Source organism: Chelonia mydas, chromosome 8 (genome assembly GCF_015237465.2).
Source record: "Chelonia mydas isolate rCheMyd1 chromosome 8, rCheMyd1.pri.v2, whole genome shotgun sequence".
NCBI classification, from domain to species: Eukaryota; Metazoa; Chordata; order Testudines; family Cheloniidae; genus Chelonia; species Chelonia mydas.
Window position 1 is genome coordinate 82,476,055 of NC_057854.1, and position 446,270 is coordinate 82,922,324.

General features: G+C 42.2%; 1 protein-coding gene and 1 long non-coding RNA gene across 3 annotated transcripts; one reads left to right on the plus strand and one right to left on the minus strand.

The window, feature by feature from the left end:
• Positions 1-93,184: 93,184 nt before the first annotated feature.
• ST6GALNAC3 (ST6 N-acetylgalactosaminide alpha-2,6-sialyltransferase 3) lies at positions 93,185-444,566 on the minus strand. Of its 2 annotated transcripts, XM_027824999.3 has the most exons (5): positions 391,938-392,165; positions 254,825-255,019; positions 201,707-202,116; positions 101,400-101,507; positions 93,185-96,276 (listed from the first exon to the last, which is right to left on the minus strand). In XM_027824999.3, the coding sequence occupies exons 1-5, from the start codon at positions 391,953-391,955 to the stop codon at positions 96,090-96,092; spliced, it is 918 nt and encodes a 305-aa protein (XP_027680800.1). In that variant the 5' UTR covers positions 391,956-392,165; the 3' UTR covers positions 93,185-96,089. The 2 variants fall into 2 exon arrangements, with proteins under 2 accessions (XP_027680800.1, XP_043376910.1); XM_043520975.1 differs by lacking the exons at positions 93,185-96,276; positions 101,400-101,507; positions 391,938-392,165 and adding an exon at positions 443,404-444,566 and having other exon boundaries at positions 198,623-202,116.
• Positions 388,858-396,556, plus strand: LOC122461423. The gene is made up of 3 exons (XR_006283296.1): positions 388,858-389,003; positions 389,109-389,272; positions 396,508-396,556. It is a non-coding gene; the product is annotated as an uncharacterized LOC122461423 (long non-coding RNA).
• Positions 444,567-446,270: the final 1,704 nt, after the last annotated feature.

The following is a 446,270-nucleotide window of genomic DNA, read 5'->3' on the forward strand; positions in this document are numbered from 1 at the left end:
GCCCCCCAACCTGAAGCAAATACTCACCAGCAACCACATACCGCACAACAGAACCACTAACCCAGGAACCTATCCTTGCAACAAAGCCCATTGCCAACTGTGCCCACATATCTATTCAGGGGACACCAGCACAGGGCCTAATAACATCAGCCACACTATCAGAAGCTCGTTCACCTGCACATCCACCAATATGATATATGCCATCATGTGCCAGCAATGCCCCTCTGCCATGTACATTGGGCAAACTGGACAGTCTCTACGTAAAAGAATAAATGGACACAAATCAGACGTCAAGAATTATAACATTCATAAACCAGTCGGAGAACACTTCAATCTCTCTGATCACACGATTACAGACATGAAAGTTGCGATATTACAACAAAAAAACTTCAAAACCAGACTCCAGAGAGAGACTGTTGAATTGGAATTCATTTGCAAATTGGATACAATTAACTTAGGCTTGAATAGAGACTGGGAGTGGCTAAGTCATTATGCAAGGTAACCTATTTCCCCTTGTTTTTTCCTACCCCTCCCCAGACGTTCTTGTTAAACCCTGGATTTGTGCTGGAAATGGCCCACCTTGGTTGTTGTACACATTGTAAGGAGAGTGATCACTTTAGATAAGCTATTATCAACAGGAGAGTGGGTTTGTGTGTGGGGGAGGGGAGAAAACCTGGATTTGTGCTGGAAATGGCCCAACTTGATTATCATACACATTGTAAGGAAAGTGATCACTTTAGATAAGTTATTACCAGCAGGAGAGTGGGGTGGGGGGAGAGAAAACCTTTTGTAGTGGTAAACACCCATTTTTTCATGCTTTGTGTGTATAAAAAGATCTTGTGTACTTTCCACAGTATGCATCCGATGAAGTGAGCTGTAGCTCACGAAAGCTTATGCTCAAATAAATTGGTTAGTCTCTAAGGTGCCACAAGTACTCCTTTTCTTTTTGCGAATACAGACTAACACGGCTGTTACTCTGAAACATGTAGGTAGCAGTGACACAGACAAGCAAACTTCTAAAAACCAGTAACAGACTTGGTAATGCCAGAGATCTCCCACTGATAGCTAAAAAAAAACCCTGCTCACATTGTAACCTTCACTTAGCTTTTTAGATAAATGCATTAACTATTGCCTATAAAGTTGTTACACAGCAAATGCCATATGATGGCTGCCCTGGGGTGGGTGCAGTTGAGGGAGAATCTCTTTTCCTTCCTCCCCCAAGAGCACCCCAGTAGGAGACATCCAAAATGCTAATGTTCACGCACCCTGAGCGCAAGTTGGGGATATGACAATGGCTAGCATTGCTGCTGGTGCCCAAAAGGATGTCTCATGGACTGAGGCCATGACATTGCCAGTATGCACACTGCCTAGTATCTGGAGGCCAGCACTGGCAAGGGCAGCTGCTACTCCCGTTGTGTAGGTATAGCAAATGCCACTTCTGATCATGCGGCTCCTCCATCCCTCTCACAACACCCTGGAGGCATTCTGTCTGTGTCTGCCCTCTGTAAAGAGAACGCCTCCAAGTCATTGCCACACAGCTGCTCCAGCTGCTCACACAGGCCTCAATCTCATCAAAGCCAGAACCTAGCCTTAAATATTTAATCATTTTGTGACTCTCTGTGATGTTCTTTTGATTCCAATGTGGTTCTTTTGCTGTAAAAGAGTGAGTGCTATGATGAAATAGTAATTCTGCTTGCTGTGCACCCAGTTTAGGGGGCAAAGTTCTTGTTTGTATAGCATCATGCACAAAGGAGAGAAAGGGAATGAGAGATGGAGAGAATACATCATCTGCGGGAAAGCTCTAGGTGAGTTCTGCAAGTCATCCAAAATGAATGCTGAAAACACGTTTATACCACACCATCATGCATTCTGTAAGTGCCATGTATTCTACAGAAAAATGAGACACAAGAATGATTTAGATAGAATTTTTTAAAACTATTGGGACTGGTTTTGTATCTTTGTGCCCCTAAAGCCAGGTGCCTTAGTTACTAAGGTTCCATATAGTGCTGAGAATGAGAGAACATTTTTTGCTCAACGTGCAAAATACCTTTAAAAATTATCTAAAATTGTGTTTTCTTTAAAGTTTCATATTTTGAGCACTTCCAGGGCTAGAAGAAAATTATGTGGTTCTATGAAAGCTAGGATTTTTCCCTCTACAGGGAAAAAATCCTGGCCCCATTGAAGTCAATGGTAACACTCCCATTCACTTCATTTAGGGCAGGATTTCACCACAAGAGTGTAAAACTTCTATATCCAGTTCTGCAGGCTCTTGAGATATCATGTTTTAAAGAGCTGGTCACTGGTGTAGGACAACATATTGCCTTCTCTGGACCTCAGGCCAGGGAGATTTGAGGGGATGATTGGGAATTCCACATTTCAGGGAGAAGAAGAAAATCTTTTTCTGATGAGTTGATTAAAACATTAGGGCTGTACAAAGGTGTTCTGAGTGTTGGATGTTGGTGGGAGAAGTGGATTAATGAGCAGAGGGGTAGTCAAAGCTGCATGATAAATGTAATCCATCACATTGATATCACTTCCCATATGTTTTATTATGTATGTATAGATTAGTTTTTAACATTTTTTCCCCATAGAGAAAAAGAACCTGGTGAAACCAGTTTTGCATTGCAAACACTACCAATGGAAAACACTCAACAGCCAACATGATAATGAGCTCATGGTATAGATTTTTCAAACTGTCCAGTGAGTCATGAAATGCTTTTCAAAATTGGAGATGTGCATCAAGGACTGGTTTAAAAAAAAAAAAAGAAGGTAGAAACAATATTATGGATCAGTCAATACTATCTCCCTTTTATGAAATTGGTCTGCCTTTGAACTTCTGACAGAAGCAAACAGTGACAGATGCATACAAAAATGAAATATTGCATGGAAATAGAAGTGAATATGAAAACACAGGGAAAGATCTGCTAAGTCTGCTGTTTTATTCATATCTATTTCTTGGTTCTCTCCCCAATCTGGGAAGCATAAATAAAGGTAATGGATATTTCAGAACCAATCTTTCTAGCACTACCAAAGGTACTGACTAGTCATAAGACCACATATGAAATACTGTGCTTAGTTCTGATCACCTTTGAAAAAAAAATTAAAATGTAGAAATAGACAAGGCTCAATGCAGGATGAACAAAAAATGATACAGGAACATGACATAGCTTATATATGTAAACTGTTAGAGGTTGATAGTCTTCTTTAGATATGAGGAAATTAAGAGGGGAAATCACTGAGGTACAGTATATAGTACCAGCTTTGGAAGAACATAGCCACTCCAAGGCCTAGACACACCAAGGTCTTTTTGAGCTAGTGTCTGCTACGAAAGCAAGAGAAGGAATAAATATATAATTTTCTATACACGGCACGAATTTAACATATGGAATGAAGTAATTGGGGGAATTAGTTTCATTACTAGAGTTTTGTAAGAGGTTGGATAAATGTTTACTGAATATTCTGGGTGTGCTTTTTGATCTAATACAGAAAATGCACTATCAATAAGATTTTTAGCCTCCTTCCAGTAGATTGTAACATCCAATATTTGTATATTTTGTCTTCCTTTGCTTAGAACCAGTGCACAGAACTCTCTGTACCAGTATGAAGGCAAAGCATTAAGCTGGGAGGAAATATTAAACTTTTTTAAAAAATTACCAGTTAAAAAAATAAGATGACCTAACGAGTAACCAGGAATCAAGCATTAATAAAGAATGCAAAAGGATTGATGGATAAGTACTCCTCATGGTCTGGCTTTCAGTGCATCATGTATTATTAGACAGTCAGCTGGGAAGCCTCCTGCTGTTACTTACAAAAACACAAATGGTACTTATGATGACAGGCTGAACAACAACTATGACAAGTGGATCTGTTACTATGAAATTGAAATAGGGACATGTCAGTGAATTGACAGAAGTCCTTGAATTTTGGATTTCTCTGTCTTATGTTTTGGCAGAAAACTAGTATTCTTAACTAAGGGTTTATCCAAGCTGTCCTTACTATTCGTAGATAATAGCCGTAGTATAACTTATGTCCCTGCTATGTTTGTTTGTTTGCCCAGACCTGAAGAATAGCCCTGTGTAAGTTCTAAAGCTTGTCTCTTTCACCAACAGAAGTTGGTCCAATAAAAGATATTACCTCACCCACCTTTTCTCCCTGGTTAAAGACAGTACTTCTCAGAGTCTAAGCTATGCTGTAATTTAATGTTTCATATTTCAGCTTTATAAGATAAAGTAGAAAATACATTTAATTCATGGAGTGTTAGACTGAAATTATTTAGTGGTCTTTTCCATATGTTCATAAATCTCAAATGGTATTTCCCCAGCATACACCAAATACAGTTATCCCAATGGATGCGGCTCTACTTGGGGATATTGTCTTGATCCTGCAAGGTGCTGAGCACTGGTGTTCAGGGGAGTCAACAGGAGTTGACCGCACTCAGCACCTTTTCAGGATTGGGCTCTTTATGCATTAAAGCGGGGTGCTCGTTAGAGATACAGTGTTGGGTGCCACAGCCCCGAGCCAATCACCAGGGTAGCTTTGTCCTAGGAAACGTTATAGGGAATGAGTGATATAGTGTGATAGTACAAAGATATAGAGAAGGAAGCCATTTTTATATATTTTTATTTGACCCACATTTGAGAGTAGAATGTGGCCTTAAGAATGTCATGTTAGAGGGGTTACAGAATCACATTAACACCTTACCCATTTCCTTCTTCCTGGCCTGATTCTGCAAACCCTAACTTCTTACTCACCTGACCAGATCTATGAAGACATTAACACTAGTTAGATGAGTAAGGATCAGGCCCCACACTGGTAGAAGAAGTTCTTCCTTGCAATGCAAATCTAATCAACCCCCTCAAACCAGCTATCAAGGCAGATGGATAGTCTTCTTTCTGTGTAGTATCATTCTTTTCCCAATTACTGTGAGCCTATTGAATCATTTCTGCCAGATTATTGTTATTCATCACTTTCAAATCAACATGCAATTAGATAGCCTCCCCTGCCTGACGTGGAGTGTATATCACCAGGTACCTTCCTTTCTTTGAACTGCAGTTGTCCTATTTGCTATCTCTGCCCTCACCCCCTTTTCCACCCAGCAATGCTTTTCATTCAGCTCTGGGAACCTTTTGAAAATCCCGGTCTTTTTCCTGGTCACTGTTAAATACTTTATTCAAGTTGACCATTACTTATCTATTGTATACATAGTACAGCAGAAGCATTTTGCCTGGAATGCACCAACACTAATTTTGCTACAGAATTTGCATTTCCTTCTGATAGTCTCCTTTGTGAGAATTCTCTTTGTCCCTTTGCTTGGAGAGTCATAATCTCTCCTTGGTCTAAAGTATTATAATCAAGTAGTCATGTTTATGTAATTGTTTTATTTTGTCCTCTTTGCTTATGGTTGTTTGTTTCAGTTTAGAAGGGCCAGTTTGGAAGTCTTTGTTTTCTCTGGAGTATTTTACATTTGTGTTGTAATATATGCCTTATTTACCAGTAGTCACCAAAAGCATTCTGTGGAGTCTGTTCAATTTTTCTTCTGATTAGTACTTGAAGTAGGACAGTATAAATTCAAATGAACGGGGTCCTAGACCTCTCATGGTTTAGACCATACATTCAGATGAGGGAGAAATGATGCTAGTGTGACAACTTGTTGCTCGTTTTATAGGTTTCCTTTGCTCAATCTCCCACTGATTCATCTCCGTTACAAGCCCAAATCACACCGGACCAATCCTCACATGTTGGATTTTGATTGGTTTCAGTTTTTGTCTGCTGGTAAACAAGAGCTCCTCTGAAGCCTGGTAACATCAGTTTGAGAGAGTATAGAGCTTGGAGTCCGAGTGACTGGTTGGTTAGCGAGGTTGCTGGTGTGATGAGGGGCTTGAAGCACATATTTCAAGGACTTACAAACACTGGGAAAGGAATAAGGGCTGGCCAGGAGAGTGAGGATTCCAGCATTTAAACTAGCCTTTAACCTTGTCATGAAGCATTAGTATAAAATGACTTCTGAGTCACTCAATGTTTGATCAGTCACTGAGCTTGTTCTGAAGATTTCATATTTATAACTTGCTATCCAGCTGGTGGGAGGGTGTTTTCTCCTCAAGCAGGGAGATGGAACCAGCTGCCACTCCTGTTTGTGTGGCTTAATCAATCTTGCTTAATCAAAGAAACTGCTACATTTTCTAATTTGCCTTAAGACTCTTACATAATTTTACTCCAAATACTTGTAATCTTCAAAGTCCTGTCTAAACATTAACTAATCCTCACAGCACCCCTGTGAGAGAAGTTGTGTGTTTTTATCCCAACTTTACAGAGTGGAAACTTGGGCAGAAAAGATAAGGCAAACATTTTCAGGAAACCCTGCTCACTCACAACTCTAGCTGAAATCTCTTAGGCTTGGTCTACACTGGAACTTTGGCGGCAAACCTTTTGTCATTCAGGGGTATTAAAAAAAACCCCACACCCCGAACAACAAAAGTTTAACCAAAGAAAAGCACCAGTGTGAACAGCTGACATATCTGCTGCCGCTCGTTGGGGGTGGAAGTTTTTTGTTGGCGGGAGAGCTCTCTCCTGCTGACAAACAGCAGCTACACTGCACGCCTTTTAGCAGCATGGCTGTAGCGGCACAGCTGTGTCGCTAAAAGGTGCATAGTGTAGACAAAGCCTTAGAGCTGGGACGACTTAGTAACTCTGACAATCGAGCCCTCAGAAGCTAAAGTCGGGCACCCAGAACAAGAGACCTGGTTTGAACATCAGGCCCCAACTCACTTTTAGAGGAAGGAGTTTCTGGCTCTCAGTTCTGTGTTCACATCTCATTTCAGCCTGATAGAACAGAGGTAGAAAACCTTTCAAGTTAAATTAGAGCTTCAGTGAATGGGCAATGAAACCCTACCTCTTATAACTAGAGCAGCATCAGATATCCCAATAAGCTTCAGGGCAAATATTTTTGTAACAGCGACACATTTTCAGGTACAACGAGTCTCAAAACCTCGCAGCCTCTACTGACTTACCATCAACTCCAGCTGAACACAGCCAAATGCATTTGAGACCAAGAGGCCACCAGAAGAAAATATCTGGGGCCCTCGTCTTCATCCCTACCAAACACACAACACAGAACCAATTAGTGGGAAAGTTTGTCAGCTGCTGCAAGAATCTCCTACCTCTTTGCTATCTCCACTGTCTCCTCCTCAGTTCTCTATCTCCATACACCACCTACCACCTCAGGTTCATTTTCTCATGGAAATCACCTCCTTTGCCAGTACCAGGTGGGAAGCGGGCTTGCACAACCTCAGCTGCTACCCCTAACATTGCTACGATGCTCCCTATACAGTTTTGCTACAGCAATTGCCTTTACAGATCCCCAGTAACACATAGTGCTATCTGAAACAACTGGCTTCTCAAATACATTTTCCTGAGTCACAATCCACCAGCTGTGGGAGAGTCAGTGTAGAACTACCCTTTTCCTACCCTTCCAGCCGTGAGGTTTTCTGCTTATAGGCCATGGTTCTTAAGCCTTCTGTGACTTGAAAGGCTGTTTCATTTCCCCTTGTTATTGTTCACTCCCCGCAATTGCTCAGAGAAAGATTAAGTAGGACCACTGCCTTATTTCTGACCCTTCAGGTACTTTCATCCTGAGCAAGTGGTCACGCTAAATCGGCATATGTAATACTCTGTGTGTGTGTGTATATATACAAGTACAAGTGAGATTGCAAAGCTCCTGGATTAATAGGAAATGTAGCACCAGAAGTTCTACATCCATAGCCAGGGTATTAGTCACTGAAGAAGAAAGAGTGCCCCCATTTGTGCTTCTCGCATTTTAGGATGGGATGGCAAAGGAAAGGATTAGGGGATGGAGAGAGCATGTGAAGCAAGTGAGGATATAGCACATGATGATAAGCACTTTGAGGGTATGCCAGGGATAAACAAGGTCTTAGACATCATCACAGAGGGCCATGAGGCCAAAAAAGATATTTATAAAAGTATTTAGTCTGAGTGGCACAATTTCACTCAGACAGGCAGAGAAAAAAGCTCTGGGGCCTAAAGCCTGCCCTAGGTTGCTGAAATCTCAAACCAGCTAATAGGGATTTAGTAAGAAAGTAGAGGGCCGCATGCAGAGAAGCCCTGGTATGCTGTGTACACTCACTGACACTACAGGGGGTGAGAAATTCTGGGACTAGCAGGAATATCACATCTACAACCTTAACAATATAGATAGTTTAAAAGGAGAGGACTTGGTGCTCTGCAACCTAGTTTGGAGTCCAGGGGTCCACAGACCCACAAGATGGAGACTAAATAGTCAAACCTGGGTGCCGAAATTTCTGTCCCTAAATCCATAGTTAGGATTAACCAGTAAATATAAGTGATTTAATTTTCAAAGTTACTGAGCACCCACATCTCCCACTGACTACAAGGAAATTCAGATTTGGATCCAAAATGTGTCTTGGACTTCTAATTTTAGACAAAGCAGATTACTCTTTTTTAATGTGTGGTCTGGCCTTCTCTTGTTCCAGTCTATTGCCATTGAGCTGTTCATAAATCTTACAAGCCTTAGGCAAGTCTAGTCCTCCCAGTTCACAAAGGGAACATCATTTTTGCAAGCTAATGTTTGCTGTTTTCGTGCCTTGGTGTCACTAAATTATGCAAACGAAGTGCTGACCGACGGATGCTTTCCAAACCACATTGTGCTGATTGTAGCAACACTGAAACTAGACCAAAGTGTATAGGAATGTGGGTCATATAGATCTATTTTGTTCCTAAATGTAGGTATTAACAAATTTCCAAAGTTATTGGCCAATTGACTCAAAGCATAAGCATTAAAATAATTCATCCTGAACGTGTGGTTTTATTTTATGTTTAGTACAGTAGGTTCACCTGCACGAATTTGCTGTGCTTATTTAATATCCTCTTTAAGATGAAAAATGATGCCAGTCCTGTAGTAATAGCATCTTTTGACACTGAGAAAGCATTTCACTGGATTGAATGGCAGTTTCTCTTTACTATGATGGAAATTTTAAAATTTGCCATGAATGTATTCCATCAGTTACAGCGTTCTGAGCAAGGATATATGCTAATGTCACAATATTATCTTCATTTTGACTTTGGAGGGGGACTAGTTAAGGATGCCCCCTTTCAGTGCTATTTGTGTAATTGTATGCAAGCCAATTCTTAAAAGAATAAGTGGGGGAGGCTACAGCAATATGTGTTAGAGCTGAGAGCTCATGTTCTCACAGTTGTCCTTACACAGTGTGAAATAATATTTTATTATATATTATTAATCCTTTGGAGTGTCTAAACCAAATCCTGGGGATAAGGGTTGCTTTGAGGCAATTCTCTAGATTTAAGATGAATTACTGCTCAAAGATCTTTGAGTGGGAAAGAAGAGACTGGTGGAGCTATTCTGAGGCTTTCACTGACTCCTGCACAATATAGCTCATGATTCTGAGCACCTCCAGCCTCCCCAACACACAATCTTGTTATTGTAACCCTTTTCTTTCTCACCCCATCCCTACCTATTTGTTGTTACTTGCCCAGACTGGGTAGGCAGGCTATGTTCTGGAGAGCTCCCTGGGGCTATGGGCAGGGATCCTTCTGTCCCGAGGTCACCCTCAGCAGCAAAGTATTCTGTGACTTCCGGCAGCTTCCATATTGAAATAGCCTCTCCAGGATTGGAAAGCTGGGAGTAGTCCCACCAGAAACAGATTAGAGGGCAGAGCACAGATAGAATGGTGAAGGGTGTATGATTAAACATAACCAGACCACCGAGTCCACAGTTTGTCACATGGGTCGACAATTTAGCATATTCATATCACCACAACATATATGGGAGATTGTCTATGTCATATGGCATTTTCACCACCACTGAAACACAGCCACTTTTGGGGTGAAACACAACAGCTCTTTAACCGTTACAATGCATACAATGCTATATGTCATTATTCTCTTTAATACATTGCAACTGAGTAGTGGTTTCCAAGACAAAAAGCCTCAACATTGGAATTTGGAGAGAAATTCAAGGGGAGATTTCCAAAGCCCAGAGGGCAGTTATATACCTCTCTTCTACTGAAAGTCAATGGGCTCCTAACGCCATTTGTGCCTTTAGAAATCTTACCCCTAATTAAACATTTCAGTGATATGATAAACTAAGGTGGGCATGGAGGAAAAACAAACATGCTAAAAAACAGCCCTTTTAAAGACCTGGGGTGGGATCCACAAAGGGACTTAGGCGTTGCAACACTGCGCATCACAGCACCTAACTTGTCGATGGCTAGAAAAATCACAGGAACAAAACTGTGATCCACAAATCCAAGTTAGGCACCTAAACTCCCCATACAGTGAATGGGTAGAGAAAAGCTCCAAAGAATGCAAGCCACAAAAGCCAGCACACTAGGTGCAGAGCCACCTAAGTTAGCCAATGGGAGATGTCAACAAAAGGGGTGTGACCTAAGCCCTATCTCTCTCTCAGAGATAGACGCCTAAGTCCAGAATGTAGGAAGGCACCTATCTCTGCTAGAGATCCATGAATGCAAACCAGCCACTTGGAGACAGGTGGCTCAGGCACCTAAAGTGTTTCTTGAGACAATGAGATAGGCACCTGGTTCGCTCCACACAAAACCTCATTGACATCACTGGTAGTCCCCACCTTTATAACGTTTAGCCTAGTGGTTAGAGCACTCACCTGGGATGTGCGGGACTCAGGTTCAAATCCCCCCTCTCTGCCGGAGGGGGGGGAGGATTTCCATAGGGGGTCTCCCACCGCTGATGTGGGTTCCCTCCATCTTTCCTGTTGAAACTGGTGTACTGTAGATAAATAGAGAAAATGTAATTGAAACAGGGGGACAGGTCCTAGGGTTGTCCATCTCCCAGGTAGGTGCCCTAACCACTGAACTACATGGTCATTCCCATTCTCTCTCTCTCTGGCCCAATGACTATTCCACTATGGGTAAATATTAAAAATGGTCACTCCTGTTAATGTGTTGGCATTCATGGTCTCATAACAGGTTCTAGCTCTATTCTGATGTAATTTAAATGTATATTATTTGAAATGTTTGGAAATAAAGCCCTCTAGTTAGGAAAATCATGTTTTCACTAAGTGCTTGGACGTTCAATACAAAACCACTAAATAAAGTTTAACAAGGGTAAACTGAAAAGGCAAGATGAACTTACTCTGATGTGTTAATGTAATTCCCTTATGTAATGCTAGTTTCCTTGCAATAATTAATTTTAAACACTAAGTCAGTATGTCTGGTTTTTGATAATTATAAAAACGTATTCATCCATGTCACTGCAAATTATTAATATTTATTATAAGGAATATTCTGTAGACATTAAGAATCAAGGGAGATAGAGTTTGGAGTCATTTCAATCACAGGCTTACTAAAATAGTACTCAGGGTTTTTTATCTGAGTTTCTCTGACTCCAAGTCAAATATAAATATAGGGCCAAATACTCATGCCCTTTCTTGGTTCTTCCTCACCTCCATTCAAGCAAAACGCTCACTGACTTCAAAATCAAGTAAAGATTTGAGGATTGCAACAGTCTGTGATATCGCCAAGAATCCTGTGTGCTCACTCCATTACTGTTCCATTCCTGGAAGCCAAGAGTTCTGAGTGTTATAAAGCGATGATGCTATAATGATCCTATAAAAAGATTATGAGGGCCCCTGTAGTTCTGTGCCACTTCAGGGGTAACACTAGTGATAAGGAGGCTGCATCAAGACACGTTTGAGTTACTTCTTTGACATTTCTCCAACGCTGATAATCAGCAGTTCTGTTCAAAGATATTTTTAAGCCTCTCAGCATTCTTGGACATAAAGATTCACACTTGTAGGAGCTGAAACTCATCATCCTATGCACGAAAGCTTCTATTAAGTCGGTTGAAGCCAATGGGGGGGTTTGCTTGCATAAGGATTGTAGGCTCAGATGCATAGACTGTAGTTATACATACACTTTCTGGTTGTGATAAAATAAGAACCTGTGTGGAAAATTGGAGCCAAACCTGAAGCAAAGCATTTTTCTGGTTCAAAAAAAGTTTGGTTCCCTCTTGAAAACTTTTTAATTTTCATGCACCTCGGTGCTTTCCACACTAGAATTCGGCATGAAATAGTGTGACAGTGTTTTCAAAGTATTTCTGGTGCAATCAGAAGCAGGAAGCAGTAGCAATTGCATGGGAAAGCTGCTTCTTGCACATTATTGCTGCCTCAATGAGTTCAGATCCCATCTTTTGGGATGCTTATCTTCAGTGAGCAATGTAGACTCAGGTACAGTGGCAGGGGGAAATGCAACGGCCGTGCCCAACAGCAATCCAGCCACCCCCACCAAAATTATAGACATCAATTAATTTATGTTTTGGGGAGCTGGCAAAAAGTCAGTTCCAGTTTCCTAATTCTGAGCCCAGATGGGGAGATATGGGGTCTTTTCAGTGAACTGAAGAAAGCTTCAGGCGTCCAGGAGAATAACTGACCAGAGTGTTTATTTTATTTCATTTTGCTGGTGCAGAGAAGGGACGTTCAGACGGAGACAGGTATGGGAAAAGAGCAAAGCAGCAGCAGAGACAGGTGAGGTAGGTAAAAAGGGGAGGAAGAGAGTGCACCACCTTCTACCCCAAATTAGTAGTAGACTTCTCTGAAACTACAGGGAGGCAGAGCCACAGTATGAGCAGATGCTCCATTATTTCCTCTACCCAGCGATGCAAGCAGCCACCTGAGCTCATACACCAGTCAAGGGCTTGACTCTGGGTGTGTCCTTAGGGTTTACCATTGTTCCATATAATGATCCAAGGATCTAAACCCTTCAGTTTACATCAAATGCTAAACATTGCTACAGACTGGGAAAACAACGACATACTGTAGGTATTTAAGATAACAGAGATTTGGTTCAAAAGAGAGAGCTGCTAGCAGGGACTTCAGGCCAAAGGGTCACTAACTCTGGAACCCACTTTCTCCTCTTGATCTGATAGAGTCTAGATCTGTTGACCTTTAGGGCATGCTGTTGATAAATGCAAAGTAATGCACATGGGAACACATAATCCCAACTATAGATATAAAACGTTGGGGTCTAAATTAGCTGTTACCACTCAAGAAAGAGATCTTGGAGTCATGGTGGATAGTTCTCTGAAAACATCCACTCAGTGTGCAGTGGCAGTCAAAAAAGCGAACAGAATGTTGGGAGCCATTTAAAAAGGGATAGATAATAAGACCGAAGATATCATATTGCCTCTATATAAATCCATGGTACTCCCATCTTGAATACTGCGTGCAGATGTGGTTGCCCCATCTCAAAAAAGATATACTGGAATTGGAAAAGGTTCAGAAAAGGGCAACAAAAATTATTAAGGGTATGGAATGGCCGCCATAGTGGGGAGGGATTAATAAAACAGGGACTTTTCAGCTTGGAAAAAAGATGACTAAGGAGGGATATGATAGAGGTCTATAAAATCATTACTGGTGTGGAGAAAATAAATAAGGAAGTGTATTTTCATACATAAGAACTAGGGGGCACCAAATGAAATTAATAGGCAGCAGGTTTAAAACAAACAAAAGGAAGTATTCTTCACACAATGCACAGTCAACCTGTGGAACTCTTTGCCAGACGATGTTGTGAAGGCCAAGACTACGACAGGGTTCAAAAAAGAACAAGATAAATTCATGGAGGATAGGTCCATCAATGTTTGCCAGAAGCTGGGAATGAGCAACAGGGAATGGATCACTTGATGATTACCGGTTCATTCCCTCTGGGGCACCTGGCATTAGCCACTGTCGGAAGACAGGATACTGGACCTTTGGTCTGACCCAGTATGGCCATTCTTATGTTATCATGAATTTGTTCTGGGAGAGGAGGAGTGAAAGATTTTGGAGTGAATGATTGAGAGTCACTATTTTTATGGGTTTCAGAGTAACAGCCGTGTTAGTCTGTATTCGCAAAAAGAAAAGGAGTACTTGTGGCACCTTAGAGACTAACCAATTTATTTGAGCATAAGCTTTCGTGAGCTACAGCTCACTTCATCGGATGCATCCGATGAAGTGAGCTGTATGCATCCGATGAAGTGAGCTGTAGCTCACGAAAGCTTATGCTCAAATAAATTGGTTAGTCTCTAAAGTGCCACAAGTCCTCCTTTTCTTTTTACTATTTTTATGTCAACTTGTTTTTTTATGCTGCTGATGGTTTATGTTGTGAAGCAGATTTGGGTGGTAAAATCTGTTCTGCTAAGGGTATTATCTATCCTTTGTTGTACTTTTGATAATTTTACAGGCACTTGAGAACTTGGAAAGGTGCCTATGATAACCCAAAATAAAATAAACTCCAGTCGGGACTGCGGGGCTCATGCTGCTGTTGCAGAAGGACAGAGTGGGCTAATTAATAGTTATTGCATCAAGTTGAGGCTGCAGTTGCAGTAATGACACTGATGATATTGATGGCTTTGGAGACTGGGTTTAGTTTAGAATGGAAATGAGCAGAAGATTCATCTATCAACGGCATATTGCTGTAGGCAGTGGAAGACAGCACAGCTTTTTGTTCTGCTGTTCTCTTGTTCAGTTGGTTTGTTTCAGTGGTTCAGTTCTAAAAGATTAATACATCCATTTACACAAGACAAACCATGGTCATTTCAAAGGAGCTCCATGGCTGACACCGGACCATATCTCTGGAACAATCTATTATTTGTTTTTTTCTCTGCTGTTTGACTTTCAGTAACAGCGGCATGTGGGTGGGTGCATGGGTTGAACCCCCTTGGCAGACATCATCCTCTTATCGAGGGATAGCCGAAGAAGAAGAGAAGACTTTTTATAAAACGGTGTGTGTGTTGGCAGCAGGGGATGTCAACTCCTGGATCCTGAGATAAGATTTTGTTCCCATCAGTATCTGGTTTCAATTCAGCCATCTCTTTTGACATCTCTCTCCTCTCTTTTGTTCTATTAATATATTTATTTGGCTTATGTCATAGATACCAAATGAGCTCATCACAAAATCTTGCAATCACAAAGACGTCTCATATATGCTGGTGATGTCACCATCAAACTCCAGTATCAGGCAATCTACCAACTAACCACATTGTCCGTTCAGTGCCAGAATCACAGGGTTCATTGTCACACAAGTTCCACTTACTGTGAACTGACTGCACCTAGGATTGGAACAGAAGCAGTTGAACAGGATCCAAGACCAACGGGCGGGGGAGAGGGTGTATAGCCTGGAATACACAGGAGGGAAGGCAATAATGTAATTGCTACCCAGAATGTTGCTCCTTTGGACATGTCACTTCACTTCTGAAAGCATCATGTGATATAACTAAGATCATAAAAATGACTGAGAGGTAGAAGACACCAGTGGGGGCTGTGGCTCACCCTTCTATACAATGGGTGAAATCCTGACCCCACTGAAGTCAATGACTTCAGCCGACGCATGACATGTACTGTGTCCAAATGTGTTCTGGTTTGTGCTGTTCCTGTAGTACAAAGCAGCTGTAAAGCTGGCTTAGCAGGTTCCCTGCAGGTTCCTCCTATGTAACGGCAATCCTCAGGTGGCAAAGTCTAAGAGCTGACATAACAGCACTGCACTACCCTCTCCGAACCCCCAGAAGACGGGGTATTTTCCAGAAAAAGGGGATGTGACCAGAACATTCCTGTCTGCAAGAATGACCTTTGGGGCTGTGGATACCAGGCTGTAACTCTGAAGACCCTGGCTTCTGCAAGTTATACCGGGAGCAGGCTAGTCCCTCTCCTACCACAGGAGCAGCAGAATGCTAATGCTGTTTATAGCTCATTTCCCTGCCGCCGACCCCCCCCCGCAAGCTGCCCTGACCTATCTAATTATTGCTTCAGGGGTGGGGACTTTGCTGTTTGCCTTCCTTCTGCTTTACTTTCCCGAAGTATCAACACAGTAAGCCAGTAATGAATGCTCTCTACGCTCCCATATTCCCCCATCTAAACACCTGCTCATCCACTTATAAAAATTGACTGTGTGTGTTTGAAGGTGGAAATACATACCTCCAGTTTTTGCTATTAATTTGCATTGTTCCCATTTACAAAATGACTGCAGGTGTCACTAATTCCTGTCCAACTCATGAAATCCAGTTATCCAAAGCTCTTACTATACATCTTCATTTTCCTTAATGCTACTCATCACACAACCTTCACAACCTTTTAGTCCAGAGCTCTCAATAACACAGCTAACTGCTCCATTTCACCAGGTGTACATGCAATAGACCCTGTAAATTCATATTTGCTAGGAAATTCCTCTGGATTTTATCATGAAGGATTTTTCATGGAATGCCCAATCGTTTATACAGGAGAGAAAAGCAGATAAGACTGCTGCAGAAAACACATCAAAGCAGTTAGAAGCAGAGACACTGATAAACCTATTGTGTTTTCTGTCATTTCCAAACCACCATGATTTCCATGGTCTCTTGGCTTGTAACCTTCAGCAAGCCTTCCAAATTACTGACTACAGAAGAACCTTTTGGCCAGACTCTCAGATGGCATAGCTTCACTGATTTCAGTAGGGCTACACTGATTTACACCAGCTGACAATCTCACTCTCCGGCTTCCAAGAAACAAAGAACACTTATTTTTTTTTGTTAACTTTCCCTCTCAGCTCTTCACTGTAGTGCATAGTTTGTCATAAATTCGTACATCAGTCTGAGGTAGTTGGTAAACTCATTGGGTTAGGAATGACGGGCCAGGCTCAGGTCTGAATTCCATCAGTGCCAATCCTGAAATACTCACTGACTTTATTGTAGTTATCTTGGATTTGTACAGTTGCAGCTGAAAGCAGAAACTGGTTGCAGGTATGTTAATCATCTCTGTAAAGGGCCATAAACTAATTAATAGCAATGATAATAATATACCGTTGACACACTTTGGGCCCAATTTTCAAACACTGGCACCTAAACCAAGCTGGGAAGAAGGATAATTTAATGGAGAGGGAGCTGAACCGGGATTTGAGAAACTTTGGTTCAATTCCTAGCTCAGCTATAGACTTGCTGTATGATCTTGGGAAAGACACTTAATCTACCCTGTGTAAACCAGGGACAATACTTCCATTCGTCCCAGGGACCTTGTGAGGATAAAATCCATTAATGACAGGGATGTTGGTAACAAGGGCCATATAAGTACCTAGGACAGATAAAGCTAGACCTTTTAGAGCCTTGTCCTACAGTTGACTGTGGCGCCTTTGCACACTCAGCTGCTCTCTGCATGGAGAAAATCCATTGAGATCTGGACTTGTTCTGTACAGAGGCACAAATCTTAGACCTCTGCGCTCCCATGAAGTGATGTGAGGGAGTCTCATGAGTGCTCCTGCCCAGAACTGTCTCTTGTGGGTTCCTCTGCAGGAGGGTGAGGTTCCCCCCCTCTTTTCACTATACAGCCCCACCATGCATCCAAACCCATTCTTTTAGTTGATTACCAACTGCTTTACCTTAAACCTTTATATAAAGTGCCTCTGCCCTCGCCTACAGCTATTTCTAATGTTTTATTCAGTATTTGCTTCCTATTACTATTCTTTTAAAGTATCTGTACCAACTCAGGCTATCTTGCTTTCTATTTAAATGGCCCTGCTTCACTGATTTTTTTTAACCTCTCCATGGACGATAGTATGTTTGTATTTAGAGAAAGCTTCATGGGTGAATTGTGGCCTTTAACAACATTTTTTTCTGGCTTGAGCTCTCCCATGGACGGTGGTTATCTTGGCCAGGCGAATTAAAGAGCCAAGATTGCCAGTTAGCAATGTGTGTTTCATTTGGCATCACTGCAAATGGTGAGGTGGCAGGCAGTGTGTGTGTTAACTGGCCATGTTAAGAAGATCGAAAGGTTGCCTTTGAAAAGTGAGGAAGAGAAAGAATACCCCAAAGTCAAATGCTTCATAAACCGTATCAGCATTAATAAGAAATGGCAGCTCCAGGCTCCACACACATCTCTTTATGCTACTGTCAAGCACAAAAGCAGAGAAATGTGTAGTCTACGATTAGCAAGGGGGCAAACCAGATCTGCCAAGATATTTGAGCACCCTGCCAAACAAGTGCCAATCAGACAAGGGAGGCTACATAGACATTGACTTTGGCCTTGCAATCTTTGACAGTAGAGATCTACCTTGGTAACTATATGGCAAAGGACAACTATAATTTGCTTTAGCAAGGTCTAGTAAGGAGCATCCAATTCTTGTCAACACTTGAAATCAAAGCTCTCTCTTCTTTCATCCCCCCCCCACCTCCCCCAGTATTGCTCTCAGATTTTCAAAAAGTGATTTTGTGTTCTCCTTCCTACCAGACGAGTAGCACACTCCTCTGTTACCAGTCATCAGCAATATTCTGTGCACTGGAGTGCATGACCTGCTTTAATGAGCTTTGGCAGAACATCAGATTCATTTCGAACCCCCCCGCCCCCTTGTCTAATTATAGTGTGCTATTTGTGCCACTGTGGTTCAGGGCCTATCAGCAGCTCCATTAGAAACACCTATTTCTAGGGATTTATAACTAAGCATTAACAACGTGCTTAAAAATGATTGAAGATGGCCCCGCAGATGCAGAATTTTTGTCAGTTTTTAATCTGTTGCCCAGTTTGTTTCAGATGCTCTTTGAGCTCCTACAGCTCTGTTTAAAACAGAAAAGTTTCCTGCAATTAGCAGATGCTGTGAGTTAATTGCTCTTGGTACTTAAAGGTGGATTGCAAAGTTCTTGTAAAACAATTACATAATAAATAAAACTCCTGATGCTCCAAAATTATTAATAGAATGTATGGGCAGACTTAGGACCTGCTCCTCTGCCTTGGACCTGGTGTAGCCATTTACACCTGTGTTGAGACAGGAAAATGTTACCATTCTGATTGTCTAGTATTTTATCGGGTGACTGCATAAAGTGCAGGGGAGAGGGGATTCTTGTCCTTACAAAGCAAACATTAAAAAAAAAAAACCTAGAAAACTGTGAACCTAATGTTGTAAGCCCACACTTTTGCACATACAATTTTAGCAGCCAAGAACTTGGATGCCCAGAAGTTGTTTTGTGAAAATGTGCATGTACAACATCTTCAAAGTCATCTTCAGAATTTCATCCCTGGTTTGCAAGGTCAGGGACTTAAAGACTAATGTACACGCTTAACTTTACACATGTGACTAGTCCCATTTACATCAATGGAGCCACTTGTCTTTATAAAGTTACACACATGTAAGACTTTATAGGATTGGAATACTAGTGAATAGGTTGAATCCCCTTTTAATAATTTGGCCTAGAAATATAAATACATTTATAATAAATCAAAATATTTGAAAAATAAGTTTTTCTTTATTTCTTTGCCAAACCCTGAATTCTCAGGACACAAGTCTTGGCAAAGAAATAAAGGATAAATAATGGGTTTTGAACCTATTCTAGTTAAGGACATCATAAATAACTAACAATGCAGGCTGTATTATTTTAGGAGATTTAAGACAAAATCCTACTATCCTGACATAGTCAAGAAAACTGGATTTTTGTCAGAGTAAAATCTTTGTAACGGCTGCAGATGTTAGCCCCTTAAAGACTTGACTTTGAACTTTCTTCAATTTTGTGAGTAAGGGTATGTCTACACTAGAACGACTACAGCAGCATGTGATGAGGCGTGACTTACCACAATAGTGCCTTCTGCTGGCTGTATTGGAGATTAGGTCCGCAGGACAGTATGCCCTCTGCCGATGGTGCCTAGCTCACAGTAACGTCTGCTCTCGGACACACATCACTCCAAGGACCATGGTGTCCTCTTCGTGACACAGCCCTCCGGCCATATCACCATCAGTGCTCCCCCCTTTGAGGTGATAGTACTGCAGTCCAACTATCCAGCCACTTTCCCAATGGCGAGTGGGTGGGTGGGTGTGGGGGAACCCAGGCCCACCCAATGCTTGGGGTCCCGGCCCATGGACCCTCTGAACTGTAGTCACCTGCTGTGTTCTTTTACCTCGACTATCACCGCATTTCCCTGGGCCACTTCCCTTCAGTCTCAGCAGCCTGTCTGGAGTGTCTTCTCTACTACCCAGGCCTCTGCCTGCACTACTTTGTCCAAGGTGCTAAAGGGTTGCAGCCTACTCAAGACACAGTCTTCTCTCCTCAAGCTTCCAGCAGCGACTGGCTGACTCTGGCCCTGCAGCCCCTTCTATGTGTGCCCACTGGGCCCTGATTGGCTGCTCCTTGCAGCCACTCTCCTGTTGGCTGCTTCCTGTGCAGCCTCCCTAGAGCTCTACAGGATGGTGTGAAAGCCCCATCACACAACACAGCTATGACAGAGGAGCTGTGCTGCTCTAGTGTAGACCAATGGAAGGGTTTTTTTCTGTCAATGTAGTTAATCCACCTCTCTGAGAGCTGGTAGCTAGGTTGATGGAAGAATTCTTCCGTAGACCTAGCTGCATCTACACCAGGGATTAGGTTGACCTAACGATTGTGCTTAGGGCTTGACCAATAGGGTGTGCGTGCCAATAAGTCATGATCGGAATGGAGCCAGAGGGATAAGGGACTAGGAGGCAGTGTGAAAGCACAGGGTCTCCACATACACATACTCATTTCCACGAGGATCTGCAGGTTTTAGCAGCCAAACCCCCGACACTTCCCCAGAGGTGGCAAACCACACACCAGGAGGAGGAGGGAGGAATTCCAGGCAAACTCACTGAGTTTCCCAGCTCCTGGACTGAAGTAACCTGCATAGGGCCCTATGGCATCATTCATAAACTACATTCAGTGTTTGGAACTGGGTCACCTCATGTCTCTACATCCCACCACCATTCAAATGTGAAATGGAGTGGGCCCTTCAAGCAGGGACCCTGTATTACCATACAAAGTTAATATAACAAATACCATTACAATTATGAAATAACCTAACTAATATGCTTCAAGTTCAACCTTAACAACAATTCTGAATATACAATATACAAAGAATCACTTCCCATCTCCAGGCACATAATATGTCTGTGACTGAAAAGACATAACATGAGGTAGTGAAAAGCTGCTTCCTTATTGTACTATTATCAGTCTAGTATCAGAGGGGTAGCCATGTTAGTCTGGATCTGTAAAAGCGACAAAGAGTCCTGTGGCACCTTATAGACTAACAGATGTATTGGAGCATAAGCTTTCGTGGGTGAATACCCACTTCGTCGGATGCATGAGAAGTGGATATTCACCCACGAAAGCTTATGCTTCAATATGTCTGTTAGTCTATAAGGTGCCACAGGACTCTTCGCGCTATTATCAGTCTACTTTCTAATGCCTAGCACAATGACATTCCAATCAATGACAAGGACTTCTACGTGCTACTGTAATACTAATAATAAACAAATTAATTTAATTAAATAATGTCAGAGCCTATTCTTTCCTTGCTGTGCCACCAAAAACATATAATACAGATATTTCTCTCTCTCTCTCTCTCTCTCTCTCTCTCACACACACACACACGGTTATCAGTTGCCTGCTAAAGTAACACAATCTGGGGAAGGAGGAGGTGATTTTATGGGATCACAAAGTCTCAGCACTATTCACTGTTGCAAATACACCTCCCCTCTCTGTCTAGTTCTTTAACGTGCTCTTTCCCTTTGTTGTCTTCCCCAGCTGTCTGATTGTATTTTCCATCCTCAGCTTTGTTCTCTGAACACTGGATGTCATGGCTTATGAACCGAATTTGTCAGCTTTTGCTCACTATCTTCCCATCTACATAGCCTCTCTGGCTGAATTATCTGCAACATGTTTCTCAAGAGGCTGGTTTAAAAAGGGGATGACAGGAGTACTACAATATCTGTTTCCCTCCCACACCCCAACCACATAGAGCACTATAAATTGTCCTTAGCATTTGTTCAGTCTTTCTTTCTTACGTTTAAAAATCTTCAGAGTTCCCCCCACCCCTTATTTACATTTTTATCGCTTAGTGTGAAACTTTCATAAATCAAAGGGCGGAAGGGACATTTTCAAGGCTGACAGGCTCAAAAATTGGCTCCTCTCTTAAAAAGGATGTTTTCTGTTTGAAAACATTCCTTTGATAATAAAACCATTGCAACGCGAGGGCTGTGTCAGTGCTAAAACCCCAGCTCCGCGCAGCATTAGGTTTGCTGGGCCTGCAGAAACACACCTGTGCATTCCACTTCTTTCTCTGCCCTCTGTCTTCTTCTGAGTCTCCAGGGCACTAAAACAAGCAAGAAGTTTGCTCTCTGAAGGGCTCAGTTGCGCACCCACGTGGCTACAGTCCCAACAGACTCCTGAGATTAGCAGCTGGGATTGCTACACTGCTATAGCCCTTCTCATGCAGAGCTGATAAATGTTCCTTTAGAGGGGCCATAAGGGAGGAATTTTTACAATAAAAGTGGGCAGAGGAGATGCACATTGAGCCTGTCAATTTGACAGTTGTCTTTCAATTTTCAGTTTGTTTGGACAGTTATAAGAAGAAGTGGGGGAGAAGCATGGGCTAGACCTGACACGCTCACTTTACAAGTGAGTCTGCCGTACACAATGGTAACAAATCCGATTCTGTCTCCATGGAGTTGGGACTCTCAGCAGTTTGAAAGTAAAGTCAGATGTGTTCATAAAAATGACAGTTGGAGAGGAAGGACAGTGGCTTAGGTGCTAGCCTAGGACTAAGAAGCCCCAGGTTCGATTCCCTATTCTGCCGTAGACTTCCTGTGTGACTTTGGGAGAGTCACTTAGTCTCTCTGTGCTCAATTCCCCATCTGCAAAATGCAGATAATAGCACTTCCCTACCTCACTGGGATAAATCCACTAAAGGTTGTGAGGAACTCAGATACTACACCACATAAATATGTAAGAAAGATAGGTAGAATTCACAACACTGACGCAAGCTACAGTGACCAAAAGCATATGACACAATAGGAACTGTACATACAAGAGCTCTAACTAGCCCAAAATTTTGGGGAGTGACAGATACAAATATAAACATGAACCCCCAGTTCTCCATTCAAACCAAGTGCTGCTCATTGCAGAAACAGAGTGGGAGGTGTGAAGGTGATTTTGCAGTTCCCCTACTCTAGGGCCAGCCAGAGACTATTTCCTCAGGTTGCTCTAACTTGAACCCAATTACCTATGTCTCAATAGGGCTGGGCAGCCAGGAACACCTGCAGTGCATTTAGGCACCTGTCACTGAGGGATTCCCTCTATGTAGAGGGGAATTCCCTTAGGGCTGGTTCCCCAGGGATTATGGGGCCTTCGTACTGGCACCATGGCACAAATGAGGAATTGAGCTCATGGAGCTTAACTCTGAATCAAAAAATTAAATTCTGTAGAGGAAAATTTAGTGAGCTAGAAAGTACGGATTTCAGTCAAAGAAAGAGCTAATTTTCGTTACTTGTGAACAACTGATTAAGAATAATAGGGGTGCTCTCTGGTAGCAGCCTGGAGTTCTTTGAAGAATGCTACACCATGAGCTCATAAAACACCAGTATTAGAGTTCAACGATGCTAATCTGAGGGATTATGAAACTCAGATAGTTGGGTTCAATGGCAGGAAGTATTAAAATCCATGAGTTACGGAAGGTTGGAGAATTTTGAAAGACACCAGAATTAAGGTACAATCAACTGTAATTTTGCTGAAAATGAAAAAAAAGTGCCAAGGAAAGGAAGCAAACTATTTAGCTTCCCAAGTGATTGCTGAAAGATTGAAAGCAAAAATAATATGTTCTGGAAATGGAGAAGAGAGTACCAAATAGAAATGTGCAGAGTGCAGAAAAGATAAGGGCCACCAAAAAGTGAAATGCATTAATTCTAGTCAAAGAAATTAGGGGATAATAAGATTGATCACAAATATATTAAGAGAAAGAGATATACTAATGAGAAACTAGGCCTGCTAATAAATGAGAAAGGATATTAACTTACTAATGACTCGAAAATGGCTGAGTTACCTGCATTTTTAAAAATCTGGTTGTAACAAGAGAAATAAAGACAAGCGATATGGACAGTTAAATAGTAATGAAGACTGTCAAATATGTCTGCTGATAAAATAAAGAGAAGGGAAGTCTTTAAAACCTTATTAAATACCAATCAGTCAGTCCAGATGATATTCTTCTTAGGATCTTCTGGGAGAAAGCTGATAAACTGACTGAACCCTGACAATTATTTTTGAAAAGATACAGAGAACTGGAGAGCCTCCAGATGACAAAGAGCAAACAAATCTGACCAGTCATTTGTGTTTTGTTTTTGTTTTAAAACAGGAAAAGTCTTCGCAAATACCATCCAACTTCAGTCCCTCATGAAATATTGGGACAAATTTTAAGAAAAAAAATCTATGAACATATCAGGGATAAAAGAACTCTGAGTAACTAACATACACTTTGGATTTAAGAGGGGAAGGATGGGCTATGGATTAAAGCAATAGACTGGCACTTTGGATTAAGCTGGGTTCAATTCCCAGCTCTGAATTAAGTTTCTTGTGTGACCGTGGGCAAACCACTTCATCTAGCCCAGATCCGTGGAGATATTTAGGCATTTCACTCACACATAAATCAGCGGGAGGTAGGCATATAAATACCTTTGAGAATCTGGGCCTCTGTGCTTCAGTTCTCCATCTGTGAAATGGAGGTGGTAATGATACTACCCTATGTAGGTTGTTAGCTCTTTAGGGTACACGTTTGTACAACATAATGGGGCTCTGATGTCAGTGGGGGGGGGGTCTAGGCATTAGTTTAATAGAGATAAAATAATAAGAGAGAAGGGTTAACATGTCAGACAAATTTAAGTTTTTATTGATTCAGTTCCAAAATTAGTGGCTGATGGGAATGCAGTACATCATAGATAAGCTACCTGGGCTTTAGCAAAGCATCTCTTACAAGCAAGTCAAAAAAATCTTACTTGAAAAATTAATACAAATTAGCTTGCATACGAGCACGTCCACTGAGACTGGAAACTGGCTGAAGGACAACAAACAATAAATGGCAACGTATCATGTTGGGGGAGTTGTCCAGGCCCAGTTCTATCTAAAATTTTAATGATCTGAAAGAAGAACTAAACAGCACAACAACTGGTACTTATTTGGGAGGCGTTGCAAACTCGAGGGATGGACAGAGAAATCATACAAAGGACTCTACATTGAGGTTCAAAATAAAAGCAAACGGTAACAAAATGTGATTCTTCCTTGAAAATCAAATTAATAGGAATTTAGAGTCATAGAAATGTAGGGCTAGAAGGCAACTTGGGAGGTCATCTAGTCCAGCCCCTTATGCTGAGGCAGGATAAACTCTCCCTGACAGGTGTTTTTCTTATCTGTTCTAAAAACCTCCAATGTCAGGGATTCTACAACCTCCCTTGGAAGCCTATTCCAATGCTTAACTTTCCTCATAGTTAGAAAGATATTCCCATTATCTGGTCTAAATCTCCCTTGCTACAGATTAAGCCCATTGTCTTTTTGTCCTACCTTCAGTGGACATGCAGAGCAGTTAATCACTGTCCTTTTTATAACAGCCCTTAACATATTTGAAAACTTGTCAGATCCCCCCTCAATCTTCTTCTCTCAAAAATTTGTCTCCTGTCCTCTTTGAATCTAGTGTAAAGCCCTCCTTATCGGATTGGCAAATTGGAGTCCAAAGATGCTCTTCCACGTCTTGGTCAGGTAGACCCTGTCTCTCCCCAGCATTCCTCCTTCCCAGAACAGCATCCCATTGTTGAGGAAGCCAAAGCCCTCCCATTAATACCATCTACATAGCCACACATTCATCTCCATGTCCCCTTTCCTGGGCTCTTATCTTCAACAGGGAGAATGGATGAGAACACCACTTGTGCCCTGACTCCTTCATCCTCACTCCCAAAGCAGCTGATGATCTCTCTGCTCAGGGTCATATTTGGCAATATCATTAGTGTCCAGGTGGGTAACCAGCATGGGGTAATGGTCAGAGAGATGGAAGAGCCTCAGAAACCTTTCCGTGACTTTGGGATGTCTGCTCTGGCAGTCAGCACACCTCCTGGGATGTCACATCAAGTTGGCAGATGGATGCTTGCTTCCATCCCCCTCAAAAGGGAGGCCCTGACCACCACCACCCTCCATCTGTTTCTCTTGGGTGTGGTGGGCCTCATTTGCAGCATGTCAAGACAAGGACCTGAATAGATGAATTCACGGTCAGGATGCTTGTTGGGCCAGGGCTCCCACAGATGATTAGAGTTTACAGTAAAGAGCTATTGCAGTCAAAATAGCTTGTGTGATTTGGGGTTTCATACATGGAGACACTGACCACAGAGATGTTAGCCCTTCTCCATTTGGCTCTGGTGATACTGCACCTAAAATACTGCATTCAGCTTTGGCCATTGAAATACCAGAAAGATATCGACAAACCAGAAGTAAATCAGAGAAAAGCATAAAAATAACAAATGGATTAGAGGGGTGATTTATGAGGAAGGATTAAAATAGATAAACATGCCTAGATTGAGTAAGGAGGGATTTTATAACCATCTACAAATATTTGATTCATGGAAGAATCAAAATTGGTTAGAATTGTACAATGGTTTATAACCAGTGGTAATAGAACAAAAGTAAGAAAAGGAAAATGTAATCAGGATATCAGGAAAAAAGAAAAGGAGTACTTGTGGCACCTTAGAGACTAACCAATTTATTTGAGCATAAGCTTTCGTGAGCTACAGCTCACTTGCATCCGATGAAGTGAGCTGTAGCTCACGAAAGCTTATGCTCAAATAAATTGGTTAGTCTCTAAGGTGCCACAAGTACTCCTTTTCTTTTTGCGAATACAGACTAACACAGCCGTTACTCTGAAACAGGATATCAGGGGAAGTTTCCTAGCTTTGCGGTCAAGGTTAGACTTTAGAAAATGTGTCTTGGGAACTAATGAAAGCCCTATTGTCAGCATCAGCCCTAGATACACAATTGCTTGGGTACCCCTGTGGGAGCCAGGATGTGGAAGTGTTTCATGAACTTTTGGAAGGTGTCAGAAGTTTCTATATGTCTTTCAGCTAGTCCTGCCAATTGCTTATCGTATTTAAAACTAGGCACTGGACAGCAACTAGTGTCTGGTAGAATGGGGTCTCCCAGTAGATCTAAAGGAGGTCCAGGGAGGCAGTGAGAGGTGGCTATGTGTGACTTTAAGAGCACCCTGATGCCAGAGGGCAAGGGGCTCCCTGGTATGCTGCTGAGAGTCTCAGCAGGCCTGATCAGCTCAGTGCCCCACCCCCATGCTGTTGTCATGATATTTATTTAAAAGGTGTCTTGCTAAGTAACATTGGAAAGTCATCATGGAGAAACTAAATGAATTCTTTGCTTCAGTCTTCACGGATGACGATCTTAGGGAGATTCCCAAACCTGAGCTGTCTTTTGTAGGTGACAAATCTGAGGAATTGTCACAGATTGAAGTGACACTAGAGGAGGTTTTGGAATTAATTGAGAAACTTAACAGTAACAAGTCACTGGGACCAGATGGCATTCACCCAAGAGTTCTGAAAGAACTCAAATGTGAAATTGTGGAACTATTAACTATGGTTTGTAACCTGTCCTTTAAATCAGCTACTGTACCCAGTGACTGGAAGATAGCTAATGTAATGCCAATATTTAAGAAGGGCTCTAGAGGTGATCCTGGCAATTACAGACTGGTAAGTTTAACATCAGTACCGGGCAAATTAGTTGAAACAATAGTAAAGAATAAAATTGTCAGACATGTAGAAGAACTTAAATTGTTGCACAAAGGTCAACATAGTTTCTGTAAAGGGAGATCGTGTCTTACTAATCTATTAGAGTTCTTTGAGGGGGTCAACAAACAAACAAACAAACAAGGGGGATCCAGTGGACATAGTGTACTTAGATTTCCAGAAAGCCTTTGACAAGGTCCCTTACCAGAGGCTCTTATGTAAATTAAGTTGTCATGGGATAAGAGGGAAGATCCTTTCATGGACTGAGAACTGGTTCAAAGATACGGAACAAAGGGTAGGAATAAATGGTAAACTTTCAGAATGGAGAGGGGTAACTAGTGGTGTTCCCCAAGGGTCAGTCCTAGGACCAATCCTATTCAACCTATTCATAAATGATCTGGAGAAAGGGATAAACAGCAAGGTGGCAAAGTTTGCAGATGATACTAACCTGCTCAAGATAGTTAAGACCAAAGCAGACTGTGAAGAACTTCAAAAAGATCTCACAAAACTAAGCGTTTGGGCAACAAAATGGCAAATGAAATTTAATGTGGATAAATGTAAAGTAATGCACATTGGAAAAAATAACCCCAATTATACATACAATATGATTAGGGCTAATTTAGCTACAACTAATCAGGAGAAAGATCTTGGAGTCATCGTGGATAGTTCTCTGAAGACATCCATGCAGCGTGCAGTGGCAGTCAAAAAAGCAAACAGGATGTTAGGACTCATTAAAAAAGGGATAGAGAATAAAGAGGGAGAATATCTTATTGCCCTTATATAAATCCATAGTACGCCCATGTCAAGGTTCCTTCCCCACTCTGAACTCTAGGGTACAGATGTGGGGAGCTGCATGAAAAACCCCCTAAGCTTATTTTTACCAGCTTAGGTTAAAACTTCCCCAAGGTACAAACTATTTTACCTTTTGTCCCTGGACCTTATTGCTGCCACCACCAAGCGTCTAACAAATATAACCGGGAAAGAACCCACTTGGAAACGTCTTTCCCTCCAAAATCCCCGCAAACCCTACACCCCCTTTCCTGGGGAAGGCTTGATAAAAATCCTCACCAATTTGCATAGGTGAACACAGACCCAAACCCTTGGATCTTAAGAACAAGGAACAAGCAATCAGGTTCTTAAAAGAAGAATTTTAATTGGAGAAAAAGTAAAAGAATCCCCTCTGTAAAATCACGGTGGTAAATACCTTACAGGGTAATCAGATTCAAAACATAGAGAATCCCTCTAGGCAAAACCTTAAGTTACAAATAGACACAAAAACCGGAATATACATTCCATTCAGCACAACTTATTTTATCAGCCATTTAAACAAAACAGAATCTAACGCATATCTAACTAGATTGCTTATTAACTCTTTACAGGAGTTCTGACCTGCATTCCTGCTCTGGTCCCAGCAAAAAACAACACAGACAGAGAGAACCTTTTGTTCCCCCCACCCCCTCCAGATTTGAAAGTATCTTGTCTCCTCATTGGTCATTTTGGTCAGGTGCCAGTGAGGTTGTCTTAGCTTCTTAACCCTTTACAGGTGAAAGGGTTTTTCCCCTGGCCAGGAAGGATTTAAAGGTGTTTACCTTCCCTTTATATTTATGACAGCCCACATCTTGATTACTGCCTACAGATGTGGTCCCCTCATCTCAAAAAAGATATACTGGCATTATAAAAGGTTCAGAAAAGGGCAACTAAAATGATTAGGTGTTTGGAACGGGTCCCATAGGAGGAGAGATTAAAGAGGCTAGGACTTTTCAGCTTGGAAAAGAGGAGACTAAGGGGGGATCTGATAGAGGTATATAACATCATGAGTGGTGTGGAGAAAGTGAATAAGGAAAAGTTATTTACTTGTTCCCATAATATAAGAACTAGGGGCCACCAAATGCAATTAATGGGTAGCAGGTTTAAAACAAATAAAAGGAAGTTCTTCTTCACTCGGCACACAGTCAGCCTGTGGAACTCCTTGCCTGAGGAGGTTGTGAAGGCTAGGACTATAACAGGGTTTAAAAGAGAACTGGATAAATTCATGGAGGTTAAGTCCATTAATGGCTATTAGCCAGGATGGGTAAGGAATGGTGTCCCTAGCCTCTGTTTGTCAGAGGGTGGAGATGAATGGCAGGAGAGAGATCACTAGATCATTACCTGTTAGGTTCACTCCCTCTGGGGCACCTGGCATTGGCCACTGTTGGCAGACAGGATACTGGGCTGGATGGACCTTTGATCTGACCCAGTATGGCCATTCTTATGTTCTTATGAAAACTAGTAACTCTCTGATGATTAATAGCCCTGTGTGATGTATATACAGTTAACGTGCAAAAAACAATACAGATGTGCTGAAAATACGGGACTAAAATGTGTTTAAGACAGGGAGGTCAGAAAAAGTTGATAAACAGGGGTTTTTTAGAAAAAATTTATCTTGAGAGCCATGGACAATGGGGAATTTCTATCAGCAGTAAACAAAGAAATTAGCTCACAGGCAGGGGGGAAAGACTTCATTTGCATTGTAAAATTGCAGCAAGAAACATCACATGGGAACTCAGCAGGATGGGACACTTTGCTCAAGATAGAATCACCCCTCTGGAGGAGACAGGAAACTGAATCCCCCAGGCCCCAGGGCACCTTCCTGGCTCTTGACACAAGGACAATGAACTTGGGGAAATGTATGCAACTGGAAAAGTTTTTTGGGTTGTCCTTTATCCTTCACCTGAGGAGTCAAAGAAACCAAGCATGTTGGGCTCCATGTTGGATTCTCACTAAAGACTGGCCAGGCATACTGCAAGAGTGACAGTGGTGAGAAAAGACACTAGCTGTGACATTAGATTTTAGTATTAGAAGTGCACATTTACTTTTCTCTGTAACCATTCCTATCCCTATTCCCTCTCTGTGATGTCACTTAAATCTAGATTCTGTTAATAAACTTGTTTTACTTTACAAAACCATCTCAGGGCTGTCTGTTAAACTAAAGGGGTAAAATCCTCAGCTAATCTTGCAGGCTGGTGTGTACCCGGTCTCTTTGGAGGCAGCAAACTTCACTCCTGTGAAAGAGGAACTGGACACTGCAGGGGAAGTGGTTTGGGGGAAACTCAGAACTGTAAGGGCTGTTGGTGTCACCTGGCAAGGAGTAAGCAGGCTGGTGGAAGCCAGGATGAGGTCATCATGCCAGAGAGCATGCTGCTAGTGTCAGGGCTCTGAGCCAAAGCTGCACAGCACAGAAGCACTCAGGGTTACAGGGCAGGTGGGAACAAAACCCCCTTACTGGTCTGGGTGAATCCCCAAAGTGTCACATTAGGGCTTTTGTAAAGGTGACTTCAGAGCTAAACAGTAGCAAGGAATTATAATACGGTAAGCAATAAATGAGACATTACTTTCACTCTTGGATGAACAGCTGATTGGCAAGGGAAGGAGCTACTAAGACACAGATGCATGGCTAGTGTCCTGAGCAGAAAGTAGGTAGGTAGATTAGACATATAATAGACTAGAGAACTGGGAATTCTGGGGACACCAATCTCCTTCACCTGATAGGTGCCACCTCAGGCTGGGTCCTGAGTATTGCTTAGTTCTCACTGACAGCAGTCCTGTTAGAGTGAACATATTACTAAAAAATAGACTGTAGAAAGCAACTCTGCACTGTCTAGAAGATCCCACAGAAGTTAGTGATGAAAAAGGTCAATTAGTCCATGGATCTACAATTTGTACCTCACTAAACAGGACTCCGTGTTAATAGAAATTAAAACCACAGGGACTTTCACATATAATATTATACAGTTTGCACATGAAACATTCACTTGAATTGAAAGCTGTGATTGGTACATTTCAACTGAAGCAAAATAAACAAGAGGGTTCTCATTCCAGACAATCCCAGTGTGACTGTTGGCCATCCCAGGGCCATGCTGGTACCAAGGAAGTTTGCTACTGCTACAGCTTGAAATAAATAAAATGAAAACCTCATATAAATAAGCAAGCCAGTTTTGAGGCTGTGCCCTGCTTCCTTTCCCCAGCCTTAAAATGATTCTCTCTTATTATTACTGGGCTAGATCCTCAGCTGGAGGGTAAGGCTGCGCTGCTCCACTGATGTCCAGTATGCTTTAAATTATTTTCAGCATATAGTGCCCAAAGTGTGTTAAGGGCTTTACAAACAAGTAAGGAGACAAGCCCTGAAGAACTGACAATCCAAATAAGTTACAAGTGTTAACAAGATCCCTGGTGAAGCAGCCTGTGGTGCTAACACTAAGTTAATGGGAAGAGAAGTGATGCATCCAATGTAATACAGCAGAGCCAATTCAGCCCAGTTCCTACTTCAATAACAGTGCAGGCAGGAGGAGAAATGTTGTAAATGAACGTATTTGGCATTAGCATGTTTTTGCTAATGGTGGCACTGGTACAATTTCTACTCACCAGGATCAGTCATAAAGCCAAATCCTAATGGACTGAGCATTTGTAGTTCCCACTGATATCATGGGACTTGCAGATGTTCAGCACCTCTGAAGATCTGGCCCATAACTAGTGAATGAACCAATCACTGAAAAAACTGAGGGAGCACTCAGAAACTGAGGTTCAGAGAGCATATGTGCAATGGAACACAAAGCATAAGACAAATTAGCAATGGAAGAAGGTCATCTAGCCCAACATCCCTGCCGGGTTTCAAATGCATCTTAACCCCACTTTCCTACCTTTTCCCAGTGCACCTGAATTCTCCCTTCTACAAAAATTCTAATAATTTTCTGTGGAAATTTTTCCATATCTTCTTTACTGTGTTCCCTTTTTACTGTGCCATTTAGAGAAGGTAATTCTGCCTGAATCCACTTTTAGCCTCCACTTAGGAAAAGTACTAAACGGAGGCTATATTTAGTACTTTTTAGAAGAGATTCCCTAGATTTTTTTAAGCACCTTGTCCAACTCTAGTTCTATGGAAGTTCATATACGTGGTGATGGACAACTTTATAAAAACCTAGATAGAGAGAAAAAATAAATATATTTTAGTTCATGGACTTAGTCAATCACTGCAAAGATATAAAAGAGCTGAGAAGACCAGAGATACAGAATAGGAATGGTATATTTGGCAGACAGATTAGCTTTGCCTTGTATACTATTACTATTATTTATATAGTGCCATTGGGATAGTCATAGAGAGCATCAAGAAATCTTTAAAAGATGTAATTTAAAAGACATTTAATCTGTTTTAAGAGATTTCATTCAGTTATACTACATCGGCAATGTCAAAAGCCAGACAATGCTACCTAGCTCTGACTACGCTATCAAAATCAGATGAAAGAATGGTGTGTAAACACTTGCTAGGCAGGAAACCTGGCCAGGTTTTCTGCCATACTTGCTGATATAGCTTGTAGAGAACAATGAATATTTTCCTGTGTTATGCCAATAATAGCTTTCCCTGTAGAGACGCGTCTATTGCTTCCAGCAAGCAGCAAAGCTAGATACTCAAAATCTGACAAATGGACTGTGCTCAAAGTTGGCTAATTGGAATCTCAGTTGTGTAGAGGTGACTGGTGTAGCTCAAACATGTGACAGTTCATCTGTTCTCAGCAGTAACTTAAATAGAAACCAGAGACTATTGTTTTGTCATCCACATACTAGACACACTATATTATCAATACTTTGGAAATTGAGTTATTGTGGACATAAGTTCTATCCTTTCCCAAAGACTGGAACTGTATTTAAAATGGTCCCTCAAACATATGCATTTATTACCTTACTGCAGACTCATAATAGGGTTCTTGAATTTTTAAAGAAAGTTTGGGCTGACTCCACTTCTTGAGGTTTCAAGGATATACTTCACTAGGGGGGCTTATCAGAAGTGTGCAATAATTGAAACCTATCTTGCACTCTTAAAATAAATATCAGCATGTGAACTTGAATACAGAGTCAGATCTAGAGGACCCCACAGTTAACTATTGAATTCAATAATATATTTCCCTCTAAAATACTCAACCAACTCTTGTCAGTAACTGATTAATAATTTATTTCAGGCACTAGTTTTAGAGATTGGATGTACTTTCACTCCTTTATCTGGACTCACATATAAACATTTAGAATTGGTACGTGACTTAGCAGGCAAACATGCTGCTCACATATCTAGTGATAGCAATTACAAAATGACAAAGGACATTATTTAGCTTTTGGCAAACATATGCCCCCATTTTCTTCTGGAGCAAGACTCATGAACCCCGAAGAACCAGTGGGCTTTATTCTGCTCTCCCTAAGGACCCAATTCAGCAAGATACTTAAGCAGTGCCTATTTTAAGCATATGAGTAATTCCATTGAAGTGAATGGGACTACTCAAGTGCTTTTGAATCTGGGTCTTACAGCAGTGTTTGGCCCCCATCCTCCAAACACTTAGGCACACACTTAACTTTAAGCATGCAGGTAGCCCTAGTGACTTTAAGCACTTTACTGAACATCAGTGAACTGCTGGATTAGGGCCTATGTGCGTAAGTGATTTCAGTATCAGGATTAGCTCCATTGAGTTAAACCAACGTACCTGAAAATATAATCAGTTATTTTTGATCTGTAACTGACAAGTGATTTTTCTAACAAGACCTGGATACCAAGAGGAGCCATTAAAACTAGAGCTGATCAGAAAAGCGGGGGGGGGGAATATCTACATTTCATTTAATCTAAGTTTTCCAATGAGCTTTAGTCCATACTCTGATGATAAAGTTGTGATAAATGAAGGGTGGGGGTAGTTCCCTTTTATGGACTCCCAGCCAGTCAGTTAGCTATAAAATTCCTCTTAGTAGCTGTTCTCCACTTGCTTTACCTATAAAGGGTTAAAAAAGTCCACGTAAAAGGAAGGGAGTGGGCACCTGACCAAAAGAGCCAATGGGGAGGCTAAAACTTTTTAAAATTGGGAAAAAAGCTTTCCCTTTGTGTGCTGCTGTTCTTCTCCAGGAAAGGGCGGGACAGGGAGCAGTTATGCTGTGAGAAGTTGAAGGCCAGATATGAAAACACTCAGATCATATCTAGAACTACTTATTTAACAACCCAGATATGTAAGTAGATCAGGAATGTTTAGAAAGATGCGATTAGGTTTATTTCTGTTTATGTCTTATTGGCTTGTGGACTCCTCTATGCTAACCCCAAATGCTTTTTTGTTTTCCTTGTAACCTTTAAGCTGGACTTCAAGAAGGTTATTCTTGATGTTTAATGTTTGTAAGTGGGTTTTTTAAATCTAGCAAAATCCTAAATTCCAGATGTATTTTCTTTTTTGTTTTTAATAAAATTTACCTTTTTTAAGAACAGGATTGGATTTTTAGTGTCCTAAGCAGTTTGTGCATATGTTGTTTAATTAGCTGTGGGCAACAGCTAATTTCCATTGTTTTCTTTCTCAGCTCTTCCCCGGAGGGAGAGTGAAAGGGCTTGAGGGTACCCCATAGGAAGGAATTCCCAAGTGGGCCTTCCTGGGTCTCAACGTTTTTTGGGGGTTTTTTTGCACTTGGTGGCAGCATCTACCCATCTAAGGTCAGAGAGAAACTGTGACCTTGGGAGTTTAATACCAGCCTGGAGTGGCCAGGATTGATTTTTAGAATCCTTGCGGGCCCACACCTTCTGCACTCAACGTGCCAGAGTGGGGAATCAGCCCTGACAAAAGTCTAGCAATTTTACCAAACTTTTGGAAGAAAGACTGATGTAATCATGGCAAGAGACTTCCCTGTCTACCCGAATTGAATACCCACAGAACAGCAGTCCTTACAAAACCTCTCCATCAGTGACAAATCTAACCAACACTATGCAAGTCATTGCTGAGTGTAATTAACAATTCCAGCAACTACTTATGCACAGAAGTGCTTTTTCAAATGAGTCATCACCATCAAAACATCTTTAAAATGAAAGAGAATAAAAGACTGAGTCAACTTGTAATTCACAACATTCAGCTGGAAGTTTTAAAAAAGTGATCTACATGGTGAAATGGGTGAATTTGCCATCATCTCAAACAAAAACCCATCAGCAACTTCTACAAAGGGCTGCTCCAAAATGAAAAGAGGGAAAAAAAACCTGTCTAGGGAAGATGCTATTATTCTTATAACAGCTTTAAATGCTGTAAGATAACTTTTTGAAACAAAGACAAAAGTGAATGAGTTCCACTGAAACACTCCAACTAGCCACCCATTAAAGTTCTCATGTTCTCTGTAGTAAAGCAGATTAGAAATAAACTAATATTTAATTTACTTAGGTAAAATCTAAAAGTATTTTGACAAACAGATCACATTTTGTATTTCGTATAGTATTTATGAGTATTTTGGCAAACAGTGATTGGACAAAATAGCTCTATTCTATTCAATCTTTCCTGATTGATAGACAGCGCCCTCACCTATGCGGGGCATGGATCAGCGTTCATGTTGCACTCCCCTTCAGTACCTGGCCCAAGCCGGGGAAGCAAGTGATCCAACCAGCGGCCCAAATTCAGTGATGAATCCTGATCATGTGCCTCCTGAGGCACGTTGCGCGTACGCTAAGAAGAAGACGACTTCAACTATATCATCAGCCATTTCTTATGTAGAAATAGTTAAAATAAATAAAACAGGTGGGATCACACCAATATTTTCTTGCTGTTTTCCTGGCTTGTAGTAGTCTGAAAATCCTAGCACAAGGCAAGGCAGATAAACATTGCCTGTGCAGGGCTCAGTTCTTGATTAGTAAACCAAATGTTTGCTACACCTCCAGCTTAGACAATACCACAGTAAATTAAAACTAAGGGCTTGATTCAGCCCTAGAACAGGTTAGCTTCTATCAGCATCTCTCAGGGTACCTCCCTGGGGGATGGAAAGTCTACCTGGAGAGCGCTCTCCATCTAATGCTCTGGTGTGTGTGTGGGGGCAGAGGGGTGGTGGAGGGAGGAGCAAGAGTCAACCAGCATCACTCCAAAAGTAGTGCGTGGTGCTAGTTGTTAAATGGATCTGGCAAAGGTGGATATGCATCTGCCAAATCTGTAGGCTATTTTTGTAGTCTGATAGAAAACATTAAATGCAAAGATTTTGTTTTGCTATTCAAGAAGTACCTAGACAGGCAGATTTCTTATGAAATGAGGAAAATAACAGAAGAATAAAGGCTATTTATTATGACTTGAACGTGCAAACACTCCCAAGTAGTTCTTACTTAGACAAGTTTCAGAGTAGCAGCCGTAAGTCTGCTGTTAGTTAGCCGTAAGTTAGTCTGTATCCGCAAAAAGAAAAGGAGGACTTGTGGCACCTTAGAGGCTAACAAATTTATTTGAGCATAAGCTTTCGTGAGCTACAGCTCTGTAGCTCACGAAAGCTTATGCTCAAATAAATTTATTGGTCTCTAAGGTGCCACAAGTCCTCCTTTTCTTCTTAGTTACTTACTTAGTTCAATTGACCTCAGTGATAATATTCACATGCTCAGGACTATTCCATAATAGTGGCTCAAGCACTTAGTTAACATACTATCAACAAAAACTATTTATTTTCCTTAAGGAGAACACTGTGTAGCTTGAAAGCTTGTCTCTTTTACCAACAGAACATGGCCCAATAAAAGATACTACCTCACCTACCTTGTCTCTCTGTTGTCCTTCAGTCAGTGAAATTGTACTATGGTTGAATCTGGCAACTGGTTAATAAGCTATAGATATAATATAAATTAAAAGGAGCTAATTCTCCTTTCCGACTAGTTTTACTTTGGAGTAACTCCTTGACTGCAAGGGATCTTCTCTTAATTTACACAGGGAGATGAAAATATAATGTTTTCATTAAATTAAAAACTGGTAATATGCAAAAACAATAAGAACTAGTAATGTTCATGTAACATGTAACTATAGTGATTTTATGAATCAGGTGAAAAACAAATGCTTGTATGGGGAAAGATAGGGGTGCTGCCAGTTTGTATTTAAAATTTTCCCATTCTTATTGGGAAGTTCACGATGCAAACAACTATTTCTTTTCTAAGGTCTTGTTTCCTAAAGTTGCATCTTTCCCTCAGAAGCACCATTGAAAAACACAGACCTATGTGCATAACTCACAGCACTTTGGTTGTTTTTTTGTTAACTAATATTAACATAGAAACTTTTTAGCTTTCAGTGAAGAATCACATTTCAGTGCCTTCACCAAATGTCAAGATCTGTTAGGTTAACATGACTGATTTTTAGTTGCCTGCTTTTATTCTCCTATGTGTAGCTCTCACCACCCGTTTTCTTTCACTTGATCATAACACCAGTAATAAAACTTCACTTCACCTTAATAAAACAGAGTCAAGGCAGCTCATTCCATATTTTCCTCTATTGCTTTAAACAGACACTGATAACTGATCTGAAAACATGCCATCCTTTACTACTGTACTTTTCCGCTTCATTTTTTCATCTTTCGTTTACATCCATTGTTGATTGTGATGGAATTATACTAGCAAAACAATAAGATCCTAGCCTTAAAAAGAAATCTCTTCTGGGTCAAGCAATCTGCCGTAATGAAAATTGCAAAAAGAAAATAAGTGCACTCAGCAAACGTCAGCAACACTGGCCTTTCTCCTCTGTGCCTCACACTAACAGATTGGCCTTGCCAACTTCCATCACAAAAACATTTTCCTCTCTAGAAGATCTTATAATTCTTGTTTTGAATGATTGCTCTTAGATGACATGTAGCAATAAACATGAACTTGATTTTATTTAGTGACCACTGCTTCTGAAAGAGTGCATGCGAAATAGAGCAGCTGAATATTGAATACATAAAACTGCTATTAAAGAAGGTTAAGGCTGTGTCATAAACCATCTAAAACCTTATTTCAAGCTTAAGCTGATACGTTGGTGCACTGTGGGGAGAAAAAAGATACAATAGCAGCAGAGAAAGCACATTCACAGTCAGAAAAGTCACTGCAGTGACAGAGGTGTGACTTCACTATGAACAGGCGCACACCCACAGTGGGGTTATATATTCTACTCCAATGATACCAGATCAAAGTCATTCGGTTTACAAGCCACCAGAGGATTTTTTCCAGCTGGCAGACTTGAGAACACAGGGACCAATCTTGCTCCCACGGAACACAGTGGAAACAGGATCCATAAATAGTTAAGCTGTGTTCTTTCCATCTCTTCCATCATCCTCATCTCCACCACCACTAATGAAGATTTTCAACTGGAATGTAGTAGAGAGTGTTGCTGCATTTTCAGGACCGAATCTACCCTATTGTTCCATTGCTGGATTGGCTCTGCAGTGTTGACAAGCCAAAATGAATTTCTGAGAGTGAACAAATAACTAACACTTACACAGGGAATGGATAATGTGTTGGAGGAAGTGAATGCAGGGAGAGCAAACCAGCTGCTACACCCTTCATCTTTCACACCTGGTCTTTCCTCATCCCTTTTAGATGGGCTATTGCATTAGCCAGGAACAGTCCATGCTCTCAGGAAAGCATAAAGATTGTCAGCCTCTCTGTAGGGGGCATGAAGGAAAAAGGCTTGTTGTATACACAGAAGTCCCCAGCCACCTACACAGAGACCAGCCACAATAAAACCCTTAAATAGTCACTTTCCTAGCACATGTCAAGGGTACTGATATTTCAACCCATGTATTTAGGGCGTGATCCTGCAACATGCTGAGCACACTGACCCTGATCCAGCAAAGTGCTTAAGCTTGTGCTTAACTTTAAGCTTAGGAGCGGTGCCATTCCCTTCAGCAGAATGTGCTTAAGTGCTTTGCTGGATCAGGGTTAGAATGGTCAACACTCTACAGGAGTGAGCCCTTCATTACGAACAGCACGTTAAAAAACACTGTAAAAGCCCATCTATGCTTTCTAGATTATGCTGGAAGTAAAAAATTAAAATAAAAAAAATTGCCTTTTACCCAGAGCATCTTACAGTCTCTAGTAAAAGCATATAATTTAACATATTGCATAGAGATTTTTAATTAGGGACAACAAGCGTTAACCCCTTCAGGACTAGACAGTTTCTTGGAACTAGAGGAGGTCTGTAATAAGCACTATGCCAGGGAGGATGTTCAGCTAGAGCAAAGAGGGGCCAAGCTGTGACTTTTATGTAGAGAGACAAGGTGGGTGTGGTAATATCTTGTACTGGACCAACTTCTGTTAGTGAGAGAGACAAGCTTTCAAGACATGAAGACAACATCTTTTAAACTCATCTCTCTCACCAACAGAAGCTGGTCCAATACAACATATTACCTCACCCACCTTGTCTCTCTAATATTCTGGGACCAATACAGCTACATTATTGCATACTTTAGAGACAGTTCTAGCTAGATCCACCTTTCATAATCAGGAACCGCCGTACCCTCACCTTTATTGTTTCCTGCTTTGTCCCAGCTTCTCCTGATTTCTGACCCATCCCTCACCTCTTGCAGGAAAGCAACCAGGGGTGGCTTAGAAAACTATTCTGTGGCTGGGACACGGTGGAACAAGCCTGTGGAAACAGTCTTCATGCTCAGAGGCCTGCTGGCAAGGTGGATGAAGAACAGGCTCTCTAACCACTTGATGACAGTTGCTTTTCAAGAGCTGTAAATCTTTGTAAGGATCTGGAGCTAATGATCATGTACTAGTGCTGAGTCCTACGCAGGTGAGGAGCACAGCATGGAAATCCTAATGTGGTGGGTGTTGGGAACAGGGGCACAAAAATGTGCTGTAGGCTTCAATCCTAAAGTAGGTACCTATATAAATAATGCAGGACACAGCTGGGTAGTGCCTTATGGCCAGGTGTTTGGGTTTTGACCGGAAAATCTGGTCGAAAAGGGAACCTGACAGTGTCCAGTCAGATCTACTGACTGGACTCCCAAAGTCCAGTTACTACAAGCAGGGGGCACCGGGCCGTCACTTGCACCAGTGCCTACTGAGCTGAGGCTGCCTCCTACCTGTGTCAGGTGGTTGCAGCTCCCAGCCTTGGCTCTGCAGGTGAGTCCCTCCTGACCTGGGCAGAGGGGAATGGGGAGAGGGGAAAAGCACTGAGCGATGGGGGAAGGGGGAAAGAGGAGCAAATGGGGGAGCAGGGCCTCGGCGGAAGGGCAGAGTAGGAGCAGGGCCTCGAGGGGAACAGGCAAGGCAGGGACGGGGCCTTGGGGGGAAGGGGTGGGGCAGGGGAGGTTCCAGCACTCCTGCTGGAGCATCAGGTTTTTATACATTACAAAGTTGGCAACCCTAGTGAGCAGCAAGATATTGTTTATGGGGAAATCAATGAAGCTCCCTCAAAACAGGATTGAGTCAAATAAGCAACTAGGGGTTCTCATTCTTTTATGGCCCATCTTACAACATAAACAAATTTTTGGGACCTCCTCTTCTTATCCCCTCCCATCTCGCCATAAAGGAAGACAGCATGGATGCAACTCTCCCAGGACCTTCTTGTGACCCAGGTCTCATAAAAGACAGGGAGAACATGGAGAAAGCTGAAAACCTCTGTGTAAACTGCAGGAAAACCAGAGGGAGGTAACTCCAGTAATACAAATGAGAGGTAATGAACACAAGTGTGTGACAGAGCATAGGATGCAATCAAAGACACTTTTACAAGAGGAAAAAAGAAAAGGAGTACTTGTGGCACCTTAGAGACTAGCAAATTTGCTAATAAGCAATCTAGTTAGATATGCGTTAGATTCTGTTTTGTTTAAATGGCTGATAAAATAAGTTGTGCTGAATGGAATGTATAGTCCTGTTTTTGTGTCTTTTTGTAACTTAAGGTTTTGCCTAGAGGGATTCTCTATGTTTTGAATCTGATTACCCTGTAAGGTATTTACCACCGTGATTTTACAGAGGGGATTCTTTTACTTTTTCTCCAATTAAAATTCTTCTTTTAAGAACCTGATTGCTTTTTCCTTGTTCTTAAGATCCAAGGGTTTGGGTCTGTGTTCACCTATGCAAATTGGTGAGGATTTTTATCAAGCCTTCCCCAGGAAAGGGGGTGTAGGGTTTGGGAGGATTTTGGAGGGAAAGACTTTTCCAAGTGGGCTCTTTCCCGGTTATAATTGTTAGACGCTTGGTGGTGGCAGCAATAAGGTCCAGGGACAAAAGGTAAAATAGTTTGTACCTTGGGGAAGTTTTAACCTAAGCTGGTAAAAATAAGCTTAGGGGGTTTTTCATGCAGCTCCCCACATCTGTACCCTAGAGTTCAGAGTGGGGAAGGAACCAAAGTGACACAAATACTCCTTTTCTTTTTGCGAATACAGACTAACATGGCTGCTACTCTAAAACCTTTTACAAGAGGAGTTTCACATACCAGGGGCTGGATAATAACATGAAAGGACTCCAGGGTTATAAAACTAACCTGGCTTTTTATCAAGAGAACTATTTACAGAGGGGCTGTAATTGTATTTAGCAGTCTTGCCATATGCATACACTACAGACTGACTTCCAAGTGCCACCTTCAAACTCTTCCCCCTGCTGCAACAAATGTGCTTTCACCTCCAAGTTCCATGCTGGGTGCTACAATTGCAATGCAGTTAAACCTGCACTCCGGGCCACCTCCAGTATGCAGCCTCCAATTTTCAATGACAACTTGAGAGCGACACTAAGATTTCCAGAACAATTCTGTTTGACCTATAAAGACAGTCTTTTCTTGGTGAACAATATTTGTAGTCCTTTGGGTGGTCACTTATGAATATTTTATAATATATTGAAATCTATTTTATGTACTTTAGAAGAAAGAACTGGATCAAATACAAGTCTGCAGTTGTAAGTCCTAAGTACAAGTGGGATAGGAAGGGGACTGTTCCTAGCCACAACCGAGAAAGAAAATCTGAGTTATCTGAATTTCATACATTTCATTATTTGAAATTCATACATGTCCCCTGGATCTGACATGTATAAAAACAAATTTCATTTGTTCAAACCAACGTCACTTATCCAAATCCTGCCCTAAATGGTAAGATAATCAATGCATTTATTACTGCTGCATTCCCCTTGGAAAGAGACAGACATTTAATGTCTATACCTTGAAATGCTCTTACTTATGACAGCTTAATGGATAACTTGTCATCTGAATTAAGGACCTGACCCTGAAGCCCTCATTCACATGGGCTACTTATCTGAGTAAAGGCTGCAAGATGAATACCCAAAATAAATAAAAGGCTGAAAACATGATATTCCCTGTACTTTAATTTTGCCTGATCTTTCTTTCTTCTGTTAATCCTTATTTGGCAAATTTTGTGTTAAAAAGGCAGAAGCATAAAATTTCACACCTGTTTACCACCTGGTTGAGCACCACTTAACCACTTGATACTAACAAGATGTGTCCCCACTGCATGGAGTTGGTGGGGACACATCTTGTTAGTATCAAGTATTAACCACCCCAGTTAAGCAGCAGTCACAACTCACTATCATTAGGTTAAACAGGTTCTGAGGGAGACTGCCCAATAAAACAAACATCTCAATTTAGTGGCATAAGCTATATTTGTATTTATGGGTATCGATGTGCCTTTTAAAATAACTCAGATACTTCATGTCCAGTCATTGGACATTTGTATATAGAAGGGTTTTTTTATATATAAAACAGCACAGAAAATTAGTAAAGTTATCTAAAGGATTACTGCCCCAGTGTGCAATTCTGTGATCTACCAAGTCAGCTATCCCACGTAGCTTACGGTACAGGTTTCCTACTGAATCTAATACTTGGCATTCTGCAGAGAAACAAACTTGTATAATTATCTTTGGAGAGGCTGCTTTTTGCAAGGAAACATTTGTTTCTGGAGCAGTTCAGAGCACTTCTGCTGTATCTCATCCAAAACCAGAGGAAGCTGATGGAAGACGAAAAGGCTTGCAAGTGGGTTAGACCTTCCTCTTTCTTTACAATCCAGATATAACCACCAAAAGTTAAACCATGAGTTTAATCTATAGGGTCAAAGTAAAATGTCTGTATCATGGCGGGGGGGGGGGGGGGGGGGGGAAGAAGGAAAAAACCACATTGTGATTGTGTGTGATTTGAAAGTCTTCAGAGCAGTTACAAGATAGGTTTGACCTCCTAGAAACACTCTTTCTTGGCTTTCAGCTGAGACAGTATGTTAACACCTGAATCTCCTTTCTTTTCTCCCCACTCAGCAGAGTCCTCCTTATATAAAGTTCTAAGATTTTCTTAACGTCTAAGCTCTTCTATATCTTATAGCACTTAGCAGTGCTGTGACTGGAGTCTAATAAAAATATTGCAGTAAGGAAGTAGGGGGAGCTTTAAGTAATACACCCTTTACTGAGGAGCAAAGGAAGGACATGCTCTGTCCTCTAGGAAATCTTTCAGTAAGTAATGACATTCAAGAAGCTTGATTTAAACAGCTTCCCAGAATGCATGTTACTGTAGCCAAAAATCAGGGATTTGACAAGGGCTTGCTGTCTTTTGTACGTATTAAATACATTATGGTGATGAATCTTGGACTATATATTTTTTATGTGGGCATGCCCTCACTTTCCTTCTCATTGGAACAGGAGCTGATTAGAAATGGAACTGCAAATGTATTGTTTCCATTAACTCACTCATTAAACTCTATCTCGAAGGCATACAACAGTGTTAGGCTCATGTTTATCATTCTTTCACTAAGTCCAAATAATAATAATCAGGGCTGAGTGAATGGGGAGGATGGGGAAGGAGAAATCATAGAATATTAGGGTTGGAAGGGACCTCAGGAGGTCATCTAGTCCAACCCCCTGCTCAAAGCAGGACCAACCCCAACTAAATCATCCCAGCTAGGGCTTTGTCAAGCCGGGCCTTAAAAACCTCTAAGGATGGAGATTCCACCACCTCCCTAGGTAACCGATTCCAGTGCTTCACCACCCTCCTAGTGAAAAAAGTTTTTCCTAACATCCAACCTAAACCTCCCCCAGGTTCCATAAAAACTTGTTCCATATATACTTACATAAATAAAACTTAAATACATAAATAAATGTTCCATATATACTTGCTTGAATGGGGAAACAAATATTTTCTTTTAAAAAAGACTTTTTCCTTATTTTAAATTACTTATTAACAGTAATTCCCCCATTCCCCTTTACATATAACTCTATGTTAATATTATATAGGCAATGGTATTAATCAGGTAAGCAAAATACAATATGGTTCTGTTGAGGAATGTACAGCACAACTCAGGAGTGGGTTAGGTACAAAAGTGGCTTTAAACCAGCTTTGTGCTCCCCCAGTCCTGAGCTGGCTTTGTGCCAGGCCAGTACCCTAGCATAACTTAGAGCAGCTTTATGACTGCTCTAAATAACACTTTTCAGTAATAGCCCCAAAGTAGGAGGAACTAACCTGACTTTATGCCACCAGAATATTCCCCCCAGACTAGGCTTACTATACTTGTTCAGGACTACTATAAAGCAGCAGGGTAGTGCAAAGCAGCTGGAATGCAGCCAAGGATTGGGGCCACTATCTCTGAAGCATGTTGCATAAAGTCTTTGAATCTTAATATATGGGGCCTGGTAGGAATTTTATCACTGATTTCACTGAGCTTTGAATCAAGCATGGAACCACCTTCTCTCTTTTTTCTATACCGCTACATGAAACACATTTTCAGTCTTGTTCACCTAGCGCTGCAGGTGTCATCCTTGTAATTAACTTTATCCAAATATTATTTATACATTTAAATAATTTTAAAAAATTGTGCAAGTGCTTTGGTTTTGCTTCACCAAAGTGTTTTCTCTATTATATACCCAAATTGAAACTACATCTAATATTGGTTTATCTTCTGTTGTCCTAGTCCCTTTATTTGGAAAGTCTTTTTTCCCATGACTACACTCTCCCAGGTCTTCTTGTACCAAGCTGTTTTCCTATGAAGAGAAGTTTTTTTAGTTTAGCTTTGATTTTTAATGCCAATAGCAGACTAACAAAATTTTGGCCACCACAAGAAAGAAATTAATTACTGATGGTGAATTTTGATTCAGTCATGCTTGCCACAGAGCTGTGCAAATAACTGATTTTTTGTTTCACTGATAAGTTTTCAGTTGATCCAAAAATGAATTTTTTTTTTCAATTTTCTTTGAATCAAAAATTATTTTGGGTCAAATGAAACAGTTTGTTCAACCCACAACTAAATTTTTGTTCCCTTTTAGAGCACTTTAATGTTTTTAATTTTTTTATAATAAATTTAAAGGATCTTTCAAAACAAAGTAATTTTGAATGAAAACTCAGAATGTTTCATTTGGAAAATGTCAAAACAAAAAGTTCCAATTTTTTCAGAGTATTTGGGTTTTGCTTTGTTTGTTTGGGTTTTTTTAAACAAAAATTTGGCAAAACCCACATGAATTCACAAAATATTTCACCAAATCTGCATTTTTTGATTTAAATAGTTTCAGCAGAAACATTTTGCTCAGTTCTAGTGTGCAAACATTTCCTGCTCACTTTCTGCAAATGTTCAGGTGCTCAATTTTTACTGGTGCAAATACTCCCCAAAATGAGACTTTTAGCTAAAACTAACAAATATTTGCTAAGGGTTTGATCCAAAGCCCAGTAGACGGGAAGACTTCCACTGACTGCAGTAAATTTAGACTGAAACCCTAAAGCATCTTTTGTTTTTTAAAAATTGTAAAATTAACAACTCTCCGTTAATGCTATATTGATTAATCACATAACTAGACTGGATGATTTCTGTAACCATGCACTGTGAAGTCCAAATGGCAGATATTACTATTGAGCTTCAAATCTGAGCTCTGTTTGTAGTTAAGTTAATTATTTGACTAATAGAATGACTCATGCATTGTATGTGAATAGTATATTTTATTGTGATATTTGCAATGCACAACTGGATTGATCTGCAGACTGACAATTATTTAGTGAAAAAATTTGGGACAGTTTTTGAATAAAGAATAATTCTGAGCATTTTGCAGTCTGTTCATGGCAAAACTTAAAAGAAGGTGAAATTCACTGTATGCGTTATTGCTAATTATTTTCTCGATACTAATAATAATCACTTTGTAAATGGGCAAGTCCTCTTCCAACTATATATTTACTGTGGGTTTTTTTTTCCCCCTCTGCATTTGTGTGTGTATGAATTTAGTAAATATGAAAGGTGCTGGATTAACAGAACTGCAAAATGTAAACCAGGCACTGGAAGTCTGCCCACACCATCCTATTTACATGTCTCTATCTTGAACTGAAGGGACCACCTCTAGCAGGCAGTGGAACATGTAGTCCTTGAAATTATTCCTGAAACTACCATCAGGACACCAATTGAAGCCAAATGTTGCAGTCATTTCTGAGAGATAGACACCTGTGCTCTGGAAACGGGACTGAGACCAGCAAATTCAGTTTATACAGTTAACCAAAGGAAAAACAGTAATAACCGTCTGCTCTCTACTGACCAGTAATTGAACTTGTGACCTAGTGATGAAAAGCTACCTTGACTCCTCTTGTCTTCTACAGAAAGACAATCAGCACAGCTAGACAACTAGGAAACCAATTTTTCCATACCTGAGCCTTCCTCTTTCCAGTTCTGTCTTTTCTTTGTGTTTTATATGTGAAGCAACTTGGACCTCACAAAATAAATTCATTATAATTTCTTTAAAACATATTTTAACAAAAAAAGATTTATTTTCTGCAAATCAAATTGCATCCATACCACTAGATCATATACATTGTTGTCCCATTTTATTGTCTTTGTCATTATGCATGATGTAGAAAATATTAAATGCTGATTCATTATTTTTAAAGTGTAATCTACAAGGCTAGTTTAACTACTCAAATATTTATAGCGTAATGAGGACATGAATTTAACTGTTGCATATAAAATCTTAAGTGATATACATTTCAAATGTAATTTTAATCTAACATTTATAGTAAATTGGGGAACCTAAGTAATAGGAATTAAATCCTGTAAATCAGAATTTTAAAATGACAAGAACCTACATCCAAACTTATAAAAGGGTTAGATGACCTCCCAAGGAATGTTATTGAGCCTGAGGTTCCATCTACATTAGCAAAGAGCTCTGTGTTGACAATGCTTGATAGCAATGATTCTCCAGCGCTTTACCACAGTCTCTTATCTGGTGCTGAAACTGGTTTTAAGTGCTAGTACAGATAGGCCAAACCCATTTTTAGTGTCATTACAGCAAAAATAATTGAGACCAGGTAGTACAAGCAGACTGTAGATCTGGAGTCTCTTATGAAACAAGAAGATATGCTGACTACAAACAGAGTGATAATCTTAAGGGCCTCTATATATTTTAATAAAAATATTTACATTATATTTATGTTCAAATATACCATTTTAAAATCTACAATCTTCAGTAGCACCAGAAGAGGTAAATCCTGGCATAGTTATTTAACTTTTCTAGAAATGTCAAATAGCAAGGTTAAGGGCATTAAATGGACAATTTTATTACCATCACTGTAACTAACACCTAGGGTAGGCTTCTTTTACAACAAGGAAAAAGCCCAACAAATTTAACACGACAAAAGATAAATCACAGTCCTCGAAAAGCCATTAAGCCATAAGTGTTAATTTCTGTAGTTAAATCTTTGCTCTATCACCTTGTTATTTATGAATCATTACATAAAAGTGAGAAAGTGGTGCTCTAGAAATATTAAAGTTATAGCTTTATGTCTTCCTGAATAAGTCAGGTTCTTAAACTTTCAGCAAAAGCTACCTAAATGCAGCAGCTATCTTTGGAGGGCTAAAAAAAGGAGACACATGCAGGGGACTGGAGAGATTTTGTGGAAATCAAAAATACAGACATTTTTCAAATGAATCTCATTGACGTTTAGAAACACTTTGAACAACAGCCATGGCCACTGGGGTGCCGTAATGATCTACCCCATTATATAGTGTAACACTAAGTAAATGTAGGAGTGGAAATATCACAATTGGACGTTTAATGGCTGCAATTATGGCAAAAGAATAATGAACCTATTAGACAGGAGAACTGGCAATTACTCTAAGGCTTATTGCAATACAGCTGTGAGAAAGTAATACAGAAGCATACTTAAAAATGGTTATTAAAGGGGGATAATGCATTCTGTTTACCCTGACAGAAGCGATTTTTCTTCTGAAATGAAATGGGGCTTTCTGGTTATCAGACATGGGAGCTCAGATGTGATGGATCCTACTATTTAAAGGTAATGTATTTTCAGATATGCCTTTCTAAGTATAAATGATGCCTACACTAAGACTATAAGAACTAGATTTACAAGCATACACACAGACAGCCAAAGGATAATGTCTAAGCAGAGACATAAATGCAAAACAAATAGCATGAAGAAATTTAAGGTAACTTCCAAATGGTCCAAGTGGCTGCTCGTTGCAAATGGAAATAAGTGTTAGTTGTCTCAGATCAGGAAAGATTAGCTTCCATAACCATTACACAGCCTACAAAATCTCCTCAGTAGGAATCCAAATATGATTTATTTTGGCCTACTAAATTTTTAAGATGTACAAATCCAAATGAGGTTTTAAGAGACTGGATGAAATGAAACACAAGACATCTACAGCAAGGACAGCTAGAAAAGAAAGCCACAGTGTACTCTAAAGAAAGTATCATACATGGCTACACTATTTCCCATGGATAAACAGTCAGTCCACCAGGGTGCAAAGTCTAGGAAGACGTTAGTACATGATGAACAATATGTCCATTGTCCACAGGGATGTACAGAATACAATTAGCAAATAAAGGGAATATGAAGAAAATCCATAGGTCTCAACCATGCTCAGCTCTAGGACCTGAATCTTTGCCTAGGTTAAACACCATGCCACAATATAATTGCAGTGTTTCTAAAATGTATTTCATTAGCCTTGCCATGCTGTCTGGAGTGGCTCACGATCTTAGGGCAGACTGTCAAAAACAGGGGGGACACCCCAAACTGGCGGTAGGCTCTATAATTAGATTTCACCAACCCAGTCACAAATGTGAACTCCTGGATCACTGTAACAGTCTTACCATGGACAGTTCCCATAGGCTCTCCAGTCTATATTGCCACCTAGGCAAGCTGGACATAGTGATAATTGGTCACCTATATCAAAGATCACAAAATACTCAGGATACTTCCAGTCCCAAGAGACCAGTCATCTACCTCAGATCAATTTATATCTCAGCTCTCACACCAAAGACAACATTTGTAGCTAGCCCTGTAATAAACTACATAAAGGTTTATTAACTAGAAAAAAGAAACAAGAGAGAGTTATTTACAGGTTAAAGCAAGCAAGCATATACACAAAAATAAGTTACCATCTTTTGTTCTTAAAGATGTTAGAGGTGTAGTGTCAATTCAAAATGTCTTTCAGGATGGACCCAGGGACAACCCCTGGGGATCTCTGCCTTAGTTTAGTGTGTCTGCACTGTGAGAGTTCAAACAAAAAAAGAGATGAAAAAGCTTTCTTGTGACCCCATTTTATCTTTTACATTTAGCCTTCCAGTCCATGAGATGAGCTCCCTTGCACACAGCATTTCCAAGGTGTGATAGGGCCATCCACCAACCCTTGGTATCGTGATGTTCCTTAGTGGCCCTGTGGGTCAGGAGTGGGGGCAATGAATCCCATGCCTGGGTTCACAAGTTCAGAGCAAAAATTTTCAAAGTTATGAAGCAAAACTTACATATTTCCTTACAGCGTGGAATACAGACAGTACAAGTGAAATTAATGCATGTAGCAACTTATGGGCATTTCAAGGAGTCTAAACACTAAATACATTCTTATAAGACTAATACCTATTTTGAAAAAAACAACATGCACGTGAGCTGGTTTGGTTTCCAGCTATGAAGCTTGTCAGTCTTAGCTAATGCCTACGGCCTTGGCCAGCGCTGGCACTTGGTTTACCAGCATCACAAGGCTCACTAATAATCAACTTGCCTAGGCCTTACAGTTCAGTTACTGTTTCATAAGGGATATATTAAACATGTTGCAACTCATTTGTGCAAGAAAAAGAGGATTCAACCATTAACCCTGATCTCAATGTGGATGGCAGAGCAGCCAGCGGAGAGGGCCCTCAGACTGCATATCTCATTGATGCAATTCATCCTGGGGCAGATTCCCAGGAGGAACTGGATCCTTCCCCTAAAAAGAGAAAATGTCAGGGGTCACGGGAGATACCAAACAGAGCCAAGATTTACAGAGGCTAGGAACCAGAGTAATCAAGGGGTTGTTATGCAGCAGCAAACTCCTTAACCATCAAGGCCTGACTCTGATCTTACCTACACAGTAAAACCAATATGTCCTTCAATGGAGTCACTCCTGATTTACTTTGGCCTAAATAAGAGCAATATCGGGTGCATTAGGATCAGTCCTTGGCCTCAGTTCCAACTTTAGCTTCACAAAGCAGTCGGAAAACTGCAGTCAATGATTCCCCCTAACAGAGGAGACAGGTTGTAGGTTGCTCTAAGTTACCCAGTTGGCCAATTTGGCACTTGGCCCAGGAACAGGGGTGCAGAAAGGCTTACGGCTGCATTCTGCTCTCCTTAGCTGTGCTGAGTACACATTTTCTCCTGCTGAGGATTTGGCTCACTAACTTAGTTATTCCTCTTTCACGCCAACATTAGATAAGAATCAGGCCCTCCATAATATTTAACAGAGGGCCACTACACTTAAGTGTTTATTGCCACATATCTACTTTGTTTGTGCTGTGTAAATACAATTGTAATAATTATGCCACAGAAAATGATAGACTTTTTTTCCCACTCACTACTTAATTTGGACACTGAGGTTATACCACCATTGCTTGAGTGTGACTGCCAGAAGGGGTGGACACAATACTTACTACAAAAGCTGCCTCTTTCTCTGCCTGTACTCCACCCCTCTGCCCTGACTACAGGGATCAGCTGTGGGGATTTAGACTATAGTTACACGAACGAAAAATTACACCAGCATGCAAATTGCACTTACAACTCACTTGCACTATTTTGCCTGCACCTAGATCATTATACCATTCTTTTCACTGCCAATGAATCAAGCTCCTTTGGTTTTTCTGGCTGGATACAGGATCTTTTTATACATTCAGCCCAGAGAGGACTGTTTAAAAATGTAGCCCTACGTGTTTTTTAGAGACATAACCTGTTTGATTAGTAATGATGCGTGCAATAGAAACTAGTAACAAACAGAAAATCCAAGAAGGTGAATAATAAGGCAATTTGAAAAGAAACTATGCCATGAAAAATTGCAGTTAAGGCAAGATGTTATCCTCAGTTGTCATCGTCTGGGAATATATTTGTTCTCAAAGCAGTAAATAAACATACCCTCAGGTTCTCTGCTTTGAAATGATATCTACGAAAAAGTGCATCACTACTATAATCAGATTTAGGCTATCTTCTGGTTTATGGCTAATAGAAGGTATTAGTTAAATATCACTTGAAGGAAGGATTCATAGCATTAGGGAGAAAGACACTATTTTGAAGACTTCCCTTCAAGCTCCCCGGCTTCTCTGAGTTGAAGCACATTACCTGAGACTGGAAAAGAATAGGCTGCATCTTTGAAGCAGAATTAGCATGCAGCACCATCTTTTAAATGTTTTAATTGCTGGGATTCAGCTTTTGTATGAGTAAAACACTCTGTTTATATCTAAATCTCCCTTCCTTGTTAACTTCCTTGTTCTTTAGCAATCTCTGAGGGGTCTGTAACTTTCTTTCTATAAACTGTGCAATATCGTCAGGGTCTCTATGTTCTGGCTCTTTCAAATACACTGACAGAAATCACTTATGCTCTCCCTACACTGGTAGAACATGTGTGCTTTGTACAGTGTTGGCATCCTTCATTCTCTGCTGAAAACTAATTTATAAGTACTTGTGTGGAATTAGTTACGGGGATGAGTGAAGCTGTCTTGGGTAATTCTGAACCTCCTTGATCACTATGATGTAATGGTAGATTTCCTGAACCCAAGAATTTGCCAGTCAGGCAGAAAGTAGCTTAGTGTCACACTCCCAATTCAACTATCATCCAGTAAGAAAGGTTCCTTCTTTCGTTCAAGATTTTGTTTCAGGCCTATTTTTCATCAAACCTTTTCCAATGACCTCTAGGTTGTCATTTAACTGCATGTGCCTGCTTCAAATAAGGTTTTATGGCTTGTTAGGTTGCTTACAAAGTGTCTTCCCTCTACAGTAACCTGTTAAACTAAATATTTTAGCAGCACTTGAGTGGTTTGCTAAGCAAGGATTTACTCTGGTTTCCTTTACAGTTTCCATTCAGGAGGAAAATATTCTCTTCCCCTTGACAAAAAAGTTCTGCTTTCCTTCTTTACAAAACCCCTGGGCGTGAAATCTAGGCCCCAATTAAGTCAATAGCAAAATTCCTATTAACTTCAATGAGGCCAGGATTGCTCCCTTAGCCAAGAACATATGAACCTACATCCAAAATATAGTTTTTCCCTCTATGACAGCAAAGAAACTATCTGCTTTCCAAAGCTCGCTGTGAATATGCTTCTTCAACTACAGTCCCTTCAGAATTTGCACTCAGGTTCTCACTCTTCCTCAGCCAATAACCAATAAGGGTACAGCTTATTATTAAGTTAATCAGTCAAATGATGATACCCTTGTGACATGACTTTTCTGAGAGGACATAAACTGAGTCTGGAAAGCCAGGGTACTCAATGATTCCCCCTACTTAAATCCTAAACCCAAATGTAAACCATTATGGAAATTAACTTTGATCTCTAGTACATTCAAAAGTTTGGCACATGTTCCACTTAGGAAAGACTGAAAAAAGGCGGATATAAGAAAAAAATACCATAACAAAATTAAGTGGAAAATGGAGGAGAGGGAAATAAAAAATCCTAATAAAATACAAATATATATACCAGCCTTGTTCAAAGCTGCTTGCCCAGTGTGAGTCTCTTGTTTTACATGCTGGATGGATGAGAAAAATATAATTCGTTTACTGCAAATGGCCAGTGGGTAGACTGTGTCTGGGCTGGAAGATTTTCATTACAATGCTACAAGGCTGCTATATATTGCTACGTAACATCCACCTGTGCGAGCCTAGCTTTTGAGGAATGTTCTTCTATCCCCAGTAGCCAGCACAGGCTTTCCTTGAGCTAGAAAAATCACGTTTTTAACAACCCCTCCCAAATAATTATTGGGGGAAACTAATCCCCCAAAGATTAATGAACTTGAACTAAATTTGCAAGTTTGCTTAGAAAGAGTTCAAGTTTGTATAAGATCAAATGTCATGAGATCTCTATTAGAAGGCATGAGTCACTCAATTGCTACTGAATGGTGAAAAATGGAGGCAGGTGTTGCAGACTTCATGTTCAGTTAAGAGTGGAGGGTCCGTCCCTGTTACAGGGTGTGACCGAGAATTGTTTTAGTGTAACAAGCTTGGAGAATACACTATGCTGATAGGTATAGTATGTATCTTCCCTTCCTTTACCTCAGTTTATTTCTCTGCTGTGGTGCAGACCAGTCTGTTCAGGATGTTGTGTACACACACACACACTTTATATTATATATACATACATATATATTACAGTTAAATCTCTGATAGGAGAATGATACAAAATTTCTAAAGGAAAAACATTTATTCAATATCTGTGTATATATGAATATATTAGAGAGACAAGGTGGGTGAGGTAATATCTTTTATTGTAGCAACTTCTGTTGGTGAGAGAGACAAGCTTTTGAGCCACACAGAAGAAGTTGGTCCAGTAAAAGATATCACCTCATCCATCTTCTCTCTCTCTAGTATCTGGGGACTGACATATCTACATCTCTACTGTATATGCATATAGTTTGCTTATAAACTTCTGAAACAATTGTGAATATTGTCAACAACTCTTATTTAAAGATGATACTTGTTACGGTTATAAATCCAGATACATACATTCCCCTATGGCTCTTCTCTGGGAGGAGTGACACTTCTCAGCCTCTGTGAAATGGCATCCAAACGCTCTATAGGGCACGTCAGATCCCTAAAGTGTGGGAAACAAGTGATAGTCCCACAATCTCAGACTCCCCTGAGGTCTTTGCAAAGACAGTCTGCAATGTGCATAGCCTGCAACAATTTCAGTCCTCTTCTTCTACAGTGCCTTCTAATCCAACAAAACTGGCAAAGTCCGTGGAACACAATCCTTATAGCAGACCTTTCTGGTCCTTGCACTGCTGCTCTGCAGCTGAATTCTCCCCTGTCTGCCTCCCACTCCTATTTATAAACTCCTCCCCCTCCCCTGGAGTTTCCATTGGTTCCAATCTCAGAGAGTGACTTGGGATGAGTACTGCCAAGCTGCTTGCCTACAGTTGAAATCACCCAAGGAGCTTCAAATAGCTAATAAGCCTGGCTAGTGCCACTGCACCTAGTTTCTGGATGATTCTGGCCTATCCAACAGTCACCTCTTCAGGCTATGGCAAATATGCAGGTACACAGAGTCTCCCAAAACAAACACAAAAACTATATATCCTTCCACTGTTTCTTCCCTTATTTAGAAGACAAAATAGGGGGTCATGGATCAGCATTCACCTTACACTCCCTGTCAGTACTTGGCCCAGGCCGGGGAAGCTACATGATCCCACCAGTTGACCACATTCAGTGATGAATCCTGGTCGTGTGTCACCTGAGGCACGTTGCGCATACGCTAAGACCACCACAAAACAGTACACTGCAAGCATGTGGGTTGCACTAGCTTCTCCTGTTTGGGCAAGTGTGGATCTGAAACTGGAGTCTCTAGTGATCAGGAGGGGAAATGCGTTAGCTGTGTTAGGCAGTACAGTATGAGAGGAGAAGAAAGATGGTTTCTGGGATATAAAAAGTGAGCCAGCGCAAATAGCTGCTGCAAGCAGGAAGAATATGGGAAGATCAGAGAGAAAGTTTGCAGTGAGGAAAAAAAAATCACAGTTTTTTTCATGCTGCCTGATGTCCTCATTTTCAGGATTCAGCATGATCCTTGAAGTGATCTCCACTGTCATTATGTTCTTCCATCCTAGTGCAGGCTGTCATAATGCCTGACAGTTGCATATTTCTATCTAGTTTATACAGCTTGCAAATACCTTTTTAAGCACCGCTATGTTATAAAAAATTAATGCACTAAGTATCCAGCATTGCACCATCCCCCGAGTTAAAAGTAGAATTTTTAAAAATTTCTGTCTCCTTTAAATGGTCATTCTAGGAGGACTTTTTTATTATATATCTTCAAGGTAATTAATGAATGTAATTAGAAATATAACTGGATATATTACTTCTTAACCATCATTTCCTATATTGTACACTTGCAGTTGCTAAAAGAGAGGATTGAAAAATCCACATCAGCCAACATATTTCCCAAACCCAGGTAAGAATTCAGCTCCATGCTTCTCTATCTCAATTCAGCTCAAGGACAACTAAGAAATAAATAGCATGATGGTAGGCAGAGGTTTATACACACAATGTAGTTACAAGACATGTACTAAAAGTGTACTATATTTATTGTGTGTGGTTCTCCATCTATCGCCATATAAATGACCTGGTACCAATGGCCTTGCTGGCAGCTAGGCAAGGTTTTCACATTACAGCTTTCTGATAATGTGGCATCACTAATGAGAAAGTAATGTGGGAGAAGAGCTGTGAATTATAGAAAACAACATGACAATGCCTTGTACATTTGGAAGTGGCATGATATTAAGATACCTGTCTAGCTCAGACATTTCTGATGTACCCATTATCACAGATCGGCGGATATGTCTGTATTGGATGGTGAATTCCATTTTGTTTTGTCAACGTCATGTTGTACTGCAGCCTCCATTTTGGGATTAGAACACCCCTTTTGTGCTGGGAGTGGACAACTACGTAAATGACTGTAAATGAGAGAGCCATCAAGGCCCTCAACTCTGAATGGCTCTTCCCTACTGGAACAATGGGTTTGCTGCCCGTAGAGGCCATTGACTTTGAAGGAACTCTCTATACAAAAACGCTTCTGGGAGGAGAGGGCTGGAATCCCCCAGCCTACACACACGGTTGGGAGAGTGGCAGTTTCTCCAACTGACCACCTGACTAAAGAGGAGAGACTTTATTTAAGGCGGTGACTGTCTGCGAGGGAGGGGCCATTCATTGTGACTGGCAAGCAGAACTTGTTGGAGAAAGTGATGGTAGCAGAGCCTCTACATCACAAGGATGCTGACCAGAGCCAGGACTCACAGGTGGGGTGAGATCTGGCAGATTCATTCAGGAGTTTGTTGTTTTCCTAAGTAATGCAACTCTCTAGTTCTTTCAAGAATAAAAGTATCTGTAGTTAAGAAATTCATTTACTAAGCCTGTGTTCCTGGCTTTACTGACACATTGCCTCTGAAGGATTTAACTAGACCAGAGCTCCCACAGCCAAGTGGTTTATGGGGGTACATATCTAAGCAACTGAGGCTCGGGGGGACTAAGGCTCCGGTTCTGAATCTAGGTGGCTGGACCGTGAGGCCAAGAAGGGGGTCTATACTTGGGAATGTGTCCGAGAGATCCAGAGCAAGGAGCAGTGACTGGTCACTGAGAAGCATGGAGGATTCAGCAGTTGGATCCACTCATAACAGACTGGAGTCTATCCACAGAGCAGGACCAGGCCTGGTTGTAACACCCATCACCATAGTATCTCAATGTATTGTCTCTTCCCCATGTGGCTTCCATACCCTCCTGCACTTGGGGAATGTAATCATACTAATACTTATTGCAATCTGCTACATATTAAAACACAATCCACTGGATTATAATCATACTAAGATTTATTATATTTGTTACCAAGCCTTAATAATTCATGCTGTGTTCAAAAACACAAGCAGTACCTCACAACAACCTGTTTTACAGATGGGGAAACGGAGGCAGATAGCCCAATTCTCTTCCCCCTTACACCATAGTTACACTGATGTAACTTCATTGAAATAGATGGATTTGCTCCTTACATCAGTGGGAGACAAAAACAGCCCTTAAATGATGGTGGCCAAAACTGCAGATGGGGTTGCTGTCTGTACTATGTTTATGACTCAGAAGTCTGTGGCCCCTAGTCCTGGGCGCAGATCACTAAACAATGGACCAGATTCTCAGATGTGCTGAAGGAATGTTGCATGTAGCTGAGAAGAGGGGTGCAAAAGAACCCATTGTGACCCACTGATCCTGGAGCCATTTCTGCGTGAAATAGTCTCTGGTGTAGTATAGACTTACTTCAGGGCTGCTCTAAGCTACACCAGCTGCCTATGGTTTCAAGAGCCATTTTATGCAGCTGGGGATTACCTTGATGTCATGCATCCTAGATGTCATACATTACCTGGATTTTGTACATCTTAGGTGTGACGTGTCATTCCAAATATTCTTTATGAAAATATGCTTATGATATGAATATGACATAATTGAGATATACTTTATGCAAGATGGCTCATGTGAGATATCATTGGAAAGGTTATGATTTACTGAATGCGATTATCCAATTTGTATGCCTGTATCTGGAGTTAGAAATATTGACTATGTATCTGTATTTCAGCTGTGCTACTTTGGGTGATGCCCACTGCGAACATTTCAGGTACAACAATGGAAAAGCCAGACAGGGCAGATGGCCCATCAGCAAGGACAATAGACTGTGAAAAGCTTGGCCTTCCTGTGGATACTCCATACTGCCACTGACTCATGGACGCTTTGATACTACAGGTTCAGGTGGTCTTGTTACCTGATACTAAAACATTACCTGGGACTTCTTATAATTTTCCACTGTAAGGGAAGGAGGGTCAAGTTTGGGAAACAAAGGATCCTGCCTTATATAAATCCTATTTAAGGGTGCGGAGGAAGGCAAACAGGACTCCTCCTCTCCAGGCCTGTCTGCCCAAGGAGAAAGACTGCAAAAGGGAAGGCAAGGGAGGAGTCCAGACTGAGAGAGGGGTCCAGTCTGAAAAGGAATATAACTGAAACTCTGAACCACAGAAAGTTTGCTAACTGCCTGCAACAAAATCTAGGGCGAGAAATACTATTTGTAACCAATTTCTTTAGTGAAACTAGTATAGTTTGCATGTTTGATTTCATTTGCTTAGTAATCTGATTTGTTCTGTTTGTTACCCCTTTTACCACTTAAAATCTGTCTTTTATAGTTAATAAAATTTGTTTTGTTTATTATTAAACCCAGTTTCTGTCATTTGTAACTGTGTGTAAGAAGTGTGCACACATCTCTCCACATTGAGGGAGGGGGCGGATTTCATAATATATCGTTGGGTCTGCACTCCAAGGGAGGTGGACATCTGAGTGCTGGAGCAATCCCTTAAACTGAGTCTTCCCAGAGCTGAGCTGCAGCTGGGTGCGGCCCTGCCTATGTGTGTGTTAAAGGAGGTTTTAAGACCCTGGCTCAGCAAGCAGGTTAAAGGGGGCCCATGATGGGAGAACAGGTAGACTCAGTGGTATTTCAGGACATCAGGTGGCTTCCCAACGGGTCCAACCCATCACATCCAACCTCCTCCCTCTTTTATATACACTTTCACCTCCTTTTTCAGCAACAAACTGGAAAAAGGACAAAAGGGAGGAGAAGAAAACTGAACCCCCTACCCCAACTAAGAAACCAAACATTTGAAAATGAATGAAAAAAAAAACCACATTCCTTTTCAAAACCCGCAGAAGGAAAATTACTTGAACATTTTCCATTTTTTCCCATCTAGCTCTGTACTATAGGATTCTCCTACTCAGGGGGATCTACCACCAGCTGGATCTGCCAGGTTTAAATCTGCTTTCCACTGGGAGACTAGCACAAAATAGACTTAACAGGCCCATATGCCTCCTTGTACAGGCTCTTCTTGCTTCTCACAGTTTTCCAGTAGTAGTTAACATGCTAACAAAAGAAATTCAGCACCATTTAAGAGTAGCCTAGCAAATTACAGGAGACTACATGTGAAATAGCAGATAAGCTGTTGTGGTCATGAAATCCAGAGCACGTGTCTAGACCCTGTGATGTTTTCCCAGCCCTGGAATGTGTTAAGTGGCATTGAAGCAGTTTCTCTGACCCATGCCAGTCTTTCAGACAAGCATGTGAGTGGCACGCCCCAAAGTTCACCAGTGGCACATTTGCCAAAGTAAATGGCAGCTGCTGCAGCAGCAGCATTGTTTGCAAAACAAACATCGCCGCAAATTAAGATCAGCCTACAAAATAATATGGATGGAATGAGAATTCGTATCAGACAACAAAGTACTATCCATCAGCATTCAGCTTGTCTGCTCCTTTTCTTTATTTTGAATTTTAATAATGGTCTCACCATGGCAAACACAGATAAGTGGAAGTTATTACACCCATCTCTAGAGGATCAGTGGCACTTAAGAAATAAACCACATAAGGAGACTTGACCTCAGGTCTCCAGTTGTGTGCTGTGCCACCTATCTGCTGTACAGGAATAGTTACTCCAGCCACAGTTGAACAGATTAATTCCACAACAAGAATCAATCCTGACACTTGTTGCTGGCTGATATAATATTTTGAAGGTTTCTAGTTTCGTGCTACTGAGATGCAGACTTCTTTACCTTGAATACGTTAAGCTAATGCACTACTACATGAATGTAATCGACTGGTTATAGCACTTCCCACTGTCTGTAATTTGCTTTAACAATAATCATTGCAGAGACCATTGTTTTCCAGTTATTTTGTCCAGCATAATCACAAGCTTCTTGCCATGTAACTTCACATGCATTCACTATTGCATTGCAATCACACCTTCCACAGCAAAAGACAGTGGCTCTGAGAAAATTCTAACCTGCTGAGTCCAAAATAAATGTCAGTTTTGACAGAAAACGTTGTAAATGCCTCACATTCGTGTAGCACTTTACACCCCAAAAGATCCTATAGTGATTTAACCCTTTATGTACAGGGGTTGTTTCACCCACCATTGAACCTTAATGTATTCTAGGGTGGAAACGTGGATGTTTTCAATGCCAGATCCACTACACCAATGTTTGTATAAGGGGAAGTGAAGAATAATTTAACTTGTTAAAACTAGAGGAGGAGATTTAGGTTACTTACCCAGATCAGAATTTGACCAGGATATTAGGGTTAACATCCCTATACGTATTCTTCCAAAACTAGCCAAGGGATCACTTATGAACTTGGAGGTCAAGACCCCCATTTTGATATCTCACCTAGAAGACAGAATAACTACAACCGAGCTATTATCATGGGTCATTGGTTCAATACTGCCACATGGGCAAGATTGCCACCAACAGTATTTGGCCACCATCAACACTTCTTCAAGCATTTGGACTTTGTTGGGACATCGCCTGTCCAGTAGATGCTACTACAATACAAATGGTAAATAAATAAATAGTCTGATTAAATTCTGAAATCTGATGATCTTACCTTACAAGATGGTACTCTTGAGATCCCTCCCGGTCTTATGATTCTATGATACATTGGTATTTAAAAAATGATATGTATAAACTCATATCAGCCTCTGTCCTGTATTTTATGAAATTATACTATAGGGAAGGGAGAAGCTAATGAAACATTTCAATAGCTGATTTGCGTAGCCGAGAAACAACTACAAAACAACTGGTGAATAATTAATATCATGGAAGAAAGGCACCTCCCAGCACTGAGGATACCACAGAACAAACTACTGCCTCCATCATCAATGGTTTTTTTCTTAAATAAAATAGTGTGACTGAAAAAGCTATTTGCAAATATCATGCTGTAAACAAATTTGAATATAAAAGCCACATAGAGTTTGTTATCCTTCAAATTTGTATAAAGAATTTGTCATTGTCTGAAATGACAATCCATTCAAAGTACAAAGGAAAATGTGCTTAATACACCAGTGCAATGTAGCTAATACTGGGAAATGGGGCCATACAGCTGAGTTTCATTTTTATAGACTCTTTCATACTCAAGGTATCCCAAAGTGCTTTATCACTAAAGAGTAAAATGGCAGTGCTACCACTGCATAGACATATGGAACAACCATTGTGCACACATTACACTGGACAGCAGACTTTTTTATGGAGAGAGGATTATTACCTTTCTTTTATATAAAAAGTGCAACTAGATATCTAACTTCTACTTGAATAGGCAGAGTGAGGAAGAAGGAATCTGGATTTATCATCTCCTGTACCTCTAACAATGCAGCACTAACAGTGAACATGAGCTTAAATTCAGGTCACGGTCTTGAATCCAGGCTCTGGTGTCCATTGGTTATAACACCATACCTGTATATACATAGTGCTTTTCAGTACATAAATGCCAAACAAAATATACCATCTTTGTCTTAAAGAATTTAGGCTCCACAGTATAACCATAAAAGGGAACCAGCTACAACTTGGTAAAAAGCAAACAAGTCTTATACCTGTCCTAGTGTCTGGCCTAACGCCTTGGACAATCCAGAATCAAGCCCACTTACAGGACTAAATCTCATTTACACGATAACTTTTAACTGAGTTGTAACTTAGTCTTTTGTCTCAGTTATAGTGTGGACTGCTCCAAAGGCACACCAATGGATCCAGGGAATTACAATGCCATATACAACAGATACAACACAAACACAGAGTGGCATGTAGTCCTAATAACAAGAAGTCTTCATGGAACAGGTAGGCTGACTTGAGCTTATGAGAATAGGAGAGTGAGGGAACTGGGTGTATGTTCATCTGGAGGCTGTTCCAGGCATAAGAAATGGAACAAAACTGGGAGTGAGCAAAGGGGACAATGGGAGAAATCAGTAGAGAGGTTCAAAGTAGCTGGACGATGAGTAGGATGCAGAGTGCTACTGAGTGAACTATATTGACACTAATTTGAATGTAGAAATGCTGCCTACATTTCTAAGAGGAGTACAAAATGTTTTAAGAGAGCTCAGGATTAATCAGAGGCATATTTATGCAATGCAGGGTTGTACATAGGATCTGGTATTTGTATGTCGTGTGTCTGTTTTTCACTGGCTTTTTTAATGCCTCAGAAAACCAATTAAAGAGCCAAAATAATGAGCAATCTGGACATGACCACCAGACTGTATGATTTTGGCCCACAAATGGCTCCCGGAGACATTCAAAAAGCTAGTGAAAACAAAAACACCAACTCCGAGAGCTTCAGTTTTATTTGAAATTACCTAAAGAAGAAAAGGATGGTTCAGAGATAATAAAACCTTTTCCTGTTAGGAGGTGGGGGAGGGACTAGAAATCCTTGAAGAATTATTTTTAACTAGATGTAGTGAACAGTGGAAACATTTTTTCTGAGCCTGCCATTGAATTGGGTTCAGCTGTGTTCCTGCATGACTATTAGTTTTCTGCAAGCATGTGCAAGTGAGGTTTCATTCACACAGATGTTCAGGGAGGGAGCACTCCTGTTGGTAAGGATACATGTAAGTGCATCCATGCACTTGTGTCAGAAGGGCTCTCATATCTATCTGAGCTACTCTCTGTGGGTTTGGGAGTGAGGGAGTAGGAGGCCGTGCGAGGCTGAGGAGAGAAAGTGCGTGGTTATCTAAAAATTTTTAAATACAATGGTGCGATGCCATGCAGCAAAGAGGGGGAGAGGATCTAGACCGGGTGCTCCAAATATTTTTATTTTATTTATTTTTATTTTATTTTCTAACATCTAGGCATGCATGGGCAGAATATAATGATCTTGTGGGAGCAAGGAAAGAAAGAGGTTTTACATTTCCTAACGTTCTTTAGGCCTGCACATCTCCTGCTACCACTCCCATAAGATGCCCTCACTCTCTCCTTGAGACAATCAAAGCCTTAGCAACTTAGTCAGGCACTTCTCCTGTTTATAAATATTATGGACATCCAGTCTATTAACAGAAACAATACCATGAGCCTTAGGCATCCACCCACTCACACAGCTCGAGTATGAAAGAGTCACAGCAAACAGTTCATGAGCAAACCACAGTCAAATTTGTTACGTTAGTGATATATTTCTAGCTGATGTGTGAACCACCACCACCACCTCCAAAAGGGTTAAATTCAACAAATCATTGTTCCCTATAAAGTATTTTCCCAGTTTCATGTCCCACCCAAATGACTTGATAAAATGATCAGTTCAAAACCCCGGCCCAGCAGAAGGTCAGCACAGACTTTGATGTGAACTATTAGCCGCTCAAAGCTGAGTTTACTGAAACCAAGAGAGAAAAACACACTGCCTGAAAATCCTGCCACTAACAGAGTCTCACAAATTAAAGCCCACAAGAAAACTATCCAAACATAATAATCATAATAAAAGGATTCTAATCTTTTGTTCTTTCTCCCTCAGTTGCCACCTAGCCTCCAGGCAGCTAACTAGAGCCAATTGACAGAGACATATTACTTATATACCACTCTTCTCCTGAAGTCCCCATCACCATACATGAACAAAAACGCTCCCCTTCCTTTAGCAGTTTAATGATTTATGAAGGTGCCTTTTAAAATGGTTTGGAGTTTTCTGTCTAATATCATAGAGGCAGTGTCTATAGCCTCATAGACCCTTAGTCAAAGACAAAAGTTACAAAATGCTGGGAGTTCATGGAGAGCATAAGTAGCAGCTTCTATAATGAGATAACTTATTAAAGGTTCAATCCCGTTCCTACTGAAGGCGGTGGTCAGTAAGCGTAGAAGGACCTGATTCTGATTTAAACTAAGGTCACATTTGAACCACTTTGTGTAAAAGGGCCTTAGTTAAATGAGACTCAGGCCCCAGTGCCTACTAGGGTGACCAGATAGCAAGTATGAATAATTGGGACACTTTTTTTCCAGCAGTGGTGGGGGAGTGGGAGAGGGGCATATAGTTGCATATATAAGACAAAGTCCCTAATATTGGGACAGTCCCGATAACCTCAGGACATCTGGTCACCCTAGTGCCTAAGGTGAAAGATCTCCTTATGACAAATCCACACCAAGCACTTTTGAAGCAGTTGGCCTCCCTAAAATGTACACTGGGATTCCCACTTCAGTTGGGAACATTTTAAAAATGTTTCTGGGGAGGGTTACGTAAGCCGAGTCTAGTAGGGCATTGCTGTTGGAGAGTAAATATAAGACTGACTCCTAGTACTAATGTCAATGACCAGAGCCTCATAAATGTTTATTTGAACCTAAGAAGGTGCCATGTCACAAGGCTCCATGATGCTCTGTCTCTAAACAACCCTTCTTCCTTGATAGGCTCCCTAGACCTGCAATTGTCTTGAAGATAGTCCCAGTGCCCACTGACCCTCTCCAGTATCTTCAGGAGAAGATGGCAGGTCTGTTTTGCCTGCCAGGGTCTTCAGGGAGATCAGGGGTAGGGGAAGTGGGGCTGCTTCTCTTTGCAACAGTGAGGTCTCGGAGCTTCTCCTATGGGCTTGTTCTGCAAGAAGAGATACCATAGTTCTAACTATAATCTTTTTGTTTCTCTCTCCCCACTACCGCCACCCAAAAAACCCTCTCATTCTGCAGTCCCTTCCAAAAAATACCTTTGTCTATCTAAATCATGAAGCAAAATAGCATGGTATGCTCTTTCCCTGGGTATTTTCAGTATATTCATAACTATATGGGCTCATACTGTAGTTCTGTTGAATCCTATCTAGATATTACTTGTATTCAGACCCCAACATGACAATAGCCTATAATTATTTTCCCTGAATATTTGTTGAAAAAAGGAGCCAGATTTGAGGTGATAATATTTAGACTCTAATGAGGGACAGAGGCCTAATAAGCAACCAACCAGCCTGTAGGCAGCAAGAAGGTTTAAGTCTGGGTAAGAAATTAGCCAGCCTCCCTGCAGGACTTTGAACATTTTTGGCTAGATCCTCAGCTTCTACTTGACTGCAATGGAGCAATGGTGATTTACACCCACACAGCATCTGTCCTTCTGCTGTGCTGTGGAGCTACACCCAAATCTTTCGTTAATAGGTCTGTCTCCTCTCTAATTTAAAGTTCCTTTATATTTAAGCAAAGTTTTTCACTTGACGAATGTGTGTTTAAAAGCCATATAATTCAACACAATGGGCTCTGCCTCAGCCTCCAGGCTTAACAGTTTTTGTTTTAGTCTCCACAGACCATTGGAGTGTTCAAATTCGAGAACCTTCCCTACCCACTGCTTTTCCAGCGTGTCTCCCACACACAAATATTCCCTGGGTTCCCCTGTAGAGATGAAGATGCTGAAATTTCACAGGGTAAGGGAGCAATATCATACTCTATATTACTGAGTTTCAGTTTCATTGCAGAGCTTTTCCCCTAGAGATATAACTAGCACCCAAAAATGCAATTTCCTAACTTTTTTCTTCAAGTGTCAAGTATTTAACTGCTAGATAAATGCTCTGTCATTTGGATCTCTGTGGAGCACTGGTGATATTTTGTAGATGATTAGACAAATCTCAGAACTATATCCCTCTTGGATTTTCCTTGGGCATTATCCCAAGCTAGCCCTCTCCTCCCTAATGGCAGTAGTTCAAAATAAGAACAAGTATTTATATGCTACTTTCTCTTTTCACAACATCGCCATGTTCCCTCTGGTTTATTGTCTGATGTTTTGAAGTCATAGATACGAGTGGCAATAGAAAAATAGAAAAAATAGAATTCAGTACCGTATTTTAGTGTGTGTGTCTATAGGGAGCCTTCATTTACTTTAAAGATGAATCTCTATGGGGACTTCTAGACGTGTTATGGCACTCCTTCTACCCCATTACTTATGGTATTTTATTAGCATCTACACTGAGCTGTTACATACATAATGCATAATAAGATTTTGACAGCAAAAGTATGTGTGAGAGGATTGCCTTTCATTAGAATCCACTTTCAGATCATATATTCTTCATTAACTTTTAAACATTTTAGTAATTACATTTAACTTTGTAAAATGGACACTAACTAGAATGACTTTTATCCTGGCTCCAACTCAATAACAAATTATTGGATTGTGGGGCAGCAAATTTTAATTGAATATTCTGCAGCAGCAGAATCCTGGTGGTCCCTTTTCTTCTGTAGCCTTTTCCAAGAGCAGAGAATACCATTATTGCCTCACTCCTCATGCCTACTGCCAGCAGGATGGGCAGCAAGGGAAGATTAGGCCACAGTCTTCTCACCTTCTCCAGGCCTTTGGCCTGTGTTATGCAGGAGGTCAGACAAGCTGATCACAGTGTTCTCTTTGGCCTTGGAATCTATGATGGTCCAGCCTCGGCAGTCCAGTTCCAGCCCCTCCAATTTTCTCTGGTTGGCGTTTGTAACCGGGGTTCACTCACCACTCTGGTGCCTCCTGCTGGCTGTCTTGGGAATTAGCTCTGTGTATTAGTGCGCCCTCTTTGGGTGGTACCTTGCTGCCATCACTCCTGCTCTAGGACCCACATTTCTCCAATGACCGCGGCATCCTCTTCAGTGACACAGCCCTCCGGCCATACCACACACTGTGCCTGCCCCAACATTCCAGGCGACCTGCAGTCTGCTGTTCAGCCACTTCCCTTAGTGGCTACTGCAGCAAATTGTCTGGCTACTTCCTCCTGGCACCTGCATCCTCTTTGTCCTTGCCTCAGGGCCTCAGCCTGCAAAACCCAGCAGCCAGCCAGGAGCTCTCTCTCACTCCCCCGGTCCCTGCTAGCAGCACTACTCTGTCAAGAGTGCTGGCAGTTCTCTCAGCCCTCCAGAAACACAGTCCTTCCTACCTGGGCTTCTAGCAGAGAACTACCTTCCTCTGCCTTGCAGCTCCATTTTTATATGGGCCTGCTTGGCCTTGATTGGCTGCTCCCTTCAGCCCTTCTCTGATTGGCTGCCTCCTGTGCAGCCTCCCTAGGGCTCTGTTAACCCTTTAGAGCCCACTATGGGGCATGTGCCCCATCCCAGCATTCCATCATTGATCTTCTCTTTGCTCCCATTCACACCTATTATTTATTTATGTTTCTGCTACTCTGCAGTAAAAGAGCTCCAGCCCAGACTGTGGGCACCCTAGTTAATCTGTTAAAGAAGACACTATTAAAATAAGATGACTCTGCCTGCTACTCCCAGATCAGATACCAAGACACCAACACCACAGAACAAAATTTAATGTAAGCCCCCAACAGACTCTCCCACAACTCTCCCTCACACTGCTTTTCAGCCCATCTTCTTACGGGCTCGGGAAAAAGAAAAGGTTAACAAACATGCGATATTATGGAACGAGGGTAAGGTTGCCAGCATTCTACTTCAAAAATAAGGAACTATTTTCTTAGAACCCCCAACCCACTTCCCCTCCCAATACTATTATCATTATCATTAATAATAAAAGAATAAAAATAAAATAATAACACTAAGCAGTACTCACCTACATTCACCAGGGGTATTTCTTGCTCCTTTTTGCAACACTCCTGATCTTATGATACAGAGATGAAAAAATAAGGAATGTTCCTTGTAATAAGAGACTGTTGGTAACGTTAGGCCAGGGGGAAGTGAATTCCAAAGGCACTGGGCCTAATGGTGAACACTCTGATAATAACCTTGCCCTTCCCACCATTTTTTCTTCAATACCAATGGAGCTCTAGCTCAGTTGCCTTCACAGCACAAGCCTGTGGCAGACTTATAGGGGGAAAAGAGAAAAGGGCTCTCTTAGGTAGGTAGGTCCCTGTGAGGCTTTGGGGTTCAACCCAGACCAGTAGGGGGTTGTGTCATCATCTGACCTGCAACTCTGGGTACCTTAAATGCTATGCTGCTGTGGCTCATAGACTTGACACCAACAGCCATCAGACAATCATGCAGGTCACACCCTGGCTTCCACCACACAGTTACTTTTTGCAGAGTGACTGCAACACCTCCCAGTGCCAATGTTTCCCCAAACTGTCTGCCTCTGCAGGGTTCAGCCCTCTTCTGGAACACTCACAGAAGTTATTAAGTTCATTGCTTCTTTAAAGAGTCAATACACTTCAGCTCATTTGTTTAACCGGTGTTTAGCAACCACCCATTTCAATCACAGCACTGTACTGATTTATAGTGAAAGCAAACCAAGTTTATTAAACAAAAAGTCATACATTTAAGTGACAACACTTAAATTATTTTCTATATAAAACACCACTTCATCCTAGGGTTCAGATGTGAACAGATCCATCTGTAACATAAGCTATAACAGTGTGGGTGCATTGCCATTATGTAATTTACTGTATGTATGCCAGGACTTTGGGAAAATAAACTAAATGTCAAACTTATTCCGTGCTTGTTTGAATGAGGTTTGTACACTTCAATTTCATGGAGACAGGAAGGAGTGTGATAAATGCAGGGAAAGATTTGGGATGCTCACATGTTAATCTACCTGTTGGAATGCATCTTTCTCCACGTTTTCAAAGAACAAGGATCAAAGGTGTGCAGGTACACTTTGGAGCATCAAAGTGACTAGTCAGTAAGACAAGCTTAATCTTTCTTGAAACTTCCCTTTGTGTCCCCACAAGATTAAGCCTTTAATGTCTTAAAAGAATGTATATTCAGCAAAATGCACAAGGGGGCTGCATGCCATGTATTCAGTTGTCTTTTGAGCCTGTGCTGGTAATACTTTTATAAAACATGACTCTAGCCGGACATAGAGGTGTAGCACTGGATGGATTAAATGGTTTCTTTCATGTCTTCATAGCTTTAGATAAAAGATATTAGCTATGGTACCCAGAATGAGAAAGTTTTATTATTGGGTGAGTTGTCACTCTGGAGCCTTCAACTGTTTGGAATAGGAATAGGCTATTTTTAGAGAGTTGCTGCTGTTTAATTATGGATTTTTGTTTTGTGATGCATATAATCAGTCACCATATTCACAAATTCAAGATTTCCCCATGGCAAAAGTCTTAAGATTGGACTTTTATTGCTTTCATCCCTTATCAAAATGGAAGCAAGCAGCACATGGAGTCAGCAACAAATATCCTGGGAAACATACTTAGGGCCTGATCCTACTGGTTTCTTAAATCGTTGGATTTACTGTTGCATGTAGGAAATATTTCAAGCACTCTGTTTAGCCCAAGACTATTGTGCATCTTAGACAGGATGGAGGAGAGCTGTGGGGCTGCTCTAAATGTGCAGTCCTCCCAGGGGTGAAAGTAAGGTAAAATACTTACCAGTACAGGGTCCTGGCTCCGGGTCCCTGGAAGGGGTGAGGCCTCAGGCAGAAGGGGCAGGACTAGGGGTCAGCCTCCCCCAGCCAGCCTTTCCATGCTGCCTGACCTGTGCCACCCAGGGCTCCGGTGGCGATTTAAAGGGCCTGGAGCTCTGGCCGCTGCTGCAGTAGCAGCAGCTGGGAGCCCCAGACCCTTTTAAATTGACGGCCCCCAGGGAAGCTGCCCCTTCCCCACCCCATGTAGGTGACCCTGGGGTGGGGGCAAAAGGAGCAGCGATGTTAAACGCTTTAATGTGGGCTGTGTACGGGCCGGTACCACCAGCCACTTCTTACCGGTACACACCGGCCTACTTTCATCTCTGAGTCCTACATATGGGATACTACAATCCCAAGGCTGAGCTAGTACCAAGGGTGTAGCACACGTGCAAAAGGTTTTACCCCAAAATGTGAGAGTTTTAGTTTATTTGGTTTAACTGATACAGTCAGGACATTTTCCTTAATATTTGATAAATAATTTTTACCAAGTGCAGGAAAAGTGATCAGTAACCAGTGTGACAAAAACAGACCTCACAGCTATAAGAGAATAGTGGAACACAGGTATATCAGCCCTGGAATTGTGAAGGCCCTTTTCCCTCTAAACTGAAAAGAGGTTACCTCAAGTTAATTAGAGACACCTGAGCCCAATTAAGGACTGCTGATGACCTTTAAAAACCCCCCTTTGCCGGTGAGAGTGAGTGAGGCGGGATGAGAAACAAGTTGCAGCAGGGTTAGGGACAATAGGGAGAAAAGACTTCTCCTATATGGAAGGTTGCTCTCCTTGCTATAGGGGAAACATTCGAGTTCACTTCTGTTTGGGGAAGGGCTGGCAACCATATGCCAACATAAGTCAGTGGCCCAGTAAGGGGGCACTAAAATTTATTTCTTTTGTGTTGTGAGTTTGTTTTTGCTTAAGAGAACCACCAGGCCTACCTTGTAAATATTGAAAAAAATAAACCAAAGCAAAGAATTAAAAACCTCGGGAGTGGGACTGATTTTCTCCAGGCCTCCCACTGTCAGAGGGAGAAAGGCTGAGGCTGCTGAGGAGAAGGAGGTACCTTGCCACACCACTAGAACCAAAGAAAACTTTTTTCCAGTTGGCAGGTGCCTTCAGTTTTGCAGCTTGGCTTGTATCTGCATATACAAGTACATTGCACCTCCCATCAGAACTAAATGCAGGCGTACAACATGACTGCATGTTTAACATGAGAGCCAACCGACTGGGGAGTTATCACACCTCTGTCTCCACCATACCTTTTCTGTTCTGCAGGAAATAGCAAATAGATGGTGTGCATCCCAGTGCCACATGCAGCCACTGCTATAACAGGTGGCCTGCTTTCTCACCACAAATGGTGCATGAGTAGGCTGCTACAGGAGATGTATTTGGAGTCCTTCTGTGGAGCCCTGTGCTGGATTCAGCCTTCCGATTTATTACAGACAAATGCATGACATTCAGAAATAGGCTGTCCATGGGGAATAGGGAGCAACCCACTGTTGGGGCACCCCGTAGTATTCAGGTATGCCTAAACCCAGTTTCTGCCACTCAAGCTTGCCTGCTGTCATTTGACCCATTAGCCCTCTGGCCAGGCCACATACTGTCATTCCCTTTTCGGGATATCAGAGTCCCACATCCAAAATAGATAAATCAACATCTGCAGTCACACTATCTTGGGATCTCCTTCCTGGGCTCCTTGGAGCTTCTCCTGGGTCCCCACACCATAAGCTACCCAATCAAAACTAACTCATATTTGCCTCCCTAGCTAACTCTCCACCAAAATCCTGTTCTAGTCTCTTTATCCCTTAAGGCAGTGGTTCCCAAACTTGTTCCACCGCTTGTGCAGGGAAAGCCCCTGGCGGGCCGGGCCGGTTTGTTTACCTGCCGCGTCCACAGGTTTGGCTGATTGCAGCTCCCAGTAGCTGCCGTTCATTGCTCCAGGCCAATGGGAGCTGCTGGAAGCAGCGACCAGTACATCCCTTTGGCCCGCGCCGCTTCCACAATGTCTATGTGTTTGTATTTGAAATCTGGATCCAAATCCTGTCTGGCCCCTGTGTAACAATGGCCAAAACCAAACCTGAAATCCTTAAACTCACAAATTTGAGGGTGTATAGTTTCAAAATACAGATCCAAATTTGCAGCTTGTGTACATCTCCAATTAAAAATATATGAGGTATACAAGATTAATCAGTTTTGTTTACGCACCAAATCAAAACTCAGGGTGTGGGTATGTGTGTGAAGTGACCATGTTAGATTTTGTTTAGTATTGACATTGTTATTTACCTGTATTCTAGTACTTCCCAGTCAAGATTAAACCTCATCATTCCAGGTGCTGAATGAACCCATAGCGAGGCCTGCTCCTGGCCTGAGGATTTGACAATGCTATCCAAGTTTGACAGAACTAACTTAGATTTCATGCAATTCTTTTGAATCAGAACTGTATTCAGAAACCAGTCTATTAAAACTGAATGAAAGGTCAAGTCTCCATTTCGGCAATTATGTTGTTTTCAATCATGACCAGAGTAGCACTATGGTAACAGCTATTGTGGATTTCTATCTGCCACCATATGGTACTTCATATTAACAAATACAAATTATATGTTAAAGAAGCAATTTGTAGATAAGCAATTCTAAACACTCTTTTATGAGAAGTGTTTTCCTCAGTAGTTAGCATGGGAATCCTATGAGATGTTTTTGTTTATTTGCCTGCTATGTCTTTAAAATTGATATTTGTGAATGTAAAGAGTGCAAGGTCACCAGCTCCTGGAGACTGAACTCTTCCTTTTGCCTCTTATTATTGAAGCTCTTTATATCCATATTTGTCTGCAAAGTGCCTAGTACATTGTTGGCACTAAGGCCAAAATTGTCAAAATTGAATTGGCATAATTTAGACTTCCAAACCTATATTTATGCACCTAAATATAAGGGGTGAAATCCTAGCCTCATTGAAATCAAAAGCTAAACTCTCATTGACTTCAATCAGGATTTCACACCAGCAGTATTATCTCCCCTAAACATTTGGGGAGATAATCCAAAAATCCATGAGATTGTCTTAAAAACATTTTGGAGCCTTTTTTTCTTTGCCTTCTGGCTTTTGAGTCTCTAGAGTACACTGAGATTACTTTATATAGTTTCTCTCTATAACCATAAGAGCTAGAAATGAACTTTTTAAAAAAAATGCAAGTTGTGATTGGCATATAATAATAGGAATCTAGGAACTGGGGCTTTGAGAAGGACACCAAGTATTACAAGACTTGCTCTGATATAATGAGAATTGGGAATGCTACACAAGTAGCCTGTTTTCAAAGGTGCTGAGCACCCACAAGACCCATTGAAGCTTTGGAGATGTCATTCTTCAGCACCTTTGAAAATATGGATTTAAAATCTTAATTTAGGCCAGGGGTGGCCAACCTGAGCCTGCGAAGGAGCCAGAATTTACCAATGTACATTGCCAAAGAGCCATAGTAATACGTCAGCAGTCCCCCATCACATCCCGCACTACCAGCGCCTCCCACCCACCGGCCGCCCCGCTGCCTCCTTCCCTCCCCGCACCTCCTGATCAGCTGTTTCATGGTGTGCAGGAGGCTCAGGGGGAGGGAGGGGGAGGAGTGAGGATACTGCAGACTCAGGGGAGGGGACGGGAAGGGGTGGAGTGGGGGCAGCGTCTGTGGAAGAGCCAAGGGTTGATTAGTAAGCACCCCCTGGCCCATTGGAAAGTTGGCGCCTGTAGCTCCAGCCCCGGAGTCGGTGCCTACCCAAGGAGCCGCGTATTAACTTCTGAAGAGCTGCATGTGGCTCTGGAGCCACAGGTTGGCCACCCCTGATTAAGGCACTCAGGTTTGAAAATTGTGGCCTACAAACAGCAACATTTACAGAAGAGGTGCAGTGCCGGTTTCCCCACACAGTTCTTTTCAGGTCTGCCCAAAACTCTAATTTGAAGAAAAACTGTCTCCAAGAGTAAAAATATTTTTTTGTTATGCCTGTTCAGACCGTGGCACGTCTCTTGAAACAGTCAACTAGGATGCCAGTGAGTGGCAATTGTGAGCGGGCATTCTCTTTGTTGTTGTTCAGAGGGGAACTCGGTGTCCTAAAACATAACACTTGATTCTTTAAATTGCATTAGATATTCTTGCCTCTGAGATACTTGTTTTAAAATAAGAACCAAGGTGAAACGGGTGAGAGAGACGGAAACGTCATAAAAATAAAACAAATACAGATGTTTAAAAGACAAAACTCTAAGAATAATTACAGTAAATAATGCTATATCTATCTCACCTTATCATTCCAATTACATTCTACTGAGCTACAAAATTGAAAGGTAATGAGCAGTATTTCCTTAAAACACATTAAACTGTCAAAATGCAAATGTATTCATTAAGTATAAATGAATATGTTAAATATTCATGAATTGTTGCTCACATGTATAATTAATCCCATGGTCTGTGTGTCCAAAAGCATTTAGAAAATAAAGAGTAGAGAAAATGCTGCTGTAGAGTGATAACATTCTAAAACATGTTTTTAAAAGCAAAGGTCTTGAGCCCGTTGGATCCTAAACTATTACAAATGTTTATAATTTCATTATAACACTTCTTCGGTATAGAGACACATTTTCAAGATCCAAGGTTGGTATCCTCAGTCCTTGCTGTCTAATAATCTGTTCAGGGAAAGAAACACTTCAGAGTGGAAAGAGCTATTAAAGCATCCTATTTGCTAGCTGTAGACTCAAATTAAAGCTTTAGTATCCACATTTTTAAACTCCCAAGGATGTCTCTGATGCAATTTGACATTCTTGCCCTCCTTCTTTTCTTAGAAGTGAAGGCTTACACTCACGTGGCCTGCTGGTGGGATAGTTTACCATTTCAAGCACCCTGAGAGGTAAAAAAAAATTCCCCTACATAGTCAATTGGGGGTCAGCACCATAGACAGTGGTTCGATTTTGTTTCTTGCTTCTTTTTGTGCTCCACTGCCATTAGCTCATATGAAGTTGCAAAACCCATGTTCTATATTAAGCCACAAGTAGACACCCCCACTGATTTCAGTGAGAAGTTCAACTTATAATAGATGGCATGATATGGCCCAAAGTCCTTAACTTAAATATTTACTCTCTTTGCATTTCTCCAATTCCCATATCTCCCTCAGAATAAGTCAGACTTTGCTTTCAGTATTTCTTATCTCAGTAGTGCTCACTGGTTTATGGTTGTTGGAATTAATCTTTGGGACAATTTATTCCTAGTAGTGAAAAAATACTGATTAAGATAAAAATAGGAATTACACATTAACCCCAAAAAACTCCCTGTAGTGCTCACTGTAATTCCCTCCAATGTATTTTGATTGTCTAGTTTACTTACTGTATCTATTTCAACCTGTCATTAACTATGCACGTGTTAACTATACAATCTTATCCTCACCTCATAGTCCTCTATCAGAATGAAATGACAGCCAAGTGCTCTGATTATGGGACACACACTTACTAACAGAGAGTGGAATGTAGGGTTTGCCATATGGCCCTCATGAGCGTGCTGGTTTTGTGTGTATATTAATCTTCCAGACAACAGAACACACAAAATCATGATTTGCAATCCCAGATTTCTCCAGACCTATTGTCCTCAGTAGCTGCAGACCCTTAGAAATTAGAAACTTAAAAGATCTATCACTACTATATCATCTATTCTCTCCACCTGCCATTAAAGGGCTGTTCCATACCAATTATTTTCTAGAGTTTTGTCTAGTTTCAGTTTGAATACCACCAGGGATGCACTTTCCTCTTTTCCCTTGGAGACTACTAAAAAACACTGACTTAATCACAGCCCTATTTGCATCCAAAAATGCAATGTGTATGCACAAATCTGTTTTTTAATGCACAAAAGGGAGGCAAGCAAAATTGCATCTGCAGTTTTAGAAATGGGACTAGGCTTATTTATAACTTCTAAGATTCTCTGCTAAAGAGAAAGTGCTCAGTATCACCAGGCCTGGGTAGGCAGCTGAGTGAAACTTATACGACTAGTCCATTCATTCAAGAAAACTTTTCATTGATTCATAGATTCCAAGGCCAGAAAGTATCACTGTGATCATTTAGCCTGACCTCCTGAATAGCACGGGCCCATACAACTTTCCCAAAATAATACTAACTAAAGTGTAGCTGTTAGAAAAACATCCAATCTTCATTTTAAAATGGTTATTGATAGAGACTCCACCACAACCCCAGGTAAATTGCTTCAATGGTTAATTACCCTCACTGTTAAAAAACTACACCTTATTTCCAGTCTGAATTTATCTACTTTCAACTTTCGGCCAGTCGACGGGGTTATACCTTTGTCTGCCAGATTGAAGAGCCCATCATTAAATAGTTGTTCCCCATGTAGATACTGTCAGGAGTTCAGATGCCTCTGGGCTGGGTTGCCTAGCAACTCAGTGAGCTTGTGGACCCAATAAACGCTCACTAAGTGACTGTGCTCCCTGGTCAGAAGAGCCAACAGATCACAATTTAAGCCCTGTAGCAATAGCAGCATAGTGTCTGCTCAGTGCGTTCCAGGCCTGTAACTGTATCAGACTTGCTTCCTGTCCAGTCCTTGCTTCATCCCTTGCCTGCTCTGCTCCAGCCCTAGTACCTGCCTACCTCTGAACTCCTGATTCCTAATTCTTGGCTCCAACCATTGACTTGTCTCCTGACCACAACTCTGGTTTTTCCCTCTGATTCTACTCCGACCAGCAGGCCCCAGTCACCTACACCTCGGTGCATGACAGATACTCGTAGACTATAATCAAGTCCCTCCTTAACCTTTCCTTTGTTAAGCTAAATAGACTGAGCTCCTGGAGGCTACCATAAGGCGTGTTTTCTAATCCTTTCATCATTCTCATGGCTCTTCTCTGAAACCTCTTCAATTTATCAACATCCTTCTTGAGCTGTGGACACCTGAACTAGACACAGTATTTCAGCAGGGATCGCACCAGTGCCAAATATAGAGGTCAATATATATATATCCGCTCTACTCCTATTCAAAATTCCAGTTTATGCATCCAAGGATTGCATTAGCTCTGTTGACCACAGCATCACACTGGGAGTTCATGTGCAGCTGGTTATCTACCATGACCACAAATCTTTTTCAAAGTCACTGCTTCCCAGAATTGTTTGATCCTAGGTGCACACATTTACATTTTGCTCTTTTAAAATGCATATTATTTGCTTGCGCCCAACTTGCTAAGAAATTCAGATCTTTCTGTTATTAGTTACTTTGGCCTCTTCATCATTTACTACTCCCTCAATTTTTGTGTAATCTGCAAACTTTATCAGCGTTGATTTTGTGTTTTCTTCCAGGTCATTGATAAAAATGTTAAATAGTGTAAGCCCAAAAATCTGTCCCTGTGAGACCCACTAGAAACACACCTGCTCAATGCTGATTCCCTGTTTACAATTACATTTTGATATCTGCCAATTAGCCAGTTTTTAAATCTATTTAATGTTAATTTTATATTGTTCTAGTTTTTAATCAAAATATTGTCTGGTGCCAAGTCAAAAGCTTTACAGCAGTCTAAATATCAGTGCTTAATTTCTGTCAGGTCTTGCCAGGCCGAAGCCTCTTCTCCGCTGGCTTGGCAATTCATAAACCCAGCACCTCTGGTCTTGCTGCATCAGTTATGAAAGAAAAAAAATTGTCTGAGTCCCGGCACCTCTTTCACTACAAATTAAACACTGCTAAGTATGTTACATCAACACTATTACCTTTATCAACCAAATTTGTAATCTCATTAAAAAATCAAGTTAGTTTGGCAGAATCTATTTTTCATAATCCCATGTTGATATTACCTTCCTTTAATTCTTTATTCATTTTTTTTTTACATCATAAGGTACGGCCCTAGCTATGGCTGGACACCATCAGGGTAGAGATGCCTTTTTAAGGCTTTTGTAGTTTTTCATGCTAGGAAAGGAAAATATCTCTCTCTAGGTACTTACAAGGCTCTCATCAGCAGACAATCTGAGCACCTCACTACCATTAGTGGATTTTAGCTTCAACACCCCTGTGAGGTAGGGCAGTACTATCATCCCCATTTTACAGATGGGGATATAAGGCACAGGGTAGATTTAGTGACTTTCCCAATAACACAGTGGAAGTTTATTGCTGAGCTCAAATTTTTCAGGTCTCTAGAGTCCCAGGCAACTAGACTGTACTTTCTACACTAGGAAGAAATGGAATCAGAGAGATTTTTTTTTTTCAGTCTGGAAACCTAGGTTTTGCCATTGTTAATAACACAAATGCTACCACTGGCAAACCACCTATTTTCATTTTCTACAGGAGATGGGGATACATATTAACATAGTTCTGTTCCCAACTAAGCAGAGCTATGGTCAGGCAAGGAAACCACCAGGTTTCAGGACAGATGACACCACCATACATTACGTGCCTTTCACCAGTCAAAAATCACTGAGAAGATGGAGAAGTGCAACTTGTAGAGCATTGGAATAAGGCAGTGTCAACAATCGGGCATCTGTCTCTCAGGTGTGATGATATATATAGAAAACAGTTGGGGGCCAAATGGATGCCTTAGCTGAAAGAAATAAACCTGAAGGGCCTGGGCTGATGAAATACAGACATTCAAGAGCAGACTGGCTAAATTTCAGTCACGGTCACTATGTCTACACAGCAGCTGGGAGGTGTGTTTCCCAGCTTGTGTAGACATACACATGCTATCTCTGCTCCAGGTAGCACACTGAAAGTATGAGGCTTCTGCCATATAGTGTAGTACACTACAGACCAAGCAGTAGTGATGGGGCTAATGGGTTCACAATGATGGCTTAAGACCTTTTCATTGTAACTAAAAAACTGGGGAAACCTACTATGATGTGTCATAAACAGATCCTTACTTCCTGTGCACTGAGGTGGGGACAGAACTCTCCTGGCAAGAGCCCTGGAGGTTAATAAAACTGGAGTGATTTTTTTCCAGAGGTGTGTGAGGGAGAATGTTGTTTCTCACAAGCCATACTATTAATGGGTTGGTAGGACTTTACAGCGGTCCTTTGTCTTTGACGTTCACTAGGGTTACTTTAAGGCATCCTCTTCCTCACCTTTATCCTTAGAGGTCACCTTGGCTTATGGAGGATTTGTGACAACTGATGTAGGAGATCAATGACTAGAGCCAAAGGGGTAGAAGTCTTGTACTGAAGACGATCAATCACTTTGTAGGCATTTCAACAACAGCTTGTTGGAGGATGTGGGCTTTGTGACGTCCTTCTGGGAGTTCTGGCTGGCCTGGTGAGGGCAGCGGCATGCCTTTCCCTCTGCGCGGCGGTGGTGGGACCTGGGAAAGGTGCGCGCCTGGCTCTTCTGCCGTGACTACACCCGGGGCGCCAACAGAGAGATGCGGCGATAGAGCAGTTGGAACAGGAGGTCTTAGAGCTGGAGAGGCGTCTGGCCACCAACCCTGAGGATCCGCCCCTCTGTGGAGCGTGCCGGGAGAAGTGGGAGGAGCTCCGGGCCCTCGAGGACCATCAGGCCCGGGGTGCCTTTGTTCGATCCCACATCCGCCTCCTTTGGGAGATGGATCGCGGCTCTCGCTTCTTCTACGCCCTGGAAAAAAGGAGGGGGGCCAAGAAACACATCACCTGCCTTCTGGCAGAAGATGGCACCCCTCTTACGGATCAGGTGGAGATGTACGGGAGGGTGAGAGCCTTCTACGCAAGTCTTTTCTCCCCGGATCCGACCTATCCTAACGCAGAGTGCTCTGGGAGGAGCGCCCTACTGTCAGCGTGGGCGACCGAGACCGGCTAGAGCTGCCTCTCACTCTGGACGAGTTCTCGGAAGCCCTCCGTTGCATGCCCACCAATAGATCTCCGGGCATGGACGGGCTGACCGTGGAGTTCTACCGCGTGTTCTGGGACGTCCTCAGCCCAGACCTAGTCACCGTCTGGGCCGAGTCTTTGCGGAGGGGGGTCCTCCCTCTTTCGTGCAGGCGAGCTGTGCTCGCCTTATTGCCGAAGAAGGGGGACCTCTGCGATTTACGAAATTGGCGTCCCGTCTCGCTCCTCAGCACGGACTATAAAGTCGTGGCAAAACCAATCTCGCTGCGGCTAGGGTCTGTGCTGGCGGACGTGGTCCACCCAGACCAGACCTACACCGTCCCGGGCCGCAGCATCTTTGACAACCTATATCTGGTCCGGGACCTTTTGGAACTCGGATGTAGGGATGGTCTGTCATTCACCCTCCTGTCCTTGGATCAGGAGAAGGCTTTTGACAGGGTGGACCACGGGTATCTCCTAAGCACTCTGCGAGCATTTGGCTTCGGACCCCAGTTTGTGGGTTTTCTCTGGGCGCTGTACGCCTCTGCAGAGTGTCTGGTCAGGCTCAACTGGACCCTGACCGAACCGGTCAGCTTCGGGGGAGGAGTACGGCAGGGGTGCCCCCTCTCTGGCCAGCTGTACGCTCTGGCGATTGAGCCCTTCCTCTGTCTCCTCCGCAGGAGGTTGACGGGGTTGGTGCTGCAGGAGCCGGAGCTGCGGCTGGTCCTGTTGGCATACGCCAACGACGTGCTCCTAGTGGTCCAGGACCCGGGTGACTTGGCGAGGGTGGAGGCTTGCCAGGCCATCTATTTGGCAGCCTCCTCCGCCCGGGTCAACTGGGTCAAGAGCTCTGGCCTCGTGGTCGGGGACAGCTGGCAGGTGAGCTCCCTCCCACCCGCGCTTCAGGCCATCCAGTGGAGAGCAGGTCCACTGCTCTATCTCGGCGTTTACTTTTCTGCCACGTATCCCTCTCCGCCGAAGAACTGGCATAGTTTAGAGGGCAGGGTGACAGAGCGGCTCCGGAAATGGACAGGACTACTCCGGTGCCTCTCCCTTCGAGGGAGAGCGCTGGTGCTTAATCAACTAGTCCTGTCCATGCTCTGGTACTGGCTCAACATCCTGGTCCCAGCCCTGGGTTTCCTGGCCAACCTCCGGACATCAATTCTGGAGTTCTTTTGGTCAGGACTGCACTGGGTCCCTTCAGGGATTCTCCATCTACCCCTGGAGGAGGAAGGGCAGGGCCTGAAGTGTCTGCACACTCAGGTCCATGTCTTCCGCCTCCAGGCCCTGCAGAGGCTCCTTTACAGTGCAGGTAGTCTGGCGTGGAACATACTGGTGCACGCCTTCCTGCACCGCTTCCGAGGGCTCCGATACGACCGGCAGCTCCTTTATCTCCATCCGAGAGGTCTTCCGCGAGACCTCTCCGGGCTGCCGGTCTTCTACCAGGACCTCCTCCGGACCTGGAAACTGCTTTCAATGACCAGGTCCGTGGCGGCCACCGAGGGGGCAGATCTTCTCACGGAGCCCCTGCTACACAACCCCCAGCTTCGCGTGCAGGTGGCGGAGTCCCCCTCGGTGCGCCAGAGGTTGGTCCTGACAGAAGTCACAAAAGTCGGAGACCTCCTGGACTATGACTGGGGAGACTGCCTGGATCCCCTGATGCTCACTCAGCGCATGGGGCTTTCCAGACCTCGTACTCCCCGGCGCGTACTTCAGGAGGTGAAGGCCACTTTGCCACCCGCTGATCGGGTTTACCTTGACCGGGTCCTGCACGAGGGTGCGCCCCGCCCACCCTCTACCCCAGGCCCACTGGACCTTTTAATTGGGCCTGCCCTGTGGACTCAACCGACCCCCTCACCACTTCACCGTGAGATGGCTGCACGAGATGCAGCCGGTCTGCTGCCAAATCGCGCCAAGGAAACATCTATACACGCTTGTGCTCCACACCCTTCACGCCCTCACCCTCGTGTCCCGCCCTGATACCAAATGGAGGGACCTCCTGCCACCTTTGGAGCGTGAGGAGCCCCGGTGGGCCAGCCTATATTCCACCTTGGTCCCGAGGCCCACCGGTGATATCAGTTGGCGGCTCCTTCACGGAGCTGTGAGCACGGGCTTGTTCTTGGCACGGTTCACCTCTATTCCAGACATCTGCCCCTTTTGCGGCGTGAGGGAAACCTTGGCACAGATATATCTGGAGTGTGCCAGGCTGCAGCCCCTATTCCGGCTCCTCACAAATATTTTATTATGTTTTTGGTTGCACTTTTCCCCTCACCTTCTTATTTATGCACTCCCTATCCATGGCCCCACAAAGTCATGGGATCTCCTGGTCAACCTCCTCGTGGCCCTAACTAAAATGGCCATCTATAAAACCAGGGTGAGGAGGTTGGCCGATGGAGTCTCCCGTGACTGTGGGGCCTATTTCCGATCCTCAGTCTGTTCACGTATCTGGGCAGAGTTCCTCTGGGCGGCATCCACTGACTCCCTTGACGCCTTTGAGGAGCAGTGGGCACTGTCCGGGGTTCTCTGCTCGGTGTCCCCGTCCGGCTCCTTTCATTTGACCCCTTGACCACACTCCTGTCCCTGTTATTTCATTAGTTGTCCCCCGGATTTATTTGGTGTCCAGGTCCTGTGGATCCCCCTCTTAGGCTGGGGGGGGGGATCCTTTAGCAGTGGACAGGCTTCGCCCGCCCACTTCCCGGATCCCAATAGGATCACTCTCCTGTAGCCCTCTGGCCTGGAGGGAGAAGGAAGAAAGCGGGTTGCTGCTCCCACTGCTGCTGTTAGGCCCTGGGCTCTCCCTGCTGCTCCAGCTGCTCCCCTGGCTGGGCCAGGGACCACCCACCTTCTCTGTTACCTGGTTGCTGGCTGGCTGCTGGACCCCCCCACCCTTAGGTGCCGCTACTGCTCCAACTGCAGCCCCTTGTGGGGGGGCCTGCTGGCCCGCTCCCCAGAAGGGGGGAGTGAGGGACCCCAGCCCCAGCCGTTGCTACCACCACCACCACCACCACCTGAGAGGGGTCCTTTCAGCCTGCCTGAACCACCACCTGGAGTTCCTGGAGCTGCTGCTGCGGAGTTTGCTGCCTGGAGCTGCTGAAGCCCTAAGGAGAAGGAGAAGGAGAGGACCATCTACCAGTGGGGGAGCACCTAGAGACTTTGCAGACCACCGGGGAGGAGTGGTCAACCTGCTTCCCTTTTCCCCTCCTCCTTTTGGTGTCTCCCCTTCCCTCCCTGTTCACGATGGTGGGAGACGAGATGGGTGGGGCTCCTCCAGAAAACCCCACTGCCCCTCCCCCACCTGCCGCCCCGTTGCTCCCCCACCCCGCCCGAGCCTCTACCTCCGCTGCCGCAGCTGAACCACCTGCTACTGCCCCCGCTGGGGCACCGGCAGCGGTGGATACTTGAATGACCTCTGCTGCTGCCACATCCCTCGCCCCCTCCGACCCTGGGGAAGCCCCCCAGCCGGCAGGAAGGGCCAGGGTAAAAAGAAGGGTAAGGGCCCTGCAAAAAAGACCAAGCCCTCCATGGCAGGGGCTGCCCCCACTGCTGCGGCCCCACCACCGGCCACGGTGTCCCTCCCCGCTGTTCCCTGCACCAGCTCCACAGGTGTCCCTCCCCCGGCCCCCAGGGCATATACTCAGGTGGCGGCAGCCCCCCCACCTCAGCTACATCATCTCTCCCGCACACCGCCTCTGCTACCATATATAGTGGCCGAGGCCCCTTCCTGACCTTGACCAGGAAGCACAGCATCTGTGGAGATCTACGTGCGGGCATTGGTGAGACTGGTGGGGCCCATGGCCATTGTGGCTGCCTCCAAAATGTACGGGAAGGCTGTCATCATCTTAGCATCGGAGGCCACCACCCAGGAGGTGGTGGAGAAGGGCCTGGTAGTGGGGGGCGTGTTCGTCCCCGTGGAGCTGCTAGAGGACCTGGGCGTCTGTCTGGTCCTGATCTCTGTCCCTCACTTTCTTCCCAATGATACCCTATTACCTGCCCTCTCTACCCTGGGGAAACCCATCTCCATGATCAGCCCTCTCCCACTGGGCTGCAAAGACCCCGCCCTCCGTCATGTCCTCTCGTTCCGCCGGCAGGTGCAGCTTCAACTGCCGCTGGCGGCGCGTGGTGGAGAGGCGCTTGAGGGGTCCTTCCTGGTCCCCTACCAGGGGGCCCATTACCGGGTGCACTACTCCACGGGGGAGGCCCGGTGCTACCTCTGCTGGGCAATGGGGCATGTCCGGAGGGACTGCCCCTTGGCCCGGCAAGGAGAGGCATCTGGGACCCCCGAGCTCCGGCAAGGCGCCAGCCCCATCATCACCAGCGCCCCTAGCTGCCCAGCCCCCGAAGCCACCCCTCCTCCTTCCCAGCCCACCACTGCTCCCACTCCGGCCCAAGGGGCACCTCCCTCACTATGCCCAGATGAGCGGGAGAGCCCCACCTCCGCTGCATGCAATCTGGCGGGACCTGTGGAGGAGGGTGTGGCAGGGACACCGCTGGACATGGGAGAGGGCCCGCCTCAGGGGGAATCTTCCCTCCCTCGTGCTGCCCCACCATTACCCCCCCCCCAATCCCTGAGCCATCGCCTCCGCCCCCTGACCCGACCCCTGCTAGCCAGCCTCCAGATGATGCCATGGAGGGCTGGGCCCTAGTATAGGGAAGCGGGGCAAGCGGAAGGCTTGAGCTCCACTCCTCCCATCCGATGTGGAGGCCCCCCGGAAAACCAGAAAGGGGGGCACCAGTGCCGAGCCTTCTGCCTTGCCCATGGGTGCGTTCCATCCACCAGTGCCGGCTGGGGAAGACGTGGCAGCACCGGAAGGTAGTATCTCCCCTCCACAGGAGTCCCTCCCCTCTGAGGCCCCCAAGGAAGCCCCTCCTACCCTATTACCATCTGAAGCCCCTATGAGCCCCGAGGCGACCGTCGCTTCAGGTGCCGGCGGGGAGAACCCCGGGATGGCGGAAAGCGATCGCCCCTCCATTTACGAGGAAATTGAGGCCCTGGGTCTGACCCCGGTCACCCAGGTGGAGGACGACCCTTTGCCAGCGGGCCTCGATCTGGGCGACCTCACGCCGTCCCTCCTTTCCCCATGCTCCCTCCCCCTAACCGTTGCTTCCGCTCCCACTTCTGAGGAGCCCCTGGACTCCTCAATGAACCTGGCCGCAGAAGGCACCCCGCTGACGGCCGCTGGGACCCGAGCTAGGTGCACCCCTCATTGGTGTGGAGCAATCAACCTCCTTCCTGGGCGGGGGCCCTACAGAAGACAGTCCACCTCCTGATGCCGTGGCTGCCAAACCCACCATAGAGCTTGTGCCCAGCATCGCTGAGAGCCCCCTTCCCACTCCCCCAACCCTTGAGCCTGACCTGGAGCTGCCACCACTCAACTGCTTGGCTTCTGAAGCCCAGAATCTTGCCTCTGCCCCTACCCCTGTCCCTGACCCCGGTCCTACCCCTGATGCCGACCCTGTCCCTATTCAGTCCACCTCCCGCGATGTTATTGCCACCCCTGGGGCTGTCTCCTTCCCATTTCTGGCAAATGACCCCCAGGGAGTGGCCTTTGTGTTTCCCTGTTCCGACCCACTAGGGGCTGCTATCTTCCTTCCGCCGCACCCTATTGCCCCAGGGTTCGAGGTGGGCCACATGGAGCCAGCCCATCAAGCACCACGTCGGAGGTCCGCACCTTGCCTGCCCGTCTTGGTGGGCCACGGGGCTGTACCAAGGGCCCCATCAGGGGATGACCAGGAGACAGTAATCCCACCCCCCCATGCGCTGCGAGAGCAGCTGCGGGAGTTTTTAGAAGACATCCGTGGCTCCCGCAACAAGGTACAGCTTACTCTCCAACAATGGGGGGACTTTCATCAGATCCTCCGGGCCGCAAGGGCCCTTATGGGGGAGGGTAAAAGGACCGGGAAGCAGGCTGACCCTGTCACAGTATATAAACTAAGCTTTTCAAAGGAGCTGTAGGGAGTTGGGTGCCCAAATCTGACTGAGTGGAAATTGAGTATGTCACTTGACTCAGCTCCTCTGAAAATCTCAGAACGCAGTTTGAAGTTGGGGACTTTTATTCTCTTTTTAAAATGGAAGGTTAGATTGTGGAGCACTGAGAGAAGTATAGAGTCATATTCTGGATTGGCGTTTGCAAGGTTTAGATGTTTTCAGATACCAGACACTTGTTGGTACTTCTGTAACTTAACACAAGATTAAAAAATCATACAGAAATCACAGAAATGTGGGATGGGGGGAACCTCAAGAAGTGACCTCACTAAACTGAAGCAGGATTAAATATACCTAGACTGGCTCTGACAAGTGTTTTCCAACCTATTCTTAAAAACCTCCAACGATGGGGATTCTACAACCAGCCTGGGTCACCTGGGCTGTTTAACTATCCTTTACAGTTAGAAATATTTTCATAACATCTACCATAAATCTCCCTTGCTGCAAACTAAGCCAAAACGACTAACTTGAACTAAATTAATCAGCATAAAAATAAAACATATAGATTTTTTTTCTTCATCAAAGTACCTTCAAATATTAACAAGGTGGTCTAATGAGAGATTTGATTTTTTTTAAAAAATAGACCTTATTTCAGATAAATCAATATTTAAATCTCTTTGGCTTCAATGCTTCAAAGCTGCAGGCACACTCCTGTCAATGGGGCTGTGTCAGAGTACAAGGGTCTGCTCGCATAAAGCTGCTTGTGGGATCAGGGCCTTAGGTCATAATATGATTGTGGGCTCAGATGTGCTCAAAAATGTAGAGCTCAGATGTGCTCAAAAATGGCTCAAAGTGTCTGTTTTAATATGTGAACCACTGTGCATGTATCAAGGCTCTTGTCTTTATCATTACATTAAAATATTTCAGTAATTAGATTTTATTACATAACCACACGCGAATCCACAATGTATAATTGAATGAATTTGCATTCATACGCTATGCCACAGCAGTTGAGTGTGAACGCAGATCAAAAATAATCTACAAAACTAACAGAGCTGTATGGACAAAGGGGATTAAATGAATCCATATTTCATCATGTTATTAGTATGCATGTGTATCTCACGCTCTAATGGCTCTGAAGGGAACATTAATGTGTATCCAGTAAGTATGTTTGAAAAATAACACACAAATTCTTAACAAGTCCCTTGGCAGGATACACTAGTATCCAATATGAAAGACCTTCAGAGCTCAGCCTGGGAATGCCATTTCTTTCCTTTATTTAATAGTCATTTTACCACAGAAATCCCACTCTTCCTTCTTCTTCTTGACACCACAGTCAGCATGCCACAGCAAGGGACAGGAAGCAAGTCCTTTTATCCAGCACTCCTGTTTTCCACAGGTCAGATCAGGTACCAGAATCTGGCCCTAAATTAGCTGATACAGAGGCTGTATTATTTATCACAGCCTTGACCTACACACCTGAAATCTGGAATCTTTTCACAAGCCCAGTTGGTCTATATGTGCTTAGCTAATAGACATGTCATGTCAAGTTAAATTGTGTATCCGGAAGCATGTTGGACATCGATGACTCTACTAGCTGGGCAATAAAAGAAGCAAATACTCACCCGTTATCATAAGACATGAGCTTTCAAACAACCCTCTGTGTTTGGAGTGCGCTCTCTCTTTCTAAATGCTGAACACACTCTCTTACCTCCTTCATATCCATTCACTTCCTAAGTGACTTCACTCTCTGGGAGAGTGGATGGGAGCTATGAACTCGTTACTGGAGGGAACTAATGCACTTATTTAGGCCGCAATACTGCAAACACTTACACAGCTGCTTAACTTTACTCCCAAAAGTAGACCCATTGAAGTGAACAGTACTGCCCACATACTTAAAGTTAAGCTCATGTGAGTGTTTGCAGGATCAGGGCCATATTTATGTAATGTCATCAGATACCAATGTCTTCTAATATCAATAAGAGTAACAATTCAAGCACAATTCATGTATCATTTCTCCGAAGCAGGTAGTAAACTTTCTGTGGGGCAGGGACTCTGGGTTTTTTGTGTGTGTTTTGTGAGCTATCATGTACATTTGAAGCTGTGTATAAATAAATAATATTTGTCAGGCACAAAGATGTACACAAATGATGTAACATAAAAATATTCTCTAACAGAGACTGGAAATGGTACACATTTATTGTTCAGACTTTAAAATAGGCCAGGCACAATTTTGCAAATACAGAGAAAGCACATAAAAATAATCAGAATGGGAGTGAAACGTAAGCAGCGCACAGTAGGAAACCTGACAAAACGCAAAATATCTCAAATACATTTTAACAGTACAAAAGACTCCTAAATCTAGCACATCTAGAAAAAAGCAAATAAAGAAATGTAATAATATTTGAAACTTCTAATTAACTTCATTTTAGTAATATGTAATAGCAACTTCATAAAAACAGGAGGACGCTTGTATATCATGTATACACACACACACACAGAGATATATATAGGAACCTACTGGTATGCAAGGAGAAGAACAAAAATTGTTCCTGTAAAAAGATGAATGGGAAGATGTGTATTATATACTATATAAAAACAATGGATGCATTAGCAGAGCAATATTAGTAACAAGTATGTACACAATAAAAATGCCTATTTTGAGTAAATGGAATGAAAATTAATCTGATCAAAACAGACACTTTCCATATTGTGCACATGTTGGATTATACTCTACTGCATCACATTTCTGACCTGTGGAGCAAATTTAGGGCACGGTCCGGTTAGGTGCTGAGACCCCCCCCAGCCCATATGAGCTGAGATGAAAGGGTTCAGATCTGAAAAGGGCAGAGCTATGAAAGGAATGAGCCGAGGCCAAGAAGTAGGGAGGAAAGACCCAACACTGGAGCTTCTGTTTAGCCAAAAGATTGTGTTGCTAAATGGGGTGAACAGAAGTTACTCTTCCTGGTATTGTAGAACATTCTAATAGGTCACTTTGAGAATGTACCAGGACTTTAGTGAACATAAAGCAACAAATAGTTCTGCATTTACTAGTTCCCTCTATAAGAAATATTGGTTTTCCTCATTCTTATTTGGTAATATCTGGAAAAATGCTTCTTGTGCTATCAACTGCATGTGCACATGCTGAGGAAGAGCGAGATGGGAGGCCCTGACAGCAGTCAGCATAGGACATTTTTCCCCCAGCCTCAGAAATGTTAGTGTCAGGAATTTCAACATGAACAAACTGTGCAGCTACCACATTCATCCTGTCACATACAGAAATCATGCAAAAAATAAGGTACTTGCACAGGAGTCAAACATTTGTAAAATGCTGCCCTAACAACATAATGTATTTGACACCGCCTGTGTCAAGAAAGTCATTCCTGAGGTTATACCCAAATGTGGGCTTTCCTTATAGCAGGGCACAGAAATGATAGCTGAGCCCCAGGGTAGGTTCACAAAAACATGTTTATCTATGTCTGATATTCAAGTGAAAAATGTCAAGTTTAGTAAACGTTTCCTGACTGGCTTCACTAGTTTATATGCCACAGTCTGCTAATGGCACTCTATAGATTTGAAGCAAACCACTACAACTCAACGTCATACAATATTAAAGAGAAAGAGCTACTATTGTTTACAACATGCACATAACTTCCATTATCTATTACAGTATGAGAATAAAATAATACATAACATGCTATCATGCATACTACATGGTAAGAACATGCATTAGTTCAAGTTACAATTTTTTTAAGGGCCGGTAAATCAGAATGGTACTAGATCATATTAACATACTAACACCCTCATTTCTACAGGACTTATTATAGTAGCAGCCAGTGATACATTCAAAATCAAATGTTGGAAGGGTCCATGAACTCATTGCCCTTTGCAAGTGAGTTAAGCTTAAAACATACTGACAGTACCATAACTCAATGGCATATCAGCTGAACTGCCCCGTCCTCTAAGACCTGGACACTCACACCACTCATACCCGGGGCTAGATTATGACACTATATCTCCAAGTGCTAAAGGGGATGAGGATTCCTCTTCCCAAGAGTCCTCAAATGATGCTCTGTGGGAACAGGTTGTGTGGGGGAGGGGAAGGGGAGAGAATTGGGCAGGCTACAAGCAGGTCATGAACAGCCCTGTGTGGGGTGGAGGATGCATATAATCTAATGGAGCTGTGGGACTAGGGCAGGTTTGGGGGCCAAAGTTGGAAGTGAAGCACTGGGACGCCAAACAGATGGCTCTGGCCTCCTGGGAATCCCTATTTTGGACAGATCTTATGGAGGAGGATTTCATTCCTCCCCCATTAGTCTCCTCTTGCAGATTTCACCATGGGAGCACCAATCCAGTCCATGGACATGAATATTCTGTGGGTTATGTAACACGGCGTAAACAAACAACATGTTGTTTCCTGAAGCTTTGAACAGAAACACATCAGTACTCAAGAAGGTACATTTGGATTTTGGCTATTTATTCACCAAGGCATCCTTCACCTCTGCATGTTTAAGTCACATTTCTCTGTATCCTCCAAAGAATAAAGGAACAGAAAGAGGCACATCTGCTGAAAATGAAACTCTTTCTGCTCAAAAGAGCTAACCAGGCCAAGCCAGGAAACAACAACAACAAAAAACACAACTATTTGTTGTACTCGGTATGTACCATTGCCCAAGGACAGCTCTAAGTTGATGCTTTGGAAACTGATTTGGAATTTTACTCTTGTGGTTACTCTAAGGTTCATCAAGAACAAGTACTAGACTAGTTCCAGCACCACTAGAGGCATATGCTATTTCTGAAATACAGTCAGAGATGATTTGCAACCAAACACAAGATGAATGTGCAAAGTGCCTCTGTTTTTCCATTGTCTCAGGGCAATAAACATTTATAATTCAAGGATCAATGTTCTTTGCTTTAATTGACATGTTTTCAGGGTGAGCATCTGTGCTCTGACCTCAGCTGTCCTGAGAAGGGTTCCAGCATTGTACATCTGGTGACAGAGCATTGGTTGGGACAGCCCCAACAGTGCTGAACTTGCTCTCCCTTGACATTACTATTACTATTTATACAATGCAATAGTGCACCTGGTGCTTGCTACACAAGACTGCTTACCTCAGTTAATCTGACTGCCAAGATTTTATAGTGTTGGGTATTCTGTGCCTGATTCAAAGCCCACTGAAGTCATTGGAGATACCTCCACTGACTTCAATGGGCTTTGGATTGGGCCCTCAGTGACTACCCAGGGCCTATACCATAGCAATGAGCACTCTATGAATATTGAAGTGATAGCTAGATTGACCTCTCCTGAACACAGTCTGCTCCTGCTCAAACTCCTTCAGTCTGTTATGACCTTTCAGAGTTTCATAAGTTTCAAAGAGTTGAAGGCCAGAAGGGACTATTAGATCATCTAGTCTGACCTCCTGTATAACACAGACCATTACATTTCATGCAAATACCCTATGCTGAGCCCAACGGCTTCAGTTAAATTAAAGCATTTTAGTCCTCAGGAGAGTAAACTGTTTTGTGTCTCAGACAGAGAACATGAGAGACTGAGGTGTCACCAGTGCCCAAGGCCCCTGCAATGGCCATGAACTCATTAGGTAAGACATGCCCAGATAATCCTAGTAGGTGATCTACATCACACCTTGGGGAAAATTCCTTCCCAACCCCAAATCTAGAAATCAGTTAGATCCTGAACATGTGAACAAGACACACAAGCCAGGCATCTAAGACAAAGAACCTGGACCACCCCCTTTGGATCTGTCTGCATATGGAGCCCTCTGTGTGCATATCTCCTCATCCTGCATGGGAGAGGGGCTCAGCTGCCTTTACGGAACCATCTCCTTTCTCCTCTGTACCTTGCGCACTCCTCTGCAAGCAGCGGAGTTGGAGCCTTGGCAGGTGGGAGGGGAGGAGTGGGCAGGGCAGGGCCAATTTCCAGAGATTGACTGGAAAACATAATTCAGCTTGACATACAACTTCACATGCAATTGCAACATCATCTAAATGTATCAAAGTTACATACCTGTAGCTATGTAACATGCAAAATGGAAAACATTTTGTGAAAATTTTTGCCCCAGTTCTTTCCAAGACAACGTCAACATTTTTGAAAATGGTTAACCAGCTCTACAGGCCACATACAAAGTATGCAAAATAAATGTGTCCTGTATTTTAACCTTTTATCTAGGTCAGGACTATACCTGGTCAGACAATGAATGCAAATTTACCTATTTGACATGAATAAAAAATATTCACAAATAATACATTTGACAAATATTTAACTATCTAAGAGCTGACTGAATTAAGATACAAATATTTGTGTTTCACTTATTTGATGACAGATGGCAAAAACATTGCCAAATTATTTGTGAATATCAGTCTACCAAATATAACGAGGAGAACTATTTGAAGTCTACAGGTCAACTGCTTGCTTTCTTTACTCACACGAGCAGTTGATTAAAATAGGGGTCCTCAAATAAAGTAAGCAAATAGCATCTAATTAAGGTCAGTTAATTTGTTGTAGCCCTTATTTAAAAGAATAAATGTTTCTGAACTGCCCTCCTAACTGCTCTCAGAAGGTAACTGATCAAGGTCTCTTAACACAGTCAGACAACAAAATTCTTTCTTCCATACTGCAGTGCTGATTTCTAACATAGTCATCTTTAACGCAGTGGTCACAGTTCCTTACCCATATAATAAAAATAATGGAAAATTGCATTTAGTTTATGCTAAAGACAGGCTAATTTAAATAAAGGAAGTGATGTTCATTTACTCTGGTGTGCATGAAGCTTGATGCAATGTTTCTAATGTGGTTTCAATGTGGTTTTTCTCAACCTGCAAATTCAAGGATCCTACTACAAGCAGGTAGCAACACTTCCAAGTTTGCTGTCTAAAACTGCAGTCTAATGAGGTTTGCAATTCTGCTACACATTTAGCTGCTGCTAGAGATGTATTTATCTAACTGGGCATTGCACATGATGAAGTCTGATAAGCCATTCCATACAGCATGTAAGTATTCCATAAAGAGCTACAATAGATTGCATTAACTTTAGAATAATTTCCTATTTAGAAAAGTTTTTTTAAAAATACAGATTAAAAACATTTGTGGTGTATTTTCCAGTGATAGCAGAGAAAGTAGTAATAATTTTTAGGGAGAAACTGATTGGTAGCCTTAGGCTCTCCAAACTCCCCCATTTAGGCCCCAATTCAGCAGTTGATTCCTAATGAGCAAAGCACATGCATGACTTCAGTGGGACATAAGCCTGTTCTTAACTCCATCCCTATTCAGCAAGAACACACTGAAATGCTTTGCCTTAGTTCCCATTCGTACCGGGATAGGGGAATATCAGTGAACATTTACGCAGAAACTCTATAGTCCTTAAAGAAATAATAATACCACCTAGTTCTTACGTAGCACTTGTCATCAGTAGATCTCAAAGTGCTGTATAAAGGTCAGTATCTTGATCCTTCTTTTCCAGATGGGGAAACTGAGGCATAGAGTGGTGACTAGCCTAAGGTCACACATCCAGCCAATAGCACCGCAGTGATTAGACTCTCCTCTCCTGTGTCCCAATCCAGTGCCATATCCACTAAGCCATGCTGCACTTTCCCCCCATATAATATACTCTAAATGCGGAACAGAATGCAAAGTCAGAACTGAATACATACAAAAGATTGGCCTTCTTTAGCAGAATGTGTTTTAACCACTATCTGTAAACACACATTGCAAATTTTAAACCAGTTTAGGTCTCCTGTTTTTTATATTAATGTAAAACACCATTTGTGGATTTGTGAGTGGGATGTCCTGATTACTCTTGGAGGATGTTGTATAATTGTATTAAATATTTGCATTGGCTCTGTTTATTTTTCAGAATAAGGCTTCACACACTTTACATCAGATCTATGTTGATCTGAACAAGTTCCAATTATCTTGAAACTATCTTGCCTTTATGCTGGAATGATATTGAAATATTGTCCTTTCAACATGTGGATAAAGGATCACCCAAGGTCTTTATTCTGTCCTTATTGTGGGAAAAAAATTGCTATTTTTGAGAGAGGGGATGGAGAGCATTTTGCCACAGTGTATATTGTAGAATTGTAGGCTATAGATTTGAGGAATCATGCAAGATTTTCTCTCACATGAAGGCTCCTCTCACCCACATACACAATTTCTGCCCATATCTCATCACTAGTCACCCCTTCTTTCCCATTAACCCCTTTAATTCTGCCACCTTGTCTCTCCTGATGTTCACCCTTTGGGTTCCTTTCCCCACAATGACTTCATACAGTTCCCCATGTTGCCCTTCACAGTATGCAGAGAACATCCCCCGTAGCGCAGTGTGCCCTACATCCTTTGTTCTTCCTTTAAATCCCTCATTGCAGCTCCTTTTATTAACTTTCTATCTATCCAATCAAATTGACAAGATATGTATGCACATAGCAAATTAGCTCATGGGCTCACAGCTGCAACCTTCATCCTTCCATTACCCTTTCCCCATCCTTGCTTTATTTCAGTCCTTGCTGATTTTAAACTCTTGGGGGAGGAGGCATTTTAAGAGTTATTTTTATTATTTATATATTATGTAAGTGCCTACAGGCCCGAATTGAGATTGGGGCCCCATTGTGCAAGGCACTGTACAGACACATTGTGCATGACAGTATCTGGCTTGACAAGCTTGCAGTCAAAGAAAAAGACAAAGGATGGGGTAAGGAAATGTGATAATTCTCATTCTGCAAATGGGGAACTAAGGCAGAGAGAGATCAAGTGACCTGCAACAGAACCAGGCATTGAACCTAAATCACCCAAGGCTTAGTCCAGTGCCTTAACCCAAGCCCATCAGGGTTGTGCCTACTACGAACCAGGCACATCTATGGCACACAATAGGTAATAAGAGGAGAAAGCTCATGTATTTTAAAAGCCATCAGGAAGATGCTTCAATGGAAAAAGCCAGTGGCATAGTCCAAGGGAAATGGAGAAGAAACACGGACATCACTCTCAACAACAAAGGGGAATGGTGTTTCCTCTTCATTATAGAAGAGTGGCACTTAATGATGATGAAAAAGAATATATATGCTCTGGACATATCAAATATAGATTTACATATACAAATATACATTAGGCAATTCAGTCAGTATACAAATATTTACATGTAAAAATAGAGAGACAAGAAAGGTGAGGTAATTGTCTCTCTCATATCCTGGGACCAGCACGGCTATAACAACACTGCAAACATGTAAAAATAGGTTTTTCCTTTCCCCTTTTCATGATTTACAAAAGCATACAAAGTTTCCTGTTTAATAGTGTGAGTGCACCTGTGTGCAACGTTCCACACACACTTCTTTCAAGTTTCACAGTATTGGCTTTTACAGTGTTGAAGCTGACATTCCAGGTGCTAAAACGTTCTTAGGAAATGTTTCGAACTGAAAGAGACTTAAACGTTAATTTAAATACAGTAAAAAAGGTCACATGTTTAGCTGAATTATTTTCAAATCAAAAATGGTTCTGCTGCAGTTGAAATAAATGATGGTTTACTTTGAACAGTGTATTTGAATTAGAGATGGGCAAGTATTAAAACTCAAGAGCTGCCCCATTAATGCGATAATCCTGTGAGGCACTGAGAACCCTCAACTCCAACTGAAAGTGGAGGGAGCTCAGCATTAGGAAGAACACACAGTATAAAAGGAGGGGCACAGCATCATGCAGGATCAGACCCTGACATGGCTGCCACTCTCCTCAAACAGCCAACATACAAGAATGTATGCCAAGTGCCATAGGTGTTGCCATAATAATAAATGCTTATATACCATTTTTCACCTTCAAAACACTTGATGGACATTAATTAATCCTCACAAGACCTTTGTGAGGTAGATAAATATTATCCCCATTTTTAAAGGTGGAAAAACTGAGGCGGAAAGGTGAAACAAATTGTCCAAGGTTGCAAGGGATTCAGTGTTAAAACTGGGATCAGAACTCAGGAGTTTTGTGCTCCAAGTCCTGTCTTTGTATCCCTAAGCCTCCCCCACCAACATGTTTTTACACCATTTGTAGAGCTATTGTTTCAAAAAGCAGGTACAATTTAGGGTGATGTCATAAAAAAGTGAACTAATGTTGGTGGATGCTGGAATGTCATCCTCCAAAAATACTGCAATTTGAGACAGTGTCCAGATGAATTACATCATTCAAGATGATGGAGGCCAACCGATATGGAAGTAAGTAGGTAACCTGAGCGTCTGTGTTACCTATCGGCCTTTGAGCTCTGAATATCTTTGCACAGGGGAGTTACCTTCAGTTCAGGAATCATTATTTACCCCATCTCTAATTTTAGCACACCCAGTGTGGATGCATGGGAAAGTATATACATACTGCCACATTGGTGGTCCTTAACATTTATCAAGTTGTATGTAAGATAAATAGATATAGTAACCTCAGAATCTACTATCTTTGTATTTGCCTGTAGGAAGTTACCTTTAGTACGGCAAATCTTGAGGTTAACTAACTGCAAATAGAAAAGGAGTACTTGTGGCACCTTAGAGACTAACAAATTTATTTGAGCATAAGCTTTCGTTTGCTACACGGATGCAAGTAGCTCACGAAAGCTTATGCTCAAATAAAGTAGTTAGTCTCTAAGGTGCCACAAGTACTCCTTTTCTTTTTGCGAATACCGACTAACACGGCTGCTACTCTGAAACCTGTCATAACTGCAAATAGTCATTTTAATTACCTAAGGCAACTGGAAAGTTTCTAAGGGCCACCACTCTGTGGGCATGCTTGTATATAACATGAAATCACTACTATCTGGAAACGACTGTTGTCTTGAATTAAAATGCAGTCAAAATGTAAAGTGCATTATGTGGTATATAACCCTTAGTGATAAAATAAGCAACTCATCTGCCTTCCACAAACTAGTAAGTTTTGCTTAACAGCTGAACCATCAACTTCTCTATCATCGAGTTTTAGTTTAGTTTATCTAGTGTGTGAGAACGTCCATCAGATGTAAGCAAGATCATTGTAAACTGAGGCATTTTTGTAATAGTATGCTACTAAAGAACCAACATCAAGACAGTGTCCAGTTGGGGTGTGTAAATATTATTGTGTGCTTCTTGGCCCATTTAGCAAATACTTTCTTTTCTGTGATAAATCTATGACCTCCATAGGGAGCATTTTCATGCAGAAAGTACTCATCACATTCATCTCTTCCTGGCTCATAATAATGGTAAGGGACCTTTCGAAAGGCTTCTGACCTGGGAAAGAAAACAAAACACAGATACACATTAATACATTTTCCAGGAAATCCATTATATACACTGACAGGTTTCAGAGTAGCAGGCGTGTTAGTCTGTATCCGCAAAAAGAAAAGGAGTACTTGTGGCACCTTAGAGACTAACAAATTTATTTGAGCATAAGCTTTCGTATGCATCTGATAAAGTGAGCTGTAGCTCACGAAAGCTTATGCTCAAATAAATTTGTTAGTCTCTAAGGTGCCACAAGTACTCCTTTTCTTTTTATTATATACACTGTAATTGTATTCACTGGAATCCCATCCATGTGTCTATCATGTAAGAAATCTTTCCATTATAGTATATGCACAGTATGGTTTGTGTGCATTTTAATAGATCAAATAAATAAATACAGGTCCTTAAGCTTCACTGGCCTTACTAATTAGCATAGGATTATGGTCAGGGCCTAGAGGGCACTCCCCCTGGCTTGTCCTACTGCAAAAGTTAGCCAATGTGTCAGTATCTCTAAATGGAAGGCTCTCATTGGGTAGTCCTAGTCCCCGCAACAGGCCCTTGGTTGGCTGACTAGGGCACAGGGCAGTTATATTAGCAAGCAAAAGAGGAGGGGGATCTTTCTTGCTCTGTTGTTCCTAGCAAGTGATTAAGCTAAAACAAACAAAATATCTTCTAATCAGGCAATGCAACCAGAACTGCACCTATCAGGGACACGGTGAAATGTTATTGTGTTGTTTACTGATTCTGTGTCAGGGCTGTGTAGCGAGGAACACTGCCTGAGCTCTATGGGGACAACTTTATTTAGACGGGAAGTGAAGGCAGCTGTAAGAAATAATAAAAACATAATATACAACAAATAGAAGAAAGGGGAAGTTGATAGTAATGAATATAAATCAGAAGTTAGGATGTCTAGAAAATTGATAAGGGAAGTAAAGGGATACAAGGAGAACTCTATGGCCAGCAGAGTTAAAGACAAGAAGAAGATTTTAAAATACATTAGGAACAAAAAGAATCCTGACAATAGTATTGGTCCATTACTAGATGGAAATGGTAGAATTACCAATAATAATGTAGAAAAGGCAGATGTGTTCAGTAAATATTTCTGTTCTCTATTTGGGGAAAAACAGATGATACAGTCTCACCATATGGTGATAATAACACTTTTTACATTCCACTAGTACCTTTGGAGGATATTAAACAGAAGCTACTAAAGTCAGATATTTTTAAATCAGCAGGTTCAGATAACTTGCATCCAAGAGTTTTAAAAGGGCTTGCTGAGGAGTTCATTGGACCATTAATGCTGATTTTCAATAAGTCTTGGAGCACTAGGGAAATTCCACAAGACTGGAAGAAAACTAATGTTGGGCCAATTTTTATAAAGGGCAAACAGGATGACCCTGGCAATTATAGCCTGACATTGATCCAGTCACCCTGACATTGATCCCAGACAAGATAATAGAGTGGCTGATATGGGAATCGATTAATAAAGAATTAAAGGATTGTAATGTAATTAATGCCAATCAACAGGGTTTAAGGAAAACTAATCCTGTCGAACTAACTTGATATCTTTCTTTAATGAGATTACAAGTTTGGTTGATAAAGAAAGAACATAAGAACGGCCATACTGGGTTAGACCAAAGGTCCATCTAGCTCACTATCCTGTCCTCCAACACTGGCCAATGCCAGGTGCCTCAGAGGGAATGAACAGAACAGGCAATCATCAAGTGATCCATCCTATCGCCCATTCCCAGCTTCTGGCTAACAGAGGCTAGGGACACCATCCCTGCCCACCCTGGCTAATAGCCATTGATGGACCTATCCTCCGTGGATTTACCTAGCTCTTTTTTGAACACTGTTATTGTCTTGGCCTACACAACATCCTCTGGCAAAGAGTTCCACAGGTTGACTGACGTTGTATGAAGAAATACTTCCTTTTGTTTGTTTTAAACCTGCTGCCTATTAAAGGTAATAGTATTGATATAATATACGTCAGTATGTTGGCATTTGACATGGTACCGCACAACATTCTGATTAAAAACTAGAACGATATAAAATTAACGTGGCACACATTAAATGGACTAAAAACTGGCTAACATATGGGTCTCAAAATGTAACAGTAAATGGGGAATTGTTACTGAGTGGGTCTTTGTTCAATGGGGTGCTGCAGTGATCAATTCTTGGCCCAATGCTCAAACATTTTTATCAATGAATCAATGACCTAGAAGAAAACAAAATCATCACTGATAAAGTTTTCAGATGATACAAAAATTGGTGGAGTGGTAAATAATGAGGAGGACAGGTCACAGATACAGGGCGATCTGGATCTCTTGGTAAACTGGGTGCAAACAAATAATATGCATTTTGTATGGCTAAATGTAAATGTATACAACTAGGAACAAAGAATGTAGGCCATACTTACAGAATGGGGGACTCTATCCTAGGAATCAATACTCTGAAAAAGATTTGGGGGTCCTGGTGAATATTTAGCTGAACATGAGCTCCCAAAGTGACGCTGTGGCCAAAAGACCTAATGTGATCCTCAGATGCGTAAACAGGGGAGTCTTCAATAGGAGTACAGAGGTTATTTGACCTCTGTATTTGACACAGCTGTGACCACACTGGAATACTTTGTCCAGTTCTGGTGTCCACAATTGAAGAAGGATGTTGATAAATTGAAGAGGGTTCAGAGAAGAGCCACAAGAATGATTAAAGAATTAGAAAACATGGCTTACATTGCTAGACTCAAAGAGCTCAATCTATTTAGCTTAACAAAGAGAAGGTTAATAGGGTGACTTGATTACAGTCTATAAGTATCTACATGGGGAACAAATATTTAATAATGGGCTTTCTAATCTAGCAAAGAAAGGTATAACATGATCCAATGGCTGGAAGTTGAAGCTAGACAAATTCAGACTGGAACTAAGGTGGAAATGTGAGAGTAACGAACCATTGGAACAATTTACGAAGAGTTATGGTGGATTCCCCATCACTGACCATTTTAAAATTAAGACTGTAAGTTTTTCTAAACGATCTGCTCTCGGAATTATTTTGAGGAAGTCTATGGCCTGTGCTATACAGTAAGTCCAACTAGATGATCACAACGGTGCCTTCTGGCCTTGGAATCTATGAAAAACTTGAGATATGTCTCTCCTTTTCTCATGGCCTTTGTAATGTTTTCCAAATAACAACACATCTCCTTTCAGTCTGGACGACCCTGTGATGGGGTGTCTACTACACAGCTGAATCAAAGGTTAACAGGAATCTGACAGCCAATTAGCCCACTTTGCTGCATCTGCATGGTGTGTCAGACTTGATTTGTTATTAGCTCCAGCTGGGAAGGAGCTGGGTCTTCTTCATAAAAGGAGGAAGTGAGGTCTTGTTGAGCGGACTCAGGACAGAGAAACCCAGGAGAGAGGAGATAAGGAGTTTCCTATCTCTGGGAAGGGCCTGAGGCAGGCAGACAGAAGAAGGGCTTGGAGACAGCATCAATTGCTGTGGTGAGCCCTGGAAAGGGGGAAAGGTACAGAGAGGGAGTCCTGAGGGGTCAGTGTTCCAGTAGAAGAAAAAAGAAGCTGGAAGGACTTAGGGAGAAGCCAGAGGCCTGAGAGACTGCTTTAAGCACAGGCTACATGGAAGCAGCACAAGGGGCTCAGAGGTAGGAAGTGGCCCAGGAAAACGGCAGTATGTCTAAAGGAGCAGACCTAGTTGCTTAATACAGGGTCCTAGGGCTAGAACCCAGAGCAGAGGGTGAGCCTGCATTCCCCTGCCAGCCCTGAGTAAAGGGTGTACAAGCCCAATGTAAGGACGACTAAGTTCAAGGTTGCTCTGAGGGCAAGACAGCTTCAAGGATGGACTGAGTAATAGCCCAAGAGGAGGCAGAAGTATTTGTGTGGGGATGTTTCTGGACTTTTAGTTGTACCTTCTGTTACTCTGGAAGGGGACAGACTTTAGAGTGATCTGGCCAGAGGGCTGAGTTGCAAGAAGCGGTGAACCACTGCAGGACCAGATCAACCTTTGGCAGGGGATGCTAGACAGGAAAGAGCTGCTAAGCTATGCCCAGTTCAGAGGGGGCTTGCTGGCTAAGAGTCCAACCTTCCACAAGGTTGTTTAGGTCATTTACCAGGAGCTGAGTTCTGAAAATCATCCTCTTATGTAGGTGCCTAACTTTAAAGAGCCAAGTTTGGAGCATTAACGCCTTTCTCCATGTCCTGGTGGCAATGAGCATTGAGCTGTCCAGTATGGAGGAGAGAGAATGGCAAGGGTGTGGGCAGAGGTAGAAGTTCTACACTTTACCCTGGGAGCTGAGGCGCCCAATCAAATGGTTACAGAGGCTCCAGATTTGCTTGAACTAGCCCTGCTAACATAAAATGTGGCTTGCTTTATTATTTTACGTCACTTGACTAAATTTCCTGCTTTTGTGAATAAGCAACGTGTCTACTATATATTCCATTATCTTTATGCTATAGAGTAAAAATATCTGATTTGGATTTTTAAGATGGTGGTTGCACTTATGATAATAGGATATGATGTATGATAATAGGATATGATGTATGACAATGCTAGATCACCAACAGTTGTTGGTAGGAATTTATGTCACACTATGCTGATAAAGCTCAGAGGACTTGTTTTGTTTTCCAGTGAGAAACCCCCCAGCTACTCAAAGCCGACCAAATATATATCTAGAAATAAAGTTCAGACAGGTTGCTCATTTAGTGATGAAATATAGTTTCGGGTAACCATCCTGAGATAATCAGTTCCGCATTTCCAAGAGCATTTGGCATTCTGTGAGCTAATAGATTAATATTTCTTGTATAGACATTTTTGAGCGGTGAAAACAAGTACACTTTGTCAAAAGAGCAAAAATGTTCTCCGTTTCCCAGCGAACTCCAAGACTGCTGAAAGTCTTTGATTAAAAAAGTTCCTTATGACATTTGACATTCAAGTTTTATAAATGTTTTTTATTTTATCAACAAATACCATATCAGAACTAAATACACTGACAATATAGCATCACATCAATGCAAAACACTTGGAAAAGGATTCCTCAGATTTATTATATTAAAATGAACTGTGAATTTTTGGACAAGGTATCAGAATTGTAGATGCATGAAAATAATTTCCTGTGATCTTACTTGCAGTAGGTGTCATTTATCATCCCATAGACATGAATTCCATAGCAGGCGTCCATAGCCAGAATTAAGGTAAACCACCCAGTGCTGAGATATGAACCTGACTGGACTCTGTAAAAATACAGCATCAAACACAACAAATTGCAATGAGAAATTACTAACACTTTATCAAAGAAATATCACTGTTACCTGGGCCAAAGGCATTAAGCAACTTGACAATCTGTCAAAAATATACAATTATTTTGAATTGTTATAGGTGTTCTCTCATTCTTTCCAGGTTGGGGCCTCAGGCTACAGCCCACAGAAGAAAAACCATATGCTAAATAAATATCTGAAGTCAAATAACTCATGTCCCGTAAGGTGGGGAATCATTTATTTGTACATTTGAAAGCCAAATTAATGTAGCATAATAGATGAAAGATAACAATCACTGCCAGAAGTCAAATTAAAAGGGATGTGTGTACCGACCTATATATACACACATCTTCATGTACACAAGAATTATTACTACAATGTCATGTATGTTACATGAATATTGTAAGTTTACACACAAAATGCAACTTTTAAGGTTGTGTTGACAATCACCTGGTAGAATTGAAGGCTGCTTTGAAAAATAAAACTCTGTGTCATTCACTGAGATGACATAGTTGTATCAGGGAGGGAGGTGTAAGGGAATATGGTCTGGTTTGGGAACCTTTACTCATGCAACTAGTTCCATTGAAAGCAATAGGACCACTTGCATGAATGAGAACTAATCAGATAAATAAGCATCTGGCCCACAGTTTCCAAATGGCTCCTATTTGAGAAAACATATATTCTTTAATAAAGGTCAAATCCTGTTCACATTATTCACACAAGCAGCACTACTGGGAGTCAACAGAACTTCCCACGTGAACAGAGCAAGCAAGAGATGTTGCTTTAATATCTCTAATAAAAAGGAATATGCTAGGCACTAAAGGTGGGATTCACAAACATACTTAGGTGCCTAACTCCCATTTAAATACCTTTGTGAATCCTACCCTGCCTACAAACTGGTTAATGTCCAGCTTTTCTTAGAGAAAGTATGTGCCTTTCCATTCTAGTGAGATTAACTAAATATTAATAATAAAAATCCATGTGGTAAATGTTTACATCAAGTCACAAAGCTAGCTAAATGTAGCCCTAAGACTGAGCTCAGTTCAGGAAGATGTGGGGTGAGGGGAAGGAGAGGGGGCAAGATGGCTGTATGCCACCTTTGTAGCCCCCAGATTCTGGGCACAGCCAGTGACCTGTCTGTTCTCCATCACAAGCTAAAGCAGCCTAAGGGTTGCTCTAAATTAAGTTTGGGTGCAAAGGCCCTCCCAAAGGGACTTGCTGTGGCAAGAGGTGCTTTGGCTACACCGCCTCTTCTCCTGGAACTCCCCAAAATATCTGTGTGTTGGGGGCAGTGTAGAGCCATTCAGCTTTACCGCACATAGAAAATTCTCTTTTACCAGGAGAAATGCCAGATATCTGATTCAGCTGCCTTTGTGCACCAAAGAGACCACCAGGGAAACCAGAATCAGTATCATAATATTATAAGTTAGTGCTGAAGAAAGTATCCATGTGCAAATAAGGGAGGGTGATAAGTGAAAGCTATCAATCTTTCACCAGACTGGCTCTGAATAGTGTTGTACTTTGGTAACTGATGTACTTATAATCAGAAACTGCTTAATTTTACTTGCTCTTCTCTCAGAGGAACGGTGCTATCAGTGCTGTGATGTTAAATAGGCATACAGACATATAATTTAAAATATGACCTTTCAGCTAGTTTATTAACAATGAAATGTAAGCTATGAGCCACTTATATGCCTTTTCAAAGCATATTATTCCTTTTGGTTTTCTACACTCCTATTTCTTTTTACACTTTGAAATGCTGCTACATGCTGCAACTGCCACAGGTAAATTGCTTCTAGTAGTTTGTGCATTTTCTTAGTGCTCTTTATTACCTGCTTTGGATGTTGGCTCACTTTTTCCACTCTCTCTAAATCTCTTTATCTGTCTTCTCCTCCCCCTCTCCCCCCCCAAGTTTCTCCAGTTATTCTAGGCAGAAGTTTTTCCTATTGCCTACTATAGAGAAATATGCAAGCTTTCCACAATTCCCAATCTAATCATGGGGAACTGAAGTGGGTATTCAAAAGCAGTTAATTCAGAGTACTGCACCGCTTCTAACAAGCTTCCTGCTCTAGCAGAAGAAGCACACTAACCTTGGGCTAACCATTTAAGATCATAAGAACCATTTATCAGAGCACTATGAAGATCAGGACCTTTCCGATAACAGAGGCTTATTGGACAGTCCTATATTGACAGTAGCATCTGAAATCTGCTATGCTCAGGAGTAAAAAGGAATCTTAAAAAGAATTAATCAATATTTCATGTCTTGTTTTAACACCACTGGACTTTAGTCCTCTCATCAATATACTACACTGACAGGATAAATAAAAATAGCAGAGTAAGTTTCCAGATACCTTCCCTGGGAGATGGAGTACGTGACAGAATACAGAGTATGTTCTTTAAAACAAACATTTCTTTTCTTTCTTCTTCCTGAAGATATGTGGCTAATGAAGGAAAACAATTAAAAATAAAGGGAGTTCTGGATGAAATGTAACACCTATTGATACTATAAACATATTTTTGACATATTAATGAAAGCAATACAGAAAATGTGAAAACAAGGCAATGGTCAGCAAAAGTTATTTGGTCTATTTATCTTGTAAATTAAAAGCTTATTTTGCCTAATCTCCTAGGATTAGGGCTTCAGAGAAATGTTAGTTATTGGGATTTAATTCACGCTCCTAACTAAGGCCCTGATTCAGCAAGGTATTTAAGTATGTGCTTAACTTTAAGCACAAGTAGTTCAAATGGAGCCAATAGGACTAACATGCTTAAAGCTGGGCACGTACTTAAGTATCTTGCTGAACTGGGGCCTTGGATGTGACTGTGTCTGTTTAAAATATCACTCACTTCAATTTTTTAAAGAATGAATGAGTTTAAAAGTTATTTGCAAATCTCAAGTTTCAAAACACTGCAGTTTTATATTTATGGGATTTTTCTATAACTGAGCTAGAAAAGATTGATGATAGTTCCGTACAAAATGTAGAGAACTAATAATTTGTTAAGAATTTGCACATCAAATGGCAAATTAGGTATCTGGGAAAAAGCTTAGATAACATATAAACAGAAATCTGGGTTGGCATTCAAATAACACTAGAGAAAATACACATGTTCTTAACCTCTGATTTCCATCTGGTTCCTTTTGCTCAAAGGGCTTTTTTCATTTATTAAAAAATACTCTTTGCCTCAAAACCTTAACAAGAAACACTGATCTGAATGTTTGGCTCAAACTGAGCACAGATTCAAGTGGTATGCAATAATGGCTCAGCTTCCATAGACGTCGATAGAGTAGCATCAGGTCTAGAGAGTGCTTGTCATCTGTAGATCTTAACACGCTTTTCACACAGGTGGGTAAATATTAGATGTGGTCAACACACAGAAAAACAATTTTGGAAAAAAATTAAAAATGTCTAAGTTTGTGTTTCTCAGGGTTCAAAATAGAACAATTTTTCATTTAAAAAGTTTTTGCAAATTACTTTTTTGGAAAACATCACATTTTCATTTTTCTCCCCTGGCCCTCTTTTTGCCACTGAGTCCGATAAAATGAAAAACAACCAGGGTTTCCCAAGCCCCCCTCACTCCCACTTTTTCCCTTTTCCCCAATGTATCTTCTCCTACTTTGGGAAGCTTTGAAAAGTTACAGAATCCCAAAAGAAAAACCAGAAACTCTGCCCGTATGTAACTTTTCTAAAGTGAAGAAACTTTAAAGAGTTAATGGGAAAGGGAAAAGAAAAAAACCCTTTACATCATCTGTTTCATTGTATTCTGTGTCACAAAGCAAAAAGGAGATGGGGAAGAACTTTAAATTTAAAATTAAATTAAAACAAAATTAAAATTTCAATTTGAAATTAAACTTTTTTTACTTTCTCGATCAGTCTTTGAAAAGTTGAAAATGATATTTCCCATGGAAAATGTCACTTTTGATGAAACTCCATTTTTCAGTGGAAAAACTGTTCTGTCAAATATTTTGACCAGTTTTTGTAAATACCACTATATCCATTTTATGGAAAAACTGAGGCACAAAAAGATGAAATGACTTGGCCCAGGTCACACAAGTGTTAAAGGTATGAAAACAACCCAGCTATCTTGCTGACCAGCCCAGTGTTCTACCCACTGGATCATGCCAAATCCCATCTTTGCAGATTTTTTTCTTTTAACATGTTCATATTTTAGCACGCACACAGACACAAAAACACCTTACACTGTGCATGCTTTTACATACCCGTGAGCAAAATGAACCAGCACTTTAAGGCCTAATCCTGATGTGCTTAATAGTCTCCACTTCCACTGAAAATAGAATGAGTGGAAGGTGCCCAGAACCTCTCAGCATACAGACTTTAAATATTTTAGATTTGAAAATTAAAACCCTTGAAGTGATTTCATTCAGAAAACCAACTGTCTGCTCAGTGTCTACTCCAAACAATACTCATATTTAGTTTGTGATCCACTATCCCAGATCCTTTTCTTCAGTTCTCCTTTCTAGTCAGTCATTTCCCATTTTGTATTTGTACAATTGATTATTCCTTCCTTTGTATTTGTTCTTATTTAATTTCATCCTTTTTAATTCAAACCATTTCTCAGTTTGTCAAGATCATTTCGAGTTTTAATGCTGTCTGCCAAAGTTCTTGCTGCCCCTCCCAGCTTTGTATTGTCTACAACCTTTATAAGTGTACTCTCATGCCATTATCTAAATCATTTATGATAATATTTAATAGAACTGGACACAGGAGAGAACCCTGAGGGACTCCACTTGATATGCCCTTCCAGCTCGATTGTGAACCATTGAGAACTGTTCAGTGAGTACGGTTTCCCAGCCAGTTGTGCACCCACTTTATAGTCGGTTCATCTAGGCCAGAGGTGGGCCAACTCCGGCAAACACATTGGGACCGTCCTGCCCAGTTCTTGAGCTCCCGGCCGGGGAGGTTAGCCCCTGGCCCCTTCCCCATTGTCCCCCCTCACCCGCAGCCTCAGCTCGTTGCGCGGGCAACACTCCGGCGCTTCCAGTCCTGCCGCTCTGAGCAGCATGGTAAGGGGGCAGGGAGCAGGGGGAGGTTGGATAAGGGGCAGGGAGTCCCGGGGGGCAGTCAGGGGACAGGGAGCGGTTGGATGGGGTGGAGGTTTTTGGGGAGGCGGTCAGGGGACTGGGAACAGTGGGGGTTGGATTGGCGTGGGAGTCCCAGGGAGGCTGTCAGGGGGCGGGGGTGTGGACAGGGGTCGGAGTAGTCAGGGGACAGGGAGCAGGGGGCGTTGGATAGGGGGTGGAGTCCCAGGGGGGCGGTTAGGAGTGGGGGAGTCCTGGGAGGGGGCAGTCAGGGGACAAGAAGCAGGGGGGGTTGGATGGGTCAGGAGTTCTGCGGGGTGGGGTGAGGGCAGGCTGTTTGGGGAGGCATAGCCTTCCCTACCTGGCCCTCTATACAGTTTGGCAACCAGATGTGGCCCTCAGGCCAAAAAGTTTGCCCACGCTGATGTAGGCTATATTTCTCCAGTTTGATTATAAGAAGGTCACATGAGACAGTATGAAAAGCCTTAGTAAAGTTGAGATATATCATATCTACTGCTTTCCCCCTATCCATGAGGCTTGTTACCTGTGATAGCATGCTACTGCAGCTTTGGGGAGGTGCTCTTTCTTTACAAAGCTGCCTTTTTAAAAAATCACTCTCCAGTTCTTAAGGGTATGAAGTCATGGACTCCACTGCTGGGGCAGGTGTGGGATTTGGTTGCTTTGCAAGCAGTACATTTCCCCCACTGAGGGGACAGTGGCTTGTTCAGAATCTGCTTAAGCCTGCGCAGACAGGGACAAGAGTTAGCCCTTAGACTTTCACTTTCCGGCAGTTTTATGAGCTGTTAAATATACCTTACCATATTTGGCTTTGTCCAATAATGGCATGTCTCTGCTGCTACTGCAATATGTGATACGTGAAACCTTATATTTGATTATCTTAAAATATAAGACAATCAGACAGATGTCTTTTCCTCGAGCTTCATAGTATGCTACAAAGCTGTTTAAAAGGTGGGAAAACTTATGAAACTTGGTAAAGAAAAGAGTAGTATGTTTCATGCTGGGCTAGAAAACAAAAACCAATCTTTGACACCTATTAATATGTTCTGGTATAGGCTAAACAAAGAAAAAATTGGATTTCTCTCTAAACAGGGGAAAACAGACGGCATCAAATCTTTTTTTAAAGATTAAGGCTGAGTGCGTTCAAATTAGGTAAAAGTTCGAGCGTCATCAAATTTCTGCTTCTAATAGAAAAATCCCAGGAAGCTCTTTTCTTTGTTCAAGCACAAATTCAATTGTTTCATAATTTTACAGGTATTTTTAAACTTAGCTCTTCAATTTTTAAATAAATGGATAATCCCATGATTGGGTGGACGATCCTTTCCAATGGGCAGTTCTGCAGTGAATATTTAAAATTTTTTTTAAACAGCCTTTGATGTGCCAGTTTCTGATTCCTGGATGAGATAACGAGCATGACAAATTAGGCTATCAATCTCAGTCAGGACGGCAATTTTTTCTCCTCTTGTTTTAATTCCTGATTTGGAGAAATCAATGGGTGGGGCACAGGTGCTGGAAGTAGGGGTGCTGCTGCACCCCCTGGCTTGAAGTGGATTCCATTATATGCAGGGTTTACAGTTTCGTTCAATAGCTCTCAGCACCCCCACTATACAAATTGTTCCAGCATTTAGGCTTGCACTGCATACTAGTACAAAGAGCATTTGGCCAGTATAACTAACCAGATATCCATTTTTTGCTTCATTTAAAAATATATATTTTTTAAACAATTGAACAAACTCAACATTGACAGTTTAAAATACTAGAACTTCCTGGGGCCCAAGCAGGAGGGGCAGATGAAAAACGTAATACACTTGTTTTTGAAGGTGCTCTCTCTCATTTCATCCTGACACTGCAGCACTGAAATCAGCAGGCATTTTCCCATTGACTCCTGCTGGATCAGGATTGATCCCTTGATAAATTAAGTAGATGTACTTAAGTCTATTGGCTTAAATGAATTCCCAGCTACGATCCGTGAAGCAGGAGGTTTCATATCATCTAGGGTCCTTCCAACATGATCAGAGTTTTCTGTGAGCTGTTCAATATCTGAGACCAAACTGTGCTTTTAAAGCTTGGGTCTGTGTTACAGCTAGCATGGAGCACACACGCCCTCAGTGAGCTCTGAGAGGTATTTTGTCTTAAAGAGGCACAGTGCCCCTGGAACACCTCAGAACTCAGTGTCTGTGTCCATACTGCATCTTCTCCCAGGGAGGCTGCCGCATGTTTTCATCAGGTGTTGGGCCAACCCTCCTGGACAGTGGGGAGGCCCTGCTTCTTCTCTTCCTCTCCCTCTTTGGGGTGACTTTTGCCCCAGCAGAAGAACTCTCAAGCTCCACTATCTTGCCCCCAAGCGGGACATGGAACCAGGGAAGAATCCTTGCGTCTTCCCCAAATACGTTTGCATAAGGACCAGGAAAATCTGGCCTGTAGAGCCCTGTTGAGCCTGCTGCTCAGCCCAGGCACGGAGAAGTCTTGGCTGCTGCAAAAAGACTTTCAAAGGCCAGATTTGCCCACATATGAAAAGCATATTTCATAAATTACATCCAGTTGTTCTCATAGGGTATGTGAACGTTCCCTAGTTTGAGATAATGGATTTTTTTTTGTCCCAGACAAACCAGGCTTTGGTTTATTGTTAAATATCCATACGTTTCATTTCTGTATCCTACCAAAAATACTTGCCACTTTCTCAAAACTCAGTTGCTCAGACAGATGTCCCAGTGGTTGTTTCTGCGCTCACCAGATTGTCCAGACAACCTGAGAATTGTTGCATTAAAGAGCTCTCCCTTGCTGAGGTAGCATCTTCCAGTGATAGGTACATCAACTACACATCACCTTTGTCTTCCAGAGTAAACAACAAGGTTTGCCGCCAGGCAGCTATGGGCCAAATCCTTCTCTTCTTGTGGTAGGTAGAACCCCACCCTTTTGGACAGTGGAAAAATCCACTTTGTGTGCCTGTCTCGTGGGAGGGGAGCATTTGGGTCTGAACTCAGCAAGTTGTTGGCTTGGCCGGAATTAGAGAAGGCTGTCTGGCTCAGGAGAAAGACTCCAAAGAGCTAAAGAGCATTAAGACTAGTTCAGGTTTGATTTTGTTCTCTGTAAATCAAAGGCACCTGTTGTTATTCATTATACTTCTAAGGTTTGTTACTAATAGTTTTTATATTACTGCATGCTTTCTGCAGAGAAAGAAGTGGCATAAGAAGGGCCGTGAACAAGGCACAAACACAGAGAATTGATTTTGCTTGGTAAAAAAGGTTTATATTTTTCTTTTGTACCGGGATACCTGTTAGGTAGTTGTTTACTATAATTATTCACTCATTTGTGTGTGCATGCATGTGCAGGCCCACTGAATGCTCTGTAACAATATAGGACATCTAATAATAACCAGCCCTTGCCCCTCAAGCAGCAAGCAGACTGTTTCCCACATTCAAAACCCCACATGGTGCTGCAGGTCATTCTGTAAAGTGGAACATTTATGTATTGACAGATGTTTTATTATCCATTGTGTATGGTTTCATGAAAAGATTAAGCAAGTGGAATGTGTTACGAGCAATGTGGACCAAATTCTGGATTCAGGCTGTGAGTATGCCTGAATAGAAGTATCCAAGAAGGGAATAGTAAAGCATATTTTGTGCTCAAATGATGGATCCCCCCAAAACCACTGAGTTTTCATTAAACAGATTTGCCAAACACTGAACCATAAAGCCACATTCAAAACAACAGTGACATTGCACAAATCTACACATTTTTCCATATACCACCCAGTCTACCTGCAGAGCACCTGGGCATCCATTCTTATTATGACTCACTGTCCTGTTATAATATTTTTATTATTTACCATTTGTATGACAGTAGCACCTATAGGCCAGAATCAGGATTGGGCCTCATTTGTGTTGGGTGCTGTCCTAAAGACCATCTCATTGAAGACAAGAAGCAACAACTCTAAGGGGCTCTGAATAATGTGTGTGTGAGCAGCCTAGAGGAGACAGCGAGGATGCTTCTTGGCTGACCAAAAGAAAGGAGCAAAGAATGTTGATGTTGCATTAATTTGTGACTTTCTGCAGTTTCTTTACAATAAACACAAAGATCTGACCTAATATCTGTAATTTTTGGCAACAAATTTAAAAATAAAATTTAAAATAACTATGAGCAATTTACTGCATTTACTGGAATCGATAGCATGTCTTTGCATATATAATTCCAGGGCTTACATTTGTACAATCTTTTCTTTATGTGCTGTTACACATGGGAACCTGGAGGAGAGCGAGAGAGGGAAAAAAGGCATCTTAAAAGAACCAACTTCTGCTATCCATGGTTTTGTGGTTTCCTCATTTCTGGTTCCTTGATCTGACTTTGATGCATTCCTGCTCAGCTGTGAACTCAAGTGACAAGAGAAGGAAGTTATTTCATCCAAGCACAGTGGGCTGCTTTGAAGGACTGTGCTGCTGGGCTCAGAGAAGAAAAAGAGCAATCTTGCTTACCAAGAGTGATCATGCAGGCCTGGTTCACTGCAAAGCACAAGCAGGAGAACCAAACTAAAGGGATAATTACAATCGTAAACAGTGCCACAGACAATATTGTTTTAAGGTTGACTTTTGTACAGGAAAATTCATGGTACTTAATCTTTTCATGTCAGAGGGTAACCCCTATAGAGATAGGGAGTTTCCAACTTGACTTCTATAGCTTCTTACAGCTGCACGGCCTTTGCAGTTTACACTGCCTGTTCAGATATTAACAGTATCTCAGATATGCTCAGTATGGAAGATTATATTCCAAGATACAAAAGAATATTAGATTTTGGGCGAGAAAAAGAAAAGTTCCACATAGTTTATCTTGACTCCAATCCCATTTTTCCATTATTCATTGTAATTTTACCCTCCCCAGAAATACACATGTTCTTTTGAATCCCTTGCTATCAGTTCTGTGTCCCAGGTGCAAATCCTGGTCCCAGAGGACCCTGAGAACAATGTTTACGCAGTTCATACATACAACGATATTTTTTCCAAGCTCCCATCTTGCAAATTTCACCTGGGATCTAAAAGTCATGCTGCTTATGATTACCAATAACCCTGACCCAATGGAGGTGTATTATACAGTAGATGAAATTGACATCTGCAGTTCTTTAGTGTATATACATTAGTAAAGATTTGGCATTTGGAACTTGCTTAACATTTCTGTGGATGCACTAATCAATAAAAAATCTCCCACAGCTGTCTTGACTCTGCAGTACTAAGAGCAGTAAAAAAATTGTAGATTGGGAACATTTTTTTCCTATTCTTTCTAGGTTGTTATACTACACCCGTGACAATCGCTACTGTCTCAGAACAGTTGAGGCAGAAGGGCCCCTAAATGCACACAGGGAATAGATTTGAGGGATAAGGCGGCACCATTTTTCGTGTAATTTTTTTCTGATCATAAAGCACCTGTGTGAGAGTCACTTCACGCACATAAAGGACCCTATTTTCAGCTGGTGGAACTCTGCTGATTTACACCAGTTTAGGATCCGGCCCAAAACGTGAATAATTGGACTCTAAGTAGTTGAAGTGAACAAAAGGTGGTGTCTGGATTCAGAGTGTTAGCCGTGTTAGCCTGTACCAGCAAAAAGAACAAGGAGTACTTGTGGCACCTTAGAGACTAACAAATTTATTTGGGCATACGTTTTGTGGGCTAAAACCCACTTCATCGGATGCATGCAGTGGAAAATACAGTAGGAAGATATATATATACACACACAGAGAACATGAAAAAATGGGTGTTGCAATACCAACTCTAACGAGACTAATCAGTTAGGATGGGCTGTTATCAGCAGGAGAAAAAAAACTTTTGTAGTGATAATCAGGATGGCCCATTTCAAACAGTTGACAAGAAGGTGCGAGTAACAGCAGGGGAAAAATTAGCATGGGGAAATAGTTTTTAGTTTGTGTAATGACTCATCCACTCCCAGTCTTTATTCAAGCCTAATTTAACGGTGTCCAGTTTGCAAATTAATTCCAATTCAGCAGTTTCTCACTGGAGTCTGTTTTTGAAGTTTTTTTTGTTGTAATATTGCGACTTTTAGATCTGTAATGGAGTGTCCAGGGAGGTTGTGTTCTCTGCCTGGTTTTTTAATGTTATAATTCTTGATGTCTGATTTGTGTCCATTTATTCTTTTGCGTAGAGACTGCCCGGTTTGGCCAATGAGGGGCATTGCTGGCACATGACAGCATATATCACATTGGTAGATGTACAGGTGAATGAGCTCTTGATGGTGTGGCTGATGTGATTAGGTCCTATGGTGGTCTCCCTTGAATAGATATGTGGACAGAGTTGGCAACTGGCTTTGTCGCAAGGATAGGTTCCTCGGTTAGTGGTTTTCTTGTGTGGTGTGTGGTTGCTGGTGAGTATTTGCTTCAGGTTGGGGGGCTGTCTGTAAGTGAGGACTGGCCTGTTTCCCAAGATCTGTGAGAGTGAGGGATCGTCCTTCAGGATAGGTTGTAGATCCTTGATGATGAGCTGGAGAGGTTTTAGTTGGGGGCTGAAAGTGACAGTTAGTGGCGTTCTGTTACTTTCTTTGTTGGGCCTGTCCTGTAGTAGGTGACTTCTGGGTACTCTTCTGGCTCTGTCAGTCTGTTTCTTCACTTCAGTAGGTGGGTACTGTAGTTTTAAGAACACTTGATAGAGATCTTGTAGGTGTTTGTCTCTGTCTGAGGGATTGGAGCAATTCGGTTGTATCTTAGAGCTTGGCTGTAGACAATGGATCAGGTGATGTAGTTTGGATGAAAACTGGAGGCATGTAGGTAAGTATAGTGGTCAGCAGGTTTCCGGTATAGGGTGGTGTTTATGTGACCATCACTTATTAGCACTGTAGTGTCCAGGAAGTGGATCTCTTCTGTGGACTGGTCCAGGCTGAGATTGATGGTGGAAATGGAAATTGTTGAAATCATGGTGGAATTCCTCAAGGTCTTCTTTTCCATGGGTCTAGATGATGAAGATGTCATCAATGTAGTGCAAGTAAAGTAGGGGCATTAGGGGATGAGAACTGAGGAAGCGTTGTGAAATTAGTGAAAGGTGGTGTGAAATTTGCTCCATCCCTCCCAGGATACTGCTCAAGCCTGAGAGTTGGCTGCAGCCCCATGTGATAGGCCCACTCTGTGTTGGCTGGGTCAATGACCCACTCCAGGAGAACAAAGGACACACAACCCTGTTTCCCTGGTAGCACCTGCAGCTGTGTAGCAAGGCCTTCCACACTAGGGGCAAATCGCACCATTTAATAGATGCCACGTATTAATGTGATCTAAGAAAGAATATATCATTTATATCTTGAACAAATCCTATCAGTTTAGGGACACCACTAACTATAAACGCTAATTTACGCTGTTGCATGTATAGCAACTTTCATTCAAGGATCTCACATCTGTCTATGTGCTTGTACCACACATTATCGTACACTCTGAGTGCAGACCACTTATAAATTCTGCATGTGAGGCTCACTCATTATTTCAAAGTGCTTCACAAAGCTTCCCCGTTAAGTTGGTAAGTATTGTTTCCCCCATTTTACAGGGCGTAATTTGAAGCATCAGGAAGCTGTGACCCAGTTTACTCTAAAATAAGTGATTTAAGTGACTCAAATATATAGCAGCTGCAAATGGCCCCCAGGGTTGGAAGCCACCAATTTGGGGGTGTGAGGCGGTCACAGAAGGCCATGCCCTCTGTTTTGGCTATGTCCACTTTTCCCTGCTTTGCCAGCAGTGGGGAGGGAGAGTAATGTAAGAGGCTCTGCGCCAGCAAAGGATCCCCTTGCACATGGATTAACCTGGATTTGCAGCTGCAGCACTGACTGTCTGGCTCAAAGCAGCTGCACTGAACGTGGCCTAAAGTTCACAACATAATGCTGGAGGGAATTGCATGTTCTAGGGAATCACCTTCACATCTTCTAGGATTGTTTCAAACTGAAAAGCTTCTGATCTGATGCAGGGAAAAACTAATAGAAGTTATTTCAGGGACAGATTTTGCCCTCCCTCTCACCTCCCCCCATGCCCGAAAAGAGAAAAAATTCTGGTAACAGCGGTAAAGGAAGGATCCTGATTTAGTGAAATTAACAAAGAACTTGTTTAGAAATCTTGTGACTGGCTAAAGTGGTGTAAAATGATTGGAAAACCCCCACGAATTAATATTGGTATAATAAGAATAACCTCTACTGTCTCAACTCTGTACCATTCCCTTTTCTCGAACGTCTGACACCCCCTCCTTTTACACTGTTGTAAAAAAATTACTGTGGTTGTACCCTCAACAACTGTTGTCGTCACTGAAGATTTAGTTTGAAATTCTGTGTTGCATCTCTAAGACGTGCAGCCCTCGGGAGTGGTGGTGATAAGGTGACTTTAACTCACATTTGCACCCTCCCAATCCTGGGCTACTCAGGATGTTGAAGAGGTCCCTGGCATAACTTAGACAGTGTTTGTCATGTTCTTCTGTGCCAGATGTGGACTGGCTGCAGAGCTTGCTTATGCATACCAGATGTGTTCATCATGAGACCCTTTAATGCTCTGCCAGGTATGGCTGAGGTTTGTGTAAATATGGTGTTTTGTCCACAGTGCCAGATAGCGACTGAACAGTATAATACAATTTAGCTTTCCATTCCATCTCCCCCTTTAAGTTCTACATTCTTAACCTTTACAATACTTACACAATCATGCTGTCTTGAGGTTCAATACATATCAGTCTGTTAAGCATCTCTGAATCATACTGGTTTTCTAATTATACAACCTGAATGCATAACAACTTGGTCATCAGGCTGTCCTTTAGTTGTAACAACTGGCTATGGCCAGTTTGGAATCCTTGAGTCTTCTTCTTGTTCTGCATCTGCCGAGTTTGCTCTGTTGATTGTTCTTTCTGAGGAACAAGTTGTAGATATCGATGGTTTCTGTTGAAATGTTTACTGTTGGTCGTGATCACATTCATATTCAGATCATTCTGGTTGCTGATTTATTTTTCTTTACCACAATTTCTTTACCTGGCAGTTCTCTGAGTGACATCTGTTCACAAGCTCTTTTAGCCCTTTTACCTGATTTGACTAATCGCTTCAAGTCTGGCCTCTTTGGAAATAGGTTATTTTCCAAAGCTGGAACAGTAGTTCTGAGTTGTCTTCCCATAAGGAGTTGTGCTGAACTATACCCAGATGCTGCTATTGGTGTTGATCTGTAACTCAGAAGAGCAAGGAATGAATCTTTCTGCTGTAGGATTTTCTTGGCTATCTGAACAGCCCTCTCAGCCTCTCCATTTGCTTGTGGATAATGTGGACTGTTAGTAATATGATCAAAGTCACATTTCATTCAGAATGATTTAAATTCTGCGGCAGTGTTGTTCTGGAATACTGAAGTGAGCAAAAGTACATTTCAGTTTCTGAATAACACTGCAATACGTTATGTATTTTCAAGTACAATTTCTATATACATGGAAAAATAGTCCAGGACGATCAGGTAATGATGTCCTGTGAATCTGCATAAATCTGCAGCTAGTCTCTTCCAAGGTCCCTCTGGTTGGGATATTTGTACACTATATGGTTAGTGTTGTCTCTTAAGTTGATTTGTATTAAATCTCCTTTCTAAAGTCCAGTATCATCAAATCCTCCATTGAGTTCTTCCTCCCTTCTCACTACCCCCATCGTGGCTGCCAAACTGCAGCTGAGAGGGTTGTTGGTCTTTAATCCTTTGGTCACATACCTCCAGGGCTAGTCAGAGATGTGGCAGGTGACTTTAGCTCTGGAAGTGGTTGAATGTGATTGTAAATTCCTTTTGAGATGACTGTGACATCAGCTTCTGAGTCAATTTTAAAGTCAATAATAGTCTTGTCATGAATATTCAGTTTCACTCTCCAGGCAGGGTCTATTTCACCACAAGTGATAGATCCCAGAAACAATGGCTCTTGATTTTCTGTAATATGAGTCAACTCCTTGACTTTTTTTGGTTTGGCATACAGCCGCAAAATGTCCATATTCCATGCATGTATTACACTATCTGCCTCTGACTGGACATGCATCATCTCTTAGGATATGACTTTTTCCACACCTTGTGGATGATGTAGGCTGGAATTTGTCCCTCTTAGCCCCCTGGAAGTTCTCTCTCCTTGCATCAGGGGTTTTATGATAATGACTTTTAACACTCAAGTGTCTGTTCATCATTTCTCCACTTGTTTCAGGTTTTTCAAGCTTGTCAAGTTGTTATAGGTTTTGCTATCTCATCAGCTCAGATTGCTTTGCTCTCTGTGTAGCTGTGGCTAGGGTCAAATCCCTCTTCAATTTTAGCTGCTGTGAAAGGTTTTTATCTGTTAACCCAATAACCAGCTTGTCTCTAATATCTTCATATTTTGCATTCCCCAAATCAATTTCAGCCAATGTATGCAGAGCTCTTATAAGACATTCAGCATTTTCTCGTGGCTCTAGAATTCGCTGGTGAAAACATGCTTTTTAATAAATCACACTTCTCTGAGGTACAAAGTATGCAACAAGCATAACCAGAACCCTTTCATGATCATCTCTGTGATGGTCTTCAGTAAAATCAAAGGAGCTCTGCCTGCTTCCCCATAGCATAAATTAAAGAAGATACCTGTATATCAACAGTTTCCTTGTGGAGCTTGGCAACAATCTTGAAAAATACTGCTTGCAAAATATTGTTTCCTCTCTGTCCATTCCAAAGGTTTCGGCAAAGCTGAAGTTCTCTGAGGCATTGAAGAGTGGCGTGTTGAGATCCTGCAATCCTTGGTGCTTTGTTTCTTCTGTTTCTTTTTGTAGTTTACTCCTGACACCACATCATGGTCCTGTACCAGATATGGACTAGCTACAGAGGTTTATACGCATGAGATGTGTTCATCATAAGGTCCTTTAAAACTCTGGCAGGTATGGCTGAGGTTCGTTTCAATACCATATTTTATGCATAATATTCACCTAGTGGTTGAACAGACATTCGTGGCCTGTCTAAGGGTACGTCTACATGACAATCAGGTGTCACTGCAGCACATATAGACATACTAGACTCGCTTTGATCTAGCTAGCTAGAATACAGATAGGTGTTAAGTTGCAGTAGCACAGACTAGCCACTTGAGTACATCCCCAGGGTCCCATGCGAGGTTGTACCACCACTGCTGTGATGGCATTCACTGCTATTATTTGAGTTAGCTAGATCCAAGCTGGCTGAATGTATAGTTGCCAGGGTGGCTCGTTTTTAGCTACCCTGACCAGTTTTTGTACTGCCCTGCCCGTTGCTGGCAAATATGTGCTGAACGCTGTTTTTTCCCCACTGGATAGTAAAGCGTAGTTAAGCTCCCTGCTCTGGAAGGAGTGATGGAGGCTCAGTAACCAGAAGTGGAAGAGGTAGAGGTCTCGGGGAGGGGTCTTCTTGAGTTCAGGTTGGCTGACAGGCACTGGGCAACCTTGCTTGGGGAGGCACCAGTGCTTGATGCACCAGACAGGGGCACCATATTTGGAGGCATGGGATTTTTGGGAAGCAGCAGCGCAGAGAAGTCTCCTGGCTGCAAACAGTCTTCCATTGGGCTCAGCAGGTAAGAGGCAGAGGTGGCTGGCTGGTACCCTCTCCTGGTGTGCTTGGGGAAGGGGTGAGAGTTGCAGATGCCCCTGCCTCCCCACCTCCTGCAGGCACCCAACACTTATTCCCTGCATTTCCCAGACACCCAGCACCCCCTGCCTTCTGCACAATCCACCTGCCTCTCATAGGCACACACTATCCTCGAACCCCACACACCCAGCACCCATCAGCTCTCCTCAGGCATTGATCACCCACAGCCCTTTACAGAGCTCCTGGCACCGCCCCCTTAGCACCCATAATTCCCTGGCTGGGCCTCTTGCATTAGATGCCTCAGCCTTTGCATTAGATGCAACCTCAAGTACTCATTGCTGGAATTCTGTGACATCGCCACTAAAAATAAGAATTTGCTGGCACCAGCAGAATCAAATACAAATTCAAAAAGACTTAAGAGGTGGTATGATGTGCAAAGTTTGCAAACATTTACCTTAGGACAAGGTAAGAAAAGTGACAAAATAATATAAAAATACACAGTTTCTTTCTTATTTTTGTGTAAAACGGATCTCTAAAACATATTAGTAATAATTAGCTATAGTTGATGCTGGGATTCTTTCAGTTGGTGGGGAGTGGTGGGAGTGGCCAGTGGCTAGTTTTTCTGACTCTTGAAGGTGGTAATCCTAAACTGCTCAGGTATGTCTATTTGTGCTGCAGACACATCTCTGATTGCAGTGTAGACATACCCTAAGTTATGGCAGCCTCCTTAATCTGACCTATGGGCTGCAGCCCTGCCTGCAATCTCTTGCACTGCTCTGTCCTGTACCCTGTACTTACAATCACCCCCTACCATGCTTCTCTTGCCCCCAGCCCTGCCCCTGACATGCCCCCTTCACCAGGGCTTGTGCAAGCGTCCTTGGAAAGCGCCTTATGGCTGTCATTTGCAGTTTCTGCCCCAGGGGATTTGTGGGTTTCTTTACTTTGCTGGGGTCCTTTTACATGGCAGAAAGGGGCTGGAACAGGGTTGAGGCTCTCCCTTTTCATAACTAAAAAAGAACCTAAGCTCAAAAATGTGCAAAGTTGAAAAAGAATAGTGTATTGACACAAATAAAATACTTCTCTTAAAATACACTGAAACCTGACGTTTTTATGCTGCACATTCTTTCTCCAAGGAGGATGTAAAACAAACAGAGCTCCAGTTAATCCAGCATCCCCAGAGTGAATTCATTTGATAGGTTTTCCCACCCTTTTCTTTCAGTATTACAATACTTAGTACTCCTAGCTGCGTGCTTTAGAGAAATCTACTGTTGGTGAACACAAGAGAAATTCCCCGATTAGCTCTTACCTTGTCAAGACAAGATACTGAACAGCATTTATCTACCCTTGGCTGAAAGTAACGTGCATTTTTAATAAATAATTCCCCACAAACCATTTTAATTAAAAACAAAAGAAAAACAGAAAAAGTGAATAGGAGACAAATTCCAAAAGGGACGCAGCATGTGTCTGTGGCTTGGCAATGGAGACTACTAAAAATGTATTTTGTAATTTTCTACATTGAATATGGGAGAAAGGCCAGAGTGAAACTGTACTCCGATCTTGGTCGATCAAGTTAGGGGAAGGGAGAATGAAGCCTTTGGGTCAGATCCTCAGCTGATGGAGCTACACTGATTTACACCAGCTGAGGACATAGCTCTCTGTTTACTTTTTAGCTTTGTGGGTTCTGTATCAATTTAATTACTCCGCTCTGTATTGTTGGATGGGGATGGAAGGGCATTGTGTTTTTCTCTCCTTGTATAGTATTTAATTAACCATGCTGCCTTTTCCAATGAGTGAAGTTTAGGCTCTCAAATCCAGAGCGGTGGGATGGGCTCGAAAGTCTGTCCACCTGGGTTGGGAGGCTCATTCCTAGCTGCAGCATAGATATAGCCTGAGAGGCCCCCAAGTTTGGGGCCCCTTTGGACTGTGCACTGTACATTCACAAAGAGCTTACAATCTAAATCGATGAGACAGACAAAGGGTTAGGAGAAAAGAAATAATGGCAGGATATTATTTCCTATACTTAGACTAGGAAGTAATGGAGTTGTGTGAGGGGCTATACAAATCCCACACTGGCCACGAAAGGGTTAACAAGCTGCTATGGGCTCTATTACCGCCAACCCTCTACCTCTGTAGTAGGTGTCAGGCTTGGAGGAAAGGGTTAAAAGGGGGAGAGCTCAGCTTGGTTGGGGCTGACTCAACACTTCATGAGAGAAGGCTGGCTAGCTAGGCCCTGACCAGAGACTCCTGCCTGCCAGAGCTTCCCTGAGGGAAGAGAGGCTTAACCCAGGCCTGTGGTTTGACTTGCCTATTGTTGCCTATTGTTACTTAGTCAGATTACAGCAGGTGCTGCCCTGCCTGAAGGGGGAGACAGCCAAGAAAACCCCTTTTGTCCATTTAGCACCTGACTGGGAACATAGGAGTGGGTTGTTGCGAGCCCAGGAGTGCCTGTCACATGATCTCAGATACATGGTATGGTAAGTATTAGTAAATAGGATTATTCTATACATAACATATATATATATATATATGCTCATGCAGAGATCCTATCAGAGAAGACATAATGGGGTGATATGCAGGAGAGAAAGTGGGCCGGTACGGGCTGGTATGGCGAACCAGTAAGAAGCCGGTACCAGCCCGTACGCAGCTGATGTTAAAGTGCTGCCGCGGCAACGCTTTAATTTCACTACCCCTTTTTCCCCCCCATCGGCGGGGACCCTACCGGCAGGGCCTACCAACAGGGGGGAGGAAAAGGGGCAGCTTCCCCAGGGCTGGCGACTTAAAAGGGCCCAGGGCTCCCAGCCACCGGAGCCCCGGGCCCTTTGAAATTGCTGCCGGCGCCTGGGTGATGCGGGCAAGGCCAAGTGCGGATGGTTTGGCTGGGGGAGGCTGACCGCCAGCCCCACCCCTTTCGCCCAAGGCCCTGCCCCTTTCACCTAAGGCCCCGCCCCTTCCGGCAAGAATTTAATATTATTTTCACCCCTGATGATATGGTATGAAGATTTTATTAGCATGCGTTGGGATGATGACACTACTCACAAATAGCAAGGCCATGAACAATGCAGGTCAACCTAAATGCGGGCCAATAAATCCTTCCTACCTCCACATACCATGATCTATTGCATCTACACTTACGTATTCTCTATAGAGAGTTAAATATACATTGTAATGTGTCTGTATCGAAAAGGAGTATTTATATACTGACTAATGTCTGTGTTGAGTGTTTTTAATTTTCTGTACGAGGTAGTGCCTGTTTCTTCTTAACACTGTAACTTCTTATCACACACCTGCAGTCGTGCCACCTTGAATTATTATCTCATCAGCTCTTGCAAGCTAAGAAGTGTCAGTTCTGGTCAATACTTGGATAAGAGACCTTTAAGGAAAATCCAGGATGCTTTAGGAAATGGTTCAGAAGGAGAATTCTCCTCTGTATGTTGGCACTGAATCAATGTCCCCAAATGATGTTGGAGGTGCTCAACTAAGTACAGTATTCTTCACTTCCCCTATGCTGCCGCACCTTGTTATTGTGCTGCCAAACAGCTTCCACATTCCACCCCTGAAGTGGCCACATCTCCATAGCATGTGAAAGGATTCATGCACCCGTGTAGTTTGTAAAGCAATTTGATGAAAGGTGCTACATAAACCAAGACATCTGGCCATGCTGATGCTGGGATTTACTGGATCTGCAACCTGCAACTCAGTGGGGTGTGGGCAAACGTGGTCTAAATTAGTGGCTCTCAACCTTTCCAGACTACTGTGCCCCTTTCAGGAGTCTGATTGTCTTGTGTAGCCCAAGTTTCATCTCACTTAACAACTACTTGCTTACAAAATCAGACATAAAAATACAAAAGTATCACAGCACACTGAAAAATTGCTTACTTTCTCATTTTTAACATGTAATTATAAAATAAATCAATTGGAATATAAATACTGTACTTACATTTCAGCGTAAAGTATATACAGCAGTATAAACAAGTCATTGTCTGTATGAAATTTTAGTTTGTACTGACTTCGCTAGTGTTTATGTAGCCTGTTGTAAAATTCAGCAAATATCTAGATGAACTGATGAAGCCCTTGGAAGACCTCTCTGTACCCCGATTGAAAAACACTGGTCTAAATCACCTTTATGCATTCTTGATCCTGGCCTTTCTCAGCACTAGGTCAGTCACCAAGCACAATTTAGGGTAGCTTTTCTGGCAGCTGGGGACAGGGAGAATCCAGTCTAGCCACATACTCTTTTCTTTGGCTACAGCCCTTCTTCCAGGGGCAGGAGAAGGGCCATCATAGAGCCACCAGGCTTGCTGTATACCACCCAAAGATCCTCTTACTCCAGGGGAATATTGATGGGGCCAGTTAAGCCAGTTTTCCAGCTGCTGAGTGCTGTGAGAACATAGGAAAGACCATGGTCATTTTGATTTTGTCTTAGGGTCTTAGCCAATCACAGTATTGCTATGACTTTAGTGAGGCATTTTATGGCTTCAGTTTATTAATTTGTCTGTTCAGAGTCAACTGGTGTAACATCTACTATTCTGAACAAATAAGGCAAAATGGCAAAATCCTATCACACTATGTGGACAGCTGCGTCTATTGTATTCCCTATGGCAACTGTGATACATTTCTATTGGGAAAACCAGAAACCCACCACCTATCAGGACACACAGCATTAGATAGGAATCAAAGGAGGGGCAGCAAGCTCCCAGCTAAGCATAAATGTTACCACATAACATTAGTACGAAATGAACTCAGAGGCTGTCAAATCCACAGCCAAAGAAAAATAGGAAATTCAAAAGTCAAATGAAAGAGATGCTTTATACTTGCATGAAAATAGAAGGCTCACCAAATGAATAACTTTCACTCCTGTATAATGTCTCACTGCAATGAAAAAAACTGAGCTGGTCTACGAGGGAAAAATTACACTGAATAAATGAAAAAGAAGTGAAACACTTTCCCCAGCTGAATTGACAGAAATGAGTCTTAAGGCGACAGACAAAACCATATCTATTAGTGGGAACACAATATCTAATCACAATTAATTTTCCTCCCCTTGCTCAGTGAGAATCCTTTGCTATACTGAAAAGACAACCACACAATAGCCCCACACTTTGGATCAAAACACAATGTGGGAGAATTCTAGAGTAATATATACATATACTAGAAATGGGCCTGAGCCACAAAATTTGGATGCAGATTTGAATGTGCCACAAATTTGGGGTTGCTTGTGTGTGGGGTTTTGGATTAGGCCCATGTCTAATACATACATGAATGTATATATTCACCCATGTTTTTTTTGTTTTTTCTTTCTGTTCAAACCAATTGCGAAGTAGGTCCATTCACTATCAGTTTTGAGATTTGCTACATATGCTATGTCAAAATATGGATGTAAGTGTTTAGAAGTACTTCACATTAATACATTTCTTTGCAGCAAACAGTAACTTTACAGTTTCAGGTATCATGTTCATTCATAAATCTTTTGTCTTTATATATAAAGCTGGGTAGGCAGTCTGATTACTGATCAAACATCTACACTTCTGTAATAAGGGAATGAAATTTCCCTTTATTACTGTTTTATCTTTCTGTTTAGAAAGGAAATTGTTTTCCTAAACATTCTGAACATTTTGCAATATGCAGTATCTCACTATGCTTATATAATTCCTCACCCTGGCAATAAATGAGGATGTTCGTTGCCAGAACCTCTAAAGCCTTGACAAGTTAGCAGTGTTTAATTTGTAATGAAAGAGGTGCCGGGGCTCAAGCAATATTTTTACATTCATAACAGATGCGACAAGCTCAGACATGCCCAGGCTATGAACTGCCAAGTCTGGAGTTGCCAGGGCTTAGCCTTGCAAGCCCTGGCAGAGATTAAGCACTGCAAGTTAGCCTATGACTTTAAATTCAGGTTTACGTAAGGAATTCAGAATTATACAAGCTTGGAGTGGTTTTTATTAATACTAAACATATCTGAATTTCTCTGTCTTTGCACCCGAGCAGGATTTCACTTTTTCTTATATAACATTAGTCACAGTTTTAATTTTTCCTCAAAATGGATCTCTTTAATGTCTGCTATTTACTATCCTTGTCAGAGACATTGAGCACAAGATACACCGTATCTACAAGATGCAGAAACTACTTTCTTTTTGGACTCATGCAATAGGTAACCAGATGGTTTTAAGAAAGGATCTATATTCTGTGCTTTACCTATTCATGTGTAGGATTTTGATTTCATTTGAAAGGAAAGGCATAAACCCCAGGTCTGAAAACTAATGGAATTTCTGCATTTACCTGCTGATCCATAGCCTTTAGGTTAGATTGTATGTCAGCCAGCAGCCAGCTTGTTGAATGAAGCAATACTTTAAAACTAAAATGAAAAGATTTCTGTTATATGCAGACCAACACTAGATATGGAGGCAGATTTCTGGTGGATTATTATTAGAAATATTTTCCACTATGTCTGATAAGTGAGACTGAACAAGCCACAGGAAGTAGACCTAATTAGATAATGCTGACTTGCAGACCAAAAAGGAATACGGAAATGTGGTTTGCCTAAGTGCTATGCCCCCTCTTGGAAAGACTGAAGACTATTTAAAAGCCAAGTGGTTAGCATAGTGGTAAATGGTATTATATAGATACACCAACTCAGTCTCGTAGATTCAGAAAGTTTATGCTGTGTCTAAACTGGCAGCTGCCATTGTTTGTCTGCATTACACGGATTTTCAGAAGGGTTGATATTCTGCACTGATGTTATGCTCAAAGGCAGTGGAGCTCCAGAGACTGGGGATATAACAAGGCCTGAGAGGGCACCACACAGTCGCTGCACCAGATAAGCTGTTTGTACCTAAGTACATCTAAATATTTCTTGGTGTCTTCCATGGGAACTTGAGCTGTGTAAGGACTTCAGGACTAGCCCATGTTGCTAGGAGCTTGGGACCCAATCTTGTACGCTACTGTGGGTTTCTGTAAAGTACTGGGTGCTGAATTCTGTTCCCTCAAGTTCTTAAGCCATACCCATCACTGCTGACATCTATCTGAGCACCTATGGCACTCACAGGAGTTGAGGATGTTCAGTACCCTACAGGAGGCACTCGTCGCTGTCCACAATTGGGTGGTCCTCGGGGGAGGAGGGTATAAGAGAGGTGATTAGAATTAATTCAAAAGTAGCCAAACCAGGAAGATCCCTGAGTCATTTCTATCAGAGCTTAGATAAAATGAATCACTACACTGAATTGCTGTGTGTGTCAAATGTTTAACTTATTGCTTTTCATTATTTCATCTCTTCAGAATGGATGTAGACTGTAGATTAGATAAAATGAGGACATGGTAAAGAGAACCTTAATACTGCAAGAAAAATAGCTATATGCAGACTTCTATTATAGTCTAGGTATATTTTATGAATTACTACTGGAAAAACCTCTTGGCTGCAAGACCTTATTGGGGAGAAGATCAGATCTTAGCTTTGGACCTCAGAAATGTCTGCTTGGGGGCAAATGAACTGAGTTGTACAAAAATATCTGTAATGGAACACACTTGCTCTGTATTTATTTTCCCAGAAAACCACTGTAATGTCTGTAGTTTAATTTGGATTTCTTGTGAATATATACACACAAATCTGGACTAAGCCTATAGTCTAGGTCTTCCACTTCTTTAGCTATATATTTGGGGCACAAAATGAAGGATTTTTTTTTAAGGGGAAATCAATAGAACATTACAGTTGTCCAATGCTTTGTTTAACTCATTGTAATTCATATAATGTCTTTGTTGGCAAGTGGTTATCAGACAAATAGCATTAAGAGGCAAAGAAAAAGCTTCATAAAGGATGGTGCCGTTTTATAAAGCTAATTGTGATGCTATCTCCAATATTCCATGCAATTGAATTGTTAATTTTTAATCTGGTATCCCGTATAGCAGTGTAGCTATTCATGCTTACCTGGGGTTCTCTGCAGCAAGAGGATAAATTTTTGGCACAGTTAGCACTTTTGAATTCTACAGTTTGCCTGAAAAGATATTTAAAAGATATTTCGTAGTCTTGAGTGGTCTGCCTTATAACAAAGTGCCCACAAACCATTTTTTTAAATGCCTAAGTTTGTTAATATGCATAAAGGAATTTAAAACAAATCAAATAGAAATGAGTTATTGTAACTTTAATGTCCAGAAACAGCTCCGCATCCTTTGACAAGTGTACAATTGTGTATCAGGTATATGGGTCATGCCTTCTAAAGAGCTACTTACGTAAGGACTTTCATGACAACAAATCCAAACCGTGTCTAGCTTACTTTGAGAATTACTGAAGAGATAATGTCAGTGAAAGGAATATAACATGTAGAGGGGAAATTGGGGCATTTATTTTTGAAGTGAAAGACCATTCTCCTGTTAGAACAGAGTAATGTATTCACTTTGTTTCATTTGAAATGTCAAACCATTTAAACTAAATGAATCCATCACTATATTGGCTTACACTGACAGTGTACAGTCTAGATGATTAGACTGATAATTCTTGAATTTACTATTATCAAAAACAGGGATTCTAACTGCCTCAGAAAATGCACTGATTCTGTACGTCAATCAATGGCAGTCACGCCATAAAAACTTACATTTATAGAAAACTTTACTACTGTTCTAATCAGCTGTTAAGAACTGTATCAAGATTTTCTCCAAGGTCCCAGTTGTAACAGATTCTCCCCTGGGTTCCATACACCTCATACGAACAGGAAATAGCTCGATGTTGGCTATAATGGGAGGTATAGTTCTGTGCTCCTGTAGAGAAGCCATCAGTTCCTCCCTGGGATCACTATGTGCCTCTTGGTTGTTCGCTGCAGCACACCTTCCCTCAGTGTCTGCTCAATGAATTTTTGAAAGAAAAAGCTATGTTTCCTTGCCATGTCCTTCTTAGTACCTCTTTCTGTCAAATAAGCAATAGGGTATGTCTACACTACGGAATTAGGTCGAATTTATAGAAGTCGGTTTTGTAGAAATCGGTTTTATATATTTGAGTGTGTGTGTCCCCACACAAAATGCTCTAAGTGCATTAAGTGCATTAACTCGGCGGAGTGCTTCCACAGTACCGAGGCTAGAGTCGACTTCCGGAGCGTTGCACTGGGGGTGGCTATCCCACAGTTCCCGCAGTCTCCGCTGCCCATTGGAATTCTGGGTTGAGATCCCAATGCCTGATGGGGCTAAAACATTGTCGCGGGTGGTTCTGGGTACATATCGTCAGGCCCCCGTTCCCTCCCCTCCGTGAAAGCAAGGGCAGACAATCGTTTCGCGCCTTTTTTCCTGAGTTACCTGTGCAGACACCATACCATGGCAAGCATGGAGCCCGCTCAGGTAACCGTCACCCTATGTCTCCTGGGTGCTGGCAGACGTGGTACTGCATTGCTACACAGCAGCATCAACCCCTTGCCTTGTGGCAGCAGACGGTACAGTACGACTGGTAGCCATCATCGTCATGTCCGAGGTGCTTCTGGCCACGTTGGCCAGGAGCGCCTGGGCAGACATGGGCGCAGGGACTAAATTTGGAGTGACTTGACCAGGTCATTCTCTTTAGTCCTGCAGTCAGTCCTATTGAACCGTCTTATGGTGAGCAGGCAGGCGATACGGATTGCTGGCAGTCCTATTGCATCATCTTCTGCCGGGCAGCCATGAGATGTGGATGGCATGCAGTCCTTCTGCACCGTCTGCTGCCAGCCAAAGATGTAAAAGATAGATGGAGTGGATCAAAATAAGAAATAGACCAGATTTGTTTTGTACTCATTTGCTTCCCCTTCCTCCCCCGTCTAGGGGACTCATTCCTCTAGGTCACACTGCAGTCACTCACAGAGAAGGTGCAGTGACGTAAATCTAGCCATGTATCAATCAGAGGCCAGACTAACCTCCTTGTTCCAATAAGAACAATAACTTAGGTGAACCATTTCTTATTGGAACCCTCCGTGAAGTCCTGCCTGAAATACTCCTTGATGTAAAGCCACCCCCTTTGTTGATTTTAGCTCCCTGAAGCCAACCTGTAAGCCGTGTCGTCAGTTGCCCCTCCCTCCGTCAGAGCAATGGCAGACAATCGTTCCGGACCTTTTTTCTCTGCGGACGCCATACCAAGGCAAGCATGGAGGCCGCTCAGCTCACTTTGGCAATTAGGAGCACATTAAACACCACACGCATTATCCAGCAGTATATGCAGCACCAGAACGTGGCAGAGCGATACCGGGCGAGGAGACGACGTCAGTGCGGTCAGGTGAGTGATCAGGACATGGACACAGATTTCTCTGAAAGCATGGGCCCTGCCAATGCATGCATCATGGTGCTAATGGGGCAGGTTCATGCTGTGGAACGCTGATTCTGGGCTCGGGAAACAAGCACAGACTGGTGGGACCGCATAGTGTTGCAGGTCTGGGACGATTCCCAGTGGCTGCGAAACTTTCGCATGCATAAGGGCACTTTCATGGAACTTTGTGACTTGCTTTCCCCTGCCCTGAAGCGCATGAATACCAAGATGAGAGCAGCCCTCACAGTTGAGAAGCGAGTGGCGATAGCCCTGTGGAAGCTTGCAACGCCAGACAGCTACCGGTCAGTTGGGAATCAATTTGGAGTGGGCAAATCTACTGTGGGGGCTGCTGTGATGCAAGTAGCCCACGCAATCAAAGATCTGCTGATATCAAGGGTAGTGACCCTGGGAAATGTGCAGGTCATAGTGGATGGCTTTGCTGCAATGGGATTCCCTAACTGTGGTGGGGCCATAGACGGAACCCATATCCCTATCTTGGCACCGGAGCACCAAGCCGGCGAGTACATAAACCGCAAGGGGTACTTTTCAATAGTGCTGCAAGCTCTGGTGGATCACAAGGGACGTTTCACCAACATCAACGTGGGACGGCCGGGAAAGGTACATGACGCTCGCATTTTCAGGAGCTCTGGTCTGTTTCAAAAGCTGCAGGAAGGGACTTTATTCCCAGACCAGAAAATAACTGTTGGGGACGTTGAAATGCCTATATGTATCCTTGGGGACCCAGCCTACCCCTTAATGCCATGGCTCATGAAGCCGTACACACGCAGCCTGGACAGTAGTCAGGAGCTGTTCAACTACAGGCTGAGCAAGTGCAGAATGGTGGTAGAATGTGCATTTGGACATTTAAAGCGCGCTGGCGTAGTTTACTGATTCGCTTAGACCTCAGCGAAACCAATATTCCCACTGTTATTACTGCTTGCTGTGCGCTCCACAATATCTGTGAGAGTAAGGGTGAGACGTTTATGGCAGGGTGGGAGGTTGAGGCAAATCGCCTGGCTGCTGGTTACGTGCAGCCAGACACCAGGGCGGTTAGAAGAGCACAGGAGGGTGCGGCACGCATCAGAGAAGCTTTGAAAACCAGTTTCATGACTGGCCAGGCTACGGTGTGAAAGTTCTGTTTGTTTCTCCTTGATGAAACCCCCCGCCCCTTGGTTCACTCTACTTCCCTGTAAGCTAACCACCCTCCCCTCCTCCCTTCGATCATTGCTTGCAGAGGCAATAAAGTCATTGTTTCTTCACATTCATGCATTCTTTATTCATTCATCACACAAATAGGGGGATGACTACCAAGGTAGCCCAGGAGGGGTGGTGGAGGAGGGAAGGAAAATGCCACACAGCACTTTAGAAGTTTACAACTTTAAAATTTATTGAATGCCAGCCTTCTTTTTTTTGGGCAATCCTCTGTGGCGGAGTGGCTGGTTGGCCGGTGGCCCCCCCACCGTGTTCTTGGGCGTCTGGGTGTGGAGGCTATGGAACTTGGGCAGGCGGGCGGTTGGTTACACAGGGGCTGTAGTGGCAGTCTGTGCTCCAGCTGCCTTTGCTGCAGCTCAACCATACACTGGAGCATACTGGTTTGGTCCTCCAGCAGCCTCAGCATTGAATCCTGCCTCCTCTCATCACGCTGCTGCCACATTTGAGCTTCAGCCCTGTCTTCAGCCCGCCACTTACTCTCTTCAGCCCACCACTTCTCCTCCCGGTCATTTTGTGCTTTCCTGCACTCTGACATTATTTGCCTCCATGCATTCGTCTGTGCTCTGTCAGTGTGGGAGGACAGCATGAGCTCAGAGAACATTTCATCACGAGTGCGTTTTTTTTTCTTTCTAATCTTCACTAGCCTCTGGGAAGGAGAAGATCCTGTGATCATTGAAACACATGCAGCTGGTGGAGAAAAAAAAAGGGACAGCAGTATTTAAAAAGACACCTTTTATAAAACAGTGGCTACACTCTTTCAGGGTAAACCTTGCTGTTAACATTACATACATAGCACATGTGCTTTCGTTACAAGGTCGCATTTTGCCTCCCCCCACCGCATGGCTACCCCCTCAACCCTCCCCCCTCCCCGTGGCTAACAGCGGGGAACATTTCTGTTCAGCCACAGGCACACAGCCCAGCAGGAACGGGCTCCTCTGAGTGTCCCCTGAAGAAAAGCACCCTATTTCAACCAGGTGACCATGAATGATATCTCACTTTCCTGAGGATAACACAGAGAGATAAAGAACGGATGTTGTTTGAACGCCAGCAAACATACACTGCAATGCTTTGTTGTACAATGATTCCCGAGTACGTATTACTGGCCTGGAGTGGTAAAGTGTCCTACCATGGTGGATGGAATAAGGCTGCCCTCCCCAGAAACCTTTTGCAAAGACTTTGGGTGTACATCCAGGAGAGCCGCGAATGCCAGGGCAAAGTAATCCTTTCACATGCTTGCTTTTAAACCATGTATAGTATTTTAAAAGGTACACTCACCAGAGGTCCCTTCTCCGCCTGCCGGGTCCAGGAGGCAGCCTTGGGTGGGTTCGGGGGGTACTGGCTCCAGGTCCAGGGTGAGAAACAGTTCCTGGCTGTCGGGAAAACCGGTTTCTCCGCTTGCTTGCTGTGAGCTATCTACAACCTCATCATCATCATCATCATCTTCTTCGTCCCCCAAACCTGCTTCCGTGTTGCCTCCATCTCCGTTGAAGGAGTCAAACAACACGGCTGGGGTAGTGGTGGCTGAACCCCCTAAAATGGCATGCAGCTCATCATAGAAGCGGCATGTTTGAGGCTCTGACCCGGAGAGGCCATTCGCCTCTCTGGTTTTCTGGTAGGCTTGCCTCAGCTCCTTAAGTTTCACGCGGCACTGCTTTGGGTCCCTGTTATGGCCTCTGCCCTTCATGCCCTGGGAGATTTTGACAAAGGTTTTGGCATTTCGAAAACTGGAACGGAGTTCTGATAGCACGGATTCTTCTCCCCATACAGCGATCAGATCCTGTACCTCCCGTTCGGTCCATGCTGGAGCTCTTTTGCGATTCTGGGACTCCATCATGGTCACCTCTGCTGATGAGCTCTGCATGGTCACCTGCAGAGCTCATCAGCAGAGCCCGAATCTTCAAAAGACAGGTGAGTTAAACTACCTTTTAAATTAATCTCCCCCATCTGTTGCTTCCTGTTGGTGAGAGTAGGCAGTCAATGAAAGGGGAGCAGGAGCTAAGTCAATGACTGGTAGGGCTATCCTCCCAAAAAGATGGAGTTGGGGGAGGCAAGGAGAAGTGGAACTAGTTCAGATGCTAAGGGTGTTTGCCTCCTATGTACAGAAAATCTGAAGGGAGCTGATTTAGGGAGTAGTGGTGGTGTGGAGCTATTTGAGTGGAATGTGTCCCACTCAGTATTGCATAAGAGACCCACTGATGGTAACACTGAGAGCTAGCTTTGTGATCCCAGCAACGATCGTAAGTGTGGCTGGCTCATTAAAAATTATAAAGGTAGGCAGCAGAAATATTTTGTTTTTTATTTGATGGAGAAAGTTAATTTAGGGAAGTTACAATAGCAGGAAAGAAGGCGACTTCTAAGTTAATTGCATCAGACGTTCCTCCTGGAAGAGTGAATGATGGATTACTTCACAGCCCTTTGTTTTCAAATAAAAATTCAGACTCACACAAACTGTAATTTAATCTCCTTTTTCATATCAGAATACTTTGTCCTGATTTAAGACTTCACTTTCCCTAAAAATATTGATGTTCCATGTGGTGGGGCGGTGCCCCACCCACTGTTCCCTCTAAGCTGTGTGCGTGTGCGCACGCACACAGATCTTAAACCCCGCGCACATGGCGAAACACTGGATGCACTCCGGCTTTGGCGGTGCCTTTTATTTATTTATTTTTTTGCTTTGGCGGCGGCACAGAAGAAATTTTTGCGCACATGGCCTGTTAAAAATTAGAGGGAACATTGGCCCAACCCCCAGGCTAGATTGGGCTACAGCAGGCCAGAGCGGCTGCGCAAACAGGCAGCCAATCAGAGAGGGCCTGTGGGGAGCCAATCAGGGCTGAGCAAGAGGCAGCCAATCAGGGCCAGGCTAGGCCCTATATAAAGGCTACCCAGGTGAGAGGCAGGCAGTTGCTCCCAGACTTTCAAAGGGGGAAGGTCTGTCTCCTGAGTGAGGAGACCAGCACCTGTGACAGCGCAGCGCAGCGGAGAAGAAGGGAACTCCAGTCTGGTACCTGCCAGGCTGCAGGCCCTGATAGAAGGGCCCACAAGGTGCAAAGGGGCTGAAGGGGAAGCAGCCCAGAGAGGAGAGGCCGACAAGGGGAGTGAAGGAGGGTAGGGAGGCTGCCACCAGAGGGTCCCTCTGCTGGGACCCAGAGTAGAGGGCCGGCCTGAGTCTCCCCTTTCCCCCTTGTATTATACCCGGCTGTTAGAAGTGGCCATAGCGGACTGCACCTGACCCCTGACAGAAGAGGTTAGACTTTGGGGGTGTGGTTGGCCATGGTGGCTGGGGTGAAGCAGAAGGACTGCTGTTAATCCCTGCCCCCCTGCAAGGGGGTGAGTGGACTAGGGGGGCACTGCCGGAGGGCAGTGTCCTGAAGAGGATGCTGCGAGAAGGGAGCAACTTGGGTTCAAATGGCAACAGAGGCCGAGAGATGGATGGGACACCAGCGGAGGGCGCTCCACATGGACTGAGCTAATTCCCGGGAGGTACCAACAGGGGGTGCTGCGGTGGTGAGCCTCAACCCTGCCACATTCCATAATACCAAATGCACTTTGCAGCTTGTGTGTATAGGCAGTGTTGGGGAGGACACTAGTCAATCTCCTTAGGCCAGTGTTCGATTTCACTGAACATGTTTAAACCTGTGGGTTTATAACACAATAGGGTAGTTAGTGTGTATGTGTGTGGTGGGTGCACATGCGCACGTGGGCAAGGGTGGGAAAAGGTTAGGAAATAGTATTAAAAGGGTTTCATATTGTTTTTCACTGTAAATACTGCCAATGCACTGCTTTGAAGAGCTATTAAATTAAAGCTTAAATACCAGGTTTTTTAAAAAAGGGAAAAATCTGTGCCTCAATTCCCCACCTATTAAGTGGGGCTAACAACTGATACTGGGGTGTCACTTTGGGAAATGCTGAATTTTTAAATGGCAACATTGTAGTATTGTCTTGCTTCAGTTTGGTAGCTAAACAGATTTAAGAAATTTACCAAGGAGAAGATGAGATGCAAATGGAGCAATTTTAAGAGAATCATTGTTTAAAACGATCACTCAACAAATTCCAGCAATTGTTGGGAGCCTCAAAAGTAACTGATACCAGCTAAATTTAGAGGTGGCTTTTTCAATCAAGATAGTAAGACTGATGGTAAGATTCATCATCGACTTTTAATGTGAACAGCCAGATAGCTGCACTCTCCTCTAGGCCTTGCAATGAGGTTGTGAAAAAATAGCATACACAAAGGATTAATTTGAAATGTCATTTATTTTCACTCACTTGGGAATGACTTGCAGTTGTTGCAATGCACAAACTACTTATTCAAAGCCAATGGAGTTTTAAGTGGCTGCTGGAAGCTGGAGTAAAAGCATTTGGTACAGACCACTGGCTGAGATGATGCCAGAGGTCAACTCACTAGGTCCCCAACCACTGTGGAGAAGGATCAGGTAAGAGTCAGAAGATGTGTGTGAAGCTCTCCCCTTCTTCCCAGGAAACATTTTTACTTACCTTCCTAGGAAAAGAGATCATAAATACAAAATGTTTCCACTTTCCTGTTAAACAGCTTATTTCACTAGTAAAAGCATCAGTTTGTGTTTGTGAAAATTCACAAAGTTAAAATGGGATCTTGCTCAGCATTCTATGGGCCAAAGTTGGGACATCTTTGCTGAAATACCTCCTTCTCAGCAGCTTACAAACACTGACTTGAACAACCCTCCTAAGGCCCCATAAAGATCTAAGGATGATTATTGCCAGTTAACGTATGGGTTACTATGTTAACCTTCTCTGTCTCCGTTTTCCTAAGGCTGCACACGGAAATCAGTTGCAAAGCCGGGCTTACAGCTAATAAGCACTGGTTTCGGTTCCATTCTATCCCTGGCTCAGTGGGATAGGTTAATATATTGCAGCTCAGATAGGATGCCTTAAAAGGCATCATTTCTTCAAATGGCGGAAAACTCTTTTCAGGTGGCTGCTTCCTGCAATTTTCTTTCTATGAGTGAGTCTGGGAAAGGAAAGCAGAAAGTTGGCTATTTTAATTATTCTTGGGCAAATGGTTTCAAAAACAATCTGAGCCCATCCTAATTGGTCCTCTCTGGTCCTTTTTGCAAATTTGGGTTCAGCACACTTGCTACCATGGTGCAATATGTCACTGTAATCCACTTTACAATACCAGCCTACTTGAAGTCAATCCCAGAAGCACGAGTAGCAGGTAGGGCATGATCAGCTGCATAAGGATGTTATACCGTTCACCCATCCATAGTTTATATGGGTAACTGTATTCATCTTAAAAAGAACTGTCTCTATGATAACCCACGAGGCAAATACTGTACAACACAATAGAACATAATAGCCAACACGAGAGAGCTGCTAATAAGGAATCATTCCTCCCTAAGAAAATAATGGTGATAACTTTTCAGTACTTTCCCTGAGACTTTTAACCTGGCTCAAAGTCAATAGTGGGATGAGGGAGGAAAGATATCCGGCACAGCAGTTAATAGCTGGAGGTTAATATTACCATGGATGTCTACTCTGCTGCAAGAGGCTGATAATAGATGCACTCCTGGAGATGGTCTTTTAGAAAGTGAACCATTGTTTTCATTAAGTTCTACATTTTCCAAAATGCCAGACAAAATTAATGTCTGAGAAGATTTATTTTATATATCCTCCCAAGCAACCCAATTTGGGCTGGTATTAAATTAGTACCATTATATATACACGACTGTATGACCGCATGAATAGATGCCCACAGCCTCCGAAGTTTCAAGTGCTGTCTACTGTGAGTCAGGCTGAATTGTTTTAAGTTACTTTCATATTGTTTTGCAATACTCTAAAATGAATAGTAATCTTTACACTTCTATCACACTTTCCATCCAAACTTCTCAAAGTGCTTTCCGAACTCAAATGAATACACAACACAGGAGTGGTGGAAGGTCCCTAAAAGTTTGTGGGAGGGGGGCCTGCTGGTACCCAAACTGTGGTCCACCCTCCGTGCCGCACCTTCCCTCAGGCCCAACCCTGCATCACCGCTTCCCCTGAGGCCCCACCCTTGTGCCGCCCCTTCTTCCTGAAGCCCTGCCCCCACACACCTCTTCTCCCCCCCCCCAAAACACCCCCCATTGCTGGCCCTTATGGCTGGTAAAAAGTGGAAGGGCATAGCCCCTTGGTCCCCCCCCCCGTTCCAGAGCCCCTGACACAACACATCTGTCACTAATTAGGTATTGTTACCCAATTCACAGATGAGAAAACTTTAGCAAAGAGAAGCTTGTCCATAAGTCCTGTCCTGCTGCTGTTGAAATCAACAGCAATACTCTTATTGACTTTTGTGGCATAGAATCAGACCTAAAGTGGTTGGCAAAGCAGAAGTTATATCTCCTGACTCAGGAGATCCATTGTATTAACTACAAGACAATCCATTTGCCAATGTACATCATATTAAAGTAGTTTGTCTGAAGTGTAAAATATAATAGCTACAGTATGAGAGTGAAATGCAGTTTGCAAATGCACTTTATCAAGTTCCACAGTACAATAGGCAACACAGAGACCCCTGAAACATCAAAGTTGATATATGTGATGGTTCTCTAACGGGAAAAATATAGTTCATGGTTTGTCACAGATTTGCAGACTAACAGTTAAAATGGATATTAATCTTGCAAATTATTTACAGAATTTAAACAATGGTTAACACATTGTCTGAAGAGGAACAACTATGTTCAAACATATGAGATATGGATTGTTAATTCTTTGGGTGCAGTGAAAAACCTTCACCTTCTCCTGAATGTACTGTGAAGCTTTCAAAGTCAAGAATTTCAAACAAGATTAAATAAAAGTACATCCTCTTTCATTGTGCTTCACTGTGATCTCTCCAGCTGGTTTCCCAAAGAGACCCAGCTCTCAGCTTCAACTGAATGAGGGTTTGAAACATGGGGGAAATGATCACTCAGAATAGTAAGCTTCATTGACACAATTCTATAGAGGTCTATTTTCTCAGCCAGGCACGTGTCTAGCTCTCACTGATGTTATGTGTGTGTCTATTAAAAAAACACATTTCAAAAGCCAGGGTTTTCAGATATCACAGAATCCTAGAACTAAGACATGGAAAAGACCTATTAGATCTTCCACTCCCTCCTCCAAGCCAATGAAACATTTACTACAATAAATCTATAGCGCATTCCCCAGTGTGTTGTCCAGTCACAACTTCACGTCCTCTAACTTTTCTGAAATTTCACTTTCAATGAAGAATGAAATTCAGAGCTAGTCAAAGCAACTGCTGTAAGAAGGTAAAGTGATCACATTTCAAGGTCCAAAGGAAAATGAACATTTTTCATTATATGATTTATACATGGGATTATATCTATGAAATGTTAACCTTATAATTTTGGCCAACATGACTTGAATTAATGAGCCACGATTACCTCAAGCTTAGCTGTCATACATGAAGTTCCATTGAAAGAACTAGGTTCATATTCCAGCTCCACTAAAACATAAGACTGAGTGAAGAACTGGTTAATCTAACATTGCTAATATTACTTTGGCATCAAGCAGAAATTCTTTTACAGCTTCACTGTTAATACTTCTGAAAAATTTTTTTTTAAACCAGAGCTATTTGTATAGGGCAGCACCACCCGGAGTGCCAGAACAGGCATGTCTGCTTCAGTTTTCCTCCTTCAGAGCCCCCAGTAACACCATATCAGGTTCTCCTGCCTTGGGGCCAGTTTATTACAAAACATAGTGCAAAGCAGTCCATAACAAAAATTCCCCAGATATAGTCCATTTATCATGCTTGGTACATGTAACCCTCTAAAACTCACAATGTCTAGTCCCCTCAATGCCCCTGTGTTTGAATGTGGGAATATTGTTCATATTTTTAGGATTCATATGTGTGCCTCAATTTCCCTCTGGGCTTTGTGTTGCTAGGCACTGAGTGTAAAGGGAAGGGATGAGGTGTTTGACTCACGTAGCAGCCTGGGTGGAGACTGGAGTCATTAACAAACTGAATAAAGTCTACTTATGAGAATGGAGGAGCCAGAAGAGACTATGGAAATCCCAATGGCTGGGATATTCATACCTAGCAACCAACAGGAAGGAGATTTCCCCCACTGCTCTGCAGGATGCACAGCATAGGCCCCAAGCTGGAGAACCAATGGGAGAGGTGTCTGGTGGCTGTCTTTAGAACTGAGCTCTCAGAGACATAAGGCTCTGAACTGGGACTAAGATAAAGGAAGAGAGACAGAGAAAGAGAGCCAAGATGGAATCTACAGCAGGTTGGCTGGGTGAAGCCCTGGCATTGGCTAGTCTGAATTCTGTCTTAAGCCTTGATTCTTTCTCTGCGCTAACTTAAGGATTTTTAGATTCTGTATCCCAGGTGGCTAATAAAAGGTTACCTTGTTTTGGAAAGGCTGCTTGGTGTTGCTGCAATTACTTGGAGCACTGCACCCAGAAGGAGGAACAAGTTTCCTGAAGGAATCTGGCTTGGCTGGGCTGTCTGCAGAGAGACCTGGAGAGAGACAGGAATCTCTGGTGCCTGAAGGCCCAGTTTTTGGAGTCAAGGAGGCCACAGGCCTGCCCCTGTGGAACCCTGAGGATCCTTGTGGACCGGCCTACTAATGGGGTCACTCCCAAGGGACTGGTTCCAGGCTGGGGCATAGCCCAGACCCTGTGAATCTATGACATCCCCACATACCACACTCTAGCATCTTCCATCAACCTGGGCTCTTCTTGAGTCCTCTCCTATCCTTTTACCAGGACAGCCCCAGCCATTCCAGCTGGAGTTGCAGGCTTACTCTTCCCAGCAGAAATCCCCACAGCCACTCTTCGGGGAGATTATTCTCACCAGTGGAGCATCGTTCAGTCCCCTGGCTGTCTCATTGTTTCTCTGTCTCCAGCTCTCCAGTGTGGAGATGCCCCTCTGCTATTCTCTGGCCGACAGCCCTGGCTCTCTAGCTTGGGGAAGTGACTCGGCAAACCCCTCTACTGATTTCCTGCCTTCAACCTTCCCCCAGGAACCACCCACAGCTTCTCTCTGGGACTTTCTGGTTTCTGGCAGCCATCACCTGCTGATCACTCATTTGCAGGCAGTGCTCACCTACCCTTCCGTGACTGACTCTCCCTTTTGTCGGGATCTTCCATGTCTGTAGCTCAGATGCTCTCTCTTAAAACCCAACTGGGAAGTCAGAGTCACAGCTGCACTGGCCTCCTTATCTCTTAACAGGCCAGTGGTACCCTGTGATACCATTACCCTATAGATGGGACAGAGGCAAACTGTACTAGGGCAAGCATTAAAAAAGAAAGCTAGGAAAAGTTTTTAAACATTGATACACTACAATATTACTCAATTGTTTATTGTTGGAATAGATTATACCAGAGTTACTGAGAGAAGAGAATGAAAAAAGGAATTAGTAGAGAAGAAGGAATGTAACAGCTAGATCTATCTCTGTGGAATTTGCTGAGTCATTTTACATCTTTTGTGACATCTGCCAAAAAAAGGTCAGTTGAACTAATCCTTGCATACACCTTGGCATCTCCCTTGTAACATATGATCTGCACACTGGAGTTATTACCAGCTGCCTATGACTAAGTCTAAGAAATCAGCTGGAGGTGGTTCTGAGTGGAGGCATGACTGATGTCTCTTTTATAAGCCAAAGAAATCTGTACATTGGGAGTCTCGGGAGACTAATATTTCAGTTTCTATTGGTGAATTCTCCATTTGTGTCTGGCTCTCAGAGCCTTATGCTGTCAGATACTGTAACTGCAGAAAGGAAAGTAAACCATCAATTAGAGACTTGCATAAAAAAATAACTTTGCAGCACATAATTCAAAAGAAACTTAAACTTCCCTACCTCTAGTCAGGTGCCTGAGAACACAGGGTTCATGAGATGACAGCTATGACTTTATCCCCTTCTCTATGGTGTCTCACCAGGGTTTCAGTGATTGGTATGATGGACACCTCCCACAACTAATGCCAGGCTACCACTATGTGAATTGGGGATGCTAAAGTCTTACACTGAATGTCTGAAAGCAAAACCAAACCAAATGGACACAACAAAATAAACCAACTGGCACGGATGTTTTTTTTCCAAAGCACATATGGAGACCGGTTGCCAAAAGCTGATAACTCCATTCTCTCTGTCCATGCTCGAAATACCTCAGAAAAGAATGTTCCATTTATCATTATTTACTGGTCCCGCTACCTCAGGTCTCCATGCTTGGCCTAACTAGCCACCCACTCCATATTTACTGAATCTATCCTTTTCTCACACCTTCTGTTCCTTGTCACAGGCTAATGATGATGTATAGGCTGATAAGATTGTTTTGAATGCTGCTTCTAATATTTTACTCTCAATTTCATCAGAATTGAAGCTGTAAGGTTATGTATATTGCTTCTTGACAAATGCAGCAAGGAGCCAGCGGGAAGTTTTAGGCAGAAGCTCCACAGTGAAGCGGAGAGAGATAAACTTTAGGGACAATATTGCTTCCTGTTCTACTAAAATACCTTGTATAATGTTAGCAAAGAGTCACCTGACAAGCAACGCTCTTGTTGGGGTGGGTGAAGTTCTGTGGCCTGCAATGTTCAAGAGGTCAGACTAGGTCAAATCATGATGGTCCCTTCAGGATTTGAAGTCTGAGTCTATTTGTTGAGAGCTTTTCCTGGTATTTCAGTCAGATATTAAAGGACAATTTTTCTTCTGTATCTCACCCTCTTTTTATATGGGGGTAGGAGTAGGCTGATAACGTATACACTACAAGCTAGGAAAGATGAAAGTGAAAACTTATTTTTAAAAAACATTTTCCTGTTTTACTTCAGCTGAAACATGCAGATAATATGTTAAAGGCTGCTAACGGGAAAGTTTAGCAGTAGCATATTCTATATCATATGTAAGATGGCATCAGAAGAGAGCTGGTTACATACAGTATTAAAATCTGGGACAAACTTCAGACTTTGTAAAAAAAAGTTAACTATGAATCCCCCAAAAAGTGACCACAGTTTTTCAGCAATTGATGATATACCTGAGGGAACTCTGACTTATTGTCTGCCCAGCATGTAGAAAGGTAAGTAACTTTGGCAAATTATATGTAGCAAACTACATGAGACTTTCTACTTGCAAACAAAGTTTGACAGCATTTTTGCTCTCAGGAAAAAGCTGCTTGGTTTGCATTTATATGGTAAATAAATGTTTCCAGCCCTCCGCTGGTTTGGAATACAGGTTAATAGAGGTGAAGCATTCAACCCAGATGTCTAACAAAACACATTTTTGTGTCAGAGTTCTCTGGTTATTATCCTTAGTTCATGATTTTATCAGCATAGATGTAAGATCTGTACATTGCAAAAAAGAGCTGCCATATTTAAAACTGACTTTCGGAGCAAAACAGAATTGCACATTTATGATTTTGGTCAGAGAAAAAAGTGAATACAAATGTTTAATTGAATAGACAAAAACAAGTGTCATAACCTCTCTTTATTAGGGTCAAATTAGGCTTTGTAGGCCTCATCCACTGTGAGTTGGTATTTCAGACCTATCCAGGTTGGTAAGATTGAATCCAACCAATGGTAACATTTAAGTGGCTTCTATTTCTGTTCTGTTTGAATTTGTGTAAAAGACTCATGACTTATATTGTTCAAAGCTCTGAACAAATCTGTATTAACTTTGGTGGCTCATTTTTATAGAGCGGATGAAGTTTGTCTACAGTTTTTAACCAGAACGTTCAGTGATTTAAGCTGTTTTGATATGCATGGGACATTGATACTTGAAGAGAAAAGTAAATGTTTTGAACCTGATTTCTCCAATTTTCCATACATCAAATCCAAGCATATATTCTTGTGGCTTAAAAATCGCTAATGCTAATAGTAGGAGTGATAAAATGTGGGTCTAATCAAACAACTCAGTATTGAACATTAAATTCTGCAGTACTCAATTACTCAATGCTGTTTCTGGTGAGAAATGTGATATTCAAAGGTATAACCTAAACTGCAATAATTTTTATATAATAAAAAGAACAGATTGATGGCAAGGCTCCTAAATGCTGTCCTTTTATTGTGATCTCAGGTCCAGATCCATCTAAAGAGTAGTTACTCGGTATAGTTTTATTTAAAAGTAATCAGGTCTGCAGATTCAGACAGCAGTATTCATAAAGTGGTTGTGCTTGTCAGAAGCAACATTAACGAAACTGGATTTGGTAAAGGGAAGGCATTTTTTTTTAAACTTTATTTTATTTTATTTTTTTACAAAAAAAGAAAGTTAACATGTTTTTGTTCTGAACTTGTCATTTTGATTTGCCTGGGAGCCTTCTCAATTTATCTTGAATAGTTTACGAGAGACCAACAGACTTTTTGGTATGTTTTGTCACATAAGAAGGTTTTATCTTACTGTCCACCCCGTTTGCTAAATAAGCGACCTGTCATATTTCTGTTAATTCACTCATACCAAGGTTGAAATTCTTTTTGAAATGCATATTTCAGCATTTTTCTCCTTGAGTTTATTGAGCTTGTTGTGTACAAACACAACACAGTCCCTCATGGAAGAGGGAAACAACTTGAAAAATAAAGAGAATAAAAACCGTCTCACACTTTGGGTTGTCATGTGCCCCCCCTCAGTTCAAACCAGTGTCTATTTTGTGCAGCAGAGATTAGTACGGCGCCTTATCCATTTCAAAAGACAGACTGCTTTATAAACTCATGGAAAACTTATTTTATACAGCAACTTGTAGATATGATCCTCTGACAAGCAGTACTCATTAAAAGAGCATCAGTGGGCTCAAGCAGTAGTCTTGGTTGCTATTGAAGTCAGCCAGCCCCTTGGGGGGTTTTAACACCATTTGTTCTACAAACACTGTCTTGCTCTGTCCAGCTGTAAAACAAAATCCAATTTAAAAATAAATCTTTTGTAATGGGCTTAAGGAAATATTTGGTACAGGAGGATTGAGCAGTTATCTATTATACAGGCATTCTATTCACATCCAAGATGATTCTGCCTTGATAAACGAACAGTGACACAATTGGCAAACCTGGGATTTGAAGTAATGGTTCATTAATGCAACTGCACACTAAGTAATGTACTTCTGTGTCAGTGTTCTGCTGGGTTTCCTAACCTCATTGTAATGCTTTTTTCCCTCCTGTATATGTTTAAAAAATCCCAGCGCTCTTATTAATATATTACGTTGAAAAATCTCAGTGTGGGCCAGGAACAGCTGCATGCATGTGTAGCTGTGCATTGATACATGCGTAGACATGATGCATTCTGGTGACGTGAGTTCGGTCTCCTGCAGAGATTCCAAATTATGATGCGATTGCAGTGAGTTTATGGACAACTCTCATGCTGGGATGGAGATAGTCTGAGGAACTAAATACACAAAATAGAGCAACAAACTTATACTACATGGTCTGAATAACTCTTCCAACTGCACACCATGCTCATCTTACTTTCCTTTAGAGGAAGGTGGAGAATTGCTTTGGTTGGGGTGAAGGAGTGGGTTATTCAGCCATCCCTCCTCCCCTCATTCTATCACGGGTCCTTGAGCTCCCATAAAAGCTCCCACCACTCTCACCACTTCCATCATCCTCTTATTTTTTGGGAGGGGGAAAAAAGGATTCTATTGTCACCATTCCCAGCACCTTAGCTGCCAAGGACAAGAGGGTGTCACATTTAACTGTGTGCGTCATACAACCCTAGGACCAGTCTTGACAGTACATGCTTATAGGGATATGAACATATTTTAATGTCATTTAAATGGGTTTTAAAATCTTTTTTAAAAGTCCATTAAAAGAGTATACTGTAGTGGCTGTTAATCTGCGTGCACTTTACAACTTTGTCTTAAGAGGATATATATATACTATCTAAAGAAATTGGCTCCTAAAGAGAGCCTCAGTAATTCCTTTCCATCCACCCGTAGACAGCAAAAGGCACCAGGAGGACTTAATTTTGTTTGCTCAACATGGCTGATTAAGCAGTCTTTGTGGTATCAAAGGGGGGAAAATAGGTTTTCATGTAATTATGTAGCATCATATTTAAATTTTATCACGTGTCAGCAAGAATTGCTGCTAGGTGGACAGATTATATAAACTTATTGTGTAAAGACCTCAAAAATGTGTGTAATTGTTCCCAATGTGTGTTGTTAGATTTTAATTTGTAGGATAATGTGGCTGGTACAGTATAAGGTGATCTCTCACTTCCCGGCTCAGGACGTCTTTGGAAGTGAGATGATTCATCTTGCTGGGACTCACACTAAAATATTTTTATTTTCTAAGGACTGGTTCTTCCCTCTGCTTTTGTCCATCTATCTTGGACCTCTCCTTAAATACATGTCAACAAACAGCATGCATGGATCCTTTATCTATGTAGTTTATTGTATCTTACCTGGAAAAATCACAACGGCAATATGTTTGGGTTAAAAGCTGTAAAGAGTTGTCAGATGCATTCTGTATAGAGCTGCATGAAATGTTTGCAGTAGAACTTGAAGTTATGTGAAAACTCACCACATTTGGGGTTTAGCTACAAACACAAACTTCAGTCAGATTCATTTAATACTTTGCAGAGGTTCCCACTCCTCCTCTCCCACCTATAGACATTCCCAGCATTCAGCAGAGCTACTGTGTGTGCTTCAGATTGGATTTCTCCCTGACACCTAGATAGCATGGTCAAGAAATATCTACTGCAGTCAATGGGCCAATTTCTCCCCTCAGTTATACCCAGACAGCTCCAAGCAATTCCCAATGGATGTAATGATTGTAACTAAGGCCAAAATTTGGTCCCATCCCTAATCTATCTCAATTGCTTAAGTATTTATAGGGCACGAATTACCATAGCATCTATGCATGAAAAGGAAAAGGAATGCTTTGAACCAGTGAATGCAGCATTCATGTAGCCATGATGTTTCCTAGATATTACAGAGACAAGGGAGGTGAGGTAATATATTTAATTGGATCAACTTTTGTTGAGAGACACGTTTTTCAAGTGCTTCTCTCTCACCAACAGAAGTTGGGACAATAAAACACAACACCTCACCCATCTTGTCTCTTGAACCAGTGAAGAATGGCTACTACCATAAAGCTTGTAAAAATCATTGGGTTAAAGTCTATATTTGACAATAAGCATAGCCTTCCCAGCCTACCCTGAAGAGCCTCTGCTACAGCAGGTTGGCTTTTTGATGTGCAATACTTACAGATTCAAAGTATTTACTGATTTGCAAACATGATGGGGAAGCTTGAGAACCTCTTGTTCCAAGCCCAGAGTTCTGTTATTGAACTTGCCTGTTGGCACATTCCAAGCAAGAGCAATTTAGAAACAAAACTGAACATACTATTATTGATCTGATTTTTATCTATTGTTCAAGGTGCAGTTTGTTCCCCCCTTATATACACAGCTCACATGCCTGGCTTTAGACTGAAGGCTGCTGAACTAGAGAACAAATTGATTGATTTCCTCTTCATAGCCAACAGCACTGTTGGTCACAGTATATTATTTAGTGGCATTTGTTAAATATTTAATGAAATTCTCAAAAAAGCCTGTCTATAATGTAAACACACTGTGTGGTTGCATGGGAGGGTCACATCTTGATTAAGCAGAATGTCAGGAGTATTGACAGCATCTCCCCAGAATACTGAGAAGAAATTATCAATAAACCCCTAACACACACACACACACACAGAGGCAACCACTCTTTTTATTAATCTTGAAAATGTATTTGTTAGAACTGATGTGCATCACACAGAAGCATCAGCCCTTTCTTCTCACATCCGAGATACAGTCTCCTTTCATTTTGTAGGATTTGAAGTCTAAAATGGCAGTCAGTTCACATGAATCTTCCTGTTCGAAACAGTTATTGCTACCAGAAATCTTCAAGGAAAATCAAAACCAAGCTCCCAGGCAAATCAAACTGACAAGTTCAAAACAAAAGCACATTAATGCTTAAGGAAGGGGGGGGGAGCTTTATTTCCTCTGCCAAATCCAACTTTATTAAGTTGCTTCTGACAAGCACAACCATGTTATGAATACTGCTGTCTGAATCCACATTCCTGATGGTTTTTTATTAAATTGTGCCACGTAGCTACCCATCAGATGGATCTAAATGGGAAACCTCTCCAATTTATTTCTGTTTTTAAAATCAAATGCAGAAAGGCAACACATTGGCTTATCCTCACTGAAGGCAAAATTCTCCTCTGATCTGCATTAGAGGTCATTGGTACATATTGTACTTGCAGACACTGCAGAATATGGAAGAGAGATGCTCTGTGGACAAAGTCTAGTTCTGCAGGTCAGGTCAGAGGGAACAAGTTTTCCCCTTGCAGCTCAGTATTCTGCCGTGCAGGTCAGATAGGAGGGTTTTGCCTGTAAAATTCTTCATCAAGACCTTTGAGATGCATAGACACAACACGAAGAAGAATACTTTCCCCCTCTATTAGGAGGAATGTTTTGACACTTCATCCCAGTCACAGGACTTGTTGACTATTCTATGAGTTGTTTTTCTGATCCCATAAGGTGCTGAGCCCGTGACATGTTGAGGGGCAGCCTCAACGCCCACTGACAGCACTCAGCTCCTCTTGGAAGACGTTCAGCACGTCTCAGGATCAGGACCTTACTGTCTGGAGGCAAAAGATGACCCAGAATATGAGACGGTCCTGTGCATAAAAGCAGGAAGAGTGCTCTGCAAAGAGTGAGCAACTAGTGAAAAACAAAGTCCCTCTCTAATGATGAAAAGAGTCACACAAACTCCCCTCTTTCCAACTCTGTTACCTGTGTAAATCCCAGGGCAAATATTTTTGCTTGCTTAATCCTCACACTTAATTAGCTTTTGTTTTTTTGCAAGCAGAAGTCATAGGAAAATGCACATCTTTAAATCTGGTTTCATACCTTGGTGCTAACCAAAAAAGCTTAACGTTCAAAGAGGCGCTTTATCTGGCAAATATGGAGACAGTTGGTAAATGTAGGCCACAAAGGTGGAGATTAATTACCAGCTATATGAACTGTTGCTGTTTTTCTGTGTTGGTTAGGTCCTGCTTAATCAAGAAGAGAACCCTGGAGAGGTTTCTTGTACCTTTTATCTCCGTGTTTTGCATGAAGAAAGAAACTAAAAGTGACTCTAAGCATTCTTTATCCACTTGCAGAATTAGGTTCTCAATTCATTACATGCCATTGAAAGAACAGAAGTTTTAACGTTTTAATTATTTTTTTTATTATATGATTTCAATCCAACAGACCAAGACATATTGTTAATTATTAATGCCAATATTTATGCACAGGTACTTTTTGAAGTAATTTCTTGGTGCTTTATGTTTATATCCTTGCAAATCTTGCCTCAGATTTACTAAGACAGGGCTGCACAGTACCTGTCAAAAATGGGCTGTTTCAATAATATCAAGAATAAGTAATTTTTTTTATATTGTAGACTTCTCTTCCTGGCTACTATTACTGTGCAGAGTATTTTCCACTGTGTGTCTGTTTTGTACTTCATCTCCATCAAAAAGTATATAGGGGTGTGGGTGTATACATAAAGGCAGAATATCACAGAAAAGACAGAAAAATGGCTGCTATAAAACAGCACTATATCAGCCAGTGCTCTACAACCAGCAGCGTCTCACTATTACCTTTAGCACTGTAGGAATGACAAGATTTCCAGTTTGCTCCACCACATTTTGAAAACATTTGTCATTACAACTGAGCTCATTAAATAAACCCAGGTATTGTTGTTAGTCAACATCTGCATAGAATTTTCCACAGGAGACCAGATGAAGAAAAAATATGATGAATTCATGACTAAAAATTGCCATCAAGGTGCACAGATATATGAGAGAATGAAACATGGGTGTGGCGGAAATATTGACATAGTAAAGGGACAGATGGCAAGGTTACAGCTGTTTGTTTTGCACTCTAAGGAAGGCCTGATCCAAATCCCACTTACAGTCAAGGGGAGTTTTTCTACTGATATCAATGGGCACTGGATCAAGCCCTTAATAAGGACACAGACAAGGCAACTATCACCTGATACACATTAGAACTACACACTGAGCCAAGCAGCCGTCAGCTCTTTCTCCCTCTACAGACGTTCATGTTCACATTTCCTTTATGCTAAAAAATAAATACAAATAATTACTACAGATTTCATCAACAGCCCTGAAAGCACCTTGCAAAGGTGAGCCAGCTTTTTCATCCCCATTTTACAGATGTGGAAACTGAGTGCAGAGAGTTTAAGTGACTTGCCCAAGATTGTATAGTGAGGCAGCTAGCAGAGCCAGGAAGAGAACCAGTTTGATGTAGTATCCTAACTACTGCACCATACGTTTAAATATTTATTGATCATGTATGTTTATTATGGTAAGGCCTAAAGTACAAACAAAAGTGAATCCACACTGTGCTAGGTGCTGTGCGAACACAGTAGTTGATGGTCCCTGCCTGAAGAATTACAATATCACTAGACAAGACTAAGTGAGGGTAAGGAAAGGGATCTAACAGACAGCATGAACCATGTGATGATGGAAGATGGCATGCTACTTCTGTGATTTTTTTTTTGTTTGGGTGGGTTTAGTTAAGAAGGGACAGGGGCCTACAGAAGGGGGGGGGCAAGCAGGGGCACAGGTTCCCCCCCCCCGCCAATAATCAGCAGGGGCACTGAACTCCTCTGGCCTGGGGCTGCGGCAGGGAGCACAAGTTGGGACATTCATAATTGTGATGTTACAATAAACTTAATGGAAGTGAAGCATAAAGCCACAAACACTGCACCTTGGTATCAGTCAAGGCCAGGTTTTCACTTAGGCATATGCAATTATTTTCATGCAAATACCAAATGTATGTGTGTAAGTCAGGTATTTCAGCACATACGTGGACAATAACATACCTGCCTGGCACGTGTATGTGCACATGCTGTTAAGGTATTTACACATTGGGTATTTTGGTATCTAGGCCAGCACAGTTATTTGAAAACCTGTGTCAGAAATGAGAAGGCAGATTCTTATGGCAAGAAGCTTCTATTTCTTGAACATATTTTGATCAGCAAAAAAAAAAGTGACAATTTTATTGGGACTGCAATTTGAAAAGTTTGCTGAATTGTAACAGTGGGTTCCTGAAAGCTGTTAAGTGGGTCACTTTCTAGCTTTCCTTAGTACTACATTAATTAGTCAGCTGTGACTCCTGAGTATCTATTTTGAAATAATGACTTGCATAAACCTCCAAAGACAAGAATTTGCCACTGGTGTACCACACATTACTGCAGCTGCAAAGTTACTATTCCCAATGGAAATTAAAGTTGGCAGGAAAATCATGCAAGATCTTATGAAAAACAGGACGCTAACCCTTGCCACAACACTGTATTTCTTGTAGTGCTCAGCCCCACGTCTGATATAGAGCTTCAAGAAATTACATCTCTGTGGTCTTGATACTATAGCAGAATTAGTAACATTTAAAGTTCCAGTGAGCTGGCTATGCTGTAGCTAGAGCTACTACTCATGTATAGGCAAAAGCTTTGGAAATACTGCTGTGAGCAATGGTTTGTAAATTTGTCCCAAGGCCCATAAAAATACATTACACACATCCATACATGGATACTTATAACTCAGTGAAGGTAAGCAGGACTGTTTTGTCATTTTTAGATTGTTTTTGTATTCTCATGCTTATATTACCATTGAGCTTGCAGCTCTCTCTCATTTTAAGCAAATGCACTGAAGTAGGTTTTACTACCTGCAGGTTTCAGATAAGAGTTTTTTCCTTTTTCCAGCTCAGGTTTGGATTCCCTGAATTCATGTAAAATTTCCATCTGCAGTCATGGTAAAGACAAAATGCAGGATGAAAGCAATAACTGCCCGCAATATAGTGCTAGATAACTGCATTCCAAAAGATATTCTGACTGGCTGGGACAGCATTTGGTATTCAGCTGTCATTCGTAAATGTGTATTTTAACAAAGTGGCAATGGATACAACTGCTATACCTCTAAGGGCGAGACATGCTGCAGTCCAGGGCTGACTTGTACTGCAATGGTAGCTGAATTACCGACGCTGTGCAGTGGGTTTGTTGCTAGGAATACAATTATTTATGAGCTTTAAAACATGCCAATAGTTATTTGATAGGCTCAAAGATCTACAGATAATTATGGTGGGCAATTATTTTGCAAAGGCAGTTAATGTATTTGTGGTTATTATTTATGATATTTTTAATTATTGCAGAGATCCTAGCATAAAAATAACTGGATTTATTACAATAGATAATTTATGCATTCAAGTAGCATGCACTTTAGGGATATTTGTAAGTTATTGTATATCTAGAGTAGAATAACTCCGTTCTATTTATTATATAAAATGCTATTGGACGGCCCCTGATCATTGTGCCATTGCAGCTGGCAAATGAACATTTATATTCCACGTTGTGCATATAATACCTGTACCAGAATCTGAAGAAACAGTCTAGTACTTTAGTTTAAATAGGTGACATCAAATGCTATCGTTTTAGCATTATTCTAGCCTCCTGTTAATGGATTCTCACATTATTGTAAGTGGGTCCATCTTCTCAATTATGCAGACTTCATTCTTTGATATAGAGGTCATTATGTGACACAAGAAAATGTGAATAACTTCATTATAATCCAATTTTTGTATGGTGCATAAGAATTGAAAACCAGAAGTTAAATTACCTTTTCAGTGGCCTTATTTGTTTTCATAGATTAGGCTAAAAAACACAGTTGTTTGGTTCGAATTAGAAATAGGATTGCTTTTGCCATACAGCATCCCTATTGATAGCATGTGAGCAAACATAGTAAGGAGGATTGCATTAGCACCTTGCCACTGAGCTCTGTGGATGAATTTCAGTGTGGTGTTCACCAATTCATTACAATGCCCTGGGTAGCTTACTGGCTCAGAAAACAGCAACAACTAAAATGTCACACATATTCGCATTCAGGAGGTCACAGTGTATCATTTCACACTTGTCATGCTGTACTGTATAAACAAAAGACTGTTTTCTGCTGTCAGTCTAATGGCTCAGCTACTCATGCTAACCCAGTCAGGCTGTACAAGCTGTGTTTGGGAGGTATAATAGGACAATAGATAGTGGGAGTTTGGAGCATGAAGAAGCAGCATTTAGTCCCCAGCACAGGGATAAAAGGTGCTCAGTGGGCTCAGTCTGTATCTCACAAGATCCCCTCCTAGAAGTTGTAGGATATGCATAACTGTGTAACTCTCTAAGCAAGGGGAGAAGACAAAGAGAAACAGGACTACAAGGCTGGAATTTGTGTGGATAAAGAGTGGGTTTGAACTGATGAAAGCAGAAATGATGATAAATCAGGGATCTGCTAGAGCTCAAACTCATCCAATATGTCTACAAAGATGGAAGATCATCTCTGGCTTGGACTGGAGAATAAAAACATTCCCATTAGGAACTCACCCTGAAAAGAATGTTTCGTCCTGCTGCTTTGTTAATTACATTCAGTGTGGAAAGATTCGTACTCCAACAGCTGCTACGTAGTGGAAAACCTGAGAGATCTATGAATTAAAATGAAAGCTGATTTTTGCTATTTTAAATAACATGTAGATGTATTCAAAATTTGTGGAAACCTTCATAGCAAAACAAAGACCCTAACTCCATCCTAGAGTTACAGCCATAATTTGAACAGAACACACAAGACAGAAGTCTGATTTTCTAGGATATGGTCTATGCTATGTATCAAAAAAATAAAACCTTGGCCACTAGAATGCTATAGCCAAGATTTTCAAAAGTAGGGGTCTCAAGTTCAGGCTCCTAAATACTTATCTAGGTGCCTATATAAGGGTATGTCTACGCTGCATTAAAAACCCACAGCTGGCCTATGCCAGCTGTGTCGGGCTCATGGGACTCGGGCTAAGGAGAAGTTTAAGTGCAGTGTAGACTTACGAGTGTAAGCTGGGGCTCAAGCTCTAGGACCATGGAAGGTGGGAAAGTCCCAGAGCTCTGACTGCAGCCCAAGCCCAAATGTCTACCCAATTAAACAGCCCCGCAGCCCCAGCTCCGCCAGCCAGAGCCAGCTGGCAAGGGCCAGCTGTGGGTTTTTAATGGCAGTGTAGACATACCCTAAATGGCCTAATTTTCCATAAGTGATGAATACCCATTATCGTCCAATAGAAGCTCTTGGATCTCAGCACTTTTGAAAATCAGGCCATTTATTAAGGGGGAGCTTTTCAAAGGCACAATTAGCAGTTTGTCACCTAATTTGCCAAAATCCCATTGGAAGTGGCTGCATCTGTTAGTTGAACCTTTAAAAGTCTTCGTTTAAATGCCTAAATATGGATTTAGGCGCTTAATTTTAGATACCCATGTTTGTAAATCTTGGCCTACATTTCTAGTGAATAAGCTACACTGTTTGTTTAGTAATATTTAATTTATGATGACATTTGGCAAAACTGTTGGGTAATATTTGAATCCAGAGCTTCTAATCCAAGATTTAGTATGTCTTCAATGTAGATGAGATCTCTGTGCCTTCCTATACGCGTTTGGTAGCCCTTCCTGAGTGTGTCACAGCCCATGACAAAATCTTTTAATAAAATGGACCTTTTTAAAAATAAAAATCCAATAAATTCTTCTAAAATAATCTCTTTTGTGACTTCTCTGTAGAGCCATGTGTGGAAGAATACCATCATGTCTTAATGCACCCCGCTGAATTCCTCAGCTATTGGGAGATAATAGATGTTCTTAGAATTCTTTGTGTGAAATGCCAACATATTTATGTTGAAATGCAGGGTCTGAGGTTGAAGCATTACAATAGCAACAAAGTAACAAGTTTTAAATGCAATTGTCTGTGAAACAGAAATACATTCTGTTCCATGTTTATATCCAATGATCTTTATATGCTGAATGCAACGCCATTATCACATCTATTTGAATTCTTTCTCTGCCAAGGCACAAAAGAAACAGTTCTTAATCACAAGGCCAACTTAGACTTGCCAGCCACCAGGAGACCAACGTTTCCTTCCAAGCTGAAAGGGCTGCATTGTGAGAGATGAGGAGGTGAGAGCCATTGGCGGAGGTATTGTTTAGGACAGATACTGTAGTCTGCACATTGCAGGTTGGCACATTGCCCAGTACTGGGCTGGTTTGCTTACACTATCAGTTCAATACAGCTTTAACCTGGGAGAATAATTCTCAGTTTCCAAAGAAACTCCTCATTAAGACTGCAGTCACTATTTAGCACATTGCCAACTGCATTATATATGTTAGTACAGTGTGGGTTCGGTTTGTGGCTATATCGAATGAATGACTGCATGACATTAAATGGCTCACTTTATCAAATCCTTCAGACAAGTGAGGAGAAAGATTCCATCTGGTTTCAGTGGGGGCAGAACAAACCTTGTACAGGCATGTACTGCCAGCCAGAAACGGAGGCTCACATCACCACCTCTGTTTTATGCGAGTGGAGGTGCACGTGTGAAAAACCACTCGGGAGTGCAGAAGAGGGAGAATGCAACCTGTTCATTGCTGTTCCCTTAACTTTGGGATCTGTAGAGGCTTCTCCCTGGGGCTTAGAGGTGGGAAGGAGCACATAAGACAACCCTCTGCTCTCAGTGCTCTCCTCCTTGAAGATGTGTCTGGAAATCCAAGAGGGAGTTAGACTTTGTGTAGGTTTTGTCAGCACATAGTGGAGCTGCACCAGGGCAAACTCCTGGGGTAGATGGGGTGCACTGCTGTAAAAAGTGACTTGTGCCGGTGCAGCTTACTCCAGTGTGAAACAAACACACAGCTGCAGCTAAGTTGTTTCAAAAAGCCCCAGGGTAGGCAAGGTCTCAATGCCACTTGAAGCAGTATTAACCCTGGAGGACTCTTCTTTGAGGCTGTTGCTGGACTTGGGAGTAGGAGGGAGGGACAGCTGTCCATGTAGGATGGTTCTAGCCTCTGTAGATCTAGGAGCTCCTTTCTTCAAGATCCATGGGATTGGAAGGTGTCAATTTCGATTCAGGCTATCATTCACCTTCAGCTCCTTAGAATCTGTGCTAAATGCTGCTCATTCTTTGGTCCTCTGCGGTGCTTTCTGTCCTCACCCCAGGAGTTACTCCATGGGAGGAGGTACTGTAGCCCAGTGTTTGCCTGCATCTTTTTTACTCTGTGGAATAGGCAATAAGTTTGGTAGTCTCTCAGTCTCTGGTGCAATGGTTCGCATCTGTGATTAAAACCTCTTTGATCAATCAATTCTTTGTTTTTGCTTTACACAAAGTTGTCTTCTGCAAACGACTAGGATGGTGTTTCTAAAGCTAGCCTTACTGTTCATTACAAGTCAGGAAAGTTTTACTTCAGTTCAGCACTCCAGAGCACAAGGTTCTTTTGACTAATGGTGTTTCTTTCCAAACCTGCACCTGTTTTTCCAGATTATGAGTGAGGGGCAAATTCACTGCAGGAATCTAGGAGAGCAACCCCACAGTCTGTGGAAATGTACCCTCTTATATTAATGGTGAGTTCTGCCCCAAGGCTGGAATTAACATGCAGAGTTTCTGCTAGAACATACATTTTTTATCACTGCTATTAATGAAATGCATCATCATAAACAATACACTTTAATTAGTAACTAAAGTGTCTATAGCAATTAAATATGAAGGAAGTGTTCTGGAACACAGCAGGAGGGATTATACTTATGAGAAATTTAAATCGCAAATGAATTTTTAAGATGTTATTGATGGAACTTTGGGGGAAAGCAGCTTATTTTGAAAAGTAGGGATGCTTTTAAAAATGAAGTGGTGACTCTATGATACTTCCAGCCAAATGAATGGCTTGTAGAAACCTGAAACCGGTAACTGCTGCTGCTTGTAGAATCACAGATGGAACTAATGGGAGCTGCTACTAATTTCTACTGTGCTGAGCCAATGTAAGAAAATTCAACTTAAAAGAATCTAGAGTAATGACATGACTCATTAGCATTAGGCCAATATACCACTTCAAATTAGAGACTTCATCTTCAATTATATGTCAAGGAAAAAGTTATTAATGTATTTCATGCCTGAGTATTTGGAACTGAACACAGCTGCTCACTATCATGTTGCAACACTACCTGACATTGTAAGCACCTAAGATTCAGAGCCCAAGTCTTATTTCAAGACAATTCGTGCATAACTTAAGTGGACAAGTCCTGGAACATTGTCCACATGTTTCAGTTCATTGTTCATTCACCTGAATTATTCATCATAGAACAGGAAATGTGGATGGTCTACAAGAAGAGACTAGGCAAGACTGAAACAAAAAGAGAAAGAAAAATGCTTGGAGGATATGGCCTGAGGCCAAATGCTTCCCTTGGTAGGGAAAGGTGAAGAAAGCACTCAGATCCCCAATTTTTTTTACAGAATTGAGCTTTGTAAGTGAATGCATATCCTGCCAGTGAGTCACAAGAAATTGTTTTTGCAGTTGCCAACAGAAGGTGTGGCTAGAGACAGAGTGTGAGGGCTGATGGGGAAAATGCATATTATTACAATACATATGTATTAGGGGTCCTGGTGTACAGAAATGTACAATGATCTTTTCAAAGGCCCACTCCATCCCTTCGTATGGTAAAGCCTATGGGAGACAGTTCTGAGGAGGGAATCTCAGCAAGGAGTCCCTTGTGGAGTTTGTTTCCCAACTTATTCAACAGGGAAGCAGGCTTTGTCTCTCTGTGAACAGGCTGTAGGGTCTGCCTCCAAAGCTGGTGACTCCAATAATTTGAAGGCGGCTAGGGTCAGCTTCACAGAGACCTGTATCTATGCATCAACTTTAGACCCAGGTGCCTCAAGGACCTGCATGGTGGGGCTAATGAGGCTGCAGAAAGGTTTCTGAATAAGTTCCCCATGACTTGGGGGGGGAGGGGAGGGAGGAGGGTGATATGCATCTCCTCCCCTAGATTGTCCACTCTTCCCCACCCCACCCCCACTTGCCCAATCTCCTCCTCCTTCCATTAGCCCCCCGGCCCCCCAGGCTACAAACCCATAGAGTCTCCGAAACAGGATCTGGAGGAAGAATTGGAAAAGTGCTGTAGAGAAGAAGAATCTGCTTGTGACAGGTTTCCCCTCATGCAAAGATCTAGAAGGGACGATACGCGTTCATGCTGATTGCCTAAATACTAGGAGATGAAACCTGTATATGCCCTTCATTTGTCCTGGTCAAAGTACCACAGTCTCCAAAAGCAATGTAAAACCTTTTCCTTCTGCCAGACCTTCCTTCCCCAAATGTCAGAAATAGTGTATTGTTTGCTTATATAAAGGACAAGTTACTGCTCCATTTTTAATGTGTCTTTGAGATATTTCTCACATTTCCAGACCATCCATCTGTGCTATGGTGCATATACCAACAAACCAGAATAGCAGCATTGTACGTCCTCTTTGCACAGAGGTTTGTGACAACACAAGGTGCAAGGCAGCGGAGAAACAAACCCATTAGATTTCTTTTCATTCAGAGTCCTGCTTTCCATTGACTGGAAGACAGTGAAATTGCTATGGTATGCACTTTTTAACTTGGCAAGAAAAAGCTTTCTTATTTTCCACCCCATTTGGTCTTTCAGCATCTTCAGTTGATTTGTGTATTCTGTCTCATTTTAGGTCTGTTAGCCTCCAATAGAAATTACAATCCTCCCAAGACCCATATCACTTAACAGTGGAAAACTTAGCATGACAGTGGACAGTTTCTGCCTACAGAATTTTTGTCTATAGACCTGTTTATATATCACTGAACTTACTATTTTATTCAATCTTTAAGAATTTTGCAGTTTCTCTGTTTCTCTTTCTTCTCATGAAAGATGTCTTCATAACCCTAAGAAAGGGAGCTGAGTATTGTAAATTTCTCTATCTTCTAGACCATTTGCTTAATCTTTGTGGTTCTTCTTAATTGACTATTGACCTTTTGCTCCAGAGTCATTCATTAAATCTGTATGTTACTGTGACAGGATGACTTACTCGAAGACCCTATATAGCAGGGGTAGGCAACCTATGGCACGCGTGCTGATTTTCTGTGGCACTCACACTGCCCGGGTCCTGGTCACCGGTCCGGGGAGCTCTGCATTTTAATTTAATTTTAAATGAAGCTTCTTAAACATTTTAAAAACCTTATTTACTTTACTTACAACAATAGTTTAGTTATATATTAAAGACTTATAGAAAGAGACCTTCTAAAAACGTTAAAATGTATTACCGACATGCAAAACCATAAATTAGAGTGAATAAATGAAGACTCGGCACACCACTTCTGAAAGGTTGCCAACATTCCTGCTATGTAGGAATACATGGCTCTTTTGTTCAGTCAACCAACCCCCGCAGAAAATTCAAGATAATTACTGCTGGGTCAGGCGCACAGGTAGGTCCAATTAGCTTTGACTAAAGGGGGTGAGGAAGAGTCTCTTTGGGCCCAAAGACAGCATTGGTTCTAGAACCCTAGGAACAGCCAGGCTCAATTATTGTTTTTGAGTTACCAATAAGGGCAAACCTAGGAAGGATGAGGTAGGAAATTAAATTTTTTGTAATGCTCTCCTTTAGATAATACTAAACTTTTAAAATCCCTTGTAAAATATTGGTTTTTCAGTCTTTGGATTCTCATCTGAAAGACTTTCCACGAACTTAAGGTGTTTTACTTTTCATACATATCTAATCTTCCAGCACAACTGTTCTCAGTTAAAATTGTGCTCCATACTCAAGTTTTTTCCCCTGCTCATTCTGTCAACCTAAGTGAAATTTAACAGGCCAAATTCTGTTGGACACTACGTTAGAATTTTGCCTGGTTTGTTAGAAAAATACATTGCTGATTCCCTTCACTGCTATTCCCCTCTCTTTCTGTTTGCATAGTCAAACACATTCTGCTGACAAAGGATGAGATTTCCAGAAGCGTTCTGTGTTGGCGTACTCTGCTCCCATCATAGTTAATGGTAAAACTCCCTCTGACATCAGTAGGAGCAGATCTAGGCCTTTTGAAAATCCCAGCTTGAGTTTTCTTCATAAAAATGTTTTCAGAAAGTTAAAGCATCACAAGAAGTCCTTATTTTAGCCATGGGATGATGTCTGCTGTGCAGGAATGGCATCTCCCTAAAGAAACTGCTACTGCCTGTGGAACCAGAGAACAGAGATTTCATCTCTACTGCACAACCTTCATTTCCGAGTTATTCAGAAAGGTACCGAATCATGGCCTTCCTTGCCCCTTGATCTTTGAAGAAAATGTTACCACTACTTAACTTCTGTTCTCAGGTACAGTAGGTAGAGTGAATACCCACATAGACTTCAGATAATGCATCTGGCTCTCTACGGCCTTGCACACTACTCATCTGCACCTGTTGCAATGTGAACAAGAGCAAACAAAAATCAAAAGCCATTACTCAAAGACTTGAGCTCTTTGTTTTATACTCTCCTATTGTCTCTGAAAAGACATGACAGTAGATCTTTTTAACTGTGTATGTACAGTCTGAGCTTGCAACGTGCTGAGTTCCTCCTGCTCGGCGCTGAGAACCCCCGACTCCTATTGTTTTTGGATATGAGTGCATTTGGCAGCTCAGAGGAGGCACTCAGCTTGTTGCAGGATTGAACTCAATTTATACATATATTTATATATTTATTTTACTATCATTCCCTGAAGGAAAAGATAGTGGCTCACGATGAGATGAGAACAGACATTGAGACTGTATTGCTAACCTCTACAGTGGCCACAGAGTTGAGTTATGCAGCACTGCTAACCAAATTAGATTGCATATGCAAATGTCTGCATGCTAAATGGCTGAGAGTTCAGTTTTATCTGAACTCAAGCGGCAGCCAAATCACATGCCATATGGAAATTGCCGCTTCTGGATTGGCTCATGGGAGGTCAATAATAGTTTCTCCTGGAGCTCTGACTTCATCTACCATTTTAAATGTGAGGGTTTTAAAAAGTTTTTAAGATGTTATATGATAAAAATTCATGGCCATAATAGACAGATTGTTCATTGTTACAGATATTCAGAATGCTTTCATTAGAAATAACTGACAATGTCATTATTTTTCTGTGAACATGAAAAAGATACGGTGGTGGATTTTGATGATCACCATACCAGAAGTCAGTATGTGCTTATTTATTTTAGAGGTATAAATAATTTGAACCAGGAAACAGACGGAAACTTTTCAAAGAGCCCTTATCTTTAAAATGGACCAAATGTAAATCCGGGCTCTGAAAATCCTCAAATTTTGAGGTGTTTTGTTAAAACCTGGAATCAACTCAGAGTTTTGCTTCTTGAGCCATACAGCTGGTTTTAATACTCCTGTTCTACTGTCCCTGTGGCACCAATATGACCAGTCCACACAAGCGGTCCACTTCCTGGACACTACTGTGCTAATAAGCGATGGTCACATAAACACCAACCTATACCGGAAACCTGTTGACTGCTATACTTACCTCCATGGCTCCAGCTTTCATCCAGGACACACCACGCAATCCATTGTCTACAGCCAAGCTCTACGATATAACCGCATTTGCTCCAATCCCTCAGACATAGACAAACCCCTACAAGATCTCTATCAAGCATTCTTACAACTACAATACCCACCTGCTGAAGAGGAAAAAACAGACTGACAGAGCCCGAAGAGTACCCAGAAATCACCTACTACAGGACAGGCCCAACAAAGAAAGTAACAGAACGCCACTAGCTGTTACCTTCAGCCCCCAACTAAAACCTCTCCAGCGCATCATCAAAGATTTACAACCTATTCTGTAAATCTGGGGAGACCGACCAGTTCTCGCTTAGACAACCTGAAGCAAATACTCTCCAGCAACCACGCACCACACAACAAAAACACTAACCCAGGAACCTATCCTTGCAACAAAGCCCAATGCCAACTTTATCCACATTTATTCAAGTGACACCATCATAGGACCTAATCACATTAACCACATCAGGGGCTCATTCACCTGCACATCTACCAATGTGATATATACCATCATGTGCCAGCAATTCCCTTCTGCCATGTACATTGGCCAAACCGGACAGTCTCTATGCAAAAGAATAAATGGACACAAATCGGACATCAGGAATAATAACATTCAAAAACCGGTCAGAGAACACTACAACCTCTCTGACCACTCAGTAAAAGATTTAAGGGTGGCAATTTTGCAACAGAAAAGCTTCAAAAACAGACTCCAACAAGAAACTGCTGAGCTTGAATTAATATGCAAACTAGATACCATTAACTTGGGTTTGAATAGAGACTGGGAGTGGCTGGGTCATTACATGTATTGAATCTATTTCCCTAAATTAAGTATCCTCACACCCTCTTGTCAACTGTCTAAGTGGGCCATCTTGATTATCACTACAAAAGTTTTTTTTCTCCTGCTGATAATAGCTCATCTTAACTAATTAGCCTACAATCACATTTTATATGGCAACTTCCAACTTATCTGTATGTATATATCTCTCTTCTTACTATATGTTCCATTCTATGCACCCGACGAAGTAGGCTGTAGCCCACGAAAGCTTATGCTCTAATAAAATTGTTAGTCTCTAAGATGCCACAAAAACTCCTGTTCTTTTAGCATTATGACAGTACAGCTAATAGGGAGGAAAGGTTGCCTTATAGTTAAACCACCAGATGCAGTGAGGAGACGGGTTCTGTTTCTCACTGTCATCAACTTTGTGTGAACTTGGACAAGTCAATGTCAGTGTCTCCATTCCTTCATCTACAAAGTGGGATAATACACCTCACAGGGGAATTGCAAGGCTAAAGGCATGAGTGTTTATAAAGCACTGCAGCTGTCATTGAAGACACTACACAGTGCAATGTAAGAGGGGTGGGGATGGTTTATCATCACAAATGGTACCACTTTGCAAAAGACCCTATCCTGCTTCCAGTGAAGTCAATGGCAACATTCTCACAGTTAAGTTAAATAAAGGGAATGGTAAACTGCCATTCCTCAGCTGCTGTTTGTTGCATCACAGAATACGAAGAGAGGTGCTGACATCTGTGCTATGCATGATACTAAAAGGCACCTTTCCACACAGTAATACTATCCTGTATGTAGCATACATAGTTTAAAATGTGTTTTATGATTTTTAAAGCATCATAAAGGTGAAAGTTTAATAACTGTAGCACATAATTCCCTCTACCTTCCAGCGTTATTAACTTTTCCACAGTCTAGACATAATATGTACTGCAGCAGTTTGAGCAGTGCTCTGCCAAGCTGACAGGATCAGCTTCTCAAGGGATGTAAGGGTAATTCTGCCTCCAAGTTGTATTGAATCCTCTCTAGAGCAAAACCTGCTAGTTGAGCCTAAGCTGCCACAATATATTGTGCTCTACAGTATATACAAGATTTGATGTCAAGGTTAACACTTATAATTTCATCTGCCTCGTTAGGGGCAAAAGGAGGCTATATTTCTGAAAATGAATGGGATAATTCCACACCATGTAAATAAATAACAGACTTAACTAATGTTACAATATTTGTAAAATTAAAGGGCCTAGTTCCTTCCTTGTGTTCACTGAAGACACTGGGAGTTTTGCCAGCATATTCAATGGGAGCAGGAGCAGACCCTTAATTGCTTGGTTGGGTATAGCCCCTGACTGCTCAAGGAAGTAGAGCCTGCTCTCAAATCCCTTGTGCCCAGGAATGCACATCCTCAAAATAAACCATGCCATAGGGCGTGCCTGCCCTGCAGTACCCTCTGCTGGCCAAGTGTGACACTGCAGGCACTCCCTGTCTCAATTTCCCCTTCTCTCTTGCCCAGGGGTTCATGTGGCTCAGCTCTCTAGCTGGGTCACTCTCAGAGTTCAATCCCCTTCTGGGGTAACAAAAGCCCCAAACGAACAAAAATGTTCTTCTGCCCTGCTTGGGCTCCTCTGCAGCCCAGGCTTGGTTCCCAGTCCCTTTTGGGACAGAGCCCCGATTCCTGGGCTCCTTCCCTGCAGTCCCTCACAGTCTCAGCCTTTCTGGCTTACCTTTCAGTCTTCCCTGCTCTGGGATAGAGCACTGACACTCCTGGAACATCTACACAGCAGCTGGGAGTGTGCTTCCCAGTGCCGGTAGACAGACATCTGCTAACTCCGCTCAAGCTAGCATGCTTAAAATAGCAGCGTGGCCACAGCACCATGGAGGTGGCTCGGGCTAGCCACCTAACTGCGTATCCAAGGGGTTGGGCAAGTGAGGCGGAGCAGCTGCCCATGCTGCTGCAGCCACTCTGCTATTTTTAGCTTGCTAGTTCAAGCACAGTCTGTCTACCCAGGCTGGGAAGCACGCTTCGATCTGCAGGTAGACATATCGGCCTGACGACGAGGAACTCAACACCTTGCAAGCTCAGACTGTATACAAGCAGTTAAAAAGATCTACTGCTGAGTCTTTTCAGAGACAACAGGAGAGCATAAAACAAAGAGCTCAAGTCTTTGAATATCTTCAGGCTACTTTCCCTGGAGTCCTTCCATTCTCTTCTTCAGGGTGCACCACAGGAGCCCAGCTCGCTTCCTGTAGTTCCTCCCCCAAACTGGGCTTTCTCAGTCCTTTTATGAAGTCTAGGTGTTTCAGGCTGTCGCCTGACCCCACCTACCCCAATTAGTCCAGCCCCCTTAGGTGGTGAAGCAGGTTTTTATGGCTTAGGCAGGGCTGACTGAACAGGGATGGCTAACCCAGGTCTCCTGACTCTTAAATAGGCGGGCCACCACGTCACACACATTACAATTCATCTAGAAATTCACAATAAATAATTTATTCAAAAAATTTAGCCTTTTGTCTGCTTGTGGATTACCTCAAATATCTTTATTAGAGGCCTAATCCAAACCCCACTACAGTTAATGGAAAGAACTCTGACTTCTATGGTCTTTAGATAAGGTCATATTGGAGTTTATTTGATGAATACCTTTCTTAGTTTTTCTGTTCTGTGGTCTGATCAGGGGTACTTGATCACCAAAATTTCAACTGTGCTGCTAGCTGTGATTAATCACATGGAATTGTGCATGTTCCACAACTGGATGAGCATTTCCACCATGACTACTTGCAGATTCAAATTTAAAACTCCGTTCCTGAGAATACTCATGCATCCAACTTTGACATTCACTTTTTGCAGATATTTGTACCCGATTTGATTGCCCAAATCTTTGCAGAGAATGGACACGGGATTCTGAAGCTAATTCATTTTAAATTGAAAAGTTATTATTAACGGGAGTATTTATTTTGCAAAGAATGAATGTGCATGGAGATGCCCCTCTAAAGATGGTCCCCTTAAATTAGTGTTGAGGTCCATTGTCCGGTTACCATGAGGAGCCTGCCCCACTGCTGCATATGATGTACCTGGTTCGTAGAAGAGTTACCTTTCGTGTGCTGACAGTTTTGCAACTTTCAATGATAGGAACATTTTAAAAAGAAACAAACAATATCGATTTCATTTTGCTCCTCCTAGGGTCACAGTGTGGAAAGCAACATGGCACAGGCCCGATAGGAAAAAAAAATGTAGGGTGGATAATCTCTCTTCTTTTGCTAGAGTCTGTCATCAGTATTAGCATTAATGCAGTGACACCATGAAACAGACATATGGAAGTGTTATTTGTTTCTCGTTTACCAACCAGATAAGAATATGGAAATAGTTTTCAGTCCATTTGTTTGATGAGCTTCCTAAGCCAGTAATAAACAAATCAATACAATTAGTTTTGGCTCATCATCATTTAGAAACCTTCACTACTGGGACACAATTTAATTATACCTCTTGTTCCACAGCAACAGAAAATCTTTGGAAATGGGCTACTTTGCCAACTATTGAACCAGAGGGGAGGAACAGAAGGAGGGATCAGAAATGGAGGGGTTATCGTCTAACCAAGATGTGCAAGATATAAAGCATATTGTGAGACACAATTTCTCTGACTGCAATTCTAAAATATTTCTGCCATTAAGTCCTTATGAGCAACCCAACGTGAGACTCAGCTGTACAATGACTGTGTATATGACATGCTTCATGTGACTGTTGCAATTAATATGGCATGCATCAATCACTCTTGGAATTGATTACAAAGTGCACTAATCTTAACTGATTAATTAAGCTGGGAAGTGATGTATTTTACTATAGGTAAAAAACCTCCTCACCATTTGTGTGCTAATGCCCTCTCCAAACACATTTTAATTGTAGAGATTAGTGATGTTACACTCTTCATTCTCCGTTGTGCTAGCTTCTAACAAGTGGGGCTGCACAGAAGGTGGGTACCTCCTAAATTATAGGCTCTTTATCATGCACACAACAGAACAGCTAATTGCAACAATTAAAGATAAGGCAGAACTCCAGATCCAAGCACTCCAGACATATTTTTGGGGAAGAGAAGAGTGAAATCTGACCTTGAATGTAGCACAATTCACTTTCAGTTGTAACTGTGTAAATTCCAGAGCAATCCCATCATCAGATTCACACCAGAGTAGCACAAAATAGAATTTTGAACCTAAACTGGAGATGTAAACACACTCAAGTTTGGAAGTGTTCAAAATGCAGGTCTGATTTTAGGAGATGGGACATTGTGCTCATGCATGTCCAAAGAGAAACATGACTCTTGAAAGCTTGCAAACCTATTAAACTTTAAGGAAGTTAAGGGGCCAGATCTTTGAGGGCAGCCACTTTGTGCCACAAGCCCCAGTCCAGTTTAGTTATAAACCCTAACTGAGGGGGGATCACCCCAAGGCAAGAGTGAACTTGCCAAGGAGCAGAGTAAGTATATAGAAGGTACACCTAGCTAGCACTGGCAGGAAGAAGTCCCAGCACTGGTAGGGGAGAGGGAGTGCAGCTGTGCTTGACCCCTGCACAGAAGGTGGGAGAAGGCTATTAGTGCCTTCCACCCTTTCCACCTCACCCACCCATGTGAGAGCCAGGCACCTCAGATTTTTAGGTTTAAAATCGCAGACTTGCCATGGATTTACTCCTTGAGGCTAGTGCCTTTGAGATACTTGAAGTCATTTGATTTAGAAATAACAAACCTGTGAGTATCTGAAAAATCACATACTCTGCATATCCAGTGCAGGACATTATTACATTTAAAACAATGTACCTAGTCCTGGCATTCAAATCAGTTTGCAGGAAGGTTCTGCACAAACAAAATGAGTTCTCAAAATTAATTGCCTTGATATTTAAAGCGCATTTCTTTTAATTGTCTAGTGGGGAACTGGTGATCAGTATTTTCTATTGTATCATTAGCTTCATCATAGTTTAATTTTTGAATGGCATAAAAAGAAAAAAAATAGTGGCCAAGTTTAACAAGAACAAGGAGCTTCTGGTTTGGAAAAATCAGGCCACGTATTTAAGACCCTATATATGGATTTAGGAACCTAACTTCAGGCATCCATTTTTATACCTTGGCCTTGATGTATAATGATACAAACACAAAGGTATTAATAGCATTACAGGTAGATGGCATGATTCGGGGGTTGGATTGCAGACATGGCAGGACCAGGTATGTTTGCTCCCTCTAAGAAGTTTGCTTTCAAATTATCTAAAGGTGGAGGCAGGCTGAGGATTAGACACCAATGTCACCGGTAAGGATTTTGAAATGCCAGTTTACATTGGCATCAGTGAGCAAGAGTTCCCTCAAGCTACGTTACTAATGCCAAAGTGACACTGCCAACTGAGTATCTCAGCAAGACTATCACAAAGGGACCATCGGAAGATTGTCAGGAAATAACAGGATTTTTTAAAAGCCTCTTATACAGGCCTTTACATTTCACTCAGCAGAGTCTGTGAAAAATAATGAGGTGTGTTTCATGTTTGTTTATGGTTATTTTCCCTGGCAGGGTGTCAGTGCCATGTAGTGCAGTTTTGAATGTGTGTACACCTGCATATATATGGTGCTCTAAGGTTTTAACACTCTTGTTTCTCTGTCAGTTGTCGGGATGATAATCCAACAGAGACAGTCTAACAGCACTTAAATCATCATCTGAGGACAAAGCCATTAAATATGGCAGAATTGATAAAAGCAATAGGCTACTAGTGGTACTGTTGGCTGAACTCTGTTAATAAATTCATCAATTGCTATTGTCCCTGGTAACTGGTATGGGCAGGGGAGAGAGAATGGTTCTGCTAGGGTTATTAAAAGAACATTTATGGAGGACATTCACACTGTTCAGACTGAAGTGCTTTGCTTTTCTATATTGCCTTTGAAACCCCTTCCTCAGACACACAGGAAGTGATGCTGGCTGCGTGCCACAAGAAAATAGTCCAAGAGGCTACCGTTGAAATGTGAGGAATGCCAGCTTTGGAGCGTGAGGAGTTTTGTAGGAATCACAAGTTTATTAGCAAAATCACATCTAGAGGCTGTGGGGAGCTGAACATTTAACTGATCCCTGAATGACCAAACCCCTGACCTATTTCAGCTTCTCTGTTGGATATTCCTAGGACGGGCAAAAAGAAAACCTAACTCATCTGCCTCCTTTGACTTCCAACCCAAAATAGCATGAAAGCCAGATCAATACTGGGAGTTTGATGTGAAAAAACTGAGGTACATTTTCCAGGCTTTTCAATGCTGTATGGTATAGGAAAGCCCTCTATAATTCTACCGCAAAATGGTATGTGACAAAGTTCCTCCTCTACCTTGGTGGGTCTTGCACTTATTGGCGGATTTGCTCGCCTCGGAGAGTCACGGCAGCCCTCAGTTTGGCCACTTTCATGAACCCACAGTCCAGGTCAACTTCTCCTGTGTCTGACCAGAAGTTGGGAGGTTTGGGGGGAACCCGGGCCTGCCCTCTACTCCGAGTTCCAGCCCAGGGTCCTGTGGAATGCAGCGGTCTAGAGTGCTTCCTGGAACAGCTGTGCGACAGCTACAACTCCCTGGGCTACTTCCCCATGGTCTCCTCCCAACACTTTCTTTATCCTCATCATAGGACCTTCCTCCTGGTGTCTGATAATGCTTGTACTCCTCAGTCCTCCAACAGTATGCATTCTCACTCTCAGCTCCTAGCGCCTTTTGCTCCCAGCTCTTTACACGCGGACCACAAACTGAAGTGAGCTTTTTAAACCCAGGTGTCCTGATTAGCCTGCCTTAATTGATTCTAGCAACTTCTTGATTGGCTGCAGGTGTTCTAATCAGCCTGCCTGTCTTGTTTCCAGAAGGTTCCTGATTGTTCTGGAACCTTCCCTGTTACCTTACCCAGGGAAAAGGGACCTACTTAACCTGGGGCTAATATATCTGCCTTCTATCACTCTCCTGTAGCCATCTGGCCCGACCCTGTCACAGGTATGATAGCTCTCCCTCCACAAAAACTCTATCTTTACTGCAGCATGACTTCACTTACTGCTTGATGGCCTCATCCAAAGTCCTTTGACGGCAACGGCAAGACTCCAGTGTTGTCAATGCTCATAATTTTATTGTGAGTCTTGCAATGTTTGGTGTTATTCTTAAAGCCCCAGCTCCTGGCGTCATCTGATTACCTTAGGATCTCAGCTTTCATTAAAACAAAAGGAATTTTCTGGCCCTCATGCTTTCACAGAAAAAGTGGAAAATATCAACCCTAAAGGCTCAAAAACCAGAAGGCAAATTAAAAGACCCCCAAATGTATTTTTTTAAATCTCATATTTAGTCCTATCTTATGAATTTGGGGTGGTGGTGCTGACTCGGTTTTTGAATGCTTGGGGTTGGCAATACCAACACCTTCCATTGACAGTTCAAAGGATTTTTGCATCAGGCCCGGAATGCATGTTTGGATTTTGAGTAACCACTCCCTGGTACGTATCAATGGAGACTTGATGATGAGGGCATGTGCCAGTTCTGAGTAGAGACTCTCCTGTAACATCTGATTTTGCTGACTGTACTATATCAAAAAGCCCACATCCAATCACCACCACCACACTTTGGGACTAGGTGAATTCATCTGGAGAATGGTGGGAGGAAGTAGAAGGCCTGTGGTTTTGGAACAAATTCTCCCACTTTAATGTAACATGGGGTGAGCGTGCTATGTTCAGAGCACACTGCAAAGCCCATCTATTTATATAGGATTTTTTCCCAAGGGAATGGGTTGAGTGGGAGTGGGAGAGAGTGAGTGAGATTGTGAGTGTGTGTGTGGAGGATGTGGCAGACGTGAGTTCAGAAGTTGCAAGTTTCTGGATTCAGAGGGTTTTTTTGGTGACGTGGGGTAAGATTGTATTTTTGTAAGTAAGTAACCGTGTATATGCCTAGTGCACTGGATTAGTGTACTTTTATAAACTGAAATAAATAATACTTGGAAATGAGCCATCTTTGGCATATGTACCCTTGCTGTATGAGCTACAACTTTATAAGCAATTGAAGCCTCAACCATAATATTGCATCAACAGTTTCTTGCATTTAACAAAGGATTAATTCAGTTTGTCATCTGAAAATAATTTTAGATGATAAATTTAGATAAATTAAGCAATATGTAAGAATCCCACCTAATCTAAAAACCCAGTAAGAAGGGATAACACTGGCATTATAGTCTTGCTTCACAGAAGAAAGTCTTTCATATAATCACTCCAAAATCTAATTTCTCTGTATAGAATAAAATTCCAAATGGTTAGCGAGAGAACTAACTCTTATGCAAACCTCTTTCAGTTCAGTTGCTGAGCATTAATTCATACAATAATGAAAAGCAAATCTTCAAAGTCTCTCGCTCCCTTGGGATTTAATACAAATTGATGACACAAGATGACCGTATCACATCATCTTTCTTCACAGATTATTTTCTTAGTTAGTTTCACACATTTAATCAACGATATGAAGATACTGCTGCCTTTTTCAATTTCCGAAAACCGACAGTCTCCCCCTTATCTTTCAGTCAGTATATATGTTAGTACTGATTGAATGTGTATCGATTTTGTAACAATAGTTTATGTGAATTGGCATATAATATTTAAGTTTAGTACCCTAACTCAAGCAAAGGGGGTTTTATGTGCGCATATCTCAGTGGGCACTATAATGAATGTGTCTACTGCTATCACTGATAAACCACTTGCTGAGCTTGATAGAACATTTCCTATTTTGTATACACTGTCTCCTAATTGTGTGGTTGACATTTGTAATAGAGCAGCTATCCCTTGGATATTTCTATTTTTTATTTTGGCAAAGTGATCTTTGCAATATTCCTCTCTCTCTCTCGATATATAAAAGGTTTAACTGGAGCTTTCAAATAATATCCACACAGACAGAGCATTCATCAACGGCCAGCCAGCCTCTTTCTTACTTTTCCATTCCCAGAACTTACAAGAAATGGTGCTGATAATAATTCAGTAGGTGGCACTCTACCATCTGGGTCAGAATCCCAGCACTGGCACACTGTGCTATTAGACAGGTTTCAGAGTGGTAGCTGTGTTAGTCTGTATCAGCAGAAAGAACAAGGAGTACTTGTGGCACCTTAGAGATGAACAAATTTGAGCATAAGCTTTTTTGGGCTAAAACCCACTTCACTGGATGCATGCAGTAGAAAATACAGTAGGAACATATACACACACACACACACACACACACACAGAACATGAAAATATGCGTGTTGCCATACCCACTATAACGAGAATGATCAGTTAAGGTGGGCGATTATCAGCAGGAGGGAAAAAAAACTTTTGTAGTGATAATCAGGATGGCCCATTTCCAACAGTTGACAAGAAGGTGTGAGTAACAGTAGGGGGAAAAATAAGCATGGGAAATAGTTTTACTTTGTGTAATGACTCATCCACTCCCAGTCTTTATTCAAGCCTAATTTAATGGTGTCCAGTTTGCAGATTAATTCCAATTCAGCAGTTTCTCGTTGGAGTCTGTTTTTGAAGTTTTTTTGTTGTAGTATTGCCACTTTTAGGTCTGTAATTGAGTGACCAGGGCGATTGAAGTGTTCTCCAACTGTTTTTTTAATGTTATAATTCTTGACATCTGATTTGTGTCCATTTATTCTTTTATGTAGAGACTGTGCAGTTTGGCCAATGTACATGGCAGAAGGGCACTGCTGGCACAGGATGGCATACATCACACAAAGATGGACTACAAGCCGTCAGGAACAGTATCCCCGATAATGTCACGGCAAACCTGGTGGCTTAACTTTGTGACTTTGTCCTCACCCATAACTATTTCACATTTGGGGACAAGTCAGCGGCACTGCTGTGGGTACCCGCATGGCTCCACAGTATGTCAACATTTTTATGGCTGACTTAGAACAACGCTTCCTCAGCTCTTGTCCCCTAATCCCCCTACTCTACTTGCGCTACATTGATGACATCTTCATCATCTGGACCCATGGAAAAGAAGCCCTTGAGGAATTCCACCATGATTTCAACAATTTCCATCCCACCATCAACCTCAGCCTGGACCAGTCCACACAAGAGATCCACTTCCTGGATACTACAGTGCTAATAAGCAATGGTCACATAAACACCAACCTATACTGGAAACCTACTGACTGCTACACTTACTTACATACCTCCAGCTTTCATCCAGGACACACCACACCATCCATTGTCTACAGCCAAGCTCTAAGATACAACTGCATTTGCTCCAACCCCTCAGACAAACACAAACACCTACAAGATCTCTATCAAGCATTCTTACAACTACAATACCCACATGCTGAAGTGAAGAAACAGATTGACAGAGCCAGAAGAGTACCCAGAAGTCACCTACTACAAAACAGACCCAACAAAGAAAGTAACAGAACGCCACTAGCCATCACCTTCAGCCCCCAACTAAAACCTCTCCAGTGCATCATCAAGGATCTACAACCTATCTTGAAGGATGATCCCTCACTCTCACAGAACTTGGGAGACAGGCCAGTCCTCACTTACAGACATTCCCCCAACCTGAAGCAAATACTCACCAGCAACCACACACCACGCAACAAAAACACTAATCCAGGAACCAATCCTTGCAACAAACCCGGTTGCCAACTCTGTCCACATATCTATTCAAGGGACACGATCATAGGACCTAATCACATCAGCCACACTACCAGAGGCTCGTTCACCTGCACATCTACCAATGTGATCTATGCCATCATGTGCCAGCAATGACCCTCTGCCATGTACGTTGGCCAAACCGGACAGTCTCTACGTAAAAGAATAAATGGACACAAATCAGACGTCAAGAATTATAACATTCAAAAACCAGACGGAGAACACTTCAATCTCCCTAGTCACTGAATTACAGATCTAAAAGTGGCAGTACTACAACAAAAAAACTTCAAAAACAGACTCCAACAAGAGACTGCTGAATTGGAATTAATCTGCAAACTGGACACCATTAAATTAGGCCTGAATAAAGACTGGGAGTGGATGGGTCATTACACAAAGTAAAACTATTTCCACATGCTTATTTTTCCCCCTCGTTACTTGCACGTTTTTGTCAACGGTTGGAAACGGGCCATCCTGAGTATCGCTACAAAAGGTTTTTTTTCTCCTGTTGATAATAGCTCACCTTAACTGATCACTCTCGTTACAGTGGGTATGGCAACACCCATTTTTTCATATTCTCTGTGTGTGTATATATATCTTCCTACTGTATTTTCCACTGCATCCATCCGATGAAGTGGGTTTTAGCCCACGAAAGCTTATGCTCAAATAAATTTGTTCATCTCTAAGGTGCCACAAGTACTCCTCATTCTTTGTGCTATTAGAGGTTCTGTGGCTGAGTCTACTCTCTCTTCATTAACCTGGTATAAGTCAGCAGTAACTCCAATGAAGTCAATCAGGTTACATCAGCATAATACTGGTGTAAGTTAAAGAAGAATTAGGCCTGCTGTCTTTTGGAGATATCGCCCATAAAATCAAGATTTTGCCATCTTGGGGCCATTAAAGAAGTTAGGGGCTTCTTGCAAGAGTAGAGATGTTAGTCCCAGTTTGCTGACCCAGTTCACATTTGCGTAACTACTAGAGATGTCCCCCCCAAAAAAAAATTGGAAAATTTTTAGTAAAAAACAGGGACTAACTTTCCATCAAAAAAGTTCATGAAAAAAATCCCCATTTTTCAACCAGCTGTAGTAACTACATCCTTCAGATCTACGCTTTCCCTGCAGTTTCAATAATATGGTTTTTCTTCACTTTCATTCTTAAATGCTTGTGTGCTGTTAAACAGCTTCTGTGTTTCATTGCAGAGGTGGCTGCATTTGATTGTGGGTTCATAGTAACATTAATCTTACATCTAAATTTCATTTAAAAGAAAAAAAAAGCCCATCAAGATTAAGTCAACTCATTAAGATTTTTTATAAACAAATGCAGTGAATGATATCAAGTAATGCCATCTAATTTCCCAACAGATTTCCCAACCCTTCTCTTCCATAAAATCAAACTCATCTTTCTTATAGAAAGAGGGCAAATATGTATTAGTTCCACTAGGATTATGTCATTGGGTCAAGAGTTACTAGTCATGATGGCACATTCTGGGGTGCAGTCCAGACCAGATAGTGGTTGTGTCACTGCCTGCCCCGCAACCTTGTGTGCCTCAAAATGCTTTGCTGTTTTAGTTCCCAACCAGAGCCACGTGCAAACAGCCTAACAGCATGCAGGTTAAACCCTGAGTGTCTTTGTATAGCTATAGCTCTGGTCCAGCAACTCTACCCCAGCAGCCTGTCAACAATACTCCAGTCACACTCTGCCTTCCAGCAGCCTTGGTTACTACCTGAAGGGTGACCCCAACACACTCCCAGTCCCGAATTTTCCCCAAATGTCTGTTCTGCACTGTCCAGCCCTCTCCTGTTCAGTTCACATATTAAAAGGTCTGTTGCCCCTGTAAAGGGTCAATATTCAACAGTCTTCTATTTTAACAGACGTTACCAAACAGTTCAGTTTAAATTCAACACTGGATTCATTTAGATTAAAAATAAAACAAATTTATTTAACTACAAGAGAGAGGTTTTAAGTGAGTACAAGTTTAAGGTACTAAAGTCAGAAATAGCTACAAGAAAAATAAAGAAGGATAAAATGCTTCCTAGTAGATAAAACTTTAAAAGCTAGTCTTGGTTCAAGGTTAAATCCTTACCACATGTTCCAAGCAACAGGGATGACCAAATTATCAGCTCAGAAACCCTCCCAAAGTCAAAAGGCTGGTTCCTTTGTCACCTTAAGTGAACGAGAGAGACAGACAACCTGGGGTGTTTCTGTCCTTCAGTTTCATAGCAGTCATCCTTTGAAATGCATTTTCCTGAAGATTACCCCTATATAAAGTTCATTCCAGTGGTGAGGTTGGAGACATGAAATCTCATGGTGAAAGAAGTTCCATGTTGTTATTTGCTAAAATGCAGATCCACCTGCTTCTGCCTCCACTTTGTTGCCAAAGCATGGCCACTTTACAGATGATTGCTAAGGCTGCGAGTCTGTCATGGACGTCATGGATTCCGTGACTTGTGCAGCTGACCTGAAGACCATTCGAGCAGCTTGGGCAGCCCCATGGCCAGCTGTATCGGCTGCTGCTGGGGCAGTCTCAGGCCACTATGTCCCCCACAGCAGCAGCGGGGGTCCCAGGCCATGCATGCTGCCCGGCCTCCCTCCACCGCAGAGCACCCCTTGGCGACCCTGGGCCACCCTCTGTCCCAGAGCACCAAAGATTTAGTCAGGGGTATATAGTACAAGTCATGGACAGGTGAATTTTTGTTTACTGCCCGTGACCTGTCCATGACTTTTATTAAAAATACCCATGACATAAACGTAGCCTTAGTGATTGTGCATCATCTTTGATGACACCTGGCTAGAGGTGTCAGCTTGTCCTTTGTCTTTGGGAAACCTGTGTACCCCCTCCCCAGACTTGTCTGGTAAACACATATTGGTCATAATTTCAGCTTATGTTCATAATGCTTAATACTCATTTTGTACATACATTACACAAGAATATTAATGATCAGTGTGTTAGATATCTCGCAAGGTATATTTTGCACAGGGATTATAGCAATAGTGCATAGGGTGTGAATACAGGGGTGCTTTCCATCACACACCTACAATAAATACAGACATAAAAGTGACTTGGAGATGACAACATGTTATTCTGGGCCTGTTCAAAAGACATCTGGTGTCCCAGATCAATGAGAGCAATGCGGAAACATATTCCCTTCTCTCTGCTGTGTAAAAATGCATTCCCATAGAATCAGGTTTACTGATAAAAGAAAAAAAGGACAGATGGACACAACTTTCTGGGTATCCTATATCAGCAGTTCTGGCCATGCATATAGTGTGCGTCTTTAAACAAAATAAAGTTGGACTTAATTTCTTTAGACAGCAGCCAGATCTATGAGACCATGACAGTCTCTGTGGAAAAGACCAATGAACACACAATTCCAAATCTCTGCATTTAGAATCTGCCTCTGACTGCAGCTATTCTACCATAAAGCAGCTTGGCAAGAAGGATATAATGTTTCAGAGAAGTAAGAGAGAGACCCCACGCCTCATCCTCAAAGCCAGCTGGAACTAATTAATTATTATAAAGGTTAATTTAAAGCAATGTTTCCTCCACTCAGAGAAGAACTAGCAAAATGTTCTGACCCAGATCCTGAGCTGCCACTGAGGAATGCTCAGTGCTGTGCAGGCGGGAAGGTGCACCTTTGTGCTCCTCAAGGCCGGGGTGGATCTGAGCTCAAAGTCGCTCTGTGGACTCGAGGCCATTCTGGCAGCCTGAGAATGCCAAGGTGACCTAGCCACGTCCCCATTCTCTTGCACTCGTACCCTACACAGTCTTCACGCACCACGCCATAGTGGCTGTGGCACCCATGAATATCCATATGTTGGGATGATCCTCCAGGTGCCAGGTAAATCATCTTTCGAGCAGCTCTACAGAGCTGTAGCAGCACAAAGCTGCCTTATTGGATCGGAGTGTGTGATCCTATGGGTTCAGTGGTGGCACAATGCCACTGTGAGCTTCCACAAGTACAGGGGAAGTGCCCGTGAAGCTACGCTGTTGGCTGGTATGGAGGGGAGAGCAGGACCGTGATTCAAGCACCCACTACACCTCTGAGGTACCTAGTACTCCCAAGGGTGCTAACAGAATGCCTCTACTTGGGGGACTGCAGGGTCTGTGCTCAGCTGCTGCATAAGGAGCCATTTAGTGAGCAGTTATTTCACCTTTTCCAGTGTTAGCTGCATTTAAACTACAGTCTGAATGTAAGACTAACACATCTCCAGCCAGACTCTTAACCTCAGGGGCATAATTTGCTATGGCATAAGGGGGCAGCTGACCTCCTAGACTTCAGTTTATGCCCCAACTTTCATAGGTCTATATGCTCCACTCCCCCCACACCGCCAACTTTGAAGGATATAATATTATCACATCGAATGCTCTATATAATGACACAACTTTGCTCACCCACCCACATTTTTCTGTATACTGATACTCTTACTTAACCTGCTGGGGTTCTGTAGGTTCAGTAGACAACATTTCCAAGAACAGAACCAACAGCACCGAGGGAAAGGTTCAGCCCAGTCTAGCTCCCCTCAGTTGCTGAACAGCTGATCTAACAGCATAACAAGAGTGAACCTTAGTTTGATTTTTCAAGTGAGCAACACACATACCTGAGGGCACAGGAACATTAGTCAACACCACTAGCTGAAAAGAAAAAGACATTCCCGGAAGCAAACACACAGCACCACCACACCTCCAAGTAGCCCCACCACTGCCACAAGTGAGAGCTTAGTGAAAGAGCTGGGCCTTGCATCTGGTCCTAAGAAGCTGACCAAGTCAGGTGCTCTCAGACCAGTGTGGGGAAGTCAATTCTAGAGTTGAGAGTTGAATGCTCAGCCAGCAGTGGTTACATGTTTAAAAATCAGGGGTGTTAGCTAGAATGCCAGATGACCTCAGCTGCCACATAATTAGTGAAATGCAGTTTCATCCATTTCTCAACAAATTTCTTATACCATATCTGTCCCAACGTGCCCTCATATACAACAATAATCTCACTATTCCATGTCAAAAGCTTTTTCTAGATCCTGGTAACCAATTACTGAACTTTAGTAAACTTAGATACCACATTTGTGGGAATTATGTAAAAACATTAAAAAAAAACCCTCTTGATATTACTCACTGTGATTAATTCCAGGGAGATTCACATGTAATCATCACCATAATGGGAACAAATTATCTAGCCGTTTGGGCAAACTTCTACGGGATGATATTCCTATTTTGTACAGCACTTTCTTTGCAAAACTGATACGTTATTTTCTCCCCTGGTGTAGTGTGCCATTCAGTTGAAAATCCAGTTTTATATCATTGCAATTCACCAAAAATTATTAATCCGCAAAAATCCATGGTTGACCAGACAAGGGCTAACATGGCATAATAGAAGAACGTACTCATGTTCTAATAGTGTGAAAAATAATGTCTCTCCGATACACCATTGGCAAAGAAACTTGGGTTATATACAAAAATATGCTAAACAATGACACACACACTTGTTAGAAACTATGTTTTGCAGTGACTAGCCAGTAGGTACTAAGTGGCCAATTTAAGTTGCTATGGCAGCCTAAATTGAGAATGGATTTGCACTGGTGGTTTTGTGTCTCAACCTTGATGTTATTTTAATGTAGTTTTCTCTTAGTGTATCTATATTTTATATTTAAAATAAGTACGCTACCCTAGTCTCTTAACCACATTTAATACAAGCCCTGGGTACTCAGTGGGTTTGGAGCTCTTGCTTTCAAGAGCTAATGCATTTTGCATTAGTGCTCTATGTCAAGAAACGTATGACATCAAGGGGCTAATATTTTTATGCCTGTAGCACTAATATCAAGGCAACTACACCAATGCTACAGATAGGGTGACCAGAGGGCAAGTATGAAAAATTGGGACAGGGAGTGGGGGGTAATAGGTGCCTATATAACAAAAAGCCCCCAAAATTGGGACTGTCCCTATAAAATTGGGACATCTGGTCACCCTAGCTACAGATCATACAATGTATCATTCAGAGTGCTCACCATTAAAAACTCCATGTCTTATGGTCTATGTTGCATTTATACACTTTGTCACTGGTTTAAACATTGATGGCTATGAGTATGTAGTCATGGTAATAGCAATGGCCATTCATTGAGACATTCCTGCCCAACTGTCTCTCCTGAGTAAAAGACGGTTTATAACAGTGAATCTAACAAAGCAGTTGTTATAGAACCAGCCAGTTCTTTAGTTTTAGCAGAAGTCTTACGTAGAGCTGAAACTTAATGTTCTGGACACTAAAAATGGGAAAAAGTTATTTCTCTGAGGCCAGTATTTTTATAATTCACAACCAGAAAAATATTTGATTGGTTACAATTTTTATATATCATCCTTTATACAAAGGATCATAAAAATGCTTGCACTGATATATAAGCTAATGGTCCCTGTAGAATTCAGATTTTTTCAATGTTTACTTAAATGGCAATGAAAAAATAGGTTGTTCTATTTCCCATCAGATAACCGCTGATTTTCCATCAATCACATTAGAGAGCACAAACTTAGACTGCTCCAACAAATTTGTACCATTATGATTTGCCCTCTTCTGCTGTTTCAGAAACAAGCCAGGGAAATGGGAACATTTTATTCATTGCATGGAATACCTTAAGAAAGTCTACTGGCCAGGCAATTTTGTATGTATTCAGTGAGAAAGATGTTACTGAAAAAAGCCTAAACATTCGCTCTAAACCTGCAACCTCTCAGACCTGTTCAGTGCTAGACTGATATGACATTTTAAATTGTGAAGCTGTACGACAATTTGAAGTTAAATTGTATTGAAAACAGCAAATGCTGCCCCAGGAATTAGAAGAATCAATGACTGCATATTAAACACTTCAGATATTACTTTCATGTAAACCTTAAATTTGAAACCAATAGTACTGGCTCATTGGCTTCCCTCCCTGCTCTCTTCACTTCACTGCTTTTGCATATCACATTTTGTGGGTTATGTTTTGCAGTCTTTGCTTTTTAAAATATTTAGTGACTTGTACACATTGCTACTGTATGTTTTATCTGAAATGTTTAAATGTAGAAGCACTTAAACTAGCCCTTTACCTGGGGAGACTTTCAGTCAAATCTAGACTAAATGAAATGCTGTAATTTGACAGTTTCAGCAATCCCTAGTGATGGTTCAGTCACATAATAAAAGTACTCTTTAATTTATTCTGCTCAGCAGTCTTTGCTCAGGAGAGAAGCCAAAGACCAGAACAGCAGGGTTATAGTAGATCAGGTCTAAAGGGTAGCTCACCCAACTCCTTTCCCAGAATATACCTGGGAAAGGTATATACCTTAGTCAGTGCTATTAGGCCATCACTTTCATGACCACTAAAATGAATCAAGCTACTTTAAAATAAGATGTTTAAAGAGAGAGAAAGACATAGCTCTTCAAAGTTGATCAGGAATCTAACACAAAAGTCTACACTGACAGAAAGTTACCACCACTGGATGTCAGTTCTATAGTCCATGTGAGATAAATGGGTGGTTTATAGCAGACGGTGTGTCCTTATCACAAAACTATCATCCCACAGATAATACCCTTTTTGGTAGCCTAATCAGAGAAACCAAGGAAAGAATGGGCATGGAGATTGAGGACAGGATTCACAAAGGGACTTAGGAGCCTAACTGCCACTTTAGGCACCCAAGTCCAACGATTAGGTGCCACTGATATTCACAAAACCCCTGCACAGCTGCCACCGCAAATCCCGCAGTTAAAATCCCCGAGGTGCTTAGACATGTGCACAGCTGCCTAAGCCCTGAGACTGGCTTGAAGCCTAACTCCTGCATAAGCCTCCCCCATTCTGAACGAGCGCTCTAATTACGGGGCTAGTGATGGGCAGAGGAGAGGAGAAGGATGCATCACCTCCACTGTTTTTCTTGCAAAAGGAATGACCTGCTTTAGGTGCCTAACTCCAGGAGAGTGTTCACAGCTGCGAATTCCGAGTGGGGAAAGGCGGATCCCTTGGTCCCAGACTTAGGTTATGTCTTCACTATGGGCTCTACAACAGCATAGCTGCAGCTATGCCTCCACCGTGCTGCCACGTAGATGGTTCCCACACTGATAGAAGTGTTTTTTCCACTGCCGTAGATAATCTACCTCTCCGAGTGATGGCAGCTAAGTTGACAGAAGAAAATTCCACACTGTGGATTAGGTCAGCTTAACTGTGGTACTCGGGGGTATGAATTTTTCACACCTCTGAGAGATGTAGTCAGATTGATATAAATTTTAAGTGTAGACCAGGGCTGAAGCGCCTAATTCCCCTTGAGGGGTGGGGCTTACGCCACACCTTTCTGCTCAGCATTTCTTATTGGTTAGGTTAGGCAGCTCCTTGCTCAGCACTCTGGCTTTGGAGTCCCATTCTTAGGCACCTAACTTTCTCCATGCATTGTATATGGAGCTGAGGTGCCTAACTCAGGCTGTGAGTTCCTCTAGGCAGCAAGGTTAGTCACAGCAAAAGTCCCCCTTGTGAATCCCACCATGAGCTTCTTGAGGCAATGCCTTCTATGTTATGTATAGGATCTAGGTAATTTAGTATATCCATTACCATGATATGAGAATGCAACACTTCCAGCTGTGGTCAAGGGAAGGCACATTAGCAGGGCTTGCATTATCACTGTGTCCATGCTATATCCGTTTTATGTTTTACCCATTGGAGTTTTACAAAACTGTCTTACCAGCAATATAGAGTGATACCATAATCACATTTATTAAAAACATTAGCAACAGTGTCGGGCAGACCCAATTGCTTTTAATGGAAGTTCTCTGTACTTCCAAGCAAAGAAGCCATCGGAGATCAGCCTTATAATTACTACTAGCTAAATACACCATGGGGAAAAATTTCAGAAGTGCCTAAGCTTAAAGTCACTTAAGTCTCATTTTCAGAAATGACTTAAGCACTTCTGAAAATGTTACCCCTTATGTTTGTGCCTTTTCTACTGTCTATACTGTACTGCTGATAAATACAATGAAAAATAAAGAATTGGTAAAACCGAGAGACTACATTCAGTACCACACACAAACAATTGAATACCAACAATATATGGTGGTGCGGGGGGGAAGGAACCTGGTCTAAATCCAAAAGTCCATCTAGCAACTCTATATAAATCAATGAATTTGGTGTGGTTGAGAACCAGTTCTAATAAGCCCATTTTGCTACGGTTAGAATGCTGATTTAACAGAATAGATAGATGTTTGTTTTCATTGAGATCATTGTACATTGTGCCACAACAGAATAGCAACACAATTGTGAACCATCTTCATCAGGCTTTTTTTCAGCTACTTTCACTCATCTCATGCTATAGGATCACTTACAACAGCTTGTATTTTCTTGCCTCATCCATCAAAAATGCCTAATGAAAAGAGAAATATGGTATCTGATTCCAGTCATGTTATTCTAAAGGAATTAATCTGAATCATCATCACCTTAAATGCTTCCATTCAGAATGATTTTTATGATGAGCTCAAGAAAAGTAAGTGCAGTTTCACGTAGGTACTGCTGTATATTAAATCACATACCTGCATGATAAAATGCTTCCACTTTTTGGAGATAATTTTGTTATTGCTTAGAGCAATTTCTAATGCAAATGAGGAATGATGTAGCAGAGCTATTTAGCAAGTTTCTTGGATAGGCAACACTGATGACTGGAAACTTGCAGAAATGCAACACCTGGGATACAGCCATGCTACTTTGACTTTTCTTTGTGAGTTTTCTCTGCAAATCCTAAGGTATATTTCTTCCCTGAAAAGCATGAGCCTGAAACAAGTAAATAGGCAAAAAGGTGGAAATGATTATAAAAAGTCTATTTTGGCATTGAAATAGAGAAGCAAGAGCTGTTTAGAGTCACCAATTATTTAGAATATGTGCGATCTCCAACGAACTGGAAGAGAATTCCGCTGTTCACTGTTTATAAAAATGTACTTTTAATTGGCCTGATCCTCCATCCTTTGCCCTCCCAAAACTCCCGCTAAGTTCAATGTGAATTTGGGTGGGCAAGGAATGCAGTATTGGGCTTACTACATATTATGGAGTCTATAGAATATATTTCAGATTTTACAAATGTCGTCAGTTTGGTATATTTAACAGGGGTTGTTGAATGTTCAGTACTTTTAAAATCTGTATATAAATGTCTAACTTTAAGCTCCTATATTTGCAAATCTTAGTTCTGGGATGCATTGCTGGCTCTGCCATTTGACTTGCTGTGTGACCTTGGATAACTTGGTTAATATCTCTGTGCTTAAGTTTTAATACCGGTAGGATGCGGAGGATAACTATGATCCACCTTTGCACGTGCTTTGAAGTCCATGGACGAAAAGCCTGGCTAAAGTCCTAAACAGTGTTAGAATCTAATTCGAGGAAGAATACTATGAAAGGAAAGACAGGACCTGGAAAGCGATCAACCTATTTTCCTGACTTCTTGCCCAAGTTAAACAAATGAACACACAGTAAGGCAATCTATTTCTGAAGATCTGGTGTAGAGGAAAGCATTGCATAACAGCCAGCAGAGATTTGTCACCTTTTTGACATAACAATTGAGCCTGAAGACAAGGGGAATATAGTAGATGATAAATTTACTCTGTATTACAGGATAGCAAACTCCAGGAGAGACTGACGACATTGTTGGATAATACAAGAGATAAACATCTGAATTACAAATGGGAATTGATAATAAAAATAATATTGGGCCTCTTCAGGGGAGAAACCCCCCTGGAAATTCCAACATTCAATTTGCCAGGCCCATTGCTTTTTCAAGACAGGATGGAGAGGCTTTTAACCTTATACTGGGGAGGAAGGGTGTGGTCTGGAAAGTCCAGGGCAAGCTAGTCTCTTCAGGGCAATTAGGGTGCTTGCAACCCTACTGATTGCAAAGCTGAGCACAGCCTTCAATAGCAGATCACCGGAGCTGTTAGACGTTCTGTGGTGCAAATTATACCCAAGTGGGGCAGGGAGGAAGAGGGTCCATGACCGCACACCCAGCACTGCCCAGAATGGAGGACATGCTGCACTGTAGGAGTATGGTGAAGCAGGTATGCGCCCCTGTGCACCATGTGGCTCCAGGAGACATTGTACTTCAGGGAGATTCAACACCAGCTTGTGCTCTCATTGGGGTAGTATAGTGCTCAGCGACACCGCCCAAATGCAAAACTTGACTACCTCTATGTGGCCCTTATGGTGCATTATTAAATGCTTACAGGGTAAAACAGCTATTTGCACTAGATGGCAATAGTAAAAAGTGAGGCACAGTGGGTTTAAGTTAATAAGCGCATCAGTAAGGTCATTATGAGTACCTGAGGAGATGCAGCTAAATTAAGGCTAGAGAATTTTAAGCAACTTACACAGTAGAGTCTTTTCTGGAGCTGGGTGAGATCATTGTCATAAAAAGAGTCCCTCAATCAAACTGGCTTGCTTTTGAGTTTCCTGAACTCCAACATTTTGGCAAAAATATTTCAGCACATTTTTGCACAAACTATTTTCCACTATAGGGATGACTTTAAATGGAGACACTGGAGTGCTGAGATTCGTGGGGTGAGTGGGACAAGGGGGATGGAACGCCTAGCTTTTTCCACAAGGATGTGCAGAGCAATCTGTCTTCCAAGGAAGAATTCAGAGGAAATTACATGATTTTAAATTTGCAGGTTCCACTTTCCTGTATGGGGTGGATGAAGCTGTATGACTGTTATCTTGAGGTTTCCTGCTGTTTTCAATACATTGCACTTTAAACTGCCTTATAACTTAAGTTGGGTCTCTTTAATATAGTCTTACTTATTTAACTTGCAGCACTTTGAAGATGTAAAGCATGACAGATTTACTAATTTCTTAATGATCATTTGGATAAATGGATCCAGAAAATTGCACATTGATGGAAAGAGTTTATGGTCTTTGCAGTCAAATATTTTCCCATTGGCTTCATACAAAATTGCTTGGCCAAACAGATTTTCCCGAGGCTCTTTCAGTAATGAATGCAGCTTTCTTTTGTTTCTGGCTCCTCTCCGAATGCATCAGGAAAGGGTAAAGCATAAGGATAAAGGTCCGTTCTGGGACTATGTTCTCTAATATGATTGTTAGAAAATCAGCAGTTTTCTGCCAGGAAGTAAAACAAACCATTTTCCCCCAAGTACCAGTGAAATATATGAATACTAGAGAGCCCACTCACTCATGCTACATTAATTTTTAAAAGTATCAATTTTGTAATCTTTCAGTTATGGTGTATTATAATGATAATAATCACAAGGAAATCCTTTTCCCCCCATTGCTAGAGACTGTGCCATCAGATCACTTTCAGCTATGCCGAAGACACCTGATTAATAAAGCAGTCATCAATTATTTATATTTTACTTAAACATTAATTCTCTTAGCAGTCGTGCGGTGTTGCAAAAATTAAAACCAAATAAATTATATCTATAGTTACATGAAGGGTAGCCTAAAAGCCACTGCCACAAACTGTTTGTCCTCAGAATGTCATAATTTAGAAGCATTAAAAAAAAGCCAAACAAACCCAATTTGACTTGCATCATGCCCTGAAGTGAAGACTCACTGCCAACATCAGGCTCTAAGGAACACAAGAGAGTGCCCTCTACTGGAACTAGAAACTGACAGCAAAAGTGTTCCAGCTGAATGCCAACAACAGGTTCCCAGACCGTTCAGGTTTTAAGACTGGAACCAAAACTTGATCCGGCATCCAGTGTATCTGACCAAAGGTGTGATGTACCCATGATAGCTCACCTCACTCAGATAGGGGTGATGTGCTTTGGATTGGCTGACGCATCTAGAATGCTTTGCAGTAAAGTACCCTGGAGGAGGCAAAAATCATTGGATCAAACAGATGTTCATAGTCACACACACTAAACCATTTCAGTGACAGGAGATTATTTAATCTTAATTTTGGAGCTTTTCCTATTAGCCTTTAGAATCTTTGACAGTCTAGAGTACTGCTCTTCCCAATCTGAAATTTAGGAATCATACAATCATAGGACTGGAAGGGACCTCAAGAAGTCATCTAGTCCAGTCCCCTGCATGCTTGGCAGGACTAAGTATTATCTAGACCATCCCTGACAGGTGTTTGGAGATTTTTAAGAGCAAGTGAGTCAATGATGAGATTCCAAAATCTCCCTAGGCAATTTATTCCAGTTCTTAACCACCCTGACAGGAAGTTTTTCCTTATGTCCAACCTAAACCTCCCTTGCTGCAATTTAAGCCCATTGCTTCTTGTCCTATCCTGTGGTTAAGAAGAACAATTTTTCTCCCTCCTCCTTGTAACAATCTTTTATGTACTTGAAAACTGTTATCATGTCCCCTTTCAGTCTTCTCTTTTCCAGACTAAACAAACCCATTTTTTTCAATCTTCCCTCATAGGTCATGTTTTTTCTAGACCTTTAATCATTTTTTGTTGCTCTTCTCTGGACTTTCTCCAATTTGTCCACATCTTTCCTGAAACTTGCCCAGAACTGGACATAATACTCCAGTTGAGGCCTAATCAGCGCGGAGTAGAGCAGAAGAATTATTTCTTGTGTCTTGCTTACAACGCTCCTGCTAATACATCCCAGAAGGATGGTTGCTTTTTTTGCAACAGTGTTACACTGTTGACTCATATTTAGCTTGTGGTCCACTATGACCTCCAGATCCTTTTCCGCACTACTCCTTCCTAGGCAGTCATTTCCCATTTTGTATGTGTGCAACTGACTGTTCCTTCCTAAGTGGAGTATTTTGCCTTTGTCCTTATTGAATTTCTTCCTATTTACTTCAGACCATTTCTCCAGTTTGTCCAGATCATTTTGAATTTTAATCCTATCCTCCAAAAGCACATGCAACCCCTCTCGGCTTGGTATTGTCCGCAAACTTGATAAGTGTACTCTCTGTGCCATTATCTAAATCATTGATGAAGATATTGAACAGAACCAGACCCAGAACTGATCCCTTCGGGACCCCACTTATTATGCCCTTCCAGCATGACTGTGAACCACTGATACCTACTCTCTGGGAACAGTTTTCCAACCAGTTATGCATCCATCTTATAGTGGCTCCCTCTAGGTTGTATTTCCCTTCCTGCCTTCTACATCTACCTTAGAACCTGCATGTTTGAGTTTAGGCTGTAAACGGTACACACAGCTTGCTGGGCAACGGGAATGAATAATGGGTCTCAGAGCCTTTGGTCCAGCCCAAGTGGGAATGTCTACACTGCTATTTTTAGCCCCATAGCGTAAGCCCTGTGAGCCTGAGTCATTTGACCCAGGCTCAGAGACCTGCTGCTGTGGGTTTTTGCTTTTGTATATGCTTTGCAGTTTAGACATACCCAAGTCTCAAATTGTATTTCAGTGACTGCATTTACAGTGCTACACACCAAAGACACAGAGTGTGAGAGGGCAATATTAGGTATACACATTTAGTACTTGAAATGCCTTGAAATGGCAGAGCTTAGGGCTTTGTAGCATGACCAAAATGAACTTAAATTTTGCTCAACTTTCTTTTTTTTTTATTATAAAAATGAGCATGGACATACAGTTGCCTTCTGATCAACATTCAAGCTCCCTGCTCCTTTAATTCATCCTATCAACAACCACGATTAAATAATTTTAAATAATGTAAGTTGATCCACAGTGTCACAGCTTCCACATCCCACTACAAAATTCTCTCTCTTCCTCGCCTGTTCTCCACCCCGGCTCAAGTAACTATAGATGTCCAGTTCTAGATCAGGGCTCTCATGCCTGCTCTCTCTGACCAACCTGTGTAAGCCACTGAGAGGAATCCAGTTCCCTATGATTTAAGTGAAAAAGCTTGGATTACACAGAGCAAGGCAGCTCCATCCCAATCACTCAGTCACTGTTATGTTCCTCATCATCTGCCATGCAGCTCCATTCAGTGAGCCACTTTAGAGAGTGTGTGCTGAGAACTGTCAGTGAACCAGAGGCAACATGTATCAAAGAGAAAGGGGAGTGAGCAGACGTCAAGAAAGACATAAAGCAGGGCTAAAAACAAACAACGGCGAAGGAAATCAAAGGAAAAAATGTAGAAAATATCAATAAAGCAAAGGACTCCAAAAGGAAATAAAGATTAAAGAAAATCCCAAGAAACATGGCAAACCAAACAAGCACAATGGGCCCATGAAAATAGAAATATAAACAAGGAAGAGGCCATTACCAGGCAAAGAACACGGACAACATTACACACTGTGACTAGAGTCAACCAGCCCAAAAGGAACAGACAAGGTACAAAGAGGGAGAGGCACAAGAGTGGAAAAGCTGTAGGGATTGCTGGAAGCCAGACCTCAGGGTTCCTGGCAAACATGTCTTAGCTAGCTATTGAGCTCTCCAGACTCCCAAACAGCAACAAAAGACTCAGAGACAAAATAACTATGTTTTGATCAGGGATGTGCAACCCTGCATGGTTTGACTCACAAACCCTACACTGTCGTTTGGTTCACAGTGCCACAACCATGCTTGGGTGGCCAGGCCTAGTGTTCAGAGCAGTCATGGTCAGAGGCCAGGAACAGTGTTGAAGGTCAGAGCCGGGCAAAGAACCAGGAGCCAGAGCTTGGGTCAGGAGGCCAAGAGCAAACCGTGCAGCACATCCATCACTATAACTGGCAGGGCAGTCCCACCTTGTTGCATCCAACGCTTCCTGGAACTCCTCCTGGGTTTAAATAGCCTGTGATTGGTCCAGGCAGACTCTGAGGGAAGCTGTAAGCCTACCTTCCACGGTGGAACTTCCTGTGGTGTTTGTCTCCACTGGGCTTATGTCTTCTTACCGGATGCGGAGCTTGTCAAGCCAATTTATGGCTGCCTCATCAGCCAAGTGCAGAGCCCTCAGACCATTATCAAACCTGGCCAGAGGGCAGTTGTCAGTGATGTGAGAAATTGTCTGTCTTTAGCCACAGCCACATGTGGGGTCATCTCATTGGCCTCAGGTGTGAAGATTGGCTGTACATTGACTCCGGCCCATTCAAAATCTGTTCAGGTCAGCTGGGTCAGCTATGTTCCCTGTAAGCTGCGAGCTTGGGTGGCTGCACAGGAGAGATTTAAGTGCCGCCCAGCTCATTAGCAGAGCACCCACAGCCGGCAGCATGTGTTCAGGTGCCCCTCCCACCATGTTGGTCCATCCTGCAGCTGCTCTTGAAAGCTGGAACCCTCCTGCTGGCTGTGCAGGGGTGTGTACTAATGTCAGGGTGTCCCCCTCTCCCCACTCCTGTACCCCATCTCTGCAGGGCAGAGGGGACAGCCTGGCTGAGGAGGACTTGGAGCTGCTGTGGTCTGGTGTCTGAATGGTGAGTGGCTGAGTGCCTTTCTTAAAGAGACAGTGAATGCACTGTTTCTGAGATTTCCCCAACAGCCAGCTCACACAGTCTCTCTTTCTATTTCCCCCTCCCCCTGTACCCCATCTCCACAGAGCAGGGGAGGGGAGACAACAGGGCTCAGGACAGAGCAGGAGAGCTTTCAGTGAGTGTCTTAAAGAGACAGTGCACAGCTTTCCCCAGCAGCCAGCACACACACAGTCTCTCTCTCTCTCACACACACACCCACACAGAGTGTCTGTCCCTTTCACACACTTCCCAACACATACCTGTATTATTATTGTCATTACTTCTTGGTACTTCCTGCAATGCACATATAGTCTCTATAATTTTGTTCTTTCAAAGTGTCTTATTTTAGTGTTTTGACTGGTCTATGCATTTCATAATTTTTATTTCTCTTACACTTAAATTTAATTCTTGGAGTAGTGAGTTCTAAAATGCCTAACCTGTCCTGGCTGAAGTAATTATCTCTGTGGTAACTTTTAAAAAATATATATTATATCTAGGTGTTTTGTTTCTACTGGTCACGCACATAGGCACATACCTCGGTACACATAACAAAATTTATTCCACACACGGATGGAAAAAATTAGAGGGAACATCGCGGGTCAGTTATAAGAAACTGGTTACTGAGATCAGCTGCAGACCACTCTTCATGCCACAAACATCACAGAGAAATCTGGGCAAGGCAAATGTGCCCACAATGGGTGTTTAACCACAAGTGCGCTCCTGGATGGTCGAAGAGGTCTGTGTATAGTGGTAGGCTCGGGCTTGCTCTGTTCTTCTCAACCATTTTGGCTGTAGCATCCTCATGACAGATATGTGGAGGAGTGATGTTGTTTAACGTGGGGAGCCACAGTACTGGTGTGGGTCAAATCATCCCAGTTACAGTAGGCATGGTTGAATACAGTTGTGTCTCAACCAACTTGATGTGAGACGAACGGAGCCAGACTGGAGCACAATATTCTGCTGAAGAGTAACAGACAGCTAAACCAGATGACTGGAGAGTTTGCATGTTTGCTCGCCATGAAGTGCTGGCCAATTTGATTAGAAGGTTGTTATGCGATTGAGCCTTAGCTGCAGTTTTCCTTGGATGATAAAGATATCAGAGATCTATCCTGGGTTGCTCCGAAGTAGACTGGGTAGGATTTGTGTTTCAAGACAGGTCCATTGAGAAAGACATTCAGTTCTTGGTCTGCTCTGGCATTGTAAAGATGGAACACATTCAAATCTGATTTGGTCATATTTGGTTGCAAATGCCACTGACTACAGGATTTGGCCATCTTAATCAAGTTGGCATTTAGGGCATCTTCAAGTTCTTGGAGTGACTATGTTTGCATGCCTAAGTAAATATCATTTGTGTGTGTGAACTTGCAGGACTGGATAAGCAGAAGGTCATTTGTGTGTAGGTTGAAAAGTGTCGGTGCCAGCACAGAACCTTGGGGTAGATTGATTTGTTGCCTTTTCCATGCGCTAACTTTGTCTCCCATGCGTACTTGGAAACATCTGTTGTGGAGGAGAAAGTCAGTGACGTTGACTACCCACGATGGGAGTGCTCTTGAACGAGAGCCAGACCATGTGCCAGACTTAGTCATGCGCAGCTGTCAGGTCCAGAAATACTGCTCTTGTCTTCGGGTTTTTCAGAAAGCCATTTTTGATTAATGTTGTCAAAGCTAGCACTTCATCACAGATGCTCCATCCTCTCCGAAAGCCCGCTTGCTTGACTCTGTCTATTGACTCCATTTCTGGGGAGATGCATAGAAGAATGAGATGCGTCAGCACTTTGAATGACACAGACAACAGAGATATCAGTCGATAGCTTGCATCACTATGTGGGTCTTTCTGTGGTTTCAGGAGAGCAATGACTTTTGACATTTACCAGGTCTTCAGAAGTTGCTCTTCATTGACCAATCATGTGCAGAGCTGTGCCAGCTGCTTCAGAGCACAAGTCCTGAGATGTGTTAAGAACACAAACAATATATTGTCATAGCCAGCAGCAGTGCTGCTCCTAATATCACTCAGAATTTTGTCTAAGTCTTTGGCTGGGTACAGCTCCGTGAGTTGCCGAGTGTCATTTCTCCGATGGAGCTGACACCATTCATCATGGACTTGTCATCTGACATGTTCTCATTTGGGGCCTTTGACACATTCAGCAGATGGCTGGCAGGTTGGTTTGGTGTAACAGGTGGTTGGCTTAGGCCGATGGTTGCTGAGCTGTGCTGAGACAATGAATTAAATTCCAGCATTTCTGACTTGAGTGAGAGACATCTAGATTCCAAGTCGTCTCTTCCAATTGTGCCTTCTAGCAGCATCCAGTGACTCAGTCAGAGGATCAGCAAATCTGCATCATCAGAGAATTCAGACTGACTGAGAAGTTTAGCACATTCAGCATCAAGGCATGGTGTGTAGACTGGACAGCGGTTGTGTGGTACAGATATGCAAACGGCTTTGAAGATGGCTCTTTGGAACTGAATGAAAGCTTGACTGGGATGATGTGCGGTAGTATGCAGATGACACTTTTTTCTAGAGCATCTGTGAACTTCTTCCTGAATTCCATCTTGGTTTGTTAAAGGTTCTAATGACGGGGAGTTATCAGCAGATGTGGGTAATAGAAGATTTGTGTTGGCTGTGTGGAAAGTCTTCCAAGACTTGATGTGATACAGGAGAGACACCAAGCACAAACCAGGAGAGTATTCATGAGACCACCTTATGGAGTGGAAGGAGCACTCCTGCTTTGCATCATGGATGAGGGCAAGATCATTGTTAGATGATCCCAGTCAGGATAGTGGCTGTTGAAGTCACCTATGTATATAGCTGGATGACCTAGTCTCAGCAGAACTTGGTGGACCAGAACTTGCTTCAGGGTTTACATGATAATGCACATAGACCTATCATGGCTGCTGGGTAGGAGCATGAAGGTGTCAGCCATCCCGCACCTCACTGACTCAGATTCTATTTCTCACAGAACCTCACCTACAGGAACTTAAAGTGGAAAACAACCCCTGCAAGTAAGCACGGCAATTTGAAACAAAGAACCCAATCCTCCATGGGGAACATCCCAGGAGCAGCCCCAAGCAGAAGCTGCTCTCCTCTGTCTCTATTTCCTTCCCAATCACCCTCAAGACCTCCTGCCAGTCTTATCTTTTGGAATGTCGTGAGATGTGATATGGAGTGAAGCTGGTGGTTCTTGGTCCCCTTCCTCATTTTTCTTCTGGGTTGGAGAGGCTCCTCTATCTCTTTCTTTGGCCTTTGGAGGGGATGCCAGGTTGCTCTATAACTGCAGCAGAGAAGGGGCTACTTGGTTGGTAGTTTCCCCCAATTCTAAAGACTCTCCTGGGTGTGTATGTGCATTGGGGAGAGAAGGAGGCAGAAAGAATGACAAAAGATCATCAGTAAGAGGCTAAAAAGAAAGAAAGAAAGAAAGAAAGAAAGAAAGAAAGAAAGAAAGAAAGAAAGAAAGAAAGAAAGAAAGAAAGAAAGAAAGAAAGAAAGAAAGAAAGAAAGAAAGAAAGAAAGAAAGAAAGAAAGAAAGAAAGAAAGAACATCTGCCTCTCAAAGATGACAATAAGACCGAATGGAATTTCCAGTGTTACACTGAAGACATTTTCCATTAGTATCAGTGGGGGAAAAAACTACAAAAATCAGTAAAATAAAATGTTTAAACTCCTAGCTCAAATAGCTTCAATAATATGGACAAATTCTTCTTTTTTGAGAGGGAATAGATTAGGTGACCTAATATGCCATTTCCATCTCTAATTTATTCTGGAGGTGCCAGTCGCTGGTCCATAGTTAAGGCTGAGTTGAGCTTTGCACTTATAACAAGGTTTCAACCTCTTTGTTATGTATGAAACACAATATGTCACCTGTAGTGACACACTGGGAACGGGAAGAGAAAAGGGAAGGGGAAATCTAATGCATCTAATAATCATTTTCTTCTAATTGGGATCACAAATCCAAAAATGTCTTATTCATAACCAGTGATTATTGCATGGGCACTATGGGGCAGAGTTAAGGTTGTTTGGGTGCCCAAACTGTGCATTTCCGTATTTTAACATGTTCAAATTTCTTTTAAATTTAACCTTAACTCTGAATTTCCTGAGTTATAATATTGGGGATAATTTAATATCCTTTTAATGATCTGACCCTAAATTACTTTTATGTACTCTCTATCCTAACACAGCAGTTTTGTCTAGGAATATGATTCTGTGAATATAGAAGAAAAAATAAATTTCAAGTGCAGAACTTGTTTACAGATTTAGGGGTTTACAACAGAAAAACTGAATAATAACTAGTTGTACCAGTACTAAAACAAAGTCACTATAGTTCTGCAAATACGTGCATGTAACCCTTAAAATTTAATTCAATTAATTTTTCTCTCACCAACAGAAAGAGACCACAAATCCCACGAACTCACACATTGCTAGGCTATTTTCTCTATTCCTCTTGCACATCAGTGGTAATCTTCTAGACTAAGAAAAATTACTTGAATTTGTTTTGTTCACTGATTGATTCAGTACAATTGATTCTACAGGATTCTTGTTCTCCTTTATTCAGAACTTCACATCAATGTAATTTCAAGGACCCTTAATAAATTAAGGTTCATGAAGGTTACACATTTCCAGTTCATTTAACAGAAATAAAATCAGTTACAGTTTTGATTATAAAGTGGTCACATTTCTGAATATCTGAAAATGGACTTGAGATTCACTAGTATATATGAATCCACTGTTTCTGTGAAAGATCATCTCTTTGCAACTACTGCAGTAGATACTGCTAAATTTAATTAGATATAATCTTCACAGTTTTCATTAGCTATTAACATTATGTAAAGATAAACTAAAGCATAATGAGTCCTTTCATTATCACATAATTGTTATTTTAATGATTACATTATGAGTAATATAATACTGAATGTATTTCCACTTTTCACATTAGTGGGCAATTATTTATAATGCCTTTTATTATAATCCACCCATAGAGATCAAATTATTAATGCCTCCATTTTACTATGACGGCCACAGTTTCAAAATCAATATTATAGCCACAGGGAGAATTGTAAAATAACAATGAAGAAAACATATAAGCAATTGGCCAAACTCAGTCCTAATATGTGCAAGCAAGGAGCAACTCAGCTGAGATCTTTCGATCTACTGCTGCTCATACCACTCTGAATTTAGTCTAACATGGGTCAAGCCTATTGATGAAATTTCAAAAATGGAGAATAAAGACACACTCAAGTCTTAACTTTTGGAATTGGATCCAAACTTCCTCTTTGAGGATGTCTGGATCAAAGGGAAATGAACATTCCAATAGTTTGATGTATAATCCCAGTCCTGTCCACTCATTACACTCAATACATTAACAGTTAGTAAAAATAATAAGCAGCCTTACACTCTGCATTCTGTCCATCAGAAGTATAAGGGGGTGTGGGAAGTTCCTAACTCTTAAAATTATTCTTTTAACAGAAATGTTACCTAGTGATCAGAGTAAAGGGGCATTAGGAGCGAGACCTCCTGGGGATGTATTTCTTAATCTGCCATTAAGTAACTGAGTGATTTTGAACAAATCATTTGAACTCTTTGTGCGCCTAACACACCGACTATAATGTCTCACCTCTCAAATAACAGCACATAAATAATGCTTTCTTTCATCTCTGGTTGACTAGGACACTCTGTCCCACCCTGTGAACAATTATGTGTCCTCAGTTATACATGCCTTTGTCATCTCTTGTCTGGACTACAGCAATGCAATATATCTGGGCATGAAGCCATCAGCCCTTAGAACAGAAAGCTGTAGTGCCCCTCCTCACCAGCCCAGGACACTGCACACACATCAAACCTGTCCTCCGGTCTCTCCACTGTCTTTCCATAGAATATTAAATCAAGTTGAGAGTCTCAGTCCTTAACTTCAAGGTGCTGAATGGTCTGGACCCAGCAGGCCTACAATATCGCCTAAAGTACTGAGATGAAGACAGTGATCAACAACTCTGTTCCTCCGGCACAGTGGAACGATCCACCAAAAGGGTGGAGCTCATGTGGGCAGGAGACAAAGTTCTGTCAGTACCTCGTCTGAGACTATGGAATGAACTCCCCCAGGAACTAAGAACCCTCACATATGTCATCACCTTCTGCTCCAAATTCAAGGCGCACTTTCTCATCCCTGCCTTCTCTAATATATTCATAGAGTGTGTGGACAAAAACCAAAAAACCCAACCCCCAAAAACCCAAACAACCTCCCCAAAAACCCAGAACACACAATTGTCCCCCGCGGAGAGGATGAGGGAATAAATCACACATGACAGATGTTAGTTATATTGCTTAATGCACTCCTGTTAGGTGCACAAAAGCTACAGTGATCAACACAGTACAGAAATCTACATAGAACACAATAACAGAAGTGAACAAATTTGGTGACTATCTTTTATTGAACAAGAAAACCATTTTGCCAGTACTTTTCAGGTGATTTTGTTCCCCTGAAATTTTGATTGTTCATGAAATAGCAGAAGACTGAGAAGTTGTCATGGTGACACACGCAAAATTCAAAAAGGCTTTTTTGAATGAATTTCTAAGCAGTAGTAGCCACGGCTTTCCTGGAGTCCCTTTTCTCAGGGAAAATTGATTAATCTTTCTAAGCCTCAGTTTCTTTCTCTGTAAAAAGGGGATAAATACTTCCCTGACACACAGGGATGTTTTGAGGTTTAAATAACTAATGTCTGTAAAGTGCTTGGAAATACTCAAATGGAAGATTTGTGGAATACCTTTAGGAGACAGGAGCTTCAGAATATGTTGTGAATGTAAACTGCAGCCAATACCTCATGGAAACTCGTTGCCTGTGGAACCTGTTGCCGGGGATGTTGTGAAGGCCAAAAGTAGAACTGGGTTCAAAAAAAAAATTAGATAAATTTATGGAGGATACGTCCATCAATGGCTATTACCCCAGACGGTCAAGGACACAGTCCCATGCTCTGGGTGTCCCTAAGCCTCTGACTGCCAGAAGCTGGGACTGGATAACTCAATAATTGCCCTGTTCTGTTCATTCCCTCTGATGTGTCTGGTACCGGTCACTGTTGGAAGACAGGATATTAGGCTATATGGACCATTAGGCTGACTCAGAGTGGCCATTTTTATGTTCTTATGAAAACTGTGAAACAATTTATGAAGAAACACTTCAGTACTTAGCATCTATTTTTGAAATTTATTTTTCCTTATTTTTTAAAGCTAAGAAGATTTCTGTAATTAGAGATAGACTCGTTGTTTCTAATGCATTCATCTACTCTTGCCGCTTATTTTCATCCTGATCTGATAATCCTCTAGTTGTGGCATCATAGTAATTTCTACAGCTATCTACGACTGTTTTGCATCAAGCATCACTTGATTATTTTTTATTTAAATGAATCATTTAAAGAAGGTTATTGGACAGGTAAATCATGTCTCTCTCTCTCTTTAACCTATGTATCAGTAGCATAAAGGAGATGTTTATAGGATGACTCTTCCATAACATAAAAATAAAGAAAAAGGAGTCTCCAAGGATCAGGCAGGATAACCAGAGTAACCTTACAAAAATAAAAAAATATGGGCATTTAGGAACATTTTCCTTGATTGCAGTTGTATTTTTACTTGATATTAATGCACTGTGTGGGGTTGTGTGTACTCTCTACAGTGCGGGGTGTGAATCATACTGAATGGTATTATAAACAAGAACTGCTTGGGATGAGTCCATGATATTTCACGTTCACATGCACTGTTACCCAGATCACCTGATATACTGATCAATATCTGAGACAGCACGCCAACAGTTTGTGGACATTTCCGAAGACTCATACTAGTGGCTTGTCTACATTTAAAAGGCTCCAGCAGTGCAGTTCACACTGATGCAACTGCACTGATACAGCTGTGCCACTGCAGCACTTCAGTGAAGACACTACCTGTGCTGATGGGAAAGAGTTAGGTCAGTATAACTGCGTGGCTCAGGGGTGTAGATTTTCCACACCCCTGAGCAACATAGTTGTACTAACAGAAATTGCTAGTGCAGACCCAGTCCCTGCAGAAGAAGTCATATTTCTCAAACTGTTGCAACTTCCAAAATCTCCTGAAGACATTAATACCTGAGTAACTCTACACCTGGTACCTCTTGTGCACACTATCCATAACTATGCCCACCTTTACAAGCTTAGATAATTTGATTATCTAACCAGAAGAAACATTACTGTAATTCAGTTAAATTTGTCTCACTTCAAGTTGTATTATATCCCAAAAGAACATCAAGGGGAGAAGTGTAGTTGTATATCCCGGAAAGTTACTTTCTACCGTCTACAGCATAAACATATGCACACATTAGTGTCACTGTTCTGAAACTGTATCATATATTCTTTGTATGGAATAGATATTTAACCCATGAAAGACTCATCTTTTTGCCTAGATTAAGACAGAAATACATCACAGAGGTACACTGATAGCAGCTTCACAGTTTGGGCTGCATTCTAAAATGGAGCATAAATTCTTGTTTTTCTCCAGAAATAGGTGGACAATAAGTGTGAAGTTTCACACAGGATTAGTTTTTATGCCCATTGATTTTTCAGTGTAGTTTTGTTTAGTTTCTCTTCAGACATTTTTAAATTGAAAGTCTGAATTTAAAAGAAAGTCTGAATTGGGCTCTGGCTAACCTATTTCCTTGGCAGTTCTAGCTTTCGTTGTTGAACAATCTTTCTTCTCAACCATTGCCTGTCTACACAAAGATTGGCAGAGAGGTGGATCCTCTGTAGATTTGGTACAACAGGTACATCCCCCCAAAATGTTGGAGTTAGGTCACTTTTAGCCCTTATTCACATCATCACTGAAAGTTTCTGTGGTGTACACACAAGCCTGACTGGTTGTTGGGGGAATGAACCTGATTGATTAATGAGTGGTCAGATCAAACACAACCTTTTCCATCTAGAGCTACACTTTTGTGTCAGTTTTTCCTGCTCCCAGGATGGGCTGCCTTCAAGGCCTGAATGGCATTTCTGTAACAAATATTCCCTATGTGAGTCTCAGCAGTTTGTTTGATTGCAGTGAGTTTTCTTTTAACAAATCCTGTAGATGAATGAAGTTGTTGCTATAGAAGCATAAATGCTACATGTGACTCAGTGCACTTCAGGTGACTGCCATTAAGAAGCCCACAATAACCAACAGTTATCACACCAAGGTAATTGTGATACTGCATTTAACTTCTAGTCTAAGTAGTGTATCTCAGCTATTGTATTATGGTGTATTATGTATTATGATAAGCGAAGACTTTCAACGACGACTACGGTTTTAGGACACTTGCATTTCACCTGGCAACAAAGTTATGTTCTTGAGAAAGATCTGAATTTATCCCTTTTTTTTAAACAACCCCTATGGCTCTAATTTAGGCATCTTAAAAAGGAAAATCATTTTAGGCATGGTGAGCTGCAAAGTCATGAAATATTATGGGAGTCGGTCCAGCGAAGTTTCAACAAATTATATCAAAAATTCCATATAAGCTGTGCCTATACTAACCTTTTTCCTCCCAAATTTCCTACAATTACTGCTATCACTTAGCTCCACCAGTAGTAGCAATGGTGGGAGAGCTAGAGTACACACGGCTACTAGGGCTGCTGGCATATTTATCACTATATTGTCTAACCTTTCTCAGAGTCGGCAAAACTGCAGGCAGGACCTTCTCCATGCTAGCACTCCCAATGTTGCTATGACCAGCAGAGCTGAATTTATGGTATCAGTGATAGAAAATTTGGGTGCTGTGGGAGGAAGGCACATGTAGATAAGAGAATGAACCATACTGCAATAAGGATTTAATATTTGGCTTAATATTAATCTTAAAGTAGATTAAGTGGTATTTTGTTCTTCAGAAATCAACAGATACATTCAAAGGAAAGGGGAAAATGCACAGAGGAAGATCAAGTATCCACTTATGATATAATGCTTGGCTTACATCATCAGGTAACAACAAATAATTTTATGGCTTGAGTCAACAATAATTACAAAATCAGTACGTTCCCTCACACACACACAAATCCGTTCCCTACCACAGTTTTATCACAAAAATATTAGCTAATTCTGATCAACTTTTTGTTAGAAAATTTAGCTTTACTACATAATTGGTATATGCAGTGATTGCTGTGTTTCTTAATGCAATTGCTATTGCTTTATGTAGTATTTACAGATTTACTGGCATGTTCATAAAAAATGAGCTCCTTCAATTGTGTTCCATCTGCCTAACAGAGAAAAATGTTCATCTTAATTAGGAAAATCTTCATAAAGAAACATAAATGCAGCTATTAATGGGCTACAGGGAATAAATCTAGCATATTCAGAAGCAAATGGCATCTTATCAGTTCATGGTGGAGTAAATACAGAGAGCATAAAACTCCTGAACAGTTGTTACCAGGCCTGTGATTGACCACAACCAGTGATATGGGTTGAGATTTAAGTGTTTTATAATGAACAATCCATTTATTTCATTAAGCTTTCATGCTTTATAACCTTGCTTTTTTCAGGTAATAAAGGAGTCTTAACTGACAATGAAACTGTTAGTCACTATATGAATTAAGATGGACAAAGCCATTAATCTTTTTTGAAGAAATTCCTTTATAAAACAAAAGGATGGAGGGGCCAAGGAATGGTTCAGGACAGGCCCAGAGACATGTACCTGGAACACTGACACTGTAGTAAGGAACATGGTTAGAGGCTTAATTCTATGTTCACTGAAGTCAATGGCAAAGTTCCCATTGGCTTTAATGATACAGGCTCAGGGCCTAGGTCTGGAGGATATGAATATACTTCAACAAAAGCCACAAAAACTCCTCCCCCCCCCAAAAAAAATGTTTACTCAAACATTTATATATTTTCTATTTAGTTATGAACTGTAGGCATCTTCCACAATCTAATAAAATGTCTACCTGGTTCTGTAAAAAAATAACATTCTCTTAAAACAATCCCCTCACATTCAAAACAGAAGAAGGAGGTCACTTAATTTTTCACCTTCCTTACAGTTTTTGTTATGAGGAGATGCACACAGAACACAAAAAAACCTTCTTTTAAAATCCATCTAGAATATTACTTCATACACATAGGTCACGAGTTATTGTTTGTACTCCCTGAGTCACAGACTCCAGCTCTTAGAACCAGGTTTCCAGTAGCAATATTCACAACTTTACATACAGAATATTCAGAAAGCGATTCTTGTAACTCTGGCCTAACATATTCTATTTCCACAGGTATTCCTGATGGTAAACTAGTGTATCTGTGGAAAGCAAATACAAAAGGGGCACAAACACGCTCCAAGCAATCCAGTATTTGATTCAAGCCAACATACAGGGAAATTGTTTAAAGCACTGATATTTGCCCACTACTAGCTTAATTACTTTGGCGAGACTGTCATATGAAGTAAACAATATAAGTGGCAGCAACATGATGTACTTTTGTTGCTTAATTTCAGTGATATCCTCACTAGCTCAGGCTTTGTATAGATTAATCAGACACATGGAGAACCACATATTAGTTGAGGTGAGCTGTGATGACTGCAGTTATCTAACAGTGTCAATCTGAACAGTAAATGAATATAATTTGAGAGAGCTAAATGACAGCGTTATAATAAAAGGCTCATATATTGCCAAGGTAATAAATAATTAATGGGTAACTGCACAAAATAGCAGGTTGAACACCCCACCCAAATTCTGAATCTTGATTCAGAAGTAAGTGAGCAGAATGATCCGTCTCTCTGCCTCAAATGATAAAACAGCTTTCTCACAACCTAATATGCAGCACCATCTGGCACAAGCACAGAGGAGGCTGAGAACTTCTGAAAGTGAAGCACAAAAGCCATTTAGTTGCTTTAGGGGTTATCGAAGATATTTTAAAAAAACAAACGAACAACCAAACAAAAAACAACCCTTCAAACTAAGGAGCAGAGGGTTTGTTGGTTTTTTTTGGCGGGGGTGGGGGAGAGTGGGGGGGTGGAGTTGTTTTATTTGCATTCCCTGGCTGAAAACATGGACCATTGGATCTTTTTTAGGGACACTTGCATAGCTAATCATGCCAATAGAGTGTCACTGAACTGAATTGTGTGGGTATGAGTGTAATAGAGAGTTCAGGTGGTGTGTATGGGAAGTCAATCGCATACAAAACAGGCCAGGTTTTAGAGTCCTCTTATTTTGTGACTTTTAATGAGAATTTCAGGACACTGGAATACATTTTCTATCTGAGATCATGGAGCTTTTTATGTTGTTACATGTATAAACCATGAATAAAACCACCAGGTTAAGCTGTGATTAGTTTAGGTTTCTCTCTTAAAAAATTTCATACCAGTAGTAACCAATATCACCACTGGTGTGCATCATTGACTGCAGCAGCTCCATTTGATGGTCCCATGGTTGTGTGTGTAATTGAACAGGAACACTATTGCAGCATTGCTGGCCCCAGATTGCGGAACTCATCTTGCTGAAGGCACTATACAATATGCACCACACTGAGTTGTTAATCTGAGCTGTTTGCAGTATAGATAGAAATGGAGTTCACGTTAGACTGATCTAGGTGATATTAGCAAACTCAGGATTCATTATATTATTGCTTTCTGAAAGTGACTTTCAGTGCAGACTGTTTTCTAAATGATCCTTAAAAGACACTCCCTTCCTCCTCATCACCTTCACCTAAGGCAATAACATCTGGTAACATTGATCTATTTGCTGCTAGTTTTCATTAATTGTACCCATCCCTGAGGGTGGTGCAGCTTTGGCAGCAGCTAATTAAAACCTATTTAGAGCTGCTCAGTGCACTTTATCAGACCAGAATTGGCTCTGTTGCTTTAATGGAGACTACAGTTTTCTCTATTATTACCAATTAAGTGAAGTTTATAAGGTTTTCCCTTACATTTCTAAAGTACAGGGAAAGTTATAACTGTCCTTATAACTACTCACCTGGATTCAAATGAATATAATGATGTAAAATTTAGTTATTGGCTGGCATTTCTTCAAACGTGCTTCAAATTCTCCTTTCATCTGACTCTATGTACATAATATAGGAAAGTGCAGTAAAGTATTGCAAGAAACTCAGATTTACAGCACTACAGAGGGCAGTGCCACTAAAATGTATTAATACAAAACTGTGAATGTCTGCCAATGTATATTATTTATATACAACAATTACTCAGAGTGGATGAACTCTCACACCACCCTGAATGACCAAGCCTCTGCCCAAATTCACAATACTGTGTGTCAAGACCAATCCCCAGATCCAGGAAGCCAGTTTCAAGAAGATATTATGCTGTCCCTGTAGAACAAAAATTACTTCATTTTGAAAATAGGAAGGTTGTTTGCTATTAATCCATAATGGGTCTGGCCCCGTTTCTTCCATTGACCAATAATTGAATTGTAAACAGACAGATTATGGGCTTGATCCCATGCCTATTGAAATCAATGGCAAAGCTCCCACTGACTTCTGTGGTGCAGGAGCAGAGTCTATTTGCCTATAAGGGGCTACACCATGCCTGTTTGATACTTTTCATAACTCTGAGAATAGAATGCGAGCACTATTTTGGTGAGAACATTTAAAGTCCCATTAATTTCCTAAAGAGACGTTACATCAACAGAATATAGAAACAGAAAGCTCATTAAAAGATTAACAAACTAGAAATCTGTTGTAATCTTACTATGCACTGGGAATGTACACCATACGTAAAGGCAGTACTTTAGGATTAAACCCAAAATAAATCCAGTTACAACTCACACTGTATATTTTTAAAGTTGAGCAGAACTTGGTTTCCCTCCAAATTTCTTGTTTGGAACATGGTAAAAACTGAGCACTGTTTAAACTAATATTGGAAGCAAGCGCTGATGTTTCTCCTAGGAACTGAAGGAATATTTGGCTGAGGTACCTGAAAGATTCTGTATCAACATCATAATAGTTTGACATGATACATGAAGCCATTTTTTTCTCATCCAGGGAGCTCTGTTGCTCTTTGCTGCTTCAGTAAGCAGAACAGATCCCAAATAGCCTTCATTACCATACCCAGACCCCTGAATGAAGCAGCACAACAAAACACGTATTGAGGATTTAACTGATGATGCATGTCAGTAGTTCCCAAACTGTGGGCCGCAGACCACCAGTGGTTTGTAGAGTGTTGTCTTGGGGTACAAGGAGTCCCAGCTGGTGACATGATGCTTGCTTTCCTTGTTTTCCCCCCGGCAAATCACATTAAATGAAGCTAACGATACATTTAATTAATAGTTTTACGTGGAAAAGTAATAATAGGAAACAATTTTTGTGGTGACATAGGATGTTACTTGATTGCTAATGTGTGTGTGGTTGGGGGATGCAGGAAGTGCAGGGTGAAGGACTAAAGAAGCCTTTCTCCCAGCACACAGTTCCATGGATGGGATGGGGATAGATCCTGGCAGATCCTCCAGCCCCAATCTTACCTCAGCCCTCTCTAGCCCCAGCCCCACATGCTGCTGTGCAGATGGCCTCTGTAGAGCTCACTCTCTACTGTACACGGGGAATTCACTGACCTTCCATCATGCATACAGCACCCTCTTGGAGCAGCATAATCACACACATGGTTCTCCACAAGCCAGTGGTATATAACTTTGGTATAATTTTACTAGAAACACTAGCCATTTGGTGATATGCCTGATCATCTATTTTAACTGAAACAGAATTATTTGGATTTGAGGTAAAGCTTGACAGGGTATCTTGACAAGAGAGGTAAATATACGACCTCTTCTTCCCTTTGTCCTGAGGTTGTATGTGTAGGAATGATGTGTAGGCCTCCCCTCTTTGAATAACATGTCAATTTAATCAATATTAAATTGAGCTGAAAACAACACACACACAGCTCTGAAAAGGCTTTAGGAAGGTATCCAATATTTTTTGGGATCCAGGCCAACAAAAATGGAAATAACAGAAGGTAGCAAAGGTGGGATAAATGGGGCCTGTCTGCTGCCTCATCAAGTGCCCGGAACAGTCAAAAACATATATGAATCCATTAAAAACATATCTGGGGGCTCACTGAAGAGCTGGCATGCAAGATGGCCTTCTCTTGTCTATCTTTTGTCATTAACATCAGAGTACCTCTTCACAGGCAGGACTTACCGATCTTTTCCGGTCTCCTCCTTAAATACCCCATCACAGTAACTCATGCGCTTTTCTGTTGTCACATAGATTTTGGCATTGGGGTAGCTGTCAACAGCTTTCTTCAGCATGTTGTACACAATGCCATTGCCATCTTTCCTCATGTTTCGAAAAGGCCCCCAGATGACATAGACCGTGCTATTGGCTTCCTTGAAAAAGTACTCGGGATTCTTGAGCAGTAGGGGAACACTGGTGTGTGAGACCACTCGTATGGTCGTCTTCTTCCCAACATCCTCCTCATAACCCTTGGTGGGAGCATTGTTCATTCTCCATATACAGGAAGACTGGTCAATCTCAATTCCCACTTTCTGACCAGCCATCTGACCTGAGTTCGAAACAATGGCACAGACATCACAGTCTAGCTGGAGAGGCTGAAAGAGAGAGAGAACAAAACAGATGACAGGTCTTACACATTGAGATTGAAAATTTAGTTAAAAGAAGTAAATAGTCCAACAAACTGGGAGCAAGATTTCTCTCAAAGCACATCAATTCCTGTGTAGAGGAGCGGGCAGTAAAGTCTATAGCTACTTAGCCCTGAATGAGATCCTTTTCTACCAAACGAATTAGCACACACTAATCTTCTGCTTCTATTCTCCTCATTTCAAAATCAACTGGAAAGTAACCACGTGTCTTCCACTATATATTTTTTCCTTTCAATTAAAAAGAATTTGAAATAAGAAACATGTAAATAATAGTTAGATGGATGTTTTGTTCCCTTGTAAGAGATTGTTGTCAATAGTAGATTTAAAAACAGAAAAAAGAATGAAGGAAATGTAGTTGTGCACGGATTGCATATTTCATCGATAGGTTTGGATGAATGGATATTTAATCTGTGATAAAAGTCAGCTCTGAAGTGGCTCTCAGCACGCATTCTACTGTAGCTTGAGCCTATGAATATATGGGAAAATGTGCCTGTGCCTTATAAAACAGCTCCTTATGTCTGGAGCACATTATTATATGTATACAGGTTCTCTTCCGAGGACACTTATGTCCCATGAAAGAGCCAATGAGATACAAATGGACCACGGACCTGTGAGCTAGAGGGTTGATCTATGCCTACTGAAGTCAATGGCAAAATTTCCATTGAATTCAATAGTGCAGGTTCAGATCCCAAACCAAGAACACCCGAGTCCTTCTAATGCTGGCTCTCACAGACTCTCTTTGTGGACCTGAGCACATTCTCTGACTATGCTTCTCTGCATGAAATGGGAATAGCAATAGGTTCCTACCTCACAGGAGTATTGGGGGAATTAGCCTGTTTCACATACTGTTTGCCTGACTCATGTGAGACAACCCCCCGATGCCCAAGAAGAGTAGAATTGAGCCCTAAATATTTATAAACAGCTAGAAGACGAAAAGCACTATATGGAATTCAAGCATGTGACATGTGAATCTAGAATCCTAAATCCACCTGAATGCAGACCAGTTCTACAAGAATTGGCCAGGTCTACAGATGCTTAGTGAACCTGGGCTGATGTTGGTCCTTCATCCATCCCATAGCCCAGGTTATGGATCCTCTCCAACTTTATCTTTGATCAGTGACCTGATCTCTTCTTTTCCTCTCTGCTGGCAGTCAATGTCTCCATTGCCTTCTTACACCAGTGAGTGTTGAGCCATCAGCCGTATGGCATGCTACCTGCCCTCTAAAGGATGGCTAGCAGCAGAGTGGGAGCCTTTCACTTCAGTGATGTGAATCCGTGTCCCAGCCACATTTGACAATTGCAGACTTGGAAAGAAACCAACTAAGACATCACAGTCTGTTCTGTGACAACAAACTGTAATGCCATAGATGTGAAAATGGTGAGGTCAGAAGTTGACAAACAGGTTAGGAGAGGGCCAAATGATAACAATAACAGTGCCTCCTATTTGTAACAAATATGTAACTTAACAAAGGTTCTACCCTCCCAGGCCCCTGAAGTAATCTTAAACACAGATGTAAAGGCTTGTGCTGGAGTGATTGGTGTGCTCTGGCTGTTTTTTAAAATGTCTTTTCTTCATTTCACTAGGAGTGAAGGATGCTTGACTGCACAGAAAAGTATCAACAATATTTTCTTTAGAGAATGCTGTACATTTTGTAGTCTTTGGGAGCTGTCCTGAATAGCTCTCTGGCAGCGTGAATGAAATCCCAGGAGATGCAGCTGAACACAACCACCTTTCTGTTTACCACTTAGTTACAGAAATCGTCCCTAAAATGCTTTGAGAGTACATGGATGGATGAACTAAAGAAATCTATAAGCATAACCCATATACGAGCATGAAATGACTGTTGCAGTCTCGGTAGATTAATTTATATTTTTTAGAATGAAAGTTCAAACTAACAACTAATGAACAAGGAATTGCTGGAGGGGAAAAGATCACTTGGCTCAAGAATCTAGTCCCGTTTAAAACTGTCTCAGCCTCATGCTATTGCTTTCTCGCTGTGTCCTTCCTTCTTCATTAAAATGTATAGCTCTCTCAAACTCATTTAAATTGTTTGATTTGATGGTCTCACTTGGAAATTTATTCCATGTTTTCTATTCACTGTTCTGCCTCAATAAAAGTCATACACTTACACTTGCAATGGTGTCCCTCAGTTTTCTAACCTTTTTGTTGTGATCCATTTATCGTGTTCCATTTTATCAAATCCTTTCATAATTCGGAGTGCTTATCTGGTAGGTTACCTTGCAATCTGCTTTCTTTCAACAGGAAGAGGCTTAATCTCTTTAGCCTTTCTCAGAACAAATATTTTTAAAAGATGGAATTGCCTGAGCTGTTCTAATTTGCATCTTTTCTAAAAGCAATCAGCTCCACGGAAAGCCAATGAAAACTTAACTCAGCACTCCATGTGGACCTGATCCAAATCAATGGACATCTTTCAATCAACTTCAATAGCTTGGAATCAGACCCTCTGTGGTCTAACTACAGAATATGCATCAGTTTTCACTCATTGTATATTGTAGCCCTCTGTGGAAGTATCCCAGTAGCCTGTTGTCCTGATTTATAATTGTCACCTTTTAGAATGATGGTTTCAACAATTCTTGTACAGCTGCTCTATAACTCTTTTTCTGGTTCAATATGCTATATTACCATTCCTGTGTTTTACTAACCCTCCAAGTGCTATATGAAACCAATCCTCTTTCCATTAAAACCAGTGGCAAAACTCCAGGGTGTCATATGCACAAAGAGAAGAAAGAAGCAGGGACAGCATTTCTAGTTACAGGTGCATGAAAATGGGGAAGGAGAGTAGGGGGAGATGGAGATGAGAGAATTACAAAAACCTACCCCATTGATGACCTTTCTGCACTTAGCAGTGACTATGTATAGGTATCTACATCCCAAAAAATAGTATCATGACTAAACACTAGCTTGTCGGCAACCTTAGCAGAGAAGATAAGAACTGAACTGAATGGAGAACAAAATGCCCTCTTCACCTTTAGAGCTGGTCATCCCATGTCAGGGCTGAGGTACATTGGCAGGACAGTGTGTAGAAGCCTGCACCGATACTGTATATATTCTTTAGTTAAAAGACTTAAATCAAAGGTATAATCTGGCAACTTCCACAAACCCTAAATACATTTACATAATATCTAGATACTATATTACTTAAAGAAAACAAATGACCATAGACAACCACTCACCTTTTCTTCTCTCCCTCTCTATTTAGATACTTCTGTAGCCCCTAAACACTGTTGTCTCTGTGTCTCTCTGAGCTATTATCTTCAATAATTTGCTTTGCCTCTGTAAAAATGATTCATTGTGCTGTTTCCCAGAACTATATAAAACGCCTCAGCAATGTTAGCTGGGCATGATTCTGACAAATTGTCCCATCTTTTTTGAATGATACATTGTAACAGTTGAGGAGCACTTGCATTTTAATCAGTAAGGAAAATGAAATGTTTGACCTTTCAATTTTCTGTGCAAGCTTACAGACAATAGAAAAGATAATTAAAACTGAATTAAAACTTGCAAAACAGTGTTGTTTCTCTAGCAAAGAGAAATGTCTGTGTAATAAAGGTCACTTATCAGCCAGTTCTAGTTATTAAATCTTTGTACTTAGCACTGAAGTGGCTCCACAGAATCAAAGGTCAAGTCATTAAATAATGAAACAAGGAGAATTAGAAAAAAGGTCATGAGCAATCTTAACTACAGCTGACCAGATGCAGCCAAATTTACTCACGGATGGGACCAAATGTAGCCCTGGAGCTAAGCAGATGTAGTTCCCACTGGCATGAAGCTGAATTTGGCCCAAGATATGCAAAAAACATTCCTGACTCTGAGTGTATCACAGTGCACTACTCTACCTCTCCTCTGTGCTTTACTCTGTCAGCCTCCTGACTCAATTACTAATGATGTTAAGAAAATGCAGATTTATTTTTTCCATTGTTATTTTAATAATGAGAAAGTAATTTTGTAATTTGGAGACAATACACATGTAAAATATAAAGGGGCAATTATTAGCAGTTCACCACATATTAATTTACTCCCCCAATGCTGAAACAAATGAGATCTTTTCTTGTAATCGTCCAATTTGAATGAATTCTAACAAAGCCGGTTGAACAAAGCTCCAGAGATACATTTCTCATTTCAGAGCCATTTATTCCTCTACTCTTCATGGATGTCTTTAGAGTTTTAGTTTTAAAGGATACAACATGTATAATGATGCCAACAGGGAATAGATTTTGCCTTTATTCATCTTGATGTTCTTTTGAGGTCTTTCAAATGAAAGGTACAAAAGAGGCATTAACCGTCTGGCATTGTTTTTATTGCTTTTCTGTGCTTTACAAGCAAAAAATGTATTTTAATTTTTCCCATATTTCAATAATGATTAAACAAGCTGTTTTTAATCTACGCTGAGTCACTTTCTGCAGACTTCTGGGAGTCTGGGAGCAAAGAATTTCCAGGGTTCTCCTAGAGAACACTCAGCACATTTAAAGGAAAGAAAGAGAGGCAATGCTCAATTTGCTTGCGTGTTCACAAACCAGAATTTTCAATTTGATAGCTCTCAGGAGCACCATATAAAAATAATAATCTATAACTAACATCAAAAAATAATAAGCAGCCCCAGATCTGATTATACTGTGGTTGCGTGGTTGTTCCCCTTTTCCTCCTGCTTTTTTTTTTTTAAACTCCAGCAGTTGGTTTGGCTCCTAGCTCAGGGCATTGCTGTGTCTGTGTCTTCATAAAATGTAATATTAAAATTCATAAACATTTTAACATTTGGACAGTATTTTGAAATAAGCCATGTGTCAACATGTGTCTCAGTTTCTAAATGATATAGAACATAATGTTCCCTTCGTTATAATGCTGTTCCTGAGACACAAGTGACTAGGGTGTTTTATTTAGGTGTGTGTCTCTGTCAATTGTACTTGCATAGTTACTACATGTGCGAGAGGAAGTTTTTATTTGAACTGTATGAGTTGGAGGCCAGAGTAAAACAGTTTCCTAATAGGAATAGTCTTTCAACAAAGGGCTGAATAAAGAAGGATCACAAGGTTCTTGTTCCAGACATGGATCTAGCTGCCACAGGACTATTATTCATGGATAACAGTTCTTTAAGGGTATGTCTACACTGCAATTAGACACCTGCAGCTGGCCCATGTCAGCTGCCTCGGGCTTGTGGGGCTCAGGCTAAGGGGCTGTTTAATTGCAGTGCAGATATTCGGGCTCGGGCAACCCTCCAACCTCGCAGGGTCCTAGAGCCCAGGCTCCAGCCCGAGCCTGAATGTCCACACAACGATTAAAAAGCCCCTGAGCCTGAGCCAGCTGGCAAGGGCCAACTGCAGGTTTTTAATTGCCATGTGGACATACCCTAAAAGGGCCACATCATCCCCTTTACTTTGGCTAGAAGAGGGCACTGTTATTTTATGGATTGTTGCTGTGTTTTGTGGGCAAACCTGGCAGCATGACTTTATTACAGATAGGCTGCCATTGTACAGGGCAGGCAGCCTGAGCGCTCGGAACACACTTGATGCTTTCCCCATGAATGCCATTATCTTCTGTAGAATATAAGACTTTTGTTTGAAAAAATTACCATTTTTACCCTTGTGATTATGAAGAAAACCTTCCAAATGAAAACCACAGTGTAAACAGTAGCATCTTTCTGAGTCTGCAGACAGACGGCTCCAGTTCCTCTGCGGCTGCTTACAGCTTTCCTAACAGCAGCTGACAGGAATGTCATCAGTGTCTGCCACTGCTGTTGGGAACAGCATGAATGGCTTTGAAACTGATAAGAATCAGGTAAATTTCACTCTGTTAGAGCTTGAGAAAGCTCTGAGCAGCAGCTGGGGTAGGCACTGGAACTATTAACTGGTTTTTTTCCCCGGTCAGTAGGATCATCTTCTTAGCTTGGTCCCCTGGTTGTTAGGTAGCTGATAACCCTTTCTAGCCCTATATCTGAGGGCAAGGCGGTGTTGGTATGACTATAGGTAAGTGTGTTGGTGGATGACTGATGGAAACAGGGTACATGTGAGAGACAGAGAGAGTGACTTTTAGGCAAGAACTGGGAGAAAATATATAAAGGAGAATGTAGAATATACAGTACAATGTAGGGCTAGAAAGACAAAGAGATATAAAGGGATGGAATATAAGGGAAGGGGAAAAATAGAGGGAGCAGACACTTAAAATGAAACAGGCAAAGAAATAAATGTTCTATAGGAAAGTCAGAAAAAGTGGAGTGGAGCCAGGAAAAGGTAAAAGGGCCAACAAAAACCAGAGACACTTAGTAAGTTACAGCATTAAAATGACTATTGCATAGAAAGCTGAACTTTTCATCCAGCAAAACCCAACAAATTACTTTTCTAGAACATGCCTAATTTCATTCAAATGTTCTAGCTTATGGCTGTAAATAACCAAAATGCTTGTCCAACTCCATCTATCACTCATTTGCAAATATACAGCCTTTGGAATATCATAGGGCTGTGATATCAAAAGCCAGGAATTGTTCCAGACGAATGCTTGCTTGGTGCATGCTGAAGCCAATAACTCATTCATGTTAACACCCACTATGTTGCTTATTTGCCCTCTTTAGCATTGCAGGACTGGTTGGGTCTTGTGCTGAATAAAGGTAACAATACTACACAATTTAAGTAAGAAGTTGTTACAACAAATTGTATTAACAACTCTAAACATAAAATAATCAATTTTCAACATGCAATGGCATCTGTCAAAAAAGTGCTTAAAGCTCTTTTGCAACATTCTACAGTGTTTGCAACAATACTGTCCAAAGAATACATGGTACTGGTGAAACAGGTTGGAGCTAGAGCCTCCTTTCAATTAATGCCACAATTTTAGTTGTCTTATAAAGTTATCCTTTGCACTGTAACTCTTTGATTTTTTCATGAGACACTAGTGATAAAATTAAATATGTTTTACTTATCAGGCAGATATGAACATTTCTTTCTTCTTTATACAGGGATATTTGCTAGAAAAACAGTACAAAGCACCAGGAGGTAAAATGTCAGTTACAGCTCAAGGATACAGAGTGTGAAGGAACATACTGTTAGTGCATGGACTGAATTGTGAATGAATCACAATATCAGAGGACCAAAAATAATTTCTCACATCTCATATCTCACACTGTAGCCCAGTACAATTTAAAGTAACACATAGCACATAATCCTCCCTTACAGAGTGTACTATAGAATGAGGTTTCTGAAGACAACCAAGACCAAGATGACTCTCCATAACAGCTCTTTGATTCCTCTGAAGACCAACCTCCTAGCAATAAATATCTGCACAAAGAATTCACTGTCACTCTGTGGAACGAAGTCAATTATCAGGGGGGAAAAACCCGGAAATTTTATTTGACTATGTCTCAGAAAGACATTGACCCATATTTAAAATACTGGTGGAGAGTAGGGGAGATTATTTTGCAACTACTGGTTTTAATTTGTATTTATAGTAAATGCCCACAGATAGCACTAAAATATATAATATATGCAGAAGATCTGTTCTGATTTTGCTTTCCTCTAATAACTTCCTATTAGCAGTACTTGTCATTAATAATGGGCCATTATCTAGGAATTTAGTTTGCCAAATTACAGATGCAGGAGGGTGACTGGCTGTTATGTCTCCCATCTGAATAGGTCTGAAAATTTTCCACCAGCAAATTATACGACTTCTAAAATGAAGTTTTCACTTTATTTCAGGTCAATTTATTTGTGCCTTGAGCTGAGAAAGTGATATTAGACTGAGCAACAAAAACTCACGAAAGAACTGGATTGTATTCCCATTATTTTCAAAAAGTAGAAATCCAGCTAACAGGCTAGAAGCCTCATCTCTAATTTATTTCAGTACCATGCTGTCTAGATCCATTATTTAATTTAGTCACTCTTGGTGGTCCATCTATCAAATTATTTGTATGCATGGAGAGAAAGTGATAAGCTAAAATGCTAATTATCCATTTTTCTGAAATTAAAAAAATCTATGCTAAGAATAACAATAAGGTTTATTACAACAGTTGTTAAACCAATACCATTTTTCATTTGTAAAATAAACCTTAACAAGCTTTCTGAGTCCAGAGTTTTAATTGCTGGACACCTTATCTAACAAGGAAATACATGTTTGCTGCTGGCCATAAACTTTTCTCTTACCCTCAATATTATACCGGGAATATTTGCTGTCCTATGTTGTGGCTGAGTCAGTTGTAAGAATCCTCCTTTTACATATCTGTTCTAAAATGTAGGCTACATTGTGGTTTACAAGGTCCAAGCCACAAAATCATTATTTTTTTTAAAGTTTTGACCGTGAAGCATTAAAAACTATGTTTAGTTACAGAAAGCAAGAAACTCAGCTTTAAGTTTCAATATGAGACACAAGCATTTAAACGCTATGGTTTGGATGCTATAGGAAAAATTTAAGACAGATTTGGGTTTTTTGCTCAGATCATTAGAAAGATGCCTTTTAAAGCCTTTTAAGTTATTAATGGGAACTACCAGAGGTTAGCTGCATTTTTAAAAACCTTGAAACTAAAGGGATGTTTTAATTGAATGATTTACTGTGCACAGGCATTGCTGTAGTTTATTTGATTATGGTTCCTTTTACAAGACTGATTCAGTGCATATGTTAATTAGCAACATTTTAATCAGCGCTATATACTTCATTGTGTGCTCTCCCTCCCCCTCTGAATTGAATATGGCACCCCAGAGAGCCTTATTCACCACTCCTTGACCCAGCCAAAATTTTCCCAAAGGAAGGCCTTGATCCTGCAATGAGTGCCGCAGATGGACCCCTTAATCTGTGTGGAGCCCAGCTGATGTCAATGGGGCTCTATGCAGGTCTAAGGGTTCGCTCATGAGGACATCATGGGAGAATAAATAACTAAAGGAGTGTTGAATAGGACACAGGTATGAGACACTTACCTGGGAGGTTAAAAATGTTATAGAGCAACGGGGAAATACAATTTTATTTTTAAAAAGGGGTTTTATTAAAAAAAACAAACAAACCACTTTTCTCCAGGTTCCACTATAAAGTCCCAATTGACTTGTCTGATATCAATAAGATTTCCATAGTATAAACAACCCCCATTCAAAATCAGAAAGCTAGAACTTTATAGCCAGTTAAGCTATAGTTTATAATATTTTTGAGAGAGAAAATAATTTCCAGCGTGGTGTGTATTATGAGGGCAAGACACCCACTGGCTACCAGTGCATGTCCCCACACTCAAAGTTTCAAGAAGAAATCTTTCCTAACAAGATCTGCTGGCCAGTCTGTGGGAGGGCAAGGGGATATCAGGTGAAATCCTGGACCCATTGAAGTCAGTAGCAAAACTCCCACTGACTTCACTGGAGGCAGGATTTCCCCCATACTCTCAATTCCATCCTCACCCCTTTGGGGTTGCTAGGACAGCTTTGAGCAGTCCTTGCTTTCAGACATTGGATTCTAAAGCACTGTAATTATGCCCAGCCCTTGAGATGGAGGAGGGCACCCATCAGCCTCCCACCATGGAGCGAGAACCCGCACAGAGCTCGTCTCAAACAATCTAGACCTCAACAAGTAACGTACTCATACAGGGGTCCATATTGAAATGTGTTACAGAACAGCTGTTCAGTGCCTGGACATTACAAATATTAATACTGTTGCCCCTTTGGCTTGACACTAGCTAAAATCAGAAGTCTTGCTGAGTGGTTTCCACATGGATGAAAAAATCAGTGACAGGATATTTTCTTAGTGTAACCTGTTTGTCAGTCCTCTTACCCTGCACACTAGCATCCCTCTTCTTCCAGAAGCCTTGGGTTGGAACCTCTGCCTGAACCAAGAAATAATCCTATTCCTTTGTTTCTTTCCAATGCCCCACACAGACTCACTGCACACAACAGCCTCTCTCCACTGACTGTACATAGAAAATTTTGTCCCAGCACCCACCCCTGTATTTGAAACCTAGGAGACTGTTCGCTCCTTACTTCTCTGAGTGTGGCCACCAGCATGATTTGGCTAGACGGTTCCATGTGTCAGCCTCCTCCTTTGTGTGTATTTGTTTTTAAACATCCATTTGCTTGAATAAGGTCTGGGCTCTTCTTTGCTTCCAGGGGAAGGTTATCAAGCTCTCTCTCATAACAATAGCATGACAAGAGAGAGAGAGAAAGCTTTTTTTACTGGACAGAATCTGGACATAGTACACATTTGTGTTATAGGTTCTGTAATTCTGTAATTGAATGGTGGAGACCTGTCCTTTTGGAGCAGGAAAAAGTTAGTTCTGTCCCTCTGCCTTGGTGAAGTTCTGAGTGACATAATGTGTAGCTGAGTGCCAACCACAAAGTCCTGCATGGCCACAGATTAGTTATCAAATAATGAACCAAAAGAATACCCATACAGGTTTCAGTCTGTATCCAGACAAAATTCCAGCTGAAATCAATGGGAGCTTGAATGGCATGGAAATTGGAAGAACAGACCCATAATTTCCACAATGGGTGATTGTTTCATGTTCTCTGTGTATATAAATCTCCCCACTGTATTTTCCACTGAATGCATCCCGATGAAGTGAGCTGTAGCTCACGAAAGCTTATGCTCAAATAAATTTGTTAGTCTCTAAGGCGCCACAAGTCCTCCTTTTCTTTTTGTGGATACAGACTTACACGGCTGCTACTCTGAAACATGTTCCTTACTGTTTCCCCTCATGCTTCTTCAGACCCAATAAGGCTGCATTGTGTGAGAGGTCTGGGTTTTTTGTAGGTTTGTTTTTTTTTTTTGATGGCTGTCATCGTCTCCTTCATCTGAGGCATGGCCCTGGCTGGAGACAGGACAGTGGATGGAGAGTTAGGGATCTGAGGTGGCTCCAAGAATACTCTCTCAGGAACTTGGCTGGCTGGTTCTTGCCTGCATGCTCAGGGTTTAACTGATCACCATATGTGGGGTTGGGAAGAAATTTTCCCCTAGTCAGGCTGGCAGTGACCTTGGGAGGCTATCGCCTTCTGTCAAGGTTCCTTCCCCACTCTGAACTCTAGGGTACAGATGTGGGGACCTGCATGAAAGGCCCCCTAAGCTTATTCTTACCAGCTTAGGTTAAAAACTTCCCCAAGGTACAAACTTTTACCTTTTGTCCTTGGACCTTATGCTGCCACCACCAAAGTGTTAAACAAAGAACAGGGAAAGAGCCCACTTGGAGACATCTTCCCCCCAAAATATCCCCCCAAGCCCTACATCCCCTTTCCTGGGGAAGGCTTGATAAAAATCCTCACCAATTTGCATAGGTGAACAGAGACCCAAACCCTTGGATCTTAAGAACAATGAAAAAGCAATAAGGTTCTTAAAAGAAGAATTTTAACTAAAGAAAAAGTAAAAGCATCCCCTCTGTAAAATCAGGATGGAAAATACCTTACAGGGTAATCAGATTCAAAACATAGAGTATCCCTCTAGGCAAAACCTTAAGTTACAAAAAGACAGAAAAACAAGGAATATACATTCCATTCAGCACAGCTATTTTACCAGCCATTTAAACAAAACAGAAATCTAACGCATATCTAGCTAGATTACTTACTAAGTTCTAAGACTCCCTTCCTTTTCCTTTCCTGGCAAAAGCATCACACAGACAGACAGACCCTTTGTTCCCCTCCCTCCAGCTTTGAAAGTAACTTGTCTTCTCATTGGTCATTGTGGTCAGGTGCCAACGAGGTTATCCTAGCTTCTTAACCCTTTACAGGTGAAAGGATTTTGCCTCTGGCCAGGAGGGATTTTATAGTTCTGCACATAGAAAAGTGGTTACCCTTTCCCTTTATATTTATGACACCTTCCTCTGCAGTGCATGGTGCAGGTTACTTGGCAGGATTGCCTGGGTATATCTCACATAATCATTTCCCTGCCATGGCAGGGGCCTCAGGCACTGGTGCACCTCAGTACTGCCTATTCTCTTTGGGTGGCACATAATAGTCTAGTCTCCTGTGGGCTGTAATACTTTTCTCTAATTTTGATGGTTAGGTTTAATGTGCAGGTGCCGTGTGGTGTTAGTGGCCAGATATACACAGTAGGTCAGATGAGATGATCAAGTGGTTCCTTCTGGCCTTTAACTCTGACTAAGCATGTGCTAGGGGTGAGGGAGGGGGCTGAGACAGGCAGCGGGTTCTGACACGGGCAAAAGGAAGTTCCTGATCCTGGTAGTCGTGGAGGGAGTTGATGATGGGTGGTAGGTAGAAGAAGGAAGTGTTCTGCAGCTGGGTGTTGTGAGGGGGAGCATGGAGAAGGTGTTCTGGGTTGGTGGGGGGGTGTCTCAGGTGGAAGAGGCTTAGAGCTGAAGACTGTGGTTCTGAGAAATGGAGAGGTGAGGTAGAAAGAGCAGGGGTGCACAGCTGGGGAGAAAATACTGACTACCAAATGGCTCTTTACTCTAGAGGGAAAGGCATAACAAGAGCCAATGGTAGGAAGCCGAAGCCAGACACAATTAAATTAGAAATATGGTACAATTTTTTTTAAACAGTGAGGGCGATTAACCACTGGAACAAACTACCAAGAGAATTTGTGGATTCTCCATCTCTTGATGTCTTCATATCAAGACTGGATGTCATTCTGGAAGATGTGCTTTACTCAAATAAAGGGGTAACTGGATCACATGAAATGGGCTGTGACATCCAGGAGGTCAGACTAGATGCTCTAATCATCCCTTCTGGCCTTAAAATTGATGAATCTAGGCCTTAAAATTGATGAATCTAGGAACTGGGACTGGAATGTGTGCACGCATGTGTGATCAGGAGCAGATGGAAGGTGGAGCTGGAGGAGCAGAAGCTGTTAGGAATATTCTGAGCCAGGAAATGGATGGGTTAGGCAGAGTTCAGTGTACAGGGATTGAGTCAATTAATGGTGTGTGGGTATGTGTGTAGCTATGTGTAGAAAGCCCCCACACAGGAGAGAACAGAAGATTGGAGATGGAGATGTTGCAACTAGGAAAGTACAGTGAAGAGGTTACAGAGAGAAAACTGTTTTCTTCCACCCTGCCCTTTACTGCAAAGTGTCACTGTTTATTTGAAAGGGGAGGGCGGGAGGGAGAGGGTATCCCTTTTTATTTCCACTTCCCCATAAGTATCCCTTATCCCCCAGTAAAATGCTTCCCTGTAATACCCATGAACACAGTGCCCTAGTTTTTTCACTTTGAAAATATGAAGTGTGTGTGTGTGTGTGGAGAAAGGGATCTTTCTACCTTTAGCCTCACCAGCAACATTTCTGGAATCCAGCTGCCACTGTGAGCATGAGTGTGTACATAAACACACACACACTGCTTGAGTCTGGGAGAGGCATATTTTCATAAAGATATAAATCAAAATAAATATATAAACATATTACCCCAGATCGACATAAAAAAATATTACACCAAAGTAAGTCACAAAGACAACAATTTCTTAAAGGGGTTAACAAAACAAAAAACAAAACCACAAAAAAATAAAGGAACGCTGAATTTTTTTAAAACAAACAAACACACACTGAAAGTTTGGAAATGTTAAGTGATGACAAAAATTTAAAAACAACAAAATATTGGAAAATATGAAGTCATGATAACTTAAATAACCTTAACTCTGCCCAGCAATCACTAATCTGACTAATATAATGTTTAATTTTATACATTACTGATTAGAAGTGCTAAAATATAAACCCCTTTATCATCTTCAATATATTTCCAAGTCATTTAGCTGGCTTTAATACTTTTAAAATGTTCCCTTTCTTACTCAGAGTCCATTTTGAAATTGTGAATGAGAGTTGAATAGTTAATGAAACCTAAAGTGTGTCTTTCTCCTTGTGTGCTCCTTTTTACTTTTTCTGCCTGCCACAATCACACACACACAGGAGAGCATTACAGAGGAAAGTCAGTTAAACAAAAAGCACACCAGTGGATGATAAAATTTGGTAGCAAAGAAAAATATTGAGGGCCCCCGGTGGACATGAAAAATATGCCAGGGAACTCCATGAAGCAAATGAATCTCTACTTCAAATATCTGAAACCTTGCCAGACAGGCAAATAGTTTGTGCCTGTCCTAAACATTCTGAAAGTTGCTTGTTTAGACTGAACATCAGACTTCCAATCTTCCAAAGGGCCTACATTAAATAAATCATACTGTTAACTGAAACTCAGTTCTGTCCAGTCACAATGCTGGGTTCTACAGCTGGGGTTCAGTACCTGCCACAAAGTGTGCTCCATGCAGTAGTGTAGCATAGGGCCATATGGGAACTCTGGATGGGACTCATTCTTGTGATCCTTATTTCTGAGGCTGGTTCATACTGACTGCAGTGTGAAAATGAAGCGTTTACGTGATGGCCACCATCTCAGCCAACTCATCGGGGATTGATCCAGGGGCCTCCAGCACTGAAAGCAACCCCTGTAGTGCCTGGGGAAAGAGGGCATGACTGTGCTGCTATTACATGCCATTTGGTAACCGCTGTGCTTGCACCAGTGTTGGCTGATGCATTTGTGGTTGCACACGTCAAGTCAATGGACATTGAATTTACGGTAGATGAGATAAAAAGCAGTTTGAAAAGAACTAGTCTAGCGTGATGAATTCTTTTCTAACTTATAACCCAAAGGCACTGCAACAAGCCAGGGGTCATTTAGCATAAACTGTAGCTCATTAGCTGGGGAGAACATAAAGTCATATCTATAGGGATGCATAATAAGAAATCAGAATATAACATGCATTAAATTCTGGAAAAATAGGGGGACATCCTATGCAATCAGATCAGCAAATCTGGACCTATAACACAGTAGAAAGTTATGGAAGCTGCTAAATGTGGGATAAGAAAAATTGATTCTGAAAAGATATCTAGCAACTAAGTACTGTACTTATCCCCTGCCCTAGTAACAACTGCACTTTAGCAGCAGACACATGGCTAATTCTGTCACAAGATCCTTACACAAATGCTGCAGACCCCATTTTTTCATTATTGCTGTTTTGAAAAACAAAGTCCTGTGGTGCTCTTTCCTCGATCAACCCGCTTATGAATTCTTAGCACAGCAGGAAGGTTATTAAAATCCCATATGTGAGAACCACACATAGCACACGGAGATATGAATTGGCATTCTATGGAGATAATGCTATCTAATGGGCACAAGAAGAAGCATGGTTTCATTCTCATTTGGAGTACATTTGAAAAGGGCAAAGCATCTGGCTGCTGTTCATGGATAGCTGACCGTTTCTCCTTCTTACATATGGATTAATAAGTAAAAAGGAAATAGCATGGTAGTTATCTTGCCAAGACTGGATATTCCCATGACACCTTTTACTGGCAACTATTTGACATGAAGTGGATTAAATGCAGCTTGGGCTTCCTAGATATAGTGACAAACTATTAAACACATCATGGTTTATTCCCACTCGTGTATTTTAAATCAAAATGTAATTAACTGCCGAGATAGCCAATATACCTCACAAATTAATTCCAGACGCCCGCATGTCTGATAATTTCTTTATTTTTACACTTATTCATTTAGCACCAGTTTCACTGCTGAAACACAACAGTTTAATGCTTTGTTTTATTTCATTGCCAAAACAAATTCAGCTTCAAGCAGCAGCCAGTGCCATGGCGAATGCTCTCAGCAGCTGGGAGAGCTTCAAAAAAACCTGTCTGGGAGAGAAAGTTTGCTTGAGAACAAACAAACCATAAAAGGTTTTCCAACCTCTCAGGATCCTAGGAAAGCTTCATTAAAGCTGACGATACTTCACAGCAAGGGAGAACCTCTCCACCCCAAGAGAATTAAGAAATAGTAACAGCACAGTTAAATTTGATGTCTGAAACATCCTCTATTTAAGGACTATGCCCTTCATGGGGACAAGCTCAAGGAATTATTAGGCCATTTCTCTAACTTGGCTGATTAAGCAGCAGTCTAGGTGAAACCACATGTGTCTGAGGCTAGTCATCACTAATGGTAGGCATAGAATATCAAAGGCAAGGTCTGAAAACTGCAGTGAAGCAGCATGGGACCCAACCACCTTCTAGCAAAAGAATCTCTTTGGTCAATTGTTTGATATTACTGCTACACTGTTCAAAATGCTTTCCTTTGCTTGCTGAGTCTTTCTCATGGTGCCCAGCTGTGTAGCATCCCACTCTTATGCAACCATTGCTGAAATTTTGAGATGGGCATAGGCTGTGAGGTTTGTATCTGAAAGTGAACTTTCTCCAGGTTCAGGAGTGTTCAGATTCAAAGTTCTCATTTTCTGCCAAATTGTTCTGTCGTTCAGTTGCACTCGACAACCTTGACCAAGTGTGAAAATTCTCATCCCATGATTGTAACTCATTTTTTATTTGCTGGATACTACTTGAATGCCACAGCTGACATCAGTATCCGAATCTAGATGACTATCTCGAGGAGGAGAGAAGACATGGAAAAGAAAATAGTTTCATAATTGCCTTGAAAACTTTTGATTCTGACTCCCTGCCCTAAGTAAAGCCATTGGCACACAGCGTTTTCTGTTGATGGAGAGAGAGAGAGAGAATAACATGTAGCTATATGACTGATGAGAGTTCAATTTCAGACTAATACTGCTCCTCCAGAGCATGAGTCACTACTCAGACTAGAGATACCACCATCCCAGTGCCCCTCCACTAAAAGCTAATATCAGATTTTCTAATATTCTGCCTTTGGCTAGTATTCAACATGTACAAAGCTTTTGTTGGCTCTATAACAGCACATAGTCTTTTCAAAGTTTTTCTGCAGCAGAGAGGAATAGTTCATAGGGACAGGAGATCATTGTTTTTTCTGAATGCCAGAAATGTCTATATAGATACCTCTATGACACCATCATCAAAGTGCCTGAGCACCTACAAGTATTAACGAATTTAGCCTAATACACTTCTGTGTGGCAGGTAAGGGTCATTATCCCCATTTTACAGATGGGGGATTAAGGCACAAAGAGAAAGTGACACAGGAAGTCTGTGATAGAGATTTCTAGTCCAGCACTTTCACCACAAGAGCAATGTTACCCTCTTCCTTCACCAGTCACCTTTGTGTTTAGGTCAATATCCCAATCAGTACTGCTGATATTCAGGGCCAGGAAGCATAAACATAAGAACAGCGTGATAAGAGCTCTTGGTTTATGAGTGCCTCTGGGTCTTGCAAGAGCATTCTAGCTCTGCAGGGGATTTCTTGCCATACCTTGTACCTGACCTGAGCAATCTATTTTGTAGTTGTTGTCAAAGAGAGAAACATACCCCTTGACATTAATGTGCCAGCTTGGATTTCAAGCTTAGCACTGTCCTTTTTAAACTTTTTAAATGCAAAGTCACCACATCAGCCTTTCACCCCTACTAGGTATAAATGGTCTTTCCCTGGGAGACCAACACCAGTAAGATGCTTCTCCTTATTTCCTTCCCCACTCTCCCTCTTCTGTAGAAGCACATTTGTTTTCCTTTCCCAGTAACTGTCCTGTGATTACTCTAGCTCAGACTGATTGACTGCAATACAAAGGGATTCAGAGTCCCTGTGTTGAGACTTTGCAGCTTGGCAAACATATACTGCAGGGCAGTGGTTTTCAGTCTGTGGTCTGCAGACTAATGTCTAAGAGGTCCACAAAAAGTTGTCATTACCATAGAACAGTGGCTTTCAACCTGGGGGTCCACAGACTAGGCCTAAGATTTCCAAAGGGGTTAGCACCTCCATTCAAAAATGTTTAGGGGTCCGCAAATGAAAAAAGGTTGAAAACCACTGCTGTAGGAACAGAAGGCTTAATCTTCAACTCAGCTGGAGTGGAGGAGGCAAAGGTGATTCTAGGCTAGCTTTACACCTCCCCTAATTCTGGGCACAGCCAGAGGCAGGACTAGTGCCTGGCATGTATTAGAGCAGTCCAAGAGCACCTTTCATTTACATTGCTTTGTAATAGGGCAATTACCTCAGTGAGGATTGACTGGGGTGCCCCTCTCCTCCTGCCCCTGGAGTGTAAATTCAATGCATTTTTAATGTACTGGGATTCAAAGACTGGGATGGGGGTGGGGGAAAGATTAGGTCTTCTTCTAGTATCACGTCCAAGTAGCATTACTGAGGAGGCAGATGAGGAAATGAGTTTGAGTGGTGGGTTATTGTCTGAGCATGACTGTTGTCAAGCTGGAATTCAGCACTGACTGAGGATGCTCTGTCACTGAACAGTTTCTTGTGGTAATGGCCTTAGCAGCAGCAGTGACTGTATGATGCTCTTCAGCTCACATTCATGTCCAGGTCCTGCAGAGAGACTATAGTCCTCCCTTCTTTCGGAATTTTATTGGATTCCTTTTATTTCATTCACAGTTCACAGAGATTTGGTCTACATTGAAAATGAAAGTCTTTTCTCCCCTTTTTCTCTTCCCGATATAAATATATTATAAAACATGAGGAAATACCACTTAAAAGTTCTATTTTACTTTCCCAAAAGTAAGTTTGCTGTAGCTCTGTCAAATCAGATGAAAACCAAAGGAGGGGAAAGAAACATGACTTTTGTTCTCTTGACCTTGGGAAATCAGGACATTCTCCAGAGCATCCCTTCATGTCCCTATTTATTTTCTGTCAAATCACATAAGAAAATGAATACTCAAGGGAGGGGTGGGGAAGTTCTCTCTTGGTCTTTTGAATACTTTTGGGACAAAAAACACTTAGAAGTGATCTATTGGGGCACCTTGCTTGTCTCCTGCTCTTCCTTTCTAAGTCTCTGACATGTTATTTGTAAAAGCAAAAGCACTTGCAAGTGCTGGTTGGGGCATAAAATCCCCTGCCAGCCATCTCTTACTACAACAGTATTATTTGGAGGGCGAGGGGAGGAGGGAAATGCATTTAGAAATCTTGTCCTGTCTCTATCTGCATTTCCACTTTTCTCTTCCCTTTCTGTCTCAGAGACGTTTTGAAATAAAAATAATTGCCATTTTCACTTTCCTGGTATTCTAGCCAAGTGTTCCTTCCCTACTTTCTTCCTCTAGCATTCTCTCCATAGCAAACATCACTTTGGCTTTCAGTTCATTCCACTACTCTCTACACTCAGCCCCCAAAGGCAGGGGATGGGAAATCACATTCCCAAAATGAGATCATTATGCTGGAATCTAGTTCTCAGCATGACCTTTGGCTTCTACAAATGATTGCTATAGCTGCAAAAGTTTATATATCCTGATGGCCATGTGACATATATGAACATATAGTGAAATGAATAGATGCAGTCAACTTCCTAAAGAGAATACCTGCCTGCACAATAGCAGTCTTCACCTGTGCTAGACTTTGAGAGTACCCAATAGCACCTATGCTCACTACCCAGGCTAATATTTCATTTCAGATTTAATTTTGAGCCGTGCAGTGTGTCACTCAACAGCCAAGATACATGTTCAGCATGACTAGGGATGGAAAAGCAGAATCCAGTGAAATAACAACCAACCCAACCTTCCATCCAGACAAAACCAAATCAAACTTAAACAAGCTTCAAACTTTTTAGGAAGTCAAGGATGTTCTGGTAATTTTTGGTTTATTTTTAAATGTTTTCATATGCCTCTCACTTTCAGGTTTTACCCAGAATCAGAAGTGGACTGATGCACAAGAAGAGTGTTCATTTGTTAGCCTGTCACCTCTGAAGACCTCTGCTCAAATCTTGTTTAGGTGAAGATGACAGAAGACCCCGGGCCAAAATATCAGATCTAAAAGCCCCTCAAACTTTGATCTGAAGTGTATCTAGCAAAATAAATAAATAAATAAATGGGGGGGGGCCCTTCCTCCTGGGTATGTCATACCACACAGTTACCACATAGGTTGACGCAGCAGTACCTAAGAAGCCTCATAACTTAGAACAAAAGATGTATAGCAGTCTTTCAATGACTGAGGTGCACTTATATTGCCTGTCAGTTTACAATGGGTGAGATTCTGTCACCCTTACACTGAACAGTATCAACTCCATCAGTAATCCCACTGAAGTTAGCAAGACTACTTGTGGAATAAGGTGCCATTCATGAATAAGGATCTCAGATTCTGGTCCTCTGTTAGGCTCTGGCCAATTAAAAGCAATTAGACCCAGGCTTTCCGGTGTGCTTAACTCAGCCTCAAGTTATTTATTTTTAAAAGAAGAGTACCCAGTATATCTGACTGTGCTGCAGCCTTAGAGTGGTGATTAGCTAGTGCTGAATGCAGATTTCAAGATGTAAGGGTTCCTGTCTGTGCACACAAGTGGGTTTTGAACCCAAAAATATGGGTACATGTGTTTGCACATTTCCGTTAGACTCTTCTCCGCTTTGCTTCCAAAATCTGGGCCATATTCTCAGGGTCCTCTTCATATAAAACTATTTTTAATCCCTCTGCAGCAACAAAAAAACTCATGGAAATGGAACCACTGTGGTTCTGCTACATAAGGGGAGTAAGGATTTGGGAGAGCCACAAAGGGGACCTGTAGCACTAATGGGCTGAAGCAACCTCTTTGGAGCAACTCCTCAGCCTGGTGGAGAGGAATCTTCCACTTCCCTGTAATAATATTGGCAACCACCACATGGCACTATTACACACAGATTTTACAAGTTGTGTGTAAATTAATGCATAGGCAATTAGACCTTGCAGAAATGCTGTTTGCTAGTGGAGGTATAATGTTTTGCAGATGCTGAAATACCACTGGTGAAATCAGTTCTTTTTGCCTGTATCTCTCTCTGACAAAATCATATAATTCAAAATATTAAGTACCACGGCAGCCTACAGGTTATGCCCACACAGCAAGAGGGAAAAAATTATGTACGCCAATATTTCAAACTTGGGAGTCTAAACGTAGGCACCTTATTCAATTTTTAGGCATTTTAGGTAGGTGATGTGGTTTTCAGAGGGGCTGAACACTACAATCTCTTTTATTTCAATTGATGTTTTAAAAAAAATGTAAATATGACTATTCTAAGTTTGCCAACCCTCCAGGATTGGTCTGGAGTCTCCAGGAATTAAAGATCAATCTTTAATTAAAAATCATGTCATGCGAAGAAACCTCCAGGAATATGTCCAACCCAAATTGGCAACCCGAGTCTATTTCAGCAGCAAATACCTAGCAAACGTGAAGTAGAGCTTGTTGTCTGTTGGGTCTCGGAGGGCCAGAGTCTCATATCCTTATGCATGTTAATAGTACCTTACTCTGGGAACAGACCCACTGGAATCTATGGGACTATTCCTGGAGTAAGCTACAACTCGACTGGAGTAAGGATATTAGAATCCTACAGTTCCAGACTGCACTAGTTCACCCCCCCACGCACACACACACAGTATACGTTCATCCTCCTTTATGGGGAGTTTCCAGGAGTAGCTCCAGGAAGGGAGAACCTGGCAGCACTGCTTGATTGTAGCCATGCTGCCTGGGAGCCAGAGAAAGGGCAAAGACTCCAGAGTTCCTGTAGGAGCAGAAGGTCTCCATAGGGAAGACCATGTGGCTTCTGTGGGTCTTGAGGGATCCATGGGTTCTAGGGGAAGCTCCATAAGTGCAACCTCACAGAGTTTTCCTCTCACAAGGTTTTCTAAAGCAAATGGCAATTGCTCCTGCCAACTGCCAGAATGACAAAACATTATAAAATCTGTGTACAGTAGGGAGGGGGTCATGGGTCAGTCAGGAGAGGTTCTTCCAAGGAAGATCACATGCAACAAATTTCAGCGGCTTGAAATCACTGCACTAGTAGAAAAAACTGAAAGAGTAGACAATGAATCTGGATTTCAGAAGGTGATCTGATTCTCTTCCATCCAACGGATTGATTTCTAAAGAAAGCAAGCATGGCACTCAGGAAGAAAGCAATCGGAATGGATTATAAATAATTTTGCAAGCATTTCTGTAAAAGGAACAGTTCAAAGTCTAAATGTGGAAAACCTGTAGTACCAAATATTCTCTATTAGAATCACAGTAGCTTAATTTACATAATATGTAACCATTACCAAAACCAAAAACCACTGCACCTCACAAAAGTATGAAAATAATAAGGGGTACAACATGTCTGTGACATTTTCATAAGTGAAACAAATGATCTTCAACCTGTTATGACAACTGGGCATTGCCTCGAGCCCTAGAATGTGACATAGCTTCCTGCGATCTCTAACAGGCAGTTAAATGAATGATCTTCCGTATATTTCATATCTGAAAGCTTTTTGCATGTCTAAGAAATGTCTTTTTATAAAATATTATAGTTTCTGCTAAATGTATTATAATGGCTGTTTATTTTTTGCCTAGAATGCTAGGCACTTTACAGAGAGTTACAGAAAAGGTCCCGGCCAAGAAAGGCTTACGATCACAACACAACATGTAAATAAATGATTGTGGATGGAATGAAACAAAACTAGTGTGATTGAATAATACCACCACTTAGGACTTCTCCAGTGATTGTGTAATAGTGGTAGTTTACACCTACTCTGAACTCACTTAGGACAGGTATAACTGTATACCCAGAAAATGGAGAATCAAGGCATGAGTGTATATAGTAGGGGTGGCCAACCTGAGCCTGAGAAGGAGCCAGAATTTACCAATGTACATTGCCAAAGAGCCACAGTAATATGTCAGCAGCCCCCCATCAGCTCCCCACGCCTCCCACCCACCGGCAGCCCCGCTGATCAGCGCCTCCCCTCCCTCCCCACACCTCCCGATCAGCTGTTTCATGGCGTGCAGGAGGCTTGGGGGGGGGGAGGAGTGAGAGCATGGCAGGCTCAGAGGAGGGGGTGGGAAGGGGTGGAGTGGGGGCAGGGCCTGTGGCAGAGCCGGGGTTGAGCAGTGAGCAGTCCCTGGCACACTGGAAAGTGGGCACCTGTAGCTCCAGCCTCGGAGTTGGTGCCTATCCAAGGAGCCGCATATTAACTTCCGAAGAGTTGCATGTGGCTCCGGAGCCACAGGTCAGCCACCGCTGGTATATAGGTTGACCTCTATTGCTTTCTGTCTTTGAATGTAGACATATGGGTACTTATCTCATGCTCTGGGCACCTCTCCCATACATATAAATATAAAAGCCCAGAACATTCACAATTGCTTTGGTAGATTAAACTCATGGCTTTAATAGCTCACGTAGAACAGTAGGGAGAAGAGTAAGCTACCAAGATGCAGGGCAATAATAATGTTATAGACTAAACCATGAAAGGAAAGTCTGACCTTTGGACAATACAGTGTCCTGAGCAAGGGAAGGACTCCAGGATGATCATGTATTATATATTTAAATCACCTGTGCATCATCTGTTCTGGATATTTTCAATAGATCTTATTTTCTGACACTGTAAGGCAATATCAGCACCACATTAAGGAAACTGTAGTGTGTAGCTTTGTCTCCCTGATTATAGGAGATTAAGGAGAATGAAAAAATACTGCAGGAAATCAACCACACTAAGAGGGCTTTAGGGCGGAACTAAGTTGTGAAAGAAGATGTAACAAAACGGGGGTGGGAGGGCAGGAAAATCCTCAGCTGGTGTAAATGAAGCTATCTGCTCCTAAACTTTTTCCTCTAGGAATGGAGGTGTCAGTTTAGTGAGACGCTTAAGCACAACCTTAATTTTATGTACATGCTTAAAATTCCAAAGGACTTCAGCATATGTATAGTAAGCCAAAGGCCATTGAGGTCAATGGTAATTTTTCCATGGATTACCAGATCAGGCCCTTGCGGAATACACTTAAGCAGCTGCTTAAGTGCTTTGCTCAGTGGGTGTCTGAGACATCAAGTAAGATCCCACAGAGCTAAATTATTGTAGATAAGATCCTTAGAAAAATAAAAAGGATTGATGCCACTTAGAAATTTGAGATATTAACATTCTAAACAGAAACAACACGGGCAAACAGAAGTTTTAAAAGCAGGGCTGGTTAGACTACAAAGCCCTCAGTGTCCTTTAGTTTGACTTGCTATCCAGCATGTTACCATCTCAACCTCTGCGTGAAGTTCAAACACGTTTCTAATTCCAATTCATGTGAATGGGGTGTTACAGGAGTATGTGATTCCACAAATCCTTAATAACTATAAAAGTGAAAAATGTATCAGCAAATTGAGATATAAGCTCAAAATAGTACTTCTGTGTATCAAAATAATAATGCTTCTGTAGCGTACATATTACTCCAAGACTGTCAGATCCTTTAACAATGCAAGTCTTTTAAAAAAAGACTGTACGGCACAAATATTTCTCACTTCATGTGAGATAAAACAGTAATTGTAGGCTATGCCATAATGTAATTCATTGTCAAATGATTTTATTCCATTGTCATAGCTTTTCTAAAGTAGAAAGCTTATCTTTTTAAAAAGTCTGATAGAAGAGATATAAACAGTGATAAAAGAGTCAATATATAACTTCAGAATTAGTCATTTATTTTCATTACCTCTCTGGATATTTTGTAAAGAGTTGTTAATGCAACTTGGAGATTTTTAAATGCATGATTTCAGTATGTTAAAGCAATTAACACTGAGCACAATTAGAGCAGATCCAAACCGAAATTAAAATGATTTGTAAATTAATTACATTAAAAGGACATTTGCAGATTATTGCTTGTAATTTTAAAGTTATTTAACCCTTCACTGGGTCCAATACTCTATTGAAATGGAATTCACTTTTCTTTTAGAATAAAAATAATGTTTTCCTTCATTCTGCGCAACAGCGCTTTGCTAGGTCTTATCTACACGACCACTTAGTTTGCAGCAAGTGTGGGTGTAAATCTACTCTGCACCAAGCTGCCACACACTAAAAGTTCCACAGTGCACTTTGATCTAACTTCTTTTGAGTGGGAGTAAATTAAAGCACACTTTTAGTGCACCGCAGCAGGAGCACACAGACACTTATGCATGGCAGGGCTAGCGTACGGTAGATTTACACTCCAGTTTGCCATGTACTAAGTGTTTAAGTAGACAGAGGTTGATTGTAACAGCAGGAAATATTGATATATTGCATAATGTTTGAAGCAAGATATAGGGATCCCTTACCCCACTATTCCTTGTGCTCATTCTTGCAGTCTTTGACTTCAGTTGGAAGTTGAGTTGTGCAAGAAAACAGGATTGGCTTACGGGGGGTGGGGAAAGATACAGAAGGTTAAATTAAGGACACTGACCATGTCATTTAGGCCCAGACGCTGATTCTCTCGCTAATGCTGAGTATCACCTTACTTCATGAGTAGCCCCATGAATTTCCAGGTACAACTTAATGAGGGTAAGAGTGTCAAAATCAAGCTTTTGAACACTATGGCCTTGATCTTATAAACATTTAGGGGTAGATTGTGACATTAGGTATTGTGACGGAGTCAGACCAGAAGGGTATAAGAGAGTGGTGGAAGGCAGGTATATCAGCTGCAGGATGAGCAGGTTCCTGTTCCCTGGATAGCCAAACAAAGGTCACGCCAGGTCAATCAAGACACCTGATGCCAATTAACCAATTGAGGTCATTAGGCTAATGGAGACAGGTGGAACCAATCAAGGTCTCACTCAGGCTGCTTAAAAGCTCTCCTTTCCAGCTCTCCTCAGGAGAGCCCAGGTGAAAGGAGCTGGAGGAGGAAGCAGCATTGCTGTATCTTGAGGTAAGGGTGAAGCTAGGAAGAGGGGACCACGGGGGAAGTGGCCCAGGGAATCAAAGCAGCATTTAGCGGTGGAGGGAAAGCCACCAACAGCTGCTATCCTTAGGGTCCCTGGGCTGGAACCTGGAGTAGAAGGTGGGCCTGGGTTCCCCTCCCCCCATACTCTACAGAGATCCCCTTGAGAGGGGAAGCAAGACTCAGTCCATTCAGGAGGGCGAACTGTGCCTACTGAGCTCTATGGAGCAACAGACTGTGGGGTATTTCCCCTTTCCATCTCCCATACTGGCCTGTGATGAAAGTAACTCAATAGGCTGTGACTCTGGCCACTACACTGTGAAAGGAAGGGCCTTAGTGAGTTTCTGAGGCCCCTGGATCTGCCAGGAAGCATGGGACCCACAATTACAGGCTTGGAACTTTGTCACAGTATATTCCTGAGCAAGGGGTGGTGTTTAAGCTGCAGAACAGAGAGGTCATCCAAGGAATTACCTGACTCAGAGAGAGACCTCTGAGTTACAATACCTGCTTCCTCTGTGCTCTTGGAAGCTGGGGAATGGAACCTAGCCTATACCAGTAACAGTGAAGACACCCACCCATTTTGGTTCAACTATACTGAGCAGCGAGTGGTGGGGAGCCAAATCTCTGCATATTGCCACCTACACCCATTGAGGATGGTGAGGCATACCCACTTATTTCTACATGCTCAGCTCCAAGGTCTACATACTCCTCACAGGGGCAAAAGGGAGGCTCGTACTCCTTCACATGGGCATGTAGTCCAAGTCACAAACTAGTTCTACCGTCAGTGTGTAGCTTTGTTCATGTGAGTAGTTCCACTGAAGTCAGATTGGGGCCTACGTCTGAAAGCTCTGGAGTGATTTTGTTCATGGGTTCAGTACAGCCAGCCTAAATTAATCTTGTGCTTCACTCCCCCGGCTTTCCTCTTCCCCAATTTCCCCTTATTCTTATTTCACCTTTATTGTTCTTTGCTAACACTCTGAATCATTTTTAAAGATCACACAAGAAGGCAATGCCTTTCTTCCAAGGCTGCTTCCTGGAAACAAACATCATGATTCCAAACAGTGTTTTGCTGTAAACTAAATTAAATAATCATCTAAAACAAGGGTCAGTGCCAGATCCTACTTGGGCTGAAGTCATACAAGTCTCATGAATGTAGCTCTCAACTGTAGAGAGAGAGATTTTATTCACCCCCATTAACAATAAGTTATGAAGAATGAATGAATGCAGAAACAAAATTAGGAATGCTAGAATAGGATGATCAAGAACGATGACCGAAAAGATTACACTATAAAAATTACTAACCTCTTAGAAATAATAAGCAAACAAAATGTATTACTCCCCAAAGATGCACGGCCTTCAATACTGTCAGAGCCTCAGGTTCGCTAATCTCCATTTAGCTATCTGAGGGCCATTGTGATACCTCTGTTTGTCCAGCTAACTACACTGCTCATCTAATTGGCAGCATGGCATGGAAGGCAGGTGGAGAATTGTTTTACAATATATATTACACACAGAAAAGAACTATGTTAAAAACATTGTAAAGTCAAGCACTGAAAAATTAGGAAACGTCAGAATTAAGGTTGCTTGTGCAGTCTGTTTGGCCTCTTGAGCAAATGCATTATGATACTGTCTTTAATTACATGACCACATGCTAGTGTTCACTCAGTGCACAGGATAGATAGTGCACAATTAATGAGCAGCTATTCAATATTTTCTTTTATCCTCATTGTTCCATGCATGGTCCCAAGCCTCATTTACTGCACACTAGTCAAACCCAGCTCTGAAGACAGAATTATTTATTTCCTCCTGGGCTTTTCTATGATGCTCATCACTGTCATTTCAGAGTGCTTCACAAACATGAATTCATTTATATTCACAATGCCCCATGAGGTGTGCACGTGTGTGGGGGGAGTAATTATCGCCAGTTTACAGAGGAGGAGCCGAGGAACAGTGAGCTACAAGGCAGCAGGTTTAAAACAAACAAAAGCATAGGTTCTGGAACTAAAGGTGTGAGGGGTGCGGACTTGAAGTGGTTTCCATTATATACAGCATTTACAGTTTTGGAAATTTTAGCTGCTAAACTCTAAAAATGACTTTACTGAGCAGGTGCAAACAGATCTTTTTTTCCCAAACTTGGCAAAATTTAGACGAGATTTTCACAGCAAAAGGAACGTCCCAGACAAAGGTCACTCTGCTGTCAAATTTCAAGTCCCTGCTCCAAAAAACGGGGGCGCTAGAGCCTCTCCAAGGTAGGGTTACCAGAATTATTTAAATATTGTGAAATAAATTTTTACCTAACTCCATTCTCAGAAGTGGCTGGACCATTTTGGCTGAAACTTTCCCAAAACATTCAGCCTGAAACAGGGTCTTTTAATGGGAAGTGTCAGGCATCCTTAATAAAAGGTGGGTCTTCCAAGCTCACCTATGATTTGGGTGACTATAAGTCTCATGAAATTAAGGTGATGCAGTGGACAAATTTAGACATGCTCTAGGCAAAGACAATATAAGTTTTCCAAATGTTTTGCAAAGACATCTCAGTCCTAATTTGCTATGCCAGTTGTGATCATTTCCTGTTTTACTGAACCCTTGAGACTAACATTAGACCAAACTAATTTTCACTGATGAAATGATCAGATTTGAAGGCAGGTCTCTGGAGATGAAAGGCTAATGGGTTGGGCTTATTGGACATTGTCCATTGAAACCATTTTCTGACAGAAAATTGGGTTTTCTATATAATACATTTTTCATGGAAAAATGTCTGCTTTTTTATTTTTTTTTTGTATGGAAAAACTGAATGTCTGAAAATGGAAACATTTCTATTAAAAAGTGCCACCATGGTGTCTCATAGGAATTGTAATGCGGGTGCCTTGTGCTCCCATTCTCCCTTTGTGGGCCAGGCTCCCCAGCCAGACATCATCTCCTAGAATACACCACAGCCATGTGACCAACACGATGCACCACCTTCCCTCTCCAAGAGGAGAAAATGTGCTCTGACCAGCAAGCCAGGCCTTTAAAGGAGAATGGAAACATGAGGCACCCAAACGACAACTCCCATAGAGTGGCAATATTTCAGAAGCACAATATTTGGGTTTTGACTTTTCACTAAAATAGCTCACTAGCTCACTCAAACATGGAGCCTACTCACCAGCAGCCGATCCCCCTTGTAGAAGCGTGGAATGCTGCTGAGGGAGTAGGCTCCATGTCTGAGCACAGGGCAGGTAGCGCCTGTCCATTACAGTGAAAAATCAAAACCCAAAATATTTCAGAACCCCATAAATGAGCAGCCCGCACCCCAGATCCTGGCACACACACAGAGGGGTAGGGAGCAAGGCTCAGACACCCCCAGAAAAGCAAGCCCTCCTATAACCCAGCTCATGTGACTGGGGTTGGGGTGCACACACACCCCGCCCCTGGAAGGGGAGAGTCCCTATATCCCAGCACAAACAGAAGGGGAGAAAGTGGAGCTGACAGGCACCCAGCCACTCACCCCCATGTCCCCTTCCCAGTGTCATTCCCCATCACCTGAGCCCCCAAACCTCCCCCCTCCCCTACCATCCATCCCCCCATTTATCTCACTCCCCATAATCCCTCTTCCCTATGATGATGCAACCCCAAATCCCTCTATTCCCCCACTTCACCACCTCCTAAAATGCTCCTCCCTTGCAAGGAAGCATTTGCATGTCTATTTTTTTTAAAACAAAAATATTTCAAATACATTCCCCCAAAATAATTCCCTTCCCCAAATCTGATTTTAGCAATATATTTCTGACCTTTTCCAGATTTCTGCCTGAGGTGGAACTTAAACTTTTACTGGCTGGTTGGGTTGAGGATCAATGGCTTACTGCTTACCCCTTGAGCCCTCCCGATGCAGTGAAAGCTTTACACCTACAAATCTCAACCTCTCTCTGAGCACATGCTCAGTGTAATCTAGTGCTTGAGCCGTATTTAAGAATCTAACTGGCGAGCCAAACTCTTTTGCTGCTAATGTTCTGAATGTTGATCCCCCAAAGGGCTAGCAGGAGCCATGCATTCTCAGGGGGTGGGGGGTGCAGGGAGGTAACCCTCTAGAGAGTGAAACCCTTGTGCCAGAATCAGAGCCCTGGTTTGATCTCTAGGTCTGGGCAAAAAAACCCTTCCAGAATATGCCAACCATTAGAAAAGCTGTTTATTGGGGGAGAGGGGAGGCTGTATCTCAGGAACCCCAGGGTCAAGTGACCCCACATATGGATCATCAACCATACCCCATGAAGCACACCACATTTCAATGCAACCTGAATAACCGCAAGGATTTTGGAGCATTTAGAAGAGTCAACCTTTAAACAGAAAGGGTTTATCAACTTTAAGGAAGATTTCAGAGTAGCAGCCGTGTTAGTCTGTATCCGCAAAAAGAACAGGAGTACTTGTGGCACCTTAGAGACTAACAAATTTATTTGAGCATAAGCTTTCGTGGGCTACAGCCCACCTCATCGGATGCATCTCTAAGGTCTTTAAGGTGCCACAAGTACTCCTGTTCCTTTTAAAGAAGATGGAGCTCCCCTCTAATACAAGGGACCCTACTTAAGCGTAACGAGGTAGCAGGTCTGCTCTTCAGGGCACAGGACTAGGAGTCAGGAAGTTTTGCACTCTAATCCAGACTGCTACTGATTTGTTGTATGGTTCTGGATAAGTCACAACCTCTGTCTCATTTTCCTCCATCTGGAAAATGGAGAGGATGCTACTTATCCTCCAGGGAGCACTGGGAGAACTCAGTTATTGTTTGTAAAGAATTTGAAGATGTAAAGCTACATATAATGGCCAAGTAGTACTATTATGGAGTCCCCTTTTGATGTCACTGTAAAAACCCCAGTTGCTCCCTATAAATGGAAATAAGTGGAGTTATGACTCTGACCATTTATGAGCAAAGTAAAAGAAAAGAACCTAGACAGACTGAAAGATAAATCTCTAATGCACGGTAAGCACCAAGATTAGGAGCCCCCTGAAAATGTGTTAAAGTAAAACACAAAATATTTCTATCACTCTCTCTATATATAGATGTTCTAGACTAATAGATTAATTTGGTTATGAAAAAGTATAAAGTGGTCACCTGTACTGCTAGCAAAATATAATTAGCAAAACGACAATAGTTTCCTATACTAATTTTATTTGTTATAGATCAACATTATAGGAACAGCAGCAAAAAAACCCAACAAACCTATAATGAGCAAAAAAACCTCCTCTGTTGAAAGGTTATTTTTCCCATTAGCTCTGCAAAACATATTAATCCTAGAAGAGTGATATTTCCTTTCAGCTTTGCATAGCAGTGTGTACAAATAAAAATGTTAACTGCCAGAACATAATTTTCTGTATGCTTGTCTTACTTCGGATGTGTGTTCTCTGTTTGCAGCCCAGCTGTTCATATTTCCGAACATGAGCTTCAGAGCAGTAAATATCTTCACTATGTTCCCGAAGTACTGCATGGAGAGTTACACGTACCTATCGTTTTAGTGCTAATCTGACTTGTGCACATGCAAATCTACATATGCTGCCTTGAAAATGCAGCTCACAAGCACTGACCCCCGCAACATTGCAGAATTCCTTACCAGCATCGCTATAGTTAATGTTGTGGCAGCGTTTCTAGGATGTAAACTGTATTTTAAAGGTTTTATTAACCAGCCAAAAGAACTGGCTCTGGGATAAAATTTGGTTTAGAGCATACTGTAAAATTGCATTAATGAAGTAAATTATTCCTACCAAACTGTAAAACAAGATTTGATTACTAAAGACTAGGATTTGGTTTTATGTTTTTAAGAGCAGAAGCTGCTGTGTTTAGATCCATTTCTGTGCTCCTATATTCCAAACCCAACTCCCACAATTATCAAAATAGCAGAGCTGGCAGCACCGTTGCCTCTGTGCTGGAAGCCCAGAGGTGCACATCTCATGCCAAGATATGGGCTCATATCCAATGCTGACCTTGCAATGGAGTGCCTGAGGGATGCTGTTGCACTGTTAGAGTTGCCTGCCTTCACAGAAGACATTAAATCAAGGTCATTTGTGTCCATCAGTGGGGACCACCCACACAAAAGGTAATGATCTTATAGCAATTTTCAAAAGAGTAGGGCATAACTGTGATGTCCTTACCACATTTGATCCTAACGAATAACTCTGGCTCAGTGGGAGCTATTGCTGAGCACATAATAGATACCCCTGGGAACGAAAGGCTGACAAAGGATGTACTGTCATCATTAATAGGTCGGAATATGAACAAGAGGCTGCTAGGCAGCTCTCCAACACCACTTTCTACAAGCCATTACCCTCTGATCCCACTGAGGGTTACCAAAAGAAACTACACCATCTGCTCAAGAAACTCCCTGAAAAAGCACAAGAACAAATCTTCACAGACACACCCCTAGAAACCCAACCAGGGGTATTCTATCTGCTACCCAAGATCCATAAACATAGAAATCCTGGATGCCCCATCATCTCAGGCATTGGCACCCTGACAGCAGGATTGTCTGGCTATGTAGACTCCCTCCTCAGGCCCTATGCTACCAGCACTCCTAGCTATCTTCGAGACACCACTGACTTCCTGAGGAAACTACAATCCATCAGTGATCTTCCTGAAAACACCATCCTGGCCACTATGGACGTAGAAGCCCTCTACACCAACTTTCCACATAAAGATGGACTACAAGCTATCAGGAACAGTATCCCCGATAATGTCATGGCTAACCTGGTGGCTGAACTTTGTGACTTTGTCCTCACCCATAACTATTTCACATTTGGGGACAATGTATACCTTCAAGGCAGCAGCACTGCTATGGGCACCCGCATGGCCCCACAGTATGCCAACATTTTTATGGCTGACTTAGAACAACGCTTCCTCAGCTCTCGTCCCCTAACGCCCCTACTCTACTTGCGCTATATTGATGACATCTTCATCATCTGGACCCATGGAAAAGAATTCCACCATGATTTCAACAATTTCCATCCCACCAACAACCTCAGCCTGGACCAGTCCACACAAGAGATCCACTTCCTGGACACTACAGTGCTAATAAGCGATGGTCACAAACACCACTCTATACCGGAAACCTACTGACCGCTATTCCTACCTACATGCCTCCAGCTTTCATCCAGACCACACCACACGATCCATTGTGTACAGCCAAGCTCTACGATACAACTGCATTTGCTCCAACCTCTCAGACAAAGACAAACACCTACAAGATCTCTATCAAGCGTTCTTACAACTACAATACCCGCCAGCTGAAGTGAAGAAACAGATTGACAGAGCCAGAAGAGTACCCAGAAGTCACCTACAAGACAGACCCAACAAAGAAAGTAACAGAACGCCACTAGCTGTCACCTTCAGCCCCCCAACTAAAACCTCTCCAGCGCATCATCAAGGATCTACAACCTATCCTGAAGGACAATCCCTCACGCTCACAGATCTTGGGAGACAGGCCAGTCCTTGCTTACAGACAGCCCCCCAACCTGAAGCAAATACTCATCAGCAACCACACAACAAAAACCCTAACCCAGGAACCTACCCTTGCACAAAGCCTGTTGCCAACTGTGTCCACATATCTATTCAAGGGACACCATCATAGGACCTAATCACATCAGTCAGACTATCAGAGGCTCGTTCACTTGCACATCTACCAATGTGATATATGCCATCATGTGCCAGCAACGCCCCTCTGCCATGTACAATGGACAAACCGCACAGTCTTTATGTAAAAGTACAAATAGACACACATCAGACGTCAAGAATTATAACATTCCTCAACCAGTCAGAGAACACTTCAATCTCCATGGTCACTCAATTACAGACCTAAAAGTCGCAATATTACAACAAAAAAAACTTCAAAAACACACTCCAATGAGAGACTGCTCAATTGGAATTAATTTGCAAGCTGGACACCATTAAATGAGTCTTGAATAAAGACTGGGAGTGGATGGGTCATTGCACAAAGTAAAACTATTTCCCCATGCTGCTTTTCCCCCCACACTTTACTCTCACCTTCTTGTCAACTGTTGGAAATGGACCATCCTGATTATCACTACAAAAGTTTTTTTGCTGCTGCTGCTAATAGCTCACCTTAATTGATCACTCTCATTCTAGTGTGTACGGCAATACCCATTTTTACATGGGGGGTGTGCGTGTGTGTGTGTATATATCTTCCTACTGTATTTTCCACTGCATGCATCCGATGAAGTGGGTTGTAGCCCACGAAAGCTTATGCTCAAATAAATTTGTTAGTCTCTAAGATGCCACAAGTCCTCCTCATTCTTTTTGTTGATGCAGACTAACATGGCTGCAACTCTGAAACCTTTCCAAATTATGTCACTGATATTGATCTCCTTACTTTGCAAACCACTCTCACTTAGCAAAAAGTATACAGTAATTCTAGGCATAATTAGAGTTACAGGCATAAGCACAAGAGGAAACCATTAATATGTAATGCCTGTGTAGAGAATATTGAGCATGTTCAGAAACACATTGCCTTTGCAAAGTACTATTACTCTGAAGTGGAATTTACCAAAAAAAAAACCCCCAAAACTATCCAAGAAAATTAACTTCGCCTCTTTCTCTTCTGCAAATACACTTCACCTTGTTGCCTGGGGGAGAGGCACAGTGCAAAAACTAAAAAGTTGGGGCGGAGAGAAGAAAAATATTACAATCTTATCATTATTTACTTGTATTACTGTATCACCTAGGAGTAGGTCTTGGACCCCATTGTTATTGGGACTGCACAAACAGACTAAAAAAAGAGTCCCTGCACCCAAAGAGCTCATAATTTAAGTATATGACAGGAGACAACAGATGGATACAGACAGGAGAGTACAAGGAAACAACAAGACACTACTGGTCAACATAATAGGCAGTGATCTCAGCTCACCAGAAGCCTAACCATTATCAATTTTTTTTTATTGGCATTACGGTGAAAGAGCCTGACCGCAGTGGTGGAGTTTACAGCTTTGTAATAATACAAAGAATAAGAGGAGGACCGTCTACTCTGTTTATATCTTAGCATTCTAATTAGAAAAAGGAGATCCAGTTAACAGCCATGTTCAGTCTCTACAGCATGAACCTATAAATGGCAAGATTTCAAATGGAGAGAGAGAAGGGAGCAATTATACACAGTTGCCATGCCGGGTTTTTTTAAATGTCTCAAAATGTAATGATTTTTTAAAGAACAATGGAGGGATTATATCATGGGTTGACATAAAAGAATGATACAGTGCATGGAACAGGTAAGTGCAGTTTGGGGGGTTTCCAGGAAGTGCTCCATTTTGAGCAGGGACGACACTGACTTTCTCCCACCCTCACCTCAATTAAACCAGTATTTTTTTTTCCCATTTTTGAACCAAAGAAGGGGTGGGAGGGGGCAGAAATCACCAGCCTCTAAAGAAACCTTCATGCAGGAAATCTGATTTAAAAGAAAATCAGAAGAGCTTTCCAGGTAAGGAAAGAATTCCAGCTTTGTGTTTTTTTTCATTGGATTCCTCAAGAGAAACTCCCTTATGACTTCCATAGAATATGCATTATTTCAGGTATTGATAAAATAGGGTTTCCACTGTAGCCTTGGGCAGGTCTCAAAGGAGGAGCTACTTTATTTATTTACAGCTGTGATAGATAAAACAGGAATGAAAGAATCCAAAATAAAATATGAAGTATATGGTTATCTTTGACTAATCTATACATAGGACTGAAAATGGGACAGTGCATATGCATAGGAGACAGTGGTATATAATGAGGTATACAAATAAAGGGTCACATTCCATAAAGATTTATGGATATGTTTAACTTTAAGCATTTTTTATAGTGATTTCTATGGTACCCTATTTCATTTCTGTAGAATCATATTGGTTTTATCACTGTTAACCTCTACAGAATATTTCCATAAAGGAAGATTTAAGAGTGAAACTTTTAAATAGCATCCAGATTTGTTTGGATCACCTGCATCTTAGCAAAATAGGATGCATTTGTGGATAGCTGTAAATGCACTGATTTCCTAGGTAAACATTTTGCTGAAAGTAACATTAAGACGTCAGGAAGATATTACATAGGGACCAAAGCTCATGTCAGATTCATTTTCTGATACAAAGTGAAACTAGCCATCATATCACTGGAAGAGCTTAACTATAGACATGAACATTACTGATAATCTTGAACAGTTTAGCTATTGGCAAACAAATATGAGATTTAAAATACCACCAAGCACAGGACTGAGTGTAACAGCAGTTTAAATGAATTTTCCTTCACCTTGTTTGAGTCATCTTTGTTCCTAGGCTAGAAAGACAGTAACCAGAAATTCAAAGGACTGTGACCAAGCATTCTATCAATATCAATGGGATTTCAGGTTTACAATTGATAAAGCATCACATCTATTTAAAAGAAACAGAGCCTTTCCAAGACACATCCAGGATACTTTTCCCCATAGACTAGGAAGAAGCTGCATGTCATTTGCAGAAATTATTGGATGCAGATGAAACTAAGGAGTCTAGAAACTCATGTATGCTAGTGCTGCTGACTATATATCATCTATGTACATAGATGACAACTATTATTTCAGACAAAGATATCCAAGGATTATCAGACCCTGCATAAGCACACAATTCCGGAAGCTAAGGAGCTCACCCAGGGATGAGTGAGTACACTTCATAGTATTTAGAGGTAAATAATGGCAATGGAATGAGATATTCATACTAGAAGGAAACACAAATGCTGCGTTCTTAAATCCTTTAGCAATTTCCTAATTTGAATGAATACCAGAATGCATCACAGAAAATTAGCTAATTACTAGCACCCACACGTACAAACACTTGTCAGTGATATGCATTGTTGACATTACAAATATATATATGATTATAAAGACCTTGCGAGACAAATTTGATTTTTAGGAGAATGACAAAATTAGTGGATGAAGGGAAAACAATAGATGAAATACTTGGAATTTAGTAATTTGGAATTTTCATACAAGGGATTGGTTTTCAAGAAGTCAGGATACAACTGCATGCATACAAGTCTATAAACATTGGTGTAGACAATGGGGAAGGAGTAGGAATATTTAATATATTTAAAAGGGTGTAGCTAGAAGCAATAGGACAAAACTGAGAGGGAAATTTTACAATATCAGGAAAAGCTGAAAAAGTGATTTACTAGCATGTGGAATAATCTTCCAAGAGATGCGGCAGAATCTCCATTGCTTGTTACACTTAAAATTAGACTGCATAAAATACTCAAAATGTGCAAAATGGCTCAATCATGCATTAGCAGGGAGATGACCTAGAAGATCTATTCAGTCTTTATCTCTAGATTCTTTACATATGTATGTATTAAAACTATTTAGCACAAACTGTCAAAGGTATATACATTCCTCATGTTATTTATATTGGGGACACAGTGTAATTTCAGAGAAGGGGTTGGGACTAAAATCAGGAAAAACAGAGGCCTTAAGATATATACTAATCCAGGAAATGTGCAAATCATTTTTTAGGATTCTGTTATCATGGCTATTTTTTTAGAAAATGGTATTTGTACCATTCAGATAATGACCTCATACAAGGCCTTTCCTTCCTCAGGAAATGAAAAGCAGACTGGCTAACACCTGCTGGAATGAGTGTAAGCTATTTAATGATAAGTGGAAGGAGAACCGTGATGTTAGTTCCTAGGTGATAATCAACAAACAAAACACTGCAAATGTTTTAGCTGGCACAAAATTTACCTTGCATTCTGTCAAAGTGGAGACTCCTCATTCTGAGCACAGTACAATATCACTTTTACCCATAGCTGGAAATGACTTCTAATATACTTTTGTTTTGTCAGTTTTGCCTACTCATTTTCAGTTATCACCAATCTCCATAGCTATGGAAGTCTGTTTTCTCCTCTTATGTGGTTTTGTTCTTATCTCTGATGGAGAGCCCATGGGATTATGCAAGGCTTCTACCTCAAAGGTGCTCTCATCTGGGATTATGCGAGGCTCCATCTTGTCTCCACTCTAAGGCAATGTATATATGATGCCATTAGGACTATTAGTAAGGAAGCATGGTCTGTGAAGTCTTCTAGAAGCTTTTTGTTTCTCTCTTTGGATCCAGATTGTTGAGTGCCTTTCCCAGTGTCTGAGGGTACACTGGCTGAGTCTCAAAGCAGTTAAAATAGAGGTGATGTTTATAGAAAACAACCAAAAGACACTGCAAAGAAACGTGTCCTACCAACTGAGGGTATGTTTCTGCCATTGGTCACTGAGATTGGCAATCTCAGAGTCAAGTTAAATTCCTAATTACTGCTGGACAATCATCTTTCAGCAAAAGCCAAGATAGCTTATCATCACTTACATCTGGTTGCAAACTTTTCTTTCCTATTCCACTCTTACTGCAATTGTTCATGCCTTTGTCACTGGCAGACCAGATTACTGTAATTAATTCTACTTGGGACTATACTTGGAATCACTCAGAAACTAAAGTTGGTGCAGAAGCTCATTTGTTAAGCGCAACTTCTTACCACCAGAATATCAGTGCAGTGTTTCAGAATCTGTCCTAATGATTGTGTAATTCTACATGGTATTTTTAGGGGAAGTCATAATAAGCCTTGGTGAGAACAGTTTCAGTGAAGTTAGATGGGGGAAGCCAGACAGCAGGGGAGCCAAGATGGAAACTGATGAAAGAAACAAGGCAATCATTGTAAACAGTGCATGAAATTGGTTTGGAAGTGAAGGGAAATGGGACAGAAATTGGAGACCTTACACAAAGCTTTATCAGAAGCCAGGTGAAATTTGTTACGTGAAGATGATGCTATGTCCCAAACTGAAAAATAGAACCAAATTTATAAATTAAGTGTGTGCTTTTGATCAACTACATAATTTCTTGTTTGTCACCAAATTCTGGGTTGTTATACTATGGGTCAAGTTCTCTCTTCCAATCCATGTGTATAGTTTCCACTAAAGTTGACTTGCATGTGCAGTTCTAAAATTTAAGTGCATTTCATTGGAAGAGTTTATAAAACTGTGGAGTCGAAGGGAGTATTCAGAGGAATCTGAGGGTATTCTGGGCTCAGAACGTTTAAAATAATCATTGGTTCAACATGGTGAGCTCCAAAGACCAAAAAAACCTCCTGGCTCTCTAGCAATATTTCTCTGAATCTTAGGAATAAGTCACATCTGAAAGGAATGGCTTAACATTACCAGAGAAGGGGGTCAGCTCCAGAACCAGGAAAATCAAACCAAGCCACTTTAAGTGGTGGAATTTTAATAAAGGACCTGTGACAGTCCATTCCAGCACATCACAGCAGCAGGCTAATGTTCAACTTCTTTCCCCTGGAGAAGTACTGATCCAAGACCTGCCCCCTGAGGCATTTAATCACTTTGAAATCCAAAACCCAAGGTCCTTACAGGCAGGTCTGCAAAGCTACACATTCAAAAACAACATTCTTGATTGGCGTACAGAAGGCTGGTGTGAACAAAGTTAAGCCTGGGGCACCGCTGTGGTGAGAGAATGAAGGATGAATTGTTGATATTAAGTGACTAGCCAATGCCAAAATGATTGGAGTAATTTCAATATTCTGGATTTGAGAATTTTATTTAATAGTGTTACCTCTCCCCGACACTGATCTCAGGAGGTAATCCAGGAACTGGCTATTTTTTGGGGCCTAGGCACACTTTCTAGAGTTCACCCTCTACCCTGCTGTTTGTCTCTTACTCAGTAGGGTGTAAGTGGCTCGAGCCAGGACTCATGCTATATATATATATAAAATGCATCTCTGTCATATATACTGTGATCTGTTATACAAGCCTTAGCCTACAACAGAAACTTTTTGCTGGTATAGTAATGTCAGTTAGGGGTGGAGGTTTTGTGACATTTTTATACCCTCAAAAGCCCTAGTGTAGTCACAGTTATACTGACATGTAAGTGCTTTTGCTGGAATAGCTTATTTTGCTAGAGGAACTGGTATAAACCCTCCTGGGAAAAGCACTTTTTTGCTAGTATGACCTGTGTCTGCACGAGGAGGCTTTGCTGGGACAGCTAGACCAGCACACTCTTCCTCGTGCAGACCTGGCCTAAGAGTATCGAGGTGCAGTTCAGCAGTTATAAGCACACAGAACTCTAAAGGGCCATCTTTCAAACAATCAAAATGCCAAATAAAACCATAAAAACCTTGCCTGGGTAAAAACATCCAATCACTAAAAATGGAGAGAACAGTAAGTAAACCAAAGCAAAATGTTAAACCAAAGCATGAGTAAAGAAGAGAGCCTGGCAGCAGAATCTCAAGCTACCAAGCTTCGGCTGTGACAGATGGCCACCGACAGCAAATTCCAAAGGGAAGGGCCTTCAAGTAAGAAAACAACAGCTTTGAAACTGGACAATAATTGGCAAGATTTTCAGTATCAAGAGATTGCCTCTTGAGCAGTTTTCTAACCACGGCATGTGTGAGAAAGTGGCTGGCACTCTGCCTACCTGAAAGGAAGCATTAATAGCTTTGGTCAATAAAAAATCCAATATCACACCCTACTGTTTTTTTGGTTTTTTTTTTTTTTAAACTAGCCAAGATGGGCAGGAGTTCAGCTCGCAAATGATGGGACATTGTTGTTTCAGCTGACCTGTGAGTCCCACTGAGCAACACTGGATGAAACTCCAAGAAGGCTGTTTATTTGCCACCAGTGCCAGCCAGATCATCCTTAAATTACCAAGTTGTGTCTATGAACAGGTGTATGATCTTCATAATAAGAAAAAGAGGACTTGTGGCACCTTAGAGACTAACACATTTATTTGAGCATAAGCTTTCGTGAGCTACAGCTCACTTCATTGGATGCAATAAGAAAAATTCTGTTCTGATGCAGAGTGAAAGCATTTTGAGTTTAGAGGCAGCTTCTCCTGCCTCCCACTGACCTGACCAGTTTACCTAGGCCTCATCTTCTTCTGCTAATTTGTCTAGAAGACCCATCTTTATTTTCCACTGTTTTGTACTCATTCGTGAAGTTATTATACCAAATCCATTTGCTCCTCTTTTGACTATAGTTAACTCACCTTGCTTCCTCTGGACCTTACATAACCTTATAACTTCCCCTAAAAAAGGGAAGATCCTGGGAACTACAGGACAGTCAGCCTCACCTCAGTCCCTGGAAAAATCATGGAGCAGGTCCTCAAGGAATCAATTCTGAAGCACTTAGAGGAGAGGAAAGTGATCAGGAACAGTCAGCATGGATTCACCAAGGGCAAGTCATGCCTGACTAATCTAATTGCCTTCTATGACGAGATAACTGGCTCTGTGGATGAGGGGAAAGCGGTTGACGTGGTGTTCCTTGACTTTAGCAAAGCTTTTTACATGGTCTCCCACAGTATTCTTGCCAGCAAGTTAAAGAAGTATGGGCTGGATGAATGGACTATAAGGTGGATAGAAAGTTGGTTAGATTGTCGGGCTCAATGGGTAGTGATCAATGGCTCCATGTCTAGTTGGCAGCCGGTATCAAGTGGAGTGCTCCAAGGGTCGGTCCTCGGGCCGGTTTTGTTCAATATCTTCATAAAGGATCTGGAGGATGGTGTGGATTGCACCCTCAACAAGTTTGCAGATGACACTAAATTGAGAGGAGAGGTAGATACGCTGGAGGGGAGGGATAGGATACAGAGGGGCCTAGAAAAATTAGAGGATTGGGCCAAAAGAAATCTGATGAGGTTCAACAAGGACAAGTGCAGAGTCCTGCACTTAGAATGGAAGAATCCCATGCACCGCTACAGATTAGGGACCAAATGGCTCACTAGCAGTTCTGCAGAAAAGGACCTAGGGGTTACAGTGGACAAGAAGCTGGATATGAGTCAAGAGTGTGTCCTTGTTGCCAAGAAGGCCAATGGCATTTTGGGATGTATATGTAGGGGCATTGCCAGCAGATCGAGGGACGTGATCATTCCCCTCTATTCGACATTGGTGAGGCCTCATCTGGAGTACTGTATCCAGTTTTGGGCCCCACACTACAAGAAGGATGTGGATAAATTGGAGAGAGTCCAGCGAAGGGCAACAAAAATGATTAGGGGTCTGGAACACATGACTTATGAGGAGAGGCTGAGGGAACTGGGATTGTTTAGTCTGCGGAAGAGAAGAATGAGGGAGGATTTGATAGCTGCTTTCAACTATCTGAAAGGGGGTTCCAAAGAGGATGGATCTAGACTGGCTCAAGTTGCAGTGGGGGAGGTTTAGGTTGGATATTAGGAAAAACTTTTTCACTAGGAGGGTGGTGAAACACTGGAATGCGTTACCTAGGGAGGTGGTGGAATCTCCTTCCTTAGATATTTTTAAGGTCAGGCTTGACAAAGCCCTGGCTGGGATGATTTAGTTGGGGATTGGTCCTGCTTTGAGCAGGGGGTTGGATTAGATGACCTCCTGAGGTCCCTTCCAACCCTGATATCCTATGATAACATCTGCTATTTTGCTAGAAACATACTCTCTGCTGATGGTTGTAACATAAGCCTTTTGTCTCCCTGCTTCAGTTCTCTCTTCTGAGCTGACCAGTTGCCCCAGGCCTTCTTTGTTTTTCCAGACATTTCCAAATGCTCTCAAGCCAATTCTCACATTCTCTCTCATTTGGCGATCTGTCCAACATACTTCTCACGTGGAGAACACAACTGGCCACACTACTTTTAGGAGTCAAGCTCTGACATACATGAATCTTCTATTGGCTAACTGTATAACATCTCAAAAAGGTGACCAAACCCTGTGGAAACTCTCAATATATGCAACCTAGTCAGAACAGCAAAAACATATTCCCATGTAATTGGGCATCAACTGCAAAGGCTCAATCAAAACACTTATCTAGTCCATCAGTCTGTGGTTATTAAGGAGGCAAGTCTTATTTCCTTCCCCCCAGATTCTTTATGGGAAAGATGAATTAACACCTGACAATACAGATCTGACTGGGAGTAGTGTCTACTCTTTAAAAAAACCAAAAAACCTGTCCGCCACCTGACACACACAATTCAGACTTGATGTAAAGTGAATTTAACTCTCTTGAATTTGTTGATTTGACATTTGGCCTGTACCCTATCTTTCTCCTCATGAAACTCTGTCATAGTTGTGGTCAGCACAGATTCTGTCACTATAAATGAAAAAGGGTCTGCCCGCAAGATGCCTTCTGTTGAGGACACGTCTTTGGAACTCACTTCCTTCCATTGGTTCATAACAACCTGTGTTTTTGGTGGTCCTTGCAGCATGCTCTCAAGATTATCCTTTTGCCCTTACAAGGAGGGAATGTTGGGGAAAAAATTATACTGATTCCTCCTTCAGGTAGGCAGAGTGCCAGCCATTTTCTCACAAATACCATGGTTAGAAAACTGCTCAGGAGACAATCTTCAGTGACTCTGAAAAAGATTTGGGGCTTGAGTGGATAATCAGCTGAACATGAGCTCTCAGTGTGATGCTGTTGCCCAAAAAGCTGAAGTGACCCTGGGATGCATGAACAGGGGAATCTTGAGTAGGAGTAGAGAGGTTATTCTACCTCTGTTTTGGCACTGGTGCGACTGCTGCTGGAATACCATGTCCAGTTCCGGTGCCCATAAGTCAAGAAGAATGTTGATAAACTGGAGAGCGATCAGAATGATTGAAGGATTAGAAAATATGTGATAGGCTCAAAGAGCTCAATCTATTTAGCTTAAAAGAGACATGGTTAAGGGGGTGACTTTATTACAGTCTATAAGTATCTACATAGGGAACAAATATTTTATACTGGTCTCTTTAATGTAACAGACAAAGGTATAACATTATCAAATGGCTGGAAGCGGATGTTAGACAAATTCAAACGGGAAATGTGTACATTTTTGGTGATGAAAGTAATTAGTGGTCGATTCACTGTCCATCACTGACAATTTTTAAATCAAGATTAGAAGCTTTTCTAAAAGTGATGCTGTAGGGATTATTTTGGGGACATTCTATGACCTGTGTTATACAGGAAGTCAGACGAGATGATCACATTGGGCCCTTCTGGCCTTGGAATCTATGATTCTCTGAATGTGTGTTATATGAATACAAATACTGCAACTGCGCTCTCAGAGGTGACTGTTTGAGTCCTACATATAAATTTTATTTTTAAGAGTGTACCAAGGACTCCCAGGGCTTGGGTTGGTATGCTCGTGTAGTTAGTAGTATGAACTTTATCCACCCCTGAAAGGAAATGTCTCTGGGCATGATCTTCATTAAAACAGTCTATACAGTGGATTGTACATTGAATCCATCTATAGATCCTTAAATTATTTTTGAAACTTTGTAAGACATTCAGAAGAACATTGTACAGTATATAGTTTTGTCTCCATTATTGCAATAAGGAAATTACTGAGTCTGAAGAGATGTGAGATGAGAATAAACAAAACAGAAGAGCATTTGCGGGGAAGGAAGAGACAATAAATTAAAATGTTTTTAAAAATCACTTCAATTCTTAAGGCATTACAAAAGACAAGATCCTGAAAGAAATGACTGAATGGGTACCATTCATGTGTGAAATATTAACGGTCAAGCAATTTTCTATGATAGTCAGTTGTGTTTATGTGGGGTTTTATGATGCAAGGTCACAAAGACCTGATTCTTCTCACTTACGCCAGCACACATGAGAAACAACTCCACTGAAGTCATGTGAGCTACACTGCAGTAAAACTAGTGTTTTCATTTAACCCAAGTCTGATGCTAGTCTCCAGGGTTCTTTCCATAGCTACTGCCTTCTGCATCGTGTAGCAGCTGCCTGATATGTGCTTTATCTTCCTCAAAGGCTCCTCAGTGTTTCCACTGTTCCTTCGGTATTTCATGTCTTTCGCCCCTTTTGTAATTTGCGGTGATATTTGTATCTAGTGAGCTGTAGCTCATGAAAGCTTATGCTCAAATAAATTGGTTAGTCTCTAAGGTGCCACAAGTACTCCTTTTCTTTTTGCAAATACAGACTAACACAACTGCTACTCTGAAATCTGTCATTAAAAAGAAACAAACTTTTAAGCTTCCAGAGCTTGCTTACTTTGTGAAATTTCTTCATTTAGTTATGGAATTTTTATAGGAATGCAGCCTATTGTGACTGGACCAATTACCTCCTCATTATTTAGAAATATGGTTGATAACTATGTACTTTCTGGTACTGAAATGATAGAATCTCCACAGGTGGTAGGCAAATACACAATATAGCCTGTGTTCCAACCTCTTAAGTCAATTTTCCTATTGCCTTGGATAGTTTTGCATTTAAAATGCAATGCAACACATTCCACCCCCCCACTGCCCGCCACCCCCCACGCTGCCCCACTACAACTTTCTAGCACCCCGGCCCCCAGACTCACTGGGCACTCCCACTGCCCAGCACCCCCAACAACTCTTCCTCCGACAGACCCACTCTTCCAAGCCCTGCCCCCCAGCCACACTCACTGGCCCCACTGGTAGATGATTCTGTTGTGCTGGGCTGAGCGAAGAGTGCTCCAACAGGGCTGCATGGGGCCATCTCTGACTTCGGCCCTGCCCCCTGCCAGACGGACAGCAGCAAAATTTGAATTATTAGGCGCCCCTAGAATGCCGGTACTCTTAGGCATGTGCCTAGTGGGAAATCCGGACTGGCCTCCTAGTGTTATTTATTATTGGGATATCCATCTGGACAGTAAATATTGGGCCAAATGCACCCTTGTTGTGCCTCCACTGATGTCAATAAAATTACACCATGGATGAATGTGGTCAACAGACTTCTATCATTTTAAAAAAAAGTCTACATTTGGTTTGCGTTCACATAATTCTTTCCCCATTTACTTGGAAAATTTTGTATGAGAATGTTCTTCTTCTTAAGGCAGATCTGCAGCAATTTACACCAGCTGAGAATCAGCCCCTTTATTTTCAGAGTCAGATAAGTATATTATCAGATGTTTTGCAATTCTTTTGCAGCACGCCCAGTCTCTAGAGAATCCCACCACCTACTGACTGCTAATGTTCTTATTTTAATATAATCTCGTTCCCTTGAGTGACCTTTTTTATAAAAAGATAGGTTTCAGAGTAACAGCCGTCTTAGTCTGTATTCGCAAAAAGAAAAGGAGTACTTGTGGCACCTTAGAGACTAACCAATTTATTTGAGCATAAGCTTTCGTGAGCTACAGCTCACTTCATCGGATGCATACTGTGGAAAGTGTAGAAGATCTTTTTATACACACAAAGCATGAAAAAATGGGTGTTTACCACTACAAAAGGTTTTCTCTCCCCACAGCCCACTCTCCTGCTGGTAATAGCTTATCTAAAGTGATCACTCTCCTTACAATGTGTATGATAATCAAGGTGGGCCATTTCCAGCACAAATCCAGGATTTAACAAGAACGTCTGGGGAGGGGGGTAGGAAAAAAACAAGGGGAAATAGGTTACTTTGCATAATGACTTAGCCACTCCCAGTCTCTATTCAAGCCTAAGTTAATTGTATCCAATTTGCAAATGAATTCCAATTCAACAGTCTCTCGCTGGAGTCTGGTTTTGAAGTTTTTTTGTTGTAATATCGCAACTTTCATGTCTGTAATCGCGTTACCAGAGAGATTGAAGTGTTCTCCGACTGGTTATTACCAACAGGAGAGTGGAGTTGTGTTGGGGTTGGGGGAGAAAACCTGGATTTGTGCTGAAATGGCCCAACTTGATTATCATACACATTGTAAGGAGAGTGATCACTTTAGATAAGCTATTACCAGCAGGAGAGTGGGGTGGGGGGAGAGAAAACCTTTTGTAGTGGTAAACACCCATTTTTTCATGCTTTGTGTGTATAAAAAGATCTTCTATACTTTCCACAGTATGCATCCGATGAAGTGAGCTGTAGCTCACGAAAGCTTATGCTCAAATAAATTGGTTAGTCTCTAAGGTGCCACAAGTACTCCTTTTCTTGTTATAAAAAGATAATGTAACCTCTTTACAGAAAGGAAAAAAAGCTAATTGATATACAGAATAATATTGCCTCTTCTGAGCCACTGAGTGCTTCTTCAGCTGCTTTAGGGATGAACTCCCCTAAATACTTTCTCAAGAGAGCCAGAATGACATTGTAACATGAAAGTTGAATTTACTCTGCTGACTTCTACATAATACTTACAACAAATATAACATAAGCTCATCTAACCATTCCATGCACTGCCTCCTGCTTTCATCTTTATCCAGAAAGTGAAACTCCAGATTATTATTTATCAATCATTCCAGCATTACATTACTCATTCAGCTGGGACAGTTACATGTCAGAAAACAGTTCTGTATGGATCTAGCCCTAGAAAATGGAGACAAAGTGGTGGAATAAGATAAACAAGAAACACTGAAAGAAGTAAAAGTAAAACATTTGATCAGAACTGGTGCTCTAGGGTACACGCCTGCAAAGCAAGCATTTCTTTTGAAATCTAAGAATCTTTCTACTCACTGGGAGTCGGGATTCCTGAACTACATGCCTGGTTCCAACACTTCCCCATTGTGCAGCTTTGGGCAAACTCAGGGATTAATTTATTCCAGGGCTGAGCCCCAGCACCTCAAGGCTTGGCAGTTCAGAGCGCCAGCACCCCCTTGGGGTTTGCTGCACCAGTTAGGAATGTAAAATATAGGCTTGAGCACCTCTTTCATTACAAATTAAGCACTGGGCAAACTATGACATCACTGGGCTTCAGTTAGGGTGACCACACAGCAAGTGTGAAAAATCGGGAAACGGGGTGGGGGGTAATAGGTGCCGATATAAAAGACAAAGCCCCAAATATCGGGACTGTCCCTATAAAAAACAGGACATTTGGTCACCCTAGCTTCAGTTTGCCTGAGCGTAAAATGGCTTGCTTAATGTTCCAAAATTTCTCTGAGATCCTTGGACAAAAGGCACTAGGGAACTGCACATCATTCCAGATTTGTTCACTAGACATCACTGCATTATAAAAAAGGATTATTTTAGTTGTTTGAGGATTTTTTAAAGAAGAGCATGACTATTACAGTCTATCCTGTTCTACACAGGTTTTCTATACTTTCAATGTCCAGTTCATGAAAGCACTTTGAAAGCAAAGGAGTCACTCTCTTCCTTTCTGAGTTATGACTGTAGTTGTATGGACAACAACATTAATCTTTCACAGTCTTTGTTTACAGTAAGAGTTTGTAGACCATCTGAGAATGTACCTTTCCAACCCCACTGTGTAGCCTGTGTATAGTATTTGGATGTATTTATTATAATGAGTTTAAAGTGTTGTTGTGGCTATATTCTAGATTTGCTATCCATAAGAAAATGGTAAACTCCATGAATACTGATTGTGGAATAAAATAAACTATTCAAAATTCTCTTTTCAGGGTTTACAATCGTATGACTTTACATACTTTTAGACTTGCTTAGCATCAGGCTTCACACTGTTAATGTGTTTAAATCTGAGGTTATAAAGCTGCTATTTAAATACCTGGTGTTCACTAATTTGGCAGGATCTCTTTGTGGGGTTGCAATTTTTGAGAGCGGTTTCTCTTGTACCTGGTTATGATACACTGCAAGTAAGATCACATGAGCTTTTGGGGGTAGGGGAGGAAGCTATCAGAATGACAACAGCCCTCAATTAAGTAAGTGTTGCAGCACTATATCTTAAAGTTATACTTGCTGTATTTAAAATAAAAATGCAAAGAGAAAAGTTTATTTTCACAAACAGGCAGAAGATGGTTCTTAAAAAGTAGATTTCAACACAAGTGTCACAAAAAAGCTTGAGATATAGAATCAAAGAAATTAGAGATGGAAAGTCCTATAAGGTCATCCAACCCATCCATCTCCTTGTCACTGGAAGACCATTCCCGATAGAATACTCATATGCTTTGTCCAGTCTAGTTTTAAAATACCCAGTCAATTGTAATGGAACTAGATGGCTCAAGGGATTGGAATGAATACAGTTACCATCAGCACTGGTTGCCAACTGAGAGCTGCTTGTTGGCCGTTGTAAATAGTAGGTGGTCTTCACGCAGGTCACAGTCGACAGATGATCACAACACTGAAACCATTATTATAATGAATACCAATTCTCTTGGCACGAAGATGGGGCTCAAAATGAGCATGAGACTGAATTTATCCTTTGATCTGTATAAGTAAACGCTCCAGGTCAGGTTTTAGGCAGAGTGGCAGATCAGTTTGGAGGAACTGGCAGTGCTGTTGCCCGTGTAGCACTGGTTCTGTGGAGAGTGCATTTTCCTCTCTGGGCTAATCATAGAGCTTTTTTCCAGTAGTAGATTCAATTTTAAATTAAATGTGTGTTTTCTGTAAATGCTCTGTGGGGAAAGGATAAACACGAAGTGTTTGGGCCTCCAAAGGAAGCAGGCCTAGCGGCTCCAAAGCACAGTCTTCATCCACTCCTTGCATCCCCCAGAGGCCTCTCTTCAGGGACTCGGGTGTAGGTGGGGTGAACAGGAAGATACTGGCTGGAATGGATGGATGCAAATTGTTCCTTTGGCTTAGCAGAAGTTAGTCAAAAAAAAGATAACATGATCATATTAACATTTCTGCCGAGTCTCATGCAGGGAACCGGAGACAGCTGCATTTGGAGTCATTATCAGGAACTGGGGGCCGGGACCAGAGCCAGGGTGGAAGCAGCTAGCTCTAGCCTCCCACAGGTGGTCCTGCCAGTGTGGGGACATATCCCTGGGTGGACCTTCTCAGATTGTTTCTTAGGGCAGCATTCCATTCCATTCCATTCTGAATTAAAGTGGGCAAGGATTGGATGCTGCTGCAGCAAATTCTCTGAAATCCATGAGCCCCTGAATGCAAACTTGGGACCTTATATTTTAGAAATATTGCATTAGTCAGAAAAACTAAAGTGTGTCTTAGCGTAACAGGTCAGGACAATAACACTTAATATCCGATTTACATTAAATATAGTATGTTTACCGAACACAAAACCAAATTTTTATAGCTGTTGCTATAGCTACAATTCAAGGAAACCATAGCAACAATATTGTATTATGTACAGCCTTAATTAAGGATAGGTAAATCACATCTCTCACCACAATCGAAGTACTCCCATGTAATCTAGTTATATTTCATCTTAAAATGTTTGTTATTTTTTGCAAAAAAATATTTCATGTCATTATGTTACTAATTCCCACACACAATGAACTAGAAATATCCCTTTTGCTGCCACATTCTGCTAGATGTTCACATTTCAAAGTGATATACATGCATCACCCTTTAAAATGTACCTATTTTGTGATAGACATGTTTATGTCACCACTTACTGATTGCATAAACTTTCCTATTAGGCATTAGAGATAGCTTTAACTTTAATTACTGAGTACTACTTTCTCATAACATGCCCAATTTTCCAAGTCCTATCACATTCAGTTATCCCCCAAAAGAAACCAACTGCCTGAAATTTCACAGCTATAGCTCATCCTACGGTTGAGCTTTTTTGGGGGGGGTGAGGGAATATGGTAAACATCAGGAAAAATATCTTCAAGTGTATGTGTAGTTCATCTTTAAACATTTTTCTCGCCTTTTTGTCTTGACAGATGGCTGAAATGGCATGGCATAATGTGTTCTGTTTTGTTGCTTTACTTAGGAAGAGTGCCTTTCAGTAACTCTGGGGCGGCAGGGTACTAGAGGATGTATGCAAAGAAGTATGTAGCATGCTCCCTTGCCTCAGAATGGGAGGCTGTGGGGGAGAGAGGGGAAAGGGAAATGGAGTGGGGGGTATGAAAGAAGTGCAAGGAGCTATCAGAAAGGCGGCGCATAGAAGAGAATACAGAATGGCAGCAGACAAGACTGGGGATCTGAGGGGGTACAAGGAGACAGGGAAGTATACAGGGTGCATGCACTAGGGATGTGGGAGGGCAGAGACAGATAGAATGCTTGAAGTTGTACATTAGCAGCACAGAACACCACAAGAACATCTGAACTCTGAAGTTAGAGGGAATTGAACTCAGCATCTTGTTGGATGAGGCAACGTCTGTTTTAGGATTTCACCAATAAGGCAGAAGGGTATCTAATCATTGTAATACATAGGGTACAGCATATACATACATATTCATTTCTACTTCTAATGCATTCACTCTAAAATAAAAACTCTTAGTCTAAAAAGGCCGTGAGAGAATTACAAAGACGAGCGGCATGAAAGCTTTTCACACAGCCAATACAAAAATCTCCCTCACACAGGGAATAATTAATTCGAGAGCAGAGTATTCACAATTAGCAAGGCATGTTCAGTATCCTCCTCATCACTGTTAATTAGCAAATATTAATGTAATCTGCATGTTTGAGGGGGAAAACAATTAAAGTTACTAATTAAAAAAATCCTCCGTGGCCTCAGCTACACTGCGAATAATGTCTTGCTAATCGATTAATCAGTCACCGATTATCAGACCACTCAGTTCCATCTCCGACGTATGGGCTCATCTACACGGGATTCCCAGCACAGACATGCAGGCTAGCAAGCTAAAACTAGCAGCGTAGCCATAGTGGCAGCTCAGGCTAGCTGCCCAGGCACAATCCTGCCCGCCCCCCCAGGGTAAATACTTGGGTGTCTAGCCTGAGCAGCTGCCTGTGCCACGCGGTTATATTCAGCACACTAGCTCAAGCAGAGGTCGCACATGTCTCTCCACCCTCACTGGGAAGGACACCTCACAGCGGCAGTGTAAATGTACCTTTGAAATACATTAAGGAAACAATCAGTAAGCGTGGAGCTACCAGTGTTTCTACATCCAACACCTAACCTCTTGGAGAACGAGCTGGTTCAGGGCAACGGCAATAGGATATTAAGCCCTTCTCCTCCAAGGCTGCCGGTTTGAATCCAGCTCAGATTGGCAGCAACCAAATGATTTTGGTGGCTTAATTTACACAAGTTGGTGGCCTCCATCCAGTTCACATAGTGTCCTCATCTCAAACCCACCACCAAAGTTGGCAGTCGGCAACGTCAGGAGACAGGCCCGCCTTATTAGCTGGCATGGAGAATTAACTGCCCTTTCGCCCTCCATGAGTTCCTCAATCAGTTTTAGGTTTAAGGCACACTGGATGAAATCCTGGCCCCAGTTAAGTCAATGGCATAGCTCCCATTGACTTCAATTAGGCCAGGATTTCACTCACTGACTCAGGAAGACTTCTTTCCTGCTGCTTGTCATGTGCGTTTCTGTAGGCAAATGCACTCTAGGGCTCTCAATTCTGCATCTTTCATGAACGCTACATTCATTACAAACGTTAAAAGCTTTTAAAAAGTAACTCCCTACAAAACTACAATTTCTTGCTCTGATTTTCCCCTTTGACACTGTAATGGTGAAACAATTAACCTATCCCGTGCAGTTAGAAAACTAAATGAAAAACAGCTGCACTCACGAAGTGGGGGAAAAAATACCTTCATTCTCAAAGAAGACATATTCAATGTACTCCGTACATGAATCTAATAATTATTACTTCCTTAAGCAAAATAAACCAAACAAAGAAAATAAGACTGTAAAAGCATTTTATTGCTTGCCAGTGTAAAAAAGGAATAACTATCAGGAAGAGCTTTTAAAACAGATTCATGTTTTAATGTTATTGAATTTATTTCAATGATTTGCACTTATGCACAAATAGCAAACAAATTCTGAAGACAGAGTGGAGAAGATTTCAGTAAAATAAAAACAAATAATAAATATAACAACAACAACAATAATAATACAGGAATACCTCCAAGAGTGCCAATAGCATCAGAGTCCTTAAAGTACTGGAGTTGACATAAACTGGAATCTTTGCAAGATGGCTTATCAACAAGACCCAAACCAAACATTTTGCAAATGATGAAATAACACAAATTAAAACACTATATGATACACAAGTGGAAATGAAAATCCAACAATCTTCAAAATAAGCTGACATGCTGTATACTAAGTATTAATGCAATATTTAAATTAAACCGCACAAAACACTAATCTGATGCTGGCTTTCTTATTCATACACTTTTGCTGAAGGGAGCCCTTCTTTCCAGCCATCTCCCGAAAAGAACTACCCAGAATTTTGCGTTCAGGTCACTGTTCTTTTAAAGCTCTGGTTATGGAGATTACAGAGTTTAAACTATCTGAATTTTTAGAAGGTTCCTTTGGTTTTGAAAAACATTACCTACTCAGATTTTTCAGTGGGACATTTTCTGTCAGGACAGTTAAAACTCTTATCTACGGCCAGTGAGATGGGGGTTTGTTGAGGACATGGTTTGCTCTGTTGTTTTTTAAATGCTTCATTTAGTTACCAAATTTATTGATTGCATACTTTCTAGCCATTGCTCTAGTAGAAGTTCTTACCTCTTGTGTTTTTATATTTATATATCCATAGTGAGTTCTGAGAGGCCGCTTTTGTTTGTCGGAAAACGGCATCCATTTCACATCAGTTTGTCCAAAGCAGTTTAAAATCAAAGGGAAGTTTACTTCATTGGTAAGGCGAAAAATGATGACGAAGAGGAATGCTGCTACGGAACTTACTGCAATAATGGACTTTCTCTAAAATTGGAAAAAAAAGAGCATTTTACTAAAAATATAAGGATCAGTTTCAAACAACAACAAATCTATATATGCAATATCCATGGTAAGTGGTCTTTCCCTTTTTCAAAGCTTTATCTGCTTGCGCCTAGTGCAGGGAGCTGTAACTGCTAAGGCTGCTAGATCCCAGTAAGATAGGCAACCGAATAATTTTGCGTCTTAAAACTTGAATTTCCGTCACTTTAAGAGTTTTGCCTAGAGCTGGTTGAAAAAATAAAAACATTTCTTGTGAAAAAATTCATCCCATTTTTAATCAAAATGGCAAAAATATTAACCAGCTATATAGCTGGCTGAACAATGGAAAAATCCATCTTGGAATGTCACTTTAAAATCAAAATTTGAACAGTTTCAATCTGTAGTTCCCCTGCATGGCATACATGACTGGTCCTCCCACTTTTGCACAAAGCTGATGCACTGAAACAAAATACACATGATATCTGTATAGGCTAAAGTGATATATGATTGTCCCTTTCTCGTAACAGATTCTGATCTCATTTATTACATGTTAATTCTAAATCATTCCAATAAAGTCAGTGGAGTTACCTGGATTTACATACTCTAACTGAAATCAGAATCTGACCCGTCCATTCCTTAGAATAAGTGGACCAGACTTTCTGCTTCTTTCCAGGCTCACAAATTGACAAAGTGAGCCCTTATTACCAAGGACAAGTTGACCTCAATTGTTAATAATTTAAAAGGTCTCTTGAGTGGCCACTTAAACCCTGATTTTCACCTCTAATCCACCTAAACCTGAACCCACCTAGTCTTCTAACCAGGAAAAAGTATTAATTACAGCTGCAGGATGGTGACACATTTCAACATAATGACTTAACATATAATTTGATGAGTCCTGCACTTTTAACGAGAGCAGAGAAATTGCTTCCAAACTACTTAGGGAAAAAGCATGCCCAGCTAGTGCAAGTGGCTAAGGACTTTAGACACAACAGAACTATACAGTTTACAGAAAACATTGTTTAAAGGTTTTGTTGGAGGAATATGCCATTTATAGGCTTGAGGTATTTATATATTACTCCCACTGGATTATTACTTTACCTCGTTTGCTTCTATTTAATCACTCTATTGAAAGTGATTCCATCACTGTAAACAGCCATATAAATGGAGCTTCAGTAAGAAGAAATAAATCAAGCCCCTTGAGAAGGTACAGTCTTTAAAGTACATTTATCTCTTAATGATGGATATCAAAATCTGACTGCTAATGTCTGCATTTAATTGCAATCCAGAATAGTTGCAACTAGCCCAAGTCACAGATCTGCAGTGGCTATTATGTGTGGATGCTAGCTGTTGTACAGGGGTAGCTGGAGAGATGGAAGAATGAGAGGACACAAGATATAATCTTTTCCTCACCTGGAGTTTCATTTGACTACATACTGATTCAACAGACTGGAGAAATTAAAATTCAGTTCTGGGTTATGTTGGTGTTGTGTGTTTTTCTCCTTACACAGAAAACATCATATAAAAGAACAACATGAGCTTGGCGGGGTCCAAATAACCATGTTTACTGAATATATACAACATGCAAGGACTAGCTTAATATATACACTACTGCTCTGGTAGGGTTCTGGTGGCTTCTGAACACAGAATACAGTGAGCACCACTAGAGGGCTCACAGATTATATAAAGAGCTACTATCCTATTCCCATATACACCGCAGTTGGCAGTATAGTTATGGTGGGTTAGTTAGATGATTTGTCTGTTTTGACATCTTGGAACACAGTAGTTTGATGAATAATGGGAGGCAAGACAGGTCGAGATGGGAAATCAGAGAGAATGGGGTTATTGAGGGGAGAATGGAAACCAGGAGAGGTGCTCCCTCCAGTGATGAGTTTTAGTGAATAAAATAAGAGGCAAGTTATTCATAAACTGTTAAAAAAAAATTAAAGCAAGCAAGTCTGAAGTGCAGAATAGGCGTATGATAGAATAGCTGATCTAACTTCCAGAACCCTAAGAGCTTCTGAACTTCTCACCAAGTGCATTACAAAAGATTTACATTATATTGCAACAAGCTGGCTAGTGTGGGCACATGTGTCATTCCACTGTTCCAGATGGAATAGGATCTGTTAGGTTACATATGAAAGCTTTTAACAGTTCTGAGTGGCCAGGCTGTGCAGCACAGTGATAACCAGGAAGCAACGAGAGGGGTATAAATTTGTTGCATTATTTACTCCATTTAAGACTTTCCCCCCACTAAATAATGCAACAATTTAAAGGGGATTGCCAGAATTTATTTGAATACATGTTTTCACTACATCTGTAAGCCTTGTTCGAAAAAAAAACCACAGTTACAAGACATGGCATTGTATTCTATTCCACCACCAACAGATGTCACCAATAGATAGCTGTCTACCTTCCAGCTTTACTGAAGACCTTTAATCATAGACGTTGACTCTGTGGGTGCTCTGGGACTCAAGTACCAACCGAAAAAAACAGTGGTGCTCAGCACCCGCAGGGCTGGATTAAATCTTTTGTTGACCCTGGTGCCAGACTGTGGCCCCACCCCCCATTCCACCTGCACTCCACCCAAGGCCCTGCCCCCACTCAGCCTCTTCCACCAAAGCCCCACCCAATGCTCCATCCCGAGGACCCGCCTGCGCTCTGCCCTTTCCGCCCAAGGCCCCACTCATGCTCCACCTCAAGGCCCCACCCCGCTCCATCCAAGGTCCCACCCACACTCTGCTCCGAGGCCCTGCCCCTGCTTGGCCTCTTTACTCTGAGATCCTGCCCATGCTTCATCCCGAGGCCCTGCCCCAGCTTGGCCTCTTCCCCCTGAGGCCCTGCCCACCGCTCACACAGGGGTTGAGGGGGCAGAGAGGAGCACCCACCAGCAAAAACAAAAGTCAGAGACTACCTTTAATAACTCCTTGGAGGGGGTGTGGAAGGTTCAACCAAGTCATGAGAATCAGGTTATCACCATTTGCAATCACCCCCAGCTGGCTTTCCTACAAAGACTAAAAGGTTTCTTTAAAAAAAGTCAGAGGGAGGAATTTTTCTGCATTAGAAATGCAGAGCATGTCTTTACATAGAAGATTCTACAATGTCTGGAGAAAGAGTGCCATGACGACCTCACAAGAGAGCTGAAGGGATTTTTAATCAAACTATTAAATTTAGATATTTATTTTAGTTTTGATAATACACATTTATATTTATTTAGCTTTTTGAAGAAAGGAACTTTTTTGCTAAAGATTCAGCATATTCATTTGTTTCATTAGGGTGTGAGAACCACAAGCACCCATTCTCCAAGACACACCCTCCTACAACAAGTCTGCTAGCGAAACCAAGGAAGACCAGAACTGACGGCCCTCAGAATGGCTCTGGTTAAAACCCAAGCAGAAAAAGACCCTACTGACCTAACTTTCAAGCTTTCTTAAGAAGCAAAAAAAAAAAAAACGGGCACATGATCAATGCCTAAAAAATGCTCTGCCTGTCATTTTAAACAGAAGTATACCCCTCTAAAGAGGCTTTTTTCCAGCCACTCAGGAAAATTTTTCCATAGGTATTCCTCCTGTAGTGTTCCTTGTGAACTCCCCCTGCTAAAAAAGAGACATTGTCACTTCTCCTTTCCTGAAATTTATGATTTAAAATTGGATTAAAAGGCTTTTTAAGTCACATTGGGTCATTAAAAATATGGATGGAGCCATATTTATAGCTTACTGCACAATTGCTAATCTCAAAGCTTTTGCACATCAAAATTTTAAGCACCTGCAAAACCAATCATTTGAAATTTTGCTGCACCAATGCAGAATTAAATTAGCAAATTACGATAGGGAGAAATCTTGTTCCTGCTTTATTTTTCGTTTCAGGTAGTTGCAAACAGCCCTTTAACAATGGAAACTTTTAGAATCTATTTCCTCTGACAGGAACGTTACCTGTATGAAAATCCCAGTCAATCTATAAACTTTTCTCACTAATTTAATATAAGCATTTTGATGCACTTGGCATTTTAATTAAAAAATATCTAGTTTTAAATATGTTCCGTAGCAAGGTATAGCAGATAATAGATTTTTAACAGATTCATAGCTGAATGACTTTCAAGCTATATTAATTTTCAGATGCTTTTATTCCTTTTACAACAGTGCTAGACTTTAATCTAGCAGGGAGTTGCTAGAAGAAAATTACCATATTTGTTTACAGTGGCCAACAGGCTTCTGTTTGTTAACTTCACTCAGTAACCAAAGTGGATGCTCACTGAGGGAAAAATTTATGTGTATGGCTACTCTGACAAAATTGGATGAACTGAAGGGATTTGAATATATGCAATGCAATGCTTGTGGTTACTTCAGACAGGGAAGCTGCTGAGGCACTAGCCATTTTTCTTTCTCGTTTTCTTTTTTTTTCATTCAATATCCATAATATAATCCCAATTTTTGTTTGTTATTTCTTGGCAATCAGAATCATTCTGTCTAGGATGTATATCAAAATCAATAAGCATCATGCAGTAGACATGATGAATCATTCCTTCTAGGCTTGAATTTATATATGTTGCTATATAATCACAGGACTGTCATACTATTTTGCTGGTTAGGATTCTGAGGAAAGCTCTGTGGAAATAAAACATTAATGATGAAATGTGTGTGTTGCGTGTGTCTATATTTGACCGTATGGTTTCTAATGTGGTTTAACATATATAACCATTGCATTACCCACATTTTGGGGACTTACCAGTTACCGGTGTGACTCATTAGTTTTATTTTAGCAAGAATTTGACAGTTTTCTGAGTGAGGTGGAATTGTTTTTCTTTTATGATCAGATAAGGAATATTGATGTGACAACAACATTTTACAGTTTCATCATTTCTGATGGATTGGTAACACATTTAAATGGATCTGTAGTATTTTGTGCTGTATACAGTTGTCTAACAGGGCTAGTAGTGATTTACAGATTTAACAAAAAAGAAAGCATTTTCACTATGACAAAGCAGTGTCACAACTTGTAGTAAATTCTACAAAGGTCTGTAGTATCTGCTTTTCTGTGTTCCTCACACTAACTCCTAGATCCAGAACCAACACTAAACCAGCAAAATTTGTCACTTGCAGAACAATATATGGCAAAGTCTCTCAAAACAAGTAATAAGTCCTATAGTATTCCTGTGAGGTACAAAGCTAAATGCTATTCTATCCATTTTACAGATATATAAACCAAGGCTTAAGTGATTTGCCCAAGGCCACACAGCAAATCAGCAACAAAATTCACTCCCAGTCCCCTAATCTAAGCACTAGACCAGTACTTTCTGACAAGATGGCTATTGGTATTATTTTATCATCTGTAAAATGCCAGCAGTGAGCTTGGTGCAGTATAAGACACTAACAAAGACAATTCCAAGCCCCAAAAAGCAGTTTAAAATAATACATTTTGTAGAGAAATTGATTTTTATAGACCTTTTTCTATCCGCTATATTCATCAATACATGGTAAAAGTGAGCCTGGAAGGACAAGTGAGAGGTAAAGATTAACATGTATGTTTACAGCCTCTTAAATGACATGATACGGTGTAATATTGTACTGGTTTCACAATACTTATTTTTATGACTATAACGAAGAGCTTGATTTTTTTTTAAATACTCCTGCACATTTTACTACTTTTATTGTAGTGCTGCAGGTTTTCAAGCCTCATTTGATTTTTACTCAAGTATATCTCCAATTGAAAACAATAACGGCTACATTTACCGAATTTGTTTCATTTTGTGAACTACTGTATGTAAAACCAGATTTATTTTATTTTGTCTTTTATAGTCTTGAGCACCTTGTTCAAGTGTCACTTTCTGTCACAAAAGACCACCGAGTGAAATTCCTTCAGAAAAATATTTCATCACACCTTGCTGATTTCTGTTCTTGAAAACAGACCTGCTTTCCAGTCCTTTCTTCCAGCATCCATCTCTCCTTGGCATTGTGAGAACAGGGGCCTAGAGCTGCTAATGGTCATTCAGGGACTACTCTTCTTGAACTCTCCAAAGATATAATCTCAACTGTAACTACTAAAAAGTATAACAGGAGTAACACTGGAAAGTGGCAAATGCCATAACCACAAAAAATGCTTACCTAGTAAAGAGATTTTTTAAAAAATATACTTGCATGTCAAAAGCCACTTGCAACAAATCTATAGCTGGAGATTTACTTGCATTGCATCTAGATGTGAAAGTTCATCTGAAAACACTCAAAGAGCAACATGAGACGGCTAGTGGATTTTTGATTCCACTCCTTGGGAAGAAAAAAGAATGGGGTGAGATTGGCAGACAGCTCTGTTTTTAAGAATAGAAATTAGCAAGACAAGATGAAAGGGTATTTTTGGACCAGGATATATCTGCCATGCTTTATTCCTGGAACATGACCAGCAGGGAAGCACTGGAGCAAGGAGCAGAAATACCCTAATAATACCTATGCAGAAATAGAAACTGTGATAAAAACAAATATGGGCCAGACCTTCGTGATGGCCTGGAGAACCTTTCTACCAAAAATGCCATCATCAACTATAGACCCTGGGTAAGGCTTATAATACTTTGAGAAAGTGTCAGAGCCACCAGGTGGCCACCTGAGGCAGGAGAAAATGCAGGCTGGAGCAGGGGCTGGCTAGCATGAAAACAGGCCTGGAAAAGAGCAGGAGCAGGAACAAGGGCTGATATTATCCATCTTGCTAATATCGGACCTCGTATAACTGAAGACAAAAGCAGCATGAGGGTTTTTTTGCTTATAGTTTTGATCTATGACTCTCCTTACACCAGTTGTAACAAACAACACTTCCTTCAAATGAGGAGGATTTGGGCAACAAGATGGCAAAACAATCTCTTGGGAATAGTGGAATGATGAGTTGCTCCATTGACAAGTTCCCCATTTCCAAATGTTCTTTATACATAAGAAATCACTATAATGAATGCTATATGAATTGACAAAATGACAGAATACTGAACTCTCTGGCTGAAAAAAGATTGCCAGGGCACTAAGTACTTCTTTACTCTTTCATTTCCTTGGGGATGCGATCTTGCAACAAAGATGTCTTGGAGTCAGACCCTGCCTCGTGACTGTGGATGACTATCTGGAAAGGAAGGAGGAAGCTCTCTAGCCCTTACTGGTTTAGGATATTTGCTTGGGTTTTTAAGCTGTTACGTCAGGTCAGATGCTTGCCTGAAGACTGACTACTTGTACATTAGTGAGGGTGCACTGTGACCAGTTTTATACATTCCATGGCAGCAAGGACCCCTTTGGAGCTACTAGAGTCAGTAGCCTCTTGACATTCAAAGAAGAAAGCTTTGCCCAGCAGGCTCTGCCTTCTGTATTGCCAAATGTTTTATCTTTTGTCAGTTCAGCTGCGTTCATGAAACAGGGTTCTACCTCTCTCACTTTGAGAGTGACCAGCGACCTCAGAATACTCTTCTAACTCTGAACTAAATAAAGTCCCTTGAAGTATCAAGTAACTGGGACAGAAATGGTATCGGTCTCCTTTACAAAGTAAGACATTTTCTTGCTGAAGCTAGAGCACCTCACATCTTTGCATTATCTATGAGACCAACATGACCGAGCCATCTCGCAGCAGGTGACCTGGCCAGCAGAGGCTGAGGGAAAAAAAGATCAATGTGTTTAAATCCAAAAAATGGACCCACGCAAAGCAAAGAAGTAGGAATCATAGAAACATGACAGCTGGCACAGCTGAAAAACAAAATAAAGAGCATTGACCTCTGCAGAGGGCATTGAAAAATCAGTAAAACTGTCACTGCTGAGCTTCTACACAATTCTAAAGACATGATTTTTGATCTCATCTGCCTCAACTGTGCACAACTGAGGGACCCAGAAGTGAGAACTGGCATACTTGTCATTGTCCAAGGAACTGAAGATGTACAGTGATCAATCTTAAAAGCCTTGACTGTTGTGTGTAGGATAATTGCTGTTATTTAAATTTAGCCCCAAATAACTAAACAACATTTAGATAACTAGATAATTGTGTTACATGCAGTATTCCTATAGGAAATATCATACATGCTTAAGTAATATTATAAAGTTATTTAATGGAAAACTGGGAAATTTTAAAGCAGAACTGTAGATAGAAGAGAGATATCTGGAAAATACAACTTAAGTATAAAATGGAATGTAGTAAGTGGAGGCCCTGAAACATGAATTCTTGTATCAGAGGCCCAGTCTGAGGCCTGAAGCCTGAACTAAAGTAAAGCCTGAACCAAAGTACCTCCAGGCAGTGAGCCAGAGGCAGGTCCCAAGCACAGAAGATGGCAAGAAAAGTTGTTAGAGGCACGTGCACACACACGCATAAGGGCTAATGAGAGAAACTTGTGCCAAGACGGTGGCAAGACACTCTGTAGACATAACAAGGAACAGGCAGGTGCCTCTTAAAGACAGGGTCAAAAGTACAACATGATGGATAGATTCGTTTGAACTATGATGAGTAATCGGTCCTGCAACAGTATGAAAGTAAGTCCTGGAGCGCATATCTTTGACCAGCCTAGGGGGCAGTGGAGTGTCCATTGCCAGGGAGTGTCCATTGCCACCACTGACTGAGCTGTGTCCATTACCAGGGAGCACAAATTCGTAGTATGCCCTGTAGAGTGTATAAGGAACGATTACTGAGCTTTGTTTGACAATGAACCTGGCTCGGATTCCTTCGTACCTTACTAGAGTCTGTGGTTTTTGAGGGTTCTCTCAGGGTCTGCTGTGTTAGCTATCTGCGCAGAGCTGGGGCAGCACACAGAGGGAACATGCACGCAGCCGACTGTTAACATCATCGAACAAGAATGGAGCACCACACTGGTAGCTACCGACAACATGGAAGATCTACTGTATTTGAAAGGTCATATGAAGGTTCTGAGCAGACTCAATTCTGCAATGTCTTCTTAAGAATTAATCTGCATTACTATTTTTTCCTTATTAACCCACTATTTTAATATGATTCAAAACCTTTTTATCAACACACTCCTGTCTTATTATGAATAGCTCCTTCGAGGACTTAAAAACCATTCCAGCTCTCCAACAACCATCTTTGTTTTTGCTCACTGCCATATTCTAGGGTCATTGGTTATTTCCATACACAGAACCTTAGCTTCAGCTGGTAGGCATTTGCAGTCTTTCGAGTAGTCAATCAATACTGCTGACCCATGAAAATACAACACGAAGAGTCTCCTCCAAACATAATATGAATATGTAGTCTTCACAACTGAATCTGCATGACAAAAAAAAAAAAAACCTGCATTGCCAGAAGGGCAACCTGAACTTTTAAGCAAGACAGTCTTTCTATCGGTCTAGTATTTCATTTTAGATGATCTGTAACTGGAATCTGTCCAGTAACTTAAAAAATATTAGTTTACCACTTAGCATCTAACTTATTAAAATGGCAAAGAGAGACACATTTTCAAAGTTGGCCTCTGGAAATACATGCACAAGATCTGGTTTTCCATAAAATAAGGTTGATATCAGATCATTCCCTTCATTAAGGGTGATTTCTCTGAATTTGCTATTGTTGATTAATTGATGTGCTCCTGCAGAACTGTGCTGAAGCTTGATCAGTAGCTATAAATGCACTTTGCGCAGATATTAACATGAATTCTACGTGATGCTGCAGTAAGCAAGATGTTGTGGTACTATTTAAAAAAAAAATAGCTTCTGCAGCACAGCTGCCTTTTGCTCTGGATTAGTGTCCACTTATCAACAGTCTGACAAGCTTTCAGACACACATACAAGTTGAAGAACATTCCCTGTAAATAGAAGTGCTGGTACAAGAATTTGTGGCTCTTTCAACCTGGCAAATAGTTGCTACTACTTACTGAAGACCCACCTGATTGTAGCTATTTTTCACCTGCTGAGAAACAGTTTATAGGAAAAAAGCCTCCCTCTTAGCTTTAACACTTAGCTTTCCAGAAATCCCTTATTTTTGTGAGCCACATGATTCCTGGATAGAAACGTGTAAGCGTTTGTGGCAGTTTGTGTCAAGAGCAAACTAACTACAGTAATTGACATCCGTTCTATATGCTCTGTCAGACGCTTGATTCGCAATTTTGTTTCTGCTGAAACTTCCATTAAGGTTCCCTTTCAAAAAAGTTGAACTCTGCTACCAGAAATGGGCCTGACAGTATGTAAACCAGGGAAACAAAATGCTTTTCACTTCCACGCATAGCCACTAACATTAGCAGGTACATTGTCTAAGAAGATTTCCTTTGCATGACTGTATTGGTAGGGTCTGAATTTTAGGCGTCTGACAAGAAAAATACACAGACAAAATAGATCAGACAGAAAGGTAAGAGCTGGATGTAGCAAAAAAGAGAGCGATCATGCAGTTATTAAAAGCTTAATGTGCTTCTGCACAACTATGCTGTGCTGGATAGAATATCAGACATGCTCAGTTGGGTACTTATATGAACCCCAGTGCTGCTACAGCTAAAGGACCACCTTTTGCTCACCTGGTAGGAGGTCAGTGCTCTAGGAACAAGAGAATGAGAGGGCTATCTCCATTTGTGACTGAAGTCCTAGCTGGCTTCCGTGTGTACAGCAACAGCAATGAAGTCTTACAAGGTCATGGATGCTGACCACTTATCTGAAGCTCTGCCAAACACTACACCGAGACGCAACCCCCAGATATACTAGCTTCTGCATAGACACGCACCACCTCAGAAGAATAAAGTAAATATGGGACAAATAGACCTATAGACAGACAAAAAGGGCGGGGGGGAATGCTCCCATAGCCCCATGTTTATAGGCTGTAGATCCGTGAGAAAATGCCTTTTGCTGGGAAGCCTCATTTGATAGCGGCTTAATTCTACTTGCTGGGGAAAGTTTATAGCAAAAATAAAAGGAAACAGTAAAGCCAGAAATCTGGACAAGTGAAATCTACTGCGTACTGCCAGCTGGAAAACGTGCACTTTCTGCATTGAAATATTCTATGTTGGTTTATTCTCTGACCGCCATGTAGGACTTGAAGCTAACAATGAAAATTGGCCTCCGTTTTTTTTTAAAAGCCACTCAGCAGTGGAAGAAATGGGAGGATTTGCCCTGCCTGTTATTTGGCAAGAATCCTGTTCTGGCTCTTCAAACTAGTTATGCACACACTGCACTTTGGGAAGTCAGCACTTTTGAAAGCAATTCTGGACACACTCTCTGCAGCAATACAACATGGAGGGTGCACCTGCTATTTGAAAAAGGAAACAAGTGATCAGTTTTCATGTTTGACCTCAAGGAGGCCATGTCCAGTCAGTCAGTGTCCCCAGGAATTTCAAGTGCAGATCAGATTAGCAGCTTGTTCTCGAGCAGGGGTTCTCAGACTTCATTGCATCGCAATCCCCTTCTGACAACAAAAATTACTACATGACCCAAGGAGGGGGGCCCGAAGCCTGAGTCCACCCAAGTCCCACTGCTCCAGGTGGGGGAGCCAAAGCCTGAGCCTTACCGCCCCGGGTGGGGAAGGGATCAAAACCCAAGCCCAAGGACTTCAGACCCAGCCAGGGGGCCTGTAACGTGAACCCTGCCACCCAGAGCTGTGGGGCTTGGGCTTCAGCCCCAAGCCCCAGCAAGTCTAAGCCAGCCCTGGTGACCCCATTAAAATGGGGTCACGACCCACAGTTTGAGAACCGCTGTTCTAGAAGAAGAGACATACAATCCGATTTTAGTCACAGATCTCACTTGGGAAAAAAAAGAAAGATAAAAAAAATTATTCAAAAAGAATTGACAGCCATTTTTTCCTCATCAGACAATCAAATTTAATTATCCTTGAACAAGTCATCTTTGGATAAAAACTGTTCTAGCTTAACTCATGCTTAAACAGTCCCTGCTGGCATATTTCATTAGAAATGGGGAGGTACTATTTAAAAAACAAATCTACACCAACATTACACCAGGCAAAAAAATCTGGTGGATGTTCTGTTACTCATTGCCTAAAAGCACGTCTCACTTCTGGCATATCTGCCTGAAATATCAATGGACAAAAGTAATAATTTACAGCCTCTAAAAACGTGAGACCTAATTATAGTGAAATTGAAGCTGAGATTGGTACTTGTGTAGTTTGAAGTTGCAATTTTTGTGCCAATGATGTATATCCTGTCGTCTATATTATTGAAGAGAATACTGTCTCATATAGATCATTCTAAAATTTTAGTGTCTTTCATCTTGAAGGAGCCTAAAATTTCTTCTTGCTGTTTTAAACAAAACTTAAGCTAACAAAAAAAACGAGACATCAAGATCACTTCATCCATCACTTTTGAAAAGTGTGTGACAGCTCTAACTATCGCACAAAAGCAATGCACAGTAGTTTATACAAAAGAAGTGTAGAATTTCAAATTGCAGGGGAAATCAAGGTAGCAAGAACGTAATCACCAGAGCTTAAATTTGACAAAGGCAGCAGAGCTAAGAACCATAGTCGAGATTTCCAAAGCTAGGATTTAGATGCACAAATCACACTACTTCAGTGTCACGGGATTTTAAACTTGACATATGCATTGATTCGGAGATGAATACAACAATCAGTATCATTAGCGGTTGCCTTAGACACATTAACATCTAATTTATATGTGTTGGCTCATGTACTGCCCCCAAAAGTTTGATGAGCTGTCATCATCCTTAAAACTGCACGGAGGGCTATGACGGATGAAAATAACCTATGGCACACAAGACTGACAGTAGTTCCAGTAGGTGCTAATAAGCAATGCCTACTTCTGACAAGACGATCTGCTGCCTCCACAACAAAACCACATACACTGCAATTCTTGCTGACTTGCCACAGCTGACTTCACAACATCTTTTTGCACTGTCATTCATGCATTTATATCCAGTGCTGCCGGTTCCAGTGCCAATCTCAGATGAAAAATGGCATATGAGGGCCAGCAGCTATGTCCTTACAGGGTGGCAGCAACTCTGGGATAGAGAGACGAACTTCAGAAGCCTTAAGTTACACCAACCTCTTTGCAACCTGCGATGCAAATCCTGGACTAGGCTTAACAGACTGCCCGCCACAATGCAGAAATTTGGCTTAGCCCTGTGTTCACAGTGGGACTGCGGGGCAGTGATGCAGATGGTCAAGCATGTGGTGGAGGAGCCCACAATGACAAGATTGGAAGGTTGTCTGCAACCCTCAATGATGCAGCAGTTAGAGGGCTGAACAATTTAGATATCGACATGTGACGCACACAAAAGACGAAGATAGGATTTTTAACTATGCCAAGCTTGTGGGAAAATGGAACAAAAGAAGGGCTGATGTTTGTAGGGATGGAGATATTGTTTGGGCTTGATTTTATTTTGGTAGGTTATTTTCCCATTCAGAGGTTATGTAGTAGCTGTTAGCCTGACATTTGATTTGATTATATTTTCACTTTTGGACACAGGCATCTAGAACTGAGGATTGACACTTTGTTTCTCTTGTACACATCAACAATCAACAAATAAATATTATTTATGCTTCCGTAGAGCCTGGAGGCCCCAATCAAGGACTGGAGATCCATTGTGCTAAGTACTATATACACGTGCACATGCAGCATCTCTGCCCCTATAGAGCTTACAATCTAAGTAAATAATAAATAAAATGAAGTAGTCAGGACCTAAGTTTAAATGTCACCTGAAAGAGAGCCCATCCACAAGCACACTGTACCCCCAGCACTTTGTTCAGTACTGACAAATAAGGGAGATCTACCTCCTGAATCACTTGCACCATTTCCTATAGCACCTCCATGTTCTTTAGAGGTTTCACTTTTTGCATACAGACATGGCCTCACCCTGCTTAACTTGTCCTTGCTGATATGATTGCAAAAGAAGTTGGCATAGAGGCAGGAATGTAAAATGCAAAATGTCTGGTCTGTTGAGCACAATTTTGTTCCTTTTACTTGTTCATTTTTCTCCGACGGTATGAGCTAAAGGTTATCACAAGTCACCACAAGGGAGACTCTAGATAGCTAAGAATATACAGTATTGTAGTTACAGAACATAGTAACTGCTCAGATATTATTTGGGAAGTTGATGGCTTATATTCCAGTTTACTAGGGAGCTCCTTAAATCAAGGTTCTGAGACTCAATGAAAGCATTAATTCAGGCAATGAGGCTCAATTAAATTATGAGTAAGGCCGTACTTAATTCGTGATATTGCAGAGATTGTGGATCCCACAATATTAGGCTTCCACAGCAATTTTGACAGCTGGTTTCCCCGCTCTCAGCCCAGTGGGGCCAACAGTGGAAAATCACAGAAAAGTAATAATGGGACTTATTACCGCCAATAATAAGGTCCATTATTACTTTTCTGAAATTTTCCATGACTTGTCTGAAACTCAGTTGTAATTTTTGGACAACCATCCCATGATTCAAGTAGGGCCTTAATTATGAGCTTTATTGATCAAATCTGCTCTTTGTAAGCATTCACATAGCACTGACAATGCTCCCAAGTCCTACCCTAGCATGCATTAGGCTCAGGGTGAACCTAATATGGATGTTCTGAAGCAGTCGGTTCCAAATCCTTGTCCCCAATCTAGAGGTGGATGTTCCTAGGCCATTACCCTGATCCACATATACTCAAAGCTGATTCATAGGGAAACTATATCCTTCCACTCCACAGAATGCGTATGGATTACCTTATTTATCTATTCAAAAGGTCAATTTAAAGTTAGAATGATTGAGACAAAAAGGAAAATGAAAAATATCTCCACAAGAGAACATGGAGGCAGGATACAGTTACGTAAAACACTGCAAAACGCTGAGCCACCAATCCCATGACACTCAAGCTTTGGGCCTCTTTCATAGAAAATGCTTCAGTGAAACCTTCCCGAAATAGTCTAAATTACTGGTTTGTTTATAAGTGGTCTTATTTATGCACTGCCAGTTACTGCCCAGAATGACAGGCTGGAGCATTTCCCAGTAAGTAATATAAAAATTCAGCAGTGGTGAACTGGTTATCATCATCCTGAAGCAAAACAAAGTTTCAATTGTACAGCAGAATGTACATTCAGATTTTTTTAAATATAGATAATTTGGGCATATTTTCCTTATTATTATTATTATTTGTAACATAGCAGCACAGAAAAGCCATGATCAGGGTCAGAGCTTCACTGTGCGAAGTACTGTACAAACATGATTTTGTTATTTCTGATACATCATTTCAGCAGATCATCTCAATCGGAGAAAAGGAAATCATAAATATTAACAGAATTTTCCAAGGAAAATTCCTCCATGTAGTAAAGTATACTCCATCACTGAGGTGTTATTTCAATAGAATGGTACAGGGATAGTAACATGTATATCCTGCCTACACACTCTATCATCATATCACACTATTCTGACTCTGGGTAAGCTAACGGAATTCAACTCGACCTTCAAAGCCCTTGGAATGCAACAAAATATCTCTGGGTTCTGACATTTATGGGTGGCTTCTCTGCGTGGCTGCTTTTATTGCCTTGAAAATAATGGTGAAAGCTGTGTGTACAAACCTGCTATAAACACTGACAAATCACATGAAAGGAAGACAGATTTATTCGGTGTAGGTTACTCCAGGGCTAATCTAATCAAACCTAAGATTTTCATTTTTTAAGCAGACCATAGCATGCAGGGAGGTTTTTTGGACGTGACAGACTTCTGCTGGAATTTTATTTTAATGTGAAAACAATTTAACTGATTTGGATTTTCGTTGTATGTATTTTCAGTTTAGAAAAGGTATGTATATTTCTTTTGTAAGTGCATCTTTGCATATATTAATGCAGAAGTGAAATCCTGTGGAAAATCTATATACTGGACAACTAATCTGTCTAATAAGGTTTTGATTCAAAATCAGTTTGGACTATTATCCATTCTAGAACCTAAGAAATGCTAGATATAAAGAAAATGCATCTCATTTATGGACTGCTCAAACTTTGAAGGAAATCACACTTGGCGAGTGTGTCACTCTGTACCTCAAAGTAGCACCCTAGAACCCCCATATTCACCACTGTCATATTATGATGATATGTTTTGTACAAAGTATATCTTGTGAGATATCATTTTAAAAGTGTTGATCTGTTGAACATTAATATCCTGTTGGATTGTATGTGCTATCATTATATGTGAAGTTATGAAGTATTGCTATATGTGTTACTGAAATATGTTGTGAGGGTGTGAACACCCGCAACCAGCCTTTCAGTTACAATAAAGGAGTAACCATCAACAGGCAGACAGTCATAAATGGGGACTGCCTGATCCCCATGTCACAGCAAAGGTCTTTCCAGCAAGCTCAAAGAAAATATAGAGGAGAGACAGCGACTTCATAACTTGGCCTCTTCTCTTCTTCCCTTCCGCCCCCCCCGCCCCCAATTTCAACACCTGGACGAACCTCTGGAGGACAAAGACTTTGAAGTGGGGAACTTAGGTCCCAGGCTGGACAGTTGTCCCAGCCTGTGTATTGAGGAACTGTAACCAGCTTGTAACATCTGTCAGGGTGAGAAAAAGCTGTTTGCTTCAACACTTGCTTAGACTAAAAGTTTAGGATTTAGAATGCTTGTTTCTATTTTTATTTCTTAAAACTATCTCTGTCCTTTATGCCAACCACTTATAATCACTTCAAATCTATCTTTCTGTAGTAAATAAACTTATTTTAATGTTTTATCTTTACCAGTGAGTTTGTCTAAAGTGCTCGGGAAATCTGCTCAGGTTACAAAGGCTGGTGCGTGCCCACTTTCCTATGAAGAAGTGGCAAACTGAGTAATGAACTTACACTGGCCAGGCTTCTGACCAGTGCAAGCTGTTACAGTTCTGGGGTGTAGGGCAGGACCTGGGTGAGAACTGGCTGGAGCTTCTCTATTGTTGATTCATGAGTGGCTGGGAGATCATTCATGTAACTCAGTTGGGTGTGTCCCTGCCTGGGGATGTCTTGGAAGTGCAATGCCTATCAGAAGCTTGCTCGTGGTTTTGGAAGGCTCAGTGATCCCACAGTCCAGGCTGCACCCCCAGAACCCCATCACAGCTAGATTTCTACAACAGGGCCCAAAGCTGTTCTCAGTCTAGAGGAGGTTTTACCATTTACTACAATAGAAGCAGGGTGGTGGGAGACTCATAACTGGTATTTCAACCAACAAGCAGCTCTAACAAATCTTTTTCACCAGTTTTTAGTCAATCAAAGACATAAGATACTCTTTGAATACAATACCACACCAGCAAGTCTAGCTACTGTAAAATTAGCTGAAACAGAGAGCCCAATTCTGCTCCCACTGAATTTAAAGGTATTTGTCCTATTGACTTTGATGAAAGTAGGATGGGGCTCAAAGTGCACTTAAATTCAGAAAAGGACACTGGGAAAATGTCCTGCTGGGGATTCCACATTTATTCACTCCCACAGACTTTTAACGTCAGTTTAAAAATCAAGCTTCCTTCCGTTCCCATTGAAGTTAATGGGCCTAATCCTACCAGGTTCTGACCATCCTCAATCCCTGCTGAGTTCAATAGGAGTTAAAGGAACTCAATATCTTATAGGATTGAGCTACAAGAGGCTTTTTCTAACTGCCAGCTGTGCAAATTCATTCTAGGATATGAGAAGCAAGCTGCATCTTTTCTGCCTCTTACTTTCTCACTAGTAATAAAGCTTCATCAGGTTTCAGAGTAGCAGCCGTGTTAGTCTGTATTCGCAAAAAGAAAAGGAGTACTTGTGGCACCTTAGAGACTAACCAATTTATTTGAGCATAAGCTTTCGTGAGCTACAGCTCACTTCATTGGATGCATTCATTGGATGAATGCACTATAAGGTGGGTAGAAAGTTGGCTAGATTGTCAGGCTCAACGGGTAGTGATCAATGGCTCCATGTCTAGTTGGCAGCCGGTGTCAAGTGGAGTGCCCCAGGGGTCGGTCCTGGGGCTGGTTTTGTTCAATATCTTCATAAATGATCTGGAGGATGGTGTGGATTGCACTCTCAGCAAATTTGCGGATGATACTAAACTGGGAGGAGTGGTAGATACGCTGGAGGGCAAGGATAGGATACAGAGGGACCTAGACAAACTGGAGGATTGGGCCAAAAGAAATCTGATGAGATTCAATAAGGATAAGTGCAGGGTCCTGCACTTAGGACGGAAGAACCCAATGCACCGCTACAGACTAGGGACAGAATGGCTAGGCAGCAGTTCTGCGGAAAAGGACCTAGGGGTGACAGTGGACGAGAAGCTGGATATGAGTCAGCAGTGTGCCTTTGTTGCCAAGAAGGCCAATGGCATTTTGGGATGTATAAGTAGGGGCATAGCGAGCAGATCGAGGGACGTGATCGTTCCCCTCTATTCGACATTGGTGAGGCCTCATCTGGAGTACTGTGTCCAGTTTTGGGCCCCACACTACAAGAAGGATGTGAATAAATTGGAGAGAGTCCAGCGAAGGGCAACAAAAATGATTAGGGGTCTGGAACACATGACTTATGAGGAGAGGCTGAGGGAACTGGGATTGTTTAGTCTGCAGAAGAGAAGAATGAGGGGGGATTTGATAGCTGCTTTCAACTACCTGAGAGGTGGTTCCAGAGAGGATGGTTCTAGACTATTCTCAGTGGTAGAAGAGGACAGGACAAGGAGTAATGGTCTCAAGTTGCAGTGGGGGAGGTTTAGGTTGGATATTAGGAAAAACTTTTTCACTAGGAGGGTGGTCAAACACTGGAATGCGTTACCTAGGGAGGTGGTGGAATCTCCTTCCTTAGAAGTTTTTAAGGTCAGGCTTGACAAAGCCCTGGCTGGGATGATTTAGTAGGGGATTGGTCCTGCTTTGAGCAGGGGGTTGGACTAGATGACCTCCTGAGGTCCCTTCCAACCCTGATATTCTATGATTCTATGATTCTATGATTCATTCAGTGGAAAATACAGTGGGGAGATTTATATACATAGAGAACATGAAACAAATGGGTGTTACCATACACACTGTAACGAGAGTGATCACTTAAGGTGAGCTACTACCAGCAGGAGAGCACGGGGGGGGGGGGGAACCTTTTGGAGTGAAATCAAGGTGAGCCATTTCCAGCAGTTGACAAGAACGTCTGAGGAACAGTGCGGGGTGGGAATAAACATGGGGAAATAGTTTAACTTTGTGTAATGACCCATCCACTCCCAGTCTTTATTCAAGCCTAAGTTAATTGTATCCAGTTTGCAAATTAATTCCAATTCAGCAGTCTCTCGTTGGAGTCTGTTTTTGAAGTTTTTTTGTTGAAGAATTGCAACTTTTAGGTCTGTAATCGAGTGACCAAAGAGATTGAAGTGTTCTCCAACTGGTTTTTGAATGTTATAATTCTTGACATCTGATTTGTGTCCATTTATTCTTTTACGTAGAGACTGTCCAGTCTGACCAATGTACATGGCAGAGGGGCATTGCTGGCACATGATGGCATAGATCACGTTGGTAGATGTGCAGGTGAACGAGCCTCTGATAGCGTGGCTGATGTGATTAGGCCCTATGATGGTGTCCCTTGAATAGATATGTGGACACAGTTGGCAACAGGCTTTGTTGAAAGGATAGGTTCCTGGGTTAGTGGTTCTGTTGTGTGGTGTGTGGTTGCTGGTGAGTATTTGCTTCAGGTTGGGGGGCTGTCTGTAAGCAAGGACTGGCCTGTCTCCCAAGATCTGTGAGGGTGATGGGTCGTCCTTCAGGATAGGTTGTAGATCCTTGATGATGTGTTGGAGAGGTTTTAGTTGGAGGCTGAAGATGATGGCTAGTGGCGTTCTGTTATTTTCTTTTTTGGGCCTGTCCTGTAGTAGGTGACTTCTGGGTACTCTTCTGGCTCTGTCAATGTGTTTTTTCACTTCAGCAGGTGGGTATTGTAGTTGTAAGAACACTTGATAGAGATCTTGTAGGTGTTTGTGTTTGTCTGAGGGGTTGGAGCAAATGCGGTTGTATCGTAGAGCTTGGCTGTACACAATGGATCGTGTGGTGTGGTCTGGATGAAAGCTGGAGGCATGTAGGTAAGAATAGTGGTCAGTAGGTTTCCGGTATAGGGTTGTGTTTATGTGACCATTGCTTATTACCACCATAGTGTCCAGGAAGTGGATCTCTTGTGTGGACTGGTCCAGGCTGAGGCTGATGGTGGGATGGAAATTGTTGAAATCATGGTGGAATTCCTCAAGGTCTTCCTTTCCATGGGTCCAGATGATGAAGATGTCATCAATGTAGCGCAAGTAGAGTAGGAGTATTAGGGGACGAGAGCTGAGGAAGCGTTGTTCTAAGTCAGCCATAAAAATGTTGGCATACTGTGGAGCCATGCAGGTACCATAGCAGTGCCGCTAATTTGAAGGTATACATTGTCCCCAAATGTAAAATAGTTATGGGTGAGGACAAAATCACAAAGTTCAGGCACCAGGTTTGCCGTGACATTATCGGGGATACTGTTCCTGATGGTTTGTAGTCCATCTTTGTGTGGAAAGTTGGTGTAGAGGGCTTCTACATTCGTAGTGGCCAGGATGGTGTTGTCAGGAAGATCACCGATGGATTGTAGTTTCCTCAGGAAGTCAGTGGTGTCTCAAAGATAGCTGGGAGTGCTGGTAGCGTAGGGCCTGAGGAGGGAGTCTACGTAGCCAGACAATCCTGCTGTCAGGGTGCCAATGCCTGAGATGATGAGGCGTACAGGATTTCCAGGTTTATGGATTTTGGGTAGCTTCATCATTAATTCTATACTTTTGTTAAAGATTCAGGAGGCAGATTCTATCTACTTACATGGTCTCTGTAGTATTAGAATGCCTCACAAATAGTAATGGACCCCAGGTCTCATTTACATTCAGGCCCCTTTTCACCACTCTTGACTAAAGTAGTAGTATAAGTGACAATGAATTTACCCTCAGAATGCCTCCTTCTGGTAAGGGAGTTTTATTCTTGTTTCACAGATGGGGGAGTGAGGCACAGGCAGATGAAATATTTGGCCAAGGTTCCACAGAAAGTCTGAAACAGAGCCAGAATTTGAACCCACATCCCGAGGCCCAATCCAGTGCTCTAACCACAAGAACATCTTCCCTTCAAAGCCAGCTCACACTTTGCAGTTGTAGAAGCACTACAGTACTATGAACAGAACACGTTTTGTCAGTAACATTAGTACATCTGAATGGATGGTACTCATGGAGCAAGTACATCAGATGGGGAAATGCCATTTCTGGCCACTTTAAGAAGCAGAACTTTTTTTTAATTATTTTTTCCAAGCATCTTCATTTGTATTTGTGTATCTGTGGCTTAGTCACAGTGCTGCTGCAACAGCAACTCTTGATAATGAATCTAAAAATGGCAGAGTGCTCTTTAAGATACTATGAGGGGGTGGCCATCAACCATTTACCATTTTCAATTTTGCTGTCAGAATATTAAATTTTTTCAACTAGTTTGTACACTCATTACAAGTTACAAGAGTATTTTATGGTCAGCTGCTAGTACCACAAATCATAAAAATTATCCCCCAGCACTCTGAAAATAGTAGTGCAAGATTTCCTTCATGTGCCTGCAAGTCTTTTAGCCATAAATCTCAACAAATAATGCTGTTTGTTTAATCTAAGTCTGCTATACTGAGAGAGATTAATGAGACAAGGTGTCTGCTAGTCAAAGGAGGAACACAAGATCTATCCTATCTCATTTCATCTCCAGGTTTAATCATTGTAAACATTATGTAATGTGACATTCACACATTATTGGAGGAGTTAAAGGAACAAATTGCATATCACTGATCAGCTGATCATTTTTCATTTGCTTTCAAACTCCAAAATTAATGATGCCCTTCCTTTTTCATTAGATCTCTTTTTTTTTTACCTTGTTTCACTAAATAAGAAATGGAATATGCTGGCAATCAGAATATCTGTTTGCAATTTCTTTGGTTTTACATGTGTAACAACCCCTTCTCCCCCCCGAGTCACAAAATAGGCCTAAGCAGCTTCAGCTCTAGCTTTGTTAGGCTGCTACCAAGCTTTTTTGGCTAAAAGTTGCAATTTCAGACTTGTATGTTGAAAGAGACAACTCCATTACTTTCTATTTTGCATTATCTTGTTTCTTCAAGTAGCTCTTTTTTTTGACACCAATGTTACCACTTGTGATTCAGTTGATTTTGCTCCCTCTCTGTTGGCTCAAAGCATAAAGACAGATTTTTTTTCTCCCCCGCCATTCCACGCTCCCCCAATCATTCCAAAACCATGTGGCACTTCTCAATTTTGCTTCGCCACGGTATTCACATGTCTTCCCAATGGCTACTTACTCATCTGTACTATTGCTTTAAAACATTCACTATTTCATTTAACCCACACTGCTTCTGTCCCTCTTTCTTTTCCAGTTACTCCCCACCTTTCTGTTTGGTCCCTTCATCTACTCACTACAATTCATTCTTCCATTATTACTATTTCTAAACTTCATTTCCTCTTCGCGCTCTCTCTCTGTTTATCTTACCCACTCTGTTTTAAGTCCTCTTTCGAAAGGATTCCCTTTCCTTCAATTTAACCCAATTTCTTTGAATTATTTAACCTCTTCTTGTAAACCCAATCATTCTTTCCCACTCGAGACAACCAGTTCACTTATTTGTTCTAGTTGTTGACTTTTGACTATGTGTTATTTCTGTGTTCTGTTATTATCTGTACGCTTGATGCCTGTACAGTGCAGCCCTATTAATACATTTAACCTTGTGTTACCCAAACCCAGTTGTTTGGATTAAAGATGCTATATAAAGAAAATGTAATACATTGTTGTAATCAGGTCTGATGGAGTGTCCTCTACAGACAGCAGGAAGTATGTTGATCATTAATTTATTTTGCATCTCTGAAGCACCTCACTCTAATTAAGAACAGTAATTTGCTTCAGAAGGTTATTTTGTTGTTGTTTTTAATGTCCCAAAACACCTGAGAAGCCTTCAGCAACTGAGTAGATTTGATACTAATAATAAGGGTAAGATAGTGACTGTGAAGCCTACACAAAACTTTCTGGGGAAGATTTTCAGAAGAGCTCAGCACCCAACAGTTCCCACGTAGGAACTTGTCACAAGGTTTACTTAATTCTGGGGTTCCCCCTTATGGTTGGGTCTGGAGATCTGCTCTCCTCCAGTCCAGTGCCCCCTTCCACTACCCACTCACCCCGTGGCCCCTCTTGCTCTCCAGGACTCAGAATGCTCTCTGTGACTCAACCCTCTGCTATATCACTATATGGTCTCCCCTTCTGGGATATCAAAGTCTCGTTGGATAAGCTGTCTGGTGGCACCTCCAACACTCCTGTGCCATTTCCAAGTGACTGGTAGAGGAACCCAGACCCTCCGTCTACACTGGGTTCCAACCCATGGACATAAAAAACAACAAACAACAACAAAAGAACTCTATAACCACCAGCCAAAGTAGACTTAAGACCATTTCTGACAGGCATTTGTCCAACCTGTTCTTAAAAACCTCCATTGACAGGAATTCCACTACCTCTCTTGGAAGCCCACGCTAGTGCTTAACTACCCTTATAATTCAAGTTTTTCTTGATGTCTAACCTAAATCTCCCTTGCTGCAGATTAAGCCTGTTACTTCTTGTCTTACCTTCAAGGACATGAAGAACAATTGATCACAGTCCTCCTTATAACAGCCCTTAACATATTTTCTAAAGATTTAAAATATTGTAAGACACTATTTTTCAAGATGCTTTTTTGTAACTAACTTAAGGGAAGAATATTTTGGAAAACCTGCCCTCACACCCAGCAGCTCCCATTGTTCTAGCTGGTGGGCCTAAGCACTTTTGAAAATCTGCCATTTTATTTAGGTGCAGTGGTATGTTCACCCCCTACCAGCCCTGAAAGGATTAAGGTGGCTCAGATAAGGCCAACTAACCATATAGGCCACACATGGAGGAGAGTCAGGCTAGATTTATAAATTACTAACTGCTGATGTCCAAGTGACAGAGAAGCTAGATAAGGTACCAAGCCTAGAAGTTTGCAGCAGAAAAAATCTGTTACCTACCTTTTCGTAACTGTTGTTCTTTGAGATATGTTTCTCATGTCCTTTCCATTCTAGGTGTGTGCATTCCCACATACGCAGCTGTCAGTGATTTTCTGCCTTCGCGGTATCCACAGGGTCGGTTGTGGCAGCCCTTAAGTGCCACACTCATGCGCTAGTATATTAGGCGCCGCCAGCCCTATGCCCTCTCAGTTCCTTCTTGCCGGCAACTGTAGCCGGAAGAGATTATGTTGAGCACCCAACAATCTGAGGTCAGCTGCAACCAGGCTGACTGGAAGGGGCACAGGAGGTTGAGGAAAGAGCAGGAGGATGGATCCTGGGAAGTGACTCAGGCACACCCTTAAAATATCTTCTGATGGCTTCCTAGGTTTCTGGAAGGGCCAGGCTGGGCAGAAGAATGGGAAGATGAAGGGTGTCACTGCTTAAACCCCTTGTCTCTGTCCTTCTTCCTGTAGGTTCTTGGCCGGGAAGTCCCCCAGGACCTAGACGGAACGGCTTCCTCGCCTCCTGAGGAGTATGAAGGCCCAAGCAGCAGCAGGTGGCACAAGAGTCTTTAAGGCTGTGGAGACTTGAAACAGTGAGCTCGGAGAAGAGCTCTGCCCCCTCAAATGGGAGGTCCTGAATAGCGGTCTGCATCTCCTGGGACAACCCAGAGCACTGTAACCAGAAGCTGCGCATCATCACCACTGCAGAAGCGACCACCCTGGCCGCTGAGTGCATAACATCCCAGGCCATTTGGAGGGCACCTTTCGCTATTGCTCTGCCTTCTTCCACTAAAGTGGCGAACTCCTGGGCTCAGTCCTGTGGGAGGGCCTCATTGAACTTGGAGTCCCACAGGTTAATGGTTAATGGAGTCCCACAGGTTAAAATTGTACCTGCCTAACAGGGCCTGGTGGTTAGACACCCAAAATTGCAGGCTGGCCGCTGAATAAATTTTTCTGCCAAACAAGTCCTGTCTCTTGGCGTCTTTGTTTTTCCATGTGCCACTCATCTGACCCTGCCTGTCCCTCTCATTGACAGCAGACATGACCAAAGACCCCGCTGGTGGGTGCATGTACAGATATTCAAATCCCTTTGCAGGGATGTAGTACTTCTTTTCCACCTTCTTAGAAGTAGGTGGAATGGAAGAAGGGGTCTACCATAGCAATTTTAAGGATCCCTCGGTGATGGGCAGCGTGACCCTGGCCAGGGGGATAGAGGAAATAACATTAAAGAGGTCACTGGACTCCTCGCTAACTCCTCAATCTCCAAGTTCCAGTTGGTAGCCACCCTTCTAAGGAGGGCCTGGTGCTCCTTGATGTCATTGGGGGGACTGCCTGTTTGGGAGAGGCCCATCACCACTTTGTCCGGAGATGACAACTGCACCGCAGGGCGAGGGACAGCTTCCCCTTCCTTCTCTGGGGATGGCTACTTAGGTGTCGGAGTCAGAGCCTGCTGTGCAGCCCCCACACCAGATTCGGCACCGTGCTCTGATTCTGGTGCCAGTGGTGCCGGGGGCGGCTTGTCTGAGGCGGGCAGGGAGAAATGGTGGGAATACGGAACCAGCATGATGGGTATGCCCCACAGATTCCAGTATGGCCACTGAGAGGGGCACTGTCCCTGATGCCACTCTGCCGCCGTGGATGCTGTGCCGGTTTCGTGGGTCAGCGGTGATTCACCCTTCCTTGGCGAGGGGCTGAACTCCTGCTCCGACTTGTAACATTGCCCCTCCGGTGATCAGGACGAAGCCGTGGAGGCCTGAGTCTGCTGACTGACCCTTGTCGGCAACTGGCAGGAACAGGCCGAGGATTGGTGCCTGCCCGATGAGTGGTACTGAGGAGGTGGAGACCGGTGCCACGACCAGGAGCAATCCCGCACAAGTGGGATCGACCCCAGGGAGACCATCGAGGCAACGTGACCTACGCTGTGGCGATCTCTGGCTGGAGGCTCACCGGTACTGAGGGCACAAGGACTGATGCCTTGACTCCGGTGTCCCATGCCTCATAGGGGGAGAGCACGGTATCAGGGATCAGGATCTTCTGACCAGAGATGGAGGTTGCAGTGCCAGGGTCCTAGGCCATGGTGATGGGGATCGATGCCTGTGATCTGGGGACCGAGGATGTTCCACCGCCTTGTGGAGCAATCCCATGACCGGCTTGCCCTTGGATGTTGGCGCCATAGCTGAGTCCGGCACCTGGCGTGGTGTCTGTAGTGCCGGCCAGCCTACTTGTCCTTTAATTGGTGGGGCCTCTTTGGGCAGCAAAGGCCCTAGAAGAAGCAGGGGTCCCCTACTGCTCCTAAAAGTCAGAGGTAGATCCCTGTCTGGGATAAGGGGTCCGACCACAGTGGTACTCCCTTGAAGCTCCGGGGCGGGAACGTGTCCTGACATAGGTCCTTTGCCCGAAGCCCCCTTCCCCTCTGGTGCCAAGAAGCCCTTCTTCCTTGCCTCTTATTAGGCACCAGTGAGGGGGGAACAGTGCCAGGCAGGGTCCAGTGCCAGCGGCGCACTATGCACCGATGCCATGATGCTAGGGATGGAGTCCAATTGGCAAAAAGAAAAGGAGTACTTGTGGCACCTTAGAGACTAACCAATTTATTTGTTGTTATTATTATAAGCTTTCGTGAGCTACAGCTCACTTCATCGGATGCATACTGTGGAAAATACAGAAGATGTTCTTATACATACAAACCATGAAAAAATGGGTGTTTACCACTACAAAAGGTTTTCTCTCCCCCCACCCCACTCTCCTGCTGCTAATAGCTTATCTGAAGTGATCACTCTCCTTACAACGTGTATGATAATCAAGTTGGGCCATCTCCAGCACAAATCCAGGTTTTCTCCCCACCCCCCCCCCCCACAAACCCACTCTCCTGTTGGTAATAGCTTATCTAAAGTGATCACTCTCCTTACAATGTGTATGATAATCAAGGTGGGCCATTTCCAGCACAAATCCAGGTTTTGCCCCCCCCCCCCCCCCCAGTCCAATTGGGAGGGCTCTGACGCAGGACGAAATGCAGCCTCCATGAGGAGGGCCCTCAAGCAGATATCCTGCTCCTTCTGGGTTCTAGGGTGAAAGTTTTTGCAGATCCTGCACATGTCCTTTATATGGGACTCCCCCAAGCACTTCAAACAGCTGTCATGGGGGTCACTGGTAGGCATCCGTCTGCTGCATGATGAGCATGGTTTGAAGCTGGGAGAGCAAAGTCCCAGCCAGGACTCTAACTACTAAACTAACTTAACACTTAAGTTAATGGTCTAACTAAGTACCTATGAACTATATACAAAGGAGACAGAACAATGGGTTGTAAAGAATTGCTAATGCTCTTGCAAAGCAAGACGAGGTGCTCTGTCCAACTGTCATGGGCAGTAAGAAGAAACTGAGAGGACACAGGGCTGGCAGTGCCGAATATACCAGTGCATGAGTGCAGCACTCAAGGGGGCGCCACAGCCGACCCTATGGATACCACTAAGGCAAAAAAATCTCCGATGACTGTGCATGTGGATGCGCACACATCTAAAATGGAATCGACATGAGCAAGCACTCGAAGAAGAAGAGGGCTGCAGGGACAGAGTCTGCAGTCACTCTCTGGGAGCAGAGAGGTAGGGAGGAGGAAACCTAGGGGAGAGAATAAGCCCTGGGATCCTTGCCCTGGAACAAGAGTCAACCCCAGAGGAGCTGTGGAGAAAGAAAGCCTCTGAAGGCAGGGTAGGAAGAAGCCCAGGTCTATATTTATGTCACATTACATAACCCACTTCAAAAATATACTGTTAAAAGAGGAATATTCATGCTAAATAATTTATCCTGTACACTGTCAGACTGTGCCAGGGATTATCCCAGGTGAAATTGTACAAAGCATTACTGGGGAAGATACACTATTGGTATTATACACCTTTTTTCCCCATTTCTCACCAAACTTTTAGTGAACACAACCGCAGTCATCTCCCAAAAGCAAGACAAAGACAAAAAAAAGATAGTGTCTGATGCATTGCTTTAAAGTTAAAAGAAAGAAAGAATTTGTGACATAAAAAGAAACAAAAATCAATTTAAATATTGATAATCACTAATGGGAAAATGTGCCGCCTTTCTTCCCCTTGTGTCTCTGTTTCTGGTTCTCAGACGCCAGCAGAAACACAAGGGAACTAACTTTTCTCATGAACCAAAATTTCCATACTGTGAGCCAGATCCAATGCCATAGAAATCAATGGAGAAGTCCCCCACTGACTAGTGGAATTTGGATCGGGACCAATACCAGCAACAGTACCACAATCCCCCTGCATCCGTTGTAGTGGAGAGAGAGAAACAGCACTCCATGGATTCACTAATATTTTGCATCTGAGTGAAAGACAAAATGGAAGCTCACTTTACATAGGCAAGAAATCATCTCCTGGGTATTCAAAATGTACACTCGCACACAAAGAATGTAGCCAGCATCTTTCAGTACATAGCTACCTACCCTACAAAGAGCAAATCATTCTGGTCAAAATACAAATTAATCCAGCCTTTCCACAGTTCTTCACATTGAACCAAACTCAAGCAATGAGAGGGTCGCATATCACTTCCTCCTGCTAGAGCTACAGCATGCCATTCACCAAAGAATGAAACTCTACACAAATGTTGCACTTTGATTTATGGGCCACACTTAGACTCATAGACTTTAAGGTCAGAAGGGACCATTATGACAATCTAGTCTGACCTCCTGCACGTTGCAGGCCACAGAACCTCACCCACCCACTCCAGTAATTCAATCAGAGGTTAGGGGTCTATTACAGAAGTCCTCAAATCATAATTTAAAGACTAAGTTTCAGAGAATCCACCATTTACCCTAGTTTAAACCTGCAAGTGACCCGATCCCCATGTTTCAGAGGAAGGTGAAAAACCCCCCACGGTCTCTGGCAATCTGATGCAGGGAAAATTCTTTCCTGGCCCCAAATATGGTGATCAGTTAGACCCTGAGCATGTGGGAAAGAGTACCAGCCAGACACCTGGGAAATAATTCTCTATAGCAACTTAGAGCCAACCCCCCACCCCCGCCCTGCATCTAATGTCCCATCACCACTCCCAGCCATTTCTTGAAAATAAGGATGCATTGGTCAAACTTATGCTATTGCCTTGTAATGAATAGCAGGGGAGAAATTAATTTCAAAACTTTTTTTCCTAAATATGAGCCTTCCAACTTTACTGGAATGAGATTAAAAATAAATTACTGTTCCACCAAAGAAGTTTTTAATATTCATCCAAGATTTAATTTGATCACACCGTTCTATGCAGAATGATACTATGGACAGACACGGTCACTGAGCTTTCCATCATCTTTTTTTAAACGTACAACAGTAAAATTGCCTCGTGATTAGATTATTTTTAGGCAGCGTAAATCATCTCCCCATATAGATGCCAACAGATCTTGTGTGGAAGGATCATTAACAGATAATCTTTTAAACATGACAAGGAACACTATTTTGACCATATGCGAACCTTGATCTTCCAACTGCTAGGTGTGACCGAATTAGGAATCCATCAGTTTTCTAGTACACCTATGAGCATTTCAAAGGAGCAGCAGCAAACTAAATAAGTGTGATGTGGTGGGTAGATCTAAATCAAATGGTTGTTTTAATTAAACAAATAAAAAATGGATGTACAAACAAACTACATGCATTCACTGAACTCTGGAAGAAAAAGGTGAAGATAATTAAAATATGGAGGAATGTATTGTGTAACTCAAAGAATGCACCGGTTTTCAAAGGAAGTGTTCCTAATCGTTAGAGCAGGGAATTAAATGTCAGCTCTCCTGGATGCTATTGCCATTTCTAAGAAATTACTAGCAAATCACGTGGCCTTGGGCAAGTCATTTAACTTCTAACAATCTCTGGATTTAAGTATATGCAATAGAGAAAGATTAATAAGAACACTGTGGTGTAACTTTGCTATTTCTTCATTACTTCACGTGCCCTTGTTTTTATATCCTTTTCCCAAGCAGTAGTTTGGGTTGGTTTTCTGAAAAGTTTGCAGTTTTTTCTTGGAAAAGCTGTAATTACCAAGTCTAGCAAATAATACTTTTGCTATCTCTGTGGGAAATCTACCCAAGTGAAATTGGTTTTCTTCTTTATTAGCAAAGCTATTAAGTGTGAGGCACTGTAGTGACAAATAGGAAGCGGGCCACACAGAGGGACAAAACCATTTTAAAATACCCTTTCTTTGTTGCTCAAGTGCTTTTTGAGCATTAACATCTGTGTGTGGGAGATGAAATGTGTATATGCTACCTGTGCAAGTTCTAGTGTCCAAGTAGCACGTGCACAGTGTTGCGGGTGCATTGACAGAGGCACCTTTGGAAGTCAGCTCCTAATATTGGTCAATGAACAAAAATGCACTTCCTGTAAAGCGTGAAAAATAGCATAAACCTGCCTGTCTCAAGCAAATCATGTCTTTCTGTTGGTCCCATTGTAATAGGAAACACACTATGCTCAAGCTCAGTGGTACTTGATCAATATAAACAATTCTCAAAAGTTAGGGGTTTGCAATCCAGGGAAAGACTTTCCACCCCCCACTCCATTCCCCATTTCTTTGGACTTGTGCCCAGACTACTCCTTTTCAATGCACTTTGGTGCTTTGACCAGCCGGGGCCGCCCAGACACATGTATAAATATAAATGATTGCCACAAAAGGCACGACCCCCCCCCCCCCATTTCTGAAGTTGCAGGACGAACAGCCACCCCCCAAAACTAAAAGGTCTCTACTGCGAGAGCTGCACATTACTTCTACAAAGCAATCAACCCTTATTCTGATCTGCTGGCTTTTTGGAAAAATTGTGCTGCTTTTCTGGTTGGTCTTTTAGGCGGTTTGGTAGATACATACGGAGTCCAATGGGCTAGTACACACTGGCAAAAAGAATAAAACGGGGGGAGGAATCAGGAATTTCATATACAGTAATGGTCCCACGAAATGAGACGTGAATTCCTAGAAGCATAAGTAACAAGGTACTTTATTTTTTAACCCCTGAAGAAGATATGACTTAGAGTGAACAGAAATTCATACCCAGACCAAAGTGTCTTCCCTTCAGACAGTTACAAAGCACAGTATTTCAATAGGGAAGTCTCAGAGGGAAAATAACCATGCTCGGTATCACCTACACATAGCATTGAAATAACGGAAGTTAAATGCCATCTTGATTTCCAGGTGGATCACAAATTAGAGAAATAAGTGCCAGAGCTAAAATGCATGCATGCACATGGGCTCAGACTCTCCACCTACCCCTTTGCAATTATTTATATAAGATCAGAAGCATCCCTAAGGAGTCAAGGTCAGAGTTTACATGGGTGATAACCGTTCATTCTGACCTGGCCCCACACTTCATGGATTTGGATCACTGGACCTAGACCATGGCATGAAGCAGTGTTGTAGCCATCATCCTGGAGTTTTTCCAGTTCTGTGGTCAGAGATGAGTTTTCTTTTGCCCATTGCTTGTATCTCATTTCCTATTAAAACTGGACATTGATCAGGTCACCACAAGTAATTCCATCTTGGGCCCTTGAACACTATGATTTGTATCTGAATCGTTATGAGGACAGACTGAAGAGTTTGTTAAGGAACAGATTTTCCTCATTTATTCTTCAGTAAACTTTGGGTCAGGAAAGTAAAATTAAGCTGCAATGTTCTTAGCAACTGTTTAGAAGTATTCCAAGGCTGCCTTCATTTCTCTATAAAGCCATAGGAACAATAAGATAATACGAACCAACTTGTTAACCACTGAACCAAATGTATTTTCTTGGGGTAGTTAGTTAGTGCCATGTAACATATACATGGTATTTGAGACACATGTGATACAATGTATTTGACAAATATTGAGTAAAATATGCTGTAATGCTCTAATTCTGGCCTTGTGTTGGCTTTGCTAAATACTGTAAGAAATCCAGGGCCACAGAGGAATGGAGAGTTTTAACTGTACCGCACAGCACAGGCACAAATCACTTCACAACAAGGATAGAACTTCTGAGCCAAAGGAGATTTTCCTTGGATTACTGCCCACAGAGAGTCCATGATATACAGTTCTAATTCCATCTACTAACAGGCAATGGTACGCAATCATTACTAGTTCATTACAATACTGTGCGTGGAGACAATAACTACAGGAAACAATGTTTTAAACAGAAAAGCTTAATGCTGAAATCATATTTTGATTTTCATGTGACAAATAATTATCATATACATACAGATTATCTTAAAGTATGTATCTTTAGCTAAAGCAACCCAAAATGTGCGATTCATTTGATAAGTGTACTGCAAATTTAGAGTAAAAAGTTGTAATGTAACGTACATGAACAGTGCACATGTTTATTAAACTGTGTGGCAAGCCAACCCCTAAGAACTCCCACACTCTATGTGACTAGATCCCCCCAGCATGTAGTCTGGGACTGTGGTGGGCTCGCTGTGCACCCCTGACTCTCTCCCTCTTGGGACTGTCACCTGATGTGCTGACACTACCTCTGAGCCTGTTTTCCCTATCAACTTGGGACTCCAGAACCCTGTCTTGTTGAGCCAGACATGCAAGCCTGCTGCAACACAGACCCAGGGTCTGAACCACGTCCCCAGAGCTGCAGGCTTTAACTGAAAACCACTTAGCAGGAACTCCTGTCTCCAGTACCCAGATACCCAGCTTCCAATAGGATTCAAACCCTAAATAAATTTGTTTTACTCTGTATAAAGCTTATAAAGGGTAAACTCATAAATTGTTCGCCCTCTATAACACTTAGAGAGAGATATGCACAGGGGAGTGATTTGCTCCCCCAGGTATTAATCACTTAGTCTGGGTTTAATAATAAACAAAAGTGATTTTATTAAGAATAAAAAGTAGGATTTAAATGGTTTCAAGTAATAACAGAACAAAGTAAGTTACTAAGTAAAATAAATCAAAATAAGCAAGGCTAGCCAGTTGGAGAACACTTCAATCCCTTTGGTCACTCGATTACAGATCTAAAAGAGCCAATTCTTCAACAAAAAAGATTCAAAAACAGATTCCAACGAGAGACTGCTGAATTGGAATTAATCTGCAGACTGGATACAATTAACTTAGGCTTGAATAAAGACTGGGAGTGGATGTGTCATTACACAAAGTAAAACTATTTCCCCATGTTTACTTCCCCCCCTACTGTTCCTCACACGTTCTTGTCAACTGCTGGAAATGGCCCAACTTGATTATCACTATAAAAGGTTACCCTCCCCCCACCCCACCGCTCTCCTGCTGGTAATAGCTCACCTTACCTGATCACTCGTTACAGTGTGTATGGTAATACCAATTGTTTCATGTTCTCTGTGTATATAAAATCTCCCCACTGTATTTTCCACTACATGCATCTGATGAAGTGAGCTGTAGCTCACAAAAGCTTATGCTCAAATAAATTTGTTAGTCTCTAAGGTGCCACAAGTACTCCTTTTCTTTTTGTTAATACACTAAGTATCTAGTTACAAATACTAACTTCTCACCCTAGATATTCTCAGGTACAATCCTTTTTAGACCAACGTTGTAGTTTATGGCCTGGGTCCAGCAATCACTCACATGCCCGTAGTTACAGTCCTTTGTTCCAATTTCTTTCAGGCCTCTCTTTGGGGTGGAGAGGCCATCTCTTGAGCCAGCTGAAGGCAAAATGGAGAGGCTTCCAGGGCCTTTTATAGTCTCTCTCTTGTGGGCGGAAACCCCTTTGTTCTTCTGTGCAAAATCACAGCAACAAGATGGAGTTTGTAGCCACCTGGGCAAGTCACATGTCCATGAATGATTCAGCTTTTTGCAGGCCGACGCCATTGTTTACATGGTAGTTTGAACATTCCCAGGAAATGTTCCCAGGAATTCTCATATCTGGATTGGAGTCTCCCAAAATCCATTGTTAGTTAAGTACTACGATTACTTGAATAGTTCCTTCACAATATGTTGGCCAAATCTTCCTTATGTGTTTCCTACAGCAAACACTTCAGATACAAGCATAGAGCCAACGCTCATAACTTCAGATATAAAAATGATATATGCATACAGATAGGATGAATATATTCAGTAGGTCATAACCTTTGCAAAGATATGTTACAAGGTATATCTAGCATAAAGCATATTTCAGTTATGTTATATTTACACTTAAGAATATTTTAATAAACATATACAGTGCAACATCACAAAGCTATAAGCCAAAAACTAGCCAACAAGCAGCTCACAAGCCAATTAAGCCAAAAACAAGCCCAATTTCTGCATTTTTTCGTGGGTTTGGCATGTCTGTTACAGAGGGTTATTTTTAAAAAAGCTCTTTGAAGAAAAAAATCCTAAATTTGAGGACATACAGCACATGTTGAAAGGGCTACATATGTTCCTATTACCATGAATGTGCTTAATATATCCTCAAGGAAGCTATGTGATTAAAACTGGTGAATTGAAATGTTTTTTGAACGGAAGCTAATCCAGTTCAAATACGTGAGAAATGAGGATGCTACAATGTTCAACATTTAATCAATCAAGAAAACAGCAAATTCACTGGAGACAACCATTCCCACACTTTGACAGTTAACTTAAAAATGATCCTATTGTTAAACCTAATCTAAAGAGGAAAAAAATATATACATGCAAGAGCCTGACATTGTTCAAGTCATATTTTAGTAGAAGAATGTAACAATAGCATCTTGAACAAGCAGGCTTTAATGTGCAGGGATATGCAAGCTCCCGATTGGTTTGGCGAATTCTGGAAATGCTTTCTGATTATACCTTAGCCCACAAGATTGAGAAGGCTGTCTTAAAGGATTACAACCTACAGACTTACATTTCTGATTTCTACAGCTGCTGGAGGGCATTGTCGAGTGAACGTGTTTTGTGAGGGTGCAATATATGCATTTCAAGTGCTCTGCACACATGAATACAGCATGCCTGCCTACCTGTATGGCAAAGCAAGAACCCAAGCATTTCAGAATTTTTTTTTCTTTTCTGTACCTCCCATGAAAGCATTCCTCTGATACCATGGAGGCCTGTTTGATAAAGCAATTTGATTGATAACAACTGTGCTGTGCTTCTGAAGAGTCCACACATGAGTATCACAGATACCAAGATAACCTGCTGTAATTTTCTCACCCAAGAACACTGGATCAGGCATTTGGCCCATACATGAGCCAACAATTTTCAATCAAATTCACTAATGGGGATTTTTGAGAAAATTTCATTCTCTCTCTCTCTCTCTCTCTTTCACACACACACACATTCTTCTCTGCTGCATGCTGGGGTGGATTTCTACAGTGAGCACGCTGGACTTTTCTGCCCTGGTGATTCTAAGTACATATGTAGGCCTGTGTCAGATTTGGATAGTGATGATAAAATCACAACACAGGGGGAAAAAATAGTCACAAGTGATACTGAATTACAAGTGACTTAGTTGTAATGCCTGGAAGACCATGGAATTGAGCATCCATTCTAGTGATCATACTGTAATATCTTTACAATATACTGTACTAGCCTGGTAATGTAGTATCATTATGTTCTGCCATTCACTGTCTAACTAGAATAGCTGGATTTGATTACATTTTATAGTGGATTTGTGGAGTGAGGCACCCAACTCTACAAATAAAGTAACATGTATTCGACTGTACTGAATGATTAGATAAATTGGAAAAATAAAGTACAGCATCATTTCTATCATTCAAGCTACTCAGTGCAGCTGTCCCTTAAAGTTGTAAAGGGACTGCCAAATATACTGATCACAGAGCAGACGTGTACCGAAGAGATGGCCAGTTCACTGGCTACAGTGAAACCAAAGGACTAAGCTGGGAATGTTTCTGAATGTCTGACATGTTTATAAGTCACCAGGGGTTTTAGCAGTAGCATTCTGTAAACTAGCAAAAAAAATTCTATAACCTGTTTGTATATTTAAAAGAGCTATTTATGCGCTCTTCTTTGGCCATATAGCTGAAACTCTCATCCATGCTCTTATCTTCCTCTTCTCTGGCCTCCCTAACACCCACCTATCCTTTCCAGTCCAAAACCACATCTTCTACAATCACCTTTCTTGCCTACCAACCTGATCACATCAACCCTGTCTTTGAATGCCTCCATTTCCTCCTACTTGTCTAGCTCATTTACATTCTTGCCCTTGCACAGCTCTGTCCCTGCCTAAATGCAAGACGTAGGGTAACATTTCAAGAGTGTCTACATCCCACAGAAAGTCGAATGCATCCGATGAAGTGAGCTGTAGCTCACGAAAGCTTATGCTCAAATAAATTTGTTAGTCTCTAAGGTGCCACAAGTCCTCCTTTTCTTTTTGTGTATACAGACTAACACGGCTGCTACTCTGAAAGAAAGTCAGTAGTACTTCTTGAAAATTTTACTCTTATATTACCACAACGCCCTTTGCTCCACCAATAATACCGGAGACAACGCTCAGTTTGTCTGCCTCCCCCACAGTTGCTTCAGTGACTTATTTAAAAATGTGATCTATACGTATTGAAGGCCCCCTCTAAACTGGCTAGTCAAGCCATTAACCTGCTCTCATTTCAAACCTCTTTCAGACCCACTTCTCCACAATGCCCACAAGATGTGGGCCAACAATTCTCTCTCAACGAAAAGCATTGCTCCATCATGAGGTGCAGGTGCCCTACTTAGTAACCATGTGATTTTATTGCTGTCACCCCTCTTCTTCCTCCCCTTCATCTACTCATCATGTTTAAACTGGAGCAAAGGCTGTGGGCCTGATTCTCATTCATTCTAAATCCACTTCACACCATTCTGGCAGTGTAAAGGGGCTTAAAGTGGGGAGTAAACATAAATGTGAATTACACCCACTGTAAGGCTGATTTACACTGCCAGAGCAGTCAGTGTAAAGCAGCACTAATGTAAATGAGAATCAGACCCTCTGTATTTTCATCTGTGTTGTGAGATGCCACACACAGATTTGAATATTGTAAAAACTCCTCCTCCATACAGGTAGCAGTTCAAGTATACAACTTTAACTCTCTCATCCCCAAATGTGTGTACGCATTAGGATGTAGTCGTCTATTGCACAATTACATTTTTTATTCTTCGGACCCCTGCCTCAGTCAGGTTTGTACACTGGATAAAGAATGAGGCAGGCTGATGTAGCCAGTTGATCTGGGATCCTGAACAACCTGCAGAAATTGAATGGTGTAAAGCAAATGAGGCAGGGGCCTACTGGGAAAGCAAGCCTGCTCTCATGATTAAGGCACTGGACTTGGAGAGATCTGTGTTCCAGTCCTACCTCGGAAACATACTTAAGAACCTAACAGCCATAGTGGGTCAGACGAAAGGTCCATCTAACCAGTATCTTGTATTCCAACAGTGGCCACTGCCATATGCTTCAGACAGAATGAACAGAACAGGGCAAGTATCAAGGGATCTATCCTCTGTTGTCCAGTCCCAGCTTCTGGCAGTTAGAGGCTTAGGGACACCCAGAGCATGGGATTATGTCCCTGACCATCTTGGCTAACAGCCATTGATGAATCTATTCTCCATGAACTTATTTAATTCTTTTTTGAACCCAGTTACACTTTTGAGCTTTACAACATCCCCTGGCAACGAGTTCCATGGGCTGACAGTGTTGTATGAAGTACTTCCATTTGATTGTTTTAAACCTGTTGCCTATTAATTTCATCGAGTGACCCTGTGGTTCCTGTGTTCTGTGAAAGGGTAAATAACACTTCCTTATTCACTGTCTCCACCACACTCATGATCTTATAGACCTCTATCATATCCCCTCTTAGTCGCCTCATTTCCAAGCTGAACAGTCCCAGTCTTTTAAATCTTCTTGCATGACCAGGGTAAATCACTTCATCTCTTCATGCCTCGGTTTTGCCTCTGTAAAACGGGGCTGATAATAATAATGTCTGACCTCACAGGGGTATTTCAAGGATGAACTTGTTCTTTGTGAAGTGGTCAGATACTATGGTGATGAGAGTTCTATAAGGGAAGAAAAATGTAATTCTTAAGTGCAGGGGTTGGCTAGAGTACTGTAATAAGGCATGGGGCCACACACTGAACAATCAGGATGAAAGTAGACATTGAACAGTCGCCTTCTTTAATAAGCATCATCCATCCTGTGCGCTGAACGAGACAACTGTTCAGCAGAAAAATCAGTTTGTCATTACAGAATAATAGGCTGCATTTGAAAGCCAACACACAAGGAGGCGGAGTTAAAGTTGCACAGGCCACCTTAATTTTGTCACTCTTTGACTTCTGAGTGCTTCTCTTTGAAGTATTGTCTTAATACAGTATTTTTGTATAGACTATATTTCTAAACAGTGGAATTATTTGTAGAATAAGATGCAGCATAACAGTTACCTTCTACGAAAAAAAACAAACCCAACAATCACAAACATGTGGTACCACTCTTGCCTTATTGATTTCAACTCCACGGGGATTTTAGATACGGTATTGTCATTTACATAACAACTCAGGGTGAAAATTCTTCAGTGAAATGCTCTAGTGCTCACCTTGGGACTTGACCCTGCCAGTTCCGTATCTCTTGCGTTTTTCACTTAGCCATGAAGTGGAGTGTTTGCTTTTAAACTGCACCAAAGTGTACGTATGGCTCCTCGATAAAATTCTCTAGAGGAGGCTCCACTAGTTTTATGAATAACAGCGGAAAGAATGTGAATGGAAAGAACAATGTGAAAAGGAGTCTCAGCAAGGCTCTGCTGACTGAAGTCTCTTTTGCACTCAGCATTTGAATTATGTACATTATTTATTGCCACCATCAAAAGTTTAATCCTTAAGGCATCTTTCTGCCGGCAGTTTCCTTCAACTCTTTGTAAGCACACAGCACCCTGGGTGGCTTAATTCCAATACAGTCACATACATTTTTAACTTTGTCATCTCCAGATACGATGTGCATTTCATCAGGGTGCTGCCTTGCGTCCAGATCTTTGAGCTCCTCAATAATTTTATTTCAGCTTCTTTTTATGTATGTTGCTAAGGGATCTTTCATTTGAAGAGCACACAATAGGTAGAGAGAGACTTTGTAAATTGGAAGTAAAACTACAAAAAGCAGATATTTATCTGAAGGAAACATATTTCTGACCTTGCTGTAAGGTTACATTTCAGAATTCTCTTCTCTCCTGCTGATCACTCATTCATTCAAAGACTCAAAGGTTTTTATAGATTACCTTACAAGTATCTAATTGTAAGGTGCCTTAGAAAATTTACATACTTTAATGACAGATTTCAGAGTAACAGCCGTGTTAGTCTGTATTCGCAAAAAGAAAAGGAGTACTTGTGACACCTTAGAGACTAACAAATGTATTTGAGCATAAGCTTTCGTGAGCTACAGCTCACTTCATCAGATGCATCCGATGAAGTGAGCTGTAGCTCATGAAAGCTTGTGCTCAAATACATTTGTTAGTCTCTAAGGTGCCACAAGTACTCCTTTTCTTTTTACATACTTTAAGTGCATCATACCTGATGACTAGGGTTATGATAAATCCCTCAGAGGAAAGTCTCACTTCTATTATTCATTCTTCACTGTGACTCTGAGTGTCCTCTGAAGAGCTCTCCAAATGTCACATTACCAGTAATTTTCACATAGCCAGGGACATGTGGTTACTGGTCATATTCCCATTTAAGTTTCAAGAAAGAGAAAAGGCATTAGTTTCTCTTGTAAAAATAGATGATTGATCCTTCCATAGATACAGTTCACCCTTCTCCATTATCCTCACAGAGCTGGGTGTAGTGAGGGAAAGGTTATTTGCCAACACATTTACCAAATCCAAAATGTGATTCGATCCAAAACACATGGACACTTATGCAGTGGGTCTTTTCACAAGAGTCAGTCATGTGACTATAAATAAGCCTGCATGAAAGGGAGCATTTGCATCAGACACGCTTACCTGGCCATCCTCTGGCTGTGTGTGTATGGGAGTGAGGGTGTTAGGAGAAAGGGAGAGGTTGCTGGGGCTAGGGGGGAGGGAGCATGGATGCAAGGGATTAAAACAAAACAAATTCAACTGAGCAATCAATATGAGCAGCACTGAGAACGAGATAGGACACAAGGGATGCTCAAGAAGAAGAAAGACATTGACCATGTTTCAGACCTGGAGCAAGAAGTCTGTGGTGTGGCCACATATTGGAGGTAGAGGGCACCAGCATCCGAACAACTATCCTTTGGAACCACCTCTGCCCTTGGCACAAGGCTCCACATATGGTCTGGCAGCCACATCTGGCACAACTTCAAAAGGTTGCCGACAGCCACACTGCTGTTGCCAAAGAGCAATGGGGGCGCAGCAAATGGGAGCATCAATGAGGAAGAAGGGGAGCCACAGGAACAGTTGCGAGATCATAGCAACAGCTTCAAGGTGGTGTTGCAGAGAGATTGTTGCTTTTGCAGTCAGCTGACATGTGGCTTCAATCAGGGATGGCTTGCAGCTGGGAAGGTGTTTTGGCTGAGCAGAAGTACGCTCAGAATAAAAGGGGAAGAGTTTGCAGAAGTCAAGAGTTCCTGCAGAAGGACTTGGTGCTGCTGGCAGGGGGCTTTAGGCAACTTCTTGTGTAGCAGAAGACTAAACACAGTCTGCATCCTTTGGCATCAGACTCATTTCCAGCCTATCCAAAAAATACCAGGGAAGCTGGGAAGAGGTAGATATTACTGCTCCTGTTCAGCTAGGTGCCTCTGGTGCTAATGGCACTGGGAAGTGTATACTGGTGCTCATCAGGATCCACACATACAGGTGCTCATCAGCAGTGGACACCACTGCTTCTCCTGATGGCTGTCAGCAGGAGGACATGCCTCCTTCCGCATGGGTTGGGGGAGCTGACAAGACGCAGAAGCAGAAGAAATCAGCAGCGATTCTTCCTCTACTGCCGGGGCTACTAGGGAGTACAGTTATAGCCCATCACAGGGCTGGACTATACAATTAAAATTAAACAACATTGTATCAGGTATAAAACCAGTCTTTTTTAAAAAACAAATTTGGGGTGGGGGAATTTTAGAACTGTATTTTAATTTACATACACCTGGAACATATGGGTTAGAAATAGAGATATATGGAGCCTGATTCAAAGCCCACTGAAGACAACAGAAGGACTCACATAGAATTCAGACCCCAGAAAAAATGCTCATGAACATGGATTCAGAGTCTGAATGGCTGCTTAGTTAGCCTGAGTCTGAGCCTCTTGTAGTTTGTGGGAATGTTCAGAAATAAACAGAATTTCGTTCACATGCATGTCCTTTGTACAAAGACCACAGAAGCCACGATTTTCGAATGCAAACAGGTGTATTCAACTCATTGTCGGTGTTTGTTCTCCCTGATTGGATAGCTGAAACTAGGGAGGAAAACATTCTATCAACCATGCACCACAACTAATCAAATATGCCAGACAACTATTTTGTACCTCACCAAAGCCTGACATCTTTGTCCAAACTATTTGGAAAATAGCTACAAACACATTATCAAAAATCAGAATAACTTAATGAATGAGTCGCCAAACAAAACAAAAAGGCAAAATTTAACTGGGTAATTTTGCAACACATAAAACATTGATTGACAATACATGACTTGAAGCCATTAAAATTATTAAACCAGATTAAAGAAAATATAGGGTTTTAAAATATTGCTAATTCCTGAGTTTGATCAAGGGAACTGCTGTTTTATGTCTGATCCAAAGCTCAGTGAAGTAACAGAAAGACACCAGTAGACATAAATGGGTGTTAATCAGGCCTTAAGTTAGAATAGTTTTTGTTTTGATGTATAAACAGCACCAATAATAGTCTCTTCAGTTTAGAAGGGATCATCATGATGATTGCTTTTTACATTAAACTAGAGCATGTTTGGTAGTGAAGCGAGCAGTATCTATCCAGTAGTATTGGAAGTATCTGCATGTAATTTTTTGTTGCATGGGCCTTTAAAGAACACAGATTTTTTAGAATCCCAACATTACGAAGAATTATTGGGTTTTCTGGTTTTGTTTCATTTTAAGTTGTAGAAATCTGAGCAGTAGGGCCTTTTCTGGATTTCTTCAGCTAATCCACTGAAATACCTTGTGGTCTCTTTCTTTCAAATCCCAAATAATTTGGAGCTAAGGGAACTCCTTGTGAGCAAAGTGAGCAGCACATGGCCCAGTTTCACACCGATATTCTTTTTATCTTGATCTTTGAAGAGAAGCTCAGAGATTTCCTCTATAATTTTCAGTGCCAGTTACACTATTCAGTACATTTAATACTTAGGATATACTTTCCACAGTCAAAGGCTTTACTACAGTTTTCTAATTCTTCCTCAAACCAGCTCAGTGGGGTAGGTATTATAATCCCTTTTTTGCAAATGGAGCATCTAAGGCAGAGAAAGGTTAAGTAATCTGCCCAAGACTTTGGAGGACTCAGTGTCAGAGCTTTGATATTTCCAGTCTGGTGCTCAAACCTTTGACCATGTTCCTCCTGTGTTCATCAGACTCAGTTTCATTGCTTGCATTCACCCTATTGTTTTTAGCTGCCTTTTCCTGCAGGTAACATGAGTTCCATCAATTTCTTCTGCACGCTTTTTAAATTTTTCAAAAATACCTTCTTGTTTTACAAAGGTCTTTCTTAGAATGTGATAGGTCATTAGAAATCAGGGGAAGTATCAACTTTTCTTCAAACTGCCTTTGGAGGCAGCATCTCGTTAGTTTAATCCTTCAAAGATCCCCTTGCTCTTACTCTTCCTGGCTCTCTCTGTCATACGTTGGCTCATTTGATGTCTGACAGTTTTTTTATTACCAGATTTCATTTGGAGCCTTATTTCCCCCATCTCATTACTTTCTCTCTTGCACTCTCATGTTTGTTCTCTTTTTCTTTTTTTGTCTGACAATTCTCATAAGTTATTAGTAGCTGTGGTTCTGCTTTTGTTTCATGTTTTCTGGTCTTATTCTCTCATGTCTTATTTTTGTTCTTTTGCTTATTTCTTCTACCAGTCAGTATCTCTTTTTCATCCTGCCTCTCCTCTGAAAATACGTGGTTTTGCGTTTTGTTGCAGATTACCAGATTTTAGTATGTCACTCAGTGAGTTTGTGGTTAGATAACGTCCATGCAGGAGACCCTGGGTTTGATTCCCACTCACTACAGCTTACTGGTCTCAGAGTCCAGCAAACGCTGGTGCAACAGTCTTCTTGTCAGCACTGCAGCATCTTTAGATCAATGGTAGTGAGCAATTGCTGACTTGATTTATATAGCTATTAATTTCACCCCAGCTGTCTCATGCAGGACACCAGGGTTCAATTCCCAGTCCCAGTCTATGTTCACTGGGCTGAGAGTGATGCCGTTGTGTGGATTTTTGTTATTTATTCTGGTGGTAGTGTCCATAATCTCCTAGGTGCTTTCAACATTAAAAAAAAAAAAAGAGAGAGAGAGAGAGAGAGAGAGAAGGCCCAGGCCCTGCCTTGGCTTAGTTCTATTCTATACAGGTTCTTATACCAGCCTCATCACTGCATTTTTTAACAGTAACAGTAAAATAACCATTAAATAATTTACCCAGGGTCATGGTGGATTCTCCATCACTGACCATTTTTAAAACTCTAAAAGATATACTGTAGGGCAGGACTTATTTAGGGGAAGTTCTATGGCCTGTGCTATACAAGAGGTCAGAGCAAATAATCACAATGGTCCCTTCTGGCCTTAGAAACTATTTATGAACCTTAGTATCCTACCACCTTCCAGGAGTACATTCACGGACATGGCAAAAGCTCATTATGTGTGGGTTGTTTTCTCTCTCACTTGTCTTCTCCCCAGGGATATAACTGTGTGTCCAGTGCAGTGTAAGCCCTATGGCAAGAAGATCTAGTGGGAAAGAACTCTCTACTACCCCCATTGGTGTAAAGGAAAAAATGCTGCCACGGAGAACTTTATTTGCATATTCTACCTACCCACAATTCCTCTACCGGGGAAAGAGTTCTTACTCTGGGGGCAAAGAGCTCATTTTCAAGCGGCCAGGGCTCTGTTCAGAGGTCCTACATGCCTTTGGCTCCTCCCCCATAGGGACTGCTGCAAAAGACAAGACGGGCTTGCTGCAAAGGATGGTGCAGAGGACAGCAGCGCACCTGAGAGAATTCTGGTGAGGTCTCACCTACCAACACTTTTATAAAGGTGAGTTGCTAAACTGAGTTAGGTGGTGGCATCTCCAGGGAAGCAGCTCCCTTGAGACTGACCCAATAACAGAGCTTTGGATACGGCACGTGCTGATCCCAAACGTGAGTAGGATTTGGTGGGGAGATGAGATTGTGCTGCCAAAGGACTATATTATTATCATCCATGGGCCATTATTACCAGCGAGCATGAAGGGAGCTAGAGGACTGCTGCCGAAATTACTGTGGGGCAAGAGAGGTATTTTAATCTTTATGTGCATATATAGTCTGTTGCTGGGTTTTCTAATTTATGATAATGTACCTTTCCCTTAATAAATATGTCCTCGTTTGTACACTGTCTCAGCATGCTTGTGAGTGGGGAAGTTCAGCTTGTCCAGGCATTTCGTTTCCCCCGGTTTCTAGGTGGCAGCTTGAGACAGTATAATTATTCGTCAAGAGGGACCCTAGATGTATTGAACCAGGCCTTTTTACTTCCATTAAGCTCCTGGCAGAAGAGTCACATTAGTGTTAAGTTCTGGTAGGGTTTTTTGTTTTACTCTGCCTGCTCTGTGTTTGAAATACAGAAGGCACAGTGAAAGTGCTCTTTGCACATGGAGTGGAGGGTGGGAAGATTGTGATGGATCTTAGTTCCTGTGGGAGTTCATCCCACAGTCTGGAACCAATTCCAGAGAAAGGTCTGTCTCCTGCATAAACAGCTTTACCTTGTGGCAGACAACATAGTGTAGATTACAAGAAACAGGAGAGTATCTGAGCTAAAATAAAAATGTGGAAATTCAAATAAAGATGAAGTGCAATGTCATTTCCACAGCCTGAAGAGAGTTATTTCAGCAGAATGACCCAGCACTGCACAGAAGGCCATTACTGTCCAGGACTGAGGAATATATTTCCATTCAATGACTTAGCCTCCATTCAGTTTTTCTCATTGCTAAAATACTGGAAATCTTCTCTGAACTTCTGATCCCATTGGATTAAAAAAAACAGTAGTAGTACTCAGTGCAGAGTGTGTGTCTGTGTGTGTGTGTGTGTGCGCGTGCATAAAATAAGCAAATCTGTGCATATAAACACTTTTACATTGCACCAGAGGTGAATACCAGTACAATTTTTGCATTGATTACATCTAGCCCTCAAAAGCTTCCTTTCATAGAGTTTAGATTTTGATTAAAAATATTATGCATTATGGATTCTGCATGTGAACACTGCCAGTACATATGAAATAGTATGTCAGGGCTCTGTATGCCTGTTATACACTGGCACACCATTCCATCCTCTTAGTTTACAAACTCTGGCAATCAAAGAGGTATGCGGCATGTAATGATATATATGGCATAATACAACATCAAATGGTGCATGGCTGCATGCCTTGTGACACTATCTGCCAGATTTAAATCAAGGACATATGTTGAGATTGTGAACTGCAGCCCAGTGTGCCAGATGCCAGATTTTCCTTCCTATTTGCAAATTTCTTACACTGTACAGTACAGGTCCAATGCTAAACACTGCCACAGGGAAGATGGAGGGAGAGAGAGAAAGTCACAAGGAAACATACCTTTGAATTGCTTTTATGGTGTGGCAAAGGAGTTTATATAAAATGAAGTGATTGACTGAACCAAATCCTCAAAGTGCTCCTCGGCGGTAACCCTGTGACCATTTCATGTTCTACCAGAGTGACTGATGCATCGGATGAAGTGAGCTGTAGCTCACGAAAGCTTATGCTCAAATAAATTTGTTAGTCTCTAAGGTGCCACAAGTACTCCCTTTCTTTTTTCTGTAGATACAAGGGCTCTCTTGCTCTGTGACTTTAAGGTGCCCTCTTTCCACACCACTCAGTTTTGTTTTGTTATCTAATTTAAGTACTTTTAGGGCCAGACTGTGAACCCTATACTTATAAAATAGCCCCACTCACCATTGTGAGTAAGTGCTCATCAGTATCAATGAAGGGTTCCACAATCTGGCCCTGAAAATGAGACATAGCTCTAAGCAGTCAGGCAAAGTGTCTTCAATGGGAGTTAGCCCCTAACCTGCTCAGGTGCTTTTCAAAAATCTCACTAAGTGCCAGACAGCATCTTTAGGCACCTATATGTTTTTGGCCCCAAGTCCTTAACCACAATGATGAGGTGTACATTAGAAAACCATAGACAGAGGGAAAGATTCTGGGCAAACTATCAGACCCAACCTCTGCAAATGGACCTCACTTCCAACCTGTAACTAGAGCCATGCAAATCTCTCACACCAGGTAAAATCTGCCTCGTTACAAACCGAAACCTCAGCGTTTCACATCAGGCCAGAAACCAGAAGAGATTCAGGTTTTGTTTTTGTGAGATGCCCAGCGCACACAGACTGACTTCCTGGAATCTTCTCCAGGGCCGGCTCTAGGTTTTCTGCCACCCCAAGCTCCAAGAGTGCAACTGCCAAAGCAAAAAAAAAAAAAAAGAAGAATGTCCAGAATGCCACCCCTGGAATTGTGCCACCCCAAGCACGTGCTTGCCTTGCTCGTGCCTAGAGCCGGTCCTGCTCTTCTCTAAACTCTTCCCTCCTGAAACCTGGGCTCTTCCCGCTAAGATCCATGCAGGTTGCTACAGATTCTGGGTCTGTTCTACAATAATGGGTAGACTCAAACCCTCGCTATCAGGGCTGAATTTGGCCCTGAGTCTGTAGTTACTTTATTCAGATAATTGCATCTTGCTAGGAACTATCCCCCAGGTGTTTTTTGGCAGGAAAACAAATTTGTAAGAGTTTACATTTTTCCAGGCCAAGAACTGCTGGCTTTATAGTAATACCATTGACTTGTGAATAAACAGTATAAAAAGGAATGGTAATATTCCTCTCAAACATTGAGGTTATACCCATCTAGTGAATAGTGAGCAACCAAGGGTTTTGAAGCACTTAGGACATGAGCAATTCAGAAAAAACATTGGATAGTATTGCCAGATAAGAGACTACAAGTTGTGAAATGCATGTCTCTTCAGTGGATGTATCCCACCTCAAATACATAGACACAGCGCCATTGAGAGACCAGCAGGGAAATGCTCCAAACCCTAAACTTTGTACTGTCCTACCGATGTACTTCAGACTCTTGCATTTTCACTTTAAGTTCACCCCTACCCGCCAAATTTTCTCATGTAGTTGCACATCTGCTCAAGTGCCAATATTCAGTTTAATGCAACCCACTTTCAAAGAAAGCTATAATATGGCATAGAAGGTAAGTGCTAACGTGGAAAAGAGATAGCGCCAAACTCCAAAATCTGGCTCTAGATTTTTATTTTTTTTTAAAACTAGCTCTGAACTTTTCCAAAGTTTGGAAGTGTTTAGATGTAGGTTTCAGCTTCAGGCTCATCTACAGAAAAACCCAGACAAGAAGGAGAACATCTTGGGCTGAAACTGCATCTTGTGTAGCAACCCATATATCCCACGTATTTCAGTACTGCAAATACAAGACTAAGATATAAAAACATCAGGGTTGCATACAGTAGTAAATTATCCACTTTCCCAAGGTATTTCACATCAGAGAATGTTATAGATCGTATAACTCATAAGAGCCTGATCAAATCAGCAGAAAGGATATGTTGCTGCAGAAGTCAGTAACGGAATAAACACTATTCACTCAGAAGCCAAAGACTGCACAGTAAGACATGTCAACTTAGTGCCAATAAGAGAGAGTTGTCCTAATGTTGTAGTGCCCAACACAAAAGTCTCATGACTAAATTCCTCTCCTGACTTCCAACGAAGACTTACCTCTGTACGAAGCAGGAGTAACTCACCTGTATAACTAGGAGTCAGGAAATTGAGGCAATGTGCAAATTGTCTGTGATTCCCTAGATAGAAATTACCTAGTTGGGGTGCTAAGGGGGATGTCCCACAATAATGACCAGTTTTGTTTTGCCGGTCTTAGTTTCTTTGTTTTAAGTCTCTCTGGACCCTTCATGGACACTACAGCTCTTCCATGGCAAACAAACTCTCCCTCCAAGGTCAGTCACAGCAATTTTCCTCTTCCTCCTTGTAAGCCCCAGGGCAGTCCAAACAACAGTCATACCTTCGAGTCACATTCCCCATCCCTTTGCTGAGGGTGAGTTTTCTGAGCACCAGAACATACAAAAGGCTCAAGATAACTGACTTGGAGACCAGGAGCTTTCCAGCTGGGAAGGGGAAGCACACATCTTCCTGGCTACTGTTTAGTACAGTAGTTCTCAACCAGCGGTCCACGGCCCCCTGGGCAGGCCATGAGCAGGTGTCAGGGGGCCTGCCAAGCAGGGCCAGCGTTAGACTTGCTGAGGCCCAGGGCAGAAAGCTGGAGTCCTGCCGCGGCAGCGCTGAAGCCTGAGCCCAAGCCCCATCAGGCAGGACTGAAACCTGAACCTGAGCAACTTAGCTTTGTGGGGTCCACTGTGGCATAGGACCCCGGATAGTTGCCCTGCTTACCCTTCCCCTAATACCAGCCCCGGCTTTTATATGAAGAAAACCAGTTGCTGTGGCACAGGTGGGCTGTGGAATTTTTATAGCATGTTGAGGGGAGGGGAGGACTCAGCAAGAAAAAGTCTGAGAACCCATGGTTTGGAGCCTTCCCCATCCTTCCTTGACCCTGGTCTCCCCCTACCAAGGGTAGGCAGTCTCTATTCATAGCGGGTGCCGTTTGCAGTGTGCAGTCAGATGGCCCTTGTCACGTGCTCCCTGAACTCCATTACCTTGGTCTTGGAACAGTATGCAGGGACCTGTGCATGCACAACCTACTACAATACAAGTACTCGGAGAAGACTGACAACTGCGGATAGCACCCAGTTTCAGGTCTGTTTGGGTTTGGGGTAAAGGTTCAGAAGGATTTTTATTTTTGTCTGAAATAGTTTGTTCATCCTAAATAAACTCCCAGGCAAACATATTAGTGCTGTTCCACCACTACAATTTCCTTGGCTTTAAATGTCTATTATATACAGAAACTCTAAAGAAAGCAGAAGAGCCTCTATTCATTGTTGTAAAGTAAAACAGATAGAATGGGGAAAAATTCTATTTAATCTAATTTTTATATACTTACTCTCTTCATCTGGAAACTCATGGTCTGTTATGGAAAATAATGTCTGATCATCATTTCAAAACAATGATTGAATTTTTCACGAACTACCATAAGGTAGACTTTATTGGCAATCTTCCCCCCCAAGATTGCTTCATGAGCCACTGCATTCTGAAAATCTCATCTGAAACTGAACTCTGCCTCTGAACTATTTACCAAAATTAGATCAAGAGTTTTTAGTGTAGTATCACTATAATTCAAGTGAGAAAAGACATTTCTAACCGGAATAAGACTTCAGAACTCTGCTGTATTTACACACCAAATATATCTTGTTTAAAATACCCTTAAGACTAGTTCCAGCAAAACTTTCAATTGCTGCAAAAACTTAATGGGCCTCAACATTTCAAGCTGCCACAAAGCCTAATCATGATACAGGAACTATGTCTCTTCTACTTCACTCCTTAGAATATCATCGGACACAAACAGCCCCTAAGGGCGAAAAGCCCTATACTTCTGATGATCTTTGCCGGAGCTGACAGTAATGACACCTATCCACAGGGAGGATTCCCAGGGGCTAAGTGAGTATACAAATGAAATAGACTGTCTTCTGCAGGGGAGACACAAGTCTGCTGATAACATTTCTTCAGGCATTTTAAACATGCATGCAAACAAAAAGAGCAAAGCAGGCTGAAAAATATTGTGAAGAATAAAGAAGCTAAGGTAGTAATCCTGGCCTCCCCAGTAAACAAACACAAAGACTGGCACACATGGGCAGCGGGTATCCTAGGCAGGGATAGGCTGTGCCTCACCAAACAACCTAGCGCGGCTCCGCCCCCAGGCCAGGCCCCCTCCTGCAGTTCCCAACACTCTGCCCTAGCTGGCCAGCCTGCCTCCCGCAGGGAGCCAGGGCAGCTGGTACTGGTGCTGCGGCTGTGCTGCCCGGCGCACCAGGGCTGGAGGCCGCAGTGGGGGTGCTCTGGGCTCCTGGGGAGCGGGGCAGAAGGGAAGCGTTGGGGCCTTGGGCACAAGGGGAGGGCTGGGGGATAGCCTCCCCCAATGGCTGGGTCACCAGCCGCCCATGCTGGCACACCAAGAGGAGAGTTAGGAACAGCACTGTGAAGACACTACAGACAGCAACAGTCATTACATGTGTGTGTGGGGGGGGGGGGAAGGGTGAGAAAACCTGGATTTGTGCTGGAAATGGCTCTACTTGATGATCACTTTAGATAAGCTGTTGCCAGCGGGGGAGTGGGGTGGGAGGAAGTTTTGTTTCATGGTCTCTGTGTGTATATAATGTCTTCTGCAGTTTCCACGATATGCTATGCATCCGATGAAGTGAGCTGTAGCTCACGAAAGCTCATGCTCAAATAAACTGGTTAGTCTCTAAGGTGCCACAAGTACTCCTTTTCTTTTTACGAATACAGACTAACACGGCTGTTACTCTGAAACCAGTCATTACATGGTCATTTAGCTAATGGGTCATTATCTTCACCCATCCAGATCACCTGTTTGTCTGACTTTAAAGGAATTCCACTAAGTCCTATCCATCCCTGCTGTGCCAACAAAGAGCTAAGCCATAGGGTCTGCCATTAGTTTGATTTAGTATAGAAGTTGTTTCTTACCTGCCACAAAGCAAAGAAGAGCAGATGTCAGAACCAAGAGTTCATTCCACACCATTACATGAGGTCTGTGGGCTCAGTAGATGGCAGCCTCTCAAGAGATGCCTTGTTTCCCACCATTTCCCTTGTCTCTTTCCTCTTGAGTGTGTTATAGTTTTATTCATTTTAAATGCCGTGTGTGGGTCTCCTGTTTGTTTGTTTCCAGGAGACAGATTTCTTTACAGAGTTAGTAATTTAACAAGCAGAATGACAAGTCTATGTGTGTTAGTAATGTTTGATTAAGGTCAACAAGGTTGACATCACAAACATCTGTCAGCCATACAATCACTAATCCACACACACCTCCAAAAGAGATTTCGTTATTTGATTGTGTGTGCAATACTATATCTCTGTTCTTCAGGTCACACTACAAACCATAAGAGAGTATAAGGCATCGACTATTTTTCAGCTTCTCCATACTATGAGGAAATAGTACAAACACATTACACAACATACCAGGAAATCAAATGTTTCCATGGAGAATGTCCAGATACTGCTAGAGGTGGTCATGAGAAATGAAAGCAAACCACCTTTCAAGCTAAGTGGTTCGCCAAAATTCAGATTTCTATGGTTAGAAGGAAAATTTACGTTAGGTAGGGAGGTTTGTGTTAGGTTAGGTTAGGTTGTTTTGATTAGAAGGAGAAATTTATGATGGAACCAGGTATTTCTCTGATGCAATCCTGTTTATTCACAAAGAATGTCCAGAGTCCTGTTTCCCTGAACGTAGCAGGAGACAGTTTCTTTACTCTCAGCTCCAAGCACTTTTCTAGCCAGCACTTGGCCCAAAAGTTCTCTTTCTTAGCTTTCCCTCAGGGCTACACTACGAGGGCTTCTGTGGCTGTGTCTGGTGCTCTCTCAGTTTCTTGGGGCTTTCTGCCTCTCCCTCACAGGTTATATTTATACAGCAAAGAAAAATCTATGGCTGGCCCATGCCAGCCAAGTTGGGCTCAGGGGCTCAGGCTGTGAGGCGGTTTCATTGCTCTGTGGGCTTATAGGCTCTGGCTGGAGCCCAGGCTCTGGGACACACTGCAGGATGGGAGGGTTCCACTCTAGCTCACAAGTCTGTGCAACATTGAAACAGCCCCACAGCTGAGCCCTGTGAGCCTGAATCTGCTGGCATGGGCCAGCTATGGGCTTTTCTTTGCTGTGTAGATATACCCACAGAAGCACAAACCTCCACAAAACATTTGCCTTTGTTTTGAGTGGAGGCTGTTATTGTTTCAGTTATCTGCTTCTGTAAAGGCGCTGTTTCCAACATTTATCCTAAATGAAGGGCAGCTCTTACACCCATGAGCTTCAACAAGGTTTAATCCAACCCATAACAATGTTTAATAGAATGGTTTCAAAAAGCAAAAGTACTGTAATTTTCATAAAACAGTGGTTTAAATAAAATAGCCCGGAAAACAACTAAACAGACCCTGAAGAAATTAAGAAGATACAGTGGGAGTTATATAGGAATGGGGGCTAGACCCAAGTTCTTCCTACAAAGAAAAGGAAAGTCTTTTTGGTCTAAGAAGAGGAGTTTGACTATTTGTAGAAAGCCAACTCAAAGGAAAGTCCTTTCATAAAGGCCATCCAGGTTCTTGGACTGGTTATTTATTCCAGCAAGACTCACAACACAGAGATAAGCAAACAAAGTACCTACAAGGAGTGGAAATTAGAATTATTCTAGCAGCAGCATCCTTCCTAGGAAACATCTTGAAATGTGCTTTTGAAAATTAGGGACAGTTGTCTCGCATCTTTCTCTTGAGCTACTAAAGGAATGTTCCTGTGTCCCAGCTTCCAACCATCCAAATAGATATCAACTATCTTCACTATCAAAGTTGTTACATAGAATCATAGAAGTGTAGGGCTGGAAGGGATCTATAGAGGTCATCTAGTCCAGCTCCCAGCACTGAGGAAGAACTAAGTATGCCTAGACCAGCCCTGAAAGATGTTTGTCTAACCTGTTCTTTAAAACCTTCAATGACAGGGACTCTACAACCTCCTTTGGAAGCCTATTCCAGTGCTTAACTTTCCTCATCGTTCGAAAGTTTTCCCTAATATCTAAGCTAAATCTCCCTTGCTGCAGATTAAGACCATTACTTACTTTCCCGGCATTCAGTGGGCATGGAGAACAATTGTTCATTGTCCTCTTTATAACAGCCCTTAACATATTTGTGGACTATTATCCGGTCCATCTTTTTTCAAGACTAAACATGCCCAGTTTAAAAAAAGGGAACATTTTCTTATAGGTCTTAAAGGTTTACTAACCCTTTATCATTTTTGTTGCTCTCCTCTGGACTCTCTCCAGTTTGTCCACATCTTTCCTAAAGTGTGGCACCCAGAAATGGACACTGTACTCCAACTGAGGCCTGACCAGTGCCACACGATTACAGCCCATGTCTTACATTTGACATTCCTGTTAACACACCCCAGAATATTAGCCTTTTTTGCAGCTGCATCACATTGTTGACTCACATTCAATTTGTGACTAATCATAACCCACAGATCCTTTTCAGCAGTACTACCACTTAGCCAGTTACTCCCTATTTTGTAGTTGAGCATTTGATTCCCCCCCCCGCCCCGCAAGTATAATACTTTGCACTTGTCTTTCTTGAATTTCATCTTGTTGATTTCACACCAATTCTCCAATTTATCAAGGTCATTTTGAATTCTAATCCTGTCCTCCAAAGTGCTTGCAACCTCTCCCATCTTGGGGTCATCTGCAAATTTTACGAGTATTTTTTCCTCCCCATTATCCAAGTCATTAATGAAAATATTTAATAGTACTGGACCCAGGGCAGACCCCAGTAGGAGCCCACTAATATCAAACAGCAAACCATTGATAACTACTCTGAGTATGGTCTTTCAGCCAATTTTGTACCCACCTGTGATGAGGGGGGGACGGACGCTCACCTCTTGTGAGTGCCTCCTTTGGCTGGGTGTAATGCTGCAATCTCTTTTTCCCCACTCCTGACACCCCTTGTAGGTTGCTGACCTCACTAGGTGGGTCTTCAGTGATTCAGACTTCCGGCTAAGTCATACAGTTAATAGATGAATGGATGAACCCTTTCTGGAGTAATAAAGTTCAACAAATGGCTGGCCCTCACCAGGGTCTTCAGGCCCATCTCTGGGCCTGTTTAAATTCCAGGCCCTTTCTCGGGCTTTTAGTAAAGAGTCTTGTCCCCTTTTTGGGACTTCAGTCACATCCCCACTGGCCAGTGCGGGGCCCTAGGCCCACGCCACCACTCTGAGTCCCAGGGACCCCCGTATACAGCAGCCATGCACCGCTTCCCTTAATAGTTGCTGCTGCATTCCCTGGGTTGCTTCCCAGTTGGTCCCATAACCTTCACCCATTGCCTTAGAGTTACAGTCCTTGGGCTCCCTCTGTCTTATCCCTGCTTATCTTCCAGGCCTCTTTACCAGGAGAGTTTTAGTCTTCAAGACTCTCCTCACCCTTCAGGTCCCAACCAGCAACTGACCTGCTCAGGCATTGCAGCTCCTTTTAACTGAGACTGCTGGACTCTTATTGGCGGTTTCCCTGCAGCCTTTCCTGGAGGGCCCACCTTCACTGCTCCTGTCCTGGGGCAGGGTGTTGTGGAACCCCAAGGCCTCTGGCAGGAGGCCTCAAAGGGCCTGGTACACTCCATCACACCACCTTATAGTAATTTCCCCTTGGTCAAATTTCCCTAGTTTGCTTATAAGAATGTCACGTGGGACTTGGTCAAAAGCCTTACTAAAATAAAGATAAATCACATCTACTGCTTCCCGCCATCCACTAGGCCATAACCCTCTCAAAGAAGGAAATGGTTTGGCATGATTTGTTCTTGACAAATCCATGTTAGCTATTCCTTAAAACCCTATTATGCTGTAGGTGCTTACATTGATTAATAATATGCATCTTTCCAGGTACTGAAGTTCAGCTGACTGGTCTGTAACAGCATAGTGCCATGACCATGATGGCCCCATATTCGCTCCCAAACCACCACCATCTCCAAAGAGTCCTTGTCCTAAGCATCTTCTGTTTTCTATTCCTCTTTGCCTTAGTTACTTATACTTTAAAAACAAATATATGCAGCATGGCTGAGTTAATCAGAGAGCAAGTTTAACTTTGGAAAGTTCTTCAATTCTGAGCCTCTGATCCCACAATCTCAGCATTACATCTAACAATATGTTAAATTATCTTTGTTTGCTTCCACTATTGACAGTTAATGACAGTATTCTGGCACTCCACCATCAGGCTGTGGTACATCCTGCTTTTATGACCATTTTGTGCTACCTTGTTCAGGGTGAAGTCACCCATTTAGCCTCAGAGTATCTTCTCTGTCTCTCTCTTCAAAGCTATGAAGGTATATCATAAACTGCACGGATTGTGCATTTGTACTTCTTGCTTCTTAGCTACAGAATGCAATTTCTGTATTTTTAACTTTGTGATTCGCTGACCATTTTTAAGGTTAAGCCGGAAAAAAAATTTGTTTGATTTAGCTTGTTAAATATTCCATTGTATTCGTGTTTTTATAGCTGGATACAGCCCTCTGGGGTGCTCTTATGAAAGATGCTTTAGACCTGTAAATGTGATTGATTACATATTATGGATTATATTATCCTACTTGCATGGGGCCTTTGAGACCAAGAGAATGGAAACCTTTGTTGATAAATAGGTCCTGTGGTAGGTAACTCTCTCTCACTTACACACACACACATACACGCACGCATACTTTAATCTTTCAAAAGAAATAAGAAATGATTCTTTTGCACGATTGTGTGTTTCCTTGAAAGAGAGACCTGAAGCGGAAATTTGCTCAAATTTTAGTACACAGCCCTCATGAAACCACAGATGTTTCGGCTGACTCAGTAAACAATGCAACAATTTTGATACTCCAGTTAACTGGACAAGTGGATATTCATGCATCATGGAGATAGATCCATTTGGGTTCTTCAGTAGAAAGAGAAGTGCAAGCCATGCCATGCTTAGAATATTCTCTACTGGAGTTTACGGAGCAGCACAACAGCAGCCTCATAGTAGTCTAGGGATGTGATACTGTACTTGCTACTACAAAAGGAATGGGCAAAAGGGTATAAAAACAGACACAACTATACAATTGCTTATTCATGTTGCATACATCTTTCAATTGCCTTCAACGTATTTGTTTCCAAATGTATAAATGACCATGGAAATACCATTATTTAACAATGCATCTTTTAAGAAGAATATACTCCTGAACTGAGGAGAAGGATCCAGAACTGAAGATACAGGACACTCCCAACTGAAACAAGCTTGTTAATAAAATACAGAGAATTTATATTGTGGCTGTGCCTTGAAGTCTCCAGTTGATTTCAGATTAGACAGATTTCTGAGGTAGGTACAGTAATATGAATCCTGACAATTCCATGAGAATATTTTTGATGATAAAGAATAGGGGAAACTATTTCAAAAGTGAGTTGTGTATTATACATGGAGATATTAAAAGTAAAGCAAGTAATTGAGAAGCTATCTGTATTTCACATGCACAGAATTAAAACTCAACAATGCATCCACAAGAACAATAGAAATGTGTGTAAAACGTAAGCAATAGTAAGAATGCAATTCTCCCAGTGAACTGGTACAGCCCAGAAGTTGTAACTAATTAGAACAGAAGGCTTCAAAAGATAACTATTCTCTCCAAAATAGTCGAAGGTACATTGCCATATGGCTCTGAAAGCTCATTTAATACATTCCAAATAGTTAGAAGAATATGTGCATGCTCTCTTGTGAGTTGCCCAAACACTAATACTGCCTCTTAACTCAGCCATTTATCACAAGCAGTATTGCTGCTGTATTGCATGAGTTAAGATAGCGATGGTAGAAGGGAAATGGACTAGGGACAAATTGACAAAAAGCACTGTTCAAACTCCACATTTAATTCTCACTGTGCGATCTACGTAATTAAAATATATGGTATTCTCCACACAACTGTAATAGCTACAGATGTAAAGCCAAATGTTTTAGTGCTTTAGGCCAGGGACTGCATCTTTTTTTTTTTCATTTGGACAGTCCCTAGCACAATGTGGCCCCATTCTGGGTTAGGGCTTCTGGGTGCATATGAAAAAAATACCTGTGTTAAAAAAACATTAAGTTGCAAAGTCAAGCACTCAAAAATTAGGAAATGTTAACCTTAAGGCTGCCTCTGAAACCTTAATTCAGACCCCTTATGAGTATGTTTCATGATATATTCTGTAATTACATTATCACATGTACAATAAACAATAAAGAACTTATCCTCACAATATTTAAACTTGGCAGCCTATAATTAGGGCTGCAAATCAGGGGGTCGATTTTCAAAAGATACTGAGCACCCATTGCTCCTTTTGAGGTAGCACTTTGAAAATCAGGCAACTTACTTAAGACCCTAAACAGGGGTTATGTACCTAACAGTTAACACATTTAAAAAATATGGCCCTAACTTTTGTTTTTGGCAAGATGTTTATTTAAACTATCTCCTGCTAATGACAGTATCAGTAGTTAGCCTTATCTTGAACAAAGATCAAAACCAAAAACTGTTAAAAGATAAGTAGAACCACCACGTACATTAAGACTGCATATTGAAGGACTGATCACCACTAGAGAACATCCCAAAACCAGAATTTTGGATCTCTACTCCGTCAAAGCTTTGGGAAAGTTTGGATCTAGATTTAAACTTTCAATTTCAGCTCCGCTAACCCAAAATAAACTTACTGGCCTATATGACATCCAGAGATAGGTATCAGAGGGATAGCCGCGTTAGTCTGTATCCACAAAAACAACAAGGAGTCCAGTGGCACATTAAAGACTAACAGATTTATTTGGGCATAAGCTTTCGTGGGTAAAAAACCCACTTCTTCAGATGCATGGAGTGAAAATTACAGATGTAGGCATAGATATACTGGCACATGAAGAGAAGGGAGTTACCTTACAAGTGGAGAACCAGTGTTGACAAGGCCAATTCAGTCAGGGTGGATGTGGTCCACTCCCAATAACTGATGAGGAGGTGTCAATACCAAGAGAGGGAAATTTGCTTTTGTAGTGAGCGAGTTCCTATTCAAGCCCAAATTAATGGTGTTAAATATGCAAATGAATTGTAACTCTACCGTTTCTCTTTGAAGTCTGTTTTTGAAGGTTTTTTGTTGAAGAATGGCTACTTTTAAACTGTGAGATAGAAGGCTATTTTCTGTCATTACTCCATACACAGAACTACCTTTGGTGTCAGTGGATGCTCTCCTCGGTGACTAGGAAATAGTGTATAACCCAGTTGAAGGCTTCAGTAAGAATGGACTAAAGACCTAATTCTGCAACGGACAGCTATAGGCAAAGGGCTGCACCCACACATACTGCCACTGAAGACAACAGGGCTCTGCTTGGGCATAACTGTCTGCCCACACATTACCAATTGCAGGATAGGGTTCTATATTTTCACTTGCACTCATTCCTGTATCTTTATGACAGGAAAGGAGGGGAACCAAAACCCATCAGTTGTGTGTGTTTTTTCAAACACTCAGTGCAAAACTAATTATTAACTCTCCCTCTCCTCCAACAGAAGATTTAAAAGGTTTTTAGACTCACACATTTAAAAAAAAGTTTTCCCCATTGATCTTTGTCTCAGCAACAGATTCATGTGCCGCGTTCTGTTCTTTTCCAATCTTTGTCATGAAAACGAGAGACATTTTCTGAATGCTAATGCTGAAATGTAGTCATTGACATTTAGTAATGTGCTTTACTACTATGGCCTTTGCGCATTGTGTATTGCAATTGCCTGGTCATCTCTCTCCCCACCATTCCCGCCCCTTCCCCACAGGTCAACGAGGGTACTGTTGAGAGGAGCAAAACATTACCCAAACCGATGGCATAACTTTTTTATTTTCTTACTGCAAAGCCTTTGAAATAAAGGTTATGAATGGTGGCAACAACAAAAGGCAGCTCATGGCTTTTGAGCCAGTTTTCCTTCAGAAGCTACTTCAGTGTTACTAAACAGTCCAGACTCATGGCAACAGCACGCAGAAGAAATCTACACTGCCAACCCTTTTGAATACAGAGGCTGATTTGGTAGAAAGTGAGGTCCAAGTCTTTTTCAGGACCTAACATAAGATTCTATTTTAAAGCCAGCTCCAGGTATTTTGATCAAGTCAATCTGAGAGAGACACTTGAAATTTGCAAAGAGCATTAACTGAATAGTAGGTCTTTCATGTCACTTCTCTGATGACATTTAGCTACTGTGAAAAATAGCTATTGAAAAACCTGTACTTAAATGTGAAAGAGATATTCAGATGTGTTCATAATCCTAAACACGGCTACTGTGGAATAGTCTTCCAAGAGAGAAATAAAATAAATATTATCCATGCACCTATTATTTTTCAAGCTAAAGTGCTTCACATGCATGTATTATTTTTCAATGCAAAGTGCTCACAGATCATATCTGTGGAGCAAAACTGAACTACAGACATCTCTATAATGGAGGCTGCAGCCATACCGAGCAAGGACACAGAACAATGTATTTGGAGAAGGTGGATGGAATTATGATCCAGGATACCAGAACAAAGTTTTATGCTTATGGAAATGTGACACAGGAGCCTTAGGTCTATGCAGAAAAAACAGACAATATTTTAATGGCCTCATCTGAAAGCCTCTTCTCTTGAAGAAATCTTTAAAAGTAAATTGGAATATGTGGTAGAAAATATACTATTAGTAGCACCCATGTGATAACATAGAGTTGGAATAGATGACCTAATACCAATAAGCCTTTTTCTTAGCTAGGGTAAAATACTGACTCCATTGACATAAATGGGAGTTTTGCCATTGACTTCAATGGAGCCAAGATTTCACCCCACATATTTACATCTCGGCAGAGGAAACCCTTAGGGAAGTGAGTTTCAAACCTTTCTAGACTTCTCATGGGAAGGTAATTTCTTAGAAATAACCAAGAAGATTTTTTTCCCTCCTGGAAAAACAGGCTATTTTTCCCCCTCTCTGATGTCACTAGCCTGTCCACCTATTGTTAGGTAGCATTGTTGGCTACTTTGGCATCCACATCTCATAGAGAGACCATTCCTGTCATTTTAGTCAGGCAAATCTCCCAGTCACTTCACCGGAGTTTTCCCTTAAGTAGAGAATGCAGCATGAGGTCCATACTAGTACCAATTATAAATTAACCAAATTGTTCTGGGGTAGAGGACAAAGAGTCCAACATGTGAAATTTAGTGTATGTAATTTAATTCCAGGGTAGTTCTCCAGAATTACCCAGAGACCCTATAGGTTACAAATTTATTTTGAAGTGCTGTGTATCTTATACATTTACTGCAACTTAGATTTACAGATTTGCTGCTACTATTTTATAATAGTAGGTGACTAGACTAGTATTTTTATGTTGTTTCACAGTTGGGAAAGATAAGAGAATCATCTGGGAATCTACAGGGGGTTAGTGAAACCAAATAAATGTTTTGCTATTCAAATCTAGATAGTGTGTAACCAAAATTCATCATCAGGTGTGCTTGTATAGATTTTGCAGAAAAAAAAATTTTTAAATGCCTTTCCTATTAACATTGTCATATACATGCCAATATGTTTTTCATACCTTCTAAAACATGGCATTAATAATCAAGTAAGGATTTCTGAGAAATCATTTTGTAACACTTAGCACATAACATTTATATGCCTGATTTGTCTTTCTATTTTATACTCTAGGGAAGATTAAAAATAACATATTGCTTAGAAAAATTATTATATATTAATGATTGATGAATACTTTTCTTCCAGTCAGAGTACATTATACCTATCTGTAGTCATTTGCATTAAATCTGAAATATAATAAAGTTTGTACTGGTAGTACGGTGCTCAATATCCTGAGTTAGATACAGTAAATTGGTTGAAGAAAACTGGGGCAGTTAGAAAAAAAGGGAAAGAAAATGACTGGGAGAGAACGTGCTAGCAGGGTGTCTGAATTCCCCTACTAAGGGATAGGCATTACAGTTCTTGAAAGTTTGTTCTTACATTTACACTAAATACCAAGCTTGCCATTTGCCATGACCATACTTCTTTTTCTGTCCTAAACTATATTTTTTTAGAAGAAAAAAATCTGTTAATCAAATTTCAAACTCTGTTTTGCTAGACTGGGTGGAAAACCCTACAATGGTGCTTTAAACCAATAGTCTCGGTGCATTTGATTTACTTTCAAGGAAACCATTCTTCTATCTTCTATATTGAGTCCTGCCATGAGTGCAGGGGACTGGACTAGACTAGACGACCTCTCACAGTCCCTTTCAGTCCTATGAGTCTCTCTGGGCAGAAAACATACATATCAATGCAACTGTAACATATTGGCACCAATAAAGTCATCTGCTATGTTTTTATACCAACAAATAGAAAAGGAATGTTATTAACCTTCACAAGGATTAAACATGGATTTTCAAAACTGAAGATTAATTGGGTGGCTTCTATTCTAGAGTTATCACGGAGAGAAGAATGATCTAAGCACTACAGTAGGTGTCAAACTAACGTTTGAGTTCCTATCCTGACGTTTTTCACTTTCTCCCTTTCTGGCCTTGGCAAATATCAGTTAACCTTTTCTGCCTTTTTCCTGATCAGTAGTAGCAATAGTAATAATAATTCGCAACGAGTAATGTCATGAAGATGCATATTTGTACAGCTCTTTGGTGACAAAGCATTTTCAATCTATTTATAACAATTTTCACACTTATAGTTATGGAAGGAGGGATATTTTGGAGGAGTATTACCACAAACAAACCCCAAGAAGCTTGAAAATAAACACTTCTTTTCAATTTGCCTGTTTTTCCCAACCTCTTTTGATTCTCTTCAGTTTGTATGCTGCCTTTGGGTTTTGATTCATTTTTGTACTTTTGCTATTTATTTGATTACGTTTTTGAATATTACTAAAAGAAAAAAAGTCTCCCATCAAGTTTTTTTAAATAATACAATTAAAAGAAAACTTCCCCAAAAGCAAGTGAAACAGGATAACAAAAGAGTGGTATCCATCAAAGGGTTCTCTTTTTTAGACATAACAGGCAAAAATATGCAATTTTATCCTTTTTCAGTATAAAAATGTTAGAGATAATATTGTATTAGGAGCACTGGAACATGACAAAGTTTGTACACATTTACTTACAGTCGAAGGACCCAACGCTGTTCTGATGTATCCACAGCTCCTGGCTGACATCAGTGGGAACTACACACTGGCAGCCAAGGGCTCCATTTGAATATGACCTATACTGTGCAAGTCTAGTTCTGATAATAATATGGTACTTCCAAGCTCTTTGCTAAATGTGATGCCTTATGTTCAGTTTATAAACCTCTCTTGGGGAGAATCACATCACTAATATGTGACTAGTGTTTGTACGTATGAGAAGCCAATTACATCAAGTTACAATGCAGCAGAGAATAGCAGCTTATCAGTTACACCAGAAGAGCATGACTTTAGCAAGGGACTTTCAAGTACATTCTGTATCACTAAAAGTTTTAGCAGAAGCCACATGTACTAGACTAGGAAATTTGGAAGGGATGAAAATTATGGGATTTGGCCATTTCTGAAAACAAAATGACAACATACCCTGATGACAAGGGAACTGGTACCTATGAGGGCCCCAATCCTGCTTGTGAGTAAATTTGTGCTTGTGAGTAAATTTGCATACTTGAAATAATCCCACAGAAGCCTGACCTGAAAATTTAGAGTGCTACACAGGCCTTTCCTAGTGCTTGATATAGTCACATTGAGTTCAGTGGAGCTATTCACATGAGTATATTTTTCAGGATCAAGACCTAGTAGTTCTGTCCACACAACCATCTGCCACAGCCCAAACGAGGGTGAAACACAGGGCAGCAATTAAAACACAGGAAAAAGCAATAAAATATTGTGAAAGATGCAATACAAAATTTGTATCTTTTGCACATATTGCCTATAATTTGTGTTTTTGGAGTCTTTTTTGTACATTTGTTATGTCAGTTTAAAATAAAAAAAACTTAAGATATCAGGACTGTGCAGGGCAAAGCAAAAGATGTCTAACATGAGGACACATGGGAGGTTTTATTCTAAAGCTACTGCAGCTGGTAGAATACACTTCTGAAACTGTTTTACCAAATACCTCAAAGTTTATACAGGGCCAATCCTGTTCCCTTTAAAGTCAACGAAGTTTTGCTATCAACTTCAGCAGGAGCAGGTTGAGGCCCAGTGTCTGTTTTCGGAATGCTATCCATCATTCTTGACATGCAGCATCAGGAAAGTTCTCTTGTTTCACGGAAGACCACACAAAGTTGATTTAGACGTTATAATTGATGTGTTCAGAAGAGAGGTAGATGGGGGGACAGGGACAGAGAGAGAGAATATTTCCAATATAGAAATTATTTCCAAAAAATTCTGATCCAAAAATAAAAGGAGTACTTGTGGCACCTTAGAGACTAACAAATTTATTTGAGCGTAAGCTTTTGTGAGCTGATCCAAAAATAGTGGCTAGGGTACAGCCATTTAAACAAAATGGAATGACCTTCATGGATTTAAATGTTGGCAAGAGGTTTCTTTCTTAGCTGGCTCAAGCTAAATCCAGAACAAACAGCGGGGATGTTAGTAGGAATAACCATGGCTGTGAACTTCTTTACCACCAAAGAGAAGAATGAGCCCATGTCTTATTATATCTAGGGCTCACTGCAAGATTAATCTCTATAAACAGGTTTCTCTTCTCCCCACCTCTCTAATGCAGCAAACTAAGGAACCAGCAAAGTCCTCCTGGATAACAAAACAAATGGAGGAGGAAGGGTGAAAAAATATAGATTCCATTTCAGACAGAAATCAAAGTGAATCTGAGATTTGTATCTGGCGCCTAGACATCATGGTTTTCAGATGCATTAAAAATGCATAGATACATTTTAAAAGAGCTTTAAGAACCACAGTACAAACATCTGCTAACCAAATGGAAAGTATCTAAAAAATTAAAGAGGTTGCTGAAAAGTATTTGTTTTATTCAGTTGCATTGTGCTCAGTCATTATGTTCTTTTGTTCTAACTCAGTCCTTTAAACTATAAGTTTAAATAAACAGATGTGTCCAGCCATAATGTCTGTTTATATCAGTCTTTGATCAAGCCTAAATGCAGCAAATTAGGAAGAGCCTTCAAGTAGTAACTACCTATATTATTACAAAACAACAAAATGTTTGCATAGCCCACATCCTTATCTCAGACCAAACCTACTAGAGACATTAGCTGAGCCATTATGAAATCACATAAATCTAAAAAACCCTCAGTAAATCAATGAGGAGAAAAGAAGAACTGGGCACGAGCCAATCAGGGAAGGGAAAGGAATGGAGTGGGAAGGCAGGCTGCAGGGTATAGTACATTCTACTCTAAGGAAGATGAAAAGGGGAGATCCTAAGGGTTTAACCCAGTCTCATCTTATGATACTGAAGTTATGCCGATAACTTCCATTAAACACTGGTGGAAGTTGCACACAACTCCCTAAAAAACCAGGAACAGAATATATTACCATTCTCATTTCAGTATATGTGTAGACTCCATTTAAAGATTACCATGCACATCGACCTCAGGATTTATTAAAAGAAGAAAGAAATTGATTAATATGTTATTATAAACTAACTGGGGAGGTCCACTTTCCCTTTAAATCTCTTTCATATTTAACAAAGATTGATTAACCATAACCCGGGTAGGGTTACAGCCGCCGATGAAGTGAGCTGTAGCTCACAAAAGCTTATGCTCAAATAAATTGGTTAGTCTCTAAGGTGCCACAAGTACTCCTTTTCTTTTTGCGGATACAGACTAACACGGCTGCTACTCTGAAGCCTCTGAGAGTGCACCCAGGATAGTCTCCATTTGTCCATAATCCCAAAATGCTCATCTTTGGTAAGCAGAAAACATCCTCCTGCCACCAAGAGAAACGGAGGAACCAAAGTCATGCAATTTTATTACAAATAATAAGAAAACCAACTGGTTACGCCCCACCCTTTCATATCAGGAAGCCTGAGACTGGCTGCTATGTAAAAGGGCAGGGGGAAAAAAGCATGGAACTAAATGTGAGGGAGTCATATCGAAAACCCTCTGATCACTTCTTTTCCTTTTTACCAGCCTATGGTGGGTCAGGTCCCTTCCCCAGTCAGGAAGGAGTTAAAGAGCTCCTTTGGGCACAGTCAGCTTCAACCCAATACACCTCTCAGGCCTTTCAAACCTGGATCGGGGTAACTCCTTAGAAGGGCAGATCCCAGCTCAGTACAGGGCAGCTTACTGAGAGAACCGCTGAAGAGCCTCTCCTATCTGGACACACTGGAGTAGAGCAGTGGTTCTCAACCAGGTGTCCACCCTCACCCCATGGGAGTGCCCTACAGGTACAACCTATGATACAGCCACAGTCAAAAGGTGACATTCGTTTTGATTACAGAGGAGCTTTTCCAGTCAAATATATATCAGCAAAAGCTGATCCACGAATCAATGAAAAATTAACAAGCACTTCTATGGCATATGAGCCTTTGTTTCCTCAGTTCTCGCTATCAATCACACCACCACTTCATGCTGCTGCATATAATTAATTCTGCTGGTTCCAGAAATGCTTCGTTTCCTTAAAAGAAAATGACTGTTACTTCAGCAAGACTATTAACATATGTCTATAGCCAATCCTTATCCAGAGCTGAAGGCAGTTTTTTTTTAAATTACCAGTGATGGTGTTATTTTTTTCTCTAACAAGATTTGTGGTTTATGTAGCAGGAACAGTTTACTATATTTATGATTTGTCCTCCTGCTGCTAATTGATGTTAAAGCATTGATTTTTGGTACTTTAAAGAAAAAATAAACATTGTTTTCCAGTGCATTAATGACGTTTACCATACACAAAATGGCTCAGAAGAAATAAATCTTATGTTAATCTGCAATACATTTTGCAATACCTTTAACTTTCACACCCTGGATTTTTCTGTTACATGTCTGTGATCATTCAATAAACTCTCTTTTTTGTATGTACATATTTATATGAGCAAATAGTAAAATAATGTTTTATGTGGCTGGAATAACGTGTTTCTAAACAAATATTCAAACTGAGTATTTAATGCTTTGCTGAAAGGTGTTTTTCTAATATAGATAATTTAAGAAAACACTTCTGCAGAAATATGAAACCACAAATACAAAACAATCAACTTAAAAAAATTATGAATGTCTTCCCTTACATTGAAACTTAAATATTGCTGGTCTTATCCCCCCCCCCAAGAATGTGTACCAGCATTATAGCTACAAATGGTAAGAACTGGTATGAAGGTAACCAGTATTTGTCTCCTGACATTTCAGCTGAATTGGAGAAGAAAAACAAGGATTTGCCTGTCTCTCTGTGAATCTTCTGTACATGTGAGAGATAATTGATAAAGCTTGGCTAATACTGTGAAATATTTCTGAGAACAGTCTCTTGAATTTTTATACTGAGACGTAACCTGCGTGTCATCTTTGACTTCTCTATAGACCCACACATTTAGGCCATGTTTAAATGCATCCGTTCCTCTTTGTCCACACACACGAAACTCATTCAAGTCCGCATCATTTTGATCTTGACTATTGCAACCTCCTCCTATCTGGCCTGGGCTATCACAATCTTACTCAACTCAAGTCCATTCAAAATACTGCTGCTAAGTTAATCGTCCTTGCTTATCGCTCTAACTACATCAGCCCCTCTGTGATTCCCTCCAATGGATTCCCTTTCATGTCCAAATCAAATCACAAGTTTACCTTTAAGGCCCTTCATGACTCAGCTTCACCCTTCCTAGCTGATCTAGTAGTTTATCACAATGTTGATTCCTGCTTTCCTTCCAGAAACCTTTCCAGCCTTTACTACCCACATGTCAGCTTTTCCCATTACCACTTCCATGTTTCTCTTGCACAGATCCTCATGTGTGAGGGAAAAGTCACTGATATAATCCACACAGCCATTACCTTGTCCTCCTTCAGATCCTCCTCAAGACTCACCTCTTTGATGCCTGAAAGCCCTGCCTGCAGACAATGAAATAGGTTGGTGATGAACTGTGACTGTTCTTCCCTTCTTTCCCCTAGTAATACCGCCCTCTTCGCCATTCCTCTCCCTACCTCTACCCCCCCACTTAAAAAAAACCCCAAAATGCATCACCATTACCAGCACTACCTGGAACTAAGTTGGCCATATCTTCACCATTTGAGTTGTTTGTATTTTAGATCCCCAAACCATTCCCTTTCTCTGTCTGTTTTATGTCTTGAATTGTAAGACTCCAGGACAGCAATTGTCACTTATCTATGTTTGTACAACTCCCTGTACAATGAAAAGGAGTACTTGTGGCACCTTAGAGACTAACAAATTTATCTGAATATAAGCTTTCGTGAGCTGCAGCTCACTTCATCGGATGCACACAGTTATGCACAGCCTGGCCTCTTCTTCCTTAGACCGGCCTGGCTAGAGCAGCTGTTCTGCTCTCTCGGGGAATGCTACAAGTCACTGTAGAGCCCCGCACTCTTCATAACCCCCCTGCCTCTCCCAGGAGTGACCCACTGCTTAGCCTCATCCGAATGCAAGGGGACAGTCTGCCCAGCACAGACTGAGTTGCAGTGAACGATGATGGGGGGCAGGGTGCGAGACAGGCAGGACAATGCTACAGTAATCAGGACTGCACTCTGCTCTGCACTCCCTGTACAATGGAGCCCCCGTCCCAATTGGAGCCTTTGGGCACTACCATAATAAAAACATTTAGTAATAATCACTACCATAATGAATTCACTTTGGCCATGCACATGCTTCTTTTGTGCATTTGCTTTCTGCCTGTATTTGAGAGATGTAGTTTTACTATACCAATTTTTATGAAAAACAGGTTTCAAAGTTGTGCACAAGCCTATTTGTGGAAACGCAATTTTACCTTTGAATGCATGAACACCCATGCTGGAAGTGCTTCAATGCTCACCCAACCAGAGAACCGAAACTATGACTTATAACTTATCTGGCCAATGGCAACTAAGTCACACAGCTCGCATACTGAATATCAAATACTTGCAGAGAACAGATTGTGATCAATCTATAGAGAAAAAAAGTTCAGCTCAGCTGGAATAATGAATACATTTGAAGAAATCAAGATCTGTTTACACCATTCTGAAAGAAAAAAGAGTAGGCTACTTAGAGAAATTAGTCATGAATAATTTGCTCACTTCAGCTGATCATGAAAAATATTGTGTACAAATAAAAAAATCCATGGTATTTATATTAGTGTGTAAAACAAACTACGATTTCATAATTTACTTTGAGACATCACATTTTATTTCCTAGGGTTCCTAGGCTCTATCACAGAGAGCGGCATCACCATAATTTATAAAAATAAATATCAGGCAAAAATAAGGCCTAGAAAACATATAGAAAAAACAACACTATAACTATATTATATAATAGAAAAGCCAAATTTGCAAAGGAGCCTCAGATTATACTTGTGCAATGTGAATGGCAGCAAGGCCAGCAAATTGTTAACCAAAGTTGGTACGTGAGCGCAATCACCTGCTTTCTTGGTGCTAATTTTGTGGGCACAATTTAGGAACCTTCTCGAACAATATGCCTCCTAGAAATACTACCCGGAGTGTAATAAAATAAGTGAGCGATTACATCAAAATTTTTCACCCAGTAAAGAGGGTGTCACCTAATTTACCACCTAATACTGCAAGCACCATAAACAATTTAGAGGCTGCAAATTGAGGCGGGCAATACACTTTTACAACCAAGCACAAGATGACACTAAGACAAGTGCTTGTCTACACATGCAGCGCTGCAGCTGCACCAGTGCACTAGTAAAGATGTTACCCACACCGATAGGAGAACTTCTCCTGTTGCCGAAGTTAATCCACCTCCGCAAGAGGCGGTAGCTATGTTGACGGGAGAAGCCCTCCCGTCAATATAGTGCTGTCTACACCAGGAGTTCAGTTGGCATAACTGTGTTGTGGAAAATCCAAACCCCGAGTGACATATTATACCAACAAAGTCTGTAGCATAGACCAAGCCCAAGAGAAGCTACCGAAGAGATGTTTATATATTAACTCAGGTAAAGAGGGCCCCTAGAATTAGTGAAAAGCCTTACACAAACAAGGACTTAGACATATGCATCAGGAAATCAGAGAACTCAGACCAGCTTGCACTAATGGAAAATACTCTATCACAAGGTCAGAGATAGGAACAGTGAACCTGAACTTGCTCGATTAAAGCGAACATGATCTAGTTCCAAAAGGAAAGACCCTGGCTCTGAATGGATGAGATTCTTTGAGGATACTGCAAACATAATACTACCACATTCATTTTCAGAGAGAGATTGAGAGAGCAAGAGAGTCAGGAAGCACCTCACTAAGTTTTAAGTGGGAGGTTAATTAGAAAGATGAGGAATTATGTTTAGGGAAATGACTGACATAAGAACTTGAAAACAGACCAAAAGGCAAGAACCAAAGGTTAATTGTTAAGTAAAAAGGTGTCCTCTATGCTTTCAGCACATATCTATAGAAGAGAGCCTGTGCAAACAGCATCCTACTGGAAGGTCCCAAGGAGGGAGTGCTGCTGCTGTGACATACTCTTTCTGTCCCTTCAAAAACCCCTTCCTCCCATGGGGCTCTGGAAAAGAAAGCCAAGTAGGAGCAGGATGGGAAACTGGCAGTTTTTCACTGATTCATCTACCCCAAACCAGCAGGGCGCAACTGTAGAAGTACAGAGCATTGAGAGAATCTGCAATAACTTGTAATGCTTCTCTCTACCATGGCTTGGAGCCTTCCTTCCAAGGGCATTCCAGCTATGGTCGGAGAAGACATTGAACAGTGCAAGAGAAGACACATACTGTTCAGGAACCAATGACTGCAGAGAAAGAACCTCCATGCAGAAACCCCTCACCTGCAGGGATCCCTAGGGACCTGCAGATCCAGTGGGATGGAACCCTCGCTTTTCCATGCAACAAATCCATGGCCTCTTTCAGAAGAATTACAAGGAAACTCTGAACTGAAATTTGGAGTCCCTACTTACCTGCAGGAGATTAATCCAAGTACAACATGGCCCAACATTTCTGAAGACCTCAGATCAACCTTGTCAGAGAATGGATGTCAGTGTTAGGAATCAGGACAGAATGTAGTTAACAAATATAAGCATAGAAAGATTTGACTTTTAAAACACTGAATGGTCATAAATAAGTGAGGATAGCCAATGGGGTTGAATACAGAAGGAATCACACCATTTCAGAACAGGTGCCTGGACTAATAGTAAATGCAGTTCAGTACTGGTAAGGTTCAAGCAATATCCTATAGCAAAGAATTGGTGAAATGGATAGGTGTTGATGCTGTTGCACACTGACCAAAAGAAAGATCCCATATTTTTCTGGGGGGGCGGGAGGGAAAGAAATCAGCTCAAAGGTCAGCTGCAATAATACAATAAATTTTTAATAATAATACTAGTGATTTAAGGTTCTCCAAGCATTTTACAGACATTAGTTAGTGAAGCCCAAATACAATCCTTTTACAGATGGGCTAATTAAGAGGGAAAATATTTCAGCACTTTTTGGAAGGCCACTGTGTTATGATAGCTTCCCAATAGGGGGTTTATAGTATGGTAACATGCCTATGTGAAAGGCAATGTCTAAGAACTTAAGACAACTTTCTATGTTTAAAAAGTGCCTGTTGAAGAGAGGATAATATTATATGGAGGAAAGAATAAAGCCTGAATGTTACACTGTCTTGGCTTTCTCTCTTTTTAAGCCTGAACACTCTCAGAAGTGAGTTGGATCCTGTGAAATCAGAAACTATAAATATTGCAACACACACACACACACAAAACAATCACGGCAGCATAACAGATTCCTCTCCCCAAGCAGATGGACCTGAAAGGGGAAGTATTAAACAACCAGATATTCTTTAGATCACAGCGGGAAAGGTACAAATTGCAACGGGGCTAAATAAAATGGAAAATGAAAAAAGAGCAGCCACACTAATAGCTGCAATGGGCAAATGCCACATGTTCCAACAGCATCTGGCTATGTCAGCAGCAGACTGGGAGGACAATGTGGAGTCCTAGAAGCACTGCAAAAAAAAGCATTTTCAGCCCACAAAAACTGTCAAATAAGAAAGGCATCTGTCAAGGTTCCTTCCCCACTCTGAACTCTAGGGTACAGATGTGGGGACCTGCATGAAAGACCCCCTAAGCATATTCTTACCAGCTTAGGTTAAAAACTTCCCCAAGTACAAATTTTGCCTTGTCCTTGAACCGTATTCTGCCACCACCAAGCGTTTTAAACAAAGAACAGGGAAAAAGCCCACTTGGAGATGTCTTCCCCAAAATATCCCCCCAAGCCCTACACCCCCTTTCTTGGGGAAGGCTTGATAAGAATCCTCACCAATTTGTACAGGTGAACACAGACCCAAACCCTTGGATCTTAAGAACAAGGAAAAATCAATCAGGTTCTTAAAAGAAGAATTTTAATTTAAGAAAAGGTAAAAGAATCACCTCTGTAAAATCAGGATGGTAAATACCTTACAGGGTAATCAGATTGAAAACATAAGAGAATCCCCCTAGGCAAAACCTTAAGTTACAAAAAAGACACAAAAACAGGAAGATACATTCCATCCAGCACAGCATATTTTACCAGCCCTTAAACAAAAGGAAATCTAACGCATCTCTAGCTAGATTACTTACTAACTTTACAGGAGTTGTAAGGCTGCATTCCTGATCTGTTCCCGGCAAAAGCATCACACAGACAGACAGACCCTTTGCCCCCCCGCTCCAGATCTGAAAGTATCTTGTCCTCTCATTGGTCATTTGGGTCAGGTGCCAGCTAGGTTACCTTAGCTTCTTCACCCTTTACAGGTGAAAGGGTTTTGCCTCTGGCCAGGAGGGATTTTATAGCACTGTATATAGAAAGGTGATTACCCTTCCCTTTATATTTATGACAGCATCTTTTCAACAATTTGGGTCAAGTATTTGGAAAAGCAATAGATCAGTATATTGTCAAACTGTGCAAAATGGCTGGCGCGTGCAATTATCAAATCTTAAAAGATGAACTAATTCATAATAGAGTAGTGACAGGGACAAAAGATGCAGGAGCTTGAACGAGAATACTCAGAGAGCCCACATAAACTCCACCAAGAGCTACAGCCATGTGTAAAGCTCGTAAACAAGCTCACAACCAGAGCTTAAGCGGCGTAGACACCGAGATAATTCAAGTAACACAGGGGAAAGCATGAAAATACAAGGAAAAAATGCTAGGCACAAGCAAATGCTCAGATACAAAGCAGAGGAGATAAATGAAATGCAAAGGAAGAACTGTGAGTACTGTGGAGAAAAGTTTAATAGTGGTAATGCCTTGCACCTGGGAGTTGTATGCAATAATTGTAGCAAGAGAAATTATTATGCCAAAGCTGGCAGACCAGAAAACCAAAGGAAAAATATCCAGCATATCAAGGAAGCAAGCCGAGATGCGGAGGATGAGATTTTGCACTTAGGACATCCATGCAGTGCAAAACAGAAGGGGAAAAAATGGGTTGCAAAGCTCAGACTAGCCCCAGATGCAAAGACAAGGCGGAAGCTCACAAACACACACACAAAATGGCCAACCAGACAGAGGGAAATTCGTGCACGTGTGAGGCCACCAAGAGTTCCTCAGCATTATGCAAGAGAAGAAAGTGAAATTGCAACCAAGTCAAGTCTAATTAAAGTGATGATAGCACCATCACAGCAGTCACAGAGAAGGCCTTAAAGCAGCTTGGTACAATGTTTGATGTCAAGACTCACGTGTACCTGAGTGTCTATAGTCCCAGCCTTACAACAACAGACAAAAACAGCAAGAGAAATGCAAAAATCAAAACCTGCTATGCCCAAAAAGCCTGTGAGGACCAACAATTTCCTCAGGACAGATCATACACTTGGAAGCAAGCTATGTGTATTGAACAGATAAATCCTTGTTCATATAACATAGTAGTGGATGGAGATTTACTTCACTGAAACAACACATTCATGCACTACAAACATAAGACAAATAACACAGATGTTATTTGTGAGGACAGTGAGATACACACTTCACTGAGATTTGATCAGCAAGACCCGGAAGGTACACTGGCTGACAAGCAACCAGCAGATAACAGAACAGATTCTCAACACACTACACCACCAGAAGAACCAAGCGCCAGGCAGCCTCCTTTCATCACAAGAAAGACTTACACTCGCTCCCACATGAAACCATTTACAAGGTATACATAAGACTTTGTACAATATTAAGGCATGAAAAAAAATCAACCCTTCACAAATCCAGAGGAAAATACCTTAGTTCCCAAGCATGTTAAGAGTTAGTAAAAAAAAAACAAAAAAAAACACACACACACACACACAAAAAGTTGGGATTAAGTTATATATCCGAAGACAGGTTTTAAGGAAGTGTTAGAGCATGTTAAATATGTTTTGCTATTCATGTTTAATTTTGCTCTCTGAAATGTGACAAAAGGGATATTATGTTATGTTTACATACGCTGCGGAGTAGGTTTTCAATCCCTTATGCTAGCACACCTCTTTCTGGTGCATGTCTCTGTCATGTGATTCTGTCTCCTGCTGGTGGTTTGGACCCAGAGTTACCAGCTTGCTACTTATCCCTTTTAGTTAAGGGAGCTCTTCTTTAGTCAAATTACATTGTGCATTTGGTGCTGATGGTCTCAAGTTCATTCCCTGCTGACACACATGGTGCCTGTATTTCTGCAGCCATGGTTCATTATACTCTCACCTGTGGGGTTCTCCTGTCCCAGTCTCCTACATTAGAGCATATTAGGAAGGACAAGAAACTGGATAGCCTTGGACAAAAACAGTACTATCCAATGAGTATTTGCACATGGCGTGGGAAAACTGAGACGTTCGGCTAAGTGTGTGCTTATAACATTAACATTTATCCAGTTTAAACTCATTTTCTGAGCACTAAATTAATCCATACTTCATCTCACAAGAGTAATAATTTGTTGTATGTTTCCAATCTTATTTTAAAATACAAGTTTAAGGTCCAGTGCCAGGGATTTCAGTGGGCAAAGTCAATGAAAGGCTGTGCTTCCCAAATGCAGACCAGAAGAGGCGTATGTGTATCCTTGATGTACGTGTATCTGGTGTAAATTTGCATGTGTCTGCTACCCAGAATGCTTTGCCTCTGGCTTGTGTGGGCTGCACACCTGCAAAGGAGTACTGAAGCACTGAGTATCACATCCAAGTGTGGTGAAAACTAAGTGTCGTGGTTACCTCTCATTTAGAATTACTCAGGGTGTTACAGGGACTTCAGCCTTCTTTGGGAGATTTGGCTCTTTGCCAATCAAAGTTCCTACTGGAATGCCAGGAAAAGTTTGTCTTTTCAAGCAAAGCTGAAGCCTCGTTAGGAGAGGGACAAGGTCCCCTGCTCTGAAAAAGTTTATAAATGCCTCTCTGTGCTTGGGTTATTATTAACCAGTTTCTACCTTAATATTTTTGACTAAGACCTTGGAGGAATGAAGCAACTGCAAGAACACTTAGGCAACACTGATTTATATGGCACATTTCAATCTGGTTTCAGGGACAGACCAAGTACCAAGTCTGCATTTATCAGAGTTGTAATCTGGGTGCGACACACAGGAATACTGGGGAGAAACGGATATTTATTTCCTCGTCTCAAAATGCCAACGGCCAGGGTTACAAAAGGTCAGAGTTAAATCTTTGCTGCACAGCCCTGACTGCAGTGGATACTGTTACAAGTCACTAATGGTCTGCTTGGCACGAAGGATAGGCCTAGCCTTGATGGCACTAGATTTATTAGCAACATTTGATACTGTTCAACAGATCCTGCTGCATTGCTTAGTGATCAGTTATGTATGCATGGCTATATTTTGAATAGGCTGTGGCCATGCCTTAGAGTGATCTCAGCTGGTGTAAATTAGTTCATTCTGATCAGACCTTGCTGGGTATGTGCAGAGCTCCCCCAGGCATTGGTGATGGCTCAGACATTTGTCAGCTTTTGTGCTGCTTACCATCCTCTTCTAGGATAACTTTGAGCTACGCTATTTTAGCGTGAATGGTACCCTGGGGTGTCCCAGAATCTGAGGGGATTCTTGGCTGTCTTGACAGGTACATCCCTGAAATACAGAACTGAGGGCTTGAAACTGGCTGAGCTTGAACCCCACCAAAACTGAAGTGTGCTGTTTGGATCAGAAAGAAATGCAGAGTGCCAGCCTCTGTTGCTCAATCACAGAGAAGGATTGCGGGGCTAGGCACAGCTCTTGATCTGAGCTGATGTTAGGAGATCTCACAGTGCCCATTATCAGAGGGGTTTCTTTTAATACCATTGTAAGAATGTTGCAAGACTGTAGCTGGTTCCCTCCTATGTGGATCGGATGACTATGATGCATGCCTTTGTGATACCGAGGTTAGACTACTCCAATACCTCTACTGTGGGTTACCTAATCTATTGCTTCCAGCCAGTGCAGCAGCTGGAGTAGTGAGCAGAGGGGGTGCTGCCTACCAGCTGGAGCATTCCCCATTCAACTGAGTGCATGGGAATAAGCAAAGTTTGAAAATTTGGTTTTAACTTTTACAGTTCTTAATGGACTGAATCCCATATGCTTTATTCAGCTCCTGGTCCCCTATATCCCACCTTGTGAAACCCCAGGACACATGGAGTGAAATCTTGGCCCCACTGAAATTAATGCAAGTTTTGCTGGTGGAACTTACGGTTCATAAAAGCAGGAATAATACTGTGTGCAGGTGAGACAGTCACCCCCATTCCATTCCCTTTACACTGAATAAAAGGTCCAGCTGGCATAATGGAGCCCTAAAAGGCCCAGATCTAGCCACTGGAGGATTCCCCTGGTGCAAGCACTGTGGAAGATCTGAGGGCCCCCTCACAAGAACTGGCATAGAGGATACGCTGGTTACAAGAGGGGCATAGGATGGGCTGTGCTGCAGAAATTCTGGAAAGTGATATAACCTGCCCTGTAGCCTGGGACTGCTCTAACCAAGACTTGTCTCCAGGGATAAGTTATGCCAGAGCCTCTTCAGTCCCTAGAGCAGCCAAGGATCAGGAGTGCACAAAAGATAGCAGAAAGCCATGTTAGCAGCACGCTCCCCACATCGCTTTGGCTGCAAGTTCAGTGCTGCCCAGCACAGAATCTCTCCCCACATGGCCTGGGGCTGTGGTGGCAGATATCCTCTCAAACTAGGCCTTGTCTACACTGGCAAATTTCCGTGCAGTAAAGCAGCTTTCTATGTTGTAACTCCCAAGGTGTACACACTGCGAAGCCACTTAGTGCCAAGCCAAGCCACTTAGTGCGCTGTAAAAAAACCACCCCGAGGAGAAGCGTAGAGCTTTCTGCGCCAGGGGCTACAGCGCTGTGGTGCCAGTGTAGACACTCTGGTTGATTACAGCGCTGTGATTGGCCTCCGGAAGGTGTCCCACAATGCCTGTTCTCTCCTCTCTAGTCATCAGTTTGAACTCTACTGCCCTGCCCGCAGGTGACCAACCGTCATCCCCACCCTGTACATTCCTTGGGAATTTTGAAAGTCCCCCTGTTTGCTCGGTGACGCGTGCAGTGGTCTCAGCGCATCTTTCCAGGTGACCATGCCTGGTCCACGCACCAGGTGATCCCACGCTTGGAGCAATGCTGAGCTGCTGGGCCTCATCAGCATTTGGGGAGAGGAGGCTGTCCAGTCCCAGCTGCGCTCCAGCCAGGGCCGGCTCTAGGCACCAGCAAAACAAGCAGGTGCTTGGGGCGACACTTTTCTAGGGGCGGCATTCCGGCGCCGGTCATGCCGCCCCTAGAAATATGCCCCCGCCGCCCCAGCTCACCTCCGCTCCGCCTCCGCCTGCTCCCCTGAGCACACCGCCGCTCCGCGTCTCCCCCTCCCTCCCAGGCTTGCCACGTGCGGAACAGCTGTTTCGCATGGCAAGCCTGGGAGGGAGGGAGGGAGGGAGGGAGGAAGGAGAAGCCGAGCAGCGGCACGCTTGGGGGAGGCGGCGGTGGAGCAGAGGTGAGCTGGGGCGGGGAGCGGTTCCTCCCCCCCCATTACTTCCTGTGCTCCCCCTCACCCTCGCTCACCTCCACTCCGCCTGCTCCCCTGAACGCGCTGCCTCTCCCTCGCCTGAGAGGGAGGGGGGAGAAGCAGAGCAGCGGCGTGTTCAGGGGAGCACGCGGAGTAGAGGGGAGCTAGGGTGGGGAGCCGCCGGAAGCAATGGGGGGGAGAATGCGGCACACCTGGGGGAGGAGGCGGGTCCAGGGATTTGGGGAAGGGATTGGGAAGGGGTGGAGTTGTGGCAGAGCTGGGGGGGACACGGAAAAAAAAGCAGGGGCGGCCAAGAAGTTTTTTGCTTGGGGCGGCAAAAATCCTAGAGCAGGCCCTGGCTCCAGCGGTAGGAATTATGATACCTACAGACAGATTTCACGACGCATGACAGAAAGGGGCCATCACCGGGACACATTGCAGTGCAGGGTCAAAGTGAAAGAGCAGCAGAATGCCTACCACAAAGCAAGGGAAGCAAACCGCCACTCCGGTGCTGCGCCCATGAGCTGCCGGTTCTACAAAGAACTGGACGTGGTACTTGGCGGCAACCTCACCTCCATTATGAAGGCCACTGTGGATACTTTGGTGGCTCATGTGCCAGATGGGAGTGGACCGAGCCAGGAGGAGGAAATCTTGGATGAGGAGGGGAGGGGACCCAGAGGCAGAGGACAATTCAGAGTCAGAGATAAAACATATGGCAACTTCATTCAACACCAGGATATAAACTAATACTGTACTGACATCTGAAGTTTTAGAAAGTGGTCTAATCTCCTCTGGAATCCCTAGTGTTTAACCTGTCAGTTACCACACACAGATTTTGTATTTCCTGCCAAGTATTAATTCTCTACTCTTTCAAGCATAAAAATCATCAGGATCGGACAATATAGTTGTAGAAATATACTTTTTATGAGCTCTTGTTTTCACAAAGAATTCCTGCCCTGTTTTATTCTATAAAGAAGCAGCCCAGCCCCACTGACTGAAACCTTACACATAGCATATTATCTGTCTGTCACAGAAAAAGTACCTTGGACAGGAAAAATATATCTGCTCTGGATTTAAACTCTATAGTTTGGGGCTGTTTGGATCCAAACTTCTCACAGAAGCAGAGTAAGTGCTACCGTTCAGAACCAGCTGAAAGTTGCTATAAATGGCAGAGCGCTACTGACAGAGTATTTTCTGTGAATGCATTTTAACTCTGAAACTTGCTCCCCACCAGAGCTTAGATTTCTTAGTCTCCCAGGCACACTGCCTGTCTCTTCAGGCCCTGGGGGACGGGAGTGGAATTTATATTTATCATTGGGAGCACTGGGGGAAAAGTTACTTGGTTGCCTTTGCTGGAATTAATACTCTTACTGTTCATTATGGTGGATAAGGTTCATTTAATTATTGCCAGGGAACTCAGAGAACACAGGATGGGCACCTGTTAATTGAAATGACATCTATCAATGTATGAGAGAGATAAGGTCCTACTTCATTCGCAATATTGTGGAAATTGCAGATTCCACAATAATAGGCTTCCACCGCAATTTTGATTTTAATTAGCTTATTTTGCACAGTCCACAATTTTGCATACATTTTGAGTATGCAATTAGAACTGCACTAACATTCAATAACTGTAAAATGTAAAAGGCTAAAGTGATTGGACTCGATTTGTACAGCAGTTGTGTAAAGACTTTTAGTCTTCTGAATTTTATATTGTACCAGTCCCCCCCCTTTTTTTTTTAAATGAATGTAATATAATTGCAACAAAATCTCTGGTAATTGAAATTAGCAGGCAATACTTGAGTGTTTATATCATTCCAGCAAATTTTCCTTAAACAAATAGGTCTGCTCTGTTTTTTCCAAATTACCGCTATTAATAAAGGTCCATTATTACTTTTCCACAATTTTCCATGTCTTGTGTGCAACTCAGGTGCAATTATTTGACAATCATGCCACGATTCAAGTAAGGCCTTATTGATAGAATAATGAAAACAGATACCTCCCTGTCACATTCTGGAGTGCAATCCAAATCAGTGAGGGGTTGTCTCACCTCTTGCCCTGTAACCCTGAGTGCCCCAAAGTAACCTCTGCTGCTTATGCTTATGCTCAGATAAATTGGTTAGTCTCTAAGGTGCCACAAATACTCCTTTTCTCTCTGCTGCTGTGGTTCTCTGTCTGGACACTTCCAGCCCACATACAAGCATGCAGTATCCTGAGTCTGTTCTATGCAACCTTGGTTCGCCACTCTGACCCCAGCATTCAGCCTACAACTTAACAGCCCTCTCCAGTCTATCATCCAGTTACCTTATGCAGGGGTGACCCTAACACACTCCCTGTCCCAAATTTTCCCAAAACAGTGTGCTCTGCAATGTCCAGCGCTCTCCTGGACCATTCAGAGAGATAGTAAGGTTCCTTTGTTTCTTTAAAGGAACAATACGCAGCAGCTTGTCATGTTAACCAGAATTAACATTCACTTTAAATAAACACAGCATTGTGTTGGCTTCAGGGCGCCAGGACTGAGCCCCAGCACCATTGGTCTTGCCACATCACTTATGAATGTAAAAAAATTACTTGAGCCCTGGCACCGAATTGCTTGAGCCCTGGCACCTCTTTCATTACAAATTAAGCACTGGCTGGTTAACATTAAAAGTAAAACAAATTTATTAACAAAAGGAGATAGGATTTTAAGTAAATTCAGGGATAAAGGAGTTAGAAATGGTTACAAGCAAACCATTCCTCTGGTCAGAGAACTTCCAGAGTGCTTGGTTCCTTTGTCTCCTTGGTGAAAGATAGCTTGGGATTCTTTCCCCTCTCCTTATAGTTCAGTAAACCTTCTAAATGGATTCTTCTGATGCTTGTCTCCCCAAAGTAAAGTTCATTCAAGCTGTGAGGAAGGCCACACGGAGCCTCCTGGTGAAGGAAGTTTCATTCTGTCTTCTTCCCCTGCTGGTGTTTGCTAAAATGCAAGTTGATCTGTTTCCTGCAATCGCCTCCTTCTGCTGTCTTCATGGTTTTGAGTACCTTCTATGTATTTGCACTCCAATTGTCTCTTAATCTACCTTGGAAATACCTTCCAGGTGGCCACATTCCTTTGTCTAGGGAGGCCTAACTTTAGCCCTGCCTGGCAGACACACTTTGATGATAATTTCCAACATGTTTGGAATTTTGAAATTTGCCCTCCATACATACACCACACAATCATATTAAGGCTCACTATGTTACTAGCTTTCTACTGATATTTTACTTAACACCACTAGGGTCAGGTTACGACATTAGTGAGTTTGGGGTACATTCAACTGGTTGGGCCAGCTGAAACTCACTACCAGATACCAATGAGCCCCTTGCCCTCTTGCACTGGGATACTGTTGGGTCCCACTACCTGCTTCACTTTCTGTTATAGAGCTATTAAATCGATTACATCCTCCAGGAGGGGTGGCACAGTAACACAGCTGCTCTGACAGTCATCAGTAAATAAGCTCCCACAAGCTCCAATTCCAACAAACAATAGTTATAGAGTGATCAGGATTTTATTTTTGCATCTTTGCCATGTGCAGGGATGTGCCAGAGGTAATCAGCAGGAGCCCCTTGGTAGGATCCTGTCCCCAAACTGAAAGCAGGATCAGGGAAGTCACACTGATTCTAGTGGGTTAAATCCCTCTCTGGTACTGCTGAAGCATCTCTGCCAGAGAGGATTTTTAATCCTAGCTCTTCAGCAGAGAAAAACCATTTGAAATCCATCAAGTGCCAGCTATTTTGAAGACATTTTTGCAGGGAAGGATCCTCCCAGAACCCCATTCTCTCATATTATAGGAAACAAATTATATACATCAATGAACTCAAAATAGATTTCAGAAACAAAAGCAGAAACACTGCCAGCAAAGTGCATTTAAATACACTTGTTTGCCAAGTGCTGTTGCCTCCCTCCTGATTATGAAAAAGCATCCTGTTTAAATGGGAAAACAAATGAATAGATTCTCCAGTTTCTCACTCCTCCTCTCTGCGGCACATGGGGTTTAAATCACAGGGCAAAGCAGAACACTTTTGTAGGAGCCCCTTGTTGAACTATTGGCAGTACATCACTGACCACCTGACGAAGTAGCTACAAAACTGGAATAATCCCCATTTCCATCCATATACATCTTACAGCGCAATTTCCTCAGGTGTTCCACGGGGTTGTCCACCATTTAGTTCTAATATAGTTGGTGGATTTATGCATATTTTAGTTTTTATAGCTTTATCTTTTATAGTCCATATAAACTTGTATGATTTCATCATACCTTTATGCCCCATGTTCTGAGAAACCCCAAATTTTTCTCCAGCTTCTATTTTCAGGGAAAGGGCAAGTGTCAAACTTGGATTCCTCCTTCATCTAAACAGATTTGTCCAGACCGTTTTTGACCCAACTGCTCTCAAGTGATGGTTGATTGCTAGGCCTACCAAGACATTAAGCCCAGCTACCAAATATTTTCTTCTGAATAAGAATGTCTTAGCAGTGTAGTCAATTCTTAAATTTAATAGACAATTATAATTATTATTGTCAGCGGTTGTGTAGTGCTCTTCATCAGTAGATCTCTTTTACAAAGATAGGATCATTAATCCCATTTTACAGACAGGGAAACTGAGGCACAGAGTGGTGACGTGATTTGTCCAAGGTCACCCGGCAGCCTAGCAGCAGAGCCACAAACAGAACCCAGATCTTCTGAGTCCCATCTAATACTCTATCCATTATACCACACTGCCTATAAGGCCAACTGACTATCATCTCTGGCAGAGTGTTCGTGTTAATCAAACCAAGGGTGATACATTTATAAAACAGTTCCGTTCCAGTAAGAAGAGAGCCTCAAAGCTAGGTGTTTGTTTAAGGGGCCTGTCTGATGGAAGGCCAAAATAAACTCCTTGACATGAAGGTCACACAATCATATACTTAACTCAGTACTTGGGGTTTAACTCACTACATGAAGGTTACTTGCTAAAGGAAACCATTGGATACGGCTTTGCACAATGTTACTAACACTGGAAGATTCATGTCATGTTGCACCAGTGAATGATTTTTATACTGTAGCTGAAATATTTAGAATGTTAGTATGGCAATAATTTAACTGTTCAGTGTTCATCCAATTATAAATAGCAATCTTGAACAGGACAGCTTGCTAACTGGGGGTTAGTACAGAACTTCAGTATCATGTCCAGACATCCCTTTTAGTATAACAATTGTCATGTACGAAGTGCTGTATTAATATGAAAAAGCACTAAACCTGCTGGGCAGTGGGTGTTGAGACTTAAAAACGAATGCAATTTAAATGAAGTATGATTGTAAAATAATTTCATTAGGGCTGCAATCCTTATTAAAGTTATGAGCATGGCAAAAGCTTTATTGAAATGGTGTAAAACAGGCTAATTTGAATGCGCTGCATTTTTCTAATCAAGTTAAAGAAAGAAAAAAGCTATTCTTTAACTCTGCTCTGAAAATATTCTAAGATTATCTGTACATACGTCTACTAGACTTGCACAAACTCAAATAAGTGTTGTATATAACCAGTGCATCTTAGTCTGGACTAACAAAGATAAATAACAATGCAGCATTTTAAAGCTGTCCCAGGAGTTGTTACAAAACTTCAAGGAGAAGTCAAGTAGCTAGTATTCCTTGAAGTGCACAATCTAGCTACAGCCTGACTGAGGACAGACACGTGCAGTGTTATTGTTATTGACAAAACTTCCACAACACAGACACAAACTAATAAACCAAACGAATCAATTATCTTTCTCTGTGGCATATTTTACCTTCCTTGTCCTCTGCTTCCCCAAGCACAGGCCCTTTAAGTAAGTTCTTCAGAGGAAGTGCCAGGCACTGACAGACCATCCACAGAAGGGAGAATTCCTGTGTAATCAGACTCCTGAAGTCTTCTAGAGCCCAAGACTGACTCAGTCTTACAGCCTTACCTTATGATCTGTACATAAAGTTTACAGCGATTTCTGAATTGGACCTATCTGTGTACCCAAGTTTCTGCTGTCAACCATTCTTCTGCTATAATGCCTCTAACTTGGATAGGGTGTGTTTATTGCTGCATTCTACACTGTCTGTGTGTAATAATGTCTTTATGGCTCCAGCAAGAAAGACTTTTACTTACTCCTTTTCTTCAAGTGGTAGGGCTTGTGCTTTGGGAATACAGGTCCTATGTTCAGTTGCAGACCAATACCATCGTGCCTGCATCCATATGCGGCTACAGTGCGTTATACCAAGTTACTGGAGCACCTTAAAAATCGAAGCACTGAGACAACAGCCGTAATATAGTTATGATATTCAGTTGTCATAGCTGCTCTGCATACATAGTCACACAGCAATGACCATGTTCCCAAACTCTTGTCCCAGCATGCACTGGCCTCAGTGTGAAGCCTCAGGTTTCCTGGGATATTCTCTTCAGTTATTCCAAAGTCCTGGTAAAATTCCAAGAGAGATCCTCAGAAAATGCCACTTACAAAGCTCATCCTATCCCATCTCTCCATATCAGCAAGTTTTATCTCAGTGCTGGGCCACAAGGTTCTTCTCACTATTTCTATCAATATGCTTGAACTATATAAATGAACTGCTTGTTCCAGTAAAATATGGAGATATTTCAGATCTCATTCCCATCTCTCAGAGAATAAAACAAACTAGGTAAACAAACAAACTCACCTTCTTCATTGGCAATTGATTGGACAAATTAATGTGAAACTGGACAATATAAAACAGAAAGCAAAGTCCCTCAGATGGACTTCAGATTTGATCACAACCATTCAGCCAGCCATATGTAGTAAAATAGTGGTTAACTAACATTTAAAGCGGAAATCAAGTTGAGCAAAACACACCATAATTTCTAGCATAGACAGGCCTGGGTGAGGTGCCGAATATGACAGTATGTCCATTTTTTTTTTGCTTAGACTCAGTAATGCTGGACAACCAAGCAGCAGTGTTTGATCTGAGCCTTTATGGTGCACTACCAGGTTTACTCTTACTGGAAAATTACCTTTTGGGAAAATTACAAAGTGAGCTTTACAGGAAAAACCTGAAAAGAAAGGATCAGTAAACAGAGGTCCCAAGTTCTTGAGTCACCTGGCTAATGTAATGATTAAGAGGTAGGTTAGTGATGTAAGCACCCGGTTTGAAATACCTAGACTTCCTGGAATCTTGGGTTCAAATCTCATTAGGATTGGTTTCCTAGGTACATAAATTGAACTTCATGCAATTTACTAATAAGAACCTTAAAACCAAATGAAAGAAACCTTTAAAAAAATACAAAAATAAATAAAAACACAAACAAAAATAAAGGTGCCAAACCATAACTGCCAAGTTTCACACAGCTCTATGCCAGTCCTATTCAAAGGATTAACTGAACAATTGATCATCTGCCTGACGATAGCTAAGTATTGTTATTGTGCTTTTTAAAGAACAAGAGCAAAAAAGTCAGTGTTAGCTTTATTCCAAAGCCATATAGTGGAATACAGAGAGAACAATTACAGAACTACTGGACGGAAGGCAATCATGGTGCTTTAGTTAAAGAAGCTGACATGAAGTAGTATAAAGTACTAAACTGTTGTCAGTCATAATGAAGGTAGTAATTTGTTCCAATACCATTTAAATAACTCAAATCATTTAGCGTGCACAGTAAACTTCACAAGGACACACAAAACATTTAAAAAGCTATAATTTGTTAGAAATCAGAGGACAGGGATAAAATGGCAATAATAGGGTAAGGTTAAAGCGATACAATTTTACTTTTAGGATTTCTATGAGCAGTTTACGGGGGTAAGGAGAGAATGCCACTCTCTTGGAAATGAGTCTACTTGGATTACTGCAAAATGTAATAAGCATTAAGAATTATTCTAGATATGGAGCAAATACAGTTTTTCTATTTGAAAGTGGAGGAAGGTTATTTAGAACCTAAAAGCCAGTGATCTCTAGAAAATTCTTTTGAGAATGGTAAAGGCTGCTCTAGAGTGGAGATGGAGGCTGAGAGCCCATTAAAGCAGACTGAGCACCAAAGAGGTGTCATTATGGGATTACATGAGCTAAGGTTACAATAATAATGAGCTATGTACGCTATTTCTTCTGACAAACGCGAGTCAAGCACAGATCAACCTTTGGCAGGGTTTGGTTCTCCATATGGTCTTTATCATGAGAACAAGTTTCACTTACCACGTGTTCTGAAAGTAGGCCACATTTTCTTCAGCTTTCAAATATTTTATGCCTTTTTGGTACTGTAAAACACATTTAAATGAATTCCCCTTTAACAAATATTCCTTTCATAAAGAACATATGGTGCATTCACGAGAGGGAGAGGGAGAGATTCCCGTTTAATGAGAGACTTGGATTCTGAAGCAAATTTAGGGGCAGCACTTCCTGAGCCACTGCAGATCCAATGGACCAAAACCCTTGCAAAGGGGATGCAGGAGGGCAGCTGCTGATTTTCTGCCTGGAAGTTAGACTAAGTGGTTGGGATGGGCTGTATCATCGCTCCACAGCCATCACCAGACTAGGGTCCTGATACTACAAACACTTATGTACATGCTTAACTTTACGACTGTGAGGAGTCTAATTGAATTCAATGGGACTACCTGTGGTAGTAAAGTTTCCATCTTCTCAAACGCTGCAGGGTTCCCCACACATGACCCAAATGGAGATCAGTCTAATCTGTGACATAAAGACCCGTCCTGCTTTCACTGGAGTCAACGGTAAGATTCCCATATGATTTTCAGGATTATATTCCAATGCAGAATTGCATGATCCAACAGGAAGGGAAGATGAGATAAGGAGCAAGACATTATTTAAAACAGTAAATATTTTAATGTATATATTATATGCAGCTAAATTTTATATTACATGAAAAAACAAAGAGAAAGGTAAACCTTTTTTGGGTTTTAAGTCACAGATGTTTGAAAGTTTCCCAGTATGAAAAGTCCCTCTTTAAATCAACCCTAATAAAGAAACATATTTCCAGATACAATAGATACAAATCCAATAGAAAACTGATCTACCAAAATGGATCTGTTAAATAAATATCTTTTCTATTTAGTAAACACCTAAATCTCTCACAATGCTTCTAAACAAATATATATGTTCAAGGTGTACAACTTATTCGGAAAATGAAACACTGGTGACAAGTTTACCCATTTCATAAGTTACTGAGCGACCTACCATTCCACTGACTTTTCTTATGACACTCTCTTACTCAATAAAATGAGTAGAGTGGAGTAAATATTGCAAAAAAAATTGCTAGTGAATAATTATGCACATTCAAAAGTGAATTTCCATTTCACTGTATTCACAACCCTTTTGGTGTTTGCCTTCCATGAACATTAGCAAGCTAGAGCCATAGTAATGCTAGTAGCAGCAAAAAACTGAATTGTGTATTAAACTGCAAAATACACAACTCATAGTATTGTTATGTAAGTCTTCCAATCTGGGGAAAGAAATAATACCACATCACTTGAGAATATTCATAATGGTCAGTTAATGAACAAACTACAATGTTTTTTTACTGGAGAAATTTGTAAAATTTCAAATCAAATACATTTATGAATTTTGCAATCTGTTTGCAATACAAAACAGGTGAAGTTAGTCAAATAAAACGATTTGCTTCCAAATTATCTTGTCATCGCTAATAGTAAGATACTTCACTTAAAATTCATAATTTTAAATATTGCTAGAGTTCAAACGAATTAAAAACTAATAAAAGCTAGATGTGACCAATACCAATGAATCCCACAAAAGAAATTGCAAACTTAACTCATTCTTACGAAAATCTTTGTTATCACATACAATAGTTCTCTTCAAATACCAACAAATGGAGTATGGTAAATCAGTACAAGAGCTATATTTTATCAAAATGTGTTAAGGAGAACATGAGTCAATGTCTAGCTTATTTATTGTGTGAGATATATGGTGACCCAGCAATCACCTTAAGCCAGCGGTTCCCAAACTTGTTCTACCGCTTGTCCAGGGAAAGCCCCGGCGGGCCAAGCCGGTTTGTTTACCTGCCGCGTCCACATGTTCAGCCGATCGCAGCTCCCAGTGGCCACGGTTTGCTGCTCTAGGCCAATGGGAGCTGCTGGAGGCAGTGGCCAGTACATCCGTCGGCCCGCACCACTTCCCGCAGCCCCCATTGGCCTGGAGCAGCGAACTGCGGCCACTGGGAGCTGCGATCGGCTGAACCTGCGAACGTGGCAGGTAAACAAAGCGGCCCAGCCCACCAGGGGCTTTCCCTACACAAGCGGCGGAACAAGTTTGGGAACCACTGCCTTAAGCATACTGGAGTTGCATCACCACCATAGTAAGAGACTGCAATTTACAGCACCACATATTTCTCCTTGTTAAGAATGTTCTGGGACACGGTATCTAGCAGAATAAAATCCTTAAAACGTACAGTATTGTAGATTTTTTAAATGTCCAATATAAAGTCCTTAATAGACAGAGGTGAGTAAAGAGAATCCTAAAAATCAGTGGAACACTCAGATTGTCTATCCATTTCTGTGTCAAGATTTACCATCATCATATGGCATTTTTTTAAAATCAAATAGCCTAACTCTAATGTTCATGCTATGAAGATACCACTGAGTTGTAGAGGTCATGAACTAATCCAAAGTATCTTCCTATTTGTTGCCATTTAAGTGTTTTCCCTCCTCCATTTATGCTAATCCTCCCCATGCAGAGTCACAACTTCTAACACCTCCCGAGACTGGATAGGGTGGAGCAAAGCTTTTAAATGATGATGCACCTCTAAAAATCCTACTCGTTGCTATGTCAGTAACCAAGAGTGATTAAATTCCACCTCCAGTGTAACAATGACTTGCATTTGAACTGTGATAATAGCACTTACGTGGCAGTTTAGATGTTCAAAGTGCTGTATGAAATTCAATTAATCCTCAACTGCAACGTGAAATATATTACGCATTTTTAAATACACACACACAGAAATTAAGGATAAAGAAGTGACTTGCACAAGTCTATGCGGTAAATTAGTGCTGAGTCAGTATTGCTGTTCAGTAACCAGGATGATTTCTTTAAAGTGCTTTATAGTTTAACATGGTGACTGTAGCCTTATATCTGTCCCCACCCCTTCTAAAACATTTGCATTTTATGCAAAGTAAGCAGGAAGGGGGAACAGAAGTTATCTAGGAACCAAAACTTGTATACAAAGACTCCTACATGCTATTACAAACAGAAGTGCATTATCTTAGGAACTTAAGATAGCTAGCTGTAACTAGGGCATTTTAGCACCTGGGGCGAACAACCATATTTGTGCCATCTGCTGTTTTTTCCCCTTCATTTTTCCACACCATTTTTCCACCCCTGCGGTTTTGCACCATGGGCAGTGGCCCCACTTGCCCTGCCCTGGTTGCAGCCTGCTTATATGGCCCCCATCAGTGTAATATCAGTATTTATCCTCTACACTCTGGTGAGGTAGGGCTGTGCTATTGCCCCAATTTTACAGATGGGAAACCGAGGCAAGGAGAGGCTAAATGACACTGGGAGTCTGTGGCAGAGCAGGCAATTAAATCTGGGTCTCCTAAGTTCCAAGCTAATGTCACAAACACTAGGCCATCCTTCCTCTCTAGATATTCATCATATCTAAATTTCTAACATTCATAATAATTATATAGGTCTGAAAACAAAAAGTAAATCCTATCAAAAATCTTGTGTCTTCTCTTTCAAAACTTCATTACATACCATTCTGCTGTATTCAGTCCTTTTGCAAATTTCTAGTCATATTTGTAGTCCAACACAATTGCTACTTCTACACCCTTTATTAAGTTAAAATATTTTTTTCCAATAAAGCTCACAAAGCCAGTATTTGTAAGAGTCTATTGAATACAAAGTAATTTTTAATATCGGTAAAGAGAAATCAACTAAAAGCCAATAGTCATCAGTTTGCCCTGTGAACTTTGCTTTTGGTACTCCCAGAAGTGCTTATGAGTTCATGAAACCAAACCAAAACACCGACTTATACAACCCATACCTCAAAATAAAATCAAATACTGACCAGGAACTCTTCACCGTCAGAGTTCACAACACACTAATAATTAGTGAATTTGAGAAAATCATAAGCTGCTATGGTTATTCCATTAACAGGAGAGGAAAAAGGCTAAAATTCATCCAGTAAAGATATTTTCTTACAAAATTTTTTGCTCAGCTCCAGTCAAAAACTTCTCACTGGGAGTAAGGGGAGCAGGGTGTCTGTGACAGAACGGATCTTAAGGGAGCCGCAACAGCATGGGTTTGAGAGAGGGCAGACTAGAGTGTCCCCAACTCTCTTTCCATCCTCCCCCCACAGTCTCCACAAGTTTGCTTATGGTTCCAGGGCACACAAAAAGTCCCCCTATGATTCCTGAAATAGTTTTCTGAGGCTGTGCCTCTGTCCTTGTTCCCCACTGTTCTTCCGCCAGCAGACCTCCCATTGGAGTCAACTAGAATTTTGCATGAGTGAGCGCTGCAGGGTCTGGCCTATTGGCATTAAACAACTCATCATTTTTAATTGGCACTTTAAGTTCCATCAGACTACAGAACACATCTCACGCTGCCTTAGTAAATGTTTGCACAGGGTAACAATTTGGTTTATTCATGTTAATAGTCAGAAGTGATCCAAATATATACTGGTTAAATACAAGGGCTGGGCGAACTGTCTGAGGACAAAGACATCTAGATTTTTTTAAATCAGTACCTATTTTTAAAGTTAACCTTGTTGTTGTGATCCCATCCAGACCACTATATCTAATTATTCTGGCCCAGACTCACTTTCTCTAGATGGTTTGGTCCATCCCAGGTAAATACAGTGTGTTCTGGGAAGTTTATAAAACCATTTTCCATCACCAAATTCATCTTTAAGGAACCGTTTCTAATGTCATTATTTATCTCTTAAAGACTGTAATAGCAGGCTAATTTGTCAATACTCTATTCTAAATAGCCTATGCATGGCTATACTTATGCGTTATCTGAAAAAGGAAATCTGCTATTAGGATTAGGTTTTTTTTGTTTGTTTTTCGTAATACCCCGGCACCTAGCACATCTCCCCCAGAAAAGGAACATGAAGAACAAGCATTTGATTTCATGTTTCAGAGATTTCATGCACTCAGGAAGTTTATTCTTTGGACTCAGATATGCTGAAATATCAGAATTTACATAGACGTCAACGGACGGTGAGCTATGTAGGGTCAGATTTTCCTAAGACTCTAAACCAGTTAACACAAAAGACTTTGCTTTGTTGGCTTACCCCTGGGGTGGGGAATATGTTATTTTTATAAAAGTCATATGCACCTGATATTATCTGTTTGATATTAACTCAGCTGAATGCCGGGAGTTAACTCAAAGGAGGCTTTAAAAGGGGAAGCCACAGGAAACAAAGACAATGGCAAAGATAAGGCTCCTTGAGGAAACAATGGCTCGACCAACAATGGTAAAGAAACTACCTGTTTGTCTCCATCCAGGCTAGAATGGTTTACTCTTCCTAAGGCCTTGGCTACACTTGCACGTTATAGCACAATAAAGCCGCCAAGAGTGCTCTACCTTACTACCAGTCTACACTGGCAAGGCATGTAGAGCGCTCTGACTCCGTGGCTGGAGCGCTTCTGGTACTCCACCTCCCCGAGAGGAATAACGTTTGTTGCGCTCTCTCTGGAGCGCAACGGCACCAGTGTGGACACCTAATGCGCTCTGATTGGCCTCTGGAAGTGTCCCACAATGCCTGTTCTAGCCACTCTGGTCATCACTTTTGAACTCTGCTGCCCTGTCCTCAGGTGACCAACTGTCAGACTCAGCCTTTAAATTCCCTGGGAATTTTGAAAATCCCCCTCCTATTTGCTCAGTCAGACATGGAGTGCTCTCAGTGCATCTTTCCATGTGACCGTGCCTCCACGCGCCCGGCAATCCCCAGCACGGAGCAATGGTGAGGTGCTGGACCTCATCAGCATTTGGGGGGTGGAAGCTGTGCAGTCCCAGCTGCGCTCCAGCTGTAGGAATTATGATACCTTCAGGCACATATCAAGGGCCATGATGGAAAGGTGAACTGTCAAGTTGGAGGGAGGTTACCAGTGGAGTTCCTCAGGGATCGGTTTTGGGACCAATCTTATTTAATCTTTTTATTACTGACCTGGGCACAAAAAGTGGGAGTGTGCTAATAAAGTTTGCAGATGATACAAAGCTGGGAGGTATTGCTAATTTAGAGAAGGACAGGGATACCCTACAGGAGGATCTGGATGACCTTGTAAACTGGAGTAATAGGAATAGGATGAAATTTAATAGTGAGAAGTGTAAGGTCATGCATTTAGGGATTAATAACAAGAATTTTAGTTATAAGCTAGGGACGCATCAACTAGAAGTAACGGAGGAGGAAAAGGACCTTGGAGTATTGGTTGATCATAGGATGACTATGAGCTGCCAATGTGATATGGCTGTGAAAAAAGCTAATGTCATCTTGGGATGCATCAGGAGAGGTATTTCCAGTAGGGATAAGGAGGTTTTAGTACCGTTATATAAGGCACTGGTGAGACCTCACCTGGAGTACTGTGTGCAGTTCTGGTCTCCCATGTTTAAGAAGGATGAATTCAAACTGGAACAGGTACAGAGAAGGGCTACTAGGATGATCCGAGGAATGGAAAACTTGTCTTATGAAAGGAGACTCAGGGAGCTTGGCTTGTTTAGCCTAACTAAAAGAAGGCTGAGGGGAGATATGATTGCTCTCTATAAATATATCAGAGGGATAAATACCAGAGAGGGAGAGGAATTATTTAAACTCAGTACCAATGTGGACACAAGAACAAATGGATATAAACTGGCCACTAGGAAATTTAGATTAGAAATTAGACGAAGGTTTCTAACCATCAGAGGAGTGAAGTTTTGGAATAGCCTTCCGAGGGAAGTAGTGGGGGCAAAAGATCTATCTTGCTTTAAGATTAAACTCGATAAGTTTATGGAGGAGATGGTATGATGGGATAACATGGTTTTGGTAATTAAATATTCATGGTAAATAGGCCCAATGGCCTGTGATGGGTTTTAGATGGGGTAAGATCCAAGTTACCTGGGAAAGAATTTTCTGTAGTATCTGGCTGATGAATCTTGCCCATATGCTCAGGGTTTAGCTGATCGCCATATTTGGGGTCGGGAAGGAATTTTCCTCCAGGGCAGATTGGAAGAGGCCCTGGAGGTTTTTCGCCTTCCTCTGTAGCATGGGGCACGGGTCACTTGCTGGAGGATTCTCTGCTCCTTGAGGTCTTTAAACTACAATTTGAGGACTTCAATAGCACAGATATAGGTGTGAGGTTTTTTTGTAGGAGTGGTGGGTGAAATTCTGTGGCCTGCGTTGTGCAGGAGGTCAGACTAGATGATCATAATGGTCCCTTCTGACCTAAATATCTATGAATCTATGAATCTATGAAAGGGGCCATGACTGGGACACCGTGAGGTGCAGGATTAAAGTGAACAAGCTGCGGAATGCCTACCGCAAAGCCCGTGAGGCAAACGTCCGCTCCGGTGCTGCCCCCGCGACCTGCCGTTTCTACAAAGAGCTGGATGCGATACTTGGGGGCGACCCCACCTCCACTCCAATGATCACCATGGACACTTCCGAGCCCAGCAGAACAAGAGGGGAGGAGGAGGAAGAAAACACGAGCCAGGGTGCTGAGTCGGGGGGGAGACACCCCGGAATCCGTAGATGCATGCAGCCAGGAGGAAGGCAGCCAGTCATGGCGTCCAGTGCTTGGGGAAGGACAAACACCAGAGGAGGTTCCCGGTAAGCGGCTTTTTTTTTTTCGGGAAGGAAGTTCTTTGGTGTGGGTTCTTTGGGCAAGGAGGGTAATCGGCATCGAAGACTCAGACAGAACGTGGGCAATGCGCCTGCACAGGTTTATTGGGAGAGCCAGCGTGGTTCTTGTCCCAGTCAGGCTAACGTGTCCACGCCACTGTGCCGCAAGGGGCGGGGGGGGACCATTGCTGCACACAGGCAAGCTGCGTATGGGCCAGGGCGGAAGCCGCATTGTAGTAGAAGACCCTCCCTTGCTTCCCTGGTCACCCTCAGCAGCAAGATATCTTCCAGGATGATCTCCTGTGGAAAATGTTTTGACAGTGTTCAGTGTAGCTTTCCCCTACAGCTGTTGGCTCTCCCCAAGGCACAGAAACCCAGAGGACAGTACATCCATGAAACAATCAGTCCCCCTGGACCCTGTGCTTACTCACCATTTCTGGGGCTCCCCTGGGTTATGTGCGCTCGCTTTGAGACAGGCAAAGTATGGTTTTGGATGGACTGTGATTGCCCTCCTTAAGTGCGGGGGAATCATTGCTCTGTCTGGTGTGTACAATGCTTCCTCTGTTAAGTGTTGCATTTTGCCTGTATAGGTGCAGCCTTGAGATCTCAGCCACCGGTGTTATCACCGGCCGACAGACTGAGAGCACTCAGGAAGAGGCCCCATAAAAGCAAAGACGACATGCTGCAGGAAGCGATGCGGCAGTCTGTGGAAGAGAATCGAAAGGCACAGAAGTGGAGGGAGAGTGAAAGGAGGATCCGCCAGAAGAATGAGGATCGCCAGCAGCAAAATATGGTTCTCCGGCAGCAAAGCACGGATCGGCTGATCAGCATAATGGAGCGCCAAGTGGACTCTATCCAGGCACTCGTCGCCATGCACGCAGAGCGCTACCGTGCTCGCCCCCCCCCCCCGCCCCCGCAGCCCTTGTCCCAAAACTCTTTCCCTTGTGCCCCCATGTCCCTTCCAACCCACTTTCCCCAACATCCGGGTTCTTACCACCCCCAGCTGCCTCCTACACCATTAGCTTCACCATCCACCCACGAAAACTACAACCCTTACCCACTGCACTCAACCCCCATGGCCCTGCAGTGTGGCCATCCTGAAGTGCAGCACTCAGTGCACGGCACTCCAGACGGGATTCCAGAGTACGAAATCAGGACATACTCAAGTCTGAGTCAACCAGTCCCCTCCCCACCCCCTTGCCATTGTGGTATTGCTGTGTTACTTCGTTTTTATTTCAATAAATGAATTTTCTTTTCAATAAATGGAGTTTTTCACTTTGAAAACATACTTTATTAGTGCACAAAGCAAAATATACCTTAGCCCAGGAAAGCAACAAGCTCTACAATTCAGTGTACCAAACACAGCCACTGAATTTAACTCCCGTGCAGAGCAACAGACATTCCTGGTGGCTTTCAGCCTCACATTGCTCCCTCAAGGCATCCCTAATCCTTGCAGCCCCACGCTGGGCCCCGCTAATAGCCCTGCTCTCTGGCTATGTAAATTCAGCCTCCAGGCGTTGAACCTCTGAGGCCCATGCCTAAGTGAAGCTTTCACCCTTCCCTTCACAAATATTATGGAGGGTACAGCACGGGGATATAACCGCAGGGATGCTGGCTTCAGCCAAGTCCATCTTCCCACAAAGAGAGTGCCAACAGCCCTTCAAATGGCCAAAAGCACACTCCACAGTCATTCGGCACCGGCTCAGCCTGTAGTTGAACCAGACTTGCAGAACAATGTGATCCCACCACTCAGTGCTCGTTTCCCGAGCCCAAAAGTGGTGTTCCACGGTGAAGAGCATGTCCGTGAATGAGACATGCATTTTCGTGTCATATGCATTACGCGACTCAAAATCCTCATCAGACTCCTCACTGTCACTTTGGATCTTAAGGAGTAGCTCGAATGCTAAACGTGACGTGCTGGCGAGACTCATCAGCATCCTCCTCAGCAGTTCGGGCTCCATTCCCGCAGACCGAAAGGGAAGACAGTGTGCGCCGCACAGAAACCGTTGAAAGATGGCACCAAATGCGGACGGAAGCACAGGGATTGCTGGGATGCGAAGCGATGCATCATGGGGCGTTGGGACAGGATCCAGAATGCCCCACACCCCCGCCCCCTTCCCACAAGCCACAGCGCCAGAATGGGAGGAGGTGCTCTGTGGGATAGCTGTCCATAATGCACCGCTCCCAATGCTGCTGCAAGTGCTGCGAATGTGGCCACACCAGTGCGCTTGCAGCTGTCAGTGTGGACAGACTGCAGCGCTTTCCCTGGTGTGCTCTCCAAAGGCTGATTTAACCCAAAGTGCTTTTCAGCTGCAAGTGTAGCCAAGCCCTAAGACTAAAACCTGGGGTCAAAAGGGTTCTAAAATCCTCAAAGACCCTAGAAAATGCAGGGCCTTGGGGAGCTAGGAGAGGTCACCTAGGGTATGTCATGTGAGTTAGCCCATTAAGTCCCTTGAATTGCAAAGTCCTTGAGACAGGGACTAAGTCTCATTTTTATGTATTATTATTATTATTTGTGGTGCCTAATGTAACAGGCCTCTGGGCACTACCACAATACAAGTAATAAAACAAATTTATTGTACTAAAATTAAATCATGCTTAGAGTCAGGATGGGCAGTGACCCAAAGGAGTACAAAAGAACATGCAGCATTATACTAAATGTATTTGTGTAAAGACAGAACAACAAGTGAAAATGCTTCAGTAGCAAGTCAGATGAATATTTTCTTTGGTGTCCTAGAGTTAAAAGGAAAATTACAATCAGTCCCTCAGTAAAATTGAATTTGACACCTCTTTTCTATTGAGATTAGGAATTATCTTGCAAACCTGCACTTTGGAGCATCAGTGTCAACCTGTCTGGAATATAATTTAGATTTTTCAGCAATACACGATGCCTTCTCTTCTGTAGTCATTAGTGGCTGGCATAGATACACTGACAGAATTATAAATGAAGGCCCAGACAGTTTGCACCACTCATCCAATGTTTTGCCAGTCGCTCTAAACCTCTCTGTGAAAGGGAAAAATGCACCTCTCTAACCTGGGTCTATACATTTTGGAGGGTTCTTGAAATCAATGTCTACATTTCTTTTCACAGAACCAAATTATTTCAATGGAATGGCTGGAAAAGACATAGTATAGTTATAAAATTAGGAGCACTCCTACACACATTTAATTCTCTCATCATATAAAAGATGAGCTAATATATATTAGCAGGTATTTCTTGGAGAGGAATCTGAAACCAATGAGGAAAAAACGTTTCTTTTGAAATGGAAACAGACTGGGAACTCTCATTCCTTCTAGAACCACTGGAGCTTAGACAACAGACTCAAGTGTGCGAACTGCATCCTTTTGCTTGATTTATGGAACAACACTGGGTCATGCTGTGCTGTCACATTTTAAGCAGACCTTCTGTAAATGAATAAATGGGGAGTTCCGCTTCAAACTGGTGGCACAGTAAGGCCCATAGTTATCTAGGGAAGTTTCCTCCCAAGTGAGGACAGAAATGAAGGTCATCCTCTAGGAAGAGGGAGCATGGGGGTAGGACTAACTTTAACGTGACATAACATTTTGATTGTTTCTCATGTATTGTGCCAGTCAGGGCCACAGATCAGAAAATATAAAAGGGGCTTAGTCTGCAGAAACCTCAGGAATTGGAGCCATTGATGGTGAAAACTGGTCCAACATAGGGCATGGATGAAAAAGGCAAAATACTTTTAAAATAAGATCACATCGGAAGCAGCAGGTATTCAAGAAAGATGGGATATTCTATATGAGCTTCAAGAAAGGGATTCACTGCACTGGGTTAATTACAATTTTTGCTGAGGAACACATGTTTAACCAGTAATGAGGGAAGAAGGAACATCTGGGGACAACACAAAATTATTTAGGAGTACTTGTGGCACCTTAGAGACTAACAAATTTATGTGAGCATAAGCTTTCGTGAGCTACAGCTCACTTCATTGGATGCATTCAGTGGAAAATACAGTGGGGAGATTTATATACATAGAGAACATGAAACAATGGGTGTTACCATACACACTGTAATGAGAGTGATCACTTAAGGTGAGCTATTACCAGCAGGAGAGCGGGGCGGGGGGGGAGAGGGGAAGGAAAACTTTTGTAGTGATAATCAAGGTAGGCCATTTCCAGCAGTTGACAAGAACGTCTGAGGAACAGTGGGGAGTGTGCGGGGGGGGGGGGGGGGATAAACATGGGGAAATAGTTTTACTTTGTGTAATGACCCATCCACTCCCAGTCTCTATTCAAGCCTAAGTTAATTGTATCCAGTTTGCAAATTAATTCCAATTCAGCAGTCTCTGGTTGGAGTCTGTTTCTGAAGTTTTTTTGTTGAAGAATTGCAACTTTTAGGTCTGTAATCGAGTGACCAGAGAGATTGAAGTGTTCTCCAACTGCCCTTTTTTACTTCAATCCTGAGGGTGCTCAGATCCTGGGAGACAGGCCAGTCCTTGCTTACAGACAGCCCCCCAACCTGAAGCAAATACTCACCAGCAACCACACACCACACAACAGAACCACTAACTCCGGAACCTATCCTTGCAACAAAGCCCGTTGCCAACTGTGTCCACTTATCTATTTAGGGGACACCATCATAGGGCCTAATCACATCGGCCACACTATCAGAGGCTCGTTCACCTGCACATCTACCAATGTGATATATGCCATCATGTGCCAGCAATGCCCCTCTGCCATGTACATTGGTCAAACTGGACAGACTCTACGTAAAAGAATAAATGGACACAAATCAGATGTCAAGAATTATAACATTCAAAAACCAGTTGGAGAACACTTCAATCTCTCTGGTCACTCGATTACAGACCTAAAAGTTGCAATTCTTCAACAAAAAAACTTCAGAAACAGACTCCAACCAGAGACTGCTGAATTGGAATTAATTTGCAAACTGGATACAATTAACTTAGGCTTGAATAGAGACTGGGAGTGGATGGGTCATTACACAAAGTAAAACTATTTCCCCATGTTTATTCCCCTCCCCCCCGACACTCCCCACTGTTCCTCAGACGTTCTTGTCAACTGCTGGAAATGGCCCACCTTGATTATCACTACAAAAGGTTCCCTCTCCCTTCCCCCCCCCGCTCTCCTGCTAGTAATAGCTCACCTTAAGTGATCACTCTCATTACAGTGTGTATGGCAACACCCATTGTTTCATGTTCTCTGTGTATATAAATCTCCCCACTGTATTTTCCACTGAATGCATCCGATGAAGTGAGCTGTAGCTCACGAAAGCTTATGCTCAAATAAATTTGTTAGTCGCTAAGGTGCCACAAGTACTCCTTTTTTTTTTGAGAATACAGACTAACACGGCTGCTACTCTGAAACCTAAAATTATTTAGGTGAGTCAAGACCAGAGAAGATGGTGAGAAATTTCAAAGATACCTATCCAAACTAAGTGAATGCACGACATGATGGCAGAGGAAGCTGAGAGTATGTCTACATTTTGTAGCTGAGGGTGCAAGCTGTGCTGAGTATGTACCCATCCAAGATACTATGTATGTAGTCAGGGTGGCTAGCCCTTCTCACCACAACAACTACACCCTATTTTAGCACACTAGCTGGATCAGACCTAGCATGAACATGTCTCCTTGAGCTGGGAATTACATTCCCAACTCAAAGTGTTGACATACCCTGAATGTTGAGGTGTGGAAGGTGTCTAAGGAAGGAATAATTTGCACCCTCAGACACATTGCTGGGCTCCAAATTAACTGTTAACTAGCCAAAAGAACTGAGTATCAGAGTGGCCAGCTCAAAATGGAGCAGTGATTAAAACAAACAAACAAAATGTTAGGGAGTATAAAGAATGGGCTGAGAGAAATAATACTGAGAGTATTGTACAGCCATTATAGATATCAATGGCACACTCTTACTTTGAATATTGCATTCGGTTCTGGTCAGCCCCTTTCAAAATAGCTAGAGAAGTAATAGAAGGGGTCCAGAGATGGGTAACAAAAGTGACTGGAGTCATGAAAAGACTTCCATGTGAAGAGAGATTGAAAAGGTTAGACAAGTTGGTTTATAGAGGAGACACAAGAGGAGTCACAATAGAGGTATACAACACAATGAATGGTATCAAGAAGCTAAACTGGACACTTCTACTTACCTTCTCATTTTCTAAAGCAAGGGTAATTAAAAAAGAATAGAATTGAAAGGCAAGAAATTTAAAACTAATAAGCAAACACCCTTTTACACAGCACAGTCAGCCAGTGGAACTCATTGCCACAGGATATCAGAGACCAGAAGCTAAATTTAAAAAATTGATTATTCAGTTATATTAATACTGAAAACGTCCTATATTTTATGTGTTGCCAGATCTTGCAAATTATCACAAGTAAGGCAATTTTGGCCCCTGCTGCAGGCAGTTTCACAAAATGAAAAGCCCAGGCAGAGACAGGGTGGGGTGAAATGGGGGGAGGAGGTAGAGACAGAAAGATCAACAGGGATTCCCTCCACCATATTCTGTAGCCTAGGGAAAGGGGCAGTAAACTACACACCCACAGACTATGAGTTCTAGTCCTAGCTCTTCTTTAATACAAAGCCCACCCCCGAAGTGATTGTTAGATACTATATTGCAAAACATTGTCTTTAGAAATGACTTTGGATATTGTATTAATATTTGTTTTACTGTTGCATTTTTAGGGTTTGTATTTTGGCTAATAGGAGCTGTCCCTTTAAGCACAGAATATGGCAGACTAAGCACATTTGAGACGGATAGCAACCTGTGGGAGATTTTGCCTGTTTCCAGGGAGTAGAAGAAACTGCTTGTTTGAGCTCCAAAAGGTCAGAACTTGATTTAATAAGTGCACCTTTCCAGAAAGCAAGCTTCATTCTCAAAAGGGTACCATTAGCACTTATGGGGGACTAGATACCTCAGGGTGACATTAATGAGCTGTAGAGCCTATCCCCTGTAGGTTATCAATTTGAATCCCACCCAGATCAGCACAGATTAAAATCTGATCTAATGGAAATTTGGTAGCCTCTACAGGAGATGGGTTTGGAGAGTCCTAGTTCCACCGTGTCACAAACTCACCACTATGCAGACTAAGCTATTCAGGGCCCGGACTGTCTCTTACTTTGTGTTTGTACGGAGAGAACTCTACAGTGAAGCCAAAATGGCCTTGATATAAAATTTGAGAGCGTTAGCAACACTAAGTCACACACAGATCAGGGATTGGGCAGGGGAGGGTCTCAAAAAAAAAAATCACAACAGACCAAAGAACAGGAAATATTCTTACAATCTTATTATCTTTGAGGTCTGATTTAAGAATTTGAACTCTGGGCTTGTCAACGCTATACGTGACATGATTCTAAGGACATCAGGAACCACTAACTGACAGGGCTAGAAAGACATTTCCCTTATGGTGGGCAAGTTATTCCATTATTTATAAAAGAGATTCTTTGTTATACTCTCCTCCTAAGTATTTGGTACTGGCCACTATTTCAGACAAGATGTTGGCTGGACTAGATGTCCCACTTGTCAAATCCTACTATGTGTTTCTATTTACATCCTATAAAGATCAGGCTTCATATATGATGGAATTAAAAGAGAACACGTCTAAACAGTGTAGTTTGGGTAGCTCAGCCATATTCCACTAACATAAAATTAGGCCATACTTATGATCAATATTCAAAATTTACACTTGTATATGCAGATGATTAGTCATTTACACAGTTCTTATCCAAGTATGTTCAGCCTTCTAGATCAAAACTGTTGGCAATCAACCATTCTTATTAAAAAGGTAGAGTGGTTAAAAGTTGCAATTTTAAAATGTACTCATATTACACAATCTGAAACAAATACAGTATGAATGGAAGCACTAGATTCTCCATCACAGCTTTGAAGATGTGCTAGAGACTCTGCACACTTATTTTATTAAATAAAAAAGAGGCCCAGCTAATTTCTTCTTAATATTTCTTTTAAAATTCCAAGAGCGCCCTCTTGTGTGAAAAAACGCTCCATAGAATATTGTATGCAATAATGAAGCATGCAGAGGTGCTGTGTGTCAGTGTATAAAGTTTATAACAACATAGCTGCATTCTTCCATATGACTTCTGATGCCACAATTTTGTCTGCTTCTGACATTTTATTCTTTCCCTCCTGTTTCATTTCACTGGATTTTTATCAGGACAGAGATGTGTGAATGAACACTGGGAAAGTCCTACTTAAGTTAACATAGAGAATCTACTCTGGTGAAGAATTGTATTGTCATAAGAAAAATAAGAAACAATGTTCCCTATCCCTGTAGAGCTCTGTGGGTATCATCCTCCTTGCAGGCTGAAGTACTGACATATACCCAACTCTAATAAAAAAACCAACCAACACTTTTAAGCTACTAGAAAATATTCTGAAGTCCAGAACTAAACTGAAAAGTGTCCTGACTCTTTGCTGTCCACCTTCAAATCAGTTTGTAGTGGGAAATTTCCAGATGATAATGGCCTACTTACTCTGGAATGTCAGGAGAGCATCATTTGGCAGAGAGGAAAATGAAAAGTGAAAGACATCAGAGATGCTCACCCCAAGGTAACGAACTGAGTAGTGCCACAAATTTCAAATCTGCAGGTGCTCATTAAAAGCCACAAATGTTACCAGTCAGAGTGAAGCCAGATTTATGGGGGGAAATGCACATGTTACTTGTTAAAACGGCCATAATTATCAGAATAAGTAAAGCAGAGTCAGCTACCAGGGGAGGGGAAATAATAATAAAAAAAGACTAACAGAGCAAGAACTTATCTGAGGTTGGAAGATGAAAAAAAAAGGAGGGGGGGAATTTGCTGGTTGAATCCAGACAGGACATTAAACCCCCACCAATAAACAGAGTGTTATTTATTGTTTTAATTGTGTGCCTGCCTGGAGCTTTCCTTCCCCTAGCAATTAAACTGAATGCCCTTGACAGTTTGTCTTCTGCAGTGCCACACTCTGAAACTATCATTGGCTTCAGTCCTTTGTGGTCCCCATAGTATTTTAATTTTCTAAATCCAAGATTTATGGAAATGGTGACATTCATCGCTATCTGCTAAAATGATAGCACGTTGCTGGTTATGAATACAGTCTCACAATTTTTTACATTTTTAGCTAACAGGTTCACAGAGAGGGCTTAGCCTTCTTCTCATCATTATGCTGCACAGGATGGGTTGTGAATTTTATGAGTATTATCTCACTGTGTACATCTTTAAAAGCTGCCTGGCCACAGACATGCTTTCCCTCCCATTTCTTAAACAACAGGGGTAGTAATTAGCAACTGTGAATGGCCTGACTCTCAAATGTGAAGGGAGAAAGGGCTTTACATTGAAAAGACAATAGAACTAGAAACCCAGTTAAACTTTTAAATCCTCAAAATCACAGAGCCCTGAGTAAAAAATGCCACGTGAGAGGAGATTTTCCTATAATGGTTCAATTATTCTACAGCTTTCACTCCGCTTTCTTGAGCTTAAATATATATAAATTTTGTCAGAGCCCACCCAAAAATATATGTAAGTGAGTATTTAATTTCTGAAAGAATCTTATTAAATAAAGAGACGAAAAGTGGCCTGGTGGAAACACGTCAAGCTGAAATGTAGGATCCCTGAACAGAGTGGATCATAAGAAAAAGTCTCCAACACTATCCAGTCTTGTCACCCAAAGCAAAGGTCCTGTCATAATGATCTAGAACCTGAGGTTTTAAATATAGTTATTGCTCCAGAAAAGCGAGGAAGAGGAAAATATCCAACATATCTTGTCTTCTAGCTAAAGCAAGTTAACTTTCATCTTGTATACCAAGCAGTTTCAAAGCATGCCATTTGGCTGTATTTCTACCTAGTGTTCCAAGCACCCTCAGAATTGAAGTAAAAAAGGGCAGAATTATATATTAACCCAAACCAAACATCTTTACAGAGGAAGATGGCATGTCAGGCACTGGAAAGTTAACTAAGATTAGAATAAATTGTAAATCTGTGCTCATTCTAATATAACAATATTTGTAAAAAGAGAATTAAGTCAAACCAAGGAACAAAATTACTGAGCCAACACAGACACGGATCAGACAAGAGGGCAGCCACAAAAACGAGAGGGAAAACACGTGAAACTGAACATAAAAGGACCTTCCTCACAAGAACAAATGTGCAGAATAATTACAAGGTTGGATGCTGAAGCAAAAAACAAAAATATAAAACCTAGTGGGGGGAGTTTCTTGAAGTATATGTGATTTCCCAAGAACATGATGTGAGACTAACATGTAGGTTATATATCACCAAAGTGGTTTCCATGTACGGTATGTACACACAATACTTCTAATCTTCTGGTTACATTGCTATTTGTAATAGAAGATGTATGCTAACAGTAACAGTCTAATCTACTTTGTAAGTATTTTTGCATGACAGAGACATTGTGCTTTTCAAGCTATATGATGGGATTCTCTCTTACTGATGGAAATTTCCAAGCAGAACATAAGAACTAGTGTTCAATATTGTCTATAAAGTCTTTTCATAAATTCTGGCAAGAGCTAGGATATCAAGATTATACCATTTTTCTTTTAATGCTGAAAGGAACAAATCCTAATGGAGTTATCATAGACAGACCACCACCACCCTCATCTCTAAATCTTCCTTCATCCGCACTGCTCTTGGCCAACTAGAGACAACTTGAGGTCTAAGGCCATGTTTACATTACAGAATTAAGTTGACTTAAGTCAACGTACAGCCACCATAGTAATTTTAAATGGTGTTTCATATCCACGCTATGCTCCTTCTGTCGGCGGTGCATGTCCCCACCAGGAGCGCTTCCACCGGTTTAACTGTGTGGGGCATTGTGGCTCAGAGCCCAAGCTGTCAGTCCTGCCACTCTGGAGCTCACGTCTGGAGCCCCCTTCCCCTCTTCCTTCCCCCACACCTCACCTAGCTCGAGCTGTCAGCCCGAGGGCAGGAGAGTTCCAGCTGACAGCCCCACGTGGAGCTGACAGCCAACAGGCAACGTAAATAACACAGCGTCTACACAGACACAGCATCAGCCTACTTACATCCACCTAAGCACTACACCTCTCACGGAGGTGGTGTTAAGTTGCTGTAGTGGGCAACTTACATCGGTGGGAGCAACATTTTAATCTAGACATAGCATTAGGTCAACGTAAGCTGCCTTACATCAACCTAACTCTGTAATGTAGACCACCCCTTAGTATTTCTCTACGCCGTTCCCCCATCCATACTTCATACTGATTGTCATCACCCCATCATCATATCCCCTAAAATCCTTATTACTCTCTTTCTCTTGTAGATGGCCATGGTTATATAAATCGTAAAGATTCCATGGATGAATATTCTGATGTAAAGGGTAGTATATTTAAGATATTAAAGTATCTGATCCCAACTGAAATTTCATTTTTTTCACTCCACCCCTAGTCAGTAAGAAATTCCACTCTTCTGCAAATTGTTAATTTGCATCCAGCAGAAATTGCCCACATTATTTACAGAGAAATTTAGCCACTGAAGTTAGTGATGTTTTATTTTGCCTTTGACAATGGCTTCTTGTTTGTGTTTAAACTTTGAGGAAAGAAAAAAAGAAATGTAATTTTTTCTATAAATGGTAGCGAGTGACTTTGTCCTAGTTCTCTCAGTGGTGGAGACTTTTTCCCTACAGCTCCAAAAATGGAGGTACAGTGGGAATCATTCTCCAACCAAGCCCACCCATGGAGCATCTCCAAGAGTCATATGAGTACCGCTCCAGGGATCAGGGATTGACACAGTGTCCACCAAACCGCACCCATCACATTCTAAGCATCCAGTATCACCACTGCCGCACATTACCACCAGCAGCCTTAAAATCTTTTCCCAAAGCCTCAGGTCTCTTGGAGCACAATACACAATGTTGTCAGAGCTCATTGGCTGTCAAAGAAAATTCAATTTACACCCCTTTATTTATTTATTTTTTAGCTGAGATCAAAGTTGGGTCACCTCCCAGGGAAGTAAGATTAATAATGAAGTCACCGGAATCTGTCTTTTCTGACAACACTGTAAACAAGGAGTTAAGAAAGAAATAATTTTCCCTTCTTGAAAGGAGAGAATTTAAGGCTTTAATAGACTTAGATCATCCCAGCAATCAGTCCCAGCTGGCAAAATCTAGGTCAGTGAAACCAAATGGAATCCAGAGAATGAAACACTCAGTTGTTAAGGATTAAGGAAGAGCTTAAGATCAGGGTCAGAAACAAAGGTCACCAAGCTACCAAATGGAACCACGCAGCATAAACAGCTGAAAAAACCCACAAAACCCCCCAAACCCTACATTCTGTGTTTGCCTTTAAAACAACAAAAGCAAGACATTTCAGACAGAACACCTATGTTTATAGGTGTAGTTCCAAGCTGTATAATGTACTACAGAGATCCAAATGTTGCCAACTCTCATGATTTTGTCCTGAGTCTCATGATAATGATTTTTTCCTTAAAGCCCCTGCTCCAATAGTCAAGTGGCTATGTGATGATTTGAGGTTCATTCTTAAAGAAAAAGGTCAGTTTCTAGCCCTTGTGGGTATGGAAAAAGCATCCAAATGTGACTCCCGTGCACCCTAAAGGCTCAAAGAGCAGAAAGCAAATAAAAAGAACATCAAATCTATTATTTTTACATAAACTCATGATTTTAAAGCCAATCTCATGATTTTTGAAAATTTGGGGTTGGCCATACTGGATCACAGAGCCTTCATTAACCTTTAATGTTAATGGAGTTAGGTACAGTATATTTAAAAATACTATGAAATACTTATTACTAAGACAGGAAATCAGCTCTTATCATGGACAGTTCTTCCCATCTAGCTTTAATAATGGCCAAAATGTTATACATGACATGTATAGCCTAATCCACATTACACAGGTGGTTATGGTCTGCAACACTATTTTCCTTTTGGAGTTACAGGGATGCAAAATAGCATGGACCTCCTGTATGTAAAAGACAGATGCTGTATGACTCTATGAAGCATTCTCTTTCAGGCTTCAACCTAAGCCTACATTCCACCCCAGATACTGCATATTTTAACAACCAACTGGTAAAACTTTGGAAAATGGAGCTTCTGACAGGAATGCTGACAGAACCCCAACTATAGAAGATTTGGTGAATGTTACTGGAGTCTATGCAGGGATTTCCTGCCCAGGATGGAATGAGGTAATTAAACTAAATGTCAAAGTTAAGGCATTTCCAATAAAAACATCCTAATTGGAACCTATAATGTTTCATCAGTTTCATCGTGCTGCATTTAAACAGAATGATAGAAGAAAAGCCAACCTTAGTGTGAGTTGCCTATTAATGTACTTTTGAGACACCCAGTTATTTTACTAGCTTCCTTCCAGTTTCTCATTTTTTTCTACCAGAACTTCAAAAAAAAAATCAAAGAACAATCCTGCTGCTTTCAGATTTAATATACAGTAAGTTACAAACTGATCCAAACTTTCACTGGCAACCCTTTGGCCATAAAGAGGGTGCAACAATTTATTTAAAAAGGTCTAGACAAGAGTGAAGATATACAAAGACTCTTGGATTGTGAGCACGGTCTATATTATCAAGATCTTTATCCTTCATGACACCTATAAACAAACAGAGAAGACGTTGTACTCCCTGTGCTACTATAAGAGTATAAAGCAATACCCTGCTCACCACTTCTAATGCAGTGGACCACAGCACCTACAGAGATCTTTAAAAAGAGATGGGGGTGGGGGCTTTACTTCATAACCTCATTTTTAGCCACATTCAGAAAAGCTCTGGAGTAGGTGAGAAGGAGAACTGTAGGTCATTCCTTGCAAGAAAGATTAGAGATTCTTACATGATAGAAAACATTTGGGATCTATTTGTTGTTGTGTCCCCACCCCCTCTAATCTACAACCAGATGTACAGTAATTTTTGTTTCTCTGTGCATTCAAATGGAAAGAATCTGCACATTATACATCAGCATAAATGGAAGTATATATTACTTCACGCTTATCAAGCGCCTCCTAAAACAGACTCAAAATTTCTAAGACTAATGAATTAAGCTGACACAGATAAGGCAATTTCCTGCAATATTCTCGGAAGACCTCACTGTAATAAATGTATGTATTACTGTGGGCTGGGATTGTATATAACCTTTCTGGGGGGAGATGTGACAGATATCAGACCTGGGAGTTCAAAAGACTACATTTAAAACATGCCAGACTTTGGGGATAAGCAGCATTTAGTGGAATTCCTAGGGAGAGGTTAATGCGTATTCCCCAACTCCAATAATGCAAAAACCCAGCCTTTCAAAGCTGAGGCTCTCCCTGAGGAGAGGGTCATTGCTGATTACCTGTTGCAGAAGGGCAAAGTCAAAGACCCTGTATTCCCCCCAACACGCTGTTACAATAATCTTTGAACAAAATATGTCTTGTTAGATATCATTTGAAAAATAATAACTCATTGGTCAATAATGATGATGAAATGTGTGTAGCAACATTATATGTAAAGTTATAAATATAAGCTGAAATTAGGTCTCAAAGGCGTTACCAAACAAGTCTGGATAAACCAGTTTCTCAAAGCTAAGGAACAAACTGATGCCTGTAGCCAGGTGTCATCAAAGTTTATGGGCAATCACCTATCAAGTGGCCATTCTTTGGTAGGGTAGGGCAGCAGGAACAAAAGCAGATCTACATCTTCGCAAACAGTATGAAACCTCTTTCACCATGAGACTCCATGACTCCAGCCTCACAGCGAGAATGACCTTTATCTAGGGGTAATCCTTAGATAAATTGATTTCAAAAGGGGGACTGAACTATAAAGTGAGGGTCGAAAACACCACAAGGTGCATCTTTCTCTTTCACCTAAAAAGACAAAAGAAACAGCCTATGGACTTAGGGAGCAGATCCTGACCTGAAACTTGGTCAGCCCTGTTGCTGGGTAATACGGTAAAAACTTTATCTTGAACCAAGTCTAGTTTTTTAAGTTTTAGCACTACAAAGCATTTTATCTTTATTTTTCTTGTAACCATTTCTAACTTTAATGCCTTATACTTGTACTCACTTAAAACTTATCTCCTTGTCATTAAATAAACTTGTTTTTAGTCTTTAATCAAAACTAATCCATTGTTGTGAACTGTGTGGGTAGCAAACTGTTGTAACACTGATCCCCTTAGAGGCAACAGACCTAATATATCTGGAGATAAGAGAGGACTGGACAGTTCAGAACACACATTTTGTGGGAAAATCTGGGTCTGGGAGTGTGTTGGGATCACCCTGCAAGTGATAAGTAAGGCTGGTGGAAGCCAGAATGTGACTGATGTGTGGCTGGAAGGCTGCAGCTATACACGGACACCCAGGGTGCGACCAGCAGGCTAGAAGGTGTTTGTGAGCGGCCCAGGTAGGAGCAACATCAGCAAAGCATTGTGAGGCACCCCAAGGTGGCAGGGCAGGTGTGACACAGCCCCTCACTGGTCAGGGTTGCACCCCGGAATGTCAGAGGTTAACGCAAATTCCCCAACTCTAGTTATGCAAAAACCCAGCCTTTTGGAGGCACATCCTGAGGAGAGGGTCATTGTCTGCTGATTACCTGGTACAGAGCAGCAAGATCAAAGGCCCAAACTGTATAAAGAAATGACTGATCAGCCCAATCTCCAAATTCTGGATCTAAGATGAACTGGTAACCACAGATAAAACCCAATCATGGGTTTTAAAGGACTGAAACCTACAAGAGCCCTATGCCAGAGTTGGGGGTGACCTCTGATAAGCTTATTTGCATGTATGCAAGTTCTTTTACTGTTTTAATGTTTTCTCTCTAATGCTTTTACCTTAAGAATAAGTGTGCTTGTTTGGAAGAAGCTGTGTGATAACTTATACCTGTTGGCAATACGCTGGTCATCGCCCTTGGAGAGAAAGCAAAAATGGGCAGTCTGGCTTGCTGGGGATAACACAGTGTAAGGCAGGGAACTGAGCAGCCTTAAAATCCCCAGTCAGGGGGCAGTGAGAGGCAGGACTCTGTCCAAAAGATGTGACCGCTGGGAGCCAGAAGCCTAAAGTAGGTGCTCTGCGTGAACCACAGAGGGGGGAATATAGGTACGGCTGCCCTGAAACTGACATAAGCCTTACAACAGGTCTGTGAACAAGGGAAGGAAGATGGGAATATTGAGGCCCAGAGAGGACATATCACTCATCCAAGATCACAAAAGGTACTATCACCTGTGGTAGGAACATGAATAGAAGTCACATCTCCCACTTCTCATTGTATCGTCTAACAAGATGGCCATGGTCTTCCTGTGGTCTTGCAATTAAATATGTGCCCATATCCAACCAGGATGTTCGATAGGGGCACATATTTAATTATCTGGGCATAAACTGTGTACTTCAATGCACAATGCAAAAAATGAGCCAAGGAAAACATACTGGTTAACTGAAGTCCTCACTTGTTATTTCTATTACGCATTTCTAAGATCCATCCTCAGAGTGTCTGTTCCTCAACAACAAACCACCCCTGCCAAGCCATAATGGATAGAGTACAGCAAGTTGATTTCACAGCAGAACAGTTTCCTTTTCCTGATACACTCAGTACTGTCTCGCCTATTGTCTGGAAAACCTCAGTTACTGGAACACTTAGAAAAGGGGTCAAAAGGACACACTGAAAGTTGAATAAAATCCATTTCCCAAAGTACAGGTGGCTATGAGTTGCTACTCAGGAACACTAGATATTGATGCTTAGGTCTGCAGTTATTATGCCCAGTATGGAGATATGTAGCTAGATTAGATACTCTCATAACTTTCATCCTTCCAGACAAGGAGAACTTGGTGGGATTGTCTGAAGTTTGTGAACACTGCTTCAACTAAAGAGCGCACAGCTGTTGAGCAATGCAAAGTATTCTCTGATATTTAAGCTGAATACACTGCCGCTGCAGTGCTCATAGCATCTACTGAAGGTCTCCTAACACACACACACACACACACACACACGTGTTAAAAATTCAAAAGTAAACAAAAATAGTTCCAGTGAAAGCAAAATGATTAGCTCTTACATAATCTTTTTTATTTTATAAACATTGTCTAGTAAATCCCCTTTTGTGTAGTACAGAGATACTGTCCACACATTACAAATGAGGAAACTGAGGCAGTGCAGAGAAGACTTGCTGAATGTTAAAAAGCCACTGTCAGAGCCAGGATTAGAAAGCAGGAATTGCATATTCCCAGTCTGGTACCTGACCCATTAGCTCAGATACCACAGTGACAAGTCTCTCTAATGGCCAGATTTCTAGCTTGAGAGAGACGTGGCCCCTCATCAATATCAAACTGTTATGTTAGCCACATAGGATACTGAGTAATTGGGTATTGTTTTTTCATGATCAGGGAAAGTTTAGCTAATTGTATTTACACACTATTATACATTATATATAATAAAACTGTATCTAGCTCTGGCAAGAGCTGTTGGACTGATATCCATCAGGAATGACCCATTTATTTAGCCAGATAAGATGTACACCGTGGGCAAGCTTCTCCACACTTCCCAACCAGTGTGGCTCAGTCCAGACCTGAAGGGACCACCAGAATAATTGAGAGCAGCTTCAGAACTGTTTGTTTATTTGTATTACAGTAGCACCACAGACACACCCCACCGCATTACGATTGGGATCCCACTGTACTGGGTACTGTATACACATAAAACAGTCCCTGCCCTAAGAAGCTTAACAATATGATCAAGGACAAGCCATGGCAGACAGACACAGAACACACACGTGAAGATTTTGTGAGGGTGCATAAGGTTTGGGTGCATAACAGGATGATCTTCAGACCAGCTGCTGAAAATTGCCTCATAACATGTTCAAGAGTCCGTTTCAAATATAACCAATCTCTGCTGCAGGTAAAATTTTCAAAAGCACCTGAGTCATTTTCAAAAGTGACTTCGGTGCTTTTAAAAATCCCACTAGACGCCTAAGTGCCCGGCCCTAATTGAAATTAGTGGGAGTCAGGCATTCGGCACCTACGCATTTTGGAAAATCTCACCAGGCACCTTTTTGCATTCTTAGGCACCTAAATACATTTAAAAATCTGGACTTATGTGCCTAACTCACTTCTGCAAATGAGACGTAGGCATTGCAATGTTGAGTGGAGCAATGCCTGAAAACTTTTAAAAATCGGGGCCACAGATGCTTCTGAAAGTGGTACCTTTAGGCCATCAGGATGCCATCTCCTCTATATAGTCATTGACCCTGTAAATCCTGGCTGTGGCCCTGCTTCACAGCTTATAACTCTGTATGGAGAGAAACATCTGGTGGCAGGCAGGCTTGTGGCTCCTCTTCAGCTGCCTGAACAACAGCTCATGCTGGGATTGGAAAGCCACAGCAGGAGGACATCTGCCTCTAACACTCTGCCTGGAGGGATAGAAACAAACTGCAAAGCCTGTCTGTCCAGCGGTCTCTGGAATAGATTAGGCTTCTGAAGCAATGCTCTTCATTTACGAGATAAAGGCCCTGGATCCAGATTCTACTGACAGCAATGGAAGTGTTGCCATTGACTTCAATAGGAGCAGGAAGATGGAAAGAGAAAAAAAGAGAGAGTTCTTCCCTTCCCATTAAATAATCCAGTCTCTCACTGAAAAAAGGGTCGCTGAAAGACAGACAGCTGTTAGAGGTCAAGTCCTACACAGCCCAGTGAGAGCAGCACTAAGGCCAGCCCACTTCCAGCCCCATCAGTCCTATTAGGACGGTGGTTTTAATGATACTCATACTTGTCTAGAAGAGCCTGCCTGAAGCCATTGACTCATCTTCTACAGTTGTACATTCTGATTACAACAGTGAAAAGGCCTTTGGAGCTACCCAGGTTTTTCAACCACAACCATCACCGTGGTCTCTGAGTGCATTTTCTCAGCATAAGGGAAATTCTGAATTTATCAGGTTAAACGCCACACTCGATAAACTTCCAAGGGCAAACCTACACTACAAAATTAAGTCAACCTAAGTTACGTCGACATACAGCCACCGCAGTAATTGAATCGTTTTACATCCACACTATGCTTCTTGTGTTGGCCCTCAACAGGAGCACTTGCACCGTTTTAACTGCCAGCATGGGGCATTGTGGGACAGTTTCTGAAAGGCAGAAACAGCCCATGTAAGCAACGTACTGTCTATGCTGACACCACGTCGACCTAACTACATTGACTTAAGCACAATGCCTCTTGTGGAGGTGGAGTTATTACATCAGTATAATGGGCGAATTACATTGGTGGAAGCTACATTTTAGTATAGACACTTACAGAGCTAGGTCAGCGTAAGGTGCCTTATGTCGGCCTAACTCTGTCATGTAGACCAGGCCTCAGTTTCTCAAGGTTTTGTTTCTTGGCATGGGTCAAGATATACAAGGTCCAGAGCAGGGGAGGAGAGAAACCTCACGGAAAATCAAGTAAGAATAAGAGAGAGGTAGAACTGTTGTAAAGGGAGCTGAGTCCTTATGGCAGCCACACAAGGCCTCAAGGGAGGGAGAGGCTTGGTACTGAGCAGAACTCATGGTTCAGAGGCTTCTGAAATGGGATGCAATGGAACAAAACAAGGGACTAAGACAAATGCAAATAAGCAAGCATTCCAAATCGGGGTAATGCATGGAAAGAATGGGTGCACATGTGAGCAGTATTGACAGAGCTGATAACACAAGCTGACAAATCTGCTCATGTATTAGGCACAGACATACTTTCATTTAGCAGCAGATATGCCTGACTTCTTATGCTACTGATATTTTGATTTCTACAAGTTAGGGGTTTGATCCAAGACCTATTGCAGTCAATGGGGATCTTTCCACTGAATGTAGTGAGCTTTGGATCAGGCCATATTTATTATGGCTGATGTACAGTTGGCACCATATTATTTTTTCCACACAGAGGAAAATATTTTAGTGTTTTGGGGGTTCTTTTTGTTGTTTCAGGAGAAAAAAAGTCCATACAGGTTTTGCAAACAAATAGCTATAGAAGGGGAAAGGGAATTTTGAGCAATTGAATCTTAGGGCTTGTCTACTCAGTGCCTTAGTCTGCACTAGAAAGGTATACATTATAGTGCACAGACACTAGTGTGTCATGCACTAACTGACCCACATGGACCCTGCTCTCTCACACACACAACAAATTGCTGTTTGCACAACTACATTAACAGGCACTACAGAACTTTTAGTGCACGCCAGCACGGTCCACACAGGCCAGTTAGTGCATGATACTCTAGGGTGCACTAGAATTTACACCCTTCTAGTGTGGTCTAACACCGGGTAGACAAGCCCTTAGATTCAAATTCTGAAGCCAAAGTGACGGCCCTAGAAGGCTCTGTAATGCAAAAGAACAGGCTCTGGTCTGCTGTTTGGAGCAGGGCAGTAGGCAAAGAGTCCAAACAACTGCAGAGTGCAGCTTTGTGGCAGTCTCCACTGCAAACCCAAGGAGGGTTCTTTCTGAAGTGGGCCAGGAGAGGGGAGGAAATGTTGCAAGAGGATTACAATATTACATCTGACAACTGGCCCAACCCCTCCCCACATACCTGTAGAGGCATGAACAGAACACGCCATGGAGCAGCTAAACTACTGCTCAGTGGTCTATGGGAGACAGAATGTCTCTCCTCTGCCCCAGACACAACCCATTTACTCCAAGAGAGGATTCGGGTCAAAGTAATTGAGACTATTCTTGTAACAAATCATTTTTGTTGGTCCACTTCAGTATTTTATGGTCGGGGGAACGCTCTCCCACTAACACAGCTACCACCGCTCATTGGGGGTGGTTTAATTATGCCGACGGGAGCGCTCTCTCTCATCGGCATAGAGCGGCTACACGAAGACCGTACAGTGTCGCAGCTGCATCGGTACAGCTGTGCCGCTGTCAGGTCTCTAGAGTAACCATAGCTTAATATCACATTCTTATTCAGCTTAAATATTCACATTGTAAAACTGTTTTGATCACCAAATTGTGACTAGGAATTTGTTTTACTTCCCACTTGCATTTTGTATTCCACCCTAACGTCACTGTGCCTGTGTAGACATCTTATCTGTGCCTGTGTGGAACAGTGATTAACCTCCTGCTCTTTGATACCCTCTCTCTCAGTGATAAGTATTGTATAAGTGACACACGATGCTTTGGCAACTACCATCTCCTGCTGACTTATCTCTTGAGGAGACATTGTAAGAAGATGAAAGATTTTGAATATTTACTGCGTATTTCTTCTCCTACATACTCTGTGCAGTATCTTACATTTACAAACCTGAGAGAGGCTACCTGTTCTTTAAGATGCATGTGCCTTTCCTGTACACAATCTGAAAGAAAATAAATTTCAAAATATTTCCCTATGTCCATTTACCATAAATTAATCTTTTAGTTATGACTTTCATCGTATCTTTTTAGCTATAAAAATTGAGGGATAAGAAGTCACACCAAGCTGTACAATGTAAGGTTTCTAGTCCAATATCACATATCATTACCATCTGTATGAGCATCACACTCTGAGCTGAAAAAGCTTATATTTTATAAGACCTATTAAGATCACAGTACATGTACCTACAACCCTCTACTCTCCCCTCAATCAAAGCTCTTCTTGAGCTCACGTTCTTCAACAAAAATTCAACACCCACTAGAATTTTAAATAGCTCTCTCAGACCCCAATCCTATAAATGGATCCATACGCAGGTCCTTACTACCAAGGTGTAGAATTCCATTGGCTTCAGTAGGTGTTGGTGGTTAGGTACGGGCATACAAATGGGGATTTATCAGAGACCAGCCAGCTGTAGCCGCTTCTAAAGAAAAGGGGTTTACAGCCAGGGAAAGTGAAAACAGAATGTTAGTTCACCCCACTGGGAGGAAAGGCATGAAAAAAATAAAAACCCAACCACAAGGAAAGTTACTACAAATAAAGATATAAGGCTCTTGGCCCAGAACGATCACTGAACAAGAGCTTACCTAGCTAAGCAGTTCTTGAGGGTCCTGAACTTTTTTGGTTTTGTTTTCTTTAAAAATGCTGTTTCTGTGCCTCAGGTTCTCATTTGCTTTTCTGCTGCACTTGTGCCTCCAGCTGGGCTTGACTAATTTGGCTCTGAGTAGTCAATTATTTTTTGTCAACGTCCAAATTTCTTGGTCAAGGTATAGTCAAGGTCCAGATTCCAGAAAAAATAATAATGAAAAAGATGATGAAAGATGAAGAAAATAAAAAGATTCCAGGGTTCACTCGAAAGCATCTGGCGGTGCAGATTTGGCCCATGGTCCGCCGATTGACTATGTATCCAGTCATAGCCCTCTTTCTCTGCACCTCGACCCACCCCCAACGCCACTTCTAGCAATGTTTATAACATTTTAAATACAAGCCTTAGAACAGTTACTTTTTAAACCCACCTACAGTCAGTCAGTCAATTATCCACCTACAACACAATCCCTTGAGCCATTCTCACTAATGTGTGTGAATCACAAAAAACAGGTTTTATTACGCCATATGAGAAAGACTGTATTACTGTATTATTTTAAAGATCACCTACAATGAGTTCTAAAGGGCTGTGCATAAATAAGTACTTTTAGATGATGCACAGTAATTTACAAACTGTTCAAATAATTTACCAAGTGTTTATGATATCAATCACCACTTGAAATTAATCATTTCTAAGCTAGCACCTCTCACTGAAATGGTTTATATACATGTTCAATAAGTCATTTATAATAAAGTGTGCAACCGTTAGGATAAAATAAATGCAGTGAATTCATTTTTAAAGCAGTTATTGACCAGCTGTTTAATAAAGCATTCATAACAGACTGCATGAAGATGCTATCTACAGTACCATACTTACTAAACTATTTGCCATGGCAATATGCAATCTTTAAGGTAAAACACTGTGTTTATAGTTCTAAAGATTGTTGACCTGCCCTACTAATTAAATACAATCATAATACAATATCTAATGAAACATTTATTCTGAGTGTGCAGCCCTTAAAATAAATGCATTTTTAGGGTTGTCAAAGTGGCAAATGTCATTCTATGTTGTAAATATTTTGTAGGCTATTTGTAAATCTATTGGGTCTGTGTAACCCACGAATCACTAACACAAGAAACATTGCAGTGTGTGTGCTAGGAGATAAGGTAGAACTGAACATTTAAGACAGGGAACAAGAACAGGAGCAACCAGCAACTCCGGAGGCTCCCCTCTACAAGCTACAAGCTTTTGGCCCTGAAGGATACTTCTAGAATCGCTGTCTGGGTATTGGTTCTCCTTACAAGTCGATAGGCACACATCTGAAACTGCCTAAAACTTGTTGGCTTCATTTTGCAGGGGTTCAAATGTTGCTTTCTGTATTGATGTGGATTCAGGCCCTACATTTTTGTTCTGAGTTCTGGGTTCAAAGTGGGAGAGGGATGCAGTGTGGTTCAGTGGATAGGACACAGGATTGAGACCTACATTCTATCCCTGCTCTTCCACTGACTTGCTGCATGACCATGGGCAAGTCACTCCATCTCTTTGTTCATGCTTCCCCATCTGTATATGGAAGTAACAGCACTTACAATCCTGTTTTGTAAATAGTTTCGAGCTCTACAGATGAAAACTATCATAAATCAAAATTATGTAATGGTTAAAATCTACAAATCAAAAAACAGATAAAACCACCAGTGTCACCTTGTTTGGCACTGACCATGTGAAAGCAAAATTTGTACATAGTATCAGGGTAAAATCATAAGTCTTCCCATGTTCATGAAATTGACTGAATCCTTCAACACAGATGGTCTGGATTTGAGCTTGTAATTAAACCTGATGCCAGGACAGATTTTGCATTTCTTTGCAAATATTTTGTGCAGTCCTATACACATCAGTTTGCTACTTTAGTAGCCTACAGAAGCTCTGCGGAGCCCAATTCTGCTCTCGTTTACCCTGGTGGAACCACCCAGGTTAATAAAGTTGCACCAGTCCAGTCAGGAGTTTGACCCTCACACTCCAGATACAAAAGAAAGAATTTAAAGCAAAGAGTTAGTTATCTGTTGGATTCTAAAGGCTCTGTTTGTTGCATTATTTATACCGTTGAAATGTGTTCCAGTTTATATAAATCTCCCAGTCTATTTGTAAAGCCTCAGCAGAGTTGGGTTGACTGCGTTGAATACCAAAACACTCAACTACATTTTGTGCATATCCCCAGCACCACTCTCTTTTGTTCCTATTCCAACAAGCTTTTTCACGCTCTTCTCTTGAGAACAACTTTTACTTTTAAAAAGCAGCATCAGGACATTAAATAGCTTCAAACTCTTTTTACAGCTAATAAAATGCTCAAAGCAAAGTGACTCCTCTAACTGGGTCCTCAGTGATCTGGTTACTGAAGGGAAAGTAGCCCTTTGTATGCTTGCTCTGGAAAGCAATTGTGAACTCATGAGGTAAGACAATCCCCATGACTTGACAATTTTGTATTGGACTTCCCAGTCAGAGTGGAGACATTCTTCTCTATGCAGGATACCTCATATTTTTTGGTAAAAGAAAAAAAATCCCCTCCATTAGGTACTCTCACGAAAAGGAGTGCTTATTCTACAAGAAATGCAATTCTCCCTTTCGGGAAACACAGACGGAGCCTCACGGAAGGCAGGCTAATTAATTCCATCTGAGCAGAGCCATAGTTAACCTTGGAAGACACACACACACACACACACACACACACACACAAACACAAAGAAAGGAATAATAATTGAGAGATGAGGGGGGTTTTAAACCATTTAGGAGAAAAAAAATTATTTTATTCAGTCAGAAAAAAATGCAAGAAAATACTTAGAGAATTTCCCAGACAACAAAATAAGACATTACACTATTTGCACACACTACATTTATCTAGGTGGTTGGATCCAATGAACTCTTCAAATAGAGCCATCATCAAATTTGCCACTGATAACCTCACTGAGGAGGCTTACCCTTAGTATGTCTGCTCAGTAAATTATACCACTTTGGCTTCATCTAAAAACCAATGAACTAAGGACACTAACAAATAAACTGGGATTAAGATCAGTTCGGCTGGTGTCAATTTCTTTGCTTATGGTGTTGGCAGTTTCTATAGCAGTTAACATTTAGCAGAGCACAGGTTGATAAAAGAAGGGAAGAACGCTAGTCTGTTTGGGGCCAGTTCTCAGTTAGTGCAAACTGGCATAGCTTTATTAAAGTTAGTGTAAATCAGTGTAGCACCATTATCTGAAGATCTGGCCCTTTATGATAAAGGGATTAAAAAAATGTTCTTCAGAGAGAAAAAAGAAGACATCAAAATCTCTGAATATTGCGACACAGGATAGGGTGACAGACACTTGTGCCTTGAGTGCTGTGAACCAGAAGAGGGGAAAACAAATTCTGGTTCGCCCTGCATGTTACAGCAACTAAACGAATAAAGTAAAAGCAGTGCTGTTTATTTACAGCTTTTGCCAGATGGGCCACAGATCCTTTCGTTTGGAAAGCCAGAACATTTTGTTGCTTTTGAATATGGAGCTCCAAACTGCAGTAAATGAAATCGTATTCTAGTCACATGCAGTACTCTGTTTATTGCCTGCAGTCTGTCTCAGACCAACCCCAAAGATATTAAAAAGTATTGCATAAGTAGCAGATGATGTTTGAGAGAGAAAATTAGGAACGGACAAAGAGGCAGGAAAGAAAGTGTACATGAAGAAAGAGGATTCAAGGTAGAGTATAAAATCAATAGATAAATACACACATTAGATAGGCCATTTATAATACTGACAAAACCCTGGGTAAAACAGTGTATACGTGTAAATTATAATGCATCTGGAATAAATAATACCACAGCCACCAGGAGGCATCTAGACTGGAGCTGAAAGCTGTACAAATGAATACAACAAACCCCAGAAACCACACGAGACTTGCCTGGGTTCAATCTTTGTAACAAAGAAGTTATTCTGCCCATTCTCATTTGAGGATTCACAGAGCTGTGTGCGCTTATCAAGTGAACAGGGTCGATAATCTCACTTTGGATCAAAAGCACACGAAATCCATTGTTTCCACACAGTTTGACTGAGAATCTGGATTAACTGAGGTTTTGACTGATTTTTGCCTTAAATCTCCAGATACTGAAAGCAAAAGGACATGGGGTGGATAGGAGAAAGGAGGTCAGATGAACCTTCTTGGAGGACAACTGGAGAAAAGTACCTGTATTTCCACAAAGTAGAGCTGGGGGAGTACTGAAAATTCGATGACAAAATTCTGTGATTTCAATGTTAGAATGAATTCCTTTTGCCAGTGTCAGTGCGCCTCATCTTCATTTTCTGTGACTCTTTTAGACTGATTTATAAGCAGGCATTTTAGGAGAAACAGTTTATTGTAAACTACTGTTAATGAATATAAATTGGAAATACATTTTTAGAAATCAAAGACAAATGTTTACCTCACCATCCTGATGTAATTTTTTCAAAGGCATTCAATTTAATATTTGTTGCCACAGGTGTCTAATCAAAACATTCAAACATTTGCCTTTAGCCCTACCCAAGCTAGGCTTGTTGCATGTTGAACAAGGTATTACTTGTAGGTCTCTGGATTATGTTGTATGCAATCTCGTTCCAACGAAATTAGTGTTGTCAGACAGAAGCAGCATTATGTGCAGACCTCAAGGGGTTAAGGTGTATACCAGAAAGGACTATACTGGAGTGTAGCCCTTTAAGGAACAAGAATAGGTATGAATTCCAACAGAGGCAGACAGCTGGAACTAATCATCCCTGTTCATCACAATCCGCTCTAATAAAGGCCTTATGCATCAAGCATTCCCTCATCCATCTCTTAACATTTAACAAACACCATGGAATTTGTGCACAGTAATGAGCCACATACCCAACTCATGCAAAGTCCCTATTGTATAATTTCATAGAATCTTATTCTCTTGGTGAGAAAGTTAATCATCCTGAATATGGACTTTAAATAGGGCCCTTGGGAAAGTCAGGGCAGTGCTATGCCTCAGTGAGCTGACTCCAAGAGGTATTCTCTGTGCTCACTGGTTATGCTCCAAAAAGGAAAAACTAAGAAAAGATAGCTGGACCTTATATTTAGTTTGCAACAGAACATCACATTATTTCAGATACATAAACAAGCTATAAGAGTTTTCTGGCTGAAAATAAATACGCACACTTGGAAATGTACAGAAGGTGAAGAGCTGCGCTTCACAGTGAAAGACAACTGTTAAACTGCTTCATGCGCTGTAAAAATAAGATGGTGCTAGATGATAAAAACCAGCTGCTACTGACAGTTTTCAGCGGAACACATTTCTGAGACTTTTTCCAGCAATCACAAGCTGTAACTCTTTTCAACAGTTAGCCAATATTGCCTCACATTTTATTGTGGAAACCTTGGTAAAATATCAATTGTTCCAGAGTCAAGAACTGAACTACACAGAAGGCTATTTGTCTCCTTAACTTCAGGGGTCCCCATCAAGTTACTCTTCAGGAGTAGGGCAACCAGTTTCAGTGGTTAAAGGGTACCCCCCGCATCCATATTTAAACAGTACATAATCCTCCAATGCCATCATCTGTTGGGCATAACACTCAGTGTTCCATTTTAGCAAGTTTAGAAAAAGACACGAGAAGTTTGACCTGCTGTGACACTTCCCAGGGTATTCTGGGTTGTAAGGCACCATATCCCTGGAGTGCCCAGTCTCTGTTCCACTGGACACTCTCAGCATTTACAGATTCACCATTCCCAAAGAAACAGTACACCTCAGCTTACCTGTTTCACTTCAGGATCATTGTGCCACTTATCTCACAGCACTTACATTTGTTTATAGTGAAACCAAATATAGATTTATTTAACAAAGATCAAAGATTCAAGTAGACCAGACTTAACTAACAAGGCACTCTCCTAACATTAGATTACTCAAAGTCTTTCTCCCAGTGTTTAACAATCAGGCTGGCTATGACCCTCCATTCCTAAAACAAGCATGTGGGCAGCTTGTTCCCTAAGGTGAAGGATATTATGGTTTGTCTCCTTGCATTCTCCTGATAAACCAGACTAGTTAATTGATCTTAGTCAAACAGGACACTCTCCTGCTGTATGCCCCTTCCAGTAGATTTTGTCATCTCCTGTCACTTTTGCAATCTTGATTAGCTAGCAGCTCCATGTGCAAATAGACTTACTTTGTATGGTGTCTTACAACAGTCAGCCAGGGAAATAGGTATCTATTCCCCCCTTCCTAACCAGCACCTGTTCATCACCCTCTAGTGACCTGCCTTAACTTATGTATCTTAAGAACATAGCTTTCAGTACAGATACTTAACTTCTTAAATAATAGCCTTACACACATTTCACAGCAACTATGGTGACCAGCATGTTACTGGCTGTTGGTAGAGACCTCACACGCCACTCTTTGGTGCACTATTATGTTGACACCAGACTCAGGGGATCCCCGTAAATCCCTAGGCACCCCTTAAGCTCTCTGCCAGTTGGCATCAAGGGATCCTGGGGTGTCAGACAACAGGGAAGTTGGAGCAGGTGCTGGGAACAGAGGACAAGGTCAGAGCCAGAGTCAACAGTCAGAAGCTGAAGCCCAGGATCAAACCAGATGGCAGGAATCGGATGCCAGAACCAAGGATCAAGCCAGAGTCAGTAGTCAGAAGCAAAAGCCACGGGTCAAGCTGGAGGTCAGGAACCGGAGTGAGCAAGGCAGGAGGCAAGGAAGGGTTCAGGGCAGGACAGAGGCAAGGCTGGGTTCAAGGCAGGAGCAGCAGGAACAAGGTAACAAAGGAACAGTCACAGTCGTGGACATGAGCACTGAGCAGGCCAGCTGTACTGATGAGGCTGCCTGGCGATTAGCTCTGTTTGGGCTCTGATTCCTGACACTAATATGCAGGTCACACCTGCATATTAATAAGAGTGATTCTACCTTAACACAGATGTTTGCTACCTCAGGAAGTACACAGTGTGTGTCAGACTGCAGTGACCATTTTAGTTATCATCATCACACCACCACCACTTCACTAACCACCTTTTGTTTCTTGGAACTAGAACATGTGTTGTAGTGGGATTAGCACTCAATAATTCTGTACTGTACAAGAGAGGCATCACCAGGACTCCCCCCTTCCCCTCCCCAGCTCACTTGTGATTTGGTTTTAAACTTTAATTTCATTTTTTTTTAAAGCACATAAAACCCCACACGAGACACAAAGTCACACTCTACTCTTGGAAGAGTACGAGCCTTGGTTGTTTCCAATGGACCATCTGATCTTGCACAGTTCATGAGAGATTACAATTTTTTTTCAACCCCTCTGTAGTAGGAGGTAGTAGAATGGTCGATCCCAAACCCACTGGGGAGGTCAAGGCCACTTGGTGCCTACACAAATTTCCCTTTCCCAGAGCATTATTCAGGAAGAGAGCAAGCTTAAAAAAATATCATAACTAAAAAACTCCTGTTTTCAAGATGGTCCTTAATTAAGCCAAATGACAAGCTGTCATTGTGAGAAGCGCGACAGGGCCAGTCACTTGTATGCTCAACCCAGGTGCAATCCATTATTGGTATTTAGAGAGACAGTAATACCCACGCAGAGCTGGCTACCATAGCAAATCAGCTCCTGCTGTGCACAGTCTTGGGCTCGTCCTGTTATCGTTCAGGCAAAGTTTGGAGCAATCACATGTCACACAACTGAGCCTCCCGTGGCCTCATTGCATGGAACAATGTTTTCTTCAACTGAACAAAGAGTGAAATTGCATGAGTCAGTCTTGTCAACCAACATTTATAAACAGAAAAGCAAAGGTTACACTCTAGACAGCGTGGGGGATGATTTTGTTTTTCTACAATCACAACAAAACTATTTAAGATTCATTAACCAGTGTTGATTCAAACTGCATAAACAAGTCTGGGCTATACACATATTGTCTCAAAAAACGCTTGTCTGGAGGGTGAGATACAGAGAGTTTAATATTTAAGTGAGCCCCAAGCACATATTCAGAGAGGAGTCTCACTAACACAAATTTGCAGGGACCCACATCCAAAATAGCCACCCTAACTCTGGTGCTCTCCCCCGCCCCCCAGCAGAGGTAGGTGCTGTAAACGCCCTGAACAAAACAGAAGAGAACCCATGCCATCCTCTGGTGCCTCTGTCCATCCCTTGTAGTGGCAGACAAGACAGGCTGCTACTACCATATGTTGTTCCCATCCACACACCCTACTAGTAATAGCTTCTTACTCCCAGGGCTGCAGGAGTGGGGTGGAGGAGAAGCAGACAGGCATGATAGCGGCTTCAGAATCTGCCACCTGCTTTTCCCATTTCCACGCAGTGGAGTCAGGAAACTGGCAGCTTTCATACCAGACCACCCACCTCTTTCTCATCCACTGGTTCCTCACAGGCCAAATCAGAGAGGGGCAATCATTTGATCTGTGCTCTTTCCTCTGTGTAAAGATTCTTAAGCCCCCATCTTTCATTCAGCGAGGCTTTGCAAGAAAAGAATATGCCAAATGCTAGACTGCTAGCTCTTTCCGGGCAGTGTTCTTTGGTGGCATAGCCAGAAACAATTAGTTGAGACATTTGACAACTCTTATATTTAACACTGCTGTGCAGGCAGAAATGAATTAGTCATTGGCATTCTGCAGCACTGGGAGGCACTTAGAGCAGGTAAACAGCTTTCAGATTTATGCTGAAAATATTCCTGTTTGAATCAGTTTTGCAGAGAAATATGGTATGAGTGAGCTGTGAAAACTCATAAGATGATGCTAAAGCTAATGTGAATTTCATATTCAGTCTTTCACAAAAGAAATCCATACATTATCCTGTTTATTGCAGAAGCAGAACTAATTTAATAGTCCTTGATATAAAACTGATATGAACCTCTCAAATCTCTGATATTCTTGTACACACAAAAAAGCCTCTTTACACCTGTCAAGTAGCATTTGCTAAATATAAAGCAATTTGATTTCCTGACTTCATACTAATTAGTGCAGATTTTGCTACCATTTACATGTGAAGATTTATCAGTGCAGATAATGAACTTGCTACCATATGATACGTGATTCTTCTAGAAGAGCTGGAAGAATGTCTGCCTGAGCAGTCTGATCTAATTCCTGCCTCTGAAACAGATGTTTGGGATAAACTAAAGAAGGGAAGTGCACTTCTTTTTCATTTCTGGCTACAACGTGTAATAAATCAGGAAATGCAAGTGACATCCATTATAAACATAGAGACCCAGGGAACCAGAGATGCATTTGGGTAGGTTAAAAATGCATAAAACAAACAGATGTATTGAGGTATTTATTGTCACAGGAACTCAGGAATCAGAGGAAAGTTTCAACAAGCCATTTTTAAAAACATGGTGTTAATTATGTATTTGTAAACTAGCATCACAAAATCTGTTTTGCTGCAGCACTATGAATCTGCTATTATACTTCAAAGACAAACCTTCCATTAAGCTTAATTACTTCCTCCTGTGGCTTTGGACAAGGAGCAGCTCCTATTATATTTCACTGCCTTCCCTTGTGGGTTGCATGGCAAAGACACATAGTAAAGGTATAGAAGACAGAGCTACTACTACTAAACAAATAAGATATATATACATGCTAATACTGAATCTGTTTTCTAATGATATGGGGGGCATATCTTACTCCCTACAAACACATGAGCCATCCTTTGAATGTTAATGGGACTGTTTCCATGAGTAAGATGAGCAGAATTTGGCCCTTTGGGTCCTAGTTTATAAATAATGTTTTAAATTCCTGTGTGAAAACAAAACCACTGAACACCAGGATAATTTCTATTTTATATTCAAGAATAGTGTGCTAAGTGACAGCATCTGGACAATGAGCCTGTTGCCAGTTGTTCTATTACTCTATCCGTTACTTATAGAAACATACTGAGCTGCTTTATGTTTAGTTTGTTTCTAGTTAATGGTCAGATTGCCGCACCCGTGACTTAGTACAAAGAATCAATGAAGCCTGCAATCCTTGAGCTACTCCTCCTGCCTAGAATTTGGAAAAGGGAAGATGAGGAACGAGCAAGGACAGAGCTACCTAAGCAGAACAGTTCTCCCCATTCCTTTTGGATCAGGAGGACTGCAGTCTCCCCTTGAAGCATAAAGTGTAACTCCCACTCATGTTAAAATGCTAATAACCATTGTGGAGACAAGGTGGGTGAGGAAATCTCTTTTATTGGACCAACTTCTGTTGGTGAGCGAGACAAGTTTTCGAGCTACGCAGAGCTCTTCTTCAAGTCTGGGAAAGGTTCTTAGTGTCCCAGCTAAATAAAAGATCCACAGATAGTTTAGCATAAGTACTTAGCACACACTCTGAGGGATCACTCACTGTGTGAATATTGCTAACTACGTAATTTGGAACATGTGCTAAGTTAATTACGTTAGTTAGCAATATTCACAGATTGAATGGTCCCTTAGAACGTGTGCTAACTACTTATGCTAAACTATCTGGGAATCTTTTATTTAGCTGGGACACTAAGTCCCTTCCCCAGACCTGAGGCGTGGTCTACACTACAGAGTTAGGTCAACATAAGGTAGCTTACCTCGACCTAATTATGGCAGAGTCTACACTACAGTGCTGCTTCTGCCATAGTAAATGGCCCACGACACAGACATAACTCCACCTCCATGAGAGGCGTAGGGCTTATGTCAGTGTAGTTCAGACGACGCACTGTCCATGTAGACACTGCATTACTTACATTGGCTGGTGGCTGTCAGCCCTGAATGGGACTGAAAGTTATAGCCCCCACCAAGCCAAGCTGTCAGCTAGGTGCCAGGCTCACAGCTGGGTCCCCCCTTCCGCAGCTCTGACAGCCCCATGGTGGCAGGTCTCCGGCTGTCAGTGTCCCACAATGCCCCACATCCATCAGTGGAAGCACTCCTGGTGAGAACGCTCACCGCCACTGACAGAAGCAGCATAGCATTTACGTGAACCACCGCTTTAATTAATGAGGTGGCTGTACATTGCCTTTACTTACGCCAGCTTAATTTTGTTGAGTAGCCAAGCCCTGAAGAAGAGTCCTGTGTAGCTCAAAAATCTGGTGTCTCTCACCAACAAAAGTTGGTCCAATAAAAGATATTACCTCACCCACCTTGTCTTTCTAGTATCCTGGGACCCACACAGCTACAACACTGCATACATATTTATAAGGCTCTTGGAACCACAAAGACCCTTAGAAACTGCTGTTCAGTTTTACAGACTGGAAAATTCATTTTCTTCTGGCATCAGAAAACAAACGGTTTCCTCACAATATATAATTTTTTACAGCAATTGGATAACTCCATGTTCAGATTTATTTTATTTTTAAGACCTCCCCTGGTTACACCTAAATTGCTGATGAGTTTTCTATTTTCCTCACTGCAGAGATATTTATGGGAAAGTTTAAACTATTTATGAAAATAAACTGTTTTAGAGCATCTTTCATGCAATGCTTCACAAGGCAATTCATAGAGGAAGCTACAGTGGCCGTAAGTGTTAATAGTGCCATTAGCAGGAGATGGCTAGTCATGGTAACTTGTATTTGGATGCATCAGTACTTGTATCTATAGAATTTATTCATGCAGGGCATGACTTTGCTTTTGTGAGTAAACCTTGACAAAGAGAGACAGGGAAACCAGAAGGGAAGCCTCTCTGTCAAGCTCCTTTTCTTTTCACTTTTACTGAAAGCATTTTCCTGCAGATTTTGAAGACAGCATAGCAGCTACACTCCATTTCCTCACATCCATAACCTGCTGGGCATACAGGCTTGAGGGAAGAAAAGGAGTACTTGTGGCACCTTACAGACTAACAAATTTATCTGAGCATAAGCTTTCATGAGCTACAGTTCACTTCATCGGATGCAAATAAATTCGTTAGTCTCTAAAGGTGCCACAAGTACTCCTTTTCTTTTTGCGGATACAGACTAACATGGCTGCTACTCTGAGGCTTGAGGGAGTCACTCTTCACCACAGGATTTTTCCTCAGTGTCAATTAATATCTAGGTACTAAACATACTTTCAAAATTGAAGATCAGCGGTACAAAGTGAAACACTAAGAGTATGTGACTCTTCAAGCACTTGCAATTTGCATTCAAAATAGTTACTCTGAACCCAGTCACTCCCACTGGAAGTAGTGAATGGCTCATGGTAATAAGGCCCACCACCAGATTTCAAGGGGAAAAAACACATTAAATCTGTTGTTAATTCACAAGCATCACCGTATATAACACTGGTTCTAGAAGACACTCAAAGCTAAATTTTCAGAGGTCTCTTTTTCATGAGCATCACATACACGGCAGACACAAGATACACCAAGCAGCTGCATAAGCAAAGCCTTAAAAAGAAAAAAGCAGCTCACTTTCCTGTAGTGTCTCAGGTAAGAGCCTTCTGCAGGGAATGGCATATCAGTTCACCAGCTCCCACTTTCATGCTCATGGTCGAACTTTGAAATATTCTAGAGATTTACTTCAATATTTTTCAATAAAGTAGCCAGGCACTAAATATCTTCAGATGTCAGTAAAATATGACAGGTAAGAGCAGTTTTAAAATTCTTACTGCATTTGACAGACATCAATATCAGTCTCTCTGTATTATATAATCCCATTTTTCCTTTTTTGTTAGGAACCTAGCAGCAAAAATTCCTCCAAGCCTCATTTGGCCAGATCATCTAATAAATTAAAGTAGCGTGGATTTATGACGACCATTTCAAGATCGGAGTGAATTATAAACGCCAGTAATCAATATTTCTTATGTATTGAAAAAAGAGATCCAACCACAAAGCTTCAATTTCACAAGAGAGAGTATGGGATCTATTACCAAGGCAAGAAACAGTTAGCTGCCTGTTTCTTGAGGGCAAATATTCAGAAAAAGAGTTTAGATATACAGAAATATATTGATGTTCCCAGAACAAAGAAAGTTTGAACTACATGGACCAACATCCAAGACCAAAAATCCAGCAGACATCATCAGTAGCACTGTACACTAAATTTAAAATGTTCAATTAGAATCTGGTTCTTTATAGTTGTAACATAGTGTACGGGGACATTTTGACAAACCAGTAAAGTACCTGAAATCATTACTGCTTATTGCTAAAAGCAGCCATGTCAGCAGGCCGCAAAGTGACCATGCAGCAGCCTTAGCTTAACCAAGGCAGGAGGGGAGGGGGCTTTGGGTGCCACAGAAAGGGCAGCTTGACTCTGCATCCTTCCTGATAAGAATTGTGCTGAAATTGCTGATACATGCATTTTAGGAGCCTCAAGGTGTGCAAACTCTGAAAAAACCACACCTGGTTAATCAATGACCAGAAGGAAACCTCTTACTCGACCTTTGAAACTGCTTGCTTAACAAGTTTTCTTTAAGTGACATGTCATTGTATTACTAATGTATAAATAAGGGGGAAAAGTTTGAGGTGGGGGGACTCTCCATCTGGATGCATCTTGTGTTCCCCACCAGGAGACGGGCTGCCGCTGTGCCACTCGAAAGCCACACTCAGCTTCGGTAATTATCGAGGGTTGGGGGTGTTTTACTAACCTGTTGCGCACATGTGTAAGCTTAGCTTTAAGTGAAAGCACTCTTGTGTTGTCCTGTTTGTGCCAGCCATCTATCAGTCGGATGGCCGTGTCTCCCCTGATTTATTTCCTGACACCACCTCACACAGAATAAAAGTTACCAAGAGCTTTGGGTTGAAAGAACCCTGGGTAACAGTAGCATTGTTGCTTCATACATTCTTCAGATGTTCCCTTGCCTACAATAAAGCATGCAAATGAGCTGTACAAATAATTTATGTACATGTTGTCAGGGCAGGACTGGAGAGTAAGGAATGGACCTTTTTGGAGCACGAGCATGCGGAGATGTGCCCTGGACAGGCTAGCTGGATAGCATGCAACTAACTCAAGTGGAGGGTGGGATGGCTAGGAAGTGGGGGGTCTTCACAGGGCAAAGGTCCAACATGAAGCTTCAGAGGACCAGGGGAATACTCTCTCCAAAGGAATGCAAGAGAGGTAGAGGACTTCCTGAAACACAGCGAGAGACATGGGCAGCCCCATGCACTTAGCAAGCATGCCTAGATCCATCCAGTCTCACTTCTCATAGTCCAGGTGACAAAAGCCAGGACCAGATTCCGAAGCACAACACATTCAGTCATGAGGAGCCGTATTGACTGTCCACATGGATGATCAGCAAGGCTGGAAAAGAGGAGCTTTCGATCTACAGCCCTGACCTCTATCACTTCAGCTAAGGAGCAAATGGCAGCAGAATGAGCTATTATCCCTTATATGGACCAGCTCCTAGAGGGGGACATGACATACTTTGCCAGTGGGTAACTATTTGTGAGATGGATGCTATTTCTGGCTCTGGGCACAGAGTATGGTTAGAGCAGTACTTACAGGCAGGATAGCAGAGTCCACAGATTTAGCACAGTCGGAAAAATAGGGTGGCTAAGTGGGTGAGACCTTGGCTCGGTCGTGTTAAAAATCCGGGTTCTCCACTGCCTGACGTGACCCTGTACAACCTCCAAGGGCAGCATCCACACAGCTGCACCAATGCAGCTGCGCTGCTGTAACGCTTTAATGATGCTCTATGCTGATGGGAGAGACCTCTCCCTGTTGGCATGGTTAATCCAGCTCCCTTGTAGTGACATCACTCAGGGTTGTGGATGTTGAGAACCACTGCTCGAGACTAGAGAAGTTACACTAGTACAGCTATATTGGCTAGGCAGATGATTTTTAAATAATATAATTATAGTGGTAAGCTCCAGCTTGGATGCAGTTACACTGGCATAAAGGTGCCTTTTTCTAGTATAGCTTATTTCATTTCCTGAACCAGAATGAACTAGATCACTGAGCACTTTTATAATAGTATAACTATGACCACAGTAAAAGGGTTTTGAGACTAACTAAACCAGAGTAGTTGAAACAGCAAAACTTCCTCGCGTAGACAAGCCCTCAGAACAAGCCCTGCAGAGAGGCAAAGTTCTTAGGAGTTTAAAGGTGCAGTACATAGGAAGTAAAGGCACCCATTTGCACAGTAACACACATCACAAAAATGTAATAGTTATTATTAAAATACTCCCAGGTGTGAGTTTTAATGGTCCATTAATACATGCCTTGAGTGGCTTCACAGTGCTACTAACGTGTGTATTAATGAGCCAATAAAACACGCCCTCTCATTTCTTGATGCTATATTATCCCATCATTTTGGTAATGAAATGCTCTTAAATCTGAATACACTATAGAGATGGAAGGAGATAAAACCACGGGTAAGGAAAAGGTTGAGAAATGGCAAGAAACTAACATGAAGTTTGGTTTCTGATTTTTCATATTAAGACTTCAACACCAATCACTGGGGAATAAATTCTCATCTTAGACCGGCTCAGCAGGACATTCCTTTGCTATAAACCTGCCAGGCTTTCCATAGCATAGGTGTAAGGTATCAAAGAGAATTTTAAAGGGGAAGAGATCCAAGACCGCTGTTCCCATACTATATCAACATGCAAGGAATGTGTCATTAAAAGAAGAAAGCGGGAGTATAAATATTTCACTCTGCATCCCTTCTTCACTAATTGCTGTGCCCATGAAGTAAACAACTTTTTCTAGTTACTTCCAACTGCTTTTTGAGGAAAGTCTCCTAGTCTACACCTTGATTCTTGTTGACTGCGCTAGGGTTCAGCCACCCATTGTTAATGCAATGAAAATGTGTCTGTCATAAGGAGCTACCTGCTTTATTTTACTTAGTGAGGGCAGGGCTACATTTAAAAACATTGCATCAGCACAGCTGCAGTGCAGCTGTAGCACATAAGTGAAGAAGCTCCTATGCAGACAGGAGAGCTTCTGCCATCAAAGTAGTTAATCCACCTCTGTAGCAATGCCAACAGGAGAAGCTCTCAGGCTGAGATAGCACTGTCTAGACTGGGATTTAGGTTTATGTCGCTCAGGGATGTGGATTTTTCACCCCCCTGAGTGATGTAGTTATACTGATATAAATCTGTAGCGTAGACTTGGCCTAAGATTCTCTTCATGGTTGTCCCCATGGCACACTCAGCAGCACATCACATGCATTGAGTAAGTATGCAAAACTTACCCCCCTTTTAATGGGGATTGCTTTTAATAGTGGTCAAAAAAAAAAAAAAAAAAGCCCTGCAACTCAGCCAAAACTTTCTCCTGAGCTTTGCTTGTTCTTGGATTCTCTCTCTGTCTCTGCCCCTGCTTCCCTCTTTCTCCTCAAAGAGGGGCTCTGGGGATGGATGAAATGACTCAATAGATCATTTTCATTTTCAGGGTTATACAACTACCCGGAATAAGCATGTTTGCCAAATTATTTTGCTAAAGTGATCTCGAGCAGAATAGTTATCAATATTTTAAATATAATTATGCCTGGTCTCCATGTAAAGTTTGTGAGGGTGTAATTATTTTGGTTAGGGCTGTAATTATTTAATCAAAACAGTTCTATCATTACAACTCCTAGGGTGGATACAGGTTTATTGGTGTAAAAGTAGCTTATTCAAGAAAGGTTGCAGAGGTTCATCCATCCTTCTGACCGCTACCCCATGCTGCTCATCCACATGGGCACTAATGACCCTAAGCAGATCAGCAGTGACTACAGTGTTCTGGGAGAGAGGGTGAACGGATTGGGGGTGCAAGTTGTGTTCCAGTCCATCCTCTCGGTTGAGGGTGAGGGATCCTGGAGACGAATGCATGGCTGCACAGATGGTGTCAACAGGAGGGCTTTGGCTACCTTGACCATGGAAAAGGAGGTCTGCAGGGAAGAGATGGGATCCACCTGACAAAGAAGGGGGAAGAACATCTTCACACACCAACTTGCCATCCTAGTGAGAAGGGCTTTAAACTAGGTTCAAAGTGGACAGGTCAGAAAAGCCCACAGATAAACTCACCTTTTTTATGTTTAATAGAAGGGTAGATGTTTGTAGGAGGATGAGGGCATGGAAAACTACAACAGGATCATAGGAGCAACAAGAGTGAAATCAGTAGCAGAATCTGCTCAAAAACCTATATGTCCATAAACAAATGCAAGGAGTATGGGGAATAAACAGGAAGAACTGAAAGGGATTCATACATAGTTAAATTATTATTTAATTGGCAGAAGACTTGGTGGGATAAATCTCATGACTGAAATATTGGTATAGAGGGATGTAGTTTATTCAGGAAGACAAATGGGAGCGGGGACGAAGGGGGTGTTGTATTATACATCAAGAATACACTTCTAATGTCCAGAAGGAGGTAAGAGGCAGACCAGCTGAAAGCCTCTGGGAAAACTCTCTAGATCCCTTCCAGCACTACATTTCTTTGATAACTCTCCTGAAAGGTACAAATTCTTCCTATATTTTCCTCACATGATAATTTCTTCCACCCCTTATGCATTCCATTACAAAAAAGTATAAATTAAAAGGAGTCTTACTGATCCCATCAAGTGTGGAAAAATGGCAGCTATAACAACTCAAAACTCAGAAGACTGATCCTATACATTTGTGTAGCACATTTCATCCCTGAAGATGTAACCATATACTCAAGGGAATGGCTTCATCCACCACTCAAGTACAGCAGCCTGCCACACTACACATGATTTTAGGACAGACAGCTGGGAAGAATCACACACTAAATTAAACTGCAGGGACCATAGAGCTTGCTGAGAATCCTCTGTACAGAGGGATCCTCTCATATGGAAGGGAGCCACCAGCCCTGCTATGTTTCCTTCCCTCTGGACATTGCACAGTGCTCTCCATGGGTTGAAGCACCACATGGAGGAGGAAGCAGGCAGTGGGTGGGCCAGGATGGGCTGTAAGGCCTTTCCCACAGAACCCTCTCCATTATGGGAAGTCCCCATTCACTCCCTTTACAAACACAGATCCCAGCGGGATGCCAGGGACCCAGGATCAACATGGATTCACAGGTCCTCTACATAATGGCCCAACGTCCTGCAGATCCTCAGGAGCTGACAAGTGCATGGGCCAAACCTATGGCCTATTCTGCAAGGGGCGGGGGAGGGGGGGCAAACACCACACCTCAGACAATGCAGAAGTTTGGGAGGAAATATCTATGAGACTTCCCTTGCAGAGTTTCTCTCATGGAAGGGACAAGTTAGAGGGGCAATATGCTATCATCCAAATGGCAAAGACACCAGGACTTACTCCCTTTGACGACCTTCAGCTTTCTTGCCCCCTTTAAACAAGCTTCTACCAAGTTGGACAGTTCAGTAGATTGAGCTCGGCTTTGTTATTTTAGTCCCAGGTATAGATTTAGCATTTGCCTGCAGATATTAGCACTATTTATATTGCAACAGGGTCTAGAGGCCCTAAACAGGTCCAGGCCCCATTGTGCTGGGCACTGAACACACATGGTAAGAAGACAGTTCTCGCTCAAAGAGCTGACAGTCCAGGTTAAGAGGAGATTCAGCCTGGGGGGTTAACCAAATAGACTGATGGAGCCGTGGCAATAGAAGAACTTGGTTGCAGAGCCTAGCTATGGCCCCGACCAAGCAAAGCACTTGAACATGCTAGGCACATACTTAAGAGCTTGTCTACACTTACTGCACTGCAGCAGCACCTCTGGAGGGGACTTCGTGAAGACTCTACTTACACCAATGGGAGAGCTTCTCCCACCGGCATAGGTACTCCACTCATAGCTATGTCAGCCCTCCCATCAACAGCACTGTTTATACCAGAAATTCGGTCGGTTTAACTGTGTCGGCTCAGGGGTGCTGGTTTTCCACACCTCCAAGAAACATGGTTACACTGACATAAATCCGTAGTGTAGACCAGGGCTAAATGTGCAAAATTTGACTTTTTAAAGGAAGTTTTAAACAAAAGCTAAGGATATCAGTAATCCCAGCTGGCCACCTGCTTAGCCTGCCTGCATGCCTTGTGAGGGGAAATGTATTCTCACATTTTGCCTTTGCACCATGTAGAAGTGATGTCCTCAGAAAACACAAATAAATAGAGGATTTTACTCGGGACAGGTTTCATTCTCAATTTCACATACGATCACTGGGGCAGAACCATCTTCCAGCAATCAAAAGGCATGCATGAAATAATCTCTATTCACTGTATTGTAAATGTGCATCATATACCAATAGGGAGGAAACCTCTTTCTAGATTCTGTATTTGCTCTTTGCTGCATAGTTGTCCAGGACCAGAGCAGGTCCTAGGCCCACACCATGTCTGGGACAGAGCTTTGTGACAAATTCTACTATATCAGCCCTGCCCACTAAAAATAATAATTGTGCCATGAAGACAAAACACATACTCCCATGAAAAGAGAGAGTTTGGGGAGAGGAATGGAATAATCCAAAAAAATATATATATATATCCCCTGATTTCCCGCCTTCAACCAATCTGCCTACTGTTAGGCATGTAAAAGGCTAATGTTCATGTTAAGTTATTTCTTAACTTGCTTTAAAATATTACAACTCGACATCCACCACAGGTGATGTCAATACAGAATATAAATAGACGTCAGTAAACATTTGTATAGTCATTCTTGTAGCACTTTCCAGTGCAAGGCAAGCACATATGATGACCATTCTCAAAGTGAGCAAAAATTGGGGCTTGTCTGAAGTCATTTCCTTTATTTGTTTACAGGGCTGACCATTAAAAAGTCAACATTTACCAACAGTTGACACAGCAGAAGCTGTGGTCTCTCAGACCTCACAAGGATAAAGAGGACTTTTTAAATGGCAATCATTAAACTTATCCAGTGTTCATTGCCACGGCAAGTGGGAGCCACAGTAACAATTAACCACAAGATAAACTGGTTTTGTCCAAGACATACTAGGTGAGCGAACGGTTGGTCTGCCATGGATTTTATTTAGAGCCCTGCAAAAAAACCAAACATCCCTTGTGCTGTGCCCTACAACTCAGTAATTATGGACTCTGGCAGATCCCTAGGGGGAGCGAGCGTTGCTGTGTCCACTGAGATAGAATGCCCCACCGCTGATCTGAAGATAAAGTCTCAGAAACCCTCAGCAGAGACAACCCACCAGATCTTAACTGATGTTACAGGACAGACAAAGACGTAACAAAACGCCTCAGATTACTCACTCAGTAAGTATTTACACTTTAATTACCTCAATATTTGTAGCATTCAAGGTATTTCCTATAGTATGGATAGTAAAAAGGGAGGACTCGGTATCTTTTTAATGTATATGAAACTAGCCAGTTTCTAATAGTCACCATTGTCCTTTGTTCTTATACAGTAATTTGGATCAGAGGATCCCAGTGTGCTCTATAGACATTAACCAAACCTCTGCACCCCTCTGAGGCAGGTGTTACTCCAGCCTTCCTACAAACTGAGGCAGACAGTTACATGAGTTAGTTGCAGAAAGTCACAATCTGTAGCATAGCTAACATTAGAACACAGGCATCCTGACTCTCAGTCCACTGCTCTGCCTGTATACAGCTCTCTTTGAAAATCCACCTCCACAGGACAAGCAATCCTCCACCTACCCCACCCCCCAGACATCAGGGTACTGACTACAATGGACCAAAAAAGCTATAGAACATAAAAACCAAAAAGACAGGGTACAAATGGGGGCAGGACAGGGGTAGTTTCAGGAAAAGGGTGTAGCTAAGTGCAACTCACAAGTTTGGTACATATTCTGAGTTTCATCATCATGTTAAAACAATTTGTGAAGTCCCTTTATGGTGTCTACTACTTTCCTTTTGTGCTAGGTCTGAAAAATCCTACCCATGTGATAAAGCAAGTGTTTATGGTTTGGAGGTTGAATGAAAAACTTGTTATGTTGAAGTGAATAATGAATTATTTCTCTCTCTAGGCAATTAGATTATTCATTTGGCTTGTCTGGCTGGAAGAGTCACGTCTGCTTTACTGCAATCCTAATCGCCACATATCTCTTTCACTTTTTATCCTCACACCTGCCTCTTTTAACAAGATTAAGAATTAGACCAGTTGTCTTTAGAGAGCACTAGCCGTTCTGTGGTACCCATTGATTTAAATTTAAAGGATCAGACCCCGGTGGAACTCAAGGGGTTTGGAAAAGCAGGATTATATGATAAACAGTCTATAAAGAAAGGCTCTGCAGAGATCAGATGTGTGCAGATTTAGTCCTGCAGAAGGGGAAGAATGCTGCCACCCAGGGTAAATGACCTTTGATTCTTCCTGCAAAGGGGTCTGCTTATTCACGTTTCAGGCCAGAGGGCAGAAGAACTTTCCTAGTAGTAAGAAAAAGTAGTGAAGCTAGTGATCTAAAATATACACCTATATCATATTCTGGATGGGTGGCAGATATGACTACCGGTGACATTTAAGAGCAAAATACGTATTTTTATCTTAGTGAATCCAGGCCCAATTGCGAGAGCTTATATGTCAAGTCCCATGTCTTAATTTATCAAATCACTTCTTTCAACATTGCCTGTTCCTGGGAGTTAGTTACTGGGACACTTCAAGAAGAGATTTCTGCACCTGAGGCAGCTTTCAACATATTTATTAATAAAAACTGCAACAAGCTACACGTGCATGAAAGCAAACTAAGACATAGGCACACACTGTTTTACAGAGGCGCTGGGGCAGGGAAAAGAAGGACAATAAGGGGGTTGTTTGTTCTTTTAAGAAAAAAGTTCAGATGAAAAACAAAAATCATCATATGAATGTCGTTCTTGGAGAAACAAGGATTGTTAGTATTTGAAGAATATTGTAAGTTCAATATTTTCAGTTTAGCAACTTTGCAGATATTTTGGAGAAAGCTGCTATCTCAGGCTGTCCCAAAGCTTGATCAGTCCTTTGTTAGAGGACTAATCAAATTGAAAATAAGGGATCATTTGCAGATGGGTCAGCATGCCATGCTTTATTTACTTGGTTGAACGTGCCATGCATGTGTTTAAAATGTAGATGTGGAAAAAGGTGGCAGACTGCAGGTCAATGAGACCCATCAGCTTCTTTATCTTTAAACCATGGAATAAAAAACACAAGTGTTCTGATAGTGATTCCCCGCTGGTGAAAATAAGATAATGAAACAAAGATTCATGGTTTTTACCAGCTTGCACTTCCACCTCCTCCCATCTGATTCAGTTCTTCTGTAGTGCTATAGAGATGCTCCCATCTACAAAATATATTGTTTGTGAATACTTTTCTCTTGGGAAGAAAGTATCTGACAGGAAGATGTTAGTGCAAGAGAAGTTTCTGTTCATATTTGTTGGGAAAAATCCTTAAAATAGTGACCCTAATTCGTGCAATTTGGCTCTAAAATGTAGTAGCATATGGCTCCTACGTAAATTCAGAAGGGGAGTGTGCTTAAGGAGCAACTTGGTGCAGCTTTTGTAAGCCTGCAAGCTTTTCTTTAAAGCAGTTAAGTGCTGCACGTTGTGGAAAGAAAACAGCTTCCCCGATTTTGTCTTTTTGTATTGTAAGTCTGTTTCCCTCATGCTATAGCTCCTGAAGGATTTCAGCTCAAAGTCAACTAAGACAAGACAGAGCCCTGCACCCCCTTCCTATTATTCTGCACACAGTCCCTTTCCCACTAGCTGATAGCCTGCAGTTCTGACAATGCAGGGAACAAGGAAAAGAATGGCAGAACAGGGAAGCAGAACACAGCTGTGCGTTTCAGAATCTCTCCATATTCATTTGCCAAACAAAACCAATACTCAAAGAGACAGCTAAGCTTAAGATGCAATAGGACCACATTGAATCCGTGCCTCAGAGCAGCAAGGGGCTCCTTTTAACAATGCATTCAAGCAACAGATAGAGATTTACCTTCAAAATGCAGGCCATGTTCTTTTTCTATCCTTCCTACCACAAAGCAGCAGGATTCTACTGTGTCAGAAACAGTTCCAGTGTGAGGCAAAAGGCTGGTAGAGCTGCAAAACTGCTATAGCCTACATTCCTGAAGATCCAAATAAGGGTACCACAATTCTAAGATCCGTTAGTCCTATTAGTCTTTTCATGCCCTGTTTGTTCCACCCATCAGCTTCTGCCACTGGCTAGAAGCCAGCTCAGTACCTCCCCTTAGTCACATGACTGAATTTGACTCATGATTCTAGCATGTATTTTTTTTAAGCTCTTGGATGCTTTCTATCATATGATATATACCAAATGGCAATTTTATAGTGTGCAGATCTCTGTGGCATTTGAAAAGCAAGCTGCTCATTTACAGGGAATCCGGATTAGTCTCTCTAAAGGGATCAACAGCAAATATTTCTCTCAGTCATGTCAGAAGAGTCCAGAGTGTGTCTCTGTTATTAGGGCTGTAAAAATCTTTAGGTCGGTATGTAATGTTTGTTTGCATTCTCAACCCTCTTTATATTACTGGAGTTTGCCTTTTTCTGAAACACTGAAACTACATGTAAAAATGAGCCACTCACCGGGAGTAACCACCATAAATATCCCATGAGAAATCCTTCTATTGTGCTGTAAAAAGAAAAGGAGTACTTGTGGCACCTTAGAGACTAACAAATTTATTTGAGCATAAGCTTTCATGAGCTACAGCTCACTTCACCGGATATAAAGTGAGCTGTAGCTCACGAAAGCTTATGCTCAAATAAATTTGTTAGTCTCTAAGGTGCCACAAGTCCTCCTTTTCTTTTTGCGAATACAGACTAACATGGCTGCTACTCTGAAACCTATTGTGCTGTGTGTATCACTTTGTATTATAGACTCATGTATTACTGAAAAGAATAGGAAATGATTTTCATTTGGGTAAGTCTGATGACAGCTCTTTGAACTGTCTCTGGCATTTGTTTGAGCTTACCTGGACTGCAGAGAAAAAAAAAAAAGAAAGATGTTGTTGAAGTCATCTTCCTCCATCTGGACACAGGCTGTTTTGCTACCCCTACTCCATCAGGTTCAGGCTCCTCTCTCAAATGCAAGGCTCTACATAATATTGTCCCCACCTTCACCTTTGCTGTTTCTGCCCCCAATACTCCTCCCACTATTTATATTCTTCCCAGGACTTTTGCCTTACTTCTCCCTCTCTTCATTTTGCACCTTTCCATCTGGATTCCTCTACAGGTGGAACAGTCTCCACGTTCTCGTCACCCAAGCAGCCCCATTCCCATTCTAATCCCTTGTTAAACCCATCCCTTTGAGAAATCCCTCTGACTGGCTTCCTCATCAATCAGTAAATCCTAGATCTTCCATCACCTGAGCTTTTGTCCAATCTTATCTCGCGTTTGTCTAACACTGTAACAAGCTGCCATGTTTACCTGAAATAAGCCCTTCTAGGCGTTGATTCTACTGGGGAACAGTAAGTGCAGACACAGGCAGGTAGCTGTGTTGCTTTATTGCACCTGGATGAAAGGGAGATGGGAATGGCTATCTGGAGAGAAGATCTAGTGTGTGGACTGAGCAATCTGGAAGGATGAATCTTAGGAACAGCCAAGCCTGGGAGAAGATTCGAGCTCAACTTTGTTGACATGTTGGTTATAAAAACCCAAATCCCAACAAGGGAGAAAGTTTGGACTCTACACAGTGTGTGGACTGTGTCTGAGAACAGGTTGAAAAAGCACCTCCTCATATGTAACACCGACAGACCCCGGTTGTCGGCAGGCAGAATCAAACCTGGGACCTCTTGAGGTAAATACATGAGCCCAGGGCTGGATTACCCAATAGGCAGACTAAGCATGTGTTTAGGGCACTAGCAAAGCAGGGGGCACCAAAAAAAGGAGATTTTTTTTGGAAAAAATTTGATAGTTTATATTTCAAAAAAAAGCATCAAAGTAGTCATCATGGGAAAAAATCAGAACTTTGTTAGAGTTCCTTACACTCCACTACGCACTCTTCCCCTGTTTTTCTGTTCTCTTTTTATTACTTATCCCCACCTAAACGAGGGGGGCATCCTATTAATGAAGATGGAAATAATGCGAGGAAATCCGATCCTGTCATGTATTGCAATAAATTTATGTTTTATTATTGATATATTCTTCTGAGTTATACGCACTTGATTCGGTTTTTTTCTTTCTTATATTATATATTGTGATAGACCCAGGCCAGTTGGGTACAGCAGAGTAGCCCCTTATTGGGATCCAGGAAGCGGGTGAGCGAAGCCCACCAACTGCTAAAGGATCCCCCCCCAGCCTAAGAGGGGGGTCCACAGGACCTGGAAACCAAATAATTACAGGGGACAACTAATGAAATAACAGGAACAGGAGTGCGGTCAAAGGGTCAAACGAAGGGAACCAGATGGGGACACGGAGCAGAGAACCCCGGACAGCGCCCACTGCTCCTCGAAGGCATCAAGGGAGTCAGTGGACGCCGCCCAGAGGAACTCTGCCCAGATATGTGAACGGATGGAGGATCAGAAATAGGTCCCACAGTCACAAGAGACTCCAACCTCCTCACCCTGGTTTTATAGATGGCCACTTTAGCCAGGGCCAGGAGGAGGCTGACCAGGAGGTCCCGTGACTTAGTGGGGCCATGGATAGGGAGTACATAAATAAGGAGGTAAGGGAAAAAGTGCAGCCAAAATCTTAACAAAATATTCATGAGGAGCTGGAATAGGGGCTGCAGCCAGGCGCACTCCAAGTATGTGTGTGCCAGGGTTTCCCTCACACCGCAAAAGGGGCAGGTGACTGGGATAGGGGTGAACAGTGCCAAGTACACATCCGTACTCACGGCCCAGTGAAGGAGCCACCAACTGATATTCCCAGCGGGACTAGGGTGGAGTATAAGCTGGCCCACCGGGGCTTCTCACCCTCTAGAGGTGGCAGGAGGTCCCGCCACTTTGTGTTGGGGCAGGATGCGAGAGTGAGGACATGAAGGGTGTGGAGCACGAGCATGTATAGATGTTTCCTTGGTCTGGAAGCGGACCGACTGCAGATTGTACAGCCAGCTCACAGTGAAGGGAAGGGGGCGGGGGGATGTCGGTCGGGTTCACGGGGCAGGGCCCCGATGAAAAGGTCCAGAGGACCTGGGGTGGAGGGTGGGTGGGGCGCACCCTCTCTTAGGACCCGGTCGAGGTAAACCCGAGCAGCGGGTGGCAAAGCAGCCCTCACCTCCTAAAGTACATGCCGGGGAGTACGAGGCTTGGAGAGACCCATGCACTGAGCGAGCGTCAGGGGATCCAGCCAGTCTCCTCGGTCATAGTCCAGGGGTCTCCGACTCTGGTGACTTCTGCCAGGACCAACCTTTGGCGCACCGAGGGGGACTCCGCCAGCTGCACACAGAGCTGGGGGTTGTGTAGCAGGGGCTCCGCGAGGAGATCTGCCCCCACGGTGGCCGCCATGGACTTGGTCGCTGAGAACAGATTCCAGGTCCAGAGGAGGTCCTGGTAGAAGACCGGCAGCCTGGAGAGGTCTCGCAGAAGACCTCTCAGATGGAGATAAAGGAGCTGCCGGTCATATCGGAGCCCTTGGAAGTGGTGCACCAAGGCTTGCGCCAGACTACCTGCACCATAAAGGAGCCGCTGCAGGGCCTGGAGGCGGAAGACATGGACCTGAGTGTGTAGACACTTCAGGCCCTGCCCTCTCTCCTCCAGGGGTAGATGGAGAACCCCTGCAGAGACCCAGTGCAGTCCTAACCAGAAGAACTCCAGAATCGATGTCTGGAGGTTGGCCAGGAAACCCGGGGCCGGGACCAGGCATTGAGCCAGTACCAGAGCATGGACAGGACTAGTTGACTAAGCACCAGTGTTCTCCCTCAAAGGGAGAGGCACCGGAGTAGTTCTGTCCATTTCCGGAGCTGCTCTATCACCCTGCCCTCTAAACTGTGCCAGTTCTCTGGTGGAGACGGATACATGGCAGAAAGATAAACGCTGAGATAGAGCAGCTGACCTGTGCTCCACCGGATGGCCTGAAGCACGGGTGGGAGGGAGCTCGCCTGCCGCCTGTCCCCTACCACCAAGCCAGAGCTCTTGACCCAGTTGACTTGGGTGGAGGAGGCTGCCAAATAGATGGCTTGGCAAGCCTCCACCCGCGCCAAGTCATCCGGGTCTTGGACCACAAGGAGCACATGACGTGATGGAGGGGCAGGCAGGGGAGAGGCAGCTGGGTCTGTGGGAGGGGCCGCCATGTCTCCCGGTATAATGAGCAGGGAGGGAGGGGAAAACATCAGAGAGAGGAGGGAAAAGGAGGGGCAGGTCGACCACTCCTCCCCACTAGGCTGCAGGCAGGGGAGGAGGGCGCGAAAAGGGGTGGGCTTATGATGAAAAGGGCTCAGTAGACTGTATCCCTGGGCCTAGAGAGAGAAGGGCTACGTGGAGGGTTGCAGTGAGTCTCTGAAGCTAGCGTAAGCTACTTGGAAGCGCGGGACCCACGGGGACAAGGTCGGAGCTCTGCCACAATATATACATAAAAATAGCGTATGTTGTGTAATTTGTTTTTTTTTTAAGTTCAGATAACTGAGATAAGGGGCAGGATGAAACGTAACCAACTGAGTGGAGCACAGAAACGTAAACTGGCAGAGGAAAAGAAACACAAAACTAGTGACATTTTCCAAAATCTTCCAAAGCTGACATTTTTCAAAGCGAATCCATCAGAAGCAACATCTTCTCTCAGTAGCACAGACATCGTTCCAAAACCTGTAGGTGTTTCAGAGACTGACTCTTCTTCTGTTGGTGAAACAAACACCATTCCAGAACATGTGGATGTGCCAGAGACTGTAACTGATCATCCTACTCCTGGTGGTAAAACGGACATTGTTCTAGAAGGTGTAGATGTGTCAGACTGCACCTGCTCATGCTGTAAATAATAGAAGAAAAGATCCCGGTATGTGGGTTGATTTCAGTACCGATGATGTAGTTTACTGGATAGATCGTGGACCAAATAACCGTCAACACCACACTGGGCCATTTGAGAAGTCACGTCGGACTTTTATCAATGGCAAACAAACAAGATATTGTCCACAAAAAATATTTTTCGGCATGAAAGCGAATGGTGAGAAATACACTACTGTATTCACCATCAACAGGGTCTGTGTACTGTTTAGTTTGCAAACTTTTTGCATGTAAACCTTCAACATCCTGGTTTGCTGCAGATGGATTTAATGACTGGCGGAATACTGCTTAATTGAACAACATGAAAATAGCACTACTCATAGAGATTCAGCGTTGACATATTTAAATCAAAGATAGGGCTTTGGATTGACACAAAAATTGGAAGAACAAAATAAAGGGGAGCATGAATACTGGTGACATGTTTTGCAGTGTGTTATAGCTGTTATTCAAACATTAGCTGAATGTGGTCTGCCTTTCCGAGGATCAAATGACACATTTGGATCAGTGCGGAATGGAAATTTCTTGGGATTGATGGCCGCAGTGCTCAATCTTGTTGGCCACAGTGCTGTTGGTTGATGTCTGGTGGCAGTAAGTTTTTTCTCAATCATCCAGTTACTTTATACATTTTTCTCTGCCTCAACACACCGATGGGCAGTTCTTTAAAACATATTTGGGCAATGATCGTGTGTTGAAATCTCTTTCTAATACTCGCTGGGAGGCATATGCAGTGGCAACAAGTGCTATTCTGGGAGTCCTATTCAAAGACTGTGGATGTTTTAGAAACTATAGCTGAAGACCAATCACAAAAAGGGAAGAAACTATACAAGAGGCAGAAAACATTGCAAACAAGATGCAAGAATTAGAGTTTGTATTCATGTTGACCATGTGGAATGAAATTTTATAACACTTTTACCACACAAGTCAAGCTCTCCAAGAAGAAGAATTGGATTTGAAAACATATGCAGACCTCTGTCAATCATTAGCAGACCACTTACACACTTTGAGGAATGATTTCGAAAGATCTGAAGACATATCAAAAGATATCTTGCCTGATACTAACTACAAAAAGAAAAGGAGTACTTGTGGCACCTTAGAGACTAACAAATTTATTTGAGCATAAGCTTTCATGAGCTACAGCTCACTTCATCGGAGTCACAGCCGTGTTAGTCTGTATTCGCAAAAAGAAAAGGAGTACTTGTGGCACCTTAGAGACTGTCATAAATATAAAGGGAAGGGTAAACACCTTTAAAATCCCTCCGGGCCAGAGGAAAAATCCTTTCACCTGTAAAGGATTAAGAAGCTAGGATAACCTCACCTGACCAAAATGACCAATGAGGAGACAAGATACTTTCAAAAGCTGGGGGGAGGGAAAAACAAAAGCTCTCTCTCTGTCTGTGTGACGCTTTTGCCAGGGACAGAACAGGAATGGAGTCTTAGAACTTAGTAAGTAATCTAGCTAGATATGCGTTAGATTCTGTTTGTTTAAATGGCTGAGAAAATAAGCTGCGCTGAATAGAATGGATATTCCTGTCTTTGTATCTTTTTGTAACTTAAAGTTTTACCTAGAGGGATTCTCTATATTTTGAATCTAATTACCCTGTAAGGTATTTACCATCCTGATTTTACAAAGGTGATTCTTTTTACTTCTATTAAAATTCTTTTAAGAAACTGAATGTTTTTTCATTGTTCTTAAGATCCAAGGGTTTGGGTCTGTGGTCACCTATGCAAGTTGGTGAGGATTTTTATCAAACCTTCCCCAGGAAGTGGGGTGCAAGATTTTGGGGAGGATTTTGGGGGGAAAGACATTTCCAAATGGCTCTTTCCCAATAATAAACCCGGTTAGACATTTGGTGGTGGAAGTGAAAGTCCAAGGGCAACAGGTAAAATAGTTTGTACCTTGGGGAAGTTTTAACCTAAACCTGGTAAAAGTAAGCTTAGGAGGTTTTTATGCAGGTCCCCACATCTGTACCCTAGAGTTCAGAGTGGGGAAGGAACCTTGACAGAGACTAATCAATTTATTTTCGAAAGCTTATGCTCAAATAAATTGGTTAGTCTCTAAGGTGCCACAAGTACTCTTTTTCTTTTTGCGAATACAGACTAACACGGCTGCTACTCTGAAACTAACTACAAAGAAGCCCAGTCCCGCAAGCAAATCAGGAAAAAAAAAAACAAATGATGGCAGTGTAACAGAAACAGCATTGAATCCTAGAGACAAATTTTGCGTATCTACTTCTACCCTATAATTGATACATTTGAAGCTCATATGAAGAGGAGAGGTGAAGTGTACAAAAGTATCAAATAGATTTTCCTTTCTAATGATATGGACTTATCTGACTAACAATATTCACAAGGTTCCCAAAAGCTAGTTGATTCATACCCTGTTGACTTGAACATGAATCTCTGTGGAGAAGTACAGCAGTTCCACTGTTATATGCGCGCAAAGTTTAATGAAACAGGAAAAATGAAATTCAGTCACATTGATCTTCATGACACAATATTGAAAGATGGAATACAATGTGTATTTCCAAATGTAGAGATCGCACTATGTATTTTTCTAACATGGATGATTACTAACTGCTCCGCAGAACGCTCTTTTTCTCAGCTGAAAAGAATAAAAAACCCTCAGAGAACAACAATGTGTCAGGACAGACTTGATTCACTTTCCCTATTGTGTATGGAAGCGGACATGCTTCGGCGAGTCAGCTTTGATGAACTTATCCAGAATTTTGCAATCAGAAAATCTAGAAAGAAGCTATTTTAATTTCAGCATACATGTAAGTTTTTTTGTGTCATTTTGAAAAATAAAATTTTATTTTATGGTATAGTATTGTTTTTATTTTAAATTACACATGGGGGGGGCACCATAATCTTTTCAGTGCTTAGGGCCTCTAAAGGTCTTAATCTGGCCCTGCATGAGCCTCTACTGCATGAGCTAAAAGCCATATGGCCCTTAATTAAGGCTGTAGAGCAGACTCATTAATCTCTAAGTGGTCTTGGTGCCACTAGATAGAATAGAGCACCATACCCAGGAGGTCTGTGGGTTACATATGCACAGAGAATAAGCTGTCTGGAGCAGAGAATATATCAATCAAGTTTAGAAAGTGCCATGTAAATGTATTACTGGGAGGGTCTGACAATAACAGTTAATCATTGAAATTCATGGACTGAGTTTCCAAGGGAAGGGTGGTCAGGGCATTAATCCCACAACACTGCATTTCAGCCCACTAAAGCTACAGTAAAAAGTCAGTCAGTCAGAGGACAATGACAGTCTTCTGGCACATCCCGTTTGCTTTTAAAATCAACAAAGTGCTTGTTTGGTGTGGAAGGGAGAACTTCCAGCAGCTGCAAGTACAGGAAGTAGAAGAACGTTTAAGGGGATTCTGAGCCCAATAAAACAGGTTAGTTTTTCCAGTTCGCCCTTTTGCGAATCACTTTTTATATAAAAAAAGACAGTAAAAAAGCCAGTCAACCCTGAACTATTTACATATAACACAGAGTTAACAGGCTGCTGCGTTATTCAGCTTTCACCTAAGTTCATAGGGCTCTGGTTTATAGCTTAGAGTATTAGTATGGTGGGAGGGTCCTGGGCCAGTTCCTGGTCACATTCTGCTTCTTTGCTGTTATAACACCTTCTCTTCTCCAGCTCACAGTCCCTCACCATGGGGCTGCCTTTCTGTTTCTCCCCCAAGAGCACACCAATCTGCATTGACCTTCAAACCCCTTATCCAGACTGCTAAGGTTTGATATGGGCCCTGCAGCTTCTCCCTCTTGCAAACTCCCCAGCCCTTTTGTACCCTCACTAGCAACCCGACCCCCCCCCCCCCCCCGCACACTTTTTTTTCTGACCACAATATAAGCATCTTTTGGCTGTAACCCTGTAAAGAAGCTTTGATTCTTTGACACCACAAGCGTTTCATTCATTCTTTTAACATTTAATTGCCCATTTCCCTCTCCATCCTTCAAGCATCCACTGGCTTCTGGAATAGAATAATTCTTTTGTTAGGCTCGGCTGAGGAAAGTCATATCTCCCAGAACCCCCTTGTGTGGGTTGGACCCTCTTGTGTGTGTCTGGGCAAGAGGAGGAGTGGCGAGACCCATGTGGAGACCTCCTCCATCATTTCATTCATTATTCCTGACACTCTGGAGAGAACAAGACATTGCAGAACATGAGACCTTTACAATTTATCTTTGATATAAAAATGGCACTAAGGATCTATGCATTAGATATGGGGATCTCCTCGCCCACACCATGGCTGGAGCTGGTTTGGTTCAATGCTCCAAACAAGACAGCTCCACAAATAAAGACTATTGACTTGCCAAAAAAGCATGATCTTTCAGAGGACAGATACTATGTGGTACAAAGCATCAAAAACAATAATAATAATATGGGTTTTAGAGCAAATTCTGTCAGAGGATCTTCTAATGTACCTATGAAGTGGAGACAGTGCATGCCCTTAAAAAGTTGCATTTTTTTACAATTAAGGATGGCGATTACAGTACTGGAGGAGTCTTGTGTACTCCATGAGGACCATCACTAAGGCTAAGTTTTAGTCATGGATATTTTTAGTAAAAGTCATGGACAGGTCAGGGGCACTAAACAAAGATTCACGGCCCGTGACCTGTCCATGACTTTTACTATATACCCTGACTAAATCTTGGGTGCTCTGGAGGGGGGACTCCAGGGATGCCATGGGTGGTGTGAAGCAGGGGCTGGCCCAGGGGCACCGCTGATGCTGGGAGGAGGGCAGCGGTGCGTGGCCCGGGACTGCCGCTGGTGCTGGGAGAGGAGGCAGGTCGGGACTGCCACTGGTGCTCCTGGGTGGGGTGGGGTACAGCCCAAGATCACCGCTGGTGCTCAGGGTGGGGCTGAGACAACTCCAGTAGTGGCCAGTGTGGTTGCTGCAGAAGTCCTGGCGGTTCCAGAAAGTCACCGAATCAGTGACTTCCGGGACAAACTCACAGCCTTAGCCATGACACAATAGGACTAAATTCTACAGTAATATTAATTTATTCTATTGCCATGATACACCCTTAATCCTTCCCCTACCTCCCTCATCCCATCCACACGGCTATGGTTCATAGTTGAAGATACTTAATGATAAACTTCATTGATTAATTTTTAAGGCTGGGTTGTCTCGTTAAACTCTTGAGGAAGCCAGGCTCCATTCTCCAGGCCTCAGCTCCAATGGCATTCTTAAAGAACTTCATTCCTCCCCCTTCCCCCAGGTATGTCAGAGAAGTTGAGAGTTTATAGCCAGTTTCGGGAGTTTATAGCCAGTTTCAGCAATTCATCTCCCCAGACCTCCCAGCCTTGGCTCCAGGGCGGTTCTCCAGGCTGTACTTTTGATGACTCCTGCTCTCCACCTACAAGATGGTCTTCTGCTCTCTCTGAAGTATGTACTATAATCCAGTTATTTCCCCTACTGTGAAAATCTGGAGAGCAAGATGCAGCTGCAGATAGGTCTCACCTAAAACTGGCAGAAAAGGGGGAACCCCCTTTCTACAATTTTTTTTTCAAGTTTATGAACAATTTTTTGCCCTGAAGTTGGACAAAACTTCAAACACATCCAAAGGCAAGATTTTTTTTTTTCAACTAATGAAAATTCAGATTCTGGAGCACAATTTTGCACCAAGGTGCATGTTCTTTGGCCATAAAACTGGGCCCACTATTATTAGTGGAATGCTATATATCAAACCTGACCCAATAGCGAGCAGGAAAATGGTAACTCAAAGGGTGCCTGTGGTGGAGATGGAGCAGCTATTTATAATAATTTTATATATGTGACCTGATCACATGAGGTAGAGTGGCTATCAGACTTTCCTGTATGGATGTGTTGGTCTAGTTTAATAGGGGGGCTGTTAGAAGAACAAGGAAGTAGGCAACATACTGGTTATAGATAAGCAATTTCCCTGTACAAAAAGGTCGGGGCCGGGGGAGGCAATTGCAAGACAATGGCCAAGCTGTTAGCAATGAAGATGACTTCCAGGCTCTGGCCCAAAACAGCACAGCTGCTTTGCCAAGGCTGTGACAGAGATAGAAATCACAGGGATGCTCAGTGGTTAGGAAGACTCTCAGGAGAGAGAGGGAGGGGAGCTGTTCCTGGGGAGAACAGACTGACATGGATCACAGACACTGGTCCTGTGTGAGTCTCCAGATCGGTTGGGGCCTTTCCCACCTTCCAGGGAATGATGAACCTCAGGGAAAGACAGGAATGTACACAGTCTGTTTATTGTTTTAAGATTGATTTTCTCTGCAGTGCTTTGGTTCTATAAATAATACTTTGCTTTAACAGGCTGTCTGGTCACTGTATTAACTAGTCATTGGTTCCAGAGGGAACAGAACTGCAGGCAATGAACAGTCCTTGGCCTGCTGAGGTAATCATGATTAGGACCTGGGGACTGCAGCCCAGAGCCCTGTTTGAGAGTGGGAGAATCACATGACTCCTCCCTGAGAGATGTGAAAGCTTCAAGGCCTGAGAGCTGAGTGGGGCTGCACACAAAAAAGACCAGGAGGGGTCAGAGGCAGAGCTAGCCTGGTAACAGCAACAGCACCATTGTGGTTACTATTATCCCCATTCTAAGAGACATACAGTAGTTAAAGTGATTTGCCCAAAGGTCACACAGCAGATCTACAGCAGAACTGAGAATGGATCCTGGAGCTCCTGACTCTGCATCCATTAACCAGAGGAAACTTACCCACCAAGTCCCATTAAAAGAGGCAGAACATTTTAAACTCACTTTTTCCAGAAGACGTTGCCTAGAAAATCATGAAGCACTTAATATAAGCTTCAGATGCCCTTGAAATCTGCCTTGGTTTGAATTCAGCCTGCATTTGCAAGCCAACAGTGTTTACTCAAATTTCACTCAGGTCTTCAAGCTTTCCCTCAAAAGGGATACAGACATTTTTGCCCTGTCTGGATGTCAGGGATATTTTGGGGCTGACCTCAGAGTCTGAGCCACTGGGAAAGACTGCACAGCTAAAGTCACTATTTCCAGTTCTGATGACAGAGCTCCTGCACATGTATCGGTCTAGATCAAACCCTGCCTTTGGGTTCACAAGGAGATAAACGTAGGGAAACTGGGATTGTTTGAACTGAAACCATTTCCGAATTTAGGCCTTGCAAAATGGTTCTGTCCAAAACATACAGACCAATCAGCCATAAGCCTGGGAAGAACTGAATGTGGAAGATTTGCTCTGATGTTACCTCTTCAAGCTGCACAATGTCAATATTCAAATTAGAGTCCCTCTGTAGTTCTCATCTCTTGTACACTGATCTCTATATGCAGTGCTGAACCCTGCCAGCCCGGCTGATTCATTAGTGATTGTTGATGAGTGTCATGGCTGGGTTTGCTATTTTAACTATTCTATGAATTGTGTGACAGAATATACCCGTTTCCACTGTTGTAATAATCTTTGTACACCATCTGCCTTGCGCGTTATCATTTGAAAACTCAAGCTTCTGATCACTATTGTCCTGGTAAAATATGTGTGGCAACACTGAGTTATAAGATTCCACTATATGGTGTTACTAAAACATGTTCCAAGTCTGGGGAGTGGCCAAACTAGTTCCTCAGAGACAAAGTACAAGATGATGCCTCAGCCAGGTGTAAACAAGGAGAATGGGCCATTATCTGCTAAGTGGTTATTCTTTGGCAGGAAAGGGACAGGGGCAAAAAATCTACATCTTAGCAAAAAACCCAGCATAAGTTCCCATCCACACAGTCAGTCTGTTGCCCTGCTCCCAGCTGGAAATGCTTCTCAAAGGGAAGAAAGGACTATAAAAAGAAGAGATAGACACCCCAATATGCCCCCTCCTCTTCACTCTCTCTGTCCATAGAACAAAGGAAGCAGCCATTAAACAGAAGAAGGGATCCTGGCCTAAGAGATTTGGCTGGTAAGACTGTTCAGATCATGTGGTAAGAAAAACTTAGCTTCAAATTTAATGGTTTGTTAAGTTAGGCATTAATTGCATTTTATCTTTATTTTTCTTGTAACCATTTCTGACTTTTATGCCTCATCACTTGTGTTCACTCAAAAGTCTCTCTCTTTGTACTTAATAAATTTATTTTATTGTTTTATCTAATCCAGTGTGTTGAACTGAAGTGTTTGGGAAACTCCATTTGGGGTAATAAGGTTTGTGCATACCATTTCTATTCATGAAATGACAGACTTTCTATAAACTTGTATTGTCCAGGAGAAGGCTGGGCAGTACAAGATGTACATTTCTGGGCGGTAATGTCTGGGACTGGGAGTGTGTTGGGGTCACCCTGCAGTATAATTCAGGCTGGTAAGACCCTAGGTGTGACTAGCAGGCTGCAGGTGCACACAGACACAGCTGAGAATGACTTGCATGCTGGAGGCTCTGAGCAGTCCTGACTGGAAGCTACAGTAGCAAAACAGTGTAAAGGGTACCCCAGGTTAGAAGTCAGCGGTAACACAGCTACTCACTGGTCTGGATTGTACCCTGGGTATGTCACAAATTGTTAATTTTAAGAGAAAATGTTAAATCACAGAACTTCACCTCTAATATAAATCTAAATAAATACTTTTGATCTCTCACTTTAATTCATCTAATTTTTTAAATAAGAGCATAGCCTACAAAGTTGGTTTGATTAAATAATCTGCTTGCTGTTGAAAATGACAAAGGGAAATGGATCCCTAAAACAGCCCAACTCACCTAGTAAAACTATTTGTGCCAAGCCACCAAGTATGGGATAGTTTGTTTTTCAAGTTTAGTTTTTTTTTGTTTGTTGGTTTTTTTTAAAGCTCACCATACAGCAAAAGATACAGAAAGATGAAATTTCTCACAGTGCAGGTACAAGGTGAGTGGTTGGTGAAGCAGCAGAAATCCCTTTAATACATACCCAGATCTCAGTTTTTTCCCCAATTTACATAATTACTAGATGTCTTGAGAGGACTGCAACCTTCACACCTGGCAGGCGATTCACCATACAGTTCTCCCCATCATCACAAATCCAACTATCTATATTTCTAATAATAAAATCCCCCATAACTATTACCTGTCTTTTCCTAATAATTGGGGTTCCCTCACCCAGAGGGGTATCCAAAGTGCAAGAGGATACCATGACATCATGTTCCCTAATTGAGAGGGGTCCCAAATATAGGATTGTTTCCTTCCACTCCAGATTGATGATCTTCTTTCCTGACACTTTCATCCTCCTCAACAGTACAGAGGCTGTCAGAATGTGGGTGGGACTGCTCTGCTGTGTCCCTGAAAATCTTGTCTATGTTCCTCTTCATCTCCCTTAGCTACTTGTATTCAGCCACTCCGGTCTCAAGAGGACAGTCTCGGAAGACCATGAGTTGTTTGCACTGAATGCACACACACACACAACCTTCCCTCAAGGCAGGTAATCGTACATGCTGCATTCAGTGCAATAACCTGGATAGCCCCCACTCTGCCGCTGGACTTCTGCCTGCACTGTTTCATCGTTGCAGGGGTTTTGTTTGTTCATTCTTGGTTTGTTTTTTGCGGAGGGTGGGGGTGGCAGGATGATTATTAGCCTACAGTTGGTCCTTTACTTAGTGGGGAAGGAGAACTAAACTGATAACAGCAAGAAGGTGGAGGTGTTTAATGCCTGTTTTGCTTCAGTCTTCACTAAAAAGGTTAATCGTGATGAGATACTTAACACAATTAATATTAACAGCAAGGGGGAAAGAATGTAAGACAAAAGAGATAAAGAACAGGTTAAAGAATATTTAGATAAGTTAGATGTAAATTTACCAAAGGGTGTTTAAGGAACTAGCTGGTGCAATCTTGGAACCATTATATGTAAGACATGGAAGGTAATTGTCACCTCTACTTGGCACTGGTGAAGCCTCGGCTGGAATACTACATCCAGGTCTGGGCAACCTACTTTAAGAAACACCTGGATAAATAGGAGAAAAATCTGAAGGAGAGCAATAAAAATTATAAAAGATTTAGAAAACCTGACTTATGAGGTAAGGTTGAAAAAACTGGGCATGTTTAAAATCCTGAGAAAAGACGACTGAGGGAGGACCTAATAACAGTCTTCAAATATGTTAAGGGCTGTTATAGAGGATGGTGATCACTACATATTTCTCCTGCTACACTGGGGTATTGTGCGGTAATCACTTTACATTTTGCTACAGATTTGGCTGTTGTAGAGTAATAAGAAATCCTGTTTCACATCTCAGCTATTTGTAAATATACTGTATTAAGACCATTGTAATTTGAAAATGTAAGAAAGAAGCCATATTGCTCAAACAAAGAAAACATTGTCCATCTTCCCCAATGGCTTTTCTCCGATTAAAAACAGACCGTGCAGCTCTTCAGAGTGCTGTGCTGTGCATGCCACCAGCTGTTTTGCTCTGCAGAAACACTAAGGAAAACCAAATTTGTAGCTTACTGTGGCCTCTTTCCTAGAAGGAAATGTAATAAGATTCCTAAAGGGATTAAAAAGCCAAATTCTCTCATTACCATTTAAAAAATCACAGCTGTCTATATGATTTGGTTAGTAAATAGGTACCTCTTAGAAGCTCCTTGAGCTAGAAATATGCAAGTGTTACTTTGGTTTTTCCTTTAATAACTTTTCACTTATTTCATCCTTAGAAACGGCTATGCCTATTCATCCCCTGTTTAGATTTTATCTCAGAGAATATAACACTCCACACAAACTGGAGCTAAAAAAGGGAACTGGTGACTGTTGCAACCAAGCTATTTTCAGTCCTAACTAAGAGGACAAAATTTAATCTTGCATTTCACGCCAATTAATGAGAACTCCATCTATCTCCTGATTGGCCACAAGGCACATGGGCATGACCCTATAGCTCTGTAGTTAGGGCACTCACCTGAAATTGTGGGAGACCCCAAGTTCAAGGCCCTGTTCCAATGACGATTTAATTATGTAGACAGAGTAGACCTATCTTCAGAGTAGACCCAGGCTTCAATGGGAGAGACAGAGGGAGACCTATCACAGAACATTCCATATCCCTATGGTTAGGGCATTCATCCAGCAGGTGGAAGACCTAGGTCCAAATCAAGCAGAGTGGGGACTTGAACCTGAGTCTGCCACATGCTGTAACCCAGGGGTTCTCAAACTTCATTGCACCATGACCCGCTTCTAACAACAAAAATTACTACACAACCCCAGAACAGGAGACCAAAGCCTGAGCCTGCCCAAGCCCCACCACGCTGGAGTGGGGGGGACCAAACCCAAAGCCCTGCTGCTCTGGGTCAGGGGGGCCAAAGCTGAAGCCCCAGGCAGGGGGCCTGTAACCTGAGCCCCACCACCCAGGTGTGAAGCCTTCAGGCTTCGGCTTTACCCTGGGCCCCAGCAAGTCTAACACCAGCCATTAAAACGAGGTTGCGACCCCCTTTGGGATCCTGACCCATGGTTTGAGAACCGCTGTGTCTAACTACTGAGCTAAAGGTTACAAGTGCAGCACAGGCACCACCTCCTCCTCCCATTTTTGGGAGAAAGAACGTAGGTGCCTAACTCCAGGAGAGGGTTAATGGCTGTGAATCCTGAGGGGAGATAGGTGCCTCCCTCCCACCTCGACTTTGGCATCCAACTCCCTTTGAGGGGTGGGCCTTTGGACCCAGGCCTCTCCTCAGCATTTACTAAGGGCTAGCTTTGGCCACTCAGCTTGCTGGTTTCTATGAATCCCATTCTCGGGCACCCAGCTTCCCCTTGCATTGTGTAAGGGGCCTGGACACCTAACTAAGGGCTGCTGATTCCATTAGGCAGCAGGGTGCCTGAAATTAGACATTGCAATGTTGAGCCCAGTCCTCTTTGTGGATCAAGCCCTGTGTTTCTGTACCATGCTCTGTCAATATCCAATGGCTGGTGTTAATTATTTGATCCTACTGAACCAAAGCAATGCCTTTATTTTGCATTTGGGTGACTCGACTGCACAAGAGAAAACCCCTTGCAGACTTCATGCAATGTTCTCCTTCCAGGGAGACCTTAAAGCAAGCAGTAAAGATAGATTAATTTAATCAAAAACTGCAACTGGCAAAACAAAAGCAATTCTAGAATTCCTCCCTTCCTAGTCTGTAAATTTAACTCAGATTTTTCAGTTCTCTATAGTTGGAGTGAGCCTCTTTTAACCTAGACCAGTCATTCTCAAACTTTTGTACTGGTAACCCCTTTTATATAGCAAATCTCCGAGTGTGACCCCCCCCTTATAAATACTTTTTTATATATTTAACACCATTATAAATGCTGGATGCAAAGCGGGGTTTCGGGTGGAGGCTGACAGCTCGTTGACCTCCATGCAATAACATCGTGACCCCCTGAGAGGTCCTGACTCCAAGTTTGAGAACCCCTGACCTAGACAATAAGTAGGAAAATTTTGACAAGTGTGGGGGGGGGGGGGAGTGATAATTTAGACCTGCACAAATCCAGTAAAAGTTAATGGGATGTGCATGGGGTGCAAGTTACCACTGAATTTATACCATGCTCTTATTTCATTGAGCGTTATGATTTAACGTTATTTCAGCATGTTATAAAAGGATCTGTAACACGATTATCACGACCAGTGTGTTTCACAAATTTATTGATGTTTTTCTATTTTGGATATATTTTTAATTTGCTCACTTTCCGTATATGTACAATTTTGAGGGAGTAAAAACCCCTTAGCTATTTGAATAGAAAACCTAAAATTATTTCTTAAATAAAAGAGCCAGATGACGCTATGCTTAGACATACATCCAAGGTCAGAGTCTTCATAGAGTATACGTCTTCTGAATTTATAACCACGTACTGTGCTTGATTCCAGGGCTTCGGAGCGGAGCCCACGGAGCAGCTCCAGAGCAGTGGAGCTGCAGCTTTTTACCTGGACCTAAAGCGGAGCCGGAGCACAGCTCCAAAGTCCTGCTTGATTGCTGATCTGAACAATATAGACACAGATACTGACAACTATACACAAATTTGTTTACATTGAACTCAATTCTACCTCCATTAAAAGAAACAAAATACAACCCAGATAACAGCATGCAGATACTTCACTGATGGGCATATTTTAAAACTCTGAACAGGCATGCTTAAAGTTGCACCTCTCCACAGCTTAAAGAACACTTGCAATAAAAATAATAAATTCCAACCTATGCACTCAGTGTAAACATTGATACCTTTACTCCTTTCTGAGTCCTTCCACTTGGCCTGGGATAGATAATCCCCTTGAATGTGTCCTAAGGGTCAATAGACTTTGGCTTCATTGGACCAAGACAGGCGGAAAGAAGCAATACCTTGTTATTAACACCGCCTTGCAAGTGTGACAATTGCTAATTGCAAACAGTGCCAAACCTGAAAAGCCCATCTCATAAAAGAGAATATGAATTCTCAAGGCAGAGGATTGCTTTATATCTTCTGAAACATCTACCTTATACTGATCAATTTTGAACAAAACGTGCTTCACATAATCCTTTTAATTAACAGAAACAAAATGTTAAATTTATGACTGACAGCGTCTTCTGAATACTTTTTTACACCTTGGTATACTGCTAGAAGATAACTACTGCCCTACTCATGCCTGCTTAAAACACCTACAAGTTAAGGGTTTCCTATGGGATCATCATAAGACACCACTTTAAGGGAAGAACAAATCTGGACATTTAAAAATGATATTACACACACACACACACACAAAACCCCTGTGTTAGAACACCATCATGAAGATTCCAAAGTCAAGCACGCAAAAGATAAGGAATGCCAGAATTAAGGTTGCCCCAACAACCTTAACTGGGCTCTCTTGTGCATATCCACTATGATACAGTCTTTAATTACATGATCACATTTTTCCATCATGCTCCTGCCTTGTGCAGTGCATAGAATGCACAGAGATCAATTAATCTGTTATTCAGTCAACATGGATTCACCAAGGGCAAGTCATGCCTGACCAACCTGACTGGCTTCTATGATGAGATAACTGGCTCTGTGGATATGGTGGACATGATAGATCTTGACTTTAGCAAACCTTTTGATATGGTCTCCCACAGTATTCTTGCCAGCAAGTTAAAAAAGTATGGATTGGATGAATGGACTATAAGGTAGATAAAAACCTGGTTAGATCGTCGGGCTCAATGGGTAGTGATCAATGGCTCAATGGCTCGTTGGCAGCTGGTAACAAGCAGAGTGCCCCAGGGGTTGGTCCTGGGGCTGGTTTTGTTCAACATCTTCATTAATGATCTGGATCACTGTTCCCTCTAAGCTGTGCACATGTGCGCACGCACACAGATCCTAAACTCTGCGCACATGGCGAAACACCACGCTCACAAAAATTTGCTCGGAAGCAGTGTGATGAGAGGAGGCAGGATTCAATGCTGAGGCTGCTGGAGGATCAAACTAATATGCTCCAGCATATGGTTGAGCTGCAGGAAAGGCAGCAGGAGCACAGACCGCAGCGACAGCCCCTCTGTAACCAACTGCCCTCCTCCCCAAGTTCCATAGCCTCCTCACCCAGACTCCCAAGAACGCTGTGGAGGGGCCTCCAGCCACCCAGCCACTCCACCCCAGAGGATTGCCCAAGCAACAGAAGGCTGGCATTCAATAAGTTTTAAACTTTTAAAGTGCTGTGTGGTCTTGTCCTTCCCACCTCCACCACCCCTCCTGGGCTACCTTGGTAGTTATCCCCCTATTTGTGTGATGAATTAATAAAGAATGCATGAATGTGAAGCAACAATGACTTTATTGCCTCTGCAAGCAGTGATCGAAGGGAGGATGGGAGGGTGGTTAGATTACAAGGAAATAGAGTTAACCAAGGGGCAGGGGGTTTCATCAAGGAGAAACAAACAGAACTTTCACATCGTAGCCTGGCCAGTCATGAAACTTGTTTTTCAAAGCGCCCTCCTGTGCTCTTCTAACCGCCCTGGTGTCTGGCTGTGCGTAACCAGCAGCCAGGCGATTTGCCTCAACCTCCCACCCCGCCATAAACGTCTCCCCCTTACTCTCACAGATATTGTGGAGCACACAGCAAGCAGTAATAACAGTGGGAATATTGGTTTTGCTGAGGTCTAACCAAGTCAGTAAACTGCACCGGCACACTTTTAAACATCCAAATGCACATTCTACCACCATTCTGCACTTGCTCAGCCTGTAGTTGAACAGCTCCTGACTACTGTCCAGGCTGCCTGTGTATGGCTTCATGAGCCATGGCATTAAGGGGTAGGCTGGGTTCCCAAGGATAACTATAGGCATTTCAACATCCCCAACGGTTATTTTCTGGTCTGGGAATAAAGTCCCTTCCTGCAGTTTTTGAAACAGACCAGAGTTCCTGAAGATGCAAGCGTCAGGTACCTTTCCCGGCCATCCCACATTGATGATGGTGAAACGTCCCTTGTGATCCACCACTGCTTGCAACACTAGTGAAAAGTACCCCTTGCGGTTTATGTACTAGCCGGCTTGGTGCTCTGGTGCCAAGATAGGGATATGGGTTCCGTCTATGGCCCCACCACAGTTAGGGAATCCCATTGCAGCAAAGCCATCCACTATGACCTGCACATTTCCCAGGGTCACTACCCTTGATATCAGCAGATCTTTGATTGCGTTGGCTACTTGCATCACAGCAGCCCCACAGTAGATTTGCCCACTCCAAATTGATTCCCGACTGACCGGTAGCTGTCTGGCGTTGCAAGCTTCCACAGGGCTATTGCCACTCACTTCTCAACCTTGAGGGCTGCTCTCATCTTGGTATTCTTGCGCCTCAGGGCAGGGGAAAGCAAGTCACAAAGTTCCATGAAAGTGCCCTTACGCTTGCGAAAGTTTCGCAGCCACTGGGAATCGTCCCAGACCTGCAACACTATGCGGTCCCACCAGTCTGTGCTCGTTTTCTGAGCCCAGAATCGGCGTTCCACCACATGAACCTGCCCCATTAGCACCATGATGCCCACATTGCCAGAGCCCGTGCTTTGAGAGAAGTCTGTGTCCATGTCCTGATCACTCACGTGACCGCGCTGACATCGCCTCCTCGCCCAGTATCGCTTTGCCAGGTTCTGGTGCTGCATATACTGCTGGATAATGCACGTGGTGTTTAATGTGCTCCTAATTGCCAAAGTGATCTGAGCGGGCTCCATGATTGCCGTGGTATGGCATCTGCACAGAAAAAAGGTGCGGAACAATTGTCTGCATTTGCTCTGACGGAGGGAGGGGCAACTGATGACATGGCTTACAGGGGTGGCTTACAGGGAATTAAGATCAACAAAGGGGATGGCTTTGTGAGAAACAGAATGGCCCCCTCAAGGATAGAGCTCAAAACCTCAAGGATAGAACTCAAAACTGGGTTTAGCAGGCTGTTGATTTCACGGAGGAAGGGAGGAGAAAATGAATACAAAACAAATCCAGTCTATTTCTTGTTTTGAGCCACTTCATCTATCTTTATACATCTTGCTGGCAGCAGACTGTGCAGTATGACTGCTAGCCATCGTCATCCCCTGGGTGCTCGGCAGAAGACGGTGCAGTATGACGACTAGCCATCATCTTCTGCTGGCTGCTGATTAAAAGACAGTGCACTGCCGGTAGGACTCAATCGCCATGAGACGAAACTTAAAAGGGAAATGACCTGGCTGAGTCACTCTCATGTTTGCCCAGGTGCCCCTTACTTAATCAAGGTCGGTTAAAAGAGCAGCCAGGACTACGCTGACGATGGCTACCAGTCATACTGCACTGTCTGCTGCCAAAAGGCAATAAACTGCTGCTGTGTAGCAATGCAGTACTGCGTCTGCCAGCACCCAGGAGACATAGGATGACGGTGAGCTGAGCAGGCTCCATGCTTGCCGTAGTATGGCGTCTGCACAGGTAACTCAAGAAAAAAGGCACAAAACGATTGTCTGCCCTTGTTTTCATGGAAGGAAGGAGGGAAGGGGGGCCTGATGATATGTACGCAGAACCACCCACGACAATGTTTTAGCCCCATCAGGCACTGGGATTTCTAACCAGAATTCAAATGGGCGGCGGAGACTGTGGGAACTGTGGGATTACTACCCACAGTGCAACGCTCTGGAAGTTGACGGTTGCCTCGGTACTGTGAACACACTCTGCCGACTACATGCACTTAGAGTATTTGTGTGGGGACACACACAATCGATTGTATAAAAACGCTTTCTACAAAACCGACTTCTATAAATTCGACCTAATTTCGTAGTGTAGACATACCCTCAGTTTTCCCCCCATCTCCTGATCTGATCTCAAAGTCCCCTCCTACTGGCCCCTTCCCCCGGCTCCCAGCTCCCACCCTCCAGTTCCCTCACCGGCTAATGGCTCCCAGTCTCCTTGCCCAACCTGTCACAGTCTATCCCTGCCCCAGCTTCCTGTCACAGTTTCTCTCCACCCCACTCCAGTCCCCAACTACTCTTTCCCGCCTTCCCTCCACCCCATCTGACTTTTTCCCCTCTCCATTCAAGTCAGGCAGCTTTCTCCTCCATGCTGCCTAGGTGACATCAGGGAGGACACGGAGAGCACAGGAAAGACAGGCTCCCTCCTCTCAGTTCCAATGCATGGCCCCTCCCCAGGCAAGAGCTGCAATTACAAGTAAAGTCTAACTTTGCATCTATAGCCCTGGGAGGGAGCATGGTCAGCTGCTCTGTGGGGATGGCACATCCATAGTCCTGTCACATGTGGTCACTGTGAGAGCATGCTCAGCAAATATGGGCTTTTCAGAGATTTTAGCTGCTAAAAATCTATGAATCGCTACTGAGCATGTGCAAACTGAGGGTTATTTCCTCTTCGAAGACTGATAATTTGGCCAAATTTTCACAGGAGCAGCAAAAATTGCATTGCTGACACTATGGCCACTTCACAGCTAAAATGTCAAGACCCTGCACTAGAGCTTCTCAAAGAAAAAAAAAAGTCACCAGAGTTATTTTAACATTGCAAAACAATGTTTTTGCTCCAGCCTCATTTTCAGAAACGGCTCAGATAGTTTTGGCTGAAACTTTCAAAAATAATTCAGCCTATCGGAGACATCCAGCATGGAAAATTTCAGCCCAAAAGTTAAAACAATTGAAAATAGGGTGTTACAATACAAAGTATTGCACAACCGTCATAATAAACAGTGCTATCAGGTCTGTATATAATCAGACTGCAACTCATGTTGTTTGCATGAATTGATCCTTTTCCACCAAGAAATTATTGAAATAATTTATGACATTATATAAATGGCAGCATGGGCAGAACATTTTTGTTTCAGACATGGTTCTAACCATCTCTAAAAGTTTGTTTAAAAATAAGAGCACATAAGAATTTCAGAGTTTGTAATACATCTTCAGCATCACCATCATCAGAAACGGAGATTTTTCAAATTAAAGTAAAGCCTTTCTGAAGTGTGATGATTTGTGAAGGTCAGTAAGGAATTTTTCACTGGCTGTGAAATACTTGTTTGGTATTGAGAGTTGACATGAGGACAACTAGACAGAACATACATGCCTAGATAATTAGCTACAGGACAGGAGTACGGCTGATTGAGTTTTTGATTATTTTTAAAGGCCCAATTTTGTAAGCAATTTGGGCTTGTTCCAAATCCCTCTGACGTCTATAGGAGTCTCTCTGTTGACTTCAATGATTATGGATCAGACCCTTTTATGTGGGCTAGAGCAGTGGTTTTCAAACTTTTTTTCTGGGGACCCAGTTGAAGAAAATTGTTGATCCAATGGAGCTGGGGATGAGGGGTTTGGGATGTGGGCTGCGAGGTGGGCCAGGAATGAGAGGTTCAGGGTGTGGGAGGGGGCTCTGGGCTGGGGATGAGGGGTTTACGGTACATGAAGGGGTTCCAGGTTTCGGGGGGCTCAGGGCTAGGGCAAGGGATTGGGGTGTGGACTTACCTCTGACGGCTCCCGGTCAGTGGAGCAGCTGGGGTGCGTCGCAGACCACGCTGTGCCCCAGAAGCAGCCAGCAGCAGATCTGGCTCTAGGAGGAGGCGCGCAAGCGGCTTTGCGCAACTCTCGCCCGCAGGCACCGCCCCCCCCGCCAGTTCCCATTGGCTGGTTGCCGGCCAATGGGGGTGCGGAGCCAGTGCTTGGGGCGGGGGTAGTGCACGGAGCCCTGTGGCCCCCCTGCTTGGAAGCTGAACCCCCTGGTGGCCACTTCCAGGGCACAGCGCGGTTCGGAAAAGGTAGGCACTAGCCTGCCTTAGCTGGGCAGCACTGATGAAGGGACTTCTAACGTCCTGGTCGGTGGTGCTGACCAGAGCGATCCAGTGCCTTCCATACCACAACCCAGTAGTGGGTCGTGACCCATGGTTTGAAAAACACTGGGCTAGAGACTTTAGCATTTTGGAGACCAGGAAGAATTTAGATTGCAACGTTTTATTTGAAGACAACTGCATTTGCATAGGAGATTTCTTCTGTGTTCACATCACTTTACCACTTACATCACAAACTTCAATATACATCCAGGGAGATAGACACCAGGGAGATAGAACTCCCCAAAGTTCTGGTGCGTAATATCATACAAGAGAACAGCCTCAATACGACTTCAAGATCCCTGTGAAGGTGCTATTATAGAAGTGATTTCTTACATGCCTATTAAAATTCCTCTGTAAATTCCCAACCTAAACTACACTATTATTCAACAACAAATGAAATAAAACAGATTTTCAGTCTGATATAAAAATTCTCAATGTTGAGAGTTTAAATGACACATATTATGGCATCAAAAATGCCCAAATGTATGGGTCTGTTGGTTAGAAAAGAAATATATTAATTGTCATGTAGTGAGTTAAGTTCCCTGTTTAATTCTTCCCCCCTCCCACCCAGAGTTATTAGGATAATTAAATGTCATAATCACTGTTAAGCTACAGTAAATCTTTCAGCTCACCAGAAAGTATCAAAGTTAAAAACAGCCTGTAATTTGCTGTAGGTACTGAAGCACACTTTTGTAAACTATTTTTAATTATTTTCAAGCCTTCCAAATACTTTTCTTATCAAGACCCGAGAGCAGCGTATTGGTGCATATAACAAAATTCATGTGGCAGGGTGGGGCCAAGGGGTTTGGAGTGTGGGAGAGGCTCAGGGCTGGGGCAGAGGGTTGGGGTGGGGGGTGCGGGCTCTGAAGTGGGGCCAAGGATGAGAGGTTTGGGGTGTGGGAGGGGGCTCAGAGCTAGGGCAGAGGGTCGGAGAGTATAGGCTCTGGCTGCAGGCCCTGGGGTGGGGCTGGGGATGAGGGGTTTGGGGTGTGAGAGGGGGCTCAGGGCTAGGGCAGAGGATTGGGGAGTATAGGCTCTGGCTACAGGCTCTGGGGTGGGACCGGGGATGAGGGGTTTGGGATGCAGGCTGCCCTGGGGCTATGGCAGGGAGAGAGAGGACTCCACCCAGCAGCACCTCGGCCGGGGGGGAGGGGAACCCCCCCTGCTGCGGCAGCTCCGGCAGGGCTGGGCTGGGCTGCAGGAAGGGCTCCTCTCCCCAACCATGGCAGGGCAGCTCTGCTGGGCCTGCGCCGGCCCAGACTGCGGGAGGGGCTCCTCTCCCTGGCCGCTCCAGTGGGGCTAGCCTGGACCAGGGGAGGGACTCCTCTCTCCTGCCCCCGGAAGCCTCAGCGGGGCGCCTCTCCCTAGCTGCGGCAGTTCCGGAAGGCCTGGGCCTGGCCAGGGAGGGGCTTCTCTCCCCGGCAGCTCAGGAGGGGCTGGGCCGGGGGACCTGCACGGCCCTAAAGAGCCTGCTGCATGGCTGTGCAGCTTACAGGGAACCTAGCTAAGGTGACTAGGTGTCTGGTTTTGGACCAGAACACCCGGTCAAAAAGGGATCCCAGCAGCTCTGGTCAGCACCACTGACCAGGCCATTGACTATCCGGTTGGCCGCACTGCACAGCGGGGCTGGCAGATGCCCTGCTAGCCACCACGCTGCGCGACTCCCAAGTCAGGAAGCACCTGGCATGTCCAGCTCCTAGCTTTAGGGGCAGCCTGGGGGACCCGTGTGCTGCCCCGCCCGCAGGTGCGGCTCCCATTGACTGAGTTAAGGCAGGGGAGGAGCTAGCGTGACTCGTACTCCCATCCCCCCCATCACTGCATCTCTTCCCCATCCCATCCCCCCCACCTACCCATCCCAGCCTTGTACCCCTTACAGCACTCTCCCACCCATCCCCTCCACCTTCCAGAGCCACCATGTCCTTCACCCTCCACAGCTCTGCACCCCATTCACCTCCATACACTGCTGCACTCCCATTATGTCCCTGTATACCCGTGCCCCCCACATCCTCATGCACATGTAGCCTTCTGCCTCCCCCTGCATCCTCATATACCCCCCAAACTCCCTCCTCTCTCTATCACTGCCCCCTCTCATCCCCCACCCTGCTCTTGTCCTCTTTCCCTCCCCATCCTCTCTCCTCCACCCTCCCCATCTTTTCCCCTCCAACCCACCCTCCTCCCTTCCCAGCTGGGTGAATTAGGCAGCCCCTGGAAAAGTGTATCAAAAAGTGTTTGTGTAGGCAAGTGTGCACCTTCATGCACTGCATGTGTGTAGAGACTGTGTCTTTGTGTAGGGAGGTGTGTGTATTGCCCCATGTGTGTATACCTGTGTGAATAAAATTTACAGCCTAACTCTGACTTTTATTCCTTTTGCTGGCTTGCACAAACAAAAATTGATAACATAAAATGTGTGTTTATTCATTTCATAACAAGTTTTTAAAAAAAGAGAAGGAACTCAAAGAAATGTCTTTATTTCTTAAAAAGTGAACGTTGACCAGTAATTGCAGAAGAGCCAATGTATCATACATTTCTCCCCACCTTTGTCTAGCTACATTATAAATTTTGTTGCAGACTCTTTCTTTTTGTGTGTATGTCCAGCATCTACCACCTGGAGCCCTGACTGTAGTTGGGGGCTCTCGGCACTAAACAACAAATTGTAATAATAAACAATGTGGAAGTATATGTGTTAGTGCATGCTAGATGTGTACATATGAATACATATATGAACATATCCTGTTAACCCAAAAATAAAAGCTGATGGACTTGTATGTCTATACCCAGGCTGTATTTGAGTCATAATCCCCTGCAGATGCTCTCTTTTGTAGCTATGTTCTACCTCTGAACAAAGTTATAAAAAAAAATAAAGATGGAAGACAGGTGAGATTCCTAATGAATTACAGGCATGTTTTGGTTACAAAAGGGAAGAGAAAGCAAGCATCATGTGTGTGCGTTAAGACAAACTTTATATTGGGAACTCTGCTTTTATGGTTCTAAACCCAAGAAACCCCTTTCACACGAAACACATTAAGAATGAGTGTAGGAACTTACAGAAGAGCAGTAGCAGCAACCAAAAGAGAACAAGCTAAATCTACCATTTGAAATCCCCATCTTAATAAAAACAAACAACGCTTAAAGAATTCACTTTAAAAAGGAAACTAGAGGCTTGACTTTTAAAGATGGGCATAAACAATTGTGAGGCCATAGTTTAAAAAGACTAAGCACAGAATAAGGGGTCAGGACTTTCAAGTTTTAACTACAGTTCTGCTACAGACTCTGTCTGGGTGGCCTTCGACAATTCACTTCATCTTTGGGAACAGTAACACTTTCCTATCTACTGCTAAGGGGAGTAATGAGGATTAGGGAACATTTGTACAGTTCTTTGAACATGTGACTTACCAAGCCTTATTGTTGTGTAAGCATAAGCGATTAATTCTCAAATGGGCATTGAAGGTGCAAACGACCAGTTAGTCATGTACTGTCATGGTATTTGCACAAATGAATTAAATGCACACAATTACAAGGGCCCACCATCGAAAAAGCAAGCCTTGAAACGTCTAAAATTTAGTTTGAATAAGAGCAGGCATTTAGTCATACTTCCTCCTTTTTGTCCTAGAAAAAGTCACAGTACTCCAAACCTAAGAAGGCTGCAATACAGGTAAGGTTCCAGCTACTTAGATCTAGAACAAGAAGCCTAAGGCATCATATCTCTGTGGCTGTAGACCCATCCACACCTCATTCCATCATGCCGATCTGCTGTGTTCTTACAAATTTTAGTAGTCTGGTCACCAATGACAAAGCAAAGCAAAGCAAAGATATAGTGAGATCACTGACCAAACCTGCAAAGGAAGAGAGGAAGGAGGAACCCATGGTTACAGCGTTCACCTGGAACACTGAAGATCAGGGTTCAATTCCCTGCTCCACCACAGACTTCTGGTGTGACCTTTGGCAAGTCGCTTAGCCTCTTTGCCTCAGTTCCTCATCTATAAGATGAAGATAATGGCACTTCCCTAATTCACAGAAGTGTTGTGAGGATAAATACATTAAAGATTAAAAAGCACTGAGACATAATAATAATACCCAGCCCTCATCAGTAATGAGCCAGAATGCAGCTATGTTGGTTTTAGCTCTACCAGACTTGTCAGAGTCACTTTTACTATCTCAAAGAAAATGCAGAATGATTAGTGCATCACTGAATGAGAGGAAGTGACGACAGTCCAGGAAAGTTTGTTTTAAACTACAACTTTTAACACATTGTGGTTGTTTATTGTATTACTACTTCTGCTTATTTTTAAATCTCACAGTACATTGTGTGAGCAATATCAACAGTTTCTCCAAGGAGATGCTGACTTCCTGGTGGAAATGTAAACAGCACAAGATTGACATATCACTTAAACAGAATGGCATCGGGATTGGGTCTGTGGCTGAGAAGCTGACAGATGTGTGTCCAATCCCATTGGCAAACAGAGTTGGAAATGGCAAGCATTTTCTTAAGGTGAAATTTTGTATTTTTAACGGGGCCCCCTGAGAATATGCCCTCAGTAGGCAAGTACAACTGCAAATCTTCAAAGCGGACTCTCAAACCCAGTAGAGATTTCAGTGACATTTACATTTCTATAGCATGCATGCTTTGTTTCTGTTTGATTTTCAGAGCCAGCCCTTCATTTGCATTGCTTGAAGCATTTTATCTGCACAGTACAAACACTGTTTAAAAAGCCAAGCTTAATGCAGGGATAGGAGAATTTAGCTTTGAACATTTCATACACTAACTGTATTGAGAAGTTTCATTTCGAACCAAGCTTTTGTGAGTAGGATACTGTAGCACGTGTCTCTTCTAGAATTGCTCTGAAGACAAGAAGTGGGATTGCTGCCCAGTTCCTTTCTCTCTGAACCAGCCCAAAGCAGAGGGAAGTGGTAAATTACAGGGTCAGGGTGAATGGCTCAGGTCTAGAAGTACTGTGGAAGTTCCATAGGTAAGCTATGGTAGTGCAGGGTATATATTCATGTTAATGTACTTACGTAAGGTGGCATGCTGATAAATAAAAATAAGTGACTGAAATGCTTGGAGATACCAAAAACCTTGGCAGAAAGAGGCCCAGAAAGAGATGAGACCTGAGGAGAAAATGACTTCAAGGCACCCAGAGCAAGTGGTCTGAAAAGCAGACATGCTAGCCGTAGCAGTCCACAGGCACACAGAAAAAAAGGCTGTAAGAGAATGAGACTATGGGATCAGAACATTAAGATCCTGAAAGAAAGATCTTTGAGAGAAGAGACCAAAAGAAGGGAGAGCAAACTGCTGGGTTCATACCCACGAGACATGCCCAGATAACAGGAGTGAGAATCTAAAGCATCTCTTTTCATTGACTTTTTCTTCTCTCTGTAAAGTTTTATTTATTTCACAGAGCAGCAGTGACTCTTTGTAAGCATTCCTCAGCCACTGGTAGAGAGCAAGCAGCTCACCACAAGAGCTTTCTGGAAATACTTGCTTAAAATTTTAGATGCATTTACTGCATTATTTTATGTATTTATTTTTTGGAACGCGAACAGTGGAGTTTCACCAATACAAACATTTGCGAAAACGAGTTTCAAAAGTGCACATGCAGTTATTCATGGGAAATATTCTGACTTCATACATGCAAACATGTATGTTCAAAGTGCCAATTGTTTCCAATCAGGAAACAAACATTACCGTATGGTTTATCACACCAAACCTAACTACAAGTTTGAATATAGAATACTCAAGAACTGTTCTTTTGGGGGAGGGAGGGAAATAGGAGGGAAAGAACATCATCTTACAATATTTTAGCAATTTTGAATTGTGACATTTGAATAAATTAGGATCTGCTCACAGATATCTAGGAGCAGAAATAAAAAGGCTAATTCGGTGGTTAATTTTGTTGGAAACAATTCAGTCAGCTAGGGTCTTTTGGAACTCACTTCTAGGTTGGCTCTTCCATTTCTAGCTCTGTGCTCCAATTTCTACATTGTAGTAGGACTGTCAATTAATCTCAGTTAAATTATGCAATTAACTCAAAAAATTAATCACAATTAAAAAATTGTGATTAATGGCACTATTAAACAATAGAACAACAACTGAAATTTATTAAATATTTTTGGATTTTTTTCTACATTTTCAAATATTGATTTCTATTACAACACAGAATATAAAGTGTACAGTGCTCACTTTATTATTTTTATTACAAATATTTGCACTGTAAAAACGATTAACAAAAAATAGTATTTTTCAATTCACCTCATAGTGCAATTTCTTTATCATGAAAGTGTAACTTACAAATAGAGAATGGTGGTTGAAGCATGAAGGGACATATGAATCTTTAGTGCATTTGGCATGTAAATATCTTGCGACGCTGGCTAGAACAGTGCTGCATGAACGCCTGTTCTCACTTTCATGTGATAATGTAAGCAAGAAGCAGGCAGCAGCATCTCCTGCAAATTGTAACCAAACTTGTTTGAGCAATTGGCTGAAGTAGGACTGAGTGGACTTGGAGGCTCTAAAGATGAGAATTGTTTTATTTTTGAATGCAGGGTTTTTTTGTACCTAATTCGACATTTGTAATTTCAACTTTCATGATACAGAGATTGCACTACAGTACTAGTATGAGGTGAATTGAAAAATACTATTTCTTTTGTTTTTACAGTGCAAATATTTGTAATCAAAAATAAATATAAAGTGAGCACTGTATACTTTGTATTCGGTGTTGTAATGAAATTAATATACTCAAAAATGTAGAAAACATCCAAAAATATTTAAATAAATGGTATTCTATTATTGTTTAACAGTGTGATTCATCGCGATTAATATTTTGTAATCACTTGACAGCCCTACATTGTAGCGGTAACTTTTTAGATCAGACATTCCAAAACAATACATCTAGGTTAAAGAAACAATCATCATCACTAGTCATGCCGCTGAATTTTTTCTTAAGGGTTTGTGTTGATCAAGTTGCATGCAGGACACTCGGACATAACGTTGATATTTGTGAAAAGGTTCAACAGGAGTAAATGCATAATAAAAATAGTGACATAGCAGCTTCACTCCCTAAGCTGTTATTTTCTACAAAAGCTAGTAAGTGCATCAGCCATCCCTGAATTGCAGTTCCTCTTGGTGTAAAATGAAGCAACTGTTAAATAATGCAATGCTATAGAACGCTTTGACAGAAAGTGAAGATTACGTTTCAGTAAAAGTAGAGTGGACTTTGTGCCTGGAACACAAAAATTACAAAGTAAATACGCGGGCTGGAATAGCGCTTATTCATGGATTCCAAGACCAGAAATGACCACTGTGATCATCTCGTCTGATCTCCTGTTTAACACAGGTCATAGAACTTGCTCAAAATAATTCCTAGAGCAGATCTTTTAGAAAACATCCAGTCTTGACTTAAAAATGGTCAGTAATGGAGAATCCACCGTGACCTTTGGTAAATTGTTCCAATGGCTAATTACTCACTGTTAAAAACGTATGCCTTATTTCCAGTCTGAATTTGTCTAGCTTCCACTTCCAGCCATTGCATCGTGTTACAGCTTTCTTGAAGAGCCCATTTTCATATATTTGCTCCACACACAGAGTGCATATAGACCTTAATCAGGTCAACTCTTAATTTTTGGTTAAAATACATTGAGCTCCTTGAGTCTATCACTATAAGGCATATTGTCTAATCCTCTAATTATTCTCTTGGCTCTTCTCTGAACCCTCTCCAATTTATCAACATCCTTCCTGAACTGTTGACACCAAAACTGGACACAGCATTCTAGCAACAGTCACACACCAGTGCCAAATACAGAGGTAAAATAAGCTTTCTACTCCTACTGAAGATTCCCCTGTTTACGCACCCAAGGACTGCATTAGCCCTTTTGGCCACAGCATTGCACTGGAAGGTCACAATCAGTGGATTATCCACCATGGTCCCCAAATCTTTTTCAGAGTTGCTGCTTCCCAGGATAGAGTCCCCCATCTTGTAAGTATGGCCTACATTCTTTGATTCTAGATTTTCATTCCACCATATTAAAACACATATTGTTGGTCCGAGCCCATCTTACTAAGCTATTCAGATGACTCTCTGTCAGTGACCTGTCCTCTTTGTTATTTACCACTCTCCCAGTTTGTCTCATCTGGAAATTTTATCAGTGATAATTTTGTTCGTCTTCATTAATAAAAACATTAAATAGCATAGGGCCAAAATCTGATCCCTGCAGGACCCCTCTAGAAACACAGTGATGAATCCCCATTTACAATTACATTTTGAGATCTATCACTTAGCCAGCTTTTCTTGCATCTAATGGGTATAGTGTTAATTTTATATCAGTCGGGTTTATGTTGTTGAATCCTCTTAATTAGACTCTCTTTGTGGACAACCTTATGTCCTAAGAAGTGAATACCCCAGTTAAGAAAAGATGCTATTTTGTATCCAAAATGATTCTGAGATTCACATTGTCCCTTCCCTCATCCTCCAGGGGACACTGCTGGTTCCTAAGGGTGGCAGAGCTCCTTATTCCTCTCTCTTCAGGAGCTCACTGACCCACTTAGGACAGTGGGCCCTGTGTTCTTTGTACTTGGTACTGCCACCTACTAGCCAGGTAAAGAAATGTTTTATTCAAGGAAAAGATAAGGGTAAATTAGAAGAAAGGAAGTGGAACAGGCAAGGGAATCAAGGATATCAAATAAATGAGACCCATCCTGCAGCAATACCATATATTGCCTCCTTCAACAGTACAAAAGCCCACAACCTAGTAAAGCCAAATTATACAATGGCATGACTGTAATACCACTGGGACAATGTAATTTGCAAGCAAATACCAAGGAAAAGTACAGACACAAGAGCCTCTAAAACAAGTTATTTTGTGAACCACACCTGGGGTTAAAAAAAAATCCTACAATAGACGAGCAAAACAAAAGACATATCCAGAATAGACAACACACTGTGGAACCCTGCAGCAAAGCTGTTAAAGATTACCAAGATGTTTCTTATGGACTGATATCTATTTTCAGGGGCCAGAGGCCTGGAAGACAAGATGACTCGGCCAATACAGCACCTACCTAAAAGACTATCCATTGCATTAAGAGAAAAAGTAATGGGCACAAGAAAATAAATGGAAAAAGGCATCATAAATGGTAAAGTCACGATGCCCACAAGATAGATAAGCAGCATGGTAGCCATTGAAAAACCCATCAAGCTGTGTATTTGCATAGACCCAAGGAACTTAGACAAAGCACTAAATGCTCCCTACCAAATGCCTACAATTGAAGAAATATTACCTGACTTGGCAAAATCAAAAAAGGGTTCTCAGTACTCAATGCCGGAGATAGATTTTGGCAAGTGCTGCTGCTACCTTACCACATTTTGGACACCAGTGGTTAGAGAGAGAAGATTGAGAATGTCATTTGGGATAATATCAGTCCCAAATGTGGAAGACTATGAATACTGCCAACAAGACATAGTAACAGGACTCACAGGGATCTGTATCGTAGCTGATGGCATTCTGGTGTCTGGATGTGGAGACAGCATGGTGGAAGCTGTGACAGATTGGGACCACTGCCTCATCTGTTTGCTAGAAAGAGCCTCTGTGTTAATAGAAAAGGAGGACTTGTGGCACCTTAGAGACTAACCAATTTATTTGAGCATAAGCTTTCGTGAGCTACAGCTCACTTCATCGGCTGCATCCGATGAAGTGAGCTGTAGCTCACGAAAGCTTATGCTCAAATAAATTGGTTAGTCTCTAAGGTGCCACAAGTCCTCCTTTTCTTTTTGCAAATACAGACTAACACGGCTGTTACTCTGAAATCTGTGTTAATAAATACCTGCCCACTAGGGGTCTCTACAGCATGATTGCATCTAGTAACTTGGAGAACTCTGCTTCCAGGAAATGCTTGATGAGCGAGAACAGCATAGGCAGAGGAAAGAATAAAACCTGAATTTTGCACTGTCTTGGCTCACTCCCCTTTAATGCTTGAACACTAGGCTCTGCAGCAGAGAGCACTGAGGAGTTGTGCCTTCTCCTGCTGCTGGAAGCTGGCTGCAGGGAGTTGGGTTCTCTCCCATGCACTGTCTCCCTCTGTTCACCTATCAGGGCAGTCCCAGCCACATGCAGGCTACCTAGGGCCTGCTGTTGGTTGCCCTGCTTACAAGTTAGGCTCCTGGTCTGGCCCCACAGTCTTTTTGCATTCTCAAGCACAGGCTAGACAGGAAGCCTCAGTTTTAGTAGCAGTGTCTGTGAGCTGCTTCTTTCAAACCCCTGCCTGGCAAGAAGGCTACAATTATACATGATGGCTCAAAAAAACCCCAACAAAAACAAAAGATGCCAATCAGCTTTCTGAGAAGTCTTACAATCCTCCCATCCTGAAGAGAACTGACATCAAATAGTGTTTGAAAGGGTCTGTTGGCAGCATCAATGCCCAGTTCCTCTACTGACCTGGCAGATGACCTGGGGCCAGTCACTTCACCTCTGTGACGGAGAGACTGCCGAGACTCATCAAGCCCTCGGATCGCTACCCCTTCCTGCTTCTCCACGTGGGCACCAATGATACTGCCAAGAATGACCTTGAGCGGATCACTGCGGACTACGTGGCTCTGGGAAGAAGGATAAAGGAGTTTGAGGCGCAAGTGGGGTTTTTGTCCATCCTCCCTGTAGAAGGAAAAGGCCTGGGTAGAGACCGTCGAATTGTGGAAGTCAACGAATGGCTACGCAGGTGGTGTCGGAGAGAAGGCTTTGGATTCTTTGACCATGGGATGGTGTTCCAAGAAGGAGGAGTGCTAGGCAGAGACGGACTCCACCTAACGAAGAGAGGGAAGAGCATCTTCGCAAGCAGGCTGGCTAACCTAGTGAGGAGGGCTTTAAACTAGGTTCACCGGGGGAAGGAGACCAAAGCCCTGAGGTAAGTGGGGACGTGGGACACCAGGAGGAAGCACGAGCAGGAGAACGCGAAAGGGGAGGGCTCCTGCCTCATACTAAGAAAGTAGGTCAAAGAGCAAGTTATCTCAAGTGCCTATACACAAATGCAAGAAGCCTGGGAAACAAGCAGGGAGAACTGGAAGTCCTGGCACAGTCAAGGAATCATGATGTGATTGGAATAACAGAGACTTGGTGGGATAACTCACATGACTGGAGTACTGTCATGGATGGATATAAACTGTTCAGGAAGGACAGGCAGGGCAGAAAAGGGTGGGGGAGTTGCATTGTATGTAAGAGAGCAGTATGTCTGCTCAGAGCTCCGGTATGAAGCTGCAGAAAAACCTGAGTGTCTCTGGATTAAGTTTAGAAGCGTGAGCAACAAGGGTGATGTCGTGGTGGGAATCTGCTATAGACCACCGGATCAGGGGGATGAGGTGGACGAGGCTTTCTTCCGGCAACTAACAGAAGTTACTAGATCACAGGCTCTGGTTCTTATGGGAGACTTCAATCACCCTGATATCTGCTGGGAGAGCAATACAGCAGGGCACAGACAATCCAGGAAGTTTTTGGAAAGTGTGGCGGATAATTTCCTGGTGCAAGTGCTGGAGGAACCAACTAGGGGCAGAGCTCTTCTTGACCTGCTGCTCACAAACTGGGAAGAATTAGTAAGGGAAGCAAAAGTGGATGGGAACCTGGAAGGCAGTGACCATGTGATGGTCGAGTTCAGGATCCTGACACAGGGAAGAAAGGAGAGCAGCAGAATATGGGCCCTGGACTTCAGAAAAGCAGACTTTGACAACCTCAGGGAACTGATGGGCAGGATCCCCGGGGAGAATAACATGAGGGGGAAAGGAGTCCAGGAGAGCTGGCTGTATTTTAAAGAATCTTTATTGAGGTTACAGGGACAAACCATCCCGATGTTTAGATAGAATAGTAAATATGGCAGGCGACCAGCTTGGCTTAACAGTGAGATCCTTGCTGATCTTAAACACAAAAAAGAAGCTTACAAGAAATGGAAGATTGGACAAATGACCAGGGAAAAGTATAAAAATATTGCTCGAGCATGCAGGAGTGAAATCAGGAAGGCCAAATCACACCTGGAGCTGCAGCTAGCAAGAGATGTTAAGAGTAACAAGAAGGGTTTCTTCAGGTATGTTGGCAACAAGAAGAAAGCCAAGGAAAGTGTGGGCCCCTTACTGAATGAGGGAGGCAACCTAGTGACAGAGGATGTGGAAAAAGCTAATGTACTCAATGCTTTTTTTCCCTCTGTCTTCACGAACAAGGTCAGCTCCCAGACTACTGCACTGGGCAGCACAGCATGGGGAGGAGATGACCAGCCCTCTGTGGAGAAAGAAGTGGTTCGGGACTATTTAGAAAAGCTGGACGAGCACAAGTCCATGGGGCCGGATGCGCTGCATCCGAGAGTGCTAAAGGAGTTGGTGGATGTGATTGCAGAGCCATTGGCCATTATCTTTGAAAACTCACGGCGATCGGGGGAGGTCCCAGACGACTGGAAAAAGGCTAAATGTAGTGCCCATCTTTAAAAAAGGGAAGAAGGAGGATCCTGGGAACTACAGGCCAGTCAGCCTCACCTCAGTCCCTGGAAAAATCATGGAGCAGGTCCTCAAGGAATCAATTCTGAAGCACTTAGAGGAGAGGAAAGTGATCAGGAACAGTCAGCATGGATTCACCAAGGGCAAGCGATGCCTGACTAATCTAATTGCCTTCTATGATGAGATAACTGGCTCTGTGGATGAGGGGAAAGCGGTGGACGTGGTATTCCTTGACTTTAGCAAAGCTTTTGACACGGTCTCCCACAGTATTCTTGCCAGTAAGTTAAAGAAGTATGGGCTGGATGAATGGACGATAAGGTGGATAGAAAGCTGGCTAGATTGTCGGGCTCAACGGGTAGTGATCAATGGCTCCATGTCTAGTTGGCAGCTGGTATCAAGTGGATTGCCCCAAGGATCAGTCCTGGGGCCGGTTTTGGTCAATAACTTCATTAATGATCTGGAAGATGGTGTGGATTGCACCCTCAGCAAGTTTGCAGATGACACTAAACAGGGAGGAGAGGTAGATACGTTGGAGGGTAGGGATAGGATACAGAGGGCCCTAGACAAATTAGAGGATGGGCCAAAAGAAATCTGATGAGGTTCAACAAGGACAAGTGCAGAGTCCTGCACTTAGGACGGAAGAATCCCATGCACCGCTTCAGACTAGGGACTGAATGGCTAGGCAGCAGTTCTGCAGAAAAGGACCTAGGGGTTACAGTGGACGAGAAGCTGGATATGAGTCAAGAGTGTGCCTTTGTTGCCAACAAGGCCAATGGCATTTTGGGATGTATAAGTAGGGGCATTGCCAGCAGATCGAGGGACGTGATCGTTCCCTTCTATTTGACATTGGTGAGGCCTCATCTGGAGTACTGTGTCCAGTTTTGGGCCCCACACCACAAGAAGGATGTGGAAAAATTGGAAAATGTCCAGCAAAGGGCAACAAAAATGATTAGGGGACTGGAACACATGACTTATGAGGAGAGGCTGAGGGAACTGGGATTGTTTAGTCTGCGGAAGAGAAGAATGAGGCGGGATTTGATAGCTGCTTTCAACTACCTGAAAGGGGGTTCCAAAGAGGATGGATCTAGACTGTTCTCAGTGGTAGCAGATGACAGAATGAGGAGTAATGGTCTCAAGTTGCAGTGGGGGAGGTTTAGGTTGGATATCAGGAAAAACTTTTTCACTAGGAGGGTGGTGAAACACTGGAATGCGTTACCTTGGGAGGTGGTGGAATCTCCTTCCTTAGAAGTTTTTAAGGTCAGGCTTGACAAAGCCCTGGCTGGGATGATTTAGTTGGGGATTGGTCCTGCTTTGAGCAGGGGTTTGGACTAGATGACCTCCTGAGATCCCTTACAACACTGATATTCTATGATTCTATGCCTCCGTTTCCCCATTTGCTCTTTCAGTCCCAACTGACAAGACAAAGTTCTTAAGAGCAGGGGCTGTCTCTCACTATGTGTCTGCACCGTATGGTACACAATGGGATTCTAATCTCAGCTGTGGCCTGTTACGTGGGTATTACCATGTTTCAAATACTAGTCCTAAAGCATTTTGCTTTGCTGAGGCACTGTTGACAGAAGGGTTTTGATGGAAGATAAAGAATCAGCAGTGTCCAAGCACCACCAAGAGTGGCTATCCCAAGCTGAAATCATTTACCATCTGCAAGCATCCCAGTTACTATTCCACTAACACATCCATCTGGGCTCTTCAGTATTATTAGGGTTCATTAGCTTCCTGAGGTGACATCCCAATTTCAGACTTCCCAATTAAGTAAGTACTGATTAAATGGATTGTTTTGCCTTCTTTCTGTAAATAGTTTAAAATGAAGCAGTCATTTGAAGGTTTCTCAGAGTACCTTATTTTTATTGAGAATGCACCATTCAGTAAAGTGTTGCCTTAGTAAGGCTTCACAGCATGACTAGCCAGCAACGGGAGCCCCTGAGACAGTAGCAAGAGGCCTCATTTGCATCAACAACAAATAAGAACAACGCTGGAACCCAAAAATTAACGTATTCCATGTGAGCTGTAACAATGTGGGGTGGCTCACAGAGAGTGCAGTCCAACTGGAAATGGTTAGGGCCCAATCCTGCTCCTAAAGTAGTCAAAGGCAACACCACCCGCTGGTTTGGTAGAGGTCGTAGGCGCAGCATTCAGAGAGGCTGGATGTGCATGCAAGAGGGTGAGTAAGCACACCCAGGTACTCCTGGAGAATCAGGTTACTATTATCAGACCTTCCAAGTGTGCACAAAGTCAGCTCAGACACAGCAAAGAGTGCATGACCATGCTCAAACAGAGCTGCACCCAGGCACACCTCCCTTCACAGCCAACATACATTGAATAGATAACTTGGTAGAACAGTAAACAGACCACTGTACTTCTTAAACATCCGTCCCACCTCCGCCAATGCATTCACTGCTTGTACTTTACAGTGACTCTCCCTGTGAGAGGATAGGGTCACCACTGAGTCAGCAGAATTGTTTTTACCTACCCCTTCCCCATAGATCAGTGGTGGCCAAACCGTGGCTCACAAGCCACATGAAGCTCTTTTACCATTAAAGTGTGGCTCACAAGCTCCTTCTGACCCCTCATTCTCTGCCTATCAGATGGGGGGAGGGGAGGGGACATGAGCTAGGGACCTCTGCCTTGCAGTAGGGTGGTGGGGTAGGAACTTCTGTCCAGTGGGGAGGAGGGTTTCAGGGCTTCAGCCGTGTAGGGCGCACATGCCAGGGCTCGGGGCTTCAGCAGGAATGAGACTGAAGCCCCAAGCCCCGGCTCCTGGCAGGTGTACCCCAGCTCTCGAACTTCTGAAGATTGTTGTATGCAGCTTGGAGGGCCAGTAAGTTTGGTCACCCCTGCCATATAGTCCTACTACCCTCCTTTCCAGCTTGCCCTCAGGCCCCTTTTCATTCTGATAGAAATGAAATAGCACATGCACTAGAAGGGGAGGGAAGGGCAGAGAAATGCTGTGCTGTTTCTGACTCAGCTGTACAGCAGTTTTCAGTTCCTACTGTGAATAGTTCATCCACTGCTAGCAAAAGTTCACCCCTCAGCTTTCTGCTCCATGCCAACTCACCGCAATGTGCTGAGTGAAAGATGAGTCAGCGTTCTAACTTGGGAGTACTTTGTATTACCTTTCAATAAGGGAATAACAGTGTCCTGGGCTAAGAACCTCAGGCTTGGGTTTGGTCAGCACAGGACAGTTATTACTCCATAAACTGAAATCATCATCAAGTTGAGGATAGCACAATTTGACAGTAAGGAGTTGGACAAATGCTGTTGAGGTGATACTCTACCCCTATCCCCCGTGCAAACGTTGGCATCACTGGAAAGAATTGGTCTGTTTTCGTAACAAAACAAGCTCACTGTTTGCTGCACGTGGGCCGTGTGTTGCACTTCCCAGGATCAGGTCTGACCAATAAAAGAGCAGACTTTACAGGCCCACCAGAGAGGCCTAGAAGAAAACATCATGCTCTCCAGGTTCGCAGCAAGAGGAAGGGCCTGGATAGGTCCAGGTGAGAAGTCTCTGGTTTCTACAAACAAGGGGTAGAGGGCAGCGAGATGAAGGGGAGGATGCATGCAGATAATGCCGAGTTATAGATAGGCTATAATTATCAGCTCACAGGAACTAAAAGAGCCTGTCTCCCACCTTTTAATTAAGGCTATGATTTTATCACAGAGGTCTCTGGAAGTCATGGAACCCATGACTGTGAGGTACCCCTGCTGGCACTCCACAGCTCCCAGCCACCATGGGCAGCGGGGGCACACCGCAGCTCCCCTCTGCCAGCAGGGGCAAGAGGACCCTGGAGCTCTGAGCCTCCACAGGTGGTGGGGCCCCTGGAGCTCCCAGCCTCCACAGGTGGTGGGGCCCCTGGAGCTCCCCGCCACCCCGCAGTTGCCCAGTCCCTTCCCATTTTTCATGGATATTTTTAGTAAGTCAGGGACAGGTCACGGGCTTCCGTGAATTTCTCTTTATTGCCTGTGACCTGTCTGTTTCTTTTTAGTAAAAAATATCCATGACAAATCTTAGCCTTAGCTATGATTAAAGAAGAAAACACACACAGCACAAATCAGAGTGGGTTGGAAGCCCTGCTCAGAGCTGCATCCTTTAAAACATCCCAGTTCTTTTCCCTTTGTAGATTTCTGCACCCAAACTAAATTTCTCACTCAAGGAAACAAATTCATATAATCCTTTGTCACCTTTATATCCTTTTCAACACACTTAAAATTGCTCTCTTGGTTTTTCGAGGCTCTATGGAGTTGCTCTAGTCTGCCCCTCAGACATCATATTTACTCACTCACTCAGACTTTATGTCCCAGCTGTCTCAGCACCCTAAAATAAATCTCTGTGGTGCAGTCATTCTTCCTTATATCTTATATGAGCTGATGCCAGTTCCTCTTCTTGACTCTTGCCTTAACACCTTCTTTCTTAGCTTAGGACTGTCTATCATTAAAACAGTTTGCAACACTGTGTATAAAGCACTCTTAAGAAAATTAGATTGCACTGTATTTCACATGGGTATACATCAGTGGCTTGTTGGCTGTGTTCTTCATTGCACTGAAGTCTCTCTTAATTTCAGAACTGACCAAGACTGGGCTCCTGGCTGTCACTATGAATAAGTTCCCTTTTCCCTGGACAGCTAGAAAGAGAGGAAGATTTATTATGAATCCCCTGCCTCAATCTCCCCATTAAACTACCTCTCTTCATATACATTTAATTCACACAGGTCTTCACAATACAAATTTCAAATGATTGTTTTTCTGACATGTACCATAATACAAATATATGTGCAAGTCAATCTAAATATCTGATATGGCTGTATTCTGAGCCAGGTAATTCAATATTAACGGAATACTTATTAATGTAAACACAGATAGCTAAAACTCATGTTTAGTAATTTAATGGTACAGTGGCTGCGAATTGGACATCCGCTGACAGTGCTGGGAAGCAATTGAATAATAGCCTGGCACTGTAATAAGTAAATAAGTAGTATAAATTCATATCCTAGTCAAATCTACTGAGCCTTCCTGCATAAATTACAGTGGTTGGATATAGCTATCTTCATATTTCTTCTGTGAATGATGTACGGTACCTACTTACCAAAGGGTTTGTTTGTGAGCCCTGCCTGCTTCTCCCAGGAAAGCCAGGGGAGGACTCACGTCAGGACAACCCCACGTGTAGGGCCCTACCAAATTCACGGTTCATTCTAGTCAGTTTCATGGCCATTAAATTGTAAATTTAAATCTGAAATTTCACGGTGTTGTAATTGTTGGGATCCTGACCCAAAAAGGAGTTGTGTGCGGGTGGGGGGGTTGCAAGGTTATTGTAGGGGGTTGCAGTACTGCTACCCTTATTTCTGCACTGCTGCTGGTCGGTGCTGCCTTCAGAACTGGGCAGCCGGAGAGCGGTGACTGCTGGCCGGGAGCCCAGCTCTGAAGGCAGAGCTGCCACCAGCAGCAGCGCAGAAGTCAGAATGGCATAGCATGGTCTTGCCACCTTTACTTCTGCACTGCTGCCTGCAGCACTGGGCCCTCAGTCAGCAGCCGCCACTCTTTGGCCGCCCAGCTGTGAAGGCAGCAGCACAGAAGTAAGGGTTACGTGCTATGGTGTTGCCACCCTGACTTCTGTGCTGCTGCTGGCAGGGTGTTGCCAACAGCCGCCGCTGTCTAGCCACCCAGCTCTGAAGGCAGCGCAGAAGTAAGGGTGGCAATACCATGAACCCCTAAAATAACTTTGCAACCTCCTCTGCAACTCCCTTTTGGGTCAGGACCCCCAATTTGAGAAACGGTGGTCTCGCCTGTGAAATCAGTATAGTATAGGGTAAAAGCACACAAAAAGACCAGATTTCACAGGAGGAGACCAGATTTCATGGTCCGTGATGCATTTTTCATGGCCACGAATTTGGTCGCGCCCTACCCATGTGCGCGTCAGAAACTGCCACACCCAAAGCCGTGCAATTGGAGCTTTGGTTTCGTGCTCCTGTTGGCAAAACAAGGAGAGCCCGCCGATGAGAAACTTCCCTGTGGAGGCTGTAGAGACGTTACATGTTTTGTAAGGCACTCCGGCTATGTCTACATAGCGGCTGAGAGCAAGCATCCCAGGCTGAGCAGGCTGACTTGCAATAGCTCTGCTTGAGTGCGCATGCCAAAAATAGCAGTCTGGACACTGTGGTATGTGCAGCAGCTTCAGCTCGCTGCCCACGTCCAAGCCTGCCCAGCCCCCTGGGTTTGCGTGCGAGCGGCTAGCCCAACTGCCACCCATCCCACAATGTCTATACTGCTATTTTCAGCACACTAGCTAGAGCGGAACTAGCATGCATCTGTCTGCCTGGACTGAGAGGCACATACCAAGCTGCAGTGTCGACATACCTACAGCTATCACGACAGTGGGCACCATACAGAAACCTGGAGAGACAGAATTGTAATTTTATCCATTTGGTACATTCAAAGCATGCCATATTACTTGGCTTAAGAAAATCTATCCTCAGAAAACATCCTCAAAGACTGAACAGTTACAGTGTGAGTAAAACTAAACTTGAAAAGTAATACAAGGATACCTTCAAAACAGCAGCACTGCTATGGGTACCCGCATGGCCCCACAGTATACCAACATTTTTATGGCTGACTTAGAACAACGCTTTCTCAGCTCTCGTCCTCTAACGCCCCTACTCTACTTGCGCTACATTGATGACATCTTCATCATCTGGACCCATGGAAAAGAAGCCCTTGAGGAATTCCACCATGATTTCAACAATTTCCATCCCACCATCAACCTCAGCGTGGACCAGTCCACACAAGAGATCCACTTCCTGGACACTACAGTGCTAATAAACGATGGTCACATAAACACCACCCTATACCGGAAACCTACTGACCGCTCTTCCTACCTACATGACTCCAGTTTTCATCCAGACCACACCACATGATCCATTGTCTACAGCCAAGCTCTACGATACAACCAGATTTGCTCCAACCCCTCAGACAGAGACAAACACCTATAAGATCTCTATCAAGCATTCTTACAACTACAGTACCCACCTACTGAAGTGAAGAAACAGACTGACAGAGCCAGAAGAGTACCCAGAAGTCACCTACTACAGGACAGGCCCAACAAAGAAAATAACAGAACGCCACTAGCCATCACCTTCAGCCCCCAACTAAAACCTCTCCAGCACATCATCAAGGATCTACAACCTATCCTGAAGGACGACCTATCACTCTCACAGATCTTGGGAGACAGGCTAGTCGTTGCTTACAGACAGCCCCCCAACCTGAAGCAAATACTCACTAGCAACCACACACCACACAACAGAACCACTAATCCAGGAACCTATCCTTGCAACAAAGCCCCTTGTCAACTGTGTCCACATATCTATTCAGGGGACACCATCATAGGGCCGAATCACATCAGCCACACTATCAGAGGCTCATTCACCTACACATCTACCAATGTGATCTATGCCATCATGTGCCAGCAATGCCCCTCTGCCATGTACATTGGTCAAACCGGACAGTCTCTACGTAAAAGAATGAATGGACACAAATCAGACGTCAAGAATTATAACATTCAAAAACCAGTTGGAGAACACTTCAATCTCTCTGGTCACTCGACTACAGACCTAAAAGTTGCAATTCTTCAACAAAAAAACTTCAAAAACAGACTCCAACGAGAGACTGCTGAATTGGAATTAATTTGCAAACTGGATACAATTAACTTAGGCTTGAATAGAGACTGATGGATGGGTCATTACAGAAAGTAAAACTATTTCCCCATGTTTATCCCCCCCCCAACACACACCCCACTGTTCCTCAGAGGTTCTTATCAACTGCTGGAAATGGCCCATCTTGATTATCACTACAAAAGGTCCCCCACCCAGCTCTCCTGCTGGTAATAGCTCACCTTAAGTGATCACTCTTGTTACAGTGTGTATGGTAACACCCATTGTTTCATGTTCTGTGTGCATATAAAATCTCCCCCCTGTATTTTCCACTGAATGCACCCGATGAAGTGAGCTGTAGCTCACGAAAGCTTATGCTCAAATAAATTTGTTAGTCTCTAAGGTGCCACAAGTACTCCTTTTCTTTTTGCAAATACCGACTAACACGGCTGCTACTCTGAAACCTGAACTCAATCGCTTCCCTTTATACTCAGTTTCATTTTGAAAATCCAAAAATATTAATATTTCCTTAAATAAAAGTTAGCTCATTGTGGATTGCGAGCCATTGAAATTCCCACCCTGGTCTCAACAGAATATGCAGTCTAAACTTACCCCTTTTGAAGTTTGGCTTTTTTGGTAAACCTAGCAGAACATAAAGCTCTCCTATGCTTTATCCTCAAGTTTGGCCATTCCTAGATTTTCCATGCAGGATCTTCCCCATTCCAGCCACTAGTTACCTCTCCCGTCCAGCCCATGTCCTAGTTGGAACTAACATGATGCACATGCTACTATGACTCAGAGTGAAAATAATGCTTAAGTGGTATATAAGCCTGTGCTAAGCCTCCACAAAGCCTCTTTCCAACAGTGAAGATTTCGTCCCTAGTTTGGAGTTTTCACTTTATTTCAGAGTTTAAACAAACCTCTTACATAGAAAATACATGACCATTATTGACTGCTTCTCCACAAATCAATTAGAAGTCTGGTAAGTAGCAAGAATTTTAGGTTTCATGCTGGTGAAAATTACTGCATTTTCACTATATTTTAACCAGAATTTGTATAAAACCCTTATCTCCAATCTCTCTCCAAAAATGTTGGCTTTGTAAGCAAGTTTTTGGTTTCTTTTACAATCTTTTTAGGACATTCCAGTCTCAGAATTTATTACAGGGATTATGCTAAGTCAGTTCTATTGTGGTAAAATATTGTTATGGAAAACAAGAAAAGTTTCACTGCAACAGAGCCAAAATATTTTTTCCAACCTCATAGTTAACCACAGAATCAGAGAGGTATAAGATATCACATTTATGCTGTCTAATAATGTGTAACATGTTAGAGAAGCAGAAACAGTGTCTGATGGTATCCATTTAGACCCATATTAAGATCCTTTAGCCTTTGTTAAAATATTACTGGTGGTAAACCAATCGTTGTCAAACAAGATCTACAGTAGAAAATATTCAGAAACAAACCAAAAAAAAAAAATCAAATCACATTTACCATTTTGCAGTCATGAAGCTTTCCATCATATTTTCATTATGTATTATACTTGAATAGAAAACACAGCAAAATCAATGGCAAAGAAAAAAAAACGCAAAGATATTTTTAAGTGATGATCACCGTATATAAAATGATAAATGCTCGGCCCCAAAAAGACATTTCAAAATTAACATGTCATGTTTTGTGATAACTCAGTGACGTGATCACTACAGTAGGATATTCTTTCTGTAGAAATTTTAAGTCATACTGTATAACCCTGCTATAGAATTCTACCAAATTATAGGGAAAGGTTATAATTCTCTGTTGAACTCTGTAGGACTTTTCCATAAGGATATGTTGCTCTGTGCTGCCTGGTCTTCTGTGTTCCAATGTAAAGAAATCTTATTCTACCACACATAGTTCAATAACAAAAAAGGATATGTAAAATATGCTTGAGGTTGCATCAATGGTATCAGAAGCAGCCATCTCAGCCAGGAGTCAAATTAGCGGCTGGTTTACGGTGATCAAACAAGTCCCGGGCTGCGACTGCTGCTTCTATCACAAACCCCAAGGTTTAAAAAACTTCTAAAGGAAGTATTTCATTCTGTATTGAGTTCTACAGGTTTTTAGAGTAGAGTAATGTCTATGAAACAACAGTTTCTGCATATTAAGTTCTACAGGGTGTGTTAAGAAGTCTTCCACACAGTTTACTGTTAACATTTTGGGAAAGTTGAGTGTGACTTTCATTTTACCTTTGAACAACAGACTTAACATTATCTAACGTGTTGTTTCTAAAAATTCAATAAGTTGAATTTCCTTTGCAGTCTATCTTTGAATCTTGACATTTGCACAGCATTTTATATCTCCAAAGCACTGTATAAACACTTAGCTAATCCCCAAACACTCTCAAGGCCCACAATTGTTCAGTAATTTGCAGCAAAGGGAAAGATATTCTACCAGCAGGGCCAGCCTTACGGGTAGGCGACGTGGGTGACTGCCTAGGGTGCCATGGTCAGAGGGGTGCTGTCTGAGTGCTGCAAGCTGGCAGGCCAGGGCTGATGGCAACAGGAGTGGGCAATGCCTCCTGGAGCTGCCAGCCTGGTGGGGAGGTGCAGACAGTAGGACTCGCCCCTGCAGAGGTAGATAGCTGGAGCCGTTTTCCCAAAGGCCGGCCCTTTCTATTGGATACAGAAAGCAAAACAGTTCTTGACAAAGGGAAAAAAAAAACCCAGTATGTAGCACATTCACTAGGTTGAGAAACTCAGTCAATTTTATTACAACAGTGGTAAGAGTACTGTCTGAGGGTGTGACTTCACAGCAGTTAGCTTGAGTTAGAACCAGTGGTGCCCCTACCTCATCCCAGGTCTACACACACAAGTCTCTAGTTTGAGGTGAGCGGTGCCTTCAACTCAAGCTACGTAGCCTGTGGGGGTTGAAGCTCCAGTGAGCTAGTAGTGCAGTGGGGATGTGACAGTTCAAGTTACAGCTCAGCAGCAGCTAATCCAACCACTCTGTGCCACTAATCAAATCACTCTGTGTAATTCCAGTGTTGTTCTGAAGTGTGGTTGCTCTCCCTTGAGCTGGACTGGCTCAAGTGCAGTAATTTGAACATACTACCTCGAGCTAAGTGTTGCAGGGAAGACAAGCCCTGACTTCAGTGATCACAAGTTAGTGGGGTTTGCGCTCTGGGCTTTCACTGGCTCTCGCTCTTATGATTGTGAAGATTAACTTTAAAATAGGAACTGAGCGTAAACAGGGTTTTCTGTCCGAATCTGCTGGCAGCCTGAAACAGTAGCATTGAGAGATGGGACCTTCCCTTGTGAACTTCAGTGGGGATATTGGCATGGAAGCCGAACAATACTAATTTAAAATATCCAGAGTTAACTATTTCACAGCTGATCAAAATATATAGAAAGGAGAGGGACAATGATGCCATGAAGATCTGCATCATATAATAGGAGTCTTCTCAAGAGAAGCACAAAATCTATTGGAGCCCTGAAACACATCTGAGGCCCACTGAGCAGGATCTAAGCCTTAGAAGCCCAGCACAGCAAATTCAACACTGCAGTTCTCAAAATATTGTAAGTGGTGACGTGTTCTGGTATCTCCAGGGGCCAGAGTTTGGTTTGTGGCCAGAAGTGGAACAGCACATACTGCTACTCCACTCTAGGGTTTGTCTACACTTACAGAGCTGCACCGCTGTAATCCTTAGCGAAGAGGCTACCTATGCCGACAGGAGAGCTTCTCCCTTTGGCACAGATACTTCACCTTCCTGAAAGGCGGTAGTCATGCTGATAGGAGAAGCCTCTCATGGACATTGCACTGTCTACACCGGGGTGGGCAAACTACGGCGCACAGGTCACATCCGGCCCGTGGGACCATCCTGCCCGGCCCTTGAGCTCCTGGCCGGGGAGGCTAGCCCCTGGCCCCTCCCTGCTGCCCCCTCATCCCCCGCAGCCTCAGCTCGCCGGGTCACCAGCGCTCTGGGCGGCGGGGCTGCAAGCTCCTGCCAGTCAGCACAGCGGGCTCCGGCCGGGTGGCGAGGCTGCCAGTCCTGCCACTCTGAGTGGCATGGTAAGGGGGTGGGGGAGGGGAGTTGGATTAAGGGGCAGGGAGCCCTGGGGGGCAGTCAGGGGACAGGTGGTGGTTGGATGTCGCAGAGGTTCTGGGAGGCGGGGCGGTCAGGGGACAGGGAACTGGGGGCGGGGGGAGGGAGGTTGGATAGGGGGTGGGGTCCCAGGAGGCCTGTCAGGGGACAGGGAGTGGTTGGATAGGCGTGGGAGTCCCAGGGGACCTGTCAGGGGGCAGGGGTGTAGATAGGGGTCAGGGCACTCAGGGGATGGGGGGGGGGTTGGATAGGGGGTTGCATCCCAGGAGGGGGTAGCCAGGGGACAAGGAGCAGGGGGTGTTGGATGGGTCAGGGGTTCTGAGGTGGGCAGTCATGGGGTGGGAAGTGGGAGGAGGCAGATAGGGGGCAGGGGCCAGGCTGTTTGGGGAGGCACAGCCTTCCCTACCCAACCCTCCATACAGTTTCGCAACCCCGATGTGGCCCTCAGGCCAAATAGTTTGCCCACCACTGGTCTACACTGGGGTTAGGTCAGTATAACTACATCGCTCAGGGGTATGGATTTGCCAACCAAGCCTCATATCCCCCCAGGATACAGAATCAAGAGCTTGTCTGTCCCTCCTCTAGTAAAGTGCTTCAGGGGAATGAAATGCTAGTCTGAAAAGTACAACGCTCATGTCTAAGTGTGGAGTAACATTAGAGATAATGCTTATAAAGTAATTAGTAATAAAGAAACTGCAAAACCCTTTTTGGGATAAGAGGAGACAGCTCTTTTGCCAAATTTTGCTGTTCTGTGGCTGATTTGCCAAACCTGGAGCTTTGGGCAGGACTAATTTATCTCATTCTGCAGTAATAACTATACAAGATTCCCAAATCCTGCAGTTGGTGCAAACACTTGAGTACTTAAACGTGTTTGTGCTGGGAATCATTTCCCAGTTCCTGCCAGATTTCTTCTGGGGATTTGGGGCACAGATTTCACTTTCTCATGTCAAGTCCTCAAATCAAACCCCTCTTTCCCCTCCCTGATTCTATCTGCACATTCTTACTTCCTCCTGCACTCACATAAAACTTGAAAATTCATCTCCAGTTCATCCTGGTAACTACAGGAAGCACCTTTAATATTTCCATTGTTGAACATCACTTTAAACCAGAAGCTAGAAAACTAATCTGGACAGTAGGGATCTGGTCCAGCCCTACAAACACTCTATAGATCATAAAGTAACCAGACCTTGTGGGTAATGTTGTTAGCTCTCCGTTACTTCCAGAAATATTGTGAGAGCCTCACACTTCTAATTCACAAATATATGTTTAACCTTAGAATCTGCTAGACTACAGCAATGACAACTTTACTATATATAGCAGGGCTGATTCTGGCCCCCGACTCTAGCAGGGTATAGGAACCACATAGGTGCCACAATGGGCCAGGAAGATCATTCTTCCAATACAGGAGCAGGGTAGGACAGATGTAAGCTGGTCTACACGGCCCCCTTCACAGACCCTAGCATAAAGGGAGAAGATGGGGCTGGGGCAAAAGGGGGTTGTAATGAGCATTACAGGAATGGACCACGGTACAGCCCAGAGGCTGCCATAAATTAGAAAAGCAGGGGGGCTGCTCTAACTTACCCCAAAGGCAGTTTTGATACCTTCATCAGCCCAGAATGTGGGTGGTGCAAACTAATTTAAGCCACTTTTGCCCAATGGCCAGGCTGTACCTTCTGTGCTGCATCAAGAGGTGAAAGGAAGCCAGTCTAGTCAGAAAGTGATGAGTGGGGTACTGGTAAGAAAGTGGCTGCCGGTACACAGCCAACCAAACCGGCAGGGATGCTGATGGGGGAGGGCAAAAGAGACAGCTGTGCTGGGGCCCAGCAATTTAAAAGGGCCCAGGGCTCCCAGCAATGGCCATAGCCCCGTGCCCTTTAAATCACTGCCACTGCTGCTACCATGGCTAGAGCCCTGGCCCTTTAAATTGCTGCCGGAGCCCTGGGTGGCGTGGGCCAGGCAGCACTGAAGGGCTGGCTGGGGGAGTCTGGCCCCAGCCCCACCCCTTCCAGGGGCCCAGAGCCACCCCCCTCAGCCAGGACCCTGGCCACCCTGCGTACCGGTAAGTCCTTTAAGTTACTTTCACCCCTGGCTGAATCTCTCAGGAATTGCAGCTCAGCCTGTGCCTTTTATACAAGCTATATCCCCAAATTTGCAGAACTGAAAAAATTCAGGCACAGGGTGAAAATGTAAGGATCAGAACCCAAAGATATGTTTCTTAAAGTGGTGATGGAAGGGTTAAATAATTGCTTTTACAGCACTCTGAAGATGTGAAATGTTAAGCTAGTGCCAAGTTGTATTATTATCACCACAAGTAAGAATCATGCTAGCCAGGCAACCAGGAAATAGCCAGAGCACTCTGCCTGCTGTATTGACTTCAGCTTATTGTGGCTTGAATGTTCTATAGATTTTTCTATCAGTCGATAGTCACAGACCACACTCACTACTGCTAATACTACATTAGAAAGCCCTTCTGAGGTACATAAAAGAAAGAGACGCAGGAGAGAACAAAACATTTCTTCTCAAGACATTGCTACACCCTGGAAACCTCAGTCCACCTTTTATGTATTCAGCTGAATCAGGGCTGCTTTTATTCCCGTCTGAAAATGTCTCGGTTCAGTTAGAAGACACATTGCTCACAACCAAAACGAATAAGCACAGAGGATGAGACAGTAATTAAAGTTTTTGAAGCTTGTATGCACATTGAACGTCAGCAAGGATGTACTATCAGAGCACTCTAGTGCCCTCTCTCTAGCTCAGTCATGCTTGCAGACAGGTTAAGTGAAGTTATCACTGTGAAAAGTTGGTGCAAGGAGGAATTATATTTGTATATACAAAGCAGGCATTCATTACTACTAGTATGCACCTCACCATCTCTTTTATACAACTCTTAACAGTTAGACAAGTCTCATTCTGCTGTGGTCTTCTGATTTCAGTAATATCTTAGCTACAGAATGTCATACACCCTTAGGGTAGCTTCTCCATACTATGTGAATCACTCCTAATGATTTCAATGGGAGCGTGGACACTATTTAACTGGTTTCTTACTATTGTATCAGCCTTCTCCTTACACAATGGTCCCAGATCCAAGAATCCTGCCTTAATCTACCCCTGCCCAGTTTCAAAGGCAGAATAAAGTAGCATAGCTAAAAAACAGCAACTTACTGGGTTGGGATGGCATGTCCTCCACAACACCCTCATTGACCTCTGTCTCCTGGAGAGGATAGGCCAGCAGGTCTCCAAACAGATCCTGAGACTGAGGAAGAAGTTCTATAGTCCAAGGCAGTAACTTGAGTCTAGCTGATCTCAGAGGTCATCTCCTCCCTGGACACAGCAACAGTAGAGGTCAAGGCCATATCCATTATGTATTCCCCACCTTGCATTGGGGATGTCTTTCATAATATGGTTCCTTTCCTTATAAAATGGACAATAAATGATGCCTTCCCAGGCGTGCAGTCAACATCCTTGGACTTCCTGTAAACCGCTTTTAGCCCCTTGTGGGGTTTTTTCTTGGCACTGGTTGTCACTCTACTGAATTTGCAGATTGGTGAGAGGTGCTGAAATTCTGCCATAAGCCTTGATGGCTGCTGCTGGTCAGCTGGAAATCTCTGCTAACTCTTGCCACCACTCTAGATATTGATAGCTAAATAGTAGGTAGATGCTCAGTTTTCAGATGGATCAGAGAGTGGTTTGTCAAACAAAGTTAGTCACCAGAAAAGCAGCTTACAACTGGAGCTCCCAGAGTTGCACCACGAAACTTCAACTGGTAGGTGGCTTCCAACAGAGTTAAGCCTATTACAGACTATTCTCTCTCTCTCAACTACATTGCCAGAGAGGCCATTCTTGCAATGTACGGGGTTTGTATGATGGAGCATGATACTAATCTTTGTCCCAATGATAGTTACAGAGCTGAGCCAACATGATTCTGACTCAGTTATGGCCAACCCTAGGGCACAGGACCCAACCTGTAGCATGATTTCTTTTGTGTTTGGACAGAGGGCACATTAGAGTTATGCTAAAAGGTACACAGAATGTTAAACATAAGCAAGAAAATATCTCTGAAGAGAGACTAGTAGCCTGCAGCCCACCAGATTTAGGTGAATAGCACTCTTTTTTTTATTATTAGTTTGTTACCTTTCTTTTTCTACAGGTTAGCTTCCCTTTGTCCTCAGCACCCTGGTTTGTGGGGGAGAGGGAAGGGCTGTTAAAAGCAATTTAAATATTGCCCTTTCACTTCCCTAAGTCAGGCCCCTTCCTATACAACACAAATCTCAATAGACAATCATTCCTGCTGTACTAGTCTAGGACAGCCTGAGTGCATGGCTATTAAAGCAGCAAATCAGCACAGGTGGGCTGGAGCCAGTGCTAACAAAGAGCATGTGTTACCAGTTAAATTCTTGGCAGCTGAGTTTCAAAAGTGCTGAGTATTCACAACTCCAGCTGAAGCCAATTGGAGTTGTGGGTACTCAGCACTTCTGAAAATCTTTGATTTAAAGGCTTTCCTGAGCTATTGAAAGCATAGGAATGGGGGGAAACATTGGAAAAGGATGATTTTTCATTGAGAGCCAGGAGTTCTGGGGAAGCCAGCTGAAGGCAATAAAAATAATCCCTGTGTGCCCCTGCTCAGAAAAGCAAAACTCAGCATTCTACAACTAGTGAGAAAAGATAAACTTGTGGAGAGAGAAAGGTGATAAAAGTGGTGTGATCCAATAACGTTTTAGAGCGGGCATTTAAGGGTGAATTCTAAGCAGATGTCTGATTGCAGTATCTCAGGGGAAGGTTGTTATATGAGCCAACTGGTCAGGCCTATCTCTGAGAATAAGAAGTGTAGTAATAACACTAAAAGGAAATAAAAAGTATAGCCAGATACACATGCACACAACACTTTAGCTTGCCTGCCCTACTCTTTAGCAATATTCAAATGTGCATAAATATATTTTACTATGAAAGATTTTCTGTTTACGGGTCATAAATATGAGAGTTTATTATAGTCTTGATTAGATAGGACTCCAAGTCCCAGTATATGACTTGAATCAATAATTTTCTCACCCACTGATGACTACAATGCTGTTGAGAGGACCCTGGAGGTATCTATTATAGAAAGTGTACAAAACTGCAGTAGACTCTTTTAAACTAACTCCTAAAACCAAATAAACTCTCCTACCTTACTTGACTGGTAGCTGAAAAGTAAATCTGAACACAAACATGCAGCTCTTGCTGTCCAGTGCAGGAACTGGGAGTTGCATAAGATGTCATTACATTTGCACAGCGCAAATATTCTCATTTTTAAAATTCAAAGGGCTCTTTTTTCTTGCTACATTCCCAATTGTTTGTTGATGGGGGCACAACCAAAGTCTGTCTTAGGCTCATGCAGTCACTCACAATGTCCGTACATTAATGTCAAAAATGAAATCCCTTAACTTGCTGCTGTGCTGAGTAACTGGAGAGACACGACACTCAACCTATTTCTCTCCCATTCAGAAACCCTCCCACAACCTTAGAAGTGTTACCAAAACTAGCTCTGGCCCAGATAGCCATAGCCAATGCCCTTGCTGCAACCTTCTGCAATTACTCCGCGTATCATTACACTTCCTATGTCCCATTTTTCTGGTTCATGCTAAAAAAGATATTGAACACACAAAAGAATAGTATAGAATAGTTCTGAGTCTGAGAGCTTAACTGGACTGTAACAGGGGAGCAGCAGTATCCAAGGGCCTAATTCTCCCCCATGCAGTATAATTTGTAGAGGGAAAAGGAAATTTCAATTTGTAACTCGCAGAATTTCCTATGAGTTCTTCCTTTTTTGGTTTGAAAGACTAAGGCCCGGATCCTTAGTGTGCAGGGGGAGAGACAGCTCGGTGGTTTGAGCATTGGCCTGCTAACCAAGGTTGTGAGTTCAATCCTTGAGGAGGATATTTAGGGATCTGGGGCAAAAATTGGGGATTGGTCCTGCTTTGAGCAGGGGGTTGGTCTAGCTGACCTACTGAGGTCCCTTCCAACTCTGAGATTCTATGATCTTCAATGGGAGTTAG

What these genes read in the sequence shown, in the direction of transcription:
- ST6GALNAC3 (XM_027824999.3), bottom strand. An exon ending in TAAATATAAAAACACAAGAG is followed by an intron (nt 202,117 to 254,824) that starts GTAAGAACTTCT and finishes TCTCTCTTTCAG; the next exon opens with CCTCTCCAGCTAGACTGTGA. An exon ending in GAGGAGACCGGAAAAGATCG is followed by an intron (nt 101,508 to 201,706) that starts GTAAGTCCTGCC and finishes GTATTTTTACAG; the next exon opens with AGTCCAGTCAGGTTCATATC.